Here is a 576716-nt window from a genome sequence, read left to right as displayed (position 1 = left end):
GAGTCTCGACTCGACTCGACCAGTCGAGTTCGAGCTTAGCTCGACTCGCCTGCAGCCCTAGCGAGCTGAGCTAAGCTCGACTGGATTGATCGAGCCGGTCGAGTACTCGCATCGTGCGAGCCGGTCGAGTACTCGCATCGTGCGGGCCGGTCGAGTACTCGCATCGTGCGAGCCGCTCGCTTCGTGCGAGTACTCGACTCGACTCGACCAATCGAGTCTCGACTCGACTCGACCAGTCGAGTTCGAGCTTAGCTCGACTCGCCTGCAGCCCTAGCGAGCTGAGCTAAGCTCGACTGGATTGATCGAGCCGGTCGAGTACTCGCATCGTGCGAGCCGGTCGAGTACTCGCATCGTGCGGGCCGGTCGAGTACTCGCATCGTGCGAGCCGCTCGCTTCGTGCGAGTACTCGACTCGGCTCGACCAATCGAGTCTCGACTCGACTCGACCAGTCGAGTTCGAGCTTAGCTCGACTCGCCTGCAGCCCTAGCGAGCTGAGCTAAGCTCGACTGGATTGATCGAGCCGGTCGAGTACTCGCATCGTGCGAGCCGGTCGAGTACTCGCATCGTGCGGGCCGGTCGAGTACTCGCATCGTGCGAGCCGCTCGCTTCGTGCGAGTACTCGACTCGACTCGACCAATCGAGTCTCGACTCGACTCGACCAGTCGAGTTCGAGCTTAGCTCGACTCGCCTGCAGCCCTAGCGAGCTGAGCTAAGCTCGACTGGATTGATCGAGCCGGTCGAGTACTCGCATCGTGCGAGCCGGTCGAGTACTCGCATCGTGCGGGCCGGTCGAGTACTCGCATCGTGCGAGCCGCTCGCTTCGTGCGAGTACTCGACTCGGCTCGACCAATCGAGTCTCGACTCGACTCGACCAGTCGAGTTCGAGCTTAGCTCGACTCGCCTGCAGCCCTAGCGAGCTGAGCTAAGCTCGACTGGATTGATCGAGCCGGTCGAGTACTCGCATCGTGCGAGCCGGTCGAGTACTCGCATCGTGCGGGCCGGTCGAGTACTCGCATCGTGCGAGCCGCTCGCTTCGTGCGAGTACTCGACTCGACTCGACCAATCGAGTCGAGCTTAGCTCGGCTCGCATTTTGCGAGTACTCGAACAGCCCTAGAACTTAGTGGACTGTATAATATAGGTGAGACTTAGCGCGATTTGAATATCACAAGAGTATTCTTGTCTAGAAAATCCGTATGATCTGAACTGTAAATTCAGTGCCGTCAGAGAAGTGTATGACTTCGGTATCTTTAGCTAATCGCTACTCTGGCTAATCTTGCTAGTCTGGCGCGCGCTTGCCGAACACCGGTAATTAAGCTCAGTCGTCCAAATGGGTGTGACTGTAATTGACCAATGAGCAACAGATATTTTCTGGAAGGCAGTGACAATTTTGAAAGGCAATCGCCGCCCACGCTGCACAGTGGTCTGGAGACCCTGTTTTCGTGGCCAATATTATTTTAGCATTATTTCAAGAGTTAATATCATAGTATTGTAGGTCGTTGAATTTGTCTTGACGTCAGCTATATGATTATGAAATAAAAAATATATAGTCATGTCTAAAAAATAGGGGTGGCCTTGATATTTGAAGAAAAAAAAATTTTTTCCAAATTTTTCATATTGACGTTTATAGAAAACTGATTAACTTTTGTTGAAACCGTTTTTTTGTCAGATCATCACATATAACTGAAAAATTGTGAACAATGCTTCTCGAAAGTAGTTTTTTCTTGGCTTACATTAAAAAGACGTACATACTAACATTTTTCAACATGTCGAAGCATCAAGTAATGCTACCAATATGAGTAATATATATACATATATATATTATGATTTTTGAATTACATACTAATTCTGATTCTAATTCTATATCCTCCAAATATTCAAGCATGGGCAAATCATATTCGTCCTCTTCTTCTAAATCTTCGTTGTCAATTGGTTCCGTTTCCAAACATAAACGAGACAATAAGGACAATACCTCAGATGGTAGACTTGATTTTTTTGCATATTTTTGTCTTCGTTTCTTTAAGCTTATGCTTGATATTAGAGGATCCGATGTTACCATGGCTCTGTTCAAAATTTTCAAATAAATAAAGAATTAAATATAACTGAAAAATAACTAAAAAGAAGAAAACCAAACAACTTATAATGATTTAAAATTAGCAACAGTTATGCCTACCTATGGAATATATCGTGCAAATTATTTCTCTGTTCACTTCGAATACTGTACTAAAGACTAATGTGAACAATAGAAGCATCCTCAGACCAAACCGATTTCTATTGTTTATAAAACAAAACACTAAAGCGAACAAGACTGGCGTAGAAAAAACATATACATACATTGTACTTCCCGGCTGCTATGCAAGATTCAAGTGGAACTGCGTATCCAGGCGTGGAATAACCGCGGGCCCGTATTTGTTAAAATCCGTTTATAGTTCAAGATTGCGGGAGATTGCAGTTAAAATTTACATGACCTTCTTAGTAAATGTTCAAGCTTTCATATAAAACAAGTCCGATGCTTAGCGGTCTTAAACGTTTTTGTATAATTCTTTTCAAAGTTTGAATTGCTATTAATTTACGCTATTCGTGTATGGACTAAACAATGCTTAAAAATGGATTAAATATTTGAAATGCGCTTACTCACATATATAAAATCATCATTAAAATCTATTTTCTGATATTCGATGATTGAAATCTAAAACGTTTTATTTTACTTTGAATTTTCTGACTTTGTCTTTAGAACGCTGTATCTCATCACAGAATCATCTAAAATGAATAATATTTTGGATTTGGGAGGTTTGAAGGGTTGTTACTATATAGGAAAAAAATGTTTTCAATATATAAAAGTTGAAAAATTGAATTTTGGCCACGAAAACAGGGTCTCCAGACCACTGTGCGTTGGTCCAAGAAAACGGTGAAAATTGATGGTGGAAGGGAGAGAACTAACCTTCGGCAAGCCGCGTTGACGGAAAACAAAAGGACAGGCCGCGCAGCGCAGGTAAGGCCCGTCCGGTAACGCGTGACAAAGAGTTTATTGAAACGGACGAGGAGACGGCAATTTCGGAGGTAGAAACCCTGGAAGTGCACGTGTAAAAACAGCCGTTAGTAATAAAACACTTCCCGAGTCCTAATCCCCGAGGCGAAGATTTTTACGTCCCCGGTTGTAATTTACAAAGTCCCGTTCTCGGAACATTTGTTCGCCAAATGTGCGAGACGGACACTTCTGCTACAAACTAATAAGTGACCTTCGATGGTCGCGCAGACAATCATGTTTTCGTTGAAATGATTTCTTGTCACAAAAATCGATTTCTTGAAAAAACCAGAGGTCGTAGACAAATTTTGAGATCAGATTTGAAATCAGCATGAAAAAATCTACGGGAAATGATATATAGCATGTTTTAAAAAAATGTCTCCGCCCGTGGTAACGGAGAAACCACATTATCTTGAAATTGTGCAAGTTTAACGAATTTTCTCAAGTATAAAAACCGTTCGTACCGTAATCTCCCTATTTTGTCCATATTCTGCAAAGTTTCAGCTTTAATTAAAAAAAAATTCATCGCTCTACCTCATTTGTATCGAAAGTTCTTTGATTTTGAATCGAGTTAGGTCAAAACCCACTGTGCGGCTGTCCTCTCGGTCGCCGTCGGACGAAGCTAGAAGAGTCTCTCACATTAGACGGGCTTACCCACACATTTGAAAAGTCGGGCCAAAGCCTCTGCCGTCACAGTTTCACCCGATGTCGAATCCACTGTAAGCGTACCCTTGCCTTAGATTAGAGATTAGATGGTCAAAACCGTCCTTAGAGGTTTTTCAATGGCTATGAACCATTCAAAAGCTGAGCATGATAACTCTGAGTAAAATTTCAGCCCTCTAGCTTGCCCGTGTGGGTTGCTACAGAGTAAATTATATGTTGCGCTTTTCTGTGCATTTTCCGGTCTCAAATGCGTTCTAAAATTCTGAAAAAAATGTAACATATTTCGGATCCTAATGCGCATTTTAGACAATTTTTCAGATTTTTTTTGTTGCAAACTGTGGTCGTAAAAATTGAAAAACCCCCAAAAAATCGGAAAAATGCAGATTTATCGAAAATATGAAAACATGCTATTCTACTGTTTGGCTCCCTGATAAAGTACTATAACAGGCCGTGCCGTCAATTTATTTCAGATTTTTTGTTGTGGGTCATCATTGTCAAAAATAATAAAAACCGAATTTTTTCGACGATTCTGCTGTGAGGAGGAAAGTTCTACACTTGTGGATTTTACTGCGGGTGTATATCAAGGAGTTTTAAAAGTAATTACATTGAAAAAAGCAATTGTTTCACCTAACAAATGCGATTTAAGAGAAAGAAGACTTGTGTATTCTGTGTAATATATACCAGAATGTTCAGATTCAATTTCAATATTTCATGGTATTCATTATATGCTATTATTATTGTATTATAAAACCGTTATTGTAATCACATTTTTTTCCATCAATTCTATATTATTCATTTCGAATCTCATACCAATAGTTATAGAAAAAAAATGTCACTAAATTATTATATATTATACACAATATTATAAATATTATAAATTATTATAAACAATATCTTTTGACGCGCTTGCGACAGCGCGTCCACCATACCAATCACGCTTCTACTGGACTTTTTTTAATTAAACAAAAATTTTTTTTTAAATTTTGAAAAAATGAAAAAAAAAATTTTTTGTGTAATTACGTTTGTTTCTTCGGTGGAAACTTTCCGTTCTCTCGTATAAATTGCATTGTTGAATGAACTTCTTTCGAAAAAAACTAAAAAAGCTAAAAAACTACTTGACCAAAATGGACCAAAATCTAATCAGCTCTAAGTTACAGCGGGGCACATCGATTGCATCATTCATCATCCTGATCGCGTTGTTACTTTTTCTGAAAATGTTAACGAAAAATTTGATAACATACAAACGGACATACGCACACACACACACACACACACACACACACACACGAACATTTTGCTGAAAATAGTCTAAAATGACTGCAATGACCATGAAACGTGAAGATCTGCTAAAAAATCGATTTTCGATTTTCAGGGTCATTACAATAACTTCCCTATAAAATCGGGAAGTTAAAAATATGTGTAGATACAAGGTGACTCATAATTCATGGTACAAATTAAGTCAGGTCAATTCTATGGCTGGAAATAAGACGAAAATCAAGAATAACGAAATTGCGTGGGAGGTTTCGTTTTCAAGAAAATTAAATTTAGATATCAGTCGAGTACACGTGTCCTTAATAAATAACTGGTCACTATCAACTTGAGCATATACATATACGTTCCAATTCAGAGTTGTGCTAATTCAATTACGCAATTGAATTACATTGTATTTCAATTATGCATATAATAATTCAACTACGTCGTAACTGAATTACATAATTCAAAGCTTTCAATTAATTCAATTACTAAGTATTTTAATCAGATATGTGCAATTAAAATACAATATAATTAAAATACAGCTCTCCAAATTATAGCCCAGAACTTTGAAGAAGTGCGATATATTTTTATGTTTTTCTTTCATATACTTGTTTGGTGTCTGTGCGGCGTAGTTTCTATTACTATTCCTCGTCCTCGTTCATAATACGCGTAACGCTATTTCACGTTTATGTTTGAAATTCAAAAAATGTGTAACGCAGAAGTTATTTCTGTTCAGATATTATAAATTTATAAATAATAAATTCCTTCTGTTCGAAACCTTCACATGGATTTCGCAACCTCTTCTTACCTGTTACTTTATTATTCTTTAATGTTTAATTTTAATTTAATTACATCGTAATTTGTAGTCAACGTAATTTAATTACAAAGTATTTTATAATTGTACTCCAAACCAATTACGGATTACATTGTACATAATTTAATTACAATGTATTTTATAGTTGTACTCCAATTGCATTTACGAATTACATTGTAATTTATTTGAATGAAGATCTGAATTATAAATTACAATATGACTGAATTACAATGTAATTCAATTAGTTTGTAATTATAATTCCTGGAGAAATTCAATTGTCATTCTGCACAACTCTGTTCCAATTCGATACGAATCGGAAATATTCGTATTCTGCTGGTAAACTAGTCCTGACATTCTACCATGTATTTACAAACGCGGTCGCAACAGCATCTTGTAACGAAATCCGCGACATCGGCAAAACCTGTCTTTATATTTTTTTTGTGTTGTTATTGTTACTCATATTATTTCTGCGCAGTTGAAATTTCTGAATTTTAAATTAAAGTTTGGTACTTTGCCATAGGACAAGAGCACATGGAGAAAAGAATCGTCACACTCCTATTGTCAGCTCGAACAACAAGGTCTAAAAGAAAAAGTTGGAAATCGTGTCGAAGAATTGTTTCATTTTCGCAGCATTCGCTCGATGTCACAAAAAAAATAGTGCCCCCTTACTACATACCTACATATGTACGTTACAGCCAGTAACAAGTTATTTCAATTAAAATCTACATCTTTTCAATTAAAATTTAAATGACACATCATTTAAATTAGAATTTAAACAACAAATTATTTGTTAATTGGATATCAAATAAAAAAGAAAGCAAAAATTTATTTATTATTCGAGCAAGTCTAAATAGACTATTTAGAATAATAAAGTTAATTGTTATTTACAAATACATACAATTTAAGTTGTTATTTGTATTGACAAATTATTCGATTAAATGTTCAGTATTAATAATACTTCATTATTATTTATTATACATAGACATTAAACAAATTTTCATTCCAACTGTCCTCTCAGTAACGATAGTAATACTTATTCATGTATCATCTGTTGTGCATTATTTGAGAAGCTTTAGAGCTTGTGTCAAATAGCACGTGTCGAATCGACATGCAAATAGCACATGTTGATCGGTTAAATTAACAGCCCGGATAAATTAAGGCCCGATGGATAATCGAGACCCGAGGAAATAATTAAAATGTACATTATATTCGAAAATCAATTTTTTATTTTTGAGAATTTATGTCCCTTCATAATGTAATCATATTTAAACGCATATTTGTTTATAATCGAGATCCGGTTAATCGAGGTCCTACTGTATTAGGTTGCATATGAAATGTCCGATTTTTAGCAGTGACATTAAACATACGCAATTTTCTATAGCCAATGTATCCTATCTATAAATTTTAAGTTTCTTAATTGTATTACGGTAAAAATAAGATATAATGGCCATTCACTTTTCTTTTTCATTTACAAGATTATTTTGATTTTCTGGTTATTTTTACCATCAACGACTAGTACGTTAATTAATCACCACATTTTGACGAAAAATCACAGAACGCTTGTCGTCAATAAGTCATTTTTCCAGACATAAAAGGAACACACGACAGTCGCGTTGGTTGACGTTGAGATAAACTTGATTTAAAAGTAAGATCATACAATAAATATAAAACTATAAAAGTAACAGGCTTACAAATATGATAAGGATTAATTTATTTAGACTTAATACGTGCTCTAATAAAGATATTTATTAAATGATTTATTATGAAAGCATACTTATAATTTCAATAATTGTGAAATAAAAATCTAGGACTGGTCATTTGGACTGCTTTGCACCACAAAGTTTTATAATAAACCTATAGACTATACATAGACTATAGACCACAGGGATGAGCAATCCGCGGCCCGCCACACTTTCTTGTGCGGGGCCCTTCAAAGATTTTACATTTAGAATATGTTTCTTCTATCGGTCGTAGGTGCTGTTAATACATTTTTTAATGCTTTCGGGGCGCAACGGTTCGATCGATATTAAACATATTTATTTACTTTGCAAATCTAAATTTCCAATGGGAGTTTTCCTCCTTTCGTCGTCAGGATATTCCCAATACGATAACGTCGATCCTTTAAGTAAGCACCATTTACGATTCCAGGCTCCAATTCCAGAAATATCTTCGAACATTGTTAGAAATCCTCTATGCTCCACCGATACCGAAAGCTCGCAAGAAACATGCATCTGTAGTCGTCCCTCTAATGGCGATTGCGATGGTACCTAATAATTGTTGAAAAATATATGATTTTTACATTGTTCAATTTGTACGCACTTTTTGTTTATACATGTCCTATTTTATTTTTTAAGAAAATATTCTTTCACGTCATGTGAAAAGGAGTTAGTTGCATGTAATAAGCTCTAAGGAGATACATTGCATTGTATCATTAATGCTAACCTTATTTAATGTAAATTGCTGTCGATGCACTTCCTTCAGACTGAAAATAACGTAGCCAGACAATTGAAATGCTGGGAATCGAACAGCAGATGGGCCAGCCGGACTTTGAACGCTTGGCATTACTAATCGGCTTTCTTGTTTTAAAAACTTTTTAGAAGTTTTATTTGCAAGCTGCGAAACATATCACTATTTATTGAAACTGTATACGATTGTGCACCAAAATGTGCTTACCTTTTTATTGCAATTGTTACTGCATCCGTTACCATTATGAATATGATACTTAATATCATGTGGTATAACTTCAGGTAGTGTTTCAAGCCAGTAAATCTCGAACGTAATTGTAATACTTTTGTACAAATCATGTAATTTCATTGTCGGAAAACGCAGGCATGAATCGCAAGCATTTTTAAACGGTCTACCATCTAATATTCGTGTCAGAGTACAATTGGAAGGAAATAGAAATCTAGAAGAAGCATACGCCAATGCATTTAAAGTCTCGAAACAAATGCAACAGGAAGAGGAGAGAATGAGAGCATTCCAACCTAATCTCAGAGATCGAAGAAATTCGTCTCAGATGCAATATCGATATCAACAGCCTCCAAGGCAAGATTACACGCGGCATCACGCTGGCGTTCCGACCCTACCAATAACAATGATAGGAGCGACAACGGCAATCCGAGACCCAACAGACAAGCAGGGATCAGTAACCAAGCTGAAACGAATATTCCACCTGTTACTTGTAATTATTGTAAAAAACTAGATCATATATGATTAAGGAATGTTATAAATTCAAAGCTAAGGTGGAATCTGGTGAGATTGTACCCTACTCTCAGCAAAGGTCGGGAAACGAGAAGTTCTCCCCAGGGAACAGAGACGCGCCCAAGGGAGCAAATCTTATAGAGCGCCAATCCATAATGAAGATCGATGCATCTACACCGAAGATGACACCGACAGAAGTAACAACAGTCAAGAAGAACGACACTCCAGGAACGAGTCATTCCAAGGATCAAGGATCATTCAAGAGATTCTTCAATTCTTCGATTCGTCGTACTCCTGGTCGTCCTCGTCGTCGTCGATCAAAGAAGAAAACGATCGAAACGTCGCAGATCGCCGAACGATATTCATCGCAAGAACAACGATGACACCACGCACGCACGCACGCACGCGCGCGCAAAAAAAAAAACTTCGTTATGTACATTCGCTACATATCCGCGGAACGCCATTTCGTACACCGGCGAAAAGGTAAGACCGCGATCGAAATTGAATTCCGAATCCACTCGCCGAACGACGCTGTTCGACGATGTCCGCGTACAACGTCGTTTCCCTCGGCGGAAAAAACGCTCGAACCGCCACCGAAATGTATTTCCGAATCTGCCAGCCGGACAGCGTGCTCCGTTCAACGAACCGTCTGTAAAAGATGCGTGAAACGGATAGTCGCGTGAACGAAATAACACGTTTCTCCGCTGTTCCTCGCAACATTTATCTCGAACGAACTGAATTGTCGCGACACGAACACAGATTCGTCGCCGGGAATATTCGAACAATAACGAAACGAGCGTTGACGAATTATTTCGATACGCGATCAACGTTCGCGCGCAACGAAAAATCCACATTATCCTCGTATACGCGCGTACAGCAAAATCTTCGTTATCCGCGCTCGTCGGCGGCCGCGTTGCTCTCCTTCGAATATTCGCAACGTTTTTTTTTCTCGTTTCTCTTTTCTCGAACATCAAAATTCTAGGAATCATATTTTCTTCTTTTTTTCCCCTTATTCCGGCTCGACGAAACCGGGTACGAACGACGATTTCGTTTCGTTCGACGAAACGAGAACACGATAACGTTCCGGGATTTCAGTGTATCCCTTCGATCATCATATTGTTTTATGGCGCTAGCGATGTTTAATGACATCATAACATTAATCCGCATCGTCGATCGAACAAGAAAACGATCGAACCGAAACAGATTCGTCAACGATATTCGACAAAAACAAACTAGTACACGGGGTGGTCCGATCAAAGCTCGACGCGATTCGACCGCGTATATTTTCGCAACGTAACACGCGTCTCTTCGCGCGACGATACGAATATTTTTCCGTACAAACCAATTTCCTTCCGTGACGTGTGTATAACGCGTTTATTGACTACTGCCAACGGTTATGTGTCGAACGCGGTGTCCGTTAACAGAGTGAATAGAGCTCTCGATCAGCCGGTGCGTGCCGAAAATCGCGCGTTCCGCGGACACAGGGTGGGGGGTGCCGCGACGACGTGACGTCATCCGATCGTGGCCACGCGAGGTCGGTAAAGCCGATCGGATGCGCACCGGTTTGCCGGAACAGCGGTATACGCCAAAAACCTTACATCGCTCGATCAATCGAGACAAAATATCACACACGGATTACACTGTCTCGGCGGTTTCGCCGAGGGCATCGATTACGATCACTTTGGACTCGCCTTTGTCGATCGGATCGTCACAGGAGACACGGTACACACACACACACACACACACACACACACACACACACATTCGGACAAAGAACAGCGACGAGACGGTGTGCGGTGTCGACGCGAGCGCAGCACATCCCCATCCCCTGCCAACGACGTTTCCACCGTCGCAGCCAACGCCGCCGTCGTCGCGTACCGCTAGACGAGAAAGAATCGACGAAACAAATTTTCTGGAAAAATAACGATAACGCGATCAACGAAACGATTAATCGCGCGTGGAAACGTTTCGACGCGTCAATGATCGATCGAGATTGATATCTCGAAAAATTTAAAGAAAATATCGTTACCTTCTCGTAGATTGTTTCGCGTATCCACATTTTATGTTCTACTTAAAATCGCGGAACGCTATGCTGTCCCTGCTGCTGTCACCGCGAAAACTCGCAAGCAAGTGCGCGCGTACGATGCGATCCGTTTTAACGCCGCGAGCGCAGCAGACCCCCATCTTCGAAACACCGCGGCCCGCGCCTCCGTCGCCTCCGTCGCCACCTCCGCGTTCTCGCACAGACGATAGAGAAGATGGCCGGAACGTTCCCGAGAACATTCGGATAATGATTAATCGAAAACGATCAATCCCGCGGAAACGTTTTCGGGCGCGTCAACGATCTAACGAAGTTAACTCCGGAACAACGAATCAAACAAAAATTCGCATATCTGTCGTTTCGAAAACGCGATACGTTCCGCCGTCGCTGCTACCGTCGCCGCGAAAACTCCCACCCGTAGACGCGGGTTTCCCTCCTACCCCTCATCCCTCGAGACCCATCTCGGCAAATTCGAAGGTATACAGCCCCTCGAGTACTTTGTAACCCCCGCGATGTCGCTCGACGCGCACCCGGTGACATTCGCCCGAACACCGAGCTCGAAACCGGCGGCGCGAATCCGCCGACTCGACACCCGTAGCTCGTTACCGAATCTCCCCTCGAATCCCTTCGAAACGGTTTACACTCGGAGAACCGTTCCGTCCGCTCCCCGCCCGATCTCGACCAGATCACGGGTCGCGAACGCGCCGATCTCCGCGAGAAATGTACCGTCTCGGAAAAGAGATAATTCCCCGGAGAGGAGGAACTCCTTCCCACCCCCTTACTCGCCGCTGTCTCGAGAAGAGCCCCGCCCCTCTTCCCTCTATACATTTTTCAAACCTCAATTTGTGTTTATTTAACAATACACGAATAAATTTATTTCATTATAGCAGTATAGCCTACCTTTCCGAAGCAAATCAGCTTGTATAAGCGTACGGTGTTTTCTGTGCCACTCGGTAGCATGCTCCACGCGGCACGCGGCAGCGGCAGTGGTAAGAGTGGGGGAAGCGAAGGCAGGCTTAACGCAGCTTGGTGGCGAGGGACGGAAACGTAAGGGGCAGCATCGGGCAACCCTGGTCCCGAGCCCGGCGACCCAAAGGACCGGGACGTCTCCGCCCAGTCCACCGAGCCACCCCCTGACCCTTCCTTCCTCCAATAGCGACGAGCTCGCACACGCCTCCGTTCCCACCCCGCAGCTGTCGTCTCGGTGACCCGAGCAGCCAACCGCGGAGGCATCCCCACCGGCGAAGGTCCCTTCTCCCGCGGGAACGCCTATCGCTCCCCGCGGTCCCTTCGGCACCACCTTCCCCTCCTCACGCCCCTTCGCGCCTTTACCCCCCTCGTTACCAAACATCTGTTTACACTTAAAGAGTTCATCGTTGTCGTAGCGTCCTCGGTTACGCACGCGAAGCTGTTCACTCGTCGCATAAGTTAGCAAACCGGTGCGGAAAAAACGCTAACCACCGGGAGAACCATTCCCCCCCCCCAACCGGCAGGCCCTCGTACCACCCGGTTCGGACATATCCGTGAAGGTGGCATATCGATGATTCGGTGCACCCACCGGACTCACTCCCAGCGCTCTGCGTTCCCGGCAGTACTCCCTCGCCGCATACCGATACTCGGAGTTAAGAACTTCGAGAGTGGGATATCTCTCTATCGCGACGTTATCGATCGATCGAATCGCGAAAATCTTCAACGACGGCTATGCGCGCGCGTGCGATTACCTCGAATATAATTCTCTTCGTACGGGACAACGCGAAAAGCTGTACGCGATTCGACCGTATCTCTGCTCGACGAAACACGCATGTTTCCACGACAATTCGACGTTTTTCGTACAAATACTTTTCCTCTTCCAAAAATATTACGTATCGTCTCTATGCGTGCGTCTGTGTACGCGTGCGTACGTGTCTGCGTGCGCGTACGATACGACTCGTTATCATCCGTTTCCCTAAAGGAATATTCACGGATACTTCTTTTCTTTGTATTTTTCCGCTGTATCATTTTCTTCGCGCAATACCACAAGCGCGGTACACGCGAAAAGCATTATCTCGCTCGCGATAAATCGAGATGAAATGTCTCACCCTTTTGCGCCAAAAAAAGAAAAACGAAAACACATATCCATCGATCATACTTTGAAATATTTAATTCGTTCCTTTCCATAAAATTCTCGAAACGTGTTCTCTCGGTAACTAATTTTGTTGACACTTTCGCGTCCAACACACGCACGCACGCACGCACATACGCACACATATTCGAAACCTTTGACTTTAGTGTTTCACAATAGGTATTCCACGCGAACGGAATAGCGTGGGATCGCGGTACGTGAACTCGTAAAATCCGATACGACGCAACTTTAATATAAAAATATTAATTATTACACGAATACCTACTTCGTAAATTCTGCGTTCTAATTCGATTTACGAAAACACGCACGCACACACGTACGCACACGCAAAAACTTCCTTATCTACATCCGCCACGTGTTCGCGCAACGCCGTTTCCGGCAACGGCGAAATTTTCATAAACCTTTCACTCGATCGTTTCGCGATACGTATTTCACGCGAATCGAATTACGTGGAATCGCGTCCCGCGAACTCGTACACCCCGATCTGACGCTACTTTTCGTAGAAATATTTCAATTATTATACGAATACTTCGTAAATTTTACGTCGTAATCCGATTTAGTTATCTATATCCGCAACGTCTTCGCGGTACGCCGCGCCGCGCCGTTTCGGCGAAACGCTAAAACTGCAAACCAAATGTACCTCCGAACCCATTTACCACGCGACAATGCTCGATACCGTCCATACAACGCCAATTTCCGCAACGACGAAACACGCTCGAATCGCTACCCAAATTTATTTCCGAATCCATCGTCTGTCGAACGATGCTGTTCCGAACAGTGTTCGCGAAATAGTTAAAAAAACAAAAATATTCGTCTAAACGAAACATCGCGTTTCTCCGATCTTCCTTCAAAAATATTTATTTCGAACAAATTCAAATTTCTCACACGAAACCAGATTTATCGTAGAAAAAATCTAACAACGAAATAAACGTTAACGAAAACAAATCGATACGATCAACGTTCTCACGCGACAAAATTGCTACGTTATCCTCTCGTATCTTGGTCTTCGTTGACACAAGATACATACATTACACCCACTGTACAATTTATTGACAAACAATGGAACATACAGTCATACACCTCATGAAATGGAAAATATCGCTAATGAATTAAAAAAGACATCGGACGATTGGGAAATAACAAATAAAGTTGTTTCGATAGTGACAGACAACGATTCCAACATAAAAAATGCAATTTCATTGATGAGTGAGGAAATTGAAAACGTAGCGTGTGCAGCTCACACTCTGCAGCTTGCAATCAAGAAGGCACTTACGGAAGACATTGTAGAACAAACTATTCGCCGTTGCAGTAAAATAGTTGGGCATTTCAAACATTCCAACGTCGCAAAAAAGGCCCTGGAAATCAGAAAAATGCAACTTGGAATATGGAAAACGACATTGTTACAATGTTGTTCTATGAGATGGAATTCGACCTTTTTTATGTTAGAACGTATTCGTGAAAATAGATGCAGTATAACTAATGTAATTGCAGACAGAGCAATTACTAATTTAAGCACGGCAAGAAATTTGGAGGTAACAGAATGTCAATGGGAAACCATAGATAGTTTATTAAACGTTTTAAAACCATTACAAATAATAACCACGTTGTTTTGTGGTGAAAAAAATGCGTCAGTGTCAATGGTAAGACCATTACTCAAAAAATTAATAGAAAACCATTTAAATATTTTAGAAACAGATAACGAGGTTATTAGAGTATTTAAAGAAACAGTACTTTTGGAAATAAAGATCCGATTTCAGTTAAATTTTAATGAAGAGAGTACTACAACAATAACCCAAATTTCTTGCTTCCTCGACCCTCGTTACAAAGATTTAGAGCACGAATCTCCTCGCACAAGAATTAAAATTCGTAGCAAAATAAAAAACACATTAGAAAGTTTTCCAAATAAAACAGCAAATAGGAATGTAGATAACAAATTGCAACAAACAGCTTTACAATTTTTATATAATGACGAGATTGTTGACATGTCCGACATACACAGCGAATATGAAAAATACATTGCGGAACCACAGATACGGTTTGATCTATGTCCGCATGAGTGGTGGAAGTCGCGGATAAGCAAATATCCGACAATTGCAAAACTTGCAATGAAGTATTTGGCGATACCGGCAACGTCGGATAGTTCCGAACGTTGTTTTTCAACGGCGGGTAATATTGTCACGCGAAAAAGAACACGTTTTCTACCTGAGAACGTAAACATTTTAGTTTTTTTTTGTACCAAAATAGAAAATTAATTGAATAAATTGTATTTCGTAAAATTGTGTTAATTATTTTTTGTTACCTGTAGCCCAAAAATTTGTTTTTCAGCTCTGTAACACAGGCGTTACATAAATACGTTCTCTGTTTATATTTAGTAAATATTATGTAAATTTAGTAAATACTATGTAATCTTTTCTTTTTCTTTGTATTGTTCTCTTTCACGTCAGTAACGCTCTCTATTTCGCAATAAACGCATCGCTCCGTTGATTGTTGAACCGGCATACCATATTTCCCCCGCCCCCCACCACCCAATTATGGTGGAACCGGCGCTTAATGTTATGCCGGTTCTAACATAAAATTGTAGAACCGGCACCCCATTTTTCCCCCGCCCCTCACCTCCCTTGCCAATGATTGTAGAATTGGCACGAAATATCATGCCGGTTCTACGATCAAAGATCGTAGAACCGGCCTATATGTATACTCTACTTACAATATTCGAATGGCGATAAGTGTGCAAATAGTAAGTAACGAATACAATAAATTAGCTCCTTTACTGTTAGTAGCAAGAACTGAAATGATTACCTTTACGTTCACATACACATTAGCTTCCTATACATCTGGAGTGAGATTTAAATGTGTCGAATCTATGGGAATTGGAGAACCAACGCCGTTATGGGTAAGTCTTTAAAATTGAAATAAGTTACCTGATATTTTATTTTCATTGTATTTGGATGGACGTCACATTTTGCTAGCAAAATGACATCTTTCTCGCATATGGTAAGACATTACCTTATATGGCTCGTTATACACGTGTACAAGTGTATTTTAATACACGTTCAAAACCGCGATTTCTAATATTAAGTAAGTACATGTGTCTCTAATGATTTTCACAATATTCCGCAGGATATCCACCTGGTTAACGTTAACTTTATAATAAACTAATCTTGAGAGTAAAATACAATACAGTTAACACGTTCCATGCCACGTGTACCACCGGTGGTATTTACACGCTGACATATTTATTTAATGCTCTAAAAACATGTATTCTATAACAAGTTTAACACTGTAGAATATATTTCCACCAAAAGAATGAGGCATTATAAAAACTGCAGTGTAGAACAAAACACATAAGTTTGTTTAGTTGTCGAGCAAAACGGCTCTGCACGGAACGTGTTAAAAGTATTGAATGCAAAATTAACAATTCACAATGAGATTCTTTATTCAGCTTTCTAGTCAACGTTACCGGATAATGATCGATATAATTACAATGTGCTGTTAATGCACGCATGCCTGAGTTACATTGTTGAATAAAAATGTGCTCATAGAATTGAGCAATGAACTTACATACTCGGACGTATGGAAGGGGAACCCACTAAGCGTGACTTGTAAACAGAGCACGAGAGAAGACGAGTGGGAGGGGCGTGGGGAAATGGAGAGCGCGCCCGAGTGGTCAGACTACAGCAACGTAGACGTCGCCCCCACTCTCATACGCTCTTCTTCTCGTCTTCTCTCGTGCTCCGTTTACAATTGGTGGGTTCCCCTTCCATACGTCCGAGCAGGGTCACTGCTCCGACCCTGCTCAGGAGCAGGGTCGATTGCTCCTGCTCCCAAATCATCCACCTGTGCATGCCTGCTCTACACAGTGGTACATTGTACCTTATTAGTTGAATTATTCAGTATCAATTGTTCAGACGGAAGGATTCCATTGCTATTTGATATATTTAGCTTTTCAACGGTATCTTTTTCAAGTTTGTTGATGTTGTCGCATTTGAAGACTTTAATGGTATCGACTGGAGGAGTGCTGACCGCAGGTGGTGTTGCCGGTTCGTTGTTTGGGTAAATCAGTTCCTTTTTCTCACCGTTAATTTGTATAGTGGGTTGATGTTTCTCGAAAATTTTGTTCCTGATCGCCCTTCTGGTCAACTCTGGCGGGTGTGGTAGAGCGTATCGCAGTTTATCCCAGAACCAAGGATCACCCCACTTTACGTAGGTGTTCATGCTCAAATAGGCTTTCAGTTCCGAGTCTAACTTATCAATGGCACCGATCTCACCGTACAGGACTAGAATGACTCTTGCTCGACCTTCGCTGAGAGCCTGTCTGTGGGCGGCCCTAAATTCCATTCGTCCTCACACGCTTTCCAAGAAGATTGGCAACAATACGACTATCGTTCTCCTCGAATCATCAACAGACCGAGCTATTTGATTCGGTATCCACTCTCCTGTTAACCAGTCTCTGAAATGTATGCACAGTTTGAACGGTCTGGGACCGCTTTCCAACTTGGACACTAACTCGTTTATAACAAACTCTTCGTCTTTATGGGAATAACTTATAAAAGCGTCGTATAACTTGTCCCTGTCCAATTCGTCTTCGGTTACGAACCATAGGCAGAGTTGATGCACGTACAGCCATACTTTAATCTCTTCTTGGTACCGGTAGTACAAGGCTGCCAACATACCGATCAACAATCCAATCACTGCTACGGATAAACTGATTCCTACGATCATAGCCGTTTCAGCGGGACAGAAATCGGTCGCCGTCATTTTTACCATTGGAATCTTTTTATTCTTACACGTGATCAGCGAAGACTCCGAAATTCTAGGGACTTCCGTTTGCATGAAGTTCAAAACATCTCTGGTATCGCAGTCGCATGTCCACGGATTCTCGTGAAGCGTAATTTTCCTCAACTTGGTAGAATTATTCATGAATTCTAGAACGTCCAAATCCAGCTTGCTAATGTTGTTGTTGTGCAGTTCAAGAGAACCTGAAATGTTTGTGTATATTATAAGATACCGTTTTTTTTGTTTTTTTTTTGTAAGAGCATCCGAATATTAACGGGAGTCACTGTACTTTGATATTTGACCGTCAATATTGCCGGTAATATCAGTATCGCTGACGCGGCAGTTTTGGCAGCATAAAGAACGTCCAATTAATTTGAATACAACGTTCAAGCTTCAAATACAAATCTACATATATTCGATGTGATACGATAAACAATCAATAATACTGTAATACTGCTGATACGCATCTAGATTTAAATGATTAATTCAGTTTTGGCAGTATAATTGATCATCTGGATGTATTAGCAGTATTATAGTATTACATATTGATTGTTTATCATATCACCGAATAGATTTGTATTTTTAGATTGAATGTTGTATTCAAATTAATTCGACAATCTTTATGTGAAAATCGAGATTGTAATGTAATTAAAGATGTGTAAAAGATGTGTAACTTAACAAGTTAGATTTGCTCCTATGTATAATAATTCGGGGGGGGGGGTACCCAAAACTTATATGGCGCGGGTCAGGTAGTTCCTCGATCTCATTTTATAAGTATTCTTTCAGAAATTTAAAACATCTACATATATCAAGAAAAGTAATGAAAAGAAAGAATGAAAAGTGTAATGAAGTAATTACTATTCAATCCAATAATGATTCCAAATTTCCGGGTACCCGCCCACCCCTAATAATAATATAAAAAGGGGAAACACTTGTATCACTCACCTCAACGTCAGATGGCAATACATCCAAGGGTACGTTTGAGATATTCGTACCTGACAAAAGCAGCTTTGATATCGATACATTGCTTAAGCCAAGATCAGTTAGGGGTACTAGTTGAGTTAACTTGTTACCCTCTAAATTTAATTCAAGTTGATACTCGTGTACACATTGAATATTGCGTGGAATACTCGTCAAGTTCCTGTAGGAACAATCGATCAAGCAAGCTTTGTCGAATGGTTTCGCCCAACATGTGCAACCTGTTGGACACGGGCTCGTCACTACGCATTTCAAGGATGTGGATTTCAGATGGCTCACGGATATGTTCATTGACCATTCTGGACTTTGGCACATTAAGTTTCCTGGTATGATATGAGTAGTATATATAGGCGGGTTCTAATTCACTTTTCACTTCACGGGAGAGCGGTACCGCCACTTCACGGGAGAGCGGTACCGCCGAGCGGTATTGCACGAGCATATATTACGTCATATTTTTAATGGAATTATTGCATCATGTTTTTGGGGGAGGGGGGGGGGGATACAGCCCATATCTTGAAAGATGGGGGAGGGGGGGGGCAGTTTCCAGGTATTGCATTCAAGACCAGTTTCCAGGTATTACGAACGTGTCCGAACGTGTTTATGTTTTCACGTCTCTACATGCAAGACTGTTTATGTCAGTCATCGCCGCTATCGTAAAACATTCATTTGAACGGAGTTCAATGAACTTCTTGTTTAATTTCATAAATATATACAACGGTCCCCTCTGAAAGATTTATGTAAGAGGGCCAGTCAATAATTTTTCTCAACATCGATTTGTCGAGGACCAACGGTTTTTCTCACGTGTGGAGATTTCGATGAACGTCTAATCTCGCGAGTTCGTCTTGTTTACTTTCGTACAACGGCCCCCTCTTATCGATGTAGTGCAAGAGGACCGTGTCGCTGTTTCCGTCTGTCATCGCCATACAGCCAGCCGTCGTATACAGCCAGCCGTCGTAAACATTCATTAAGAGTAACATTTACAATAATTTTCATCCATCTTTTTTATCGTAGTTGGGGTGGGGATGGCAAGAATAAAAGAACAGGGTGCGATGGAACGTGAAGTCTTCGTAAACGGTCCATCGCTGCAAGCGTTTATCGTGTTGAGATTCAAAGATCAGCCATTTTTCCATACGTGGCGGTTTTCACGTACTATCCGTTTGGAATTGTGTGAAATGAACGTATCGGAGGAAAAAGGTGACACGACTGCTCCAACGTTGAAAAATTTAGCTTGGGCTCACGTCATAAATTCATACTTGAGTGATCATTTCTCTATCGAGCTGAAAACATTGGTGGAACGTTTAATGCGGAATGATGCAACGAGTCGCGTATGTTTCGTTTACACGAAAAGATTTAGTCAAGTTGTTGTGCGATGGCCGGTGATTGAATCCCCATCCACAATATTAGACATCATCGAAACGGGCGAACGTCGCATCGTTGGATGCAAAGTGTAATTATATTTTGAGAACTGGAAATTTAACGAACGATATCAAATCGAAGTTGAAAGAAATATTTTGTTGACAACAGTGCGGCAGCAAAATGACTGAAACGTTGAAAAAAATGTTGAAGTGTTTGACGCGCATGTCAATGCTGGTGAGCACTATGGACGAGTATCGCGAATGGCATCGCTCATACATCGAGTCTCTACAGTGTTGTGTGAATTATCTAGCCTGTGCGAAGGATGAATTGTCGTTAGGCAAGAAACATAGTTTAACATCGATTATGTGCCGTATGAAAACTTTGAACGTTTCGTTGCATGAACGTATTTCCTCGCCGCACACCGGTAGAGGTTTATACGATCACAGAGGTGCGAGAGCCTCGACGCTTCGTTGGGAAAATGTTGAGTCGGCGTTTAAAAATCGCATATCGACCGGCATCGTTATCAACGTCGAACATATCGATCCGAAACAATTTTTACAGCACGCGAAACGAATAATTACGGGACGCGTTACGGAATTTTTAAATACGCATTCATCGTTGAAAGCTAACGTATCGTTGGAGACGGAATTCATGCAGCGCGCCAACGAGGTTTCCGTGAAAAGTTTCGGTACGCGAAACGCTGCATTGTTTCGGACAAGCGATCTACGACAGTGGTATCAGAGAGACGTTGTACCGACGATTTTGACATCGCTGGAAGAGTTTCAAGAGCGTGACAGCGGGTGGGCACTGTCGAAGATACTACATTTGATCGTGAACTTCAGCAAATACCAGCCGTTGCAAGCCGGCTGCGCCGCTGCAACCTACTTGCCTCGAACAATACAGCTGAAAAGAGCGGTCGTGAACGTGATCAGCAAGGATGAAGCATGCTTTTTTTGGGCGGTCGTGGCGGGTCTCTATCCGGCCGAGGCAAATCCATCACGTTTGTCATCGTATCCGCACTACAAAACGGTGCTTCGAACCGAAGGTTTTCAATCACCCATGCTGTTCAAGGACATTGGGAAATTTGAACGAGAAAACGGCGTTTCCGTGAACGTGTTCGAATGGGTGCGGAAGAAATGTGTAACGCTTCATTTGACCGGGGAGAAACGACGGAGACATGTAAACTTGCTGTTTCTACAGAATGCTGCAAAGACACACAGCCATTTCGCATGTATACGAAATTTGTCACGATTGGTTTCGTCGCAGCTTAGCAAGAAGAAAAATCTCAAGTATATTTGTGATCGGTAAGTTGCACGTTTTTGTGTTTTTTAAAAATTCTTTGAAGCAAAAAAGACATAATTTTTTCCTTCCCACAGGTGTTTGCAATATTTTCCCACGCCGGAGAGATTAAACATGCATACGATTGACTGTGAACGGATGAACGATTGTGCTCTGGAGCTTCCAATATCGGAAGAAGATAAGTGGTTACAGTTTAAGAACTACACGAACAAAGAACAGGCACCGTTCGTTATTTATGCTGACTTGGAGTGCCTGCTGCTGCCTGGGGAACAGCAAGGGCAAGACCGTGCAGCACGCGTACAATATCAACAACACCACGCGTTTAGTATAGGATACTACATGCATTGTCGCTATGATGAATCGTTGTCCGAGTATCATGATTATCGCGATAAAGAGGGATGTGCAGTGTGGTTCGTGAACAGGTTATACGAGCTGAGTTGCAAATTACAACCGATATTTGATAAAACGGTGCCAATGAATCCGCTAACTGAAGCGGAAAAGTTAAATTTTCATACGGCCACACATTGTCATGTCTGCGAGAAACCGTTTGACACTTCCGACGCGGCGAAAGTACATGATCATTGCCATTTCACGGGCACGTATCGTGGTCCGGCTCATAATGGATGCAATTTGAACTATCAATCTTCATACACGATACCGGTGGTTTTTCATAATTTATCAGGTTACGACGCGCATTTCATAATCAAAGAATTAGCAAACGCGTTCGAGGGGCGGGTGGACGTGTTGCCATTGACGAAAGAAAAGTATATCTCTTTCACGAAAAACGTTTCCATCGAGAGACAGCCGGGTAAAGAGCGAAAGTATGCAAAGTTGTTGAAATTTCGATTCATCGACTCATTCAAGTTCTTGAACTCGAGTCTGGACAAGCTGTCGTCATACTTGGACAAAAGCAAATTACGCATCGTACGAGGTGAATTTGCATATCTTTCCGACGACGATTTCAGCCTGTTGACCAGAAAAGGCGTGTTCCCATACGACTATCTGACATCGTATGATAAATTAAACGATACATGTTTGCCGTCGCGCGAAGAATTTTACAATCAGTTGAATGGCAGCGAGATATCCGACGCCGATTATCTTCACGCGAATACGGTTTGGTCGCGTTTCGCTATACGAACGCTTGGACAGTACAGCGATTTATATTTAAAATTAGACGTGCTGTTGTTGGCGGATGTTTTTGAAAATTTTCGCGATGACTGTCTCGAGAATTACAAGCTCGATCCGGCACATTATTACACGCTCCCCGGTTTCGCATGGGACGTGATGATGAAAATGACGAAGATTGAATTGGAGTTGTTCACCGACGTCGACATGCTTTTGTTTGTGGAGCGAGGAATACGTGGCGGATTGAGTCAGTGTTCACATAGATATGCATGCGCAAACAACAAATATTCATCTAGCCACGACTCGAGCAAACCATCCACCTACTTAATGTATTTCGACGTGAATAATTTGTACGGTTGGGCTATGTCGCAACCTCTACCGTACAGAGACTTTCGATGGGTGGAGGAGGAGGACATAGATAATTTCGATGTCGAATCCATTCCAATCGATAGCCCCGTAGGATACATTTTGGAGGTGGATTTAGAGTATCCACGCGAAATTCACGATGCTCACGCGGATCTTCCATTTTGTCCAAGTCACGGCACGGCGACCGACTCGAGTCAAAGAAAGTTGATGGCAACACTTCACGATAAGGAACGATATGTTGTACATTATCGATACCTCCAACAAAGTCTAAAGCACAATCTGAAATTGAAGAAAATTCATCGAATTCTAGAGTTTCGACAGTCGCGATGGTTGCATGGCTACATCGATTTGAACACAAAATTACGCGCCAACGCGACCAACGATTTTTCCAAGAATTTGTTCAAATTAATGAACAATGCTGTGTTTGGGAAAACGATGGAGAACGTTCGAAATCATGCAATCGTGAAATTACTTTCTCGATGGAATGGTAGACACGGCGTCGAACGATTAATAGCTAGACCAAATTTTCACAGCTATACAGTGTTTTCCGAAGACTTCGTCGCGATTCAGATGAAAAAGCTGCTCGTTAAATTTTACAAACCAATCTACGTAGGCATGGCTGTATTGGATATATCGAAATTTCATTTGTACAGCTTCCATTATGAGTACATGTACCCAAACTTCCAGAAAAATTGTAAGATTTTGTACACGGACACGGACAGCCTGATATACGAGATCGCTTGCGATGACGCGTACGATGCGCTGCTGAAACGTGATATCCATCGATACGATACAAGCAATTATGACTCGAACAACGTTTACGGTGTTCCGATTGCGAATAATAAACAACTAGGATTGATGAAGGATGAGAATGGCGGTAAAATTATGACCGAGTTTGTAGGACTTCGTTCAAAAATGTATGCGATTCGCGTGCATGGTGATGACGAAACTAAAAAAATCAAAGGCATCAGAACAAACGTTACCGCTCGAGACATCAGTTTCAAAGACTATATCGATTGTCTTCACAATAATACAGAAAAGAGGGTTAATAGTAATCGTATAGTGTCCATACAACATCAGGTGTATTCGATGTCGGAAGTAAAATTAGCATTGAGTTCGAACGACGATAAGCGATATATTTGTAATAATTTGATCGATACGCTTCCTTGGGGGCATTATAGCATCAATTAAGAAAAACCGAGTCACCATTTTTTATCCTCGTAAAAGAAAAGGAAGTGGTAGGGAGAACGAAGTGGTAGGGAGATTATTGTAAATCTTTGTAGACTAGTCGGGGAGGGGATGCGGCCATTTTGTTGATCTTATCTGTAAAAGGAGTGGTGGGGAGACAGCATATAAAAATATCGTATCCCGAGCGTCATGCTTCAGATCACGACAACCGTCGCTAAAACGTAGACAGCACGATGCAGCACAACCGTCGCCCACTCGTTGAATGTGATCGTTCAAACATCGAGGAGTCGCACAAAAAGAAGAGACTAAATAATATGTAAGTAGAAAAGATGAAAAATTGTGAAAAAGAAATTTAGAAAAATGTCTAATTTTGAAATCTGTTGCAGGGGTTTTCACAATAGCAGTCCCATTTCATCGATGATACAGCCATCATCATCATCGTCACCGTCGAGTTGTTTGCACGGCGCGCGAGTCTTGAGTCGAAGATATTCGATAGCTGGAAATTATTTTAAATATCTTGAAATTGGTGTGCACGTTGGTGATGATATTTGCGTGGAACTGGCTATAGGAGATAATCGCAGTAACGAGATCACGTTTTCCCTGGATGCATGGACAGAGTTGTTGCGCACGAAGGAGTATATTTCCAATTTACAATCTATGCAGAAACAGTGTCGAAAAATGAGCGATGATTTAACATTACAAATAGTTAATCACAATGGTATGAATCTGGTGAAATTATCGAATCAGTTCGTGGCTCTGTACATCACGGAAAAAACTATGTATAACTTGTACAATCTCGAATTCTGCGTGTACAACATGTATTCATGGTTGATCGACAATGTTCCTACGGTGACTGCTAAATTTATGAATTTTGCCGCTGCGGTGAAGGATAGCAACGCGAAGAATATCATGAAAGCGATCGTCGAGAGCGAATCTTTCGATCAAAGTTCACTGATCGATTGTGAACTGGCGGCTTCGTGCGCTGACATCATCGCGGCGCAAAACAGATAGGTTAAAAAATTACTGTTGTTTGTGTGTGTGTGTGTGTGTGTGTGTGTGTGTGTGTGTGTGTGTGTGTGTGTATGTTTTTGTAACGATACACATTATTTTAAAATAAAATTATTCGAGAATATCTCTTTTGTACTTTATTTTATTACAAATTACATTTTTTCACTATCATAAATCTTACATATAAAATACGAGTAGAAAATACAAAATTAAAGTATATTTGTTTTAGATATCCATGAATTATGCGACGCATCCATCCCCAACCATTTTACATATACGTTATTTCCTTTCCTACGTAATATTTTTTCAACTAAGTATATGTCAGGATATTTTGTCGCACGTATCTCGTGTTCGTAAAATCCTCCGGCAATCGGTTTGCCCCTTACGTCGGCCAAGAGGTATGTGACAGGATTCGTTCGTTTCACCGCGATAATCTTGAATATTTCGGTTGACCAGTTCGGCGTGTATCCTTTGTCAAATAGGGTTTTGAACTTGCTAATGCGTACGCGATCATTGAGCTTAAATTTGGCAGGACCAGCAATCTCCATCTTGTCGTACACGGTGGACAGAAGGCGGCTGGCATTTTTACGGTTCACGTCGACGGGTCGCATACGGATGGTACGATGTTTTCGATTATTGTAGTCCTCGGTCAACGTGGGAAGCGCATCGATCCAATGATATTTTCCGCTCAACGAGAAAAATTTCCACATGCTGTTCTTCAACGTGCGATTGAAACGTTCCACGACGGATGCTTTCATAGTGCTAAACGTAGAATAATGGTTGATGTTGCGACTCCTTAGATAGTCTTGAAACGTTGTATTGTAGAATTCTTTCCCCATGTCGGTCTGCAAGTTATTCGGGACTCTACCGTCCTTCTTCAACGCTGATGCGAAAGCTTTGCACACGTCGCTCGCATTTTTACTCTTCAAAGGAACCGTCCATGCATATTTGCTAAATACATCGATTATCGTGAGAATATATCGATGCCCTCGATTCTCTCGCGCGTATTTTTGAACTTCAACGATATCGGCTTGCCAAAGATCATCGAATCCCCGCACAACCACACGTCTACGCGGGTAAAAACGTCTCGCCGGGGCATGCAGCTCTTCCACCACGTTTTTTTTACTCATCGTCGCCGTCGTCGTTCTTCTCGCTCTCCCTATAACCGATTATTCACTTTTCAATCGTGTCTTTCCAGTCATTAAAGCGATGACTAACAGGTACAGGAACAGGTACAGGTACAGGTATAGACAGGTATAGGCGGTTACAGGAACAGGTACAGGAACAGCTACAGACAGGTATAGGGACAGGTACAGACAGGTATAAGAACAGGTATAGACAGTTACAGACAGGTACAGGAACAGCTACAGACAGGTACAGACAGGTATAGGAACAGCTACAGACAGCCACAGACAGGTATAGGAACAGGTATAGACAGTTACAGACAGGTACAGGAACAGCTACAGACAGGTATAGGAACAGCTACAGACAGCCACAGACAGGTATAGGAACAGCTACAGACAGGTACAGACAGGTATAGGAACAGCTACAGACAGCCACATACAGGTATAGGAACAGGTACAGACAGGTATAGACGGGTACAGGAACAGGTACAGGTACAGTATGACGATTGCACATCATATCCATGGATTTCCCTCAAGGACCGTCGACACGTTTCTTTAGCGGTCTTCAGGACTTCAATCAGCTTTTCATCCCCTGTTTAGCTAATATTTCAGACTTATTTCATGTCGTCCTCTTTTCACCTTCTCCTTCAAGGTCTCGTTGATATCGGTTGATTTCATATTTTCGTTTGCATCGTATGGAACACCTTGCATCGTAGCCAATATTTCAGACTTTATCGTTTCTTGAGAGGTTTTCAGTTTTTTGACCAGTTTTTTCATGATCTCTGATTCGAGCTTCGCGTTAAGCGTGTCCACGTATACTTTGGTTGCAGCGTGATCGTTTGCCTCGGGATTCGCCACGCGCCCGATCCTCATACCTTTCGCATCATACAATTTAGCATCATCGTTCAAACATATAGCGTTATCGCGCACGTAACTTTTAACAACGCCGGGATAGAAAATCGGAGAAACATTCGACTCGCGTTTGTTCGCTTCGCGAAACACCATGCCAAATTTGTTGATAGACATTGTTTCGAGTTAGTCTTCTTCTTCTTCTCCTTCTTCGTCTTCTTCAGGTATCACCAACTCGTACCGCTCGCACAACCGTTTTACCTGCCCTGCGATCCACAGTATTCGTTGAAATATCTCATCCAGTTTTATCCTTAGACTTTGAAATCTCAAGTTCCAGCTTTCACCGTTGTCGTCGTCGTCTCCTCCCGAGGATATCGTTTGATTCGTTTCGCAACAATTAAGATGAATACGCATTTTTATGAACCGTAACAATTTTATCGATTGACATTTCATTCGTCACTGACTCGACGAGCGCATGCACGCGTTAATTTATAACTATACCGGCTTCGCGAAGTTCTTCGATTATCGCCATTATTTCATTGTCATGGTTGGAATGACCGGCATTCTTCGAAGCGATTAACAATTTCAGACGATCGACGAGTTCGTTCGGATCGTCCCAATGCACGTAATCGATTGGATGGTCGGTCACACGCATAGAAGTTGGAAGTTCAATCCCTCTCCCACTTCGCGACGAAAACAATGGTCCTATAATTTTCTTATACTTGTAACCTTTGTTTCCCTTTAGCTGATTCCCGCGTCGATGTGCTCGCGTAAGATTGAGAATTCTTTTGTACACGTTCTTATCATCCTCGGTGTACAACCGCTCGTCGGGTATTTTATTGAATATCAATTCGTAAAGACCGTGAGTCCCCTCGTACCTTACTCCGTTAACGATGATATCGTCGTTGCTGTTCACATCGAATGTGGAATTTCCCAGCATCAGTTTATCATCGTGCAAATATACCCCGTACACGTTGTCGGAATTTGTCGTTGGACCGGTAAAAAATTTTTTTAAATACTCGCGCGCCAACGGTCCTAAATTCTCGGATAGATGTTGATTTTCCTCTTGATGAGTTTCAGGATTTTCAAAAATATCACGCATCGAAGATTCCAAAGATGCCTTGTTCGTCGGCTCCATCTCCTCGTCGTCGTCGTCGTCGTCATTGTCATTGTCATCGTCATTGTCATTGTCATCGCCATTGTCATTGTCATCGTCATTAACCCTCATTTTTTTTATAGAGGACGAGGTCGGCGGTCCTCCAACATCTGAGAATCTTCTTTTTTTTCGTGAGGGTGGAGGGGACGGTGGTGGCGTTTCCTTGATATCTGAGAACACGTTGTCGTTCGGCTCGACAGTAGCCGTATTTTGAACTAGCTGTTTCAACGGTTCAACGATCGGTCGTAAATTCGTTTGCAAATTCTCCTCGGTCGCCATTTTCCCAACTTTCAACGCCAAATACTTTTTACGTATGGTATCGCTGGTCTTCGCTATTTCGTTTGCAATCGAAACTCGCAGCTTCTCCTTCTTTTCCTTTTGAGCCGGCATATTGCTTGGAAGCGTAAGAGAGAGATTTACAGCCACGATACAACACCGACAACCCTTACCGAGCAACTGTGCTCATTACAGTACGACAAACTCGTTAAATCCACGTCTGTAACGACCGCGATTCGCGGGACTATCTTTATCGATTACGAGAAATCCATACTTCCTTCGCCAACAATTCGCACATAACGCGCTAAACGTCTCGAACGACATATCGGTATTTACGTGATCCTGATGAATGTGACGCAAGTTCATGGTATCCTGTTTGAACAGAATCAACAGATTGGCATTGTCGCGAATTAAATGTTTAGGTATTCTCGCGTACGACTGACCCAGGTAGAAGCAATCGACGTGCGAATGTCTACCCATCGCGAAATACTCTCTCATGATATCCTGCTCGTCACACGCCACGTCGTCGAAGATGAATATCGAATCGGGTCGTGCTTCTGCGGGAGGGATTACGTCGGCATTGTCCGCGAACGCAAAGTAGCCTACATCCTCCCCCACGGATGAGAACAGTTTGCTCAAGTATTGATATTTTTGACTGGTTCAGCGATTTTGAGTACACATAAACGTTTGCGAATCGTAGTCCGTTCTCGCTTTCCAGCAGGCTAATCATAACGTTCGTTTTACCGCACCCCGATGGGCCGCTTATGACGCATCGTACATTGCATGGTAACAACGATCCATGTTTACGCATCGTCTCGTCACAATCGTCGAACGCGCGACACGTTGGAACACGAATATTCAAAGATTGTCTTACAAAACGCATGATCTGATTGACTAGATGAGAGAGGGGGGATAGTATTTATACGAGAGCTCAAACATCGCCGGTATCAGTCACTCCCCACCCCCTCCAAACGTGAGGAAGTTCTTTTCTTTTAAAAAAAGAGAGAGCAGAAAAAATAGCTTATGCGCACGAATCGTTGTTTGCAACGACGTCTCGGTCCACATACGGGTAAGGGGTTTTTAAACAGAGCTATAAACGCATTACCGTTCGAATTGCATATACCTGGTTATCAATTCTGCGGTCCTGGCACGAAACTGACCGCGCGATTAGCTCGTGGGGATCGAGGAATCAATCCGTTGGATGCAGCCTGTCGCGAGCACGATATAGCGTATTCGCAGTATAAGGATCTTGAAAATCGTCACGCGGCCGATCACGTTTTGGCGAATCGAGCGCTGCATCGAGTAACGTCTGGAGACGCAACGTTGGGAGAAAAGGTGTCTGCAGCTACAGTATTGGCAGCCATGAAAGTTAAAACGAAATTGGGCATGGGTTTGACAAAGAAAAAAGGTGAAAAGAAAAGAAAAACGACAAAACGAATTCTCCCGATCGCCAAACGCGGTGGTTTTCTGCCGTTGTTGTTGCCTGCTTTGTCAGCTATAGGAGCATTGACGGGTGGCGCCGCGGGAGTATTCAAAGCTATAAACAATGCAAAAGCTGCGAAGAAACAATTGCAAGAAGCGGAGCGTCACAATCGAACCATGGAGGGTCGTGGGTTACGTCTCGCACCGTATAAGCATGGAAAAGGCTTGAAGGTGAGGAAGAAGAAGAAAAAAAAAAACAACGAAGAAAGACAACACGACGACAGACGTTGAATTAATGGCCATCTGTAAAGGATTACCATACTTTCGTGGAGTTTTTATGCGTAACGATTTGCCGCTGCGTGCGTGGGTAAATGAGCGAGGTATAGTCAATCTAGATAATAGTTGTGGGCCGGGAACGCACTGGGTCGCCTATATAAAACACGGCTCGCGTGTCAAATATTTTGATAGTTTTGGAAATCTTCGACCACCGATCGAGTTGATTCGCTATTTCGGTGCGAACGCGACGATCTTATATAACCACGAACGTTTTCAAAATTATAACGAAAGCGTGTGTGGGCAATTGTGTGTGAAGTTTCTCCGAGAATAAATTCTCTGGAAAGAGTCTCTCTCTCTCTCTCTCTCTCTCTCTCTCTGCACGATGCATGCGAAAAAGTCATTTACGTTCACGTTGTCGGGAAGAAGCAGCGTGCTGTCGTCCAAGCACTTTCCGCCCATAGATCTGAGCAATGGCGAATACGAGCTGGGATTGCTCGATTTGCAAACTTATTACACGATACCGAACATCAGCGCCAACATTGGAAACAATCGATTCTACTTCGGCGAAAAAGATGAAGAGATCGTCATACCCGACGGTTCATACGAATTGGAAGCGATAAACGCATACTTGAAACGTGAAATATGCGCACGATATCCCCCAAAAAATGTCGATGAGTTGTCCACCACCTCTGATATCGAATATCCGCTGGTCTTACGAGCCAACACCAACACCATGAAAAGTGAAATTATAAGCAAGTATCAAATAAACTTTGCAAAGCCTTGCAACGTGGGCTCTATCCTAGGATTTTCCATGGATCGTGTTTTACCACCGAACGCGTGGCATACATCGAATGTGCCTGTGAATATCATCAGCGTGAATATCGTACGAGTAGAATGCAACATAACCACCGGATCGTACGACAACGGTAAACTCGTTCACACGATACATGAATTCACGCCTCAGGTACCGCCAGGGTATAAATTGTCGGAAACGCCGGCGCGAGTCATTTACCTTCCGATCGTCGCACGAGTAATTGACGATTTAACGATTCGCATAGTTGATCAATCCGGACGTTTGATTGATTTTCGAGGTGAAGAAATCACGGTGCGACTACATGCGCGACGAAGCAATGCTAATTCATAACAATACAACATTCCATACGTTGAACAACAGCGTCTGCAGCAACAACAGCAAGAAACTAACCGCTGAGAAAAACGTAAAGTCATCGATTCGCAAGAAATTAACCGTGGAAAACGCCAAGTATCTACGATCTTTGGGATTTATTGTAAAAAAGTGAGAGGGAAAAAATCATGTTTGACAACATTTTGAACATCTCCGAAGCACCGGTCTTCGACAATCGCATAACGAAGATTGAGCTGCACACGTACAATCCGTATGCTAACACAACGTTCGAGAACAGCGACGAGATAAGGATACCCATTCAGCAACAAGACCTGTACACGCTCCCGTGTAAAAGTTTCCTATACGTTGAGGGAAAACTTAGTTTACCGAGAAAACTCGAATTACCGACTGGATCAGGAGGAGAATCCAGCATCGATACGGCAACTCTTGAGAACAATGCCGTTGCGTTTATGTTTGAGGAAATACGCTACGAATTGAACGGTGTAGAAATCGATCGATCCAGAAATCCCGGTGCGACGACAACTCTGAAGAATTACGTGAGTCTGTCCAGAACGAGAAGCGGCGCATTGTCCAACGCTGGCTGGCTGTATGGTGATGGTGGACAGAAACAGGCTGCAACGGCCACGGCTGCGATACATTTCAACTTTTGTGTACCTATGAACATTTTATTAGGCTTCTGTGAAGATTACAAACGTGTTGTGATAAATGCTCGACACGAATTGATTTTGATTCGCTCGCGTACCGACGCGAACGCATTGTACAGTCCTTCCAACAACGCGAAACCTATTCTGGATCTGTACAAAATTCAATGGCGAATGCCACATGTTGCATTGGATGAAATACATAAGCTATCCATGTTACGTATTTTAGACAGCGACAGATCGATCGGCATGAGCTTTCGATCGTGGGATCTGTACGAATATCCTCTACTACAGACGACTACGAAGCATACATGGGCGATAAAAACAGCTCTGCAAATGGAAAAACCGCGATACGTGATATTCGCCTTGCAAACCGATCGAAAGAATAACTTAAAGAAAACAGCTACGCGATTCGATCATTGCGCATTGACAAATATTCGTCTTTACTTGAACTCGGAAACATATCCGTACGATGATTTAAATATCGATTTTGAGAAAGGTAAATACGCGTTGCTCTACGACATGTATGCAAAATTCCAAGAATCATACTATGGAAACGGTGAAGCGCTACTCAACACCATGGATTTCCTGCGATACGGTCCACTCGTCGTTCTCGATTGTTCTCGACAAAATGAAGCGCTAAAAAATGCTACGGTCGACGTGCGAATCGAATTCGAATGTCGAACCGATGTCCCCCCATCGACAACAGCCTACTGCTTAATGATACACGACCGCATCGTGGAGTACAATCCATTGACGAACATTGTTCGAAAAATTACTTAAACCGCTCTAAAAATATTTATCATTTCTCTACTTTAATTGTATTTTTATTCTATAGGAATTGTAAAAGAAGGAACTTGTAATAAAATAAAATACAAAAGAGATATTCTCGAATAACTTTATTTTTAAAATACCTTCTCGAAAAATTTTCACATACACATCCACACATACATACATACATACATACACACACAATTAAACTAATAATATTACCCCCTCTCCATTGACATGTTTACATTAGCGGCATTATAAATTGCTCGCTGCAGTCGCCGTATGAAGTAATAGCATAAAAAACGTCGACGATCACGGTCGCTATACGAAGTTACATCGCTGGTGTGTTTTTATCATCCGACCAGTCAACTTTGCGCATTCCCTCTCTTTCTCAACGGTAAGTACAATAAAAATTAATAAACGATGTAAAATCTAGTGAAAAAACTTTCTTTATTTAGATGGATCGAATCACTCAAATCATTGACATGGACGGTTTCATTGTGGAAAAAAAATTTATATGCAAAGAATTAGCTATGATCGATGTTTGTCACGACGGCTCGTTCGAACTCTCCGAATTTCGCTTGGGGAAGAACTTTCGTTGTTTATCCGACGCTGACAAAAAGTCTGCATGGTATGTCAGCAATTTCATACACGGGATTCCATTTAAAGATTTCGGTTATGAAAAATATCAACAGCACGATATATTCGATGTAATTCAAAATTTTGTGTGCGATTACGCGAATCCTGTCGTAGCGTACAAAGGTGGATGTTTCGAGAGAGACATCCTTCGAAAAATGAAAATAAACTCGATAAATTTGGAAGATTTCAACTGTCCGAAATACGATGTACTAGTTCGCGATCCCGTGTATGAAATTGCTGATGACGAACCGTGTCGACTTCACTGTTGGCAACCGACAAAAAACGTCACATACCATTGCAGTCTGCGCGAAGTGCGAACATTTCGAGCATGGGTTAACAATTATAAAAACACGTAAAGTATCAGTTATAAAGACGCGACTTTGAATTTTTTCCACGTCAAAACCACAAACACCTCTTTTTACGTTTTTGATTTTTTTCACACAGTGTTTCACAATGATTGCAAAATCGGAGATGGATCCCGCAGCCGTCGCAACAACCGATCACACAACACCACCCGATTATCGTCTCGAACGTGACAGACTCCAAAGTTTCCGCAACTGGCGTTACTCACACATCGTCCAACCGGAGAAACTCGCAGCCGCTGGATTTTTCAGTCTGGACTATGAAGATAGCGTCGAATGTTTCGAATGTCGCATACGGTTGGCTCTATGGGACGAGGACGATGATCCCATGAAGGAGCATCGCGCCTGGTCGAGATTCTGCAGATACGCCAGCGGATTGAACTGCGACAACGTGCCGATCGGAGTCGATCCCGGCACAATCCCGCCAACCCCTCGTGGTGTAGATGTCTGTGGAATCGCGAAAGAATCGGCGCTCGAACGAAAATAAATTAAGAAATAAAAAACCTATATAATGAAAGTATAAAAAATTTTTATTTTTTTAAATAAATATATTATTTTAAGAAATATATGTTTTATTCTTCCTCTTCCTGCTGTAAAAAGAAAAAAATGTTATTAAGTATTAATTTTTTAATTAATAAATATATAAAATTATTTTAACTTTACTCACCGGATTCTCGAACACTACCCTGACTGTCGTGATCACATTCGAATTCTCCATAGGAATATTATATGCACGCATCGCATGCAACCATCCACGCATAAACGCGGCCCTCTCTTCGTCGGAAGCAAACATCTGTTGATAATATAAAAATTGTAATATAAAATAACACTATATCAATAATATAACATATTACTTATAATATTTCTTTGTACTTACCACCAACTCCATTGCATCAGCCAGGGATACATTCTCCTCCTCTACAACGATATGAGTTACTCTTTCCATCGTGACGAAAATGTTAGAATAAGAGCATCGACTGCACCCATTCTTTTATACATGTATCCCCACCCGGAAAAAGAAGTAGGGAAATCTCCACCCCCACGAAATTAAATAAGATGTTCATCGAAATCTCCGCTCGTGAGAAACCGACGGGTCCAACCGCACGTGAGAAAAACCATTGGTCCTCGACAAATCGATGTTGAGAAAAATTTTTGGCTGGCCCTCTTACATAAATCTTTCAGAGGGGACCGTTGTATATATGTATGAAATTAAACAAGACGCTCATCGAACTCCGTTCAAATGAGTGTTTACGATAGCTGGGTGGCGATGGCAGACGGAAACAGCGATACAGTCCTCTAAGATCTTTAAGAGGGGACCGTGTCGTAGAAGATCTTTAAGAGGGGACCGTGTCGCAGAAGATCTTTAAGTGGGGACCGTGTCAGTTTAGCGCTCCACGCTTTTATTTATTGTCGCTAATGTGAAAAAATTATTTATCGAGCACAGTTCAAATGAGTGTTTATGATAGCTGGGTGGCGATGGCAGACGGAAACAGCGACACGGTCCTCTAAGAAGATCTTTAAGAGGGGACCGTGCCGTAGAACAGATGATGAAGCGGCATTAGGGCGCCGGATTGTTGGCTCTCGGTGGGAGCAGATATTGCCGGAGTTCCTCAAGGTGTGGGCTGTCCCTGAATATTGTTTTGGCCATGACTATGCTTAGCCTTGTCCCACATTCGCTGCAGTCCAGCGGGGGTTGCGTGTGGAACAGTGGCCCTTTACAGTTTGCACAGGTGTTTTTCATCCATCTTATCCATTGGATGGAGTGGATGTGGAATGCCTCTCCGGTTCCTCGTACGAGCGGGCTACAACGCTGGCAGACTTCTTGGCCGTCGATGTCGGAGTAGACGGTTCCTTGGTAGCACAGGTGCCAGTCAAATGGAGAGACGAATCTGACTGCCTTCTCCCTGGCAGTGGCGCGTGGTTTGATTTGGAAACACATAATAACTGGATGATAGATCCTCGTCGAATGTCAGCAGTTTGTCGGCGATCCAAATCTCAACACGATAAACGCTTGCAACGATGGACCGTTTACGAAGACTTCGCGTTCCATCGCACCCTGTTCTTTTATTCTTGCCATCCCCACCCCAACTACGATAAAAAAGATGGATGAAAATTATTGTAAATGTTACTCTTAATGAATGTTTACGACGGCTGGCTGTATACGACGGCTGGCTGTATGGCGATGACAGACGGAAACAGCGACACGGTCCTCTTGCACTACATCGATAAGAGGGGGCCGTTGTACGAAAGTAAACAAGACGAACTCGCGAGATTAGACGTTCGTCGAAATTTCCGCACGTGAGAAAAACCGTTGGTCCTCGACAAATCGATGTTGAGAAAAATTATTGACTGGCCCTCTTACATAAATCTTTCAGAGGGGACCGTTGTATATATTTATGAAATTAAACAAGAAGTTCATTGAACTCCGTTCAAATGAATGTTTTACGATAGCGGCGATGACTGACATAAACAGTCTTGCATGTAGAGACGTGAAAACATAAACACGTTCGGACACGTTCGTAATACCTGGAAACTGGTCTTGAATGCAATACCTGGAAACTGCCCCCCCCCTCCCCCATCTTTCAAGATATGGGCTGTATCCCCCCCCCCTCCCCCAAAAACATGATGCAATAATTCCATTAAAAATATGACGTAATATATGCTCGTGCAATACCGCTCGGCGGTACCGCTCTCCCGTGAAGTGGCGGTACCGCTCTCCCGTGAAGTGAAAAGTGAATTAGAACCCGCCTATATATACTACTGATATGAAAATAGTTTTGAACATAGGGGTGCATGTTCCCCTCTAAATAACGAAGAAAATCAAACAAATCACGGTCGCGAGCTATTGGATTGTCTTCCACTAGTATCACTACGGGACGCTCGACTTTTTGGAACGTCATTAAACGTTCCGCGGTGTTGAGGTAGATGTGAGTTATATTGTTGTACCTTAGGTCCACTTGAATTTCATTCGATGTGAATTGCAGATCTTCGGCCTGAAATGTTTCATATAAAATTTCGACGCTTTAGTATGTTACAGATCCGATTATGTACTATCAGTACTATGTATCACAGGGTAGGGCACGTTTTATTTGAAATACGATAAAAAGTGATCATTTGAAATAATGTTCTGTTCTAACGAAATGATACGTGATTATTTCAAGTAACGCGTAGCCAAATAAGATGGTAACATTATACAGGGTGTCCCAAAACAAGTGAAAATCCCGAAAGGGGGTGGTTCCTGAGACTATTCTAAGAGACATTTTCCTATGCACCAAAGTCAACTGCGGCTTTGTTTAGGAGTTATTAACGAAAAACACGGACCAATCAGAGCGCGCCTGGGCCGCCGCGCCGTCACGATGCGATGTCACGGCGTACCGCGACACTCGCTTGCCGGCGCGGCTTGGCGCGTCGGGCCAGGGCGTTAATAACTCCTAAACAAAGCCGCAGTTGAAAATGTCTCTTAGAATGGTCTCAGGAACCACCCCCTTTCGGGATTTTCACTTGTTTTGGGACACCCTGTATATTTTAACTATTATTTCTGAAATAATTTATGTATTTGGATAATGCCCAGGATTGATATGTATACTTACCGAAATGTGAGGTATCCGATTGTATCTCAAATCCAATTTTTTTAATTTTACGCTGTTGACAGTCCAATCAGTAAATATCTCGGAAATATTATTCTTGGCAAGGTACAATTCTTCTAAGGAAGCGCAATGATGGAACGGTGATATGTTCCAAATTTCGTCACGGTACAGAGACAATGAACTATTCAACGTGAGCAGATTGTTAGAAAATCTTGCAATTTTTAGTTTCTCCAATGATTTGAAGCTTGCATGATGTATTGTTTGTAACTGATTATCGACATATCCAATATGCTCAGCGATAGTAAGTCTTGAAATAAGTTCCTGTAACGATTTAAACAATTGTTTAATTTAAATAATTGCAACTAACAAACGTCGATTCAAAGTTGCTGATTACACTGACACTTAGCATATGTGTAAAGTATGAAAAAAACATGCGTATTCTTTATGGATGTCTCCTTTTATGTTCGGGAATGTAAATAGTGCCTAAAGGAAGGGATGAAGCATTTCATTTCATGAATATTTACCTGGATATTGAAGTAAAATGATTCTCTGATAGATCGATTTCAGTCAAGGCCTGCGTGTCCGAGAAAATTCCATCGGGCAGCGATGTTAATTCATTCAGATAGAGTTTCAGTACCGACAAACTGTGCAGTCCTTTGATATATCCTTCGGAAGAGACGCGAGATAATTTCTTTCCAACTCGATAGTGTTTATCGAGCTGGAACCCCGAAACAAATCTTCTGGGAGGGTGACTAAACCGTCGCTTCTGAGCTGTACCACCGTCAATTTAGTTAGATTCGCGAACAATCCCCCCGGGAGGGTCTCTCGTCATGTTCCGTTTGTTTCCATACATGGTCACAATGTCTAATTTCCTGTTGCGTTGGAAGATCTTGGCCGGCAACGACGTAAAATTGTTCCCGGACAAGTTCAAAACCTGCAGGTTGGTAAGATTGAAAAAGACCTCCTCGGGCAAAGCGGTCAATTCGTTCGAATTGATATCCAAGGACATCAGAGAAGTCTTCGTCAGTCTATTCTGCCATAGATTGAGCAAAGTCAATTTCGTCAATTTGTCGAACACATCCGGTTCGATGCTCGTTACATATATGATTCTGGCCCAACTCGAGCACCGTCAGATTACTAGAGTTCTGAAAGGTGTCCAACCGTAGGCGAACATTGTTTGCTCGCAGGTCGAGCCACGTCAGCTCCGGTTTGTCCGCGAATAAATCGTTGCCGAGGTTGTTGACATTGTTGGACGACAGAATCAATCGTTCCAATTTTGGGAATCCCTCGAGGTGTTTTTTCGTCAGATTCACACCCTCGTTGCCGTACGATTGAAATATTAATCTGCTGACCGACTCCGCGCCGAGTTACCGCGCGATATCCGCGAGGCTTCTGTCCTTCGGTAATTTGCACATTTTGAAGAAGATGGACTCTACTCTCCGCGCAGGGAACAAATTGGAGGCGCGGAAGTCTGACCAATCCGCAGAGCTTTTACATTGTATCTGAAATAACAATTTGTGTATCTTCTTTTCATCGTAGTACCGACTGCGGTCACGCTTTCTGTTACTTGCAATTAGCACGTTATGTAAAGGAAAGTGAAAGTTCTGGTAACACGAGGCAGTCTATGAGACATACATATCATTTTTATTATTTCAATAATTGTAAAATGAAAAATCTGGAACCGGTCATTTTAACCGGTGGTCAACGAAATAAATAGGTATTTTCATTTGTTTTTGTTTTTTGTAAATATATATGTAAATTGATATAATACCTCATACAATAGTTAAACGTTTAGTAATTAATTGATACCAATATATCTAATAATGTAAACAATATTTTAAATAATGGTATGTACAGCAATTTCTAGTGGCGCCTCAGAATCGCTACTTTTTACGGTGCTAAAGGTTAATAAAATGCTAGAGTGACCGACGTCGTTACGCTACATCCCCTACGAATACAGGGACTTTATCATCTTTCGATGATTCTATCGATGGGCTTGTAATTTTTCTTCTCGTTTTCCGTGACTCCGCAGATACTCTTCAGGGAGTATCGATGAGTCACGCGTACTCACCTGAATATACCTGGTGGGTAAAACGTTTATGACGAAGTTCGAGTCGCTTTCTGTTGGGCAACGTATCTCGGTACCACTGTTGTGACTTGGATAGCAGCTGCAATACTGTTCAGGACATCGAACATCGAAAACTATGCTTCCTAGCGGTAAAAGACCATACTATACAAAATTAAAGCTGACAAAATTTGTCATAAGAGAGTTTCTATTCAGTTTTTCAGTATCCCGCATAGTTTCCGAGATATCCGCGCTCAAAAATTCTCTAATTGTGCTGTGGAGTTCTTTTTCACAAATTGTGAACTTTGAAGGCGGATATCTGCAAAACTATGCGCCCCAGCGGTAAGACCATTCTATACAAAATTAAAGCTCACAATATGTGGCATAAGATTGATACTATTCAGTTTTTCGCTATCTCGCATAGTTTCCGAGATATTCGGGCTCAAAGTTCCCTAATTGTGCTGTGGAGTTCTTTTTCACATATTGTGAACATTGAGCGCGGGTATCTTGAAAACTGTGCGTCCTAACGGTAAGACCATTCTATACAAAATTAAAGCTGACAATATGTGCCATAAGATTGATCCTATTCAGTTTTTCGCTATCTGGCATAGTTTCCGAGATATCCTCCCTCAAAGTTCTCTAATTGTGCTGTGGAGTTCTTTTTCACAAATTGTGAACTTTGAGCGCGGATATCTGCAAAACTATGCGCCCTAGCGGTAAGACTATTCCATACAAAATTAAAACTGACAAAATTTGTCATAAGAGTGATTCTATTCAGTTTTTCGCTATCTCGCATAGTTTCCGAGATATCCTCCCTCAAAGTTCTCTAATTGTGCTGTGGAGTTCTTTTTCACAAATTGTGAACTTTGAGCGCGGATATCTGCAAAACTATGCGCCCTAGCGGTAAGACCATTCTATACAAAATTAAAGCTGACAAAATTTGTCATAAGAGTGATTCTATTCAGTTTTTCGCTACCTCGCATAGTTTCCGAGATATTCGCGCTCAAATTTCTCTAATTGTGCTGTGGAGATCTTTTTCACAAATTGTGAACTTTGAGCGCTGATATCTGCAAAACTATGCGCCCTAGCGGTAAGACCATTCTATACAAAATTAAAGTTGCCAATATGTGCCATAAAATTGATTGTGTTCAGTTTTTCGCTATCTCGCATGGTTTCCGAGATATCAGCGCTCAAAAATTCTCTAATTGTGCTGTGGAGATCTTTTTCACAAATTGTGAACTTTGAGCGCTGATATCTGCAAAACTATGCGCCCTAGCGGTAAGACCATTCTATACAAAATTAAAGCTGACAAAATTTGTCATAGGAGAGTTTCTATTCAGTTTTTCAGTATCTCGCATAGTTTCCGAGATATCCGCGCTTAAAAATTCTCTAATTGTGCTGTGGAGTTCTTTTTCACAAATTGTGAAATTTGAGCGCGGATATCTGCAAAACTATGCGCCCCAGTGGTAAGACCATTCTATACAAAATTAAAGCTCACAATATGTGGCATAAGATTGATTCTATTCAGTTTTTCGCTATCTCGCATAGTTTCCGAGATATTCGGGCTCAAAGTTCCCTAATTGTGCTGTGGAGATCTTTTTCACATATTGTGAACATTGAGCGCGGATATCTTGAAAACTGTGCGTCCTAACGGTAAGACCATTCTATACAAAATTAAAGCTGACAATATGTGCCATAAGATTGATCCTATTCAGTTTTTCGCTATCTGGCATAGTTTCCGACATATCCTCGCTCAAAGTTCTCTAATTGTGCGAAAACTATGCGTCCTAGCGGTAAGACCATTCTACACAAAATTAAAGCTGACAAAATTTGTCATAAGAGAGTTTCTATTCAGTTTTTCAGTATCTCGCATAGTTTCCGAGATATCCGCGCTCAAAAATTCTCTAATTGTGCTGTGGAGTTCTTTTTCACAAATTGTGAACTTTGAGCGCGGATATCTGCAAAACTATGTGCCCTAGCTGTAAGACCATTCTATACAAAATTAAAGCTCAGAATATGTGGCATAAGATTGATTGTGTTCCGTTTTTCGCGATCTCGCATAGTTTCCGAGATATCCGCGCTCAAAGTTCACAAATTGTGCTGTGAAGTTCTTTTTCACATATTGTGAACATTGAGCGCGGATATCTTGAAAACTGTGCGTCCTAACGGTAAGACCATTCTATACAAAATTAAAGCTGACAAAATTTGTCATAAGAGTGATTCTATTCAGTTTTTCGCTACCTCGCATAGTTTCCGAGATATTCGCGGTCAAATTTCTCTAATTGTGCTGTGGAGATCTTTTTCACAAATTGTGAACTTTGGGCGCGGATATCTGCAAAACTATGCGCCCTAGCGGTAAGACCATTCTATACAAAATTAAAGTTGCCAATATGTGCCATAAGATTGATTGTGTTCAGTCTTTCAGTATCTCGCATAGTTTCCGAGATATCAGCGCTCAAAAATTCTCTAATTGTGCTGTGGAGTTCTTTTTCACAAATTGTGAACATTGAGCGTGGATATCTGCAAAACTATGCGCCCTAGCGGGAAGACTATTCTATACCAAATTAAAGCTCACAACATGTGGCATAAGATTGATTCTGTTCAGTTTTTCGATATCTCGCATAGTTTCCGAGATATTCGCGCTCAAAGTTCTCTAATTGTGCTATGGAGTTCTTTTTCACAATTCGTGAACGTTGTGCGCAGATATCTCGAAAACTATGCGTCCTAGCGGTAAGACCATTCTATACAAAATTAAAACTGACAAAATTTGTCATAAGAGTGTGATTCTATTCAGTTTTTCGCTATCTGGCATAGTTTCCGAGATATCCTCGCTCAAAGTTCTCTAATTGTGCTGTGGAGTTCTTTTTCACATATTGTGAACATTGAGCGCGGATATCTTGAAAACTGTGCGTCCTAACGGTAAGACCATTCTATACAAAATTAAAGCTGACAAAATTTGTCATAAGAGTGATTCTATTCAGTTTTTCGCTACCTCGCATAGTTTCCGAGATATTCGCGCTCAAATTTCTCTAATTGTGCTGTGGAGATCTTTTTCACAAATTGTGAACTTTGGGCGCGGATATCTGCAAAACTATGCGCCCTAGCGGTAAGACCATTCTATACAAAATTAAAGTTGCCAATATGTGCCATAAGATTGATTGTGTTCAGTCTTTCAGTATCTCGCATAGTTTCCGAGATATCAGCGCTCAAAAATTCTCTAATTGTGCTGTGGAGTTCTTTTTCACAAATTGTGAACATTGAGCGTGGATATCTGCAAAACTATGCGCCCTAGCGGGAAGACTATTCTATACCAAATTAAAGCTCACAACATGTGGCATAAGATTGATTCTATTCAGTTTTTCGCTATCTGGCATAGTTTCCGAGATATCCTCGCTCAAAGTTCTCTAATTGTGCTGTGGAGTTCTTTTTCACAATTCGTGAACGTTGTGCGCGGATATCTCGAAAACTATGCGTCCTAGCGGTAAGACCATTCTACACAAAATTAAAGCTGACAAAATTTGTCATAAGAGTGATTCTATTCAGTTTTTGGCTACCTCGCATAGTTTCCGAGATATTCGCGCTCAAATTTCTCTAATTGTGCTGTGGAGATCTTTTTCACAAATTGTGAACTTTGGGCGCGGATATCTGCAAAACTATGCGCCCTAGCGGTAAGACCATTCTATACCAAATTAAAGCTCACAACATGTGGCATAAGATTGATTCTGTTCAGTTTTTCGATATCTCGCATAGTTTCCGAGATATTCGCGCTCAAAGTTCTCTAATTGTGCTATGGAGTTCTTTTTCACAATTCGTGAACGTTGTGCGCAGATATCTCGAAAACTATGCGTCCTAGCGGTAAGACCATTCTATACAAAATTAAAACTGACAAAATTTGTCATAAGAGTGTGATTCTATTCAGTTTTTCGCTATCTGGCATAGTTTCCGAGATATCCTCGCTCAAAGTTCTCTAATTGTGCTGTGGAGTTCTTTTTCACAATTCGTGAACGTTGTGCGCGGATATCTCGAAAACTATGCGTCCTAGCGGTAAGACCATTCTACACAAAATTAAAGCTGACAAAATTTGTCATAAGAGTGATTCTATTCAGTTTTTGGCTACCTCGCATAGTTTCCGAGATATTCGCGCTGAAATTTCTCTAATTGTGCTGTGGAGATCTTTTTCACAATTCGTGAACGTTGTGCGCGGATATCTCGAAAACTATGCGTCCTAGCGGTAAGACCATTCTATACAAAATTAAAGCTGACAAAATTTGTCATAAGAGTGATTCTATTCAGTTTTTCGCTACCTCGCATAGTTTCCGAGATATTCGCGCTCAAATTTCTCTAATTGTGCTGTGGAGATCTTTTTCACAAATTGTGAACTTTGAGCGCGGATATCTGCAAAACTATGCGCCCTAGCGGTAAGACCATTCTATACAAAATTAAAGCTGCCAATATGTGCCATAAGATTGATTGTGTTCAGTCTTTCAGTATCTCGCATAGTTTCCGAGATATCCGCGCTCAAAAATTCTCTAATTGTGCTGTGGAGTTCTTTTTCACAAATTGTGAACATTGAGCGTGGATATCTGCAAAATTATGCGCCCTAGCGGGAAGACTATTCTATACCAAATTAAAGCTCACAACATGTGGCATAAGATTGATTCTGTTCAGTTTTTCGATATCTCGCATAGTTTCCGAGATATCCTCGCTCAAAGTTCTCTAATTGTGCTGTGGAGTTCTTTTTCACAATTCGTGAACGTTGTGCGCGGATATCTCGAAAACTATGCGTCCTAGCGGTAAGACCATTCTACACAAAATTAAAGCTGACAAAATTTGTCATAAGAGTGATTCTATTCAGTTTTTGGCTACCTCGCATAGTTTCCGAGATATTCGCGCTCAAATTTCTCTAATTGTGCTGTGGAGATCTTTTTCACAAATTGTGAACTTTGGGCGCGGATATCTGCAAAACTATGCGCCCTAGCGGTAAGACCATTCTATACAAAATTAAAGTTGCCAATATGTGCCATAAGATTGATTGTGTTCAGTTTTTCAGTATCTCTCATAGTTTCCGAGATATCCGCGCTCAAAAATTCTCTAATTGTGCTGTGGAGATCTTTTTCAAAAATTGTGAACTTTGGGCGCGGATATCTGCAAAACTATGCGCCCTAGCGGTAAGACCATTCTATACAAAATTAAAGCTGACAATATGTGCCATAAGATTGATTGTGTTCAGTTTTTCGCGATCTCGCATAGTTTCCGAGATATCCGCGCTAAAAGTTCACAAATTGTGCTGTGGAGTTCTTTTTCACATATTGTGAACTTAGAGCGCGGATATCTTGAAAACTGTGCGTCCTAACGGTAAGACCATTCCATACAAAATTAAAACTGACAAAATTTGTCATAAGAGTGATTCTATTCTGTTTTTCGCTATCTCGCATAGTTTCCGAGATATCCTCGCTCAAAGTTCTCTAATTGTGCTGTGGAGTTCTTTTTCACAATTCGTGAACGTTGTGCGCGGATATCTCGAAAACTATGTGTCCTAGCGGTAAGACCATTCTATACAAAGTTAAAGCTGACAAAATTTGTCATAAGAGTGATTCTATTCAGTTTTTCGCTACCTCGCATAGTTTCCGAGATATTCGCGCTGAAATTTCTCTAATTGTGCTGTGGAGATCTTTTTCACAAATTGTGAACTTTGAGCGCGGATATCTGCAAAACCATGCGCCCTAGCGGTAAGACCATTCTATACAAAATTAAAGTTGCCAATATGTGCCATAAGATTGATTGTGCTCAGTTTTTCGCTATCTCGCATAGTATCCGAGATATCAGCGCTCAAGTTTCTCTAATTGTGCTGTGGTGTTCTTTTTCACAAATTGTGAACTTTGAGCGCGGATATCTGCAAAACTATGCGCCCTAGCGATAAGACCATTCTATACAAAATTAAAGTTGCCAATATGTGCCATAAGATTGATTGTGTTCAGTTTTTCAGTATCTCGCATAGTTTCCGAGATATCCGCGCTCAAAAATTCTCTAATTGTGCTGTGGAGTTCTTTTTCACAATTCGTCAACGTTGTGCGCGGATATCTCGAAAACTATGCGTCCTAGCGGTAAGACCATTCTATACAAAATTAAAGCTGACAAAATTTGTCATAAGAGTGATTCTATTCAGTTTTTCGCTACCTCGCATAGTTTCCGAGATATTCGCGCTGAAATTTCTCTAATTGTGCTGTGGAGATCTTTTTCACAAATTGTGAACTTTGAGCGCGGATATCTGCAAAACTATGCGCCCTAGCGGTAGGACCATTCTATACAAAATTAAAGTTGCCAATATGTGCCATAAGATTGATTGTGTTCAGTTTTTCAGTATCTCTCATAGTTTCCGAGATATCCGCGCTCAAAAATTCTCTAATTGTGCTGTGGAGATCTTTTTCACAAATTGTGAACTTTGGGCGCGGATATCTGCAAAACTATGCGCCCTAGCGGTAAGACTATTCTATACAAAATTAAAGCTCACAATATGTGGCATAAGATTGATTCTGTTCAGTTTTTCGATATCTCGCATAGTTTCCGAGATATTCGCGCTCAAAGTTCTCTAATTGTGCTATGGAGTTCTTTTTCACAATTCGTGAACGTTGTGCGCAGATATCTCGAAAACTATGCGTCCTAGCGGTAAGACCATTCTATACAAAATTAAAGCTGACAATATGTGCCATAAGATTGATCCTATTCAGTTTTTCGCTATCTGGCATAGTTTCCGAGATATCCTCGCTCAAAGTTCTCTAATTGTGCTGTGGAGTTCTTTTTCACAATTCGTGAACGTTGTGCGCGGATATCTCGAAAACTATGCGTCCCAGCGGTAAGACCATTCTACACAAAATTAAAGCTGACAAAATTTGTCATAAGAGTGATTCTATTCAGTTTTTGGCTACCTCGCATAGTTTCCGAGATATTCGCGCTCAAATTTCTCTAATTGTGCTGTGGAGATCTTTTTCACAAATTGTGAACTTTGGGCGCGGATATCTGCAAAACTATGCGCCCTAGCGGTAAGACCATTCTATACAAAATTAAAGTTGCCAATATGTGCCATAAGATTGATTGTGTTCAGTTTTTCAGTATCTCTCATAGTTTCCGAGATATCCGCGCTCAAAAATTCTCTAATTGTGCTGTGGAGATCTTTTTCAAATATTGTGAACTTTGGGCGCGGATATCTGCGAAACTATGCGCCCTAGCGGTAAGACCATTCTATACAAAATTAAAGCTGACAATATGTGCCATAAGATTGATTGTGTTCAGTTTTTCGCGATCTCGCATAGTTTCCGAGATATCCGCGCTAAAAGTTCGCAAATTGTGCTGTGGAGTTCTTTTTCACATATTGTGAACTTTGAGCGCGGATATCTTGAAAACTGTGCGTCCTAACGGTAAGACCATTCCATACAAAATTAAAACTGACAAAATTTGTCATAAGAGTGATTCTATTCAGTTTTTCGCTACCTCGCATAGTTTCCGAGATATTCGCGCTGAAATTTCTCTAATTGTGCTGTGGAGATCTTTTTCACAAATTGTGAACTTTGAGCGCGGATATCTGCAAAACTATGCGCCCTAGCGGTAGGACCATTCTATACAAAATTAAAGCTGACAAAATTTGTCATAAGAGAGTTTCTATTCAGTTTTTCAGTATCTCGCATAGTTTCCGAGATATCCGCGCTCAAAAATTCTCTAATTGTGCTGTGGAGTTCTTTTTCACAAATTGTGAACATTGAGCGTGGATATCTGCAAAACTATGCGCCCTAGCGGTAAGACTATTCTATACAAAATTAAAGCTCACAATATGTGGCATAAGATTGATTCTGTTCAGTTTTTCGATATCTCGCATAGTTTCCGAGATATTCGCGCTCAAAGTTCTCTAATTGTGCTATGGAGTTCTTTTTCACAATTCGTGAACGTTGTGCGCAGATATCTCGAAAACTATGCGTCCTAGCGGTAAGACCATTCTATACAAAATTAAAGCTGACAATATGTGCCATAAGATTGATCCTATTCAGTTTTTCGCTATCTGGCATAGTTTCCGAGATATCCTCGCTCAAAGTTCTCTAATTGTGCTGTGGAGTTCTTTTTCACAATTCGTGAACGTTGTGCGCGGATATCTCGAAAACTATGCGTCCTAGCGGTAAGACCATTCTACACAAAATTAAAGCTGACAAAATTTGTCATAAGAGTGATTCTATTCAGTTTTTGGCTACCTCGCATAGTTTCCGAGATATTCGCGCTCAAATTTCTCTAATTGTGCTGTGGAGATCTTTTTCACAAATTGTGAACTTTGGGCGCGGATATCTGCAAAACTATGCGCCCTAGCGGTAAGACCATTCTATACAAAATTAAAGTTGCCAATATGTGCCATAAGATTGATTGTGTTCAGTTTTTCAGTATCTCTCATAGTTTCCGAGATATCCGCGCTCAAAAATTCTCTAATTGTGCTGTGGAGATCTTTTTCAAATATTGTGAACTTTGGGCGCGGATATCTGCGAAACTATGCGCCGTAGCGGTAAGACCATTCTATACAAAATTAAAGCTGACAATATGTGCCATAAGATTGATTGTGTTCAGTTTTTCGCGATCTCGCATAGTTTCCGAGATATCCGCGCTAAAAGTTCACAAATTGTGCTGTGGAGTTCTTTTTCACATATTGTGAACTTTGAGCGCGGATATCTTGAAAACTGTGCGTCCTAACGGTAAGACCATTCCATACAAAATTAAAACTGACAAAATTTGTCATAAGAGTGATTCTATTCTGTTTTTCGCTATCTCGCATAGTTTCCGAGATATCCTCGCTCAAAGTTCTCTAATTGTGCTGTGGAGTTCTTTTTCACAATTCGTGAACGTTGTGCGCGGATATCTCGAAAACTATGTGTCCTAGCGGTAAGACCATTCTATACAAAGTTAAAGCTGACAAAATTTGTCATAAGAGTGATTCTATTCAGTTTTTCGCTACCTCGCATAGTTTCCGAGATATTCGCGCTGAAATTTCTCTAATTCTGCTGTGGAGATCTTTTTCACAAATTGTGAACTTTGAGCGCGGATATCTGCAAAACCATGCGCCCTAGCGGTAAGACCATTCTATACAAAATTAAGTTGCCAATATGTGCCATAAGATTGATTGTGCTCAGTTTTTCGCTATCTCGCATAGTATCCGAGATATCAGCGCTCAAGTTTCTCTAATTGTGCTGTGGTGTTCTTTTTCACAAATTGTGAACTTTGAGCGCGGATATCTGCAAAACTATGCGCCCTAGCGATAAGACCATTCTATACAAAATTAAAGTTGCCAATATGTGCCATAAGATTGATTGTGTTCAGTTTTTCGCGATCTCGAATAGTTTCCGAGATATCCGCGCTAAAAGTTCAAAAATTGTGCTGTGGAGTTCTTTTTCACATATTGTGAACTTTGAGCGCGGATATCTTGAAAACTGTGCGTCCTAACGGTAAGACCATTCCATACAAAATTAAAACTGACAAAATTTGTCATAAGAGTGATTCTATTCAGTTTTTCGCTACCTCGCATAGTTTCCGAGATATTCGCGCTGAAATTTCTCTAATTGTGCTGTGGAGATCTTTTTCACAAATTGTGAACTTTGAGCGCGGATATCTGCAAAACTATGCGCCCTAGCGGTAGGACCATTCTATACAAAATTAAAGCTGACAAAATTTGTCATAAGAGAGTTTCTATTCAGTTTTTCAGTATCTCTCATAGTTTCCGAGATATCCGCGCTCAAAAATTCTCTAATTGTGCTGTGGAGATCTTTTTCACAAATTGTGAACTTTGGGCGCGGATATCTGCAAAACTATGCGCCCTAGCGGTAAGACTATTCTATACAAAATTAAAGCTCACAATATGTGGCATAAGATTGATTCTGTTCAGTTTTTCGATATCTCGCATAGTTTCCGAGATATTCGCGCTCAAAGTTCTCTAATTGTGCTATGGAGTTCTTTTTCACAATTCGTGAACGTTGTGCGCAGATATCTCGAAAACTATGCGTCCCAGCGGTAAGACCATTCTATACAAAATTAAAGCTGACAATATGTGCCATAAGATTGATCCTATTCAGTTTTTCGCTATCTGGCATAGTTTCCGAGATATCCTCGCTCAAAGTTCTCTAATTGTGCTGTGGAGTTCTTTTTCACAATTCGTGAACGTTGTGCGCGGATATCTCGAAAACTATGCGTCCCAGCGGTAAGACCATTCTACACAAAATTAAAGCTGACAAAATTTGTCATAAGAGTGATTCTATTCAGTTTTTGGCTACCTCGCATAGTTTCCGAGATATTCGCGCTCAAATTTCTCTAATTGTGCTGTGGAGATCTTTTTCACAAATTGTGAACTTTGGGCGCGGATATCTGCAAAACTATGCGCCCTAGCGGTAAGACCATTCTATACAAAATTAAAGTTGCCAATATGTGCCATAAGATTGATTGTGTTCAGTTTTTCAGTATCTCTCATAGTTTCCGAGATATCCGCGCTCAAAAATTCTCTAATTGTGCTGTGGAGATCTTTTTCAAATATTGTGAACTTTGGGCGCGGATATCTGCGAAACTATGCGCCCTAGCGGTAAGACCATTCTATACAAAATTAAAGCTGACAATATGTGCCATAAGATTGATTGTGTTCAGTTTTTCGCGATCTCGCATAGTTTCCGAGATATCCGCGCTAAAAGTTCGCAAATTGTGCTGTGGAGTTCTTTTTCACATATTGTGAACTTTGAGCGCGGATATCTTGAAAACTGTGCGTCCTAACGGTAAGACCATTCCATACAAAATTAAAACTGACAAAATTTGTCATAAGAGTGATTCTATTCAGTTTTTCGCTACCTCGCATAGTTTCCGAGATATTCGCGCTGAAATTTCTCTAATTGTGCTGTGGAGATCTTTTTCACAAATTGTGAACTTTGAGCGCGGATATCTGCAAAACTATGCGCCCTAGCGGTAGGACCATTCTATACAAAATTAAAGCTGACAAAATTTGTCATAAGAGAGTTTCTATTCAGTTTTTCAGTATCTCGCATAGTTTCCGAGATATCCGCGCTCAAAAATTCTCTAATTGTGCTGTGGAGTTCTTTTTCACAAATTGTGAACATTGAGCGTGGATATCTGCAAAACTATGCGCCCTAGCGGTAAGACTATTCTATACAAAATTAAAGCTCACAATATGTGGCATAAGATTGATTCTGTTCAGTTTTTCGATATCTCGCATAGTTTCCGAGATATTCGCGCTCAAAGTTCTCTAATTGTGCTGTGGAGATCTTTTTCACAAATTGTGAACTTTGGGCGCGGATATCTGCAAAACTATGCGCCCTAGCGGTAAGACCATTCTATACAAAATTAAAGTTGCCAATATGTGCCATAAGATTGATTGTGTTCAGTTTTTCAGTATCTCTCATAGTTTCCGAGATATCCGCGCTCAAAAATTCTCTAATTGTGCTGTGGAGATCTTTTTCACAAATTGTGAACTTTGAGCGCGGATATCTCGAAAACTATGCGTCCTAGCGGTAAGACCATTCTGTACAAAATTAAAACTGACAAAATTTGTCATAAGGGTGATTCTATTCAGTTTTTCGCTACCTCGCATAGTTTCCGAGATATTCGCGCTCAAATTTCTCTAATTGTGCTGTGGAGATCTTTTTCACAAATTGTGAACTTTGGGCGCGGATATCTGCAAAACTATGCGCCCTAGCGGTAAGACCATTCTATACAAAATTAAAGTTGCCAATATGTGCCATAAGATTGATTGTGTTCAGTTTTTCAGTATCTCTCATAGTTTCCGAGATATCCGCGCTCAAAAATTCTCTAATTGTGCTGTGGAGATCTTTTTCAAATATTGTGAACTTTGGGCGCGGATATCTGCGAAACTATGCGCCCTAGCGGTAAGACCATTCTATACAAAATTAAAGCTGACAATATGTGCCATAAGATTGATTGTGTTCAGTTTTTCGCGATCTCGCATAGTTTCCGAGATATCCGCGCTAAAAGTTCACAAATTGTGCTGTGGAGTTCTTTTTCACATATTGTGAACTTTGAGCGCGGATATCTTGAAAACTGTGCGTCCTAACGGTAAGACCATTCCATACAAAATTAAAACTGACAAAATTTGTCATAAGAGTGATTCTATTCTGTTTTTCGCTATCTCGCATAGTTTCCGAGATATCCTCGCTCAAAGTTCTCTAATTGTGCTGTGGAGTTCTTTTTCACAATTCGTGAACGTTGTGCGCGGATATCTCGAAAACTATGTGTCCTAGCGGTAAGACCATTCTATACAAAGTTAAAGCTGACAAAATTTGTCATAAGAGTGATTCTATTCAGTTTTTCGCTACCTCGCATAGTTTCCGAGATATTCGCGCTGAAATTTCTCTAATTCTGCTGTGGAGATCTTTTTCACAAATTGTGAACTTTGAGCGCGGATATCTGCAAAACCATGCGCCCTAGCGGTAAGACCATTCTATACAAAATTAAAGTTGCCAATATGTGCCATAAGATTGATTGTGCTCAGTTTTTCGCTATCTCGCATAGTATCCGAGATATCAGCGCTCAAGTTTCTCTAATTGTGCTGTGGTGTTCTTTTTCACAAATTGTGAACTTTGAGCGCGGATATCTGCAAAACTATGCGCCCTAGCGATAAGACCATTCTATACAAAATTAAAGTTGCCAATATGTGCCATAAGATTGATTGTGTTCAGTTTTTCGCGATCTCGAATAGTTTCCGAGATATCCGCGCTAAAAGTTCAAAAATTGTGCTGTGGAGTTCTTTTTCACATATTGTGAACTTTGAGCGCGGATATCTTGAAAACTGTGCGTCCTAACGGTAAGACCATTCCATACAAAATTAAAACTGACAAAATTTGTCATAAGAGTGATTCTATTCAGTTTTTCGCTACCTCGCATAGTTTCCGAGATATTCGCGCTGAAATTTCTCTAATTGTGCTGTGGAGATCTTTTTCACAAATTGTGAACTTTGAGCGCGGATATCTGCAAAACTATGCGCCCTAGCGGTAGGACCATTCTATACAAAATTAAAGCTGACAAAATTTGTCATAAGAGAGTTTCTATTCAGTTTTTCAGTATCTCGCATAGTTTCCGAGATATCCGCGCTCAAAAATTCTCTAATTGTGCTGTGGAGTTCTTTTTCACAAATTGTGAACATTGAGCGTGGATATCTGCAAAACTATGCGCCCTAGCGGTAAGACTATTCTATACAAAATTAAAGCTCACAATATGTGGCATAAGATTGATTCTGTTCAGTTTTTCGATATCTCGCATAGTTTCCGAGATATTCGCGCTCAAAGTTCTCTAATTGTGCTATGGAGTTCTTTTTCACAATTCGTGAACGTTGTGCGCAGATATCTCGAAAACTATGCGTCCTAGCGGTAAGACCATTCTATACAAAATTAAAGCTGACAATATGTGCCATAAGATTGATCCTATTCAGTTTTTCGCTATCTGGCATAGTTTCCGAGATATCCTCGCTCAAAGTTCTCTAATTGTGCTGTGGAGTTCTTTTTCACAATTCGTGAACGTTGTGCGCGGATATCTCGAAAACTATGCGTCCTAGCGGTAAGACCATTCTGTACAAAATTAAAACTGACAAAATTTGTCATAAGGGTGATTCTATTCAGTTTTTCGCTATCTGGCATAGTTTCCGAGATATCCTCGCTCAAAGTTCTCTAATTGTGCTGTGGAGTTCTTTTTCACAATTCGTGAACGTTGTGCGCGGATATCTCGAAAACTATGCGTCCTAGCGGTAAGACCATTCTACACAAAATTAAAGCTGACAAAATTTGTCATAAGAGTGATTCTATTCAGTTTTTGGCTACCTCGCATAGTTTCCGAGATATTCGCGCTGAAATTTCTCTAATTGTGCTGTGGAGATCTTTTTCACAAATTGTGAACTCTGGGCGCGGATATCTGCAAAACTATGCGCCCTAGCGGTAAGACCATTCTATACAAAATTAAAGTTGCCAATATGTGCCATAAGATTGATTGTGTTCAGTTTTTCAGTATCTCGCATAGTTTCCGAGATATCCGCGCTCAAAAATTCTCTAATTGTGCTGTGGAGTTCTTTTTCACAATTCGTGAACGTTGTGCGCGGATATCTCGAAAACTATGCGTCCTAGCGGTAAGACCATTCTGTACAAAATTAAAACTGACAAAATTTGTCATAAGGGTGATTCTATTCAGTTTTTCGCTATCTCGCATAGTTTCTGAGATATCCGCGCTCAAAAATTCTCTAATTGTGCTGTGGAGTTCTTTTTCACAATTCGTGAACGTTGTGCTCGGATATCTCGAAAACTATGCGTCCTAGCGGTAAGACCATTCTATACAAAATTAAAGCTGACAAAATTTGTCATAAGAGTGATTCTATTCAGTTTTTCGCTACCTCGCATAGTTTCCGAGATATTCGCGCTCAAATTTCTCTAATTGTGCTGTGGAGATCTTTTTCACAAATTGTGAACTTTGAGCGCGGATATCTGCAAAACTATGCGCCCTAGCGGTAGGACCATTCTATACAAAATTAAAGTTGCCAATATGTGCCATAAGATTGATTGTGTTCAGTTTTTCAGTATCTCTCATAGTTTCCGAGATATCCGCGCTCAAAAATTCTCTAATTGTGCTGTGGAGATCTTTTTCACAAATTGTGAACTTTGGGCGCGGATATCTGCAAAACTATGCGCCCTAGCGGTAAGACTATTCTATACAAAATTAAAGCTCACAATATGTGGCATAAGATTGATTCTGTTCAGTTTTTCGATATCTCGCATAGTTTCCGAGATATTCGCGCTCAAAGTTCTCTAATTGTGCTATGGAGTTCTTTTTCACAATTCGTGAACGTTGTGCGCAGATATCTCGAAAACTATGCGTCCTAGCGGTAAGACCATTCTATACAAAATTAAAGCTGACAATATGTGCCATAAGATTGATCCTATTCAGTTTTTCGCTATCTGGCATAGTTTCCGAGATATCCTCGCTCAAAGTTCTCTAATTGTGCTGTGGAGTTCTTTTTCACAATTCGTGAACGTTGTGCGCGGATATCTCGAAAACTATGCGTCCTAGCGGTAAGACCATTCTGTACAAAATTAAAACTGACAAAATTTGTCATAAGGGTGATTCTATTCAGTTTTTCGCTATCTGGCATAGTTTCCGAGATATCCTCGCTCAAAGTTCTCTAATTGTGCTGTGGAGTTCTTTTTCACAATTCGTGAACGTTGTGCGCGGATATCTCGAAAACTATGCGTCCTAGCGGTAAGACCATTCTACACAAAATTAAAGCTGACAAAATTTGTCATAAGAGTGATTCTATTCAGTTTTTGGCTACCTCGCATAGTTTCCGAGATATCCGCGCTCAAAAATTCTCTAATTGTGCTGTGGAGTTCTTTTTCACAATTCGTGAACGTTGTGCGCGGATATCTCGAAAACTATGCGTCCTAGCGGTAAGACCATTCTGTACAAAATTAAAACTGACAAAATTTGTCATAAGGGTGATTCTATTCAGTTTTTCGCTATCTCGCATAGTTTCTGAGATATCCGCGCTCAAAAATTCTCTAATTGTGCTGTGGAGTTCTTTTTCACAATTCGTGAACGTTGTGCGCGGATATCTGCAAAACTATGCGCCCTAGCGGTAAGACCATTCTATACAAAATTAAAGCTGCCAATATGTGCCATAAGATTGATTGTGTTCAGTCTTTCAGTATCTCGCATAGTTTCCGAGATATCAGCGCTCAAAAATTCTCTAATTGTGCTGTGGAGTTCTTTTTCACAAATTGTGAACATTGAGCGTGGATATCTGCAAAACTATGCGCCCTAGCGGTAAGACCATTCTATACAAAATTAAAGTTGCCAATATGTGCCATAAGATTGATTGTGTTCAGTCTTTCAGTATCTCGCATAGTTTCCGAGATATCAGCGCTCAAAAATTCTCTAATTGTGCTGTGGAGTTCTTTTTCACAAATTGTGAACATTGAGCGTGGATATCTGCAAAACTATGCGCCCTAGCGGGAAGACTATTCTATACCAAATTAAAGCTCACAACATGTGGCATAAGATTGATTCTGTTCAGTTTTTCGATATCTCGCATAGTTTCCGAGATATTCGCGCTCAAAGTTCTCTAATTGTGCTATGGAGTTCTTTTTCACAATTCGTGAACGTTGTGCGCAGATATCTCGAAAACTATGCGTCCTAGCGGTAAGACCATTCTATACAAAATTAAAACTGACAAAATTTGTCATAAGAGTGTGATTCTATTCAGTTTTTCGCTATCTGGCATAGTTTCCGAGATATCCTCGCTCAAAGTTCTCTAATTGTGCTGTGGAGTTCTTTTTCACATATTGTGAACATTGAGCGCGGATATCTTGAAAACTGTGCGTCCTAACGGTAAGACCATTCTATACAAAATTAAAGCTGACAAAATTTGTCATAAGAGTGATTCTATTCAGTTTTTCGCTACCTCGCATAGTTTCCGAGATATTCGCGGTCAAATTTCTCTAATTGTGCTGTGGAGATCTTTTTCACAAATTGTGAACTTTGGGCGCGGATATCTGCAAAACTATGCGCCCTAGCGGTAAGACCATTCTATACAAAATTAAAGTTGCCAATATGTGCCATAAGATTGATTGTGTTCAGTCTTTCAGTATCTCGCATAGTTTCCGAGATATCAGCGCTCAAAAATTCTCTAATTGTGCTGTGGAGTTCTTTTTCACAAATTGTGAACATTGAGCGTGGATATCTGCAAAACTATGCGCCCTAGCGGGAAGACTATTCTATACCAAATTAAAGCTCACAACATGTGGCATAAGATTGATTCTGTTCAGTTTTTCGATATCTCGCATAGTTTCCGAGATATTCGCGCTCAAAGTTCTCTAATTGTGCTATGGAGTTCTTTTTCACAATTCGTGAACGTTGTGCGCAGATATCTCGAAAACTATGCGTCCTAGCGGTAAGACCATTCTATACAAAATTAAAACTGACAAAATTTGTCATAAGAGTGTGATTCTATTCAGTTTTTCGCTATCTGGCATAGTTTCCGAGATATCCTCGCTCAAAGTTCTCTAATTGTGCTGTGGAGTTCTTTTTCACATATTGTGAACATTGAGCGCGGATATCTTGAAAACTGTGCGTCCTAACGGTAAGACCATTCTATACAAAATTAAAGCTGACAAAATTTGTCATAAGAGTGATTCTATTCAGTTTTTCGCTACCTCGCATAGTTTCCGAGATATTCGCGCTCAAATTTCTCTAATTGTGCTGTGGAGATCTTTTTCACAAATTGTGAACTTTGGGCGCGGATATCTGCAAAACTATGCGCCCTAGCGGTAAGACCATTCTATACAAAATTAAAGTTGCCAATATGTGCCATAAGATTGATTGTGTTCAGTCTTTCAGTATCTCGCATAGTTTCCGAGATATCAGCGCTCAAAAATTCTCTAATTGTGCTGTGGAGTTCTTTTTCACAAATTGTGAACATTGAGCGTGGATATCTGCAAAACTATGCGCCCTAGCGGGAAGACTATTCTATACCAAATTAAAGCTCACAACATGTGGCATAAGATTGATTCTGTTCAGTTTTTCGATATCTCGCATAGTTTCCGAGATATTCGCGCTCAAAGTTCTCTAATTGTGCTATGGAGTTCTTTTTCACAATTCGTGAACGTTGTGCGCAGATATCTCGAAAACTATGCGTCCTAGCGGTAAGACCATTCTATACAAAATTAAAACTGACAAAATTCGTCATAAGAGTGTGATTCTATTCAGTTTTTCGCTATCTGGCATAGTTTCCGAGATATCCTCGCTCAAAGTTCTCTAATTGTGCTGTGGAGTTCTTTTTCACAATTCGTGAACGTTGTGCGCGGATATCTCGAAAACTATGCGTCCTAGCGGTAAGACCATTCTACACAAAATTAAAGCTGACAAAATTTGTCATAAGAGTGATTCTATTCAGTTTTTGGCTACCTCGCATAGTTTCCGAGATATTCGCGCTCAAATTTCTCTAATTGTGCTGTGGAGATCTTTTTCACAAATTGTGAACTTTGGGCGCGGATATCTGCAAAACTATGCGCCCTAGCGGTAAGACCATTCTATACAAAATTAAAGTTGCCAATATGTGCCATAAGATTGATTGTGTTCAGTCTTTCAGTATCTCGCATAGTTTCCGAGATATCCGCGCTCAAAAATTCTCTAATTGTGCTGTGGAGTTCTTTTTCACAAATTGTGAACATTGAGCGTGGATATCTGCAAAACTATGCGCCCTAGCGGGAAGGCTATTCTATACCAAATTAAAGCTCACAACATGTGGCATAAGATTGATTCTGTTCAGTTTTTCGATATCTCGCATAGTTTCCGAGATATTCGCGCTCAAAGTTCTCTAATTGTGCTATGGAGTTCTTTTTCACAATTCGTGAACGTTGTGCGCAGATATCTCGAAAACTATGCGTCCTAGCGGTAAGACCATTCTATACAAAATTAAAACTGACAAAATTTGTCATAAGAGTGTGATTCTATTCAGTTTTTCGCTATCTGGCATAGTTTCCGAGATATCCTCGCTCAAAGTTCTCTAATTGTGCTGTGGAGTTCTTTTTCACAATTCGTGAACGTTGTGCGCGGATATCTCGAAAACTATGCGTCCTAGCGGTAAGACCATTCTACACAAAATTAAAGCTGACAAAATTTGTCATAAGAGTGATTCTATTCAGTTTTGGCTACCTCGCATAGTTTCCGAGATATTCGCGCTGAAATTTCTCTAATTGTGCTGTGGAGATCTTTTTCACAAATTGTGAACTTTGGGCGCGGATATCTGCAAAACTATGCGCCCTAGCGGTAAGACCATTCTATACAAAATTAAAGTTGCCAATATGTGCCATAAGATTGATTGTGTTCAGTTTTTCAGTATCTCGCATAGTTTCCGAGATATCCGCGCTCAAAAATTCTCTAATTGTGCTGTGGAGTTCTTTTTCACAATTCGTGAACGTTGTGCGCGGATATCTCGAAAACTATGCGTCCTAGCGGTAAGACCATTCTGTACAAAATTAAAACTGACAAAATTTGTCATAAGGGTGATTCTATTCAGTTTTTCGCTATCTCGCATAGTTTCTGAGATATCCGCGCTCAAAAATTCTCTAATTGTGCTGTGGAGTTCTTTTTCACAATTCGTGAACGTTGTGCGCGGATATCTCGAAAACTATGCGTCCTAGCGGTAAGACCATTCTATACAAAATTAAAGCTGACAAAATTTGTCATAAGAGTGATTCTATTCAGTTTTTCGCTACCTCGCATAGTTTCCGAGATATTCGCGCTCAAATTTCTCTAATTGTGCTGTGGAGATCTTTTTCACAAATTGTGAACTTTGAGCGCGGATATCTGCAAAACTATGCGCCCTAGCGGTAAGACCATTCTATACAAAATTAAAGCTGCCAATATGTGCCATAAGATTGATTGTGTTCAGTCTTTCAGTATCTCGCATAGTTTCCGAGATATCCGCGCTCAAAAATTCTCTAATTGTGCTGTGGAGTTCTTTTTCACAAATTGTGAACATTGAGCGTGGATATCTGCAAAATTATGCGCCCTAGCGGGAAGACTATTCTATACCAAATTAAAGCTCACAACATGTGGCATAAGATTGATTCTGTTCAGTTTTTCGATATCTCGCATAGTTTCCGAGATATCCTCGCTCAAAGTTCTCTAATTGTGCTGTGGAGTTCTTTTTCACAATTCGTGAACGTTGTGCGCGGATATCTCGAAAACTATGCGTCCTAGCGGTAAGACCATTCTACACAAAATTAAAGCTGACAAAATTTGTCATAAGAGTGATTCTATTCAGTTTTTGGCTACCTCGCATAGTTTCCGAGATATTCGCACTCAAATTTCTCTAATTGTGCTGTGGAGATCTTTTTCACAAATTGTGAACTTTGGGCGCGGATATCTGCAAAACTATGCGCCCTAGCGGTAAGACCATTCTATACAAAATTAAAGTTGCCAATATGTGCCATAAGATTGATTGTGTTCAGTTTTTCAGTATCTCTCATAGTTTCCGAGATATCCGCGCTCAAAAATTCTCTAATTGTGCTGTGGAGATCTTTTTCAAAAATTGTGAACTTTGGGCGCGGATATCTGCAAAACTATGCGCCCTAGCGGTAAGACCATTCTATACAAAATTAAAGCTGACAATATGTGCCATAAGATTGATTGTGTTCAGTTTTTCGCGATCTCGCATAGTTTCCGAGATATCCGCGCTAAAAGTTCACAAATTGTGCTGTGGAGTTCTTTTTCACATATTGTGAACTTAGAGCGCGGATATCTTGAAAACTGTGCGTCCTAACGGTAAGACCATTCCATACAAAATTAAAACTGACAAAATTTGTCATAAGAGTGATTCTATTCTGTTTTTCGCTATCTCGCATAGTTTCCGAGATATCCTCGCTCAAAGTTCTCTAATTGTGCTGTGGAGTTCTTTTTCACAATTCGTGAACGTTGTGCGCGGATATCTCGAAAACTATGTGTCCTAGCGGTAAGACCATTCTATACAAAGTTAAAGCTGACAAAATTTGTCATAAGAGTGATTCTATTCAGTTTTTCGCTACCTCGCATAGTTTCCGAGATATTCGCGCTGAAATTTCTCTAATTGTGCTGTGGAGATCTTTTTCACAAATTGTGAACTTTGAGCGCGGATATCTGCAAAACCATGCGCCCTAGCGGTAAGACCATTCTATACAAAATTAAAGTTGCCAATATGTGCCATAAGATTGATTGTGCTCAGTTTTTCGCTATCTCGCATAGTATCCGAGATATCAGCGCTCAAGTTTCTCTAATTGTGCTGTGGTGTTCTTTTTCACAAATTGTGAACTTTGAGCGCGGATATCTGCAAAACTATGCGCCCTAGCGATAAGACCATTCTATACAAAATTAAAGTTGCCAATATGTGCCATAAGATTGATTGTGTTCAGTTTTTCAGTATCTCGCATAGTTTCCGAGATATCCGCGCTCAAAAATTCTCTAATTGTGCTGTGGAGTTCTTTTTCACAATTCGTCAACGTTGTGCGCGGATATCTCGAAAACTATGCGTCCTAGCGGTAAGACCATTCTGTACAAAATTAAAACTGACAAAATTTGTCATAAGGGTGATTCTATTCAGTTTTTCGCTATCTCGCATAGTTTCTGAGATATCCGCGCTCAAAAATTCTCTAAATGTGCTGTGGAGTTCTTTTTCACAATTCGTGAACGTTGTGCGCGGATATCTGCAAAACTATGCGCCCTAGCGGTAAGACCATTCTATACAAAATTAAAGCTGCCAATATGTGCCATAAGATTGATTGTGTTCAGTCTTTCAGTATCTCGCATAGTTTCCGAGATATCAGCGCTCAAAAATTCTCTAATTGTGCTGTGGAGTTCTTTTTCACAAATTGTGAACATTGAGCGTGGATATCTGCAAAACTATGCGCCCTAGCGGTAAGACCATTCTATACAAAATTAAAGTTGCCAATATGTGCCATAAGATTGATTGTGTTCAGTCTTTCAGTATCTCGCATAGTTTCCGAGATATCAGCGCTCAAAAATTCTCTAATTGTGCTGTGGAGTTCTTTTTCACAAATTGTGAACATTGAGCGTGGATATCTGCAAAACTATGCGCCCTAGCGGGAAGACTATTCTATACCAAATTAAAGCTCACAACATGTGGCATAAGATTGATTCTGTTCAGTTTTTCGATATCTCGCATAGTTTCCGAGATATTCGCGCTCAAAGTTCTCTAATTGTGCTATGGAGTTCTTTTTCACAATTCGTGAACGTTGTGCGCAGATATCTCGAAAACTATGCGTCCTAGCGGTAAGACCATTCTATACAAAATTAAAACTGACAAAATTTGTCATAAGAGTGTGATTCTATTCAGTTTTTCGCTATCTGGCATAGTTTCCGAGATATCCTCGCTCAAAGTTCTCTAATTGTGCTGTGGAGTTCTTTTTCACATATTGTGAACATTGAGCGCGGATATCTTGAAAACTGTGCGTCCTAACGGTAAGACCATTCTATACAAAATTAAAGCTGACAAAATTTGTCATAAGAGTGATTCTATTCAGTTTTTCGCTACCTCGCATAGTTTCCGAGATATTCGCGGTCAAATTTCTCTAATTGTGCTGTGGAGATCTTTTTCACAAATTGTGAACTTTGGGCGCGGATATCTGCAAAACTATGCGCCCTAGCGGTAAGACCATTCTATACAAAATTAAAGTTGCCAATATGTGCCATAAGATTGATTGTGTTCAGTCTTTCAGTATCTCGCATAGTTTCCGAGATATCAGCGCTCAAAAATTCTCTAATTGTGCTGTGGAGTTCTTTTTCACAAATTGTGAACATTGAGCGTGGATATCTGCAAAACTATGCGCCCTAGCGGGAAGACTATTCTATACCAAATTAAAGCTCACAACATGTGGCATAAGATTGATTCTGTTCAGTTTTTCGATATCTCGCATAGTTTCCGAGATATTCGCGCTCAAAGTTCTCTAATTGTGCTATGGAGTTCTTTTTCACAATTCGTGAACGTTGTGCGCAGATATCTCGAAAACTATGCGTCCTAGCGGTAAGACCATTCTATACAAAATTAAAACTGACAAAATTTGTCATAAGAGTGTGATTCTATTCAGTTTTTCGCTATCTGGCATAGTTTCCGAGATATCCTCGCTCAAAGTTCTCTAATTGTGCTGTGGAGTTCTTTTTCACATATTGTGAACATTGAGCGCGGATATCTTGAAAACTGTGCGTCCTAACGGTAAGACCATTCTATACAAAATTAAAGCTGACAAAATTTGTCATAAGAGTGATTCTATTCAGTTTTTCGCTACCTCGCATAGTTTCCGAGATATTCGCGCTCAAATTTCTCTAATTGTGCTGTGGAGATCTTTTTCACAAATTGTGAACTTTGGGCGCGGATATCTGCAAAACTATGCGCCCTAGCGGTAAGACCATTCTATACAAAATTAAAGTTGCCAATATGTGCCATAAGATTGATTGTGTTCAGTCTTTCAGTATCTCGCATAGTTTCCGAGATATCAGCGCTCAAAAATTCTCTAATTGTGCTGTGGAGTTCTTTTTCACAAATTGTGAACATTGAGCGTGGATATCTGCAAAACTATGCGCCCTAGCGGGAAGACTATTCTATACCAAATTAAAGCTCACAACATGTGGCATAAGATTGATTCTGTTCAGTTTTTCGATATCTCGCATAGTTTCCGAGATATTCGCGCTCAAAGTTCTCTAATTGTGCTATGGAGTTCTTTTTCACAATTCGTGAACGTTGTGCGCAGATATCTCGAAAACTATGCGTCCTAGCGGTAAGACCATTCTATACAAAATTAAAACTGACAAAATTTGTCATAAGAGTGTGATTCTATTCAGTTTTTCGCTATCTGGCATAGTTTCCGAGATATCCTCGCTCAAAGTTCTCTAATTGTGCTGTGGAGTTCTTTTTCACAATTCGTGAACGTTGTGCGCGGATATCTCGAAAACTATGCGTCCTAGCGGTAAGACCATTCTACACAAAATTAAAGCTGACAAAATTTGTCATAAGAGTGATTCTATTCAGTTTTTGGCTACCTCGCATAGTTTCCGAGATATTCGCGCTCAAATTTCTCTAATTGTGCTGTGGAGATCTTTTTCACAAATTGTGAACTTTGGGCGCGGATATCTGCAAAACTATGCGCCCTAGCGGTAAGACCATTCTATACAAAATTAAAGTTGCCAATATGTGCCATAAGATTGATTGTGTTCAGTCTTTCAGTATCTCGCATAGTTTCCGAGATATCCGCGCTCAAAAATTCTCTAATTGTGCTGTGGAGTTCTTTTTCACAAATTGTGAACATTGAGCGTGGATATCTGCAAAACTATGCGCCCTAGCGGGAAGGCTATTCTATACCAAATTAAAGCTCACAACATGTGGCATAAGATTGATTCTGTTCAGTTTTTCGATATCTCGCATAGTTTCCGAGATATTCGCGCTCAAAGTTCTCTAATTGTGCTATGGAGTTCTTTTTCACAATTCGTGAACGTTGTGCGCAGATATCTCGAAAACTATGCGTCCTAGCGGTAAGACCATTCTATACAAAATTAAAACTGACAAAATTTGTCATAAGAGTGTGATTCTATTCAGTTTTTCGCTATCTGGCATAGTTTCCGAGATATCCTCGCTCAAAGTTCTCTAATTGTGCTGTGGAGTTCTTTTTCACAATTCGTGAACGTTGTGCGCGGATATCTCGAAAACTATGCGTCCTAGCGGTAAGACCATTCTACACAAAATTAAAGCTGACAAAATTTGTCATAAGAGTGATTCTATTCAGTTTTTGGCTACCTCGCATAGTTTCCGAGATATTCGCGCTGAAATTTCTCTAATTGTGCTGTGGAGATCTTTTTCACAAATTGTGAACTTTGGGCGCGGATATCTGCAAAACTATGCGCCCTAGCGGTAAGACCATTCTATACAAAATTAAAGTTGCCAATATGTGCCATAAGATTGATTGTGTTCAGTTTTTCAGTATCTCGCATAGTTTCCGAGATATCCGCGCTCAAAAATTCTCTAATTGTGCTGTGGAGTTCTTTTTCACAATTCGTGAACGTTGTGCGCGGATATCTCGAAAACTATGCGTCCTAGCGGTAAGACCATTCTGTACAAAATTAAAACTGACAAAATTTGTCATAAGGGTGATTCTATTCAGTTTTTCGCTATCTCGCATAGTTTCTGAGATATCCGCGCTCAAAAATTCTCTAATTGTGCTGTGGAGTTCTTTTTCACAATTCGTGAACGTTGTGCGCGGATATCTCGAAAACTATGCGTCCTAGCGGTAAGACCATTCTATACAAAATTAAAGCTGACAAAATTTGTCATAAGAGTGATTCTATTCAGTTTTTCGCTACCTCGCATAGTTTCCGAGATATTCGCGCTCAAATTTCTCTAATTGTGCTGTGGAGATCTTTTTCACAAATTGTGAACTTTGAGCGCGGATATCTGCAAAACTATGCGCCCTAGCGGTAAGACCATTCTATACAAAATTAAAGCTGCCAATATGTGCCATAAGATTGATTGTGTTCAGTCTTTCAGTATCTCGCATAGTATCCGAGATATCCGCGCTCAAAAATTCTCTAATTGTGCTGTGGAGTTCTTTTTCACAAATTGTGAACATTGAGCGTGGATATCTGCAAAACTATGCGCCCTAGCGGGAAGACTATTCTATACCAAATTAAAGCTCACAACATGTGGCATAAGATTGATTCTGTTCAGTTTTTCGATATCTCGCATAGTTTCCGAGATATTCGCGCTCAAAGTTCTCTAATTGTGCTATGGAGTTCTTTTTCACAATTCGTGAACGTTGTGCGCAGATATCTCGAAAACTATGCGTCCTAGCGGTAAGACCATTCTATACAAAATTAAAACTGACAAAATTTGTCATAAGAGTGTGATTCTATTCAGTTTTTCGCTATCTGGCATAGTTTCCGAGATATCCTCGCTCAAAGTTCTCTAATTGTGCTGTGGAGTTCTTTTTCACATATTGTGAACATTGAGCGCGGATATCTTGAAAACTGTGCGTCCTAACGGTAAGACCATTCTATACAAAATTAAAGCTGACAAAATTTGTCATAAGAGTGATTCTATTCAGTTTTTCGCTACCTCGCATAGTTTCCGAGATATTCGCGGTCAAATTTCTCTAATTGTGCTGTGGAGATCTTTTTCACAAATTGTGAACTTTGGGCGCGGATATCTGCAAAACTATGCGCCCTAGCGGTAAGACCATTCTATACAAAATTAAAGTTGCCAATATGTGCCATAAGATTGATTGTGTTCAGTCTTTCAGTATCTCGCATAGTTTCCGAGATATCAGCGCTCAAAAATTCTCTAATTGTGCTGTGGAGTTCTTTTTCACAAATTGTGAACATTGAGCGTGGATATCTGCAAAACTATGCGCCCTAGCGGGAAGACTATTCTATACCAAATTAAAGCTCACAACATGTGGCATAAGATTGATTCTGTTCAGTTTTTCGATATCTCGCATAGTTTCCGAGATATTCGCGCTCAAAGTTCTCTAATTGTGCTATGGAGTTCTTTTTCACAATTCGTGAACGTTGTGCGCAGATATCTCGAAAACTATGCGTCCTAGCGGTAAGACCATTCTATACAAAATTAAAACTGACAAAATTTGTCATAAGAGTGTGATTCTATTCAGTTTTTCGCTATCTGGCATAGTTTCCGAGATATCCTCGCTCAAAGTTCTCTAATTGTGCTGTGGAGTTCTTTTTCACATATTGTGAACATTGAGCGCGGATATCTTGAAAACTGTGCGTCCTAACGGTAAGACCATTCTATACAAAATTAAAGCTGACAAAATTTGTCATAAGAGTGATTCTATTCAGTTTTTCGCTACCTCGCATAGTTTCCGAGATATTCGCGCTCAAATTTCTCTAATTGTGCTGTGGAGATCTTTTTCACAAATTGTGAACTTTGAGCGCGGATATCTGCAAAACTATGCGCCCTAGCGGTAAGACCATTCTATACAAAATTAAAGCTGCCAATATGTGCCATAAGATTGATTGTGTTCAGTCTTTCAGTATCTCGCATAGTATCCGAGATATCCGCGCTCAAAAATTCTCTAATTGTGCTGTGGAGTTCTTTTTCACAAATTGTGAACATTGAGCGTGGATATCTGCAAAACTATGCGCCCTAGCGGGAAGACTATTCTATACCAAATTAAAGCTCACAACATGTGGCATAAGATTGATTCTGTTCAGTTTTTCGATATCTCGCATAGTTTCCGAGATATTCGCGCTCAAAGTTCTCTAATTGTGCTATGGAGTTCTTTTTCACAATTCGTGAACGTTGTGCGCAGATATCTCGAAAACTATGCGTCCTAGCGGTAAGACCATTCTATACAAAATTAAAACTGACAAAATTTGTCATAAGAGTGTGATTCTATTCAGTTTTTCGCTATCTGGCATAGTTTCCGAGATATCCTCGCTCAAAGTTCTCTAATTGTGCTGTGGAGTTCTTTTTCACATATTGTGAACATTGAGCGCGGATATCTTGAAAACTGTGCGTCCTAACGGTAAGACCATTCTATACAAAATTAAAGCTGACAAAATTTGTCATAAGAGTGATTCTATTCAGTTTTTCGCTACCTCGCATAGTTTCCGAGATATTCGCGGTCAAATTTCTCTAATTGTGCTGTGGAGATCTTTTTCACAAATTGTGAACTTTGGGCGCGGATATCTGCAAAACTATGCGCCCTAGCGGTAAGACCATTCTATACAAAATTAAAGTTGCCAATATGTGCCATAAGATTGATTGTGTTCAGTCTTTCAGTATCTCGCATAGTTTCCGAGATATCAGCGCTCAAAAATTCTCTAATTGTGCTGTGGAGTTCTTTTTCACAAATTGTGAACATTGAGCGTGGATATCTGCAAAACTATGCGCCCTAGCGGGAAGACTATTCTATACCAAATTAAAGCTCACAACATGTGGCATAAGATTGATTCTGTTCAGTTTTTCGATATCTCGCATAGTTTCCGAGATATTCGCGCTCAAAGTTCTCTAATTGTGCTATGGAGTTCTTTTTCACAATTCGTGAACGTTGTGCGCAGATATCTCGAAAACTATGCGTCCTAGCGGTAAGACCATTCTATACAAAATTAAAACTGACAAAATTTGTCATAAGAGTGTGATTCTATTCAGTTTTTCGCTATCTGGCATAGTTTCCGAGATATCCTCGCTCAAAGTTCTCTAATTGTGCTGTGGAGTTCTTTTTCACATATTGTGAACATTGAGCGCGGATATCTTGAAAACTGTGCGTCCTAACGGTAAGACCATTCTATACAAAATTAAAGCTGACAAAATTTGTCATAAGAGTGATTCTATTCAGTTTTTCGCTACCTCGCATAGTTTCCGAGATATTCGCGCTCAAATTTCTCTAATTGTGCTGTGGAGATCTTTTTCACAAATTGTGAACTTTGGGCGCGGATATCTGCAAAACTATGCGCCCTAGCGGTAAGACCATTCTATACAAAATTAAAGTTGCCAATATGTGCCATAAGATTGATTGTGTTCAGTCTTTCAGTATCTCGCATAGTTTCCGAGATATCAGCGCTCAAAAATTCTCTAATTGTGCTGTGGAGTTCTTTTTCACAAATTGTGAACATTGAGCGTGGATATCTGCAAAACTATGCGCCCTAGCGGGAAGACTATTCTATACCAAATTAAAGCTCACAACATGTGGCATAAGATTGATTCTGTTCAGTTTTTCGATATCTCGCATAGTTTCCGAGATATTCGCGCTCAAAGTTCTCTAATTGTGCTATGGAGTTCTTTTTCACAATTCGTGAACGTTGTGCGCAGATATCTCGAAAACTATGCGTCCTAGCGGTAAGACCATTCTATACAAAATTAAAACTGACAAAATTTGTCATAAGAGTGTGATTCTATTCAGTTTTTCGCTATCTGGCATAGTTTCCGAGATATCCTCGCTCAAAGTTCTCTAATTGTGCTGTGGAGTTCTTTTTCACAATTCGTGAACGTTGTGCGCGGATATCTCGAAAACTATGCGTCCTAGCGGTAAGACCATTCTACACAAAATTAAAGCTGACAAAATTTGTCATAAGAGTGATTCTATTCAGTTTTTGGCTACCTCGCATAGTTTCCGAGATATTCGCGCTCAAATTTCTCTAATTGTGCTGTGGAGATCTTTTTCACAAATTGTGAACTTTGGGCGCGGATATCTGCAAAACTATGCGCCCTAGCGGTAAGACCATTCTATACAAAATTAAAGTTGCCAATATGTGCCATAAGATTGATTGTGTTCAGTCTTTCAGTATCTCGCATAGTTTCCGAGATATCCGCGCTCAAAAATTCTCTAATTGTGCTGTGGAGTTCTTTTTCACAAATTGTGAACATTGAGCGTGGATATCTGCAAAACTATGCGCCCTAGCGGGAAGGCTATTCTATACCAAATTAAAGCTCACAACATGTGGCATAAGATTGATTCTGTTCAGTTTTTCGATATCTCGCATAGTTTCCGAGATATTCGCGCTCAAAGTTCTCTAATTGTGCTATGGAGTTCTTTTTCACAATTCGTGAACGTTGTGCGCAGATATCTCGAAAACTATGCGTCCTAGCGGTAAGACCATTCTATACAAAATTAAAACTGACAAAATTTGTCATAAGAGTGTGATTCTATTCAGTTTTTCGCTATCTGGCATAGTTTCCGAGATATCCTCGCTCAAAGTTCTCTAATTGTGCTGTGGAGTTCTTTTTCACAATTCGTGAACGTTGTGCGCGGATATCTCGAAAACTATGCGTCCTAGCGGTAAGACCATTCTACACAAAATTAAAGCTGACAAAATTTGTCATAAGAGTGATTCTATTCAGTTTTTGGCTACCTCGCATAGTTTCCGAGATATTCGCGCTGAAATTTCTCTAATTGTGCTGTGGAGATCTTTTTCACAAATTGTGAACTTTGGGCGCGGATATCTGCAAAACTATGCGCCCTAGCGGTAAGACCATTCTATACAAAATTAAAGTTGCCAATATGTGCCATAAGATTGATTGTGTTCAGTTTTTCAGTATCTCGCATAGTTTCCGAGATATCCGCGCTCAAAAATTCTCTAATTGTGCTGTGGAGTTCTTTTTCACAATTCGTGAACGTTGTGCGCGGATATCTCGAAAACTATGCGTCCTAGCGGTAAGACCATTCTGTACAAAATTAAAACTGACAAAATTTGTCATAAGGGTGATTCTATTCAGTTTTTCGCTATCTCGCATAGTTTCTGAGATATCCGCGCTCAAAAATTCTCTAATTGTGCTGTGGAGTTCTTTTTCACAATTCGTGAACGTTGTGCGCGGATATCTCGAAAACTATGCGTCCTAGCGGTAAGACCATTCTATACAAAATTAAAGCTGACAAAATTTGTCATAAGAGTGATTCTATTCAGTTTTTCGCTACCTCGCATAGTTTCCGAGATATTCGCGCTCAAATTTCTCTAATTGTGCTGTGGAGATCTTTTTCACAAATTGTGAACTTTGAGCGCGGATATCTGCAAAACTATGCGCCCTAGCGGTAAGACCATTCTATACAAAATTAAAGCTGCCAATATGTGCCATAAGATTGATTGTGTTCAGTCTTTCAGTATCTCGCATAGTATCCGAGATATCCGCGCTCAAAAATTCTCTAATTGTGCTGTGGAGTTCTTTTGCACAAATTGTGAACATTGAGCGTGGATATCTGCAAAATTATGCGCCCTAGCGGGAAGACTATTCTATACCAAATTAAAGCTCACAACATGTGGCATAAGATTGATTCTGTTCAGTTTTTCGATATCTCGCATAGTTTCCGAGATATCCTCGCTCAAAGTTCTCTAATTGTGCTGTGGAGTTCTTTTTCACAATTCGTGAACGTTGTGCGCGGATATCTCGAAAACTATGCGTCCTAGCGGTAAGACCATTCTACACAAAATTAAAGCTGACAAAATTTGTCATAAGAGTGATTCTATTCAGTTTTTGGCTACCTCGCATAGTTTCCGAGATATTCGCACTCAAATTTCTCTAATTGTGCTGTGGAGATCTTTTTCACAAATTGTGAACTTTGAGCGCGGATATCTGCAAAACTATGCGCCCTAGCGGTAAGACCATTCTATACAAAATTAAAGCTGCCAATATGTGCCATAAGATTGATTGTGTTCAGTCTTTCAGTATCTCGCATAGTATCCGAGATATCCGCGCTCAAAAATTCTCTAATTGTGCTGTGGAGTTCTTTTGCACAAATTGTGAACATTGAGCGTGGATATCTGCAAAATTATGCGCCCTAGCGGGAAGACTATTCTATACCAAATTAAAGCTCACAACATGTGGCATAAGATTGATTCTGTTCAGTTTTTCGATATCTCGCATAGTTTCCGAGATATCCTCGCTCAAAGTTCTCTAATTGTGCTGTGGAGTTCTTTTTCACAATTCGTGAACGTTGTGCGCGGATATCTCGAAAACTATGCGTCCTAGCGGTAAGACCATTCTACACAAAATTAAAGCTGACAAAATTTGTCATAAGAGTGATTCTATTCAGTTTTTGGCTACCTCGCATAGTTTCCGAGATATTCGCACTCAAATTTCTCTAATTGTGCTGTGGAGATCTTTTTCACAAATTGTGAACTTTGGGCGCGGATATCTGCAAAACTATGCGCCCTAGCGGTAAGACCATTCTATACAAAATTAAAGTTGCCAATATGTGCCATTAGATTGATTGTGTTCAGTTTTTCAGTATCTCTCATAGTTTCCGAGATATCCGCGCTCAAAAATTCTCTAATTGTGCTGTGGAGATCTTTTTCAAAAATTGTGAACTTTGGGCGCGGATATCTGCAAAACTATGCGCCCTAGCGGTAAGACCATTCTATACAAAATTAAAGCTGACAATATGTGCCATAAGATTGATTGTGTTCAGTTTTTCGCGATCTCGCATAGTTTCCGAGATATCCGCGCTAAAAGTTCACAAATTGTGCTGTGGAGTTCTTTTTCACATATTGTGAACTTAGAGCGCCGATATCTTGAAAACTGTGCGTCCTAACGGTAAGACCATTCCATACAAAATTAAAACTGACAAAATTTGTCATAAGAGTGATTCTATTCTGTTTTTCGCTATCTCGCATAGTTTCCGAGATATCCTCGCTCAAAGTTCTCTAATTGTGCTGTGGAGTTCTTTTTCACAATTCGTGAACGTTGTGCGCGGATATCTCGAAAACTATGTGTCCTAGCGGTAAGACCATTCTATACAAAGTTAAAGCTGACAAAATTTGTCATAAGAGTGATTCTATTCAGTTTTTCGCTACCTCGCATAGTTTCCGAGATATTCGCGCTGAAATTTCTCTAATTGTGCTGTGGAGATCTTTTTCACAAATTGTGAACTTTGAGCGCGGATATCTGCAAAACCATGCGCCCTAGCGGTAAGACCATTCTATACAAAATTAAAGTTGCCAATATGTGCCATAAGATTGATTGTGCTCAGTTTTTCGCTATCTCGCATAGTATCCGAGATATCAGCGCTCAAGTTTCTCTAATTGTGCTGTGGTGTTCTTTTTCACAAATTGTGAACTTTGAGCGCGGATATCTGCAAAACTATGCGCCCTAGCGATAAGACCATTCTATACAAAATTAAAGTTGCCAATATGTGCCATAAGATTGATTGTGTTCAGTTTTTCAGTATCTCGCATAGTTTCCGAGATATCCGCGCTCAAAAATTCTCTAATTGTGCTGTGGAGTTCTTTTTCACAATTCGTCAACGTTGTGCGCGGATATCTCGAAAACTATGCGTCCTAGCGGTAAGACCATTCTATACAAAATTAAAGCTGACAAAATTTGTCATAAGAGTGATTCTATTCAGTTTTTCGCTACCTCGCATAGTTTCCGAGATATTCGCGCTGAAATTTCTCTAATTGTGCTGTGGAGATCTTTTTCACAAATTGTGAACTTTGAGCGCGGATATCTGCAAAACTATGCGCCCTAGCGGTAGGACCATTCTATACAAAATTAAAGTTGCCAATATGTGCCATAAGATTGATTGTGTTCAGTTTTTCAGTATCTCTCATAGTTTCCGAGATATCCGCGCTCAAAAATTCTCTAATTGTGCTGTGGAGATCTTTTTCACAAATTGTGAACTTTGGGCGCGGATATCTGCAAAACTATGCGCCCTAGCGGTAAGACTATTCTATACAAAATTAAAGCTCACAATATGTGGCATAAGATTGATTCTGTTCAGTTTTTCGATATCTCGCATAGTTTCCGAGATATTCGCGCTCAAAGTTCTCTAATTGTGCTATGGAGTTCTTTTTCACAATTCGTGAACGTTGTGCGCAGATATCTCGAAAACTATGCGTCCTAGCGGTAAGACCATTCTATACAAAATTAAAGCTGACAATATGTGCCATAAGATTGATCCTATTCAGTTTTTCGCTATCTGGCATAGTTTCCGAGATATCCTCGCTCAAAGTTCTCTAATTGTGCTGTGGAGTTCTTTTTCACAATTCGTGAACGTTGTGCGCGGATATCTCGAAAACTATGCGTCCCAGCGGTAAGACCATTCTACACAAAATTAAAGCTGACAAAATTTGTCATAAGAGTGATTCTATTCAGTTTTTGGCTACCTCGCATAGTTTCCGAGATATTCGCGCTCAAATTTCTCTAATTGTGCTGTGGAGATCTTTTTCACAAATTGTGAACTTTGGGCGCGGATATCTGCAAAACTATGCGCCCTAGCGGTAAGACCATTCTATACAAAATTAAAGTTGCCAATATGTGCCATAAGATTGATTGTGTTCAGTTTTTCAGTATCTCTCATAGTTTCCGAGATATCCGCGCTCAAAAATTCTCTAATTGTGCTGTGGAGATCTTTTTCAAATATTGTGAACTTTGGGCGCGGATATCTGCGAAACTATGCGCCCTAGCGGTAAGACCATTCTATACAAAATTAAAGCTGACAATATGTGCCATAAGATTGATTGTGTTCAGTTTTTCGCGATCTCGCATAGTTTCCGAGATATCCGCGCTAAAAGTTCGCAAATTGTGCTGTGGAGTTCTTTTTCACATATTGTGAACTTTGAGCGCGGATATCTTGAAAACTGTGCGTCCTAACGGTAAGACCATTCCATACAAAATTAAAACTGACAAAATTTGTCATAAGAGTGATTCTATTCAGTTTTTCGCTACCTCGCATAGTTTCCGAGATATTCGCGCTGAAATTTCTCTAATTGTGCTGTGGAGATCTTTTTCACAAATTGTGAACTTTGAGCGCGGATATCTGCAAAACTATGCGCCCTAGCGGTAGGACCATTCTATACAAAATTAAAGCTGACAAAATTTGTCATAAGAGAGTTTCTATTCAGTTTTTCAGTATCTCGCATAGTTTCCGAGATATCCGCGCTCAAAAATTCTCTAATTGTGCTGTGGAGTTCTTTTTCACAAATTGTGAACATTGAGCGTGGATATCTGCAAAACTATGCGCCCTAGCGGTAAGACTATTCTATACAAAATTAAAGCTCACAATATGTGGCATAAGATTGATTCTGTTCAGTTTTTCGATATCTCGCATAGTTTCCGAGATATTCGCGCTCAAAGTTCTCTAATTGTGCTATGGAGTTCTTTTTCACAATTCGTGAACGTTGTGCGCAGATATCTCGAAAACTATGCGTCCTAGCGGTAAGACCATTCTATACAAAATTAAAGCTGACAATATGTGCCATAAGATTGATCCTATTCAGTTTTTCGCTATCTGGCATAGTTTCCGAGATATCCTCGCTCAAAGTTCTCTAATTGTGCTGTGGAGTTCTTTTTCACAATTCGTGAACGTTGTGCGCGGATATCTCGAAAACTATGCGTCCTAGCGGTAAGACCATTCTACACAAAATTAAAGCTGACAAAATTTGTCATAAGAGTGATTCTATTCAGTTTTTGGCTACCTCGCATAGTTTCCGAGATATTCGCGCTCAAATTTCTCTAATTGTGCTGTGGAGATCTTTTTCACAAATTGTGAACTTTGGGCGCGGATATCTGCAAAACTATGCGCCCTAGCGGTAAGACCATTCTATACAAAATTAAAGTTGCCAATATGTGCCATAAGATTGATTGTGTTCAGTTTTTCAGTATCTCTCATAGTTTCCGAGATATCCGCGCTCAAAAATTCTCTAATTGTGCTGTGGAGATCTTTTTCAAATATTGTGAACTTTGGGCGCGGATATCTGCGAAACTATGCGCCCTAGCGGTAAGACCATTCTATACAAAATTAAAGCTGACAATATGTGCCATAAGATTGATTGTGTTCAGTTTTTCGCGATCTCGCATAGTTTCCGAGATATCCGCGCTAAAAGTTCACAAATTGTGCTGTGGAGTTCTTTTTCACATATTGTGAACTTTGAGCGCGGATATCTTGAAAACTGTGCGTCCTAACGGTAAGACCATTCCATACAAAATTAAAACTGACAAAATTTGTCATAAGAGTGATTCTATTCTGTTTTTCGCTATCTCGCATAGTTTCCGAGATATCCTCGCTCAAAGTTCTCTAATTGTGCTGTGGAGTTCTTTTTCACAATTCGTGAACGTTGTGCGCGGATATCTCGAAAACTATGTGTCCTAGCGGTAAGACCATTCTATACAAAGTTAAAGCTGACAAAATTTGTCATAAGAGTGATTCTATTCAGTTTTTCGCTACCTCGCATAGTTTCCGAGATATTCGCGCTGAAATTTCTCTAATTCTGCTGTGGAGATCTTTTTCACAAATTGTGAACTTTGAGCGCGGATATCTGCAAAACCATGCGCCCTAGCGGTAAGACCATTCTATACAAAATTAAAGTTGCCAATATGTGCCATAAGATTGATTGTGCTCAGTTTTTCGCTATCTCGCATAGTATCCGAGATATCAGCGCTCAAGTTTCTCTAATTGTGCTGTGGTGTTCTTTTTCACAAATTGTGAACTTTGAGCGCGGATATCTGCAAAACTATGCGCCCTAGCGATAAGACCATTCTATACAAAATTAAAGTTGCCAATATGTGCCATAAGATTGATTGTGTTCAGTTTTTCGCGATCTCGAATAGTTTCCGAGATATCCGCGCTAAAAGTTCAAAAATTGTGCTGTGGAGTTCTTTTTCACATATTGTGAACTTTGAGCGCGGATATCTTGAAAACTGTGCGTCCTAACGGTAAGACCATTCCATACAAAATTAAAACTGACAAAATTTGTCATAAGAGTGATTCTATTCAGTTTTTCGCTACCTCGCATAGTTTCCGAGATATTCGCGCTGAAATTTCTCTAATTGTGCTGTGGAGATCTTTTTCACAAATTGTGAACTTTGAGCGCGGATATCTGCAAAACTATGCGCCCTAGCGGTAGGACCATTCTATACAAAATTAAAGCTGACAAAATTTGTCATAAGAGAGTTTCTATTCAGTTTTTCAGTATCTCGCATAGTTTCCGAGATATCCGCGCTCAAAAATTCTCTAATTGTGCTGTGGAGTTCTTTTTCACAAATTGTGAACATTGAGCGTGGATATCTGCAAAACTATGCGCCCTAGCGGTAAGACTATTCTATACAAAATTAAAGCTCACAATATGTGGCATAAGATTGATTCTGTTCAGTTTTTCGATATCTCGCATAGTTTCCGAGATATTCGCGCTCAAAGTTCTCTAATTGTGCTATGGAGTTCTTTTTCACAATTCGTGAACGTTGTGCGCAGATATCTCGAAAACTATGCGTCCTAGCGGTAAGACCATTCTATACAAAATTAAAGCTGACAATATGTGCCATAAGATTGATCCTATTCAGTTTTTCGCTATCTGGCATAGTTTCCGAGATATCCTCGCTCAAAGTTCTCTAATTGTGCTGTGGAGTTCTTTTTCACAATTCGTGAACGTTGTGCGCGGATATCTCGAAAACTATGCGTCCTAGCGGTAAGACCATTCTGTACAAAATTAAAACTGACAAAATTTGTCATAAGGGTGATTCTATTCAGTTTTTCGCTATCTGGCATAGTTTCCGAGATATCCTCGCTCAAAGTTCTCTAATTGTGCTGTGGAGTTCTTTTTCACAATTCGTGAACGTTGTGCGCGGATATCTCGAAAACTATGCGTCCTAGCGGTAAGACCATTCTACACAAAATTAAAGCTGACAAAATTTGTCATAAGAGTGATTCTATTCAGTTTTTGGCTACCTCGCATAGTTTCCGAGATATTCGCGCTGAAATTTCTCTAATTGTGCTGTGGAGATCTTTTTCACAAATTGTGAACTCTGGGCGCGGATATCTGCAAAACTATGCGCCCTAGCGGTAAGACCATTCTATACAAAATTAAAGTTGCCAATATGTGCCATAAGATTGATTGTGTTCAGTTTTTCAGTATCTCTCATAGTTTCCGAGATATCCGCGCTCAAAAATTCTCTAATTGTGCTGTGGAGTTCTTTTTCACAATTCGTGAACGTTGTGCGCGGATATCTCGAAAACTATGCGTCCTAGTGGTAAGACCATTCTGTACAAAATTAAAACTGACAAAATTTGTCATAAGGGTGATTCTATTCAGTTTTTCGCTATCTCGCATAGTTTCTGAGATATCCGCGCTCAAAAATTCTCTAATTGTGCTGTGGAGTTCTTTTTCACAATTCGTGAACGTTGTGCTCGGATATCTCGAAAACTATGCGTCCTAGCGGTAAGACCATTCTATACAAAATTAAAGCTGACAAAATTTGTCATAAGAGTGATTCTATTCAGTTTTTCGCTACCTCGCATAGTTTCCGAGATATTCGCGCTCAAATTTCTCTAATTGTGCTGTGGAGATCTTTTTCACAAATTGTGAACTTTGAGCGCGGATATCTGCAAAACTATGCGCCCTAGCGGTAAGACCATTCTATACAAAATTAAAGCTGCCAATATGTGCCATAAGATTGATTGTGTTCAGTCTTTCAGTATCTCGCATAGTTTCCGAGATATCCGCGCTCAAAAATTCTCTAATTGTGCTGTGGAGTTCTTTTTCACAAATTGTGAACATTGAGCGTGGATATCTGCAAAATTATGCGCCCTAGCGGGAAGACTATTCTATACCAAATTAAAGCTCACAACATGTGGCATAAGATTGATTCTGTTCAGTTTTTCGATATCTCGCATAGTTTCCGAGATATCCTCGCTCAAAGTTCTCTAATTGTGCTGTGGAGTTCTTTTTCACAATTCGTGAACGTTGTGCGCGGATATCTCGAAAACTATGCGTCCTAGCGGTAAGACCATTCTACACAAAATTAAAGCTGACAAAATTTGTCATAAGAGTGATTCTATTCAGTTTTTGGCTACCTCGCATAGTTTCCGAGATATTCGCGCTCAAATTTCTCTAATTGTGCTGTGGAGATCTCTTTCACAAATTGTGAACTTTGGGCGCGGATATCTGCAAAACTATGCGCCCTAGCGGTAAGACCATTCTATACAAAATTAAAGTTGCCAATATGTGCCATAAGATTGATTGTGTTCAGTTTTTCAGTATCTCTCATAGTTTCCGAGATATCCGCGCTCAAAAATTCTCTAATTGTGCTGTGGAGATCTTTTTCAAAAATTGTGAACTTTGGGCGCGGATATCTGCAAAACTATGCGCCCTAGCGGTAAGACCATTCTATGCAAAATTAAAGCTGACAATATGTGCCATAAGATTGATTGTGTTCAGTTTTTCGCGATCTCGCATAGTTTCCGAGATATCCGCGCTAAAAGTTCACAAATTGTGCTGTGGAGTTCTTTTTCACATATTGTGAACTTAGAGCGCGGATATCTTGAAAACTGTGCGTCCTAACGGTAAGACCATTCCATACAAAATTAAAACTGACAAAATTTGTCATAAGAGTGATTCTATTCTGTTTTTCGCTATCTCGCATAGTTTCCGAGATATCCTCGCTCAAAGTTCTCTAATTGTGCTGTGGAGTTCTTTTTCACAATTCGTGAACGTTGTGCGCGGATATCTCGAAAACTATGTGTCCTAGCGGTAAGACCATTCTATACAAAGTTAAAGCTGACAAAATTTGTCATAAGAGTGATTCTATTCAGTTTTTCGCTACCTCGCATAGTTTCCGAGATATTCGCGCTGAAATTTCTCTAATTGTGCTGTGGAGATCTTTTTCACAAATTGTGAACTTTGAGCGCGGATATCTGCAAAACCATGCGCCCTAGCGGTAAGACCATTCTATACAAAATTAAAGTTGCCAATATGTGCCATAAGATTGATTGTGCTCAGTTTTTCGCTATCTCGCATAGTATCCGAGATATCAGCGCTCAAGTTTCTCTAATTGTGCTGTGGTGTTCTTTTTCACAAATTGTGAACTTTGAGCGCGGATATCTGCAAAACTATGCGCCCTAGCGATAAGACCATTCTATACAAAATTAAAGTTGCCAATATGTGCCATAAGATTGATTGTGTTCAGTTTTTCAGTATCTCGCATAGTTTCCGAGATATCCGCGCTCAAAAATTCTCTAATTGTGCTGTGGAGTTCTTTTTCACAATTCGTCAACGTTGTGCGCGGATATCTCGAAAACTATGCGTCCTAGCGGTAAGACCATTCTATACAAAATTAAAGCTGACAAAATTTGTCATAAGAGTGATTCTATTCAGTTTTTCGCTACCTCGCATAGTTTCCGAGATATTCGCGCTGAAATTTCTCTAATTGTGCTGTGGAGATCTTTTTCACAAATTGTGAACTTTGAGCGCGGATATCTGCAAAACTATGCGCCCTAGCGGTAAGACTATTCTATACAAAATTAAAGCTCACAACATGTGGCATAAGATTGATTCTGTTCAGTTTTTCGATATCTCGCATAGTTTCCGAGATATTCGCGCTCAAAGTTCTCTAATTGTGCTATGGAGTTCTTTTTCACAATTCGTGAACGTTGTGCGCAGATATCTCGAAAACTATGCGTCCTAGCGGTAAGACCATTCTATACAAAATTAAAGCTGACAATATGTGCCATAAGATTGATCCTATTCAGTTTTTCGCTATCTGGCATAGTTTCCGAGATATCCTCGCTCAAAGTTCTCTAATTGTGCTGTGGAGTTCTTTTTCACAATTCGTGAACGTTGTGCGCGGATATCTCGAAAACTATGCGTCCTAGCGGTAAGACCATTCTGTACAAAATTAAAACTGACAAAATTTGTCATAAGGGTGATTCTATTCAGTTTTTCGCTATCTGGCATAGTTTCCGAGATATCCTCGCTCAAAGTTCTCTAATTGTGCTGTGGAGTTCTTTTTCACAATTCGTGAACGTTGTGCGCGGATATCTCGAAAACTATGCGTCCTAGCGGTAAGACCATTCTACACAAAATTAAAGCTGACAAAATTTGTCATAAGAGTGATTCTATTCAGTTTTTGGCTACCTCGCATAGTTTCCGAGATATTCGCGCTGAAATTTCTCTAATTGTGCTGTGGAGATCTTTTTCACAAATTGTGAACTTTGGGCGCGGATATCTGCAAAACTATGCGCCCTAGCGGTAAGACCATTCTATACAAAATTAAAGTTGCCAATATGTGCCATAAGATTGATTGTGTTCAGTTTTTCAGTATCTCGCATAGTTTCCGAGATATCCGCGCTCAAAAATTCTCTAATTGTGCTGTGGAGTTCTTTTTCACAATTCGTGAACGTTGTGCGCGGATATCTCGAAAACTATGCGTCCTAGCGGTAAGACCATTCTGTACAAAATTAAAACTGACAAAATTTGTCATAAGGGTGATTCTATTCAGTTTTTCGCTATCTCGCATAGTTTCTGAGATATCCGCGCTCAAAAATTCTCTAATTGTGCTGTGGAGTTCTTTTTCACAATTCGTGAACGTTGTGCGCGGATATCTCGAAAACTATGCGTCCTAGCGGTAAGACCATTCTATACAAAATTAAAGCTGACAAAATTTGTCATAAGAGTGATTCTATTCAGTTTTTCGCTACCTCGCATAGTTTCCGAGATATTCGCGCTCAAATTTCTCTAATTGTGCTGTGGAGATCTTTTTCACAAATTGTGAACTTTGAGCGCGGATATCTGCAAAACTATGCGCCCTAGCGGTAAGACCATTCTATACAAAATTAAAGCTGCCAATATGTGCCATAAGATTGATTGTGTTCAGTCTTTCAGTATCTCGCATAGTTTCCGAGATATCCGCGCTCAAAAATTCTCTAATTGTGCTGTGGAGTTCTTTTTCACAAATTGTGAACATTGAGCGTGGATATCTGCAAAATTATGCGCCCTAGCGGGAAGACTATTCTATACCAAATTAAAGCTCACAACATGTGGCATAAGATTGATTCTGTTCAGTTTTTCGATATCTCGCATAGTTTCCGAGATATCCTCGCTCAAAGTTCTCTAATTGTGCTGTGGAGTTCTTTTTCACAATTCGTGAACGTTGTGCGCGGATATCTCGAAAACTATGCGTCCTAGCGGTAAGACCATTCTACACAAAATTAAAGCTGACAAAATTTGTCATAAGAGTGATTCTATTCAGTTTTTGGCTACCTCGCATAGTTTCCGAGATATTCGCGCTCAAATTTCTCTAATTGTGCTGTGGAGATCTTTTTCACAAATTGTGAACTTTGGGCGCGGATATCTGCAAAACTATGCGCCCTAGCGGTAAGACCATTCTATACAAAATTAAAGTTGCCAATATGTGCCATAAGATTGATTGTGTTCAGTTTTTCAGTATCTCTCATAGTTTCCGAGATATCCGCGCTCAAAAATTCTCTAATTGTGCTGTGGAGATCTTTTTCAAAAATTGTGAACTTTGGGCGCGGATATCTGCAAAACTATGCGCCCTAGCGGTAAGACCATTCTATACAAAATTAAAGCTGACAATATGTGCCATAAGATTGATTGTGTTCAGTTTTTCGCGATCTCGCATAGTTTCCGAGATATCCGCGCTAAAAGTTCACAAATTGTGCTGTGGAGTTCTTTTTCACATATTGTGAACTTAGAGCGCGGATATCTTGAAAACTGTGCGTCCTAACGGTAAGACCATTCCATACAAAATTAAAACTGACAAAATTTGTCATAAGAGTGATTCTATTCTGTTTTTCGCTATCTCGCATAGTTTCCGAGATATCCTCGCTCAAAGTTCTCTAATTGTGCTGTGGAGTTCTTTTTCACAATTCGTGAACGTTGTGCGCGGATATCTCGAAAACTATGTGTCGTAGCGGTAAGACCATTCTATACAAAGTTAAAGCTGACAAAATTTGTCATAAGAGTGATTCTATTCAGTTTTTCGCTACCTCGCATAGTTTCCGAGATATTCGCGCTGAAATTTCTCTAATTGTGCTGTGGAGATCTTTTTCACAAATTGTGAACTTTGAGCGCGGATATCTGCAAAACCATGCGCCCTAGCGGTAAGACCATTCTATACAAAATTAAAGTTGCCAATATGTGCCATAAGATTGATTGTGCTCAGTTTTTCGCTATCTCGCATAGTATCCGAGATATCAGCGCTCAAGTTTCTCTAATTGTGCTGTGGTGTTCTTTTTCACAAATTGTGAACTTTGAGCGCGGATATCTGCAAAACTATGCGCCCTAGCGATAAGACCATTCTATACAAAATTAAAGTTGCCAATATGTGCCATAAGATTGATTGTGTTCAGTTTTTCAGTATCTCGCATAGTTTCCGAGATATCCGCGCTCAAAAATTCTCTAATTGTGCTGTGGAGTTCTTTTTCACAATTCGTCAACGTTGTGCGCGGATATCTCGAAAACTATGCGTCCTAGCGGTAAGACCATTCTATACAAAATTAAAGCTGACAAAATTTGTCATAAGAGTGATTCTATTCAGTTTTTCGCTACCTCGCATAGTTTCCGAGATATTCGCGCTGAAATTTCTCTAATTGTGCTGTGGAGATCTTTTTCACAAATTGTGAACTTTGAGCGCGGATATCTGCAAAACTATGCGCCCTAGCGGTAGGACCATTCTATACAAAATTAAAGTTGCCAATATGTGCCATAAGATTGATTGTGTTCAGTTTTTCAGTATCTCTCATAGTTTCCGAGATATCCGCGCTCAAAAATTCTCTAATTGTGCTGTGGAGATCTTTTTCACAAATTGTGAACTTTGGGCGCGGATATCTGCAAAACTATGCGCCCTAGCGGGAAGACTATTCTATACCAAATTAAAGCTCACAACATGTGGCATAAGATTGATTCTGTTCAGTTTTTCGATATCTCGCATAGTTTCCGAGATATTCGCGCTCAAAGTTCTCTAATTGTGCTATGGAGTTCTTTTTCACAATTCGTGAACGTTGTGCGCAGATATCTCGAAAACTATGCGTCCTAGCGGTAAGACCATTCTATACAAAATTAAAACTGACAAAATTTGTCATAAGAGTGTGATTCTATTCAGTTTTTCGCTATCTGGCATAGTTTCCGAGATATCCTCGCTCAAAGTTCTCTAATTGTGCTGTGGAGTTCTTTTTCACATATTGTGAACATTGAGCGCGGATATCTTGAAAACTGTGCGTCCTAACGGTAAGACCATTCTATACAAAATTAAAGCTGACAAAATTTGTCATAAGAGTGATTCTATTCAGTTTTTCGCTACCTCGCATAGTTTCCGAGATATTCGCGGTCAAATTTCTCTAATTGTGCTGTGGAGATCTTTTTCACAAATTGTGAACTTTGGGCGCGGATATCTGCAAAACTATGCGCCCTAGCGGTAAGACCATTCTATACAAAATTAAAGTTGCCAATATGTGCCATAAGATTGATTGTGTTCAGTCTTTCAGTATCTCGCATAGTTTCCGAGATATCAGCGCTCAAAAATTCTCTAATTGTGCTGTGGAGTTCTTTTTCACAAATTGTGAACATTGAGCGTGGATATCTGCAAAACTATGCGCCCTAGCGGGAAGACTATTCTATACCAAATTAAAGCTCACAACATGTGGCATAAGATTGATTCTGTTCAGTTTTTCGATATCTCGCATAGTTTCCGAGATATTCGCGCTCAAAGTTCTCTAATTGTGCTATGGAGTTCTTTTTCACAATTCGTGAACGTTGTGCGCAGATATCTCGAAAACTATGCGTCCTAGCGGTAAGACCATTCTATACAAAATTAAAACTGACAAAATTTGTCATAAGAGTGTGATTCTATTCAGTTTTTCGCTATCTGGCATAGTTTCCGAGATATCCTCGCTCAAAGTTCTCTAATTGTGCTGTGGAGTTCTTTTTCACATATTGTGAACATTGAGCGCGGATATCTTGAAAACTGTGCGTCCTAACGGTAAGACCATTCTATACAAAATTAAAGCTGACAAAATTTGTCATAAGAGTGATTCTATTCAGTTTTTCGCTACCTCGCATAGTTTCCGAGATATTCGCGCTCAAATTTCTCTAATTGTGCTGTGGAGATCTTTTTCACAAATTGTGAACTTTGGGCGCGGATATCTGCAAAACTATGCGCCCTAGCGGTAAGACCATTCTATACAAAATTAAAGTTGCCAATATGTGCCATAAGATTGATTGTGTTCAGTCTTTCAGTATCTCGCATAGTTTCCGAGATATCAGCGCTCAAAAATTCTCTAATTGTGCTGTGGAGTTCTTTTTCACAAATTGTGAACATTGAGCGTGGATATCTGCAAAACTATGCGCCCTAGCGGGAAGACTATTCTATACCAAATTAAAGCTCACAACATGTGGCATAAGATTGATTCTGTTCAGTTTTTCGATATCTCGCATAGTTTCCGAGATATTCGCGCTCAAAGTTCTCTAATTGTGCTATGGAGTTCTTTTTCACAATTCGTGAACGTTGTGCGCAGATATCTCGAAAACTATGCGTCCTAGCGGTAAGACCATTCTATACAAAATTAAAACTGACAAAATTTGTCATAAGAGTGTGATTCTATTCAGTTTTTCGCTATCTGGCATAGTTTCCGAGATATCCTCGCTCAAAGTTCTCTAATTGTGCTGTGGAGTTCTTTTTCACAATTCGTGAACGTTGTGCGCGGATATCTCGAAAACTATGCGTCCTAGCGGTAAGACCATTCTACACAAAATTAAAGCTGACAAAATTTGTCATAAGAGTGATTCTATTCAGTTTTTGGCTACCTCGCATAGTTTCCGAGATATTCGCGCTCAAATTTCTCTAATTGTGCTGTGGAGATCTTTTTCACAAATTGTGAACTTTGGGCGCGGATATCTGCAAAACTATGCGCCCTAGCGGTAAGACCATTCTATACAAAATTAAAGTTGCCAATATGTGCCATAAGATTGATTGTGTTCAGTCTTTCAGTATCTCGCATAGTTTCCGAGATATCCGCGCTCAAAAATTCTCTAATTGTGCTGTGGAGTTCTTTTTCACAAATTGTGAACATTGAGCGTGGATATCTGCAAAACTATGCGCCCTAGCGGGAAGGCTATTCTATACCAAATTAAAGCTCACAACATGTGGCATAAGATTGATTCTGTTCAGTTTTTCGATATCTCGCATAGTTTCCGAGATATTCGCGCTCAAAGTTCTCTAATTGTGCTATGGAGTTCTTTTTCACAATTCGTGAACGTTGTGCGCAGATATCTCGAAAACTATGCGTCCTAGCGGTAAGACCATTCTATACAAAATTAAAACTGACAAAATTTGTCATAAGAGTGTGATTCTATTCAGTTTTTCGCTATCTGGCATAGTTTCCGAGATATCCTCGCTCAAAGTTCTCTAATTGTGCTGTGGAGTTCTTTTTCACAATTCGTGAACGTTGTGCGCGGATATCTCGAAAACTATGCGTCCTAGCGGTAAGACCATTCTACACAAAATTAAAGCTGACAAAATTTGTCATAAGAGTGATTCTATTCAGTTTTTGGCTACCTCGCATAGTTTCCGAGATATTCGCGCTGAAATTTCTCTAATTGTGCTGTGGAGATCTTTTTCACAAATTGTGAACTTTGGGCGCGGATATCTGCAAAACTATGCGCCCTAGCGGTAAGACCATTCTATACAAAATTAAAGTTGCCAATATGTGCCATAAGATTGATTGTGTTCAGTTTTTCAGTATCTCGCATAGTTTCCGAGATATCCGCGCTCAAAAATTCTCTAATTGTGCTGTGGAGTTCTTTTTCACAATTCGTGAACGTTGTGCGCGGATATCTCGAAAACTATGCGTCCTAGCGGTAAGACCATTCTGTACAAAATTAAAACTGACAAAATTTGTCATAAGGGTGATTCTATTCAGTTTTTCGCTATCTCGCATAGTTTCTGAGATATCCGCGCTCAAAAATTCTCTAATTGTGCTGTGGAGTTCTTTTTCACAATTCGTGAACGTTGTGCGCGGATATCTCGAAAACTATGCGTCCTAGCGGTAAGACCATTCTATACAAAATTAAAGCTGACAAAATTTGTCATAAGAGTGATTCTATTCAGTTTTTCGCTACCTCGCATAGTTTCCGAGATATTCGCGCTCAAATTTCTCTAATTGTGCTGTGGAGATCTTTTTCACAAATTGTGAACTTTGAGCGCGGATATCTGCAAAACTATGCGCCCTAGCGGTAAGACCATTCTATACAAAATTAAAGCTGCCAATATGTGCCATAAGATTGATTGTGTTCAGTCTTTCAGTATCTCGCATAGTATCCGAGATATCCGCGCTCAAAAATTCTCTAATTGTGCTGTGGAGTTCTTTTTCACAAATTGTGAACATTGAGCGTGGATATCTGCAAAACTATGCGCCCTAGCGGGAAGACTATTCTATACCAAATTAAAGCTCACAACATGTGGCATAAGATTGATTCTGTTCAGTTTTTCGATATCTCGCATAGTTTCCGAGATATTCGCGCTCAAAGTTCTCTAATTGTGCTATGGAGTTCTTTTTCACAATTCGTGAACGTTGTGCGCAGATATCTCGAAAACTATGCGTCCTAGCGGTAAGACCATTCTATACAAAATTAAAACTGACAAAATTTGTCATAAGAGTGTGATTCTATTCAGTTTTTCGCTATCTGGCATAGTTTCCGAGATATCCTCGCTCAAAGTTCTCTAATTGTGCTGTGGAGTTCTTTTTCACATATTGTGAACATTGAGCGCGGATATCTTGAAAACTGTGCGTCCTAACGGTAAGACCATTCTATACAAAATTAAAGCTGACAAAATTTGTCATAAGAGTGATTCTATTCAGTTTTTCGCTACCTCGCATAGTTTCCGAGATATTCGCGGTCAAATTTCTCTAATTGTGCTGTGGAGATCTTTTTCACAAATTGTGAACTTTGGGCGCGGATATCTGCAAAACTATGCGCCCTAGCGGTAAGACCATTCTATACAAAATTAAAGTTGCCAATATGTGCCATAAGATTGATTGTGTTCAGTCTTTCAGTATCTCGCATAGTTTCCGAGATATCAGCGCTCAAAAATTCTCTAATTGTGCTGTGGAGTTCTTTTTCACAAATTGTGAACATTGAGCGTGGATATCTGCAAAACTATGCGCCCTAGCGGGAAGACTATTCTATACCAAATTAAAGCTCACAACATGTGGCATAAGATTGATTCTGTTCAGTTTTTCGATATCTCGCATAGTTTCCGAGATATTCGCGCTCAAAGTTCTCTAATTGTGCTATGGAGTTCTTTTTCACAATTCGTGAACGTTGTGCGCAGATATCTCGAAAACTATGCGTCCTAGCGGTAAGACCATTCTATACAAAATTAAAACTGACAAAATTTGTCATAAGAGTGTGATTCTATTCAGTTTTTCGCTATCTGGCATAGTTTCCGAGATATCCTCGCTCAAAGTTCTCTAATTGTGCTGTGGAGTTCTTTTTCACATATTGTGAACATTGAGCGCGGATATCTTGAAAACTGTGCGTCCTAACGGTAAGACCATTCTATACAAAATTAAAGCTGACAAAATTTGTCATAAGAGTGATTCTATTCAGTTTTTCGCTACCTCGCATAGTTTCCGAGATATTCGCGCTCAAATTTCTCTAATTGTGCTGTGGAGATCTTTTTCACAAATTGTGAACTTTGAGCGCGGATATCTGCAAAACTATGCGCCCTAGCGGTAAGACCATTCTATACAAAATTAAAGCTGCCAATATGTGCCATAAGATTGATTGTGTTCAGTCTTTCAGTATCTCGCATAGTATCCGAGATATCCGCGCTCAAAAATTCTCTAATTGTGCTGTGGAGTTCTTTTTCACAAATTGTGAACATTGAGCGTGGATATCTGCAAAACTATGCGCCCTAGCGGGAAGACTATTCTATACCAAATTAAAGCTCACAACATGTGGCATAAGATTGATTCTGTTCAGTTTTTCGATATCTCGCATAGTTTCCGAGATATTCGCGCTCAAAGTTCTCTAATTGTGCTATGGAGTTCTTTTTCACAATTCGTGAACGTTGTGCGCAGATATCTCGAAAACTATGCGTCCTAGCGGTAAGACCATTCTATACAAAATTAAAACTGACAAAATTTGTCATAAGAGTGTGATTCTATTCAGTTTTTCGCTATCTGGCATAGTTTCCGAGATATCCTCGCTCAAAGTTCTCTAATTGTGCTGTGGAGTTCTTTTTCACATATTGTGAACATTGAGCGCGGATATCTTGAAAACTGTGCGTCCTAACGGTAAGACCATTCTATACAAAATTAAAGCTGACAAAATTTGTCATAAGAGTGATTCTATTCAGTTTTTCGCTACCTCGCATAGTTTCCGAGATATTCGCGGTCAAATTTCTCTAATTGTGCTGTGGAGATCTTTTTCACAAATTGTGAACTTTGGGCGCGGATATCTGCAAAACTATGCGCCCTAGCGGTAAGACCATTCTATACAAAATTAAAGTTGCCAATATGTGCCATAAGATTGATTGTGTTCAGTCTTTCAGTATCTCGCATAGTTTCCGAGATATCAGCGCTCAAAAATTCTCTAATTGTGCTGTGGAGTTCTTTTTCACAAATTGTGAACATTGAGCGTGGATATCTGCAAAACTATGCGCCCTAGCGGGAAGACTATTCTATACCAAATTAAAGCTCACAACATGTGGCATAAGATTGATTCTGTTCAGTTTTTCGATATCTCGCATAGTTTCCGAGATATTCGCGCTCAAAGTTCTCTAATTGTGCTATGGAGTTCTTTTTCACAATTCGTGAACGTTGTGCGCAGATATCTCGAAAACTATGCGTCCTAGCGGTAAGACCATTCTATACAAAATTAAAACTGACAAAATTTGTCATAAGAGTGTGATTCTATTCAGTTTTTCGCTATCTGGCATAGTTTCCGAGATATCCTCGCTCAAAGTTCTCTAATTGTGCTGTGGAGTTCTTTTTCACATATTGTGAACATTGAGCGCGGATATCTTGAAAACTGTGCGTCCTAACGGTAAGACCATTCTATACAAAATTAAAGCTGACAAAATTTGTCATAAGAGTGATTCTATTCAGTTTTTCGCTACCTCGCATAGTTTCCGAGATATTCGCGCTCAAATTTCTCTAATTGTGCTGTGGAGATCTTTTTCACAAATTGTGAACTTTGGGCGCGGATATCTGCAAAACTATGCGCCCTAGCGGTAAGACCATTCTATACAAAATTAAAGTTGCCAATATGTGCCATAAGATTGATTGTGTTCAGTCTTTCAGTATCTCGCATAGTTTCCGAGATATCAGCGCTCAAAAATTCTCTAATTGTGCTGTGGAGTTCTTTTTCACAAATTGTGAACATTGAGCGTGGATATCTGCAAAACTATGCGCCCTAGCGGGAAGACTATTCTATACCAAATTAAAGCTCACAACATGTGGCATAAGATTGATTCTGTTCAGTTTTTCGATATCTCGCATAGTTTCCGAGATATTCGCGCTCAAAGTTCTCTAATTGTGCTATGGAGTTCTTTTTCACAATTCGTGAACGTTGTGCGCAGATATCTCGAAAACTATGCGTCCTAGCGGTAAGACCATTCTATACAAAATTAAAACTGACAAAATTTGTCATAAGAGTGTGATTCTATTCAGTTTTTCGCTATCTGGCATAGTTTCCGAGATATCCTCGCTCAAAGTTCTCTAATTGTGCTGTGGAGTTCTTTTTCACAATTCGTGAACGTTGTGCGCGGATATCTCGAAAACTATGCGTCCTAGCGGTAAGACCATTCTACACAAAATTAAAGCTGACAAAATTTGTCATAAGAGTGATTCTATTCAGTTTTTGGCTACCTCGCATAGTTTCCGAGATATTCGCGCTCAAATTTCTCTAATTGTGCTGTGGAGATCTTTTTCACAAATTGTGAACTTTGGGCGCGGATATCTGCAAAACTATGCGCCCTAGCGGTAAGACCATTCTATACAAAATTAAAGTTGCCAATATGTGCCATAAGATTGATTGTGTTCAGTCTTTCAGTATCTCGCATAGTTTCCGAGATATCCGCGCTCAAAAATTCTCTAATTGTGCTGTGGAGTTCTTTTTCACAAATTGTGAACATTGAGCGTGGATATCTGCAAAACTATGCGCCCTAGCGGGAAGGCTATTCTATACCAAATTAAAGCTCACAACATGTGGCATAAGATTGATTCTGTTCAGTTTTTCGATATCTCGCATAGTTTCCGAGATATTCGCGCTCAAAGTTCTCTAATTGTGCTATGGAGTTCTTTTTCACAATTCGTGAACGTTGTGCGCAGATATCTCGAAAACTATGCGTCCTAGCGGTAAGACCATTCTATACAAAATTAAAACTGACAAAATTTGTCATAAGAGTGTGATTCTATTCAGTTTTTCGCTATCTGGCATAGTTTCCGAGATATCCTCGCTCAAAGTTCTCTAATTGTGCTGTGGAGTTCTTTTTCACAATTCGTGAACGTTGTGCGCGGATATCTCGAAAACTATGCGTCCTAGCGGTAAGACCATTCTACACAAAATTAAAGCTGACAAAATTTGTCATAAGAGTGATTCTATTCAGTTTTTGGCTACCTCGCATAGTTTCCGAGATATTCGCGCTGAAATTTCTCTAATTGTGCTGTGGAGATCTTTTTCACAAATTGTGAACTTTGGGCGCGGATATCTGCAAAACTATGCGCCCTAGCGGTAAGACCATTCTATACAAAATTAAAGTTGCCAATATGTGCCATAAGATTGATTGTGTTCAGTTTTTCAGTATCTCGCATAGTTTCCGAGATATCCGCGCTCAAAAATTCTCTAATTGTGCTGTGGAGTTCTTTTTCACAATTCGTGAACGTTGTGCGCGGATATCTCGAAAACTATGCGTCCTAGCGGTAAGACCATTCTGTACAAAATTAAAACTGACAAAATTTGTCATAAGGGTGATTCTATTCAGTTTTTCGCTATCTCGCATAGTTTCTGAGATATCCGCGCTCAAAAATTCTCTAATTGTGCTGTGGAGTTCTTTTTCACAATTCGTGAACGTTGTGCGCGGATATCTCGAAAACTATGCGTCCTAGCGGTAAGACCATTCTATACAAAATTAAAGCTGACAAAATTTGTCATAAGAGTGATTCTATTCAGTTTTTCGCTACCTCGCATAGTTTCCGAGATATTCGCGCTCAAATTTCTCTAATTGTGCTGTGGAGATCTTTTTCACAAATTGTGAACTTTGAGCGCGGATATCTGCAAAACTATGCGCCCTAGCGGTAAGACCATTCTATACAAAATTAAAGCTGCCAATATGTGCCATAAGATTGATTGTGTTCAGTCTTTCAGTATCTCGCATAGTATCCGAGATATCCGCGCTCAAAAATTCTCTAATTGTGCTGTGGAGTTCTTTTGCACAAATTGTGAACATTGAGCGTGGATATCTGCAAAATTATGCGCCCTAGCGGGAAGACTATTCTATACCAAATTAAAGCTCACAACATGTGGCATAAGATTGATTCTGTTCAGTTTTTCGATATCTCGCATAGTTTCCGAGATATCCTCGCTCAAAGTTCTCTAATTGTGCTGTGGAGTTCTTTTTCACAATTCGTGAACGTTGTGCGCGGATATCTCGAAAACTATGCGTCCTAGCGGTAAGACCATTCTACACAAAATTAAAGCTGACAAAATTTGTCATAAGAGTGATTCTATTCAGTTTTTGGCTACCTCGCATAGTTTCCGAGATATTCGCACTCAAATTTCTCTAATTGTGCTGTGGAGATCTTTTTCACAAATTGTGAACTTTGAGCGCGGATATCTGCAAAACTATGCGCCCTAGCGGTAAGACCATTCTATACAAAATTAAAGCTGCCAATATGTGCCATAAGATTGATTGTGTTCAGTCTTTCAGTATCTCGCATAGTATCCGAGATATCCGCGCTCAAAAATTCTCTAATTGTGCTGTGGAGTTCTTTTGCACAAATTGTGAACATTGAGCGTGGATATCTGCAAAATTATGCGCCCTAGCGGGAAGACTATTCTATACCAAATTAAAGCTCACAACATGTGGCATAAGATTGATTCTGTTCAGTTTTTCGATATCTCGCATAGTTTCCGAGATATCCTCGCTCAAAGTTCTCTAATTGTGCTGTGGAGTTCTTTTTCACAATTCGTGAACGTTGTGCGCGGATATCTCGAAAACTATGCGTCCTAGCGGTAAGACCATTCTACACAAAATTAAAGCTGACAAAATTTGTCATAAGAGTGATTCTATTCAGTTTTTGGCTACCTCGCATAGTTTCCGAGATATTCGCACTCAAATTTCTCTAATTGTGCTGTGGAGATCTTTTTCACAAATTGTGAACTTTGGGCGCGGATATCTGCAAAACTATGCGCCCTAGCGGTAAGACCATTCTATACAAAATTAAAGTTGCCAATATGTGCCATTAGATTGATTGTGTTCAGTTTTTCAGTATCTCTCATAGTTTCCGAGATATCCGCGCTCAAAAATTCTCTAATTGTGCTGTGGAGATCTTTTTCAAAAATTGTGAACTTTGGGCGCGGATATCTGCAAAACTATGCGCCCTAGCGGTAAGACCATTCTATACAAAATTAAAGCTGACAATATGTGCCATAAGATTGATTGTGTTCAGTTTTTCGCGATCTCGCATAGTTTCCGAGATATCCGCGCTAAAAGTTCACAAATTGTGCTGTGGAGTTCTTTTTCACATATTGTGAACTTAGAGCGCGGATATCTTGAAAACTGTGCGTCCTAACGGTAAGACCATTCCATACAAAATTAAAACTGACAAAATTTGTCATAAGAGTGATTCTATTCTGTTTTTCGCTATCTCGCATAGTTTCCGAGATATCCTCGCTCAAAGTTCTCTAATTGTGCTGTGGAGTTCTTTTTCACAATTCGTGAACGTTGTGCACGGATATCTCGAAAACTATGTGTCCTAGCGGTAAGACCATTCTATACAAAGTTAAAGCTGACAAAATTTGTCATAAGAGTGATTCTATTCAGTTTTTCGCTACCTCGCATAGTTTCCGAGATATTCGCGCTGAAATTTCTCTAATTGTGCTGTGGAGATCTTTTTCACAAATTGTGAACTTTGAGCGCGGATATCTGCAAAACCATGCGCCCTAGCGGTAAGACCATTCTATACAAAATTAAAGTTGCCAATATGTGCCATAAGATTGATTGTGCTCAGTTTTTCGCTATCTCGCATAGTATCCGAGATATCAGCGCTCAAGTTTCTCTAATTGTGCTGTGGTGTTCTTTTTCACAAATTGTGAACTTTGAGCGCGGATATCTGCAAAACTATGCGCCCTAGCGATAAGACCATTCTATACAAAATTAAAGTTGCCAATATGTGCCATAAGATTGATTGTGTTCAGTTTTTCAGTATCTCGCATAGTTTCCGAGATATCCGCGCTCAAAAATTCTCTAATTGTGCTGTGGAGTTCTTTTTCACAATTCGTCAACGTTGTGCGCGGATATCTCGAAAACTATGCGTCCTAGCGGTAAGACCATTCTATACAAAATTAAAGCTGACAAAATTTGTCATAAGAGTGATTCTATTCAGTTTTTCGCTACCTCGCATAGTTTCCGAGATATTCGCGCTGAAATTTCTCTAATTGTGCTGTGGAGATCTTTTTCACAAATTGTGAACTTTGAGCGCGGATATCTGCAAAACTATGCGCCCTAGCGGTAGGACCATTCTATACAAAATTAAAGTTGCCAATATGTGCCATAAGATTGATTGTGTTCAGTTTTTCAGTATCTCTCATAGTTTCCGAGATATCCGCGCTCAAAAATTCTCTAATTGTGCTGTGGAGATCTTTTTCACAAATTGTGAACTTTGGGCGCGGATATCTGCAAAACTATGCGCCCTAGCGGTAAGACTATTCTATACAAAATTAAAGCTCACAATATGTGGCATAAGATTGATTCTGTTCAGTTTTTCGATATCTCGCATAGTTTCCGAGATATTCGCGCTCAAAGTTCTCTAATTGTGCTATGGAGTTCTTTTTCACAATTCGTGAACGTTGTGCGCAGATATCTCGAAAACTATGCGTCCTAGCGGTAAGACCATTCTATACAAAATTAAAGCTGACAATATGTGCCATAAGATTGATCCTATTCAGTTTTTCGCTATCTGGCATAGTTTCCGAGATATCCTCGCTCAAAGTTCTCTAATTGTGCTGTGGAGTTCTTTTTCACAATTCGTGAACGTTGTGCGCGGATATCTCGAAAACTATGCGTCCTAGCGGTAAGACCATTCTACACAAAATTAAAGCTGACAAAATTTGTCATAAGAGTGATTCTATTCAGTTTTTGGCTACCTCGCATAGTTTCCGAGATATTCGCGCTCAAATTTCTCTAATTGTGCTGTGGAGATCTTTTTCACAAATTGTGAACTTTGGGCGCGGATATCTGCAAAACTATGCGCCCTAGCGGTAAGACCATTCTATACAAAATTAAAGTTGCCAATATGTGCCATAAGATTGATTGTGTTCAGTTTTTCAGTATCTCTCATAGTTTCCGAGATATCCGCGCTCAAAAATTCTCTAATTGTGCTGTGGAGATCTTTTTCAAATATTGTGAACTTTGGGCGCGGATATCTGCGAAACTATGCGCCCTAGCGGTAAGACCATTCTATACAAAATTAAAGCTGACAATATGTGCCATAAGATTGATTGTGTTCAGTTTTTCGCGATCTCGCATAGTTTCCGAGATATCCGCGCTAAAAGTTCACAAATTGTGCTGTGGAGTTCTTTTTCACATATTGTGAACTTTGAGCGCGGATATCTTGAAAACTGTGCGTCCTAACGGTAAGACCATTCCATACAAAATTAAAACTGACAAAATTTGTCATAAGAGTGATTCTATTCTGTTTTTCGCTATCTCGCATAGTTTCCGAGATATCCTCGCTCAAAGTTCTCTAATTGTGCTGTGGAGTTCTTTTTCACAATTCGTGAACGTTGTGCGCGGATATCTCGAAAACTATGTGTCCTAGCGGTAAGACCATTCTATACAAAGTTAAAGCTGACAAAATTTGTCATAAGAGTGATTCTATTCAGTTTTTCGCTACCTCGCATAGTTTCCGAGATATTCGCGCTGAAATTTCTCTAATTCTGCTGTGGAGATCTTTTTCACAAATTGTGAACTTTGAGCGCGGATATCTGCAAAACCATGCGCCCTAGCGGTAAGACCATTCTATACAAAATTAAAGTTGCCAATATGTGCCATAAGATTGATTGTGCTCAGTTTTTCGCTATCTCGCATAGTATCCGAGATATCAGCGCTCAAGTTTCTCTAATTGTGCTGTGGTGTTCTTTTTCACAAATTGTGAACTTTGAGCGCGGATATCTGCAAAACTATGCGCCCTAGCGATAAGACCATTCTATACAAAATTAAAGTTGCCAATATGTGCCATAAGATTGATTGTGTTCAGTTTTTCGCGATCTCGAATAGTTTCCGAGATATCCGCGCTAAAAGTTCAAAAATTGTGCTGTGGAGTTCTTTTTCACATATTGTGAACTTTGAGCGCGGATATCTTGAAAACTGTGCGTCCTAACGGTAAGACCATTCCATACAAAATTAAAACTGACAAAATTTGTCATAAGAGTGATTCTATTCAGTTTTTCGCTACCTCGCATAGTTTCCGAGATATTCGCGCTGAAATTTCTCTAATTGTGCTGTGGAGATCTTTTTCACAAATTGTGAACTTTGAGCGCGGATATCTGCAAAACTATGCGCCCTAGCGGTAGGACCATTCTATACAAAATTAAAGCTGACAAAATTTGTCATAAGAGAGTTTCTATTCAGTTTTTCAGTATCTCGCATAGTTTCCGAGATATCCGCGCTCAAAAATTCTCTAATTGTGCTGTGGAGTTCTTTTTCACAAATTGTGAACATTGAGCGTGGATATCTGCAAAACTATGCGCCCTAGCGGTAAGACTATTCTATACAAAATTAAAGCTCACAATATGTGGCATAAGATTGATTCTGTTCAGTTTTTCGATATCTCGCATAGTTTCCGAGATATTCGCGCTCAAAGTTCTCTAATTGTGCTATGGAGTTCTTTTTCACAATTCGTGAACGTTGTGCGCAGATATCTCGAAAACTATGCGTCCTAGCGGTAAGACCATTCTATACAAAATTAAAGCTGACAATATGTGCCATAAGATTGATCCTATTCAGTTTTTCGCTATCTGGCATAGTTTCCGAGATATCCTCGCTCAAAGTTCTCTAATTGTGCTGTGGAGTTCTTTTTCACAATTCGTGAACGTTGTGCGCGGATATCTCGAAAACTATGCGTCCTAGCGGTAAGACCATTCTGTACAAAATTAAAACTGACAAAATTTGTCATAAGGGTGATTCTATTCAGTTTTTCGCTATCTGGCATAGTTTCCGAGATATCCTCGCTCAAAGTTCTCTAATTGTGCTGTGGAGTTCTTTTTCACAATTCGTGAACGTTGTGCGCGGATATCTCGAAAACTATGCGTCCTAGCGGTAAGACCATTCTACACAAAATTAAAGCTGACAAAATTTGTCATAAGAGTGATTCTATTCAGTTTTTGGCTACCTCGCATAGTTTCCGAGATATTCGCGCTGAAATTTCTCTAATTGTGCTGTGGAGATCTTTTTCACAAATTGTGAACTCTGGGCGCGGATATCTGCAAAACTATGCGCCCTAGCGGTAAGACCATTCTATACAAAATTAAAGTTGCCAATATGTGCCATAAGATTGATTGTGTTCAGTTTTTCAGTATCTCTCATAGTTTCCGAGATATCCGCGCTCAAAAATTCTCTAATTGTGCTGTGGAGTTCTTTTTCACAATTCGTGAACGTTGTGCGCGGATATCTCGAAAACTATGCGTCCTAGTGGTAAGACCATTCTGTACAAAATTAAAACTGACAAAATTTGTCATAAGGGTGATTCTATTCAGTTTTTCGCTATCTCGCATAGTTTCTGAGATATCCGCGCTCAAAAATTCTCTAATTGTGCTGTGGAGTTCTTTTTCACAATTCGTGAACGTTGTGCTCGGATATCTCGAAAACTATGCGTCCTAGCGGTAAGACCATTCTATACAAAATTAAAGCTGACAAAATTTGTCATAAGAGTGATTCTATTCAGTTTTTCGCTACCTCGCATAGTTTCCGAGATATTCGCGCTCAAATTTCTCTAATTGTGCTGTGGAGATCTTTTTCACAAATTGTGAACTTTGAGCGCGGATATCTGCAAAACTATGCGCCCTAGCGGTAAGACCATTCTATACAAAATTAAAGCTGCCAATATGTGCCATAAGATTGATTGTGTTCAGTCTTTCAGTATCTCGCATAGTTTCCGAGATATCCGCGCTCAAAAATTCTCTAATTGTGCTGTGGAGTTCTTTTTCACAAATTGTGAACATTGAGCGTGGATATCTGCAAAATTATGCGCCCTAGCGGGAAGACTATTCTATACCAAATTAAAGCTCACAACATGTGGCATAAGATTGATTCTGTTCAGTTTTTCGATATCTCGCATAGTTTCCGAGATATCCTCGCTCAAAGTTCTCTAATTGTGCTGTGGAGTTCTTTTTCACAATTCGTGAACGTTGTGCGCGGATATCTCGAAAACTATGCGTCCTAGCGGTAAGACCATTCTACACAAAATTAAAGCTGACAAAATTTGTCATAAGAGTGATTCTATTCAGTTTTTGGCTACCTCGCATAGTTTCCGAGATATTCGCGCTCAAATTTCTCTAATTGTGCTGTGGAGATCTCTTTCACAAATTGTGAACTTTGGGCGCGGATATCTGCAAAACTATGCGCCCTAGCGGTAAGACCATTCTATACAAAATTAAAGTTGCCAATATGTGCCATAAGATTGATTGTGTTCAGTTTTTCAGTATCTCTCATAGTTTCCGAGATATCCGCGCTCAAAAATTCTCTAATTGTGCTGTGGAGATCTTTTTCAAAAATTGTGAACTTTGGGCGCGGATATCTGCAAAACTATGCGCCCTAGCGGTAAGACCATTCTATGCAAAATTAAAGCTGACAATATGTGCCATAAGATTGATTGTGTTCAGTTTTTCGCGATCTCGCATAGTTTCCGAGATATCCGCGCTAAAAGTTCACAAATTGTGCTGTGGAGTTCTTTTTCACATATTGTGAACTTAGAGCGCGGATATCTTGAAAACTGTGCGTCCTAACGGTAAGACCATTCCATACAAAATTAAAACTGACAAAATTTGTCATAAGAGTGATTCTATTCTGTTTTTCGCTATCTCGCATAGTTTCCGAGATATCCTCGCTCAAAGTTCTCTAATTGTGCTGTGGAGTTCTTTTTCACAATTCGTGAACGTTGTGCGCGGATATCTCGAAAACTATGTGTCCTAGCGGTAAGACCATTCTATACAAAGTTAAAGCTGACAAAATTTGTCATAAGAGTGATTCTATTCAGTTTTTCGCTACCTCGCATAGTTTCCGAGATATTCGCGCTGAAATTTCTCTAATTGTGCTGTGGAGATCTTTTTCACAAATTGTGAACTTTGAGCGCGGATATCTGCAAAACCATGCGCCCTAGCGGTAAGACCATTCTATACAAAATTAAAGTTGCCAATATGTGCCATAAGATTGATTGTGCTCAGTTTTTCGCTATCTCGCATAGTATCCGAGATATCAGCGCTCAAGTTTCTCTAATTGTGCTGTGGTGTTCTTTTTCACAAATTGTGAACTTTGAGCGCGGATATCTGCAAAACTATGCGCCCTAGCGATAAGACCATTCTATACAAAATTAAAGTTGCCAATATGTGCCATAAGATTGATTGTGTTCAGTTTTTCAGTATCTCGCATAGTTTCCGAGATATCCGCGCTCAAAAATTCTCTAATTGTGCTGTGGAGTTCTTTTTCACAATTCGTCAACGTTGTGCGCGGATATCTCGAAAACTATGCGTCCTAGCGGTAAGACCATTCTATACAAAATTAAAGCTGACAAAATTTGTCATAAGAGTGATTCTATTCAGTTTTTCGCTACCTCGCATAGTTTCCGAGATATTCGCGCTGAAATTTCTCTAATTGTGCTGTGGAGATCTTTTTCACAAATTGTGAACTTTGAGCGCGGATATCTGCAAAACTATGCGCCCTAGCGGTAAGACTATTCTATACAAAATTAAAGCTCACAACATGTGGCATAAGATTGATTCTGTTCAGTTTTTCGATATCTCGCATAGTTTCCGAGATATTCGCGCTCAAAGTTCTCTAATTGTGCTATGGAGTTCTTTTTCACAATTCGTGAACGTTGTGCGCAGATATCTCGAAAACTATGCGTCCTAGCGGTAAGACCATTCTATACAAAATTAAAGCTGACAATATGTGCCATAAGATTGATCCTATTCAGTTTTTCGCTATCTGGCATAGTTTCCGAGATATCCTCGCTCAAAGTTCTCTAATTGTGCTGTGGAGTTCTTTTTCACAATTCGTGAACGTTGTGCGCGGATATCTCGAAAACTATGCGTCCTAGCGGTAAGACCATTCTGTACAAAATTAAAACTGACAAAATTTGTCATAAGGGTGATTCTATTCAGTTTTTCGCTATCTGGCATAGTTTCCGAGATATCCTCGCTCAAAGTTCTCTAATTGTGCTGTGGAGTTCTTTTTCACAATTCGTGAACGTTGTGCGCGGATATCTCGAAAACTATGCGTCCTAGCGGTAAGACCATTCTACACAAAATTAAAGCTGACAAAATTTGTCATAAGAGTGATTCTATTCAGTTTTTGGCTACCTCGCATAGTTTCCGAGATATTCGCGCTGAAATTTCTCTAATTGTGCTGTGGAGATCTTTTTCACAAATTGTGAACTTTGGGCGCGGATATCTGCAAAACTATGCGCCCTAGCGGTAAGACCATTCTATACAAAATTAAAGTTGCCAATATGTGCCATAAGATTGATTGTGTTCAGTTTTTCAGTATCTCGCATAGTTTCCGAGATATCCGCGCTCAAAAATTCTCTAATTGTGCTGTGGAGTTCTTTTTCACAATTCGTGAACGTTGTGCGCGGATATCTCGAAAACTATGCGTCCTAGCGGTAAGACCATTCTGTACAAAATTAAAACTGACAAAATTTGTCATAAGGGTGATTCTATTCAGTTTTTCGCTATCTCGCATAGTTTCTGAGATATCCGCGCTCAAAAATTCTCTAATTGTGCTGTGGAGTTCTTTTTCACAATTCGTGAACGTTGTGCGCGGATATCTCGAAAACTATGCGTCCTAGCGGTAAGACCATTCTATACAAAATTAAAGCTGACAAAATTTGTCATAAGAGTGATTCTATTCAGTTTTTCGCTACCTCGCATAGTTTCCGAGATATTCGCGCTCAAATTTCTCTAATTGTGCTGTGGAGATCTTTTTCACAAATTGTGAACTTTGAGCGCGGATATCTGCAAAACTATGCGCCCTAGCGGTAAGACCATTCTATACAAAATTAAAGCTGCCAATATGTGCCATAAGATTGATTGTGTTCAGTCTTTCAGTATCTCGCATAGTTTCCGAGATATCCGCGCTCAAAAATTCTCTAATTGTGCTGTGGAGTTCTTTTTCACAAATTGTGAACATTGAGCGTGGATATCTGCAAAATTATGCGCCCTAGCGGGAAGACTATTCTATACCAAATTAAAGCTCACAACATGTGGCATAAGATTGATTCTGTTCAGTTTTTCGATATCTCGCATAGTTTCCGAGATATCCTCGCTCAAAGTTCTCTAATTGTGCTGTGGAGTTCTTTTTCACAATTCGTGAACGTTGTGCGCGGATATCTCGAAAACTATGCGTCCTAGCGGTAAGACCATTCTACACAAAATTAAAGCTGACAAAATTTGTCATAAGAGTGATTCTATTCAGTTTTTGGCTACCTCGCATAGTTTCCGAGATATTCGCGCTCAAATTTCTCTAATTGTGCTGTGGAGATCTTTTTCACAAATTGTGAACTTTGGGCGCGGATATCTGCAAAACTATGCGCCCTAGCGGTAAGACCATTCTATACAAAATTAAAGTTGCCAATATGTGCCATAAGATTGATTGTGTTCAGTTTTTCAGTATCTCTCATAGTTTCCGAGATATCCGCGCTCAAAAATTCTCTAATTGTGCTGTGGAGATCTTTTTCAAAAATTGTGAACTTTGGGCGCGGATATCTGCAAAACTATGCGCCCTAGCGGTAAGACCATTCTATACAAAATTAAAGCTGACAATATGTGCCATAAGATTGATTGTGTTCAGTTTTTCGCGATCTCGCATAGTTTCCGAGATATCCGCGCTAAAAGTTCACAAATTGTGCTGTGGAGTTCTTTTTCACATATTGTGAACTTAGAGCGCGGATATCTTGAAAACTGTGCGTCCTAACGGTAAGACCATTCCATACAAAATTAAAACTGACAAAATTTGTCATAAGAGTGATTCTATTCTGTTTTTCGCTATCTCGCATAGTTTCCGAGATATCCTCGCTCAAAGTTCTCTAATTGTGCTGTGGAGTTCTTTTTCACAATTCGTGAACGTTGTGCGCGGATATCTCGAAAACTATGTGTCGTAGCGGTAAGACCATTCTATACAAAGTTAAAGCTGACAAAATTTGTCATAAGAGTGATTCTATTCAGTTTTTCGCTACCTCGCATAGTTTCCGAGATATTCGCGCTGAAATTTCTCTAATTGTGCTGTGGAGATCTTTTTCACAAATTGTGAACTTTGAGCGCGGATATCTGCAAAACCATGCGCCCTAGCGGTAAGACCATTCTATACAAAATTAAAGTTGCCAATATGTGCCATAAGATTGATTGTGCTCAGTTTTTCGCTATCTCGCATAGTATCCGAGATATCAGCGCTCAAGTTTCTCTAATTGTGCTGTGGTGTTCTTTTTCACAAATTGTGAACTTTGAGCGCGGATATCTGCAAAACTATGCGCCCTAGCGATAAGACCATTCTATACAAAATTAAAGTTGCCAATATGTGCCATAAGATTGATTGTGTTCAGTTTTTCAGTATCTCGCATAGTTTCCGAGATATCCGCGCTCAAAAATTCTCTAATTGTGCTGTGGAGTTCTTTTTCACAATTCGTCAACGTTGTGCGCGGATATCTCGAAAACTATGCGTCCTAGCGGTAAGACCATTCTATACAAAATTAAAGCTGACAAAATTTGTCATAAGAGTGATTCTATTCAGTTTTTCGCTACCTCGCATAGTTTCCGAGATATTCGCGCTGAAATTTCTCTAATTGTGCTGTGGAGATCTTTTTCACAAATTGTGAACTTTGAGCGCGGATATCTGCAAAACTATGCGCCCTAGCGGTAGGACCATTCTATACAAAATTAAAGTTGCCAATATGTGCCATAAGATTGATTGTGTTCAGTTTTTCAGTATCTCTCATAGTTTCCGAGATATCCGCGCTCAAAAATTCTCTAATTGTGCTGTGGAGATCTTTTTCACAAATTGTGAACTTTGGGCGCGGATATCTGCAAAACTATGCGCCCTAGCGGTAAGACCATTCTATACAAAATTAAAGCTGCCAATATGTGGCATAAGATTGATTCTGTTCAGTTTTTCGATATCTCGCATAGTTTCCGAGATATTCGCGCTCAAAGTTCTCTAATTGTGCTATGGAGTTCTTTTTCACAATTCGTGAACGTTGTGCGCAGATATCTCGAAAACTATGCGTCCTAGCGGTAAGACCATTCTATACAAAATTAAAGCTGACAATATGTGCCATAAGATTGATCCTATTCAGTTTTTCGCTATCTGGCATAGTTTCCGAGATATCCTCGCTCAAAGTTCTCTAATTGTGCTGTGGAGTTCTTTTTCACAATTCGTGAACGTTGTGCGCGGATATCTCGAAAACTATGCGTCCCAGCGGTAAGACCATTCTACACAAAATTAAAGCTGACAAAATTTGTCATAAGAGTGATTCTATTCAGTTTTTGGCTACCTCGCATAGTTTCCGAGATATTCGCGCTCAAATTTCTCTAATTGTGCTGTGGAGATCTTTTTCACAAATTGTGAACTTTGGGCGCGGATATCTGCAAAACTATGCGCCCTAGCGGTAAGACCATTCTATACAAAATTAAAGTTGCCAATATGTGCCATAAGATTGATTGTGTTCAGTTTTTCAGTATCTCTCATAGTTTCCGAGATATCCGCGCTCAAAAATTCTCTAATTGTGCTGTGGAGATCTTTTTCACAAATTGTGAACTTTGAGCGCGGATATCTCGAAAACTATGCGTCCTAGCGGTAAGACCATTCTGTACAAAATTAAAACTGACAAAATTTGTCATAAGGGTGATTCTATTCAGTTTTTCGCTACCTCGCATAGTTTCCGAGATATTCGCGCTGAAATTTCTCTAATTGTGCTGTGGAGATCTTTTTCACAAATTGTGAACTTTGAGCGCGGATATCTGCAAAACTATGCGCCCTAGCGGTAAGACCATTCTATACAAAATTAAAGCTGCCAATATGTGCCATAAGATTGATTGTGTTCAGTCTTTCAGTATCTCGCATAGTTTCCGAGATATCCGCGCTCAAAAATTCTCTAATTGTGCTGTGGAGTTCTTTTTCACAAATTGTGAACATTCAGCGTGGATATCTGCAAAATTATGCGCCCTAGCGGGAAGACTATTCTATACCAAATTAAAGCTCACAACATGTGGCATAAGATTGATTCTGTTCAGTTTTTCGATATTTCGCATAGTTTCCGAGATATTCGCGCTCAAAGTTCTCTAATTGTGCTATGGAGTTCTTTTTCACAATTCGTGAACGTTGTGCGCAGATATCTCGAAAACTATGCGTCCTAGCGGTAAGACCATTCTATACAAAATTAAAACTGACAAAATTTGTCATAAGAGTGTGATTCTATTCAGTTTTTCGCTATCTGGCATAGTTTCCGAGATATCCTCGCTCAAAGTTCTCTAATTGTGCTGTGGAGTTCTTTTTCACAATTCGTGAACGTTGTGCGCGGATATCTCGAAAACTATGCGTCCTAGCGGTAAGACCATTCTACTCAAAATAAAAGCTGACAAAATTTGTCATAAGAGTGATTCTATTCAGTTTTTGGCTACCTCGCATAGTTTCCGAGATATTCGCGCTCAAATTTCTCTAATTGTGCTGTGGAGATCTTTTTCACAAATTGTGAACTTTGGGCGCGGATATCTGCAAAACTATGCGCCCTAGCGGTAAGACCATTCTATACAAAATTAAAGTTGCCAATATGTGCCATAAGATTGATTGTGTTCAGTTTTTCAGTATCTCTCATAGTTTCCGAGATATCCGCGCTCAAAAATTCTCTAATTGTGCTGTGGAGATCTTTTTCACAAATTGTGAACTTTGGGCGCGGATATCTGCAAAACTATGCGCCCTAGCGGTAAGACCATTCTATACAAAATTAAAGCTGACAATATGTGCCATAAGATTGATTGTGTTCAGTTTTTCGCGATCTCGCATAGTTTCCGAGATATCCGCGCTAAAAGTTCACAAATTGTGCTGTGGAGTTCTTTTTCACATATTGTGAACTTTGAGCGCGGATATCTTGAAAACTGTGCGTCCTAACGGTAAGACCATTCCATACAAAATTAAAACTGACAAAATTTGTCATAAGAGTGATTCTATTCTGTTTTTCGCTATCTCGCATAGTTTCCGAGATATCCTCGCTCAAAGTTCTCTAATTGTGCTGTGGAGTTCTTTTTCACAATTCGTGAACGTTGTGCGCGGATATCTCGAAAACTATGTGTCCTAGCGGTAAGACCATTCTATACAAAATTAAAGCTGACAAAATTTGTCATAAGAGTGATTCTATTCAGTTTTTCGCTACCTCGCATAGTTTCCGAGATATTCGCGCTGAAATTTCTCTAATTGTGCTGTGGTGTTCTTTTTCACAAATTGTGAACTTTGAGCGCGGATATCTGCAAAACCATGCGCCCTAGCGGTAAGACCATTCTATACAAAATTAAAGTTGCCAATATGTGCCATAAGATTGATTGTGCTCAGTTTTTCGCTATCTCGCATAGTATCCGAGATATCAGCGCTCAAGTTTCTCTAATTGTGCTGTGGTGTTCTTTTTCACAAATTGTGAACTTTCAGCGCGGATATCTGCAAAACAATGCGCCCTAGCGGTAAGACCATTCTATACAAAATTAAAGTTGCCAATATGTGCCATAAGATTGATTGTGTTCAGTTTTTCAGTATCTCGCATAGTTTCCGAGATATCCGCGCTCAAAAATTCTCTAATTGTGCTGTGGAGTTCTTTTTCACAATTCGTCAACGTTGTGCGCGGATATCTCGAAAACTATGCGTCCTAGCGGTAAGACCATTCTATACAAAATTAAAGCTGACAAAATTTGTCATAAGAGTGATTCTATTCAGTTTTTCGCTACCTCGCATAGTTTCCGAGATATTCGCGCTGAAATTTCTCTAATTGTGCTGTGGAGATCTTTTTCACAAATTGTGAACTTTGAGCGCGGATATCTGCAAAACTATGCGCCCTAGCGGTAGGACCATTCTATACAAAATTAAAGCTGACAAAATTTGTCATAAGAGAGTTTCTATTCAGTTTTTCAGTATCTCGCATAGTTTCCGAGATATCCGCGCTCAAAAATTCTCTAATTGTGCTGTGGAGTTCTTTTTCACAAATTGTGAACATTGAGCGTGGATATCTGCAAAACTATGCGCCCTAGCGGTAAGACTATTCTATACAAAATTAAAGCTCACAATATGTGGCATAAGATTGATTCTGTTCAGTTTTTCGATATCTCGCATAGTTTCCGAGATATTCGCGCTCAAAGTTCTCTAATTGTGCTATGGAGTTCTTTTTCACAATTCGTGAACGTTGTGCGCAGATATCTCGAAAACTATGCGTCCTAGCGGTAAGACCATTCTATACAAAATTAAAGCTGACAATATGTGCCATAAGATTGATCCTATTCAGTTTTTCGCTATCTGGCATAGTTTCCGAGATATCCTCGCTCAAAGTTCTCTAATTGTGCTGTGGAGTTCTTTTTCACAATTCGTGAACGTTGTGCGCGGATATCTCGAAAACTATGCGTCCCAGCGGTAAGACCATTCTACACAAAATTAAAGCTGACAAAATTTGTCATAAGAGTGATTCTATTCAGTTTTTGGCTACCTCGCATAGTTTCCGAGATATTCGCGCTCAAATTTCTCTAATTGTGCTGTGGAGATCTTTTTCACATATTGTGAACTTTGAGCGCGGATATCTTGAAAACTGTGCGTCCTAACGGTAAGACCATTCCATACAAAATTAAAACTGACAAAATTTGTCATAAGAGTGATTCTATTCTGTTTTTCGCTATCTCGCATAGTTTCCGAGATATCCTCGCTCAAAGTTCTCTAATTGTGCTGTGGAGTTCTTTTTCACAATTCGTGAACGTTGTGCGCGGATATCTCGAAAACTATGTGTCCTAGCGGTAAGACCATTCTATACAAAGTTAAAGCTGACAAAATTTGTCATAAGAGTGATTCTATTCAGTTTTTCGCTACCTCGCATAGTTTCCGAGATATTCGCGCTGAAATTTCTCTAATTGTGCTGTGGAGATCTTTTTCACAAATTGTGAACTTTGAGCGCGGATATCTGCAAAACCATGCGCCCTAGCGGTAAGACCATTCTATACAAAATTAAAGTTGCCAATATGTGCCATAAGATTGATTGTGCTCAGTTTTTCGCTATCTCGCATAGTATCCGAGATATCAGCGCTCAAGTTTCTCTAATTGTGCTGTGGTGTTCTTTTTCACAAATTGTGAACTTTGAGCGCGGATATCTGCAAAACTATGCGCCCTAGCGATAAGACCATTCTATACAAAATTAAAGTTGCCAATATGTGCCATAAGATTGATTGTGTTCAGTTTTTCGCGATCTCGCATAGTTTCCGAGATATCCGCGCTAAAAGTTCACAAATTGTGCTGTGGAGTTCTTTTTCACATATTGTGAACTTTGAGCGCGGATATCTGCAAAACTATGCGCCCTAGCGGTAGGACCATTCTATACAAAATTAAAGCTGACAAAATTTGTCATAAGAGAGTTTCTATTCAGTTTTTCAGTATCTCGCATAGTTTCCGAGATATCCGCGCTCAAAAATTCTCTAATTGTGCTGTGGAGTTCTTTTTCACAAATTGTGAACATTGAGCGTGGATATCTGCAAAACTATGCGCCCTAGCGGTAAGACTATTCTATACAAAATTAAAGCTCACAATATGTGGCATAAGATTGATTCTGTTCAGTTTTTCGATATCTCGCATAGTTTCCGAGATATTCGCGCTCAAAGTTCTCTAATTGTGCTATGGAGTTCTTTTTCACAATTCGTGAACGTTGTGCGCAGATATCTCGAAAACTATGCGTCCTAGCGGTAAGACCATTCTGTACAAAATTAAAACTGACAAAATTTGTCATAAGGGTGATTCTATTCAATTTTTCGCTATCTCGCATAGTTTCGGAGATATCCGCGCTCAAAAATTCTCTAATTGTGCTGTGGAGTTCTTTTTCACAATTCGTGAACGTTGTGCGCGGATATCTCGAAAACTATGCGTCCTAGCGGTAAGACCATTCTATACAAAATTAAAGCTGACAAAATTTGTCATAAGAGTGATTCTATTCAGTTTTTCGCTACCTCGCATAGTTTCCGAGATATTCGCGCTCAAATTTCTCTAATTGTGCTGTGGAGATCTTTTTCACAAATTGTGAACTTTGGGCGCGGATATCTGCAAAACTATGCGCCCTAGCGGTAAGACCATTCTATACAAAATTAAAGTTGCCAATATGTGCCATAAGATTGATTGTGTTCAGTTTTTCAGTATCTCTCATAGTTTCCGAGATATCCGCGCTCAAAAATTCTCTAATTGTGCTGTGGAGATCTTTTTCACAAATTGTGAACTTTGAGCGCGGATATCTCAAAACTATGCGTCCTAGCGGTAAGACCATTCTGTACAAAATTAAAACTGACAAAATTTGTCATAAGGGTGATTCTATTCAGTTTTTCGCTACCTCGCATAGTTTCCGAGATATTCGCGCTCAAATTTCTCTAATTGTGCTGTGGAGATCTTTTTCACAAATTGTGAACTTTGAGCGCGGATATCTGCAAAACTATGCGCCCTAGCGGTAAGACCATTCTATACAAAATTAAAGCTGCCAATATGTGCCATAAGATTGATTGTGTTCAGTCTTTCAGTATCTCGCATAGTTTCCGAGATATCCGCGCTCAAAAATTCTCTAATTGTGCTGTGGAGTTCTTTTTCACAAATTGTGAACATTCAGCGTGGATATCTGCAAAATTATGCGCCCTAGCGGGAAGACTATTCTATACCAAATTAAAGCTCACAACATGTGGCATAAGATTGATTCTGTTCAGTTTTTCGATATCTCGCATAGTTTCCGAGATATTCGCGCTCAAAGTTCTCTAATTGTGCTATGGAGTTCTTTTTCACAATTCGTGAACGTTGTGCGCAGATATCTCGAAAACTATGCGTCCTAGCGGTAAGACCATTCTATACAAAATTAAAACTGACAAAATTTGTCATAAGGGTGATTCTATTCAGTTTTTCGCTACCTCGCATAGTTTCCGAGATATTCGCGCTCAAATTTCTCTAATTGTGCTGTGGAGATCTTTTTCACAAATTGTGAACTTTGAGCGCGGATATCTGCAAAACTATGCGCCCTAGCGGTAAGACCATTCTATACAAAATTAAAGCTGCCAATATGTGCCATAAGATTGATTGTGTTCAGTCTTTCAGTATCTCGCATAGTTTCCGAGATATCCGCGCTCAAAAATTCTCTAATTGTGCTGTGGAGTTCTTTTTCACAAATTGTGAACATTCAGCGTGGATATCTGCAAAATTATGCGCCCTAGCGGGAAGACTATTCTATACCAAATTAAAGCTCACAACATGTGGCATAAGATTGATTCTGTTCAGTTTTTCGATATCTCGCATAGTTTCCGAGATATTCGCGCTCAAAGTTCTCTAATTGTGCTATGGAGTTCTTTTTCACAATTCGTGAACGTTGTGCGCAGATATCTCGAAAACTATGCGTCCTAGCGGTAAGACCATTCTATACAAAATTAAAACTGACAAAATTTGTCATAAGAGTGTGATTCTATTCAGTTTTTCGCTATCTGGCATAGTTTCCGAGATATCCTCGCTCAAAGTTCTCTAATTGTGCTGTGGAGTTCTTTTTCACAATTCGTGAACGTTGTGCGCGGATATCTCGAAAACTATGCGTCCTAGCGGTAAGACCATTCTACACAAAATTAAAGCTGACAAAATTTGTCATAAGAGTGGTTCTATTCAGTTTTTGGCTACCTCGCATAGTTTCCGAGATATTCGCGCTCAAATTTCTCTAATTGTGCTGTGGAGATCTTTTTCACAAATTGTGAACTTTGGGCGCGGATATCTGCAAAACTATGCGCCCTAGCGGTAAGACCATTCTATACAAAATTAAAGTTGCCAATATGTGCCATAAGATTGATTGTGTTCAGTTTTTCAGTATCTCTCATAGTTTCCGAGATATCCGCGCTCAAAAATTCTCTAATTGTGCTGTGGTGATCTTTTTCACAAATTGTGAACTTTGGGCGCGGATATCTGCAAAACTATGCGCCCTAGCGGTAAGACCATTCTACACAAAATTAAAGCTGACAATATGTGCCATAAGATTGATTGTGTTCAGTTTTTCGCGATCTCGCATAGTTTCCGAGATATCCGCGCTCAAAAATTCTCTAATTGTGCTGTGGAGTTCTTTTTCACAAATTGTGAACATTGAGCGTGGATATCTGCAAAATTATGCGCCCTAGCGGGAAGACTATTCTATACCAAATTAAAGCTGACAATATGTGCCATAAGATTGATTCTGTTCAGTTTTTCGATATCTCGCATAGTTTCCGAGATATTCGCGCTCAAAGTTCTCTAATTGTGCTATGGAGTTCTTTTTCACAATTCGTGAACGTTGTGCGCAGATATCTCGAAAACTATGCGTCCTAGCGGTAAGACCATTCCATACAAAATTAAAACTGACAAAATTTGTCATAAGAGTGTGATTCTATTCAGTTTTTCGCTATCTGGCATAGTTTCCGAGATATCCTCGCTCAAAGTTCTCTAATTGTGCTGTGGAGTTCTTTTTCACAATTCGTGAACGTTGTGCGCGGATATCTCGAAAACTATGCGTCCTAGCGGTAAGACCATTCTACACAAAATAAAAGCTGACAAAATTTGTCATAAGAGTGATTCTATTCAGTTTTTGGCTACCTCGCATAGTTTCCGAGATATTCGCGCTCAAATTTCTCTAATTGTGCTGTGGAGATCTTTTTCACAAATTGTGAACTTTGGGCGCGGATATCTGCAAAACTATGCGCCCTAGCGGTAAGACCATTCTATACAAAATTAAAGTTGCCAATATGTGCCACAAGATTGATTGTGTTCAGTTTTTCAGTATCTCTCATAGTTTCCGAGATATCCGCGCTCAAGTTTCTCTAATTGTGCTGTGGAGATCTTTTTCACAAATTGTGAACTTTGGGCGCGGATATCTGCAAAACTATGCGCCCTAGCGGTAAGACCATTCTATACAAAATTAAAGTTGCCAATATGTGCCATAAGATTGATTGTGTTCAGTTTTTCAGTATCTCGCATAGTTTCCGAGATATCCGCGCTCAAAAATTCTCTAATTGTGCTGTGGAGTTCTTTTTCACAATTCGTGAACGTTGTGCGCGGATATCTCGAAAACTATGCGTCCTAGCGGTAAGACCATTCTATACAAAATTAAAGCTGACAAAATTTGTCATAAGAGTGATTCTATTCAGTTTTTCGCTACCTCGCATAGTTTCCGAGATATTCGCGCTGAAATTTCTCTAATTGTGCTGTGGAGTTCTTTTTCACAAATTGTGAACATTGAGCGTGGATATCTGCAAAACTATGCGCCCTAGCGGTAAGACTATTCTATACAAAATTAAAGCTCACAATATGTGGCATAAGATTGATTCTGTTCAGTTTTTCAATATCTCGCATAGTTTCCGAGATATTCGCGCTCAAAGTTCTCTAATTGTGCTATGGAGTTCTTTTTCACAATTCGTGAACGTTGTGCGCAGATATCTCGAAAACTATGCGTCCTAGCGGTAAGACCATTCTATACAAAATTAAAGCTGACAATATGTGCCATAAGATTGATCCTATTCAGTTTTTCGCTATCTGGCATAGTTTCCGAGATATCCTCGCTCAAAGTTCTCTAATTGTGCTGTGGAGTTCTTTTTCACAATTCGTGAACGTTGTGCGCGGATATCTCGAAAACTATGCGTCCTAGCGGTAAGACCATTCTACACAAAATTAAAGCTGACAAAATTTGTCATAAGAGTGATTCTATTCAGTTTTTGGCTACCTCGCATAGTTTCCGAGATATTCGCGCTCAAATTTCTCTAATTGTGCTGTGGAGATCTTTTTCACACATTGTGAACTTTGGGCGCGGATATCTGCAAAACTATGCGCCCTAGCGGTAAGACCATTCTATACAAAATTAAAGTTGCCAATATGTGCCATAAGATTGATTGTGTTCAGTTTTTCAGTATCTCTCATAGTTTCCGAGATATCCGCGCTCAAAAATTCTCTAATTGTGCTGTGGAGATCTTTTTCACAAATTGTGAACTTTGGGCGCGGATATCTGCACAACTATGCGCCCTAGCGGTAAGACCATTCTATACAAAATTAAAGCTGACAATATGTGCCATAAGATTGATTGTGTTCAGTTTTTCGCGATCTCGCATAGTTTCCGAGATATCCGCGCTAAAAGTTCACAAATTGTGCTGTGGTGTTCTTTTTCACATATTGTGAACTTTGAGCGCGGATATCTTGAAAACTGTGCGTCCTAACGGTAAGACCATTCCATACAAAATTAAAACTGACAAAATTTGTCATAAGAGTGATTCTATTCTGTTTTTCGCTATCTCGCATAGTTTCCGAGATATCCTGGCTCAAAGTTCTCTAATTGTGCTGTGGAGTTCTTTTTCACAATTCGTGAACGTTGTGCGCGGATATCTCGAAAACTATGTGTCCTAGCGGTAAGACCATTCTATACAAAATTAAAGCTGACAAAATTTGTCATAAGAGTGATTCTATTCAGTTTTTCGCTACCTCGCATAGTTTCCGAGATATTCGCGCTGAAATTTCTCTAATTGTGCTGTGGAGATCTTTTTCACAAATTGTGAATTTTGAGCGCGGATATCTGCAAAACTATGCGCCCTAGCGGTAAGACCATTCTATACAAAATTAAAGTTGCCAATATGTGCCATAAGATTGATTGTGCTCAGTTTTTCGCTATCTCGCATAGTATCCGAGATATCAGCGCTCAAGTTTCTCTAATTGTGCTGTGGTGTCCTTTTTCACAAATTGTGAACTTTGACCGCGGATATCTGCAAAACTATGCGCCCTAGCGATAAGACCATTCTATACAAAATTAAAGTTGCCAATATGTGCCATAAGATTGATTGTGTTCAGTTTTTCAGTATCTCGCATAGTTTCCGAGATATCCGCGCTCAAAAATTCTCTAATTGTGCTGTGGAGTTCTTTTTCACAATTCGTGAACGTTGTGCGCGGATATCTCGAAAACTATGCGTCCTAGCGGTAAGACCATTCTATACAAAATTAAAGCTGACAAAATTTGTCATAAGAGTGATTCTATTCAGTTTTTCGCTACCTCGCATAGTTTCCGAGATATTCGCGCTGAAATTTCTCTAATTGTGCTGTGGAGATCTTTTTCACAAATTGTGAACTTTGAGCGCGGATATCTGCAAAACTATGCGCCCTAGCGGTAGGACCATTCCATACAAAATTAAAACTGACAAAATTTGTCATAAGATTGATTCTGTTCAGTTTTTCGATATCTCGCACAGTTTCCGAGATATTCGCGCTCAAAGTTCTCTAATTGTGCTATGGAGTTCTTTTTCACAATTCGTGAACGTTGTGCGCAGATATCTCGAAAACTATGCGTCCTAGCGGTAAGACTATTCTATACAGAATTAAAACTGACAAAATTTGTCATAAGAGTGTGATTCTATTCAGTTTTTCGCTATCTGGCATAGTTTCCGAGATATTCTCGCTCAAAGTTCTCTAATTTTGCTGTGGAGTTCTTTTTCACAATTCGTGAACGTTGTGCGCGGATATCTCGAAAACTATACGTCCTAGCGGTAAGACCATTCTATACAAAATTAAAGCTTACAAAATTTGTCATAAGAGTGATTCTATTCAGTTTTTCGCTACCTCGCATAGTTTCCGAGATATTCGCGCTCAAATTTCTCTTCCTAAAAATCACTTCCTAATAACAACTATTTTCCTATTACATACTATATAAATTACATCTTTTTCATATATTTAATAAAAGTTTTTCATCATATGGTCACGAACATGTGGCAAGTTTGGGTTTTTGACGTTTTTCACGGTTTGAAATAACCGCCAAACATCGATCGACGATTGACTTTGTTTTGATCGATCGACCAGTTACGTTCTGTGTCTAATGACTTTGATGGTCTATGATCCAGTATCCTGTCTAACGACATGAAAGCAGCATGTGCTAAGACAATTTCAATTCCGTATTTATAATCTTTATAAAGCAATGTAAGTAAATTATTGCAGTATCTTGTTACATTGTTACATTCTGGTTACGCAGATATTTTAAAGTTTCTGGTTTTACATTGTGAAAATATATTTTTCAGACGCAGTTTTTTCTACTTTCTTGAAAATGATCTGAATGAAGATCGAAACGTTGAAAGTTCCTAACTAACGTGCAAATTTTGCTTTTTTCCTATTAACCGATCGAACCGTTGCGCCGAGAACATTTGAATATTATACATTTCATTATCTTGCGATCGATATTTCAAACAACATTCAAATTTCTCTAATTGTGCTGTGGAGATCTTTTTCACAAATTGTGAACTTTCAGCGCGGATATCTGCAAAACAATGCGCCCTAGCGGTAAGACCATTCTATACAAAATTAAAGTTGCCAATATGTGCCATAAGATTGATTGTGTTCAGTTTTTCAGTATCTCGCATAGTTTCCGAGATATCCGCGCTCAAAAATTCCCTAATTGTGCTGTGGAGTTCTTTTTCACAATTCGTGAACGTTGTGCGCGGATATCTCGAAAACTATGCGTCCTAGCGTTAAGACCATTCTATACAAAATTAAAGCTGACAAAATTTGTCATAAGAGTGATTCTATTCAGTTTTTCGCTACCTCGCCTAGTTTCCGAGATATTCGCGCTGAAATTTCTCTAATTGTGCTGTGGAGATCTTTTTCACAAATTGTGAACTTTGAGCGCGGATATCTGCAAAACTATGCGCCCTAGCGGTAGGACCATTCTATACAAAATTAAAGCTGACAAAATTTGTCATAAGAGAGTTTCTATTCAGTTTTTCAGTATCTCGCATAGTTTCCGAGATATCCGCGCTCAAAAATTCTCTAATTGTGCTGTGGAGTTCTTTTTCACAAATTGTGAACATTGAGCGTGGATATCTGCAAAACTATGCGCCCTAGAGGTAAGACTATTCTATACAAAATTAAAGCTCACAATATGTGGCATAAGATTGATTCTGTTCAGTTTTTCGATATCTCGCATAGTTTCCGAGATATTCGCGCTCAAAGTTCTCTAATTGTGCTATGGAGTTCTTTTTCACAATTCGTGAACGTTGTGCGCAGATATCTCGAAAACTATGCGTCCTAGCGGTAAGACCATTCTACACAAAATTAAAGTTGCCAATATGTGCCATAAGATTGATTGTGTTCAGTTTTTCAGTATCTCTCATAGTTTCCGAGATATCCGCGCTCAAAAATTCTCTAATTGTGCTGTGGAGTTCTTTTTCACAAATTGTGAACATTGAGCGTGGATATCTGCAAAACCATGCGCCCTAGCGGGAAGACTATTCTATACCAAATTAAAGCTCACAACATGTGGCATAAGATTGATTCTGTTCAGTTTTTCGATATCTCGCATAGTTTCCGAGATATTCGCGCTCAAAGTTCTCTAATTGTGCTATGGAGTTCTTTTTCACAATTCGTGAACGTTGTGCGCAGATATCTCGAAAACTATGCGTCCTAGCGGTAAGACCATTCTATACAAAATTAAAACTGACAAAATTTGTCATAAGAGTGTGATTCTATTCAGTTTTTCGCTATCTGGCATAGTTTCCGAAATATCCTCGCTCAAAGTTCTCTAATTGTGCTGTGGAGTTCTTTTTCACAATTCGTGAACGTTGTGCGCGGATATCTCGAAAACTATGCGTCCTAGCGGTAAGACCATTCTACACAAAATTAAAGCTGACAAAATTTGTCATAAGAGTGATTCTATTCAGTTTTTAGCTACCTCGCATAGTTTCCGAGATATTCGCGCTCAAATTTCTCTAATTGTGCTGTGGAGATCTTTTTCACAAATTGTGAACTTTGGGCGCGGATATCTGCAAAACTATGCGCCCTAGCGGTAAGACCATTCTATACAAAATTAAAGCTGACAATATGTGCCATAAGATTGATTGTGTTCAGTTTTTCGCGATCTCGCATAGTTTCCGAGATATCCGCGCTAAAAGTTCACAAATTGTGCTGTGGAGTTCTTTTTCACATATTGTGAACTTTGAGCGCGGATATCTTGAAAACTGTGCGTCCTAACGGTAAGACCATTCCATACAAAATTAAAACTGACAAAATTTGTCATAAGAGTGATTCTATTCTGTTTTTCGCTATCTCGCATAGTTTCTGAGATATCCTCGCTCAAAGTTCTCTAATTGTGCTGTGGAGTTCTTTTTCACAATTCGTGAACGTTGTGCGCGGATATCTCGAAAACTATGTGTCCTAGCGGTAAGACCATTCTATACAATATTAAAGCTGGCAAAATTTGTCATAAGAGTGTGATTCTATTCAGTTTTTCGCTATCTGGCATAGTTTCCGAGATATCCTCGCTCAAAGTTCTCTAATTGTGCTGTGGAGTTCTTTTTCACAATTCGTGAACGTTGTGCGCGGATATCTCGAAAACTATGCGTCCTAGCGGTAAGACCATTCTACACAAAATTAAAGCTGACAAAATTTGTCATAAGAGTGATTCTATTCAGTTTTTCGCTACCTCGCATAGTTTCCGAGATATTCGCGCTCAAAGTTCTCTAATTGTGCTATGGAGTTCTTTTTCACAATTCGTGAACGTTGTGCGCAGATATCTCGAAAACTATGCGTCCTAGCGGTAAGACCATTCTATACAAAATTAAAACTGACAAAATTTGTCATAAAAGTGTGATTCTATTCAGTTTTTCGCTATCTGGCATAGTTTCCGAGATATCCTCGCTCAAAGTTCTCTAATTGTGCTGTGGAGTTCTTTTTCACAATTCGTGAACGTTGTGCGCGGATATCTCGAAAACTATGCGTCCTAGCGGTAAGACCATTCTACACAAAATTAAAGCTGACAAAATTTGTCATAAGAGTGATTCTATTCAGTTTTTGGCTACCTCGCATAGTTTCCTAGATATTCGCGCTCAAATTTCTCTTCCTAAAAATCACTTCCTAATAACAACTATTTTCCTATTACATACTATATAAATTACATCTTTTTCATATATTTAATAAAAGTTTTTCATCATATGGTCACGAACATGTGGCAAGTTTGGGTTTTTGACGTTTTTCACGGTTTGAAATAACCGCCAAACATCGATCGACGATTGACTTTGTTTTGATCGATCGACCAGTTCCGTTCTGTGTCTAATGACTTTGATGGTCTATGATCCAGTATCCTGTCTAACGACATGAAAGCAGCATGTGCTAAGACAATTTCAATTCCGTATTTATAATCTTTATAAAGCAATGTAAGTAAATTATTGCAGTATCTTGTTACATTGTTACATTCTGGTTACGCAGATATTTTAAAGTTTCTGGTTTTACATTGTGAAAATATATTTTTCAGACCATTCTATACAAAATTAAAGTTGCCAATATGTGCCATAAGATTGATTGTGTTCAGTTTTTCAGTATCTCGCATAGTTTCCGAGATATCCGCGCTCAAAAATTCCCTAATTGTGCTGTGGAGTTCTTTTTCACAATTCGTGAACGTTGTGCGCGGATATCTCGAAAACTATGCGTCCTAGCTTTAAGACCATTCTATACAAAATTAAAGCTGACAAAATTTGTCATAAGAGTGATTCTATTCAGTTTTTCGCTACCTCGCATAGTTTCCGAGATATTCGCGCTGAAATTTCTCTAATTGTGCTGTGGAGATCTTTTTCACAAATTGTGAACTTTGAGCGCGGATATCTGCAAAACTCTGCGCCCTAGCGGTAGGACCATTCTATACAAAATTAAAGCTGACGAAATTTGTCATAAGAGAGGTTCTATTCAGTTTTTCAGTATCTCGCATAGTTTCCGAGATATCCGCGCTCAAAAATTCTCTAATTGTGCTGTGGAGTTCTTTTTCACAAATTGTGAACATTGAGCGTGGATATCTGCAAAACTATGCGCCCTAGAGGTAAGACTATTCTATACAAAATTAAAGCTCACAATATGTGGCATAAGATTGATTCTGTTCAGTTTTTCGATATCTCGCATAGTTTCCGAGATATTCGCGCTCAAAGTTCTCTAATTGTGCTATGGAGTTCTTTTTCACAATTCGTGAACGTTGTGCGCAGATATCTCGAAAACTATGCGTCCTAGCGGTAAGACCATTCTACACAAAATTAAAGTTGCCAATATGTGCCATAAGATTGATTGTGTTCAGTTTTTCAGTATCTCTCATAGTTTCCGAGATATCCGCGCTCAAAAATTCTCTAATTGTGCTGTGGAGTTCTTTTTCACAAATTGTGAACATTGAGCGTGGATATCTGCAAAACCATGCGCCCTAGCGGGAAGACTATTCTATACCAAATTAAAGCTCACAACATGTGGCATAAAATTGATTCTGTTCAGTTTTTCGATATCTCGCATAGTTTCCGAGATATTCGCGCTCAAAGTTCTCTAATTGTGCTATGGAGTTCTTTTTCACAATTCGTGAACGTTGTGCGCAGATATCTCGAAAACTATGCGTCCTAGCGGTAAGACCATTCTATACAAAATTAAAACTGACAAAATTTGTCATAAGAGTGTGATTCTATTCAGTTTTTCGCTATCTGGCATAGTTTCCGAAATATCCTCGCTCAAAGTTCTCTAATTGTGCTGTGGAGTTCTTTTTCACAATTCGTGAACGTTGTGCGCGGATATCTCGAAAACTATGCGTCCTAGCGGTAAGACCATTCTACACAAAATTAAAGCTGACAAAATTTGTCATAAGAGTGATTCTATTCAGTTTTTGGCTACCTCGCATAGTTTCCGAGATATTCGCGCTCAAATTTCTCTAATTGTGCTGTGGAGATCTTTTTCACAAATTGTGAACTTTGGGCGCGGATATCTGCAAAACAATGCGCCCTAGCGGTAAGACCATTCTATACAAAATTAAAGTTGCCAATATGTGCCATAAGATTGATTGTGTTCAGTTTTTCAGTATCTCTCATAGTTTCCGAGATATCCGCGCTCAAAAATTCTCTAATTGTGCTGTGGAGTTCTTTTTCACAAATTGTGAACTTTGGGCGCGGATATCTGCAAAACTATGAGCCCTAGCGGTAAGACCATTCTATACAAAATTAAAGCTGACAATATGTGCCATAAGATTGATTGTGTTCAGTTTTTCGCGATCTCGCATAGTTTCCGAGATATCCGCGCTAAAAGTTCTCTAATTGTGCTGTGGAGTTCTTTTTCACAATTCGTGAACGTTGTGCGCGGATATCTCGAAAACTATGCGTCCTAGCAGTAAGACCATTCTACACAAAATTAAAGCTGACAAAATTTGTCATAAGAGTGATTCTATTCAGTTTTTCGCTACCTCGCATAGTTTCCGAGATATTCGCGCTCAAAGTTCTCTAATTGTGCTATGGAGTTCTTTTTCACAATTCGTGAACGTTGTGCGCAGATATCTCGAAAACTATGCGTCCTAGCGGTAAGACCATTCTATACAAAATTAAAACTGACAAAATTTGTCATAAGGGTGTGATTCTATTCAGTTTTTCGCTATCTGGCATAGTTTCCGAGATATCCTCGCTCAAAGTTCTCTAATTGTGCTGTGGAGTTCTTTTTCACAATTCGTGAACGTTGTGCGCGGATATCTCGAAAACTATGCGTCCTAGCGGTAAGACCATTCTACACAAAATTAAAGCTGACAAAATTTGTCATAAGAGTGATTCTATTCAGTTTTTGGCTACCTCGCATAGTTTCCGAGATATTCGCGCTCAAATTTCTCTTCCTAAAAATCACTTCCTAATAACAACTATTTTCCTATTACATACTATATAAATTACATCTTTTTCATATATTTAATAAAAGTTTTTCATCATATGGTCACGAACATGTGGCAAGTTTGGGTTTTTGACGTTTTTCACGGTTTGAAATAACCGCCAAACATCGATCGACGATTGACTTTGTTTTGATCGATCGACCAGTTACGTTCTGTGTCTAATGACTTTGATGGTCTATGATCCAGTATCCTGTCTAACGACATGAAAGCAGCATGTGCTAAGACAATTTCAATTCCGTATTTATAATCTTTATAAAGCAATGTAAGTAAATTATTGCAGTATCTTGTTACATTGTTACATTCTGGTTACGCAGATATTTTAAAGTTTCTGGTTTTACATTGTGAAAATATATTTTTCAGACGCAGTTTTTTCTACTTTCTTGAAAATGATCTGAATGAAGATCGAAACGTTGAAAGTTCCTAACTAACGTGCAAATTTTGCTTTTTTCCTATTAACCGATCGAACCGTTGCGCCGAGAACATTTGAATATTATACATTTCATTATCTTGCGATCGATATTTCAAACAACATTCAAATTTCTCTAATTGTGCTGTGGAGATCTTTTTCACAAATTGTGAACTTTCAGCGCGGATATCTGCAAAACAATGCGCCCTAGCGGTAAGACCATTCTATACAAAATTAAAGTTGCCAATATGTGCCATAAGATTGATTGTGTTCAGTTTTTCAGTATCTCGCATAGTTTCCGAGATATCCGCGCTCAAAAATTCCCTAATTGTGCTGTGGAGTTCTTTTTCACAATTCGTGAACGTTGTGCGCGGATATCTCGAAAACTATGCGTCCTAGCGTTAAGACCATTCTATACAAAATTAAAGCTGACAAAATTTGTCATAAGAGTGATTCTATTCAGTTTTTCGCTACCTCGCATAGTTTCCGAGATATTCGCGCTGAAATTTCTCTAATTGTGCTGTGGAGATCTTTTTCACAAATTGTGAACTTTGAGCGCGGATATCAGCAAAACTATGCGCCCTAGCGGTAGGACCATTCTATACAAAATTAAAGCTGACAAAATTTGTCATAAGAGAGTTTCTATTCAGTTTTTCAGTATCTCGCATAGTTTCCGAGATATCCGCGCTCAAAAATTCTCTAATTGTGCTGTGGAGTTCTTTTTCACAAATTGTGAACATTGAGCGTGGATATCTGCAAAACTATGCGCCCTAGAGGTAAGACTATTCTATACAAAATTAAAGCTCACAATATGTGGCATAAGATTGATTCTGTTCAGTTTTTCGATATCTCGCATAGTTTCCGAGATATTCGCGCTCAAAGTTCTCTAATTGTGCTATGGAGTTCTTTTTCACAATTCGTGAACGTTGTGCGCAGATATCTCGAAAACTATGCGTCCTAGCGGTAAGACCATTCTACACAAAATTAAAGTTGCCAATATGTGCCATAAGATTGATTGTGTTCAGTTTTTCAGTATCTCTCATAGTTTCCGAGATATCCGCGCTCAAAAATTCTCTAATTGTGCTGTGGAGTTCTTTTTCACAAATTGTGAACATTGAGCGTGGATATCTGCAAAACCATGCGCCCTAGCGGGAAGACTATTCTATACCAAATTAAAGCTCACAACATGTGGCATAAGATTGATTCTGTTCAGTTTTTCGATATCTCGCATAGTTTCCGAGATATTCGCGCTCAAAGTTCTCTAATTGTGCTATGGAGTTCTTTTTCACAATTCGTGAACGTTGTGCGCAGATATCTCGAAAACTATGCGTCCTAGCGGTAAGACCATTCTATACAAAATTAAAACTGACAAAATTTGTCATAAGAGTGTGATTCTATTCAGTTTTTCGCTATCTGGCATAGTTTCCGAAATATCCTCGCTCAAAGTTCTCTAATTGTGCTGTGGAGTTCTTTTTCACAATTCGTGAACGTTGTGCGCGGATATCTCGAAAACTATGCGTCCTAGCGGTAAGACCATTCTACACAAAATTAAAGCTGACAAAATTTGTCATAAGAGTGATTCTATTCAGTTTTTAGCTACCTCGCATAGTTTCCGAGATATTCGCGCTCAAATTTCTCTAATTGTGCTGTGGAGATCTTTTTCACAAATTGTGAACTTTGGGCGCGGATATCTGCAAAACTATGCGCCCTAGCGGTAAGACCATTCTATACAAAATTAAAGCTGACAATATGTGCCATAAGATTGATTGTGTTCAGTTTTTCGCGATCTCGCATAGTTTCCGAGATATCCGCGCTAAAAGTTCACAAATTGTGCTGTGGAGTTCTTTTTCACATATTGTGAACTTTGAGCGCGGATATCTTGAAAACTGTGCGTCCTAACGGTAAGACCATTCCATACAAAATTAAAACTGACAAAATTTGTCATAAGAGTGATTCTATTCTGTTTTTCGCTATCTCGCATAGTTTCTGAGATATCCTCGCTCAAAGTTCTCTAATTGTGCTGTGGAGTTCTTTTTCACAATTCGTGAACGTTGTGCGCGGATATCTCGAAAACTATGTGTCCTAGCGGTAAGACCATTCTATACAAAATTAAAGCTGACAAAATTTGTCATAAGAGTGTGATTCTATTCAGTTTTTCGCTATCTGGCATAGTTTCCGAGATATCCTCGCTCAAAGTTCTCTAATTGTGCTGTGGAGTTCTTTTTCACAATTCGTGAACGTTGTGCGCGGATATCTCGAAAACTATGCGTCCTAGCGGTAAGACCATTCTACACAAAATTAAAGCTGACAAAATTTGTCATAAGAGTGATTCTATTCAGTTTTTCGCTACCTCGCATAGTTTCCGAGATATTCGCGCTCAAAGTTCTCTAATTGTGCTATGGAGTTCTTTTTCACAATTCGTGAACGTTGTGCGCAGATATCTCGAAAACTATGCGTCCTAGCGGTAAGACCATTCTATACAAAATTAAAACTGACAAAATTTGTCATAAGAGTGTGATCCTATTCAGTTTTTCGCTATCTGGCATAGTTTCCGAGATATCCTCGCTCAAAGTTCTCTAATTGTGCTGTGGAGTTCTTTTTCACAATTCGTGAACGTTGTGTGCGGATATCTCGAAAACTATGCGTCCTAGCGGTAAGACCATTCTACACAAAATTAAAGCTGACAAAATTTGTCATAAGAGTGATTCTATTCAGTTTTTGGCTACCTCGCATAGTTTCCGAGATATTCGCGCTCAAATTTCTCTAATTGTGCTGTGGAGATCTTTTTCACAAATTGTGAACTTTGGGCGCGGATATCTGCAAAACAATGCGCCCTAGCGGTAAGACCATTCTATACAAAATTAAAGTTGCCAATATGTGCCATAAGATTGATTGTGTTCAGTTTTTCAGTATCTCTCATAGTTTCCGAGATATCCGCGATCAAAAATTCTCTAATTGTGCTGTGGAGATCTTTTTCACAAATTGTGAACTTTGGGCGCGGATATCTGCAAAACTATGCGCCCTAGCGGTAAGACCATTCTATACAAAATTAAAGCTGACAATATGTGCCATAAGATTGATTGTGTTCAGTTTTTCGCGATCTCGCATAGTTTCCGAGATATCCGCGCTAAAAGTTCACAAATTGTGCTGTGGAGTTCTTTTTCACATATTGTGAACTTTGAGCGCGGATATCTTGAAAACTGTGCGTCCTAACGGTAAGACCATTCCATACAAAATTAAAACTGACAAAATTTGTCATAAGAGTGATTCTATTCTGTTTTTCGCTATCTCGCATAGTTTCCGAGATATCCTCGCTCAAAGTTCTCTAATTGTGCTGTGGAGTTCTTTTTCACAATTCGTGAACGTTGTGCGCGGATATCTCGAAAACTATGTGTCCTAGCGGTAAGACCATTCTATACAAAGTTAAAGCTGACAAAATTTGTCATAAGAGTGATTGTATTCAGTTTTTCGCTACCTCGCATAGTTTCCGAGATATTCGCGCTGAAATTTCTCTAATTGTGCTGTGGAGATCTTTTTCACAAATTGTGAACTTTGAGCGCGGATATCTGCAAAACTATGCGCCCTAGCGGTAAGACCATTCTATACAAAATTAAAGTTGCCAATATGTGCCATAAGATTGATTGTGCTCAGTTTTTCGCTATCTCGCATAGTATCCGAGATATCAGCGCTCAAGTTTCTCTAATTGTGCTGTGGTGTTCTTTTTCACAAATTGTGAACTTTGAGCGCGGATATCTGCAAAACTATGCGCCCTAGCGATAAGACCATTCTATACAAAATTAAAGTTGCCAATATGTGCCATAAGATTGATTGTGTTCAGTTTTTCAGTATCTCGCATAGTTTCCGAGATATCCGCGCTCAAAAATTCTCTAATTGTGCTGTGGAGTTCTTTTTCACAATTCGTGAACGTTGTGCGCGGATATCTCGAAAACTATGCGTCCTAGCGGTAAGACCATTCTATACAAAATTAAAGCTGACAAAATTTGTCATAAGAGTGATTCTATTCAGTTTTTCGCTACCTCGCATAGTTTCCGAGATATTCGCGCTGAAATTTCTCTAATTGTGCTGTGGAGATCTTTTTCACAAATTGTGAACTTTGAGCGCGGATATCTGCAAAACTATGCGCCCTAGCGGTAGGACCATTCTATACAAAATTAAAGCTGACAAAATTTGTCATAAGAGAGTTTCTATTCAGTTTTTCAGTATCTCGCATAGTTTCCGAGATATCCGCGCTCAAAAATTCTCTAATTGTGCTGTAGAGTTCTTTTTCACAAATTGTGAACATTGAGCGTGGATATCTGCAAAATTATGCGCCCTAGCGGGAAGACTATTCTATACCAAATTAAAGCTCACAATATGTGGCATAAGATTGATTCTGTTCAGTTTTTCGATATCTCGCATAGTTTCCGAGATATCCGCGCTAAAAGTTCACAAATTGTGCTGTGGAGTTCTTTTTCACATATTGTGAACTTTGAGCGCGGATATCTTGAAAACTATGCGTCCTAGCGGTAAGACCATTCTATACAAAATTAAAACTGACAAAATTTGTCATAAGAGTGATTCTATTCTGTTTTTCGCTATCTCGCATAGTTTCCGAGATATCCTCGCTCAAAGTTCTCTAATTGTGCTGTGGAGTTCTTTTTCACAATTCGTGAACGTTGTGCGCGGATATCTCGAAAACTATGTGTCCTAGCGGTAAGACCATTCTATACAAAGTTAAAGCTGACAAAATTTGTCATAAGAGTGATTCTATTCAGTTTTTCGCTACCTCGCATAGTTTCCGAGATATTCGCGCTGAAATTTCTCTAATTGTGCTGTGGAGATCTTTTTCACAAATTGTGAACTTTGAGCGCGGATATCTGCAAAACTATGCGCCCTAGCGGTAAGACCATTCTATACAAAATTAAAGTTGCCAATATGTGCCATAAGATTGATTGTGTTCAGTTTTTCAGTATCTCTCATAGTTTCCGAGATATCCGCGCTCAAAAATTCTCTAATTGTGCTGTGGAGATCTTTTTCACAAATTGTGAACTTTGGGCGCGGATATCTGCAAAACTATGCGTCCTAGCGGTAAGACCATTCTACACAAAATTAAAGCTGACAAAATTTGTCATAAGAGTGTGATTCTATTCAGTTTTTCGCTATCTGGCATAGTTTCCGAGATATCCTCGCTCAAAGTTCTCTAATTGTGCTGTGGAGTTCTTTTTCACAATTCGTGAATGTTGTGCGCGGATATCTCGAAAACTATGCGTCCTAGCGGTAAGACCATTCTATACAAAATTAAAGCTGACAATATGTGCCATAAGATTGATCCTATTCAGTTTTTCGCTATCTGGCATAGTTTCCGAGATATCCTCGCTCAAAGTTCTCTAATTGTGCTGTGGAGTTCTTTTTCACAATTCGTGAACGTTGTGCGCGGATATCTCGAAAACTATGCGTCCTAGCGGTAAGACCATTCTACACAAAATTAAAGCTGACAAAATTTGTCATAAGAGTGATTCTATTCAGTTTTTGGCTACCTCGCATAGTTTCCGAGATATTCGCGCTCAAATTTCTCTTCCTAAAAATCACTTCCTAATAACAACTATTTTCCTATTACATACTATATAAATTACATCTTTTTCATATATTTAATAAAAGTTTTTCATCATATGGTCACGAACATGTGGCAAGTTTGGGTTTTTGACGTTTTTCACGGTTTGAAATAACCGCCAAACATCGATCGACGATTGACTTTGTTTTGATCGATCGACCAGTTACGTTCTGTGTCTAATGACTTTGATGGTCTATGATCCAGTATCCTGTCTAACGACATGAAAGCAGCATGTGCTAAGACAATTTCAATTCCGTATTTATAATCTTTATAAAGCAATGTAAGTAAATTATTGCAGTATCTTGTTACATTGTTACATTCTGGTTACGCAGATATTTTAAAGTTTCTGGTTTTACATTGTGAAAATATATTTTTCAGACGCAGTTTTTTCTACTTTCTTGAAAATGATCTGAATGAAGATCGAAACGTTGAAAGTTCCTAACTAACGTGCAAATTTTGCTTTTTTCCTATTAACCGATCGAACCGTTGCGCCGAGAACATTTGAATATTATACATTTCATTATCTTGCGATCGATATTTCAAACAACATTCAAATTTCTCTAATTGTGCTGTGGAGATCTTTTTCACAAATTGTGAACTTTCAGCGCGGATATCTGCAAAACAATGCGCCCTAGCGGTAAGACCATTCTATACAAAATTAAAGTTGCCAATATGTGCCATAAGATTGATTGTGTTCAGTTTTTCAGTATCTCGCATAGTTTCCGAGATATCCGCGCTCAAAAATTCCCTAATTGTGCTGTGGAGTTCTTTTTCACAATTCGTGAACGTTGTGCGCGGATATCTCGAAAACTATGCGTCCTAGCGTTAAGACCATTCTATACAAAATTAAAGCTGACAAAATTTGTCATAAGAGTGATTCTATTCAGTTTTTCGCTACCTCGCATAGTTTCCGAGATATTCGCGCTGAAATTTCTCTAATTGTGCTGTGGAGATCTTTTTCACAAATTGTGAACTTTGAGCGCGGATATCTGCAAAACTATGCGCCCTAGCGGTAGGACCATTCTATACAAAATTAAAGCTGACAAAATTTGTCATAAGAGAGTTTCTATTCAGTTTTTCAGTATCTCGCATAGTTTCCGAGATATCCGCGCTCAAAAATTCTCTAATTGTGCTGTGGAGTTCTTTTTCACAAATTGTGAACATTGAGCGTGGATATCTGCAAAACTATGCGCCCTAGAGGTAAGACCATTCTATACAAAATTAAAGTTGCCAATATGTGCCATAAGATTGATTGTGCTCAGTTTTTCGCTATCTCGCATAGTATCCGAGATATCAGCGCTCAAGTTTCTCTAATTGTGCTGTGGTGTTCTTTTTCACAAATTGTGAACTTTGAGCGCGGATATCTGCAAAACTATGCGCCCTAGCGATAAGACCATTCTATACAAAATTAAAGTTGCCAATATGTGCCATAAGATTGATTGTGTTCAGTTTTTCAGTATCTCGCATAGTTTCCGAGATATCCGCGCTCAAAAATTCTCTAATTGTGCTGTGGAGTTCTTTTTCACAATTCGTGAACGTTGTGCGCGGATATCTCGAAAACTATGCGTCCTAGCGGTAAGACCATTCTATACAAAATTAAAGCTGACAAAATTTGTCATAAGAGTGATTCTATTCAGTTTTTCGCTACCTCGCATAGTTTCCGAGATATTCGCGCTGAAATTTCTCTAATTGTGCTGTGGAGATCTTTTTCACAAATTGTGAACTTTGAGCGCGGATATCTGCAAAACTATGCGCCCTAGCGGTAGGACCATTCTATACAAAATTAAAGCTGACAAAATTTGTCATAAGAGAGTTTCTATTCAGTTTTTCAGTATCTCGCATAGTTTCCGAGATATCCGCGCTCAAAAATTCTCTAATTGTGCTGTAGAGTTCTTTTTCACAAATTGTGAACATTGAGCGTGGATATCTGCAAAATTATGCGCCCTAGCGGGAAGACTATTCTATACCAAATTAAAGCTCACAATATGTGGCATAAGATTGATTCTGTTCAGTTTTTCGATATCTCGCATAGTTTCCGAGATATCCGCGCTAAAAGTTCACAAATTGTGCTGTGGAGTTCTTTTTCACATATTGTGAACTTTGAGCGCGGATATCTTGAAAACTATGCGTCCTAGCGGTAAGACCATTCTATACAAAATTAAAACTGACAAAATTTGTCATAAGAGTGATTCTATTCTGTTTTTCGCTATCTCGCATAGTTTCCGAGATATCCTCGCTCAAAGTTCTCTAATTGTGCTGTGGAGTTCTTTTTCACAATTCGTGAACGTTGTGCGCGGATATCTCGAAAACTATGTGTCCTAGCGGTAAGACCATTCTATACAAAGTTAAAGCTGACAAAATTTGTCATAAGAGTGATTCTATTCAGTTTTTCGCTACCTCGCATAGTTTCCGAGATATTCGCGCTGAAATTTCTCTAATTGTGCTGTGGAGATCTTTTTCACAAATTGTGAACTTTGAGCGCGGATATCTGCAAAACTATGCGCCCTAGCGGTAAGACCATTCTATACAAAATTAAAGTTGCCAATATGTGCCATAAGATTGATTGTGTTCAGTTTTTCAGTATCTCTCATAGTTTCCGAGATATCCGCGCTCAAAAATTCTCTAATTGTGCTGTGGAGATCTTTTTCACAAATTGTGAACTTTGGGCGCGGATATCTGCAAAACTATGCGTCCTAGCGGTAAGACCATTCTACACAAAATTAAAGCTGACAAAATTTGTCATAAGAGTGTGATTCTATTCAGTTTTTCGCTATCTGGCATAGTTTCCGAGATATCCTCGCTCAAAGTTCTCTAATTGTGCTGTGGAGTTCTTTTTCACAATTCGTGAATGTTGTGCGCGGATATCTCGAAAACTATGCGTCCTAGCGGTAAGACCATTCTATACAAAATTAAAGCTGACAATATGTGCCATAAGATTGATCCTATTCAGTTTTTCGCTATCTGGCATAGTTTCCGAGATATCCTCGCTCAAAGTTCTCTAATTGTGCTGTGGAGTTCTTTTTCACAATTCGTGAACGTTGTGCGCGGATATCTCGAAAACTATGCGTCCTAGCGGTAAGACCATTCTACACAAAATTAAAGCTGACAAAATTTGTCATAAGAGTGATTCTATTCAGTTTTTGGCTACCTCGCATAGTTTCCGAGATATTCGCGCTCAAATTTCTCTTCCTAAAAATCACTTCCTAATAACAACTATTTTCCTATTACATACTATATAAATTACATCTTTTTCATATATTTAATAAAAGTTTTTCATCATATGGTCACGAACATGTGGCAAGTTTGGGTTTTTGACGTTTTTCACGGTTTGAAATAACCGCCAAACATCGATCGACGATTGACTTTGTTTTGATCGATCGACCAGTTACGTTCTGTGTCTAATGACTTTGATGGTCTATGATCCAGTATCCTGTCTAACGACATGAAAGCAGCATGTGCTAAGACAATTTCAATTCCGTATTTATAATCTTTATAAAGCAATGTAAGTAAATTATTGCAGTATCTTGTTACATTGTTACATTCTGGTTACGCAGATATTTTAAAGTTTCTGGTTTTACATTGTGAAAATATATTTTTCAGACGCAGTTTTTTCTACTTTCTTGAAAATGATCTGAATGAAGATCGAAACGTTGAAAGTTCCTAACTAACGTGCAAATTTTGCTTTTTTCCTATTAACCGATCGAACCGTTGCGCCGAGAACATTTGAATATTATACATTTCATTATCTTGCGATCGATATTTCAAACAACATTCAAATTTCTCTAATTGTGCTGTGGAGATCTTTTTCACAAATTGTGAACTTTCAGCGCGGATATCTGCAAAACAATGCGCCCTAGCGGTAAGACCATTCTATACAAAATTAAAGTTGCCAATATGTGCCATAAGATTGATTGTGTTCAGTTTTTCAGTATCTCGCATAGTTTCCGAGATATCCGCGCTCAAAAATTCCCTAATTGTGCTGTGGAGTTCTTTTTCACAATTCGTGAACGTTGTGCGCGGATATCTCGAAAACTATGCGTCCTAGCGTTAAGACCATTCTATACAAAATTAAAGCTGACAAAATTTGTCATAAGAGTGATTCTATTCAGTTTTTCGCTACCTCGCATAGTTTCCGAGATATTCGCGCTGAAATTTCTCTAATTGTGCTGTGGAGATCTTTTTCACAAATTGTGAACTTTGAGCGCGGATATCTGCAAAACTATGCGCCCTAGCGGTAGGACCATTCTATACAAAATTAAAGCTGACAAAATTTGTCATAAGAGAGTTTCTATTCAGTTTTTCAGTATCTCGCATAGTTTCCGAGATATCCGCGCTCAAAAATTCTCTAATTGTGCTGTGGAGTTCTTTTTCACAAATTGTGAACATTGAGCGTGGATATCTGCAAAACTATGCGCCCTAGAGGTAAGACTATTCTATACAAAATTAAAGCTCACAATATGTGGCATAAGATTGATTCTGTTCAGTTTTTCGATATCTCGCATAGTTTCCGAGATATTCGCGCTCAAAGTTCTCTAATTGTGCTATGGAGTTCTTTTTCACAATTCGTGAACGTTGTGCGCAGATATCTCGAAAACTATGCGTCCTAGCGGTAAGACCATTCTACACAAAATTAAAGTTGCCAATATGTGCCATAAGATTGATTGTGTTCAGTTTTTCAGTATCTCTCATAGTTTCCGAGATATCCGCGCTCAAAAATTCTCTAATTGTGCTGTGGAGTTCTTTTTCACAAATTGTGAACATTGAGCGTGGATATCTGCAAAACCATGCGCCCTAGCGGGAAGACTATTCTATACCAAATTAAAGCTCACAACATGTGGCATAAGATTGATTCTGTTCAGTTTTTCGATATCTCGCATAGTTTCCGAGATATTCGCGCTCAAAGTTCTCTAATTGTGCTATGGAGTTCTTTTTCACAATTCGTGAACGTTGTGCGCAGATATCTCGAAAACTATGCGTCCTAGCGGTAAGACCATTCTATACAAAATTAAAACTGACAAAATTTGTCATAAGAGTGTGATTCTATTCAGTTTTTCGCTATCTGGCATAGTTTCCGAAATATCCTCGCTCAAAGTTCTCTAATTGTGCTGTGGAGTTCTTTTTCACAATTCGTGAACGTTGTGCGCGGATATCTCGAAAACTATGCGTCCTAGCGGTAAGACCATTCTACACAAAATTAAAGCTGACAAAATTTGTCATAAGAGTGATTCTATTCAGTTTTTAGCTACCTCGCATAGTTTCCGAGATATTCGCGCTCAAATTTCTCTAATTGTGCTGTGGAGATCTTTTTCACAAATTGTGAACTTTGGGCGCGGATATCTGCAAAACTATGCGCCCTAGCGGTAAGACCATTCTATACAAAATTAAAGCTGACAATATGTGCCATAAGATTGATTGTGTTCAGTTTTTCGCGATCTCGCATAGTTTCCGAGATATCCGCGCTAAAAGTTCACAAATTGTGCTGTGGAGTTCTTTTTCACATATTGTGAACTTTGAGCGCGGATATCTTGAAAACTGTGCGTCCTAACGGTAAGACCATTCCATACAAAATTAAAACTGACAAAATTTGTCATAAGAGTGATTCTATTCTGTTTTTCGCTATCTCGCATAGTTTCTGAGATATCCTCGCTCAAAGTTCTCTAATTGTGCTGTGGAGTTCTTTTTCACAATTCGTGAACGTTGTGCGCGGATATCTCGAAAACTATGTGTCCTAGCGGTAAGACCATTCTATACAAAATTAAAGCTGACAAAATTTGTCATAAGAGTGTGATTCTATTCAGTTTTTCGCTATCTGGCATAGTTTCCGAGATATCCTCGCTCAAAGTTCTCTAATTGTGCTGTGGAGTTCTTTTTCACAATTCGTGAACGTTGTGCGCGGATATCTCGAAAACTATGCGTCCTAGCGGTAAGACCATTCTACACAAAATTAAAGCTGACAAAATTTGTCATAAGAGTGATTCTATTCAGTTTTTCGCTACCTCGCATAGTTTCCGAGATATTCGCGCTCAAAGTTCTCTAATTGTGCTATGGAGTTCTTTTTCACAATTCGTGAACGTTGTGCGCAGATATCTCGAAAACTATGCGTCCTAGCGGTAAGACCATTCTATACAAAATTAAAACTGACAAAATTTGTCATAAGAGTGTGATTCTATTCAGTTTTTCGCTATCTGGCATAGTTTCCGAGATATCCTCGCTCAAAGTTCTCTAATTGTGCTGTGGAGTTCTTTTTCACAATTCGTGAACGTTGTGTGCGGATATCTCGAAAACTATGCGTCCTAGCGGTAAGACCATTCTACACAAAATTAAAGCTGACAAAATTTGTCATAAGAGTGATTCTATTCAGTTTTTGGCTACCTCGCATAGTTTCCGAGATATTCGCGCTCAAATTTCTCTAATTGTGCTGTGGAGATCTTTTTCACAAATTGTGAACTTTGGGCGCGGATATCTGCAAAACAATGCGCCCTAGCGGTAAGACCATTCTATACAAAATTAAAGTTGCCAATATGTGCCATAAGATTGATTGTGTTCAGTTTTTCAGTATCTCTCATAGTTTCCGAGATATCCGCGCTCAAAAATTCTCTAATTGTGCTGTGGAGATCTTTTTCACAAATTGTGAACTTTGGGCGCGGATATCTGCAAAACTATGCGCCCTAGCGGTAAGACCATTCTATACAAAATTAAAGCTGACAATATGTGCCATAAGATTGATTGTGTTCAGTTTTTCGCGATCTCGCATAGTTTCCGAGATATCCGCGCTAAAAGTTCACAAATTGTGCTGTGGAGTTCTTTTTCACATATTGTGAACTTTGAGCGCGGATATCTTGAAAACTGTGCGTCCTAACGGTAAGACCATTCCATACAAAATTAAAACTGACAAAATTTGTCATAAGAGTGATTCTATTCTGTTTTTCGCTATCTCGCATAGTTTCCGAGATATCCTCGCTCAAAGTTCTCTAATTGTGCTGTGGAGTTCTTTTTCACAATTCGTGAACGTTGTGCGCGGATATCTCGAAAACTATGTGTCCTAGCGGTAAGACCATTCTATACAAAGTTAAAGCTTACAAAATTTGTCATAAGAGTGATTGTATTCAGTTTTTCGCTACCTCGCATAGTTTCCGAGATATTCGCGCTGAAATTTCTCTAATTGTGCTGTGGAGATCTTTTTCACAAATTGTGAACTTTGAGCGCGGATATCTGCAAAACTATGCGCCCTAGCGGTAAGACCATTCTATACAAAATTAAAGTTGCCAATATGTGCCATAAGATTGATTGTGCTCAGTTTTTCGCTATCTCGCATAGTATCCGAGATATCAGCGCTCAAGTTTCTCTAATTGTGCTGTGGTGTTCTTTTTCACAAATTGTGAACTTTGAGCGCGGATATCTGCAAAACTATGCGCCCTAGCGATAAGACCATTCTATACAAAATTAAAGTTGCCAATATGTGCCATAAGATTGATTGTGTTCAGTTTTTCAGTATCTCGCATAGTTTCCGAGATATCCGCGCTCAAAAATTCTCTAATTGTGCTGTGGAGTTCTTTTTCACAATTCGTGAACGTTGTGCGCGGATATCTCGAAAACTATGCGTCCTAGCGGTAAGACCATTCTATACAAAATTAAAGCTGACAAAATTTGTCATAAGAGTGATTCTATTCAGTTTTTCGCTACCTCGCATAGTTTCCGAGATATTCGCGCTGAAATTTCTCTAATTGTGCTGTGGAGATCTTTTTCACAAATTGTGAACTTTGAGCGCGGATATCTGCAAAACTATGCGCCCTAGCGGTAGGACCATTCTATACAAAATTAAAGCTGACAAAATTTGTCATAAGAGAGTTTCTATTCAGTTTTTCAGTATCTCGCATAGTTTCCGAGATATCCGCGCTCAAAAATTCTCTAATTGTGCTGTAGAGTTCTTTTTCACAAATTGTGAACATTGAGCGTGGATATCTGCAAAATTATGCGCCCTAGCGGGAAGACTATTCTATACCAAATTAAAGCTCACAATATGTGGCATAAGATTGATTCTGTTCAGTTTTTCGATATCTCGCATAGTTTCCGAGATATTCGCGCTCAAAGTTCTCTAATTGTGCTATGGAGTTCTTTTTCACAATTCGTGAACGTTGTGCGCAGATATCTCGAAAACTATGCGTCCTAGCGGTAAGACCATTCTATACAAAATTAAAACTGACAAAATTTGTCATAAGAGTGTGATTCTATTCAGTTTTTCGCTATCTGGCATAGTTTCCGAGATATCCTCGCTCAAAGTTCTCTAATTGTGCTGTGGAGTTCTTTTTCACAATTCGTGAACGTTGTGCGCGGATATCTCGAAAACTATGCGTCCTAGCGGTAAGACCATTCTACACAAAATTAAAGCTGACAAAATTTGTCATAAGAGTGATTCTATTCAGTTTTTGGCTACCTCGCATAGTTTCCGAGATATTCGCGCTCAAATTTCTCTAATTGTGCTGTGGAGATCTTTTTCACAAATTGTGAACTTTGGGCGCGGATATCTGCAAAACTATGCGCCCTAGCGGTAAGACCATTCTATACAAAATTAAAGTTGCCAATATGTGCCATAAGATTGATTGTGTTCAGTTTTTCAGTATCTCTCATAGTTTCCGAGATATCCGCGCTCAAAAATTCTCTAATTGTGCTGTGGAGATCTTTTTCACAATTCGTGAACGTTGTGCGCGGATATCTCGAAAACTATGCGTCCTAGCGGTAAGACCATTCTACACAAAATTAAAGCTGACAAAATTTGTCATAAGAGTGATTCTATTCAGTTTTTAGCTACCTCGCATAGTTTCCGAGATATTCGCGCTGAAATTTCTCTAATTGTGCTGTGGAGATCTTTTTCACAAATTGTGAACTTTGAGCGCGGATATCTGCAAAACTATGCGCCCTAGCGGTAGGACCATTCTATACAAAATTAAAGCTGACAAAATTTGTCATAAGAGAGTTTCTATTCAGTTTTTCAGTATCTCGCATAGTTTCCGAGATATCCGCGCTCAAAAATTCTCTAATTGTGCTGTGGAGTTCTTTTTCACAAATTGTGAACATTGAGCGTGGATATCTGCAAAACTATGCGCCCTAGAGGTAAGACTATTCTATACAAAATTAAAGCTCACAATATGTGGCATAAGATTGATTCTGTTCAGTTTTTCGATATCTCGCATAGTTTCCGAGATATTCGCGCTCAAAGTTCTCTAATTGTGCTATGGAGTTCTTTTTCACAATTCGTGAACGTTGTGCGCAGATATCTCGAAAACTATGCGTCCTAGCGGTAAGACCATTCTACACAAAATTAAAGTTGCCAATATGTGCCATAAGATTGATTGTGTTCAGTTTTTCAGTATCTCTCATAGTTTCCGAGATATCCGCGCTCAAAAATTCTCTAATTGTGCTGTGGAGTTCTTTTTCACAAATTGTGAACATTGAGCGTGGATATCTGCAAAACCATGCGCCCTAGCGGGAAGACTATTCTATACCAAATTAAAGCTCACAACATGTGGCATAAGATTGATTCTGTTCAGTTTTTCGATATCTCGCATAGTTTCCGAGATATTCGCGCTCAAAGTTCTCTAATTGTGCTATGGAGTTCTTTTTCACAATTCGTGAACGTTGTGCGCAGATATCTCGAAAACTATGCGTCCTAGCGGTAAGACCATTCTATACAAAATTAAAACTGACAAAATTTGTCATAAGAGTGTGATTCTATTCAGTTTTTCGCTATCTGGCATAGTTTCCGAAATATCCTCGCTCAAAGTTCTCTAATTGTGCTATGGAGTTCTTTTTCACAATTCGTGAACGTTGTGCGCAGATATCTCGAAAACTATGCGTCCTAGCGGTAAGACCATTCTATACAAAATTAAAACTGACAAAATTTGTCATAAGAGTGTGATTCTATTCAGTTTTTAGCTACCTCGCATAGTTTCCGAGATATTCGCGCTCAAAGTTCTCTAATTGTGCTGTGGAGTTCTTTTTCACAATTCGTGAACGTTGTGTGCGGATATCTCGAAAACTATGCGTCCTAGCGGTAAGACCATTCTACACAAAATTAAAGCTGACAAAATTTGTCATAAGAGTGATTCTATTCAGTTTTTGGCTACCTCGCATAGTTTCCGAGATATTCGCGCTCAAATTTCTCTAATTGTGCTGTGGAGATCTTTTTCACAAATTGTGAACTTTGGGCGCGGATATCTGCAAAACAATGCGCCCTAGCGGTAAGACCATTCTATACAAAATTAATGTTGCCAATATGTGCCATAAGATTGATTGTGTTCAGTTTTTCAGTATCTCTCATAGTTTCCGAGATATCCGCGCTCAAAAATTCTCTAATTGTGCTGTGGAGATCTTTTTCACAAATTGTGAACTTTGGGCGCGGATATCTGCAAAACTATGCGCCCTAGCGGTAAGACCATTCTATACAAAATTAAAGCTGACAATATGTGCCATAAGATTGATTGTGTTCAGTTTTTCGCGATCTCGCATAGTTTCCGAGATATCCGCGCTAAAAGTTCACAAATTGTGCTGTGGAGTTCTTTTTCACATATTGTGAACTTTGAGCGCGGATATCTTGAAAACTGTGCGTCCTAACGGTAAGACCATTCCATACAAAATTAAAACTGACAAAATTTGTCATAAGAGTGATTCTATTCTGTTTTTCGCTATCTCGCATAGTTTCCGAGATATCCTCGCTCAAAGTTCTCTAATTGTGCTGTGGAGTTCTTTTTCACAATTCGTGAACGTTGTGCGCGGATATCTCGAAAACTATGTGTCCTAGCGGTAAGACCATTCTATACAAAGTTAAAGCTGACAAAATTTGTCATAAGAGTGATTGTATTCAGTTTTTCGCTACCTCGCATAGTTTCCGAGATATTCGCGCTGAAATTTCTCTAATTGTGCTGTGGAGATCTTTTTCACAAATTGTGAACTTTGAGCGCGGATATCTGCAAAACTATGCGCCCTAGCGGTAAGACCATTCTATACAAAATTAAAGTTGCCAATATGTGCCATAAGATTGATTGTGCTCAGTTTTTCGCTATCTCGCATAGTATCCGAGATATCAGCGCTCAAGTTTCTCTAATTGTGCTGTGGTGTTCTTTTTCACAAATTGTGAACTTTGAGCGCGGATATCTGCAAAACTATGCGCCCTAGCGATAAGACCATTCTATACAAAATTAAAGTTGCCAATATGTGCCATAAGATTGATTGTGTTCAGTTTTTCAGTATCTCGCATAGTTTCCGAGATATCCGCGCTCAAAAATTCTCTAATTGTGCTGTGGAGTTCTTTTTCACAATTCGTGAACGTTGTGCGCGGATATCTCGAAAACTATGCGTCCTAGCGGTAAGACCATTCTATACAAAATTAAAGCTGACAAAATTTGTCATAAGAGTGATTCTATTCAGTTTTTCGCTACCTCGCATAGTTTCCGAGATATTCGCGCTGAAATTTCTCTAATTGTGCTGTGGAGATCTTTTTCACAAATTGTGAACTTTGAGCGCGGATATCTGCAAAACTATGCGCCCTAGCGGTAGGACCATTCTATACAAAATTAAAGCTGACAAAATTTGTCATAAGAGAGTTTCTATTCAGTTTTTCAGTATCTCGCATAGTTTCCGAGATATCCGCGCTCAAAAATTCTCTAATTGTGCTGTAGAGTTCTTTTTCACAAATTGTGAACATTGAGCGTGGATATCTGCAAAATTATGCGCCCTAGCGGGAAGACTATTCTATACCAAATTAAAGCTCACAATATGTGGCATAAGATTGATTCTGTTCAGTTTTTCGATATCTCGCATAGTTTCCGAGATATTCGCGCTCAAAGTTCTCTAATTGTGCTATGGAGTTCTTTTTCACAATTCGTGAACGTTGTGCGCAGATATCTCGAAAACTATGCGTCCTAGCGGTAAGACCATTCTATACAAAATTAAAACTGACAAAATTTGTCATAAGAGTGTGATTCTATTCAGTTTTTCGCTATCTGGCATAGTTTCCGAGATATCCTCGCTCAAAGTTCTCTAATTGTGCTGTGGAGTTCTTTTTCACAATTCGTGAACGTTGTGCGCGGATATCTCGAAAACTATGCGTCCTAGCGGTAAGACCATTCTACACAAAATTAAAGCTGACAAAATTTGTCATAAGAGTGATTCTATTCAGTTTTTGGCTACCTCGCATAGTTTCCGAGATATTCGCGCTCAAATTTCTCTAATTGTGCTGTGGAGATCTTTTTCACAAATTGTGAACTTTGGGCGCGGATATCTGCAAAACTATGCGCCCTAGCGGTAAGACCATTCTATACAAAATTAAAGTTGCCAATATGTGCCATAAGATTGATTGTGTTCAGTTTTTCAGTATCTCTCATAGTTTCCGAGATATCCGCGCTCAAAAATTCTCTAATTGTGCTGTGGAGATCTTTTTCACAAATTGTGAACTTTGGGCGCGGATATCTGCAAAACTATGCGCCCTAGCGGTAAGACCATTCTACACAAAATTAAAGCTGACAATATGTGCCATAAGATTGATTGTGTTCAGTTTTTCGCGATCTCGCATAGTTTCCGAGATATCCGCGCTAAAAGTTCACAAATTGTGCTGTGGAGTTCTTTTTCACATATTGTGAACTTTGAGCGCGGATATCTTGAAAACTGTGCGTCCTAACGGTAAGACCATTCCATACAAAATTAAAACTGACAAAATTTGTCATAAGAGTGATTCTATTCTGTTTTTCGCTATCACGCATAGTTTCTGAGATATCCTCGCTCAAAGTTCTCTAATTGTGCTGTGGAGTTCTTTTTCACAATTCGTGAACGTTGTGCGCGGATATCTCGAAAACTATGTGTCCTAGCGGTAAGACCATTCTATACAAAATTAAAGCGGACAAAATTTGTCATAAGAGTGATTCTATTCAGTTTTTCGCTACCTCGCATAGTTTCCGAGATATTCGCGCTGAAATTTCTCTAATTGTGCTGTGGAGATCTTTTTCACAAATTGTGAACTTTGTGCGCGGATAGCTGCAAAACTATGCGCCCTAGCGGTAAGACCATTCTATACAAAATTAAAGTTGCCAATATGTGCCATAAGATTGATTGTGCTCAGTTTTTCGCTATCTCTCATAGTTTCCGAGATATCAGCGCTCAAGTTTTTCTAATTGTGCTGTGGTGTTCTTTTTCACAAATTGTGAACTTTGAGCGCGGATATCTGTAAAACTATGCGCCCTAGCGATAAGACCATTCTATACAAAATTAAAGTTGCCAATATGTGCCATAAGATTGATTGTGTTCAGTTTTTCAGTATCTCGCATAGTTTCCGAGATATCCGCGCTCAAAAATTCTCTAATTGTGCTGTGGAGTTCTTTTTCACAATTCGTGAACGTTGTGCGCGGATATCTCGAAAACTATGCGTCCTAGCGGTAAGACCATTGTATACAAAATTAAAGCTGACAAAATTTGTCATAAGAGTGATTCTATTCAGTTTTTCGCTACCTCGCATAGTTTCCGAGATATTCGCGCTGAAATTTCTCTAATTGTGCTGTGGAGATCTGTTTCACAAATTGTGAACTTTGAGCGCGGATATCTGCAAAACTATGCGCCCTAGCGGTAAGACCATTCCATACAAAATTAAAACTGACAAAATTTGTCATAAGAGTGATTCTATTCTGTTTTTCGCTATCTCGCATAGTTTCTGAGATATCCTCGCTCAAAAATTCTCTAATTGTGCTGTGGAGTTCTTTTTCACAAAATTTTGAACATTGAGCGTGGATATCTGCAAAACTATGCGCCCTAGCGGTAAGACTATTCTATACAAAATTAAAGCTCACAATATGTGGCATAAGATTGATTCTGTTCAGTTTTTCGATATCTCGCATAGTTTCCGAGATATTCGCGCTCAAAGTTCTCTAATTGTGCTATGGAGTTCTTTTTCACAATTCATGAACGTTGTGCGCAGATATCTCGAAAACTATGCGTCCTAGCGGTAAGACCATTCTACACAAAATTAAAGTTGCCAATATGTGCCATAAGATTGATTGTGTTCAGTTTTTCAGTATCTCTCATAGTTTCCGAGATATCCGCGCTCAAAAATTCTCTAATTATGCTGTGGAGATCTTCTTCACAAATTGTGAACTTTGGGCACGGATATCTGCAAAACTATACGCCCTAGCGGTAAGACCGTTCTATACAAAATTAAAGCTGACAATATGTGCCATAAGATTGATTGTGTTCAGTTTTTCGCTATCTCGCATAGTTTCCGAGATATTCGCGCTCAAAGTTCTCTAATTGTGCTGCGGAGTTCTTTTTCACAATTCGTTAACGTTGGGCGCGGTTATCTCGAAAACTATGCGTCCTAGCGGTAAGACCATACTATACAAAATTAAAGCTGACAAAATTTGTCATAAGAGAGTTTCTATTTAGTTTTTCAGTATCTCGCATAGTTTCCGAGATATCCGCGCTCAAAAATTCTCTAATTGTGCTGTGGAGTTCTTTTTCACAAATTGTGAACATTGGCGCGGATATCTTGAAAACTGTGCGTCCTAACGGTAAGACCATTCTATACAAAATTAAAGCTGACAATATGTGCCATAAGATTGATTGTGTTCAGTTTTTCGCGATCTCGCATAGTTTCCGAGATATCCGCGGTCAAAGTTCAGAAATTGTGCTGTGGAGTTCTTTTTCACATATTGTGAACTTTGAGCGCGGATATCTTGAAAACTGTGCGTCCTAACGGTAAGACCATTCCATACAAAATTAAAACTGACAAAATTTGTCATAAGATTGATTCTGTTCAGTTTTTCGATATCTCGCACAGTTTCCGAGATATTCGCGCTCAAAGTTCTCTAATTGTGCTATGGAGTTCTTTTTCACAATTCGTGAACGTTGTGCGCAGATATCTCGAAAACTATGCGTCCTAGCGGTAAGACTATTCTATACAGAATTAAAACTGACAAAATTTGTCATAAGAGTGTGATTCTATTCAGTTTTTCGCTATCTGGCATAGTTTCCGAGATATTCTCGCTCAAAGTTCTCTAATTGTGCTGTGGAGTTCTTTTTCACAATTCGTGAACGTTGTGCGCGGATATCTCGAAAACTATACGTCCTAGCGGTAAGACCATTCTATACAAAATTAAAGCTTACAAAATTTGTCATAAGAGTGATTCTATTCAGTTTTTCGCTACCTCGCATAGTTTCCGAGATATTCGCGCTGAAATTTCTCTAATTGTGCTGTGGAGATCTTTTTCACAAATTGTGAACTTTGTGCGCGGATAGCTGCAAAACTATGCGCCCTAGCGGTAAGACCATTCTATACAAAATTAAAGTTGCCAATATGTGCCATAAGATTGATTGTGCTCAGTTTTTCGCTATCTCTCATAGTTTCCGAGATATCAGCGCTCAAGTTTTTCTAATTGTGCTGTGGTGTTCTTTTTCACAAATTGTGAACTTTGAGCGCGGATATCTGTAAAACTATGCGCCCTAGCGATAAGACCATTCTATACAAAATTAAAGTTGCCAATATGTGCCATAAGATTGATTGTGTTCAGTTTTTCAGTATCTCGCATAGTTTCCGAGATATCCGCGCTCAAAAATTCTCTAATTGTGCTGTGGAGTTCTTTTTCACAATTCGTGAACGTTGTGCGCGGATATCTCGAAAACTATGCGTCCTAGCGGTAAGACCATTGTATACAAAATTAAAGCTGACAAAATTTGTCATAAGAGTGATTCTATTCAGTTTTTCGCTACCTCGCATAGTTTCCGAGATATTCGCGCTGAAATTTCTCTAATTGTGCTGTGGAGATCTGTTTCACAAATTGTGAACTTTGAGCGCGGATATCTGCAAAACTATGCGCCCTAGCGGTAAGACCATTCCATACAAAATTAAAACTGACAAAATTTGTCATAAGAGTGATTCTATTCTGTTTTTCGCTATCTCGCATAGTTTCTGAGATATCCTCGCTCAAAAATTCTCTAATTGTGCTGTGGAGTTCTTTTTCACAAAATTTTGAACATTGAGCGTGGATATCTGCAAAACTATGCGCCCTAGCGGTAAGACTATTCTATACAAAATTAAAGCTCACAATATGTGGCATAAGATTGATTCTGTTCAGTTTTTCGATATCTCGCATAGTTTCCGAGATATTCGCGCTCAAAGTTCTCTAATTGTGCTATGGAGTTCTTTTTCACAATTCATGAACGTTGTGCGCAGATATCTCGAAAACTATGCGTCCTAGCGGTAAGACCATTCTACACAAAATTAAAGTTGCCAATATGTGCCATAAGATTGATTGTGTTCAGTTTTTCAGTATCTCTCATAGTTTCCGAGATATCCGCGCTCAAAAATTCTCTAATTATGCTGTGGAGATCTTCTTCACAAATTGTGAACTTTGGGCACGGATATCTGCAAAACTATACGCCCTAGCGGTAAGACCGTTCTATACAAAATTAAAGCTGACAATATGTGCCATAAGATTGATTGTGTTCAGTTTTTCGCTATCTCGCATAGTTTCCGAGATATTCGCGCTCAAAGTTCTCTAATTGTGCTGCGGAGTTCTTTTTCACAATTCGTTAACGTTGGGCGCGGTTATCTCGAAAACTATGCGTCCTAGCGGTAAGACCATACTATACAAAATTAAAGCTGACAAAATTTGTCATAAGAGAGTTTCTATTTAGTTTTTCAGTATCTCGCATAGTTTCCGAGATATCCGCGCTCAAAAATTCTCTAATTGTGCTGTGGAGTTCTTTTTCACAAATTGTGAACATTGGCGCGGATATCTTGAAAACTGTGCGTCCTAACGGTAAGACCATTCTATACAAAATTAAAGCTGACAATATGTGCCATAAGATTGATTGTGTTCAGTTTTTCGCGATCTCGCATAGTTTCCGAGATATCCGCGGTCAAAGTTCAGAAATTGTGCTGTGGAGTTCTTTTTCACATATTGTGAACTTTGAGCGCGGATATCTTGAAAACTGTGCGTCCTAACGGTAAGACCATTCCATACAAAATTAAAACTGACAAAATTTGTCATAAGATTGATTCTGTTCAGTTTTTCGATATCTCGCACAGTTTCCGAGATATTCGCGCTCAAAGTTCTCTAATTGTGCTATGGAGTTCTTTTTCACAATTCGTGAACGTTGTGCGCAGATATCTCGAAAACTATGCGTCCTAGCGGTAAGACTATTCTATACAGAATTAAAACTGACAAAATTTGTCATAAGAGTGTGATTCTATTCAGTTTTTCGCTATCTGGCATAGTTTCCGAGATATTCTCGCTCAAAGTTCTCTAATTGTGCTGTGGAGTTCTTTTTCACAATTCGTGAACGTTGTGCGCGGATATCTCGAAAACTATACGTCCTAGCGGTAAGACCATTCTATACAAAATTAAAGCTTACAAAATTTGTCATAAGAGTGATTCTATTCAGTTTTTCGCTACCTCGCATAGTTTCCGAGATATTCGCGCTCAAATTTCTCTTCCTAAAAATCACTTCCTAATAACAACTATTTTCCTATTACATACTATATAAATTACATCTTTTTCATATATTTAATAAAAGTTTTTCATCATATGGTCACGAACATGTGGCAAGTTTGGGTTTTTGACGTTTTTCACGGTTTGAAATAACCGCCAAACATCGATCGACGATTGACTTTGTTTTGATCGATCGACCAGTTACGTTCTGTGTCTAATGACTTTGATGGTCTATGATCCAGTATCCTGTCTAACGACATGAAAGCAGCATGTGCTAAGACAATTTCAATTCCGTATTTATAATCTTTATAAAGCAATGTAAGTAAATTATTGCAGTATCTTGTTACATTGTTACATTCTGGTTACGCAAATATTTTAAAGTTTCTGGTTTTACATTGTGAAAATATATTTTTCAGACGCAGTTTTTTCTACTTTCTTGAAAATGATCTGAATGAAGATCGAAACGTTGAAAGTTCCTAACTAACGTGCAAATTTTGCTTTTTTCCTATTAACCGATCGAACCGTTGCGCCGAGAACATTTGAATATTATACATTTCATTATCTTGCGATCGATATTTCAAACAACATTCAAATTTCTCTAATTGTGCTGTGGAGATCTTTTTCACAAATTGTGAACTTTCAGCGCGGATATCTGCAAAACAATGCGCCCTAGCGGTAAGACCATTCTATACAAAATTAAAGCTGACAAAATTTGTCATAAGAGTGATTCTATTCAGTTTTTCGCTACCTCGCATAGTTTCCGAGATATTCGCGCTGAAATTTCTCTAATTGTGCTGTGGAGATCTTTTTCACAAATTGTGAACTTTGAGCGCGGATATCTGCAAAACTATGCGCCCTAGCGGTAGGACCATTCTATACAAAATTAAAGCTGACAAAATTTGTCATAAGAGAGTTTCTATTCAGTTTTCCAGTATCTCGCATAGTTTCCGAGATATCCGCGCTCAAAAATTCTCTAATTGTGCTGTGGAGTTCTTTTTCACAAATTGTGAACATTGAGCGTGGATATCTGCAAAACTATGCGCCCTAGAGGTAAGACTATTCTATACAAAATTAAAGCTCACAATATGTGGCATAAGATTGATTCTGTTCAGTTTTTCGATATCTCGCATAGTTTCCGAGATATTCGCGCTCAAAGTTCTCTAATTGTGCTATGGAGTTCTTTTTCACAATTCGTGAACGTTGTGCGCAGATATCTCGAAAACTATGCGTCCTAGCGGTAAGACCATTCTACACAAAATTAAAGTTGCCAATATGTGCCATAAGATTGATTGTGTTCAGTTTTTCAGTATCTCTCATAGTTTCCGAGATATCCGCGCTCAAAAATTCTCTAATTGTGCTGTGGAGTTCTTTTTCACAAATTGTGAACATTGAGCGTGGATATCTGCAAAACCATGCGCCCTAGCGGGAAGACTATTCTATACCAAATTAAAGCTCACAACATGTGGCATAAGATTGATTCTGTTCAGTTTTTCGATATCTCGCATAGTTTCCGAGATATTCGCGCTCAAAGTTCTCTAATTGTGCTATGGAGTTCTTTTTCACAATTCGTGAACGTTGTGCGCAGATATCTCGAAAACTATGCGTCCTAGCGGTAAGACCATTCTACACAAAATTAAAGTTGCCAATATGTGCCATAAGATTGATTGTGTTCAGTTTTTCAGTATCTCTCATAGTTTCCGAGATATCCGCGCTCAAAAATTCTCTAATTGTGCTGTGGAGTTCTTTTTCACAAATTGTGAACATTGAGCGTGGATATCTGCAAAACCATGCGCCCTAGCGGGAAGACTATTCTATACCAAATTAAAGCTCACAACATGTGGCATAAAATTGATTCTGTTCAGTTTTTCGATATCTCGCATAGTTTCCGAGATATTCGCGCTCAAAGTTCTCTAATTGTGCTATGGAGTTCTTTTTCACAATTCGTGAACGTTGTGCGCAGATATCTCGAAAACTATGCGCCCTAGCGGTAAGACCATTCTATACAAAATTAAAACTGACAAAATTTGTCATAAGAGTGTGATTCTATTCAGTTTTTCGCTATCTGGCATAGTTTCCGAAATATCCTCGCTCAAAGTTCTCTAATTATGCTGTGGAGTTCTTTTTCACAATTCGTGAACGTTGTGCGCGGATATCTCGAAAACTATGCGTCCTAGCGGTAAGACCATTCTACACAAAATTAAAGCTGACAAAATTTGTCATAAGAGTGATTCTATTCAGTTTTTAGCTACCTCGCATAGTTTCCGAGATATTCGCGCTCAAATTTCTCTAATTGTGCTGTGGAGATCTTTTTCACAAATTGTGAACTTTGGGCGCGGATATCTGCAAAACTATGCGCCCTAGCGGTAAGACCATTCTATACAAAATTAAAGCTGACAATATGTGCCATAAGATTGATTGTGTTCAGTTTTTCGCGATCTCGCATAGTTTCCGAGATATCCGCGCTAAAAGTTCACAAATTGTGCTGTGGAGTTCTTTTTCACATATTGTGAACTTTGAGCGCGGATATCTTGAAAACTGTGCGTCCTAACGGTAAGACCATTCCATACAAAATTAAAACTGACAAAATTTGTCATAAGAGTGATTCTATTCTGTTTTTCGCTATCTCGCATAGTTTCTGAGATATCCTCGCTCAAAGTTCTCTAATTGTGCTGTGGAGTTCTTTTTCACAATTCGTGAACGTTGTGCGCGGATATCTCGAAAACTATGTGTCCTAGCGGTAAGACCATTCTATACAAAATTAAAGCTGACAAAATTTGTCATAAGAGTGTGATTCTATTCAGTTTTTCGCTATCTGGCATAGTTTCCGAGATATCCTCGCTCAAAGTTCTCTAATTGTGCTGTGGAGTTCTTTTTCACAATTCGTGAACGTTGTGCGCGGATATCTCGAAAACTATGCGTCCTAGCGGTAAGACCATTCTACACAAAATTAAAGCTGACAAAATTTGTCATAAGAGTGATTCTATTCAGTTTTTCGCTACCTCGCATAGTTTCCGACATATTCGCGCTCAAAGTTCTCTAATTGTGCTATGGAGTTCTTTTTCACAATTCGTGAACGTTGTGCGCAGATATCTCGAAAACTATGCGTCCTAGCGGTAAGACCATTCTATACAAAATTAAAACTGACAAAATTTGTCATAAGAGTGTGATTCTATTCAGTTTTTCGCTATCTGGCATAGTTTCCGAGATATCCTCGCTCAAAGTTCTCTAATTGTGCTGTGGAGTTCTTTTTCACAATTCGTGAACGTTGTGCGCGGATATCTCGAAAACTATGCGTCCTAGCGGTAAGACCATTCTACACAAAATTAAAGCTGACAAAATTTGTCATAAGAGTGATTCTATTCAGTTTTTGGCTACCTCGCATAGTTTCCGAGATATTCGCGCTCAAATTTCTCTAATTGTGCTGTGGAGATCTTTTTCACAAATTGTGATCTTTGGGCGCGGATATCTGCAAAACTATGCGCCCTAGCGGTAAGACCATTCTATACAAAATTAAAGCTGACAATATGTGCCATAAGATTGATTGTGTTCAGTTTTTCGCGATCTCGCATAGTTTCCGAGATATCCGCGCTAAAAGTTCACAAATTGTGCTGTGGAGTTCTTTTTCACATATTGTGAACTTTGAGCGCGGATATCTTGAAAACTGTGCGTCCTAACGGTAAGACCATTCCATACAAAATTAAAACTGACAAAATTTGTCATAAGAGTGATTCTATTCTGTTTTTCGCTATCTCGCATAGTTTCCGAGATATCCTCGCTCAAAGTTCTCTAATTGTGCTGTGGAGTTCTTTTTCACAATTCGTGAACGTTGTGCGCGGATATCTCGAAAACTATGTGTCCTAGCGGTAAGACCATTCTATACAAAATTAAAGCTGACAAAATTTGTCATAAGAGTGATTCTATTCAGTTTTTCGCTACCTCGCATAGTTTCCGAGATATTCGCGCTGAAATTTCTCTAATTGTGCTGTGGAGATCTTTTTCACAAATTGTGAATTTTGAGCGCGGATATCTGCAAAACTATGCGCCCTAGCGGTAAGACCATTCTATACAAAATTAAAGTTGCCAATATGTGCCATAAGATTGATTGTGCTCAGTTTTTCGCTATCTCGCATAGTATCCGAGATATCAGCGCTCAAGTTTCTCTAATTATGCTGTGGTGTTCTTTTTCACAAATTGTGAACTCTGAGCGCGGATATCTGCAAAACTATGCGCCCTAGCGATAAGACCATTCTATACAAAATTAAAGTTGCCAATATGTGCCATAAGATTGATTGTGTTCAGTTTTTCGCGATCTCGCATAGTTTCCGAGATATCCGCGCTAAAAGTTCACAAATTGTGCTGTGGAGTTCTTTTTCACATATTGTGAACTTTGAGCGCGGATATCTTGAAAACTGTGCGTCCTAACGGTAAGACCATTCTATACAAAGTTAAAGCTGACAAAATTTGTCATAAGAGTGATTCTATTCAGTTTTTCGCTACCTCGCATAGTTTCCGAGATATTCGCGCTGAAATTTCTCTAATTGTGCTGTGGAGATCTTTTTCACAAATTGTGAACTTTGAGCGCGGATATCTGCAAAACTATGCGCCCTAGCGGTAAGACCATTCTATACAAAATTAAAGTTGCCAATATGTGCCATAAGATTGATTGTGCTCAGTTTTTCGCTATCTCGCATAGTATCCGAGATATCAGCGCTCAAGTTTCTCTAATTGTGCTGTGGTGTTCTTTTTCACAAATTGTGAACTTTGAGCGCGGATATCTGCAAAACTATGCGCCCTAGCGATAAGACCATTCTATACAAAATTAAAGTTGCCAATATGTGCCATAAGATTGATTGTGTTCAGTTTTTCAGTATCTCGCATAGTTTCCGAGATATCCGCGCTCAAAAATTCTCTAATTGTGCTGTGGAGTTCTTTTTCACAATTCGTGAACGTTGTGCGCGGATATCTCGAAAACTATGCGTCCTAGCGGTAAGACCATTCTATACAAAATTAAAGCTGACAAAATTTGTCATAAGAGTGATTCTATTCAGTTTTTCGCTACCTCGCATAGTTTCCGAGATATTCGCGCTGAAATTTCTCTAATTGTGCTGTGGAGATCTTTTTCACAAATTGTGAACTTTGAGCGCGGATATCTGCAAAACTATGCGCCCTAGCGGTAGGACCATTCTATACAAAATTAAAGCTGACAAAATTTGTCATAAGAGTGATTCTATTCAGTTTTTCGCTACCTCGCATAGTTTCCGAGATATTCGCGCTGAAATTTCTCTAATTGTGCTGTGGAGATCTTTTTCACAAATTGTGAACATTGAGCGTGGATATCTGCAAAACTATGCGCCCTAGAGGTAAGAGTATTCTATACAAAATTAAAGCTCACAATATGTGGCATAAGATTGATTCTGTTCAGTTTTTCGATATCTCGCATAGTTTCCGAGATATTCGCGCTCAAAGTTCTCTAATTGTGCTATGGAGTTCTTTTTCACAATTCGTGAACGTTGTGCGCAGATATCTCGAAAACTATGTGTCCTAGCGGTAAGACCATTCTATACAAAGTTAAAGCTGACAAAATTTGTCATAAGAGTGTGATTCTATTCAGTTTTTCGCTATCTGGCATAGTTTCCGAAATATCCTCGCTCAAAGTTCTCTAATTGTGCTGTGGAGTTCTTTTTCACAATTCGTGAACTTTGTGCGCGGATATCTCGAAAACTATGCGTCCTAGCGGTAAGACCATTCTACACAAAATTAAAGCTGACAAAATTTGTCATAAGAGTGATTCTATTCAGTTTTTCGCTACCTCGCATAGTTTCCGAGATATTCGCGCTGAAATTTCTCTAATTGTGCTGTGGAGATCTTTTTCACAAATTGTGAACTTTGAGCGCGGATATCTGCAAAACTATGCGCCCTAGCGGTAAGACCATTCTATACAAAATTAAAGTTGCCAATATGTGCCATAAGATTGATTGTGCTCAGTTTTTCGCTATCTCGCATAGTATCCGAGATATCAGCGCTCAAGTTTCTCTAATTGTGCTGTGGTGTTCTTTTTCACAAATTGTGAACTTTGAGCGCGGATATCTGCAAAACTATGCGCCCTAGCGATAAGACCATTCTATACAAAATTAAAGTTGCCAATATGTGCCATAAGATTGATTGTGTTCAGTTTTTCAGTATCTCGCATAGTTTCCGAGATATCCGCGCTCAAAAATTCTCTAATTGTGCTGTGGAGTTCTTTTTCACAATTCGTGAACGTTGTGCGCGGATATCTCGAAAACTATGCGTCCTAGCGGTAAGACCATTCTATACAAAATTAAAGCTGACAAAATTTGTCATAAGAGTGATTCTATTCAGTTTTTGGCTACCTCGCATAGTTTCCGAGATATTCGCGCTCAAATTTCTCTAATTGTGCTGTGGAGATCTTTTTCACAAATTGTGAACTTTGGGCGCGGATATCTGCAAAACTATGCGCCCTAGCGGTAAGACCATTCTATACAAAATTAAAGTTGCCAATATGTGCCATAAGATTGATTGTGTTCAGTTTTTCAGTATCTCTCATAGTTTCCGAGATATCCGCGCTCAAAAATTCTCTAATTGTGCTGTGGAGATCTTTTTCACAAATTGTGAACTTTGGGCGCGGATATCTGCAAAACTATGCGCCCTAGCGGTAAGACCATTCTATACAAAATTAAAGCTGACAATATGTGCCATAAGATTGATTGTGTTCAGTTTTTCGCGATCTCGCATAGTTTCCGAGATATCCGCGCTAAAAGTTCACAAATTGTGCTGTGGAGTTCTTTTTCACATATTGTGAACTTTGAGCGCGGATATCTTGAAAACTGTGCGTCCTAACGGTAAGACCATTCCATACAAAATTAAAACTGACAAAATTTGTCATAAGAGTGATTCTATTCTGTTTTTCGCTATCTCGCATAGTTTCCGAGATATCCTCGCTCAAAGTTCTCTAATTGTGCTGTGGAGTTCTTTTTCACAATTCGTGAACGTTGTGCGCGGATATCTCGAAAACTATGTGTCCTAGCGGTAAGACCATTCTATACAAAGTTAAAGCTGACAAAATTTGTCATAAGAGTGATTCTATTCAGTTTTTCGCTACCTCGCATAGTTTCCGAGATATTCGCGCTGAAATTTCTCTAATTGTGCTGTGGAGATCTTTTTCACAAATTGTGAACTTTGAGCGCGGATATCTGCAAAACTATGCGCCCTAGCGGTAAGACCATTCTATACAAAATTAAAGTTGCCAATATGTGCCATAAGATTGATTGTGCTCAGTTTTTCGCTATCTCGCATAGTATCCGAGATATCAGCGCTCAAGTTTCTCTAATTGTGCTGTGGTGTTCTTTTTCACAAATTGTGAACTTTGAGCGCGGATATCTGCAAAACTATACGCCCTAGCGATAAGACCATTCTATACAAAATTAAAGTTGCCAATATGTGCCATAAGATTGATTGTGTTCAGTTTTTCAGTATCTCGCATAGTTTCCGAGATATCCGCGCTCAAAAATTCTCTAATTGTGCTTTGGAGTTCTTTTTCACAATTCGTGAACGTTGTGCGCGGATATCTCGAAAACTATGCGTCCTAGCGGTAAGACCATTCTATACAAAATTAAAGCTGACAAAATTTGTCATAAGAGTGATTCTATTCAGTTTTTCGCTACCTCGCATAGTTTCCGAGATATTCGCGCTGAAATTTCTCTAATTGTGCTGTAGAGTTCTTTTTCACAAATTGTGAACATTGAGCGTGGATATCTGCAAAATTATGCGCCCTAGCGGGAAGACTATTCTATACCAAATTAAAGCTCACAACATGTGGCATAAGATTGATTCTGTTCAGTTTTTCGATATCTCGCATAGTTTCCGAGATATTCGCGCTCAAAGTTCTCTAATTGTGCTATGGAGTTCTTTTTCACAATTCGTGAACGTTGTGCGCAGATATCTCGAAAACTATGCGTCCTAGCGGTAAGACCATTCTATACAAAATTAAAACTGACAAAATTTGTCATAAGAGTGTGATTCTATTCAGTTTTTCGCTATCTGGCATAGTTTCCGAGATATCCTCGCTCAAAGTTCTCTAATTGTGCTGTGGAGTTCTTTTTCACAATTCGTGAACTTTGAGCGCGGATATCTGCAAAACTATGCGCCCTAGCGGTAGGACCATTCTATACAAAATTAAAGCTGACAAAATTTGTCATAAGAGAGTTTCTATTCAGTTTTTCAGTATCTCGCATAGTTTCCGAGATATCCGCGCTCAAAAATTCTCTAATTGTGCTGTGGAGTTCTTTTTCACAAATTGTGAACATTGAGCGTGGATATCTGCAAAACTATGCGCCCTAGAGGTAAGACTATTCTATACAAAATTAAAGCTCACAATATGTGGCATAAGATTGATTCTGTTCAGTTTTTCGATATCTCGCATAGTTTCCGAGATATTCGCGCTCAAAGTTCTCTAATTGTGCTGTGGAGTTCTTTTTCACAATTCGTGAACGTTGTGCGCGGATATCTCGAAAACTATGTGTCCTAGCGGTAAGACCATTCTATACAAAGTTAAAGCTGACAAAATTTGTCATAAGAGTGATTCTATTCAGTTTTTCGCTACCTCGCATAGTTTCCGAGATATTCGCGCTGAAATTTCTCTAATTGTGCTGTGGAGATCTTTTTCACAAATTGTGAACTTTGAGCGCGGATATCTGCAAAACTATGCGCCCTAGCGGTAAGACCATTCTATACAAAATTAAAGTTGCCAATATGTGCCATAAGATTGATTGTGCTCAGTTTTTCGCTATCTCGCATAGTATCCGAGATATCAGCGCTCAAGTTTCTCTAATTGTGCTGTGGTGTTCTTTTTCACAAATTGTGAACTTTGAGCGCGGATATCTGCAAAACTATACGCCCTAGCGATAAGACCATTCTATACAAAATTAAAGTTGCCAATATGTGCCATAAGATTGATTGTGTTCAGTTTTTCAGTATCTCGCATAGTTTCCGAGATATCCGCGCTCAAAAATTCTCTAATTGTGCTGTGGAGTTCTTTTTCACAATTCGTGAACGTTGTGCGCGGATATCTCGAAAACTATGCGTCCTAGCGGTAAGACCATTCTATACAAAATTAAAGCTGACAAAATTTGTCATAAGAGTGATTCTATTCAGTTTTTCGCTACCTCGCATAGTTTCCGAGATATTCGCGCTGAAATTTCTCTAATTGTGCTGTAGAGTTCTTTTTCACAAATTGTGAACATTGAGCGTGGATATCTGCAAAATTATGCGCCCTAGCGGGAAGACTATTCTATACCAAATTAAAGCTCACAACATGTGGCATAAGATTGATTCTGTTCAGTTTTTCGATATCTCGCATAGTTTCCGAGATATTCGCGCTCAAAGTTCTCTAATTGTGCTATGGAGTTCTTTTTCACAATTCGTGAACGTTGTGCGCAGATATCTCGAAAACTATGCGTCCTAGCGGTAAGACCATTCTACACAAAATTAAAGTTGCCAATATGTGCCATAAGATTGATTGTGTTCAGTTTTTCAGTATCTCTCATAGTTTCCGAGATATCCGCGCTCAAAAATTCTCTAATTGTGCTGTGGAGTTCTTTTTCACAAATTGTGAACATTGAGCGTGGATATCTGCAAAACCATGCGCCCTAGCGGGAAGACTATTCTATACCAAATTAAAGCTCACAACATGTGGCATAAGATTGATTCTGTTCAGTTTTTCGATATCTCGCATAGTTTCCGAGATATTCGCGCTCAAAGTTCTCTAATTGTGCTATGGAGTTCTTTTTCACAATTCGTGAACGTTGTGCGCAGATATCTCGAAAACTATGCGCCCTAGCGGTAAGACCATTCTATACAAAATTAAAACTGACAAAATTTGTCATAAGAGTGTGATTCTATTCAGTTTTTCGCTATCTGGCATAGTTTCCGAAATATCCTCGCTCAAAGTTCTCTAATTATGCTGTGGAGTTCTTTTTCACAATTCGTGAACGTTGTGCGCGGATATCTCGAAAACTATGCGTCCTAGCGGTAAGACCATTCTACACAAAATTAAAGCTGACAAAATTTGTCATAAGAGTGATTCTATTCAGTTTTTAGCTACCTCGCATAGTTTCCGAGATATTCGCGCTCAAATTTCTCTAATTGTGCTGTGGAGATCTTTTTCACAAATTGTGAACTTTGGGCGCGGATATCTGCAAAACTATGCGCCCTAGCGGTAAGACCATTCTATACAAAATTAAAGCTGACAATATGTGCCAAAAGATTGATTGTGTTCAGTTTTTCGCGATCTCGCATAGTTTCCGAGATATCCGCGCTAAAAGTTCACAAATTGTGCTGTGGAGTTCTTTTTCACATATTGTGAACTTTGAGCGCGGATATCTTGAAAACTGTGCGTCCTAACGGTAAGACCATTCCATACAAAATTAAAACTGACAAAATTTGTCATAAGAGTGATTCTATTCTGTTTTTCGCTATCTCGCATAGTTTCTGAGATATCCTCGCTCAAAGTTCACAAATTGTGCTGTGGAGTTCTTTTTCACATATTGTGAACTTTGAGCGCGCATATCTTGAAAACTGTGCGTCCTAACGGTAAGACCATTCCATACAAAATTAAAACTGACAAAATTTGTCATAAGAGTGATTCTATTCAGTTTTTCGCTACCTCGCATAGTTTCCGAGATATTCGCGCTCAAAGTTCTCTAATTGTGCTGTGGAGTTCTTTTTCACAATTCGTGAACGTTGTGCGCGGATATCTCGAAAACTATGTGTCCTAGCGGTAAGACCATTCTATACAAAATTAAAGCTGACAAAATTTGTCATAAGAGTGTGATTCTATTCAGTTTTTCGCTATCTGGCATAGTTTCCGAGATATCCTCGCTCAAAGTTCTCTAATTGTGCTGTGGAGTTCTTTTTCACAATTCGTGAACGTTGTGCGCGGATATCTCGAAAACTATGCGTCCTAGCGGTAAGACCATTCTACACAAAATTAAAGCTGACAAAATTTGTCATAAGAGTGATTCTATTCAGTTTTTCGCTACCTCGCATAGTTTCCGAGATATTCGCGCTCAAAGTTCTCTAATTGTGCTATGGAGTTCTTTTTCACAATTCGTGAACGTTGTGCGCAGATATCTCGAAAACTATGCGTCCTAGCGGTAAGACCATTCTATACAAAATTAAAACTGACAAAATTTGTCATAAGAGTGTGATTCTATTCAGTTTTTCGCTATCTGGCATAGTTTCCGAGATATCCTCGCTCAAAGTTCTCTAATTGTGCTGTGGAGTTCTTTTTCACAATTCGTGAACGTTGTGCGCGGATATCTCGAAAACTATGCGTCCTAGCGGTAAGACCATTCTACACAAAATTAAAGCTGACAAAATTTGTCATAAGAGTGATTCTATTCAGTTTTTGGCTACCTCGCATAGTTTCCGAGATATTCGCGCTCAAATTTCTCTAATTGTGCTGTGGAGATCTTTTTCACAAATTGTGAACTTTGGGCGCGGATATCTGCAAAACTATGCGCCCTAGCGGTAAGACCATTCTATACAAAATTAAAGTTGCCAATATGTGCCATAAGATTGATTGTGTTCAGTTTTTCAGTATCTCTCATAGTTTCCGAGATATCCGCGCTCAAAAATTCTCTAATTGTGCTGTGGAGATCTTTTTCACAAATTGTGAACTTTGGGCGCGGATATCTGCAAAACTATGCGCCCTAGCGGTAAGACCATTCTATACAAAATTAAAGCTGACAATATGTGCCATAAGATTGATTGTGTTCAGTTTTTCGCGATCTCGCATAGTTTCCGAGATATCCGCGCTAAAAGTTCACAAATTGTGCTGTGGAGTTCTTTTTCACATATTGTGAACTTTGAGCGCGCATATCTTGAAAACTGTGCGTCCTAACGGTAAGACCATTCCATACAAAATTAAAACTGACAAAATTTGTCATAAGAGTGATTCTATTCTGTTTTTCGCTATCTCGCATAGTTTCCGAGATATCCTCGCTCAAAGTTCTCTAATTGTGCTGTGGAGTTCTTTTTCACAATTCGTGAACGTTGTGCGCGGATATCTCGAAAACTATGTGTCCTAGCGGTAAGACCATTCTATACAAAATTAAAGCTGACAAAATTTGTCATAAGAGTGATTCTATTCAGTTTTTCGCTACCTCGCATAGTTTCCGAGATATTCGCGCTGAAATTTCTCTAATTGTGCTGTGGAGATCTTTTTCACAAATTGTGAATTTTGAGCGCGGATATCTGCAAAACTATGCGCCCTAGCGGTAAGACCATTCTATACAAAATTAAAGTTGCCAATATGTGCCATAAGATTGATTGTGCTCAGTTTTTCGCTATCTCGCATAGTATCCGAGATATCAGCGCTCAAGTTTCTCTAATTGTGCTGTGGTGTTCTTTTTCACAAATTGTGAACTTTGAGCGCGGATATCTGCAAAACTATGCGCCCTAGCGATAAGACCATTCTATACAAAATTAAAGTTGCCAATATGTGCCATAAGATTGATTGTGTTCAGTTTTTCAGTATCTCGCATAGTTTCCGAGATATCCGCGCTCAAAAATTCTCTAATTGTGCTGTGGAGTTCTTTTTCACAATTCGTGAACGTTGTGCGCGGATATCTCGAAAACTATGCGTCCTAGCGGTAAGACCATTCTATACAAAATTAAAGCTGACAAAATTTGTCATAAGAGTGATTCTATTCAGTTTTTGGCTACCTCGCATAGTTTCCGAGATATTCGCGCTCAAATTTCTCTAATTGTGCTGTGGAGATCTTTTTCACAAATTGTGAACTTTGGGCGCGGATATCTGCAAAACTATGCGCCCTAGCGGTAAGACCATTCTATACAAAATTAAAGTTGCCAATATGTGCCATAAGATTGATTGTGTTCAGTTTTTCAGTATCTCTCATAGTTTCCGAGATATCCGCGCTCAAAAATTCTCTAATTGTGCTGTGGAGATCTTTTTCACAAATTGTGAACTTTGGGCGCGGATATCTGCAAAACTATGCGCCCTAGCGGTAAGACCATTCTATACAAAATTAAAGCTGACAATATGTGCCATAAGATTGATTGTGTTCAGTTTTTCGCGATCTCGCATAGTTTCCGAGATATCCGCGCTAAAAGTTCACAAATTGTGCTGTGGAGTTCTTTTTCACATATTGTGAACTTTGAGCGCGGATATCTTGAAAACTGTGCGTCCTAACGGTAAGACCATTCCATACAAAATTAAAACTGACAAAATTTGTCATAAGAGTGATTCTATTCTGTTTTTCGCTATCTCGCATAGTTTCCGAGATATCCTCGCTCAAAGTTCTCTAATTGTGCTGTGGAGTTCTTTTCCACAATTCGTGAACGTTGTGCGCGGATATCTCGAAAACTATGTGTCCTAGCGGTAAGACCATTCTATACAAAATTAAAGCTGACAAAATTTGTCATAAGAGTGATTCTATTCAGTTTTTCGCTACCTCGCATAGTTTCCGAGATATTCGCGCTGAAATTTCTCTAATTGTGCTGTGGAGATCTTTTTCACAAATTGTGAATTTTGAGCGCGGATATCTGCAAAACTATGCGCCCTAGCGGTAAGACCATTCTATACAAAATTAAAGTTGCCAATATGTGCCATAAGATTGATTGTGCTCAGTTTTTCGCTATCTCGCATAGTATCCGAGATATCAGCGCTCAAGTTTTTCTAATTGTGCTGTGGAGATCTTTTTCACAAATTGTGAACTTTGAGCGCGGATATCTGCAAAACTATGCGCCCTAGCGATAAGACCATTCTATACAAAATTAAAGTTGCCAATATGTGCCATAAGATTGATTGTGTTCAGTTTTTCGCGATCTCGCATAGTTTCCGAGATATCCGCGCTAAAAGTTCACAAATTGTGCTGTGGAGTTCTTTTTCACATATTGTGAACTTTGAGCGCGGATATCTTGAAAACTGTGCGTCCTAACGGTAAGACCATTCCATACAAAATTAAAACTGACAAAATTTGTCATAAGAGTGATTCTATTCTGTTTTTCGCTATCTCGCATAGTTTCCGAGATATCCTCGCTCAAAGTTCTCTAATTGTGCTGTGGAGTTCTTTTTCACAATTCGTGAACGTTGTGCGCGGATATCTCGAAAACTATGTGTCCTAGCGGTAAGACCATTCTATACAAAGTTAAAGCTGACAAAATTTGTCATAAGAGTGATTCTATTCAGTTTTTCGCTACCTCGCATAGTTTCCGAGATATTCGCGCTGAAATTTCTCTAATTGTGCTGTGGAGATCTTTTTCACAAATTGTGAACTTTGAGCGCGGATATCTGCAAAACTATGCGCCCTAGCGGTAAGACCATTCTATACAAAATTAAAGTTGCCAATATGTGCCATAAGATTGATTGTGCTCAGTTTTTCGCTATCTCGCATAGTATCCGAGATATCAGCGCTCAAGTTTCTCTAATTGTGCTGTGGTGTTCTTTTTCACAAATTGTGAACTTTGAGCGCGGATATCTGCAAAACTATACGCCCTAGCGATAAGACCATTCTATACAAAATTAAAGTTGCCAATATGTGCCATAAGATTGATTGTGTTCAGTTTTTCAGTATCTCGCATAGTTTCCGAGATATCCGCGCTCAAAAATTCTCTAATTGTGCTGTGGAGTTCTTTTTCACAATTCGTGAACGTTGTGCGCGGATATCTCGAAAACTATGCGTCCTAGCGGTAAGACCATTCTATACAAAATTAAAGCTGACAAAATTTGTCATAAGAGTGATTCTATTCAGTTTTTCGCTACCTCGCATAGTTTCCGAGATATTCGCGCTGAAATTTCTCTAATTGTGCTGTAGAGTTCTTTTTCACAAATTGTGAACATTGAGCGTGGATATCTGCAAAATTATGCGCCCTAGCGGGAAGACTATTCTATACCAAATTAAAGCTCACAACATGTGGCATAAGATTGATTCTGTTCAGTTTTTCGATATCTCGCATAGTTTCCGAGATATTCGCGCTCAAAGTTCTCTAATTGTGCTATGGAGTTCTTTTTCACAATTCGTGAACGTTGTGCGCAGATATCTCGAAAACTATGCGTCCTAGCGGTAAGACCATTCTATACAAAATTAAAACTGACAAAATTTGTCATAAGAGTGTGATTCTATTCAGTTTTTCGCTATCTGGCATAGTTTCCGAGATATCCTCGCTCAAAGTTCTCTAATTGTGCTGTGGAGTTCTTTTTCACAATTCGTGAACTTTGAGCGCGGATATCTGCAAAACTATGCGCCCTAGCGGTAGGACCATTCTATACAAAATTAAAGCTGACAAAATTTGTCATAAGAGAGTTTCTATTCAGTTTTTCAGTATCTCGCATAGTTTCCGAGATATCCGCGCTCAAAAATTCTCTAATTGTGCTGTGGAGTTCTTTTTCACAAATTGTGAACATTGAGCGTGGATATCTGCAAAACTATGCGCCCTAGAGGTAAGACTATTCTATACAAAATTAAAGCTCACAATATGTGGCATAAGATTGATTCTGTTCAGTTTTTCGATATCTCGCATAGTTTCCGAGATATTCGCGCTCAAAGTTCTCTAATTGTGCTATGGAGTTCTTTTTCACAATTCGTGAACGTTGTGCGCAGATATCTCGAAAACTATGCGTCCTAGCGGTAAGACCATTCTACACAAAATTAAAGTTGCCAATATGTGCCATAAGATTGATTGTGTTCAGTTTTTCAGTATCTCTCATAGTTTCCGAGATATCCGCGCTCAAAAATTCTCTAATTGTGCTGTGGAGTTCTTTTTCACAAATTGTGAACATTGAGCGTGGATATCTGCAAAACCATGCGCCCTAGCGGGAAGACTATTCTATACCAAATTAAAGCTCACAACATGTGGCATAAGATTGATTCTGTTCAGTTTTTCGATATCTCGCATAGTTTCCGAGATATTCGCGCTCAAAGTTCTCTAATTGTGCTATGGAGTTCTTTTTCACAATTCGTGAACGTTGTGCGCAGATATCTCGAAAACTATGCGCCCTAGCGGTAAGACCATTCTATACAAAATTAAAACTGACAAAATTTGTCATAAGAGTGTGATTCTATTCAGTTTTTCGCTATCTGGCATAGTTTCCGAAATATCCTCGCTCAAAGTTCTCTAATTATGCTGTGGAGTTCTTTTTCACAATTCGTGAACGTTGTGCGCGGATATCTCGAAAACTATGCGTCCTAGCGGTAAGACCATTCTACACAAAATTAAAGCTGACAAAATTTGTCATAAGAGTGATTCTATTCAGTTTTTAGCTACCTCGCATAGTTTCCGAGATATTCGCGCTCAAATTTCTCTAATTGTGCTGTGGAGATCTTTTTCACAAATTGTGAACTTTGGGCGCGGATATCTGCAAAACTATGCGCCCTAGCGGTAAGACCATTCTATACAAAATTAAAGCTGACAATATGTGCCAAAAGATTGATTGTGTTCAGTTTTTCGCGATCTCGCATAGTTTCCGAGATATCCGCGCTAAAAGTTCACAAATTGTGCTGTGGAGTTCTTTTTCACATATTGTGAACTTTGAGCGCGGATATCTTGAAAACTGTGCGTCCTAACGGTAAGACCATTCCATACAAAATTAAAACTGACAAAATTTGTCATAAGAGTGATTCTATTCTGTTTTTCGCTATCTCGCATAGTTTCTGAGATATCCTCGCTCAAAGTTCTCTAATTGTGCTGTGGAGTTCTTTTTCACAATTCGTGAACGTTGTGCGCGGATATCTCGAAAACTATGTGTCCTAGCGGTAAGACCATTCTATACAAAATTAAAGCTGACAAAATTTGTCATAAGAGTGTGATTCTATTCAGTTTTTCGCTATCTGGCATAGTTTCCGAGATATCCTCGCTCAAAGTTCTCTAATTGTGCTGTGGAGTTCTTTTTCACAATTCGTGAACGTTGTGCGCGGATATCTCGAAAACTATGCGTCCTAGCGGTAAGACCATTCTACACAAAATTAAAGCTGACAAAATTTGTCATAAGAGTGATTCTATTCAGTTTTTCGCTACCTCGCATAGTTTCCGAGATATTCGCGCTCAAAGTTCTCTAATTGTGCTATGGAGTTCTTTTTCACAATTCGTGAACGTTGTGCGCAGATATCTCGAAAACTATGCGTCCTAGCGGTAAGACCATTCTATACAAAATTAAAACTGACAAAATTTGTCATAAGAGTGTGATTCTATTCAGTTTTTCGCTATCTGGCATAGTTTCCGAGATATCCTCGCTCAAAGTTCTCTAATTGTGCTGTGGAGTTCTTTTTCACAATTCGTGAACGTTGTGCGCGGATATCTCGAAAACTATGCGTCCTAGCGGTAAGACCATTCTACACAAAATTAAAGCTGACAAAATTTGTCATAAGAGTGATTCTATTCAGTTTTTGGCTACCTCGCATAGTTTCCGAGATATTCGCGCTCAAATTTCTCTAATTGTGCTGTGGAGATCTTTTTCACAAATTGTGAACTTTGGGCGCGGATATCTGCAAAACTATGCGCCCTAGCGGTAAGACCATTCTATACAAAATTAAAGTTGCCAATATGTGCCATAAGATTGATTGTGTTCAGTTTTTCAGTATCTCTCATAGTTTCCGAGATATCCGCGCTCAAAAATTCTCTAATTGTGCTGTGGAGATCTTTTTCACAAATTGTGAACTTTGGGCGCGGATATCTGCAAAACTATGCGCCCTAGCGGTAAGACCATTCTATACAAAATTAAAGCTGACAATATGTGCCATAAGATTGATTGTGTTCAGTTTTTCGCGATCTCGCATAGTTTCCGAGATATCCGCGCTAAAAGTTCACAAATTGTGCTGTGGAGTTCTTTTTCACATATTGTGAACTTTGAGCGCGCATATCTTGAAAACTGTGCGTCCTAACGGTAAGACCATTCCATACAAAATTAAAACTGACAAAATTTGTCATAAGAGTGATTCTATTCTGTTTTTCGCTATCTCGCATAGTTTCCGAGATATCCTCGCTCAAAGTTCTCTAATTGTGCTGTGGAGTTCTTTTTCACAATTCGTGAACGTTGTGCGCGGATATCTCGAAAACTATGTGTCCTAGCGGTAAGACCATTCTATACAAAATTAAAGCTGACAAAATTTGTCATAAGAGTGATTCTATTCAGTTTTTCGCTACCTCGCATAGTTTCCGAGATATTCGCGCTGAAATTTCTCTAATTGTGCTGTGGAGATCTTTTTCACAAATTGTGAATTTTGAGCGCGGATATCTGCAAAACTATGCGCCCTAGCGGTAAGACCATTCTATACAAAATTAAAGTTGCCAATATGTGCCATAAGATTGATTGTGCTCAGTTTTTCGCTATCTCGCATAGTATCCGAGATATCAGCGCTCAAGTTTCTCTAATTGTGCTGTGGTGTTCTTTTTCACAAATTGTGAACTCTGAGCGCGGATATCTGCAAAACTATGCGCCCTAGCGATAAGACCATTCTATACAAAATTAAAGTTGCCAATATGTGCCATAAGATTGATTGTGTTCAGTTTTTCGCGATCTCGCATAGTTTCCGAGATATCCGCGCTAAAAGTTCACAAATTGTGCTGTGGAGTTCTTTTTCACATATTGTGAACTTTGAGCGCGGATATCTTGAAAACTGTGCGTCCTAACGGTAAGACCATTCCATACAAAATTAAAACTGACAAAATTTGTCATAAGAGTGATTCTATTCTGTTTTTCGCTATCTCGCATAGTTTCCGAGATATCCTCGCTCAAAGTTCTCTAATTGTGCTGTGGAGTTCTTTTTCACAATTCGTGAACGTTGTGCGCGGATATCTCGAAAACTATGTGTCCTAGCGGTAAGACCATTCTATACAAAGTTAAAGCTGACAAAATTTGTCATAAGAGTGATTCTATTCAGTTTTTCGCTACCTCGCATAGTTTCCGAGATATTCGCGCTGAAATTTCTCTAATTGTGCTGTGGAGATCTTTTTCACAAATTGTGAACTTTGAGCGCGGATATCTGCAAAACTATGCGCCCTAGCGGAAAGACCATTCTATACAAAATTAAAGTTGCCAATATGTGCCATAAGATTGATTGTGCTCAGTTTTTCGCTATCTCGCATAGTATCCGAGATATCAGCGCTCAAGTTTCTCTAATTGTGCTGTGGTGTTCTTTTTCACAAATTGTGAACTTTGAGCGCGGATATCTGCAAAACTATGCGCCCTAGCGATAAGACCATTCTATACAAAATTAAAGTTGCCAATATGTGCCATAAGATTGATTGTGTTCAGTTTTTCAGTATCTCGCATAGTTTCCGAGATATCCGCGCTCAAAAATTCTCTAATTGTGCTGTGGAGTTCTTTTTCACAATTCGTGAACGTTGTGCGCGGATATCTCGAAAACTATGCGTCCTAGCGGTAAGACCATTCTATACAAAATTAAAGCTGACAAAATTTGTCATAAGAGTGATTCTATTCAGTTTTTCGCTACCTCGCATAGTTTCCGAGATATTCGCGCTGAAATTTCTCTAATTGTGCTGTGGAGATCTTTTTCACAAATTGTGAACTTTGAGCGCGGATATCTGCAAAACTATGCGCCCTAGCGGTAGGACCATTCTATACAAAATTAAAGCTGACAAAATTTGTCATAAGAGAGTTTCTATTCAGTTTTTCAGTATCTCGCATAGTTTCCGAGATATCCGCGCTCAAAAATTCTCTAATTGTGCTGTGGAGTTCTTTTTCACAAATTGTGAACATTGAGCGTGGATATCTGCAAAACTATGCGCCCTAGAGGTAAGACTATTCTATACAAAATTAAAGCTCACAATATGTGGCATAAGATTGATTCTGTTCAGTTTTTCGATATCTCGCATAGTTTCCGAGATATTCGCGCTCAAAGTTCTCTAATTGTGCTATGGAGTTCTTTTTCACAATTCGTGAACGTTGTGCGCAGATATCTCGAAAACTATGCGTCCTAGCGGTAAGACCATTCTACACAAAATTAAAGTTGCCAATATGTGCCATAAGATTGATTGTGTTCAGTTTTTCAGTATCTCTCATAGTTTCCGAGATATCCGCGCTCAAAAATTCTCTAATTGTGCTGTGGAGTTCTTTTTCACAAATTGTGAACATTGAGCGTGGATATCTGCAAAACCATGCGCCCTAGCGGGAAGACTATTCTATACCAAATTAAAGCTCACAACATGTGGCATAAAATTGATTCTGTTCAGTTTTTCGATATCTCGCATAGTTTCCGAGATATTCGCGCTCAAAGTTCTCTAATTGTGCTATGGAGTTCTTTTTCACAATTCGTGAACGTTGTGCGCAGATATCTCGAAAACTATGCGCCCTAGCGGTAAGACCATTCTATACAAAATTAAAACTGACAAAATTTGTCATAAGAGTGTGATTCTATTCAGTTTTTCGCTATCTGGCATAGTTTCCGAAATATCCTCGCTCAAAGTTCTCTAATTATGCTGTGGAGTTCTTTTTCACAATTCGTGAACGTTGTGCGCGGATATCTCGAAAACTATGCGTCCTAGCGGTAAGACCATTCTACACAAAATTAAAGCTGACAAAATTTGTCATAAGAGTGATTCTATTCAGTTTTTAGCTACCTCGCATAGTTTCCGAGATATTCGCGCTCAAATTTCTCTAATTGTGCTGTGGAGATCTTTTTCACAAATTGTGAACTTTGGGCGCGGATATCTGCAAAACTATGCGCCCTAGCGGTAAGACCATTCTATACAAAATTAAAGCTGACAATATGTGCCATAAGATTGATTGTGTTCAGTTTTTCGCGATCTCGCATAGTTTCCGAGATATCCGCGCTAAAAGTTCACAAATTGTGCTGTGGAGTTCTTTTTCACATATTGTGAACTTTGAGCGCGCATATCTTGAAAACTGTGCGTCCTAACGGTAAGACCATTCCATACAAAATTAAAACTGACAAAATTTGTCATAAGAGTGATTCTATTCTGTTTTTCGCTATCTCGCATAGTTTCCGAGATATCCTCGCTCAAAGTTCTCTAATTGTGCTGTGGAGTTCTTTTTCACAATTCGTGAACGTTGTGCGCGGATATCTCGAAAACTATGTGTCCTAGCGGTAAGACCATTCTATACAAAATTAAAGCTGACAAAATTTGTCATAAGAGTGATTCTATTCAGTTTTTCGCTACCTCGCATAGTTTCCGAGATATTCGCGCTGAAATTTCTCTAATTGTGCTGTGGAGATCTTTTTCACAAATTGTGAATTTTGAGCGCGGATATCTGCAAAACTATGCGCCCTAGCGGTAAGACCATTCTATACAAAATTAAAGTTGCCAATATGTGCCATAAGATTGATTGTGCTCAGTTTTTCGCTACCTCGCATAGTTTCCGACATATTCGCGCTCAAAGTTCTCTAATTGTGCTATGGAGTTCTTTTTCACAATTCGTGAACGTTGTGCGCAGATATCTCGAAAACTATGCGTCCTAGCGGTAAGACCATTCTATACAAAATTAAAACTGACAAAATTTGTCATAAGAGTGTGATTCTATTCAGTTTTTCGCTATCTGGCATAGTTTCCGAGATATCCTCGCTCAAAGTTCTCTAATTGTGCTGTGGAGTTCTTTTTCACAATTCGTGAACGTTGTGCGCGGATATCTCGAAAACTATGCGTCCTAGCGGTAAGACCATTCTACACAAAATTAAAGCTGACAAAATTTGTCATAAGAGTGATTCTATTCAGTTTTTGGCTACCTCGCATAGTTTCCGAGATATTCGCGCTCAAATTTCTCTAATTGTGCTGTGGAGATCTTTTTCACAAATTGTGAACTTTGGGCGCGGATATCTGCAAAACTATGCGCCCTAGCGGTAAGACCATTCTATACAAAATTAAAGTTGCCAATATGTGCCATAAGATTGATTGTGTTCAGTTTTTCAGTATCTCTCATAGTTTCCGAGATATCCGCGCTCAAAAATTCTCTAATTGTGCTGTGGAGATCTTTTTCACAAATTGTGATCTTTGGGCGCGGATATCTGCAAAACTATGCGCCCTAGCGGTAAGACCATTCTATACAAAATTAAAGCTGACAATATGTGCCATAAGATTGATTGTGTTCAGTTTTTCGCGATCTCGCATAGTTTCCGAGATATCCGCGCTAAAAGTTCACAAATTGTGCTGTGGAGTTCTTTTTCACATATTGTGAACTTTGAGCGCGGATATCTTGAAAACTGTGCGTCCTAACGGTAAGACCATTCCATACAAAATTAAAACTGACAAAATTTGTCATAAGAGTGATTCTATTCTGTTTTTCGCTATCTCGCATAGTTTCCGAGATATCCTCGCTCAAAGTTCTCTAATTGTGCTGTGGAGTTCTTTTTCACAATTCGTGAACGTTGTGCGCGGATATCTCGAAAACTATGTGTCCTAGCGGTAAGACCATTCTATACAAAATTAAAGCTGACAAAATTTGTCATAAGAGTGATTCTATTCAGTTTTTCGCTACCTCGCATAGTTTCCGAGATATTCGCGCTGAAATTTCTCTAATTGTGCTGTGGAGATCTTTTTCACAAATTGTGAATTTTGAGCGCGGATATCTGCAAAACTATGCGCCCTAGCGGTAAGACCATTCTATACAAAATTAAAGTTGCCAATATGTGCCATAAGATTGATTGTGCTCAGTTTTTCGCTATCTCGCATAGTATCCGAGATATCAGCGCTCAAGTTTCTCTAATTATGCTGTGGTGTTCTTTTTCACAAATTGTGAACTCTGAGCGCGGATATCTGCAAAACTATGCGCCCTAGCGATAAGACCATTCTATACAAAATTAAAGTTGCCAATATGTGCCATAAGATTGATTGTGTTCAGTTTTTCGCGATCTCGCATAGTTTCCGAGATATCCGCGCTAAAAGTTCACAAATTGTGCTGTGGAGTTCTTTTTCACATATTGTGAACTTTGAGCGCGGATATCTTGAAAACTGTGCGTCCTAACGGTAAGACCATTCTATACAAAGTTAAAGCTGACAAAATTTGTCATAAGAGTGATTCTATTCAGTTTTTCGCTACCTCGCATAGTTTCCGAGATATTCGCGCTGAAATTTCTTTAATTGTGCTGTGGAGATCTTTTTCACAAATTGTGAACTTTGAGCGCGGATATCTGCAAAACTATGCGCCCTAGCGGTAAGACCATTCTATACAAAATTAAAGTTGCCAATATGTGCCATAAGATTGATTGTGCTCAGTTTTTCGCTATCTCGCATAGTATCCGAGATATCAGCGCTCAAGTTTCTCTAATTGTGCTGTGGTGTTCTTTTTCACAAATTGTGAACTTTGAGCGCGGATATCTGCAAAACTATGCGCCCTAGCGATAAGACCATTCTATACAAAATTAAAGTTGCCAATATGTGCCATAAGATTGATTGTGTTCAGTTTTTCAGTATCTCGCATAGTTTCCGAGATATCCGCGCTCAAAAATTCTCTAATTGTGCTGTGGAGTTCTTTTTCACAATTCGTGAACGTTGTGCGCGGATATCTCGAAAACTATGCGTCCTAGCGGTAAGACCATTCTATACAAAATTAAAGCTGACAAAATTTGTCATAAGAGTGATTCTATTCAGTTTTTCGCTACCTCGCATAGTTTCCGAGATATTCGCGCTGAAATTTCTCTAATTGTGCTGTGGAGATCTTTTTCACAAATTGTGAACTTTGAGCGCGGATATCTGCAAAACTATGCGCCCTAGCGGTAGGACCATTCTATACAAAATTAAAGCTGACAAAATTTGTCATAAGAGTGATTCTATTCAGTTTTTCGCTACCTCGCATAGTTTCCGAGATATTCGCGCTGAAATTTCTCTAATTGTGCTGTGGAGATCTTTTTCACAAATTGTGAACATTGAGCGTGGATATCTGCAAAACTATGCGCCCTAGAGGTAAGAGTATTCTATACAAAATTAAAGCTCACAATATGTGGCATAAGATTGATTCTGTTCAGTTTTTCGATATCTCGCATAGTTTCCGAGATATTCGCGCTCAAAGTTCTCTAATTGTGCTATGGAGTTCTTTTTCACAATTCGTGAACGTTGTGCGCAGATATCTCGAAAACTATGTGTCCTAGCGGTAAGACCATTCTATACAAAGTTAAAGCTGACAAAATTTGTCATAAGAGTGTGATTCTATTCAGTTTTTCGCTATCTGGCATAGTTTCCGAAATATCCTCGCTCAAAGTTCTCTAATTGTGCTGTGGAGTTCTTTTTCACAATTCGTGAACTTTGTGCGCGGATATCTCGAAAACTATGCGTCCTAGCGGTAAGACCATTCTACACAAAATTAAAGCTGACAAAATTTGTCATAAGAGTGATTCTATTCAGTTTTTCGCTACCTCGCATAGTTTCCGAGATATTCGCGCTGAAATTTCTCTAATTGTGCTGTGGAGATCTTTTTCACAAATTGTGAACTTTGAGCGCGGATATCTGCAAAACTATGCGCCCTAGCGGTAAGACCATTCTATACAAAATTAAAGTTGCCAATATGTGCCATAAGATTGATTGTGCTCAGTTTTTCGCTATCTCGCATAGTATCCGAGATATCAGCGCTCAAGTTTCTCTAATTGTGCTGTGGTGTTCTTTTTCACAAATTGTGAACTTTGAGCGCGGATATCTGCAAAACTATGCGCCCTAGCGATAAGACCATTCTATACAAAATTAAAGTTGCCAATATGTGCCATAAGATTGATTGTGTTCAGTTTTTCAGTATCTCGCATAGTTTCCGAGATATCCGCGCTCAAAAATTCTCTAATTGTGCTGTGGAGTTCTTTTTCACAATTCGTGAACGTTGTGCGCGGATATCTCGAAAACTATGCGTCCTAGCGGTAAGACCATTCTATACAAAATTAAAGCTGACAAAATTTGTCATAAGAGTGATTCTATTCAGTTTTTGGCTACCTCGCATAGTTTCCGAGATATTCGCGCTCAAATTTCTCTAATTGTGCTGTGGAGATCTTTTTCACAAATTGTGAACTTTGGGCGCGGATATCTGCAAAACTATGCGCCCTAGCGGTAAGACCATTCTATACAAAATTAAAGTTGCCAATATGTGCCATAAGATTGATTGTGTTCAGTTTTTCAGTATCTCTCATAGTTTCCGAGATATCCGCGCTCAAAAATTCTCTAATTGTGCTGTGGAGATCTTTTTCACAAATTGTGAACTTTGGGCGCGGATATCTGCAAAACTATGCGCCCTAGCGGTAAGACCATTCTATACAAAATTAAAGCTGACAATATGTGCCATAAGATTGATTGTGTTCAGTTTTTCGCGATCTCGCATAGTTTCCGAGATATCCGCGCTAAAAGTTCACAAATTGTGCTGTGGAGTTCTTTTTCACATATTGTGAACTTTGAGCGCGGATATCTTGAAAACTGTGCGTCCTAACGGTAAGACCATTCCATACAAAATTAAAACTGACAAAATTTGTCATAAGAGTGATTCTATTCTGTTTTTCGCTATCTCGCATAGTTTCCGAGATATCCTCGCTCAAAGTTCTCTAATTGTGCTGTGGAGTTCTTTTTCACAATTCGTGAACGTTGTGCGCGGATATCTCGAAAACTATGTGTCCTAGCGGTAAGACCATTCTATACAAAGTTAAAGCTGACAAAATTTGTCATAAGAGTGATTCTATTCAGTTTTTCGCTACCTCGCATAGTTTCCGAGATATTCGCGCTGAAATTTCTCTAATTGTGCTGTGGAGATCTTTTTCACAAATTGTGAACTTTGAGCGCGGATATCTGCAAAACTATGCGCCCTAGCGGTAAGACCATTCTATACAAAATTAAAGTTGCCAATATGTGCCATAAGATTGATTGTGCTCAGTTTTTCGCTATCTCGCATAGTATCCGAGATATCAGCGCTCAAGTTTCTCTAATTGTGCTGTGGTGTTCTTTTTCACAAATTGTGAACTTTGAGCGCGGATATCTGCAAAACTATACGCCCTAGCGATAAGACCATTCTATACAAAATTAAAGTTGCCAATATGTGCCATAAGATTGATTGTGTTCAGTTTTTCAGTATCTCGCATAGTTTCCGAGATATCCGCGCTCAAAAATTCTCTAATTGTGCTGTGGAGTTCTTTTTCACAATTCGTGAACGTTGTGCGCGGATATCTCGAAAACTATGCGTCCTAGCGGTAAGACCATTCTATACAAAATTAAAGCTGACAAAATTTGTCATAAGAGTGATTCTATTCAGTTTTTCGCTACCTCGCATAGTTTCCGAGATATTCGCGCTGAAATTTCTCTAATTGTGCTGTAGAGTTCTTTTTCACAAATTGTGAACATTGAGCGTGGATATCTGCAAAATTATGCGCCCTAGCGGGAAGACTATTCTATACCAAATTAAAGCTCACAACATGTGGCATAAGATTGATTCTGTTCAGTTTTTCGATATCTCGCATAGTTTCCGAGATATTCGCGCTCAAAGTTCTCTAATTGTGCTATGGAGTTCTTTTTCACAATTCGTGAACGTTGTGCGCAGATATCTCGAAAACTATGCGTCCTAGCGGTAAGACCATTCTATACAAAATTAAAACTGACAAAATTTGTCATAAGAGTGTGATTCTATTCAGTTTTTCGCTATCTGGCATAGTTTCCGAGATATCCTCGCTCAAAGTTCTCTAATTGTGCTGTGGAGTTCTTTTTCACAATTCGTGAACTTTGAGCGCGGATATCTGCAAAACTATGCGCCCTAGCGGTAGGACCATTCTATACAAAATTAAAGCTGACAAAATTTGTCATAAGAGAGTTTCTATTCAGTTTTTCAGTATCTCGCATAGTTTCCGAGATATCCGCGCTCAAAAATTCTCTAATTGTGCTGTGGAGTTCTTTTTCACAAATTGTGAACATTGAGCGTGGATATCTGCAAAACTATGCGCCCTAGAGGTAAGACTATTCTATACAAAATTAAAGCTCACAATATGTGGCATAAGATTGATTCTGTTCAGTTTTTCGATATCTCGCATAGTTTCCGAGATATTCGCGCTCAAAGTTCTCTAATTGTGCTATGGAGTTCTTTTTCACAATTCGTGAACGTTGTGCGCAGATATCTCGAAAACTATGCGTCCTAGCGGTAAGACCATTCTACACAAAATTAAAGTTGCCAATATGTGCCATAAGATTGATTGTGTTCAGTTTTTCAGTATCTCTCATAGTTTCCGAGATATCCGCGCTCAAAAATTCTCTAATTGTGCTGTGGAGTTCTTTTTCACAAATTGTGAACATTGAGCGTGGATATCTGCAAAACCATGCGCCCTAGCGGGAAGACTATTCTATACCAAATTAAAGCTCACAACATGTGGCATAAGATTGATTCTGTTCAGTTTTTCGATATCTCGCATAGTTTCCGAGATATTCGCGCTCAAAGTTCTCTAATTGTGCTATGGAGTTCTTTTTCACAATTCGTGAACGTTGTGCGCAGATATCTCGAAAACTATGCGCCCTAGCGGTAAGACCATTCTATACAAAATTAAAACTGACAAAATTTGTCATAAGAGTGTGATTCTATTCAGTTTTTCGCTATCTGGCATAGTTTCCGAAATATCCTCGCTCAAAGTTCTCTAATTATGCTGTGGAGTTCTTTTTCACAATTCGTGAACGTTGTGCGCGGATATCTCGAAAACTATGCGTCCTAGCGGTAAGACCATTCTACACAAAATTAAAGCTGACAAAATTTGTCATAAGAGTGATTCTATTCAGTTTTTAGCTACCTCGCATAGTTTCCGAGATATTCGCGCTCAAATTTCTCTAATTGTGCTGTGGAGATCTTTTTCACAAATTGTGAACTTTGGGCGCGGATATCTGCAAAACTATGCGCCCTAGCGGTAAGACCATTCTATACAAAATTAAAGCTGACAATATGTGCCAAAAGATTGATTGTGTTCAGTTTTTCGCGATCTCGCATAGTTTCCGAGATATCCGCGCTAAAAGTTCACAAATTGTGCTGTGGAGTTCTTTTTCACATATTGTGAACTTTGAGCGCGGATATCTTGAAAACTGTGCGTCCTAACGGTAAGACCATTCCATACAAAATTAAAACTGACAAAATTTGTCATAAGAGTGATTCTATTCTGTTTTTCGCTATCTCGCATAGTTTCTGAGATATCCTCGCTCAAAGTTCTCTAATTGTGCTGTGGAGTTCTTTTTCACAATTCGTGAACGTTGTGCGCGGATATCTCGAAAACTATGTGTCCTAGCGGTAAGACCATTCTATACAAAATTAAAGCTGACAAAATTTGTCATAAGAGTGTGATTCTATTCAGTTTTTCGCTATCTGGCATAGTTTCCGAGATATCCTCGCTCAAAGTTCTCTAATTGTGCTGTGGAGTTCTTTTTCACAATTCGTGAACGTTGTGCGCGGATATCTCGAAAACTATGCGTCCTAGCGGTAAGACCATTCTACACAAAATTAAAGCTGACAAAATTTGTCATAAGAGTGATTCTATTCAGTTTTTCGCTACCTCGCATAGTTTCCGAGATATTCGCGCTCAAAGTTCTCTAATTGTGCTATGGAGTTCTTTTTCACAATTCGTGAACGTTGTGCGCAGATATCTCGAAAACTATGCGTCCTAGCGGTAAGACCATTCTATACAAAATTAAAACTGACAAAATTTGTCATAAGAGTGTGATTCTATTCAGTTTTTCGCTATCTGGCATAGTTTCCGAGATATCCTCGCTCAAAGTTCTCTAATTGTGCTGTGGAGTTCTTTTTCACAATTCGTGAACGTTGTGCGCGGATATCTCGAAAACTATGCGTCCTAGCGGTAAGACCATTCTACACAAAATTAAAGCTGACAAAATTTGTCATAAGAGTGATTCTATTCAGTTTTTGGCTACCTCGCATAGTTTCCGAGATATTCGCGCTCAAATTTCTCTAATTGTGCTGTGGAGATCTTTTTCACAAATTGTGAACTTTGGGCGCGGATATCTGCAAAACTATGCGCCCTAGCGGTAAGACCATTCTATACAAAATTAAAGTTGCCAATATGTGCCATAAGATTGATTGTGTTCAGTTTTTCAGTATCTCTCATAGTTTCCGAGATATCCGCGCTCAAAAATTCTCTAATTGTGCTGTGGAGATCTTTTTCACAAATTGTGAACTTTGGGCGCGGATATCTGCAAAACTATGCGCCCTAGCGGTAAGACCATTCTATACAAAATTAAAGCTGACAATATGTGCCATAAGATTGATTGTGTTCAGTTTTTCGCGATCTCGCATAGTTTCCGAGATATCCGCGCTAAAAGTTCACAAATTGTGCTGTGGAGTTCTTTTTCACATATTGTGAACTTTGAGCGCGCATATCTTGAAAACTGTGCGTCCTAACGGTAAGACCATTCCATACAAAATTAAAACTGACAAAATTTGTCATAAGAGTGATTCTATTCTGTTTTTCGCTATCTCGCATAGTTTCCGAGATATCCTCGCTCAAAGTTCTCTAATTGTGCTGTGGAGTTCTTTTTCACAATTCGTGAACGTTGTGCGCGGATATCTCGAAAACTATGTGTCCTAGCGGTAAGACCATTCTATACAAAATTAAAGCTGACAAAATTTGTCATAAGAGTGATTCTATTCAGTTTTTCGCTACCTCGCATAGTTTCCGAGATATTCGCGCTGAAATTTCTCTAATTGTGCTGTGGAGATCTTTTTCACAAATTGTGAATTTTGAGCGCGGATATCTGCAAAACTATGCGCCCTAGCGGTAAGACCATTCTATACAAAATTAAAGTTGCCAATATGTGCCATAAGATTGATTGTGCTCAGTTTTTCGCTATCTCGCATAGTATCCGAGATATCAGCGCTCAAGTTTCTCTAATTGTGCTGTGGTGTTCTTTTTCACAAATTGTGAACTCTGAGCGCGGATATCTGCAAAACTATGCGCCCTAGCGATAAGACCATTCTATACAAAATTAAAGTTGCCAATATGTGCCATAAGATTGATTGTGTTCAGTTTTTCGCGATCTCGCATAGTTTCCGAGATATCCGCGCTAAAAGTTCACAAATTGTGCTGTGGAGTTCTTTTTCACATATTGTGAACTTTGAGCGCGGATATCTTGAAAACTGTGCGTCCTAACGGTAAGACCATTCCATACAAAATTAAAACTGACAAAATTTGTCATAAGAGTGATTCTATTCTGTTTTTCGCTATCTCGCATAGTTTCCGAGATATCCTCGCTCAAAGTTCTCTAATTGTGCTGTGGAGTTCTTTTTCACAATTCGTGAACGTTGTGCGCGGATATCTCGAAAACTATGTGTCCTAGCGGTAAGACCATTCTATACAAAGTTAAAGCTGACAAAATTTGTCATAAGAGTGATTCTATTCAGTTTTTCGCTACCTCGCATAGTTTCCGAGATATTCGCGCTGAAATTTCTCTAATTGTGCTGTGGAGATCTTTTTCACAAATTGTGAACTTTGAGCGCGGATATCTGCAAAACTATGCGCCCTAGCGGTAAGACCATTCTATACAAAATTAAAGTTGCCAATATGTGCCATAAGATTGATTGTGCTCAGTTTTTCGCTATCTCGCATAGTATCCGAGATATCAGCGCTCAAGTTTCTCTAATTGTGCTGTGGTGTTCTTTTTCACAAATTGTGAACTTTGAGCGCGGATATCTGCAAAACTATGCGCCCTAGCGATAAGACCATTCTATACAAAATTAAAGTTGCCAATATGTGCCATAAGATTGATTGTGTTCAGTTTTTCAGTATCTCGCATAGTTTCCGAGATATCCGCGCTCAAAAATTCTCTAATTGTGCTGTGGAGTTCTTTTTCACAATTCGTGAACGTTGTGCGCGGATATCTCGAAAACTATGCGTCCTAGCGGTAAGACCATTCTATACAAAATTAAAGCTGACAAAATTTGTCATAAGAGTGATTCTATTCAGTTTTTCGCTACCTCGCATAGTTTCCGAGATATTCGCGCTGAAATTTCTCTAATTGTGCTGTGGAGATCTTTTTCACAAATTGTGAACTTTGAGCGCGGATATCTGCAAAACTATGCGCCCTAGCGGTAGGACCATTCTATACAAAATTAAAGCTGACAAAATTTGTCATAAGAGAGTTTCTATTCAGTTTTTCAGTATCTCGCATAGTTTCCGAGATATCCGCGCTCAAAAATTCTCTAATTGTGCTGTGGAGTTCTTTTTCACAAATTGTGAACATTGAGCGTGGATATCTGCAAAACTATGCGCCCTAGAGGTAAGACTATTCTATACAAAATTAAAGCTCACAATATGTGGCATAAGATTGATTCTGTTCAGTTTTTCGATATCTCGCATAGTTTCCGAGATATTCGCGCTCAAAGTTCTCTAATTGTGCTATGGAGTTCTTTTTCACAATTCGTGAACGTTGTGCGCAGATATCTCGAAAACTATGCGTCCTAGCGGTAAGACCATTCTACACAAAATTAAAGTTGCCAATATGTGCCATAAGATTGATTGTGTTCAGTTTTTCAGTATCTCTCATAGTTTCCGAGATATCCGCGCTCAAAAATTCTCTAATTGTGCTGTGGAGTTCTTTTTCACAAATTGTGAACATTGAGCGTGGATATCTGCAAAACCATGCGCCCTAGCGGGAAGACTATTCTATACCAAATTAAAGCTCACAACATGTGGCATAAAATTGATTCTGTTCAGTTTTTCGATATCTCGCATAGTTTCCGAGATATTCGCGCTCAAAGTTCTCTAATTGTGCTATGGAGTTCTTTTTCACAATTCGTGAACGTTGTGCGCAGATATCTCGAAAACTATGCGCCCTAGCGGTAAGACCATTCTATACAAAATTAAAACTGACAAAATTTGTCATAAGAGTGTGATTCTATTCAGTTTTTCGCTATCTGGCATAGTTTCCGAAATATCCTCGCTCAAAGTTCTCTAATTATGCTGTGGAGTTCTTTTTCACAATTCGTGAACGTTGTGCGCGGATATCTCGAAAACTATGCGTCCTAGCGGTAAGACCATTCTACACAAAATTAAAGCTGACAAAATTTGTCATAAGAGTGATTCTATTCAGTTTTTAGCTACCTCGCATAGTTTCCGAGATATTCGCGCTCAAATTTCTCTAATTGTGCTGTGGAGATCTTTTTCACAAATTGTGAACTTTGGGCGCGGATATCTGCAAAACTATGCGCCCTAGCGGTAAGACCATTCTATACAAAATTAAAGCTGACAATATGTGCCATAAGATTGATTGTGTTCAGTTTTTCGCGATCTCGCATAGTTTCCGAGATATCCGCGCTAAAAGTTCACAAATTGTGCTGTGGAGTTCTTTTTCACATATTGTGAACTTTGAGCGCGCATATCTTGAAAACTGTGCGTCCTAACGGTAAGACCATTCCATACAAAATTAAAACTGACAAAATTTGTCATAAGAGTGATTCTATTCTGTTTTTCGCTATCTCGCATAGTTTCCGAGATATCCTCGCTCAAAGTTCTCTAATTGTGCTGTGGAGTTCTTTTTCACAATTCGTGAACGTTGTGCGCGGATATCTCGAAAACTATGTGTCCTAGCGGTAAGACCATTCTATACAAAATTAAAGCTGACAAAATTTGTCATAAGAGTGATTCTATTCAGTTTTTCGCTACCTCGCATAGTTTCCGAGATATTCGCGCTGAAATTTCTCTAATTGTGCTGTGGAGATCTTTTTCACAAATTGTGAATTTTGAGCGCGGATATCTGCAAAACTATGCGCCCTAGCGGTAAGACCATTCTATACAAAATTAAAGTTGCCAATATGTGCCATAAGATTGATTGTGCTCAGTTTTTCGCTACCTCGCATAGTTTCCGACATATTCGCGCTCAAAGTTCTCTAATTGTGCTATGGAGTTCTTTTTCACAATTCGTGAACGTTGTGCGCAGATATCTCGAAAACTATGCGTCCTAGCGGTAAGACCATTCTATACAAAATTAAAACTGACAAAATTTGTCATAAGAGTGTGATTCTATTCAGTTTTTCGCTATCTGGCATAGTTTCCGAGATATCCTCGCTCAAAGTTCTCTAATTGTGCTGTGGAGTTCTTTTTCACAATTCGTGAACGTTGTGCGCGGATATCTCGAAAACTATGCGTCCTAGCGGTAAGACCATTCTACACAAAATTAAAGCTGACAAAATTTGTCATAAGAGTGATTCTATTCAGTTTTTGGCTACCTCGCATAGTTTCCGAGATATTCGCGCTCAAATTTCTCTAATTGTGCTGTGGAGATCTTTTTCACAAATTGTGAACTTTGGGCGCGGATATCTGCAAAACTATGCGCCCTAGCGGTAAGACCATTCTATACAAAATTAAAGTTGCCAATATGTGCCATAAGATTGATTGTGTTCAGTTTTTCAGTATCTCTCATAGTTTCCGAGATATCCGCGCTCAAAAATTCTCTAATTGTGCTGTGGAGATCTTTTTCACAAATTGTGATCTTTGGGCGCGGATATCTGCAAAACTATGCGCCCTAGCGGTAAGACCATTCTATACAAAATTAAAGCTGACAATATGTGCCATAAGATTGATTGTGTTCAGTTTTTCGCGATCTCGCATAGTTTCCGAGATATCCGCGCTAAAAGTTCACAAATTGTGCTGTGGAGTTCTTTTTCACATATTGTGAACTTTGAGCGCGGATATCTTGAAAACTGTGCGTCCTAACGGTAAGACCATTCCATACAAAATTAAAACTGACAAAATTTGTCATAAGAGTGATTCTATTCTGTTTTTCGCTATCTCGCATAGTTTCCGAGATATCCTCGCTCAAAGTTCTCTAATTGTGCTGTGGAGTTCTTTTTCACAATTCGTGAACGTTGTGCGCGGATATCTCGAAAACTATGTGTCCTAGCGGTAAGACCATTCTATACAAAATTAAAGCTGACAAAATTTGTCATAAGAGTGATTCTATTCAGTTTTTCGCTACCTCGCATAGTTTCCGAGATATTCGCGCTGAAATTTCTCTAATTGTGCTGTGGAGATCTTTTTCACAAATTGTGAATTTTGAGCGCGGATATCTGCAAAACTATGCGCCCTAGCGGTAAGACCATTCTATACAAAATTAAAGTTGCCAATATGTGCCATAAGATTGATTGTGCTCAGTTTTTCGCTATCTCGCATAGTATCCGAGATATCAGCGCTCAAGTTTCTCTAATTATGCTGTGGTGTTCTTTTTCACAAATTGTGAACTCTGAGCGCGGATATCTGCAAAACTATGCGCCCTAGCGATAAGACCATTCTATACAAAATTAAAGTTGCCAATATGTGCCATAAGATTGATTGTGTTCAGTTTTTCGCGATCTCGCATAGTTTCCGAGATATCCGCGCTAAAAGTTCACAAATTGTGCTGTGGAGTTCTTTTTCACATATTGTGAACTTTGAGCGCGGATATCTTGAAAACTGTGCGTCCTAACGGTAAGACCATTCTATACAAAGTTAAAGCTGACAAAATTTGTCATAAGAGTGATTCTATTCAGTTTTTCGCTACCTCGCATAGTTTCCGAGATATTCGCGCTGAAATTTCTCTAATTGTGCTGTGGAGATCTTTTTCACAAATTGTGAACTTTGAGCGCGGATATCTGCAAAACTATGCGCCCTAGCGGTAAGACCATTCTATACAAAATTAAAGTTGCCAATATGTGCCATAAGATTGATTGTGCTCAGTTTTTCGCTATCTCGCATAGTATCCGAGATATCAGCGCTCAAGTTTCTCTAATTGTGCTGTGGTGTTCTTTTTCACAAATTGTGAACTTTGAGCGCGGATATCTGCAAAACTATGCGCCCTAGCGATAAGACCATTCTATACAAAATTAAAGTTGCCAATATGTGCCATAAGATTGATTGTGTTCAGTTTTTCAGTATCTCGCATAGTTTCCGAGATATCCGCGCTCAAAAATTCTCTAATTGTGCTGTGGAGTTCTTTTTCACAATTCGTGAACGTTGTGCGCGGATATCTCGAAAACTATGCGTCCTAGCGGTAAGACCATTCTATACAAAATTAAAGCTGACAAAATTTGTCATAAGAGTGATTCTATTCAGTTTTTCGCTACCTCGCATAGTTTCCGAGATATTCGCGCTGAAATTTCTCTAATTGTGCTGTGGAGATCTTTTTCACAAATTGTGAACTTTGAGCGCGGATATCTGCAAAACTATGCGCCCTAGCGGTAGGACCATTCTATACAAAATTAAAGCTGACAAAATTTGTCATAAGAGTGATTCTATTCAGTTTTTCGCTACCTCGCATAGTTTCCGAGATATTCGCGCTGAAATTTCTCTAATTGTGCTGTGGAGATCTTTTTCACAAATTGTGAACATTGAGCGTGGATATCTGCAAAACTATGCGCCCTAGAGGTAAGAGTATTCTATACAAAATTAAAGCTCACAATATGTGGCATAAGATTGATTCTGTTCAGTTTTTCGATATCTCGCATAGTTTCCGAGATATTCGCGCTCAAAGTTCTCTAATTGTGCTATGGAGTTCTTTTTCACAATTCGTGAACGTTGTGCGCAGATATCTCGAAAACTATGTGTCCTAGCGGTAAGACCATTCTATACAAAGTTAAAGCTGACAAAATTTGTCATAAGAGTGTGATTCTATTCAGTTTTTCGCTATCTGGCATAGTTTCCGAAATATCCTCGCTCAAAGTTCTCTAATTGTGCTGTGGAGTTCTTTTTCACAATTCGTGAACTTTGTGCGCGGATATCTCGAAAACTATGCGTCCTAGCGGTAAGACCATTCTACACAAAATTAAAGCTGACAAAATTTGTCATAAGAGTGATTCTATTCAGTTTTTCGCTACCTCGCATAGTTTCCGAGATATTCGCGCTGAAATTTCTCTAATTGTGCTGTGGAGATCTTTTTCACAAATTGTGAACTTTGAGCGCGGATATCTGCAAAACTATGCGCCCTAGCGGTAAGACCATTCTATACAAAATTAAAGTTGCCAATATGTGCCATAAGATTGATTGTGCTCAGTTTTTCGCTATCTCGCATAGTATCCGAGATATCAGCGCTCAAGTTTCTCTAATTGTGCTGTGGTGTTCTTTTTCACAAATTGTGAACTTTGAGCGCGGATATCTGCAAAACTATGCGCCCTAGCGATAAGACCATTCTATACAAAATTAAAGTTGCCAATATGTGCCATAAGATTGATTGTGTTCAGTTTTTCAGTATCTCGCATAGTTTCCGAGATATCCGCGCTCAAAAATTCTCTAATTGTGCTGTGGAGTTCTTTTTCACAATTCGTGAACGTTGTGCGCGGATATCTCGAAAACTATGCGTCCTAGCGGTAAGACCATTCTATACAAAATTAAAGCTGACAAAATTTGTCATAAGAGTGATTCTATTCAGTTTTTGGCTACCTCGCATAGTTTCCGAGATATTCGCGCTCAAATTTCTCTAATTGTGCTGTGGAGATCTTTTTCACAAATTGTGAACTTTGGGCGCGGATATCTGCAAAACTATGCGCCCTAGCGGTAAGACCATTCTATACAAAATTAAAGTTGCCAATATGTGCCATAAGATTGATTGTGTTCAGTTTTTCAGTATCTCTCATAGTTTCCGAGATATCCGCGCTCAAAAATTCTCTAATTGTGCTGTGGAGATCTTTTTCACAAATTGTGAACTTTGGGCGCGGATATCTGCAAAACTATGCGCCCTAGCGGTAAGACCATTCTATACAAAATTAAAGCTGACAATATGTGCCATAAGATTGATTGTGTTCAGTTTTTCGCGATCTCGCATAGTTTCCGAGATATCCGCGCTAAAAGTTCACAAATTGTGCTGTGGAGTTCTTTTTCACATATTGTGAACTTTGAGCGCGGATATCTTGAAAACTGTGCGTCCTAACGGTAAGACCATTCCATACAAAATTAAAACTGACAAAATTTGTCATAAGAGTGATTCTATTCTGTTTTTCGCTATCTCGCATAGTTTCCGAGATATCCTCGCTCAAAGTTCTCTAATTGTGCTGTGGAGTTCTTTTTCACAATTCGTGAACGTTGTGCGCGGATATCTCGAAAACTATGTGTCCTAGCGGTAAGACCATTCTATACAAAGTTAAAGCTGACAAAATTTGTCATAAGAGTGATTCTATTCAGTTTTTCGCTACCTCGCATAGTTTCCGAGATATTCGCGCTGAAATTTCTCTAATTGTGCTGTGGAGATCTTTTTCACAAATTGTGAACTTTGAGCGCGGATATCTGCAAAACTATGCGCCCTAGCGGTAAGACCATTCTATACAAAATTAAAGTTGCCAATATGTGCCATAAGATTGATTGTGCTCAGTTTTTCGCTATCTCGCATAGTATCCGAGATATCAGCGCTCAAGTTTCTCTAATTGTGCTGTGGTGTTCTTTTTCACAAATTGTGAACTTTGAGCGCGGATATCTGCAAAACTATACGCCCTAGCGATAAGACCATTCTATACAAAATTAAAGTTGCCAATATGTGCCATAAGATTGATTGTGTTCAGTTTTTCAGTATCTCGCATAGTTTCCGAGATATCCGCGCTCAAAAATTCTCTAATTGTGCTGTGGAGTTCTTTTTCACAATTCGTGAACGTTGTGCGCGGATATCTCGAAAACTATGCGTCCTAGCGGTAAGACCATTCTATACAAAATTAAAGCTGACAAAATTTGTCATAAGAGTGATTCTATTCAGTTTTTCGCTACCTCGCATAGTTTCCGAGATATTCGCGCTGAAATTTCTCTAATTGTGCTGTAGAGTTCTTTTTCACAAATTGTGAACATTGAGCGTGGATATCTGCAAAATTATGCGCCCTAGCGGGAAGACTATTCTATACCAAATTAAAGCTCACAACATGTGGCATAAGATTGATTCTGTTCAGTTTTTCGATATCTCGCATAGTTTCCGAGATATTCGCGCTCAAAGTTCTCTAATTGTGCTATGGAGTTCTTTTTCACAATTCGTGAACGTTGTGCGCAGATATCTCGAAAACTATGCGTCCTAGCGGTAAGACCATTCTATACAAAATTAAAACTGACAAAATTTGTCATAAGAGTGTGATTCTATTCAGTTTTTCGCTATCTGGCATAGTTTCCGAGATATCCTCGCTCAAAGTTCTCTAATTGTGCTGTGGAGTTCTTTTTCACAATTCGTGAACTTTGAGCGCGGATATCTGCAAAACTATGCGCCCTAGCGGTAGGACCATTCTATACAAAATTAAAGCTGACAAAATTTGTCATAAGAGAGTTTCTATTCAGTTTTTCAGTATCTCGCATAGTTTCCGAGATATCCGCGCTCAAAAATTCTCTAATTGTGCTGTGGAGTTCTTTTTCACAAATTGTGAACATTGAGCGTGGATATCTGCAAAACTATGCGCCCTAGAGGTAAGACTATTCTATACAAAATTAAAGCTCACAATATGTGGCATAAGATTGATTCTGTTCAGTTTTTCGATATCTCGCATAGTTTCCGAGATATTCGCGCTCAAAGTTCTCTAATTGTGCTATGGAGTTCTTTTTCACAATTCGTGAACGTTGTGCGCAGATATCTCGAAAACTATGCGTCCTAGCGGTAAGACCATTCTACACAAAATTAAAGTTGCCAATATGTGCCATAAGATTGATTGTGTTCAGTTTTTCAGTATCTCTCATAGTTTCCGAGATATCCGCGCTCAAAAATTCTCTAATTGTGCTGTGGAGTTCTTTTTCACAAATTGTGAACATTGAGCGTGGATATCTGCAAAACCATGCGCCCTAGCGGGAAGACTATTCTATACCAAATTAAAGCTCACAACATGTGGCATAAGATTGATTCTGTTCAGTTTTTCGATATCTCGCATAGTTTCCGAGATATTCGCGCTCAAAGTTCTCTAATTGTGCTATGGAGTTCTTTTTCACAATTCGTGAACGTTGTGCGCAGATATCTCGAAAACTATGCGCCCTAGCGGTAAGACCATTCTATACAAAATTAAAACTGACAAAATTTGTCATAAGAGTGTGATTCTATTCAGTTTTTCGCTATCTGGCATAGTTTCCGAAATATCCTCGCTCAAAGTTCTCTAATTATGCTGTGGAGTTCTTTTTCACAATTCGTGAACGTTGTGCGCGGATATCTCGAAAACTATGCGTCCTAGCGGTAAGACCATTCTACACAAAATTAAAGCTGACAAAATTTGTCATAAGAGTGATTCTATTCAGTTTTTAGCTACCTCGCATAGTTTCCGAGATATTCGCGCTCAAATTTCTCTAATTGTGCTGTGGAGATCTTTTTCACAAATTGTGAACTTTGGGCGCGGATATCTGCAAAACTATGCGCCCTAGCGGTAAGACCATTCTATACAAAATTAAAGCTGACAATATGTGCCAAAAGATTGATTGTGTTCAGTTTTTCGCGATCTCGCATAGTTTCTGAGATATCCTCGCTCAAAGTTCTCTAATTGTGCTGTGGAGTTCTTTTTCACAATTCGTGAACGTTGTGCGCGGATATCTCGAAAACTATGTGTCCTAGCGGTAAGACCATTCTATACAAAATTAAAGCTGACAAAATTTGTCATAAGAGTGTGATTCTATTCAGTTTTTCGCTATCTGGCATAGTTTCCGAGATATCCTCGCTCAAAGTTCTCTAATTGTGCTGTGGAGTTCTTTTTCACAATTCGTGAACGTTGTGCGCGGATATCTCGAAAACTATGCGTCCTAGCGGTAAGACCATTCTACACAAAATTAAAGCTGACAAAATTTGTCATAAGAGTGATTCTATTCAGTTTTTCGCTACCTCGCATAGTTTCCGAGATATTCGCGCTCAAAGTTCTCTAATTGTGCTATGGAGTTCTTTTTCACAATTCGTGAACGTTGTGCGCAGATATCTCGAAAACTATGCGTCCTAGCGGTAAGACCATTCTATACAAAATTAAAACTGACAAAATTTGTCATAAGAGTGTGATTCTATTCAGTTTTTCGCTATCTGGCATAGTTTCCGAGATATCCTCGCTCAAAGTTCTCTAATTGTGCTGTGGAGTTCTTTTTCACAATTCGTGAACGTTGTGCGCGGATATCTCGAAAACTATGCGTCCTAGCGGTAAGACCATTCTACACAAAATTAAAGCTGACAAAATTTGTCATAAGAGTGATTCTATTCAGTTTTTGGCTACCTCGCATAGTTTCCGAGATATTCGCGCTCAAATTTCTCTAATTGTGCTGTGGAGATCTTTTTCACAAATTGTGAACTTTGGGCGCGGATATCTGCAAAACTATGCGCCCTAGCGGTAAGACCATTCTATACAAAATTAAAGTTGCCAATATGTGCCATAAGATTGATTGTGTTCAGTTTTTCAGTATCTCTCATAGTTTCCGAGATATCCGCGCTCAAAAATTCTCTAATTGTGCTGTGGAGATCTTTTTCACAAATTGTGAACTTTGGGCGCGGATATCTGCAAAACTATGCGCCCTAGCGGTAAGACCATTCTATACAAAATTAAAGCTGACAATATGTGCCATAAGATTGATTGTGTTCAGTTTTTCGCGATCTCGCATAGTTTCCGAGATATCCGCGCTAAAAGTTCACAAATTGTGCTGTGGAGTTCTTTTTCACATATTGTGAACTTTGAGCGCGCATATCTTGAAAACTGTGCGTCCTAACGGTAAGACCATTCCATACAAAATTAAAACTGACAAAATTTGTCATAAGAGTGATTCTATTCTGTTTTTCGCTATCTCGCATAGTTTCCGAGATATCCTCGCTCAAAGTTCTCTAATTGTGCTGTGGAGTTCTTTTTCACAATTCGTGAACGTTGTGCGCGGATATCTCGAAAACTATGTGTCCTAGCGGTAAGACCATTCTATACAAAATTAAAGCTGACAAAATTTGTCATAAGAGTGATTCTATTCAGGTTTTCGCTACCCCGCATAGTTTCCGAGATATTCGCGCTGAAATTTCTCTAATTGTGCTGTGGAGATCTTTTTCACAAATTGTGAATTTTGAGCGCGGATATCTGCAAAACTATGCGCCCTAGCGGTAAGACCATTCTATACAAAATTAAAGTTGCCAATATGTGCCATAAGATTGATTGTGCTCAGTTTTTCGCTATCTCGCATAGTATCCGAGATATCAGCGCTCAAGTTTCTCTAATTGTGCTGTGGTGTTCTTTTTCACAAATTGTGAACTTTGAGCGCGGATATCTGCAAAACTATGCGCCCTAGCGATAAGACCATTCTATACAAAATTAAAGTTGCCAATATGTGCCATAAGATTGATTGTGTTCAGTTTTTCAGTATCTCGCATAGTTTCCGAGATATCCGCGCTCAAAAATTCTCTAATTGTGCTGTGGAGTTCTTTTTCACAATTCGTGAACGTTGTGCGCGGATATCTCGAAAACTATGCGTCCTAGCGGTAAGACCATTCTATACAAAATTAAAGCTGACAAAATTTGTCATAAGAGTGATTCTATTCAGTTTTTGGCTACCTCGCATAGTTTCCGAGATATTCGCGCTCAAATTTCTCTAATTGTGCTGTGGAGATCTTTTTCACAAATTGTGAACTTTGGGCGCGGATATCTGCAAAACTATGCGCCCTAGCGGTAAGACCATTCTATACAAAATTAAAGTTGCCAATATGTGCCATAAGATTGATTGTGTTCAGTTTTTCAGTATCTCTCATAGTTTCCGAGATATCCGCGCTCAAAAATTCTCTAATTGTGCTGTGGAGATCTTTTTCACAAATTGTGAACTTTGGGCGCGGATATCTGCAAAACTATGCGCCCTAGCGGTAAGACCATTCTATACAAAATTAAAGCTGACAATATGTGCCATAAGATTGATTGTGTTCAGTTTTTCGCGATCTCGCATAGTTTCCGAGATATCCGCGCTAAAAGTTCACAAATTGTGCTGTGGAGTTCTTTTTCACATATTGTGAACTTTGAGCGCGGATATCTTGAAAACTGTGCGTCCTAACGGTAAGACCATTCCATACAAAATTAAAACTGACAAAATTTGTCATAAGAGTGATTCTATTCTGTTTTTCGCTATCTCGCATAGTTTCCGAGATATCCTCGCTCAAAGTTCTCTAATTGTGCTGTGGAGTTCTTTTCCACAATTCGTGAACGTTGTGCGCGGATATCTCGAAAACTATGTGTCCTAGCGGTAAGACCATTCTATACAAAATTAAAGCTGACAAAATTTGTCATAAGAGTGATTCTATTCAGTTTTTCGCTACCTCGCATAGTTTCCGAGATATTCGCGCTGAAATTTCTCTAATTGTGCTGTGGAGATCTTTTTCACAAATTGTGAATTTTGAGCGCGGATATCTGCAAAACTATGCGCCCTAGCGGTAAGACCATTCTATACAAAATTAAAGTTGCCAATATGTGCCATAAGATTGATTGTGCTCAGTTTTTCGCTATCTCGCATAGTATCCGAGATATCAGCGCTCAAGTTTCTCTAATTGTGCTGTGGTGTTCTTTTTCACAAATTGTGAACTTTGAGCGCGGATATCTGCAAAACTATGCGCCCTAGCGATAAGACCATTCTATACAAAATTAAAGTTGCCAATATGTGCCATAAGATTGATTGTGTTCAGTTTTTCGCGATCTCGCATAGTTTCCGAGATATCCGCGCTAAAAGTTCACAAATTGTGCTGTGGAGTTCTTTTTCACATATTGTGAACTTTGAGCGCGGATATCTTGAAAACTGTGCGTCCTAACGGTAAGACCATTCCATACAAAATTAAAACTGACAAAATTTGTCATAAGAGTGATTCTATTCTGTTTTTCGCTATCTCGCATAGTTTCCGAGATATCCTCGCTCAAAGTTCTCTAATTGTGCTGTGGAGTTCTTTTTCACAATTCGTGAACGTTGTGCGCGGATATCTCGAAAACTATGTGTCCTAGCGGTAAGACCATTCTATACAAAGTTAAAGCTGACAAAATTTGTCATAAGAGTGATTCTATTCAGTTTTTCGCTACCTCGCATAGTTTCCGAGATATTCGCGCTGAAATTTCTCTAATTGTGCTGTGGAGATCTTTTTCACAAATTGTGAACTTTGAGCGCGGATATCTGCAAAACTATGCGCCCTAGCGGTAAGACCATTCTATACAAAATTAAAGTTGCCAATATGTGCCATAAGATTGATTGTGCTCAGTTTTTCGCTATCTCGCATAGTATCCGAGATATCAGCGCTCAAGTTTCTCTAATTGTGCTGTGGTGTTCTTTTTCACAAATTGTGAACTTTGAGCGCGGATATCTGCAAAACTATACGCCCTAGCGATAAGACCATTCTATACAAAATTAAAGTTGCCAATATGTGCCATAAGATTGATTGTGTTCAGTTTTTCAGTATCTCGCATAGTTTCCGAGATATCCGCGCTCAAAAATTCTCTAATTGTGCTGTGGAGTTCTTTTTCACAATTCGTGAACGTTGTGCGCGGATATCTCGAAAACTATGCGTCCTAGCGGTAAGACCATTCTATACAAAATTAAAGCTGACAAAATTTGTCATAAGAGTGATTCTATTCAGTTTTTCGCTACCTCGCATAGTTTCCGAGATATTCGCGCTGAAATTTCTCTAATTGTGCTGTAGAGTTCTTTTTCACAAATTGTGAACATTGAGCGTGGATATCTGCAAAATTATGCGCCCTAGCGGGAAGACTATTCTATACCAAATTAAAGCTCACAACATGTGGCATAAGATTGATTCTGTTCAGTTTTTCGATATCTCGCATAGTTTCCGAGATATTCGCGCTCAAAGTTCTCTAATTGTGCTATGGAGTTCTTTTTCACAATTCGTGAACGTTGTGCGCAGATATCTCGAAAACTATGCGTCCTAGCGGTAAGACCATTCTATACAAAATTAAAACTGACAAAATTTGTCATAAGAGTGTGATTCTATTCAGTTTTTCGCTATCTGGCATAGTTTCCGAGATATCCTCGCTCAAAGTTCTCTAATTGTGCTGTGGAGTTCTTTTTCACAATTCGTGAACTTTGAGCGCGGATATCTGCAAAACTATGCGCCCTAGCGGTAGGACCATTCTATACAAAATTAAAGCTGACAAAATTTGTCATAAGAGAGTTTCTATTCAGTTTTTCAGTATCTCGCATAGTTTCCGAGATATCCGCGCTCAAAAATTCTCTAATTGTGCTGTGGAGTTCTTTTTCACAAATTGTGAACATTGAGCGTGGATATCTGCAAAACTATGCGCCCTAGAGGTAAGACTATTCTATACAAAATTAAAGCTCACAATATGTGGCATAAGATTGATTCTGTTCAGTTTTTCGATATCTCGCATAGTTTCCGAGATATTCGCGCTCAAAGTTCTCTAATTGTGCTATGGAGTTCTTTTTCACAATTCGTGAACGTTGTGCGCAGATATCTCGAAAACTATGCGTCCTAGCGGTAAGACCATTCTACACAAAATTAAAGTTGCCAATATGTGCCATAAGATTGATTGTGTTCAGTTTTTCAGTATCTCTCATAGTTTCCGAGATATCCGCGCTCAAAAATTCTCTAATTGTGCTGTGGAGTTCTTTTTCACAAATTGTGAACATTGAGCGTGGATATCTGCAAAACCATGCGCCCTAGCGGGAAGACTATTCTATACCAAATTAAAGCTCACAACATGTGGCATAAGATTGATTCTGTTCAGTTTTTCGATATCTCGCATAGTTTCCGAGATATTCGCGCTCAAAGTTCTCTAATTGTGCTATGGAGTTCTTTTTCACAATTCGTGAACGTTGTGCGCAGATATCTCGAAAACTATGCGCCCTAGCGGTAAGACCATTCTATACAAAATTAAAACTGACAAAATTTGTCATAAGAGTGTGATTCTATTCAGTTTTTCGCTATCTGGCATAGTTTCCGAAATATCCTCGCTCAAAGTTCTCTAATTATGCTGTGGAGTTCTTTTTCACAATTCGTGAACGTTGTGCGCGGATATCTCGAAAACTATGCGTCCTAGCGGTAAGACCATTCTACACAAAATTAAAGCTGACAAAATTTGTCATAAGAGTGATTCTATTCAGTTTTTAGCTACCTCGCATAGTTTCCGAGATATTCGCGCTCAAATTTCTCTAATTGTGCTGTGGAGATCTTTTTCACAAATTGTGAACTTTGGGCGCGGATATCTGCAAAACTATGCGCCCTAGCGGTAAGACCATTCTATACAAAATTAAAGCTGACAATATGTGCCAAAAGATTGATTGTGTTCAGTTTTTCGCGATCTCGCATAGTTTCCGAGATATCCGCGCTAAAAGTTCACAAATTGTGCTGTGGAGTTCTTTTTCACATATTGTGAACTTTGAGCGCGGATATCTTGAAAACTGTGCGTCCTAACGGTAAGACCATTCCATACAAAATTAAAACTGACAAAATTTGTCATAAGAGTGATTCTATTCTGTTTTTCGCTATCTCGCATAGTTTCTGAGATATCCTCGCTCAAAGTTCTCTAATTGTGCTGTGGAGTTCTTTTTCACAATTCGTGAACGTTGTGCGCGGATATCTCGAAAACTATGTGTCCTAGCGGTAAGACCATTCTATACAAAATTAAAGCTGACAAAATTTGTCATAAGAGTGTGATTCTATTCAGTTTTTCGCTATCTGGCATAGTTTCCGAGATATCCTCGCTCAAAGTTCTCTAATTGTGCTGTGGAGTTCTTTTTCACAATTCGTGAACGTTGTGCGCGGATATCTCGAAAACTATGCGTCCTAGCGGTAAGACCATTCTACACAAAATTAAAGCTGACAAAATTTGTCATAAGAGTGATTCTATTCAGTTTTTCGCTACCTCGCATAGTTTCCGAGATATTCGCGCTCAAAGTTCTCTAATTGTGCTATGGAGTTCTTTTTCACAATTCGTGAACGTTGTGCGCAGATATCTCGAAAACTATGCGTCCTAGCGGTAAGACCATTCTATACAAAATTAAAACTGACAAAATTTGTCATAAGAGTGTGATTCTATTCAGTTTTTCGCTATCTGGCATAGTTTCCGAGATATCCTCGCTCAAAGTTCTCTAATTGTGCTGTGGAGTTCTTTTTCACAATTCGTGAACGTTGTGCGCGGATATCTCGAAAACTATGCGTCCTAGCGGTAAGACCATTCTACACAAAATTAAAGCTGACAAAATTTGTCATAAGAGTGATTCTATTCAGTTTTTGGCTACCTCGCATAGTTTCCGAGATATTCGCGCTCAAATTTCTCTAATTGTGCTGTGGAGATCTTTTTCACAAATTGTGAACTTTGGGCGCGGATATCTGCAAAACTATGCGCCCTAGCGGTAAGACCATTCTATACAAAATTAAAGTTGCCAATATGTGCCATAAGATTGATTGTGTTCAGTTTTTCAGTATCTCTCATAGTTTCCGAGATATCCGCGCTCAAAAATTCTCTAATTGTGCTGTGGAGATCTTTTTCACAAATTGTGAACTTTGGGCGCGGATATCTGCAAAACTATGCGCCCTAGCGGTAAGACCATTCTATACAAAATTAAAGCTGACAATATGTGCCATAAGATTGATTGTGTTCAGTTTTTCGCGATCTCGCATAGTTTCCGAGATATCCGCGCTAAAAGTTCACAAATTGTGCTGTGGAGTTCTTTTTCACATATTGTGAACTTTGAGCGCGCATATCTTGAAAACTGTGCGTCCTAACGGTAAGACCATTCCACACAAAATTAAAACTGACAAAATTTGTCATAAGAGTGATTCTATTCTGTTTTTCGCTATCTCGCATAGTTTCCGAGATATCCTCGCTCAAAGTTCTCTAATTGTGCTGTGGAGTTCTTTTTCACAATTCGTGAACGTTGTGCGCGGATATCTCGAAAACTATGTGTCCTAGCGGTAAGACCATTCTATACAAAATTAAAGCTGACAAAATTTGTCATAAGAGTGATTCTATTCAGTTTTTCGCTACCTCGCATAGTTTCCGAGATATTCGCGCTGAAATTTCTCTAATTGTGCTGTGGAGATCTTTTTCACAAATTGTGAATTTTGAGCGCGGATATCTGCAAAACTATGCGCCCTAGCGGTAAGACCATTCTATACAAAATTAAAGTTGCCAATATGTGCCATAAGATTGATTGTGCTCAGTTTTTCGCTATCTCGCATAGTATCCGAGATATCAGCGCTCAAGTTTCTCTAATTGTGCTGTGGTGTTCTTTTTCACAAATTGTGAACTCTGAGCGCGGATATCTGCAAAACTATGCGCCCTAGCGATAAGACCATTCTATACAAAATTAAAGTTGCCAATATGTGCCATAAGATTGATTGTGTTCAGTTTTTCGCGATCTCGCATAGTTTCCGAGATATCCGCGCTAAAAGTTCACAAATTGTGCTGTGGAGTTCTTTTTCACATATTGTGAACTTTGAGCGCGGATATCTTGAAAACTGTGCGTCCTAACGGTAAGACCATTCCATACAAAATTAAAACTGACAAAATTTGTCATAAGAGTGATTCTATTCTGTTTTTCGCTATCTCGCATAGTTTCCGAGATATCCTCGCTCAAAGTTCTCTAATTGTGCTGTGGAGTTCTTTTTCACAATTCGTGAACGTTGTGCGCGGATATCTCGAAAACTATGTGTCCTAGCGGTAAGACCATTCTATACAAAGTTAAAGCTGACAAAATTTGTCATAAGAGTGATTCTATTCAGTTTTTCGCTACCTCGCATAGTTTCCGAGATATTCGCGCTGAAATTTCTCTAATTGTGCTGTGGAGATCTTTTTCACAAATTGTGAACTTTGAGCGCGGATATCTGCAAAACTATGCGCCCTAGCGGTAAGACCATTCTATACAAAATTAAAGTTGCCAATATGTGCCATAAGATTGATTGTGCTCAGTTTTTCGCTATCTCGCATAGTATCCGAGATATCAGCGCTCAAGTTTCTCTAATTGTGCTGTGGTGTTCTTTTTCACAAATTGTGAACTTTGAGCGCGGATATCTGCAAAACTATGCGCCCTAGCGATAAGACCATTCTATACAAAATTAAAGTTGCCAATATGTGCCATAAGATTGATTGTGTTCAGTTTTTCAGTATCTCGCATAGTTTCCGAGATATCCGCGCTCAAAAATTCTCTAATTGTGCTGTGGAGTTCTTTTTCACAATTCGTGAACGTTGTGCGCGGATATCTCGAAAACTATGCGTCCTAGCGGTAAGACCATTCTATACAAAATTAAAGCTGACAAAATTTGTCATAAGAGTGATTCTATTCAGTTTTTCGCTACCTCGCATAGTTTCCGAGATATTCGCGCTGAAATTTCTCTAATTGTGCTGTGGAGATCTTTTTCACAAATTGTGAACTTTGAGCGCGGATATCTGCAAAACTATGCGCCCTAGCGGTAGGACCATTCTATACAAAATTAAAGCTGACAAAATTTGTCATAAGAGTGATTCTATTCAGTTTTTCGCTACCTCGCATAGTTTCCGAGATATTCGCGCTGAAATTTCTCTAATTGTGCTGTGGAGATCTTTTTCACAAATTGTGAACATTGAGCGTGGATATCTGCAAAACTATGCGCCCTAGAGGTAAGAGTATTCTATACAAAATTAAAGCTCACAATATGTGGCATAAGATTGATTCTGTTCAGTTTTTCGATATCTCGCATAGTTTCCGAGATATTCGCGCTCAAAGTTCTCTAATTGTGCTATGGAGTTCTTTTTCACAATTCGTGAACGTTGTGCGCAGATATCTCGAAAACTATGTGTCCTAGCGGTAAGACCATTCTATACAAAGTTAAAGCTGACAAAATTTGTCATAAGAGTGTGATTCTATTCAGTTTTTCGCTATCTGGCATAGTTTCCGAAATATCCTCGCTCAAAGTTCTCTAATTGTGCTGTGGAGTTCTTTTTCACAATTCGTGAACGTTGTGCGCGGATATCTCGAACACTATGCGTCCTAGCGGTAAGACCATTCTACACAAAATTAAAGCTGACAAAATTTGTCATAAGAGTGATTCTATTCAGTTTTTCGCTACCTCGCATAGTTTCCGAGATATTCGCGCTGAAATTTCTCTAATTGTGCTGTGGAGATCTTTTTCACAAATTGTGAACTTTGAGCGCGGATATCTGCAAAACTATGCGCCCTAGCGGTAAGACCATTCTATACAAAATTAAAGTTGCCAATATGTGCCATAAGATTGATTGTGCTCAGTTTTTCGCTATCTCGCATAGTATCCGAGATATCAGCGCTCAAGTTTCTCTAATTGTGCTGTGGTGTTCTTTTTCACAAATTGTGAACTTTGAGCGCGGATATCTGCAAAACTATGCGCCCTAGCGATAAGACCATTCTATACAAAATTAAAGTTGCCAATATGTGCCATAAGATTGATTGTGTTCAGTTTTTCAGTATCTCGCATAGTTTCCGAGATATCCGCGCTCAAAAATTCTCTAATTGTGCTGTGGAGTTCTTTTTCACAATTCGTGAACGTTGTGCGCGGATATCTCGAAAACTATGCGTCCTAGCGGTAAGACCATTCTATACAAAATTAAAGCTGACAAAATTTGTCATAAGAGTGATTCTATTCAGTTTTTGGCTACCTCGCATAGTTTCCGAGATATTCGCGCTCAAATTTCTCTAATTGTGCTGTGGAGATCTTTTTCACAAATTGTGAACTTTGGGCGCGGATATCTGCAAAACTATGCGCCCTAGCGGTAAGACCATTCTATACAAAATTAAAGTTGCCAATATGTGCCATAAGATTGATTGTGTTCAGTTTTTCAGTATCTCTCATAGTTTCCGAGATACCCGCGCTCAAAAATTCTCTAATTGTGCTGTGGAGATCTTTTTCACAAATTGTGAACTTTGGGCGCGGATATCTGCAAAACTATGCGCCCTAGCGGTAAGACCATTCTATACAAAATTAAAGCTGACAATATGTGCCATAAGATTGATTGTGTTCAGTTTTTCGCGATCTCGCATAGTTTCCGAGATATCCGCGCTAAAAGTTCACAAATTGTGCTGTGGAGTTCTTTTTCACATATTGTGAACTTTGAGGGCGGATATCTTGAAAACTGTGCGTCCTAACGGTAAGACCATTCCATACAAAATTAAAACTGACAAAATTTGTCATAAGAGTGATTCTATTCTGTTTTTCGCTATCTCGCATAGTTTCCGAGATATCCTCGCTCAAAGTTCTCTAATTGTGCTGTGGAGTTCTTTTCCACAATTCGTGAACGTTGTGCGCGGATATCTCGAAAACTATGTGTCCTAGCGGTAAGACCATTCTATACAAAATTAAAGCTGACAAAATTTGTCATAAGAGTGATTCTATTCAGTTTTTCGCTACCTCGCATAGTTTCCGAGATATTCGCGCTGAAATTTCTCTAATTGTGCTGTGGAGATCTTTTTCACAAATTGTGAATTTTGAGCGCGGATATCTGCAAAACTATGCGCCCTAGCGGTAAGACCATTCTATACAAAATTAAAGTTGCCAATATGTGCCATAAGATTGATTGTGCTCAGTTTTTCGCTATCTCGCATAGTATCCGAGATATCAGCGCTCAAGTTTCTCTAATTGTGCTGTGGTGTTCTTTTTCACAAATTGTGAACTTTGAGCGCGGATATCTGCAAAACTATGCGCCCTAGCGATAAGACCATTCTATACAAAATTAAAGTTGCCAATATGTGCCATAAGATTGATTGTGTTCAGTTTTTCGCGATCTCGCATAGTTTCCGAGATATCCGCGCTAAAAGTTCACAAATTGTGCTGTGGAGTTCTTTTTCACATATTGTGAACTTTGAGCGCGGATATCTTGAAAACTGTGCGTCCTAACGGTAAGACCATTCCATACAAAATTAAAACTGACAAAATTTGTCATAAGAGTGATTCTATTCTGTTTTTCGCTATCTCGCATAGTTTCCGAGATATCCTCGCTCAAAGTTCTCTAATTGTGCTGTGGAGTTCTTTTTCACAATTCGTGAACGTTGTGCGCGGATATCTCGAAAACTATGTGTCCTAGCGGTAAGACCATTCTATACAAAGTTAAAGCTGACAAAATTTGTCATAAGAGTGATTCTATTCAGTTTTTCGCTACCTCGCATAGTTTCCGAGATATTCGCGCTGAAATTTCTCTAATTGTGCTGTGGAGATCTTTTTCACAAATTGTGAACTTTGAGCGCGGATATCTGCAAAACTATGCGCCCTAGCGGTAAGACCATTCTATACAAAATTAAAGTTGCCAATATGTGCCATAAGATTGATTGTGCTCAGTTTTTCGCTATCTCGCATAGTATCCGAGATATCAGCGCTCAAGTTTCTCTAATTGTGCTGTGGTGTTCTTTTTCACAAATTGTGAACTTTGAGCGCGGATATCTGCAAAACTATACGCCCTAGCGATAAGACCATTCTATACAAAATTAAAGTTGCCAATATGTGCCATAAGATTGATTGTGTTCAGTTTTTCAGTATCTCGCATAGTTTCCGAGATATCCGCGCTCAAAAATTCTCTAATTGTGCTGTGGAGTTCTTTTTCACAATTCGTGAACGTTGTGCGCGGATATCTCGAAAACTATGCGTCCTAGCGGTAAGACCATTCTATACAAAATTAAAGCTGACAAAATTTGTCATAAGAGTGATTCTATTCAGTTTTTCGCTACCTCGCATAGTTTCCGAGATATTCGCGCTGAAATTTCTCTAATTGTGCTGTAGAGTTCTTTTTCACAAATTGTGAACATTGAGCGTGGATATCTGCAAAATTATGCGCCCTAGCGGGAAGACTATTCTATACCAAATTAAAGCTCACAACATGTGGCATAAGATTGATTCTGTTCAGTTTTTCGCTATCTGGCATAGTTTCCGAGATATCCTCGCTCAAAGTTCTCTAATTGTGCTGTGGAGTTCTTTTTCACAATTCGTGAACGTTGTGCGCGGATATCTCGAAAACTATGCGTCCTAGCGGTAAGACCATTCTACACAAAATTAAAGCTGACAAAATTTGTCATAAGAGTGATTCTATTCAGTTTTTGGCTACCTCGCATAGTTTCCGAGATATTCGCGCTCAAATTTCTCTAATTGTGCTGTGGAGATCTTTTTCACAAATTGTGAACTTTGGGCGCGGATATCTGCAAAACTATGCGCCCTAGCGGTAAGACCATTCTATACAAAATTAAAGTTGCCAATATGTGCCATAAGATTCATTGTGTTCAGTTTTTCAGTATCTCTCATAGTTTCCGAGATATCCGCGCTCAAAAATTCTCTAATTGTGCTGTGGAGATCTTTTTCACAAATTGTGAACTTTGGGCGCGGATATCTGCAAAACTATGCGCCCTAGCGGTAAGACCATTCTATACAAAATTAAAGTTGCCAATATGTGCCATAAGATTGATTGTGCTCAGTTCTTCGCTATCTCGCATAGTATCCGAGATATCAGCGCTCAAGTTTCTCTAATTGTGCTGTGGTGTTCTTTTTCACAAATTGTGAACTTTGAGCGCGGATATCTGCGAAACTATGCGCCCTAGCGATAAGACCATTCTATACAAAATTAAAGTTGCCAATATGTGCCATAAGATTGATTGTGTTCAGTTTTTCGCGATCTCGCATAGTTTCCGAGATATCCGCGCTAAAAGTTCACAAATTGTGCTGTGGAGTTCTTTTTCACATATTGTGAACTTTGAGCGCGGATATCTTGAAAACTGTGCGTCCTAACGGTAAGACCATTCCATACAAAATTAAAACTGACAAAATTTGTCATAAGAGTGATTCTATTCTGTTTTTCGCTATCTCGCATAGTTTCCGAGATATCCTCGCTCAAAGTTCTCTAATTGTGCTGTGGAGTTCTTTTTCACAATTCGTGAACGTTGTGCGCGGATATCTCGAAAACTATGTGTCCTAGCGGTAAGACCATTCTATACAAAGTTAAAGCTGACAAAATTTGTCATAAGAGTGATTCTATTCAGTTTTTCGCTACCTCGCATAGTTTCCGAGATATTCGCGCTGAAATTTCTCTAATTGTGCTGTGGAGATCTTTTTCACAAATTGTGAATTTTGAGCGCGGATATCTGCAAAACTATGCGCCCTAGCGGTAAGACCATTCTATACAAAATTAAAGTTGCCAATATGTGCCATAAGATTGATTGTGCTCAGTTTTTCGCTATCTCGCATAGTATCCGAGATATCAGCGCTCAAGTTTCTCTAATTGTGCTGTGGTGTTCTTTTTCACAAATTGTGAACTTTGAGCGCGGATATCTGCAAAACTATGCGCCCTAGCGATAAGACCATTCTATACAAAATTAAAGTTGCCAATATGTGCCATAAGATTGATTGTGCTCAGTTTTTCGCTATCTCGCATAGTATCCGAGATATCAGCGCTCAAGTTTCTCTAATTGTGCTGTGGCGTTCTTTTTCACAAATTGTGAACTTTGAGCGCGGATATCTGCAAAACTATACGCCCTAGCGATAAGACCATTCTATACAAAATTAAAGTTGCCAATATGTGCCATAAGATTGATTGTGTTCAGTTTTTCAGTATCTCGCATAGTTCCCGAGATATCCGCGCTCAAAAATTCTCTAATTGTGCTGTGGAGTTCTTTTTCACAAATTGTGAACATTGAGCGTGGATATCTGCAAAACTATGCGCCCTAGCGGTAAGACTATTCTATACAAAATTAAAGCTCACAATATGTGGCATAAGATTGATTCTGTTCAGTTTTTCAATATCTGGCATAGTTTCCGAGATATTCTCGCTCAAAGTTCTCTAATTGTGCTGTGGAGTTCTTTTTCACAATTCGTGAACGTTGTGCGCGGATATCTCGAAAACTATGCGTCCTAGCGGTAAGACCATTCTACACAAAATTAAAGCTGACAAAATTTGTCATAAGAGTGATTCTATTCAGTTTTTGGCTACCTCGCATAGTTTCCGAGATATTCGCGCTCAAATTTCTCTAATTGTGCTGTGGAGATCTTTTTCACAAATTGTGAACTTTGGGCGCGGATATCTGCAAAACTATGCGCCCTAGCGGTAGGACCATTCTATACAAAATTAAAGCTGCCAAATTTGTCATAAGAGAGTTTCTATTCAGTTTTTCAGTATCTCGCATAGTTTCCGAGATATCCGCGCTCAAAAATTCTCTAATTGTGCTGTGGAGTTCTTTTTCACAAATTGTGAACATTGAGCGTGGATATCTGCAAAACTATGCGCCCTAGAGGTAAGACTATTCTATACAAAATTAAAGCTCACAATATGTGGCATAAGATTGATTCTGTTCAGTTTTTCGATATCTCGCATAGTTTCCGAGATATTCGCGCTCAAAGTTCTCTAATTGTGCTATGGAGTTCTTTTTCACAATTCGTGAACGTTGTGCGCAGATATCTCGAAAACTATGCGTCCTAGCGGTAAGACCATTCTACACAAAATTAAAGTTGCCAATATGTGCCATAAGATTGATTGTGCTCAGTTTTTCGCTATCTCGCATAGTTTCCGAGATATCCGCGCTAAAAGTTCACAAATTGTGCTGTGGAGTTCTTTTTCACATATTGTGAACTTTGAGCGCGGATATCTTGAAAACTGTGCGTCCTAACGGTAAGACCATTCCATACAAAATTAAAACTGACAAAATTTGTCATAAGAGTGATTCTATTCTGTTTTTCGCTATCTCGCATAGTTTCCGAGATATCCTCGCTCAAAGTTCTCTAATTGTGCTGTGGAGTTCTTTTTCACAATTCGTGAACGTTGTGCGCGGATATCTCGAAAACTATGTGTCCTAGCGGTAAGACCATTCTATACAAAGTTAAAGCTGACAAAATTTGTCATAAGAGTGATTCTATTCAGTTTTACGCTACCTCGCATAGTTTCCGAGATATTCGCGCTGAAATTTCTCTAATTGTGCTGTGGAGATCTTTTTCACAAATTGTGAACTTTGAGCGCGGATATCTGCAAAACTATGCGCCCTAGCGGTAAGACCATTCTATACAAAATTAAAGTTGCCAATATGTGCCATAAGATTGATTGTGCTCAGTTTTTCGCTATCTCGCATAGTATCCGAGATATCAGCGCTCAAGTTTCTCTAATTGTGCTGTGGCGTTCTTTTTCACAAATTGTGAACTTTGAGCGCGGATATCTGCAAAACTATACGCCCTAGCGATAAGACCATTCTATACAAAATTAAAGTTGCCAATATGTGCCATAAGATTGATTGTGTTCAGTTTTTCAGTATCTCGCATAGTTTCCGAGATATCCGCGCTCAAAAATTCTCTAATTGTGCTGTGGAGTTCTTTTTCACAATTCGTGAACGTTGTGCGCGGATATCTCGAAAACTATGCGTCCTAGCGGTAAGACCATTCTATACAAAATTAAAGCTGACAAAATTTGTCATAAGAGTGATTCTATTCAGTTTTTGGCTACCTCGCATAGTTTCCGAGATATTCGCGCTCAAATTTCTCTAATTGTGCTGTGGAGATCTTTTTCACAAATTGTGAACTTTGGGCGCGGATATCTGCAAAACTATGCGCCCTAGCGGTAAGACCATTCTATACAAAATTAAAGTTGCCAATATGTGCCATAAGATTGATTGTGTTCAGTTTTTCAGTATCTCTCATAGTTTCCGAGATATCCGCGCTCAAAAATTCTCTAATTGTGCTGTGGAGATCATTTTCACAAATTGTGAACTTTGGGCGCGGATATCTGCAAAACTATGCGCCCTAGCGGTAAGACCATTCTATACAAAATTAAAGCTGACAATATGTGCCATAAGATTGATTGTGTTCAGTTTTTCGCGATCTCGCATAGTTTCCGAGATATCCGCGCTAAAAGTTCACAAATTGTGCTGTGGAGTTCTTTTTCACATATTGTGAACTTTGAGCGCGGATATCTTGAAAACTGTGCGTCCTAACGGTAAGACCATTCCATACAAAATTAAAACTGACAAAATTTGTCATAAGAGTGATTCTATTCTGTTTTTCGCTATCTCGCATAGTTTCCGAGATATCCTCGCTCAAAGTTCTCTAATTGTGCTGTGGAGTTCTTTTTCACAATTCGTGAACGTTGTGCGCGGATATCTCGAAAACTATGTGTCCTAGCGGTAAGACCATTCTATACAAAATTAAAGCTGACAAAATTTGTCATAAGAGTGATTCTATTCAGTTTTTCGCTACCTCGCATAGTTTCCGAGATATTCGCGCTGAAATTTCTCTAATTGTGCTGTGGAGATCTTTTTCACAAATTGTGAATTTTGAGCGCGGATATCTGCAAAACTATGCGCCCTAGCGGTAAGACCATTCTATACAAAATTAAAGTTGCCAATATGTGCCATAAGATTGATTGTGCTCAGTTTTTCGCTATCTCGCATAGTATCCGAGATATCAGCGCTCAAGTTTCTCTAATTGTGCTGTGGTGTTCTTTTTCACAAATTGTGAACTTTGAGCGCGGATATCTGCAAAACTATACGCCCTAGCTATAAGACCATTCTATACAAAATTAAAGTTGCCAATATGTGCCATAAGATTGATTGTCTTCAGTTTTTCAGTATCTCGCATAGTTTCCGAGATATCCGCGCTCAAAAATTCTCTAATTGAGCTGTGGAGTTCTTTTTCACAATTCGTGAACGTTGTGCGCGGATATCTCGAAAACTATGCGTCCTAGCGGTAAGACCATTCTATACAAAATTAAAGCTGACAAAATTTGTCATAAGAGTGATTCTATTCAGTTTTTCGCTACCTCGCATAGTTTCCGAGATATTCGCGCTGAAATTTCTCTAATTGTGCTGTAGAGTTCTTTTTCACAAATTGTGAACATTGAGCGTGGATATCTGCAAAATTATGCGCCCTAGCGGGAAGACTATTCTATACCAAATTAAAGCTCACAACATGTGGCATAAGATTGATTCTGTTCAGTTTTTCGCTATCTGGCATAGTTTCCGAGATATCCTCGCTCAAAGTTCTCTAATTGTGCTGTGGAGTTCTTTTTCACAATTCGTGAACGTTGTGCGCGGATATCTCGAAAACTATGCGTCCTAGCGGTAAGACCATTCTACACAAAATTAAAGCTGACAAAATTTGTCATAAGAGTGATTCTATTCAGTTTTTGGCTACCTCGCATAGTTTCCGAGATATTCGCGCTCAAATTTCTCTAATTGTGCTGTGGAGATCTTTTTCACAAATTGTGAACTTTGGGCGCGGATATCTGCAAAACTATGCGCCCTAGCGGTAAGACCATTCTATACAAAATTAAAGTTGCCAATATGTGCCATAAGATTCATTGTGTTCAGTTTTTCAGTATCTCTCATAGTTTCCGAGATATCCGCGCTCAAAAATTCTCTAATTGTGCTGTGGAGATCTTTTTCACAAATTGTGAACTTTGGGCGCGGATATCTGCAAAACTATGCGCCCTAGCGGTAAGACCATTCTATACAAAATTAAAGTTGCCAATATGTGCCATAAGATTGATTGTGCTCAGTTTTTCGCTATCTCGCATAGTATCCGAGATATCAGCGCTCAAGTTTCTCTAATTGTGCTGTGGTGTTCTTTTTCACAAATTGTGAACTTTGAGCGCGGATATCTGCAAAACTATGCGCCCTAGCGATAAGACCATTCTATACAAAATTAAAGTTGCCAATATGTGCCATAAGATTGATTGTGTTCAGTTTTTCGCGATCTCGCATAGTTTCCGAGATATCCGCGCTAAAAGTTCACAAATTGTGCTGTGGAGTTCTTTTTCACATATTGTGAACTTTGAGCGCGGATATCTTGAAAACTGTGCGTCCTAACGGTAAGACCATTCCATACAAAATTAAAACTGACAAAATTTGTCATAAGAGTGATTCTATTCTGTTTTTCGCTATCTCGCATAGTTTCCGAGATATCCTCGCTCAAAGTTCTCTAATTGTGCTGTGGAGTTCTTTTTCACAATTCGTGAACGTTGTGCGCGGATATCTCGAAAACTATGTGTCCTAGCGGTAAGACCATTCTATACAAAGTTAAAGCTGACAAAATTTGTCATAAGAGTGATTCTATTCAGTTTTTCGCTACCTCGCATAGTTTCCGAGATATTCGCGCTGAAATTTCTCTAATTGTGCTGTGGAGATCTTTTTCACAAATTGTGAATTTTGAGCGCGGATATCTGCAAAACTATGCGCCCTAGCGGTAAGACCATTCTATACAAAATTAAAGTTGCCAATATGTGCCATAAGATTGATTGTGCTCAGTTTTTCGCTATCTCGCATAGTATCCGAGATATCAGCGCTCAAGTTTCTCTAATTGTGCTGTGGTGTTCTTTTTCACAAATTGTGAACTTTGAGCGCGGATATCTGCAAAACTATGCGCCCTAGCGATAAGACCATTCTATACAAAATTAAAGTTGCCAATATGTGCCATAAGATTGATTGTGCTCAGTTTTTCGCTATCTCGCATAGTATCCGAGATATCAGCGCTCAAGTTTCTCTAATTGTGCTGTGGCGTTCTTTTTCACAAATTGTGAACTTTGAGCGCGGATATCTGCAAAACTATACGCCCTAGCGATAAGACCATTCTATACAAAATTAAAGTTGCCAATATGTGCCATAAGATTGATTGTGTTCAGTTTTTCAGTATCTCGCATAGTTTCCGAGATATCCGCGCTCAAAAATTCTCTAATTGTGCTGTGGAGTTCTTTTTCACAATTCGTGAACGTTGTGCGCGGATATCTCGAAAACTATGCGTCCTAGCGGTAAGACCATTCTATACAAAATTAAAGCTGACAAAATTTGTCATAAGAGAGTTTCTATTCTGTTTTTCAGTATCTCGCATAGTTTCCGAGATATCCGCGCTCAAAAATTCTCTAATTGTGCTGTGGAGTTCTTTTTCACAAATTGTGAACATTGAGCGTGGATATCTGCAAAACTATGCGCCCTAGCGGTAAGACTATTCTATACAAAATTAAAGCTCACAATATGTGGCATAAGATTGATTCTGTTCAGTTTTTCAATATCTCGCATAGTTTCCGAGATATTCGCGCTCAAAGTTCTCTAATTGTGCTATGGAGTTCTTTTTCACAATTCGTGAACGTTGTGCGCAGATATCTCGAAAACTATGCGTCCTAGCGGTAAGACCATTCTATACAAAATTAAAGCTGACAATATGTGCCATAAGATTGATCCTATTCAGTTTTTCGCTATCTGGCATAGTTTCCGAGATATTCTCGCTCAAAGTTCTCTAATTGTGCTGTGGAGTTCTTTTTCACAATTCGTGAACGTTGTGCGCGGATATCTCGAAAACTATGCGTCCTAGCGGTAAGACCATTCTACACAAAATTAAAGCTGACAAAATTTGTCATAAGAGTGATTCTATTCAGTTTTTGGCTACCTCGCATAGTTTCCGAGATATTCGCGCTCAAATTTCTCTAATTGTGCTGTGGAGATCTTTTTCACAAATTGTGAACTTTGGGCGCGGATATCTGCAAAACTATGCGCCCTAGCGGTAGGACCATTCTATACAAAATTAAAGCTGCCAAATTTGTCATAAGAGAGTTTCTATTCAGTTTTTCAGTATCTCGCATAGTTTCCGAGATATCCGCGCTCAAAAATTCTCTAATTGTGCTGTGGAGTTCTTTTTCACAAATTGTGAACATTGAGCGTGGATATCTGCAAAACTATGCGCCCTAGAGGTAAGACTATTCTATACAAAATTAAAGCTCACAATATGTGGCATAAGATTGATTCTGTTCAGTTTTTCGATATCTCGCATAGTTTCCGAGATATTCGCGCTCAAAGTTCTCTAATTGTGCTATGGAGTTCTTTTTCACAATTCGTGAACGTTGTGCGCAGATATCTCGAAAACTATGCGTCCTAGCGGTAAGACCATTCTACACAAAATTAAAGTTGCCAATATGTGCCATAAGATTGATTGTGTTCAGTTTTTCAGTATCTCTCATAGTTTCCGAGATATCCGCGCTCAAAAATTCTCTAATTGTGCTGTGGAGTTCTTTTTCACAAATTGTGAACATTGAGCGTGGATATCTGCAAAACCATGCGCCCTAGCGGGAAGACTATTCTATACCAAATTAAAGCTCACAACATGTGGCATAAGATTGATGCTGTTCAGTTTTTCGATATCTCGCATAGTTTCCGAGATATTCTCGCTCAAAGTTCTCTAATTGTGCTGTGGAGTTCTTTTTCACAATTCGTGAACGTTGTGCGCGGATATCTCGAAAACTATGCGTCCTAGCGGTAAGACCATTCTACACAAAGTTAAAGCTGACAAAATTTGTCATAAGAGTGATTCTATTCAGTTTTTCGCTACCTCGCATAGTTTCCGAGATATTCGAGCTGAAATTTCTCTAATTGTGCTGTGGAGATCTTTTTCACAAATTGTGAATTTTGAGCGCGGATATCTGCAAAACTATGCGCCCTAGCGGTAAGACCATTCTATACAAAATTAAAGTTGCCAATATGTGCCATAAGATTGATTGTGCTCAGTTTTTCGCTATCTCGCATAGTATCCGAGATATCAGCGCTCAAGTTTCTCTAATTGTGCTGTGGTGTTCTTTTTCACAAATTGTGAACTTTGAGCGCGGATATCTGCAAAACTATGCGCCCTAGCGATAAGACCATTCTATACAAAATTAAAGTTGCCAATATGTGCCATAAGATTGATTGTGTTCAGTTTTTCGCGATCTCGCATAGTTTCCGAGATATCCGCGCTAAAAGTTCACAAATTGTGCTGTGGAGTTCTTTTTCACATATTGTGAACTTTGAGCGCGGATATCTTGAAAACTGTGCGTCCTAACGGTAAGACCATTCCATACAAAATTAAAACTGACAAAATTTGTCATAAGAGTGATTCTATTCTGTTTTTCGCTATCTCGCATAGTTTCCGAGATATCCTCGCTCAAAGTTCTCTAATTGTGCTGTGGAGTTCTTTTTCACAATTCGTGAACGTTGTGCGCGGATATCTCGAAAACTATGTGTCCTAGCGGTAAGACCATTCTATACAAAGTTAAAGCTGACAAAATTTGTCATAAGAGTGATTCTATTCAGTTTTACGCTACCTCGCATAGTTTCCGAGATATTCGCGCTGAAATTTCTCTAATTGTGCTGTGGAGATCTTTTTCACAAATTGTGAACTTTGAGCGCGGATATCTGCAAAACTATGCGCCCTAGCGGTAAGACCATTCTATACAAAATTAAAGTTGCCAATATGTGCCATAAGATTGATTGTGCTCAGTTTTTCGCTATCTCGCATAGTATCCGAGATATCAGCGCTCAAGTTTCTCTAATTGTGCTGTGGCGTTCTTTTTCACAAATTGTGAACTTTGAGCGCGGATATCTGCAAAACTATACGCCCTAGCGATAAGACCATTCTATACAAAATTAAAGTTGCCAATATGTGCCATAAGATTGATTGTGTTCAGTTTTTCAGTATCTCGCATAGTTTCCGAGATATCCGCGCTCAAAAATTCTCTAATTGTGCTGTGGAGTTCTTTTTCACAATTCGTGAACGTTGTGCGCGGATATCTCGAAAACTATGCGTCCTAGCGGTAAGACCATTCTATACAAAATTAAAGCTGACAAAATTTGTCATAAGAGTGATTCTATTCAGTTTTTGGCTACCTCGCATAGTTTCCGAGATATTCGCGCTCAAATTTCTCTAATTGTGCTGTGGAGATCTTTTTCACAAATTGTGAACTTTGGGCGCGGATATCTGCAAAACTATGCGCCCTAGCGGTAAGACCATTCTATACAAAATTAAAGTTGCCAATATGTGCCATAAGATTGATTGTGTTCAGTTTTTCAGTATCTCTCATAGTTTCCGAGATATCCGCGCTCAAAAATTCTCTAATTGTGCTGTGGAGATCATTTTCACAAATTGTGAACTTTGGGCGCGGATATCTGCAAAACTATGCGCCCTAGCGGTAAGACCATTCTATACAAAATTAAAGCTGACAATATGTGCCAGAAGATTGATTGTGTTCAGTTTTTCGCGATCTCGCATAGTTTCCGAGATATCCGCGCTAAAAGTTCACAAATTGTGCTGTGGAGTTCTTTTTCACATATTGTGAACTTTGAGCGCGGATATCTTGAAAACTGTGCGTCCTAACGGTAAGACCATTCCATACAAAATTAAAACTGACAAAATTTGTCATAAGAGTGATTCTATTCTGTTTTTCGCTATCTCGCATAGTTTCCGAGATATCCTCGCTCAAAGTTCTCTAATTGTGCTGTGGAGTTCTTTTTCACAATTCGTGAACGTTGTGCGCGGATATCTCGAAAACTATGTGTCCTAGCGGTAAGACCATTCTATACAAAATTAAAGCTGACAAAATTTGTCATAAGAGTGATTCTATTCAGTTTTTCGCTACCTCGCATAGTTTCCGAGATATTCGCGCTGAAATTTCTCTAATTGTGCTGTGGAGATCTTTTTCACAAATTGTGAATTTTGAGCGCGGATATCTGCAAAACTATGCGCCCTAGCGGTAAGACCATTCTATACAAAATTAAAGTTGCCAATATGTGCCATAAGATTGATTGTGCTCAGTTTTTCAGTATCTCTCATAGTTTCCGAGATATCCGCGCTCAAAAATTCTCTAATTGTGCTGTGGAGTTCTTTTTCACAAATTGTGAACATTGAGCGTGGATATCTGCAAAACCATGCGCCCTAGCGGGAAGACTATTCTATACCAAATTAAAGCTCACAACATGTGGCATAAGATTGATGCTGTTCAGTTTTTCGATATCTCGCATAGTTTCCGAGATATTCTCGCTCAAAGTTCTCTAATTGTGCTGTGGAGTTCTTTTTCACAATTCGTGAACGTTGTGCGCGGATATCTCGAAAACTATGCGTCCTAGCGGTAAGACCATTCTACACAAAGTTAAAGCTGACAAAATTTGTCATAAGAGTGATTCTATTCAGTTTTTCGCTACCTCGCATAGTTTCCGAGATATTCGAGCTGAAATTTCTCTAATTGTGCTGTGGAGATCTTTTTCACAAATTGTGAATTTTGAGCGCGGATATCTGCAAAACTATGCGCCCTAGCGGTAAGACCATTCTATACAAAATTAAAGTTGCCAATATGTGCCATAAGATTGATTGTGCTCAGTTTTTCGCTATCTCGCATAGTATCCGAGATATCAGCGCTCAAGTTTCTCTAATTGTGCTGTGGTGTTCTTTTTCACAAATTGTGAACTTTGAGCGCGGATATCTGCAAAACTATGCGCCCTAGCGATAAGACCATTCTATACAAAATTAAAGTTGCCAATATGTGCCATAAGATTGATTGTGTTCAGTTTTTCGCGATCTCGCATAGTTTCCGAGATATCCGCGCTAAAAGTTCACAAATTGTGCTGTGGAGTTCTTTTTCACATATTGTGAACTTTGAGCGCGGATATCTTGAAAACTGTGCGTCCTAACGGTAAGACCATTCCATACAAAATTAAAACTGACAAAATTTGTCATAAGAGTGATTCTATTCTGTTTTTCGCTATCTCGCATAGTTTCCGAGATATCCTCGCTCAAAGTTCTCTAATTGTGCTGTGGAGTTCTTTTTCACAATTCGTGAACGTTGTGCGCGGATATCTCGAAAACTATGTGTCCTAGCGGTAAGACCATTCTATACAAAGTTAAAGCTGACAAAATTTGTCATAAGAGTGATTCTATTCAGTTTTACGCTACCTCGCATAGTTTCCGAGATATTCGCGCTGAAATTTCTCTAATTGTGCTGTGGAGATCTTTTTCACAAATTGTGAACTTTGAGCGCGGATATCTGCAAAACTATGCGCCCTAGCGGTAAGACCATTCTATACAAAATTAAAGTTGCCAATATGTGCCATAAGATTGATTGTGCTCAGTTTTTCGCTATCTCGCATAGTATCCGAGATATCAGCGCTCAAGTTTCTCTAATTGTGCTGTGGCGTTCTTTTTCACAAATTGTGAACTTTGAGCGCGGATATCTGCAAAACTATACGCCCTAGCGATAAGACCATTCTATACAAAATTAAAGTTGCCAATATGTGCCATAAGATTGATTGTGTTCAGTTTTTCAGTATCTCGCATAGTTTCCGAGATATCCGCGCTCAAAAATTCTCTAATTGTGCTGTGGAGATCTTTTTCACAATTCGTGAACGTTGTGCGCGGATATCTCGAAAACTATGCGTCCTAGCGGTAAGACCATTCTATACAAAATTAAAGCTGACAAAATTTGTCATAAGAGTGATTCTATTCAGTTTTTGGCTACCTCGCATAGTTTCCGAGATATTCGCGCTCAAATTTCTCTAATTGTGCTGTGGAGATCTTTTTCACAAATTGTGAACTTTGGGCGCGGATATCTGCAAAACTATGCGCCCTAGCGGTAAGACCATTCTATACAAAATTAAAGTTGCCAATATGTGCCATAAGATTGATTGTGTTCAGTTTTTCAGTATCTCTCATAGTTTCCGAGATATCCGCGCTCAAAAATTCTCTAATTGTGCTGTGGAGATCATTTTCACAAATTGTGAACTTTGGGCGCGGATATCTGCAAAACTATGCGCCCTAGCGGTAAGACCATTCTATACAAAATTAAAGCTGACAATATGTGCCAGAAGATTGATTGTGTTCAGTTTTTCGCGATCTCGCATAGTTTCCGAGATATCCGCGCTAAAAGTTCACAAATTGTGCTGTGGAGTTCTTTTTCACATATTGTGAACTTTGAGCGCGGATATCTTGAAAACTGTGCGTCCTAACGGTAAGACCATTCCATACAAAATTAAAACTGACAAAATTTGTCATAAGAGTGATTCTATTCTGTTTTTCGCTATCTCGCATAGTTTCCGAGATATCCTCGCTCAAAGTTCTCTAATTGTGCTGTGGAGTTCTTTTTCACAATTCGTGAACGTTGTGCGCGGATATCTCGAAAACTATGTGTCCTAGCGGTAAGACCATTCTATACAAAATTAAAGCTGACAAAATTTGTCATAAGAGTGATTCTATTCAGTTTTTCGCTACCTCGCATAGTTTCCGAGATATTCGCGCTGAAATTTCTCTAATTGTGCTGTGGAGATCTTTTTCACAAATTGTGAATTTTGAGCGCGGATATCTGCAAAACTATGCGCCCTAGCGGTAAGACCATTCTATACAAAATTAAAGTTGCCAATATGTGCCATAAGATTGATTGTGCTCAGTTTTTCAGTATCTCTCATAATTTCCGAGATATCCGCGCTCAAAAATTCTCTAATTGTGCTGTGGTGTTCTTTTTCACAAATTGTGAACTTTGAGCGCGGATATCTGCAAAACTATGCGCCCTAGCGATAAGACCATTCTATACAAAATTAAAGTTGCCAATATGTGCCATAAGATTGATTGTGTTCAGTTTTTCAGTATCTCGCATAGTTTCCGAGATATCCGCGCTCAAAAATTCTCTAATTGTGCTGTGGAGTTCTTTTTCACAATTCGTGAACGTTGTGCGCGGATATCTCGAAAACTATGCGTCCTAGCGGTAAGACCATTCTATACAAAATTAAAGCTGACAAAATTTGTCATAAGAGTGATTCTATTCAGTTTTTCGCTACCTCGCATAGTTTCCGAGATATTCGCGCTGAAATTTCTCTAATTGTGCTGTGGAGATCTTTTTCACAAATTGTGAACTTTGAGCGCGGATATCTGCAAAACTATGCGCCCTAGCGGTAGGACCATTCTATACAAAATTAAAGCTGACAAAATTTGTCATAAGAGAGTTTCTATTCAGTTTTTCAGTATCTCGCATAGTTTCCGAGATATCCGCGCTCAAAAATTCTCTAATTGTGCTGTGGAGTTCTTTTTCACAAATTGTGAACATTGAGCGTGGATATCTGCAAAACTATGCGCCCTAGCGGTAAGACTATTCTATACAAAATTAAAGCTCACAATATGTGGCATAAGATTGATTCTGTTCAGTTTTTCAATATCTCGCATAGTTTCCGAGATATTCGCGCTGAAAGTTCTCTAATTGTGCTATGGAGTTCTTTTTCACAATTCGTGAACGTTGTGCGCAGATATCTCGAAAACTATGCGTCCTAGCGGTAAGACCATTCTATACAAAATTAAAGCTGACAATATGTGCCATAAGATTAATCCTATTCAGTTTTTCGCTATCTGGCATAGTTTCCGAGATATTCTCGCTCAAAGTTCTCTAATTGTGCTGTGGAGTTCTTTTTCACAATTCGTGAACGTTGTGCGCGGATATCTCGAAAACTATGCGTCCTAGCGGTAAGACCATTCTACACAAAATTAAAGCTGACAAAATTTGTCATAAGAGTGATTCTATTCAGTTTTTGGCTACCTCGCATAGTTTCCGAGATATTCGCGCTCAAATTTCTCTAATTGTGCTGTGGAGATCTTTTTCACAAATTGTGAACTTTGGGCGCGGATATCTGCAAAACTATGCGCCCTAGCGGTAGGACCATTCTATACAAAATTAAAGCTGCCAAATTTGTCATAAGAGAGTTTCTATTCAGTTTTTCAGTATCTCGCATAGTTTCCGAGATATCCGCGCTCAAAAATTCTCTAATTGTGCTGTGGAGTTCTTTTTCACAAATTGTGAACATTGAGCGTGGATATCTGCAAAACTATGCGCCCTAGAGGTAAGACTATTCTATACAAAATTAAAGCTCACAATATGTGGCATAAGATTGATTCTGTTCAGTTTTTCGATATCTCGCATAGTTTCCGAGATATTCGCGCTCAAAGTTCTCTAATTGTGCTATGGAGTTCTTTTTCACAATTCGTGAACGTTGTGCGCAGATATCTCGAAAACTATGCGTCCTAGCGGTAAGACCATTCTACACAAAATTAAAGTTGCCAATATGTGCCATAAGATTGATTGTGTTCAGTTTTTCAGTATCTCTCATAGTTTCCGAGATATCCGCGCTCAAAAATTCTCTAATTGTGCTGTGGAGTTCTTTTTCACAAATTGTGAACATTGAGCGTGGATATCTGCAAAACCATGCGCCCTAGCGGGAAGACTATTCTATACCAAATTAAAGCTCACAACATGTGGCATAAGATTGATGCTGTTCAGTTTTTCGATATCTCGCATAGTTTCCGAGATATTCGCGCTCAAAGTTCTCTAATTGTGCTATGGAGTTCTTTTTCACAATTCGTGAACGTTGTGCGCAGATATCTCGAAAACTATGCGTCCTAGCGGTAAGACCATTCTATACAAAATTAAAACTGACAAAATTTGTCATAAGAGTGTGATTCTATTCAGTTTTTCGCTATCTGGCATAGTTTCCGAAATATCCTCGCTCAAAGTTCTCTAATTGTGCTGTGGAGTTCTTTTTCACAATTCGTGAACGTTGTGCGCGGATATCTCGAAAACTATGCGTCCTAGCGGTAAGACCATTCTACACAAAATTAAAGCTGACAAAATTTGTCATAAGAGTGATTCTATTCAGTTTTTAGCTACCTCGCATAGTTTCCGAGATATTCGCGCTCAAATTTCTCTAATTGTGCTGTGGAGATCTTTTTCACAAATTGTGAACTTTGGGCGCGGATATCTGCAAAACTATGCGCCCTAGCGGTAAGACCATTCTATACAAAATTAAAGCTGACAATATGTGCCATAAGATTGATTGTGTTCAGTTTTTCGCGATCTCGCATAGTTTCCGAGATATCCGCGCTAAAAGTTCACAAATTGTGCTGTGGAGTTCTTTTTCACATATTGTGAACTTTGAGCGCGGATATCTTGAAAACTGTGCGTCCTAACGGTAAGACCATTCCATACAAAATTAAAACTGACAAAATTTGTCATAAGAGTGATTCTATTCTGTTTTTCGCTATCTCGCATAGTTTCTGAGATATCCTCGCTCAAAGTTCTCTAATTGTGCTGTGGAGTTCTTTTTCACAATTCGTGAACGTTGTGCGCGGATATCTCGAAAACTATGTGTCCTAGCGGTAAGACCATTCTATACAAAATTAAAGCTGACAAAATTTGTCATAAGAGTGTGATTCTATTCAGTTTTTCGCTATCTGGCATAGTTTCCGAGATATCCTCGCTCAAAGTTCTCTAATTGTGCTGTGGAGTTCTTTTTCACAATTCGTGAACGTTGTGCGCGGATATCTCGAAAACTATGCGTCCTAGCGGTAAGACCATTCTACACAAAATTAAAGCTGACAAAATTTGTCATAAGAGTGATTCTATTCAGTTTTTCGCTACCTCGCATAGTTTCCGAGATATTCGCGCTCAAAGTTCTCTAATTGTGCTATGGAGTTCTTTTTCACAATTCGTGAACGTTGTGCGCAGATATCTCGAAAACTATGCGTCCTAGCGGTAAGACCATTCTATACAAAATTAAAACTGACAAAATTTGTCATAAGAGTGTGATTCTATTCAGTTTTTCGCTATCTGGCATAGTTTCCGAGATATCCTCGCTCAAAGTTCTCTAATTGTGCTGTGGAGTTCTTTTTCACAATTCGAGAACGTTGTGCGCGGATATCTCGAAAACTATGCGTCCTAGCGGTAAGACCATTCTACACAAAATTAAAGCTGACAAAATTTGTCATAAGAGTGATTCTATTCAGTTTTTGGCTACCTCGCATAGTTTCCGAGATATTCGCGCTCAAATTTCTCTAATTGTGCTGTGGAGATCTTTTTCACAAATTGTGAACTTTGGGCGCGGATATCTGCAAAACTATGCGCCCTAGCGGTAAGACCATTCTATACAAAATTAAAGTTGCCAATATGTGCCATAAGATTGATTGTGTTCAGTTTTTCAGTATCTCTCATAGTTTCCGAGATATCCGCGCTCAAAAATTCTCTAATTGTGCTGTGGAGGTCTTTTTCACAAATTGTGAACTTTGGGCGCGGATATCTGCAAAACTATGCGCCCTAGCGGTAAGACCATTCTATACAAAATTAAAGCTGACAATATGTGCCATAAGATTGATTGTGTTCAGTTTTTCGCGATCTCGCATAGTTTCCGAGATATCCGCGCTAAAAGTTCACAAATTGTGCTGTGGAGTTCTTTTTCACATATTGTGAACTTTGAGCGCGGATATCTTGAAAACTGTGCGTCCTAACGGTAAGACCATTCCATACAAAATTAAAACTGACAAAATTTGTCATAAGAGTGATTCTATTCTGTTTTTCGCTATCTCGCATAGTTTCCGAGATATCCTCGCTCAAAGTTCTCTAATTGTGCTGTGGAGTTCTTTTTCACAATTCGTGAACGTTGTGCGCGGATATCTCGAAAACTATGTGTCCTAGCGGTAAGACCATTCTATACAAAGTTAAAGCTGACAAAATTTGTCATAAGAGTGATTCTATTCAGTTTTTCGCTACCTCGCATAGTTTCCGAGATATTCGCGCTGAAATTTCTCTAATTGTGCTGTGGAGATCTTTTTCACAAATTGTGAACTTTGAGCGCGGATATCTGCAAAACTATGCGCCCTAGCGGTAAGACCATTCTATACAAAATTAAAGTTGCCAATATGTGCCATAAGATTGATTGTGCTCAGTTTTTCGCTATCTCGCATAGTGTCCGAGATATCAGCGCTCAAGTTTCTCTAATTGTGCTGTGGTGTTCTTTTTCACAAATTGTGAACTTTGAGCGCGGATATCTGCAAAACTATGCGCCCTAGCGATAAGACCATTCTATACAAAATTAAAGTTGCCAATATGTGCCATAAGATTGATTGTGTTCAGTTTTTCAGTATCTCGCATAGTTTCCGAGATATCCGCGCTCAAAAATTCTCTAATTGTGCTGTGGAGTTCTTTTTCACAATTCGTGAACGTTGTGCGCGGATATCTCGAAAACTATGCGTCCTAGCGGTAAGACCATTCTATACAAAATTAAAGCTGACAAAATTTGTCATAAGAGTGATTCTATTCAGTTTTTCGCTACCTCGCATAGTTTCCGAGATATTCGCGCTGAAATTTCTCTAATTGTGCTGTGGAGATCTTTTTCACAAATTGTGAACTTTGAGCGCGGATATCTGCAAAACTATGCGCCCTAGCGGTAGGACCATTCTATACAAAATTAAAGCTGACAAAATTTGTCATAAGAGAGTTTCTATTCAGTTTTTCAGTATCTCGCATAGTTTCCGAGATATCCTCGCTCAAAGTTCTCTAATTGTGCTGTGGAGTTCTTTTTCACAATTCGTGAACGTTGTGCGCGGATATCTCGAAAACTATGCGTCCTAGCGGTAAGACCATTCTACACAAAATTAAAGCTGACAAAATTTGTCATAAGAGTGATTCTATTCAGTTTTTCGCTACCTCGCATAGTTTCCGAGATATTCGCGCTCAAAGTTCTCTAATTGTGCTATGGAGTTCTTTTTCACAATTCGTGAACGTTGTGCGCAGATATCTCGAAAACTATGCGTCCTAGCGGTAAGACCATTCTATACAAAATTAAAACTGACAAAATTTGTCATAAGAGTGTGATTCTATTCAGTTTTTCGCTATCTGGCATAGTTTCCGAGATATCCTCGCTCAAAGTTCTCTAATTGTGCTGTGGAGTTCTTTTTCACAATTCGAGAACGTTGTGCGCGGATATCTCGAAAACTATGCGTCCTAGCGGTAAGACCATTCTACACAAAATTAAAGCTGACAAAATTTGTCATAAGAGTGATTCTATTCAGTTTTTGGCTACCTCGCATAGTTTCCGAGATATTCGCGCTCAAATTTCTCTAATTGTGCTGTGGAGATCTTTTTCACAAATTGTGAACTTTGGGCGCGGATATCTGCAAAACTATGCGCCCTAGCGGTAAGACCATTCTATACAAAATTAAAGTTGCCAATATGTGCCATAAGATTGATTGTGTTCAGTTTTTCAGTATCTCTCATAGTTTCCGAGATATCCGCGCTCAAAAATTCTCTAATTGTGCTGTGGAGGTCTTTTTCACAAATTGTGAACTTTGGGCGCGGATATCTGCAAAACTATGCGCCCTAGCGGTAAGACCATTCTATACAAAATTAAAGCTGACAATATGTGCCATAAGATTGATTGTGTTCAGTTTTTCGCGATCTCGCATAGTTTCCGAGATATCCGCGCTAAAAGTTCACAAATTGTGCTGTGGAGTTCTTTTTCACATATTGTGAACTTTGAGCGCGGATATCTTGAAAACTGTGCGTCCTAACGGTAAGACCATTCCATACAAAATTAAAACTGACAAAATTTGTCATAAGAGTGATTCTATTCTGTTTTTCGCTATCTCGCATAGTTTCCGAGATATCCTCGCTCAAAGTTCTCTAATTGTGCTGTGGAGTTCTTTTTCACAATTCGTGAACGTTGTGCGCGGATATCTCGAAAACTATGTGTCCTAGCGGTAAGACCATTCTATACAAAGTTAAAGCTGACAAAATTTGTCATAAGAGTGATTCTATTCAGTTTTTCGCTACCTCGCATAGTTTCCGAGATATTCGCGCTGAAATTTCTCTAATTGTGCTGTGGAGATCTTTTTCACAAATTGTGAACTTTGAGCGCGGATATCTGCAAAACTATGCGCCCTAGCGGTAAGACCATTCTATACAAAATTAAAGTTGCCAATATGTGCCATAAGATTGATTGTGCTCAGTTTTTCGCTATCTCGCATAGTGTCCGAGATATCAGCGCTCAAGTTTCTCTAATTGTGCTGTGGTGTTCTTTTTCACAAATTGTGAACTTTGAGCGCGGATATCTGCAAAACTATGCGCCCTAGCGATAAGACCATTCTATACAAAATTAAAGTTGCCAATATGTGCCATAAGATTGATTGTGTTCAGTTTTTCAGTATCTCGCATAGTTTCCGAGATATCCGCGCTCAAAAATTCTCTAATTGTGCTGTGGAGTTCTTTTTCACAATTCGTGAACGTTGTGCGCGGATATCTCGAAAACTATGCGTCCTAGCGGTAAGACCATTCTATACAAAATTAAAGCTGACAAAATTTGTCATAAGAGTGATTCTATTCAGTTTTTCGCTACCTCGCATAGTTTCCGAGATATTCGCGCTGAAATTTCTCTAATTGTGCTGTGGAGATCTTTTTCACAAATTGTGAACTTTGAGCGCGGATATCTGCAAAACTATGCGCCCTAGCGGTAGGACCATTCTATACAAAATTAAAGCTGACAAAATTTGTCATAAGAGAGTTTCTATTCAGTTTTTCAGTATCTCGCATAGTTTCCGAGATATCCGCGCTCAAAAATTCTCTAATTGTGCTGTAGAGTTCTTTTTCACAAATTGTGAACATTGAGCGTGGATATCTGCAAAATTATGCGCCCTAGCGGGAAGACTATTCTATACCAAATTAAAGCTCACAACATGTGGCATAAGATTGATTCTGTTCAGTTTTTCGATATCTCGCATAGTTTCCGAGATATTCGCGCTCAAAGTTCTCTAATTGTGCTATGGAGTTCTTTTTCACAATTCGTGAACGTTGTGCGCAGATATCTCGAAAACTATGCGTCCTAGCGGTAAGACCATTCTATACAAAATTAAAACTGACAAAATTTGTCATAAGAGTGTGATTCTATTCAGTTTTTCGCTATCTGGCATAGTTTCCGAGATATCCTCGCTCAAAGTTCTCTAATTGTGCTGTGGAGTTCTTTTTCACAATTCGTGAACGTTGTGCGCGGATATCTCGAAAACTATGCGTCCTAGCGGTAAGACCATTCTACACAAAATTAAAGCTGACAAAATTTGTCATAAGAGTGATTCTATTCAGTTTTTGGCTACCTCGCATAGTTTCCGAGATATTCGCGCTCAAATTTCTCTAATTGTGCTGTGGAGATCTTTTTACAAATTGTGAACTTTGGGCGCGGATATCTGCAAAACTATGCGCCCTAGCGGTAAGACCATTCTATACAAAATTAAAGTTGCAAATATGTGCCATAAGATTGATTGTGTTCAGTTTTTCAGTATCTCTCATAGTTTCCGAGATATCCGCGCTCAAAAATTTTCTAATTGTGCTGTGGAGATCTTTTTCACAAATTGTGAACTTTGGGCGCGGATATCTGCAAAACTATGCGCCCTAGCGGTAAGACCATTCTATACAAAATTAAAGCTGACAATATGTGCCATAAGATTGATTGTGTTCAGTTTTTCGCGATCTCGCATAGTTTCCGAGATATCCGCGCTAAAAGTTCACAAATTGTGCTGTGGAGTTCTTTTTCACATATTGTGAACTTTGAGCGCGGATATCTTGAAAACTGTGCGTCCTAACGGTAAGACCATTCCATACAAAATTAAAACTGACAAAATTTGTCATAAGAGTGATTCTATTCTGTTTTTCGCTATCTCGCATAGTTTCCGAGATATCCTCGCTCAAAGTTCTCTAATTGTGCTGTGGAGTTCTTTTTCACAATTCGTGAACGTTGTGCGCGGATATCTCGAAAACTATGTGTCCTAGCGGTAAGACCATTCTATACAAAATTAAAGCTGACAAAATTTGTCATAAGAGTGATTCTATTCAGTTTTTCGCTACCTCGCATAGTTTCCGAGATATTCGCGCTGAAATTTCTCTAATTGTGCTGTGGAGATCTTTATCACAAATTGTGAATTTTGAGCGCGGATATCTGCAAAACTATGCGCCCTAGCGGTAAGACCATTCTATACAAAATTAAAGTTGCCAATATGTGCCATAAGATTGATTGTGCTCAGTTTTTCGCTATCTCGCATAGTATCCGAGATATCAGCGCTCAAGTTTCTCTAATTGTGCTGTGGTGTTCTTTTTCACAAATTGTGAACTTTGAGCGCGCATATCTGCAAAACTATGCGCCCTAGCGATAAGACCATTCTATACAAAATTAAAGTTGCCAATATGTGCCATAAGATTGATTGTGTTCAGTTTTTCAGTATCTCGCATAGTTTCCGAGATATCCGCGCTCAAAAATTCTCTAATTGTGCTGTGGAGTTCTTTTTCACAATTCGTGAACGTTGTGCGCGGATATCTCGAAAACTATGCGTCCTAGCGGTAAGACCATTCTATACAAAATTAAAGCTGACAAAATTTGTCATGAGAGTGATTCTATTCGGTTTTTCGCTACCTCGCATAGTTTCCGAGATATTCGCGCTGAAATTTCTCTAATTGTGCTGTGGAGATCTTTTTCACAAATTGTGAACTTTGAGCGCGGATATCTGCAAAACTATGCGCCCTAGCGGTAGGACCATTCTATACAAAATTAAAGCTGACAAAATTTGTCATAAGAGAGTTTCTATTCAGTTTTTCAGTATCTCGCATAGTTTCCGAGATATCCGCGCTCAAAAATTCTCTAATTGTGCTGTAGAGTTCTTTTTCACAAATTGTGAACATTGAGCGTGGATATCTGCAAAATTATGCGCCCTAGCGGGAAGACTATTCTATACCAAATTAAAGCTCACAACATGTGGCATAAGATTGATTCTGTTCAGTTTTTCGATATCTCGCATAGTTTCCGAGATATTCGCGCTCAAAGTTCTCTAATTGTGCTATGGAGTTCTTTTTCACAATTCGTGAACGTTGTGCGCAGATATCTCGAAAACTATGCGTCCTAGCGGTAAGACCATTCTATACAAAATTAAAGCTGACAAAATTTGTCATAAGAGAGTTTCTATTCAGTTTTTCAGTATCTCGCATAGTTTCCGAGATATCCGCGCTCAAAAATTCTCTAATTGTGCTGTGGAGTTCTTTTTCACAAATTGTGAACATTGAGCGTGGATATCTGCAAAACTATGCGCCCTAGCGGTAAGACTATTCTATACAAAATTAAAGCTCACAATATGTGGCATAAGATTGGTTCTGTTCAGTTTTTCAATATCTCGCATAGTTTCCGAGATATTCGCGCTCAAAGTTCTCTAATTGTGCTATGGAGTTCTTTTTCACAATTCGTGAACGTTGTGCGCAGATATCTCGAAAACTATGCGTCCTAGCGGTAAGACCATTCTATACAAAATTAAAGCTGACAATATGTGCCATAAGATTGATCCTATTCAGTTTTTCGCTATCTGGCATAGTTTCCGAGATATCCTCGCTCAAAGTTCTCTAATTGTGCTGTGGAGTTCTTTTTCACAATTCGTGAACGTTGTGCGCGGATATCTCGAAAACTATGCGTCCTAGCGGTAAGACCATTCTACACAAAATTAAAGCTGACAAAATTTGTCATAAGAGTGATTCTATTCAGTTTTTGGCTACCTCGCATAGTTTCCGAGATATTCGCGCTCAAATTTCTCTAATTGTGCTGTGGAGATCTTTTTCACAAATTGTGAACTTTGGGCGCGGATATCTGCAAAACTATGCGCCCTAGCGGTAAGACCATTCTATACAAAATTAAAGTTGCCAATATGTGCCATAAGATTGATTGTGTTCAGTTTTTCGCGATCTCGCATAGTTTCCGAGATATCCGCGCAAAAAGTTCACAAATTGTGCTGTGGAGTTCTTTTTCACATATTGTGAACTTTGAGCGCGGATATCTTGAAAACTGTGCGTCCTAACGGTAAGACCATTCCATACAAAATTAAAACTGACAAAATCTGTCATAAGAGTGATCCTATTCAGTTTTTCGCTATCTGGCATAGTTTCCAAGATATCCTCGCTCAAAGTTCTCTAATTGTGCTGTGGAGTTCTTTTTCACAATTCGTGAACGTTGTGCGCGGATATCTCGAAAACTATGCGTCCTAGCGGTAAGACCATTCTACACAAAATTAAAGCTGACAAAATTTGTCATAAGAGTGATTCTATTCAGTTTTTGGCTACCTCGCATAGTTTCCGAGATATTCGCGCTCAAATTTCTCTAATTGTGCTGTGGAGATCTTTTTCACAAATTGTGAACTTTGGGCGCGGATATCTGCAAAACTATGCGCCCTAGCGGTAAGACCATTCTATACAAAATTAAAGTTGCCAATATGTGCCATAAGATTGATTGTGTTCAGTTTTTCAGTATCTCTCATAGTTTCCGAGATATCCGCGCTCAAAAATTCTCTAATTGTGCTTTGGAGATCTTTTTCACAAATTGTGAACTTTGGGCGCGGATATCTGGACAACTATGCGCCCTAGCGGTAAGACCATTCTATACAAAATTAAAGCTGACAATATGTGCCATAAGATTGATTGTGTTCAGTTTTTCGCGATCTCGCATAGTTTCCGAGATATCCTTGCTAAAAGTTCACAAATTGTGCTGTGGAGTTCTTTTTCACATATTGTGAACTTTGAGCGCGGATATCTTGAAAACTGTGCGTCCTAACGGTAAGACCATTCCATACAAAATTAAAACTGACAAAATTTGTCATAAGAGTGATTCTATTCTGTATTTCGCTATCACGCATAGTTTCTGAGATATCCACGCTCAAAGTTCTCTAATTGTGCTGTGGAGTTCTTTTTCACAATTCGTGAACGTTGTGCGCGGATATCTCGAAAACTATGTGTCCTAGCGGTAAGACCATTCTATACAAAATTAAAGCGGACAAAATTTGTCATAAGAGTGATTCTATTCAGTTTTTCGCTACCTCGCATAGTTTCCGAGATATTCGCGCTGAAATTTCTCTAATTGTGCTGTGGAGATCTTTTTCACAAATTGTGAACTTTGTGCGCGGATAGCTGCAAAACTATGCGCCCTAGCGGTAGGACCATTCTATACAAAATTAAAGCTGACAAAATTTGTCATAAGAGGGTTTCTATTCAGTTTTTCAGTATCTCGCATAGTTTCCGAGATATCCGCGCTCAAAAATTCTCTAATTGTGCTGTGGAGTTCTTTTTCACAAAATTTTGAACATTGAGCGTGGATATCTGCAAAACTATGCGCCCTAGCGGTAAGACTATTCTATACAAAATTAAAGCTCACAATATGTGGCATAAGATTGATTCTGTTCAGTTTTTCGATATCTCGCATAGTTTCCGAGATATTCGCGCTCAAAGTTCTCTAATTGTGCTATGGAGTTCTTTTTCACAATTCATGAACGTTGTGCGCAGATATCTCGAAAACTATGCGTCCTAGCGGTAAGACCATTCTACACAAAATTAAAGTTGCCAATATGTGCCATAAGATTGATTGTGTTCAGTTTTTCAGTATCTCTCATAGTTTCCGAGATATCCGCGCTCAAAAATTCTCTAATTATGCTGTGGAGATCTTCTTCACAAATTGTGAACTTTGGGCACGGATATCTGCAAAACTATACGCCCTAGCGGTAAGACCGTTCTATACAAAATTAAAGCTGACAATATGTGCCATAAGATTGATTGCGTTCAGTTTTTCGCTATCTCGCATAGTTTCCGAGATATTCGCGCTCAAAGTTCTCTAATTGTGCTGCGGAGTTCTTTTTCACAATTTGTTAACGTTGGGCGCGGATATCTCGAAAACTATGCGTCCTAGCGGTAAGACCATACTATACAAAATTAAAGCTGACAAAATTTGCCATAAGAGAGTTTCTATTCAGTTTTTCAGTATCTCGCATAGTTTCCGAGATATCCGCGCTCAAAAATTCTCTAATTGTGCTGTGGAGTTCTTTTTCACAAATTGTGAACATTGGCGCGAATATCTTGAAAACTGTGCGTCCTAACGGTAAGACCATTCTATACAAAATTAAAGCTGACAATATGTGCCATAAGATTGATTCTATTCAGTTTTTCGCTATCTCGCATAGTTTCCGAGATATCCGCGCTAAAAAATTCTCTAATTGTGCTGTGGAGTTCTTTTTCACAAATTGTGAGCTTTGAGCGCGGATATCTGGAAAACTATGCGTCCTAGCGGTTAGACCATTCTATACAAAATTAAAGCTGACAATATGTGCCATAAGATTGATTGTGTTCAGTTTTTCGCGATCTCGCATAGTTTCCGAGATATCCGCGGTCAAAGTTCAGAAATTGTGCTGTGGAGTTCTTTTTCACATATTGTGAACTTTGAGCGCGGATATCTTGAAAACTGTGCGTCCTAACGGTAAGACCATTCCATACAAAATTAAAACTGACAAAATTTGTCATAAGATTGATTCTGTTCAGTTTTTCGATATCTCGCACAGTTTCCGAGATATTCGCGCTCAAAGTTCTCTAATTGTGCTATGGAGTTCTTTTTCACAATTCGTGAACGTTGTGCGCAGATATCTCGAAAACTATGCGTCCTAGCGGTAAGACTATTCTATACAGAATTAAAACTGACAAAATTTGTCATAAGAGTGTGATTCTATTCAGTTTTTCGCTATCTGGCATAGTTTCCGAGATATTCTCGCTCAAAGTTCTCTAATTGTGCTGTGGAGTTCTTTTTCACAATTCGTGAACGTTGTGCGCGGATATCTCGAAAACTATACGTCCTAGCGGTAAGACCATTCTATACAAAATTAAAGCTTACAAAATTTGTCATAAGAGTGATTCTATTCAGTTTTTCGCTACCTCGCATAGTTTCCGAGATATTCGCGCTCAAATTTCTCTTCCTAAAAATCACTTCCTAATAACAACTATTTTCCTATTACATACTATATAAATTACATCTTTTTCATATATTTAATAAAAGTTTTTCATCATATGGTCACGAACATGTGGCAAGTTTGGGTTTTTGACGTTTTTCACGGTTTGAAATAACCGCCAAACATCGATCGACGATTGACTTTGTTTTGATCGATCGACCAGTTACGTTCTGTGTCTAATGACTTTGATGGTCTATGATCCAGTATCCTGTCTAACGACATGAAAGCAGCATGTGCTAAGACAATTTCAATTCCGTATTTATAATCTTTATAAAGCAATGTAAGTAAATTATTGCAGTATCTTGTTACATTGTTACATTCTGGTTACGCAGATATTTTAAAGTTTCTGGTTTTACATTGTGAAAATATATTTTTCAGACGCAGTTTTTTCTACTTTCTTGAAAATGATCTGAATGAAGATCGAAACGTTGAAAGTTCCTAACTAACGTGCAAATTTTGCTTTTTTCCTATTAACTGATCGAACCGTTGCGCCGAGAACATTTGAATATTATACATTTCATTATCTTGCGATCGATATTTCAAACAACATTCAAATTTCTCTAATTGTGCTGTGGAGATCTTTTTCACAAATTGTGAACTTTCAGCGCGGATATCTGCAAAACAATGCGCCCTAGCGGTAAGACCATTCTATACAAAATTAAAGTTGCCAATATGTGCCATAAGATTGATTGTGTTCAGTTTTTCAGTATCTCGCATAGTTTCCGAGATATCCGCGCTCAAAAATTCCCTAATTGTGCTGTGGAGTTCTTTTTCACAATTCGTGAACGTTGTGCGCGGATATCTCGAAAACTATGCGTCCTAGCGTTAAGACCATTCTATACAAAATTAAAGCTGACAAAATTTGTCATAAGAGTGATTCTATTCAGTTTTTCGCTACCTCGCATAGTTTCCGAAATATTCGCGCTGAAATTTCTCTAATTGTGCTGTGGAGATCTTTTTCACAAATTGTGAACTTTGAGCGCGGATATCTGCAAAACTATGCGCCCTAGCGGTAGGACCATTCTATACAAAATTAAAGCTGACAAAATTTGTCATAAGAGAGTTTCTATTCAGTTTTTCAGTATCTCGCATAGTTTCCGAGATATCCGCGCTCAAAAATTCTCTAATTGTGCTGTGGAGTTCTTTTTCACAAATTGTGAACATTGAGCGTGGATATCTGCAAAACTATGCGCCCTAGAGGTAAGACTATTCTATACAAAATTAAAGCTCACAATATGTGGCATAAGATTGATTCTGTTCAGTTTTTCGATATCTCGCATAGTTTCCGAGATATTCGCGCTCAAAGTTCTCTAATTGTGCTATGGAGTTCTTTTTCACAATTCGTGAACGTTGTGCGCAGATATCTCGAAAACTATGCGTCCTAGCGGTAAGACCATTCTACACAAAATTAAAGTTGCCAATATGTGCCATAAGATTGATTGTGTTCAGTTTTTCAGTATCTCTCATAGTTTCCGAGATATCCGCGCTCAAAAATTCTCTAATTGTGCTGTGGAGTTCTTTTTCACAAATTGTGAACATTGAGCGTGGATATCTGCAAAACCATGCGCCCTAGCGGGAAGACTATTCTATACCAAATTAAAGCTCACAACATGTGGCATAAGATTGATTCTGTTCAGTTTTTCGATATCTCGCATAGTTTCCGAGATATTCGCGCTCAAAGTTCTCTAATTGTGCTATGGAGTTCTTTTTCACAATTCGTGAACGTTGTGCGCAGATATCTCGAAAACTATGCGTCCTAGCGGTAAGACCATTCTATACAAAATTAAAACTGACAAAATTTGTCATAAGAGTGTGATTCTATTCAGTTTTTCGCTATCTGGCATAGTTTCCGAAATATCCTCGCTCAAAGTTCTCTAATTGTGCTGTGGAGTTCTTTTTCACAATTCGTGAACGTTGTGCGCGGATATCTCGAAAACTATGCGTCCTAGCGGTAAGACCATTCTACACAAAATTAAAGCTGACAAAATTTGTCATAAGAGTGATTCTATTCAGTTTTTCGCTACCTCGCATAGTTTCCGAGATATTCGCGCTCAAAGTTCTCTAATTGTGCTATGGAGTTCTTTTTCACAAATTGTGAACTTTGGGCGCGGATATCTGCAAAACTATGCGCCCTAGCGGTAAGACCATTCTATACAAAATTAAAGCTGACAATATGTGCCATAAGATTGATTGTGTTCAGTTTTTCGCGATCTCGCATAGTTTCCGAGATATCCGCGCTAAAATGTAACGGTTGTCGATTCCTGCGGTAATCGGAATCGTCGCGGTGCTGACCCCTCAGTGTGGACAGCTCGTCGGACCAAGGTTCGTTAGCTGACGAGGGGAGTCGGCCGGAGCGGGAAGACGAGGTGCGAAGGTTCGGAAAGAATTCGGAAACAACAGTTACGTTAAATGACGAACTATATTTAAAGACTGTAAACGAGTGTACACGTATAAACAACGCTGCTAATTAGGTGCGACGGGGTTGCATGGTAGCAGCGTGCATGCGTGAATCGGGGCGGTGCACGACGGGCATCGCGGTAGAATAATTCGGGCGGTGAACGATCATTAGCGGCGCGAATTCCGGTGGTTCGGCGGAGCGGAACGGTTTATCGGAACTCGGTGGCTTCGGCGGTAGCGGCGGGGCGTTCGGTGATTCGGCGGGACCGGCGGTGGTTGTCGGATATTTCGGTGTCTCGGCGGAATCGGCGGATGACTCAGTGGAGTGGTGGACCGGAAGGGTGCGACGGTGTAGTTTTCGACGGCTCGGCGGCGTGAAGGTCAGCGCGGGGAGTTCGACGGCTCGGCGAACGGATGCCGGAAGGACAGTCTCGGCGGCTCGGCGAAATGGACTTCGGTGTGGGAGCCTCGGCGGCTCGGCGGGACGGACTTTGGTGCGGAGGTTGCGACGGCTCGGCGAAACGGGCTTTTGGTGACGGCTCGGCGGGACGGACTTTGGTGTGGAGGTTTCGACGGCTCGGCGAAACAGGCTTTTTGGTGCGGGAATCCCGGCGGCTCGGCGAGACGGACTTTGGTGTGGAGGTTTCGACGGCTCGGCGAAACGGGTTTTGTGGTGTGGGAGTCTCGACGGCTCGGCGAAACGGATTTCGGTGAGGATGTTTCGACGGCTCGGCGAAACGGATTTCGGTGAGGGTATTTCGGCGGCTCGGCGAAATGGATTTCGGTGAGGATACTCACCCTGGACAGGAGAAGTGTCGGCTTCCTGGTGATCGCTGTGACGGCTCGTCTCAGGCAGGACTACAGGAGTGGAGTCTAGAATACTTCTAGACGGAATGCGGTAATTTGTCTTATTTGTCGCGGCTTATATATTATTAACATCGTGGTGAGGGTTGGTGGTGCGGTAGAGGGTTCGTACTGTTTTCGGTACGTTTCGGTCGCGTCCGCCCTTGTTTTGGGGCTGTATTCGAAAAGAACCGTTGGTGACAGGCCTGCTCGGTGCAGGTCTGTTACATCCCCCTCTTTCTTCGGGTTGGCGAAAAAGTATCGGTCCTGGCGAGTATACGTGGCCACAATGCCTTTATTTCGCTTGGTAACCACAAATTACAACCAAAAGAACCCTTCTGCGACTCGGCGCTCGGTGTCGGTAATAGAAAGCGTAATAAAAATTATATCCTGTATTTACAAAAAAAATTTTATCCCGTGCTCCTGGGCGCAATGAATGAGACGGCTTATATCTAACTATGTACATCTTTTCGCGGCTTGGCGCTCGGTAATCGACCGGGAGAAGAGAAAAGAAAAAGCAGAGAAAAAAAAAAATGTGCAATGAAGAGGAGGAGGCAAAAAAAAAAGAAAAAAAAAAAATTCTATCTATATATATATATACGTGTTCCTCTACTCTTCCGTGCGCGGGTTAGCGTTCCTTAACTTACACCGGCGTAGGGTCTGGTCTTTATTAAAAAATAGAATCCAGCGCTCCTTCCCGCTGGACGGCCGGAACTCCCTCGCCTTCGAGGTTATGTATCGTAACGGCACTTCGACTAGTCGTCCGGTCGGCAGTGTGTACCATGCGGTGGGGCATGGTGTGTCCTCTCCCACATATGGCACAGGGGGTAGCGCTGTTGCTGCGGCTAGTTGCGTGGGGTTGGCCGGTAGGCCGTTATTACCGGGTTTCTCGTTTCCCGCGTCTGCCGTGTTTGCCGTCGTGGTCCTCGTGGCTGCGTCGTTCCCGGTGACGGTGTCGATTTGGGGGTCGACGATCGTGATGATCTCGATCTCTTTTTTCTCCCTTTTCGTGGGTGTTGTCGGCTCTGCTGTGCTCGTGGTTGGTGTGGCCCCTCGCTTTCGGCTTGGCGGCTTTATGATGTTGTCCCACCATTTGGCCGGTGCTGGTGGGTGTCCGCGCCCCGGGAATGGTCCGGCCCCCAGTTTGGCTCGGTGTTGTTCTATGGTCAAGGGTGGCCATATAACCTCGACCTCTGTTTCGGGGGGGTCCCGTTTATACCACGTGACGGGTCGTATGGTCGTGGCAGTGGTGCCCATTCGTCTAGTGGTCTCACCGCCCTTCGGTTCCTGCGGTGTCCTTGTGGTGCGGGAGGTTGTGACCGGCCGTGGTCTCGTCGGTTTCCTCGTGGCGATTTGAATGTTTAGGTCGACCACTTTGTTGGACCTTATGGTGGGCCTGGCCCTCTTGGCGGTTGGTGCTGGCGCTGGAGGGGCTTTCTCTATTGCCATGTACCGGGTTGTCCGGGGTGGGGCTTGTCGTTCTTCGGTGTCTGCGGTGGTCGTTGCCAGGTGCTCCGGCGTGGCTGGAGTCGGTGGCCTCTCCAACGGCTCGTCGAAGAGGTCTTCTAGCCCGGCGTAAAAATCTACCATGTTGACCTGTGAACATATAAGCGGTTTCGGATTTTTCCTAGGACGTCCGCGGCGGCGTGGTTCGGGGTTTGCGGATGCCGTTGTGTTTTGATCGGACGGGATGGGCGGGAGGGTTGGTTTCCGTATTTCGGTCGCAGGTTCTTTCGGTTCCGTGCCCGTTCCTTGATCTGGTTCTGGATCGTGGACGTGAATGTGTCGCGCCCATTTCCCGTTGTCGCTGTGGAGATCTACGATGACCGGCGATATTATGCGGCCGACCGTGTAAGGCCCGCTGTATTTTGGAGCTAGTTTCGCGGCAATGCCCGCCCCTTTATCGGACAGCGTGTGCTCTCTTTTCCATACTCGGTCGCCGATTGCAGGTCTCCAGTCTCGGTGTCGCAGGTTGTAGTATTTGGCCTGTCGGCCGAATGCTTGGGCCAAATGTAGCTTGGCCAGTTCTTGTGCTGCTCGGAGGTTTTTCCATCGGTGTTGCGGTACGTCGGGGCCGGTCTCGGTCGGTGGTTGTCCAGGGGCTCGCAGTTCCCGGCCCTGGTTGAGGTACGCCGGGCTGTAGCCGGTAGATTCGTGCCATGCGGTGTTAATAGCGAATCGGACCTCGTCCAATTTCTCGTCCCATCGGTCGTGGTGCTCCCCGGTGTATTGGGCCAGCATGGTTTTTACCACTTTGTTTGCACGTTCGACCGGATTGCATTGGGGCGAATACGGTGGCGTCCGTCGATGCTCGGTACCGGCTGCTCGGAGTAGGCTGGTAAATGGTTCTCCGATGAATTGTTTTCCGTTGTCGGAGATGACGGTGTTCGGTGCTCCGTGACGTAGAATGATTTCCTTTTGTACGGCGGCGGCGACGGCGGCGCTGGTGGCCTTTCGTAGGGGCGTAAGTTCGACCCATTTGGTGAACTTGTCTAGTGCTACGAGTAGCCAGATATGACCTCGTCGTGACCGTGGTAGTGGTCCGACTAGGTCAACGGAGACGGTGTGCCAGGGTTGTGTTCCTGGGTTGGCGTGGAGTTTTCCTGGTGGCAGTTGCGGTGGTGTTTTGTAACGTTGGCAGCTGGCGCAGCTGCGAACGTAACTGGCGGTTTCGCGGAACATTCCCGGCCAATAAAATCGCTGGGCGAGTCGGACGATTGTTTTGGCGACTCCTAAGTGTCCGGCGGTCGGGTCGTCATGATGTTGTCGGAGGAGCGCTTCTCGCTCGTTGCTGGGCACGCAGATTTTCCAAGCGTCGCCCGGTTCGGGCTCGTTGTAATCTAGCTGGTGCAATATATGGCGGTATAGCTTCCCTTCGTGTATTTGGTACTCCGGGACGGACGCGGGGTTTGTCTGGACTGCATCGACTTTCTTCTGGTACCATGAATCCGCTGGTTGTTTTGGTTGGATCACGTTCACGCCGGGAGTGATTTCGACTCTGGACAGCGCGTCTGCTACCTGGTTTAACTTTCCCGGTCGGTATTTTATGTCGAAATCGTATTGTTGTAGCTCGAGTGCCCATCTTGCGAGCCTGCCGGTGGGGCTGTCCATCTGTCGGAGCCATCGCAGTGCTTGATGGTCGGTGATGACGGAAAAACGATAGCCTTCCAGGTAGGGCTTCATTTTTCGAATGCCCCAGATTACTGCGAGGCATTCTTTTTCGGTAGCGCTGTAGTTGCGCTCGGTTGCGCTCAGCGTGTGGCTGGCGTAGGCTATGACCCTTTCCTGTTCTTCGGGGCCCTGGGTCAGTACGACACCAAGGCCGTGGTCGCTGGCGTCTGTCTGGAGCGTGAACGGCTCGTTGAAGTCCGGACAGGCGAGTATCGGGGCGGCGATTAGTTTGTCCTTCATGGTTTGGAAGGCGTGTTCTTCGGCTTCGGTCCATCTCCACTTGGCGTTCTTCCTGGTAAGTTGGGTTAATGGTTCCACGATCTCGGCGAAGTTCGGCACGAACCGCCGGTACCAGGATGCCATTCCGTGGAATCGGCGTACTTCTCGTATCGTTTTTGGCGCCGTGAGCCGTGCGATTGCGCTGGTCTTCTCGGGGTCAGTCCTAATACCTTGTTGGTCTACGACGTGGCCGAGATATCGGAGGCTATCTACGCAGAATCGGCATTTTTCCGGGTTGAGACGTAGCCCGGCGGTGCGGAGCCGGCGGAAAACTTCTCGGAGATGCCTCTGGTGTTCCTCGAACGTTTTGCTTACAACGATAATATCATCGAGGTAGGCGAATGCAAACGGCTCGAGTTCGGGCCCGATGATCTGGTCGAGTAGGCGCTGGAAAGTGGCTGGCGCTGAATGTAATCCAAATGGCATAACCGTAAATTGGAATAGTCCTTTACCGGGTACCGTAAAGGCGGTGAGCGGCCGGCTGGAGTTCTCTAATGGGATTTGCCAGTATCCGTTTTTGAGGTCTAAGGTGGTCAAGTACTTTGCGCCTCGCAACTTGTCGAGGGTAGCCTGTATTTGAGGTAATGGATAGGCGTCTTTCTCGGATCGATCGTTCAGTCTGCGGAAGTCGACGAAGAAGCGTGGCTTGCCGTCTTTCTTTCTGACTACGACGACTGGTGAACTCCACGGGCTGTCCGATGGTTCAATAATCCCCTCCTGTAGCATCTTTTCCACTTCTTCGTTGATTACTGCCTGCATCGCTGGGTTTCTCGGGCGGTACCGTTGTTTGATAGGCGTGCCGTCGGTCAGTTTGATGCGGTGTTGAGTGAGCGTGGTGCGCCCTGGAACGGTCTCGAATAGTTTCATCTCCTGTTCTAAAAACGATTCCAGTCGTTTTTGTTCGTCCTCTGGCGGTTTTCGGAGGCCTACCTGTAGGCACGGTTCGGCTACGTAGTCGGCGGGCCAGGAAGCGACGTCAGGTGGTGGGGTTAAGGTGATCTGCAATCGTGCGATTGCTCGGATCCCCAACAAGACCGGCGGTCCCATCTTCGGCAGGATGGTGAATTCTTGTGTCTGCGTCTGCCCTCCTATACTGAACGGTAATGTGATCTTGCCGATCGGTACTATATCGGAACCGTCGGCTAATCCGATGCGTCTGGCTGGTGTGAGTTCCGTGAACCCTCGCTGGTGTGCCCACTCCTGGACCTCCTCGTTGATGCAGGACAATTGCGAGCCTGTGTCCAGTAGTGCCTCTACTTCTCGTCCCAGGAGTTGGATGCGTGTGAACGGGCGCGGGGTGTAGGTGATTATTGGGGCCGGCGGCTGCCCATCTGCGGCGTGCCCCTCGGTCCGTTTCCCGGTGGGTGACACTCTCGGGTCAGTACCCCATCTCTACCACATCTTGAGCAAAATTTTCTATACTGGTTTCGACATTCGAAGCGCTGATGTCCGCGTTGTTTACACCGCCAGCAGTGGGTGTCCACGTGATATGCGTTGGTCGGGATTGAGTTCACTTCGGCTCGAGGTGAACTGTCCTCGTTCCATTCGGTGCGATACGGGAGGTCGGGGTTCCGGAGGCCATCGGTTGTGACAGCTGCTGTCCGCGCGTAAGTGCGGCTGAGGCGATTTTTCCTATCGTTAGCTCTTTCGATACGCTGTACCTGTCTGAGTAGGTCGTCGGTACTCGAGATGGTGTCCGGGTTAATGATCGCCGCGTACTCCGGTAGCATGTTTTCGAAAATTAATTCGAGGCTTTCCTCGGGGGGAATCATTGCGCGTCGGGTCAGTGTATTTAGGGCGTTCATAAACGAGTTGAACGGTTCCCCGGGTCGTTGCATACGGTCGCGTGCTTCGCGTTCTCGCTGTACCCGGGTACTGTTTGGGGAAAAGAATGCGATGAATTTGTCGGCGAACTCGGCCCAGTGCGAAATCTGTAGGCGTGCGTTTCGGTACCATAACTGGGCGTCCCCCCGTAGTAATTCGGGTAACCCCCTTAATAATTCGTTATCGGTAAATTGATACGAGGCTTGTAACTCGGCGATTCGTTCTATGAACGCGTATGGGTCTTTTCCGTCGCTAGTGCATCCCCATTTCCTCATGCGGTCCAAATTTTTGCAAGGATCCCCGTGCATAGGGACGTTGGGGACGTGTAAGAGGGTGGTTTGACTGGTGGACGCGCCGAGTTGTATGTCGGCGGTGCTCTGGAGTGTCGGCGTTTTCGGCTCGGCCATGTCGGATGGATTAGTGGGTTGCGGGTTCGTAAAATCCTCCCACCTCTGTCGTAACTCTGGTGTCGTCCCGGTGACGGGTAACTTTCGTAGGCGTAGGTCGGCGATTAATCGTGCTCTCGTCTGGCGGAGGGTGTCTCTTGCCGGCATTCCCTAAGATTTGAATCCGCGCGTGTATCGCCGTGTATACACGAGATGACGTGAACGGCCTTGGTTGTGATCGGTTCGCCGTGGGCTCGTACTTTCGGTAGTCGGTTCCGGGGATGTTATGTATTTACTACGCGGCGGCCTAGTCTATTGTCGATTGCGTGCGACGACGTGTTTGCCCGTTCAGTCTCTAATTCTCGGTCGACCGGGTAACTGTTGTTATTATCGCGGTTTCTTCGCACCAGGTCCCTGTTCGGGCGCCATGTAACGGTTGTCGATTCCTGCGGTAATCGGAATCGTCGCGGTGCTGACCCCTCAGTGTGGACAGCTCGTCGGACCAAGGTTCGTTAGCTGACGAGGGGAGTCGGCCGGAGCGGGAAGACGAGGTGCGAAGGTTCGGAAAGAATTCGGAAACAACAGTTACGTTAAATGACGAACTATATTTAAAGACTGTAAACGAGTGTACACGTATAAACAACGCTGCTAATTAGGTGCGACGGGGTTGCATGGTAGCAGCGTGCATGCGTGAATCGGGGCGGTGCACGACGGGCATCGCGGTAGAATAATTCGGGCGGTGAACGATCATTAGCGGCGCGAATTCCGGTGGTTCGGCGGAGCGGAACGGTTTATCGGAACTCGGTGGCTTCGGCGGTAGCGGCGGGGCGTTCGGTGATTCGGCGGGACCGGCGGTGGTTGTCGGATATTTCGGTGTCTCGGCGGAATCGGCGGATGACTCAGTGGAGTGGTGGACCGGAAGGGTGCGACGGTGTAGTTTTCGACGGCTCGGCGGCGTGACGGTCAGGTCGGGAACGGGAGAACCGGCACAAACCGCACGCAAAATGGCGGACGACGTCACGCTGTTGTCTGAAGAGGCCTCCTTCTGCGACGCTCCCCATCCTTCACTTCCAGCGAAAATCGCGTACTCAGGAACGGGAGAATAAAGCGCCGGTGACGGTAGCTATACTCCCATATAGCAGCAAAATTGGACGCCTCGTCCGCACCGCGTGGCGGGAACAATGGCGGCCCTGGACTCGTCCCGCGGCGTGGCGAATATTGCCCGGCCGTGGGCACAAAGCCGGGATGAAATCCGCATGTCCAGCCTCCCTTTGATCCGCCGCATCTTCTTCCGTCATTTAAGACTATTTATAACAGCCTGCAGCAGCATGCTGCCTCCCAGAATTCGATCGAACGACCGATGGCCGTGCTCTTCGCTCCACGTGGCCTTTCCGCATCTTCTCCGGCCATCTTCACCGCACGTATTCCTCGTGAAATAGCACGAGGCAATCTCGCCAAGATGGCGGTCTCGTTACCACGAGGCAACCGTCCTTTTTCCAATAACCCGAGTCGGGGTCACCAATGTAGGATTTTGGTATACCTTGGTTTATATCGGAAGAGAGTATTCCTCAGGCCTACTACCTGGGGGAACTCAGGTCAGGTTGCTGGACGGTTATAAGGGTAAACCGGGTGAAATAATAGCACACTGGTTTACTGTACACGTGCGTGCCACTCGACAGTCACCGCAAGAGAGAGAGCTCGTGCGAGGCTCGGCGTGCCAACGGGCTACCGCCGAAACCCCACTCCCGACTGTCCTGGGGTGGGGGAACCCAGTCCCCACACACTAACTCTTCCTTTTTACTTATTTTGTACGCATTCGAGGCGGGAAAATTAAATGATAGATTTTATTTATTGTAGTATTTGTAGTAGTTTTCCTAGACTGCGGATCTTTATGCAAAATAAAAATTGTCTGCATCGATTGCAAGAGATAGAAACTAAATTGAATGTTACTTTTTTATGCAAAAAAAAATTCTCGTCATATAAAAGCTACATTTATTTTATAATGCTCACATAAATATTCATTAGAAACGAATCAAATTTTATTTCATTTAAAAAGGAAGGCGTGACAATCTTATTTGTTAGCACAGCACAGTCGCACTAATGTGCCGAATGCCGTGAGTTATACAGGGCACTCTCTTCCTTTTTGTTATCTCTTCCTTATGTTACTTCTTCCCCCCTCGCCGTTCCATTATCTTTACAGTTACATTAAGAGTAAACCTACACATAAATCAATAAACTAGTAATACATTAATTATCCCCTAATACGTACAGTTACACGAATTAATATTCGGACGATCTAAAAAAGATGATAACTTTTTTAATATTGTACTATACAATTCGAACTTTTTTGGGGAGCTAGAGCAATTAGTTTACTACATCATGTGGAAAGAAATTTTTTCAAAAATTGCATTTGGTCGGAATTGCAGAGAAAATACTAAATCTTACATTTTACAACTTTTTCGTGCGGGCCTATATTGAAATGTTGTTTGAAATATCGATCGCAAGATAATGAAATGTATAATATTCAAATGTTATACATTCCTATATTGAAAATTTAAAAAGTACGTTTTCTAGGCCTGCGTAAATAATATGCACTGTGAAAGTTTCATCGAAATCGATTGATGCGGGAAAAACACGACAGGCCTTGAAAGATGTAAGAATTCTTCGATATAGGCTGAAAATCTGCGATTTTTACCATTTTTAAACGTTTTAAACGTAGCTCATTGCAACGTTAACCGATTTTGACGAAATTTTCAAAATATGTTTAGTCGACACAGATCTACGAAGCGTATTTTTCAATTTTTCAATATGGGCCCACATAAAAAAGTTGTAAAATGCAACTCTTAGTATTTTTCCATACAATTCCGATCAATTGCAATTTTTGAAAAAATTTCTTTTCACATCCTGTAGTAAACTAATTGCTCTAGCTCCCCAAAAAGTTCAAATCGTTTAGTACAATATTAAAAAAGTTCTCGTCTGTTTTAGAACGTCCGAATATTAATTCGAGTAACTGCAGTTCCAGTATCTCCTTTTTCCAGGATTGCAAGGGTAAGATAACGTAAAATTAAATATACTTTATTTAAGATCTAACGATACTAAGCTAACCTAAACTAACTATATCGAAAAGAAAAGTCCACTCGGTACTAAGCTGTTCTACGCTGTGCAGTTCGATCTGCTCGCATTGACTTCCAGAGCCACTATGCCTATTTAGCCTTCGTCAAGGGCTCTCGTCGCCAGTCGTTCTTTTACTTCTCCCCCACGATCTATACCTGAGTAATAAACGTAACGGTTTTTTCCGCGAAGGTTTGGGACTGTTTGGGACTTGGGACCAGTGATGGTATATATTCGTGGGCCGTGGGTCGTTCCCCTGAGTCACATTCAATTTAGTTTCTATCTCTTGCAATCGATGCAGACAATTTTTATTTTGCATAAAGATCCGCAGTCTAGGAAAACTACTACAAATACTACAATAAACAAAATCTATCATTTAATTTTCCCGCCTCGAATGCGTACAAAATAAGTAAAAAGGAAGAGTTAGTGCGGCTATGTGCTGCCATCTTACAACGGCCCGATCGTTAATCTGGGCACGATATCCCGGATTGTGGCAACGACATCATGTGCCAAGATTGTGTCCAGGGGAACACTACGAGCCCACACGCGCATTTGTGGCTTCGACCCGCTTGGTTGTCTGGGTTATTTATATCACATATATAGTTTATATAGCATAAATAGCAATAAGATTTTAACATCCAATATGAATTAAAGTATTGAAATATCTATTACATATTTCATTACTTGCATATTTGCACGTCCTGTCATAATTATGTATTTCTAACCTTTTCGTTTCATCGTCTGACACTGACATTTGAAATTTCAAGATGGCGACGTGTAAACAGCATGGATATAGCATAGACATATAGAAATAGACTGCGCCGTCTTATGGGCGAGTTGAAGCCCACAATGGCGGCGCGCGGTACAAAGAGTGAGAGAGAGAGCATTAGCCGGGGTCCATAGCGCTCTCTTTCTAATTGATGTATTTATTGATGTTTTATTTTTGTTTTTTGCCGCCATTGTGGGCTTCAGCGCTTCGTACAGGCCGCGCAGTCTATCTCTATATGTCTACCCTAGTAGCATTTACGGTTGGCCAACGGTGGCCAACGGTTGGGAGTTTGTTGGGGAATGGTGGGGCATGGTTAGTGGTTTTGCCGACAAATCCCCAACCTAGGGCCAACGAAGAAAAATTACGTCAGTTTGCCGACGAATACCCAACGTTGGGCCAACGACGAATAACCAACATAGGGCCAACGACGAATACCCAACATAAGGCCAACGAAGAAAAATTACCGTCAGTTTGCCGACGAATACCCAACGTTGGGCCAACGACGAATAACCAACATAGGGCCAACGACGAATACCCAACATAAGGCCAACGAAGAAAAATTACCGTCAGTTTGCCGACGAATACCCAACGTTGGGCCAACGACGAATACCCAACATAGGGCCAACGACGAATACCCAACATAGGACCAACGAAGAAAAATTACGTCAGTTTGCCGACGAATACCCAACGTTGGTCCAACGACGAATACCCAACATAGGGCCAACGACGAATACCCAACATAAGGCCAACGAAGAAAAATTACGTCAGTTTGCCGACGAATACCCAACGTTGGGTCAACGACGAATACCCAACATAGGACCAACGACGAATACCCGTCGTTCAAGATATATGTAGCGTCGATCGTCATTTGGTATTTGTCGATTTTCACTATTTCATTCTTCTGTGCTGTGTCGAACTGTCGAAGTGGTCGTTCTTTGTGTCGCGTGTTTTACTTCATTTCATTAACAAAAAATTTTGATAATGTACAAAGTGGTGGAATTTAATTCAACACCATTAATTTAATTCAATTCAGCATCATCGTTCGGTAGAACAGCAGCCATATGGATGCAGCTACGCCAAATATTTGTAAGTATATTGTTAAATTAGTAATGAGTGGTTTAGTTTAACAATTATTTATACCTATACTTAATTATACGTGTTACCACGTATTGTAGATACTTTCTAAAGAATGTGTGTAATTTATGCATGCATTCAATTGCAATTAACAATTTTGTTTCCTTTTGCTTTTCTTGTTGTAAGATTAATTTCTATGTCATTTTTCAGATTTTACTGAGGCACAAGTGTTCGATGGATCATCAGCCATGCAGCTACGCCAAATATTTGTAAGTATATTGTTAAATTAGTAATGAGTGGTTTAGTTTAACAATTATTTATACCTATACTTAATTATACGTGTTACCACGTATTGTAGATACTTTCTAAAGAATGTGTGTAATTTATGCATGCATTCAATTGCAATTAACAATTTTGTTTCCTTTTGCTTTTCTTGTTGTAAGATTAATTTCTATGTCATTTTTCAGATTTTACTGAGGCACAAGTGTTCGATTGATCATCAGCCATGCAGCTACGCCAATATCTATAACTGCGAAAAACAGTTGTATTTTAAGTACGTCGTTATCCGATTCTTGTTTCACCATCTTAAGCGGAACTGTTGTAATTATCAGAACTATTGAAGAGGTGTAATATGAATGTAATATCATATTAATAATGTGCAACGTGTTATGTATGTAATATGAATGTAATGTCATATTACTAATGTGCAATGTGTGTTATGTACGTAATATAATATGTAATGTAAGGAATCTTACTTTTATAATATGTAATATATGTATACATTTCGTACATATATATGTAAGAAATCCGTTATATGCAAGCGTGCATAATAAGTTAGTACTTATATATTAATATAATATGTGAGGCAAAAATTGTTACCTCACAAAATGACTGATTGTGAGATATAAAAATAAAATATTTTTATAATACACATATATATATATGTATATAATTAATTGACCCTACAGAAAGAATCCTTTTGTTGGCTTTTCGTATTACAGTAATGTAGGCCCTACGTTGGGTATTACCGTTGGCCCTACGTTGGGTATTACCGTTGGCCCGACATTGGACGTGATCGTTGGCCCTACGTTGGGTATTACCGTTGGCCCTACGTTGGGTATTACCGTTGGCCCGACGCTGGCGCAACGTTGGCTGAACGTTGGCCCAACGTTGGCCCTGACTGTTGGCCCAACTGCAAAAAAGAGCGACATTTCTAACGGTTGCCCAACGCAAACCCCCAACGTAGGCCCAACGAAACGCCAACCGTAAATGCTACTAGGGTATGGGATATAGGAATATAGGGATGGAGCATGAGCTAGCATTTTGGGCAAGGGGGGTGATTTCTTTTCCGGAGGGGACGGGGTAGAAGCATGGAATCATGGGTAGGAATTGCATCTTTTTCATTGGCTGTGTCCGGCGCAAGCGCAGTACGTCATTATGCATGCGTTACATAATGGTTACATACAGTTACATAACCTTTTAGTGCAGCCCAGCAGTCAGAACTGAGAAATCGAGGAAATCGAGGAGAAATAATGTAACCCTCTCTGATGACCAGAGTAACGTGAGTATTGTGAGAATATGTGACGTTTTCAAAAATATTTATGACGTACTGCGCTTGCGCCGGACACAGCCAATGAAAAAGATGCAATTCCAACCCATAATTCCATGCTTCTACCTCGTCCCCCCCTGAAAATGACTTCCACCCCGCAACGACATGCTCCATCCCTATATTCCTATATCCATGGTAAACAGCCCTGATAGCACAACGGACTCCACGGGGAGTGACGAAAACGATTACAGGTAGACTCCACCTGGAACCAGTCCACGCGGAATGCAGCTTTCTGCAGTCCAGCTGGAACGCCACTCTATCCTGGATTCCGCTTCCCCGCAAGATGGCAGCACGGTCGCACTGATTAATGCGGCGAATGCCGTTATACAGGGCAGCGCCGTCGGTAAGGGCAGATCGCACTAATGTGGCAGATGTCGATAAAGTAAATTTCTATTGTACAAATATGTAGCAGTTTTCCTTTTTGCCGACAATACTGATTTTTGAATGAATATTCAGCCACATGCAAGGAGAGAAAACGAAAAAAAAAATAATCTGTGCAAAATAAAAATTCTCTGCATCGATTGCAAGAGATGGAAGCTAAGATTAAAATGTCCCCATGCAAAAAAAGACAAAGTGTCATATAAGGGAAAAGAAAATTTACTTTTTCTTATTTTTTAATACGCCGCAGGGAGTTGGTAAAGACACATGGACAATGACACAAGGAATATATATATATATATATAATAAATATTATAATTTTTTATTATAACTATGCTTTATTATTGGACGAACACCTAAATATCTCTTCAGGTTATTGTGATGCAAAAAATATTTGTTACGTAATGTGCACGGTGTGCCAGATATTTGGTCCATTGACACCATGCACATTACGTAACAAATATTTTTTGCATCACAATAACCTGAAGAGATATTTAGGTGTTCGTATTTAAACGGAACACCCTGTATATTGTGATTATTACACGTTGTTGCCTCTGCTTCCCAAAACTTGTGGCCCGTAGCACGTTCTGGCATAGGTGGGATACCTAAAAAATACAAAGAAAATCAGTAATGTACAATATATGCATGTGTGTTGAATGGCATAATTAGATATACGTACCACGTGAAAAATTAGAGGTCTTCCTCTTCCCCGGTTGCCGCAGCTTCCTTCTCCTCCTTCCCTGGATAGCACATTATATTTATCCTCCGTTCTGTAATTAGATTTTCAATTACACAGTGAGTAAAGGTGAGTATTTAATCTTCTTCGCTTATTGCTCATCTCAACGAATTTTCTAATTTCTGGTGCTACAATTACAAAAGGTCTTCTGACGTTTTTCATCAACTAATATACCTAACTGATTCAAACATTGCAATGATATTTATAAAAAATCGATTAAAGTTGAACTACAAACAAAAGAATGTACTACCAGAAATAAAAAAATTCGATGATGAGAAGCAAGTGAAGAAGATTAAATACTTGCCTTACTGAATTGGTTTAAGCCATCATTTTGCCGATTTAGAATATTGCTAAGCTAATTCTAATCTGAATGGGCCAAAGCTGAATTGTGTTGGATTTGTTTAAAGTGATAAATGATAATAATGATAATGAAAAGAGAGTGATAAAGTGATAAAGAAACAAACAATTTACTATTTTGGACTCTACATTGAAGTGAACATACTCGCCCCGTAGCACCTCATACGTGATGGCAAATGGCACTATCGCGTGGTGTGCCGACAAGCGTTCTCACGCTTTTTCACGCGAAGATTTTGGGAGACATTTGAGCAAAATGAAACCGATTAACCAATATAAATATGTACAAATACCTTCCGTTCTTCCTGCCTTCCACGTAGTGCACGTAATCCAAGTAATCCACGTAATCACATAATCCAAGCAAGTCAATCTAATAAATAGTCAAATAGTCAAATGCCGCAACGCAGACCGCACTCGCGAGTGTAACGTGTAACCACAGAGCGAAGTTATGTAAATATATCTGTGATTGTGTCAAGAAAAACGCTGCATGTCACAATTTCAAAAAATTTCAGTTTATGCATTTATTGAACTTTATAGTGTAGAATTAGGTATTTACCAGAAAAAACGTCACGAAAATCAATTCAAAAGGCTCGAAAAAATAATACAATTTATAACCAATGTCCTTGTCAAAGCATTAGTGATCAAAACTTTAAACGACAATATCTCGAAAGTGAAAGTACAATGTGACATGCGGCGGCGTCCTCCTGACAACCACAGATATTACGACCGAGCTAAGCGAACGAGAACTTGCGAACTGTTGAGCAGTGATGCCGAAATCGTGGTACTGTGGTACTAAGCCGTGGTACGAGACCCCCCCACTATGACCTACCGTTGCCCCTACTGGCCTTCTCCAACTCGCTCGCGCGCTACACTCACCAACGTACCTCTCATATCCTAGGAGAGGTACGTTGGTGAGTGTAGCGCGCGAGCGAGTTGGAGAAGGCCAGTAGGGGCAATGGTAGGTCACAGTGGGGGGTCTCGTACCACGGCTTAGTACCACAGTACCACGATTTCGGCATCACTGCTGTTGAGAGTTGAGAGAATAACTGAAAACTGCTGAAAACTGAACGGCAGTTTCCCCTTCCCTGACGTATCGTCGTATCCGTGAGCGGTGTCGACCGCGCTTGCCCGTGTTGGTGCATGTTCGATTGCACGCGCGCTACACACAAACGTACCTCTACCATGTCCGTGTGACTACCTGCTCGACTGATCGACGCCGACGCGTTCCTTCGATCACCGACGAGATACTATTAAAGACTGCCAGCCCCTGTGTTATTCCGCGGAACCAGTAAGTGGGCGCGAGTGGGCGCGGGGATAACGTGAAAGGTACAGTGATCTGATATACCACATCGCTAAAAGTTCTAAATAGTGTTAAAATAGTGCCAAAACATCGTCTGAAATATGGCGGAGAATGTAACATTTAATAATAATCGATATGGTTTCGTAATAATTCGCATTCACACCGATGCATCGCGACGAGAATCTCCTCAGTGGTCTTCTTTACCGACAAAATGCCGTCGTTGGCCTTCTGTTTCTCTGGATGGAGCTAAAATATATCCTAGAGGGCGTAAGAAATACCGAAAAATTCGAGTCCCGCCAACTCCCATAAGGCTGGCAGTCTTTAACAGTATCTCGTCGGTGCCGAAGTTTCGGAAGCATGAGGCGAAAAGTCGGAATCTAGAGACGGCGCGCATTTGAATCTCGGGCACAGCACGCGGCGCGACGCACATTTTGCTATAACTTTTGATCTAAATGAGATATCGAAGAGAAATTATGTAGGCCTAATTTTTTTTGAAAAATCGGTTTTAACGATGTAAAAAGAAATATATTTTGTATTTTTTAAATAATGTTTTCGTTGATTCTTAAGGTATAGCCGGAAAAGATGGTCAGAAGTATCCAACCAAATTTGTTTTTAGTCACGTCATGTTCAACAGAAAATTATGAAAAAATTCATGAATATTCTACCGAATAGCATACACTACTGAGATTTTTTTCAAAATTTTTGGTTGCAAAATCGATTTTTAAACAAATCGGAAAACATAAAATTGCCGATTTTATGTATATACATACATCAAAGTCTTCAGTTGACCACATTTATATTATTACGTTAGTTGTGTCTCATCCTGATTATTAATGTGTATTTTTTCAGATTTTTCGGATTACGGAAACATGTTTTAAAAAATTGAAAACCTCCAAAAATTCCAAGAAAATGCATGTTTTGTATTGAAGTGTTAGAGACTCCAGTTTTATAAGAATTCAGTACTTGGATATTATTGAAGCAACCGTTCTTAATTTTTTTATAATTTTTTAGAGGTTGGGTAGTCGTTAACAAAACAAGTACATATATACGGCTGGGAATCTTCTGGCCCCGAATCGAATCCCGCATCTATAATCGTTTTGTTCGGTAAATACTTATTGCTTCGAGTTTTAATGAAAAGTTTAACCAAAAACATTTTTTAATTGTCTACATTTATTTTCAACTTAAAGAATTGATGCAGTTCGCGCTGTCGACTTTCGCTGTCCACTTTCTGTAATTGAAAAAAAAGAAACACAATTTAAGTTATGATTGCGAAGTGCAGAATGGTTTCGAGGTATTCGAAAATACCGCTACAGGTGGTCCCCTGTATATCTATATCTTCGAGTAACTAATTACAAATTTTGTATCTATTATTCGTGATCCGAAATTTGTATCTAGGAGAAAAATTAAGGGCAAATTCGGAATCAGCGCAAAAAACTCTATAAGAATCATCCAACAGTAATTGTTGAAGAAATTTGGTGTTGCGGAGACTGTAAATCAAATGGGAAACTTTCTTCCAGCAGATCTATTAATGGGTCTATTAACTTTTTTCCGTGTAACATTTTGTTTATTTTCTCGTTTCTTTGTTATAATAAATGGAAGCTTATGTTAATTTGTTGTTCTTCATTCTTTAATAAGCCCCTTTTAATTTCCCATCAGTTTCAACTCCATAAAGTAATAGTTTTCTGTAAAATCCGTATCAATGCCTCCGGATCGGAACCTTTCTGCCAGGGGTTGTATTAATTCGAGTAACTGTAACTTTTTTAATGTTGGACTATATGGATTTGGACTTTTCGTGAGAAGTTGGAGAAATTAGTTTACTGCACGATGTGAAAAGATATGTAGTGGACATGGCGCGTTGGAAAGAGGGACTTTCCGGACGCGGAAATTTCATCCTTCTCAAGTGCGCGCTGTGGACGGTTGCATTGAGGGTTCGGTCGTAAAAGTGACGATTACCAGAACCCTGACTCAACCGTTGCAATGTCCTTGGCAGCGACGACTTTGAATTGTTTTGGGGAAGGAAACTTTCTCCTTACTCTTGAGGAACGGAGAATTCCTCCCCTTATTTTAACGGTCTTTCTCACGTTGCTAATCCTCCCACCAAAAAGGATTTTTACCAGTGGAAAAAAGCTTGTGGCACTCGTTGAGAACGCATCGCTCTAGAGTTGCCCGCGCTACGTTAATTTATATCTCTGTACTTTGTTAGTACTCGATAGTCATTGACGTTTATAATCTAGTTTTCTCGTTATTGTTATTATTATTACATCTTGTTTTGTTTTGTTATTGTTTTAATAAATATCTATATCGTTGTCTGTTAACCACGCGAAACATCATAGACACTGAATTACCCGTCATCCTAAAGATATTTTTCCAGAAATTGCAGTTGGCCGGAATTGTAGAGAAAATAGGTACTAAATGTTGCATTTCACAACTTTTTTATGTGGGGCCTATATTGAAAATTTAAAAGATAGTTATAATAATTAACCATTTGCAGCTGTTTTAATTTCGGAGCTGTTTTAACTCGAAAATGAAACATCTCGTTCTAGGTAGAATAATTTCGTTCTATACGATTCTTTTCATTTGATGGATATGAAATTGATTGTAATACCTCATACAATAATTAAAGGTTTAGTAATTGATTAGCTACCAACATGTTTAACAATGTAAACAATATTTTGCATAATGGGACAGCAATTTTTAGTGGTGATTTCGAGTCACCACTTGAGTGCTAAGGGTTAAAGATGGTAGAAATTGCAGGATATTACAACAATGACAAATATTATAAAGCAGATACGCTAACGTTACCGTTATCGCGTCAGAAGGAATAGCTGCAAGCTGCAAGTACAATTGTATAGAGTATAGAATTTCGGGGAAAACTGGGAAGAGAGGGAGGGTTGCCGGAGGATTAATTATGGCGTGGAAGAACCGACGCGACGGTGCCCGTAAGGATAATCACGGTCGCTTAGAGTGGCCGGACTATGGCAGGGTAAGACGTGGTTTCCCTCGGGTCTCAATTATCCATCGGGCCTTAATTTGTCCGGGCTGTTTGTCTCTCGATCAAGCCGGTTCGTCGAGGTCCTGGTACTGTACTTTGGAAATGAAATGGATGATTATGTGAAAATTTGCTTGTCAAATGAACATTCTGGGAAAAGGTTCAGGTAATTTCGTGCAGAAAATCCAGAGTTGTTTTGGTAACTACCCAGGACTTATTGGCCTGAGTTTTTCGCGCTGATTCCGAATCTGTTTTCAATTTTTTTCCTATACGCACAGTTTTTCAGGAACAAGGCTTTGAAAAAAAAACATATTTTTCAACTTCAAACAAATATTGTGATGTTATTATAAAAGATATTGAATTGTTCTTTCTGGCAAAAGATTCTGTAGACTTTCCCGAATACAGTGATATCCAATATTAATACATTATGATTGATTAAACATGTTTAATCAATGATTAAATACGGAGAGATTTCGTCGCGTCGGCGCACAGTGGAAAATTTGGACCAGACTCGATTCAAAATCAAAGAACTTTCGATAGAAATGAGGTAGAGCGATGAAATTTTTTTTAAATGAAAGCTGAAACTTTGCAGAATATGGGAAAAATAGGGAAGTTATGGTACGAACGTTTTTTAACCGAGAAAATTCGTTAAACATGTAGAATTTAAAGAAATCGATTTTGCAATATCCTGAGGTCGTAGACAAATTTTGAGACCAGATTTGAAATCGGCGTGAAAAAATCTACGGGAAATAATATATAGCAAAAATTTAAAAAAAATTTTCCGCGCGTGGTATTGGAAAAACCACAATTTTTTCGAAATTGTGCAAGTTTAACGAATTTTCTCAACGTTAAAAAACGTTCTTACCATAATCTCCCTATTTTTCCCTTATTCTGTAATGTTTCAGCTTTAATTTTTAAAAAATTTCATCGCTCTACCTTATTTCTATCAAAAGTTCTTCGATTTTGTCTCCGATTTGGACGAAAGGTCACACTGTGCGCCGTCTCCAGACTCTGACTTTTCGCCTCATGCTTTCGAAACTTCGGTAACGTGAAAACTCAGCCCGTCTGAGTGCCTGTTCAATTGCTTGCGCGCTACACACAAGCGTACCCCTACTCTGTCTGTGTGAACTACCTGCTCGACTGATCGACGCCGACGCGTTCCGTCGATTTTTACGTTGCCGAAGTTTCGGAAGGATGAGTCAGAAAGTCGGAATCTGGAGACGGCGCGCATATGAATCCCGGCACAGCGAGCGACGCGGCGATAACAGAACATACGGACAATAGGACGTCCTTATATTAGGGTATGTATTCGGATAATGGGGGTACGGATACGGGAGTCTTTACTGTATTCAAAGAACAAGTAGACATAATTGAAATCGTAATTCTAATTGCAATATTTTGTAGGACTCAATATAAATAGTACCGTATACTCATCTTTTTTTATCGATGAATATGATCACTAACTAAAATAAATTCCTAATAAGAAAAAAAAATGTTAACAACCCATTAAAAAGGCGTTAAAAACGCGACTGAACATGTTGGTGAAAGTCCTATTTGGGGGTGAACGGAACTTTTAAGCTAGTGCTTGAAGCGGACCCTGGGATTCGGCAAGACCGCAGATGTGGCAACCAAACTTGGGGTTTTCCAGCCATCTGGAAATTATCGAAACGGTGTAGCTTCGAATAATTTTCTGCCAGGGCGGCGAAGACTTCGGTCGCCGTGGCCAAGTGGTGCAATAAACACGGCCAGGTAACCCGACGCGCGTCGGCCAGCCAGACATATCGGCATGAAACCACTAACAAGTTAATTGCAGACCTTGTTTATTTTTCGTAATTGTTTCATGTAAATGACGCTAGCTGCTTCGTGTGGCGTTCTTCCGATTAAAAAAAGACTAATCTCAAGATAGAATTTGGACTGTGGATAGTGGATTTATTCAAAGTCTTCGAATAACGGCACAATCAATTTTCTACCGAAACCGAAATAATACCGGTATTCTTTCGGTTTTTCCAATGCTTAGGTTGTTCCAAATGAAAAAGGAAAACCCTCCGCGCGAAGGAACAAGCGCGAGTCCGAATTCACAGGCGAGGCCGTCATAAAACATTCAGCTAAAGACCTTCCAGATGTACCTCCCAACAAAGTGATTTTTAGCCAGCCGAAAGAAGCACAGCCGATGTAGCCAGATGTATTTGGACCTTTTATACCGTTAAGGTACTAAACTTTATACCGTAGCTACCTGCAACCGAACATACTCCTTGGTTTCAAATCCTTGCTTTAGTTTATTAAAAGGAAGTAGACTCGTTTTCAGGATTGCAAGGGTGCGGGATTCGCCTCTTATTCTCATCTCTCGATAATAATACAAACACGGGGTTTTTCACTAGTCAAAAACGCTAGATAAAAGATCGATCTAGGACACTATCTGCCTCAAAAGTTCTATTTTTTCGTTTACGAGGCGTAATTGGCATTATTCGGCAGCATGTAGCTATGAAAATAGCTTGTATGCTTCCGAATAATGCAAATTACGGTGACGACTAATGTAAATTTCGCCTCGTAAACGGAAAATAGGACCTTTGAGGGAGATGGGGCCCTAGATCGATCTTTTATCTAGCGTTTCTAACTAGTGAGAAACCCCGTGTTTGTATTATTATCGAGAGATGAGAAGAGGCGAATCCCGCACCCTTGCAATCCTGGAAAAAGGCTATACTGGAACTGCAATTACTCGAATTAATATTCGGACGTTCTAAAAAAGACGAGAACTTTTTTAATATTGTACTAAACGATTTGAACTTTTTTGGGGAGCTAGAGCAATTAGTTTACTACAGGATGTGAAAAGAAATTTTTTCAAAAATTGCAATTGATCGGAATTGTATGAAAAAGTACTAAGAGTTGCATTTTACAACTTTTTTATGTGGGCCCATATTGAAAAATTGAAAAATACGCTTTGTAGATCTGTGTCGACTAAACATATTTTGAAAATTTCGTCAAAATCGGTTGACGTTGCAATGAGCTACAAACGTTTAAAGATGGTAAAAATCGCAGATTTTCAGCCTACATCGAAGAATTCTTACATCTTTCAAGGCCTGTCGTTTTTCCCCGCATCAACCGATTTCGATGAAACTTTCACAGTGCACATTATTTACGCAGGCCTACAAAACGTACTTTTTAAATTTTCAATATAGGCCCGCGCGAAAAAGTTGTATAATGTAACTTTTAGTATATTCTCTGCAATTCCGACCAAATGCAATTTTTGAAAAAATTTCTTTTTACATCCTGCAGTAAACTAATTGTTCCAGCTCCCCCAAAAAATTCAAATCGTATAGTACAATATTTAAAAAGTTATCATCTTCTTTAGATCGTCCGAATATTAATTCGTGTAACTGTACGTATTAGGGGATAATTAATGTATTATTAGTTTATTGATTTATGTGTAGGTTTACTCTTAATGTAACTGTAAAGAAAATTACGGCAAGGGGGGAAGAACGTAACATTCAATTTGTACATATAGTTTCCATCTCTCTTGCGATCGATGCAGACAATTTTTATTTTGCACAAAGATCCGCAGTCTAGGAAAAATAATATAGATGTAATAGAAATAAATAAAATTTAATATTTTTTTATATCGGGTTTATTATTTCGTTTTCATTCAGAATCGGTATTTGGAATTGTCGGTAAAAAGGAAGACTGCTACATATTTGTACAATGTGTAGAAATTCATTTCACCGACATTACCAACATTACTGACATAACCTCACCGACGGTGCTGCCCTGTATAACGGCATCCGCCGCTCCACACAGACTCCACGAGCTGCCTTCTAGGGCTGCAGGCGAGCCGAGCTAAGCTCGAGCACCGACGAGATACTGTTAAAGACTGCCAGCCTTACGGGAGTTGGCGGGACTCGAATTTTTCGGTGTTCTCTTACGCCCTCTGGGATATATTCTGACTGGAGTGAGAAACAGGAGGCCAACGACGGCATTTCGTCGGTGCAGAAGACACTGTATTGGTATCGTGTTAGCAACGCGCCCGCGCGCTACACTCGCCAGCGTACCTTTACTATATCCGTGTGCGCTGCTTGTGCGAGCCACAATCTATTTTTAGAACTTGCCATGTTGCCATGCTTTACGGCTTACGGAAACGAAACTGAAATTCGACTGTCGAGCCGTCGAGCGTATGAATCGCAATCTGGAGCTAGCCTTCGGGGGGCCTTTTTAATTACATTTTTTAACCTTCCAAAAAATTAAAAATGTTAAAACTATGTTCAAAATATGTATTCATTTTAAATAGAAACGTTTTGTTACTGTCATAATTGCATTAATAAAAATTGGTATATGATCGAGAACAGGTTGATGGTATTTATTTGGACTGATTGGAGAATACGAAAATGCAGGAAGTATTTTTTAGTTTATGAAACAATTTGTAGATTTATTAGTTGTCAAACAAATAATAAAATAAATTGTATAATATACCCAGACAACCAACTGCTCCGTTCTGCAGCTGTACTGCGCCGCAGCTATGTCGCGTTTTGGATCCCTGCTGCCGCGCCACTGCACGGAGAACGGGGCTCGATTTTGCCTCGCCGTAAGAGGGCAACACGGTCGCGCCAGGTCGCATTAATGTAGGATGTGCTATGTGGTAGATGTCGCTAAAGTAAATGTCTATTATACAAATGTGTAGCAGCAGCAGTCTTTCTTTTTACTGACAAAATTAATATTTTTATTTAAATTACATACTACATACTATCAGGTCGTTCGGAAAGTAATTTCGTTTATCGTGTAGGGATGGCAATGCTTCCGTTTGTCATTACTAGACTGCGAATCTTTCTGCAAAATAAAAAATGTCAGCGTCGATTACAGGAAATAGAAATCAAATTGAATTGAATTGTTTCTTCAGCAAAGGAGAAAACGAAATGACTTTCCGAACGAGCTAATACATTAACATATTACAAGGAGAGCTGCATAAAGTCTAAATAAAATCAATCTCATCACTTTCATACAAAGAAACATTTACCAGTTACTTTTAAGGTTCGGTAGGTGTAGAGTGTTGAAATTTATAATTTTCGGCTCGAGCGCGTTTCAAGCTACCTGAGTGCATCGGGCTGCCAAGGGGTTTCGAGCTGCCCGGGAGTGTCTCGATCTCGTCGGGCGGGTTCGGAAAGAATCGGACAAGTTCGGGCGAGCGAGTTTTCGCGCTACTCGAGATTCAATTCTGCGTTCGCACGAACTTGTCCGCTTCTGTCTGACGTCTGAACGCGCTCGACGAAGTCGAGCCACTCTCGGGCCACCGGGCCACCTGATAGTGTGTCACGGATAGACTGCGGATCTTTATGCAAAATAAAAAATGTCAGCGTCGATTACAGGAAATAGAAACTAAATTGAATGTCATCTCTTCCCTTAATGATTTTAATAGAGGAGAAATCATATATTGACATCTTCAATTTAAAAAATTTTCCAACAACTATCAATTTCATCTACTCAAGTTTGCTATAAATGCATAAAGATCCGCAGTCTATTCGTGACATATCAAGCGGCCCGAGAGTGGCTCGACTTCGTCGAGTGATTTGAAAATTACAGTCAAAACGTGTTGGTCGAGGAAGTGTCGACTTCCAGCTCAATAGTAATGACCTGTCATAAATCTCCCTGTAGAGAACAGCCCCGGGAACGGCACTGAAAGAAATCGAGTCTACCGGGTTGGGTCTGCCTGGGTCTGCATAGCCCGACCCCAGCCGCGCGCCCGTGGTCTGCCTAGCCCGACCCCAGCCGCGCGCCCGTAGTCTCAATGTGTTGACTTCGATGGCGCACGCTGCGTAGTATGTGTGACCGCTGTAATAAGTATTTCAATACAGCCGAAAATGCGTGTGAAACGAGTCCTGCCTCCTCCACTCTGATCCAATCGTCCGCGCATTCGCACCTAGACACGTCACCGTAATCCTGCCTGGGAACCTTCTTCTCAGGCTTACACCAAGTACAATGTCACCAGTTCGAATCCATGCGTGTTGGCGTCTTGCCGCCATCCCCTACAATTGCGTAGTATGTAGTGGGCGGTAACGGTATCGTATCCTAACCCACTGCTGTTCCGCTATCGCTCGTACTTACGAGGCAGTGTATTGGATCACTTGTTGGACATAGACAAATCTAAAATGTTTTTTCACTACGTGAATGAAATATGTAATTTCAGGACCGACGCTGTCGATCCTTACGTCAGAAAATGTCTGTTCCAGGGTTGTTACCTTTCACTTAAAAAGGCATCGTTGGTCAAGACTGGTTGCTAATATTATTCTCGAGGTGTAAATGGGGTTATTTAGTCGTATACAGCGTCCGTTGCCAGCTCCTTGTGACGCCAATTTTTATATCTCCATTTCTTTTGAAGGGCTCATTTTACAGTGGAAACTCCAAGGAATATAAACATATTTTGTTCAAAATTTAAATCACTGACGCACGTGGTCTGGATTGGAAAATCGTGTGCCATTTTGTTATAACTTTTGAACCAGTAGAGATACTGCAATGAAATTTTCACTAAAAATATTTAAAAAATAGTCATTTTTAACTATAGGTAATTAAATATTTTTTGCATTTTTTAAACAATAATTTTTTATAAATTTTCATTGATATTTTTGATTTAAAAAAAAAATTTTGGAATATAATCGTACATACTATTTTTTACTTTCTAAATATGTATTTTTTATATTTATGTTTCACACATGTGTAACGTTTTATGGAATACGTAAAATATAAATTTGAGAAGTCTTGTTGCAATCAACATACACAAAAAAAATTACCGTAAAGGTAAAAACGCATTACAAGCGTGTCAAAGATATTTTTTATAATAATTTATAATGATTAAAAAACGAAACGAGCCTACTACCTTATATCTTTATTTTACTAGAGGTGAGCGAAATATCAGAACGAAACAGAATTGAAAAACTTCTATTATATTTTAATACTAAAGAATTACCTCGGATGCAATATTTAACACTAAAATCTTACATTTTTCGCTATGTGAAGTCATCTGATAATAATTTGTACCAACAATATACCTCGCAAACATTCTATTACCAACTTTAATGGCTTTAAACAATAATAATTTGAGCGGGCGGAGAGGGGCGGAATTAATTTTTTCATGATTATTTAGAAGGAAGGTGTACTAAAAATATTCCAATTAATTAGAAAGCTAAACTCGGCTAAACTTTAAAGATATACCATCTTAAATGGAAAGGACTTCACAAATTTTTCTTACGGCATTGAGCATTATTATATAAATAGAGTATTTACGTTAATAAATAATAGAAAGATATGATTTTTATCACAAAAGTCTGCTCTTCAATATAAAAAAAAAAGCGAGAGATAATATTAAATAGGAACGTCAGGGCACCGCATCACAGAGAAGCAATTTTTCTCGTGAAAAATCCTCCTCTTAAAATGTCCTATTTTCAATGTTTATTGCAACTATTATATTTATTAAATTGTACTATTTTCTTCATTTCCGAGGTCTGTGAACATTTGGGAAGCAATGTTTATAGATATCGATACGAGAAAGTTCGTTTTTGGGCAGAAAGGCACACGATTTTCCAATCCAGACCACTGTGTGACGGCTCATCGAAAAAGACGTAAAAAACGAATTAGTTTAAATTTTTCGACTCCATACAGTTGATGGTCGAGGTTAAAAAAATAATTTTGCAATAGCCCAATCCTTTCCTAATAAAACCACCAAAAAAAAAGTGTAGCTCAATCGGATTTCAACGAAAATATGATTTCATGATGTTTCGTTGACAAAAAATTCGATTTTTTGGAAAATCCTGAGGTGGTAGACAAATTCTGAGACCAGATTTGAAATAAGCGTGGAAGAATGTACGGGAAATGATGTACAGCATGTTGCAAAAAAGTTTTATTGAAATTGTGCAGGTTTAACGAATTTTGTCAAGGTTAAAAAACGTTCGTACCATCATTTCCCTACTTTCCGCATATTCTGCAAAGTTAGAGCTTTAATTTAAAAAAAAATTCATCGTTCTATCTCTTTTCTATCGAAAGTTATTCGACTTTAACACAGAAACTTGCGGCGACCCGTGCAGCGACCCTTGCAGCGACCCTTGCAGCGACCCAATAGCTGCACGGGTCGCTGCAAGGGTCGCCGCCTGGATCGCGACGGAATGGCCAAAAAAGGTGTGTCACAGCTCTGACCGACCAGTCCTGAACCGCTAGAGGACTCATCAGTAAGGCGGGCCCTGCCCGAGACGCTGCGATATCGGAAGGTGGTTTAAGACTGTATATATAGAGATCGGTGACGGATCAGGTAGCAGCGAGAAAGGTCTTTCTTTGACTATCTGTCCATCTTGTGGCAAATGTAGGAAATTAGCTGCCACAAAAGAGAGAGAGAGTTATTATTGTCCGCTTCTGTCCGAACGCGCCCGACGAGGTCGACCACGTTCGGGCCACCCGCCCGATGTGTTACGGATAGACAGCGGGTCTTTATGCAAAATAAAAAACGTCAGCGTTGATTACAAGAAATAGAAACTCAAAAGAATGTCATCCCTTTCCTTAATGATTTTAATAACGGAGAAATCATATATTGACATTTTCAATTTTAAAAATTTTCCAACAACTATCAATTTCATCTGCTCAATTTTGCTATAAATGCATACAGATCCCAAGTCTATCCGTTACACATCGGGCGGCTCGAGAGCGGCTCGACATCGGCGAGTGATTTGAGGAGTTGGTGACAGATGAGTTGGGCATTTAATCGGTCATCCGATTGACGATTGATAATCGTTAGTCGCGATTAACGACTAAAGTAGAAATTTAATCGTTATCCTCAATTAACGATTAATAAGTATTTAATCTTATCCGCAAATATAACGATCAATCGGTATTTATTCGTTAACCACAATTAACGACTAAACGAGGATATTAATTGTTAATCGCGATTAACGATTGAAGTAGAAATTTAGTCGTCAATCGTCGATTGAATTTTTGCACAACACTGGTTAGTGATTTTATTTTTATTCTATTTTCTCGAAAATGAATAAATCCATGAATACTTTCGGCCAACTCGAGGCTACAATGAACACGACCGACGCCCGAGGGTCGAGCACTGAGGCCTGAGCCCAGAACACAATAGTAGTGCAATAAACACGGCCCGACAATCCCCCGGCCAGCCAGGTAGCTCGGCATGAAACCGCTAAGGAGCGAATGCTGAACTTAATTATTTTCCGTGCTGCCCTCACGAAAGTCACACGAGCCAATTCGTGGCGTTCTGCCGATTAAGAAAAGCCTAAACTCGACGGAATTAGGACCGTTTCTAGTGGTTTTATTCATAACGGAGTGTACACTTTCCACCTTTAAATATAAGAAATTTAAAAATATGTGCTAGGTGTCTCTTTTTATTATGTCGAGCACCCTGTATATGAGCACCAAAAACTAATTTTCATCGTTTTGTTAGTGTTTGACACGCGATTGTAAATACGTTCAAAGCATTGTGCTACCGTCTCGTCCCGTGTTATTGTCTTTACCGTTCGCGTTCAATTTGAACGATTTCTAACGAGCTCCCCAGTATGAGAGTATGGTGGGGATGCCCGCGTATTACGCGAGGACCCCGATCCGCAACAGTCGAGATTGATGACTGAGAGAGATCTCTGTTCCTCCGAAACGAGAACCGTGAGTCGTTCCTCCGAAACGACATCTCAATTGTCAGTTATTTGTACCGCGTGTTTAAAATTATTATTAAAAGTGATCTTGAAGTCGCAGAAACCCGGCTTCCCTGTTTAAACCAGTGGTTTTAATTCACCCACTTACACTTTCTCCACTACCGGACTGATCCAACCCTTCATACCTGATTTTAAACGAAGTGCTCCTGTCGTGGTAAACAGTTAGTTTGGCCGTTATAATTTAAGGAAAAACTTGTGACACCTCATATTACACGTCCGTAAAACCAACAATTTTCAAGACTTCAAGGAATTGTTTGAGATACGTTTTCTCATATTTCACTAAAGACTGCAACATATCCAAATTTGAACAAAATCCGAAACAGTAGTTCTATTTCGCATGGAAATATGGATACTCGAAAACAATTAAAAATTAAAAATTATAAGAAACTGCGATTTAGATCAATCGTGAGCAGAAAAATTCAAAGATTCTTTTCTTTACATCTTTCAATGCCTACTATGTATATCTGGTTTATGTGTTGACCGTTTTCGATGACATTTCGGGTAGTCGGATAGTGTTTTTTCATTTTCTTAGTTTTAAAAATCTTAAGCTTAATAAATATGGATTCGAAAAAATCGTTTGTCCCGCTGTTTCCAAAACCGTTGTTTAAACATGTTTAAACAATCATACTGTATTAATATTAGATATCACTGTATTTGAAAAAGTCTACAGAATCTTTTATATGGCGGGGGTAGCGAGCGCACGGTAACCCCAAGGAATCTGGTTAGACCGATTTGGTCTTTAATGTCTTTATGGTTATTACGGCTATTAACTCCTAAGGGTACGGCTGGTGGCACATTGCAGTTCGGCCATGGCACAACAAAAGCCCAAACTTCGTTTTTCAAGAGCTTTTGCTCGAAAAAGTATATTAACGGTTTCGGTGTTATTTCAGCCACTTGGCATAGTACCGTTACCGGTATTGTTCGGTATGTATATATATTTTACCGAGATTAAGTCCCTGATTTCACACAGTGAATTAAAGTTTCAAAGCGAAATGTTCAGCTCTGTACGAAGCATTAACGACATTAGATTCGAGACTAAAAGACTTGAATTTTTGGAGATGTTATGACATTTCGACGAACATTGCGCCGGACGGCGCACACGGTTTTCGCCGACATTTCACCGACTCCAGATTTGACCGGCAACAAATTTGATCGAATTGATTCAATCGATTGATGAAGTTAATGGCCATACGGTCTATCCATCTGTCACCAACTCCTCAAATCACTCGCCGATGTCGAGCCGCTCTCGAGCCGCCCGATGTGTAACGGATAGACTTGGGATCTGTATGCATTTATAGCAAAATTGAGCAGATGAAATTGATAGTTGTTGGAAAATTTTTAAAATTGAAAATGTCAATATATGATTTCTCCGTTATTAAAATCATTAAGGAAAGGGATGACATTCTTTTGAGTTTCTATTTCTTGTAATCAACGCTGACGTTTTTTATTTTGCATAAAGACCCGCTGTCTATCCGTAACACATCGGGCGGGTGGCCCGAACATGGTCGGCCTCGTCGGGCGCGTTCGGACAGAAGCGGACAATAATAACTCTCTCTCTCTTTTGTGGCAGCTAATTTCCTACATTTGCCACAAGATGGACAGATAGTCAAAGAAAGACCTTTCTCGCTGCTACCTGATCCGTCACCGATCTCTATATATACAGTCTTAAACCACCTTCCGATATCGCAGCGTCTCGGGCAGGGCCCGCCTTACTGATGAGTCCTCTAGCGGTTCAGGACTGGTCGGTCAGAGCTGTGACACACCTTTTTTGGCCATTCCGTCGCGATCCAGGCGGCGACCCTTGCAGCGACCCGTGCAGCTATTGGGTCGCTGCAAGGGTCGCTGCAAGGGTCGCTGCACGGGTCGCCGCAAGTTTCTGTGTTAAAGTCGAATAACTTTCGATAGAAAAGAGATAGAACGATGAATTTTTTTTTAAATTAAAGCTCTAACTTTGCAGAATATGCGGAAAGTAGGGAAATGATGGTACGAACGTTTTTTAACCTTGACAAAATTCGTTAAACCTGCACAATTTCAATAAAACTTTTTTGCAACATGCTGTACATCATTTCCCGTACATTCTTCCACGCTTATTTCAAATCTGGTCTCAGAATTTGTCTACCACCTCAGGATTTTCCAAAAAATCGAATTTTTTGTCAACGAAACATCATGAAATCATATTTTCGTTGAAATCCGATTGAGCTACACTTTTTTTTTGGTGGTTTTATTAGGAAAGGATTGGGCTATTGCAAAATTATTTTTTTAACCTCGACCATCAACTGTATGGAGTCGAAAAATTTAAACTAATTCGTTTTTTACGTCTTTTTCGATGAGCCGTCACACAGTGGTCTGGATTGGAAAATCGTGTGCCTTTCTGCCCAAAAACGAACTTTCTCGTATCGATATCTATAAACATTGCTTCCCAAATGTTCACAGACCTCGGAAATGAAGAAAATAGTACAATTTAATAAATATAATAGTTGCAATAAACATTGAAAATAGGACATTTTAAGAGGAGGATTTTTCACGAGAAAAATTGCTTCTCTGTGATGCGGTGCCCTGACGTTCCTATTTAATATTATCTCTCGCTTTTTTTTTTATATTGAAGAGCAGACTTTTGTGATAAAAATCATATCTTTCTATTATTTATTAACGTAAATACTCTATTTATATAATAATGCTCAATGCCGTAAGAAAAATTTGTGAAGTCCATTCCATTTAAGATGGTATATCTTTAAAGTTTAGCCGAGTTTAGCTTTCTAATTAATTGGAATATTTTTAGTACACCTTCCTTCTAAATAATCATGAAAAAATTAATTCCGCCCCTCTCCGCCCGCTCAAATTATTATTGTTTAAAGCCATTAAAGTTGGTAATAGAATGTTTGCGAGGTATATTGTTGGTACAAATTATTATCAGATGACTTCACATAGCGAAAAATGTAAGATTTTAGTGTTAAATATTGCATCCGAGGTAATTCTTTAGTATTAAAATATAATAGAAGTTTTTCAATTCTGTTTCGTTCTGATATTTCGCTCACCTCTAGTAAAATAAAGATATAAGGTAGTAGGCTCGTTTCGTTTTTTAATCATTATAAATTATTATAAAAAATATCTTTGACACGCTTGTAATGCGTTTTTACCTTTACGGTAATTTTTTTTGTGTATGTTGATTGCAACAAGACTTCTCAAATTTATATTTTACGTATTCCATAAAACGTTACACATGTGTGAAACATAAATATAAAAAATACATATTTAGAAAGTAAAAAATAGTATGTACGATTATATTCCAAAATTTTTTTTTTAAATCAAAAATATCAATGAAAATTTATAAAAAATTATTGTTTAAAAAATGCAAAAAATATTTAATTACCTATAGTTAAAAATGACTATTTTTTAAATATTTTTAGTGAAAATTTCATTGCAGTATCTCTACTGGTTCAAAAGTTATAACAAAATGGCACACGATTTTCCAATCCAGACCACGTGCGTCAGTGATTTAAATTTTGAACAAAATATGTTTATATTCCTTGGAGTTTCCACTGTAAAATGAGCCCTTCAAAAGAAATGGAGATATAAAAATTGGCGTCACAAGGAGCTGGCAACGGACGCTGTATACGACTAAATAACCCCATTTACACCTCGAGAATAATATTAGCAACCAGTCTTGACCAACGATGCCTTTTTAAGTGAAAGGTAACAACCCTGGAACAGACATTTTCTGACGTAAGGATCGACAGCGTCGGTCCTGAAATTACATATTTCATTCACGTAGTGAAAAAACATTTTAGATTTGTCTATGTCCAACAAGTGATCCAATACACTGCCTCGTAAGTACGAGCGATAGCGGAACAGCAGTGGGTTAGGATACGATACCGTTACCGCCCACTACATACTACGCAATTGTAGGGGATGGCGGCAAGACGCCAACACGCATGGATTCGAACTGGTGACATTGTACTTGGTGTAAGCCTGAGAAGAAGGTTCCCAGGCAGGATTACGGTGACGTGTCTAGGTGCGAATGCGCGGACGATTGGATCAGAGTGGAGGAGGCAGGACTCGTTTCACACGCATTTTCGGCTGTATTGAAATACTTATTACAGCGGTCACACATACTACGCAGCGTGCGCCATCGAAGTCAACACATTGAGACTACGGGCGCGCGGCTGGGGTCGGGCTAGGCAGACCCAGGCAGACCCAACCCGGTAGACTCGATTTCTTTCAGTGCCGTTCCCGGGGCTGTTCTCTACAGGGAGATTTATGACAGGTCATTACTATTGAGCTGGAAGTCGACACTTCCTCGACCAACACGTTTTGACTGTAATTTTCAAATCACTCGACGAAGTCGAGCCACTCTCGGGCCGCTTGATATGTCACGAATAGACTGCGGATCTTTATGCATTTATAGCAAACTTGAGTAGATGAAATTGATAGTTGTTGGAAAATTTTTTAAATTGAAGATGTCAATATATGATTTCTCCTCTATTAAAATCATTAAGGGAAGAGATGACATTCAATTTAGTTTCTATTTCCTGTAATCGACGCTGACATTTTTTATTTTGCATAAAGATCCGCAGTCTATCCGTGACACACTATCAGGTGGCCCGGTGGCCCGAGAGTGGCTCGACTTCGTCGAGCGCGTTCAGACGTCAGACAGAAGCGGACAAGTTCGTGCGAACGCAGAATTGAATCTCGAGTAGCGCGAAAACTCGCTCGCCCGAACTTGTCCGATTCTTTCCGAACCCGCCCGACGAGATCGAGACACTCCCGGGCAGCTCGAAACCCCTTGGCAGCAGGGCTTGAAACGGGCCCGGAAATAACTGTTTGAAACTGTTTCATTTCGGGCTTGATCGAAACAGTTATGAAGGACCGATATTCTGAATAACTGTTATGAAGGCCCGAAATTTTGGTTGATATCGGTTTCGATTACGGTCCTTCGTACATGGATATCGGTCCTAGCATAACGGTCTAAGACCGATATTTTTTCGGTCCTATATCGGTCTTCATATCGGTTCTAATACTTTGTTGCTCGGCCGATGCTTTAGGTACAGCGACTTCTAAGGGTCGGCCGATGCTTTGTAATCGGTGGCAAAGAGACCGGCACCTTATTGTCGATTGCCGACGCGACTGTTGACTCGACGTCATCGGTGACGCTTTTGCGGGGATACCAATCAGAATGATCTCTGGTAAAACAAAACACATCCTCTTGGACACAAGACTCACCACTCTGCAAGCGAAAACCTAGAGCCTAGAGAGAAGCTCAGCAACTTTCGGAGTTCCTGATCTTATTGTCGCTTCATTAGGATTATTTACCATTTCCAATCTTAATTTACTTCTAAACATTACTAGACTGCAAGAAGTTTCACTTTTGCCGCACGTGGTTTTTTTTTTAAATTCAAAAGACTACGTACGTCATGTGGTTGGGCGTACCCTATATGCTTCGGGGTTGAGCCTTTCGAAAATTTCGTTATTTTTGCGGTAGGACACACCGTTCTCGAGATACAGCCATTTTTTATTTAAGACTAGCTCGGCTAACCATCCCCACCACTTCCGTTACGCATTTTCGTATCGCGAATTCCGTGACGCGAATTAGGCCTACACCCTGCCAAATGAAGTTTCACTTCAAAAATAGTCAATAATGTATACATTTATTGTTATAATAAAACAACTTTGAATTATGACCAAAATATAATCGTTTTTAATGTTGGTAGTTATTTTCGGACCCGTTTCAAGCCCTGATTGCTATAACTTGAAACTTAGAACTTAGAACCGATATGAGGACCGATATAGGACCGAAAAAATAACGGTCCTAGACCGTTATGCTAGGACCGATATCCATGTACGAAGGACCGTAATCGAAAGCGATATCAACCAAAATTTCGGGCCTTCATAACAGTTATTCAGAATATCGGTCCTTCATAACTGTTTCAAGGACCGAAACCGATATCATAACTGTTTTCAAGCCCTGCTTGGCAGCCCGATGCACTCAGGTAGCTTGAAACGCGCTCGAGCCGAAAATTATAAATTTCAACACTCTACACCTACCGAACCTTAAAAGTAACTGGTAAATGTTTCTTTGTATGAAAGTGATGAGATTGATTTTATTTAGACTTTATGCAGCTCTCCTTGTAATATGTTAATGTATTAGCTCGTTCGGAAAGTCATTTCGTTTTCTCCTTTGCTGAAGAAACAATTCAATTCAATTTGATTTCTATTTCTTGCAATCGATATAGTAAATTTTTATTTTGCAGAAAGATCCGCAGTCTATCCGTAACACACCATCGGGTGGCCCGGTGGCCCGAGAGTGGCTCGACTTCGTCGAGCGCGTTCAGACGTCAGACAGAAGCGGACAAGTTCGTGCGAACGCAGAATTGAATCTCGAGTAGCGCGAAAACTCGCTCGCCCGAACTTGTCCGATTCTTTCCGAACCCGCCCGACGAGATCGAGACACTCCCGGGCAGCTCGAAACCCCTTGGCAGCCCGATGCACTCGGGTAGCTTGAAACGCGCTCGAGCCGAAAATTATAAATTTCAACACTCTACACCTACCGAACCTTAAAAGTAACTGGTAAATGTTTCTTTGTATGAAAGTGATGAGATTGATTTTATTTAGACTTTATGCAGCTCTCCTTGTAATATGTTAATGTATTAGCTCGTTCGGAAAGTCATTTCGTTTTCTCCTTTGCTGAAGAAACAATTCAATTCAATTTGATTTCTATTTCTTGCAATCGATATAGTAAATTTTTATTTTGCAGAAAGATCCGCAGTCTATCCGTAACACACCATCGGGTGGCCCGGTGGCCCGAGAGTGGCTCGACTTCGTCGAGCGCGTTCAGACGTCAGACAGAAGCGGACAAGTTCGTGCGAACGCAGAATTGAATCTCGAGTAGCGCGAAAACTCGCTCGCCCGAACTTGTCCGATTCTTTCCGAACCCGCCCGACGAGATCGAGACACTCCCGGGCAGCTCGAAACCCCTTGGCAGCCCGATGCACTCGGGTAGCTTGAAACGCGCTCGAGCCGAAAATTATAAATTTCAACACTCTACACCTACCGAACCTTAAAAGTAACTGGTAAATGTTTCTTTGTATGAAAGTGATGAGATTGATTTTATTTAGACTTTATGCAGCTCTCCTTGTAATATGTTATAATGTATTGGCTCGTTCGGAAAGTCATTTCGTTTTCTCCTTTGCTGAAGAAACAATTCAATTCAATTTGATTTCTATTTCTTGCAATCGATATAGTAAATTTTTATTTTGCAGAAAGATCCGCAGTCTATCCGTGACACACCATCGGGTGGCCCGGTGGCCCGAGAGTGGCTCGACTTCGTCGAGCGCGTTCAGACGTCAGACAGAAGCGGACAAGTTCGTGCGAACGCAGAATTGAATCTCGAGTAGCGCGAAAACTCGCTCGCCCGAACTTGTCCGATTCTTTCCGAACCCGCCCGACGAGATCGAGACACCCCGGGCAGCCCGATGCACTCGGGTAGCTGGAAACGCGCTCGAGCCGAAAATTATAAATTAAGTTTCTTTTCCCTTCTACGACACATTTTTTTTTTTCACGAAGACGTTTCAACCCTCTACACCTACCGAACCTTAAAAGTAACTGGTAAATGTTTCTTTGTATGAAAATGATGAGATTGATTTTATTTAGACTTTATGCAGCTCTCCTATTGTAATATGTTAATGTATTAGCTCGTTCGGAAAGTCATTTCGTTTTCTCCTTTGCTGAAGAAATAATTCAATTCAATTTAGTTTCTATTTCCTGTAATCGACGCTGACATTTTTTATTTTGCAGAAAGATCCGCAGTCTAGTAATGACAAACGGAAGCATTGCCATCCCTACACGATAAACAAAATTACTTTCCGAACGACCTGATAGTATGTAGTATGTAATTTAAATAAAAATATTAATTTTTGTCAGTAAAAAGAAAGACTGCTGCTGCTGCTGCTACACATTTGTACAATAGTCATTTACTTTACCGACATCTTAATGTGGAAGATCCACAACAGCGCGACCAGCTCTGTATCACCTTACCGGGACGAGAGACCCCCTGCTCCCTAGTACAAGGCCTGTACGTGCCTGTATGGCGCTGCGTACGGCATTCGAAACATTGGCGCGACTGTGTTGCCCTCTTACGGTGAGGCAAAATCCCCCACCGTTTTCCGTGCAGCCTCGCGGCAGCAGGGATCCAAAACGCGACATTGCTGCCCGGTGCAGCCCTGGTTGTCTGGGCAGCTTTTCTTCGTAACTCCTCCCGTGAATCGCTCGAGTACAGTGCTGCTCTCACCGCATTTCTTCTTGGTTGAAAATGGTTGAAAAGAGGATTGTCTTATTATACAGACCTGCACAGACCTGGGCGACGCTGGCTCGAAAAATACATGTTGCTGTTGCTGCTTCTCACCAAAGAGGACTGAAGAGGACTAATTCTGACCAGTGCTGCCAGATGGTTGTGAGATCGCAACCAGGCAGTGCTGCCAGATGGTTGTGAGATCGCAACCAGGTACTCTCCTACTTTTCCCCTTCCACTATCCTATTCCATCGCTTTAGGATTGAGTGGGGCAAATGGGAGACACGTTGCGCGTGCGCGACGGGGATTGAGTAGGGGCAAATGGGGGACACGTTGCGCGTGCGCGATGGGGACGGGGACGCACACACACGCAACGATGACAGATGAGATGATATGACATTTCGCAGGTTTTAGGTTATTGCCGCGTATCGTATCGAACTCATGTACATATACGTACTTAATGAAATTAATAATATGAATCGATCTAAATAGACATTGTAAACATTCTTTATTATAAATAAAATGAATTGTGTGAGTTTCAGTCGTGAAGCGAAGTATGAAGTATGAATTTTCACACTGTGGATTTTGAAACTACCTTTTTCAATGCATATATTCGAAAGTTTGGTATTGGGATTATTGGGAAGGCGAAACGAATTGTAGAATTGAATACTGAATATAATAAATATATTATACATAATAATATACACCAGCTCGGTTGGTTGAGCGCGTTAGGTATTCAAGTGTAGACGTACTTGTACATAATAGTATACAATAAAATACAATATGATATAAATATACACATACACACACACACACACGTAATAATCAAACTAATATTCAACATGTATCACTCTCACTGCTGCTATTTTCGGTTTCGTCAGGGAGCAAGATCCCATCTAATTCGGAAGGTACTTCTTTGCTGTGGTACATGTCAGAATTAAAATATTCCAACACATTGTCCGGTACATTGTAGCTGCATGCATCAACGTTCTTTGACTTTAAATATAATTTAATTCTAGTTATAGCGGAAAGCATCTGCGTACCTAAGCAATTTCTTTTTAAATTTTTCATGTCCGTGATTATTGAAAAATACCTTTCCACATCTGCATTGGAATGCGGTAGTGATAGGCATATAAATGCTAGTTTTGCAAGTTCGCCATACATTAATTCACCTGAACAATCTTTTAAATTTCTTACGGTGCTCCAAAATGCTATAACATCTAATTTTTTAAACTGTTCTTTTTGTTCATATGTTGAACCCGCAGACAATGTGAACCATTGGTCAATTGCTATTTCAGCTGTCACTTTGGATGGAAAATGTTCTGCAATGATATCGATTTGACCTACGTGTTTACTGTGATCTAATGCTACGTTTGGATCTAAAAAATTCAATGCATTTACAAACTTGTCGTTAACCGGAAGTCTTTTGATGGACTCTTTGTACGCAGTTTTATAAAATTGTTGAATATTTGTATAGAATTGTGTGACTTCCTCGGGCTGACTTTCTCTTAAATCATCTATCAAATTGGTTGCTGCTGCCCCAATATAAATTTCATTTAACGGCAATAATATCGTTGTATCTTCTACATTTAATTTGTCCAGATTATTATCCACCGAAAACTCCGGTTTAACGATATCATTGCAGAACATTTTCCATCCAAAGTGACAGCTAAAATAGCAATTGACCAATGGTTCACATTGTCTGCGGGTTCAACATATGAACAAAAAGAACAGTTTAAAAAATTAGATGTTATAGCATTTTGGAGCACCGTAAGAAATTTAAAAGATTGTTCAGGTGAATTAATGTATGGCGAACTTGCAAAACTAGCATTTATATGCCTATCACTACCGCATTCCAATGCAGATGTGGAAAGGTATTTTTCAATAATCACGGACATGAAAAATTTAAAAAGAAATTGCTTAGGTACGCAGATGCTTTCCGCTATAACTAGAATTAAATTATATTTAAAGTCAAAGAACGTTGATGCATGCAGCTACAATGTACCGGACAATGTGTTGGAATATTTTAATTCTGACATGTACCACAGCAAAGAAGTACCTTCCGAATTAGATGGGATCTTGCTCCCTGACGAAACCGAAAATAGCAGCAGTGAGAGTGATACATGTTGAATATTAGTTTGATTATTACGTGTGTGTGTGTGTGTATGTGTATATTTATATCATATTGTATTTTATTGTATACTATTATGTACAAGTACGTCTACACTTGAATACCTAACGCGCTCAACCAACCGAGCTGGTGTATATTATTATGTATAATATATTTATTATATTCAGTATTCAATTCTACAATTCGTTTCGCCTTCCCAATAATCCCAATACCAAATTTTCGAATATATGCATTGAAAAAGGTAGTTTCAAAATCCACAGTGTGAAAATTCATACTTCATACTTCGCTTCACGACTGAAACTCCCACAATTCATTTTATTTATAATAAAGAATGTTTACAATGTCTATTTAGATCGATTCATATTATTAATTTCATTAAGTACGTATATGTACATGAGTTCGATACGATACGCGGCAATAACCTAAAACCTGCGAAATGTCATATCATCTCATCTGTCATCGTTGCGTGTGTGTGCGTCCCCGTCCCCATCGCGCACGCGCAACGTGTCCCCCATTTGCCCCTACTCAATCCCCGTCGCGCACGCGCAACGTGTCACTTACTCTGGTGGTCGTCGGAGAGGGGGTACCTAAAATCGGCGTGATTCCCCTCATCTGGCAGCACTGGACTAATTCTGACTAATCCTCTTTGCTTCTCACCTTCTCTTGCTCAGTAACACTCAATTACACTCAGCAAGACAGTTCCAGTCCCCACGTCATCCACTCCGACAAAGGATGAGTTGCAGGCTGCAAATGGCTGCAACTTGCAGCAACATGTGTTTTTCGAGCCAGCGTCGCCCAGATCTGTTATTATATATATTCGCCAATCACATCATCACATCAGTACGACTCGACGGTACTGCCCTCTTAAACAAATTCAGCTTCGGCCGGCCGGCTGCCTTCAATTTGCTTTCAATTTGCCTTCTGCTATTGCCCTCCGCTATTAGACGGCAAAAATAGCTACTAATACGCGCGGAGAATCCCAGGCAAAAATCGAGTTAATCCCACCTTGAGCAACTCGAACAATAGCGCAGCTCGGAACGGGCCAATTCTTAGCTCTAGGTAGGATTATCCCTCGGCAGGCCTGGTTATCAGGGGAGCGGCTCGCACGATGCGAGTAGCTCGCATCGATGCAAGCTACCCGCATCGAAGCGAGCTACTCGCGCCGACGTCATCGGCTCGCATCGGTGCGAGTTACTTGCATCGATGCGAGTACTCGACCAGCTCGATCAATCCAGTCGAGCTTAGCTCAGCTCGCACCGATCCACAGTGCGCCGGAATGCCTGTTTCTTGGACAAAATTCAATAACTTTTGTTCTGTTTATGATAGAGACATGAAACAAAGTGGTTTTTTATTTATATTGAGAGCAATCATAATATGATATTATTATAAATATAGTATTTATTTAAACATTAAAAAACGATATTTATAAACAAAATTTTGTTTTATTAGTGGTTTTCAGTAGATATATGAATTCGCAGTTCAGTTCTTCCGAAACTGAAACTTCGTTTTAAATTAAATTTTTTTCATAAATAGCAACTGATCGGAATTGTGGAAGAAATACTAAAAGTTGCATTATACAACTTCTTCATGTGGACCTATATTGAAAATTTAACAAATACGCTTTGTAGATCTGTGTTAATTGAACAACAAACGTCTACTATTTGATCTTCCTAAAATTCGCGTACAGATTCGATTTGTAACTAGAAAATACCTAGAATCTTACTAGATTTTGGGTCGAAAATATGGGTTTGCGTCCAGACGTTGATTGACCTTATTAGAACAAATTGTGGGCTGTGTGAGGGCTCATTCGAAAGAGGAAGGTTCAACGCAGCGCGCTTTTCTCATCTCATAAGTCAAAAAAGTCTATTAGAGACAGAAAATGCATTGAAATCTGCGGGATTTTTTCCTAGATTTTTTCTCGACTTTGGGCCATCATATTATTAGTTATTAACATAATCTCGTTAACCTCGTGAGAAAAGCGCGCTGCGTCTATTCTTCCTCTTTCGAATGAGCCCTCACACAGCCCACAATTTGTTCTAATAAGGTCAAACAACGTTTAGTACGAAACCCATATTTTCGACCCAAAATCTAGTAAGATTCTAGTAATTTTCTAGTTACAAATCGAGGGTATACTTAATGTGATATAAATAATATTTATGTATGGATAATACATATAATACTTAATATATACAATACAAAATAAAATAGTTCTTGTTAGCATAAATCTTATCCTATTATGGCCTGCAATTAAAACATTACAACAAACAAACAAAAGACTGCTTGTTCTTGTTTGCTAAAATTCTTTTAACGATACATCCACGCTTCTCTTATGTAATTCATCCAATAATTTATTTAAATCTTCAATCTTTTTAAGCAGTCTTCTGTTTGTTCGTTGTAATGCCTTGATTTGCTTGTTCTTCTTTGCCAAAGTTGTCGCAATGATATGTACATGCTTCTCGTGGTCAGTTATCGTATCGGAATTAAGAAAATCACCGATGTAAGCTGTTCTCTTCTTCTTCAAAGGTATCTCTTGAAATGATACATTGTCTCTGCCAGTACGAGCAGCAGATTCTACACTGTCATCTTCATCGGCAATTTCATTATTTAAGCTGAAAACAAATTATATGGAAATTATACAAATTGAACCTATTGCAGACTTAGTTCAAGCGTTGATAATGTGACCGTAAAGAGATTAATACCTTGCACTTTCATTTTCTATTTTAATACATGGGATGTTCGCTACTTCCGTTGGTTGTATACGTGATACTTCAGGTACTTCTGATACACGAGGTATTGTATCGTATCTTAAATTACGCTTTGAACTCCATGAATTTCCAACAAAGCAATCACTTTCAAAATGTTTAGAACAAACTCTGGAATGAGCAGAGGGCTCAAAATTTTCACAATTAATCGCTTTTATCCATTTTTCTCTTAATTCTGGATCTTTCGGAAATCTACAAATAAATTTGTTTTATATATATTACGAAGTATTTCGTCCGTGGTAAATATATATTGCATTGCATTTACTTGTTATAGGTTATGCGTATAAAATACTTGCTTGTGAAAAGATATATTTGTATCACGGTTTTGTCGTTCCTTACAATTTTTTATGCAACAAGTTTGCACCATTTTTCCTAATTTTTACGAAATAATGCAATATAAATATGCTTGTAAATTGTAAATATACCTCGCATATACCTCGCTTTTATTTTGCTTGTTGCTTTGCTCGTCGGATGTCTCAGTCGGTATAGCAGATTGTTGTATTATACTAAACAACTGGAAATTTTTATCTTTTTACGTAAGGATCACTGTCATTTATGCTAGCCTACTAAAAGATTAGTAATAGTATTATACTGACTAATAGCTGCTAATAGCATAATATAGTGCCTTGTATACAGTCTGACAAATTGATAACATTCGATTTTAACTGCACATATGTATTCAGTATTCATGTCGATGATTGACATGACAGTTTACCTAAAGATAGAGTGATAACTCAACTGACGTCAAAGAACAACTTAAAGTATTATTTTTTTAAGAAAGTGACCGTTGCATTACTCAAGGCATTAATTAGATTATTCTTGTCACAACGGGGGCCGAACAATCAGTCATGTCCGTCTCTCAGATGGAAAGTATCCTTTTTCTTAATATTTATCATAATTTGCATATGAAGGTCTAAACTTGACATGAATAATTTGGAATGACATTTATTCATTTATGTCGACATTTTTACAATAATTTTTTTCGGGTGAAATCTTATTTGAGGTTTTAATCTATCGATCATAAGTGATTGTTCCAAATAGTCTGAATGTTTTGTAATTTACAATCTATATTTCTAAAAATGATTCGAACATTCATCTTTGTTTCAATAACAGACGGTTTTTCGTAATGTTAACTAATTGTTTTTTAGAAATATATTGTAATCTCTTCCAAGTTATCGCATGAAAGTTTTATAATTTTATAAATAAGGTTATGTTACACTTCAGCGAACTTGTCATTATTTAGAAATACTCGGTTAGATATGCCTCCGTTGCATACATTTTTATAATACAGTATAGGCAGTAATAAGAATGCCAATAAAGAATGGCATATTCAGCAATAAGATATTTTCCGAAATTATTCTATAGAAAATTTATTTAATCTTAAGTTCGCCGTGAAAGAGCTAGAAAGAAATTCAAAGAAATGCGAGAAAGAAGAAAAAGTCGAAAAAGCTAAAATAAAGAAGGCCATTCAAAAGAACAATATGGAAGGTGCCCGCATTCATGCAGAAAATGCAATTCGTCAGCACAATCAATCATTAAATTATCTACGTATGAGTGCAAGAGTTGATGCGGTGGCTAGTAGAGTACAAACTGCTCTGACTACACGTAAAGTTACTCAGTCAATGGCGGGAGTAGTTAAAGCAATGGATGCTGCAATGAAATCAATGAATTTGGAAAAGATTTCAGGTAACGATAGAACTTTATATAAACAATCTGTTGCTAATTATACGCAGGTCGCTTCCCCGGTTCGCCGTACTTCGCTTTGTCTTTCATGAGCTCAGCTAACGGTCAACTACCGTGAGTCGCCTGGTGCACATATGGGAAACCATACTCCTTTCATGACCTATGGTGATCACTGAGTGACGTTCCAACCCAAGATTTCTTGGAACTCTTTCGTACCTTTATATGAAATTGGAGACTACTCACAGAAAGCGACCGTTCCATTTGCTAGTATAAACTAGCACGACTCCTCTTTTTCCTCGTGGTCCTTTCTATTTAATCTACCCCTACTTTGCATACTCTTAAAAACCGAACACTATAACATATATTTATTATTAGATTATATATTTATTAGACTCAGATAGCACATGCCATCTTTCAAACGACGTTTTCACGTCGTTTTTACGTCTATACGTCTTACCCCAGATAGCATACGACGTCTTAAATACGTCCGTTTTACGTCTATTCAAGTCTGAAGACTTGCGTCCTAAGAAGACCCTTTAACGTTTACGTCTTTAAGACCATAAACAGTGTGGTTTTTTTATATACCCATAATCTAGCAGTATTAGCATTGGTATTATTCGTTCGAGTTAGTGTTTTTGCTTCAATTTCAACTCTTCAATTTTTCAAATTTCGATTTCAACATCAATTTCAACTCTTCGATTTTAACTTCAATTTTTCAATTTCAACTCTTCAATTTTTCAAATTTCGATTTCAACATCAATTTCAAGTTCAATTTCTACTCTTCTATTTCAACTTCGACTTCAATTTCCATTTCAACTTCAATGTCAACTCTTCGAATTCAACTTCAATTTTTCAATTTCAACTTCGTCTTCAATTTCCATTTCAACTCTCCGATTCCAACTTCAATTCCTACTCTTCAATTTTTCAAATTTCAATTTCATCTCTTCAATTTTTCAAATGTCAATTTCCATTTCAACTTCAATTTCAACTCTTCATTCAACACTCTTCGATTTCAACTTCAATCTTGCAATTTCGACTTCAATTTCAATTCTTGAATTTTTTAAATTCCAACTTCAATTTCCATTTTAACTTCAATTCGAACTTCAATTTCCACATTTCAACTTTTTGGATTTCAACCTCAATTTTTATTGTTTTTATAGTGATTTAATTGCAATTGTTATTTTTATTACACTTTTTGTGTCAATTCCACAAGCGTTCTTCTGATAAAGCTTGGTTTAACTTTAAACTCGTTTTTGTCGAAATCTATTTTTACTCTTCCCTTCTTTTAATTTAATTAACATTTATGGACCTTTAAGACGTCTTCGGGGCATCTTTAAGACATCTCTTTAGAGATGTCGTTTAGACGTCTATGAAGTGTCTTTTTGGGACATAAGACGTACAGGATGTAAAAACGACGTCTAAAAGACGTCGTGTGCTATCTGGGTAAAATATACGTGTATCCGTGTATCGAAATTACACGTGTACACGTGTATTAAACATTATACGAACTCACACACGTATACATATATTCGTTATACGTAAATTTTCAATACACGTTCAATCTCGTGATTTCTAATATTTATCAACGAGTAACATACATACAAACTTAAGTGGTACAGAGAATTTTAACTTAACATAAATCAGTCCTTAACACAACTGAGATTACAGTTGTTACATTATCTACTTGCTTTTAGGTTTAATGGACAAGTTTGAAAGTCAATTTGAAGATCTGGATGTCCAAAGTTCATACATGGAAAATGCAATGTCTCAAACTACAACTACCAATGTACCACAAAACGATGTCGAGTCATTATTACAACAAGTTGCAGATGAAGCTGGGTAAATATAGAAATGCTTTATTGTTAGCCTTCCGGCCATAAAAAGGGATTCGGTTTACAATTCCTACTAACCCTCGCATCCTTTCGCACATCCTCGTACTCACTCGTACACTTTCCTTTGAGAAGCTGGGTAAATATATTTTCTGATTTAATCCATTAGCCAGTTAATTAATAAATAACATTCTATACTTTTTTACAGTTTGGAACTGAATATGGAACTGCCATCTGGACAGTTAGGCAGTATAGGTAGCACTACAGTCAGTCAAGAACAGGATGAACTTACACAGCGATTAGCAAGGCTTCGGGAATAGTAGTACACGAACAAAAAACTATTAATTGCAAAGATATATAAATAAAATAAATAATTAATGCTTGTCCATTGTAACTAGCAACATAATCAGTAAAGAAGGCAACAAAATGTTTAACATATAATTTCACTTTTAAAACCAAATATATATTGCTTTCATTTTAAATCGACTATTTTTAAACAAAAGCCTCTCAGAATAATTAAACAGACTAGTTCGCAATTAATGCTTGTACTTACATAATTCAACAAGAAATCAATATTTTTAAATCGTAACTAAACATGCCTAACTATAATAAATAATCTGTGTGCACAATATGATAAATATATATATATATATACAATTAATGTATATACATATTTGTTTACCTGTCAGCATAAAAATTAATATGAAACTAAATGTTTCTTTTTATATATCGATGCAAATCTATAATTCCACTACTATGTGTGCAATAAACAAATTAAATTCAACTATATCTTTGATGCACATTACACTTTACAAAACTTTGGAATAAAAAATATTATTAACACTGTACCATTAGGGTGGACCTTAGTTACTCTTGGTGAAAAAATTTTTTCGGAATTTTAATGGTGCGACCCCGTCAATTTGTGCCATTTAGTGAAAAAATAAACCCTGTAAAAAATCAACTCGATCGGGCAATGAGAAGACGTGCCACAACGACTTTGTTTATGTAAAAAAATTAAATTTCACTAAAAATAGGAAAAACAGTTTTTAGCACATTATTTCATTATTAGATGTCATTTTAGACCAATATCTTTAATTGTAATAAAAAAAAGTTATTTATTAACAATTAAATTAATTTGTTTAAACGAAGATTGCAATATTTTTTTGCAATATATTTTGTTATTAATAAATACATACGTTTATAAATATTGGTGGTATTTATTATAAATGTTGACTTAATGTTTTTTTATCGACTGTAGGGTAACGCTGTTTATACTCTGATACAATTTGTAAAATGTCCTGTCTCTCGTTTTCATCTTTGGTAATACAATCGGAATACTCTTTCATTAATTTTACTGCTCGTTCAGCTACATCATTAACGATTTGTAAATTCCCTACAATTCTTGTCGCCGCTTTATAATTATTATCCGCTTCCCACAATGCTGGGTCCTTAGACATAAAATCTATATTTATATCAAATCTAGAAAAGAATTTCAATGTTTGTGTAGAAACAAAATTGTCCATAGTAATATCTATATATAGTTTAATATCTTTTCTAGGAATGACCAATTTTTTACAATTTTGTTCTTCTTCTTTGTTGAGTGCTTCAACCATCTTTTTTTTAATTTCTACAGAAATGTGTGGATCAAAAAATGACAATCCCACATTTTCTGGTGACAAGTACCATAAGTGATTGCTCAGTTTTTGCAACGTAGCATTACTTATGGTTTCGTCAATCTCTTTATATTTCCATAGATCACTTAATAGTTCTAAATCTAACCGGGGTGCTATCGCAGGTACAGTGGTACGTACCCAAGCGAGTATGTATATATTAATTAAAAAAATACAAATACTTTGTATCCATAACTTTTTCTCACTACTTAAATGAAATTCATTCCTAAAAATATAAATTTTTATGCAATATATAGCCTTAGCCATCCACCTCGCATGGTGGAATGCGCCAGGCATCCTAAATCTAACACCTTTAGGTGGAGTTCCGCCTAGAAAAATTATCATAAGTTCTATCAGTTCCTTGTAATCATCCCTCGGTTGAATTTGTTGCAAATTGTGTATTGCCGCTTCAATCTTTTTATCAATCTCTATTACATTTTGACGTACAAATTCATCTTCTACGCCGGGCTTAAAATTGTCTTTATTTATTGAACTCCAAGAATTTTTAAATTTCTTAAAAAGAGGAACATCTGGACCCGTCGACTTTTTCATTTTTGTATCAAATGCAGCACGTAAAATTAATTCATAAATATGGTGACGGCATGGCAAATACAATAATTCTTTTTCTAATTTTTGTTCCAATAGAACGCAGGCTCCTTGTATTCTGCCGGTGTTGGTTGCGGTCGTATCAAAACAAAGGGCTTCTACTTGCTGTGATAAATTCCATTCTTCTGTCTTAGAGAAGATTGCCGACGCTTGATTGGCCCCACTACCCGATGGTATAACTGGAATTCCCAATAATTTTTTAATTTCCCCGCAACTTATAACTATCGGTAATCGTTCTACATTTTTGTGGCTTATATCTGGTATAAGTGTAGCATCCCAATGAATAGTTATGCCCCTAAGATTAATTTGTCCGAACATTTCTTGCAACTATGCTGCATGCTCAGACCGATAATTATGTCGATATCTTCGAATAGATGTTCTATTTATTATTAATTCATTTAGGTCATGACCTAAACATTCTGCTGTTGCCATAACAATTCGAATTGCATCACGGTCGCTTATTCTACACGAATCTAAAACAGCTACTAATTTTGGAGTAATAACCTTCTGCTTTCCTCGTCTTTTCTTGGGGTTACTCGGCCCAGGTATATTGTAGTCCTCTGCCTCGGTGTCATCACCGTCAGGTACCTGAGGCTCGTCCGAAAGAATTTCTATGGTTCTTGCTAACGGGACTTCTGTCTCTTCATCACTGGATGTGGACGTTGATTCTAATTGTACTGAATCTATAACGTAAAAATAAATTTGCTATAATTGGAAAATATAAATGTGAAAGCATTAGAAAGAACTTCAAAACATTACCATTGATCGATGATTCCTGAGCCCGTTGCCACCGCATCTCTTGTTGTTCCTTCCGCTCTGCTTGTCTTTCTTCTTTCTCTACTAATTTACGATCAATAGATGCCATCGAACCGATTCGTCTCTTTTCCCTCTGCTGCAGGAGGAATATCTTATCTTCCTCTACAGAAATCATTTCTAAGGCATTCGCATGTGCGATATCGAATAAATCCTCTAATGAATCTATAAATTCTTGTTCTCGCTTTCTCTGTAGATCATTTTGGCGATTCGCGGTTTTATTAAGTGTTCGCCATTTGTTGTATAGTTTTTCCACTTTATTAATACTATCCGATGTTTTTTTTATTGGAATTCTCGCCTTTTCCCAGAAAATTTCTACTTCTTTCATCACTAAAGCCGCACTTTCACGTAGATTTAAGTTCACTTTTCGCATATTATAGAACAATACACGTAAAAGTTGTCCGTTGCTTGGTAATTTAGCCCCAACAATTTGTGACTCAAAGTGATTTAATAGGAATAACTGATCACTGCTCCTTGTTTCCATCTTACTCAACTCTCTGTAGTATTTCCAATGCGAGTGCTACGAAGATTCGGCCTAGACTGCAGTGAGAAGCAGTGCTGCCAGATGAGGGGAATCACGCCGATATGAGGTACCCCCTCTCTGATGACCAGAGTAATATGTGACACGTTGCGCGTGTGCGACGGGGATTGAGTGAGGCAAATGGGAGACACGTTGCGCGTGCGCGATGGGGACGCAACAATGGCATGACATTTCGCAGGTTTTAGGTTATTGCCGCGTAAAATTCACCCATTTACTTATTTCACATACTATGTAATTATTGTATTTCTTTAAAATATAACGTTACAAATAAAACAGAATTTGTCAATTTATCGTGTAGAAGAAAAATGAGTGAATTTATCATCCCAGTCTCTTTTATGCAACTATTTTTGAGAAGCGTACGAGGGTTAACAGTGTTAAAATATATTATGATTTATTGATTTTACTGGAATGTAACTCAGTACTACATACATACAGATTTCAAAATTTTTTCAATTGTACATATAAAAGAAAGCATTCATACTTCGCTTCACGACTGAAAATCTCACATGTTGCAATTAATTTTATTTATAATAAAGAATGCTTACAATGTCTATTTAGAACGAACCATATGATTTATTTCATTAAGTACGTATATGTACACGAGTACGATACGATACGCGGCAATAACCTAAAACCTGCGAAATGTCATGTCATCTCATCTGTCATCGTTGCGTCCCCATCGCGCACGCGCAACGTGTCTCCCATTTGCCCCACTCAATCCTAAAGCGATGGAATAGGATAGTGGAAGGGGAAAAGTAGGAGAGTACCTGGTTGCGATCTCACAACCATCTGGCAGCACTGGTGAGAAGTGAGAAATGAGTTTAGGTATAACCATAAAAGAGGGGAGGCTTCTAAAGGGCCTAACGGAAAGTTTCCGAGGGTCAGTGGAATAGGTAAAAGGTTCTCAGGTAGCTGCAGCAAGCAAAACCTTGCTGACAGGTAACAGTGGTTTTCATTTCATATTGTAGTACTCTTGTACTCTTATACGCTAAAGGTTCAAACTTTCGAATAAATTATTCAAACTTATAAGTAAATATTGTTATTAAATAACCGAGAAATGATACTTTTGGTAAATAATAATAATTTTTTCAGCGGAAATGTTACAATGGAGTTATAGATAGAATTGGAGTAAAACTAGTGAAATTTCCAAACTTCAAGTCAATTGTGGCACCCTTTCCCTTTGTCCTATCGACTTCCGCTTTTGCAGAAATTATTTTATTATCAAATGGAACAAATCTAGAGGGTCGCACATAAAAATTTCGATGGTGGAAAATAAGGTCCACCCTACTGTACCATTCATTATTTTTATAATATACATATATAATATATAATTTTTCAATACAAAAATATTGGATTAAACGAATTGATTAAAATATATACAAGAACTTGTTATAAAATGTGTGCATTTTGTCTTCGTTTAATAAAAGTTTCAGCATGTGAAAAATAAGGAGAGTGAAAAGAACATTTTACATATTTATGTTATGTAAAATCACGTTTCTGTACATTTATTAATAAATTCGTTATAGAGTAATGTCCCATTTTAAGTCAATTCTCGGTTCTGTGCAGTGAAGCCAGAATGAGCGCCGAACGGCGCTCACACACACACATGTACTCTCCTCCTACCCCTTCCACCAGTGATGTGATCAGACCCACCGTAACTCGCGCATGCGCGGCAATTTCAGCCTCAGTAGCGTAACTATTTCGATGAAATCGTGTAGCTTGAGCACCCCGCAGACTTTTATAATTGAAACTTATTCTTTATTTTGAGGATGGGATAGGGAAAGAGCACTGCAATAACTACGCAAAAGAATACATAATCGTCTCTTGTCCATCAGTCGTCCCGCCAATAACACTGGTACATTCCCGCCAGAATAACTGCCTCAAGGCGTCAGGGCCCTGGCCGCTCGGCTGCGTCATTGTAGATACGGTACTGTCTTGGCCGCGCATGCGCGAGTTACGGTGGGTCTGTCTAGTCTACCCTCGATTTGTAACTAGAAAATACCTAGAATCTTACTAGATTTTGGGTCGAAAATATGGGTTTGCGGCCAGACGTTGATTGACCTTATTAGAACAAATTGTGGGCTGTGTGAGGGCTCATTCGAAAGAGGAAGGTTAGACGCAGCGCGCTTTTCTCACGAGGTTAACGAGATTATGTTTATATCTAATAATATGATGGCCCAAAGTCGAGAAAAAATCTAGGAAAAAATCCCCATTCTAGTAAATAGCAAATATCTAGCAAATAACTAGAATCTTACTAGAAAAATGGGTCGAAACATGGATCTGCGCCCAGACGTTGATTGACCCTATTAGAACAAATTGTGGGCTGTGTGAGGGCTCATTCGAAAGAGGAAGGTTCAACGCAGCGCGCTTTTCTCATCTCATAAGCCAAAAAAGTCTATTAGAGACAGAAAATGCATTGAAATCTGCGGGATTTTTTCCTAGATTTTTTCTCGACTTTGGGCCATCATATTATTAGATATAAACATAATCTCGTTAACCTCGTGAGAAAAGCGCGCTGCGTCTAACCTTCCTCTTTCGAATGAGCCCTCACACAGCCCACAATTTGTTCTAATAAGGTCAATCAACGTCTGGCCGCAAACCCATATTTTCGACCCAAAATCTAGTAAGATTCTAGGTATTTTCTAGTTACAAATCGAGGGTAGACTAGCCCCTTAAAACTGTGGCCTAGTATTTTAGCGCTCCCAGTGTCCCGAGGCCGAACTAATGACAGTATACTGTCAAAAGAAACACAATTTAAGTTATGATTGCGAAGTGCAGAATGGTTTCGAGGTATTCGAAAATACCGCTACAGGTGGTCCCCTGTGTATCTATATCTTCGAGTAACTAATTACAAATTTTGTATCTATTATTCGTGATCCGAAATTTGTATCTAGGAGAAAAATTAAGGGCAAATTCGGAATCAGCGCAAAAAACTCTATAAGAATCATCCAACAGTAATTGTTGAAGAAATTTGGTGTTGCGGAGACTGTAAATCAAATGGGAAACTGTCTTCCAGCAGATCTATTAATGGGTCTATTAACTTTTTTCCGTGTAACATTTTGTTTATTTTCTCGTTTCTTTGTTATAATAAATGGAAGCTTATGTTAATTTGTTGTTCTTCATTCTTTAATAAGCCCCTTTTAATTTCCCATCAGTTTCAACTCCATAAAGTAATAGTTTTCTGTAAAATCCGTATCAATGCCTCCGGATCGGAACCTTTCTGCCAGGGGTTGTATTAATTCGAGTAACTGTAACTTTTTTAATGTTGGACTATATGGATTTGGACTTTTCGTGAGAAGTTAGAGAAATTAGTTTACTGCACGATGTGAAAAGATATGTAGTGGACATGGCGCGTTGGAAAGAGGGACTTTCCGGACGCGGAAATTTCATCCTTCTCAAGTGCGCGCTGTGGACGGTTGCATTGAGGGTTCGGTCGTAAAAGTGACGATTACCAGAACCCTGACTCAACCGTTGCAATGTCCTTGGCAGCGACGACTTTGAATTGTTTTGGGGAAGGAAACTTTCTCCTTACTCTTGAGGAACGGAGAATTCCTCCCCTTATTTTAACGGTCTTTCTCACGTTGCTAATCCTCCCACCAAAAAGGATTTTTACCAGTGGAAAAAAGCTTGTGGCACTCGTTGAGAACGCATCGCTCTACATAGAGTTGCCCGCGCTACGTTAATTTATATCTCTGTACTTTGTTAGTACTCGATAGTCATTGACGTTTATAATCTAGTTTTCTCGTTATTGTTATTATTATTACATCTTGTTTTGTTTTGTTATTGTTTTAATAAATATCTATATCGTTGTCTGTTAACCACGCGAAACATCATAGACACTGAATTACCCGTCATCCTAAAGATATTTTTCCAGAAATTGCAGTTGGCCGGAATTGTAGAGAAAATAGGTACTAAATGTTGCATTTCACAACTTTTTTATGTGGGGCCTATATTGAAAATTTAAAAGATAGTTATAATAATTAACCATTTGCAGCTGTTTTAATTTCGGAGCTGTTTTAACTCGAAAATGAAACATCTCGTTCTAGGTAGAATAATTTCGTTCTATACGATTCTTTTCATTTGATGGATATGAAATTGATTGTAATACCTCATACAATAATTAAAGGTTTAGTAATTGATTAGCTACCAACATGTTTAACAATGTAAACAATATTTTGCATAATGGGACAGCAATTTTTAGTGGTGATTTCGAGTCACCACTTGCGTGCTAAGGGTTAAAGATGGTAGAAATTGCAGGATATTACAACAATGACAAATATTATAAAGCAGATACGCTAACGTTACCGTTATCGCGTCAGAAGGAATAGCTGCAAGCTGCAAGTACAATTGTATAGAGTATAGAATTTCGGGGAAAACTGGGAAGAGAGGGAGGGTTGCCGGAGGATTAATTATGGCGTGGAAGAACCGACGCGACGGTGCCCGTAAGGATAATCACGGTCGCTTAGAGTGGCCGGACTATGGCAGGGTAAGACGTGGTTTCCCTCGGGTCTCAATTATCCATCGGGCCTTAATTTGTCCAGGCTGTTTGTCTCTCGATCAAGCCGGTTGGTCGAGGTCCTGGTACTGTACTTTGGAAATGAAATGGATGATTATGTGAAAATTTGCTTGTCAAACGAACATTCCGGGAAAAGGTTCAGGTAATTTCGTGCAGAAAATCCAGAGTTGTTTTGGTAACTACCCAGGACTTATTGGCCTGAGTTTTTCGCGCTGATTCCGAATCTGTTTTCAATTTTTTTCCTATACGCACAGTTTTTCAGGAACAAGGCTTTGAAAAAAAAACATATTTTTCAACTTCAAACAAATATTGTGATGTTATTATAAAAGATATTGAATTGTTCTTTCTGGCAAAAGATTCTGTAGACTTTCCCGAATACAGTGATATCCAATATTAATACATTATGATTGATTAAACATGTTTAATTAATGATTAAATACGGAGAGATTTCGTCGCGTCGGCGCACAGTGGAAAATTTGGACCAGACTCGATTCAAAATCAAAGAACTTTCGATAGAAATGAGGTAGAGCGATGAAATTTTTTTTAAATGAAAGCTGAAACTTTGCAGAATATGGGAAAAATAGGGAAGTTATGGTACGAACGTTTTTTAACCGAGAAAATTCGTTAAACATGTAGAATTTAAAGAAATCGATTTTGCAATATCCTGAGGTCGTAGACAAATTTTGAGACCAGATTTGAAATCGGCGTGAAAAAATCTACGGGAAATGATATATAGCAAAAATTTAAAAAAAATTTTCCGCGCGTGGTATTGGAAAAACCACAATTTTCTCGAAATTGTGCAAGTTTAACGAATTTTCTCAACGTTAAAAAACGTTCTTACCATAATCTCCCTATTTTTCCCATATTCTGTAATGTTTCAGCTTTAATTTTTAAAAAATTTCATCGCTCTACCTTATTTCTATCAAAAGTTCTTCGATTTTGTCTCCGATTTGGACGAAAGGTCACACTGTGCGCCGTCTCCAGACTCTGACTTTTCGCCTCATGCTTTCGAAACTTCGGTAACGTGAAAACTCAGCCCGTCTGAGTGCCTGTTCAATTGCTTGCGCGCTACACACAAGCGTACCTCTACTCTGTCTGTGTGAACTACCTGCTCGACTGATCGACGCCGACGCGTTCCTTCGATTTTTACGTTGCCGAAGTTTCGGAAGCATGAGTCAGAAAGTCGGAATCTGGAGACGGCGCCTATGAATCCCGGCACAGCGAGCGACGCGGCGATAACAGAACATACGGACAATAGGACGTCCTTATATTCAATCTAATCCTCTTTGCTTATATTAGGGTATGTATTCGGATAATGGGGGTACGGATACGGGAGTCTCTACTGTATTCAAAGAACAAGTAGACATAATTGAAATCGTAATTCTAATTGCAATATTTTGTAGGACTCAATATAAATAGTACCGTATACTCATCTTTTTTTATCGATGAATATGATCACTAACTAAAATAAATTCCTAATAAGAAAAAAAAATGTTAACAACCCATTAAAAAGGCGTTAAAAACGCGACTGAACATGTTGGTGAAAGTCCTATTTGGGGGTGAACGGAACTTTTAAGCTAGTGCTTGAAGCGGACCCTGGGATTCGGCAAGACCGCAGATGTGGCAACCAAACTTGGGGTTTTCCAGCCATCTGGAAACTATCGAAACGGTGTAGCTTCGAATAATTTTCTGCCAGGGCGGCGAAGACTTCGGTCGCCGTGGCCAAGTGGTGCAATAAACACGGCCAGGTAACCGGACGCGCGTCGGCCAGCCAGACATATCGGCATGAAACCACTAACAAGTTAATTGCAGACCTTGTTTATTTTTCGTAATTGTTTCATGTAAATGACGCTAGCTGCTTCGTGTGGCGTTCTTCCGATTAAAAAAAGACTAATCTCAAGATAGAATTTGGACTGTGGATAGTGGATTTATTCAAAGTCTTCGAATAACGGCACAATCAATTTTCTACCGAAACCGAAATAATACCGGTATTCTTTCGGTTTTTCCAATGCTTAGGTTGTTCCAAATGAAAAAGGAAAACCCTCCGCGCGAAGGAACAAGCGCGAGTCCGAATTCACAGGCGAGGCCGTCATAAAACATTCAGCTAAAGACCTTCCAGATGTACCTCCCAACAAAGTGATTTTTAGCCAGCCGAAAGAAGCACAGCCGATGTAGCCAGATGTATTTGGACCTTTTATACCGTTAAGGTACTAAACTTTATACCGTAGCTACCTGCAACCGAACATACTCCTTGGTTTCAAATCCTTGCTTTAGTTTATTAAAAGGAAGTAGACTCGTTTTCAGGATTGCAAGGGTGCGGGATTCGCCTCTTATTCTCATCTCTCGATAATAATACAAACACGGGGTTTTTCACTAGTCAAAAACGCTAGATAAAAGATCGATCTAGGACACTATCTGCCTCAAAAGTTCTATTTTTTCGTTTACGAGGCGTAATTGGCATTATTCGGCAGCATGTAGCTATGAAAATAGCTTGTATGCTTCCGAATAATGTAAATTACGGTGACGCCTAATGCAAATTTCGCCTCGTAAACGGAAAATAGGACCTTTGAGGGAGATGGGGCCCTAGATCGATCTTTTATCTAGCGTTTCTAACTAGTGAGAAACCCCGTGTTTGTATTATTATCGAGAGATGAGAAGAGGCGAATCCCGCACCCTTGCAATCCTGGAAAAAGGCTATACTGGAACTGCAATTACTCGAATTAATATTCGGACGTTCTAAAAAAGACGAGAACTTTTTTAATATTGTACTAAACGATTTGAACTTTTTTGGGGAGCTAGAGCAATTAGTTTACTACAGCATGTGAAAAGAAATTTTTTCAAAAATTGCAATTGATCGGAATTGTATGAAAAAGTACTAAGAGTTGCATTTTACAACTTTTTTATGTGGGCCCATATTGAAAAATTGAAAAATACGCTTTGTAGATCTGTGTCGACTAAACATATTTTGAAAATTTCGTCAAAATCGGTTGACGTTGCAATGAGCTACAAACGTTTAAAGATGGTAAAAATCGCAGATTTTCAGCCTACATCGAAGAATTCTTACATCTTTCAAGGCCTGTCGTTTTTTCCCGCATCAACCGATTTAGATGAAACTTTCACAGTGCACATTATTTACGTAGGCCTAGAAAACGTACTTTTTAAATTTTCAATATAGGCCCGCGCGAAAAAGTTGTAAAATGTAACTTTTAGTATTTTCTCTGCAATTCCGACCAAATGCAATTTTTGAAAAAATTTCTTTTCACATCCTGCAGTAAACTAATTGTTCCAGCTCCCCCCAAAAATTCAAATCGTATAGTACAATATTTAAAAAGTTATCATCTTCTTTAGATCGTCCGAATATTAATTCGTGTAACTGTACGTATTAGGGGATAATTAGTGTATTATTAGTTTATTGATTTATTTGTAGGTTTACTATTAATGTAACTGTAAAGAAAATTACGGCAAGGGGGGAAGAACGTAACATTCAATTTGTACATATAGTTTCCATCTCTCTTGCGATCGATGCAGACAATTTTTTTTTTGCACAAAGATCCGCAGTCTAGGAAAAATAATATAGATGTAATAGAAATAAATAAAATTTAATATTTTTTTATATCGGGTTTATTATTTCGTTTTCATTCAGAATCGGTATTTGGAATTGTCGGTAAAAAGGAAGACTGCTACATATTTGTACAATGTGTAGAAATTCATTTCACCGACATTACCAACATTACTGACATAACCTCACCGACGGTGCTGCCCTGTATAACGGCATCCGCCGCTCCACACAGACTCCACGAGCTGCCTTCCATCTGGACGGAAGAAGCTGCCCTCTAGATGCTGTGACGGCGGACTTTGTACACCTGTAATCGTTTTTGGAAGCCCACTGGCATGCAACTCCACACTCTTTCCAGATGTACTCCACCCATGGCTCCGAGCAGCCAATAAGCGGCGTCTGGAACGATACTGCCCTCCACATTCACTCCACGCTCTGGACTATTCCTGGCAGTTCCAAACTGTGCTATCAGGGTAGATAAAAAGCGGTAGACGGTTGGAAAAAAATTGTTTACCCCAACAGGATTCGAACCTCGGTCTACCGCTTGGTAGTCCAACTCTTTAGCCGATTGGCCCACCGACGATCTTATAAAACCATCGAAAATTTTGGTATATGTATCGCAAAGAATGACTGCAGCTACACCAGCGCCGCTGGTGTCCCGAGGCCGAAAAATTAAGCCCCCTGGTCTGATCACATCACTGGATCACGATCACATCACTGCCTTCCACTTGCTTCCACTATTCCATTCCAGATTCCAGCACTGTGTGCAGGCGTACTCTGGCATCACTGCACAGAAGATTGGCGCGTCAACTTTACAACACTTTACAACTTACAACGCGTGCATTTCTGTTGAAGCGTTTCAGGCCTACTGAATTCTCTTTGTTTGATTTTAAGAAAGTAGTTATTGTCAGCAGAAGTCTAATTCCGGGGTTATGTGTTTAACTGTGAAATAGGTAATAGAGTGAGATAGGAACCGAATTTTGTTCGAACAAGCTCGAAAATGGATTTCTTGGAATATACAGATGTAATTGCGGAAGTGAAGGGAGCTATGGTAATTTATATACGATTTCTAATTATTGATAATCATACATCTGCTTCAACAACAAATCATGCATTTCCTCAATTTCATTATATTATTCTTATTGTTTGTATAATTCGGTTGTGTAAATGTTAGAGTATCATAGAGGTTAGAGTATCATAGAAAAATTATATATCTAAATATATTTACGTTGTTCGCCTGCAATTGATATTACTAAATATAATCGTTTATGTTGTATATTAATTAGTCATTGTTATTAAATGAAAGTATTTTTCTATAGACTCCCGGACGGCTGAAGTTAACGGATCAACACTTAATTTTCAAAAATCAAAAAACAGGAAAGGTAGAACAAATTTCAGCATCGGACATGGAAATGGTGAATTTTCAAAAATTCATTGGTACCTGGGGCTTACGTATATTTCTAAAGAATGGAACATTGCATAGGTTTCGTGGTTTTAAAGATGCGGTAAGTACACGAAATTGTAAAACATATAGCAACCGGTTTAAGGAGGTAGACTCGTTTTAGGATTGCAAGGTTGCAGGATGTACTCATTTCTCGATAATGTAAAGATAGGGTTTTTCAGTAGCCAAAAGCGCTAGATCAAAGATCAATCTAGGCCGCATTCGTCCTCGAAGGTCCTGTTTTTACGTTTATGAGGCATAATTTGCATTATTCAGCAGCATGTACCTGTCGCAGCTTTATGAAAATAGTTACATGCGCAGCTTTCTGCTTCCGAATAATGTAAATTATAATGCCGAATACTGTAAACATAAACTTAAAAGCAGGACCTCCAAGGGCGAATGCGACCTAGATTGATATTTGATCTAGCGCTTTGGACTACAAAATGCCCACCGTTGCATTATCGAGAAATGAGAAGGCGCATTCCGTTGCCAGAGTTTTTTTTGGTACAGTGGAACCCCATTTATCCAACTTAAACGGGGCTAGGCCCGATCCGAATAACCAAAAATCAGAGACATTTGTTAACAACAAACATAACACAAATACATTTTATGTACTTTATTTATTGCACATTTTATATGTATACTTTTACAACGATATCACTAGTACAAGGCAAAAGACATATACAGTAAGTCCCAATCTAAGTCAATTCTTGGTTCAATGCTGTGACGTAGATCGGGACCGTATATTATTTTTTGTGGCTTTGTTGACCGCGCCGAATGTAGAAAAGGACAGCATGTAAACACGGGGTTACCCTCGGTTCACCGACAAGCCACTTCACCGACACATGTATTCATCGACATGATTTAACCGACAGTAACTTTTGTGGACACTATATCTTCATCGACAGTCCGTGTTTAGCGACAGGTTTGAGTTCATGATGCTGCTATGTGTCAGTACGGTTCCTGCTTTGGTATGTGATTGTTGTATTAAATTGTTTGTAAAACAAATGCAATGGATTCGACACACCAGAGTAATTTTTAACCTTTAACTACCCACGCCCTGAATTTTCATGTAACTACCCGCATGGTGTATTCTGTACACCAAATGTATCACTGCGTAACTGAGTACTGTCCAGAGCATGAGAGAAACTAGCAGGAGGAGAACGAGGCAAGAGGAACGCAAAGGCAATTTGAATGGTCAGGCTTCTTTCCCCGTTCCCTTCCCGTTAGTTTTCTCTCGTGCTCCGCACAGTACATATATTATTGTTGTTGCTAATGATAGCCAGGTCACTTTCCCGTTTCGCCGTACTTCGCTTTGTTTCCGCGAGCTCAGGTAAACAGTCGCCCATATGGTTTCCCATATAGTAACTGTACTCCTTTTATGATCCAAGGTGATCACTGAGTGACGGTCCGACTCACCCTTTTGTTGACGGTTTATTGTTCTACCTGTCTTGTCTTTCTCGAGCTCAGATAATAGTTCCTCGTCTTGGATCGTTTACCCACATTTGGTTTCCCAAATGTCGACCATACTCCTTTCATGATCCAAGGTGATCATTGAGTGACAGCCCGATCCAAGACTTCTTGGAACTCTTTACACCTTTATATAAATTTGGCGATTACCCACGGAAAGCGACCGTTCTGCTTGCTATCTCTAGCCAGACTACGACATTTTCCTCGTGGTCTTGCTATCCAATCCACCCCCACTCTCCATATTCTTTACTCGATCACCACATATAACATATTTATTAAATGCATAACATACAAACTCAATAATTCCAAATTTAAAGTCATTATTAGAAACTACAATACAGTGATAAACAATCAGTCCTTAACAATTGTATTGGGACAAGAAAATTGGTGTACCTTTTACACCAGCACGGGTAGTTAAAGGTTAAGAACAGGCAGAAGTTATTTCTTCTATTCATGAAAAATCAAATCTAGCTGTGCGGTTGACCAAAACTTAGGAATGCACAGACAAAAACAAAGACGCCACATGCATCGTTTGACAGGTGACAATCAGTTCACCATCGTTGCAAGGTTCCACCTATTTACCATTGCGCATTGGGGACATTCCCCCTTGCGGGGGACATTCAGCCACACAGCTAGACTTGACAAGTTGTACTTTTCTACTTTATTTATATATTAGAAGAAGAAGAAAAAGAAGATTAGCAGATTAATGGAGTTACACTATACTTTGATAAATACTCTACTAACTCTGATAAATATAAAATAACTTTTGTACAGGATCAGGAAAAAATTGCCAAGTTTTTTGCACAAAACTACAAGAAGGATATGTTGGAAAAAGAACTTAGTTTGAAAGGTTGGAATTGGGGTACAGCCAGGTTCAATGGTTCAGTGTTGAGTTTCGATGTTGGTCATCATACCGCTTTTGAAATTCCATTGTACGACGTATCTCAATGCAATACTGGAAAGAACGAAGTTACGCTGGAGTTCCATCAGGTAAATTATATTTTATAGCATCAGGAATTTAATATTTCTTGCTCCGTACACTTTATGAGCTTGCGATAATATTTGATTATATGTTAATAAAACTTTCTAGAATGATGACGCTCCTGTAAGTCTAATGGAAATGAGGTTTCATATTCCAGTCAGTGATAGCGTAGATCAAGACCCTGTGGAAGCATTTCATCAACAAGTTATGGAGAAAGCTTCTGTTATTAGTGTCAGCGGAGATGCTATTGCTATATTTAGAGAAATTCAATGCCTTACACCTCGGTAAATATGTATTTACATTCAGTCTGTACATTTATTTCGAATTGACAGGAACAGTTCATCGTATATATTCAATTGATCTTTTTTATTTTAGTGGTCGCTATGACATAAAAATATTTCAGTCATTTTTCCAATTGCACGGTAAAACGTTTGATTACAAAATTCCAATGTCAACAGTTCTAAGGCTGTTCCTTTTACCACATAAAGATAGCAGGCAAATGTACTTCGTGGTAAGAGTTTTGTAAACGTACAAGATTTTCTCAATTTTCTATTTTTTCTTTCCTTATTGCCGAATTTATTTTTCAGGTCAGTTTAGATCCACCAATTAAGCAAGGTCAAACTCGTTATCATTATTTGGTATTATTGTTCAATCAAGAAGAAGAAACTTCTATCGAACTACCCTTCTCAGAGTATGTAAAGTAGAAAATATTACTACTAATAGGCAGATAAGTTCGAAATAGGATAGGAAGTTTTAATATTTTGTTCTACTTGCAGGAAAGAATTGAAGGATAAATATGAAGATAAATTAACGAAAGAGTTGTCAGGACCAACGTACGAAGTATTAGCGAAAGTAATGAAAGTTATAATAAACAGAAAAATTACTGTTACTGGTAATTTTACAAGGTAAATACCTGTACCAAAATGATAATACAGACGAACCTCGATAACTCGAATCTCGAAGAAAGAGCTAAAATCTTCGAGTTATAGAGGTTTAGAGTTATCGAAGTTTTTCAGTAAAAGAGGTTCACCCTACAAAAATTCGACTTATAGCTGTTTTGAAGAAGAGTTAATAATTTGCTGATTGTAATAGTTTTAAAGAAAGAAAAGTTATTATTTATTATATATACATATAGCAAATATACTAGGCTCTTACATATTACTACAATATTACATATTAAAAAGAGTTCTGTGATTTTACTCTGCATTAATGAATTAACAGATTGTTGATCAATGGTATTTTCAATGGTATTTTCAATGGTGACCAAATTTGAGAATACTACTGCGAAACTTCGTAAAACATTTACTGCTGTTTTGGCTTGTTCACTTTCCACACGTGTGGAAAATAATTCGAGTTAAAGAAAATTTTATTTTGATTTATAGAGGTTTTTGAAGTGCAGCGGAAGGGAATTAACAAAAAATTTTCGTCTTGTAAAGGCTTTACCTGTGCTTTTCGTCTTAATTTTCAGTCATTCTGGAGCTCCCTCGATTAGCTGCTCCTTTAAAGCAGCTGCAGGTTACCTCTACCCCTTGGAAAGAGGTTTCATTTATGTTCACAAACCTCCAATTCATATTCGATTCGAAGAAATCGCGTCGGTAAACTTCGCTCGTGGTGGTGGTTCTACCAGATCTTTCGATTTCGAAATTGAATTAACCAGTGGCGTTGTTCACACATTCAGCAGTATTGAAAAAGAGGAATATGGGAAGTTATTTGATTTTATTACTTCGAAGAAATTGCGTGTTAAAAATAGAGGCAAGAGCGTAAGTACGATACTTGATTCGATAACACTACAATATTCGATTCGATAGTCGAAATGAATAACTAGACACATTTTGTCTTTGTAACAGGATAAACTGAGCTACGACAATGACTTCGGCGATAGCGATCAAGAAGATGAACCGGATGCATATTTGGCAAGAGTTAAAGCCGAGGCGCAAGAAAGGGATGCAGAAGATAATCAGGACTCTGAAGAAGAGTCTACAGATGAAGATTTCAATCCCAATCAAGTACGCATTCTACTTAATACGATTTCTTTAAAATCAAGTTATCTGTTGGAGATCGCGGTTTTGAACTGCTACAACGTTCACGTGAAATCATTTTAATTTCATCAATGTTTAAATGTCCATCTTTTTAAAAAGAGGTCCGTAAAGGGGACACTTGGTGCTATATCCTCGTTTTTTTCCAATTTTTTAAAACGCGACCCGCTATGAGAACACGGCATTTGTTTGAAACAATTGCAAAATAAATGGTGGTGTTACGAGCCAGGGCCGCGAGCAGCACGAGTGGCCGGCGAAGGGTTGTTACCCTAGGAATATGATATATCAATTTGTTAGTTACGGTACGCGGACGAACTCAATGCGAAATTGGGGAGCCGCTGGGAGGTTGGATACCCAGATAGCATACGACGTCTTAAAGACGTCCATTTCAAGTCTGAAAATCTTGCGTCCTAAGAAGACTCTTTAACGTTTACGTCTTCAAGACCATAAACAGTGTGGTTTTTATATACCCATAATCTAGCAGTATTAGCATTGGTATTATTTGTTCGAGTTAGTGTTTTTCCTTCAATTTCCACTCTTCAATTTTTCAAATTCCAATTTCAACATCAATTTCAACTTCAGTTTTTCAATTTCAAGTTCAATTTCTCTACTCTTCTATTTCAACTTCAATTTTCATTTCAACTTTAATTTTCATTTCAACTTCAATTTCAACTCTTTGATTTCAACTTCAATTTTTCAAACTTCAATTTCCATTTCAACTTCAATTTTTCAAATTTCAATTTCCATTTCAACTTCAATTTTTCAATTTCGACCTCAATTTCAACTTCAATTTCGACTCTTCGTTTTTAAACTTCAATTTTTCAAATTTCGATTTCAACATTGTTACGGATGACGAACAGGTGTTCAATATCATCTTTGGCAGGAACCGTCCTAGATAAACGAACAGAGCTACCCTAGATAAATCTACATAACTGTTTAGGTTAGTTTAGGGCCCAAACGTACGCACGACCAACTGGTCGTTGACAAAATACGAATGTTCACTTGAAGGGTACTGACAAGTACCACCCGTCATTGCAGGGCTATATAAGCCCTTACATTTCTACTCTCGTGGGCTAGTACTGTCGTAATCACGAATAGTGTCGCGTCGTGCTGCATCTCGGAAGTCAACTACCAGTGAGATCGGACGTTCGTTCCTTTTGAATCAAAGTTTAACCGTACAGATTCCGTGAGTTCGGTGTAAAATCTGTTAGGCAGTGACAAGGTTGCTCCGAGTCCCCCGCATTGCCAGTGCGTCAACACCGTGCATCTTAGCTTAGGTAATATCACCTTTCAATTTCTTTATATTCTAAATTCAGTCCATTCGCGACACAAACACACTTGTAATACGAAATTCTATAGTAAGAATATATTTGTCTTCTTTGATAACACTGTCCAACAAATTTCAACTTTTTAAAAGTATTTCGATTCCCACTATGCGATTCTTATAGAGTTTTCCGCGCTGATTCCGAATCTGGTTTTAATTTTTTTCCTATACGTCCAGTTTTTGAGAAAATGGAGTTTAAAAAAAAGACATATTTTTCAACTTTAAACAAATATTGCGATGTTATTATAAAAGATATTGAATTGTTCTTTACAGCAAAAGATTCTGTAGACTTTCCCGAATACAGTGATATCCAATATTAATACATTATGATTGTTTAAACATGTTTAAACAATGATTAAAGACGGAGATGCACCACTTTTGCACCAATTTTTGCGGATATTTTCGAATTTATCTCAAAAAATAAGGGTCCAGCGAAAAATTGAACTATACCACGCGAAAGAGCAGACTTTTATCTTGAGAAACCCCCCTGTGAAGTTTGCATGGTCGACGTTTTCTTCGAACCAGAAAGCAAAATATCTTCGCCCGACATACAACCTCCCAGCAGCTCCCCGGTTTTGCATCGGGTTTGTCTGCGTTTGACTCCATTCTTAGAGGCTCCCTGACTTCGCGTCAGGTTCGTCCTTGCTGTCTATAATCCTAGCGGCTCCCCAATTTCGCATTGGGTTCTCCCGCGTTCCTTAACTAACAAATTGATATCATATTCCTGGGGTAGCAACCCTTCGCCGGCCACTCGTGCTGCTCGCGGCCCTGGCTCGTAACAACATCAATTTCAAGTTCAATTTCTACTCTTCTATTTCAACTTCAACTCTTCAATTTCCACTTCAACTCTTTGATTTCAACTTCAATTTTTCAAATTTCCATTTCAACTTCTATTTTTCAATTTCGACCTCAATTTCAACTACAATTCCGACTCTTCGTTTTCAACTTCAATTTTTCAAATTTCAATTCTTCGATTTTTCAAATTTCGATTTCAACATCAATTTCAACTCTTCAATTTTTCAAATTTCGATTTCAACATCAATTTGAAGTTCAATTTCTACTCTTCTATTTCAACTTGAACTCTTCAATTTCAACTTCAATTTTTCAAATTTCCATTTCAACTTCAATTTTTCAATTTGATCTCTGACTTCAATTTCCACTTCAACTCTTCGATTTAAACTTCAACTCGTCAATTTCAACTTCAATTTTTATTATTTTTATAGTGATTTAACTGCAATTGTTATTTTTTTACACTTTTTATGCCAATTCCACATGCGTTCTTCTGATAAAGCTAGGTTTAACTTTAAACTCGTTTTTGTCGAAATCTATTTTTACTCTCCCCTTCTTTTAATTTAATTAACATTTATGGACCTTTTAGACTTCTTAGGGACGTCTGAAGACCTCCCGAATGTCGTACGACCGTCTAATAAACGTCCTCTAGACGTCAAACGGTCGTCTTAGAGACGCACCGTTTTCTAACACAACACGTTCAGGAGACGTTCGTAGGACATTCGGGAGGCCTTTAAGATGTTCCTCAGAAGTCTTAAAGGTCCATAAATATTATATGTATAAATTAAAAGAAAGGAAGAGTAAAAATAGATATCGACAACTCGAGTTTAAAGTTAAACCTAGATTTATCAGAAGATCCCATGTGGAATTCACATGAAAAGTGTAATAAAATTAACACTGTCAATTAAAATCACAATAAAATAATAGAAATTACAATTACAATTAAAATCACAATAAAAATTTTATGTTTCTATTGAAACTTCTGTTTCTTGTTGTATACAAAAATCTATATTGTTGGAATATCTGCAAAACTAAGTCGAGTGTTGAAGGATACTAAGAGTGTCCCGGAATATTTTAACGGTCCTCGGGTCTTTGTCATTGACTTCGGTCAGAAGTGGAAGGCCTGCAACCTTCAACTACAAAGAGGCCCTGAGTAATAAATTAAGGGATTTTCCACATCTGTTTTTCACGAGTGGACCCAACAGGGGTTTTTCTTTCCCCTAAAACTTTCTCTGTAGCTTCACTTCAGTTTCGGCTCGCTAACGATACAGACGTCTTCTGACTAGTTCTTCTTCAGTTAAATAAAGAACAGACAGTTTGAATTCTTGTGCGTTATTTCTGTTTAAAAATACCCATTTCCAATATATATAATAAAAATGAAATGCTGTTCGTTGGTCACGACATCACGGGAAAACGGCTGGACCAATTTGGCTAATTTTTTTTTTAAATGTTCGTTGTAGTCCGAATCAGGTTTTTAGATTAAAAAAAATTGGAAAAGTTGCCCGGAAACATGAAATTCGGGAAAAACTAAAAGTGCTTTTAGAATCATATTTCAATACAACAAAAAAACGAACGTCGTAGCTTTTAATCAATATTTCAATAGAACGTCGCAGCTTTTAAAATAAAATGTCTGTTAAAATAAAATGCGTACCACTGATCCTCTCGCGAGCTCACAAAGCGAGCGAGCTACAACAGCCCTACTCGCGAAGCGAGCGAGCAACAACTCCCCTCTAGTATTAAATAAATTAAAATTTGCATGTGTCATTACATTTTTGAAAGCATGTTTACTAAAGTGCTGGCCGCTGTAACATTACACGTCATCAAAGTGGCCCGTGAAATCATTTGGGTTCGCCAGGCCTGATCTAGATACACGTGAAACAGGGATCTTTGTTATTTACGCATACATATAAATAACACGTGTGTTTTCTTTTAGGATGAGAGCGACGTAGCAGAAGAGTACGATAGTAATCCCAATACTTCTGAAAGCGAAAATGATTCTGATGCTTCTGGAATGAGTCAGAAGAAAGAGAAAAAAGAAAAGAAAGAGAAGAAGGAAAAGAAATCGAAATCTGCTAAAACAGTGGTATGTATCGTTTAACGTTTAAGTAAGACTCAATAATATTTGTTATTAATATCTAACAACTAACAACAGATATTGTCGAGTCTTATTCAGATTGGTGTATGAAATTGTTATCAATTAAATATTTAAAAATGCAATCCTATAAAACGCGTAACATTTTCTAGTCAGAAAAACCAAGAAAGCCTAGAAAGCAAAAGGCAGAAAGAGACCCGGACAAACCTAAGAGACCGCCGACAGCATTCATGATATGGTTGAACAGTGCTCGAGAAAAGATTAAAGCAGACAATCCAGGAATTGCGGTTACAGAAATTGCCAAAAAGGGAGGAGAAATGTGGAGAGAGCTTAAAGATAAATCTGTAAGCATATATAAATCAATGTATTTGATTCTTTACTTACCGTGAGAGAGACACGGAAATTAAATACTGAATTTTTTATTATCATTTAGGAATGGGAAGAGAAAGCTGCGAAAGCGAAAAAAGAGTACGCAGCATCGATGAAAGAATACGAAGCTAGTGGAGGTGGTCAGGCGAAGGAGAAGAAGGAAAAAGTAGAGAAGAAAGAAAAGGGGGAAAAGAAAAAGAAGGAAGTGAAAAAAGAATCTCCTACTAAACAGACGTCAGGAGGTACTTTCAAGAGCAAGGAATATATTAGCGAGGATGACAGCAGCAGCGATGACGATACCAAGGTACAATCGTAGTGTACATATTGTGTTTTTATATGTACACGTCATTGTACATTTTTTTCATTGTGACGAGATGACAAGAAGGTCCCTGGGACAAGACTTGTGTCCCCACTTTACTTTCCCCTTCTACAACGCTATTCCCCCACGCGGTAAATATTACGTTTAGGGAAGGCACCTCGGATGATCTTGACCTTGACATACATATATGTAGTCAAGTCAACTAATTGTGCTGAAGAGTTAGTGAACTTTGAGCGCGGATATCTCGGAAACTATGCGAGATAGCGAAAAACTAAATCGAATCAATCTTGTGGCACATTTTGTCAGCTTTAATTTTGTATAGAATGGTCTCATCGCTAGAACGCATAGTTTCCGAGATATCCGCGCTAAAAGTTCACTAATTGTGAAAAAGAACTCTTCAGCACAATTAGTGAAATTTGAGCGTGGATATCTCGGAAACTATGCGAGATAGCGAAAAACTGAATCGAATCAATCTTGTGGCACGTTTTGTCAGCTTTAATTTTGTATAGTAGTGGTCTCATCGCTAGGATGCATAGTTTCCGAGATATAAGCGGAAATCCGAGAAAGGGGACTTTTAGTATGTTTACCTCGTTACTAGTCCAAACACAGACCCAAAGTTAAAATCTATTACGCCCTACCAACTTTTGTTGTAAACTTTTTTTGTCGGATGGCTGCAAGTGGATGAAAAATTATGCGTCGCGTTAGACAGAACACCCTGTATATTACATTGGTTTTACGAACCAATTGATAAAACAAGTTGCGTTAAGGAAATTCGAACTACAATGCATTAATACTGCATATTGAACTTGTGTTTACTTGTTTTACAGAAAACAGAAAAGAAACGTTCAGATGAAGATAGCAATGAAAACAAAGGGAAGAAAAAAGGAGATAAACGCACTGCGGTAATTTTTTTCCACTATTTGGTTAATGCTATAATCTAATTTAATTATTATATAAAATTCAAACCTATTCACTCGTAGGAGGATGATGGTAAAAAGGCAAAGAAAGAAAAAAAAGAGGAGTCTGACGAAGGTAGCGAAGAAGAACCCATCGAAAGTACTCCACCATCCAGTGATGCAGAGTCTAAAGAAAGTGATTAATTAATAAGAATCACTGTACATATACGCATATACTATTAGTATTTTTAAAAAATATTAAAAGTATACTTTCAATTCTATATAAGCTGTTTAGACTGTAAGGTTGCATTATATTAAATCTTTGTATTTGTCGTAAGGCAATTTATTTAATTTTTTCTAAATATTTCTATTCCAAAGTAACAATTCTTTGTGAATTTACAATTCGATTAAATGTTTATCTAAATATTGGAACTTCATAATTAATGATCCACACTCTTCGTTGACAAGTCGGAAAGCAATGATAATAATAATTAAATGCTTTCTAGAACACCGTTAGTATACAGGGTGTCCCAAAACTCGTGAAAATCCCGAAAGGGGGTGGTTCCTGAGACCATTCTAAGAGACATTTTCCTTTGCACCAATGTCAACTGCGGCTTTGTTTAGGAGTTATTAACGAAAAACACGGACCAATCAGAGCGCGCCCTGCCCCGGCACGCCACGCCGCGCCGGCAAGCGAGTGTCGGTGGTACGCCGCGACATCGCAACGAACAAGAGTTTCTCGATAATGTGAACCCTCTCCGATTTCGATGAGCTTTGGATATGTTGTCAAGACCATGATTCTGAACAACATTTCTCTTTAGACTTTTTGGCGATCGGCTTTAGTTTACGAGACAAGTAACTTGTAATTGTAAATCGATCGATGTACTATCTGAACTATCTCCTCTACGATTTCGATGAGCTTTGGATACGTTGTCAAGACCATGATTCTGAACAACATTTCTCTTTAGACTTTTTGGCGATCGGCTTTAGTTTACGAGATAATCGTAAAAAAAGAGAAGAAGCAGAAACTGATTGAATTAAAAACTCACGTATTCAGCCGTAAATCCATTTGCTGCTTCGAAATGTGTGTCACTGGGTCACTCGGTGACGAACTGCACAGATGTCTTCAGGTATACGGCAGTACCGAAAGTCAAGGGACGTACGGCCAGGTCGACGAACTGCACAGCCGGTGGTAGAAGGCCTAAGGGATGCGCGGTCAAGTCGACGATCCAGAATTTCACTTTCACTTTCGAATCGATAAATAATTCGTATGTTTATTTCAAACAGATGCCTTGAAATTTTTCCACACTCACAATCACTGTTCACATTTGTCAACACATAGTTATGCACTAATAATAATTGCCATATCCCTTGTACTGCTGCACAAATCACAACAATCAGGTAATGCAATCACTAGACTGCGGATTTCATGCGTTTGTAGCAAACATGAGTAGGTGCATTTTAAGACAGTAGAGAGATTAAAATAATTTCAAAACACCATAGTATTATTTTCAACATCTTAAAATGATCACAGTGAGAATCAAATATCTGTCTGGCTCCCCTGTCCCTTGTAATAGCGGCAGCCAACATTCATTTTGCATAAAGATTCGCAGTCTAGTGATTAGTTTAAATATCACTATCAAAAACACAGCTAATAGCAACCGTTAGCTTTGAATTGACAAGTCTTTGGAGATGTTCTCTCTACCGCGGCTCGAACGACACTGATTTTCCGCAAGATTTTTCTAAAGAATTTAGGAAGGGCATTTAGAGTGTCGAAATTCGAAATGCACGCTGTAGTACCAGAACGACGGGACGGTTGGACGAAAAACAGAATGCGAGACGTCCCGTCGTTCTCGTGCTACAGCGTGCATTTCGAATTTCGACACTCTAAATGCCCTTCCTAAATTCTTTAGAAAAATCTTGCGGAAAATCAGTGTCGTTCGAGCCGCGGTAGAGAGAACATCTCCAAAGACTTGTCAATTCAAAGCTAACGGTTGCTATTAGCTGTGTTTTTGATAGTGATATTTAAACTAATCACTAGACTGCGAATCTTTATGCAAAATGAATGTTGGCTGCCGCTATTACAAGGGACAGGGGAGCCAGACAGATATTTGATTCGTACTGTGATCATTTTAAGAATTTGAAAATAATACATTGGTGCTTTGAAATTATTTTAATCTCTCTACTGTCTTAAAATGCGCCTACTCATGTTTGCTACAAACGCATGAAATCCGCAGTCTAGTGATTGCATTACCTGATTGTTGTGATTTGTGCAGCAGTACAAGGGATATGGCAATTATTATTAGTGCATAACTATGTGTTGACAAATGTGAACAGTGATTGTGAGTGTGGAAAAATTTCAAGGCATCTGTTTGAAATAAACATACGAATTATTTATCGATTCGAAAGTGAAAGTGAAATTCTGGATCGTCGACTTGACCGCGCATCTCTTAGGCCTTCTACCACCGGCTGTGCAGTTCGTCGACCTGGCCGTACGTCCCTTGACTTTCGGTACTGCCGTATACCTGAAGACATCTGTGCAGTTCGTCACCGAGTGACCCAGTGACACACATTTCGAAGCAGCAAATGGATTTACGGCTGAATACGTGAGTTTTTAATTCAATCAGTTTCTGCTTCTTCTCTTTTTTTACGATTATCTCGTAAACTAAAGCCGATCGCCAAAAAGTCTAAAGAGAAATGTTGTTCAGAATCATGGTCTTGACAACGTATCCAAAGCTCATCGAAATCGTAGAGGAGATAGTTCAGATAGTACATCGATCGATTTACAATTACAAGTTACTTGTCTCGTAAACTAAAGCCGATCGCCAAAAAGTCTAAAGAGAAATGTTGTTCAGAATCATGGTCTTGACAACATATCCAAAGCTCATCGAAATCGGAGAGGGTTCACATTATCGAGAAACTCTTGTTCGTTGCGATGTCGCGGCGTACCACCGACACTCGCTTGCCGGCGCGGCGTGGCGCGCCGGGGCAGGGCGCGCTCTGATTGGTCCGTGTTTTTCGTTAATAACTCCTAAACAAAGCCGCAGTTGACATTGGTGCAAAGGAAAATGTCTCTTAGAATGGTCTCAGGAACCACCCCCTTTCGGGATTTTCACGAGTTTTGGTCATATATATGTATATATATACAGGGTGTCCCAAAACCCCTTCGACTCCGGGAAATGGGAGGTTCCTTAGGTCATTTGAAGCAACATTTTCCTTTGCACCTGTGGGGCAACGGGTGAAATGAATTATGATATTTCGCTTGTTGGTCTTTATTGATCGGTCCTCTCCTGCCGACTGCTCGTGATCGAATCACTCTCGAACATGCCGGCTCGCGTGCGTTCGCTTGTTTCGACAAACGACGACCGTCCTCGGAACCGATATTCGGTTGTTTCTTCGCGGCCTCCCGAGGACGATCGTCGCCACGCATTCAACGCAAATATGGCGCCGTGGTCGTTGCGCGGGCCGCCACATCACCCCCCTTGGTGAAATTAGGGGTACGCTCGCTCTTAACCTATCGCTTAAAATTTATTATTTACAATAATGTACAAGTTTGCTTACAACTACTTACAACTAACGACTAATATTAATGTGTCGCCGCGTAACGGTCGGGAAATTGGACGCGTCTTCCCGATCTTGTCGAGCGTTCGACTTGCTCCCCCGTAGTGGGGACCGGAGCATCGCTGTTGACCCCCCGCGGTGGGGGCCTATTCGGTGTACCCTGCTCGTTGTCGTGCAGCAGGTACGCGGGTTTGAGGCGATCTAACGACACCGGAACCACTCGACCTTTAACACTAATGTTAAAATGTTTCGGGTGCCGCTCGACCACCTCGTACGGACCGTCGTACGCAGGTTGCAAAGCACCTTTAAGTGCGCCGTGCCTCACAAACACCTGTGTCGTCGCGTTCAAGTCCTTAAACACGAATGTTTTCCTGTTTCCGTGGCGCGTTACAGGCGTCGGACGCAAACCACGGAAGTGCTCGCGTAATCTCGCGATGAACGTCTCGTCGTTAACGTTCGCGGTTCGCCGGTCTAAAAGTAACTCGCCTGGTAGGCGAATCGGTTCGCCATATACCATTTCGGCGGCGGTCGCTTGAATATCCTCCTTCCAGGCCGCTCGGATGCCCAGAAGGACGATCGGTAACGCGTCGGCCCAGCTGTCCGCGTGGCAAACAATTGCCGCTTTCAGCTGGCGGTGGAATCGTTCCACCATTCCGTTCGCTGCTGGGTGGTACGCGGTCGTACGCAGGTGCTTTGTACCGATAAGGTGCGACAATTGCTTGACAACGCAGATTCAAATTGTCGCCCTTGATCGGTAGTGATTCGGTGGGGTGCACCGTATCGAGCAATCCACCCTGAAAGTAACGCGTAGGCCACCGTCTCGGCGGTGATATTTTCAACGGGGAACGCCTCCGGCCAACGCGTGTAACGATCGACGCATGTTACGCAATATCGGTATCCCTTCGACATCGGCAACGGGCCGACGATGTCCACGTGGACGTGTTCGAAACGCTGTGAAGGGATCCGAAAAGTACCGACCGGGGCAGACACGTGTCTGCCTGTTTTCGCCCGTTGACATTGTACGCACGCTCGTGCCCAGGCTTTGCAATCTTTTTGCATACCTGGCCACACGAATCTTTGTGCAACCAATTTCGCGGTCGCCTTGGCACCGGGGTGCGCAAGATTGTGTAGCGACGTGAACACGTGTTCTCGGAACTCCCCCGTTACGAATGGTCGTAGCGCGGAAGTTGAAACGTCGCAGTACAACTCGATGTTTTCGCTCGGTAAAACTACTTTCTTAATATCGAGAGAGGAGTCGGGTGATCGCAGGAGCGTTCGTAGCTCCTCGTCCTCTCGCTGCGCTTCCGCGAGTTTCGCGTAATCTATCGCGGTCGAGATCTCCGCCACGCGGGACAGGGCGTCGGCGACCACGTTATCTCGGCCGGCCACGTGCCGGATGTCTGTCGTGAATTGGCCGATCAGGTCCAGGTAGCGGAACTGTCGCGGCGTATGTTTTTCGGGGCGCTGCGCGAACGCGAAAGTTATCGGCTTATGGTCGGTGAAAACCGTGAACGTGCGACCCTCAACCATATGCCGAAAATACCGTACGGCTTTATAAATCGCGAGGAGTTCCCGATCGTACGGACTGTATTTTCGCTCGGCCGCCGTTAGCTTCTTTGTAAAGAACGCCAACGGCTGCCATCCGTCGCGTGACCGCTGTTGCAGCGCAAAATCGTAAAATCTGATGCGTCGCTGAAGATCGCAAGGGGCAGCGTGGTGTCGGGATGGGCCAGGAGAGCTGCATGCGCCAGACTTTCCTTGCATCTGTCGAAAGCCTCGATTCGCTCCGGAGTCCATTCGACTGGTGCTCGTCCCTTCACATTTCCCTGCAGAGCTGCATTGAGTGGCGACTGCATCTCGGCGGCGCCTCGCACGAATCGTCGGTAAAAGTTTATTACACCCAGAAACTGTCGCAGTTCTTTCACTGTTTCTGGGCGCGGGAAAGTTCGAATCGCTTCGACTTTTTCCGGAAGTGGTCGGGTACCGTGCGCGGACACTGAGTAACCCAGGAACGTCACTTCCGGCGCACCAAACACACACTTCGCGCAATTAACTAGCACTCCGTACTCGTTCAGGCGGGAAAAGAGTTCGCGTAGGTGCGCTTTGTGTTCCTCGACTGTGCTCGATGCGACCAGGATATCGTCTATGTAAACGTAGCACCAGTCGAGGCCGCGTAACACTTCGTCCATAAACCGCTGGAATGTCTGCGCCGCGTTTCGGAGTCCGAAAGACATCCAGGGGAATTCAAAAAGACCAAACGGGGTCGTAATCGCGGTTTTCGCAATGTCTTCCGGGTTCACCGGTATTTGATTATACGCGCGCACCAGGTCTATCGTTGAGAACACGTTTTTCCCGCCTAAGCGCTGCGCGGAATCCTCGATGTGCGGCACCGGATATTTATCCGCAATTGTCCTCGCGTTTAACGCGCGGTAATCGCCGCACGGTCGCCATTCGTCACCTTTCTTCGGAGCCAGGTGTAGAGCCGAAGACCAACAGCTTTCGGATCGTCGCGCTGTTCCGTCCCTCACCATTGCTTCGAATTCGGCCTTCGCGATGCGGAGCTTATCCGACCCCAGCCGACGGGGCTTGCACGATACCGGCGGGCCAGGTGTCGTCCGGATGTGGTGCTTCGTCGCGTGTTTGGCCGTGCGGTGTCCTCCCGACGGCCGCGTGAGGTCCGGGAATTCTGCGAGAATCCTGTGGAAGGTGGATTCTCCGGCAATCGCCTTCACACTCTCGGCACAACACATCACCACGCGGCCGGCCGCCGTCAGAGTCGTAACACCGTCTGTTAGTTTTTTCGCGCGCATATCGACGAGGAGTCCGTAATGGCTCAAAAAATCGGCGCCGATTATCGGAGTGGTAACGTCCGCTATCACAAACCGCCACGAAAAAACCCGACGCAGGCCGAAGTTCAACTTGAACCTCACGGAGCCGTACGTCGCAATCGTCGAGCCGTTCGCGGCGTAAAGTTCGTATGTCGTCCTTTCGCGTGCACCACTCACACGCGAACGCGGAAAAACGCACAGGTCGGATCCTGTGTCCACCATGAATGTGATTTTCGTGCTATGATCCGTCACGAAAAGGCGGCTTGTAGACGGCGCAGAGTCGTTCGCCGCCATTAACGACCGTCCCGCCGGTTTCCCGTCGCGTGGGAACAGGGGTCGCGGCACTTCTTTGCGGCGGGACCATGCTTCCAATGATACCAGCACCTGCCGTCACCAGGTGGTACCTCATCGTTTCGGTTTCGCGATTTCGACGCCCTTCTTCCGCGAGGGCCGCGGGATTTGGACCGCGCGCGGCGGGTGTCCATTCCGACGCGGAGAGCGGCGATTTCGCGACGGAGTTCCGCTATCGCGGCTTGGGTATCGTCCGTTCGGCTTGTCGACGTTGCAGCTACCTGCGGGCGAGACGACACCTCGATGACGGTATCGGCGAGAGCTGCGAGGTCGGAAAGCGGGTCCTTCTGCCGCGTTACGAGCACTGTTTGCGCGCCCGTCGGCAAGCGCGACATCCACAGCGTTTTAAGGAACTCGTCCGTCACGGTACCGCCGGCGAGGCTTTACAGACGCCGCAGGAACACGGAAGGCTTCCGGTCGCCAATCTCCTCGTGCTCGAGGAGGTTCCGGATGTCCTGCTCTGCTGAGTCGGCTATCCGCCGGATGAGCTCGGTCTTCAGAGTCTCGTACATGTTCGCCGCCGGTGGGTTTCCGATGATGTCGACCACTACGTCAGCGTACTTATTTTCCAGGTTCGCTGTGACGTAGTGATATTTCGTGGCGTCCTGCGTTATCCCGGACAGAATGAACTGGGATTCCAACTGCTGGAACCAAATCCGCGGGTTCTTCTCCCAGAACGGTGGGATCTTTATGGCCACGCGCGCGACGCCCGCCAACGGTACGGCGGTCTCTAGCGGTGCAGCGTTTTCTGGCGGTGCGGCCATCGTCGCGTCTCGTAATTTTTATTTTTTCACTCCGGCTACACACGACCGCGGTTCTATCTGTCTTTGCGCGACAGATCACGTCGGGGTCACCAATTATGTGGGGCAACGGGTGAAATGAATTATGATATTTCGCTTGTTGGTCTTTATTAATCGGTCCTCTCCTGCCGACTGCTCGTGATCGAATCACTCTCGAACATGCCGGCTCGCGTGCGTTCGCTTGTTTCGACAAATGACGACCGTCCTCGGAACCGATATTCGGTTGTTTCTTCGCGGCCTCCCGAGGACGATCGTCGCCACGAATTCAACGCAAATATGGCGCCGTGCTCGTTGCGCGGGCCGCCACACACCAATGTCAGCCGGGGCTTTGTTTAGGAGTTATTAACGAAAAACACGGACCAATCAGAGCGCGACCTAGACGCGCGATGGCACGTTCAGCCCGGCGCGCGGGGAGACGAGCGTGGTGTAACGCCGCGATGCCGTCTAGGTCGCGCTCTGATTGGTTCGTGTTTTTCGTTAATAACTCCTAAACAAAGCCCCGGCTGACATTGGTGCAAAGGAAAATGTTGCTTCAAATGACCTAAGGAACCTCCCATTTCCCGGAGTCGAAGGGGTTTTGGGACACCCTGTATAAGAGTATCTTCGTTACTTTTCGTTGTACAAAAAAAATTCTTAGGACAAAGTTGCACTGTTTGAAGGGCCACATGTAACAGTGTAAGGGAAAAAATTTTCGAGGTCATTTTTTTACGAGATTTCAAGGTCATCGATATTTTTTTTTAATGGAATGAGGTATTTTTTAATACATCAATCGATGCAACTGGACATTCGTTATAAAAAAGTACTAAACTATGTATGTCGAAAAGTTAGTAGTTCACGAGATATTTCAATTTCAATACCAACTCTTCAACTTCAATTTCTATTTGTTCCGTCGGTTTCGGGACGGGAATTGCCGGTGTGGACGACGGGACGATTACGAATGAACTCTTAGACAACGGTTGACGAACTCGACTTTTATTTACACTGTAGCGTGACCCGTTGATCACGCGAACATAGTTACGATAGCGTACCGCAATATAGGTTCGATTAATGGCGCTGAGAGGGAAATTTGAATATAAAGCATAACGTTTAGGTCAAAGCCGCGTATTTCATATACATATATTCTTTATTCGGGTACGATAGCTTAGGCTTAGAACAAGTAGGGAAACAAGAGTTTTCCACAGAGATCCTTGACGAAACTAGATGGGCGAGACTAATCGAGGAATTTGGGTAAAGTCATGTAACTCTTGGAGGAGCTTCTCCAATTTCGCATAAATAGGCAGTCGAAGGCTAGAATCGGTCAAGGACGGGAAGTCGTAAATTCTCAGTCCAGGACCTCTTGGAACTCCCTCGGACCTCTCTCTCGCTCGGTCCCACGACCCTTGTTTCGACGGGCCTTCACCCTCGCGTGTACCCCACTCTCGTGCGCGCGCTATTGAGGCACCTCCACCACCAATCACCATCGAGCAGCAACCGAAGACGAGCCACCCGACGAATCAACGTCCAGCTGGAAGATCCGAATTTTCCTATTGGCTAAGGAAATGGATGCTGGAAGAAGATAAAACTTCAGGACGAGGCAACTACGAGGCAGATAGAATTCTCAGAGCTTAGAGTCAACAACGAGTACACTATTAAATAAAGTCTATATTTATTTTTCTTTACATTACATTGTTCAAAGTTATTTTCTGCAAACCTTCCACGAGCAGAGTGCTTCAGCGCTCCACGGGCACCCGAACCCAGCAAATTCCCTAATCCCACCACACTGCGACGTAACAACACCAACTATATACACGACAGTATTTACATACACGATCGCGTGGGCGCGGTATGCACATTCACGCAGGGCGTGAATTGGGTTTGGCGGTAATCGCGTTGAGGGATCGCGATTCTCGAACAAACGATAGTCGGTTCTAAATGCGCTCGTTTCGTCTAAGTATGCTTCGCCTTTCAACTTCAACTTGTCGCGCATCGGTGCGCGGGGTGTATACATATATCACCGCCTTCCTGACGCGGGGAACACGTTGCCGAGCGGTTCAGCAACGATCGACGTTCGAATCGAAAACGGCCGGTGCGGGCGACCGTTTTGTCGGGCGCACGTGTTTGTTTTGGGACCGCGGCGGTCCTTTCGGTCGCTCGGTCGATGCTCCCGCTTGTTGTCGGGCGCCGCCGACGGTTGAGCTTCAATTTCTACTCTTCCATTTCAACGTCAATTTTTCAATCTCAACTCCAATTTTTCAATTTCAATTTCAACATCTTTTCCATTTCAACTTTAATTTCAACTTCAATTTTAACTCTCCCATTTCAACTTCAATTTTTACTTCGTTTCAACGTCAATTTTTCAATTTCAACTTCACTTTCAATTTCAATTTTATAATTTCAATGTCAATTTTTCAATTTCAACTTCACTGTTTCAATTTCAATTCGTTAATTTCAACTTTTCAATTTCAACATCAATTTTTTCATTTCAACTTCGATTTTAACTCTTCCATTTCAACTTCAATTTCAATTCTTTCATTTGAACTTCAATTTCTACTCTTCCATTTTCAACTTCAATTTTTCAATTTCATTTCGTTAATTTCAACTCTTCAATTTCAACTTCAAATTTTCAATTTCTACTTCAATTTTAAGTTTCAACATCAATTTCTCAATTTTAACATCAATTTTTCAACTTCAACTTCAATTTTTCAGTTTCAACATCAACCCAGACAACCAAGCGAATCGGAGCCACATCTCGAGCCCAGCGTGTCGACGCCACCAAACGGTCACGTACAATGGTCGACCCTATTCGCAGCTGTCCAAGCCACACGATGACTAGATTGTGGCCACGCCTCAAATGCGCGAGAGGGCTCGTAGTGTTCCTTGGACACGATCTTGGCACATGATGTCGTTGCCACAATCCGGGATATCGTGCCCAGTTTAACGATCGGGCCGTTGTAAGAGGGCAGCACATAGCCGCACTAACTCTTCCTTTTTACTTATTTTGTACGCATTCAAGGCGGGAAAATTAAATGATAGATTTTATTTATTGTAGTATTTGTAGTAGTTTTCCTAGGCTGCGGATCTTTATGCAAAATAAAAATTGTCTGCATCGATTGCAAGAGATAGAAACTAAATTGAATGTTACTTTTTTATGGAAAAAAAAGTTCTCGTCATAAAAGCTACATTTATTTTATAATGCTCATATAAATATTCATTAGAAACGAATCAAATTTTATTTCATTTAAAAAGGAAGGCGTGACAATCTTATTTGTTAGCACAGCACAGTCGCACTAATGTGCCGAATGCCGTGAGTTATACAGGGCACTCTCTTCCTTTTTGTTATCTCTTCCTTATGTTACTTCTTCCCCCCTTGCCGTTCCATTATCTTTACAGTTACATTAAGAGTAAACCTACACATAAATCAATAAACTAGTAATACATTAATTATCCCCTAATACGTACAGTTACACGAATTAATATTCGGACGATCTAAAAAAGATGATAACTTTTTTAATATTGTACTATACGATTCGAACTTTTTTGGGGAGCTAGAGCAATTAGTTTACTACATCATGTGAAAAGAAATTTTTTCAAAAATTGCATTTGGTCGGAATTGCAGAGAAAATACTAAATCTTACATTTTACAACTTTTTCGTGCGGGCCTATATTGAAAATTTAAAAAGTACGTTTTCTAGGCCTGCGTAAATAATATGCACTGTGAAAGTTTCATCGAAATCGGTTAATGCGGGAAAAACACGACAGGCCTTGAAAGATGTAAGAATTCTTCGATATAGGCTGAAAATCTGCGATTTTTACCATTTTTAAACGTAGCTCATTGCAACGTTAACCGATTTTGACGAAATTTTCAAAATACGTTTAGTCGACACAGATCTACGAAGAGTATTTTTCAATTTTTCAATATGGGCCCACATAAAAAAGTTGTAAAATGCAACTCTTAGTATTTCTCCATACAATTCCGATCAATTGCAATTTTTGAAAAAATTTCTTTTCACATCCTGTAGTAAACTAATTGCTCTAGCTCCCCAAAAAGTTCAAATCGTTTAGTACAATATTAAAAAAGTTCTCGTCTGTTTTAGAACGTCCGAATATTAATTCGAGTAACTGCAGTTCCAGTATCTCCTTTTTCCAGGATTGCAAGGGTAAGATAACGTAAAAGAAAATATACTTTATTTAAGATCTAACGATACTAAGCTAACCTAAACTAACTATATCGAAAAGAAAAGTCCACTCGGTACTAAGCTGTTCTACGCTGTGCAGTTCGATCTGCTCGCATTGACTTCCAGAGCCACTATGCCTATTTAGCCTTCGTCAAGGGCTCTCGTCGCCAGTCGTTCTTTTACTTCTCCCCCACGATCTATACCTGAGTAATAAACGTAACGGTTTTTTCCGCGAAGGTTTGGGACTGTTTGGGACTGTTTGGGACTTGGGACCAGTGATGGTATATTCGTGGGCCGTGGGTCGTTCCCCTGAGTCACATTCAATTTAGTTTCTATCTCTTGCAATCGATGCAGACAATTTTTATTTTGCATAAAGATCCGCAGTCTAGGAAAACTACTACAAATACTACAATAAACAAAATCTATCATTTAATTTTCCCGCCTCGAATGGGTACAAAATAAGTAAAAAGGAAGAGTTAGTGCGGCTATGTGCTGCCATCTTACAACGGCCCGATCGTTAATCTGGGCACGATATCCCGGATTGTGGCAACGACATCATGTGCCAAGATTGTGTCCAGGGGAACACTACGAGCCCACACGCGCATTTGTGGCCTGGACACAATCAAGGATTTTGGCTGTCTGGGTAATTTTTCGACATACATAGGTTAGTACTTTTTTATAATGAATGTCCAGCTGCATCGATTAATGTAATAAAAAATACCTCGTTCCATTAAAAAAAAAGAAGTTGACCTTCATATGTCCTTTACGCGTCCATCTACAAAAAAGCTACTAACATCTGATTAATGCTTATTCAGGGGGCCTGTTTCTGGCGCCTCACCCTGTACACTAAAATTAAAAAATATAAAAATTAAAATAAAATATAAAAGTGAAAATAAAATATTACTGATAATGTCTGTGGTTGTAAGGAAAAACGCCGCATGTCACAATTTCAAAAATTCGAGTTTATGCATTCATTGAGTATAGGATTAGTGAGTATAGACTTTAGAGTATAGGATTTACAGTAGCGGACAAAAGTTTAAGACCGCTCTAAAGAAGACGACAACTTTTTTTAATATTGTACTATACGATTTGAACTTTTTTGGGAAGCTAGAGCAATTAGTTTACTAAAGGATGTGAAAAGAAATTTTTTCAAAAATTGCAATTGATCGGAATTGTTGAAAAAATACTAAAAGTTGATTTTTTAACTATTTTATGTGGGCCTATATTGAAAATTTAAAGAACACGTTTTGTGTATGAAGAAGCTTGGATGGTCGTGTTCGAAATGAGAATAGAAACAAGTTCGCGGGAAGGTCTCTTTATTCAATCGTAGTCGTTGCTTCTACAAGTCTCTCTGTAGCTTCTCTCCGACTCTGTCTTCGGTACGCCTTTTTATCCTTTTTCCGAAAGGCGGATTCTAAACACTAAACTGCACTGATTGGGCAGTTGATAACAATTGCCTCCAATCAGGCAGTTTTCTCGTTTAGGACACTCCCACCATCCTTGCGCCCGAGGCGCGCTTTTTCGGGGATGCAGAAAGTGACCGTTAGGGTTTTTATGATATAGCGGTATTTCCTCCAGGTCGGCGAGGTACTTACCGTGGCCTTGCATGGGCCCCTCGGACCTCGGTCGGCGCGACCCTTCGGAAACTCGGGGTTTACGATATCAGCATTTGCTATTGAGGCCGTCAACGAAAGATTCTACCGAACGGGACATACATTGTCTACGACATCTAAATTGTACGCGTTAAAAACGGCTTTCTCAAAAATAGCTTTATTGCTGCTTGCCTCGCAAACCGTCCTGACCATTTGCACGCCAGATGTTTTATGGTACGTGCCCATGGCCGCTACATGTAGATCTGTGTCAATCAAACATATCCTGAAAATTTTGTCAAATTGGTCGACGTTGCAATGAGCAGATTTTCACGATTTATTGCCGAAAATCTGCAATTTTTACCATCTTTCAACGTTTGTAGCTCATTGCAACGTCGACCGATTTTGACGAAATTTTCAGGATATGTTTAAATAAAAAATCAACTTTTAGTATTTTTTCAACAATTCCGATCAATTGCAATTTTTGAAAAAATTTCTTTTCGCGTCCTTTAGTAAACTAATTGCTCTAGCTTCCCAAAAAAGTTCAAATCGTATAGTAAAATATTAAAAAAGTTATCGTCTTCTTTAGAGCGGTCTTACACTTTTGTCCGCTACTGTACATATTTACCAGAAAAAAGTCATGGAAACACGTTTGGAAGGCTCAGACAACAATGCAATTTAACCAACCTCCTATGTCAAAGTATTAGCGATCGAAAGTGAAAGTATATGTGACATGCGGCGTTCTTCCTGATAACCACAGATATATTGAAATTAAAATCACTTGGTCACACTCGCTTTGTTCATGTTTCTTGCGGCTGCCGTCCACTTTGGCTTTCTCCGCTGCACCTTGAATAAGAATATCTTTGTTTATTAATTTGCACATGAATAATCATTATAATAATAATATTAAAATAAGGGTGATAATTACATATAACAAGGCTGGCCGTTCGATAATTTGCAAACGGTTTTTTGCCCTTTCGGCCCAATCAGCTATAGCAGACCACCATGCCAGCACGTCAGTCATAATGATACCTAGACTTTCCCGGCGAAGTTGTAGCTGTTGTGCCCCCCGTATTGTGCACTTCTGCTGCCTAAAATAAAAAATTGTTATGTAGCATATCACATTCTGTTAATTTAATGAAAATGAAAGATAAATGTCAGTATAATTTTAAGTGTATTTATTAAACAAGTCGCTGGTCTCTTCGGCCTCCTTTGCTTTTCTTCTAGCCTTCGTGTAGTCGTCTAGAAGCATTATATAATTATTATTTTAATTGTACATGTATGGTGTGTAACTACTTTAACTTACCAAAGGTACTGTTTTTGAAGATCTTTACAGAAAAGTGCTCCCACGAAGGTTGAGGCAGTTCACATTGTTGGATTGCGTTGCTCAATTTTGATTTGTGTACCGGTGGCCAATAACATTTGTCGCCTTCCAGCCAACTATTTGGCACCGCTTCTACCGTTCCGTCCGCCAAAAATTGGACAACGGTCCATGTATTTGTAGGCATCTCCATTTGTGTGTATATATTCTAAGAATTGAAAAGTATGGTAAAATTTAGAGACTAATTTAAACATATGTCGCGGCAGAAACATTTTGGCGCGACCCGTGCGCCCCGGCGTTAATACGTTTCATCGTCGCGTGTCGGCTGTCGAGTATTCTGACCGTTTGACTCTGCGGAGACACTGATCTCGATCGTTCGAGCGCTAAACAAAATCTGCCGGCCGGTCTCGGTCCATCGAGGGCCTTGCCTCGCATTCTCCCCACTCCGCAGAGTCACTCCGTCCACGTGCACGCATTCTAAAAGGGAGCCGATTTTGTTTGTCGCAGCCGCTCAAACGTTTCGGCTGCGCGTAAGAGAAACCGATCCCGACTCTTGCGGCCGATCAAACGTCTCGGCCGCGCTACAATGTAAATGCACACGCGAACACTCAGCAGCCGACTCCTGCAACTTCCAACGGCCAATCCTTAACCTATGCTTATTCTAAAAACGCGCTTAAATCTACGACACATATATGTAATTACGACGTAAATATAATTAATTAGAGAATATATTTAGAGAAAAATAGCAAATAGAATGAAGGAATGGAAATGTGACCAATTTTTGTTCATTTTTTGACTTCACACTTATTTACACATTAGGGCGGTAGACTCGTTAACTTCCCGATTTTATAGGGAAGTTATTGTAATGACCCCGAAAATCGAAAATCGATTTTTTAGCAGATCTTCACGTTTCATGGTCATTGCAGTCATTCTAGACTATTTTAAGCAAAATGTTCGTATGTGTGTGTGTGTGTGTGTGTGTGTGTGCGTATGTCTGTTTCTATGGTATCAAATTTTTCGTTAACGTTTTCTGAAAAAGTAACAACGCGATCAGAATGATGAATGATGCAATCGATGTGCCCCGTCGTAACTTAGAGCTGATTAGATTTTGGTCCATATTGGTCAAGTAGTTTTTTAGATTTTTAGTTTTTTTCGAACGGAGTTGATTCTACAATGCAATTTATACGAGAGAATGGAAAGTTTCCACCGAAGAAACAAACGTAATTACACAAAAAAATTTTTTTTTCATTTTTCTTAAATTAAAAAAAATTTTTTTAATTTAAAAAAAAATTTTTTTTTGTACCTTACGCTAATGTTTCCGCTTACAATAATCGAAAATTATCCCAATGCAAGAGTGAGTTAATCATCTCTACTCCCGAGAATACATTTTCAAAGAATATCGATGAAAGTACAAAAAAAATTTATATTACAATCTTTAAAAAAACAATCAGTTCAAAACGAATTATTAACTGAGATTAAATTGAAAATTAATATAAACAATATGATAATTATTAATAACATTAATGTTGAAAACGGATTGGTTAATGGAGCACACATGCGGAATATTAAAATTTATTACTTTTCAAGAAAATACTAAAATTCCGTCTATATTGTGGTTAGATTTTCAATTGGCCAGAGTAGGAGTGAAAGTAAGAACTCGTTATCGTGATTATATGAAAAATGCAAATATTCATCAAAATTTGCCACCAATAATAAAAATATCGAATCAAGTAAATATGTCGAGTGAGGAAAAATATCAAATCACACGTAGTCAATTTCCAGTGGTTCCTGCTGAAGCGATTACGATTCATAAAAGTCAGGGACAAACATACGAGAAAAGTATGTTTGAATTTTAAAACATCAGAAAAACGAACTTTACACATGTTGTATGTAGCACTGAGCAGAGTTTCAAAATTGAGCGGTTTATATATTTTGGGACAATTTAAATTAACAGTATCGAAGAAAACCAAGGTCAATACTGCTAACCCGGATAATGAGGAGTCGTATCGTTTGCGAAAAACTATAATAATTAAGACAATTTATTTTGCAACATCAGTACGCTATAACAAGGAACCAAGCGAGCAACGAGTCTACGATGTTCGTTTAAGGCGACGCCATATAGCAAACATCTTGATAAGTAGAAAACTATTGAATTTCCCTGAAAACGTATAATCTTCTTAAAACGTACTAAAAATAATGATAATAATATACTGCAACTAACGAATCGGGAAGTTCTTTGTGTGGCTCGTGGAGAGTCACACACCAAATCAAAAAAACATTAATAGCTATAGGTACTACTAGCCATGCGTACCACTAACCCTTTCGCAAGAGCAGTCCTATCCGCGAGCTCGCGAAGCGAGCGAGCAAAAACAACCCTACTCACGAGCGAGCGAAGCGAGCGAGCAACAATAACCCTCTAGTTTCCAGGATTGCAATCAATTGCAATCCCGCACCCTTGCAATCCTGGAAAAAGCAGTCTACCCCCTTAAAGTCTGTCCCAGTTAAGAATAGACTTCGCGAATGACCAGTTTACGTCGTTCGCTGCGCAGGTTCGCCCTGATTGGTAGTACTCCCAATGCACAACGCATGCGCGCAGTGGCACTGAAGCGACGCCACGCGATGCAGCGCTGCAAACTGCCTCACTCGCGTTATACCAGGTGTCCTGTGTTACACGCATCACCACCCTCGCTATTTTACCTCGTTCGTTTCGCTAGTTTTTCCGCGCTTTTCTTTAAAGTGTTTATTGGCGAAAGAAAATGGAACAAGGAGAGCCATCAGGTGCATCTCCACAGAAGCGGAGTCAATAAGTCATAATCGTCCAGACCAAAATGTCCACTAACCCGTTTCATTCCGGTACACCGCGTATATGAAGACTCGCGTCGAGACAGTGGGGAGTGGGTAGTGGAGTGGGAGCTCGGAGGCTCGCAGCAAGGCGCTGCGATCAGTCGAGCTGCGCGAAGGAAGTCTATTCTTAACTGGGACAGACTTTACAATACCGAAAGTACTTTCTTTAACTTTCTTGCCAAGCGAATAGTAAACTTCGAATATAGCGGAAGGGCATCAGCAAAAAACACTAACGGTAACAAATAACAGCAATGGAAGTACTTACTTTTGTAAATATACACTCGTCGGATAAATTATCACTATTACAATACACTAATACAATTAGACATTTCTCTAAACCGACCAGGGGGTGTCGACTGGTGTCGACCGTGTCGACCATGTGCGCCGGACCAAAAATAGTAACTTCAACAGCGCCACTCGGGGTGAACTACGAAGACAGAGAAGTAGATATGTTTCTTGCAGGGAAGACACTGACAGAGAATATATGAAACAGCTTGATTTTTTCGATCACGCGGGTAAGCCGCATTTCACGAAGAAGCAATATTTTTTGATGCTCTTTGTGTTGAAATATTCTCTGCATTATTGCGGGGTCCCGTACAGAGTCCTTTTTTGCAATTTGGCTCTTGGAACTTTGTAAACAACAAAAGTGTACGTTTTTATGGAAGAACTTCTTTTCTGTACACTTTTTCCAAATGACCTTTGCGTTGAAATACTCTCTGTATTATTGCGGATTAGCATGCAGAGCTCTTTTTTCGAAAAAGTGTACAGAAAAAAGTTCTTCCTTAGAAGCTGTATCCCCCTACTCCACCCCACTCTTTACCGGCGGGGTAGGAAAAACAACGTATTGAGATTATCAAGGGAAAGAGGAACAATAGGATTTCGTGAGAAAGATAGCCTTTTCTTTTGATTCACTTTTAATATTGCTTTTAATTTAAATGATTTAAAATTGCTCGACACCGGTGCCCAATGTCTTGTATTAACGCCGAAGCGTACGAATGGGCACTCGAACAAGGCATGCGAGCGTCCGAACCGAGCACGCTAATCAGCCTGGCAGACGGCACGAGCATGCAACCCGCCGGCCGCATACGACTATCATTCACCGCACTAGGCACCGAAAACCAGCAAGACTTTACCATACTGCCGAATATGGGTCCGCCAGTATTACTGGGCATTCAAGCCATCGCGGCACTCCGAATGAACCTGAAACCGCCATACGACATAGCAACCTGGCCCACCGCCTGCTTGTCCGAACCATGCCAGCAAATGGGCCTCCGCGTACCAGATGAAGGTGCCCGCCGACAGTTCGACGACTTCCTACAAGCAGAAATGAAACTATTTGAAACGGTACCGGGACGAACAAATCTCATCGAGCACCGTATCAAATTGCTCGATGAAACGCCGCTCAAACAGCGCTACCAACCCAGAAACCCGGCAATGCAGGCGATAATAAACGAGGAAGTCGAAAAAATGCTCGATGACCGAGTAATAGAGCCGTCCAGCAGCCCGTGGAGCTCACCGGTGGTAGTTGTGAAGAAAAAGGACGGAAAGCCCAGGTTCTGCGTCGACTTTCGTCGACTGAACGACCGATCCGAAAAGGACGCGTACCCACTGCCGCATATCCAGGCTACTCTCGACAAATTACGAGGGGCAAGATACCTGACCACCCTCGATTTAAAAAATGGGTACTGGCAAGTCCCACTCGAAGATGCCAGCCGACCGCTCACCGCCTTCACGGTACCAGGAAAGGTTTATTTCAGTTTCGAGTCATGCCGTTCGGTTTACATTCGGCACCCGCCACATTTCAACGGCTGCTCGACAGAATAATCGGTCCTGAACTCGAACCATACGCGTTCGCGTACCTGGATGACATAATCATCACCAGTAAGACCCTCGAGGAACACCAGCGACATTTACGAGAAGTCTTTCGACGCCTCCGCGCAGCCGGACTCCGCCTGAATCCCGACAAATGTAGATTCTGCGTTAGCAGCCTCCGCTTCCTCGGACACATTGTCGACCAGCAGGGGATACGAACCTACCCAGAAAAAACGAGTGCCATCGCAAAGATAACCGCACCCAAAAACATCCGGGAAGTTCGACGTTTCCACGGCATGGCCTCATGGTACCGGCGGTTCGTACCAAACTTTGCGGAAGTAGTAGAGCCGCTCACACAGCTTACACGGAAAAACGCAAAGTGGGAATGGACCGAGACCGAGGAGAATGCATTCCAGACACTGAAGGAGAAACTGGTCAGCGTGTGGCTGGCAAGAATGCCAGCCACACGCTGAGCACCACAGAGCGAAACTACAGCGCAACGGAGAAGGAGTGTCTGGCCGTCGTCTGGGGAATTCGGAAAATGAAACCTTACCTAGAAGGTTACCATTTCACGGTTCTCACAGACCACCAGACACTTCGTTGGTTGCAACAAATCGACAGTCCAACCGGACGACTGGCGAGATGGGCCCTCGAACTGCAACAGTACGACTTCGACATCCAGTATCGGCCAGGAAAGCTGAACCATGTAGCAGACGCACTATCCCGCATCGAACCTATACCAGGCGTCAGTCTCCTCCGCACCAAACCGCGTAACGACTCCTGGTACGAGAAGAAGATGGAAGCCGTGCAACACGATCCCGCCTCAGTTCCCGATTTCCGGATTTACGAGGGAAAACTGCAACGACGAATACCGCACCAGCTCGATTACAATGAGCCAGATTCCGGAACCGCATGGAAAATATGCATACCGGCGACCGACCGAGAGGCAGTTCTACGGCAATTTCACGATGACCCCACCGCGGGACACCTAGGAATCGCCAAAACGAGCGTCCGCATTGCCCAGAGGTACCACTGGCCAGGGATGTTCCGAGACATCGCACGACACGTTCGCAGCTGCGTCAGCTGCCAACAATACAAGTCACCGCCTGTACCGCCACCAGGACGCCTCCACGCTAATCCAGGGACACAACCGTGGCACACCGTGTCCGTAGATCTGGTTGGGCCGCTGCCGCGATCACGCCGCGGACACATCTGGCTACTCGTCGCACTCGATCGCTTTTCGAAGTGGGTCGAACTCACGCCCCTTCGAAAAGCCACCAGCACTGCTGTCGCCGCGGGAATCCAGAAGGATATTATCCTACGTCACGGAGCGCCACAGATCATTATATCCGACAACGGACGCCAATTCATTGGAGAGGCGTTTACCAGTCTACTACAGGCAGCCGGCATCACGCACCGCCGTACACCACCGTATGCACCACAGTGCAACCCGGTCGAGAGAGCAAACAAAGTCGTGAAAACAATGCTAGCTCAGTACGTCGGGAAGAACCACGACCGCTGGGACGAAAAATTAGACGAGGCAAGGTTTGCCATCAACACCGCATGGCATGAGGCGACCGGATACACGCCGGCATACCTGAATCAAGGCCGAGAGTTAAGAGTACCAGGACAGCAAGCAGCAGACGGGCCAACTGCCACCCCGCACCAACGCTGGAAAAATCTACGAGAAGCCCAGGAACTGGCCAAACTTCACTTAGCGCAAGCCTTCGGCAGACAAGAGAAATATTACAACCTGCGACGCCGCGAGTGGAGACCAGCCATAGGGGATCGCGTTTGGAAAAGGGAACACACCCTGTCCGACAAGGGAGCGGGCATAGCTGCTAAGCTAGCCCCAAAATACAGCGGTCCCTATACGGTACAACGCATAATATCGCCAGTTATCGTTGACCTCCAGGACGGAAGGAGAAAATGGATCCGACACATCCATATCCAGGATCTCAAACCGGAACACAGCCCCGAAAACGACGCTCGACCGGAGAGCACCGAACCGGACGCGCAACCAGATACCCCCGCGGAACAAACCAGGGTACCCGCACCCGCCCCTGCCCCGACGGCTACTCCGGCCCCACGCGGCCGAGGCCGACCCCGGAAAATAATCCAGAGCATTTGTCCAGTTCACAGAACCAGTTCAGTTCACCAGCAGCCAGGCACACACAGCCCAAAGGACCCGCGAAGCAAGGAACCAGGGAACGAAGGTTTCCCCACACCCGCAGTCCACCGCGACACACTGACGCCAATACGGTACCAAGGGAAAAACGCGACGTGCCCAACAACATGGTACCTACTACCAAATGGCCGACGCATTGAGGTACCACTACGGCTGACCACCTCCAAACGCTTCCTGGCGTCTATAGGGGACGAGAGGTGGGTCCTAAAATTCGACCGAGCCGGACGACTGAGGTGATGCCGACAACGAGAGGGGAACAACAACGACGCAGCACCACACTGATATTACATACACTGTGACGTTGCAAATCGTGCGACGTCACTTTTCCGTTAATTACGGTTACAAAGGTAACCTATAAACGGGACTGAGCCGCCCTCTCACGAGCCACGACACGGAATCACAGGATTCGAGAGCGTTCCTCGAGGAAATCCCGTATTTATCGATCGCCGATGATTGACATCTGCCATACGTGCCGAGAACGGCCAAGTTTTCAGGGCCGTATTACGGGCACGAGAAAGGTACCCCGACCGACCGAAGTCTTCCGAGGAACCGACACAGCACCAGACGAACCTACAGAAAAAGAACTGGCCGATATTGCGGAAGCCCCGTGCACGGGAAACAACGATTTGGACCGAGAGCACACGGGAAATTAACCCGGAGGCGTCGAAGGGACAGGAGCTTGCATCGAACAGCTGGTCATCAGGGCCTTTCGTGATCCTGACGTCGCCTCATCGCGCTAAAGCTCCGGCGTGGGTGGTGCGATCGCAGCCAAACGGAGAAAAACCTTAGACACGATTATTCGCGCTAAGGTCTGGGGCCCAAGGACCTTAGTAGGGACGATCCTGGTCGCTACAATGTTGCGTACGCGCCACGCGCCAATCGGGAAAATTCGGCAACGAGTCGGGAGGGGGAACAAGGATCGACTCGCCGCGCGATCGAGAATCGATGCGACACTGTCGCGCTGGCTCCCGGTAGATTGACACGCAGATTACGCCGGTACAGAATCACGCGCTATATCACACCGCTAGTCCGCCTTGGCGATTCCGGTTGCGTTTAGTAACGAGTGCTCGTGAGAGTTTCCCGCTGGGATTACCCGAAGGCAACGGTACCGACCTGCCCCGCAGTCGGCTAGGGCCGCTTCACGGAAGCCACAGCGAAACCGTAGAGAAAAGGCGAAACGGTAAGTCAGCCAGTGTTCCATCCGGTGTTTCTTGCGAGGTGGCTCGACCTTAATCGCGCGAGGGCGGACGCTTCTCGTCTCGTCCTCGAATATTCGCGTGTGCCGTGGCGCTGAACGCCTCGTGCCAACGTCTCACGCCCGTTCCGGGGGCGTTTTGAGGTTAAGTTTCGGAGAGTTTTCCCCGGGTAATGCGAGTACGGAAGTTTCCTCGGAGGAGTCGCGTTTCGTGGGAATAATCTCCAAGTGTCTCGAATCCTGTGTCGCGCCGATGATCGAAACGTAACCAAGCGTACCGTGCGTGTAAAATCGAACCGCGAGCGACGGCCGCCGCGACGGTCCATTACCGCGCCGTTCACCTGCGCTACACGCGATCTCGTCGACCGCGATTTTCTCAACTCGCGATCTTGCACGACGATTCCGACGCGTGTCCAACTTCGACGACAACCGCGCAGCGAACCTACATCTGTCGCAATCTTGTATAAAGAGCGCGGGCTCTCGGGTCGCGGCCACGTGGCCGTAATTTTGTAATCGTTAACGACCGATTAAACATCTCGAGCCCATATCGTCGTGAGTTATTTCTCGAGTCCTGTGAGATCCGTCCTGCCGTGAGGATTGCCCGAACGCTCCTGTGTCCGAATCCTGTGGCCCGTTTCGTGGCGCAATTCCCGTCCGCGTATTTCGAGGGTTCGACTCCCGGACTCGGCTTCTCTGAGTCCTGGAACAGAATCGCGTTTCGCGTGGCACTCCGGAAGTGCCTGGCGCCCGAACCGTTCGCAAGATTTGATCCGTCGGATCCTCGAATTCCGTTGTCCCGGGCGGACCGCGCGTACTCGGCTAAACGCGGCCCGGCCTCCGTGCCTGTAAAGCCCGAGCTTGATCCTTTCCACGGGCCTTCCAGCTCCGCGGAAAAGATCAACGTGACAACACATATACACCTTTTGTTTTTCTGACACCAGCCAGTATTACGAGTTTCTTTTGTAACAATGTATACCAAACCTGTTTCTTCTGAATAAATCAGTCTCGCCGCCTTTCGCTCGTCACCCCGAAGAAGGAGGGGGGTGTAACAGACCTACATAACTTAGGCCTGTTACGAACAAACCCCTGTCACACCTCCACCGGTTATACACGACGACGCGAATCTAGTAACGTACCACCGGTCTCCTGTCATAACAACAACACCGCCTGTACCGCACGTACCCCGCACCCAGGCCCGTATTCCAACGGGAATCCAAATCATACTCCCGCCGTTTGAGTGCGTCGAGGATCCTATGCCTAAACCATAACATAGATGCTGAAACTGTCTCTTTGGAAGTGCTTTGGTAAATATATCAGCCAGTTGCTGATCCGTAGGAACATATTGTACCGAGATTTCTCCACTCTCTACAGTTTCGTGAACATAGTTGTTTGGGATGCTGGTAAGCGGATGTTGGATAGGTTGAGGAGGATTGAATGGTCTTGTGTTGCATGATCTTGGTCGCGCTGTGGCGGATTCCCGAACATTCCGCCCGCCTCGAAGGGTGTCTTCGAAATTTTGACCGGCTGGATCACTACGGTATACATATATATATATACAAGAAGACTGACGCTATATACAGTTATAACTTAAATCTAACGCACGCGATCTTACAGCTAACTTAGACTTAATGGAAGCCGACAAGCTCCAGTCGCGATTTATTGAGTAGCGCCGCCCGCCTTGCCGCACTGGCGCTCCTCGTCTTGATTGAGGTCGACCGGAAGAAAACATATTTTGTTGAGCGGTCGTGTATATGACGCTCGGCCGGTTTGGACGGTCACGACGCGGATGAGGCCGTCGTCGCCCGGATGGCAGGCAATGATACGACCCAACTCCCATTGGCAGGGGGGTGCTTGGTCTCGGCGGAGTAGTACTATTTGCCCGATTTTCGCGAGGCGTTGCACGCTGCGCCATTTGGGGCGTTGTTGAAGGGTGTGGAGGTAATTCGTTCTCCAGGATCTCCAGAATAACTCTGTTATTCTTTGGACGAGTTGCCAGCGAGATAGTCGATGCTCGTTGAGCTCCAGCACGCTCGGCTCCGGTGCGGCGGTTAGGGGGGCTCCGATTAAAAAATGTCCGGGTGTCAACGCCTCGTAATCGTCGAGGTTCTCTGACACGGCGGCAATGGGACGGGAGTTTAGACACGCCTCGATCCGGCAAAGCGTGGTGGTTAACTCTTCGGCGGTCAGCGTGTGTCGTCCGATGCACCTCTTCAGGTGATATTTGACGCTTCGCACTCCAGCTTCCCATAAACCTCCGAAATGGGGGGCAGCGGGGGGGGGGGATGAAATGCCACGCTACGGCGTCGGTCGCTAAAACGCTTAAGAATTCCGGGTCGCGCACGGCTCGTCGGTGGGTGGTGGTTAGTTCCCGGTCGGCCCCTTGGAACGTCGTTCCGTTGTCGGAGTACATATGCGCGGGAAGGCCCCGTCTTGACGCGAATCGCTGGAACGCCGCGATGAAGGCAGCGGACCCATAATCGTGCACCAGCTCTATATGCACCGCCTTGGTCGTCATGCAGACAAATAACGCGATATAGGCCTTGTGCGATTGATGACCGCGGCCTGCTGCGTTGCGCACGAGTATGGGTCCGGCGTAGTCTACTCCGGTATGTACAAAGGCGCGAGCGGTACGGGTAGTGCGAATGACCGGCAGTTCTCCCATGAGTTCCGTCGGCACGAGCGCGTTTTCGCGTGCGCACGCTACGCAACGGTGCAATACTGCACGAACTGTTGTTCGCGCCCGCAATATCCAATATTCGTCTCGCAATGATGCTAATGTTAAGGACGATCCACCGTGCACTGTTCGCAAATGGTGGTGCGAGATGATTAGCGTCAGGATAGGGTGCGAATGCAGGAGCACCGGGTGCTTGGTTTTCTCCGGTAGGTTGGATTTGCCGAGGCGGCCACCGACGCGGAGCACTCCCTCGCTATCGAGAAAAGGGTTCAGTGACACTATCGAACTGGATTTCGCGACGTGATGCTCTTTCGTGAGCGAATCAATCTCCGCGGGGAAGGAATCGCGCTGCATTTTGCGTATCCAAATATTCTTGGCTGCGCGGATTTCCGTTGGTTGTAGCGCGTCGCTCGCTGATGTTTCGGAATGGAATATACCACGCAGCGGGGTTTTGTTAATTCGCCCTTGTATTTTTGTGACGAAGCGGAGCATGTACGCGGTGACGCGTAGCAGCTTGGGCCACGAGGAGAACCGAGAAGCAATCGGGCACGGCCGATTTACCGTGGTAAGACCGGTACACATAATATTGTGTTTGCGTTTTTCTAGCGAGAATGCCGCGGCTGCTATGGGGGGTTGGACGGGCCATTGCGTATGCGGAAGGCGGAGCCACGCGGGTCCTCCCCACCATAATTGATGCGATAATATTTCGGTACCGTCTAGGCCGCGTGACGCGCAATCAGCGGGATTTTCCTGTGTGGAAACGTGTTGCCACGCGGCATCGGGTAATAGTTCTTGTATCGCGGCGACGCGATTGGCGACGAAAGTTTGCCATTGAGATGGGAACTTGCTGATCCATGCGAGTGCAATGGTGGAATCGGTCCAGCAATAGCATTCGGCATGAGGTCGCGCGAGCGCGGTACGGACTGACGTCATTAGGCGGGCCAGCAAGAGAGCAGCTGATAATTCTAGTCGCGGTATGGTCATTGCTTTGACGGGTGCGACTTTGGTCTTAGCCATGAGCAGGGAGAGGGAGACAATACCGTCTACTGACATTACTCGGCTATACACAACGGCGGCATATGCGTGCATTGATGCATCGGCAAACCCATGCAATGAATATTGCAGTGTGTCCGCGCTTTGATGGGTCCATCGTGGAATCGAAACTTCATTTAATGATGGCAAAGATGCGTAATATTTTTCCCACTCAAGCTGCAAGTCGATAGGCAAGGGTTCGTCCCATTCGCATTTGGCCAGCCACAGTTTTTGCAGGAGAATTTTCGCCTTAACTACGACTGGTGAGACCAATCCCAACGGATCGAAAAGTCGGGCGATTATGGACATTACGCCGCGCTTCGTTGCTCGACCTTCAGGGAGTTCGTTTACTCGGAATTTTAGCGTGTCCGAAGAAGGGTTCCAGGAAACTCCTAATACCTTCAACTGCTCGTCTCCTCTAAACGGTTTATCGGAAGCTAAACCGTGATCGGCGGCATTGATTCCGGATAAAAGTGACGGACAGTTGCTGGCCCATTTCCGAAGTCGAAATCCTCCCTTACGGAGGAGCGCGGTTAATTGCTCTCGAGCGCGAGTCGCGAGTGGACGGTCGTCTGCGCCAAATATAAAGTCGTCGACGTAGACTTGATCGCGCAGTATGGGAGTGGCTAGAGGGAACTCGGCTCCTTCATCTTCGACGAGCTGATGCAGCACGCGCTGCGCTTGGAACGCGGCGGGAGCGGTTCCGTATGTCACGGTGCAGAGACGGTATTCGGTTATCGGCTCGTTTGGTTGAAAACGCCACAGTATGCGCTGGTAGTCCCTGTCACGTGGATCTACCAAGATTTGCCGATACATCTTCTCACTATCCGCTGTATAAACGTATCGGTGTTGCCGCCAACGAATTAAAATAGCAGAAAGCTCAGTTTGGAGTTTCGGGCCAACGCATAATAGATCATTCAACGATTGGCCGGTGGAAGTGCGACACGACGCGTTAAATACGACGCGGAGTGGGGTAGTCGCGCTGTCGCCCTTAAAAACTGCATGATGCGGAATGTAATATATTGTTTTCGCGACGGATGTATCAGTTGGATTGGCCGGTTCCATGTGGTTTAGTTCTAGGTACTCTGCTAGAAAGCCGCGATACGCGTTATATTGTTCGGAATCGCGGTTTAGTCGCCGTTCGACTTGGAGGAGTCGCGAGTGTGCGGTGTACTTTGACTCGCCGAGTGTCGTGACTCCGTCGGTTTTAAAGGGTAATCGCACTATATATCGTCCGTCGCCCGCTCGCCTGTAGGTGTTCACGAAATGTTGTTCCGTGAGCTGTTCCTCCTGGCTCAAGGGTTTTTCGTCCGTCAGGTCTTCCACTTCCCAAAATCGACGGAGATTGGAGTCAAGCGCTTCAAATGTGCTAATGTGGTGCGCTTGAAGGGATGACGACGCTAGAGGGAGTTTCGTGGGTCCTGACAGTATCCAACCAAGAGCGGTGTTTTGAGCGATAGGCTCATCATGGGCGCCTTTCCTAATGCCATCTAGGAGTAGGGAACCATATAAATCCGCTCCGATTAAAATATCGATTGGATCGGAGCTCATGGGATCGGTATCGGCGAGTGTCAAATGCTTTACATGCGGCCAGTTATGGCTGGAGTCGGCGCGATGAGGGATGTACCTCGTTAGTGTTTTTAACACCAGCGCGGTGGTAGCGAACGTGGGCGTTTGCGCAAATACTGGGGAGATTACAAGATCGACGGCGTGATGCACCGTCGACTCAGTATTGCCTACTCCTGATATTCGTACAGAACTTCTTATTTTTGGTAGACGCAGCTTTTGAACTATGTTTTCCGTTATCACGGTGGTGGCCGAGCCTTGGTCAAGGAGTGCGCGTGCTATCATATAGTGCCCCGAGGTGGAATACAGCCTCACGCGCGCTGTGGCTAGTAACACCTGCGAGGTTGACGCGACCGATTTTGAAACGAGGTGCGTGGATATCGGGGCATTAACCCGAGCAGCTGACGACGAGTCGTTTCGATCGTTAGGAGGGGGGGCCGTGTCATTGCTCGCGAAGTGTAGCATTGTATGATGCCTTTTTCGACACTGTTTACATGCGTGATCGCTCGCACAGTCCTTGACCGCGTGTTTAGCACTGAAGCAATTAATACATCGTTTCAAATTCCGTATGGTATTATATCGTTGCGACGGCGGTTGATTTTTAAATACATCGCATTGGATGATTAGGTGATTTGATCGGCACACCGGACACGACGATTTGATGGTGGCGGAATGCGACGATATGGACCGAAACTTTTCTGGTTTCGCGGAACAATGTATTTGCGTCTTGACGCTCGTGTTGCTCGATTCTGGCATGGATTCCAGGGCGCGAATTCGCGAATCTATGAATTTACTTAATGTATCGAATGACGGGTATTCGCAGCTATCGCCTAACTCGAGTTCCCACGCCTTTCGCGTGTCCGTGTCCAATTTTTCCGTTACGAGGTACACGAGCATGTCGTCCCATTCGCCTACCGGACGGTCGAGATTCTTTAATGCTTTGATAGCGGAATGGGTTTTGTTGCGTAACTCACGAAGTTCGGCGGCGGTTTCGCGCGTAACGGTTGGCAGGTTATTCAAAGAGCGAATATGAGCTGTTATTAACCGACGTTTGTTTTCGTACTGCGAGGTCAATACTTCCCAAGCGACGGTGAAATTACTGTCCGTTATGGCGAGGTGATCTAACGCGTCGCTCGCATCACCTGTTACGCACGACGACAAATAATGCAAACGATCTACATTCGACAAGGTTTCATCGTTAATGACCATGGAACGAAACTTATCTCGAAACGCCTCCCACTGCTGGAAGTTCCCATTGAACGTTGGTAGGCGCATCTTTGGAAGATGAGATGACGATCGGGTGGATCCCTCAGCTGCGGGGGGTGCGCTGGCGGAGGTGTGGACCGATGCGGTGGCTGCGATGATCTCGGCCATGAAGTCCGACGCTTCAAAGAAGGCTTCCTCGCACGTCAGGAACTGGTAGTCTTTGAAATACGGCAGGCTCGCTTGGGTCTTCTGGTCGGCCAGAGCGCATATTTGCGCGTCCACATCCTGGCACTTAGCGAAGTTTTCCTTCAGGTTCTCAAGACGTTGTTGAGTGACGGCTTGGGTCATCTTGGCTTGTCCCAGCTTTTTAAAGTTGCTGAGAGCTCGTTGGACACAGCCCATGAGCTGTGTTTGTTTGGCGAGAAGGTCGGTCAATGTGGCCATCTTGACACCACGGTTTTCCGTTACACTTTTGCACACGGATATTCGAAATTCACTCCTCTTTTATCCGGCTCGAAGGACCAATGTTTGGGATGCTGGTAAGCGGATGTTGGATAGGTTGAGGAGGATTGAATGGTCTTGTGTGCAGGTCGGATGGAGATCGCTTTATAGACGGATAAATGAAGGGTTCAAGCCAAATGTGATTCACTAACACTATTTATTGGTGAGTTTCGAACCCTGCCTCTGTCGGATGGAGTAGCGCGTGAGCTATTGTAGACTGATCGCGAACTCGTTACTTTTGGCGCGAGTGAAGGATTCGACAGTAAAGGCTGCTTGTTGGTAGCAGCGATCTCGGAGGTTCAAATTGAACTGGTTCGATCGGCACCGTTTGTCACCTTCGTGCTCGCATACACGAGGTTCAAAAGAACGGAGAGGGGGGACGCTCGCTGGTTTGATCGTTATTTATGATTTGACTTGAAGCGGTCGCGCTGTGGCGGATTCCCGAACAATAGTGATGCTTAATGTCTATAATAGTCTATATGCTTCGTTCGTTTGTGGAACTCCGCATTTTTGATTAATCGGATTGCACTTTGATTGTCTACTCGCAGAACTGTCGCATTTACTGGTAGACACCCGAGATCGTTTAACAATTTTCTCAGCCAAATGGCCTCTTTCGCAGCTGCTGCTGCCGCGACGTACTCAGCCTCCGTTGTGCTGAGTGTAACTAGCTTTTGTCGTTGGGACGACCACGTCACGATCCCGTTCGTTAGACAGAACGCATACCCCGTGGTAGATCTACGCGTCTCCACGTCACTTGCAAAATCCGAGTCTGAAAACCCCTGTAACTCCGAGTTACTCCCGCCGCTTTTGTACTTTATCCCGACTTTTGTTGTTCCAACCAAGTACCGGAAGATTCGTTTTACCGCTTGCCAGTGGCTCTCGTTGTGATTGCTAAGGAATTTACTAACTGAATTCACCGAATATGCGATATCCGGCCGCGTCACGACAGCAAGAAACATTAACGAGCCCACTGCTTTTCGAAACGGTACTGTACTTGAGTTTTCATCATTGTGATCGTTTGGAACTAGTCGCTCATGCGGATCGGCTGGAACACTTGCCGCTTTTGCATCGATTATCTTAAATTTATTAAGTATTTTCTTTACATACGCTTCTTGATGCAAGAATATGGTTTTCTCTAATCGATTTCTTTCTATTTGTACCCCGACAAATAACTTTCCATCCCCGATCGTGATTTCGAACGCGTTTCCAAGCGATTTTATTACCGACTCGAGGGCTTTACTTGTTTTTGCTGCGATGAGTCTGTCATCTACAAAAAGCGCTAAAAATACATCTACACCGCCTACCCGTCCTCGAAAAATACACTTATCTGCTTCCGCTTCCCGAAACTGATATTTTTCTAGGAACTCACGAAACTTTTCATTCCAGCACCTGGGTGCTTGTTTCAAGCCATACAACGACTTGTTCAGTTTACACACGAAGCCACGTTCATCTTCTTTCTTGACGTTGAGTCCTTCCGGTATCTCCATGTAGATCTCTTCCTTCAGCTCGCCGTGAAGGAAGGCTGTTCTCACATCGAACTGTGTGAGCTCCAAGTCCTCTTCGGCCACCATGGCCAGTAGAACTCTTAGCGAGTCGTATCTCACGACTGGCGAGAAGGTCTCCGTGTAGTCGAGTCCCTCCTTATGTTGAAATCCTCGTGCACAAAGTCTCGCTTTGTACCGGTATACGTTGCCTGACGTGTCTCGTATGACCTTGAACACCCATTTCGAATCTATGGGTTTCCGATCCGATTTCCTTGGTACGATTGACCACGTCTCGTTCCGGTCGTGTGCGGCGAACTCTTCCTGAATCGCCTCGGCCCAATTTTTCGCCTCAGCACTGTTCATCGCCTCCTGAAATGTGTTTGGCGGATTATATTCAGCGAAATCGACCTCATACCTTTTTGGTGGTCGGATGTTTGTTCGGTCCCGCAGTTGTCTGTTGTTTTCCGGTTGATTTCGATTTTCTTCTCGAGGAACTGCCCGTTCCATGTTTCTTTCAGGTTCTCCCTGATCTTCCTGGCGTTCTTCCTCCTCTCGCTGATCTTCCTGGCGTTCTTCCTCCTCTCGCTGTTCGCAGGATTCTGCTACGTCTTCATTTTCGTCCGTTGGGAAGATGTATTCGAGTTCTTCTCCCTTTGTTGCCCCAAGCTGCGACTTCTCGTTGAACGTGACGTCTCTTGACACAGATATTTTCTTGTTCTGAGGGTTATACAACCGGTAATTCATTGAGTCGTTCTGATATCCAACTAAAATGAGTTTTGTGGCCTTCGGATCTAATTTCTTGCGAAATTGTTTGTCTATATGCATGTACGCATCCGATCCGAACACTCGAAAATGGGATACATCTGGTGTCTTTCCAAACCAGATCTCGTATGGCGTTTTCTCTTTACCGGTCGCCAATACTCGGTTGAGCACGGTCACTGCTGTACCGACTGCTTCTGCCCAAAGCGACAGAGGAAGTTTCTTTGCCGTTATCATTGTGCGCGCACTTTCGATAATCGTTCTGTTATCGCGCTCGGCTTTCCCGTTCTGCTGGGGAGTGTAAGGTGCCGTGTTTACCAGCTCGATACCACGAGCCTCGAGGTATTGTTTCATTTGACGGTTGCAATACTCTCGTCCATTGTCCGTACGTAACACTTTCATCGGCTTGCCGAATTTGTTGTCAATCATCCTTTCGTATTTCTTGAAAATGTCAAAAACATCAGATTTGTGTTTCATGAAGTAAGCATGCCGAAATCCTGATGCGTCGTCCTTGAAAGTTATGCAGAATCTTGCACCACCGATCGACTTTGTTGAGAATGGTCCACAGACGTCCGAATATATGTATTCTCCTGGTCTTGTGTTTCGTTTTATCTCGTTCTTCTTGAACGGTAGCCTGTGTGCTTTTCCGAAAACACACGATTCACAGAAGAAATTGTCAATGTCCGCTAATTTCACACCGCGAATTAGCCCCTTTTGCGTCATTTCGCGCAAAACTTTATTGTTCACGTGTCCCATTCGTTCGTGCTAGACACGCAAGTTGACTGTTGACACATTTGCTTCGCTCGCAACACTTGACTTTCTCGCTTTAAAAAGCATTCGGTAAATCTGATCGTCTTGTTGTACTCCGACACCGAAAACTTCACCGTCACGGTTAACTGTCACTTGTTTTCCTTTGAACAGGACATCAAAACCTTTTTCAGTGCATACGCCGACTGAAAACAGGTTCTTTCAAATCTTCGGAACGTAGAGCACGTTTTCGATTCGAGCTTCGCACCATTTACCGTTCACTAGTCTGTCGATGAGCACAGTGCCACTACCGGTAATGTCGCATACGCCATTGTCCTCGAGTGATATCATCTCGCCACTGCTTGGTTCAAACTCACTGTACCAGTCCCGTCGGTAAGTGATGTGTCTGGACGCACCGTTGTCGGTAATCCAGACATCGCTTGTGTCGACTGTCATGAGTCGTTCTACGACCTCACTGCTCGGCACTGTCTCCGATTTCACTTGTCGCTGTTTTTGTTCACATGTCGAAGCGACGAACGCACACTCGCGAGGTTTTTCACCGGTATTGTTCTTGTCCCTTTTCTTTTTCCGGCAATCGCGAGCAAGGTGTCCTTTCCTTTTGCAACAGAAACACTCGACACTCGTAATTCTGCTTTCGCGGTTCTTTTCACTGTTATTGTTTTGATTCGCGGCGAACTTTTTTCTCTTGTTCTCGCCAAGACTAACAGCGGCTAGTGCTTGAGTGACGTCATTGTCGTCTTCGAGTCTTCGTTCTTCCTTTAATAATCGTTCCAAAAGATTATCAAGGGTTTGTCTTGCTTCGGGTACGCTGTCCCATGCTGTCTGGAGAGCGTTGTACTTTGATGGTAGGCTTCCAAGAACCTTCGCCATTATAGCCGTGTCCGACACCGCTTCTCCCAGATCTTTCAGTTGAGACGCCATGTTTTGTACCCGGGAAACATGTTGTACAACCGACTCGTTTGACTCCATGCGATGTCCGTGGAACTTTTGTAGCAGTAGCATCTTGTTCGACACTGTCTTCTGCTCGTGGATTCTCACCAATTTGTCCCAAATTTGCTTCGCTGTAGTGCAGTTGAGCATACAGTCGAGCTGAGAATCCTCTACCGACGAGGAGACTATGCACATGGCCGTCGCGTTGTCTTTCACCCACTTTTTGCCATCGGCCGAGTCTGCGTCTGCCGGCATCACTCGCGCGCCCGTTACAACGTCTTGAATCGCGTTCGCGATAAGTATCGTATTCATTCGAAATTTCCAAGCTTGAAAATTCGAGCCATCAAACTTCTTGATGTTCTTAATCAGAGTTGATTCCGCTATTTTTCTTTCTTCGACTGATTTTCCGTACACTACAATGGCGACCACGTGTCGACCGAGATAACCGTTTTCTCTCTATCGCTCTCTAACCTTGACAATCAGGTTTTACGCAGTGGAAGCGTGCTGGGCCCATAACCTGTTGAGATTATCAAGGGAAAGAGGAACAATAGGATTTAGTGAGAAAGATAGCCTTTTCTTTTGATTCACTTTTAATAGTAGAAAGAACAAAATGGCACATGTTACATGAGCAGCGATCACGAATCAACTGCACGAAAGCTACCGGTAACGCAAGTAGTGCGCTCTGGCGCCTTAATACTGGGTTTTTGCTCACGCAACGACAGTGAGCTTACCGACGAACGATAACTTTACTTCTCAACACAACGTCTCCGGAAAATGTCTCTCAGTCGCCAAAAAGATATCCTTTATGGAGACGTTGCTTTTACGACTGAAATGAGACAGCTGAAAGACGTTCACCTTCTGCTGTGAAAACAACGTCTCCATAAAGATATCTTTTTGGCGACTAAAAGACGTATCTTTGGGACATAGACGTTCAGACGGGACGACGACATGAAACAGACATCTATGAGACGATGTGTGCTGGTTGGGTAATATTATATACTATATTATAATATTATATCTGTAGTTGTCAGGCAGAACGCCACATGTCACATATACTTTTTTCTGGTAAATACGTAAATCCTATACTCCAAAACTCAATTAATGCATAAACTGAGATTTTTGAAATTGTGACATGCGGGCGCTTTTCCTTACAACCACAGATAGACAAATCATAAAAATTAAATTATTAAAAGTAAAATAAAATACTACATTCAGAATAAAATATCACGCACTTAAAACATTAAAATTAATATACTTAAATTAAAATATAAAAATTGAAATAAAATATACAGTTGAAACATCAGAATCAGTATACAGGGTGGTTCACGCAACTTGCACACCTATAATAACTTTCAAAGTATGCTTTGCACGAAAAAGTTTTGTATACAGAAGTTGTATACACATGTGCGCCGGACCAAAAATAGTAACTTCAACAGCGCCACTCGGGGTGAACTACGAAGACAGAGAAGCAGATATGTTTCTCGCAGGATAGACACTGACAGAGAATATATGAAACAGCTTGATTTTTTCGATCACGCGGGTAAGCCGCATTTTGCGAAGAAGCAATATTTTTGATGCTCTTTGTGTTGAAATATTCTCTGCATTATTGCGGGGTCCCGTACAGAGCCCTTTTTTGCAATTTGGCTCTTGGAACTTTGTAAACAACAAAAGTATACGTTTTTATGGAAGAACTTTTTTTCTGTACACTTTCTCCAAATGCTCTTTGCGTTGAAATACTCTCTGTATTATTGTGGATTAGCATGCAGAGCTCTTTTTTCGAAAAAGTGTACAGAAAAAAGTACTTCCTAGAAGTTGTATCCCCCTACTCCACCCCACTCTTTACCGGCGGCGTAGGAAAAACAACGTCTCCGGAAAATGTCTCTCAGTCGCCAAAAAGATATCCTTTATGGAGACGTTGCTTTTACGACTGAAATGAGACAGCTGAAAGACGTTCACCCTCTGCTGTGAAAACAACGTCTCTATAAAGATATCTTTTTGGCGACTAAAAGACGTATCTTTGGGACTGTTAGGTCGTAGTGTGGTGGGATTAGGGAATTTATAGGGTTCGGGTGCCCGTGGAGCGCTAAAGCACTCTGCTCGTGGAAGGTTTTCAGAACAAACTCTTAGCAAGAAGATGTAACGAAAAATAGACTTTATTTAATAGTGAACTCGTTGTTGACTCTAAGATCTCAGACAAGAATCTGCTCGTATCTTCGTGTATCTGCCTCATATTTTCCTCGTCCTGAAGTTTTCTCCTTCCAAGTTCCTTTTCCTTAGCCAATAGGAAAATTCGGATCTTCCAGCTGGACGTTGATTCGTCGGGTGGCTCGTCCTCGGTTGCAGCTCGATGGTGATTGGTGGTGGAGGTGCCTCAATAGCGCGCGCACGAGAATGGGGTACACGCGAGGGTGAAAGCCCGCCAAAACAAGGGTCGTGGGACCGAGCGAGAGAGAGGTCCGAGGGAGTCCCAAGAGGTCCTTGACTGAGAATTTACGACTTCCTGTCCTCGACCGATTCTAGGCTTCGACTGTCTCTTTATGCGAAATTGGAGAACTCCTCCAAGAGGTTATGTGACTTTACCCAAATTCCTCGATTAGTCTCGCCCATCTGGTTTCGTCAAGGATCTCTGTGGAAGCCCCTTGTTTCCCTTACTTATTCTAAGCCTAAGCTATCGTGCCTGAATAAAATATATGTATATGAAATATACGGTTTTGAAACATTACGTTTTATATTCAAATTTCCCTCTCAGCGCCATTAATCGAACATACAGGGCAGTAGCGCTATTCGCGGCTATGTCGCGTGATCAACGGGTCACGCTACAGGACATAGACGTTCAGGCGGGACGACGACATGAAACAGACATCTATGAGACGATGTGTGCTGGTTGGGACCATTCTATACAAAATTAAAGGTGACAAAATGTGCCATAAGATTGATTGGATTCAGTTTTACATTATCTCGCATAGTTTCCGAAATATCCGCTGTTCACGATACCTTCGATTTTATCGGAACACTCTAAATATTTATTTGTTTGCCGGTTCAAGAGAGGAAGGAAATATTGTTTGGACTGAGAAACGGGAGAACACCGTACTAATTAAACTCTCCACTAGTTTAACTTGGTTTATTAATTACTGAATTGGAGCACGGGCTCCTGCGTACTCTTCGATAATTCGTAGACTTTCGTTCGCTCGGCGCGGCACTCTTCTTTCGCTTATCGTGTGATCAACGCGATGTTCCAAACGCTTCTGTACGGCGCGACAGCAACGGTGACTTCCAAAACGCTCGCATTGTTTGTCACCTTCGCAAGGCGTCTTCGTTAGCGCTGGCGGTAGTCGTTAGGATATTTAAAATAAGCCCATACCGTATACATTTGAATACGGCGACGGGATCGAGCGCACCGGCTCAGCCGAAACATCCGCGTTCAAAGTTCACTAATTGTGCTGAAGAGTTAGCTAGTCAAATAATAAGGCAACGTGAGGCAAAAATTTCTTTTTCACAATTAGTGAACTTTGACCGCGGATATCTCGGAAACTATGCGAGAAAGCGAAAAACAAAGGGTCCATTCCGTTGCACGCATAATGCGCATACCAGAGAGTATATCTCTGCGCATACACTGTATAGATCTTAGACCATATATACTTATAGACACGGTGCAGATACTTTTGACTGTGGCAAAGATCATTCAGATCATGGTAGCACGTGACGTCACAGTTTCGAAAGATGTACAAGCCTTGCTCATCGACACCGCCTACCAGCTTAGCTTATGAGGGTGAGGGGGGTATACCCGGAAAGAATGGACAGGATAATTTCAAAGAATTTGGCATTTTATCATGAAATAATCATTATATAACGTATATTTGAGATACAAATGTTTATTCTATATGTTTTATTAAGGCATTACAATTATGAAGTATGAATTAATAATAGTATCATATATTAACTATTTTAGGAATCGATATTTGATTCTGAAGATTAACAACTTTCGCATATTATGCAGGTTACAGAATGTTTTTTACATATAAATCGATCACATTTACATTTTAAGGTAGTACTGCTATTTTTACATAATTTACATTTACCTCGCTTGTGATTAGTTATTATTAAACTGCGGATCTTTGTGCGTTTATAGAAAAATTGAGTAGATGAAATTCAAAATTGTTGAAAAATTTTAAAAATTGAAAATGTCAATATATGATTTCTGATCTATTACAATCATTAAGGGAAGAAATAGCATTCAATTTAGTTTCTATTTCTTGCAATCGATGTAGATAATTTTTATTTTGAATTTGATAAACGTTATATAAAAGTTACACACACTTATTGATTACAAAATAACATTGTTTTAGTTAATTTACTGCGTATTTTTGTTCTATTAATTAGCTACTGTACATTTTCCAATATGGTGCAATCTTAAATTGCAGCATTTAAACGCTATCATTTTAATTAATAATACAATGAGATTAGTTTGCATGTTTGTGTCAAACATGTGTTCCCTATAATTATTGAATACCGTAGTGCGAACGTTGGTTAAAATTGTTGCAATTACCAGAGGCAATTACTTATGGCATGAGATTTTTTTCCTATAAGCGATCTGTTTTCTCCATGAGAAAATAGAAATAATGCCTGCCTATATGCCCAGACAACCAACTGCTCCGTTCCGCAGCAATGTCGCGTTTTGGATCCCTGCTGCCGTGACACTGCACGGAGAACGGGGCTCGATTTTGCCTCGCCGTAAGAGGGCAACACGGTCGCACCAGGTCGCACTAATGTAGGACGTGCTATGTGGTAGATGTCGGTAAAGTAAATGTCTATTGTACAAATGTGTAGCAGCAGCAGCAGCAGCAGTCTTTCTTTTTACTGACAAAATTAATATTTCTATTTAAATTACATACTACATACTATCAGGTCGTTCGGAAAGTAATTTCGTTTATCGTGTAGGGATGGCAATGCTTCCGTTTGTCATTACTAGACTGCGAATCTTTCTGCAAAGTAAAAATTGACTATATCGATTGCAAGAGATAGAAACTAAATTGAATATTATTTCTTCAGCAAAGGAGAAAACGAAATGACTTTCCGAACGAGCTGATACATTAACATATTACAATAGGAGAGCTGCATAAAGTCTAAATAAAATCAATCTTATCATTATCATACAAAGAAACATTTACCAGTTACTTTTAAGGTTCGGTAGGTGTAGAGTGTTGAAACGTCTTCGTGCAAAAAAATGTGTCCTAGAAGGGAAAAGAAACTTAATTTATAATTTTCGGCTCGAGCGCGTTTCAAGCTACCCGAGTGCATCGGGCTGCCCGGGAGTGTCTCGATCTCGTCGGACGGGTTCGGAAAGAATCGGACAAGTTCGGGCGAGCGAGTTATCGCGATACTCGAGATTCAATTCTGCGTTCGCACGAACTTGTCCGCTTCTGTCTGAGGTTTGAACGCGCTCGACGAAGTCGAGCCACTCTCGGGCCACCGGGCCACCCGATGGTGTGTCACGGATAGACTGCGGATCTTTATGCAAAATAAAAAATGTCAGCGTCGATTACAGGAAATAGAAACTAAATTGAATGTCATCTCTTCCCTTAATGATTTTAATAGAGGAGAAATCATATATTGACATCTTCAATTTTAAAAATTTTCCAACAACTATCAATTTCATCTACTCAAGTTTGCTATAAATGCATAAAGATCCGCAGTCTATCCGTGACATATCAAGCGGCCCGAGAGTGGCTCGACTTCGTCGAGTGATTTGAAAATTACAGTCAAAACGTGTTGGTCGAGGAAGTGTCGACTTCCAGCTCAATAGTAATGACCTGTCATAAATCTCTCTATACAGGGTGTCCCAAAATTCGTGAAAATCCCGAAAGGAGGTGGTTCCTGAGACCATTCTAAGAGACATTTTCCTTTGCACCAAAGTCAACTGCGGCTTTGTTTAGGAGTTATTAACGAAAAACACGGACCAATCAGAGCGCGCCCTGGGCCGCCGCGCCGTCACGATGCGATGTCACGGCGTACCGCGACACTCGCTTGCCGGGCCATGGCGCGCCGGGCCAGGGCGCGCTCTGATTGGTCCGTGTTTTTCGTTAATAACTCCTAAACAAAGCCGCGGATAACATTTTTGCAAAGGAAAATGTTGCTTGAAATGGTCTCAGGAACCAACCCCTTTCGGGATTTTCACGAATTTTGGGACACCCTGTAGAGAACAGCCCCGGGAACGGCACTGAAAGAAATCGAGCCTACCGGGTTGGGTCTGCCTGGGTCTGCCTAGCCCGACCACAGCCGCGCGCCCGTAGTCTCAATGTGTTGACTTCGATGGCGCACGCTGCGTAGTATGTATGACCGCTGTAATAAGTATTTCAATACAGCCGAAAATGCGTGTGAAACGAGTCCTGCCTCCTCCACTCTGATCCAATCGTCCGCGCATTCGCACCTAGACACGTCACCGTAATCCTGCCTGGGAACCTTCTTCTCAGGCTTACACCAAGTACAATGTCACCAGTTCGAATCCATGCGTGTTGGCGTCTTGCCCCCATCCCCTACAATTGCGTAGTAGTGGGCGGTAACGGTATCGTATCCTAACCCACTGCTGTTCCGCTATCGCTCGTACTTACGAGGCAATGTATTGTGGATTACTTGTTGGACATAGACAAATCTAAAATGTTTTTTCACTACGTGAATGAAATATGTAATTTCAGGACAGACGCTGTCGATCCTTACGTCAGAAAATGTCTGTTCCAGGGTTGTTACCTTTCACTTAAAAAGGTATCGTTCGCCAAGACTGGTTGCTAATATCATTCTCGAGGTGTAAATGGGGTTATTTAGTCGTATACAGCGTCCTTTGCCAGCTCTTTGTGACGCCAATTTTTATATCTCCATTTCTTTTCAAGGGCTCATTTTACAGTGGAAACTCCAAGGAATATAAACATATTTTTTCAAAATTTAAATCACTCTGACGGCTCATCGAAAAAGACGTAAAAAAAGAATTAGCTTAAATTTTTCGACTCCATACAGTTGATGGTCGAGGTAAAAAAAATAATTTTGCAATAGCCCCATCCTTTCTTAATAAAACCACCAAAAAAAAGTGTAGTTCAATCGGATTTCAACGAAAATATGATTTCATTTGTTTCGTTGACAAAAAATTCGATTTTTTGCAAAATCCTGAGGTGGTAGACAAATTCTGAGACCAGATTTGAAATAAGCGTGGAAGAATCGACGGGAAATGATGTACAGCATGTTGCAAAAAAGTTTTATTGAAATTGTGCAGGTTTAACGAATTTTGTCAAGGTTAAAAAACGTTCGTACCATCATTTCCCTACTTTTACCATATTCTGCAAAGTTTGAGCTTTAATTTAAAAAAAATTCATCGTTCTATCTCTTTTCTATCGAAATTTATTCGATTTTAACACAGAATTCATCGGGTTGTCGCGCTGTGGCGACCCGGCGGTGACGATCCTTGCAGCGACCCGTGCAGCGACCCTTGCAGCGACCCAATAGCTGCACGGGTCGCTGCAAGGACCACACCCTGGATAGCGACGGAATGGCCAAAAAAGGTCTGTCACAACTCTGACCGACCAGTCCTGAACCGCTAGAGGACTCATCAGTAAGGCGGGCCCTGCCCGAGACGCTGCGATATGGGAAGGCGGTTTAAGACTGTATACAGGGTGTCCCAAAATTCGTGAAAATCCCGAAAGGGGGTGGTTCCTGAGACCATTTCAAGCGACACTTTCCTATGCAAAAATGTTATCCGCGGCTTTGTTTAGGAGTTATTAATGAAAAACGCGGACCAATCAGAGCGCGACCTAGACACGAGTTGCCACAGTCGGTCCAATAGACATTTGGCGCGCCGGGCCGACTGTGGCAATTCGCGTCTAAGTCGCGCTCTAATTGGTCCGTGTTTTTCGTTAATAACTCCTAAATAAAGCCGCGGATAACATTTTCGCATAGGAAAATGTCGCTTGAAATGGTCTCAGGAACCACCCCCTTTCGGGAAGTTCACGAATTTTAGGACACCCTGTATATAGAGATCGGTGACGGATCAGGTAGCAGCGAGAAAGGTCTTTCTTTGACTATCTGTCCATCTTGTGGCAAATGTAGGAAATTAGCTGCCACAAAAGAGAGCGAGTTATTATTGTCCGCTTCTGTCCGAATGCGCCCGACGAGGTCGACCACGTTCGGGCCACCTGCCCGATGTGTTACGGATAGACAGCGGGTCTTTATGCAAAATAAAAAACGTCAGCGTTGATTACAAGAAATAGAAACTCAAAAGAATGTCATCCCTTTCCTTAATGATTTTAATAAAGGAGAAATCATATATTGACATTTTCAATTTTAAAAATTTTCCAACAACTATCAATTTCATCTACTCAATTTTGCTATAAATGCATACAGATCCCAAGTCTATCCGTTACACATCGGGCGGCTCGAGAGCGGCTCGACATCGGCGAGTGATTTGAGGAGTTGGTGACAGATGAGTTGGGCATTTAATCGGTCATCCGATTGACGATTGATAATCGTTAGTCGCGATTAACGACTAAAGTAGAAATTTAATCGTTATCCGCAATTAACGATTAATAAGTATTTAATCTTATCCGCAAATATATATAAATATAACGATCAATCGGTATTTATTCGTTAACCACAATTAACGACTAAACGAGGATATTAATTGTTAATTGCGATTAACGATTGAAGTAGAAATTTAGTCGTCAATCGTCGATTGAATTTTTGCCCGACACTGGTTGGTGATTTTATTTTTATTCTATTTTCGCGAAAATGAATAAATCCATGAATACTTTCGGCCATTTCGAGGCTACAATGAACACGACCGACGCCCGAGGGTCGAGCCCTGAGGACTGAGCCCAGATCACAATAGTAGTGCAATAAACACGGCCGGGCAATCCCCCGGCCAGGCAGGTAGCTCGGCATGAAACCGCTAAGGAACGAATGCTGAACTTATTTATTTTCCGTGCTGCCCTCACTAAAGTCACACGAGCCAATTCGTGGCGTTCTGCCGATTAAGAAAAGCCTAAACTCGACGGAATTAGGACCGTTTCTAGTGGTTTTATTCATTAAAGTATGCTCGAAATTTTTATTCAAATAATTTTCTGCCCATCACCGCGCTGAGCGACGAGGGCCTGAGACGCGTTGGCCAAGTGGTGCAATAAACACGGCCCGACAATCCCCCGGCCAGCCAGGTAGCTCGGCATGAAACCGCTAAGGAGGGAATGGTGAACTTATTTATTTTCCGTGCTGCCCTCACGAAAGTGAAACGAGCCAATTCGTGGCGGTCTGCCAATTAAGAAAAGCCTAAACTCGACGGAATTAGGACGGAATTAGTTTCTAGTGGTTTTATTCATCAAAGTACGCTGGAAATTTTTATTCAAATAATTTTCTGCCCATCACCGCGCTCCTTAGCGGTTTCATGCCGAGCTACCTGGCTGGCCGGGGGATTGCCCGGCCGTGTTTATTGCACTACTATTGTGTTCTGGGCTCAGGCCTCAGGGCTCGACCCTCGGGCGTCGGTCGTGTTCATTGTAGCGTCGAGCTGGCCGAAAGTATTCAAGGATTTATTCATTTTCGAGAAAATAGAATAAAAATAAAATCACCAACCAGTGTTGGGCAAAAATTCAATCGACGATTGACGACTAAATTTATACTGCAATCGTTAATCGCAATTAACAATTAATATCCTCGTTTAGTCGTTAATTGTGGTTAACGAATAAATACCGATTGATCGTTATATTTATATATATTTGCGGATAAGATTAAATACTTATTAATCGTTAATTGCGGATAACGATTAAATTTCTACTTTAGTCGTTAATCGCGACTAACGATTATCAATCGTCAATCGGATGACCGATTAAATGCCCAACTCATCTGTCACCAATTCCTCAAATCACTCGCCGATGTCGAGCCGCTCTCGAGCCGCCCGATGTGTAACGGATAGACTTGGGATCTGTATGCATTTATAGCAAAATTGAGTAGATGAAATTGATAGTTGTTGGAAAATTTTTAAAATTGAAAATGTCAATATATGATTTCTCCTTTATTAAAATCATTAAGGAAAGGGATGACATTCTTTTGAGTTTCTATTTCTTGTAATCAACGCTGACGTTTTTTATTTTGCATAAAGACCCGCTGTCTATCCGTAACACATCGGGCAGGTGGCCCGAACGTGGTCGACCTCGTCGGGCGCGTTCGGACAGAAGCGGACAATAATAACTCGCTCTCTTTTGTGGTAGCTAATTTCCTACATTTGCCACAAGATGGACAGATAGTCAAAGAAAGACCTTTCTCGCTGCTACCTGATCCGTCACCGATCTCTATATATACAGTCTTAAACCGCCTTCCGATATCGCAGCGTCTCGGGCAGGGCCCGCCTTACTGATGAGTCCTCTAGCGGTTCAGGACTGGTCGGTCAGAGCTGTGACAGACCTTTTTTGGCCATTCCGTCGCGATCCAGGGGGTGGTCCTTGCAGCGACCCGTGCAGCTATTGGGTCGCTGCAAGAGTCGCTGCACGGGTCGCTGCAAGGATCGTCACCGCCGGGTCGCCACAGCGCGACAACCCGATGAATTCTGTGTTAAAATCGAATAACTTTCGATAGAAAAGAGATAGTACGATGAATTTTTTTTAAATTAAAGCTCAAACTTTGCAGAATATGGTAAAAGTAGGGAAATGATGGTGCGAACGTTTTTTAACCTTGACAAAATTCGTTAAACCTGCACAATTTCAATAAAACTTTTTTGCAACATACTGTACATCATTTCCCGTAGATCTTTCCACGCTTATTTCAAATCTGGTCTCAGAATTTGTCTACCACCTTAGGATTTTGCAAAAAATCGAATTTTTTTTCAACGAAACGAATGAAATCATATTTTCGTTGAAATCCGATTGAGCTACACTTTTTTTTGGTGGTTTTATTAGGAAAGGATTGGGCTATTGCAAAATTATTTTTTTAACCTCGAGCATCAACTGTATGGAGTCGAAAAATTTAAGCTAATTCTTTTTGAACGTCTTTTTCGATGAGTCGTCACACAGTGGTCTGGATTGGAAAATCGTGTGCCTTTCTGCCCAAAAACGAACTTTCTCGTATCGATATCTAATATATAAACATTGCTTCCCAAATGTTCACAGACCTCGGAAATGAAGAAAATAGTACAATTTAATAAATATAATAGTTGCAATAAACATTGAAAATAGGACATTTTAAGAGGAGGATTTTTCACGAGAAAAATTGCTTCTCTGTGATGCGGTGCCCTGACGTTCCTATTTAATATTATCTCTCGCTTTTTTTTTATATTGAAGAGCAGACTTTTGTGATAAAAATCATATCTTTCTATTATTTATTAATGTAAATACTCTATTTAAATAATAATGCTCAATGCCGTAAGAAAAATTTCTGAAGTCCTTTCCATTTAAGATGGTATATCTTTAAAGTTTAGCCGAGTTTAGCTTTCTAATTAATTGGAATATTTTTAGTACACCTTCCTCTAAATAATCATGAAAAAATTAATTCCCCCCCTCTCCGCCCGCTCAAATTATTATTGTTTAAAGCCATTAAAGTTGGATGCGGTATCGCATCAATTGTTGAAACTCAAGGGTCGTTGAATATGAATCTGATGTCAAAATTGAAAAAACAAAATGGCGGTCGGGTATGTGAAAAAATTACAAAATGTTTGCGAGGTATATTGTTGGTACAAATTATTATCAGATGACTTCACATAGCGAAAAATGTAAGATTTTAGTGTTAAATATTGCATCCGAGGTAATTCTTTAGTATTAAAATATAATAGAAGTTTTTCAATTCTGTTTCGTTCCGATATTTCTCGCTTACCTCTAGTAAAATAAAGATATAAGGTAGTAGGCTCGTTTCGTGTTTTTTAATCATTATAAAGTATTATAAAAAATATCTTTGACACGCTTGTAATGCGTTTTTACCTTTACGGTAATTTTTGTGTATGTTGATTGCAACAAGATTTCTCAAATTTATATTTTACGTATTCCATAAAACGTTACATGTGTGAAACATAAATGTAAAAAATACACACATATTTAGAAAGTAAAAAATAGTATGTACGATTATATTCCAAAAAATTTTTTTTAAATAAAAAATATCAATGAAAATTTATAAACAATTATTGTTTAACAAATGCAAAAAATATTTAATTACCTATAGTTAAAAATGACTATTTTTTAAATATTTTTAGTGAAAATTTCATTGCAGTATCTCTACTGGTTCAAAAGTTATAAAAAAATGGCACACGATTTTCCAATCCAGACCACTGTGCGTCAGTGATTTAAATTTTGAAAAAAATATGTTTATATTCCTTGGAGTTTCCACTGTAAAATGAGCCCTTGAAAAGAAATGGAGATATAAAAATTGGCGTCACAAGGAGCTGGCAACGGATGCTGTATACGACTAAATAACCCCATTTACACCTCGAGAATAATATTAGCAACCAGTCTTGACCAACGATACCTTTTTAAGTGAAAGGTAACAACCCTGGAACAGACATTTTCTGACGTAAGGATCGACAGCGTCTGTCCTGAAATTACATATTTCATTCACGTAGTGAAAAAACATTTTAGATTTGTCTATGTCCAACAAGTAATCCACAATACATTGCCTCGTAAGTACGAGCGATAGCGGAACAGCAGTGGGTTAGGATACGATACCGTTACCGCCCACTACTACGCAATTGTAGGGGATGGGGGCAAGACGCCAACACGCATGGATTCGAACTGGTGACATTGTACTTGGTGTAAGCCTGAGAAGAAGGTTCCCAGGCAGGATTACGGTGACGTGTCTAGGTGCGAATGCGCGGACGATTGGATCAGAGTGGAGGAGGCAGGACTCGTTTCACACGCATTTTCGGCTGTATTGAAATACTTATTACAGCGGTCATACATACTACGCAGCGTGCGCCATCGAAGTCAACACATTGAGACTACGGGCGCGCGGCTGTGGTCGGGCTAGGCAGACCCAGGCAGACCCAACCCGGTAGGCTCGATTTCTTTCAATGCCGTTCCCGGGGCTGTTCTCTATAGAGAGATTTATGACAGGTCATTACTATTGAGCTGGAAGTCGACATTTCCTCGACCAACACGTTTTGACTGTAATTTTCAAATCACTCGACGAAGTCGAGCCACTCTCGGGCCGCTTGATATGTCACGGATAGACTGCGGATCTTTATGCATTTATAGCAAACTTGAGTAGATGAAATTGATAGTTGTTGGAAAATTTTTAAAATTGAAGATGTCAATATATGATTTCTCCTCTATTAAAATCATTAAGGGAAGAGATGACATTCAATTTAGTTTCTATTTCCTGTAATCGACGCTGACATTTTTTATTTTGCATGCTACCCGGTGCACTCGGGTAGCTTGAAACGCGCTCGAGCCGAAAATTATAAATTAAGTTTCCTTTCCCTTCTACGACACATTTTTTTTGCACGAAGACGTTTCAACACTCTACACCTCGGTAGGTGTAGGTAAGGTTCGGTAACCTTAAAAGTAACTGGTAAATGTTTATTGTATGATAATGATAAGATTGATTTTATTTAGACTTTATGCAGCTCTCCTATTGTAATATGTTAATGTATCAGCTCGTTCGGAGAGTCATTTCGTTTTCTCCTTTGCTGAAGAAATAATATTCAATTTAGTTTCTATCTCTTGCAATCGATATAGTCAATTTTTACTTTGCAGAAAGATTCGCAGTCTAGTAATGACAAACGGAAGCATTGCCATCCCTACACGATAAACGAAATTACTTTCCGAACGACCTGAAAGTATGTAGTATGTAATTTAAATAAATATTAATTTTGTCAGTAAAAAGAAAGACTGCTGCTGCTGCTGCTGCTACACATTTGTACAATAGACATTTACTTTACCGACATCTTAATGTGGAAGATCCACATCAGCGCGACAGCTCTGTATCACCTTACCGGGGCGAGAGACCCCCTGCCCCCTAGTACAAGGCCTGTACGTGCCTGTACGGCGCTGCGTACGGCATTTGAAACATTGTGTGGACTCTTGAGCGCCGATGGAAGGGAGGTGCGATGATAGATGATCGAGTCCACTACGATCGTTCCACGTGGTCGGAGGTTAAGTGAATTGAGATCACGGAATGCACACCAAACCATTTATTTGAATAGGCCGCGGGTACAAACAAACTCACGGTTTATTATTTGTATGGAATTGCGGGACGTAAAGTATATGTGCGACAATACCGCAACATATATTTGAACGTGTCTCGATACGTATTCACAGGTCGCCAGCTGAAGAAGATGTCCTAGACGAGATGGCAGTCGTCCGGTGCGGAGGAGCAGGAAACTCTCCGCTCCTCAGCCATACCAACTTTTGCACGCGTCGCCTAGCGCGGCGTTCGCCCTAGGGATAATCCCTACATACTCCCCCCCTAATGAGGGTACCGAATTATAGGATTTGGCGACGGTTTGGTACAGAATGTGCCTCTGTCGTTGGCGGCTCTTTGTTTGCTGTGATTGAGCTTGCGGTATAATGCGTTGTAAGTGAAGATTACAGTATGACATGGTGCGTATGGCTTACGTGGCTACGGTTACATGGTTGCGGCTTAAATGACTAAAGGCTTAATCTAGGCTGTCGCTGAAGTGGCGGTATTGAAAAAACGGAGTCGTTTGCGCGTGTACGTGCGTAGCGCCGGTTGAGCGTCGGACTCACCTACGTTCGATTCGTTGTCGCTCGCTATGTCTTTTGGGACGAAGTACGCGGGTTTTAGTTGTTCGATCGACACGCTCTTGGGAACGCCGTTTACATCTATGACGAAGACGCGGTCGCTCACGCGTTTTATGACCTTGTGCGGTCCGGTGTAGGGGCGCTCTAGAGGTCTTTTGACGGCTTTTACTAGCATGAAGACGTGGGAGCATGTTGCTAGGTCTTTGAAAACGAAGGCTTTGCTTTTGGATTTGTGTGTTGTTGGCACGGGGCGTACCTCCCTCATGAAATCCCGGAATTCTTCGAGAAAGTAATGAGGGTGCGGCGTGTGATCGCCGAACAAAAAGAATTCGCCCGGCACTCTGAGTGCTGTGCCGAAAACGAAGTCTGCTGGACTTGCGTCGGTGTCTAGCCGTACTCTGGTGCGAAGCCCCAGGAGTACGGTGGAGAGGACTTGTGACCATTTGCCTGAATGGCACATGATGGCGACCTTGAGGTCTCGGTGCCACCTTTCTACGAGCCCGTTCGAAGAGGGGTGGTAAGCTGTGGTGCGGACGCGCTGACAACCGCAGAGAGAGAGAAGAGCCGTGAACAATTGCGACTCAAACTGCGAGCCTTGGTCGGTGGTTATTGTTTTAGGTGTGCCGTAACGCGCTATCCAGTTGTCATAGAATGCTCGGGCTACGGTTGTGGCGGAAGTCTCCTTGATTGGGACTGCTTCCGGCCAGCGAGAGAACCTGTCCACCATGGTGAGGCAGTATCTAAATTCCTCACTGATGGGGAGAGGGCCAACGAGGTCGAGGTGCACGTGTAAGAAACGTCCGTCTGGTGCGACGAATTGGTCTGGAAGTGTCTTGACGTGGCGTGAAATTTTGGATTGTTGACACTCGATGCAGTTTTTGCATGCGCGAGCGATGTCGCGATGCATGTTGGGCCATACGTATTTTTGTCGGATGATGCGATCTGTGACTTTGGCGCTTGCATGAGAGGGAGAGTGGAATAATTTGAATACTTTGTCGCGGAGTGACGCCGGAATGTACGGTCGAATGGATTCGCCTGATAGCTCGCAATATATTTCAGTATGTTCGGGGCCCCACGTGAACTTTTTCAGTTCTAACGGTGGGTTCTCGGAATTGCGAATTTGTGACAACTCCTGGTCTTGGGCCTGTTCCTCGCTCAGCTCTTTTAATTCGAATTGCATTGGGAATCGGATGGATTGTATGCGCGAGAGCGGGTCTGCGACGAGGTTGTCATCGCCGGAGACGAAGTGAATTTGTGTCGAGAATTGAGCGATGAAGGATAGCTGACGCGACTGTCGAGGGGATGCCCGATCGGAGTTCTGCAGGAAGGCGTATATTAGCGGTTTGTGATCGGTGCAGATCTTGAATTCGCGTCCTTCCAGGAAATGGCGGAAGTGTTTGACGGCTTCGAAGACGGCTGTCAATTCGCGATCGTAAGTGCTGTATTTGATTTGCGTTGCGGAGAATTTTCGCGAAAAGAATGCAAGTGGTTGCCATTGTTCGTCGACAAGTTGCTCGAGCACGGCGCCCATGGCGAAATCTGATGCGTCCGAAACGAGCCTGACGCTTGCCGAAGGACATGGATGTGCCATTAGGGTGGCGTTGGCCAGGTCTTCCTTGCATTTGTCGAATGCGGTTTCCGCCTCCGGGGTCCAATCGACGGGTCTTTTGTCCCGCTTGCGCGAGTCGAGCAGATATGCATTCAGGGGGGCCTGGGTTGCAGCCGCGTGAGGTATGCATCGCCGGTAGAAGTTAACCATGCCTAGAAATCTCCTCAATTCCTCGATGGTTTGGGGTCTAGGGAAATTCCTAACTGCCTCTACCTTGTCAGGAGTGGGTTTGAATCCATCCTTATTCACGAAATGACCTAGAAATGTGATCTGGGACACGCCCCACTGGCATTTGTCCAGATTAAGACGCAGGTGGAAGTGCTGCAGCCTTTGGAGTACTATTGCGATGTGCTTCTCGTGTTCCTCGGGGGATGAAGATGCTATGAGGATGTCATCGACATATGCAAAAACGAAATCCAAGTCGCCCAAGGCGCGATTGATGTATCTTTGGAAGGTTTGTCCGGCGTTGCGGAGCCCGAAGGTCATGGCACAGTATTCAAACAGGCCGAAAGGGGTGATGACCGCTGTCTTGGGAATGTCTTCCGGCGCTACCGGTATTTGATGGTAGGCCCTGTATAGATCGAGGGCGGAGAATATGCATTTATTGTGCAGCATTGTGGGGAAATCGTGCAGATGCGGCACTGGATAGCGGTCGGGGACAGTGACGTAATTTAGTCTGCGGTAATCACCGCAGACTCGCCACCCGCCGTCTTTTTTCATGACCATGTGGATCGGACTGGCCCACGGGCTGTCCGATGGTCTGCAGATGCCGGCTTCTACGAGCTTCTTAAATTCGGCCTTGGCGGCCTTTAGCTTATCGGGCGCTAGCCGCCTGGGACGCTCTGCGATGGGCGGCCCTGAGGTGACGATGTGGTGGCACACGCCGCGGTCTTGGAGAGGGATCGGCTGTTGCAATCCTATGACGGTGGGGAACTTCGCGAGGATGTGCGCGTATTTTCCTTTAGGGTTGACGAGATGCGCTGCGAAATTGGTTGCTGGGCGCGAAAATACTCCCGCTTTAATTCCCGTGGGGGAGTCGGTTAACGACTGCTGCTTTAGATCGACGACTAAACCGAATTTAGAGAGTATGTCTGCCCCGATGATGGGGTTAGGAACGTCTGCTATGCAGAAATTCCACTCTATGGGTCGGCGGAATCCTAAATCTAGCGTGAGACGCGCCTCACCGTAAGTGTTAATTTGCGTGTCGTTTGCTGCATTCAGCTTTAACTCAGCCGGTCTGCAGTGAAATTTGTTGGGGCGCGGTAGGAGTGAGATGTCTGCTCCGGTGTCTATTAGAAACTCTAACCCTGAGTTGCGGTCGTGGACATGGAGACGATTGGATTTGATGGGGTCCCAGCCGAGCGTCTCCGACACGGTGGGTCGGGTTAGTTTTCCGAAATCGCGATAGGCTCTGTCCACGCGCATGGTCGCGAGCATTTGCGTGCTTTCGCGCCGAATTCATTGTGGTACCAACATAGATTGGGGCGCGTTTGGCTGTTTGATCGCCGACGGGTAAATGGGCCTCGCGACGCGGAACGCCCGCGTGCGCGCGGCTCCCGGGTTGAGAATCGCTGGCTGACCATGGCAGTTAGCGTGGCTATGTCGTTTTCGATGCGGTCGAGTCGCGATCTGGAGGGGGATCGCGTCCGCGTGACGTCATTGACGGACGTCTCCGATTTCTCGGTGCCGATCTGTTCCATAATGGTGTCGGCGAGCTCAGCGAGCGCCTGAAGGTCTGTGAGCTTCGATGCGGCCAGAATGCCGCGACATTGTGAGGGCAGATACTCGAGGAATACTGTTCTTAGTACCGCGTCATTGATCAATGCGCCGGCTTGATTTCTCATTTTCGCGAGAAGTTTGGACGGCTTCCCGTCCATCGTAACGCTACCGCCTAGCAGTTGCCGGAGTTTCGACTCCTCCGACTGTGAGAAAGTCGCGATGACGCGGTCTCGAATGGCCTGATAGGGACGCGCGGGGTCCGGATTTCGCATCAAGTCGCTAATCACGGACGCGACTTCTGGGTCAAGACCGGCGATGACGGTGTCCGCCATGGTTTGTTCGTCGGTGATGCGCGAGAATCTGAACGTCGCTTCGACCTGTCGGAACCACGTGTCGGGGTCCGATTTAAAAAACGGGGGGATTTTTGGAACGCGGTAATGTTCGATGCGCTCTTGATCCCGCTGCCTCGTGTAAGTCACGAGCCTCTCTCGGGCTTCGTTGCGCTCTGCCCGTAGGCGTGCTACCAATTCGTCCGCGGTCGCCATGGCGTCGATCGCACGCTGCGATGTGGCGGTTACGTGAAGTTAATGCGGCGCGCGGTGTGTACGCGCGTTAATTTGACGGTGCTTCTGCGCGAACGAACTAGACAATATGGCGGCGCTCGAGAATGTTCGCGCGGGGGGTTACACAAAATGGCGGAACAGAGAATGTCTTATGCGCAATTCGTTCACTGGCGAAATCACCGAACTTTATCACGCACTGCGCTCACCTGTGACGCGTGGACGTGCTGCGTAGGTCGGCGGCTTCCTGGTGCGGAATGGAACGGCTCGCTGTATGATTTCCGTGCTGCCACGTGGCTGCTCGGCGGCACTGTGCGTCCAGCACGCTGAGGGTTGCTGCGATGCGGCGTGCGACGAGCACGCTGAGGCCGCTTGGCTGCTGAGTGTGCTTCTAGCACGCTGATACTGTTTGGCTGCTGCTCGGTTGCTGCGTGTTTCCAGACGAGCACGCTGATGTTGCGAGCCTCCGACCCTTGCGTCGAAAATCACGTCGGGGTCACCAATGTGGACTCTTGAGCGCCGATGGAAGGGAGGTGCGATGATAGATGATCGAGTCCACTACGATCGTTCCACGTGGTCGGAGGTTAAGTGAATTGAGATCACGGAATGCACACCAAACCATTTATTTGAATAGGCCGCGGGTACAAACAAACTCACGGTTTATTATTTGTATGGAATTGCGGGACGTAAAGTATATGTGCGACAATACCGCAACATATATTTGAACGTGTCTCGATACGTATTCACAGGTCGCCAGCTGAAGAAGATGTCCTAGACGAGATGGCAGTCGTCCGGTGCGGAGGAGCAGGAAACTCTCCGCTCCTCAGCCATACCAACTTTTGCACGCGTCGCCTAGCGCGGCGTTCGCCCTAGGGATAATCCCTACAATTGGCGCGACTGTGTTGCCCTCTTACGGTGAGGCAAAATCCCCCACCGTTTTCCGTGCAGCCTCGCGGCAGCAGGGATCCAAAACGCGACATTGCTGCCCGGTGCAGCCGGGGGTGGCTCTATGGCGCACAAGACGATGACGCACAGCTCTTTCGCGCACGCTCAATTGGACACAGCTCTTTGGCGCACACGGCTGTTTGGCGCACAGCGGGATTGCACACCACAGAATACGAATTGCGCACATGTAGAATTGGACACAAAATGGATTGCGCACAGAACGAGAATTCAGCTGTTGTTCACCATCATGAGTTGTGCTGGGTGATTAGTTTATGGTTATATTTCCTAGTTATATTTCCTATACATATACAGAGAGGATAAGAGAGTGCTCACGCCCGGGTCTGAGTTGCCACCACTTTCTGGCACGCTCACGCTTAGCACGGAACAGCTCCTAGACCGACAGTAGAGCCCGTTTTTTCCACGAGACAGCGACCATACCATGCAGCAGCATGTTTTAGCATGAAACAGAACCTTTACTAGCCTGTGGCATAAATCAGAACTAGCTTCAACCGATGCTTCGTGCGATATAACCATGTATTAGAAATTGCTAAAATTCGTTGCGGTAATACATAATTCTAATAAATTTAATATTAATAAATAACTTTATTAGAAGAACGCGTGTGGAATTGACATAAAAAGTGTAATAAAAATAACAATTGCAATTAAAATCACAATAAACATAATAAAAATTAAAATTGCAATTACAATTAAAATCACAGTGAAAATTAAAATTGATATTGATATTGAAATTGAAATTGAAATTGAAGCAAAAATACTAACTCGAACAAATAATACCAATTCTAATACTTTCTGCTAGATTATGGCTATTTATAAAAATCACACTGTTTTTTAGGACGTAAGACGTTCAGACCTAAAATAGACGTAAAATAGACGTCTTTAGGACGTCGTGTGCTATCTGAGCAGCTCGAATAAAAGGCGATGAGGTTCGGCGAGTGCCGAACGTCAGAGACCCAGCGACTAACAAACGTAACAAACAAACAAATGTAAGCAGATGGGGAATTATGCACGAATGAAAGTTTAAACTTTTAGATTTTTCAATATACTCCCCTACATAAAATTATTACGAGTTAATTGCGGTGCTTTTCCTGATGAAAATGGGGACCAAACTCGAGTGTAATGGAACAATTTTTATTGATACGTAGTGTTATGATAAAAATTATGATTTTATTTAAGTAGTCCAAATGATGTCGTATTTGGTCTCATTTTCATCGAGATAAGCTCTACAACTTATTCGTATTAAAATTATAAAAGTTTAAGTTGTCAATAATGCTCGATTCTCTATCTGCTTCATTGTACGCTGTTGGTCGGACACTAGTATTTAAAGTTCGGAGTTCGAAGAGTCGTGAGAGATATCGATGTGCAAAAACTGCCAATTCAATTGCGGAACTTCTTTATTTTTCTTTATTCTTTTATGGAACTTGCACCAACTAACTCGTGACATTTTCTGATTAAAACGATAGTAAACACGGTACAAATAGGACTGTATCTAGCAGTGTTATCCGTGGATTTATTCGAAGGCTTCAGCCCTGAAGCTACGAGCTCGGACTGCCTCGGTGGCCGAGTACTACAATAAAAATTAACATGGCCTATACATTCTATATATTAATTAATTCTTTATTCCATAATTTATTTTCCCGATCAAACATTTATTTCAAGGCTTTGGATAAAAATTTGAATTATGAAAATATGGAAGGGAATATAAAAGGGAAATGTTAATAAGTAAGGTAGAATCGGCGTATATGTATATAATTTATTTATTGTGACTCAGGTAAATACAAGAAACCGCTTTGACATTTTTGATTCGACAAAGCGACGACGCAATCTCTTTTCTTAATTAAATAGATAATTTTATTTAACTAAAAACAAAAACAAAAACAAATAACATTTTAACTCTTATTTCAACAAAAAGAAGAATATAAAAAATACAATTTAAATTATATAATTTCATAGTACTCTTTAAAATTATACATATACACGGTGTCCCACATAACAGTTCTCACGATTTTTCAAGTACTTGCGATAATCTTACAAAAAAATGTTTTAAACAAAAGTTGATCAGTCTTCGATTGGCTATACATTGCAATTAAAAAAGTTCGAATTTTTTCTTTTTTTTAGTATTGTCAGGGCCTCCTTCATTTTTTTAAATGGAATGAGGCATTTTTTAATACATCAATCGATGCAGCTGGACATTCGTTATAAAAAAGTACTAACCTATGTATGTCGAAAAGTTAGTAGTCCAGGAGATATTTCAATTTAAATAATTCTAAAACACCATTACTGTCGTACTAATTGTAAGACGTTACACAAGTAAGTAAACGCTAACGTCTTATTGTTAGTACGACAGTAATGGTGTTTTAGAGTTATTGAAATTGAAATATCTCCTGGACTACTAACTTTTCGACATACATAGGTTAGTACTTTTTTATAACGAATGTCCAGCAGCATCGATTGATGTATTAAAAAATACCTCATTCCATTTAAAAAAATGAAGGAGGCCTTGACAATACTAAAAAAAATAAAAAATTCGAACTTTTTTTAATGCAATGTACAGCCAATCGAAGACTGATTAACTTTTGTTTAAAACATTATCGCAAGTTAACAAAGTGTCGATCGAGATAAAGTTATTATCGCAAGTACTTGAAAAATCGTGAGAACTGTTATGTAGGACACCCTGTATACAGTAAGGAGCATAACTGTTTTCAAACACTTCAAATTAAAATCGATCGTTGAGACGCGGATTCGAACGGGCTGAGAGCTTGGCGGCGACGTTGGACGTATTCCTCTTCAAAATTTGGCAGCGGCAGATTTCGATCATCTTCTTCGGCATCTCGATGAAATGTTGCATCTTCTCCTCCCTCGCGTCTCAGCTACTCGGTCCACCTCGACGCGAGTTCGGATGAGCTGGGAGCTTGGCGGCGACGTTGGCCGTGTTCCTCTTCAAAATTTGGCAGCGGCAGATTTCGATCATCTTCTTCGGCATCTCGATGAAATGTTGCATCTTCTCCTCCCTCGCGTCTCAGCTACTCGGTCCACCTCGACGCGAGTTCGGATGAGCTGGGAGCTTGGCGGCGACGTTGGACGTGTTCCTCTTCAAAATGTCGGTGGAGCCGACATCGGGCAAAATGGTCAAGGTCAGCGAAGGGTAACAATGGACAAACCCCATGGGGTCCCGACGCCGGAGGAGAATCAAATCATTTCGTTTTTTCGCCCTACGTCGGACGGTGCAGCGTTCACTTTAAATAATTTTCATGTCGCCAATTTTCAAGTATCCGTATTTTTAAGAACGGGTCCACAAAGGCTACTTGGGGCTATATTATCATTATTTTTATTTTTCCAATTTCCTGGCGGTATGATAGCAATGCGCCTGTTTAAAAAACAGTTGCAAAATAAACTATGAAAATAAATATTTTTTCAACTGAAATAATTTTTATTAAATACTCTTATGGTTTCACTATGTGCACCCAAAACTAAAATTGTCATTGTTTTGTTAGTTTGGCCGTTATAATTTAATGAAAAAGTTGTGACACCTCATATTCTACGTCCGCGTAGAACCATCAATTTTTAAGATTTCAAAGAATTCTCTTTGAGATACGTCCATATTTTACTAAAGACTGCAACATATCCAAATTTGAACAAAATCCGAAACAGTAGTCCTATTTCGCATGGAAATGTGGGGATACTCAATTACAATCGTAAGCAGAAAAATTCAAAGATTCGTATCTTTACATCTTTCAATGGCTACTATTGTTTTAGTAGAGGACAGGATTCGACACAAAGAAAAGTGAGACTTAATATCGCAGAAACAAAACTCTTTATTCGCGTGCGCTTCTACCAGCAAGCATCCATCTTGAGACTCTCACTACCGACCACTTCCCGCGCGCTCCCCACTCTACCGTCGGTACACAGCCCAATTCACGTCGGTCTCCCAATCGTCCGGTAACCGACCAATTCACATGGCGGCGCGCAATCCAACAACTATATCTGTTTTATGCTTCAACCGTTTTCGATGAAATTTTGGGTATTCGGATAGTGTCCCCCCCCATTTTCTGTTTTAAAAATCTTAAGCTAATAAATATGAATTCGAAAAAATCGTTTGTCTCGCTCTTTCCGAAACCATTGTTTAAACATATTTAAACAATCATAATGTGTTAATATTGGATATAACTGTATTCGGAAAAGTGTACAGAACCTTCTGCTGCAAAGAACAATTCAATATCTTTTATAATAACATCACAATATTTGTCTACAGTTGAAAAATGTGCCTTTCTTACGGACGTGACGTCCTTGCCATTTTTGAGAGAAAACCTCGTTATTACTTTATTGTCGGAGCCACGAAGAAAGACTGAAATCTCCCTGAGCCCCAATAGCAATTATGTGTTATAAACCTTGCAGACCTTCACGGTCAGTTGTAGGCTGCAGCTATTTATTTTTGGGGTTTCCCCTCAACCCGCACACCGTGTACAGTGACTCTTTTATCTGTCTTCCACCTGGAAGACACTTTTGGCCAAGTTGAGATGGGACACCTTTCATGTAGTGAAAAAACATTTTCAATTTGTTTATGTCCAACAAGTAGTCCAATACAATGCCCGTACGAAGCGATAGCGAAACAGCAGTGGGTTCAGAGTTGTGCAGAATTACAATTGAATTACTCGAGGAAGCAAAATTATTAGGCCGACAAGAAAATTCTTGCGGTTTTAATTAAAATCAAAATAACAAAAACCGTAAGGACTTTCTCTCCGACCTGATACAAACTAATTGATTACATTGTAATTCAGTCATATTGTAATTTATAATTCATATCTTTATTCAATTAAAGTACAATGTAATTCGTAATTGTAATTGGAGTACAATTATAAAATAGCGGTATGTATTATGAAGGATGACGAGGAATAGAAACTACACCGCATGGACAGCAAACAAGAGCATATGAAAGAAAAACATAAAAATATATCCGCACTTCTTCAAAGTTCTGGACTATAATTTGGAGAGCTGTATTTTAATGTAATATGTAATTCAGTGATGACGTAGATGAATTACTATATAATTGAAATACAATGTAATTCAATTGTGTAATTGAATTAGCAAAACTCTGAGTTGGTTAAGATATTACACCGTTACCGCCCACTACATACTACGCGATTGTCGGGGGTGGCAAGGCGCCATTTCGTATGGGTCCGAACTGGTGACATTGTATTGATGCGAGCCTGAGAAGAAGGTTACCAGGCAGGACTACGGTGACGTGTCTCTAGGAACGAATGAGCGGCCGATTGGATCAGAGCGGAGGAGGCAGACCTCGTTTCACACGCATTTTCGGCTGTCGACGAAATATTGGCTACAGCGGCCACACATATGTACCATTCTGGTACCATGTAGCGTGCAGCGTCGAAGTCAAAACATTGGGACTACGGGCGCGGCTGTGGTGGGGATAGGCAGACCTAGCGATGATAGGCTCGATTTGTTTATGTGCCGTTCCCGGGGCTGTTCTCTATGGAGAGGTTTATGACAGGTCATTACTATTGAGCTGGAAGTCGACACTTTCTCGGACAACACGTGTTGACTTGTGTTAACTTAAAAATTATTTTACAGTAAAAAATTATGAATAGGACGCGCTAAAAACAGCTTTCTGAAAAATAGCTTCGCTGTCGATCGCCCAATAATGACCCAACCATTCGCATGCCCATGTTTTATAGCCGCTACGCTATCGTACTTCGCACAGTGGTGCAAAATCCCCAAGACATGGCAATAATTCGTTTATTATGTCATTTTTTAAAATCTATGTGTATTGAAATACATTACAGTATTAATGCATCGATCATAGATTGTAATAGAACCTAACCCAAACACTGACATTGGAAAGAACTGTGACATACATTTGAAGGAAAAAATTTTTTCTCATTTCTTTGTTGTTTTTGTGTATATGCACTCCTTGATTTTCGAAAGTTTCATAGTGTAGATATTATTCAGTGCGGTGAGTACATTACTTTAAATTATAAAAAATACAAAGCTAATTATTAATTTTTTTGTATGTTATTGAGACTCCGAGTCCCACCGATTTTTATTTGGTTATAATCCAAAAGTTCGCGACTTTTTGTGACTTTCCGACAACTAAGGTCACGATGGTTTTGGAAAGAACGAGGTAAAAGATAATTTCGAATCCACATTTATTAAGATTAAGATTTTTAAAACTAAGAAAATATGAAAACACTATCCGAATACCCAATCACAAGTTTTTCATTAAATTATATCATAGTGTAACCATAAGAGTATTTAATAAAAAACCTTTTATAAAAAAAATTAAACCGACTTCGAAAAAACGCACTAAAAAGTATAAAATAATTTCCATTTATTATTTATTTGGATACATTATAAGGAAACCGCTAAGGAGTGAATGCTGAACTTGTTTATTTTCTGTGCTGCCCTCACGAAAGTGACATGAGCCAATTCGTGGCATTCTGCCGATTAAGAAAAGCCTAAACTCGATAGAATTAGGATTGTTTCTAGTGGTTTTATCCGTGAAAGTATTCTCGAAATTTTTATTCAAATACATTTTCTGCCCATCATCTGTGCTAGGGCGACGAAGAAGCGACGAGGGCCTCGGGCGCCTTGGCCAAGTGGTGCAATAAACACGGCCGGGCAATCCTTCGGCCAGCCAGGTATCTCGGCATGAAGCCGCTAACAAGTAAATGCTGAACTTGTTTATTTTTCGTAATGTCGTCACGAAAGTGACACGAGCTAGTTCGTGGCGTTCTGCCGATTAAGAAAAGCCTAAACTCGATAGAATTAGGATTGTTTCTAGTGGTTTTATCCGTGAAAGTATTCTCGAAATTTTTATTCAAATACATTTTCTGCCCATCATCTGTGCTAGGGCGACGAAGCGACGAGGGCCTCGGGCGCCTTGGCCAAGTGGTGCAATAAACACGGCCGGGCAATCCTTCGGCCAGCCAGGTATCTCGGCATGAAGCCGCTAACAAGTAAATGCTGAACTTGTTTATTTTTCGTAATGTCGTCACGAAAGTGACACGAGCTAGTTCGTGGCGTTCTTCCGATTAAGAAAAAACTAAACTCGATAATAGAATTCGGACTGTGTCTAATGGTTTTACTCGTGAAAATATCTTGGAAATTTGTATCCAAATACAATTTTTACCCATTTCTGCTGGCTAGGGCGACGAAGCGACGAGGGCTTGGAGCGCCTTGGCCAAGTGGTGCAATAAACACGACCGGGTAATCCTCCGGCCAGCCAGGTAGCTCGAATCCGACTAAATGACCCTATTCTTTTATATTTTTCACTTCCAAAAATACGTGTTGCAGAAAAAGAAATGGAGCTAACAGTAAACTTAATCCCTCGTCCTATCCAAAATAAAAACTTAATCCCTCATCCTATCATAAATAACAGGCTGACAATAGGCGTTCATTTTGGTTGTCTTACAAATTTTTAAGTTTACTGTTATTTAGGATAGGATGAGGGGTTATGAATAGAACTAGCCTAGTTCTATTATTATTTGGTCTTTAATGTCTTTATGGTTATAACGGCTATTAACTCTTAAGGGTACGGCTGGTGGCCCATTGCTGTTCGGCCATGGCACAACAAAAGCCCACACTTACTTTTTCAGAAGCTTTTGCTCCAAAAAGTATATTAACGGTTTCGGTGTTATTTCAGCCGCTTGGCATAATACCGTTACCGGTATTGTCCGGTATATATATTTTACCGGGATTAAGTCCCTGATTTCACACAAGCAATACTTTGTCTTGGGCGAAACAAAGAAATCCTCTCTCGTTTGTCTCCAGTCTCCTTAACTGTACTATACACTAAAAAGTAGTAGTCACCCTTTGTACAGGGTGAACCACGAATCGTGATCAGTGAGTGATTAATCTGTTATCAACAATCCGATCGAAGATGTTTTCATCAAATATAGCGAATCCAATTTTGGTCGATCAACCGCCTCTCTGGCTATAATGTAGACGTCGAGCTTACAAACCAGAAAATTTGAGGATGATTTTTGGAAATACGTCAACCGCGAAAAATATCCCAGTACCACCAAATGTAGCAAATACTATTCTTGCTTCGGATCTAAATACCCGTGTGAATCGGCATTTTCATACTTACAGTTAACGAAGACTAAACAACGTTCTGTCCTGACTGATTCCCATACTATAGACTCATTATTATTATCTTTGTCAGGATATACACCTAATTATGATTGCTTGGTTAGAGACATGCAAACTTAGTCTTCCCATTAATGTTAAGGCAATAAAAAAAGGATTTAATTCTAAATCTGTCTTTATCTGTAGCTAATTTGAACTAATATTGTTAATAATTACTCATGTTGTTTTAATTCCCCTGGACGATTTTTTTTTGGCCCGTTAAATAATCTATGTACTGAAACACAGTGTATAAACATAGTATGTATTTCACACCTCCCTCTCACCCCACGTAGACTACGCCTATGACAACAAGTTGATCGCGATTTTATTTTAAGATAAAAAGTAGATCTTATGTACACAAAAGTTGGCCACCCCTGAAATACAGCATGGTTTCAACCTTTGGTAAGAATATCTTGTATGATATACGAAGAATTAGGATGACAATAAGCAAATTCACTCTAGATTACGAAATCACGACCGTAATCATGATTCTGAGATTACTATGACACAATACTGTGGCCATCACTACTGTTTATAATACTGTTTATATTATTCAAAATACAAAGTAATGAAAAGAATAAGGAATAGATAATGGGAACAACTCGTCCGGGACATCGTCAATCTTTGACACAGCAGCTTCTATTGCTTGGAATCTGCACCCTAAAAAAATTTATTTTTTTTCTACAGTTTATAATTTGCTCACAGTTGCGTAAACAAATATATAAAATGCACGATGTAAGTTCGAGTATTTTCGTTTCTTTCAACCTAAAAGCATTGATTTTTGCACGTGATATCCATAAAAATTGCCGTGAGAGCTGCTGGACCATACTTATCCTGAAAAACCCTTTCGGTTCTTCGTAAAACAGTTCGTCGAAATAAAAGTTCTTCATAACTGGTTTAGTTACCGAAATCGATATTAAATAGTTTTCGAAGTCTGATTCTGAATCATTCAGTTACATTCCATTTCAATTACATTGTGCTCAAAATACATTAAATTTCAATTACAATGTAATTCAACTACCCAAATGGCGCTGAGACGTCTAAAGGATATATTTTAGACGCCTGCCGCAAGACATTCAGACGTCTCGAAAGTCGCTGGAACACCGCTGGAAGGTCGCTGGAATACGTCTAATACACGTCTTTTAAGTTTTTACGGTTGAAATGAGACGTCTAAAAGGGGCATTATCGTTCAGCAGTAAAAACGACGTTTCCAAAATGGCTCTTTTAGACGTCTAAAAGACGTCCTTTTGGGACGTAAGACGTTGAGACCTAAAGAAGACGTAATAACGACCCCGACAGCACAGTCTGCCCGAGCCCACCGCCGGACCCAACTAGCCGAGCCCCAGCCCGACACGTTACGGGCTAACGCAATGCTTGGCTCAGCGTTGAGACCAAATCAGGACGATTTAGCCTGGCCCCTGTGCACAAAAGGGCGCGATTTTCACCTGCCGGGGGCTCGAGCCCAGAGCCTGACGGCCGGGCTGGGATTCAGCCTGTTTTTGAGAGGGCAGCACGGTGTCACACTAATGTGGCCAATCAGTGCTTCGATTGGGCCCAACTTTTCTCGCGCATGCGCGACACAGGGCGGGTCGCATCAATATGGCAGTACTTTGCAAATGCGTAGCAGTCTCCCTTGTTACCGACAAAAGTATAATAAGTTAATAAATAAGACCTTTGAGGGCGATTGCTGCCTAGATTGACCTTTATCTGGCGTTTTTGATTACTGAAAAAACCAGTGTTTGTATTATCACGCAATGAGAACGCGAATCCCGCACCCTTGCAATCTTGCAAATCGGCTGAATCCTAGCCCGGCCGGCAGGCCCTGGGCTCGGAGCCCTCGGCAGGTGAAAATCGCGCCCTTTTGTGCACAGGTGCCAGGCTGAAACCGAGCCGGTGTGCCGTCGGGGGACGTGCATAAAACGTCGTGTGCTATGTGGATACGATTATTCGCGATTAGCGTAATTACTAGCAATTAAATTGATATTAAATGGTTTGAATTATCTCATACAACTAGAGGATAATCTATCCTATGCTGAATATTAAATTAATTTATATTTTTATGCCAAGTTCTGCAGAAAACTACGCAAAATATATATTAATTTGAGAGTAAAATGTGTTCTAACTCTCGGGAACTTTTCTCCAAGTTGTATATTAAATCTAGAAATAGAGATAGAGAGAGAGATTGTATTTAAAACTATTAATTTCTCTTTCTCAAAAATGATGTGAGATCTCATCTTCTCTGGCGCGGGAGGGGGAAATCCGCTCTACCGTCGGTCTAGGTGCTGATCCAGACTAAGCGTCCGCTCTACCTTCGGTCTAGGTGCTGATCCAGGCTAAGCGTCCGCTCTACCTTCGGTCTAGGTGCTAATCCAGGCTAAGCGTCCGCTCTACCGTCGGTCTAGGAGCTGATCCAGGCTAAAAGTGGGAGGGGGAAATCCGCTCTACTGTCGGTCTAGGAGCTGATCCAGGCTAAGGTTTTTAGAGGGGGCAGCACTAAACCGGTGGCAACGAAAACCCGGGCGTGAGCACTCTCATATCCTCTCTGACATATATGGATAATATGTCTATAGTCTATAGTATCAGAATTTTTCAGTGATGTTAGTTTTACAGGTTATTGTGTAAGATGTTATAAATTATAATATTATAAATTAAAAGAGATATATACGAATAACTCCCTAAAAAAAGTATGAGCGAAACAAATATTAAATTTTCAAATTTGGATATATTTTATGTGTTGCTGAAATGATTTTTGACGCTACCTGTCATTATTGAAAAACTTGTAAGTACACAAGGTGTATTATCTAATTTATTTTAGAAATCCTTAAGTGATTTAATGTTATTTACAACATTAAAAGTAAATAATGCTTTCTTGTTTCACGTATTACTTACCATTTTACTAATTTTTGGTTTTGGAACGAGTCCTGTGTATTTGTAATATATTTTAAAATAATTATATTGTTATATCCAACTATATTTATATACATAATATAATAATTACGTACATTAATTCTCTTGGAAAATTGTTTTAGGTCATCGTGTCGTCAGTAAGATATGCTGTGACTTTTCTTCCGCCAAAAATGCTGGTCCGGTCTCGTCCAGGACGTATTAGTACATATATATCGGCAACATGTTCAAGAGAATATGAGACGAAAATCAAGAAAAAAAATGGTGATATTTGTTCGCTAGTTACAAGCGAATCTGTACGCGAATTTTAGGAAGATCAAATAGTAGACGTTTGTTGTTCAATTAACACAGATCTACAAAGCGTATTTGTTAAATTTTCAATATAGGTCCACATAAAGAAGTTGTATAATGCAACTTTTAGTATTTCTTCCACAATTCCGATCATTTGCTATTTATGAAAAAAATTTAATTTAAAACGACGTTTCAGTTTCGGAAGAACTGAACTGCGAATTCATATATCTACTGAAAACCACCAATAAAACAAAATTTTGTTTATAAATATCGTTTTTAATGTTTACATAAATACTATATTTATAATAATATCATATTGTGATTGCTCTCAATATAAATAAAAAAACCCACTTTGTTTCATGTCTCTATCATAAACAGAACAAAAGTTATTGAATTTTGTCCAAGAAACAGGCATTCCGGCGCACTGTGGATCGGTGCGAGCTGAGCTAAGCTCGACTGGATTGATCGAGCCGGTCGAGTACTCGCATCGATGCAAGTAACTCGCACCGATGCGAGCCGATGACGTCGGCGCGAGTAGCTCGCTTCGTGCGAGTACTCGACTCGACTCGACCAATCGAGTCGAGCTTAGCTCGGCTCGCATTTTGCGAGTACTCGAACAGTCCTAGTATGTACCTCTACTCTGTCCGTGTGAACTACCTACTCGACTGATCTACGTCGACGCGTTCCTCCGGTTTTCACGTTACCGAAGTTTCGAAAGTGAGGCGGAAAGCCGGAATTTGGAGACGGCGCATTTGAATCCTGGCACAGCGCGACGCGGCGCACGTTTTTCTATAACTTTTGATCTCAAAGAGATATCGAAGAGAAATTTGGACTACATTTTTGTAGAAAAAACGGGTTTAATGACGTAAACAGAAATATATTTTGCATTTTTTAAATAATGGTTTCGTTAGCCGGATAAGATGGTCAAAAGTGTCCATCCAAATTGATTTTTAGTCACGTCACATGTTCAACAGAAAATTATGAAAAAATTCATGAATATTCTACCTAATAGCATACACTACCGAGATTTTTTTCAAAATTTTTGGTTGCAAAGTCGATTTTTAAACAAATCGGAAAACATAAAATTGCCGATTTTATATCAAAGTCTTCAGTTGACCACATTTATATTATTAGTTGTTTCTCATCCTGATTATTAATGTGTATTTTTTTCAGGTTTTTCGATTTATGGAAACATGTTTTAAAAAATTCAAAACCTAACAAACTTAGTTTCAGTACTTACAATTAGATACAATTCAGTACTTAGATATTATTGAAGCAATTGTTCTTAATTTTTTCATAATTTTTTAGAGATTGGGTGGTTGTTAACAAAATAACTACATATACGGCGGGGAATCTTCGGGCCCGAATCGAATCCCGCTGCTAATCGTTTCTTTCAGTAAATACTTGTTGCTTCGGGCTTTAATGAAAAGTTTAATCAAAAACATTTTTTAATTGTCTGCGGTCTACATTTATTTTCAACTTAAAGGACAATGCAGTTCGCGCTGTCGACTTTCGCTGTCCACTTTCTGTAATTAAAAAAAATGAAGCACAATTGAAGTTATGATTGCGAAGTGCGGAATAAAATATTAATAGTAACCACAAACTTATTTGTTTTTTCTAAATTATCCTTTATGTTTTTGGTCGTGGTTCCGAGGTATTCGAAAATTCCGCTACAGCTGGTCCCCTGCGTTCCTATATTCGAAAAGAAACAAACATAATTAAAATCATAATTCTAATTGCAATATTATAGGACACAATATTAACATTAGCGTATACTTATCTTTATTCATCGATAGCTGTCATTAGAGAATAGCTATACATTTGTGGTTGTTTAACGAAATAGCGTACCCGCAAAAATAAGTAATAAAGACTAAACGGCCTACATACAAGTTCGTAAACGCGTGCAAAGTTGATTGCTTGAAATTTTGCTTACGCGACGAACTTGCATACAAATTGCTTGTTGTTATTATAGAGATAAATGTCTTGTTGTTGTTTTAATGAAAACTCGTGAAATCCACAATACAAAAATATGATATATTATGATACGTATAAATGAATACATAAACTATTTGAAAACAGTTTGAACATTAGTTTGGTTATTAGTCACACAGACTTCTCTCTTTGTCACACAGACCTTTCTCATCGGATATCAGTTCGCGACTCTGCTTGTCTCGATGATTCGCAATCGCGTGCGACGCGCACGCGACATTAATGCCATCTACATGTTTCACGCGTGAATCATGTCGCGAAGTGCGACATCGGATCACATTCTCCCCCTCACGCGTGATACAACTAAATGCATTTGTTATTGCTCTTAATCCTGACTTGATTAATGACCATTCTAATTTTTCTCTCGTAACAGCTTTTGTTAAGAAATCCGCGAGCATATAATGTGTATCGATATATTTGATTTCTAACAATCTCTTTTCGACCTCATCTTTTACGAAATGAAATCTAAGATTTACGTGCCTGGTCTTGGTCGTGGACCTAGCATTTCGAGACCAGTCGATCGCCGCTTTGTTGTCGCAATACAATATATTCGGATAACGTACGAAAACATTCAATTTCATTTCTAACAACATGTTCGTAATCCAATTAAGATCTTTTATAATTTCTGAACATGCGAACATTTCGACCCCCAGAGAAATACATTTTGTCTTGAGGCCACGAGCTCTGGCGATGTAATCCGCTACGGATTCTTTATCTTCCATGCGTAGGAATTTCAGTTCGTTGCTCGTGTCGATTTTTTGATCTTCTGCTGCTCCAGCATAAGCTCTCTTCATCATGCGCCACAGTTTTGGTGCGCTTGTTTCGGTCGCGAACTGTAATGCCTGTTCGTCAGACATGTGTATACGTATGTACGCCACTGCGCTCTTGTTCCTGGTCTCCCATACGCTTCTCACTTTTTCCTCTGCCGTTTCTCCTGGATTCGGCTCGTATAAAGCACGTTCTAAGCCCTTCAGACTTAGTAGAGCTTCCATTTTCATCGCCCATACGATGTAATTTGTCCCAGTCAACATGGGAACTGTTGGTAATGATCCTTTCTCCATTTTGTATTTGGGATGTTTCACACGTGGCACTCACTTGTAATAAAGAGCAACCACGCTCTGCTACCAATTGTTGTTGTTTTAATGAAAACTCGTGAAATCCACAATACAAAAATATGATATATTATGATACGTATAAATGAATACATAAACTATTTGAAAACAGTTTGAACATTAGTTTGGTTATTAGTCACACAGACTTCTCTCTTTGTCACACAGACCTTTCTCATCGGATATCAGTTCGCGACTCTGCTTGTCTCGATGATTCGCAATCGCGTGCGACGCGCACGCGACATTAATGCCATCTACATGTTTCACGCGTGAATCATGTCGCGAAGTGCGACATCGGATCACATGTCTATCACCATCATGGCACGTCACACCGGTAATTTAATTTGTTTCAAGGGCACTTGTAACTCTTTATTTTGCTACACGGATAAGACGAACGATGACACGAGAGGAGAAAGCGCGCATAATTGCGGAAATCGCGTTTGAGTTTTACAGAAACAGGCAGCGGTCCCGTCGCGTCGTTTGGATGCAGTCATTAAGACTTCTCGCCGAACTATCAATTAAACGTCAAGCCGGGACGTTTTCGGTGCCCTCTGAGCTGGCTCCGAGGGGCAAGTTAATTCCAGTCCTTAATTGCGGCCGACGTACATCATAATTACCATACAAATTCGATGGATTTAATCGCGGAGAAAAATGTTCGGCCACGTCTCCAGGGATTTCTAGCGGCCGAGAAGAGCAGAGAGAAAGAGGGAAGATGAAACTTGCACTCTCACGCGTGTACTGAAATTGCCGATCATTAACGGCATCCGGTCGCTGAAACGTCGCGACGGATGGCTCGAGTTCACGAGACTACTTTCTGCACCCGAATCAATTTACAGAAGATGCGATCTGACGACCCTTCTGCATTGCCAGCGATCCGGATCAATTTAATCATTGCTTTCGTAGCGAAATTCGCAGCAACAATACAGCTAAATGTTCATTTGCACTTCGTTTATACTGTTAAATGTTTGCGTGCCATCAGGAGCACTAGTTGCCCAGGCCAGAATTAAACAATTAAATACAGCTCAAATTATATCGTGTTTGGTGTATTAATTTAATGAGATAAATGTCTGCGACTTTGCAAACTTTTTGACTCACGACATCGATTTGGACATGTTACAGCTTCTGCAAAAGAAGGACACCTATTTTCTTCATAATCTTGTAAGTTTCTTGCTTCCTTACAAATGTAAAATAAAAATGTTACACCAATACGATCGAAAATGTTCACTTTCACAATTGTGTATGCATAAAAATATGTTAGATTTCTTACAATAACTAATATGATCTTAATATACGTCCATATAATTTGTTTAGGAATCATTACGCTGCAGATGTTTTCGTAAATGTCCACACTGAAAAATGTTAAAACTTTCGGCTAATACATGCACGTTTTCTTGGATTTTAGTACTTCCAATGTATAAAAATAATCCAACAATCTCAGTCACGATTTTCATTGAATTTTTTCTGTCGGTGTAAAGAACACTTTCGCACACTCGCAATACGTGCAGGGAAGTAAAAGTCAGAAACACAGGCATTCCAACAAAGAGACGGTAACATTGCTACGTGATCGTTTTCTCTGTTTGGTCACGGTCCTTTCGGAGCAGTTTTTCGAAATTGTTTCCAGATGTGACCATCCCCGGTCCAATTGCACTCGACCGACGAAAAAGGGAAATGCGCATATAATGGGTCCCGCAGGAAAATTCCGGCGAACGTCACGTGTTGCCGACGAATTTCCGAGAGGTATACATGCAACACGAACACAAAGAATGAATGTGCCCGTGGCGTTGCATTTAATGTGCGCGACGCGTAATATGCGTGGCCAACGAGAATGGACAAAGTTCTCCGGAGAGTTTTTGCGAGCGGTGCCACGTGCAACGCAAATGTTCCGATTGCCTGCATTACCTTCTGCCCGTTGTCATTCCTGGTTCTGGGTTTGAGGCAATATTAGGCTCAATATTAATGTGCCGTAGAAATTTACCTGACGAATTAAATCAAAATGCTCTGTAAAAGCATCGGGTTTAAAAATCTTTTTAAAAACATCCGAATTCCAAAAACACTAATGGTCGAATTTATCATTCGCCAATATGTGGTGTGACGTGGCAATATTGCCAGCGTCACTCTAACCTCTCTAGCGGAAGACCTGGCCATCCTCTGGTCGAGCTTTGCGATAAGGGCAGCAGCGACCGATCTCCCTGGGCACATGCGAGACCCAAAGGCCGACTAGTAATATTTGAAATGTCGCGCCAATTTGCGTGACGAACGTTTACAGGACCGTATCCGGGTCCCAGGCGGGATCCGAAATTCCACTCTCAACACAAGATGCAACGCGCCATCGAGAATCAGCACCTCGAGGCAGGAAGAAGGCACAACTCGAGGTAAAACAGCGAGAGATCGTCAAGGCCCAGGACTATCAACCTGGAGGCGCCGACGAGGGCATGCGGTACAGAGGAGATCATCCACTCTACCCTGTCGTCGCCTCGTCCGGGAAGAAGCCAGTACCGCAACCGGATTGGCTGACGTCGATCGTCTCATCGGGAAGCGGCCAATCGGACGACATCGCTGCCGGATTAGCCGAACGCTGCCGGAAGCCGAGCGCCGTCGCGACGGATTCGCTGAGGCGAAATCCCGCGTTCGCGATAGGCCGAAATGTTGCGTGAGGAAAGCGGAATACGGAAGTGGGGGACGCTCTGCTTCCGCGTACCCGGGCCACCGCGTGAAGATTCATTGCGTCGGTAGAACTCTTATGAATAAGTTGTCGCTCTTAACGATTGTTAACGATTAAAGTTTTTTGCGTCGGCTGATCGGAGGACGCATAAATCGCTGCCGAACATCAGCTGCCGAACATCAGCTGCCGTGCGATAAAAGGTAAGCGCCGATCAGGCTTTCGTAAATAATTAACGAAACTTCGTGTTGGCTCGGGTAGTGGGTCGTAACGGTTCGTGAACCCCTTAGCGGGAAATAACGGTACGAGGGACGAACAGAAGTCGTCCATATTATTTGCGAGGGGTACGAATCCTTCGGATTGTGAAGGATTTCGTCCTCCTAATTAGAATCCGGTCGGATAGCGGGGGCCGCGTGGCCGCATTGTGACGGTTGTACGACGCCAGTTTAAACGCGAAGTCGCGGATTCAATCTTTAGCGTTATTGCCGTTATTTCTAGAGATCCAGGTCTCGTTCCAAGGTGGGACGCCGTCGCGTGCTCGATTCGTGCGCGTGAATTTAGTTCGAACAGTGTCAGCTATCTCAGTTTCATATAGAACATCGGGATTCGGACGGAACGCGACCTGTAAGGTCTTCCGCGTGTTGTACGTCTTATCGCTGCCGAATCCTCTGCGAAGAGAGTCTCAGGGAACCGCAATCCGCGCGTGCGAATAACATCTCTCGCCATATTTACTGAAACGCGCCGGCTATTGTACTACCCGCTGCCGATCTACTCGGCAGTTTAAGATCGTCGTGTAATAAACGAATTAATAGCCGAAACGTTGTATTATTCTTTGTGTGAAAACCTTCCCGTCGCGGGGAACGTCCCGTGTCCTCTCGACGTAGAATCCTGGGCCTTCGCGATAGCTATTCAGATTCCGTTTGCTACGCCACAGTCTCGCGAGTCATACCGCGTTCCTCTTTCGAGTTCCGATTACGATGCTTTCGTGTGACACCTACGGGTGTCTGGCGCCCGAAATCTAGTTCAGCTTGATTACACTGTCCAACAAATTTCAACTTTTTTTGTGATTTCAATATACTGTTGGGTCCTTCTTATAGAGTTTTTTGCGCTGATTCCGAATCTGGTTTTAATTTTTTTCCTATACGTCCAGTTTTTGAAAAAATGGAGTTTTAAAAAGAGACATATTTTTCAACTTTAAACAAATATTGCGATGTTATTATAAAAGATATTGAATTGTTGTTTACAGCAAAAGATTCTGTAGACTTTCCCGAATACAGTGATATCCAATATTAATACATTATGATTGTTTAAACATGTTTAAACAATGATTAAAGACGGAGATGCACCACTTTTGCACCAATTTTTGCGGATATTTTCGAATTTATCTCAAAAAATAAGGGTCCAGCGAAAAATTGAACTATACCACGCGAAAGAGCAGACTTTTATCTTGAGAAACCCCCCTGTGAAGTTTGCATGGTCGACGTTTTTACCGAACCAGAAAGCAAAATATCTTCGCCCGACATGCGTTGACGCCAGTGGTGCTCTTCCACTAGCGCGGTCGTTCGTCGGGATACGGCGCGGCGCGCTGCGGTGAAACGGCGCGTGGCTATAAGCGCGCAATTATGTCAGCTTACTTAAATGTAATATTTTATTAAATGTTATATTATTGTTATTTATTATATATTAGTATATTTATTCTGTATAAATTATTTTATGTATTTTTTAATGTTAGTCTCTCGTTTATAGTATATTTAATACAAAAAATACCTTTTGTAACAAAATAATAATTTATTCACACACTACACTATTACACTATTTACAATGCTAATATATATGTGTACACTATTCAGATATAATACACTACTAAAATACATATATTATATACACAACAACTAAAATACTATAAATAACTATAAATGTTTTTTATGAAGTTTTATACGTAGCAATGCAGATTTGAAATGCTTGACACGACTGATTTCAACAAACACAAAGCCGAAACTGAACTCTGGCATCAGTTTTCTTAAGAACCAACACGATATTTTGAAATAAATGACGGTCTACGGACAACGGAATACATACAATGTAAGGAAAGTCTGCAATGCGGTGACTGAAAAATTTTATTTTCAGTAATTGTCGTCTTATCTATGTATTGTAATTATAGTGCCAATGAACACTCGAGATTCTTCCGAGTAAAATAAGTTCAAACACAATATAAACGGGACTATTTTTATTGACTTAAATACATAATTAAAATAGTTTGCTCCATATTAAATCGATATAGTGTATTATATCTGAATAGTGTACACATATATATTAGCATTGTAAATAGTGTAATAGTGTAGTGTGTGAATAAATTATTTTTTTGTTACAAAAGGTATTTTTTGTATTAAATATACTATAAACGAGAGACTAACATTAAAAAATACATACAATAATTTATACAGAATAAATATACTAATATATAATAAATAACAATAATATAACATTTAATAAAATATTACATTTAAGTAAGCTGACATAATTGCGCGCTTATAGCCACGCGCCGTTTCACCGCAGCGCGCCGCGCCGTATCCCGACGAACGACCGCGCTAGTGGAAGAGCACCACTGGCGTCAACGCATGTCGGGCGAAGATATTTTGCTTTCTGGTTCGGTAAAAACGTCGACCATGCAAACTTCACAGGGGGGTTTCTCAAGATAAAAGTCTGCTCTTTCGCGTGGTATAGTTCAATTTTTCGCTGGACCCTTATTTTTTGAGATAAATTCGAAAATATCCGCAAAAATTGGTGCAAAAGTGGTGCATCTCCGTCTTTAATCATTGTTTAAACATGTTTAAACAATCATAATGTATTAATATTGGATATCACTGTATTCGGGAAAGTCTACAGAATCTTTTGCTGTAAACAACAATTCAATATCTTTTATAATAACATCGCAATATTTGTTTAAAGTTGAAAAATATGTCTTTTTTTAAAACTCCATTTTCTCAAAAACTGGACGTATAGGAAAAAAATTAAAACCAGATTCGGAATCAGCGCAAAAAACTCTATAAGAAGGACCCAACAGTATATTGAAATCAAATTTGGTGTTGGACAGTGTTATCGAATAAAGAGACTGTGGGCGTATTTTGTCCCGAGAGGACCACGCATCGCGCGGCCGAGCGTGGCCCGGCTTCTCGCCTGTAAATTCTCGGTGTCGCCATTCATCGTTCTACCATCTTTACGACAAGCTAAGAAAGCGACGTGACAGTGGATAGACATCTGCAAACAAGAAAACGCGGAACAAGTTCTTCGTTTCACGAACTTGCGTCGACTGTGTAAAATTGTCTGATGTTTACCACATTCAAATGCCGAGGCCGAAAGGATATTGTCATTGATTCCCGATATCAAGACGAAAAGAAGGAATAAAATAGGCATCAACCTATTAAATTCTAGTCTAGTCGCATCATGTCTATCGGTGATAGACATTTATCTCTATAATAACAACAAGCAATTTGTATGCAAGTTCGTCGCGTACGCAAAATTTCAAGCAATCAACATTGCACGCGTTTACGAACTTGTATGTAGGCCGTTTAGTCTTTGTTTCTTATTTTGGCGGGTACGCTATTTCGTTAAACAACCACAAATGTACCTATAGCTATTCTCTATAACTTTTCTCCGTAGCGTTTTTATCATTTTTTATATGATATAAGGCATTTATATTTTGCTCAAGAATTAATCTCATCGATGAATAGAGATAAGTATACGTTAATGTTAATATTGTGTCCTATAATATTGTAATTAGAATTATGATTTTAATTATGTTTGTTTCTTTTCGAATATGGGAACGCAGGGGGGGTCAGCTGTAGCGGAATTTTCGAGTACCTCGAAACTATTCTGCACTTCGCAATCATAACTTAAATTGTGCTTCCTTTTTTTTAATTATGGAAAGTGGACAGCGAAAGTCGACAGCGCGAACTGCATCAGTCCTTTAAGTTGAAAATAAATGTAGACTGCAGACAATTAAAAAATGTTTTTGATTAAACTTTTCATTAAAACCCGAAGCAACAAGTATTTACTGAAAGAAACAGAAGCAGCGGGATTCGATTCGGGTCCAGAAGATTCGCAGCCGCATAGTTGTTTTGTTAACGACTACGCAATCTCTAAAAAATTGAGAACAGTTCCTTCAATAATATCCATGTTCTGAATTTTTATAAAACTGGAGTCTCTAACACTTCAATACAAAATATGCATTTTCTTCGAATGTTTGGAGGTTTTCAATTTTTATAAAACTTGTTTCCATAATCAAAAAACCTGTAAAAATACACATTAATAATCAGGATTAAACATAACTAACGTAATAATATAAAATAAATGTGGTCAACTGAAGACCGATATAAAATCGGAAGTTTTATGTTTTCCGATTCGTTTAAAAATCGATTTTGCAACCAAAAATTTTGAAAAAATCTCAGTCGTGTATGCTATTCGGTAGAATATTCATGAATTTTTTCATAATTTTCTGTTGAACATGACGTGACCAAAAACAAATTTGGTTGGATACGTCTGACCATCTTTTCCGGCTATACCTTAAGATTCAACGAAAACATTATTTAAAAAATGCAAAATATATTTCCGTTTACATCATTAGGCCTAAAAAAAATTTAGGCCTAATTTCTCTTCGATATCTCTTTTAGACCAAAAGTTATAGCAAAATGTGCGCCGCGCGCTGTGCCGGGATTCACATGAGCTCCGCACATTGGGACCTTTCGGCCAAATCGGAGACAAAATCGAAGAACTTTCGATAGAAATAAGGTAGAGCGATGGAATTTTTTAAAAATTAAAGCTGAAACATTACAGAATATGGGAAAAATAGGGAGATTATGGTAAGAACGTTTTTTAACGTTGAGAAAATTCGTTAAACTTGCAAAATTTCGAGAAAATTGTGGTTTTTCCAATACCACGCGCGGAAATTTTTTTTTAATTTTTGCTATATATCATTTCCCGCAGATTTTTTCACGCTGATTTCAAATCTGGTCTCAAAATTTGTCTACGACCTCAGGATATTGCAAAATCCATTTCTTGAAATTCTACATGTTTAACGAATTTTCTCAAGTTTAAGAACGTTCGTACCATAATCTCCCTATTTTCCCATATTCTGCAAAGTTCCAGCTTTAATTTTAAAAAAATTTCATCGCTCTATCTCATTTCTATCGAAAGTTCTTTGATTTTGAATCGAGTCTGGTCCAAATTTTCCACTGTGCGCCGACGCGACGAACAGTGGGCCAAACCGACGAAATCTGTGTCAAAATCAATGAACTTTCGATAAAAATGAGGTAGAGCGATGAAATTTTTTTTAAATGAAAGCTGAAACTTTGCAGAATATGGGAAAAATAGGGAGATTATGGTACGAACGTTTTTTAAACGAGAAAATTCGTTAAACATGTAGAATTTAAAGAAATCGATTTTGCAATAGCCTGAGGTCGTAGACAAATTTTGAGACCAGATTTGAAATCGGCGTGAAAAAATCTACGGGGAATGATATATAGCAAAAAATTAAAAAAAATTTTCCGCGCGTGGTATTGGAAAAACCACAATTTTCTCGAAATTGGGCAAGTTTAACGAATTTTCTCAACGTTAAAAAACGTTTTTACCATAATCTCCCTATTTTTCCCATATTCTGTAATGTTTCAGCTTTAATTTTTAAAAAATTTCATCGCTCTACCTTATTTCTATCAAAAGTTCTTCGATTTTGTCTCCGATTTGGACGAAAGGTCACACTGTGCGCCGTCTCCAGATTCTGACTTTTCGCCTCATGCTTTCGAAACTGCGGTAACGTGAAAACTCAGCCCGTCTGAGTGCCTGTTCAATTGCTTGCGCGCTACACACAAGCGTACCTCTACTCTGCTGTGTGAACTACCTGCTCGACTGATCGACGCCGACGCGTTCCTTCGATTTTTACGTTGCCGAAGTTTCGGAAGCATGAGTCAGAAAGTCGGAATCTCGAGACGGCGCGCATTTGAATCCCGGCACGGCGAGCGACGCGGCGATAACAGAACATACGGACAATAGGACTTCCTTATATTAGGGTATGTATTCGGATAATGGGGGTACGGATACGGGAGTCTCTACTGTATTCAAAGAACAAGTATACATAATTGAAATCGTAATTCTAATTGCAATATTTTGTAGGACTCAATATAAATAGTACCGTATACTCATCTTTTTTTATCGATGAATATGATCACTAACTAAAATAAATTCCTAATAAGATAAAAAAATGTTAACAACCCATTTAAAAGTGTTAAAAACACGACTGAACATGTTGGTGAAAGTCCCATTTGGGGGTGAACGGAACTAAATTTAAGCTAGTGCTTGAAGCGGGCCCTAGGATTCGGCAAGATCGCACATGTGGCGACCAGGCCTTGGGGTTTCCCAGCCATCTGGAAACTATCGAAACGGTGTAGCTTCGAATAATTTTCTGCCAGGGCGGCGAAGACTTCGGTCGCCGTGGCCAAGTGGTGCAATAAACACGGCCAGGTAACCTGACGCGCGACGGCCAGCCAGGCATATCGGCATGAAACCACTAACAAGTTAATTGCAGACCTTGTTTATTTTTCGTAATTGTTTCATGTAAATGACGCTAGCTGCTTCGTGTGGCGTTCTTCCGATTAAAAAAAGACTAATCTCAAGATAGAATTTGGACTGTGGATAGTGGATTTATTCAAAGTCTTCGAATAACGGCACAATCAATTTTCTACTGAAACCGAAATAATACCGGTATTCTTTCGGTTTTTCCAATGCTTAGGTTGTTCCAAATGAAAAAGGAACTACAGGCCACTTAATGTTCCGTCGTAAAACCCTCCGCGCGAAGGAACAAGCGCGAGTCCGAATTCACAGGCGAGGCCGTCATAAAACATTCAGCTAAAGACCTTCCAGATGTACCTCCCAACAAAGTGATTTTTAGCCAGCCGAAAGAAGCACAGCCGATGTAGCCAGATGTATTTGGACCTTTTATACCGTTAAGGTACTAAACTTTATAACCGTAGCTACCTGCAACCGAACATACTCCTTGGTTTCTGTTTCGGTTTCAAACTACCCGGGCGCGTATGCTGCTTGGTACGAGTCGGCCAATAACGACGCGCTGCCAAGTCACGCATGCGTCGCTCAGCTGTTACGTAATCGTGACGGCGAGCGATCGATCCTCAAATCGATACCCTGCGACAATAAAAACAAAGTCGACAGGGACACCTTAGCCAGTCAAAAACATTATTCGAAATCAACTCGATCGCCGTCACGTTGTCACGCTTTTTTCGACCAACAGTCCGTCTCAATTTCAAACGAGATTACCTCGTGTTCAGTTTTGAACGGAATCGCTCGCGCGTGCATTTTCACGCCGGCTTTTGTACACATTAACGGATCGCGACGCGAGCGTTAAAATAAAGTGGAGTTCTGCCCTTCAAACGAAGGATTCGACCACATTTCTGGCACCCATTCACTCCGGTCCTTTTTCAAGGATAGAACGGCTATCTTTCGGCTGATCAAGTCGAGCTAAACTTGAGTCAGCCCAGCGACAATTCGCCTACGAAACAGTTTCAAATCCTTGCTTTAGTTTATTAAAAGGAAGTAGACTTGTTTTCAGGATTGCAAGGGTGCGAGATTCGCCTCTTATTCTCATCTCTCGATAATAATACTGTTAATTGTCCGCGGTTGATCAAGGATTGATCGTTCGGACTTTTGTTGTATTTGCACTGCGAGGTGCCCGCTAATTACTCGAAGGACCACCTTCACGTTTGAAGGACTAACAAGTTGAAGTGTGTTGAAACTAACTATATTTCGCACTATATTTTAATGTTACAATGTTACAAGGTTGAGAAAATAACTGGTCGCCTGCCTACTATACAATGCAAGCGAAAGCGAAGTTGATCGTCTTGCTGTCCAGCTACTTCTAATTCGAAATTCTGAGCGAGCTACGCCGATGGTTCGGTTCTCCCTTCCCTTACGCGCTAAGATCCCCTTCCTTGGAAATTAAGAGTGGGAGGAGCCGAAACTAAGGGCTCGGAATGGGCCCAGGGGTATCTGCAAAATAAGGAGACACGGCAAGATGGGGGTGCGGAGAAAGACGCCCGAGTGACGGTTCACGTGTCCCAAAGATGATGACCAGTGCAGGAAAACCCCACAGCTGGTAACTATAAAACGCCAGGGGCATACCTGCAATCGAAGCGATGCCAGAGAAAACTAAAATGTCCCCCTTTTATCGACCCGGGTACGGGCGGCAATAACCATTAACGAAATTACGGTGACAGGCCCAAACCGTAGCCAGATGCCCAGGCCTAGTCCCAATCCTAAGGCACAATCGCCGTATTGATTTTACTTGAGCGCTGGCCGCTACATACCGCCCACCTTGAACTAACGGAGTTCAATCGCGCTAAATAAGAATCGTAAACTTCACGGACGAAATAGGAGCGCTATTCTAATACAACAATGGGATTGTACAATACAAGGTAGTAGCCGAAAAATGAATTAAACCTGGAGTGCGATAACGATAAGAATGAAGATACGCAACCAAACGTACACTAAATTAAAACTTGAAGGCAACTAAATATAACAGAAATCAATAAAGATAACGCGACGTAAAACCTAGGTACAATTATTTACAAAATTACTTAACAAACTACCAAAACAAAGATGAAATACGATCTACGCGGATTCGGTATCTAAATGTTCTTCCGCGATAGGCAGTAAACATATCTTCGCAACTGGTCTCTTGATGACCGCGGTTGCGGTGCGAATGGAGACCACCCTCGTCACACTATCTTGGCCTGGATGCAGCTCCAGAATTTGACCCAATGCCCACTTCATTGGTGAAAGATTGTCCTCTTTGATCAGGACCATTGCTCCGAGAGTTGGAGCATCGGGAGAGTCGGACTTCCATCTTTGACGCTGCTGCAACCCGTGAAGATAATCTCGCTGCCATCTCTTCCAAAAATGCTGGATCATCTGTTGCAGTAGCTGAAATCTACTAAGTCGATTTTGAGTGATCTGGGCCAAATCGGCCTGTGGAAGCGCCGTCAACGCTTCTCCCACCAGGAAATGACCAGGCGTCAGTGGATTCAGATCAGAGGGATCTGGGGACAAAGGATGGAGTGGACGGGAATTGAGACATGCTTCTATTTGTGTCAACATCGTGTACATTTCTTCGAAGGTGAGCTTCTGCTCTCCGATGACACGCTTCATATGCGTTTTAATTGAACGAACGCCTCGTTCCCATAGCCCGCCAAAATGCGGAGCACGCGGAGGGATAAAATGCCACTCTATGCCTTCTTGGGCCAATACTTCTAAGATTCTATCGTGGTGTTGCCGAGAGGATAACAAGATTCCTAGCTCCTTTAATTCGTTTCGCGCACCGACAAAATTCGTGCCGTTATCCGAATATATAGCCTGACACCTACCACGGCGTGAAATGAATCGATTCAGGCAATTTAGAAACGCGTCGATAGTCAGGTCGACGGCAAGTTCAATATGTACCGCCTTTGTGACCATGCATACAAATAAACAAATGTAGGCCTTTCTAGCAGTACGGGCTCGTCCACGCTCAACGATAAGAAAAGGCCCGGCATAGTCCACGCCACAAGTAGTGAAAGCGCGAGCAGGGGTGACGCGATCCGCTGGTAAGTTGCCCATCCGAGGTTGCGTACCATGAGGGCTTGACCGAAAACATTTTATGCAGTTTCGCAACACCTTCCGAGTGACGCGTCTACCGGATACTAACCAGTACGTCGAATGTAGGGACGCGAATGTTTGCTGAAAACCAACATGCAACAATCTCAAATGCTCGCGTCGTACTAACAAGGTTGCTAACGGACCCGACTTCGGTACAATGATCGGATGCTTCTGATCAAAGGCTATCGGAGCGTTCTGGAGACGCCCGCCCACCCTGATGATCCCATGATCGTCAAGGAATGGGTGCAGGGAAAGCAGCGAACTATCTCTACCTACAGGCCGTCCTGCCTTCAATTGCCGCATCTCCTTGCTAAAAAAGCGCTCTTGAGCAGGTCGTTCTTCCGGCACCTCGCTCAAGATTGGGTCAGAATGAGGCCATTCCTTGTTGTCAGAAGACAACCAACCTGGACCATGCCACCACAATTTACTGTCTGCCAGGGATGACAACGTTGTACCGCGGGATAGAAGATCCGCGGGATTGTCGGCTGACACTACATGAGCCCAATTACTACCCCTCGTCAACGTTTCTATTTCGGCAGTTCGGTTGGCTACAAATGTTCTCCATCTGCATGGCCTATCCCTTATCCAAGCCAGGACTATTTGGCTGTCGGTCCAACAATACTCGCGGGATGGACGAATGCGCAGGGAATCCCGTACCTTTGCCAATAGCTGAGCTAATAAAACGGCCCCGCATAATTCTAGACGCGGCAAGCTAACGGTTTTTAAGGGTGCTACCCGCGATTTAGCACATAACAACCGCACGACCCACGGTCCATTGTCCGCCCTCGAGCGCAGGTAGACGGCTGCCCCGTATGCCCGCTCCGACGCATCCGAGAAACCATGCACCTCCACATGCAGGTAGGACAGCACTACACGACGAGGAACACGCAAGGAGGATATTTCCTGCACTTCGTTTCTGAACGCAACCCATTGGGAATGTAGATCCTGCGTGAGCCCTTCATCCCAACCTAATTTAAGTTGCCAGAGTCCTTGCATGAAGATCTTGGCCCTAATTATGTTCGGACCGATAAGCCCGAGAGGGTCGAAAATCTGAGCTATTTCCGAGAGGATATAGCGCTTGGTGATTCTAGGAAACGTGCGATAATTGCTGCTATATCCCAACTCGTCGGTGGACACGGACCACAAAAGGCCTAGTGTCTTCGATTCCCTATCAACCGTCTCGAATTCTAGATTGCGTGTCCCACCGCCGACGGGATCAAATGTTCTAAGGTCATTGCTTGCCCACTTTCTTAACGGAAAGCCAGCTTGTGCTAAGACCCGGTTCAAGGATTCATGCAATTCCAATGCCTGCTCCAGTGTCTCACAACCGGTCAATAAGTCATCGACATAAAAATCCCTTAAAATTGCTTTACTGACGGAAGGGGCTGACCGCGCGCAATCCTTGCCTACCTGCTGCAAAACCCGTGTTGCCAGGTATGAAGCCGAGGCCGTGCCATAAGTTACGGTATTTAGTGAATAGGTGTCTATATCCTCGTCCTCACTAAAACGCCAAAGGATCCTCTGATACCTGCGATCCTGTTCGCGTACTACGACCTGCCTATACATTTTGGCGATGTCAGCCGACAGAACAATTTTATGACTTCTAAATCTAATCAATATACTAAAAAGATCATCCTGTACCGGTGAACCTACGATCTGCGTATCGTTTAGGGAAACGCCCGTGGATGTCTTCGCTGACCCATCAAAAACTACGCGAAGCTTGGTGGTCGTGCTATCTTCCTTTAGTACCGCATGATGAGGTAGATAAAAACTATTTTCGACCCGAGATGCATCCTTCGTTTCTAATTTGGTCATGTGACCCAACTCTATATATTCCCGAAGGAAGTCTTTGTATTGTTTCTCTAGATCGGGGTTCCGCCTAAACTTCCGCTCTAAATTTAATAAACGCCGTTCTGCTTGAGTGCGAGACTCGCCCAATTCATGAACTCGCTCGTTGAACGGTATACTAACCACGAAATGCCCCTTTTTGTCGCGCGTAGTATGTTTCTTAAAATGCTGTTCGCACGGATCATTGTGTTCTATGGCGCCGATGTTTCCTATCTCCTCTACCTCCCAGAACCGCGATACACTTTTCTCGAGCTGAGCGTTCGTTACCACGTGACAAGCGCGAAGCTTCTTGCCGTCTAAATGTCGATTTGCACACGGCATGCTGCCACCTAACACCCAACCGAGTCGCGTTTTTTGCCACATCAAATTTCCTAATCCGACCTTTATCTGACCAACGCATAGAAGATCCCAAAATAAGCAAGCGCCAATCAACAAATCGACCCGACCCGATGTGTAAAAGTCAGGGTCCGCGGGAACTACTCCGGCAGGTATCGGAACGCTAACTTTGTTCAAAGGAACATTCGGCATTTCTTCGGTAATTTTCTCGATTACAAGACACGACAAATTAGCCTTAAAATCGGCACGACTAGACGCGATGCGAAGCTGCGCTGTGGATCGAATCGGGTTTCTAACTCGTCCCAAACCACCGACCATTGTTTCGACGGCCCGACGAGGTAGTGCAATTCGATCGCAAAATTCCCGGCTAACAAAATTTGCCTGAGACCCTACATCTAATAACGCGCGACATTTGTGGTTGTTTCCCTTGCTATCTATTACGTAGACCAACGCGGTCGAAAGTACGGTACATTCGGAGCCGACCTCGGCTGAATTTGCGATGCCCGAGTGCACCACGTGAGAAGTACTCGACACGGGGCTTTCTTCATTTTCTTCCATATCATTGATGCCCGCGTCCTCTCTATGCAACAAGGTATGATGCTTTCTACTACATTTACGACATTTCCCGCGGGTGCATGCCTTGATACTATGTCCCGGGGACAGACAATTGAAACACAAGTATGAGCGTTTCACTGTGTCATGCCTTTCCGAAAAGGGCATGGCTAGCCATTTCGCACAGTATTGCAGCGTATGGTCTCCGTTGCATAGCACGCATTTACTAAGTTTGCTAGCGACATGAGCTGCTGCTACGTAATCTCTATTTGGTCCATCGCGCGGTTTGCTAGTTTTCGGACGATCGACCGAGATGCCGGTACCGGACAGCCTATTTGCGTTCTTTCGTATAAGATACTGCGCCCTTTGTTCTAAAAATGCCGTGAATGCTTTAAGACTTGGCATTGCACGCGTCTCCATCGCGCGCTTGTCCCATTCATCGAGGGAGTCGCTATTCAAACCCTTCGCTAAACAGGCGCTGATGATCGCATCTAATATTTCCTGCGGTTTTAGCAGAGATTCGAGAGCGCGTAAATTGTTCACAACTGTATCTATGAGCTCGCCAAGTGCTGTGCCGTTTGATCCCTTAATTGGCTTAATTTCTAACAATGATTTTATATGGTGAGCGATTAATGCCTTTGGAGCGTTATAGCGTTCCTTTAATCGCGCCCAAGCTAATTTATAATTTGCTGCTGATACGCTGTAAGACTCTATTGCTCGCGCAGCCGGACCCGATAGTGACGCCACTAAATAATTGAACCGATCAATGTCCGTTAGCTTTTCCGAGTTATTTACTAAAGAGTTAAACGTGTCCCTAAAACGAATCCATTTGCCTACATCCCCATCAAAACTTGGCAGTTTTATGATCGGTAGGCGCGTCGAGGGAGGCGAATCGGACGATTCCGGTGTGGCGCTATTAGCCGACGATGGGCCAGGGGCCGAATTACCGCGAGCCGTCATCAGCCGAGCCTTGGCCCCAGAAACCGTGCGGAAATAGCTCGCCTCAAACTGCTCGCGCTCCGCGAACTGCGCTTCCTGATGCGGCGTGTCTATGACAGCGGCTTCTATCTGTGATTGTACTGCATCGAACTTCCCGTAGATACCTTCGTTTGCGCGAACGCGTTTCTCAAATGCAACTATGTCCGCACTAACGTCCGCTGACTCTACAAATTTCCTAAATATAGTGAGACGGGCTTTCACAGTTCCGCGCTCAGCAACTAATGATTTTAACGCATCCATGTTGTACACGATAGAAACACAAACTAAAAACAAGGATATGACTCACGGAACCTGGAAGGAGTGGATCAGCGTTGCCAAGTAGCTTCAGCAGATCTTCTCCGACGTGGTCGTTGTATCCTGGCAGCCACGATGCTTCCAGACTAGAGAACCACCAAATGCCTTCCTCAATGCCAGAGATCCAAACGATGGCAGAAGGCTTCCGTGGTCAGCACGCTTTGTCGCTCTCCTGATGCAAGATGATTGCTATGGTGCCCTTGAAGCTGTACGCCCCTTGCTGCTATCACGTCCAGGGGCTTGGTGAACGTTGTCGTCTCACACAGAACGCCGCACTGGATGTACAAGCTGGTGTCCAAACTTCCAAAAAACCCAAGTTCCTCGACGAGATGGAGTTTTCCAACGATCAAATCTGGCTCGTAGGACCAATGTTAATTGTCCGCGGTTGATCAAGGATTGATCGTTCGGACTTTTGTTGTATATGCACTGCGAGGTGCCCGCTAATTACTCGAAGGACCACCTTCACGTTTGAAGGACTAACAAGTTGAAGTGTGTTGAAACTAACTATATTTCGCACTATGTTTCAATGTTACAATGTTACAAGGTTGAGAAAATAACTGGTCGCCTGCCTACTATACAATGCAAGCGAAAGCGAAGTTGATCGTCTTGCTGTCCAGCTACTTCTAATTCGAAATTCTGAGCGAGCTTCGCCGATGGTTCGGTTCTCCCTTCCCTTACGCGCTAAGATTCCCCTTCCTTGGAAATTAAGAGTGGGAGGAGCCGAAACTAAGGACTCGGAATGGGCCCAGGGGTATCTGCAAAATAAGGAGACACGGCAAGATGGGGGTGCGGAAAAAGACGCCCGAGTGACGGTTCACGTGTCCCAAAGATGATGACTAGTGCAGGAAAACCCCACAGCTGGTAACTATAAAACGCCAGGGGCATACCTGCAATCGAAGCGATGACAGAGAAAACTAAAATGTCCCCCTTTTATCGACCCGGGTACGGGCGGCAATAACCACTAACGAAATTACGGTGACAGGCCCAAACCGTAGCCAGATGCCCAGGCCTAGTCCCAATCCTAAGGCACAATCGCCGTATTGATTTTACCTGAGCGCTGGCCACTACAAATACAAACACGGGGTTTTTCACTAGTCAAAAACGCTAGATAAAAGATCGATCTAGGACACTATCTGCCTCAAAAGTTCTATTTTTTCGTTTACGAGGCGTAATTGGCATTATTCGGTAGCATGTAGCTATGAAAATAGCTTGTATGCTTCCGAATAATGTAAATTACGGTGACGACTAATGCAAATTTCGCCTCGTAAACGGAAAATAGGACCTTTGAGGGAGATGGGGCCCTAGATCGATCTTTTATCTAGCGTTTATAACTAGTGAGAAACCCCGTGTTTGTATTATTATCGAGAGATGAGAAGAGGCGAATCCCGCACCCTTGCAATCCTGGAAAATGGCTATACTGGAACTGCAATTACTCGAATTAATATTCGGACGTTCTAAAAAAGACGAGAACTTTTTTAATATTGTACTAAACGATTTGAACTTTTTTGGGGAGCTAGAGCAATTAGTTTACTACAGAATGTGAAAAGAAATTTTTTCAAAAATTGCAATTGATCGGAATTGTATGAAAAAATACTAAGAGTTGCATTTTACAACTTTTTTATGTGGGCCCATATTGAAAAATAGAAAAATACGCTTTGTAGATCTGTGTCGACTAAACATATTTTGAAAATTTCGTCAAAATCGGTTGACGTTGCAATGAGCTACAAACGTTTAAAGATGGTAAAAATCGCAGATTTTCAGCCTACATCGAAGAATTCTTACATCTTTCAAGGCCTGTCGTTTTTTCCCGCATCAACCGATTTCGATGAAACTTTCACAGTGCACATTATTTACGCAGGCCTACAAAACGTACTTTTTAAATTTTCAATATAGGCCCGCGCGAAAAAGTTGTAAAATGTAACTTTTAGTATTTTCTCTGCAATTCCGACCAAATGCAATTTTTGAAAAAATTTCTTTTCACATCCTGCAGTAAACTAATTGTCCCAGCTCCCCCAAAAAATTCAAATCGTATAGTACAATATTAAAAAAGTTATCATCTTCTTTAGGTCGTCCGAATATTAATTCGTGTAACTGTACGTATTAGGGGATAATTAATGTATTACTAGTTTATTGATTTATGTGTAGGTTTACTCTTAATGTAACTGTAAAGAAAATTACGGCAAGGGGGGTGTTGAGTTCGAACGAAAAGGTTTTCGTTGTCGCTCTAGCTCGTTTTCGAATTAACGAAAACCGAACTTGATTGAGACGATAGGAGACGAACGTGGGTTGATAGGTTCCGGGAAGAACGATCGTACAATGTTGGATTCACCCGTTTATTTTGAATATCGCACTTGCTCTGGTATACACACTGTTAGCGTTTCAAGTTTCCGTGCTTAAGCGTTCGCTCCGCGATTTGAATCGATTCGTGGTTCGGTGTTGACTGACTGTCCGTGTCTAGTTTCCCGTAGGATTTCGGCGATTTGGGCGGAGTTTTTGAAAAGAAGAGGCAGTGGTGCGATTGGTGGGTACAAGGGTGATGCCCTTGTCAATGTTCACCTTCAGGTAAGTAGAAGTCGAAGGCTGTGGGGGTGACATCGAGTATGTCCGTTTCAAACGGTTCTCTGGACGATGGCCATAGCGGGCAATAAACTGGGGAAGCGCTTGGGACCTGGTAAAACATACCTGGCAAAAGATACGGAACATAACGATTAGGAGGGTGAAGGCTGGCAAGCACCTAGGCTAATCCCGAAGTGAGCAAAATATGGAAAAGTGAATGACTGTGTCCCATGGCTTCGAGAATCTATTGTCGCTATGTCATAAATAATGGTAAATGCGTTGATGAGATTCGGGGTTCCTAACGGACTTTAGTACAAAAATAGCAGGTAAAGAACCTGGCCTGCGGATCACGTGGTGGCCAGAAGACGGTTGCTTCGAGTGTTCGGTATACACAAGAAAATACGGTACGGGTCCCGAGGAAAAATGTTATGGGGGTGCAGCGTCGCAACAGGGGGAAGAACGTAACATTCAATTTGTACATATAGTTTCCATCTCTCTTGCGATCGATGCAGACAATTTTTATTTTGCACAAATATCCGCAGTCTAGGAAAAATAATATAGATATAATGGAAACAAATAAAATTTAATATTTTTTTATATCGGGTTTATTATTTCGTTTTCATTCGGAATCGGTATTTGGAATTGTCGGTAAAAAGGAAGACTGCTACATATTTGTACGATATGTAGAAATTCATTTCACCGACATTACCAACATTACCGACATAACCTCACCGACGGTGCTGCCCTGTATAACGGCATCCGCCGCTCCACACAGACTCCATGAGCTGCCTTCCATCTGGACGGAAGAAGCTGCCGTCTAGATGCTGTGACGGCGGACTTTGTTACACCTATGCGCATTTTTGGAAGACCACTGGCATGCACGCCACACTCTTTCCAGATGTACTCCACCCGTGGCTCCGAGCAGCCAATAAGCGGCGTCTGGAACGATACTGCCCTCCACATTCACTCCACGCTCTGGACTATTCCTGACCGTTCCAGACTGTGCTATCAGGGATATTTGCTCTCTGTCTTCGTAGTTCACCTCGAGTGGCGCTGTTGAAGTTACTATTTCCGCTCCGGCGCACTGCGGGGTGTTCGAGGTACCCCATCTGACGCCATCTCATCGACTACTGAAGCTGAAATCGCCGCCATTGCGCGATCAAAAAATGAAGGTACTATTTACACGTAAATACACGGCGCGCAGAATATCGACAAAGTAGACGATGAATCCTGCAAATCCAAGATGAGGATTGTTCTCGTCTGTAACGAGTTGTGACCATACGCAAGCGGCGAAGAAGTCAAAACGAAGGAAAACCGTATTGTGTGGGACAGAAAAGACAATTTTACCCACTCCCCTAAGATTGGAGAAGAAAACCAATATTGGTATGTAGATACAAAAAAGAATCGCTCTACATATTGAACATTAATTTATTACATTCATAGCTGTACATCTCATCCTATTACTGTAATTAGTATATCTTTTATCATAAAAACATATTTTATTTGAAGTCACTGCCAACAACGAGGAATTTCCGCCCTCCCCGAAGAGATGCAGAGTATATGAAACAACGCAGCAGGAAGAGGAGCGAAGAAGTTGCAGCAAGATTGGTATGTACATGCAAAAAAGAATCGCTCTACATATTGAACATTGTTCGGCGTCGACCGACGGTCGGAGGCGCCTGACGCTGGAACCGCTCAGTAATGAGCGCGCGAGGACGGCAATGAAAAGGATCGTGAGAATGAGGGAGAAAGATTCGTTTCAGAGTGAGGTTCACACTGCACTTTATTGAAAAATGGAGAGATCAACAATCGCCGACGAATCGCAATTCGGAAATCTTGCTCGTGCGATATTTCTGCCTTTGAATCGCGACGGAAATCTTGTACGACTCCTTGATGAGGGTCGCCGCGAACGGAGATCTTCACCGCGTTCGGAGGAAAATCTTGACGCGGGCAGACGCACTGATCGCGACGCGACAGAATAAGGCTCGAAGGCGACTCAAAAGTAACTTCGAAGTAGAGTTGCGAGATAGAAAGCGCAGTGATTGTCGCAAACACACAGAACGTATAGAAAAGAGATCGAGAAGCTTGATTCGGAGAACTGAGAGTCGAACAGACGAGGCGCCGTCGAAGGAGGGCCTTTAAATATTCTCCGAAACGGCAGGCGGGGTCGCACGCGATTGGTTCCGGATCGATCGCATGATCCGGGAAGACGCAACGTTCGAGATTCAAACTATGGGATTTACCGGTGATGGGCGCTTACAAACAACTCGCGGTCGTGCGCAACAGTAACGAGCGATCGCTACGCGACTCTAAACATTATGAAAAACAGCCAGAGCAAGTGTAGCTCGACGGTTGGCGTAACGGCCGGCAAATCCCATAATTCGAATCCCGAACATACCGCCCGCCTCGAAACACTAGTTTCGAAACGCATCGAAACCGCATGAATGAAATGAGATGACGGGGGCATCGCGACGACGAGACTTAACGATAAAGGGAATGCGTGTTACAATACCCGCGCACGCTAGACCCAAATTACGCAAACCGTTGACCGCCTGCCGTGGACAAGTAAACAGAACTGAGAGATGGAGGTAACGAAAATGACTACTGAAGTAAGTATGCCGGAACGGGCCGCCCGCCTTGACGGAGCGAGGGCATGACGTTTAATAACTCGATTGCGCAAGAGCGACGATCCGCTAAACGAGTACGCAAAACGAATGCCGATTGAACTGCGTTTACAAACATTACATTTATTTATACAGATATCGCAAGAGGTAGGGAACGCGCGTACATTTATGGAGATAGAGCGCACAAGTTGCAGGGAACGCTCGAACGAAGCGTGAGATATCTACCGATTTGTAGTTAAATCGGAAGATGTGACAAGGGACGCGTTTAGCTTAGTCCTCGGAATTGCAACTGACGGGCAGAGGGCACAATTTAACGATTGGCCTTTTAAAGCATGAGGTCGCAGTTCTTACGGTGACTACTCGAATATGATTGTCGTCGCCCGGATGCGTTTGTACGATTCGTCCGAGCTCCCACTTGCACGGAGGTAGTGTCGAGTTCTTTATGATAACGAGCTGTCCGATCGAGATGGAAGGGCGAGGGCGACGCCACTTTCCGCGTTGTTGGAGCGTATTAAGATAATCCGTGCGCCACATTTTCCAAAATCGCTCTGTCATGTGTCGGACTAATTGCCATCGCGAGAGACGATTTTCGGCGAGTTCAAGCAGAGACAGTTCCGGAGGGGTTGTAAGGGCAGACCCGATGAGGAAATGACCCGGTGTAAGCGGAGCGAACTCGTCGAGAGTATCGGAAAGAGGAGCTATGGGTCGTGAATTTAAACATGCCTCGATTGCACAAAGTAGCGTCGTGAATTCCTCGAATGTGAGTGTCCGATCGCCGAGAACTCGTCGAAGATGGTGCTTGACACTTTTAACTCCTGCTTCCCACAGTCCGCCAAAATGCGGAGCAGATGGGGGAATGAAGTGCCAAACGATTCCGTCACCGGCAGTTCGATTCTGAAATTCGGGATCTCGAAGCGCGGCGCGATACGACATTGTCAACTCCTTATTTGCGCCGACGAATGTGGTTCCGTTATCGGAGTACATGCTTTCGGGTAATCCGCAACGGGAACAGAAACGGACATACGCATTGAGAAAGGCTGAGGTGGAATAGTCCGCGACCAATTCCAGATGCACGGCCTTGGTGGCCATACAGATAAATAGCGCGATATAAGCTTTTCGGGATGCTATCCCACGACCAGCGGAGGCACGGATGTGGACGGGCCCCGCGTAATCCAGCCCGCAATGCGAAAAGGGTTTTTTCGGCGGGGAAACTCTCGGGGCAGGAAGGTCTCCCATGATCTGAGTCGGGAGGGTGGCCCTTTCTCGGACGCACCTGACACAAGCGTGAATGACGGCCTTTACCTGACTCCGACCTCGGAGAAGCCAGTATTCTTGACGAAGAATATGGAGGGTGAGCTGCAACCCGGCATGCAGAGCTCGTGTGTGAGCTTGCTCAATGATAAGGCGAACCAGCGGATGGGGAGGTAACAGAACTGGATGCTTAGATTGCACTGGAAGAGGGGCGTTGCGAAGTCGACCTTCAACGCGAAGCAGTCCGTCTTCGTCGAGAAACGGGTTGAGAGATTCAAGAGAGTCTCCTCGAGGTAGTGGTTGACCACTGGAGAGAGAGGCGATGGTATCACCAAACTGGGCGGTTTGAATGCGTCGCAACCAAAAGATTTTGGCAGCGGTGCATTCGGAGGCGGTTAAGGCGCGTCCTTGAGCAGAATTTGAATTGGGACGGCGACAGCGACGGGAATTACCGACGAAACGGTTAATATAAGCCGTTACTCGTATGAATTTGGGCCAATTTGAGAAGCGGGATTCTAAATCCCAATCGGGAGAGGGAACCCCGCTGTGAAGCACGACCTTTAACTCGGACGAATCTTCAACGGGAGGTTGTCGAAGTTGCTGAGGCCATTCTGTGGAATTGCGACGAAGCCAAGAGGGGCCATGCCACCAAAGACGAGAATTTATTAATTCATCGCTTAGAAGTCCGCGCGACGCGCAGTCAGCGGGATTGTCCGCTGTCGGAATATGATGCCATATAGCTTGAGGGAGACGAGATTGTGCATCGGCAACCCGGTTGGCGACGAACGTCTTCCATTTGGAAGGGTGAGACTGCAACCACGCTAGTGCCACGGTCGAATCAGTCCAACAGTAGCAGGGAACATCCAGCAGGTCAAGGGAGGATGCGACAAAATTCATCAGACGAGTCAGAAGGACGGCTGCTTGCAATTCAAGCCGAGGGACGGTCAGAGGAGTCAATGGGGCAACCTTGGACTTGCCAGCAAGCAGAGAGACAGTTAAGTGTCCGTCGACGGTGGTACAGCGGACGAAAACGACGGCGGCGTAGGCAACCGTCGAAGCGTCTGCGAAACCGTGGAGTTCGATCTGTGAGACATCTGGAACCGACCCGATCCACCATGCTATTTGGAGTCCGTTTAAAACAGGAAATTTTGCATAGATGGATTTCCATTGTTCATAGGACTGAGTCGGGATGGGGTCGTCCCATCCGAGACGAAGGCGCCACAATCCTTGAATGAGAATTTTCACTCTAATGATAGCGGGGGTAATCCAACCGAGAGGGTCGTACAGTCTCGCGATGGTCGAGAGAATAGCGCGTTTCGTGGACGGTATCGGCTCGGATAGATTCACGTTAAATTGAAATGAATCACGAGAAGGGTTCCAGCTTATCCCGAGGATTTTGACTCGATCGTCGGGAGCAAGAGTTTTGGAGCAGGCTAGTCCATGATCTTCCTGATCGATGTCGGAAAGAAATTCGACCGAATTACTGGCCCATTTTCGCAATTTCATTTGACCGCATTGGAGAAGATGGACTAATTGATCACGGGACTGACGAATAGCCGATAGATCGTTGCCGCCGTAAAGGACATCGTCGACATAAATATGAGACTGAAGCACGGGAACTGCGAGCGGGAACCGTTTTCCTTCATCCTTAAGGAGTTGTTGCAGAACGCGGAGAGCTAAAAATGGAGCACACGTCATGCCATACGTCACGGTCAGTAATTGGAATGCCTGTGCATCCTCGGAGAGGGATGATTTCCAGAGAATACGCTGATAGTCAACGTCGCGTTCGTCAACAAGAATCTGGCGGTACATTTTGGCAATGTCCGCTGTATAAACGAATCGGAATGTTCGCCATCGAAGTATGATGGCAGAGAGATCAAGCTGTAATTTGCGACCGGAAAAAAGGTGGTCATTTAGAGTGGAATCGTTTGAAGTGACGCTGGATGCGTTAAAAACAACACGGAGATGTGTGGTTACGCTGTCAGCGCGCAGCACTGGATGGTGCGGAATGTAAACACACTGAACAGGCGAGGACGAAACGGGCGCAGGACGCATGTGTCCGAGAGACTCATATTCTCTTAGAAACTCTTTATATTCCACTGCCAGGGATGGTTGGAGCAGAAGTTTCCGATGGATGGACTGCAGGACTTTGTCTGCAGCACCACGAGAATGGCCAATATCAATTGGAGGGCCCGTACGGAACGGGAGACGGACTATGTACCGCCCATCGGAAGCTCGCGATGTGTGCTTTTGAAAATGCTGCTCACACTGTTCGTCCTCCTTGGTAAGGAGGGACTGCGAGGGGACTTCCTCAGTCTCCCAGAAACGGCGCAGCTCGCTCGATAGTGTGTCGTCTTGGACACAGTGATGCATCGCAATGCTTGAGCCGGCACAAAGTCGTTGGCCGTCAGGCGACAGAGAAGAGAAAGGGCCAGAGATGACCCAACCAAAAATTGTGTTTTGGGCAATAGGTTGCCCGCTTGAGCCTTTCCGTAGACCGTCTAAAATCATTTCAGAATAGACGTCTGCGCCGAGGAGGACATGAATCGCGGCCGAATTTGACGGATCAGCATCGGCCCAATTGAGATCGGATAAATGATCGAGAGTTCGACTGTCATGAATGCGCTTCGGCATGTATGTCGAGAGAGATTTTAGAACGAGCGCGATGGTCGAAACCGAAGGGCTCGTGGAATTGCGAGGAGCGATCTGGAGGCGCACGGCGTGGCGCAACGTACCAACATGGACCCCGCCGACGGCAGATATGGTAGTCGAAACGCGAGTGCGTTTCGCACGTAAGAGGTGCACCATGGCCTCGGTTATGAAACTAGCTTCAGAGCCTTGATCAATCAAGTCTCGGACTGTGATGCAGCGACCTGACGGAACTCGGAGTTGCACCCATGCGGTGGCCAAGAGAATACCTGAGGTCGAGGCCGCGAGGGTGGAAGCGAAATGAGAGTTGACCTCGGTCGGCATCGAGGTGGCTGTAGATGATTCCGGAGGTGACGATGATGCGGAAGACGTTTCTAAATGCAGCAACGAGTGATGACGTTTTTGACAGATTCGACAAGAGTATTTGCTGGGACAGTTTCGGATAGAATGACTTGACTTAAACAATTAAAGCAACGCGAAAACTTTTGAACAAGTTCGCGCCGACCGTTGGGGCTTTGAGCCGTGAATGTCGGGCAAGCGCTGAAACTTTGAGAAGCTTGACAGACGGGGCACGACGGGCGCGAAGGGTTAGAGGGCCGTGAAGCGGTCGCAGCATGCACTCGCGATGAACTGGCGGCGGGATGACTTGAAGCTTTAGGACTCTGAGAGGTCGTGATGTCGGAATCGAGCGCAAATTCCTCCAAACCGCGAGCACGTGAATCAAGAAATTTCGAAAACGTCTTGAACGACGGCGGCGTTACGTCGTCGCCAAGTTTGAGTTTCCACGCCTTCCGCGTCGAAGAGTCCAACTTTTGTGACACAATATGGACCAGGAAGTCATCCCAAAGATCCTCTGGTTTGCGCCCGAGCTTCTTTAGGGATTCGACGGTGACGCAGACACGATCGCGGAGATGCTGGAGGTCCGTGGCCGATTCGCGAGAAAGCGCGGGAAGCGTGATTAACTGCGAAAGATGCGCGGTTATTATGCGCCTCGGATTATTAAACCGCGCCGTAAGCGTATCCCAAGCGATTTTAAAATTATCTTCCGTGATTGACAAAGTCGAAATACACTCAAGCGCGGGACCCTGCAGAACGGACACTAAGTGATGGAAACGCGTTACATCGTGAAGCGTAGAATTTTTAATGATTAACGCGGTGAATTTATCGCGGAACGCTTCCCAAATCTCGTACCGGCCGTCGAACTGCGGTACTTTGATCCGGGGAAGCTGCGTATCTGGGACTGACGGACACGCTTGTCCGTCGCCCGCGGACTTAGGCTGATTTACGGTGGCGGTGGTCAGCGCGTCGAGTTGATTGTTCATGAAGGCTAGCGCGTCCAAGTACACCTCCTCCGTAGCTGCAAATTGGTCGTCCTTGAAGTAAGGAAGCTTGGCTCGTTCCTCCGATTTGATAATGGCGAATAGTCGCGAATGACCGTTCTCGAACCTCCGCCACTGATCCTGAAGGTGGACAATCCTCGTCCGCAAGGTGGATTTGGTCCAGTTGTTCTTCCCTAGCTCTTTCAAGTTGGGGAGAGCACGTTCTATGATTTGCTGAATTTGAATGTGGGCTTCGAAGTTGTCTCCCATGATGTGAAACTCTTGTCCACTCCCTCACTTGCCTGTTCGTCACGATCCGGCTCGAAGGACCAAAATGTTCGGCGTCGACCGACGGTCGGAGGCGCCTGACGCTGGAACCGCTCAGTAATGAGCGCGCGAGGACGGCAATGAAAAGGATCGTGAGAATGAGGGAGAGAGATTCGTTTCAGAGTGAGGTTCACACTGCACTTTATTGAAAAATGGAGAGATCAACAATCGCCGACGAATCGCAATTCGGAAATCTTGCTCGTGCGATATTTCTGCCTTTGAATCGCGACGGAAATCTTGTACGACTCCTTGATGAGGGTCGCCGCGAACGGAGATCTTCACCGCGTTCGGAGGAAAATCTTGACGCGGGCAGACGCACTGATCGCGACGCGACAGAATAAGGCTCGAAGGCGACTCAAAAGTAACTTCGAAGTAGAGTTGCGAGATAGAAAGCGCAGTGATTGTCGCAAACACACAGGACGTATAGAAAAGAGATCGAGAAGCTTGATTCGGAGAACTGAGAGTCGAACAGACAAGGCGCCGTCGAAGGAGGGCCTTTAAATATTCTCCGAAACGGCAGGCGGGGTCGCACGCGATTGGTTCCGGATCGATCGCATGATCCGGGAAGACGCAACGTTCGAGATTCAAACTATGGGATTTACCGGTGATGGGCGCTTCCATCAACTCGCGGCCGTGCGCAACGGTAACGAGCGATCGCTACGCGACTCTAAACATTATGAAAAACAGCCAGAGCAAGTGTAGCTCGACGGTTGGCGTAACGGCCGGCAAATCCCATAATTCGAATCCCGAACAAACATTAAATTATTACATTCATAGCTGTACATCTCATCCTATTACTGTAATTAGTATATCTTTTATCATAAAAACATATTTTATTTGCAGTCACTGCCAACAGAGAGGAATTGTTGCCGCCCTCCCCGAAGAGACGCAGAGTATATGAAACAACGCAGCAGGAAGAGGAGCGAAGAAGTTGCAGTAAGATTGGTATGTAGATGCAAAAAAGAATCGCTCTACATATTGAACATTAAATTATTACATTCATAGCTGTACATCTCATCCCATTACTGTAATTAGTATATGTTCGATGCCGTCGCAACCAAAACCGCGATGGTCCAGCGACCAGCTCGGCGAAGATGAGCACCGCCGTTTACGCCGTTTCGGTGTCGCAAATACAAACAGAATATTCGAGAACATACAACCGTTCAGATCACTTTTTTTTATCGTCCCCACCACGAGAATCGACCCTCGATATTCCGCGCGACGTCGATCGCGTTCTCTTGCCTTCCGGACGTGTTAATGAAAGCAACCATTTTTGTACCAGTGCGAACAAACCGTGATCGTGTCGGCTTTCCATCCGTTTCGCGTGACTTTATTAACATAAATCGTACCCGCGATTTATATAGTCATTCCGCGAGTGTCTTGTACTCATATCAGGCCTCGCGAGAAACCAAATAAACCAATCGTTGTGAAACATTCAAAGTGAACCTTTCTTCACAACACGTGGCACCCATCTCGCAGTCTCCTCATCCAAATCCAACCAGCTTCCAACCGAAACATTGTGGTCCTTCGAGCCGGATAGTTGAGGAGAATCCGTCCACGTCGTGAAGATTCAGTTCGAGCCCTTGGAAAGACCAGATCACGCCACGTCGCACGTGGAATCTCCGCCGGAAAAGAGCACGCCATTTTCTGTTACGTAATCAGAACACGCAGTGGTTCGGTACGCAATGAATACCATCGAAGCATTAATTTCTCAGCAGATGCAACTCATCAGCTCAATCCAACGAGCTCTTCGAAATTTTAAGAAGCTCGGTCAAGCCAAAATGACCGCATCGGTAACACGCCGGCGGCTCGCAAACCTGAAGGAGAACTTCGCCAAGCCCCAGGAATTGGACTGAGCCATTGTCGCTTATGCAAGCGAGTCCACCAAAGCAGCTCATCCGTATTTCACGCAGGACCAGTTCTGCGTTGGTGAAGACGCCTTCAACGAAGCTGCAGATTTCATGGCAGAGGTACTCGGATCCACCACCAGTGAGTCATCTGCCTCCAGTAAACCGGTTGCCGATCTTCCTTACCGACCGGTGTCGCGCCTTCCGAAATTGCAGTTGCCTACGTTCGACGGACGTTTATCCCAATGGGAACAATTTCGCGATAATTCCAAATCAATGGTGTTTAACGACAGTACTCTTAGCAATGTAGATCGAATGCAGTATTTAATAATCTGTCTCAAAGGCGATGCAAGTAAAGCGATCAGCCGTCTCGCAATAACTGAGAAGAACTTCCGCGTCGCGTGGGAGATACTCGTGAAACGATGCGAACACAAAAGTCGCCTCGTTTCAGTGCACCTTCAAACCCTGTTTGATCTACCAAAAGTCACAGTAGACAATTGAATATACCTTGGCCGCCTTCGAGACACCGCGAACATAGCAATCGAGTCTCTTCGAAACCTCGGTCGTCCAGTCGAACATTGGGACGACATCTTTGTATTTTGCGTCACCACTAAATTGTCGGAATCGTTGCGAAAAGAATGGAGACTCACGCTCGGCGAGAGTCGTGAGTGCCCGTCGTATGCTAAGCTAGATACGTTACTCGGTCAACAAATTAACGCGCTCGACGATTCGAAGCCCGGTACTGTCGATGTAAACAAACAGGTGTCGCGACCATCCGTTAGCCGTTTAAATTCGAAGTCGACTACCTCGCACACCGCCACGCCAAGTAACGCGACATGTCCGGCATGTCGGTCCAATCATTTGTTGTACCAATCCGATCAATTTCGTAATCAAACCCCATCGGAGCGATACAAGCTCGTTCGAGCAACCAACCGGTGCATTAATTGTTTTAGCGCGAGTCACGCAGTGAAAGACTGTAAAAGCACGCGCGCTTGCAAGCAATGCCACAAAAGGCATCATACGATGCTGCACTTCCAGACCAGCGACGCACCCGCGCCGCCCTCGGTCTCTCTACTGACAGCGACCGACAATCCTTTCGAACAGCCAATCGAACCACGACCGTCATTCTTGCCACCGCGTATGTACGAGTCTACTCGAAATCGGGCAATTTTGTGCAGGCTCGAGCGCTCCTGGATCAAGGCTCGGCTATATCAGTTATTTCAGAGAATCTTGTCCAGCTGTTGCGCTTATCGAAATTACGAAGATCGATTCGCATACAGGGCATCGGAAATGCCCATACCTATTGTCGTCACGCTGTCTCGCTAACAATCACTCCCCACTCCAGCAGCGCTCCTGCCTTCCCCACTACTGCACTCGTGCTCCCATCGTTGACGCAGTATAAACCGAATCGAGTCAATTCGCCGTGTCACTATACACACCTTTCGGGACTCGATTTAGCCGACAAGGACCCCATGAGTTCAGATCCAATCGAACTATTGATCGGTGCCGATCTATACGGATCAATCATTCGCGACGGTATTCGAAAAGGTGCCGATAACGAACCTGTTGCCCAAAACACAGCATTGGGTTGGATAATATCGGGTCCGGTTGCAAATCCTGCGTCCTCCACACCTTCACATCCATCCATATCTCCCACGGAACTGTGCACGAAACGTTCGAGTCCGAACTAAGCAGATTCTGGGAAATCGAGGAGATCCCTCGCACCTCGTTTCCAAGTCCCGAAGACATCCAGTGCGAAAACCATTTCGCATCCACGCATTTTCGCACGCCGGAGGGCAGATACGTTGTCCGTCTTCCCTTCAAGGACAAGTCGTCCACATCGCTCGGAACCTCCCGACCCTCCGCGCTTTCGCACCTGTTGTTCTCTGAACGCCGTCTCAAACGGAACCCAACCCAGGCGGCGGAATATACACGCTTTCTCCAAGAATACGAATCCCTTGGTCATATGGAGAAGGTGACACAAACCGACGAGCAATCGTCTCCGCCATACTACATTCCGCATCACGGAGTGTCCCGAACGGACAGCGCCACAACCCGTCTCCGGGTGGTGTTCAATGCGTCATGTCGCACTTCGACGGGTATATCGCTGAATGATTTGTTGTTAATAGGACCGAAACTGCAAACTGACTTAACGTCAGTCATTTCATTATGGCGGCAAAGTCGATTCGTCTTCACAGCCGACATCGAAAAGATGTATCGGCAAATATTAATTGACCCGCGAGATCGCGACTATCAACGCATTCTGTGGCGTGCCAATCCGTCTGAGCAAGTACAAGAATACCGCCTTAGTACAGTCACCTACGGCACCGCGTCAGCCCCATTCCAAGCCCAACGAGTCCTCCAACAGCTGGTAGAGGACGAAGGCTCTTCGTTCCCTCTAGCCGTCCCCGTGCTACGACACCAAATTTACGTCGATGACTGCATTTTTGGTGCCGACAATATTCAACTGGCCCGGCAAACGCGTGATCAGCTCATCGCTCTCGTACAAAAAGGAGGGTTTCGTCTACGCAAGTGGGCAAGCAATCGGTCGACTCTCCTTGCAGACTTGATTCCGTCCGACCATGGACTCGCGTGCGCCAAAGAACTCCGGAGCGACGAATATTTAAAAATATTGGGTATTACGTGGTGCCCGGAGAGCGACCAATTCAAGTTTCGACTTTCCATTCCAAGCCACTCCAAATCCACAAAACGCGGGCTCTTGTCGCTCATAGCGAAACTGTTCGACCCGCTAGGGTGGGCAGCACCAGTAGTCATTACCGCCAAAATCCTTATTCAACAGCTTTGGAAGTTGAAATGCGACTGGGACGATCCCCTCCCAGTCAAACTCAGTGGGAACGATATCGCTCCCTCCTCCACCACTTAGAGTCAGCTCACATTCCGCGATGGACTGGACAAACAGCCGATAGCGGTGACGTCCAGCTTCATGGTTTCTCCGACGCGTCCTCGGTCGCTTATGCTGCGGTAATATACCTCCGCGTCGTTTCCTCCGACGGCAGTATCACCGTCTCCCTGTTGATGGCGAAGTCAAAGGTAGCTCTTGTCAAAACAGTTAGCATTCCTCGTCTCGAGTTAACAGCCGCCCACCTGCTTGCACGATTACTGGACTGCATTCAGCAAGCCCTCCACAAGCGTAGCCTTCCATGCGTTTGCTGGACAGACTCGACCATCACGCGAGCGTGGCTCAGCAAACCGCCGGCGACGTGGAAAACATTCGTTGCAAATCGCGTGTCAGAAATCCACTCGCTGGTTCCAACTGGCCAATGGCTCCATGTCCCGTCAGAGGACAACCCTGCAGACTGCGCCTCGGGTGGCGTTTCAGCGCCGGAATTGGTTTCCCATCCTTTATGGTGGAACGGTCCGCAGTGGCTGCGACTTGTTCCTGAATTTTGGCCATCTCAACCTGCAATAGCAGAGGCACACATTCTCGAAGAAAAGAGGAATCCTGTTCCAATTCTTGCATCAACCAAGTTCGAGCCATGGGACCTCCAGACTCGATACTCATCGTGGACCAAACTCCTTCGGGTGACCGCATATGTCATCCGGTTCGTTGAGGCAATTCGCCATAAACCTCTCACCTTGTCGCTCACGGGAAATTGCCCGAAGAGTCCAAGAGCAGACCACTCGTTGCATCCGGACGAGATTCAAATCGCCAAGTACTATTGGTACAAGACCATTCAAAGGGCATGCTTTCCCTACGAGTTGTCCAAACTCGTCGCGAAAACGCCAGTACCGAGTACCAGCCCGCTGTCCAAATTAAACCCTTACCTCGACTCGAGCGAGTTGATCCGAATAAAGGGCAGGCTGCGACACTCCAACCTTCCAGAACCGAGGAAACACCCTATAGTCCTCCGCTCTCACCAACTCCTCAACCTCATCATCTCGCACCATCACCTGAAAACCTTGCATGGGGGACCTTCACTCACACTCGCCTCCCTGAGGGAAGAGTTGTGGATCCTGAGAGCTCGAACGACAGTAAGGTCGATTCTGCATCGGTGCGTCCCATGTACCCGCGAAGTAGCTAAGGTTCCGACAGAACTCATGGGGGACTTGCCGAGCATGCGAGTCAACCCTCAATCATGAGCGTTCACCCACACCGGCGTCGATTATGCCGGACCCATACTTGTGAGACTATCGTCTGGCCGAGGTCACAAAACGCATAAAGCGTACATCGCCGTATTTATCTGCATGACCACGAAAGCGGTCCAGCTAGAACTAGTCTCAGACTGCAGCTCACAAGCGTTTATAAGCGCCTTCCACCGTTTCATCGCGCGTCGAGGTTTACCTCATAGCATGTATTCCGATAATGGAACCACATTCCAAGGCGCGGATCGCGAATTAACCCCCCGCAGCGCCACATTTCGGTGGCTTGTGGGAGGCCGCGGTGCGCAGCACCAAACACCACCTAAAGAGGTGTGTCGGCGCGCACACTCTCACGTCCGAGGAAATGGCCACGCTGCTCTGTCGGATCGAGGCATGCTTAAACTCGCGACCATTAGGTGCTGTCTCCGATGTCCTTGACGATTACGGAGTGTTAACACCTGGACACTTCTTAATCGGAGCTCCTATCATCAGCCATCCTGAACCGAGCGTACTCGATTTACGAGAGAACAGACTGTCTCGTTGGCAACTTGTACAGCGCCTGTCCGAAGGTTTTTGGAAATCCTGGTCGCACGATTACTTGCATCCCCTGCAACAACGCCCGAAATGGCGTGTCGTGCAACAGTTGGCCAAGCGAGGTCAAATTGTACTACTGCGTAATCCTAACGCGCCTCCGGCCCACTGGGCCCTCGGTCGGATCAGCGAATGTCAACCGGGCAAGGACGGACTCACCCGAGTCGTAACTGTCAAGACTCAGCTGTCCGAATTCAAAAGACCACTTGAGAAACTGTGTTTTCTCCCAATAGAAATTAACACGGTGTCGCAAGCTGTCATGGCGGGCGGAACGCCCACTTGCCCGGACGACTCCCCTTCCGGTGCGTCTTAAGGGTAGAATTGTATATTCGTTTTTTTTCGTTTTGTTTGTACTGTAGCCCATTTCAACGCGTATTCGATCAGCGTCCAGTCCGACACGGTGCGTTCAACGACAGCGCCTGCACCCTGTCGAATGTACTCATTCGAGGCGGGCGGTATGTTCGATGCCGTCGCAACCAAAACCGCGATGGTCCAGCGACCAGCTCGGCGAAGATGAGCACCGCCGTTTACGCCGTTTCGGTGTCGCAAATACAAACAGCATATTCGAGAACATACAACCTTTCAGGTCACTTTTTTTGATCGTCCCCACTACGAGAATCGACTCTCGATATTCCGCGCGACGTCGATCGCGCTCTCTTGCCTTCCGGACGTGTTAATGAAAGCAACCATTTTTGTACCAGTGCGAACAAACCGTGATCGTGTCGGCTTTCCATCCGTTTCGTGTGACTTTATTAACATAAATCGTACCCGCGATTTATGTAGTCATTCCGCGAGTGTATTGTACTCATATCAGGCCTCGTGAGAAACCAAATAAACCAATCGTTGTGAAACATTCAAAGTGACCCTTTCTTCACAACACGTGGCACCCATCTCGCAGTCTCCTCATCCAAATCCAACCAGCTTCCAACCGAAACAGTATATCTTTTTTCATAAAAACATATTTTATTTGCAGTCACTGCCAACAGCGAGGAATTGCCGCCCTCTCCGAAGAGATGCAGAATATATGAAACAACGCAGCAGGAAGCGGAGCCAAGAAGTTGCAGCAGTCGGAAATAAGAAGCAAATGTACTTAAAATCTTGTTACGTTCGTACATGTCCGTATAATCTTGTAAAATCTTGTTTGTTACATATACCAAATGCGAAAAAAATCATAAAATAAATGAAATTTTAAATAAATGTTGTTACTTCTTTAAACGTTCACAAAATGTCCGAATTTCCGGAGAACGGTACTTTCGAACAGTCTAAAAACCTTCTAGGTATGTCGCCACCGTACGTTCTCAGGATATTCTACTTGGTAACATGACCATTCAGAGGCTGTTAACTAGGATGTTACTAGCCCGTTACTAGGATATTCTGGACGCCCTGATAGCACAGTTTGGACCTGCCAGGAATAGTCCAGAGCGTGGAGTGAATGTGGAGGGCAGTATCGTTCCAGACGCCGCTTATTGGCTGCTCGGAGCCATGGGTGGAGTACATCTGGAAAGTGTGTGGCGTGCATGCCAGTGGGCTTCCAAAAATGATTACAGGTGTACAAACTCCGCCGTCACAGCATCTAGACGGCAGCTTCTTCCGTCCAGATGGAAGGCAGCTCGTGGAGTCTGTGTGGAGCGGCGGATGCCGTTATACAGGGCAGCACCGTCGGTGAGGTTATGTCAGTAATGTTGGTAATGTCGGTGAAATGAATTTCTACATATTGTACAAATATGTAGCAGTCTTCCTTTTTACCGATAATTCCAAATACCGATTCTAAATGAAAACGAAATAATAAACCCGATATAAAAAAATATTAAATTTTATTTATTTCTATTATATCTATATTATTTTTCCTAGACTGCGGATCTTTGTGCAAAATAAAAATTGTCTGCATCGATCGCAAGAGAGATGGAAACTATATGTACAAATTGAATGTTACGTTCTTCCCCCCTTGCCGTAATTTTCTTTACAGTTACATTAAGAGTAAACCTACACATAAATCAATAAACTAGTAATACATTAATTATCCCCTAATACGTACAGTTACACGAATTAATATTCGGACGATCTAAAGAAGATGATAACTTTTTTAATATTGTACTATACGATTTGAATTCTTTGGGGGAGCTGGAACAATTAGTTTACTGCAGGATGTGAAAAGAAATTTTTTCAAAAAATGCATTTGGTCGGAATTGCAGAGAAAATACTAAAAGTTACATTTTACAACTTTTTCGCGCGGGCCTATATTGAAAATTTAAAAAGTACGTTTTGTAGGCCTGCGTAAATAATGTGCACTGTGAAAGTTTCATCGAAATCGGTTGATGCGGGAAAAAACGACAGGCCTTGAAAGATGTAAGAATTCTTCGATGTAGGCTGAAAATCTGCGATTTTTACCATCTTTAAACGTTTGTAGCTCATTGCAACGTCAACCGATTTTGACGAAATTTTCAAAATATGTTTAGTCGACACAGATCTACAAAGCGTATTTTTCAATTTTTCAATATGGGCCCACATAAAAAAGTTGTAAAATGCAACTCTTAGTACTTTTTCATACAATTCCGATCAATTGCAATTTTTGAAAAAATTTCTTTTCACATCCTGTAGTAAACTAATTGCTCTAGCTCCCCAAAAAAGTTCAAATCGTTTAGTACAATATTAAAAAAGTTCTCGTCTTTTTTAGAACGTCCGAATATTAATTCGAGTAATTGCAGTTCAAGTATAGCCTTTTTCCAAGATTGCAAGGGTGCGGGATTCGCCTCTTCTCATCTCTCGATAATAATACAAACACGGGGTTTCTCACTAGTTAGAAACGCTAGATAAAAGATCGATCTAGGGCCCCATCTCCCTCAAAGGTCCTATTTTCCGTTTACGAGGCGAAATTTGCATTAGTCGTCACCGTAATTTGCATTATTCGGAAGCAAACAAGCTATTTTCATAGCTACATGCTGCCGAATAATGCCAATTACGCCTCGTAAACGAAAAAATAGAACTTTTGAGGCAGATAGTGTCCTAGATCGATCTTTTATCTAGCGTTTTTGACTAGTGAAATACCCCGTGTTTGTATTATTATCGAGAGATGAGAATAAGAGGCGAATCCCGCACCCTTGCAATCCTGAAAACGAGTCTACTTCCTTTTAATAAACTAATGCAAGGATTTGTAACCAAGGAGTATGTTCGGTTGCAGGTAGCTACGGTATAAGGTTTAGTACCTTAACGGTATAAAAGGTCCAAATACATCTGGCTACATCGGCTGTGCCTCTTTCGGCTGGCTAAAAATCACTTTGTTGGGAGGTACATCGGGAAGGTCTTTAGCTGAATGTTTTATGACGGCCTCGCCTGTGAATTCGGACTCGCGCTTGTTCCTTCGCGCGGAGGGTTTTACGACGGAACATTAAGTGGCCTGTAGTTCCTTTTTCATTTGGAACAACCTAAGCATTGGAAAAACCGAAAGAATACCGGTATTATTTCGGTTTCGGTAGAAAATTGATTGTGCCGTTATTCGAAGACTTTGAATAAATCCACTATCCACAGTCCAAATTCTATCTTGAGATTAGTCTTTTTTTAATCGGAAGAACGCCACACGAAGCAGCTAGCGTCATTTACATGAAACAATTACGAAAAATAAACAAGGTCTGCAATTAACCTGTTAGTGGTTTCATGCCGATATGTCTGGCTGGCCGACGCGTGTCGGGTTACCTGGCCGTGTTTATTGCACCACTTGGCCACGGCGACCGAAGTCTTCGCCGCCCTGGCAGAAAATTATTCGAAGCTACACCGTTTCGATAGTTTCCAGATGGCTGGAAAACCCCAAGGTTTGGTTGCCACATCTGCGGTCTTGCCGAATCCCAGGGTCCGCTTCAAGCACTAGCTTAAAAGTTCCGTTCACCCCCAAATGGGACTTTCACCAACATGTTCAGTCGCGTTTTTAACACTTTTAAATGGGTTGTTAACATTTTTTTATCTTATTAGGAATTTATTTTGAGTCCTACAAAATATTGCAATTAGAATTACGATTTCAATTATGTCTACTTGTTCTTTGAATACAGTAGAGACTCCCGTATCCGTATCCCCATTATCCGAATACATACCCTAATATAAGGACGTCCTATTGTCCGTATGTTCTGTTATCGCCGCGTCGCTCGCTGTGCCGGGATTCAAATGCGCGCCGCCTCCAGATTTCGACTTTTCGCATCATGCTTCCGAAACTTCGGCAACGTGAAAATCGAAGGAACGCGTCGGCGTCGATCAGTCGAGCAGGTAGTTCACACAGACAGAGTAGAGGTACGCTTGTGTGTAGCGCGCAAGCAATTGAACAGGCACTCAGACGGGCTGAGTTTTCACGCTACCGAAGTTTCGAAAGCATGAGGCGAAAAGTGAGAATCTGGAGACGGCGCACAGTGTGACCTTTCGTCCAAATCGGAGACAAAATCGAAGAACTTTTGATAGAAATAAGGTAGAGCGATGAAATTTTTAAAAATTAAGGAGGTAGTATACCCTCGATTTGTAACTAGAAAGGAACTAGAATCTTACTAGATTTTGGGTCGAAAACATGGGTTTCCTGGTTTTCAGTTAGTGTCCTTATTTGAGCAAATTTTGGGCTGGGTGAGGGCTCATTCGAAAGAGGAAGGTTCACCGCAGGGGGCTCTGGTCATGAGGTTAACGAGAATATGTTTATATCTAATAATATTAGTGTCCAAAGTAGAGTAAAAATCTAGGAAAAAAACCAGCAGATTTCAATGCATTTTTCTGTCTCCAAAAGACTTTTTGACTGATGGGATGACCAGAGCCCCATGCAGTGAACCTTCCTCTTTCGAATGAGCCCTCACCCAGCCCAAAATTTGCTCAAATAAGGACACTAAGTGAAAACCAGGAAACCCATGTTTTCGACCCAAAATCTAGTAAGATCCTAGTAAATAGCAAATATCTAGCAAATAACTAGAATCTTACTAGAAAAAGGGGTCGAAACATGGGTTTCCTGGTTTTCAGTTAGTGTCCTCATTTGAGCAAATTTTGGGCTGGGTGAGGGCTCATTCGAAAGAGGAAGGTTCACCGCAGGGGGCTCTGGTCATCCCATCAGCCAAAAAGACTTTTGGAGACAGAAAAATGCATTGAAATCTGCTGGTTTTTTTTCCTAGATGTTTACTCTACTTTGGACACTAATATTATTAGATATAAACATATTCTCGTTAACCTCATGACCAGAGCCCCCTGCGGTGAACCTTCCTCTTTCGAATGAGCCCTCACACAGCCCAAAATTTGCTCAAATAAGGACACTAACTGAAAACCAGCAAACCCATGTTTTCGACCCAAAATCTAGTAAGATCCTAGTAAATAGCAAATATCTAGCAAATAACTAGAATCTTACTAGAAAAATGGCTCGAAACATGGGTTTGCTGGTTTTCAGTTAGTGTCCTTATTTGAGCAAATTTTGGGCTGGGTGAGGGCTCATTCGAAAGAGGAAGGTTCACCGCATGGGGCTCTGGTCATCCCATCAGTCAAAAAGTCTTTTGGAGACAGAAAAATGCATTGAAATCTGCTGGTTTTTTTTCCTAGATTTTTACTCTACTTTGGACACTAATATTATTAGATATAAACATATTCTCGTTAACCTCATGACCAGAGCCCCCTGCGGTGAACCTTCCTCTTTCGAATGAGCCCTCACACAGCCCAAAATTTGCTCAAATAAGGACACTAACTGAAAACCAGCAAACCCATGTTTTCGACCCAAAATCTAGTAAGATCCTAGTAAATAGCAAATATCTAGCAAATAACTAGAATCTTACTAGAAAAATGGCTCGAAACATGGGTTTGCTGGTTTTCAGTTAGTGTCCTTGAAACAGGTGTGGTTCGTCGTCGTTCGGCTTCCTCGCGTTCGGGCTCCTTGGTGTTGAACAGCTCGCCGACCCAGGGTTCTAAACGACAAGTGGAGTGACGACGCGAGGAACGGAGTCGGTACGGGTGAAATAACTGAGACGAGTCGGTTGCGGGTAAATAAATTATACTCGCTGCCTTTCGGACGCGTAAGCTACGGTGCCTCAGGATACGGTTCCTCAGGATATAGTGCACGTTGATAATGCTACGGTGCCCGTGAGTTTAAAACGTGTGACCGTGAGAGTACTACCTGTAAGAGGCGTAGGGTGCAGGCAGGATGGACAGGAGTAGGGTTAGATCGCGACTGTCGTCGTGATCTCCCTACCTAGGCCGGGTTGTAGTGGTCCTTCGATGTCCGTGACGCACGGGTCATCGAAGTTCCTCCGGACAGTCGTTCAGGGAGTTCGGTCAAGGTGACGCACCTTGTCTGGCTCGACTGGCCTCGTGGGCGACTCGCCTCACGAGGGTGACTTTCTAGGCGGTTCTTAGGCGACGTCGAAGGGTGACGCACCACTTCTAGTTCGGCCGATTTCGGGGACGACGCGTCTCACGAAATATACCGGTGACGCACCGGGTATGTTCGAGGTGGAGTACAACTCGCACCAGCGGAGCGACGGGATAACTGGACAGGAGGTTCTCCGACGAAGTCAAAGGGTGACGCACCGCTTCTTGTTCGTCGGCTCTCGGAGGCGACGCGCCTAGCGAAAGTGACCGGTGACGCACCAGGTGTTCGGGGTGGAGCACGGCTCGCACCGGCGGACTGGCAGGACGACAGGGTTTCGACGAGGTCGAAGGGTGACACACCACTTCTTAATCGTCGACTCTCGGAGGCGACGCGCCTAGCGAAAGAGACCGGTGACACACCGAGTGTTCGAGGTAGAGCACGGCTCGTACCAGCGGAACCAGGATGCCGATAACGGCGGAGACGTGGACAACGGTTACAGGTAGAATACTCACAGCACTGGAATATCGCACGTGGTTGTTCCTGGATAACTGCTGGCAGACTCAGGTGATTCTAGTCTGTTCGTGCCGGCTTTTATAGGGATGGTTTGGAGGTAAGGGATGGTGGTGCGGTGCGGTATTTTGCTGGTGACGTATACCGTCTTTCGAACAGTATTTTGGAAATTTGATTTGGATTCCCGTTGGAATACGGGCCTGGGCGCGGGGTACGTGCGGTACAGGCGGTGTTGTTGTTGTGACAGGAGGCCGGTGGTACGTTACTAGATCGCGTCGTCGTGTCTAACCGGTGGAGGTTTGCTAGGGGTTTGTTCGTAACAGGCCTACGATATGTAGGTCTGTTACACCCCCCTCCTTCTTCGGGGTGACGAGCGAAAGGCGGCGGGACTGCTTTTTATTCAGGCAACAATATGTGTTATACAAAATTTTCCTGCGGTTAGCAGTCGTTACACTGGCTGGATCGTACAAGGTAGCTTAATAGACTTCTATGAGTCGCTGTGCCCCGGGAGGCCTGGCCTCTTTATTTCTATGTGTACATAGTCTTAATTCCTAATCGTGATTCCCAAACCAAATACCCTTTTACCCGTATACTTTATATTTTCGCGTTTTACTGCGTCGCCCTGGTGTCCCGGTCTTCCCGTCGCCTGCAGCGTTGTAAGAGCCCGGACCGGTCGAAGTGAAGGATCCACCGTTCGTTCCCCAGCGACGCCAGGAACCTTTTCGACGTTACTAGTCTTAGTGGTACTTCCACTCGTCTGCCATTTGGGAGCAGGTACCATGCTGAGGGGCATGCTCCCTCCTTGCCTGCGTACCTGATAGGCGTTTTTGTGTCGCGGTGTCCGGTGGTTGTGGGGAAACCCTTATTTCCTGGTTGCTCGTTTTTGGGGATCTTTGTCCCTGTAGCCTGGTCTGGTTGGTCCCGGCTGTCCCTTTTTCGTGACGTAACTGGTGTTGTTTCTGGACGTTTTGCTGGACCTTGGCTGCCTGTCCGTGTTGGGACTAACGGTGTCCTGGCTTTCACTATACTTGGAGCGGGGACCTCTCGTTTTCGTGGTTGCTCCGTGTCCATGAACCGGGTGGTTCTTTTCGTCCCTGGCTGCGGCGTTTCTGGTGGTGGTGCCTCTCGTGGCAGCTGGCTCTTCTGGGCCGGTGTCTGCGGTGTTGCTGGGTCTGATTTTTGCCCCGCTCTCTGTGGGAGGGCACGCGGTTTTGTTGGTCGTGCCTCCCTACGGGGATGTGGTCCTCGTAGTGTTGGTTGCTCTCCCTGTGGCCGGGTGCCTCGAGTTTTGACCGGTGGCCGTAGTGTCGCCTCGTCTCCGTTCTTCCACCAATTAGGCGGCTCGGGGAGGCCTGCCGGGAGTCCAATGGACGGCCCGTGTCCCGCTAGCCTCCTGTGTTCTTCGATGCTGGTCGGTGGTATCGTTGAAGCGTCGGAGCTGATGCTGAGGGTTGACCCTGCGCGTTGTAGCTTCGTCTCTAATGGTTTCTTGAACCATGTGACTGCTCGGATCACGGTTGGTCCCTTCTTCGGTATGGCGGGGTCAGTTGGTCCCCCCATCAGTCCTATCGGTCTCCGGGAGGTGGTTACTGGTCGTGGACGGGTGGCCTTCCGGGCTGTAACGGTCTCTGTGGTCGGGTCCTCCCTCGTACGGGTAATGGTGTTGGCTGCTGGCTTGGTCCGGTGTGGCTGCTCTGGCTTATGCTCTGGGCCAGGTGTCGTCTGTGCTCGGACCGGTTCTTTAAGCGCCTCCGTTGTCAGCACGGGCAGCGACCTTCCTTCCAAGTGTTTTGGAGTTTCTGGCGTGTGTGGGCGCTCCTCGCTGTTGTCCGTGTCATCGAACAGTCCCCGGAGTTCAGCGTAGAAGTCATCGTCCCTTACTATGAGGTCGGTGTCCATTGTACGTGATCTGTGGATTGAAAACAGGCTACTAATTATTTTCCGGGGTCGGCCTCGGCCGCGTGGGGCCAGGTTAGCCGTCTGGTCGGGGGCGGGTGCGGGCATCCTGGTTCGCTCCGCGGGGATATCTGGTTGCCCGTTCGGTTCGGTGCCCTCCGGGCGATCATCGTTTACGGAGTTGTGTTCCGGTTGGGGCTCCGGCAGTCGGGTGTGTCCGTGGCGTGATCGCGGCAGTGGCCCAACCAGACCTACGGCCACGGTGTGCCACGGTCGTGTCCCTGGATTAGCGTGGAGGCGCCCTGGTGGCGGTACAAGTGGCGACTTATATTGTGGGCAGCTGACGCAGCTGCGAACGTGCCGTGCGATGTCTCGGAACATCCCTGGCCAGTGGTACCTGTGGGCAATGCGGGTGCTCGTTTCGGCGATTCCTAGGTGTCCCGCGGTGGGGTCATCGTGAAATTGCCGTAGTACTGCCGCTCGGTCGGTTGCCGGTATGCATATTTTCCACGCGTTTCTGGAAGCTGGCTTGTTGTAATCGCGTTGTGGCGGTATTCGTCGTTGCAGCCGTCCCTCGTAAATTCGGAAATCGGGAACTGAGGCGGGATCGTGTTGTACGGCTTCCATCTTCTTCTCGTACCAGGAGTCGTTACGCGGTTTGGTGCGGAAGAGACTGACGCCTGGTACCGGTTTGATGCGGGATAATGCGTCTGCTACATGGTTCGGCTTTCCTGGCCGATACTGGGTGTCGAAGTCATACCGCCGCACTCCGGGGGCCCATTTGTACGCTCCGGCGTTGATACATGACAATTGGGCACCGGTATCATGCAAGGCGGTGCTTTCCTTTCCCAATATCCGGGTTGGTAGGGAGGGGCGGGGTGGGTACTTTATCCCTGGGGCCGGCGCGCGCCCGTCTACGGCGGGCCCCGGTTGTCGTTTCCCGACGGATGACACTCCTCCGTGCGTATGCCGTCTCGACCACATCGCGAGCAGAATTTCCGATAGGCGTTTCTACACTCGAAACGGGTGTGGCCCCGTTGTTTACACCGCCAGCAGTGTGTCATTCGACTGTAGCTGTTGGTGTTGTCACCTTGAATCACACTGGCGTCCCCTTCCCCACGGGGTGTGTTGCTCAGTTGGGCGAGTCGTGCCTCGATTGGTTCGGCGCGTGTCTGGTTTGGCGTGTGGTCCTGATTCTCGTTGATGGCGGCGGCGAGAGGCCGGCTGGCAGTCCGTTGCATTTGGTTTTTCCGCTCCATGGCTCTCTCGATGCGTTGCACGTGACGGAGCAGGTCTCGGATGCTGGAAATCGCTTCTGGATCGATGATGGCCGTGTAATCTGGCAACATGTTCTCATAAATGGTTTCCAGGTATTCGTCCGTCGGGATGAGCGCTCTTCTCATGAGGGTGGTGAGCGCGTTCATGTACTCATGGAACGGTTCTCCGGGTTTCTGTACGCGTGCTCGTGCTTCGCGTGCTCGTTGCACCTGGGTCTTGTGTCCGGCGTAGACCATCAGGAAGTCTGTGGTGAATTCCTCCCATGTGCTGATCTGGTATCGGTTGCTCCGGTACCAGTCTTGGGCGTCTCCTCGCAAAAGTTCCGGCATCCCCTCTAACAATTCTGCGTCGGAGATGCGATATGAATGGGCTAGTTCTCCTATCCGTTCGAGGAACCGAAAAGGGTCCTTGCCGTCCGTCGTGCATCCCCATTTGCGCATCCGGTCCATTCTTTTTCCGGTGTCTTCTTGCTCTGCTGCAGCCATTCTACCGACGCCGGCCATTGGGTCGGCTTGTCGGGACGTGCCTGGTTGCATGGTGTTTAAGAATTGCGGGGTCTTCGGTTCGGTCATGTCGACGAGGTCGGTGATCTGCAGGTGAATCTACTTGGTCCACTATTGGCGGTGTTCGTCCGTTGACCAGGTTACTGGTAAATTTCGTCGACGCGGCGTGTTCGAAATTTCGACTCTCGGGGCAGGTAATACCGGTGCGCATCCAGAGATGGCGTCAGGGGTACGAAACGCGTGTGTGTGCCGGCGCGGTCACGGTTCAACGCGGCTCAGGAATGTTACGCGGCGTACTGGTCCTCTGGTTACGCGCGCGTTACCGTGTTGAACCGGTGATTGTTTATTTTGAAAAGCTAATCGCGACGCGGATGCCTTTCCGTCAGTCCCTGTTCGGGCGCCATGAAACAGGTGTGGTTCGTCGTCGTTCGGCTTCCTCGCGTTCGGGCTCCTTGGTGTTGAACAGCTCGCCGACCCAGGGTTCTAAACGACAAGTGGAGTGACGACGCGAGGAACGGAGTCGGTACGGGTGAAATAACTGAGACGAGTCGGTTGCGGGTAAATAAATTATACTCGCTGCCTTTCGGACGCGTAAGCTACGGTGCCTCAGGATACGGTTCCTCAGGATATAGTGCACGTTGATAATGCTACGGTGCCCGTGAGTTTAAAACGTGTGACCGTGAGAGTACTACCTGTAAGAGGCGTAGGGTGCAGGCAGGATGGACAGGAGTAGGGTTAGATCGCGACTGTCGTCGTGATCTCCCTACCTAGGCCGGGTTGTAGTGGTCCTTCGATGTCCGTGACGCACGGGTCATCGAAGTTCCTCCGGACAGTCGTTCAGGGAGTTCGGTCAAGGTGACGCACCTTGTCTGGCTCGACTGGCCTCGTGGGCGACTCGCCTCACGAGGGTGACTTTCTAGGCGGTTCTTAGGCGACGTCGAAGGGTGACGCACCACTTCTAGTTCGGCCGATTTCGGGGACGACGCGTCTCACGAAATATACCGGTGACGCACCGGGTATGTTCGAGGTGGAGTACAACTCGCACCAGCGGAGCGACGGGATAACTGGACAGGAGGTTCTCCGACGAAGTCAAAGGGTGACGCACCGCTTCTTGTTCGTCGGCTCTCGGAGGCGACGCGCCTAGCGAAAGTGACCGGTGACGCACCAGGTGTTCGGGGTGGAGCACGGCTCGCACCGGCGGACTGGCAGGACGACAGGGTTTCGACGAGGTCGAAGGGTGACACACCACTTCTTAATCGTCGACTCTCGGAGGCGACGCGCCTAGCGAAAGAGACCGGTGACACACCGAGTGTTCGAGGTAGAGCACGGCTCGTACCAGCGGAACCAGGATGCCGATAACGGCGGAGACGTGGACAACGGTTACAGGTAGAATACTCACAGCACTGGAATATCGCACGTGGTTGTTCCTGGATAACTGCTGGCAGACTCAGGTGATTCTAGTCTGTTCGTGCCGGCTTTTATAGGGATGGTTTGGAGGTAAGGGATGGTGGTGCGGTGCGGTATTTTGCTGGTGACGTATACCGTCTTTCGAACAGTATTTTGGAAATTTGATTTGGATTCCCGTTGGAATACGGGCCTGGGCGCGGGGTACGTGCGGTACAGGCGGTGTTGTTGTTGTGACAGGAGGCCGGTGGTACGTTACTAGATCGCGTCGTCGTGTCTAACCGGTGGAGGTTTGCTAGGGGTTTGTTCGTAACAGGCCTACGATATGTAGGTCTGTTACATCCTTATTTGAGCAAATTTTGGGCTGGGTGAGGGCTCATTCGAAAGAGGAAGGTTCACCGCATGGGGCTCTGGTCATCCCATCAGTCAAAAAGTCTTTTGGAGACAGAAAAATGCATTGAAATCTGCTGGTTTTTTTTCCTAGATTTTTACTCTACTTTGGACACTAATATTATTAGATATAAACATATTCTCGTTAACCTCATGACCAGAGCCCCCTGCGGTGAACCTTCCTCTTTCGAATGAGCCCTCACCCAGCCCAAAATTTGCTCAAATAAGGACACTAACTGAAAACCAGCAAACCCATATTTTCGACCCAAAATCTAGTAAGATTCTAGTTATTTTCTAGTTACAAATCGAGGGTAGACTACCCCCTTAAAGCTGAAACATTACAGAATATGGGAAAAATAGGGAGATTATGGTAAGAACGTTTTTTAACGTTGAGAAAATTCGTTAAACTTGCACAATTTCGAGAAAATTGTGGTTTTTCCAATACCACGCGCGGAAAATTTTTTTTAAATTTTTGCTATATATCATTTCCCGTAGATTTTTTCACGCCGATTTCAAATCTGGTCTCAAAATTTGTCTACGACCTCAGGATATTGCAAAATCGATTTCTTTAAATTCTACATGTTTAACGAATTTTCTCGGTTAAAAAACGTTCGTCCCATAACTTCCCTATTTTTCCCATATTCTGCAAAGTTTCAGCTTTCATTGTAAAAAAATTTCATCGCTCTACCTCATTTCTATCGAAAGTTCTTTGATTTTGAATCGAGTCTGGTCCAAATTTTCCACTGTGCGCCGACGCGACGAAATCTCTCCGTATTTAATCATTGTTTAAACATGTTTAATCAATCATAATGTATTAATATTGGATATCACTGTATTCGGGAAAGTCTACAGAATCTTTTGCCAGAAAGAACAATTCAATATCTTTTATAATAACATCACAATATTTGTTTGAAGTTGAAAAATATGTTTTTTTTTTCAAAGCCTTGTTCCTGAAAAACTGTGCGTATAGGAAAAAAATTGAAAACATTCGGAATCAGCGCGAAAAACTCTGTAAGAAGGACCCTACAGTAATTGGGGAACATAAAAAAAGTTGAAATTTGTTGGACAGTGTAATTCTACTCCATTCAATAAAAATAGATCAGTTAATGAAGCCTCGTTTCATTTAATTCATACATGTTAAGAAAGACACGCTAAAAATATGTGTATAAAGAAATGGAATTTCTAATGTTTCATAAACAGAAATTTTGTACGCAGTTCGCACGGTCTGGGATAGATACGGGCCTGAGCTGCCTCGAGGATAAAGGCCGTTACGGCGAACGAGACGTGCGGCCGGTGAAAGGAGGCAGCCTGAAAAGTCTCATCCGTGCCGACCACTGAGTTGACAATTTCAGAATTTCCAAGAACAGCAAGAAAAGAAATTCGAACCGTTTCACGATATCTAAATTGCTTTCGCTGCTTTATACCAGGGTACGCGACGAAGTAATAAAACGTCGATAAAACTGGGCAATTACTTTGACCGTCGCGAGGGCCAATAAGTCCTGGGTAGTTACCAAAACAACTCTGGATTTTCTGCACGAAATTACCTGAACCTTTTCCCAGAATGTTCATTTGACAAGCAAATTTTCACATAATCATCCATTTCATTTCCAAAGTACAGTACCAGGACCTCGATGAACCGGCTTGATCGAGAGACAAACAACCCGGACAAATTAAGGCCCGATGGATAATTGAGACCCGAGGGAAACCACGTCTTACCCTGCCATAGTCCGGCCACTCTAAGCGACCGTGATTATCCTTACGGGCACCGTCGCGTCGGTTCTTCCACGCCATAATTAATCCTCCGGCAACCCTCTCTCTCTTCCCAGTTTTCCCCGAAATTCTATACTCTATACAATTGTACTTGCAGCTTGCAGCTATTCCTTCTGACGCGATAACGGTAACGTTAGCGTATCTGCTTTATAATATTTGTCATTGTTGTAATATCCTGCAATTTCTACCATCTTTAACCCTTAGCACTCCAGTGGTGACTCGAAATCACCACTAAAAATTGCTGTCCCATTATGCAAAATATTGTTTACATTGTTAAACATGTTGGTAGCTAATCAATTACTAAACCTTTAATTATTGTATGAGGTATTACAATCAATTTCATATCCATCAAATGAAAAGAATCGTATAGAACGAAATTATTCTACCTAGAACGAGATGTTTCATTTTCGAGTTAAAACAGCTCCGAAATTAAAACAGCTGCAAATGGTTAATTATTATAACTATCTTTTAAATTTTCAATATAGGCCCCACATAAAAAAGTTGTGAAATGCAACATTTAGTACCTATTTTCTCTACAATTCCGGCCAACTGCAATTTCTGGAAAAATATCTTTAGGATGACGGGTAATTCAGTGTCTATGATGTTTCGCGTGGTTAACTGACAACGATATAGATATTTATTAAAACAATATCACGTAACAATAACAAAACAAAACAAGATGTAATAATAATAACAATAACGAGAAAACTAGATTATAAACGTTAATGACTATCGAGTACTAACAAAGTACAGAGATATAAATTAACGTAGCGCGGGCAACTCTAGAGCGATGCGTTCTCAACGAGTGCCACAAGCTTTTTTTCCACTGGTAAAAATCCTTTTTGGTGGGAGGATTAGCAACGTGAGAAAGACCGTTAAAATAAGGGGAGGAATTCTCCGTTCCTCAAGAGTAAGGAGAGGAGTCGCGGTTTGACCGCCGAAGTGACAGGACGTGTTTACGTTTACGGTGAGGCTCTTGAGTGTACGTCTACGTGTTCGCGAGTTTATATTTCACAGTGTTGATGATCCTGTATACTTTAGTTAAATAGTGATATATTGTGTCTTTCTTTTGTCTTCCGTCTTATCAAAGGGTGCTGTATGCACCCCTCTCCATATCCAATGACTTCTGACTACAGGAGTCAGATGGAATCTTCAAAACCAAAGTATTCAACTCTACAGAAACACTCCTCGTCTCAAGCTCCCAATTATGCAGCTGCTGTACAAACCACACTCTTTCCTACAAGAGAACAAGCCATTGTCATTGATGCCTTAGAAGGTGTACCCATCAAGGATTATATTAAAGCGGTTAGTTCACTGATTAATTCATCTGATATCAGATTTGTGTCTAAAATATCATTGAACAGAATCTGTATGTTTCTGGCCAATACGGCTACAGCCAACAAACTCACGGAATCAAACGAAGTAATTATTATCAACAATAAGACATTACAAATCCGACCTCTAATATCCAAATTCAAGAGGATTATATTATCTAATGTGTGCCCCATTATTCCACACAACGTTCTGGAGGATCAGCTTTCAAAGATGAACATTAGATTGGGTTCAAAAATGACTTTCCTACGTGCAGGTATTTCTGATGCTGGCTTTGCTCATATCATGAGCTTTCGGCGTCAAATCTTCATTCATCCTGACGATGTAAATAAACTACCTGAGTCACTACAGATAGTTTTCGACAACACAACCTTCTGGATATATTTATCTTCAGATGCTGTCATGTGTTTCAACTGTAAACAGTCGGGCCACTTGGCAAAAACTTGCACTGTAAGCACAACAAACATCGAATGTACTGAAAATTCAAGCATACAAGATTTTCCTCCTTTTCTTGCACCTGAAGGTGTGACTCCTCCGAAACATAACATCGTCCCACCTTCAACGTCTAATTACAATATCTTAGACACGACACCCATTCCTACTGCTGGTAACTCAAAAAGACCACATTCCACCTCTGATTCAAGTTTACATAGCACACAGAAGATTCCCCACAAAACATGGGAAAGGAATTACTCTTCTGACAATCTGTCTGACTCCAGTGAGAAGCAGAATAATAGTGACAGGGCTCTCACCCCTAAGAAGAAGAAAACAAAACCTGAACCATTAGACATCGATCATCATCTATCTCAAATTAAAAAATTCTTGGACGAAAACAAAGACCCGAAATATCTTCAATACATTCAGCTCAAAAGTTTCATTGACAAATCTATAGGATGTGCCAACATTGAACCAATTTGCCTAGAATTTGGAGAGGATATGGTTAAAATAGAACACACTCTTAGGTCCACCTACCCTCTCCTTAAGGAGAGAGTCATGAAGAACAGATTCACCCGACTGATAAGAAAAATTTCATCTATTGAAGCCAGGCTGACAGATGTCAACATGGTAGCTGGAATCTCCGACGAAAATGTAGAAGACCGCCTAAACTTATTTTCAACTTTAGTGCCTGACGAAAATGTCTGAATCTATTTTGCAATGGAATATTAATGGTTTTTATCCTCAAAGGGAACAATTAGATTTACTAAAAAATAAACTAAACTCTAGTGTCATCTGTATTCAAGAAACTAATTTTAAAGGTTTGTACTGTCCGACGATTAAAGGGTATCGATCATTTAACAAAAATCGCTCAATAGCTTTACACGCTAGTGGGGGTGTAGCTACATTCATAAAGAATGATATTGCTAGTCAGATAATCCCTCTTAATACAAATTTTGAAGCAATAGCTAATTCTGTATTATTTTCTTTTGGGTATGTATCTATATGTAACATCTACTTATCACCTAGTTATGATTTTTCGCTTACAGAGATTCTTCATCTCTTAAATCAATTTCCTAAACCTTTCATCCTAGTAGGTGATTTTAATAGTCACCACTATATGTGGGGCTCTAACAAAATTGAGAATAGAGGTCGTATAATAGAGAGACTCCTGGATGATCCCAACCTGACCATTTTGAATACAAATCAATTCACTCACTTTAATAATAGCTCCAAAACTTTCAGCTCCATTGACTTATCTATCTGTAGTTCCTCCATAGCACATTATTTTTCCTGGAACACAAATCGGAACCCCTGCGGTAGCGACCATTTCCCTATATCTTTACTTAATTTAAACTCTGTGAATCCGGAAGGTACTTCGACCTCTCATTGGCTCTTCAAAAAAGCTGATTGGCTCAAATATAGAAACCTAATATCAAAAAAATTTGATGAACTAAAAACTTGTTCCTCTTTAGCATATCATCCCAACCTCGATGACAAATTATCTTTCTTTACTGAAACTTTACTAGAATCTGCTGATAATGCTATACCGAAAACATCAAATAGATATCATAAAAAACAAGTTCCCTGGTGGAATGATTTATGTCAAGAATCTCTGAAAGCATACAAACGAGCCTTCTCCCACTTCAAGCGACATCCTACATTCGATAATTTTATTCTATATAAACAACTTAGATCCTCAGCTCGTCGCACTTTTAAAGAATGTAAAAGGCAATCATGGAAAGATTTTATTAATTCTATTCAACCTTTTGTTCCTTCTCATGTATACTGGAACAAAATGAGGAAAATTAACGGTTTTAAAAAAAATCATTCTATTTCCTCTATTATTACATCTGAAAATAAAATTCTTTCCTCTCCGGAAGACATAGCGAATTACTTTGCCATTATCTTTGCCAAAAACTCTAGTGATAGTAATTACACCAATGATTTTCGTATATTCAAATCTGCCTCCCAAATAAACTTTGTAGATTTTACTTCTTCTAATTCGAATGAGAACCATCCTCTTTACGCACCCATCCTAATCCACGAAATCGAAAGTAATATAACAAACCTAAAGAACACCAGTCCAGGACCTGATAAAATTTTTAATGCATTTCTTAAAAACCTTCCTACCTGTGCTCTTGAATTTCTAACTGATATTTTTAATGAAATCTGGTCTAGCAATTCCTTTTCTAGTTCTTGGCAAGAAGCTATTATTATACCCATCCTCAAACCTGATAAAGACCCTTGCAGAGCGGAAAATTACAGACCTATTTCTCTCACATCCAATATATGCAAGCTTTTTGAAAAAATAATTAACCAAAGACTTTTGTGGTTTCTTGATCAGATCAATTTTTTCTCGCCTCATCAGTACGGTTTTAGGAAATTTAGAAGCACTACTGATTACCTTGTTAACCTTGAATCTGTAATATGCAATTCATTTGTGACTAAACAACATGTTATAGCAGTAGCCCTTGACATAGAAAAGGCCTATGATATGGTTTGGCGTGAGAGAATTGTCCATATCCTTTATAATCTTGGTATCAATGGTAATATCCTAAATTTTATTGTTAATTTCCTTAAAAATAGACTCATATCAGTTAAAGTACTCAATAGTATATCCCAGAAGATGACTACCCAGAATGGTGTTCCTCAGGGAGCAGTTTTGAGCGTCACTCTTTTCCTCATAGCCATAAACGAAATATCTTCCATCATTCCACAACCGGTCAAATTTTGTATCTATGCTGACGACCTTACAATCCTTGCCTGTGGGAAAAATGTACACACCACCCAACTTATTCTTCAGGACTCATTAAATAAAATTCAAAAATGGTCATCTGTTACGGGTTTTAAATTTTCTAGTAGTAAATCCAAATATATTCTCTTCTCGAGACAGAATATAATCTCTTCTAGCATCAAACTATTTCTTGATGATCTTGAAATCAAGGAGACACCCCAAATAAGAATTCTAGGTCTTATTTTTGATCGCAAACTCACTTGGTCTGTTCACATAAAACACCTAAAGAATGAATCCTTAAAAAGACTAAATCTCATAAAAATGATCTCTTCCCAAAAATGGGGTGCCAATAAAGATATCATAATTCTCACATATAAATCATTTATTCGTAGTAAATTGGACTACGGGTCCGTAATCTTTAACTCCGCTAAGGAGTCTCTTCTTAACTCTCTTAACTCTGTCCAAAATACGTGCTTGAGACTCGCGTTAGGAGCCTTCAAAACTGGTCCCATTTCTAGTATTCTAGCGGAGAGTAGTGTTGTACCTTTGGAGTTTAGGAGAAAACAGCTCTGTCTAACTTACGCTGCTAAATTGTTTTCTTCACCCAATAATCCTACACATTCTAATGTTTTCTCCAACCTGTTGGATCACCATTTCTCCTCCTCTCCCTCTAGCTTTCCGAAACCTTTTTCTCAACGTATCAAAACTTATATTAGGGACACTATTAAATCTTTCCCTCCTTTATTCCCTATTGTTTCCTTAGTTGAACCTCCTTGGTCTCTCACCCCTCCAAACATCGATTCATCCTTATGTGAATTTCAGAAGGATATCACTAATCCCATTATATTCCAAAATATCTTCTACGAGGTTACCCAAAAATATCCTGATCATATTCATGTTGTTACTGATGGATCCAAATCTAACGATGGATGTGGATGTTCTGTTATATTCCCTAATTTTCGTAAATTATTTAAACTTCATGACTCCTGTTCTGCTTTTTCTGTGAAGCCTATGCCATATTACGAGCTGTTCAATCTATTATCTCTTCGCAAGACTCCAACTTTATAATATTTACCGATTCCGCCAGTGTACTTGAGAGTCTATCCTATCCAGAAAAACAAGACCCCATTATCATTCACATCTTCAATGCCTTAATTAAAGCTCAAATCAATAACAAAGTAATCATCTTTTCCTGGATCCCCTCTCACGTAGAGATATCGGGAAATGAAATAGCTGATGCCGCTGCTAAAGAGGCTTCTAAAGAAACGTCAACAGAATGTTTTTCTTCGCACAGAGATATGATAAAACAAATTAAAAGAGAAATTAGAGTTGAATGGAATGCGAGATGGACTAGGTCCCCTCCCTCTAATCTATTCTTGGTAAGGCAAGACCTCCTAAATAATGAATGTCCCCAGGTTATTAACAGAAGAGATCAGGTAGTTCTCACACGACTTCGTATAGGTCATACTAACCTAACTCACTTATATAGAATTTTGAAAGATCCCCCTCCCATGTGTACTCGATGTAATACTATACTTTCGATTGAACATCTTATATTGCACTGTTCCCTTTTCACCTTCCAAAGACGTCGTTTTGCTATCCCTAACAATTTAAGTGAATGCTTTAATGTTCATAAAAATATTAACCAAGTATTAACATTCCTAAAATACATCAAACTGTATCATACTATGTGAACATTATATATGTATAATTGATACTAATTTTTTTTCCACAATGTGTGTACTTATATTTAATTCTAAGTTTATGATTCTAAATTTGTATTTTATGTTATAATTCTTGTGGTCGCTAATGACCTAGATGTTGATGCGAACTTAAATAAATAATTGAAAAAAAAAAAAAGAGTAAGGAGAAAGTTTCCTTCCCCAAAACAATTCAAAGTCGTCGCTGCCAAGGACATTGCAACGGTTGAGTCAGGGTTCTGGTAATCGTCACTTTTACGACCGAACCCTCAACGCAACCGTCCACAGCGCGCACTTGAGGAGGATAAAATTTCCGCGTCCGGAATGTCCCTCTTTCCAACGCGCCATGTCCACTATATATCTTTTCACATCGTGCAGTAAACTAATTTCTCCAACTTCTCACGAAAAGTCCAAATCCATATAGTCCAACATTAAAAAAGTTACAGTTACTCTAATTAATACAACCCCTGGCAGAAAGTTTCCGATCCGGAGGCATTGATACGGATTTTACAGAAAACTATTACTTTATGGAGTTGAAACAGATGGGAAATTAAAAGGGGCTTATTAAAGAATGAAGAACAACAAATTAACATAAGCTTCCATTTATTATAACAAAGAAACGAGAAAATAAACAAAATGTTACACGGAAAAAAGTTAATAGACCCATTAATAGATCTGCTGGAAGAAAGTTTCCCATTTGATTTACAGTCTCCGCAACACCAAATTTCTTGAACCATTACTGTTGGATGATTCTTATAGAGTTTTTTGCGCTGATTCCGAATCTGCCCTTAATTTTTCTCCTGGATACAAATTTCGGATCACGAATAATAGATACAAAATTTGTAATTAGTTACTCGAAGATATAGATACACAGGGGACCACCTGTAGCGGTATTTTCGAATACCTCGAAACCATTCTGCACTTCGCAATCATAACTTAAATTGTGTTTCTTTTTTTTCAATTACAGAAAGTGGACAGCGAAAGTCGACAGCGCGAACTGCATCAATTCTTTAAGTTGAAAATAAATGTAGACAATTAAAAAATGTTTTTGGTTAAACTTTTCATTAAAACTCGAAGCAATAAGTATTTACCGAACAAAACGATTATAGATGCGGCATTCGATTCGGGGCCAGAAGATTCCCAGCCGTATATATGTACTTGTTTTGTTAACGACTACCCAACCTCTAAAAAATTATAAAAAAATTAAGAACGGTTGCTTCAATAATATCCAAGTACTGAATTCTTATAAAACTGGAGTCTCTAACACTTCAATACAAAACATGCATTTTCTTGGAATTTTTGGAGGTTTTCAATTTTTTAAAACCTGTTTCCGTAATCCGAAAAATCTGAAAAAATACACATTAATAATCAGGATGAGACACAACTAACGTAATAATATAAATGTGGTCAACTGAAGACTTTGATGTATGTATATACATAAAATCGGCAATTTTATGTTTTCCGATTTGTTTAAAAATCGATTTTGCAACCAAAAATTTTGAAAAAAATCTCAGTAGTGTATGCTATTCGGTAGAATATTCATGAATTTTTTCATAATTTTCTGTTGAACATGACGTGACTAAAAACAAATTTGGTTGGATACTTCTGACCATCTTTTCCGGCTATACCTTAAGAATCAACGAAAACATTATTTAAAAAATACAAAATATATTTCTTTTTACCGATTAAAACCGATTTTTCAAAAAAAATTAGGCCTAATTTCTCTTCGATATCTCTTTTAGATCAAAAGTTATAGCAAAATGTGCGTCACGCCGCGTGCTGTGCCCGAGATTCAAATGCGCGCCGTCTCCAGATTCCGACTTTTCGCCTCATGCTTCCGAAACTTCAGCAACGTGAAAATCGAAGGAACGCGTCGGCGTCGATCAGTCGAGCAGGTAGTCACACGGACATGGTAGAGGTACGTTTGTTGTGTAGCGCGCGTGCAATCGAACATGCACCAACACGGGCATCTGTGGTTGTCAGGAGGACGCCGCCGCATGTCACATTGTACTTTCACTTTCGAGATATTGTCGTTTAAAGTTTTGATCACTAATGCTTTGACAAGGACATTGCTTATAAATTGTATTATTTTTTCGAGCCTTTTGAATTGATTTTCGTGACGTTTTTTCTGGTAAATACCTAATCCTACACTATAAAGTTCAATAAATGCATAAACTGAAATTTTTTGAAATTGTGACATGCAGCGTTTTTCTTGACACAATCACAGATATATTTACATATCTTCGCTCTGTGGTTACACGTTACACTCGCGAGTGCGGTCTGCGTTGCGGCATTTGACTATTTGACTATTTATTAGATTGACTTTCTTGGATTATGTGATTACGTGGATTACTTGGATTACGTGCACTACGCGGAAGGAAGGAAGAACGGAAGGTATTTGTACATATTTATATTGGTTAATCGGTTTCATTTTGCTCAAATGTCTCCCAAAATCTTCGCGTGAAAAAGCGTGAGAACGCATGTCGGCACACCACGCGACAGTGCCATTTGCCATCACGTATGAGGTGCTACGGGGCGAGTATGTTCACTTCAATGTAGAGTTCAAAATAGTAAATTGTTTGTTTCTTTATCACTTTATCACTCTCTTTTCATTATCATTATTATCATTTATCACTTAATCAAATCCAACACAATTCAGCTTTGGCCCATTCAGATTAGAATTAGTTTAGCAATATTCTAAATCGGCAAAATGATGGCTTAAACCAATTCAGTAAGGCAAGTATTTAATCTTCTTCACTTGCTTCTCATCATCGAATTTTTTTATTTCTGGTAGTACATTCTTTTGTTTGTAGTTCAACTTTAATCGATTTTTATAAATATCATTGCAATATTTGAATCAGTTAGGTATATTAGTTGATGAAAAACGTCAGAAGACCTTTTGTAATTGTAGCACCAGAAATTAGAAAATTCGTTGAGATGAGCAATGAAGATTAAATACTCACCTTTACTCACTGTGTAATTGAAAATCTAATTTACAGAACGGAGGATAAATATAATGTGCTATCCAGGGAAGGAGGAGAAGGAAGCTGCGGCAACCGGGGAAGAGGAAGACCTCTAATTTTTCACGTGGTACGTATATCTAATTATGCCATTCAACGCACATGCATATATTGTACATTACTGATTTTCTTTGTATTTTTTAGGTATCTCACCTATGCCAGAACGTGCTACGGGCCACAAGTTTTGGGAAGCAGAGGCAACAACGTGTAATAATCACAATATACAGGGTGTTCCGTTTAAATACGAACACCTAAATATCTCTTCAGGTTATTGTGATGCAAAAAATATTTGTTACGTAATGTGCACGGTGTGCCAGATATTTGGTCCATTGACACCATGCACATTACGTAACAAATATTTTTTACAGATATATATATATATATATATATATATATATATATATATATTCCTTGTGTCATTGTCCATGTGTCTTTACCAACTCCCTGCAGCGTATTAAAAAATAAGAAAAAGTAAATTTTCTTTTCCCTTATACGACACTTTGTCTTTTTTTGCATGGGGAGATTTTAATCTTAGCTTCCATCTCTTGCAATCGATGCAGAGAATTTTTATTTTGCACAGATTATTTTTTTTTCTCTCCTTGCATGTGACTCATTCATTCAAAAATCAGTATTGTCGGTAAAAAGGAAAACTGCTATATATTTGTACAATAGAAATTTACTTTATCGACATCTGCCACATTAGTGCGATTTGCCTTTACCGACGGCGCTGCCCTGTATAACGGCATTCGCCGCATTAATCAGTGCGACCGTGCTGCCATCTTGCGGGGAAGCGGAATCCAGGATAGAGTGGCGTTCCAGCTGGACTGCAGAAAGTTGCATTCCGCGTGGGCTGCATCCAGACGGTTCTAGGTGGAGTCTACCTGTAATCGTTTTCGTCACTTCACGTGCAGTCCGTTGTGCTATCAGGGCGTTTTCCGATCGTCCCGACCGTCCGAAGCAGACCTTCCTCGGACGAACATAGGATATTCCTGTGCTCGTTGAGTTGATTCGATAAACTTCTTTATCCAAACACATATTGTAATAAAAATTGTACGAAATGTAAATAAATAGAGTTTTTAGTGCTCGGTAGGTTTGGTGTTAAAAAAAACAAAAATCAATTTTTTGATATTTCGTTACCTTTTGGAGGTGTATTATGTAATAGTGAACATTCTTGTATTCAGAAAAATATTGTACAAACTTTAAAAAACGCAATACTCTTAAAAAAATAATTTTAAAAATATTTTATTTGCCTATATTTCAATATATGAACAATACTTCCAGCAGATACGATTAGTGCAGACGGCATGGTCTCCCGCTGCGAATCGAATCTCCGGCCTTGGATCGAATCCCACACCGAATGATTTTCTTTTTCGTTAAACACTTTTTTTTCTTCTTTCTTAACCATATAATTGTTGTAGTGATATTTCAAATATATTGTCAAAGCAATATTTATATTGCATTTTTACGTTTGTTAAAAATGTTCAATATTACATAATACACATACAAAAGGTAAAGAAATATCCAAAAAGTTGATTTTTATTTTTTTTAAGTACATTGCACAATATGTATATATATATTGTATATACAGGGTGTTTACCTACAGGTGGGAGAAAATTTAAGGGGTGGTTCTCGACGATAATATAAGACGAAAATGAAGAATAAAAAAATTGCGATTTCGGCTTCGTTGTTTAGTTATTAACAATTAAAAATCCGCCTAAAATGCTGCAACACTTCTAACAAAAGTATACGTTGCGTACGTCAGACAGGCGCGCGACAGTCTCGTATCAAGTGACAAACGCATGCATACCTTGGTTCTCATTTGGGGCCCCAGCGAGGTGAAAATGTTTAAAAAATCGGTGGACGACATTGAACCTACCTACTCGTTAAAATCCACAAGGGCATTTCTAATATCCGCCCTATGGAATTATCGAGTAGAAGGGGCCAATGCCTTTCACTTTTAAATTCTTCTCACAAATTTCCACAAATCCTTATCCTGCACTATAATTGTTCATAACACCGTACTTAGTATACTGGAATAAACGCTCTAGCACTATTTACAATATCATACACACGCACTACGAGTTTACAGACTCATGCGATTTCTGCGAACGGAAATCTTCGACGCGTGCGAGAAGAATCGTCCGTACAAGCTAGCATCTGTATGCACACTGATTCAAGACAGCTGATGAGGTCGATGCCAGATCGATAAAACAAATGAAGGTCTACAGCAAACTACCGTCCAAACATCGCGCGTTGCTATACCAATACATTGTCTATCTTGTTTTCACGAATTTCGTGATTCTTTCTCATTCTGTCTGTGACCGCGAAATATCTCATGTGTGTGCATGATCAACAAGTTTAGGATTCACTTGTCAGGGGTTTCATGCCGAGCTACCTGGCTGGCCGGGGGATCGCCCGGTCGTGTTTATTGCACCACTCGGCCTAGGCGACCGAGGCACCGATGATGGGCAAAAATATTGAATTAGATACTTTTTCCAAGATATCTTCACGACTCGTGAAGCCAGGTAGCTCGGCATGAAACCCCTGACAAGTGAATCCTGAACTTGTTTACTTTTCCGTGATGCCCTCACGAAAGTGCCACGAGACAGTTCGTGGCGTTCTTCCGATTAAGAAAAGTCTAAACTCGATAGAATTCGGTCACTGCTTACTGCTTTTACTCGTGAAGATATCTTGGAAAAAGTATCTAATTCAATATTTTTGCCCATCATCGGTGCCTCGGGCGCCTAGGCCAAGTGGTGCAATAAACACGGCCGAGCAATCCCCCGGCCCTCGGGCCTCGGAACGTGTTCATTCAAGCCTCGACCTGGTCAAAAGGATTTTGAAGGATCCGAAAGGATCTTTGAATTAGATACAGAAACTAGTTACAAATGTATCCGTAGCTTCGGATCCTTCTGCTTCGGATACAAGAGTATCTAATTAAACGTCGGATACAAGTTACTTTTGTATCTATATCTTCGAGAGGAACTAATTACAAATTTTGTATCTATTATTCGTGATCCGAAATTTGTATCTAATTACATATTTTGCCCAATTCTGTTTAGAAGGCATATCTTAGATTTTCATTATAGGCACAGATAAAAAAGTTAAAAATCGTAACCTGTTAAATCGTAACCATTTATCTTCAAAATTCCAAGCAATAGTAATTTTTAAAAAAAATTCTTATACATTATCTATTAAAGTGACTTTTCTAACATCTTAAAAAAATCCATTTTTCGTAAATCCATTCCAATATGTCCACCATGGAGATAGAAGAAAGGTCAAAGAGTCACTGCACACGGTGTGCGAGTTGATGGGAAAACTCCAAGATGAATTGCTGCAGCTCTCAACTGACCGTGGAGGTCTGCAAAGTATATGTATAACACATCATTGCTATTGAGGCATAGAAAGATGTCCGAGTCATTCTTGGTGGCACCGACAGTAAAGTAATAAAGAACCATTCTTGACACTAGTGCGCTGGTAAAGAACGACTTCATTCCATTCAAACCGATGCACAGTGGGCCCAAACGCCAATCTAGCTGATAAAGTCGTATTTTCAATCATATACTATTACTTACTTTTTTATTTGTTTCCATTCTTAAATCCCTGTAAATGTTTAAATTATATTCTGTTTTGCTCTGAAGACTTTTTATATAGGGTAATATTTACGCAAAAGTCTATAGTCGCTGCGGCCTTTAAGAGTCCCCCAGAACGGTCAGTGCTTTTGCTACTGGTAAACGTTAATATTAAATGCGAATATTTTGCCTTTCATGGGTTTTGTAGAAGAAAGTACGTACTTTCATTCTGTAATTACAGAATTTGCAAAAGTTAATGAATTTTCCAAATACCCGTGTTCAAAGGTAGACAATTTTTTACTTCATGCATTTCAGTTTTTCGAATGTAAGTAACCAAATTTACGCGTATTCGTCGAATTTCCTGTTTGATTTCGTAATGTAGACTCTGTTTTTTAATTCTTGTAAAAATCAGCTGCCAGAATTTGCCAGAAATTGTTTAATGTAACTTTGAAATTTGGAACAGTTTGCGATCACTCATAAAGAGGGTTTAAGATTTTTGTGGTTCATAGTACTGACTGAGAGGAGTAAAAAATGTTTAATCAATGTAGGTCATAAAATTAATACTTCTAGTGTAAAACGGAATTTTATGTTTTCTTGTGACAGCACATAAACGAATAGGATGGCTGTATATGATTTAAAAGACTGATACCTTATAGTACTTACTTAATTGTATTTGATATAAAGAATGTTTTGTGAAAGATTTTTTTTAATATTCTGAAAATTGACAGGATTAGAGTAAAAATGGCACGAGTAAATATGACAAGCATTGATAACTGTGTGTCCACGCGGCGATAGATGAACACTCAGTAATCGATGAAAACTCTGAACAGGATTCTGGTTATTATAAATGTTTTTAGAATCCAAGACATTCGGTTTTCTGTGCAAGTCAAATAACTGGTAATTACCTGTCTATCATAAAATAAGGACCGCGACCGGGCGCGACCGCGGGGCTTCGGCTGCGGCCGGGAAGTCTCAATCATGGTTGGGAGGAATAGTCCTCGGTCGTAAGGTTTTTCCCGTAACAAACACGAATTGTTGGAAAAAATGGCTATATTTCCCTGTCCAGAGATCGTCAGTATCTCTCCTATAGTGTAGGTGTGTATTCAGTGCATGGATGTGTGTACAAAACTAATCAAGTGTGTATGTTTGTAAATATATATGAGGTTTTTATTTTAGTGTCCGTTTCAGTTCATTTTGTGACTAAAAACGCTAGTAACTTTAATTTCCGCAGAAATGCTCCTTCTCTCTAAAATTACATTAATGTAAATGACTATACAAAGTTTAAAAAATTTTTTTGTGTTCCAAATTACCATTTTAAAGATTGAAGTCTCCCGGTTACAACGACTCCATACAAGTTGCAATAAGAAGCTGCGTTTGATCACTATGATTTTTTATCAGCTAGATTGGCATTTGGGCCCACTGTGCGATGAGGGTTTCGGGGTTTTTACCTCTTCATTAAAAAGGTATCGATGGCCAAGAGTGGTTACTAATATTGTTCTCGAGGTATAAATAGGGTCATTTAGTCGTATACAGTCTGCTGGTAAAAATACCAACTCGAGACCAGCGGTATAGACAACGGCTCATAATAGCGGTCCGCTCGACTCGTCTCTACCTGAAACGGGGGGTACGTATTTTATTTATCGATATAAGTCCCCAACACGGGTCTGCCGAGGGTCATTTATACGTCAGAGATACTATTCTTTGAGTTTTTCCGAACGCCGAGAAGTGTAAACATATTTTTATGGAACTTTCACCAACATATCGTGGCATTTTTCTTGAGATTTTCTTGGCTTGTTTCATGTTTAGCGAGCTAAAAAAAATAAGACATTTTTTCCTATAACTCTGATTCAGCGACGATATCGGCACATCCAGTGAAGGTGTACGTCTGTGAAGTCAATCGGTCGACTAGACTCTAGTCCAGTGGTCGGCACGGAGGAGACTCTGCAGGCCGCTCTCGGCTCGCGCCGCCTCCTTTTCCCACCGCACGTCTCGCTCTCCGTAACGGCCCTAGTCCTCAGGCCCGTACATATCCCAGACTGTATGAACTGCGCGTGGCGCATTAGGGCGACACCCGTATCAATAGGTTTCCACATTACCGTTGAGGTACTATTGTCAATGCGTTTTTTTTATGTGGTTTCCCCTGTAGGTCTATTCCACTCTGCTGCATGACAATTTCTGAAACTAACTTTGAACAATAAATGCGGAAGAGAGAGAGAGAGAGAGAGAGAACTACTTCTTAATTCCATTGCCAAAATTTTAAACAGTCATTCAGACAAACTTCTTCGTGGACGTTTAGATGTACTCGGAATATCAGATATATCAAATGAAAGATTAGATGTCGCGGCTCGCATCGCAGACAATAAAGAAGCGTCATTCAACCGGGTGCGCTTTTCCGATTTAATATTCCGCATTTTATAAAACGAACATACGCACAGATATGTCGATCCGAACATTGAAAAAATTCTCAGTGCGAAATTTCTGAGGAGAGGATATCTTGATTCATTTAATATTTTAAAAAATTCGACACTGTTTTCTTCCCTAGTCTTCAGAGGAACTTTTTGATGAAAATCGCGAAGTTCCTCTTGATACTCGGAAGCTTGTTTTTCGATTATGGCCGCGAGGGGGTTCTGAAATAGTCTGAAATCATTTTTAAGGGAATCGAAATCAGTGAAACGGTTATCGAAGTATTTGTCAAAGTTATATATATATATATATATATATATACATATATATATATATATATATCTCTCTCTCTTTTCCGTGTTTATTCGTTCAAAGTTAGTTTCAGAAATTGTCATGCAACAGAGTGGAATAGACCTACAGGGGAAACCACATAAAAAAACGCATTTACAATAGTACCTCAATGGTAATGTGGAAACCTATTGATACGGGTGTCGCCCTAATGCGCCACGCGCAGTTCATACGGTCTGGGATAGGTACGGGCCTGAGCTGCCTCGAGGACTAGGGCCGTTACGGAGAACGGGACGTGCGGTCGGTGAAAAGAGGCGGCGCGAGCCGAAAACGGCCTGCAGAGTCTCCTCCGTGCCGACCACTGCTCTAGTCACTAGAGCACCGACGAGATACTATTAAAGACTGCCAGCCTTATGGGAGTTGGCGGGACTCGAATTTTTCGGTATTTCTTACGCCCTCTAGGATATATTTTAGCTCCATCCAGAGAAACAGAAGGCCAACGACGGCATTTTGTCGGTAAAGAAGACCACTGAGGAGATTCTCGTCGCGATGCATCGGTGTGAATGGGAATTATTACGAAACCATATCGATTATTATTAAATGTTACATTCTCCGCCATATTTCAGACGATGTTTTGGCACTATTTTAGCACTATTTAGAACTTTTAGCGATGTGGTATATCAGATCACTGTAACTTTCACGTTATCCCCGCGCCCACTCGCGCCCACTTACTGGTCCCGCGGAATAACACAGGGGCTGGCAGTCTTTAATAGTATCTCGTCGGTGACTAGAGTTTGAGATATCATGTCAGCCATGTAAAGAAACTTTGTTTCGAGAAAAACGCGTGTTTAAAGTTTCTCATACCCGTTATATGAGAATGGCGTACTTACGACTAGTCTCCTAACCCAGGTCCATACAATGGTCCTTCCTCGTGTTCAAAAAGTCCTGTTTACTTTCAGAAAATGTAAAAAATAAAAAATCAATTTTTTTAGTGGTGTAGACTAGAATACCCACTTAATAATAACTGTAGCTAAAAATATGAAAAAATCGGAGATAGTGTTGATGACAATACCGCATTATTAAATTAATAATATTCAAGATGGTCGCATTTACGCCTCGATATGAAATCTGTATTTCTTCGAATTCTTCCGGGTTTTTTATTTTTTACAACTAGAGTTTGCAACTACAAGAATGGGAAAAATTAAAATACACCTCTATCATTATAATTAATGTTATATTTAATTTATATTAATTAGAGATTTGTATATTAGATCTATATCTTAGTTACATATTTTATATAAAACGATATAAACTGTTCGTTCTGATCAAGGCCAAAGATGATGTAGGTTATTGTCCGGACTAAGTGTCGAGACGGACTCTTGTCCGGACTAAGTGTCGAGACGGATTCTTGTCCGGACTAAGTGTCGAGACGGATTCTTGTCCGGACTAAGTGTCGAGACGGAGTCTTGTCCGGACTAAGTGTCGAGACGGGAGCTGATCCAGGCTAAGCACTAGTGTAGGGGGCAGCACTATAATGGGCACGGCCAAAACCCGGGCGTGAGCACTCTCATATACTCTCTGGCACCGACGAGATACTATTAAAGACTGCCAGCCTTACGGGAGTTGGCGAGCCTAAAATTTTTCGGTGTTCTCTTACGCCCTCTAGGATATATTCTGACTGGAGTGAGAAACAGGAGGCCACCGACGGCATTTCGTCGGTGCAGAAGACACTGTATGTATCGTGTTAGCAACGCGCCCGCGCGCTACACTCACCAGCGTACCTTTACTATATCCGTGTGCGCTGCTTGTGCGCTTATGCCAGCCACAATCTATTTTTAGCACTTGCCATGTTGCCATGTTGCATTGCTTTACGGCGGAAACGAAACTGAAATTCGGCTGTCGAGCCGTCGAGCGTATGAATGGCAATCTGGAGCTAGCATTCGAGTCCCCGTGCAGCGGGGATTTTTTTTTATTTTTAATTTTCATTACTTTTTTAATTACATTTTTTAACCTTCCAAAAAATTAAAAATATAAAAACTATGTTCAAAATATGTATTCATTTAAAATAGAAACGTTTTGTTACTGTCATAATTGCATTAATAAAAATATATTAATACCTCATTATACCTATAGGTATATGATCGAGAACAGGTTGATGGTATTTATTTGGACTGATTGGAGAATACGAAAATGCAGGAAGTATTTTTTAGTTTATGAAACAATTTGTAGATTTATTAGTTGTCAAACAAATTGTAACGGTTGTCGTTTCCGACGGTAATCGGAATCGTCGCGATGCTGACCCCCCAGTGTTTGGACAGCTCGTCGGACCAAGGTTCGTTAGCTGACGAGGGGAGTCGGCCGGTGCGGGAAGACGAGGTGCGAAGGTTCGGAAAGAATTTCGGAAACAACGGTTACGTTAAATGACGTACTATATTTAGAGGCTGTAAACGAGGGTACATGTATAAACAATGCTGCTGTTTTAGACGCGACGGAGTTGCCGGGTTGCAGCGTGTATGCGTGAATCGGGGCGGTGCACGGCGGGCATCGCGGTAGAATAATTCGGGCGGTGAACGATTACACTGTCCAACACCAAATTTGATTTCAATATACTGTTGGGTCCTTCTTATAGAGTTTTTTGCGCTGATTCCGAATCTGGTTTTAATTTTTTTCCTATACGTCCAGTTTTTGAGAAAATGGAGTTTTAAAAAAAGACATATTTTTCAACTTTAAACAAATATTGCGATGTTATTATAAAAGATATTGAATTGTTGTTTACAGCAAAAGATTCTGTAGACTTTCCCGAATACAGTGATATCCAATATTAATACATTATGATTATTTAAACATGTTTAAACAATGATTAAAGACGGAGATGCACCACTTTTGCACCAATTTTTGCGGATATTTTCGAATTTATCTCAAAAAATAAGGGTCCAGCGAAAAATTGAACTATACCACGCGAAAGAGCAGACTTTTATCTTGAGAAACCCCCCTGTGAAGTTTGCATGGTCGACGTTTTTACCGAACCAGAAAGCAAAATATCTTCGCCCGACATGCGTTGACGCCAGTGGTGCTCTTCCACTAGCGCGGTCGTTCGTCGGGATACGGCGCGGCGCGCTGCGGTGAAACGGCGCGTGGCTATAAGCGCGCAATTATGTCAGCTTACTTAAATGTAATATTTTATTAAATGTTATATTATTGTTATTTATTATATATTAGTATATTTATTCTGTATAAATTATTTTATGTATTTTTTAATGTTAGTCTCTCGTTTATAGTATATTTAATACAAAAAATACCTTTTGTAACAAAAAAATAATTTATTCACACACTACACTATTACACTATTTACAATGCTAATATATATGTGTACACTATTCAGATATAATACACTATATCGATTTAATATGGAGCAAACTATTTTAATTATGTATTTAAGTCAATAAAAATACTCCCGTTTATATTGTGTTTGGACTTATTTTACTCGGAAGAATCTCGAGTGTTCATTGGCACTATAATTACAATACATAGATAAGACGACAATTACTGAAAATAAAATTTTTCAGTCACCGCATTGCAGACTTTCCTTACATTGTATGTATTCCGTTGTCCGTAGACCGTCATTTATTTCAAAATATCGTGTTGGTTCTTAAGAAAACTGATGCCAGAGTTCAGTTTCGGCTTTGTGTTTGTTGAAATCAGTCGTGTCAAGCATTTCAAATCTGCATTGCTACGTATAAAACTTCATAAAAAACATTTATAGTTATTTATAGTATTTTAGTTGTTGTGTATATAATATATGTATTTTAGTAGTGTATTATATCTGAATAGTGTACACATATATATTAGCATTGTAAATAGTGTAATAGTGTAGTGTGTGAATAAATTATTATTTTGTTACAAAAGGTATTTTTTGTATTAAATATACTATAAACGAGAGACTAACATTAAAAAATACATAAAATAATTTATACAGAATAAATATACTAATATATAATAAATAACAATAATATAACATTTAATAAAATATTACATTTAAGTAAGCTGACATAATTGCGCGCTTATAGCCACGCGCCGTTTCACCGCAGCGCGCCGCGCCGTATCCCGACGAACGACCGCGCTAGTGGAAGAGCACCACTGGCGTCAACGCATGTCGGGCGAAGATATTTTGCTTTCTGGTTCGGTAAAAACGTCGACCATGCAAACTTCACAGGGGGGTTTCTCAAGATAAAAGTCTGCTCTTTCGCGTGGTATAGTTCAATTTTTCGCTGGACCCTTATTTTTTGAGATAAATTCGAAAATATCCGCAAAAATTGGTGCAAAAGTGGTGCATCTCCGTCTTTAATCATTGTTTAAACATGTTTAAATAATCATAATGTATTAATATTGGATATCACTGTATTCGGGAAAGTCTACAGAATCTTTTGCTGTAAACAACAATTCAATATCTTTTATAATAACATCGCAATATTTGTTTAAAGTTGAAAAATATGTCTTTTTTTAAAACTCCATTTTTTCAAAAACTGGACGTATAGGAAAAAAATTAAAACCAGATTCGGAATCAGCGCAAAAAACTCTATAAGAAGGACCCAACAGTATATTGAAATCACAAAAAAAGTTGAAATTTGTTGGACAGTGTTATTAGCGGCGCGAATTCCGGTGATTCGGCGGAGCGGGACGGTTTATCGGAACTCGGTGGCTTCGGCGGTAGCGGCGGGGCGTTCGGTGAGTCGGCGGGACCGGCGGTGGTCGTCGGAGATTTCGGTGTCTCGGTGGAATCGGCGGGTGACTCAGTGGAGTGGTGGACCGGAAGGGTGCAACGGTGTAATTTTCGACGGCTCGGCGAAGTGAAGGTCAGCGCGGGGAGTTCGACGGCTCGGCGGACGGATGTCGGAAGGGCAGTCTCGGCGGCTCGGCGAAACAGAGGTCGGAGTGCAGGTTTCGACGGTTTGGTGGAAGTTTCGGCGGCTCGGCGAAACGGACTTCGGTGTGGGGGTCTTGGCGGCTCGGCGAGACGGACTTTGGTGTGGAGGTTTCGACGGCTCGGCGAAACAGGCTTTTGGTGCGGGAGTCTCGACGGCTCGGCGAGACGGACTGTGGTGTGGAGGTTTCGGCGGCTCGGCGAAACGGGTTTTGTGGTGTGGGAGTCTCGACGGCTCGGCGAAACGGATTTCGGTGAGGATGTTTCGACGGCTCGGCGAAACGGATTTCGGTGAGGATATTTCGACGGCTCGGCGAAATGGATTTCGGTGAGGATATTTCGACGGCTCGGCGAAATGGATTTCGGTGAGGATACTCACCCTGGACAGGAGATGTGTCGGCTTCCTAGTGATCGCTGTGACGGCTCGTCTCAGGCAGGACTACAGGAGTGGAGTCTAGAATACTTCTAGACGGAATGCGGTAATTTGTCTTATTTGCCGCGGCTTATATATTATTAACATCGTGGTGAGGGTTGGTGGTGCGGTAGCGGGTTCGTACTGTTTTCGGTACGTTTCGGTCGCGTCCGCCCTTGTTTTGGGGCTGTATTCGAAAAGAACCGTTGGTGACAGGACTGCTCGGTGCAGGTCTGTTACATCCCCCTCCTTCTTCGGGGTGGCGACAAATATCGGTCGCAGGGAAAAAGACATTTATTTCGCCACGTGTAATGAAACAAAACAAAAATATACATTGTTTGGCGCTCGGTGGGAAGACATCTGCGTCCGCGGGGAAGAAAAAAAAGAAAAAAAAATTTTGGCGCTCGCTGGTGGTAATATCTCGGAGAAGACAAAAGGATACCCTCTGTATTTACAAAAACAATCTCGCGCTAACGATGAAAAACTGGTGAATAACTTATATCTACCTATGTACAATGGTTTGCCGTTTGGCACTTGCTGTTGGCAATGGAGGCTACCCGGAAAAGAGAAAAAATATATAAAACCCTGTCCCTTTTATTCCTCGGCGTGGGGTTTAGCGCTCCTCAGTTTGCACCGTCGTAGGGTCTGGTTCCTGTTGAAGAATAAAATCCAGCGTTCTTCTCCGCTGGACGGTCGGAATTCCCTTGCTTTCGATGTGACATATCGCAGTGGCACTTCGACCAGTCGTCCGGTCGGCAGTGTGTACCATGCGGTGGGGCATGGTGTGTCCTCTCCCACATACGGCACAGGGGGTAGCGATGTTGTTGCGGCTAGTTGCGTGGGGTTGGCCGGTAGGCCGTTATTACCGGGTTTCTCGTTTCCTGCGTCTGCCGCGTTTGCCGTCGTGGTCCTGGTGGCTGCGTCGTTCCCGGTGACGGTGTCGATTTGGGGGTTGACGATCGTGACGATCTCGACCTCTTTTTTCTCCTTTTTTGTTGGTGTTGTCGGCTCTGCTGTGATCGTGGTTGGTGTGGCCCCTCGCTTTCGGCTTGGCGGCTTTATGATTTTGTCCCACCATTTGGCCGGTGCTGGTGGGTGTCCGCGCCCCGGGAGTGGTCCGGCCCCCAGTTTGGCTCGGTGTTGCTCTATGGTCAAGGGTGGCCATATAACCTCGACCTCTGTTTCGGGGGGGTCCCGTTTATACCATGTGACGGGTCGTATGGTCGTGGCAGTGGTGCCCATTCGTCTCATGGTCTCCCCGCCCTTCGGTTCCTGCGGTGTCCTTGTAGTGCGGGAGGTTGTGACCGGCCGTGGTCTCGTCGGTTTCCTCGTGGCGATTTGAATATTTAGGTCGACCACTTTGTTGGACCTTATGGTGGGCTTGGCCCTCTTGGCGGTTGGTGCTGGCGCTGGAGGGGCTTTCTCTGTTGCCATGTACCGAGTTGTCCGGGGTGGGGCTTGTCGTTCTTCGGTGCCTGCGGTGGTCGTTGCCAGGTGCTCCGGCGTGGCTGGAGTCGGTGGCCTCTCCAACGGCTCGTCGAAGAGGTCCTCTAGCCCGGCGTAAAAATCTACCATGTTGACCTGTGAACATATAAGCGGTTTCGGATTTTTCCTAGGACGTCCGCGGCGGCGCGGTTCGGGGTTTGAGGATGCCGTTGTGTTTTGATCGGACGGGATGGGTGGGAGGGTTGGTTTCCCTATTTCGGTCGCAGGTTCTTTCGGTTCCGTGTCCGTTCCTTGATCTGGTTTTAGATCGTGGACGTGAATGTGTCGCGCCCATTTCCCGTTGTCGCTGTGGAGATCTACGATGACCGGCGATATTATGCGGCCGACCGTGTAAGGCCCGCTGTATTTTGGAGCTAGTTTCGCGGCAATGCCCGCCCCTTTATCGGACAGCGTGTGCTCTCTTTTCCATACTCGGTCGCTGATTGCAGGTCTCCAGTCTCGGTGTCGCAGGTTGTAGTATTTGGCCTGTCGGCCGAATGCTTGGGCCAAATGTAGCTTGGCCAGTTCTTGTGCTGCTCGGAGGTTTTTCCACCGGTGTTGCGGTACGTCGGGGCCGGTCTCGGTCGGTGGTTGTCCAGGGGCTCGCAGTTCCCGGCCCTGGTTGAGGTACGCCGGGCTGTAGCCGGTAGATTCGTGCCATGCGGTGTTAATAGCGAATCGGACCTCGTCCAATTTCTCGTCCCATCGGTCGTGGTGCTCCCCGGTGTATTGGGCCAGCATGGTTTTTACCACTTTGTTTGCACGTTCGACCGGATTGCATTGGGGCGAATACGGTGGCGTTCGTCGATGCTCGGTACCGGCTGCTCGGAGTAGGCTGGTAAATGGTTCTCCGATGAATTGTTTTCCGTTGTCGGAGATGACGGTGTTCGGTGCTCCGTGACGTAGGATGATTTCCGTTTGTACGGCGGCGGCGACGGCGGCGCTGGTGGCCTTTCGTAGGGGCGTAAGTTCGACCCATTTGGTGAACTTGTCTAGTGCTACGAGTAGCCAAATATGACCTCGTCGTGACCGTGGCAGTGGTCCGACTAGGTCAACGGAGACGGTGTGCCAGGGTTGTGTTCCTGGATTGGCGTGGAGTTTTCCTGGTGGCAGTTGCGGTGGTGTCTTGTAACGTTGGCAGCTGGCGCAGCTGCGAACGTAACTGGCGGTTTCGCGGAACATTCCCGGCCAATAAAATCGCTGGGCGAGTCGGACGATTGTTTTGGCGACTCCTAAGTGTCCGGCGGTCGGGTCGTCATGATGTTGTCGGAGGAGCGCTTCTCGCTCGTTGCTGGGCACGCAGATTTTCCAAGCGTCGCCCGGCTCGGGCTCGTTGTAATCTAGCTGGTGCAATATATGGCGGTATAGCTTCCCTTCGCGTATTTGGTACTCCGGGACGGACGCGGGGTTTGTCTGGACTGCATCGACTTTCTTCTGGTACCATGAATCCGCTGGTTGTTTTGGTTGGATCACGTTCACGCCGGGAGTGCTTTCGACTCTGGACAGCGCGTCTGCTACCTGGTTTAACTTTCCCGGTCGGTATTTTATGTCGAAATCGTATTGTTGTAGCTCGAGTGCCCATCTTGCGAGCCTGCCGGTGGGGCTGTCCATCTGTCGGAGCCATCGCAGCGCTTGATGGTCGGTGATGACGGAAAAACGATAGCCTTCCAGGTAGGGCTTCATTTTTCGAATGCCCCAGATCACTGCGAGGCATTCTTTTTCGGTAGCGCTGTAGTTGCGCTCGGTTGCGCTCAGCGTGTGGCTGGCGTAGGCTATGACCCTTTCCTGTTCTTTGGGGCCCTGGGTCAGTACGACGCCAAGGCCGTGGTCGCTGGCGTCTGTCTGGAGCGTGAACGGCTCGTTAAAGTCCGGACAGGCGAGTATCGGGGCGGCGACTAGTTTGTCCTTCATGGTTTGGAAGGCGTGTTCTTCGGTTTCGGTCCATCTCCACTTGGCGTTCTTCCTGGTAAGTTGGGTTAATGGTTCCACGATCTCGGCGAAATTCGGCACGACCCGCCGGTACCAGGATGCCATTCCGTGGAATCGGCGTACTTCTCGTATCGTTTTTGGCGCCGTGAGCCGTGCGATTGCGCTGGTCTTCTCGGGGTCGGTCCTAATACCTTGTTGGTCTACGACGTGGCCGAGATATCGGAGGCTATCTACGCAGAATCGGCATTTTTCCGGGTTGAGTCGTAGCCCGGCGGCGCGGAGCCGGCGGAAAACTTCTCGGAGATGCCTCTGGTGTTCCTCGAACGTTTTGCTTACAACAATAATATCATCGAGGTAGGCAAATGCAAACGGCTCGAGTTCGGGCCCGATGATCTGGTCGAGTAGGCGCTGGAAAGTGGCTGGCGCTGAATGCAATCCAAACGGCATAACCGTAAATTGGAATAGTCCTTTGCCGGGTACAGTAAAGGCGGTGAGCGGCCGGCTGGAGTTTTCTAATGGGATTTGCCAGTATCCGTTTTTGAGGTCTAAGGTGGTCAAGTACTTTGCGCCTCGCAACTTGTCGAGGGTAGCCTGTATTTGAGGCAATGGATAGGCGTCTTTCTCGGATCGATCGTTTAGTCTGCGGAAGTCGACGCAGAAGCGTGGCTTGCCGTCTTTCTTTCTGACTACGACGACTGGTGAACTCCACGGGCTGTCAGACGGTTCAATAACTCCCTCCTGTAGCATCTTTTCCACTTCTTCGTTGATTACTGCCTGCATCGCTGGGTTTCTCGGGCGGTACCGTTGTTTGATAGGCGTGCCGTCGGTCAGTTTGATGCGATGTTGAGTGAGCGTGGTGCGCCCTGGAACGGTCTCGAATAGTTTCATCTCCTGTTCTAAAAAAAATTCCAGTCGTTTTTGTTCGTCCTCTGGCGGTTTTCGGAGGCCTAACTGTAGGCACGGTTCGGCTAAGTAGTCGGCGGGCCAGGAAGCGACGTCAGGTGGTGGGGTTAAGGTGATCTGCAATCGTGCGATTGCTCGGACCCCCAACAAGACCGGCGGTCCCATCTTCGGCAGGATGGTGAATTCTTGTGTCTGCGTCTGTCCTCCTATACTGAACGGTAATGTGATCTTGCCGATCGGTACTATATCGGAACCGTCGGCTAATCCGATGCGTCTGGCTGGTGTGAGTTCCGTGAACCCTCTCTGGTGTGCCCATTCCTGGACCTCCTCGTTGATGCAGGACAATTGCGAGCCTGTGTCCAGTAGTGCCTCTACTTCTCGTCCCAGGAGTTGGATGCGTGTGAACGGGCGCGGGGTGTAGGTGATTACTGGGGCCGGCGGCTGCCCATCTGCGGCGTGCCCCTCGGTCCGTTTCCCGGTGGGTGGCACTCTCGGGTCAGTACCCCATCTCTACCACATCTTGAGCAAAATTTTCTATACTGGTTTCGACATTCGAAGCGCTGATGTCCGCGTTGTTTGCACCGCCAGCAGTGGGTGTCCACGTGATATGCGTTGGTCGGAATCGAGTTCACTTCGGCTCGAGGTGAACTGCTCTCGTTCCATTCGGTGCGGTACGGGAGGTCGGGGGTCCGGAGACCATCGGTCGTGACAGCTGCTGTCCGCGCGTAAGTGCGGCTGAGACGAGTTTTCCTATCGTTAGCTCTCTCGATACGCTGTACCTGTCGGAGTAGGTCGTCGGTACTCGAGATGGTGTCCGGGTTAATGATCGCCGCGTACTCCGGTAGCATGTTTTCGAAAATTAATTCGAGGCTCTCCTCGGGGGGAATCATTGCGCGTCGGGTCAGCGTATTTAGGGCGTTCATAAACGAGTTGAACGGTTCCCCGGGCCGTTGCATACGGTCGCGCGCTTCGCGTTCTCGCTGTACCCGGGTACTGTTTGGGAAAAAGAATGCGATGAACTTGTCGGCGAACTCGGCCCAGTGCGTAATCTGTAGGCGTGTGTTTCGGTACCATAACTGGGCGTCCCCCCGTAGTAATTCTGGTAACCCCCTTAATAATTCGTTATCGGTAAATCGATACGAGGCTTGTAACTCGGCGACTCGTTCTATGAACGCGTATGGGTCTTTTCCATCGCTAGTGCATCCCCATTTCCTCATGCGGTCCAAATTTTTGCACGGATCACCGTTCATAGGGACGTTGGGGACGTGTAAGAGAGTGGTTTGACTGGTGGACGCGCCGAGTTGTATGTCGGCGGTGCTCTGGAGTGTCGGCGTTTTCGGTTCGGCCATGTCGGATGGATTAGTGGGTTGCTGGTTCGTAAAATCCTCCCACCTCTGTCGTAACTCTGGTGTCGTCCCGGTGATGGGTAAATTTCGTAGGCGTAGGTCGGCGATTAATCGTGCTCTCGTCTGGCGGAGGGTGTCTCTTGCCGGCATTCCATAAGATTTGAATCCACGCGTGTATCGCCGCGTATACAGGAGATGACGTGAACGGCCTTGGTTCGCCGTGGGCTCGTACTTCCGGTAGTCGGTTCCGGGGATGTTATGTATTTACTACGCGGCGGCCTAGTCTATTGTCGATCGCGCGCGACGACGTGTTTGCCCGTTCAGTCTCTAACTCTCGGTCGACCGGGTAACTGTTGTTATTATCGCGGTCTCTTCGCACCAGGTCCCTGTTCGGGCGCCATGTAACGGTTGTCGTTTCCGACGGTAATCGGAATCGTCGCGATGCTGACCCCCCAGTGTTTGGACAGCTCGTCGGACCAAGGTTCGTTAGCTGACGAGGGGAGTCGGCCGGTGCGGGAAGACGAGGTGCGAAGGTTCGGAAAGAATTTCGGAAACAACGGTTACGTTAAATGACGTACTATATTTAGAGGCTGTAAACGAGGGTACATGTATAAACAATGCTGCTGTTTTAGACGCGACGGAGTTGCCGGGTTGCAGCGTGTATGCGTGAATCGGGGCGGTGCACGGCGGGCATCGCGGTAGAATAATTCGGGCGGTGAACGATTATTAGCGGCGCGAATTCCGGTGATTCGGCGGAGCGGGACGGTTTATCGGAACTCGGTGGCTTCGGCGGTAGCGGCGGGGCGTTCGGTGAGTCGGCGGGACCGGCGGTGGTCGTCGGAGATTTCGGTGTCTCGGTGGAATCGGCGGGTGACTCAGTGGAGTGGTGGACCGGAAGGGTGCAACGGTGTAATTTTCGACGGCTCGGCGAAGTGAAGGTCAGCGCGGGGAGTTCGACGGCTCGGCGGACGGATGTCGGAAGGGCAGTCTCGGCGGCTCGGCGAAACAGAGGTCGGAGTGCAGGTTTCGACGGTTTGGTGGAAGTTTCGGCGGCTCGGCGAAACGGACTTCGGTGTGGGGGTCTTGGCGGCTCGGCGAGACGGACTTTGGTGTGGAGGTTTCGACGGCTCGGCGAAACAGGCTTTTGGTGCGGGAGTCTCGACGGCTCGGCGAGACGGACTTTGGTGTGGAGGTTTCGGCGGCTCGGCGAAACGGGTTTTGTGGTGTGGGAGTCTCGACGGCTCGGCGAAACGGATTTCGGTGAGGATGTTTCGACGGCTCGGCGAAACGGATTTCGGTGAGGATATTTCGACGGCTCGGCGAAATGGATTTCGGTGAGGATATTTCGACGGCTCGGCGAAATGGATTTCGGTGAGGATACTCACCCTGGACAGGAGATGTGTCGGCTTCCTAGTGATCGCTGTGACGGCTCGTCTCAGGCAGGACTACAGGAGTGGAGTCTAGAATACTTCTAGACGGAATGCGGTAATTTGTCTTATTTGCCGCGGCTTATATATTATTAACATCGTGGTGAGGGTTGGTGGTGCGGTAGCGGGTTCGTACTGTTTTCGGTACGTTTCGGTCGCGTCCGCCCTTGTTTTGGGGCTGTATTCGAAAAGAACCGTTGGTGACAGGACTGCTCGGTGCAGGTCTGTTACAAAATAATAAAATAAACTGTATAATATATATAAATTGATTTTATACTAGCATACACAAGTTTATTTGATCTTCTGTCTTCCTATAATAAAAAAATACAGTCATAACTATAATTATAATAGAATTTCATAAAATATTGAGGTTATTGTAAACTCATCTTTTTTCGCAATGATGCTCTAATTTCATTACTTATAAAATGTATCATAATTAAACTACAATTATCCTAATAACGTAGAATGTAGTACATAATAAGTTTTAATTACCAGGATTTTCTTCTTCGACGTTAAGCACCCTTTACTGCTTCTCGTAATTTACGTATATGTACATTAGGCTGGACTTTATTTTTCGACCATGAAATTTTTTGGTCCCGTAAACCAGAATTGTAACAAATGTTGAGAAAATGATCTGGAAAAATGTTGGGGCCGATTGGATCATGGGAAAATGAGGCGCAGCAAATTTGAAAATTTTGAATTTTTTAAATCTTGACATAAATAGACGTTATGATATATCGTTGAATTTGTCTTTTTTCTCTTTAAGAATCCATATATAGCATAAACAGTTGTTGATAGAAAAACATCCGTGACCTTGAAAACTTGAAATAATGACTTTGAAAAAATTTTTTTTCTCTGATACTATATCCACCTCCTTATATACTACAACTTTTGTTTGAAGAGATTTTTCATACATACATAACTGACAGAGATATTAAGGGGCGTAATTTGCATTATTCGGAAGCATACAACTGCGCATATGTATAGCTATTTTCATAGCTACATGCTGCCGAATAATGCAAATTACGCCTCGTAAACGAAAAAATAGGACTTTTGAGGCAGATAGCGCCCTAGATCGATGTTTTATCTAGCGTTTTTGACTAGTGAAAAACCCCGTGTTTGTATTATCTAGAAATGAGTAAATGAATATTTTGCAATCCTGGAAGTCTCTCTACTCCCTTATAAATAAATTCATTAATATGCTCCAATCTACAAAAGAAAAACAGTTATAATATCGGATAAAAAAGTTATTATGAATAATAAGTAGTCTGACTGAAACATAGACTGAAGGTGGTCAATGATACCGCTGAACGGGGCGTTAAACTAATGGAGGATCATAATAAAATTTTATATAGAACCAAAGAGGAGAAATAATATATACTATACAAACTGTGATGGAATATCGACAGCAGTATCCTGACGCCACAAAACAGATTTGTCAAAGGATTTTTAAATATTTTTTAATATAGAGAGAAACACCTGATCAATCCCTACATGCGATTAATTGCATTTTTAAGAGGTATTGAAGACAGCTTATTAACTGAGAGTTATTACATTTTTCATTTTCCTCAGAGTCAGTAAGTTCTTTATTTTTCTCGGAGTCATTAAGTTTTCCATTTTTCTTGCAGTTATTCAATTTTTCATTTTCCTCAGTGTCATTAAGTTCTTTATTTTTCTCGGAGTCATTAAGTTTTCCATTTTTCTTGGAGTCATTGAATTATTGCCATACTTTACCATATTGTAATCTTCTAGGTGTATTGTATAACTTCCGTAAGGATATTTTAATGATATTATCGATACATATCTAAGTTCATTCGGAGAAAATTCGTTAAAAAGCTAGAAATATTGTCTTTTAAGTTTTTCACATTAAACGTGCATTATTCAAGCTTTAATACATATAAAGAGCAGGCACGTGTTTGGCGAATATACCTAATGTAGTTCTAAAAAAACCAAGTATATTAAAAATCACGTTATAAATTAAGAAAGAAAACCATTATTACCATTATCTATGTCATAAGAACGCAGAGTATTTGAATCTCGGATAACGCAATAACTCGTCCGCCCGAACTTGTTGGATTCTTTTCGTACCCACCCGACGAATTCGAAGTCGAATCGACGGGCCGCCGGACTTTCTGCGACCCGACCCGACCCGAACCCGAACATCGAGCGGCCCGCACATCCCTAAATTATTTATAATTATAAATATATTATATTAAATGACCTATTATAATAACCTATATTAGGTAATTATGATCACACTTTAAATAAGTAAATATGGCTCAAATTGTGCCGTATTTAGGCTCATTTTAATTAGAAGAATCTCACAAATACGTTGGTAATTCCGTAAAAAAAGATTGAAAAATAAAAAACTTTCCTATGTGCATTGATGTAATCGGTACGCAGCCTTTTGAACTGTGTCGGCTGCCTCGTACCTCAGTCCCTCTTTGTCGTTTACGCGCTGTCGTAAAAAAAGTTCTGGTACATATGTTGATAGTCTAAAAATATGATCAATGCTATTTTTCAATTTCTCTAAAAAACCTGCATTTGTCGAATTTTTGCGTGTTTTTCACTTTGTGTGTAATTAACATTTTGAACCAAAAAATCGGGAAAAAATCTCAAATATCAATTTCAATTAAATGCAATTATATGATTAAATTAATGCAAGTAAATGGGGAAAATTTACAGAAAATTGAATGGCACAACGGCTGTTTAAATAATTCGAAGGACTACCACGTCCGGCTAGGCCCTTCATTCCAAATTGTAATATTCCAATATTCCAATATCATTTACAATATTTCAAGTACTATTTAAAACTATTAATGAGTTTTAACAACAAAATATTTTAAATAGAAAACTAAATTTTGACAAATAAGATAAGATTATAGCAAGCTTGCTATAAATGTCGAAAACTCGAGTCTGGCCAGAGACATTCAATTTTCAGGAAACACTATTCTATGATGACGAACGGAGAAAAGGGAAGTGAAGCTCGAGGGCTTCGGTCGCCGTGGAATGGAGTGAAACATTGTAACATGATACGGGTCGGGTCGGGTATATCGGTGTGAGACTACTAATCAAACAACAAAGCTTAATTATTTATCATTACTTTTTTATAGGATTTTCCTTAACATATTTGGTGAATTTTGTTTCTTTTTATGAAAATGATACCAAAATTATATAATTCCGATGATATTTGCTTATGCAATGAGCGACGCAAGTTTCGGACACAATGAAGGACAGCGTCGGGAAAAAAAGAGACGCGGGAAGTCCTTATTCTTTTAAGATTTCGACTTCGACTTCGTCTGCTAGCTCTTCGTCTCGTCGCACAATGTACTCATAAATGAATCATGTTTCAGGAAGTGCTTCAGTTCAGAATGAAATAAAATAATATTACACGCACTTTTTAAATAGCGTCATATATGGTGCAAGAAATATTCGTATAGAGTTAAATAGAATTATTTTTTTAGATATCTTCGTACGAAATACTGCCTCTAAATAACATTGTATGGATAGGAGCCGTCGAAAATTAGTTTAATTAGTTAATACTTTTATCTTGTTACTACCTCTACTTTAATAATTGCAGTCAATAATGCTGTCGAGCATTACAAGTATGGGATAAATAAGTAAAAAAATTAATTTTCTGTTTCCTACTAAGGATCTTAATAAGAACGATTGAATTTTGTCATTACACAACATAACAAAATATTTTTTAAGAATCATTATTTTATATATAACGCAATAATGTTCAAATTACTTTTAAATTCCAATACATTTGTAGAATATTACGTAGTAATTACTTCCATTTTTCCTACATCTATAAACTATCGATTATATTGTAAACAATTATTACAATGGTGATAATAAGGAAAATAAGAATGCAATAAGAGAATTATATATAGTATTATAAGGCAATTACAGAATAGGTAATGTCAGCATTCTACTATATCATTCTTCTTCAACTTGACGAATATCTCGTCGATTGTGGAACTTTTAGCGCTGTGGTATATCAGATCACTGTAACTTTCACGTTATCCCCGCGCCCGTTGCGCCCGGTTACCGGGCTCGCTGAATAGCACAGGGGCGGGCAGTCTTTAATAGTATCTCGTCGGTGTCTCTGGCACCAGTGAGCACTCTCATATACTCTCTGGTTATATTTAGGCCAGAGAGTATATGAGAGTGCTCACGCCCGGGTTTTGGCCGTGCCCATATAGTGCTGCCCCCTAGTCTAGTACTTAGCCTGGATCAGATCCTACATCATCTTTAGCCTGGATCAGATCCTACATCATCTTTAGCCTAGATCAGATCCTACATCATCTTTAGCCTAGATCAGATCCTACATCATCTGTAGACTGGATCAGATCCTACATAATCATTGGCCAGGATTATGACATACAATTTATATTGTTTTATATAAAATATGTAACTAATATACAAATCTCTAATAATATAAATTATATTCATAGAAGTATTTTAATTTTTCCCGAGCTTTTGTTGCAAACTCTAGTTGTAAAAAATAAAAAAGCCGGAAGATTTCGAAGAAACACAGATTTTATATCGAAGCTTAAAAGCGACCATCTTGGAAATTAATTTAATGTGATGAAGTACTTACTGTCATCAATACTGTCTCCAATTTTTTTCATATCTTTAGGCACAGTTATTATTAATTAAACCAAAGTAAAAACCAATTTTTTCTACGAAAATTTAGAAGAATAACTTTAGGGTTACCCTGAAATTTTCAGAATATGTTTTAATTGACACAAATCTATAAAACGTATTTTTTAAATTTTAAGTATAGATAGACCCACATTAAAAAGTTGTAAAACGCAACTTTTAGTATTTTTTCTATAATTCTGATCAATTGCAATTTTTTAATAAACTTCTTTTCACATCCTGCAGTAAACTAATTGCTCTAGTTTCCAAAAAAAGTTCAAATCGTATAGTATATTAAAATAGTGGTAAATCTACGCTACAGACAGGGATTGGAACGGTTATGAAAATAACTGTTTAAACTGTTATTTTTCGGTTCTGATTGAAATAGTTATTAAGAACCGAAATGATGTTATGTTATAACACTTATAACTGTTACGAGAATATCGGTACTGGCTGGCAGTTCTGGCTTATATCGGTTACGGTTACGATTTTAGAGAACCGATATTATGTATTTCGGTTCAGGATTTCGGTTCCGGATTTCGGTTCTCTGTCATTCTGTATTCTATATTGTGTTCGACCTAATATTTATTATTTAAACAATTTATAAATAAATAAATATTTATAATTTGTTTCTATATTTATTGTTTGAAATACCATTTCAATAATTTAAAACAATTGTTTAAATAAATAAATTTTTATAATTTGTTTCTATAGTAATTATTTGAATTGTTATTTCAATAATAATTTATTGTTAAAATAATTGTTTAAATAAATAAATTTTTATAATTTGTTTCTATATTAATTATTTGAATTGTTATTTCTCAATAATAATTTATTGTTAAAATAATTTAAATAAATAAATTTTTATAATTTGTTTCCATATTCATTATTTGAATTGTTATTTCAATAATTTATTGTTAAAATAAATAGATTTTTATAATCTATACAAATTTGTTATTTGTTTTTATTTATTTAAACAATTATTTTCACAATAAATTATTAGAATAATATAATTCACAAATAGAAAAATATATAAATTTATTTATTTAAACCAGTGAGATGAGCAACCCCCGCGGACTGCAGTGGGCCAAAAGTGAAAACATAAGAATACGCGCGGGCCGCAACCGGCAACGGACGCAATTGTTGAAAGTAACAATTGAAAATCGACGACGAAGGCCGCCTCGCCGCGCCACTGGTGGCTCATGTCGGGCGAAGTTATTTTGTTTTCTGGTTTGAAAAAAACGTCGACGTTACAAACTTGAAAGGTTGGTTTCTCAAGATAAAAGTCTGCTCTATCGCGTGGTATAGTTCGATTTTCCGCTGGACCCTAATTTTTTGAGATAAATTGAAAAATATCCTCAAAAATTGGTGCAAAAGTAGTGTCTCTTCGTCTTCAATCATTGTTTAAACATGTTTAAACAATCATAATGTATTAATATTGGATATCACTGTATTCGGGAAAGTCTACAGAATCTTTTGCTGTAAAGAACAATTCAATATCTTTTATAATAACCACAATATTTGTTTAAAGTTGAAAAATATGTTTTTTTTCAAAGCCATGTTTTTCAAAAACTGTGCGTATAGGAGAAAAATTAAGGACAGATTCGGAATCAGCGCAAAAAACTCTATAAGAAGGACCCAACAGTATATTGAAAACAAATTTGGTGTTGGACAGTGTAATCGGTTCTCCAGAACCGTTAGGCCTGTTGCACAGTCGAGCGCAATTTTCCGGTCTCAAATACGTTCTAAAATTCTAAAAAAAATGTTACATATTTTGGATCCTAAGACGCATTTTATAGAATTTTTTCAGATTTTTTGGTTGCAAACTGTGGTCGTAACTAATGAAAAACCCCCCAAAAATCGGAAAAATATAGATTTCTAGAAAGTATGAAAACATGCTTTTTACTGTTTGGTTCCTCGATAAAGTACTACAGCAGGCAGTGTCGTCAATTTTTTTCAGATTCTTTTATTGTGGGACATCATTGTAAAAATTTTTTCGACGTTTCTGCTGTGAGGAGGAAAGTTATACTTATTGATTTTACCGCGGGTGTATATTAAGTAATTTTTAACGTTATTACATGTTATTATACATTACAAAACGCAATTGTTTGACCTAAGAAATGCGATTTAATAGAAAGAAGAATTGTGTTCTGTGCGCGATATATGTACATACTGTGACTCGCAAAAATTTTCGGACGCTCTAAAAATGATAACTTTTTTAATATTATACTATACGATTTGAACTTTTTGGGAAGCTAGAACAATTAGTTTAGTACAGGATGTGAAAATAATTTTTTCAAAAATAGTAACTGATCGGAATTGTAGAAAAAATGAGAGACACTTGGGGAAACTAAAACACCTGGCAGAAGACTGTGAAGGGGTAGAAAGAATTAACATAGGTATAGAAAAGATAGTACAGGAGAAAAGAGTGGGAGAAATTGTAGAATGGGTTAGGAGTATAGAGAAAAAAAGGAAAGAATTAATCACAAGGGATAATCAAGAGAGAGGCAGGATTAGCGGGGAGACATTGGGATAGATCACATAGACAATAAGGTATTTGATGTGGCATGGGATATGGATGGATGGGTGGAGGAACGAATGAATGGATAAATAGAGGGATGAATGGCTTCGAGAATTATAATCCATGTCCAATTTCTGGGCCACGAGGCTGAAATAAATAAATAAATACGTATTTACTTACTTACTAAAAATTGCATTTTACAACATCTTTATATGGGCCGACATTGAAAATTTAAAAAATACGTTTTGTAAATCTGTGTCAATTAAACATATTCTGAAAATTTCGTCAAAATCGGTCGACGTTGCAATGAGCTACAAACGTTTTAATATAAAATAATAATTCTTAAAAAATATTCTGTTATTTTACACCGATATACCCGACCCGACCCGTATCATGTTACAATGTTTCACTCCACTCCACGGCGACCGAAACCCTCGAGCTTCACTTCCCTTTTCTCCGTTCGTCATCATAGAATAGTGTTTCCTGAAAATTGAATGTCTCTAGCCAGACTCGAGTTTTCGACATTTATAGCAAGCTTGCTATAATCGTATCTTATTTGTCAAAATTTAGTTTTCCATTTAAAATATTTTGTTGTTAAAACTCATCAATAGTTTTAAATAGTACTTGAACAATATTAAAAATGATACTGAAATATTGGAATATTACAATTTGGAATGAAGGGTCTAGCCGGACGAGGTAGTCCTCCGAATTATTTAAACAGCCGTTGCGCCATTCAATTTTCGGTCAATTTTTCCCATTTACTTGCATTAATTTAATCATATAATTGCATTTAATTGAAATTGATAATTGAGATTTTTTCCCGATTTTTTGGTTCAAAATGTTAATTACACAAACTGAAAAACACGCAAAAATTCGACAAATGCAGATTTATTTGAGAAACTGAAAAGTAGCATTGATCATATTTTTAGACTAGCAACATACCAGAACTTTTTTTACGACAGCGCGTAAACGACAAAGAGGGACTTTTCAATGACTCCAAGAAAAATGATAAACTTAATGACTCCGAGAAAAATAAAGAACTTAATGACGCTGAGGAAAATGAAAAATTTAATAACTCCAAGAAAAATGGAAACTTCAATGACTCTATGAAAAAACTTGACGGCACTGAGGAAAATGAAAAATTTAATAACTCCAAGAAAAATGGAAAACTTAATGACTTTGAAAAAAATAAAGAACTTACTGACTCTGAGGAAAATGAAAAATTTAATAATATCCCAGTTAACAAGCAGTCTTCAATGCCTCTTAAAAATGCAATTAATCATGTAGGGATTGATCAGGTGTTACCCGCTATATTAAAAAATATTTACAAATCCTTTGACAAATTCTGCTTTGTGGCGTCAGGATACTGCTTTCGACATACCATCACAGTTTGTATCGTATACATATATTATTTCTCCTCTTTGTTTCTAGATAAAATTTTATTATGATCCTCCATTAGTTTAACGCCCCGTTCAGCGGTATCATTGACCACCTTCAGTCCATGTTTCAGTCAGACTACTTATTACTCATAACAACTTCTTTTTCCGATATTAGAACTATTTTTACCACGTTTTTATTAGCTCGCTTTCTTGTTCTTCTGTAGATTGGAGCGTATTAATGAATTTATTTATATATAATATCTCTGTCAGTTACGTATACATATATGAAAAAACTCTTCAAACAAAAGTTGTAGTATATAAGGAGGTGGATATAGTGTCAAAGAAAAAAAATTTTTTCAAAGTCATTATTTAAAGTTTTCAAGGTCACGGATGTTTTTTCTATCAACAACTGTTTATGCTATATATGGATTCTTAAAGAGAAAAATGACAAATTCAACGATATATCATAACGTCTATTTATGTCATGATTTAAAAAATTCTCATTTTCCATTAAAAACTCATTTTCCCATGATCCAAACGGCCCCAAAATTTTTCCAGACCATTTTCTCAACATTTGTCACAATTCTGGTTTACGGGACCAAAAAAATTTCATGGTCGAAAAATAAGGTCCACCCTAATGTTGCATATACGTGTTACGTCCTAAGATGGACGCCTTTTAATTGGAGGTACGAGTTAAAAGAATTTACTACAATAATGATTACGAGATATGAAGCAGTTTCGAACCTACCTGCATTCACCGGCTCTGGTTCGGGAAATTGAAGATTTTATGATACTTATGCGATTCTATTAAAATCTATTCGTAACGAGGAAATCGAAGTCAGGGGTTCGAAATGAATTTGGAGAAGCTGATGTTTAATAGAAGTTAAACGGAGTGTATTTAAACAATGAATTCAGAATACATTTGAGTTTTGAGTTAGTAATTGTTATAAATATTAGTATTTACCGTTACGCTGATTCGGCTTATGATAATTAATCCTCTAGGGTTCGGTTAGAGTTTGTTTTGGTTTGTTTTGGCACACACTTGTACAATCACGAACGTTATCGAATCGCGGCTATTTCACAAATATTGTTTGAGATTATAATAGTACGACTCGTTACTCGACTGCTGGTTTTATTACTACTGCTACGCTGGCGAGGTGTCGTCGTTTTTATATTTTCTTCTATCTTTTGTTCTACCCCAAATCCTTGTGGAGTTGGTTCGGTTTTCACTTGTCATCATAATCGTATTCTGCAGTTTTTATTCGTTGAATTATTCCTGTGTCTTTCTCTCTCTCAGCTGGATCCTCCGTTTCTCGCGTTCTTCCGGAGTGCTTTCGGTCTATGTGTCAGCTCTATTGCGTTCTTGGTCTTCTTGGTATTTAATTTTTGCTTGGGTGGTTTTCTTGTAATTTTTGCGCTGTAGGTGGCCTGCAGCTGCTTAATGAATGTGCTTTCTTTCGTTGTTTCTAAGATGAACAATTTCGGGTGTTCTGTTCGGAAGAGGGTGTATCCGCATATTGGCATCTCACCCAATTGAGTCAATGCAAACGTTATGTCTCCTGTGGTTAAAGCGAATACTGACGGGGATCTTTCTTGGTCCACGCTGTCTGTGATTTTTTATGCCAGTCCTTCATACAAGATGTCGTATTGCTCAAATTTGCAGGTGGATTGTGGGAATGACCTCCAGAAGGTGGATCCATCGTCGTTGTCTAGGCATGTTTCGTCTTGGAATATGCACACGGTTCCTGATGTTAACATTATTTTGTTCGTCTCCAATTTCACTGGTACTGATGCTGTTTTTAGTGTTATTTTTGCGACAGCTTGTACGACTACATTGTCCCAAGATCCGTATGGATCTGAGAATTGTACTCCCTGACATTTACCGTTGACGTTCAATTCTCCCGCCAAAGTAAAGGTTCTTGTTTCCGTAGAGTTTATTCTTAAGCCGCTTAGTTGTATATTTCTTCCTATATACATTATACCGAACAGGTGCATTTTGTTGCACTGATCCTCGGTCACGGGTTCATGTATTCGATTATTCCGTTTTGTACCGCTGATGTGTGAGAATACATACCACAGTAGTTAATTACTCTGTACATTTCGACCTTGCATTGTCTTATATCGACATAATTGAAATCGGACAGCTGGAGTAGTTGAATGTGGACTTCTTCTGTCTTCGTGGTGACGTGGTTGATGTCGCAGTCGTTGATGTTTTTTAGGGAAAGAGTGGTCACGTTTAGGTGGTGTCCATTACAATCGTATCCGATAATGGTGCGCGAGGGTTGTATGAACGTGAATATTAGGTAAAACCCTAACATTTTCTGTAACAGATTTTCTCGCTGCTTATTTGATTCAATACTTATATTGGTTTTTGCTAAGGTTAGTATCTTATATATATTACTATACGTTAATGGTTCGTATATTCGTTGTTTGCGGGGCTAACGGAAGAATGTTATCATTAGTGTTTGAATACTAATAATAGCATTCTTTAATTAATTGGAGATAACGCAGTAAAATAGTCGGTTGGGTCGGTTGGGACAAGAATAAGATTGTTGTTTGGGGAATATGTATATATAGAATTTACTTGATTATGTGTATGTATATGAAAGATATAGATGTATAGATATAGATATATGGTTAAGGTATAATATGTGAATTAGAATGTACTTTGATGTTGTGGTGGTGGTTGCGGTGGTGTTCACCATCTTTGATCTACTTCATGGAGAACTCCCCTGTATATCCACCACCAATCTGTGTGGGTCAGTATAAAGTGTTCTTCTATACAGTCCGGGCACTTCCATGCTGGTTGCATTTCGGCAATTCTTATTTCACAGATTTTGCATTTTGTAGCTTTTCTCGCCTCTGCGGGGGCACATAGCACGTGGAGTCCTCTTTCCTCGTGTGCCCATACGTCCTCCTCCGACATGTCGTAATAGCAGTCTCAGCATGCCCTGGTTTCTCCTAGAGTATACACTGCTCCGTCCTAGGGCGCTCTTACGCACCGTAGGGACAATAGTTTTCGATATGTTTCGGGATGGTTTATGGGTAGTACCCCATCCATAGGTCCATAGTATTCTTCTACTATTTCCTCGTGGTTGTATTTGGCCTTTGGTATTGGCATTTTATTTATTGGAGCTGTATTTATTTATATAAATATTGTTAGTTGTGTTAGAATATTATATCTGTCTTCGTTAGTCATGTCTGTCTTGTTGTATGTCTACAGTCTCGTCTGCAATTTCCGTTGTGGTTCAGGTCGAATGTGGGCCATTTTTAATTTATTTATGTGTACAGTACGATGGTTACCATTAACTAAAATTTTTATGTTTTGGTTTGGTAAAATTTCTATAACTTTATGAGGTCCAGTATATTGATCGCTGAACTTTCCTTTGAATGGTTCTTTCAACAAATATACCAGATCTGCCACCTTAAAGTTTTGTGGGTTTATTTTTCGATCATAATAATATTTTGATTTGACTTTGGCGGCGTTTAGGTTCTTACGCGCAGATAATTGTAGTTCGTTGATTGTTGAATGTAAATCTCTGAGATATTCTGCGTAAGTAGGTTCCAGGTTTTCTTTTACCGGATTGCTACTTGTTGGCTCACGAGCAATTTTTCCAAATACTAGTTCATGTGGAGAGAATCTTGTTCCTTCATGTACCGATGTATTATATGAGAACATAGCCAAATCTAACCAATTGTCCCAATTTGTCGCATTATTCACATACTGTTTCAGATATTCCATTAATACATGGTGCGATCTTTCTATTGAACCATTACTTTGTGGATGGTAGGCCGTGGTTTTATAATGTTTGATTTTGAATTTCTTTGCTACTTGTTTCATAAGATTCGAGGTAAAGTTGGTTCCCAAATCTGTTAATATTGCTTTTGGGGCTCCAAATCGGCAAATGAAATTTTTAATAAAGCCATCTGCAATATCTGCGGCTGTTATTCGATTTAGAGGTACTGCTACTGAGTATTTAGTTAACAGATCTTGCATGGTTAATATGTACTTATTTCCATTTTTTGTTTCTGGCAATGGTCCTACAGCGTCTATACTGACTTTATCAAAGGCCATTCCCGGTGTATCTGTTAATATCATTGGTTGCTTTGTTTTAATTCTCGTTAGTTTCTTTAATTGACATTCGTTGCAAGTGCGTATAAAATTTCGAATATCCTTTTTCATTCCTTCCCAGTAATATAATTGTCGAATCCGATGGTAGGTTTTTGTTATCCCTTTATGTCCACCGATGGCCGACATATGTTTTTCTTCGATTATGTTGGTTCTATCTTCCTCTGGTGGTATTGTTACTTGGCCAGTGCATATTGTTATTTTTGTAGGTCGATCTTGAAATGCCCTTTTTATTTGATTTATAATGTATTTCCAAGGTATATCTTCGATGTTGTTTGATTTCCTTATACTGAATGAGTCTAGATTCATTTCTTCGGTTACATCTAATAAAGATGCTATGGCGTTGACAATGTTTTCTGGTTCGATAGGTGTATATTTATCTTGTTTGATCGGTAATACGATAACGTAAAAATTTTCTGTATAATGGGGTTGTAGTCGAGCTCGTTCAAATGTCAGATCAATTGTGGTGCGTAATAAATTGGCTTCTGCTAATTCTTCTGCTCCCTTATCGATTGGTTTGCCATTTATGTCCACGAATACTACTTTGTGCGTTTTGCCCATGTATAATGGTTCGCGAACTTCTCTGATTTCTGGGTATCTGTGTGGTGTTTGCGTTAAACTAGGCACTCCTGTACGAGTCTCTATTGATTTAGGAGTTGCGGGAGGAATAATATTTTCTTGGTTAGGTGTTTCTATATTGAGTTGTAACGAGTTGTCGAGATTTGAAGAATTGCGGGGTACGCTAGTTCTGGGATCAGAACTTGATTGCGACGTTTGCGTATTGTCAGATGGAATCGTCTTCTTTTTCCGTACCGTATCTGGTAGAGGTGAATCTTCCGCTGAAGTAGATGGAAGTTTCCTCTTCTTGATCAATACGTATCGTGATTCTTCTGTTTCTAATTCATTTGGTTCGTTAAGCTTCCTTTTCTTCTGAGCTGATTCAGATAATAATTCTTCTATTTCTTCTGATAATGTTGAAAAAATTCGTTTCCTAGTAAAATTCTTGTGTTTGTGTAAAGGTAGACAGATTTCTGGAGGGTTCCGAGATAAGGCATCAGCGTTAGCATTGGTTTTGCCTTGTTTGTAATGAATTTTGTATTCATATTCCGATAATTTCAATTTCCATTTCCATAATCTAGAAGTTGGATCCTTGATGGAGTGTAGCCAAACTAAGGGTTTATGATCAGTAATTATATTGAATGTTCGGCCGTATAGGTATGGCCGAAAGTGTGATATGCAGTAAACAATTGCTAAACATTCTTTTTCTATTGTGGAATATTTTTGTTCGGCTGCATTTAATAATCGAGGAGCGTACGCTATGGGGAGATCCTTTCCAATTGAGCCTTGGCTTAGAATTCCTCCGATAGCATATGCAGATGCATCAGTGGTGAGATTAAATGTTTTTGAAAAATCTGGAAACTGTAATATGGGCTTTGTTATGAGGGCTTCACGTAGGGTTTTAAAAGATTCTTCCTGCATCTCTTTCCAATCAAAAGTGATATCTTTCTTTAATAAATCTGTCAATGGTTTAGCTGTTGCGGAGAAGTCCGGTATGAATCTTCGATAGTATCCAGCTAATCCCAAGAATTGCTTAATATGTTTCGCGGTTTTTGGTTTTGGAAAATTCTGTACTGCTTCTATTTTCTTTGGATCAGGTTTTAAACCATCTTCGCTAATTATATGTCCCAAGTAGGTTACTTCGTGTCGTAAAAACTCGCATTTGTCGGGTTGTAGTTTTAATCGTGCAGTGCGTAATCGATCCATTAGTTTATTAAATTTAATTTCGTGCTCTCGTAAGGAACTAGAATATATTACTATGTCGTCTAGATACACGAATAGTTCGGATCCCTGAAGCCCTGCCAGAACACTGTTCATCAAACGTTGAAATGTGGCTGGAGCATTTTTCAAACCAAAAGGCATTCTTTTAAATTGAAAGTGGCCATACGGTGTTGAGAATGCTGTCTTATGAGCGTCCTCAGATGCCATTTTAATTTGGTGGAATCCGGAAGCTAAATCAAATATGGAAAAATATTTGGCACTTCCAAGTTGATCTAAAATTTCTGTAATATTAGGTAAAGGGTATGCATCACCAATTGTTTTCTCATTCAAATTACGATAATCGATTACGAGACGCCATCGTTTGTTTCCGCGAGAATCTTGCTTCTTTGGCACGATCCATACTGGCGAATTGTATGGTGATGTTGATGATTCGATCACGTCTGTTTCTAATAATTCCTGTACTTGTCTATTGATTTCTTCTTTATGAATTTGTGGAAAGCGATATTGTCGAGTATTTACTGGAATGTCGTCTGTGGTATAAATTCTGTGTTGTAGCACCCCAGTGCCTTCGAGGATGTCTCCAGGGATATTGAATCTATCCTGGTTTCGTTCTATCAGTTTTAAAATATTTTCTTTTTCCTCTTCATTGAGGTGATCAAGTCTTAGTAGTTCCAAGATATCTTCGAGTCGATTGCGACACCTTGCTGTCGCTACTTGGCGGGTGCTGACTCTGCTGACTGACCGTTTTGTAGTTTCTTCGAACGGCTCCAGTTTCACCATAGGTACGTCGAGGACGTAGTCTTTCAATGTCGCGTTGGTTATTCTTATGTAGGCTCTCCCTTTATTGTTACTGACCACGGTTTCTCCAATAAATATTCCTTTCTCTTTAGGAATTTGAGGAATGTAACCCTGCTGTATTTCAGGATTGATTATATTTACTATTAGTGGAATTGATGTTCTCTTAGGAACGATTATTTGTTGTTCTTCGAAAAATGGTACATAAGTAGTTCCCCATTTTACATGTTTTTCGGAATAATCAACATTCGCTTGATGATCTCGTAAAAATTCGGATCCTAGGATTCCGTTTTGATCTATCGATATTCGGTTGCTAACAACATGGAATAATACTGGATGACCTGCTATCCTGATTGATGCCGTCCCTAGGGTGGCCAGGACCTCGGTCGAGATTCCTCGAATATGAATAGCATTATTTGTAACGATGTCCGCAGTTTTTGGGACCATGATTTCTTTGATGAGGTTGACTTCCGAACCTGAGTCCACTAAAAGTGTCGTTATTCCTTGGAGGTCTGGTGAAGTGATCTTTATGGTGGGGGTATTTCTAGTTGAATCTAGTTGAATATTGATAACCCTTCTAAGTCGAATTCCTCTTCTTCCATCCTCGATTCCTTGATCCTTTTTACTTCCTTGGGGTGACTCGTTCCTGGAGAGTCGTTCTGTTGGATTGTCGTGGTTTCCATTGGTGTATGTGAAATCTTCGGTGAGGATGTATCGATTTTCATTATCGATTGGCGCTCCGTGGATTTTCCTCCCTGTGGCGCGCCACTGTTCCCTGGGGGAAATCTCCCGTTTCCCGACTTCTGTTGGGAATAAGGCACTATCTCTCCTGAGTCCACCTTGGCCTTGAATTTATAGCATTCTTTGATTACGTGTCCTGGTTTTTTACAATAATTACAAGTAACAGGTGGGTTACTTGTTCCGGCTTGATTACTGATTCCTGTTTCTCTATTAGGTCTTTGGTTACCGGTGTCATTCCTATCGTTATCGGTAGCATTGTTACGCCAGCGTGATCCCGTGTTGTTATCGTGTCTTGGAGCCTGTTGATACCTGTTCGGAGTAAGTTGATACCGGTGTTGCGGCTGAAACTGATTTTTTCGGTCTCTGAGATTAGGTTGGAATGTTCTCATCCGTTCTTCTTCCTGTTGTATTTGTTTGGAGATTTTGATTACATTGGTGTATGCTTCTTCTAAATTCAGAACCCCTTCTAATCGTACTCTGACGCCGATATTGGAGGGTAATCCTCTCAAAAAGGCTTCTAATACGTCGGAGTCTATGAGGTTCGTTTCTGTTAATTCTCCGTATTGGCTACGTTCCTCGTCCATGATTGCTAATCTTAGATCCTTTGTACGACTAATATAATCTAACATACTTTCGTTAGGTTTTTGGAATATGTTCCCCAATTCTCCCTTATACTGATTTATGGTTTTCTGTTCCCCAAACATCATTTTAATTTTTGTCCCAAATTCCTCTACAGTTTCAATATTCGAGTCTTCGATAGCCATAAACGCGTGTCCTCTAAGTTTATTTGTAAGTAATTTTACCAAATGCGGTTCTTGATTTTCTGGGAGCATGGATTTAGCTCTTTCGCATGCTCGTAAAAATTGATATATTGAAGGTTTATGACCATCGAATACTGGTACGGTCTGTAACGCGTCTTTAATTCTAATCGGGTTTTCAGTCTGTGTCTGGTCGGACGGTATCTGTCTATTTCTCGGTGTCCGTTGTTCGGTCTTTGTCGGTTTACTTATTATCCCTAATGTATCCTGAATTTGTGTTATTTGTCCAGATAGTTCTCTGAATTTAGGACCCAGTTCTGTCACGAATTTATTATTTTCCTGAGCTAGTTTAATTTGTTCGATAGCTTCTCTTAATACTTGTGTCTGAATATCGACTTCGATTTGTTCGCCACCGCTAGCCATTGTTAAATTTAGTGGAAATATGATTCTGATAAGATGGAACAAAATCCTCAATTCCTGCCTCGTATCCCACCGCTGTCACCAAAAATTTATGTTACGTCCTAAGATGGACGCCTTTTAATTGGAGGTACGAGTTAAAAGAATTTACTACAATAATGATTACGAGATATGAAGCAGTTTCGAACCTACCTGCATTCACCGGCTCTGGTTCGGGAAATTGAAGATTTTATGATACTTATGCGATTCTATTAAAATCTATTCGTAACGAGGAAATCGAAGTCAGGGGTTCGAAATGAATTTGGAGAAGCTGATGTTTAATAGAAGTTAAACGGAGTGTATTTAAACAATGAATTCAGAATACATTTGAGTTTTGAGTTAGTAATTGTTATAAATATTAGTATTTACCGTTACGCTGATTCGGCTTATGATAATTAATCCTCTAGGGTTCGGTTAGAGTTTGTTTTGGTTTGTTTTGGCACACACTTGTACAATCACGAACGTTATCGAATCGCGGCTATTTCACAAATATTGTTTGAGATTATAATAGTACGACTCGTTACTCGACTGCTGGTTTTATTACTACTGCTACGCTGGCGAGGTGTCGTCGTTTTTATATTTTCTTCTATCTTTTGTTCTACCCCAAATCCTTGTGGAGTTGGTTCGGTTTTCACTTGTCATCATAATCGTATTCTGCAGTTTTTATTCGTTGAATTATTCCTGTGTCTTTCTCTCTCTCAGCTGGATCCTCCGTTTCTCGCGTTCTTCCGGAGTGCTTTCGGTCTATGTGTCAGCTCTATTGCGTTCTTGGTCTTCTTGGTATTTAATTTTTGCTTGGGTGGTTTTCTTGTAATTTTTGCGCTGTAGGTGGCCTGCAGCTGCTTTTGTTATTTAACCTCGCTCGCGTATTATATTTCGGTTTATTCGCTTAGTATATGATTACAATATTTTATTTCTATTTCTTGCGCAACATTAGTTAAAGAAATTATTAAATAGAGTTAGGGAATATTTGTATTGTGGTTATTTATTATTTATTAATGACGGTTGGACCACCGGACGTGACATACGTAAATTACGAGAAGCAGTAAAGAGTGCTTAACGTCGAAGAAGAAAATCCGGGTAACTAAAACTTAATATGTACTACATTCCACGTTATTAGAATAATTGTAGTTTAATTATGATATATTTTAAAATTGATATAATTATATCAACATTTTTTATTTACACCTAAAAACGCCACTGTCTCGGAAGGAAATGGTCATTCGAGAGAAGCAATGAAATTAGAGCATCGTTGCGAAAAAAGATGAGTTTGCAATAACCTCAATATACATTTTATGAAATTCTATTATATTATAATTATAGTTATGACTGTATTTTTTAATAAATAAACTTGTGTATGCTAGTATAAAATCAATTTATATATATTATACAATTTATTTTATTATTTGTTTGACAACTAATAAATCTACAAATTGATTCATAAACTAAAAAATACTTCCTGCATTTTCGTATTCTCCAATCAGTCCAAATAAATACCATCAACCTGTTCTCGATCATATACCAATTTTTATTAATGCAATCATGACAGTAACAAAACGTTTCTATTTAAAATGAATACAGATTTTGAACATAGTTTTTACATTTTTAATTTTTTGGAAGGTTAAAAAATGTAATTAAAAAAGTAATTAAAAAAGTAATGAACAATTAAATTTAAAAAAAATCCCCGCTGCACGGGGACTCGAATGCTAGCTCCAGATTGCGATTCATACGCTCGACGGCTCGACAGCCGAATTTCAGTTTCGCTTCCGCCGTAAAGCAATACAACATGGCAACATGGCAAGTGCTAAAAATAGATTGTGGCTGGCATAAGCGCACAAGCAGCGCACACGGATATAGTAATGGTACGCTGGTGAGTGTAGCGCGCGGGCGCGTTGCTAACACGATACAGTGTCTTCTGTGGTGGCCTCTGGTGGCCTCCTGTTTCTCACTCCAGTCAGAATATATCATAGAGGGCGTAAGAGAAATATTCGAGCGACACAGATGTCGTCAGATGTGCTAACAGTAAAGTGGGTTCTGTTTCTTGCTAAAGATGATGTAGGTTCTGTTCCATGCTAAAGATGATGTAGGAGCTGTTCCAGGCTAAACATGATGTGGAGACAAAAGCGGCACGGCCAAAACCCGGGCGTGAGCACTCTCATATACTCTCTGTTTAGGCATAGGCTCATGCAGGGGGTGTCGACTCCTTTGTTAAAAAGTGGCAACGAATTTAGTAACTGTTTCAGTCCTTACGCTTGGTGGCAGCACAGTAGTGGCCTGGCGGTACCTGGCGGTGGGAATAGAAATTGTATCCCCACTCCACCCCACTCTTTGCTGGCGGCGTCGGTTTTTCAGCCATTTCCAGCCATTTCTGACATTTCTGACTGTTTCTGACGCGCTCGTTGACATCGCTAGACCACGTCAGACCACATATAATTACTTTTACAATATAATAACTTGCGACGAGTTGTACCTCGTCGCGAACGACGCGTAAATAGGGAGCGAGCGACGTCGACTTATATTTATAAACTCCAGCGACACACACGCGCGCCAATCAGAGAGCGCCGCGGCCGCCGACCGAGAGCGGCACTCTCCATGGTCCGCGCTTTCGGGCGCTATATAAGTCGCGTCGGAATACCGAACGAGGGGAGTCGGCCCGGAGAAGCTCACGTGAACACCGGATCGTCCAGCACTTTTCAGAGCTGAGGAACCATCCGTCCAGAACGCAGGCTGGAATCACGAGCTCACACAGGCGACTCCCTTCCACATCCCCGGCGACCGGAGACCGCCGTGCCACCGCCTTGGACCGGATCGGAGCCGTCGTGTCGACGTGGTGGGCACGAATACCCTTAGGTGCTTCTAAGGCGCGTGCGACGGTAACTCGTCACTCAGGTGCTTCTGTGTGAGAGTTGCTGCACCACTCGGCTCTCCGACCGACCGGCCTGAGACGATTGGCCTCCGACCTTCTTCGTTAGTCGAACCTCTGCGGTTTGACCTCGCGGCCTGGAGTGGTAACGGCGAGTACGAACCCCTCAGGTGCCTCTGAGGTACGTACGATCCGTGGCTCGTCCTTCAGGTGCCTCTGGAGGAGTGCCGCGGCGCCCGCGCTGCGTCAGTCAGTGACCTCTGACCGCCTCCCGTCACCATCCTACCCTCCAGCGACTTCGCGAAGCGCCGCACCGCGAACGCGTCGCGCCGACGTCGCGACACCGGTCAACCGATATTGTCCGCCGCATCGACGTTACTCATACCCGGATACTCGCGTATCACCGTCCGCCTGATCGTTCATTAATCATTCCGCGATCACCGTATTCTTTCTGTCACTATCCAGACCGAGACCGCGACCTCCGCTGATGCGATTGAGGATTCACCATAAACATCGACCTGCTAACCGGACATCGTAATTCTCCACTATTGTTACGCGGTCAGGTCCGCCGGCCTGCAGGAAACTTATTTTGTTTACTTCTCACATCACCGCACGTTGCGGAATAAAGTTTATTTTTGTTTACCCGATTTCGTCTATAATTCATTCATTCACCTACGAACCTTGGTCAACTCATGAGCTACAAGGCACATACGAAATCGGAACGTTACAAACTTTTATATTAATATAATTATTAATTACTTCATACTACTTAATATAGCAAGATATAAGTTAAAAAGGAGTTCTCTTGTGTGTTCTATTTTGTATTTTTAGTATTTGTATTTTTACTTGAAAGTGTAGTATTTATAAAGTATAAAGCTGCAAGATGCCTGGATACATGTGTGTAGTGCCTAGTTGCAAATCTGGTTCGATGGTTCCTGCACATGTTTTTCATAAAGACACAGTTCGAGCACTGCAATGGAAGCAAGCCGTAAATTCTCCAAGACTAGATGGGCTATTTGAACACGAGTTGAAGAAGTTTCATGTGTGCGCATTGCATTTCACAGAAGACGATGTTATTCCATCATTAGTCAGGCGCAAATTCAAGCAGGACGCAATTCCAAGTTTGCTTTTACCAAGGCGCAACTACACGAAGAAGAAGAATGAAAAATAACGCAACTGCAAATTGAATCAGGTAAATGTCTACTATTCATAACTATTTCCATCAGTATACATTTCTATTTTTAATAAATTATATAATTGAATTATCTTATTCTTATATGATTGCAGTTACTTTTTGGAACGAATGGAAAATCCACGAAACAGTAGGAATAACAAGCAAAAAAGGATGCCAAGGCGCAACTACAAGAAGAAGAAGAATGCAAAAATAACGCATCTACAAATTGAATCGGGTAAATGTCTACTATTCATAACCATTTCCATCAGTATACATTTCTATTTTTAATAAATTATATAATTGAATTATCTTATTCTTATATGATTGCAGTTATTTTTTGGAACGAATGGAAAATCCACGAAACAGGAGGAATAACAAGCAAAAAAGTGTGTATTATGTATGAAGTTGTTATGAAGGTGTTATATTATGAATAAGTATGTTATATTGCAATAATAATAAATATGTACACATACATAACCATTGTAAATTAATTTTTCTAAAAAACCCAATTCATAACTATAAATAGCTAGCGATGAATACGATTACACGTACATGCGAGGTTAACTATGCGTGAGTACACGTTTGTGTGATCACCACACACATATACGTTTTAGTTCAGTCTAGTGATGGGCACCATCGACTAAATCGATAGTATTCAACTACTATTTTCAGTCGACTGATTTTTTAAACTATCGACTGAATTTAGTAGTGGTGGGGTTACTATTTTCAGTCGACTGTTTACACGTCGCCATCTTGAAATTTCAAATGTCAGTGTCGGACGATGAAACGACAAGGTTAGAAATACATAATTATGACAGGACGTGCAAATATGCAAGTAATGAAATATGTAATAGATATTTCAATACTTTAATTCATATTGGATGTTAAAATCTTATTGCTATTTATGCAATATAAACTATATATGTGATATTGTAACGTCGTACCGACGTGTTGCGTCGGTTTTGTTCATATGAGCAAATTCTCGCCGTATATACATATATATATATATATATATATATATATATATATATATATGGTATACTTATACATGCTTATACCTCCTTCGTAAAATCCAAACCGAAATCGCGTTTAAATCCGTACACAGCGATATGTATATATATCTTACGCGTATTTATATATATATACATATCCCCGTGAGCGTGAACATAGGGAATCGGAAAAGACGCGATAGTCACCGGTACAAGCGGACGCCAGCATGGCAACCGCGAGTACAAGTGTACGTACATCTAAACCGTCGTCTCGTTCAAACAGCGAAAAGTATACATTGACGACAACATATTCGTCCGTACCTCGAACGATTTAGACAAAGGACTTCACGGTTCACCGAATCCCTATGGTCCGCGCTCTCATTATAAATAAGACGAAATCGCGCGAATCGCCCTCTTCTAGTTCAGACGCTCTTCTAGTTCCGAATTTCATACAGTTCAGACTCTCTTCCAGTTTCGGAATTTATACAGTTCAGTTCTCTAGCGTCGTCAGTCGAGTTCAAATCGCGTTTTCGGACTTTAATCTAGTTTAGTCCATTTTCTCGCGTTTTCGGACTCTGTTCCAAATCGCTCACGATACTCAGGTCGTATTGCATCTTACCATTTCTACCATTTTCATTACAGTTATATCTCAATTGTTCTAAATTATTCGTCGAGTTTGCTCGTAGACCTTTATACCAAATTTACAGATATTTCTCTGTGCTATTTTGTTTATACGAGCTTGCTCGCATTATCTTTCACATTATAATTGCTTTTCTGCGCTATTTTTGTTCACACGAGCTCGCTCGCATTACTTTTCGTATTATAATTGCTTTCTCTGTGCTATTTTGTTTATACGAGCTTGCTCGCATTATCTTTCACATTATAATTGCTTTTCTGCGCTATTTTTGTTCACACGAGCTCGCTCGCATTATAATTCTTATCACAATTGCTATTTCTGCGCTATTTTGTTCACACGAGCTCGCTCGCTTTATAATTCTTATTACAATTGCTATTTCTGCGCTATTTTGTTCACACGAGCTCGCTCGCTTTATAATTCATATTACAATTGCTATTTCTGTGTTATTTTGTTTGTACGAGCTCGCTCGCACCATCTTTCATATTACCATTGCTATTCCTGAGCTATTTCGTTCATATGAGCTCGCTCGCATCATTATTCCAACTATAATTGTTATTTTTGCGCTATTTTGTTGCACGAGCTTGCTCGCATTATAATTCAAAGCTACAATTATTATTTTGTGCTATTCTGTTGTACGAGCTTGCTCGCATTAGAATTCAAGTTCGTAATTCTTATTTTTGTGCTCTTTTGCTTTGTACGAGCTCGCTCGCAAGCCGTCATTATATTTTGTTTCACGAGTTCTGCTCGCAAATCATCACTTTGTATCCATTTTGGTTCATTATACTTTGTTTGTTTAAACCTATTACTTCGCAGCTTTAATTCAGCAACACCTTGCTCCTCACTATCTCCCATGCCCCGTCGCGCCGGTAGAAGCTACCAAATCGGTAAATTGGTGCGACAGCTACGCGCCGAAGGAAGAGGCACCGCTTATAACCCGTACCTGGGAATCGCGAAACGGCCCAGGATCATTCGCGACGTCCCCTTTCTCCGTCGGGTGAAAATAGTGGACCGTCGAGAGATCGCGATACCCCCGCGACGCGAAGAAGGAACCGCTGACCGCGCTGAAACGCCTCCGCGCCGCGAAGAAACGACCGTCGGACGGCCAGATTCCGCGCCTCCTCCCCCGTGGAGGTTGATACCGATCCGATTCCTTCCGAGTCTCCCTCCACTAGAGGAAATCAGCATCGAGGACCCGCGTTACGAACGCTACGTCGTCCGCAGAATACTCACCCTAAGGTGGTATTATTAAAGTTTCGTCGATCAGTGACCGAGTGGAGTGATCGCGAGTGTGTGCGTGTGTGCGTGTGCGTATCCGGGTAGTTCAATCCCGATCGGTCCGCCGATCGATTCCTCACATCCCTCACATTCCTCACATTCGTTCCTATAACCCCGAATCGGTGTTTCAATCGTGTGCGTCTGAGCCCAGAGGGTGCTCGGTACCGAGAGAACACTAATTTCCCTTCGGTCGAGAATCCTGTCACGAATCGAACAACCCACGCGTTCGGACGAGTAACACACACGCCCACATAGTGACACTCTGATCGCAGGGAGCTGTCACCGTCATCGCGCAGTTCGTCGCTCCGCCGCGACATCCCCGCCGGACGACGTCCGTCCCGTTTACATTCATTTCCCTCTTCGCCCCTTTCGCAACGCGCACCGGTATCGGGTCCCTGATCAGACGTGGACGTTACGCGCCACGTGGATCTAAGATCGTCTTAAATAAATTGGTCGGTTACGTCCCCGCCCCGTCTGGGCTCGTTTCGTCGGATCATATCCGACGCGGGACGTAACAATATAAATAAATTGTGTACATTAATATTTATAACATAGTGTATGAATTTATTATTAAATAAAGACAAAATCATTCAATCACGAAATTTAATATCTCTGTACTGTCCTGTAGGGAGCAGTATGTAACTCCCTAGCACTCCCGCAGATGGCGTAGTCAGCACCACTGCCAACTGGCAGAGTCAGACGACGAGATGCCTAGGGACTTTTCCTCGAGGCACTCTCGGCGCCCTAAGCAAACAGTCTCCTCTAGTCGTCCACGCGTGAAGTATTGTAAGACGCAGAGCAAATAAACTAGAGGTTAGCATACGCACGTGTTCCTCATTATTATTCAGTCTGTCCCCGTTGGTAGGAGCATACCTACAGTCCCATACTGTCCTACTATTCATTTAACTAGCGAACATCGAGAATAAGAGTAAATACGAGAATAACCTGTAAACGACTGAAAACTATCGACTAAATTCAGTTACTAAATCAGTCGCTTAAACTATCGAGCTATTGGTTGAATTTTAACGGCGGGTGTTTTGAATAAATTTTATAAGATTTACTATCAAATACATTCACTCATTAGCGATATCGAATTATTAAAAATTATAAAAAAATTATTTTTATTATTATTAATTATTTAATTATTGTCTGGTATATTTACCCCAATTTACTCTTACTGTGCCTATAATACTGAGTGAGCACTGCAGTACAATGCTGTAAGAGTGAGTGAGAAATGAGATCTATACGTAGGCATAGACTATAGCCCGCAATCTAGACGTATAACCACTAAAACGAAATTTCAGTCGACTAAAAACTATCGACTAAATATTCGATAGTATGTAGTAACTAAATAGTAATTAGTCGATAGTTGAATTTAGTCGATACCCTGATAACCAAATTCTCGATTTCTGGCTGGGATTCTCCGCGCGTATTAGTAGCTATTTTTGCCGTCTAATAGCGGAGGGCAATAGCCGAAGGCAAATTGAAGGCAGCCGGCCGGCCGAAGCTGAATTTGTTTAAGAGGGCAGTACCGTCGCGTCTACTGATGTGATTGGCTAATGTCGTTTTACAGGGCCGCATCGTCGGTGAGGGTAGTTCGCACTAATGTGGCAGATGTCAGCACCGAAGAGAGTGGGGGAACAGAGCCCCTACAAATTTCTATTGTACCAAATACATATATATACACCACACAACTCGTCCTTTTTACTGACAATTTAAAATTAATAATTTTAAATTCAGACTACTCAATATCAGAAGGGATAATAAATGAATGAAGTCGGAAATAATAAATATTATATGTTTTCATTTAGTTTGATTATTTTTCTTTATTAGTCAACTACCCAGACAACCAACTGCTCCGTTCTGCAGCTGTACTGCGCCGCAGCTATGTCGCGTTTTGGATCCCTGCTGCCGCGCCACTGCACGGAGAACGGGGCTCGATTTTGCCTCGCCGTAAGAGGGCAACACGGTCGCGCCAGGTCGCATTAATGTAGGACGTGCTATGTGGTAGATGTCGCTAAAGTAAATGTCTATTATACAAGTGTGTAGCAGCAGCAGTCTTTCTTTTTACTGACAAAATTAATATTTTTATTTAAATTACATACTACATACTATCAGGTCGTTCGGAAAGTAATTTCGTTTATCGTGTAGGGATGGCAATGCTTCCGTTTGTCATTACTAGACTGCGAATCATTCTGCAAAGTAGAAATTGACTACATCGATTGCAAGAAATAGAAATCAAATTGAATGTTATTTCTTCAGCAAAGGAGAAAACGAAATGACTTTCCGAACGAGCTAATACATTAACATATTACAATAGGAGAGCTGCATAAAGTCTAAATAAAATCAATCTCATCATTTTCATACAAAGAAACATTTACCAGTTACTTTTAAGGTTCGGTAGGTGTAGAGGGTTGAAACGTCCTCGTGCATAAAAAATGTGTCCTAGAAGGGAAAAGAAACTTAATTTATAATTTTCGGCTCGAGCGCGTTTCAAGCTACCCGAGTGCATCGGGCTGCCCGGGAGTGTCTCGATCTCGTCGGACGGGTTAGGAAAGAATCGGACAAGTTCGGGCGAGCGAGTTTTCGCGCTACTCGAGATTCAATTCTGCGTTCGCACGAACTTGTCCGCTTCTGTCTGACGTCTGAACGCGCTCGACGAAGTCGAGCCACTCTCGGGCCACCGGGCCACCCGATGGTGTGTCACGGATAGACTGCGGATCTTTCTGCAAAATAAAAATTTACTATATCGATTGCAAGAAATAGAAATCAAATTGAATTGAATTGTTTCTTCAGCAAAGGAGAAAACGAAATGACTTTCCGAACGAGCTAATACATTAACATATTACAAGGAGAGCTGCATAAAGTCTAAATAAAATCAATCTCATCACTTTCATACAAAGAAACATTTACCAGTTACTTTTAAGGTTCGGTAGGTGTAGAGTGTTGAAATTTATAATTTTCGGCTCGAGCGCGTTTCAAGCTACCCGAGTGCATCGGGCTGCCAAGGGGTTTCGAGCTGCCCGGGAGTGTCTCGATCTCGTCGGGCGGGTTCGGAAAGAATCGGACAAGTTCGGGCGAGCGAGTTTTCGCGATACTCGAGATTCAATTCTGCGTTCGCACGAACTTGTCCGCTTCTGTCTGACGTCTGAACGCGCTCGACGAAGTCGAGCCACTCTCGGGCCACCGGGCCACCCGATGGTGTGTCACGGATAGACTGCGGATCTTTATGCAAAATAAAAAATGTCAGCGTCGATTACAGGAAATAGAAACTAAATTGAATGTCATCTCTTCCCTTAATGATTTTAATAGACGAGAAATCATATATTGACATCTTCAATTTAAAAAATTTTCCAACAACTATCAATTTCATCTACTCAAGTTTGCTATAAATGCATAAAGATCCGCAGTCTATTCGTGACATATCAAGCGGCCCGAGAGTGGCTCGACTTCGTCGAGTGATTTGAAAATTACAGTCAAAACGTGTTGGTCGAGGAAGTGTCGACTTCCAGCTCAATAGTAATGACCTGTCATAAATCTCTCTATAGAGAACAGCCCCGGGAACGGCACTGAAAGAAATCGAGCCTACCGGGTTGGGTCTGCCTGGGTCTGCCTAGCCCGACCACAGCCGCGCGCCCGTAGTCTCAATGTGTTGACTTCGATGGCGCACGCTGCGTAGTATGTATGACCGCTGTAATAAGTATTTCAATACAGCCGAAAATGCGTGTGAAACGAGTCCTGCTTCCTCCACTCTGATCCAATCGTCCGCGCATTCGCACCTAGACACTTCACCGTAATCCTGCCTGGGAACCTTCTTCTCAGGCTTACACCAAGTACAATGTCACCAGTTCGAATCCATGCGTGTTGACGTCTTGCCGCCATCCCCTACAATTGCGTAGTATCTAGTGGGCGGTAATGGTATCGTATCCTAACCCACTGCTGTTCCGCTATCGCTCGTACTTACGAGGCAATGTATTGTGGATTACTTGTTGGACATAGACAAATCTAAAATGTTTTTTCACTACGTGAATGAAATATGTAATTTCAGGACAGACACTGTCGATCCTTACGTCAGAAAATGTCTGTTCCAGGGTTGTTACCTTTCACTTAAAAAGGTATCGTTGGCCAAGACTGGTTGCTAATATTATTCTAGAGGTGTAAATGGGGTTATTTAGTCGTATACAGCGTCCGTTGCCAGCTCCTTGTGACGCCAATTTTTATATCTCCATTTCTTTTGAAGGGCTCATTTTACAGTGGAAACTCCAAGGAATATAAACATATTTTTTCAAAATTTAAATCACTGACGCACAGTGGTCTGGATTGGAAAATCGTGTGCCATTTTGTTATAACTTTTGAACCAGTAGAGATACTGCAATGAAATTTTCACTAAAAATATTTAAAAAATAGTCATTTTACCACGTTTTTATTAGCTTGCTTTCTTGTTTGTTTGTCTGTTTGTCTGTCTGTCTGTTTGTCATATAGTAGTTGTGTCTAACAGAGTCGTAAGGCGAGTAAAGAAAAGAAAAGGTAAACGTATAAAGGTGAACAAAGGTAAAAGTTAATGAAACATCAAAAGTTTGTCATTCTAAATATGCTTTTACAGATCCGTTAGTTTATTGACAAGTATCGGAACATCTGCTTTCACTGTGAAATATTTCATTAGCAACCCTGAGTGGTACATACACAACAATTGCTGTTCCGCATAAGAGACGAGGTACCAAATTGAATGCCTCAAAAGAAGTAAATAACAATAGAGCCATTTCTACAACTTGAATTTCTTTCTTTTTACCACGTTTTTATTAGCTCGCTTTCTTGTCTGTTTGTCTGTCTGTCTGTTTGTCATATAGTAGTTGTGTCTAACAGAGTCGTAAGGCGAGTAAAGAAAAGAAAAGGTAAACGTATAAAGGTGAACAAAGGTAAAAGTTAATGAAACATCAAAAGTTTGTCATTCTAAATATGCTTTTATAGATCCGTTAGTTTATTGACAAGTATCGGAACATCTGCTTTCACTGTGAAATATTTCATTAGCAACCCTGAGTGGTACATACACAACAATTGCTGTTCCGCATAAGAGACGAGGTACCAAATTGAATGCCTCAAAAGAAGTAAATAACAATAGAGCCATTTCTACAACTTGAATTTCTTTCTTTTTACCACGTTTTTATTAGCTCGCTTTCTTGTTTGTTTGTCTGTTTGTCTGTCTGTCTGTTTGTCTGTTTGTCTGTTTGTTCGGTGGCAAATTTTGCAATTGATTTTAAACTAACTTCCTGATGAGCTAGAGGCTTGAAATCGGTTACATGGCTCAGAACTGGATGACAATGCATTATTCAAAAAAAAAATTTTTTAAAAGTCTATCCGTTTCGGAGATATAACAATTAAATATTTACCTGTTCACCCCCCCGCGAAACCTACGTCATCGCGTTCAGCGACCGCCACGCCACGCGACAGCGCTCCCTACTCCACTACCCGTTCCCTCTCTAACTCATCCCCACTCCACTGACCCGATTCGCACCGAAGGAGCTCAGTGTGCGTCCGTGTGTGTCAGTGTGCGTTTGAGCTCCGTGCGGTCTTTACAAAGTTACTACGTATTATTATACTATAATGTTTGTTTACCAATCGAAGGGACAGTTACACCGAGATTTTCGGTCGAACCTTTATCTTTGACATTTTACCACGGCGTTCGTTTTCGATATGACGCGTCGCAATACCGTCTGAAATTTACTACATGTCTCTGTTATAATCTCATAAAAATGTTCAAAATCGATTGTAAAATTTCACACATACAAGACTAAAAAGCAGAAAATAATTATTTAAATAAAAATAAATTTTTTAAAAATACCACGTTTTTAAAATGGACTAAAAAGTATAAAATAATTTTTCCTAGCCCCGTACAGATTCCTAACCACGTACAGATAATCCTGAAAATTTGTGATTGTGAATTTTTAACATCTACGCAAATACTTGTAAGATTTAAAACGAAAAACGTGGGGCGCATGCAATAGATAATTGATGCATGAATAGTTCACCTAAATTACTAAAAATTTTATTGCTTCGCAAATGATATGAACTGTTGTGTGAGATTTCTCAACGGCTTCTACTCTCTACACTCCTTACTATTATCTTGCGCCCCACGTTTTTCGTTTTAAATCTTACAAGTATTTGCGTAGATGTTAAAAATTCACAATCACAAATTTTCAGGATTATCTGTACGTAGTTAGGAATCTGTACGGGGCTAGGAAAAATTATTTTATACTTTTTAGTCCATTTTAAAAACGTGGTATTTTTAAAAAATTTATTTTTATTTAAATAATTATTTTAACTATAGGTAATTAAATATTTTTTGCATTTGTTAAACAATAATTTTTATAAATTTTCATTGATATTTTTGATTTAAAAAAAATTTTTTGGAATATAATCGTACATACTATCTTTTACTTTCTAAATATGTATTTTTTATATTTATGTTTCACACATGTGTAACGTTTTATGGAATACGTAAAATATAAATTTGAGAAATCTTGTTGCAATCAACATACACAAAAAAAATTACTGTAAAGGTAAAAACGCATTACAAGCGTGTCAAAGATATTTTTTATAATAATTTATAATGATTAAAAAACGAAACGAGCCTACTACCTTATATCTTTATTTTACTAGAGGTGAGCGAAATATCAGAACGAAACAGAATTGAAAAACTTCTATTATATTTTAATACTAAAGAATTACCTCGGATGCAATATTTAACACTAAAATCTTACATTTTTCGCTATGTGAAGTCATCTGATAATAATTTGTACCAACAATATACCTCGCAAACATTCTATTACCAAATATTTGCGAAAATACATAATTTTTTCACATACCCGACCGCTATTTTGTTTTTTTAATTTTGACATCAGATTCATATTCAACGACCCTTGAGTTTCAGCAATTGATGCGATACCGCATCCAACTTTAATGGCTTTAAACAATAATAATTTGAGCGGGCGGAGGGGGGGCGGAATTAATGTTTTCATGATTATTTAGAAGGAAGGTGTACTAAAAATATTCCAATTAATTAGAAAGCTAAACTCGGCTAAACTTTAAAGATATACCATCTTAAATGGAAAGGACTTCACAAATTTTTCTTACGGCATTGAGCATTATTATATAAATAGAGTATTTACATTAATAAATAATAGAAAGATATGATTTTTATCACAAAAGTCTGCTCATCAATATAAAAAAAAAAGCGAGAGATAATATTAAATAGGAACGTCAGGGCACCGCATCACAGAGAAGCAATTTTTCTCGTGAAAAATCCTCCTCTTAAAATGTCCTATTTTCAATGTTTATTGCAACTATTATATTTATTAAATTGTACTATTTTCTTCATTTCCGAGGTCTGTGAACATTTGGGAAGCAATGTTTATAGATATCGATACGAGAAAGTTCGTTTTTGGGCAGAAAGGCACACGATTTTCCAATCCAGACCACTGTGTGACGGCTCATCGAAAAAGACGTAAGAAACGAATTAGCTTAAATTTTTCGACTCCATACAGTTGATGGTCGAGGTTAAAAAAATAATTTTGCAATAGCCCAATCCTTTCCTAATAAAACCACCAAAAAAAAAGTGTAGCTCAATCGGATTTCAACGAAAATATGATTTCATTTGTTTCGTTGACAAAAAATTCGATTTTTTGCAAAATCCTGAGGTGGTAGACAAATTCTGAGACCAGATTTGAAATAAGCGTGGAAGAATCTACGGGAAATGTTGTACAGCATGTTGCAAAAAAGTTTTATTGAAATTGTGCAGGTTTAACGAATTTTGTCAAGGTTAAAAAACGTTCGTACCATCATTTCCCTACTTTTCCCATATTCTGCAAAGTTTGAGCTTTAATTTAAAAAAAATTCATCGTTCTAGCTCTTTTCTATCGAAAGTTATTCGATTTTAACGCAGAATTCATCGGGTTGTCGCGCTGTGGCGACCCGGCGGTGACGATCCTGGCAGCGACCCGTGCAGCGACCCTTGCAGCGACCCAATAGCTGCACGGGTCGCTGCAAGGACCACCCGACCACCCCCTGGATCGCGACGGAATGGCCAAAAAAGGTCTGTCACAGCTCTGACCGACCAGTCCTGAACCGCTAGAGGACTCATCAGTAAGGCGGGCCCTGCCCGAGACGCTGCGATATCGGAAGGCGGTTTAAGACTGTATATATAGAGATCGGTGATGGATCAGGTAGCAGCGAGAAAGGTCTTTCTTTGACTATCTGTCCATCTTGTGGCAAATGTAGGAAATTAGCTGCCACAAAAGAGAGCGAGTTATTATTGTCCGCTTCTGTCCGAACGCGCCCGACGAGGTCGACCACGTTCGGGCCACCCGCCCGATGTGTTACGGATAGACAGCGGGTCTTTATGCAAAATAAAAAACGTCAGCGTTGATTACAAGAAATAGAAACTTTCTCGTGTAACGTCGTACCGACGTGTTGCGTCGGTTTTGTTCATATGAGCAAATTCTCGCCGTATATATATATATATGGTATACTTATACATGCTTATACCTCCTTCGTAAAATCCAAACCGAAATCGCGTTTAAATCCGTACACAGCGATATGTATATATATCTTACGCGTATTTATATATATATACATATCCCCGTGAGCGTGAACATAGGGAATCGGAAAAGACGCGATAGTCACCGGTACAAGCGGACGCCAGCATGGCAACCGCGAGTACAAGTGTACGTACATCTAAACCGTCGTCTCGTTCAAACTGCGAAAAGTATACATCGACGACAACATATTCGCCCGTACCTCGAACGATTTAGACAAAGGACTTCACGGTTCACCGAATCCCTATGGTCCGCGCTCTCATTATAAATAAGACGAAATCGCGCGAATCGCTCTCTTCTAGTTCAGACGCTCTTCTAGTTCCGAATTTCATACAGTTCAGACTCTCCTCTTCCAGTTTCGGAATTTATACAGTTCAGTTCTCTAGCGTCTTCAGTCGAGTTCAGTTTAATCGCGTTTTCGGACTTTGTTCCAAATCGCTCACGATATTCAGGTCGTATTGCACCTTACCATTTCTACCATTTCCATTTCAATTATATTTCAATTGTTTCTAAATTATCTGTCGAGTTTGCTCGTGAATTCTTATACCATACTTACAGATATTATTTCTGCGCTATTTTGTTCAAACGAGCTCGCTCGCTTTATAATTCATATTACAATTGCTATTTCTGTGCTATTTTGTTCATACGAGCTCGCTCGCTTTATAATTCTTATTACAATTGCTATTTCTGCGCTATTTTGTTCACACGAGCTTGCTCGCTTTATAATTCTTATCACAATTGCTATTTCTGCGCTATTTTGTTCACACGAGCTCGCTCGCTTTATAATTCTTATTACAATTGCTATTTCTGCGCTATTTTGTTCACACGAGCTCGCTCGCTTTATAATTCTTATTACAATTGCTATTTCTGTGTTATTTTGTTTGTACGAGCTCGCTCGCACCATCTTTCATATTACCATTGCTATTCCTGAGCTATTTCGTTCATATGAGCTCGCTCGGATCATTATTCCAACTATAATTGTTATTTTTGCGCTATTTTGTTGCACGAGCTTGCTCGCATTATAATTCAAAGCTACAATTATTATTTTGTGCTATTCTGTTGTACGAGCTTGCTCGCACTAGAATTCAAGTTCGTAATTCTTATTTTTGTGCTCTTTTGCTTTGTACGAGCTCGCTCGGAAACTACTGAATTTTATCCTGTGCTATATATTTCGTTCGAGCTTACTCGCAAGCCGTCATTATATTTTGTTTCACGAGTTCTGCTCGCAAATCATCACTTTGTATCCATTTTGGTTCATTATACTTTGTTTGTTTAAACCTATTACTTCGCAGCTTTATTCAGCAACATCCTGCTCCTCGATATCTTCCACTTCTAAAGTGTCGTTCCCAGTGACCGGTTAAAGTGATCGCGAAAGTGAGTGTGCGCGTGGTGTTTCATCGGGTTGTTCGACTCCGACCTGTTCCGCAAATTCCTTAGACTTCCTACGTCCGTTCTTCTAACCCTAAAATTGGTGTATCAATCGTGTACGTCTGAGCCCAGAGGGTGCTCGGTACCGAGAGAACGCTAATTCCCTTCGATCGAAATCTCCTGTCACAAATCGAGCAAACCCACGCGTTCGGACGAGTTGCACACACCCGCATAGTGACACTTCGACCACTGGGAACCATCTCTACTACCGCGACGCGTGTTAGTTCTACGCGGTGTTCACGACGGACGACGTCCGTCTCGGTTCGCATTTATTCCCCTCTTCGCCTTTTCAACAACGACGAACACCGGTATCGGGTCCCTGATCAGACGTGGACGTTACGCGCCACGTGGATCTAAGATCGTCTTAAATAAATTGGTCGGTTACGTCCCCGCCCCGTCTGGGCATCGTTTCGTCGGATCATATCGGACCCGGGACGTAACACTCGAAAATGAATAAATCCATGAATAATTTCGGCCAACTCGAGGCTACAATGAACCAGGGATGCGTACCGCGGACTAACCCTTTTTTTTTTTTATCGTGTGGAAATGCGTTACGCATACCCCGACACCCCTGGGGGGAGCCGGGGTTATGTGGGGCTCCCTCGAGGAGGGGGTCGCCGAGCCAACAAGGCTCGCCGATCCCCTCCCCCAGAGTACCCACTAAAACCACACGCTCGCCCTAAGCTACATGGGAAGTGCCTGGATCACGCGAGTATTCAACAGGACACTTCCCAGCTCACATGCATCCCGAGGGGAGGGGTTAGCTCCCCCCATGCCTACTCTAACCGGACCCCGGGCGGAGGGACCCGCCCGGTGTCCCCATCCCTGGAGCCTTCGGATTGGGCTTCCCGAGCCCCAGTTCGGTCCACCCACAGCTCCCGGAGCCTTTCTGCCCTGCTCGAGCGGTGGACCCGAGGGTCCTCGCCCGGCCAAGGCAGGAAGGCGCCGACACCGGTAAGAGAGGGTCGTCGGAGGCGCCTCCGGACGCCCCGGCCCTCCCCACCCCACCCCCCACGCGCCCTCCCCCGGAACTAGCGTCCGGGGGGTGGCCGGCACCCCTCCACTAACGTTTCGGGGTGCCGGGCCAACTCGGGGGGAGATTAACTCCCCCCCGGGGACCGGGGTCAGCTCACTCCCCCGGCCCCTCCATCCACCGCCCCCCTACGCGGGGGCACACGACGGCGCTGGGTGCGAACTCCGCGCACCGCCAATGGGACCCCAGCCCCCCCGGGAGGGGGAGGCATTAATTGACGCGGAGAAGGGTAAACTGCCCGCGCCCTCCCACCAGTCACCGTCCCCCCACTCGGGGGACCCGCTGCGTCGCGGGGAGACGTCCCCCGCGCCGCATCACCCGACCCCGTCGCCCTCCCTCTTCTCCCTGAAGGGGGGGGGCTGCACACGACGGCGCGGGGGACGTCCCCGCGCCATCCTCCTCCTCGCGGAACCCGGGTCTCTTTCCCGGGCCCGCTCGGCCTCCTCCTTCTGGGACATTACTGTCTCGCAGAAGGAGGCGACCCCTTTCCACGACCTCTGGCTCCCGGTCAAGTGATCGAACAAGACCGGGAGCGAGAGGTCCCACCCTTCCACCGCGGCTCTAAGGACACGGCGCGGTCCGGCCCATGCCGGGCACTCCTCGAGTGTGTGTTGCGCCGTGTCCACCTCCTCACCGCAGTGGTGGCACTGCGCCGCTGGCTCCCGCCCCATCCTTTCCAGATACTCACCGAAACAGCCGTGTCCGGTGAGCACCTGCGTGAGGCGGTAGGTCAACCCCACTCGCCTCCCGCACCATGTATCGAACATGGGCAGGAGGGACCGCGGACTAACCCTAACCCAAACCCGGTTAACCGAGCGAGGTTTCTCTAACCCACACTAACCCGGAGAGAACGGATCTTAGGGCCCAGAGAGTGCCGGTTAACCCGGTTCCGAGCGGGGTTAACCCGCACAGAGCGGGTTTCACAGCTAGAGACCCGGGTTAACCGGGTTACTAGTGAGATAAGATAGATACTTCTAGACAGTTTACTTCAGAGTTTAGAGATATACGAATATATGTACATGTATTATGGAAAAAAGAGATCCCTCAACAAAATTAATAATTCAATTTGTCTTAATGAACTTAATTATTACTAAATATATTTACTTACTTTCCCATCGTGGTACGATCGCTTCTGGTGGTAAAGGAACATTTGGCAGCTCTTTACTTTATAAATTTCTATCCTATGTACGCGGAGCTTCTAAGAATATTTATTTTACAGAAGCTATGTATTACTTTATTGACCAATGGAAAGTGCATTTGTATTTCCTCCGCTATTCTATGCAATTCATGTGCTACACATGTTGTATGTACCATATTAGGTTAAGATTGGGTTAGGATTATTACATAAACTAAAAAAATCTAAAAACATATGTACATATATTTTGGTATCGTACACGTATATATTTTTTAAGCAAAGATACTTGGGGTGATGGGCAGAAAATTATTTGAATAAAAATTTCGAGGATACTTTAATGAATAAAACCACTAGAAACAGTCCTAATTCTATCGAGTTTAGGTTTTTCGTAATCGGCAGAACGCCACGAATTGGCTCGTGTGACTTTCGTGAGGGCAGCACGGAAAATAAATAAGTTCAGCATTCACTCCTTAGCGGTTTCATGCCGAGCTACCTGGCTGGCCGGGGGATTGCTCGGCCGTGTTTATTGCACTACTATTGTGTTCTGGGCTCAGGCCTCAGGGCTCGACCCTCGGGCGTCGGTCGTGTTCATTGTAGCCTCGAGCTGGCCGAAAGTATTCATGGATGTATTCATTTTCGAAAATAGAATAAAAATAAAGAATAAAAATTTTATTCAATGTTTCGAATAAATTCTCGACGAATACAAAATTATTCAAATAATTTTTGAATAAAAGATACTTTTGTATTCGAGCCTTCGAATAAAGAATAAAAATTTTGTATCTTTTATTCATTACCCAGAATTTTTATTCAAATAAAAATTTTGCCCATCTCTGATTGGGGGGTACTCTGGAAGGTCTTAGGTTTAACGTTTTATTGCGGACAACGGTACATACATTGTCAGTGCCAGTGGAGGGTGGAGGCGCGGTGGGCTTTACCGGTTTTACGAAGCGACGTTTTACCTTTTACTATTTATTACGTTATTGTTACTAGACTTTACCCTTGCGAGTGTTAACTATTTCGGTTTTTTCCATTTTGGCATTATTTCGGTTTCAATACAGCATACTGTCGAGCGGACAGTCGTTAAATTTCGAATGGTGGCCGTAGCAGGCAATATTAAGTTATTGTTATTAGACCTTACCCTTGCGAGTTTTAATTATTTCGGTTTCAATACAGCATACTGTCGAGCGGACAGTCGTTAAATTTCGGATGGTGGCCGTAGCAGGCAATATTAAGTTATTGTTATTAGACCTTACCCTAGGGAGTTTTAACTATTTCGGTTTTTTCCATTTCGATAAAACTGATGTGAGATATAGTTCTTCGCTTTTTTCCGAACTCGGTTCGGTTCTCCTAGCCCGAGTAACCCGCCTAACCGGGTTACAAACCCGGTTAACCCGCCTAACCTCGTTACAGGAGACTTCTGTAACCGGGTTAGGCGGGTTACTCGGGTTACAGAATTCTTCTGTAACCGGGTTAGGCGGGTTACTCGGGTTACAAAACCCGAACCGGGTTCGGGTTAGGATTCGCATCCCTGCAATGAACACGACCGACGCCCGAGGGTCGAGCCCTGAGGCCTGAGCCCTGAACACAATAGTAGTGCAATAAACACGGCCCGACAATCCCCCGGCCAGCCAGGTAGCTCGGCATGAAACCGCTAAGGAGCAAATGCTGAACTTATTTATTTTCCGTGCTGCCCTCACGAAAGTCACACGAGCCAATTCGTGGCGTTCTGCCGATTAAGAAAAGCCTAAACTCGACGGAATTAGGACCGTTTCTAGTGGTTTTATTCATAACGGAGTGTACACTTTCCACCTTTAAATATAAGAAATTTAAAAATATGTGCTAGGTGTCTCTTTTTATAATGTCGAGCACCCTGTATATGAGCACCAAAAACTAATTTTCATCGTTTTGAACGATTTCTAACGAGCTCCCCAGTATGAGAGTATGGTGGGGATGCCCGCGTGTTACGCGAGGACCCCGATCCGCAACAGTCGAGATTGATGACTGAGAGAGATCTCTGTTCCTCCGAAACGAGAACCGTGAGTCGTTCCTCCGAAACGACATCTCAATTGTCAGTTATTTGTACCGCGTGTTTAAAATTATTATTAAAAGTGATCTTGAAGTCGCAGAAACCCGGCTTCCCTGTTTAAACCAGTGGTTTTAATTCACCGACTTACACTTTCTCCACTACCGGACTGATCCAACCCTTCATACCTGATTTTAAACGAAGTGCTCGTGTCGGGGTAAACAGTTAGTTTGGCCGTTATAATTTAAGGAAAAACTTGTGACACCTCATATTACACGTCCGTAAAACCAACAATTCTCAAGACTTCAAGGAATTGTTTGAGATACGTTTTCTCATATTTCACTAAAGACTGCAACATATCCAAATTTGACCAAAATCCGAAACAGTAGTTCTATTTCGCATGGAAATATGGATACTCGAAAACAATTAAAAATTAAAACAATTATAAGAAACTGCGATTTAGATCAATCGTGAGCAGAAAAAATCAAAGATTCTTTTCTTTACATCCTTCAATGCCTACTATGTATATCTGTTTTATGTGTTGACCGTTTTCGAAGACATTTCGGGTAATCGGATAGTGTTTTTTCATTTTCTTAGTTTTAAAAATCTTAAGCTTAATAAATATGGATTCGAAAAAATCGTTTGTCCCGCTGTTTCCAAAACCATTGTTTAAACATGTTTAAACAATCATACTGTATTAATATTGGATATCACTGTATTTGAAAAAGTCTACAGAATCTTTTACATGGCGGGGGTAGCGAGCGCACGGTAACCCCAAGGAATCTGGTTAGACCGATTTGGTCTTTAATGTCTTTATGGTTATTACGGCTATTAACTCCTAAGGGTACGGCTGGTGGCACATTGCAGTTCGGCCATGGCACAACAAAAGCCCAAACTTAGTTTATCAGGAGCTTTTGCTCGAAAAAGTATATTAACGGTTTCGGTGTTATTTCAGCCGCTTGGCATAGTACCATTACCGGTATTGTCCGGTATGTATAAATATTTTACCGGGATTAAGTCCCTGATTTCACACAGTGAATTAAAGTTTCAAAACGAAATGTTCAGCTCTGTACGAAGCATTAACAACATTAGATTCGAGACTAAAAGACTTGAATATTTGGAGATGGTATGACAGTCCGACGAACATTGCGCCGGACGGCGCACACGGTTTTCACCGGCATTTCACCGACTCCAGATTTGACCGGCAACAGTTACAGTAAATAACTCTGACGTTTTTTATTTTGCATAAAGACCCGCTGTCTATCCGTAACACATCGGGCGGGTGGCCCGAACGTGGTCGACCTCGTCGGGCGCGTTCGGACAGAAGCGGACAATAATAACTCGCTCTCTTTTGTGGCAGCTAATTTCCTACATTTGCCACAAGATGGACAGATAGTCAAAGAAAGACCTTTCTCGCTGCTACCTGATCCATCACCGATCTCTATATATACAGTCTTAAACCGCCTTCCGATATCGCAGCGTCTCGGGCAGGGCCCGCCTTACTGATGAGTCCTCTAGCGGTTCAGGACTGGTCGGTCAGAGCTGTGACAGACCTTTTTTGGCCATTCCGTCGCGATCCAGGGGGTGGTCGGGTGGTCCTTGCAGCGACCCGTGCAGCTATTGGGTCGCTGCAAGGGTCGCTGCACGGGTCGCTGCCAGGATCGTCACCGCCGGGTCGCCACAGCGCGACAACCCGATGAATTCTGCGTTAAAATCGAATAACTTTCGATAGAAAAGAGCTAGAACGATGAATTTTTTTTAAATTAAAGCTCAAACTTTGCAGAATATGGGAAAAGTAGGGAAATGATGGTACGAACGTTTTTTAACCTTGACAAAATTCGTTAAACCTGCACAATTTCAATAAAACTTTTTTGCAACATGCTGTACAACATTTCCCGTAGATTCTTCCACGCTTATTTCAAATCTGGTCTCAGAATTTGTCTACCACCTCAGGATTTTGCAAAAAATCGAATTTTTTGTCAACGAAACAAATGAAATCATATTTACGTTGAAATCCGATTGAGCTACACTTTTTTTTTGGTGGTTTTATTAGGAAAGGATTGGGATATTGCAAAATTATTTTTTTAACCTCGACCATCAACTGTATGGAGTCGAAAAATTTAAGCTAATTCTTTTTTTACGTCTTTTTCGAAAATTTTGAAAAAAATATGTTTATATTCCTTGGAGTTTCCACTGTAAAATGAGCCCTTCAAAAGAAATGGAGATATAAAAATTGGCGTCACAAGGAGCTGGCAAAGGACGCTGTATACGACTAAATAACCCCAATTACACCTCGAGAATAATATTAGCAACCAGTCTTGGCCAACGATACCTTTTTAAGTGAAAGGTAACAACCCTGGAACAGACATTTTCTGACGTAAGGATCAACAGCGTCTGTCCTGAAATTACATATTTCATTCACGTAGTGAAAAAACATTTTAGATTTGTCTATGTCCAACAAGTAATCCACAATACATTGCCCCGTAAGTACGAGCGATAGCGGAACAGCAGTGGGTTAGGATACGATACCGTTACCGCCCACTACATACTACGCAATTGTAGGGGATGGCGGCAAGACACCAACACGCATGGATTCGAACTGGTGACATTGTACTTGGTGTAAGCCTGAGAAGAAGGTTCCCAGGCAGGATTACGGTGTTGTGTCTAGGTGCGAATGCGCGGACGATTGGATCAGAGTGGAGGAGGCAGGACTCGTTTCACACGCATTTTCGGCTGTATTGAAATACTTATTACAGCGGTCATACATACTACGCAGCGTGCGCCATCGAAGTCAACACATTGAGACTACGGGCGCGCGGCTGTGGTCGGGCTAGGCAGACCCAGGCAGACCCAACCCGGTAGGCTCGATTTCTTTCAGTGCCGTTCCCGGGGCTGTTCTCTATAGAGAGATTTATGACAGGTCATTACTATTGAGCTGGAAGTCGACACTTCCTCGACCAACACGTTTTGACTGTAATTTTCAAATCACTCGACGAAGTCGAGCCACTCTCGGGCCGCTTGATATGTCACGGATAGACTGCGGATCTTTATGCATTTATAGCAAACTTGAGTAGATGAAATTGACAGTTGTTGGAAAATTTTTTAAATTGAAGATGTCAATATATGATTTCTCCTCTATTAAAATCATTAAGGGAAGAGATGACTTCGTCGAGCGCGTTCAGACCTCAGACAGAAGCGGACAAGTTTGTGCGAACGCAGAATTGAATCTCGAGTATCGCGAAAACTCGCTCGCCCGAACTTGTCCGATTCTTTCCGAACCCGTCCGACGAGATCGAGACACTCCCGGGCAGCCCGATGCACTCGGGTAGCTGGAAACGCGCTCGAGCCGATAATTATAAATTAAGTTTCCCTTCCCTTCTACGACACATTTTTTTTGCACGAAGACGTTTCAACACTCTACACTTACCGAACCTTAAAAGTAACTGGTAGATGCTTCTTTGTATGATAATGATAAGATTGATTTTATTTAGACTTGATGCAGCTCTCCTATTGTAATATGTTAATGTATTAGCGTGTTCGGAAAGTCATTTCGTTTTCTCCTTTGCTGAAGAAATAACATTCAATTCAATTTAGTTTCTATTTCCTGTAATCGACGCTGACATTTTTTATTTTGCATAAAGATCCGCAGTCTAGTAATGACAAACGGAAGCATTGCCATCCCTACACGATAAACGAAATTACTTTCCGAACGACCTGATAGTATGTAGTATGTAATTTAAATAAAAATATTAATTTTGTCAGTAAAATGAAAGACTGCTGCTGCTGCTGCTGCTGCTACACATTTGTACAATAGACATTTACTTTACCGACATCTTAATGTGGAAGATCCACATCAGCGCGACCAGCTCTGTATCACCTTACCGGGGCGAGAGACCCCCTGCCCCCTAGTACAAGGCCTGTACGTGCCTGTACGGCGCTGCGTACGGCATTCGAAACATTGGCGCGACTGTGTTGCCCTCTTACGGTGAGGCAAAATCCCCCACCGTTTTCCGTGCAGCCTCGCGGCAGCAGGGATTCAAAACGCGACATTGCTGCCCGGTGCAGTGCTGGTTGTCTGGGTATTAGTCAAATTTTTACAAACCAGGACAAATCTGATAAACAGGTTCTGGAAGATCAGCTTTTTTTCGTAACTCCTCCCGTGAATCGCTCGAGTACAGTGCTGCTCTCACCGCATTTCTTCTTGGTTGAAAATGGTTGAAATGAGGATTGTCTTATTATACAGACCTGCACAGACCTGGGCGACGCTGGCTCGAAAAATACATGTTGCTGTTGCTGCTTCTCACCAAAGAGGACTGAAGAGGACTAATCCTGACTAATCCTCTTTGCTTCTCACCTTCTCTTGCTCAGTAACACTCAATTACACTCAGTAAGACAGTTCCAGTCCCCACGTCATCCACTCCGACAAAGGAGTTACAGGCTGCAACAGGCTGCAAATGGCTGCAACTTGCAGCAACATGTGTTTTTCGAGCCAGCGTCGCCCAGATCTGTTATTACCCTGATAGCACAACGGACTCCACGTGAAGTGACGAAAACGATTACAGGTAGACTCCACCTAGAACCGTCTGGATGCAGCCCACGCGGAATGCAGCTTTCTGCAGTCCAGCTGGAACGCCACTCTATCCTGGATTCCGCTTCCCCGCAAGATGGCAGCACGGTCGCACTGATTAATGCGGCGAATGCCGTTATACAGCCACCGACGAGATACTATTAAAGACTGCCAGCCCCTGTGCTATTCAGCGAGCCCGGTAACCGGGCGCAACGGGCGCGGGGATAACGTGAAAGTTACAGTGATCTGATATACCACAGCGCTAAAAGTTCCACAATCGACGAGATATTCGTCAAGTTGAAGAAGAATGATATAGTAGAATGCTGACATTACCTATTCTGTAATTGCCTTATAATACTATATATAATTCTCTTATTGCATTCTTATTTTTCTTATTATCAACATTGTAATAATTGTTTACAATATAATCGATAGTTTATAGATGAAGGAAAAATGAAAGTAATTACTATACGTAATATTCTACAAATGTATATTGGAATTTAAATAGTAATTTGAACATTATTGCGTTATATATAAAATAATTATTCTTAAAAAATATTTTGTTATGTTGTGTAATGACAAAATTCAATCGTTCTTATTAAGATCCTTAGTAGGAAACAGAAAATTAATTTTTTTACTTATTTATCCCATACTTGTAATGCTCGACAGCATTATTGACTGCAATTATTAAAGTAGAGGTAGTAACAAGATAAAAGTATTAACTAATTAAACTAATTTTCGACGGCTCCTATCCATACAATGTTATTTAGAGGCAGTATTTCGTACGAAGATATCTAAAAAAATAATTCTATTTAACTCTATACGAATATTTCTTGCACCATATATGACGCTATTTAAAAAGTGCGTGTAACATTATTTTATTTCATTCTGAACTGAAGCACTTCCTGAAACATGATTCATTTATGAGTACATTGTGCGACGAGACGAAGAGCTAGCAGACGAAGTCGAAGTCGAAATCTTAAAAGAATAAGGACTTCCCGCGTCTCTTTTTTTCCCGACGCTGTCCTTCATTGTGTCCGAAACTTGCGTCGCTCATTGCATAAGCAAATATCATCGGAATTATATAATTTTGGTATCATTTTCATAAAAAGAAACAAAATTCACCAAATATGTTAAGGAAAATCCTATAAAAAAGTAATGATAAATAATTAAGCTTTGTTGTTTGATTAGTAGTCTCACATCGATATACCCGACCCGACCCGTATCATGTTACAATGTTTCACTCCATTCCACGGCGACCGAAGCCCTCGAGCTTCACTTCCCTTTTCTCCGTTCGTCATCATAGAATAGTGTTTCCTGAAAATTGAATGTCTCTGGCCAGACTCGAGTTTTCGACATTTATAGCAAGCTTGCTATAATCTTATCTTATTTGTCAAAATTTAGTTTTCTATTTAAAATATTTTGTTGTTAAAACTCATTAATAGTTTTAAATAGTACTTGAAATATTGAAAATGATATTGGAATATTGGAATATTACAATTTGGAATGAAGGGCCTAGCCGGACGTGGTAGTCCTTCGAATTATTTAAACAGCCGTTGTGCCATTCAATTTTCAGTAAATTTTCCCCATTTACTTGCATTAATTTAATCATATAATTGCATTTAATTGAAATTGATATTTGAGATTTTTTCCCGATTTTTTGGTTCAAAATGTTAATTACACACAAAGTGAAAAACACGCAAAAATTCGACAAATGCAGGTTTTTTAGAGAAATTGAAAAATAGCATTGATCATATTTTTAGACTATCAACATATGTACCAGAACTTTTTTTACGACAGCGCGTAAACGACAAAGAGGGACTGAGGTACGAGGCAGCCGACACAGTTCAAAAGGCTGCGTACCGATTACATCAATGCACATAGGAAAGTTTTTTATTTTTCAATCTTTTTTTATGGAATTACCAACGTATTTGTGAGATTCTTCTAATTAAAATGAGCCTAACTACGGCACAATTTGAGCCATATTTACTTATTTAAAGTGTGATCATAATTACCTAATATAGGTTATTATAATAGGTCATTTAATATAATATATTTATAATTATAAATAATTTAGGGATGTGCGGGCCGCTCGATGTTCGGGTTCGGGTCGGGTCGGGTCGCAGAAAGTCCGGCGGCCCGTCGATTCGACTTCGAATTCGTCGGGTGGGTACGAAAAGAATCCAACAAGTTCGGGCGGACGAGTTATTGCGTTATCCGAGATTCAAATACTCTGCGTTCTTATGACATAGATAATGGTAATAATGGTTTTCTTTCTTAACTTATAACGTGATTTTTAATATACTTGGTTTTTTTAGAACTACATTAGGTATATTCGCCAAACACGTGCCTGCTCTTTATATGTATTAAAGCTTGAATAATGCACGTTTAATGTGAAAAACTTAAAAGACAATATTTCTAGCTTTTTAACGAATTTTCTCCGAATGAACTTAGATATGTATCGATAATATCATTAAAATATCCTTATGGAAGTTATACAATACACCTAGAAGATTACAATATGGTAAAGTATGGCAATAATTCAATGACTCCAAGAAAAATGGAAAACTTAATGACTCCGAGAAAAATAAAGAACTTAATGACACTGAGGAAAATGAAAAATTGAATAACTGCAAGAAAAATGGAAAACTTAATGACTCCGAGAAAAATAAAGAACTTACTGACTCTGAGGAAAATGAAAAATGTAATAACTCTCAGTTAATAAGCTGTCTTCAATACCTCTTAAAAATGCAATTAATCGCATGTAGGGATTGATCAGGTGTTTCTCTCTATATTAAAAAATATTTAAAAATCCTTTGACAAATCTGTTTTGTGGCGTCAGGATACTGCTGTCGATATTCCATCACAGTTTGTATAGTATATATTATTTCTCCTCTTTGTTTCTATATAAAATTTTATTATGATCCTCCATTAGTTTAACGCCCCGTTCAGCGGTATCATTGACCACCTTCAGTCTATGTTTCAGTCAGACTACTTATTATTCATAATAACTTCTTTATCCGATATTATAACTGTTTTTCTTTTGTAGATTGGAGCATATTAATGAATTTATTTATAAGGGAGTAGAGAGACTTCCAGGATTGCAAAATATTCATTTACTCATTTCTCGATAATACAAACACGGGGTTTTTCACTAGTCAAAAACGCTAGATAAAACATCGATCTAGGGCGCTATCTGCCTCAAAAGTCCTATTTTTTCGTTTACGAGGCGTAATTTGCATTATTCGGCAGCATGTAGCTATGAAAATAGCTATACATATGCGCAGTTGTATGCTTCCGAATAATGCAAATTACGCCCCTTAATATCTCTGTCAGTTATGTATGTATGAAAAATCTCTTCAAACAAAAGTTGTAGTATATAAGGAGGTGGATATAGTATCAGAGAAAAAAAATTTTTTCAAAGTCATTATTTCAAGTTTTCAAGGTCACGGATGTTTTTCTATCAACAACTGTTTATGCTATATATGGATTCTTAAAGAGAAAAAAGACAAATTCAACGATATATCATAACGTCTATTTATGTCAAGATTTAAAAAATTCAAAATTTTCAAATTTGCTGCGCCACATTTTCCCATGATCCAATCGGCCCCAACATTTTTCCAGATCATTTTCTCAACATTTGTTACAATTCTGGTTTACGGGACCAAAAAATTTCATGGTCGAAAAATAAAGTCCAGCCTAATGTACATATACGTAAATTACGAGAAGCAGTAAAGGATGCTTAACGTCGAAGAAGAAAATCCTGGTAATTAAAACTTAATATGTACTACATTCTACGTTATTAGGATAATTGTAGTTTAATTATGATACATTTTATAAGCAATGAAATTAGAGCATCATTGCGAAAAAAGATGAGTTTACAATAACCTCAATATTTTATGAAATTCTATTATAATTATAGTTATGACTGTATTTTTTTATTATAGGAAGACAGAAGATCAAATAAACTTGTGTATGCTAGTATAAAATCAATTTATATATATTATACAATTTATTTTATTATTTGTTTGACAACTAATAAATCTACAAATTGTTTCATAAACTAAAAAATACTTCCTGCATTTTCGTATTCTCCAATCAGTCCAAATAAATACCATCAACCTGTTCTCGATCATATACCTATAGGTATAATGAGGTATTAATATATTTTTATTAATGCAATTATGACAGTAACAAAACGTTTCTATTTTAAATGAATACATATTTTGAACATAGTTTTTATATTTTTAATTTTTTGGAAGGTTAAAAAATGTAATTAAAAAAGTAATGAAAATTAAAAATAAAAAAAAATCCCCGCTGCACGGGGACTCGAATGCTAGCTCCAGATTGCCATTCATACGCTCGACGGCTCGACAGCCGAATTTCAGTTTCGTTTCCGCCGTAAAGCAATGCAACATGGCAACATGGCAAGTGCTAAAAATAGATTGTGGCTGGCATAAGCGCACAAGCAGCGCACACGGATATAGTAAAGGTACGCTGGTGAGTGTAGCGCGCGGGCGCGTTGCTAACACGATACATACAGTGTCTTCTGCACCGACGAAATGCCGTCGGTGGCCTCCTGTTTCTCACTCCAGTCAGAATATATCCTAGAGGGCGTAAGAGAACACCGAAAAATTTTAGGCTCGCCAACTCCCGTAAGGCTGGCAGCACCGACGAGATACTATTAAAGACTGCCAGCCCCTGTGTTATTCCGCGGGACCAGTAAGTGGGCGCGAGTGGGCGCGGGGATAACGTGAAAGGTACAGTGATCTGATATACCACATCGCTAAAAGTTCTAAATAGTGTTAAAATAGTGCCAAAACATCGTCTGAAATATGGCGGAGAATGTAACATTTAATAATAATCGATATGGTTTCGTAATAATTCGCATTCACACCGATGCATCGCGACGAGAATCTCCTCAGTGGTCTTCTTTACCGACAAAATGCCGTCGTTGGCCTTCTGTTTCTCTGGATGGAGCTAAAATATATCCTAGAGGGCGTAAGAAATACCGAAAAATTCGAGTCCCGCCAACTCCCATAAGGCTGGCAGTCTTTAACAGTATCTCGTCGGTGCTGGCAGTCTTTAATAGTATCTCGTCGGTGGCACAGGGGCTGGCAGCACCGACGAGATACTGTTAAAGACTGCCAGCCTTATAGGAGTTGGCGGGACTCGAATTTTTCGGTATTTCTTACGCCCTCTAGGATATATTTTAGCTCCATCCAGAGAAACAGAAGGCCAACGACGGCATTTTGTCGGTAAAGAAGACCACTGAGGAGATTCTCGTCGCGATGCATCGGTGTGAATGCGAATTATTACGAAACCATATCGATTATTATTAAATGTTACATTCTCCGCCATATTTCAGACGATGTTTTGGCACTATTTTAACACTATTTAGAACTTGTAGCGATGTGGTATATCAGATCACTGTACCTTTCACGTTATCCCCGCGCCCACTCGCGCCCACTTACTGGTCCCGCGGAATAACACAGGGGCTGGCAGTCTTTAATAGTATCTCGTCGGTGCTGGCAGTCTTTAATAGTATCTCGTCGGTGATACAGGGCAGCGCCGTCGGTAAGGGCAGATCGCACTAATGTGGCAGATGTCGATAAAGTAAATTTCTATTGTACAAATATGAAGCAGTTTTCCTTTTTACCGACAATACTGATTTTTGAATGAATATTCAGTCACGTGCAAGGAGAGAAAAAAAAAATAATCTGTGCAAAATAAAAATTCTCTGCATCGATTGCAAGAGATGGAAGCTAAGATTAAAATGTCCCCATGCAAAAAAAGACAAAGTGTCGTATAAGGGAAAAGAAAAATTACTTTTTCTTATTTTTTAATACGCTGCAGGGAGTTGGTAATGACACATGGTCAATGACACAAGGAATATATATATATATGTATATATATATGTATATATATATATATAATAAATATTATAATTTTTCATTATTACTGTGCTTTATTATTGGACGAACACCTAAATATCTCTTCAGGTTATTGTGATGCAAAAAATATTTGTTACGTAATGTGCACGGTGTGCCAGATATTTGGTCCATTGACACCATGCACATTACGTAACAAATATTTTTTGCATCACAATAACCTGAAGAGATATTTAGGTGTTCGTATTTAAACGGAACACCCTGTATATTGTGATTATTACACGTTGTTGCCTCTGCTTCCCAAAACTTGTAGCCCGTAGCACGTTCTGGCATAGGTAGGATACCTAAAAAATACAAAGAAAATCAGTAATGTACAATATATGCATGTGCGTTGAATGGCATAATTAGATATACGTACCACGTGAAAAATTAGAGGTCTTCCTCTTCCCCGGTTGCCGCAGCTTCCTTCTCCTCCTTCCCTGGATAGCACATTATATTTATCCTCCGTTCTGTAAATTAGATTTTCAATTACACAGTGAGTAAAGGTGAGTATTTAATCTTCATTGCTCATCTCAACGAATTTTCTAATTTCTGGTGCTACAATTACAAAAGGTCTTCTGACGTTTTTCATCAACTAATATACCTAACTGATTCAAATATTGCAATGATATTTATAAAAATCGATTAAAGTTGAACTACAAACAAAAGAATGTACTACCAGAAATAAAAAAATTCGATGATGAGAAGCAAGTGAAGAAGATTAAATACTTGCCTTACTGAATTGGTTTAAGCCATCATTTTGCCGATTTAGAATATTGCTAAACTAATTCTAATCTGAATGGGCCAAAGCTGAATTGTGTTGGATTTGATTAAGTGATAAATGATAATAATGATAATGAAAAGAGAGTGATAAAGTGATAAAGAAACAAACAATTTACTATTTTGGACTCTACATTGAAGTGAACATACTCGCCCCGTAGCACCTCATACGTGATGGCAAATGGCCAAAAAATTTCAAAATTTAAAAAATTTCAGTTTATGCATTTATTGAACTTTATAGTGTAGAATTAAGTATTTACCAGAAAAAACGTCACGAAAATCAATTCAAAAGGCTCGAAAAAATAATACAATTTATAAGCAATGTCCTTGTCAAAGCATTAGTGATCAAAACTTTAAACGACAATATCTCGAAAGTGAAAGTACAATGTGACATGCGGCGGCGTCCTCCTGACAACCACAGATATTACGACCGAGCTAAGCGAACGAGAACTTGCGAACTGTTGAGAGTTGAGAGAATAACTGAAAACTGCTGAAAACTGAACGGCAGTTTCCCCTTCCCTGACGTATCGTCGTATCCGTGAGCGGTGTCGACCGCGCTTGCCCGTGTTGGTGCATGTTCGATTGCACGCGCGCTACACAACAAACGTACCTCTACCATGTCCGTGTGACTACCTGCTCGACTGATCGACGCCGACGCGTTCCTTCGATTTTCACGTTGCCGAAGTTTCGGAAGCATGAGGCGAAAAGTCGGAATCTGGAGACGGCGCGCATTTGAATCTCGGGCACAGCACGCGGCGCGACGCACATTTTGCTATAACTTTTGATCTAAAAGAGATATCGAAGAGAAATTAGGCCTAATTTTTTTTGAAAAATCGGTTTTAACGATGTAAAAAGAAATATATTTTGTATTTTTTAAATAATGTTTTCGTTGATTCTTAAGGTATAGCCGGAAAAGATGGTCAGAAGTATCCAACCAAATTTGTTTTTAGTCACGTCATGTTCAACAGAAAATTATGAAAAAATTCATGAATATTCTGCCGAATAGCATACACTACTGAGATTTTTTTCAAAATTTTTGGTTGCAAAATCGATTTTTAAACAAATCGGAAAACATAAAATTGCCGATTTTATGTATATACATACATCAAAGTCTTCAGTTGACCACATTTATATTATTACGTTAGTTGTGTCTCATCCTGATTATTAATGTGTATTTTTTCAGATTTTTCGGATTACGGAAACATGTTTTAAAAAATTGAAAACATCCAAAAATTCCAAGAAAATGCATGTTTTGTATTGAAGTGTTAGAGACTCCAGTTTTATAAGAATTCAGTACTTGTATATTATTGAAGCAACCGTTCTTAATTCTTTTATAATTTTTTAGAGGTTGGGTAGTCGTTAACAAAACAAGTACATATATACGGCTGGGAATCTTCTGGCCCCGAATCGAATCCCGCATCTATAATCGTTTTGTTCGGTAAATACTTATTGCTTCGAGTTTTAATGAAAAGTTTAACCAAAAACATTTTTTAATTGTCTACATTTATTTTCAACTTAAAGAATTGATGCAGTTCGCGCTGTCGACTTTCGCTGTCCACTTTCTGTAATTGAAAAAAAAGAAACACAATTTAAGTTATGATTGCGAAGTGCAGAATGGTTTCGAGGTATTCGAAAATACCGCTACAGGTGGTCCCCTGTGTATCTATATCTTCGAGTAACTAATTACAAATTTTGTATCTATTATTCGTGATCCGAAATTTGTATCTAGGAGAAAAATTAAGGGCAGATTCGGAATCAGCGCAAAAAACTCTATAAGAATCATCCAACAGTAATTGTTGAAGAAATTTGGTGTTGCGGAGACTGTAAATCAAATGGGAAACTTTCTTCCAGCAGATCTATTAATGGGTCTATTAACTTTTTTCCGTGTAACATTTTGTTTATTTTCTCGTTTCTTTGTTATAATAAATGGAAGCTTATGTTAATTTGTTGTTCTTCATTCTTTAATAAGCCCCTTTTAATTTCCCATCAGTTTCAACTCCATAAAGTAATAGTTTTCTGTAAAATCCGTATCAATGCCTCCGGATCGGAAACTTTCTGCCAGGGGTTGTATTAATTCGAGTAACTGTAACTTTTTTAATGTTGGACTATATGGATTTGGACTTTTCGTGAGAAGTTGGAGAAATTAGTTTACTGCACGATGTGAAAAGATATGTAGTGGACATGGCGCGTTGGAAAGAGGGACTTTCCGGACGCGGAAATTTCATCCTTCTCAAGTGCGCGCTGTGGACGGTTGCATTGAGGGTTCGGTCGTAAAAGTGACGATTACCAGAACCCTGACTCAACCGTTGCAATGTCCTTGGCAGCGACGACTTTGAATTGTTTTGGGGAAGGAAACTTTCTCCTTACTCTTGAGGAACGGAGAATTCCTCCCCTTATTTTAACGGTCTTTCTCACGTTGCTAATCCTCCCACCAAAAAGGATTTTTACCAGTGGAAAAAAAGCTTGTGGCACTCGTCGAGAACGCATCGCTCTAGAGTTGCCCGCGCTACGTTAATTTATATCTCTGTACTTTGTTAGTACTCGATAGTCATTAACGTTTATAATCTAGTTTTCTCGTTATTGTTATTATTATTACATCTTGTTTTGTTTTGTTATTGTTACGTGTTATTGTTTTAATAAATATCTATATCGTTGTCTGTTAACCACGCGAAACATCATAGACACTGAATTACCCGTCACCCTAAAGATATTTTTCCAGAAATTGCAGTTGGCCGGAATTGTAGAGAAAATAGGTACTAAATGTTGCATTTCACAACTTTTTTATGTGGGGCCTATATTGAAAATTTAAAAGATAGTTATAATAATTAACCATTTGCAGCTGTTTTAATTTCGGAGCTGTTTTAACTCGAAAATGAAACATCTCGTTCTAGGTAGAATAATTTCGTTCTATACGATTCTTTTCATTTGATGGATATGAAATTGATTGTAATACCTCATACAATAATTAAAGGTTTAGTAATTGATTAGCTACCAACATGTTTAACAATGTAAACAATATTTTGCATAATGGGACAGCAATTTTTAGTGGTGATTTCGAGTCACCACTTGCGTGCTAAGGGTTAAAGATGGTAGAAATTGCAGGATATTACAACAATGACAAATATTATAAAGCAGATACGCTAACGTTACCGTTATCGCGTCAGAAGGAATAGCTGCAAGCTGCAAGTACAATTGTATAGAGTATAGAATTTCGGGGAAAACTGGGAAGAGAGGGAGGGTTGCCGGAGGATTAATTATGGCGTGGAAGAACCGACGCGACGGTGCCCGTAAGGATAATCACGGTCGCTTAGAGTGGCCGGACTATGGCAGGGTAAGACATGGTTTCCCTCGGGTCTCAATTATCCATCGGGCCTTAATTTGTCCGGGCTGTTTGTCTCTCGATCAAGCCGGTTCGTCGAGGTCCTGGTACTGTACTTTGGAAATGAAATGGATGATTATGTGAAAATTTGCTTGTCAAATGAACATTGTGGGAAAAGGTTCAGGTAATTTCGTGCAGAAAATCCAGAGTTGTTTTGGTAACTACCCAGGACTTATTGGCCCTCGCGACGGTCAAAGTAATTGCCCAGTTTTATCGACGTTTTATTACTTCGTCGCGTACCCTGGTATAAAGCAGCGAAAGCAATTTAGATATCGTGAAACGGTTCGAATTTCTTTTCTTGCTGTTCTTGGAAATTCTGAAATTGTCAACTCAGTGGTCGGCACGGATGAGACTTTTCAGGCCGCCTCCTTTCACCGGCCGCACGTCTCGTTCTCCGTAACGGCCTTTATCCTCGAGGCAGCTCAGGCCCGTATCTATCCCAGACCGTGCGAACTGCGTACAAAATTTCTGTTTATGAAACATTAGAAATTCCATTTCTTTATACACATATTTTTAGCGTGTCTTTCTTAACATGTATGAATTAAATGAAACGAGGCTTCATTAACTGATCTATTTTTATTGAATGGAGTAGAATTACACTGTCCAACAAATTTCAACTCTTTTTATGTTCCCCAATTACTGTAGGGTCCTTCTTATAGAGTTTTTCGCGCTGATTCCGAATCTGTTTTCAATTTTTTTCCTATACGCACAGTTTTTCAGGAACAAGGCTTTGAAAAAAAAACATATTTTTCAACTTCAAACAAATATTGTGATGTTATTATAAAAGATATTGAATTGTTCTTTCTGGCAAAAGATTCTGTAGACTTTCCCGAATACAGTGATATCCAATATTAATACATTATGATTGATTAAACATGTTTAAACAATGATTAAATACGGAGAGATTTCGTCGCGTCGGCGCACAGTGGAAAATTTGGACCAGACTCGATTCAAAATCAAAGAACTTTCGATAGAAATGAGGTAGAGCGATGAAATTTCTTTTAAATGAAAGCTGAAACTTTGCAGAATATGGTATGAACTGTGTGAAGTTATGGTACGAACGTTTTTTAACCGAGAAAATTCGTTAAACATGTAGAATTTAAAGAAATCGATTTTGCAATATCTTGAGGTCGTAGACAAATTTTGAGACCAGATTTGAAATCGGCGTGAAAAAATCTACGGGAAATGACATATAGCAAAAATTTTAAAAAAATTTTCCGCGCGTGGTATTGGAAAAACCACAATTTTCTCGAAATTGTGCAAGTTTAACGAATTTTCTCAACGTTAAAAAACGTTCTTACCATAATCTCCCTATTTTTCCCATATTCTGTAATGTTTCAGCTTTAATTTTTAAAAAATTTCATCGCTCTACCTTATTTCTATCAAAAGTTCTTCGATTTTGTCTCCGATTTGGACGAAAGGTCACACTGTGCGCCGTCTCCAGACTCTGACTTTTCGCCTCATGCTTTCGAAACTTCGGTAACGTGAAAACTCAGCCCGTCTGAGTGCCTGTTCAATTGCTTGCGCGCTACACACAAGCGTACCTCTACTCTGTCTGTGTGAACTACCTGCTCGACTGATCGACGCCGACGCGTTCCTTCGATTTTCACGTTGCCGAAGTTTCGGAAGCATGAGGCGAAAAGTCGGAATCTGGAGGCGGCGCGCATTTGAATCCCGGCACAGCGAGCGACGGGGCGATAACAGAACATACGGACAATAGGACGTCCTTATATTAGGGTATGTATTCGGATAATGGGGGTACGGATACGGGAGTCTCTACTGTATTCAAAGAACAAGTAGACATAATTGAAATCGTAATTCTAATTGCAATATTTTGTAGGACTCAATATAAATAGTACCGTATACTCATCTTTTTTTATCGATGAATATGATCACTAACTAAAATAAATTCCTAATAAGAAAAAAAAATGTTAACAACCCATTAAAAAGTGTTAAAAACGCGACTGAACATGTTGGTGAAAGTCCCATTTGGGGCTGAACGGAACTTTTAAGCTAGTGCTTGAAGCGGACTCTGGGATTCGGCAAGACCGCAGATGTGGCAACCAAACCTTGGGGTTTTCCAGCCATCTGGAAACTATCGAAACGGTGTAGCTTCGAATAATTTTCTGCCAGGGCGGCGAAGACTTCGGTCGCCGTGGCCAAGTGGTGCAATAAACACGGTCAGATAACCCGACGCGCGACGGCCAGCCAGGCATATCGGCATGAAACCACTAACAAGTTAATTGCAGACCTTGTTTATTTTTCGTGATTGTTTCATGTAAATGACGCTAGCTGCTTCGTGTGGCGTTCTTTCGATTAAAAAAAGACTAATCTCAAGATAGAATTTGGACTGTGGATAGTGGATTTATTCATAGTCTTCGAATAACGGCACAATCAATTTTCTACCGAAACCGAAATAATACCGGTATTCTTTCGGTTTTTCCAATGCTTAGGTTGTTCCAAATGAAAAAGGAAAACCCTCCGCGCGAAGGAACAAGCGCGAGTCCGAATTCACAGGCGAGGCCGTCATAAAACATTCAGCTAAAGACCTTCCAGATGTACCTCCCAACAAAGTGATTTTTAGCCAGCCGAAAGAAGCACAGCCGATGTAGCCAGATGTATTTGGACCTTTTATACCGTTAAGGTACTAAACTTTATACCGTAGCTACCTGCAACCGAACATACTCCTTGGTTTCAAATCCTTGCTTTAGTTTATTAAAAGGAAGTAGACTCGTTTTCAGGATTGCAAGGGTGCGGGATTCGCCTCTTATTCTCATCTCTCGATAATAATACAAACACGGGGTTTTTCACTAATCAAAAACGCTAGATAAAAGATCGATCTAGGACACTATCTGCCTCAAAAGTTCTATTTTTTCGTTTACGAGGCGTAATTGGCATTATTCGGCAGCATGTAGCTATGAAAATAGCTTGTATGCTTCCGAATAATGCAAATTACGGTGACGACTAATGCAAATTTCGCCTCGTAAACGGAAAATAGGACCTTTGAGGGAGATGGGGCCCTAGATTGATCTTTTATCTAGCGTTTCTAACTAGTGAGAAACCCCGTGTTTGTATTATTATCGAGAGATGGGAAGAGACGAATCCCGCACCCTTGCAATCCTGGAAAAAGGCTATACTGGAACTGCAATTACTCGAATTAATATTCGGACGTTCTAAAAAAGACGAGAACTTTTTTAATATCGTACTAAACGATTTGAACTTTTTTGGGGAGCTAGAGCAATTAGTTTACTACAGGATGTGAAAAGAAATTTTTTCAAAAATTGCAATTGATCGGAATTGTATGAAAAAGTACTAAGAGTTGCATTTTACAACTTTTTTATGTGGGCCCATATTGAAAAATTGAAAAATACGCTTTGTAGATCTGTGTCGACTAAACATATTTTGAAAATTTCGTCAAAATCGGTTGACGTTGCAATGAGCTACAAACGTTTAAAGATGGTAAAAATCGCAGATTTTCAGCCTACATCGAAGAATTCTTACATATTTCAAGGCCTGTCGTTTTTTCCCGCATCAACCGATTTCGATGAAACTTTCACAGTGCACATTATTTACGCAGGCCTACAAAACGTACTTTTTAAATTTTCAATACAGGCCCGCGCGAAAAAGTTGTAAAATGTAACTTTTAGTATTTTCTCTGCAATTCCGACCAAATGCATTTTTTGAAAAAATTTCTTTTCACATCCTGCAGTAAACTAATTGTTCCAGCTCCCCCAAAAAATTCAAATCGTATAGTACAATATTAAAAAAGTTATCATCTTCTTTAGATCGTCCGAATATTAATTCGTGTAACTGTACGTATTAGGGGATAATTAATGTATTACTAGTTTATTGATTTATGTGTAGGTTTACTCTTAATGTAACTGTAAAGAAAATTACGGCAAGGGGGGAAGAACGTAACATTCAATTTGTACATATAGTTTCCATCTCTCTTGCGATCGATGCAGACAATTTTTATTTTGCACAAAGATCCGCAGTCTAGGAAAAATAATATAGATATAATAGAAATAAATAAAATTTAATATTTTTTTATATCGGGTTTATTATTTCGTTTTCATTCAGAATCGGTATTTGGAATTGTCGGTAAAAAGGAAGACTGCTACATATTTGTACAATATGTAGAAATTCATTTCACCGACATTACCAACATTACTGACATAACCTCACCGACGGTGCTGCCCTGTATAACGGCATCCGCCGCTCCACACAGACTCCACGAGCTGCCTTCCATCTGGACAGAAGAAGCTGCCCTCTAGATGCTGTGACGGCGGTGGACGGCGGACTTTGTTACATCTATGCGTATTTCTGGAAGCCCGCTGGCATGAACTCCACACTCTTTCTAGATGTACTCCAACCGTTGCTCCGAGCAGCCAATAAGCGGCGTCTGGAACGATACTGCCCTCCAAATTCACTCCACGCTCTGGACTATTCCTGGCAGTTCCAAACTGTGCTATCAGGGTGGCAGTTCCAAACTGTGCTATCAGGGGTGCTATCAGGGTAGTCAGTGTGCCCAGATTCCACGTTTTTTTTCGCGCATGCGCGTCAAACCAGTAACGTATAGCTATGTTGCGGCCGATGCGATGATGTAGCAGAGCCCTGAGGCAGCTACAGTCAGCGGCGATAATAAGTGGACACGCTTAAAAATCGCATAACTTTTTAGAAATTGGTCCAAAGGACTTGAATTTTTTTAAGATGTTAGACCGACTAGTTCGCTAGAGAATAAGTAATTAAAATTTATTACGATTGCAATTGGTAGGAATTATACAAAATTTTAAAATATAATGTTTTGCCAACTTTTTTATCTGGGCCTGTAACGATAATTTAAAAAATGTGTTTTATAGATTTCGGTAACTTATATGCATACTGAAAATTTCATCGAAATCGGTCAACATTGCAGATCACGTAAGGGCGAAATGCCCTGGCAAGGCTGAAAATCTGCGACTTTCACCCTTAAGCTCTCACCTTTAAACGTATGTAGCTCATTGCAATGTTGACCGATTTCGATGAAATTTTCAGTATGCATATAAGTTACCGAAATCTATAAAACGCATTTTTTAAATTATCGTTACAGGCCCAGATAAAAAAGTTGTCAAAACATCATTTTTTAATATTTTGTATAATTACTACCAATTGCAATCGTAATAAATTTTTGTTTACTTATTCTCTAGCGAACTAACCGGTCTAACATCTTAAAAGAATTCAAGTCCTTTGGACCAATTTCTAAAAAGTTATGCGATTTTTAAGCGTGTCCACTTAATATTGCCGCTGAAGAAGTCGTGTATTGAATTTGCCAAATAAAATATTTTGTTGTTTATTATTTATCTTGCTTAATTATTTTAGCACTCCTTTCCTCTTCCCCATCCTCTAAATACAATAGAATAAGTCGGAATTATATTATTATCTGAATATATATATATTATATTTCAATATCTCATATGTATATACGAATATATATACAAATACACTTGTCATTCATTCGTTTTTCATAATCAGTTCCATTCGGCATGGTGCTCAAGGTGCCACATTTCCTCGCGAAGCGTACTTTACTGAGGCTGAAAAGTCGCGCATGCGCGAAAAAAAACGTGGAATCTGGGCACACTGTCACTAGTTCGGTCGCTCATCTTTAGCTGAGAGGGCGCCCTGAACAGTGGTTCAAAAAAGTACCAGAGTCGACACCCCCTGGGCTCATGTCAAATAAAAAATTTCTGTATGATTCCTACAAATTGTAATCTAAACAAACGTTTATTTATACTCATTCTCCAGCAGACTGGTCGGTTTAACATCGTAGAGAAAATTCAAGTCCTTTGGACCAATTTTGATATTGTTCCCGACAATCCCGACTGTTTTAATAACGAACATAACCCAAAGAAAGATTCACACTTGGACATGTACATAAAAATTTTAATTTCAATCGTTCAAATAAACCCACGTCAAAACGAATGCACGATCGTTTAAACTGTTCTTTTATTTAGATTCAATATACTTCGCAGCATGGATATTAGACAAACTGTAGGATTCTACGATCTATGCGTAAACGATCCGAGTGACAGACAGAATTTATATATTGTTTTGTCAAGATTGTACGAGTTAGGATTTAAAACAGTAGCATTAAATGTTAATTTAGATGAAAGTGCCGTTGTGCCAGATAAGAAGAAGAAAAAGAAAAATGACGAAGGGGAATCCCTTCAGAGTATTCTACTAAATACATTTGATATAGAAACCGTCAAAAGGGATTTTGACGGAAAATTGAAAATCTTTAATCGAATTACGTTTCTTTGTTCCGATCCAGCAAAGACGCATATATTAAATCATTGTGCAGGCTTAAAGAAATACGATCTGTACGCTTTTGTTCCGAGAACACAGAATGCATTACAGTTTGCATGCACTCAATTAAACTGTGATATAATTACATTGAGAGCATCTTCTACAACTTTCAAACTGAATCGAAAGCTGTACAAACAAGCTATCGAGAGAGGGGTACATTTTGAAATTCAGTATGCAGATCTGTTGAACACGGAATTTCGAAAACATACTATACATTATGCACACTTGTTCCATACATATGGAAAAAGTAAGGTATGTTAGCACTAGTACCAAGTAATTGATTCTGTAATATAACTAAAAATATTTTTATTAACATGAGTATTATTAAATATATTTCACAGTTTCATAAATTATATACTTACACAAAATTTCATATTACCTTCTTGTAGAATGTTATACTATCTAGCGGTGTTAATGATGCCAAAACAATTAGAAACCCATACGATTTAATTAATTTATCACACATACTTGGCTTGAATGAAATTCAAGCTAAAGCGTCGGTATTGCATCAATGTAAAAAGCTTCTTCTGAGAGCAGGTACGTATGTGTGTACATATATATATACAGTCACTGACAATTTAAAGTGGACACCCTTAAAAATCGCATAACTTTTTAGAAATTGGACCAAAGGACTTGAATTTTTTAAAGATGTTAGACCGGCTAGTTCGCTAGAGAATAAGTAAACAAAAATTTAATACGATTGCAATTGGTAGGAATTATACAAAATTTTTAAAAATGATGTTTTGTCAACTTTTTTATCTGGGCCTGTAACGATAATTTAAAAAATGCGTTTTATAGATTTCGGTAACTTATATGCATACTGAAAATTTCATCGAAATCGGTCTTCATTTCAATGAGCTACATACGTTTAAAGATGAGAGCTTAAGGGTGAAAGTCGCAGATTTTCAGCCTTGCCAGGGCATTTCGCCCTTACGTGATCTGCAATGTTGACCGATTTCGATGAAATTTTCAGTATGCATATAAGTTACCGAAATCTATAAAACGCATTTTTTAAATTATCGTTACAGGCCCAGATAAAAAAGTTGACAAAACATCATTTTTGAAAATTTTCTTTAATTCCTACCAATTGCAATTGTATTAAATTTTTGTTTACTTATTCTCTAGCGAACTAACCGGTCTAACATCTTTAAAAAATTCAAGTCCTTTGGTCCAATTTCTAAAAAGTTATGCGATTTTTAAGGGTGTCCACTTTAAATTGTCAGTGACTGTATATATACATTCCTCTTGTATTTATACATTATTCCTCTTGTATTTATAGTTTTGTTTTAGATATAAATTTCTTATATATATATATATATATATATATATATATATATATATATGCATATCTAAAACATTTTATTTCAACATAGATATTTATTATCGACTATTAATTGTTATTGTTACTATTTTGAACATTCTTTTTAGAAAGAAGACGAAGAGGGAAAGCAGCATTCATAATTGAAGAAGAAAAAGAAGCAGCGGATGATAACGAAGACGATGGGGGACTTCCATAAAAATTGAAGCCGTAAAAGTGTTCTGCGATTCTGTTAAAATTTGTGTAAGAAAATAATAAAGGAGGCCACCAGAGAACACTGTATTTTTTTCTGAAGATATTAAAGACAAAGCTTCATAATTATAAAATAACATCATAAAATAAAATCATAAAATAACATGCACAATATCGTCCTTTAGAAGATAGTTTCAAATAGACGAATATATAAACGAAATAATTAGAAACCCATACGATTTAATTAATTTATCACACATACTTGGGTCGAATGAAATTAAAGCCAAAGCGTTGGTATAGCATCAATGTAAAAAGCTTCTTCTGAGTTCTGAGAGCAGGTACGTATATATATGTACATATATACAGGGTGAGGCGCCAGAAACAGGCCACCTGAATAACTCGGCTGCTATTGGTGTTAGGTAAATAGAAATGCATCAGATTGAACTTGCTTGGTTTCGATGTTAGTAGCTTTTTTTGTAGGTGGACGCGTAAAGGACATATGAAAGTCAACTTCATTTTGTTAAATGGAATGAGGTATTTTTTAATACATCAATCGATGCAGCTGGACATTCTTTACAAAAAAGTACTAACCTATATATGTACATAAGACGTTACACAAGTAAGTAAACGCTAACGTCAATTTCAATGTCAATTTTTCAATTTCAACTTCAATTTCAACTCTTTCATTTCAACTTCAATTTTTCTCTCTCTCTCTCTCTCTCTCAATTTCATTTCGTTAATATCAACTTCAATTTCAATATCAACCCTTCAACTTCAAATTCAACATCAACCTTTCAACTTCAATTTCAACATCAATTTCAATCCTTCAACTTCAGTTTCAACTCGCCAATTTCAATTTTTCAATTACAACGTCAATTTTTCAATTTCATTTCGTTAATTTCAACTCTTCAATTTTAATTTCAACATCAATTTTTCCATTTCAACTTCAATTTGTTAATTTCAACTCTTCAATTTCAATTTCAACATCAAGTCTTCAACTTTATTTTCAATTTCAATTTTCTCATTTCAACTTTAATTTCAACTTCAATTTTAACTCTCCCATTTCAACTTCAATTCGTTAATTTCAAATCATCAATTTCATTTTCAACAACAATTTTTCAATTTCAATTTCAACTCTTCAATTTACACTAGCAAGTAAACGCTAACGTTTCAGTACGACAGTAATGGTGTTTTAGAGTTATTTAAATTGAAATATCTCCTGAACTATACTAATTTTTCGACATACATAGGTTAGCACTTTTTTATAAAGAATATTCAGCTGTATCTATTGATGTATAATATTAAAAGATACCTCATTCCATTTAAAAAAATGAAGTTGACCTTCATATGTCCTTTACGCGTCCACCTACAAAAAAGCTAAAAAAACATTTTTTTTAGAAAGAAGACCAAGAGGGAAAGCAGCATTCATAATTGAAGAAGAAAAAGAAGTAGCGGATGATAGCGAAGACGATGGGGGATTTCCATAAAAAGTGAAGTCGTAAAAGTGTTCGTAGAGTAAGAAGAAGAAGTGTAAGAAAATAATAAAGAAGGCCACTAGAGAATACTGTATTCATTTTCTGAAGATATTAAAGACAAAGCTTGATAATTATAAAATAACATCACGAAATAACATGTACAATATCGCCCTTTAGAAGATAGTTTCAAATAGACGAATACAAACAGGATATTTTTGAAAAATGTACTTCTTTTAATCTAACCATTCTCCAAAATAGTGACTCGAAGCTATATAAATTGAATTTTCCTTTCATATGTATTAAAGATCAGGTTTGAACGTGTATTGAAAATTCACGTGTACACGTGTACTTTTAATATACGTGAAATCGAGATCTCTAATATATGTATGTATGTTTGAAAGAACAGTCATCTTTAAGGAAACATTTCTCACATCGATCATTTACAAGTTACTATTATTATATATCTTATATACAATTATATTCTACAAATCGTTGTTAATTAAAAATCTTACATATTATAAAGTATTGCATTACACCGTACTTTTTAGACTGTTATTAACTTTCCAGAACACCAAGGACACGGATGGAAATTCGGCTCGAATAAACACGAATCCTTACAATCTTTTATGTCTGTCAAAATATCCAGTAGCTCGGAAACGCTCTTGTTTTCTGTTACGGATTCCTTTGTTTTCTTTGTGGGAACAAAGTCGTCGACTCCTACTTCTAAAAAAATGTCATTATATTATGAAAAATCCATTTACGTCACACCTGGCCAACCCAAATGGACGGACCACTTTGATGACGCGTAACGTTACAGCGGGCCGCACTTTAGGTAAACATGCTTTTAACAAATGTGATACTAATACAAAATGACTAAAACGTTATTTATAACAATAACACATGCAAATTTTAATTTACATACTTAATATTTTTGTATACATACGAGAAACAAGAGTTTTAATAGAAATATTACTTTGCAACATTTACAATATTACTTTGCAATATTTACAATATTACTTTGCAATATTTTCGATATTACTTTGCAATATTTTCGATATTATTTTACAATATTTACGATATTACTTTGCAATATTTTAGATAATACTTTGCAATATTTACGATACTACTTTGCAATATTTTCGATATTACTTTGCAACATTTACAATATTACTTTGCAATATTTTCGATATTACCTTGCAATATTTACGATACTACTTTGCAATATTTTCGATATTACTTTGCAATATTTACGATATTACTTTGCAATATTTTAGATAATACTTTGCAATATTTACGATACTACTTTGCAATATTTTCGATATTACTTTGCAATATTTTCAATATTACCTTGCAATATTTACGATCTACTTTGCAATATTTTCGATATTACTTTACAATATTACTTTGCAATATTTACGATATCACTTTGCAATATTTACGATATTACTTTGCTATATTGGGCCACTTTGATGATGCGTAACGTTACAGCGGGCCGCACTTTAGGTAGACATGCTTTTAAAAAATGTGATACAAATACAAAATCAATAGAACGTTATTTATAACAATGACACATGCAAATTTTCATTTACTTAGTATTTTTGTATACATATGAGAAACAAAAGTTTTAATAGAAATATAAAATCGCCCGACGGGCCGCACAGTTTAACTTTGCGGGCCGCGTGTTGGCCAGGCCTGATTTACGTCAATAATATAGAAAACAGAAGCACTCGCAAATGCTTGGAAAGTATACCTGTTTGTGTTATGTGTTCTGTCCCATTAGAATGAATGTATTCTTTTCTAAGAAAATCGCTAACCAAAATCTTCAATTTATGAAGTTGTTCTTGTTGTTGATTTCTTTGTTCAAGCAATTGTCGAAATAGTTGTTCTTTCTCTGTTGCCCTATTTTTAAGCACTGCTCTCTGCTTCTGATACAACGTTATATATTCCCCTAGAAAAATAGTTTTAGAAATATAATATATTCATTTCCATATGAAACGCGCGCGTGAATATTTTTCTCTAGAAACGTATACCTATTGTTTCGGTTTCGCTTTGTAATTGTAACACAAGATGTTCAAGCTTTTGCTTCTCTTCTGTTAGTTCGGCCACTCGTTCCATTGTTTGCTTGAATCTTTGTTCCAATTGTTTCATAGGCTCAGACACTACTGCATCGCTTCCTTCTAATTTCTCTGAATTTATGTTTTCTATCAAATTCGAGTGATCATTGACGGTTACAGTACTCGAATCTTTTTCAGAAGAAGTACTGGTTTGATCTTTCTCTTCTATCATTTTCGTAAGATCTTTCTTCTCTTTCTCCAATTTTTCAATGATGACCTAAGAAAGGAACATATGTTTCAAATAAATCGTATTTTACACAATAATATATGCTGGATATACATATTACATATACAGGGTGTCCCACGCAACTGGAACAGGCTGTACCTCCTAAACGGTCGGTAATAGAGGAAAATGTTATAAGAAAAAGTTGAATGGCATCTCGGACGGTGCATACTACGCAACTAATTTTATGCACTTTTGTGCATTGGTGCATCAGAAAAATGCAACTGCACTTTTTTCAAATGGAAACCTACATTTTTGACTGCACCAATCGATGCAGTCTGTTGTGCTTTATATAAAAGTGCTAACATACTTATGCCCTAATCTAATTCGTTAGGAAGTTATCGAAGCTAAAAGTTCTCTGATTTATAATAGAACATAACGTAGTACTCCGGAACACTTGTCGAGACCGAAATAATTCAATGAACTTTTAGCTTCGATAACTTCTTAAGGGGCCGTCTCCTAGCAGATGACGGTCGCGCGTGAACACTCGCACACCGCTAGAGTACACTCACACACCGCTAGACCACGTATACGTACGCGAGAATTGCTAGGATCAGGGAAATGCGTTCTGATTTCTCGATAATGCAAAGACGGTGGTTTTTATTAGTCAAAATCGCTAGATAAAAGATCAATCTAGCGCGCTGTTTGCTTCAAAAGTCGTTCTTTTACGTTTCCGAGCAATGATTTTGCAATATTCGGCTGCATGTTGCCCGTCGGAGAGGCTAGTACGCCGGCGTGACTGCAGCGCCATCTGACGGGCAACATGCAGCCGAATATTGCAAAATCATTGCTCGGAAACGTAAAAGAACGACTTTTGAAGCAAACAGCGCGCTAGATTGATCTTTTATCTAGCGATTTTGACTACTAAAAACCCCCGTCTTTGCATTATCGAGAAATCAGAACGCATTTCCCTGATCCTAGCAATTCTCGCGTACGTATACGTGGTCTAGCGGTGTGTGAGTGTACTCTAGCGGTGTGTGAGTGTTCACGCGCGACCGTCATCTGCTAGGAGACGGCCCCCTTAACGAATAAGTTTAGGGCATAAGTATGTTAGTACTTTTATGTAGAGCACAACAAACTGCATCGATTGGTGCAGTCAAAAATGTAGGTTTCCATTTGAAAAAAAGTGCAGTTGCATTTTTCTGATGCACCGATGCACAAAAGTGCATAAAATTAGTTGCGTAGTATGCACCGTCCGATGCCATTCAACTTTTTCTTATAACATTTTCCTCTATTCCCGACCGTTTAGGAGATACAGCCTGTTCCAGTTGCGTGGGACACCCTGTATACAGAGTGTTCAATTGAAAACTTTATCAGGGGATATAAATGGGGAAGGTGCAGGTAGGTGAAACAAGAGTGGGGAAGGAGAAATTTTGGACACTAGGGTATGCGGATGATGTGGTAATGATTGCGGAGAAAGGTGAAGATATGAAGCTGATGTTAAGAAGGCTGAAGATATATGTACCTAGGAAGGAAAAAACTAGAACTAAATGCAGAAAAATCAATGATGACAGTATTCGGTAATGATAGGGAGAGGAAGAGGAAGAGGAAGAGAGGAAGAGGGAGCGGAAATGGGGGGAAGAAAAAATTGAGGAAGTGCAAGAATTTAAGCATTTAGGGTAAAACTACAGAGGAATGGAGACATAACGGGTCATGTTAAAGAAAGAGCGAAAGTAGGAAATATGGTACTAGGGAAAGTATGGGGTGTAGGAGAAAGATTATCGAGAGAGGGATGAATTTAAGAAAAGAATGATTTCGTTTGACTGTCTAATAGGAGGGATAACGATGTATGGGACAGAAATATTTGGGTGGAAGGAAAGGGAGGAACTGGAAAGAGTGCAAACGAAATATACAGCAAATGGTATCTGAAACTGGATAGAACAACGCCTGATTACATGGTACTGGGGGAAACCATGAGAGAAAAGGTAAGAATTAGAACAGGAGAGAAAGCGTTAAGATTTGAGGAAAGAGCGGAGAGATCGGAGGGAAGAGTTTTGGTAAAGGAATGCCTGAGGGAAATGGAAAAGGTGGGGGAGATAAGAAGAAATAGCAAAGAGAGGACGGAGTACCTGAACAACAAGGGATACAGTCAAGCGGAAATAGAAAAAGGAAGAAGGGAAGGAAAAGAAACTGGGTCATTCCATGCCGAATCGATCACTTTTTGCAGACACCATCGCCGATTTTGTTCTAACTGAAATATGTTGTAGTCCATGCGAAATTAGGGGGGGGTTTAAGTCATCATTTTGCCGGTTTCGAATTTTTTTAGGAATGGCAGACCTTCAAAGTTTTCAATTTTTGCCCATTTCGACGAAAACGGGCCTCACTTACGAATTTTTATCTCAAGAACGGTTTGTCCGATTGAGCTAAATTTTTTTTTGTTTTATTCGGAAAGGATTGGGCTATTACAAAATAATTTTTTCAACCTCGACAATCAACTTTATAATGTCGAAAAATTTAAACAAATTCTTCTTTTGCGTTTTTTTCGATGATGGGGCGGAATGATTTAAATTTTGAAAAAATATGGTTATATTCCTTGAAGTTTCCCCTTTAAAATGAGCCCTTGAACAAGATGGTATCTTTAAAATTGGCGTCACAATGAGCTGGTAAAGGAGGCCGTGTACCTCCGTTTCAGGTAGAGGCGAGTCGAGCGCACGGCTATTATGGTCCGTTGTCTATATCGCTGGTCTCAAGAAAATGCCAGCAGACTGTATACGACTAAATAACCCTATTTATACCTGGAGAACAATATTAGTAACCATTCTTGGCCAACAACACCTTTTTAATCATGACTTCATTTATAGATATTAGTTTTTATACGAATTTCATATGTTCTACAAAAAAGGTGTCGTTGCTCAATGGAAGCCACGTGAAGGTGGTGGTTTTCTTCCCTCGGGGAGGGATAGGGAGAGTTTATGATATGAAATATGGATAGGATCATTGTGTGGGATAGACTTAAGGATTAAGGATATGGAAAAAATGTAAGAAAAACTATTTCGTCACACTAAAAACAGAGCCATCGTCATCGCACGAGCAAGTTTTGCATAGCAGTTCTTTATTCGATAATGGGGTTAGCTATGGAAACTTCTATTTAGTGGTAATGTTGTTGCAAAGCGAGCTTGTAAAAAATCAGCATGTTTGTTATTGTAACCAAGATTGTTTACTAATATTGTTCCCCAGGTATAAATGGGGTTATTTAGTCGTATACAGTCTGCTGGCATTTTCTTGAGACCAGCGATATAGACAACGGACCATAATAGCCGTGCGCTCGACTCGCCTCTACCTGAAACGGAGGTACACGGCCTCCTTTACCAGCTCATTGTGACGCCAATTTTAAAGATACCATCTTGTTCAAGGGCTCATTTTAAAGGGGAAACTTCAAGGAATATAACCATATTTTTTCAAAATTTAAATCATTCCGCCCCATCATCGAAAAAAACGCAAAAGAAGAATTTGTTTAAATTTTTCGACATTATAAAGTTGATTGTCGAGGTTGAAAAAATTATTTTGTAATAGCCCAATCCTTTCCGAATAAAACAAAAAAAAATTTAGCTCAATCGGACAAACCGTTCTCGAGATAAAAATTCGTAAGTGAGGCCCGTTTTCGTCGAAATGGGCAAAAATTGAAAACTTTGAAGGTCTGCCATTTCTAAAAAAAATTCGAAACCGGCAAAATGATGACTTAAACCCCCCCCCCTAATTTCGCATGGACTACAACATATTTCAGTTAGAACAAAATCGGCGATGGTGCCTGCAAAAAGTGATCGATTCGGCATGGAATGACCCACTATGAAAATGTGATCGAGACTCTGGAGAGGAGGGATAGGCAAACTCAGGAACAGTGGCAATATAGTAAAAAAACATACGCATGGAAAAGCACGCGCGGTGGTAGTGAAACTTGTTGCAGTCTAGTAATGTTTAGAAGTAAATTAAGATTGGAAATGGTAAATAATCCTAATGAAGCGACAACAAGATCAGGAACAACTCTCGATGCAGTATTTGCAAGACATTTAGAGAAAATTGGATCAAGAATATTTATATCATATTTTAGCTATCACAAGCCAATATTGTTTCAATGATAGAATCATAGAAAATCATAGAAATAATAATAAACGATCAAAATTTGCGACGCAAAGAAGGAGAGCATATAGGAAAGAAAGAGACATAGTTCATAGCATTTTCCATACACTCTCCTTCTTTTCTATTCGATCGATTTTCTATGATTATATCATTGAAACAATTGGTGCTTGTGATATATAGCTGAAATATGATATAAATATTCTTGATTCAATTTTGTCTAAATGTCTTGCAAATACTGCATCGAGAGTTGTTCTTGATATTGTTGTCGCTTCATTAGGTTTATTTACCATTTCCAATCTTAATTTACTTCTAAACATTACCAGACTGTAAGAAGTTTCACTTTTGCCGAGCGTGCTTTTCCACGCATATGTTTTTTTACTTACCTGACACCTGTCAAAATCTTTCAGGTTAGTTTAGAACAAAGGTTTGGATAATTGTTTATAAATCTTTCAGTCGGAACAAAATCCGATGAGAAACTGCATGTGAAAGTAGCTGGAGGTTGATTCTATGTCATCCAATTGCAAATGTTCACAAATTAACTCTGGTTAATTAGCTATTAACAATTGTTGCGCGGGCTGATTGTTTCGGAAGTTCCCATAATGCGTGAGAAAAGGAGGGTCGAACTGTGCGACAAGGACAGACATAACATAACACTTCTCCAAAATTTGTTAATAACTAACAATTTAAGCATCAAACCTGCATAAAACTGAAATGGGAATGTAGCCAAGGCTTCATTTTACATTCTACAATCTTGAAAGTTCACCATTCAAGTCCTTAAAGTTAGTAAATTAATTATGAAAATGTTATTTGTCAAACTATTCGAGGTTATTCGCGAAATTTCATCACTTCTGTAACGCTAGAAAATTGTAGCCCCCTCAGCAAAGAAGTTTCACTTGAATAATGGCATATAGGTTCTGTGATAGGTATAAATACATATATGAAGTAAGGGTACCTATAAGTATCTAGAGGAGGAAGGAGATGTGTAAATACGGAAGAAGGGAACAAATATTGGAGAAAGGGGGAAGAGAGAATGTGCATGCTATGAGAGAGAGACTCGGAGAGACACCTGGGGGAAAGCTAATACATCTGGCAGTGGACTGTGATGAAGGTGTAGAAAGAATAAATGAGTATCGAAAAGATAGTAGAAGATAAAAGAGTGCAAGAAAAATAGTAGACTGGCTTGGGAGTATCGAGAGAAAAAGGAAAGAAATAACCAAATAGTCCAGTCAATGAATGGTCATAAGGGGGGTGTAGAGGGAAATGGAAGGAACACAATTTTTAACTTTGGGACTTTGTTTGGACTAGTTAGGAGGTAAACATACTAAAAGTCCTCCTAGGAGGTGAGCGGGGTGCAGGGGGACAAGTAGAAGGTCCCCTTTTTCGGTTTACCGCTTATATCTCGGAAACTATGTGTCCTAGCGATAAGACCATTCTATACAAAATTAAAGCTGACGGTATGTGCCATAAGATTGATTCGATTCAGTTTTTCGCTACCTCCATAGTTTCCGAGATATCCGCGCTCAAATTTCACTAATTGTGCTGAAGAGTTCTTTTTCACAATTAGTGAACGTTGTGCGCAGATATCTCGGAAACTATGCGTACTAGCGATAAGACCATTCTATACAAAATTGAAGCTGACAATATGTGCCATAAGATTGATTCCATTCAGTTCTTCGCTATCTCGCATAGTTTCCGAGATATCCGCGCTCAAACTTCTCTAGTTGTGAAAAAGAAATTTTTGCCTCACGTTTTTTGTCTTATTTGACTAGCTAACTCTTCAGCACAATTAACTGAAAAACAAAAAACTGAATCAAATCAATCTTGTGGCACATTTTGTCAACTTTAATTTTGTATAGAATGGTCTTATCGCTAGGACGCGTACTTTCCGAGATATAAGCGGAAAACCGAAAAAGGGGACTTTCTTTGTGCCCCCTTGCACTCCGCTCACCTCCTAATAGGAGTGGGGACTTGTAGTATGTTTACCTCCTAACTAGTCCAAACAAAGACCCAAAGTTAAAAATTGTGTTCCTTCCATTTCCCTCTACAACTTTTCGTTGACTGGACTAAAAAGGAGAGAGGGCGAGGGGCAATATTTGATGTAAGGGTGTAGGGTATGGCATGGGATACGTAAACCAAACATTGTAAACCAAGTCGAATTTCTTGGCCGCGAGGCTGAAATAAATGAATACTACTACTACTACTACTACAGCTTGACAAATGTAGCTGTGCGGGTGACTAAATTCAGGGGGATGCGCATAAGAAAACAAAGACCGCACTCGACGAGAGAAGGATGCAACATTTGAACGGTAAAGTACTTACACACCTCGTCAAAAGTGCGTACTGTCCATTATTTCTTACAGCAGTAAACATACAAAACAACTGTTTATATGTTTGTGTGAATACACTTGTGTCACTATACTTTTAAACTGAACTGTCGCAACGTGAATCGTGTGACAGGTGACGTATCGTTGTGAAGTTCGCCTATTTGCCACTGCGCAGCGGGGAACATTTCCCCTTGCGGGGGACATTCAGCCGCACAGCTACATTTGTCAAGCTGTACTACTACTACTACTACTACTACTACAACATATATTATTATAGATAATATTACGATTATTTACCAAAGCATTTTGAAGTTCTCGTTGGAAAACATCAACATGATGAGACTGTGCTTGATAGTGCTGCATTTGATCAGCTATCTGAGCACTCTGAAGTCTTTCCTTCTCAAGTTCTTCAAGCACAGATTCTTTTTCCTTTAATTTCTCTTTCATTTGGTCTAATTCAGTTTCAACATTATTCAACTGGGCATTCAACTTTCGTCCAATGGAACGCTCTGCTTGAAGTTGTTCCGTCAAGTCCAACTTTGCATTACTCTTAAAAATTCAAGTTAGAATTTTCTATAATTTGTATTCGTTTTTTTTTCTTTGTTTTTTAATAAATTTGCAAACTCAATTTGACTTGGTTCAATTACGAAAATAGACTTACCAGGGAAACAAAAGCATTCTCCATGTCAATCAGTTGTTCTTTCAACTGTCGATTCTGATGAAGTGCCCTGGATGCTCCTAACTGTTCACTCTCGAGAGCACTAGCTAATTTTGTTACTTCAGCCTCGTTGGTACCTGTTTCGCGTAAGTCGTTTATATCTTTTGTTAAAATCTCGATTTGCGAGTCCTGAATAGAAAATAGTCTTAATTAAACCTCTATAACAAGCTTAACTTTATTGCAATATCTATAAGCATGCCTGTATACCTTCTCGGCAAGTGTAATGTGTAGTCTTTCTTGCTCCAGAGTAAGCTCGTCTATACTTTTTAATAAATTATTCATTTCATTTTGACGATCTTGTAAAGGCAATAGATTTTCTAATTTTTCTCTTTCTTTTTGCAATTGCTGCTCAAGTTCTGACAACCTTTCTACATAGCTCTGTTCTCTCGATTGTAAATTTTCTATAGTCTTATTTTGTTTCTGAATCTGTAAATAATTTATTAATACGCGATACACACTTATATACAATAGATACGTCATTAATTAAATTTATTATATATTAAAATAGAACACACCTCTTCCAATAGCTTCGATTGTTGCATATCCAACTGTTTAACATAATTCTGGTACTGTTTATTGGCTTCGTCTTTTTCAGTACTAACAACGTTTAAAGATTCTTTGACATGCGCAAGTTCTTGTTCTAAAACGTTTGCCGCGTACTTTTCTTCTTCCGTGGGTGTAGCACTTTTCATCTTCAAAAAAAAAGTAGAAACATAATTTTTAATTCGGTTCTATTAACGATGGTACAATACAGCAATAACAATAGATCAGTGGTCCCCAACCCCCAGTCCGTGGATCAAATGGTACCGGTCCGCCCAAGGAACATTAAATACAATTAAATTAAAATTATTAAATCAGAACAATTTGAAATATAAACAATCAACGTCCCTCCCCCCTCCCCTTCAGCGGGCCGCGGTAAAATTATCAAACGTTGACCGGTCCGCGACGATAAAAAGGTTGGGGAGCACTGCAATAGATGTATATTTGATTACCTGTTGTATTCTAAGCTCACTCAATGAGAGCAATGCCGTTTTTTCATTAAGTTCTTGTTGAATAGCTATTAATTCTGTTTTCTTTAGATTGAATTTCTGTTTCAATTCAGATGCCTCTAAATTTAAATCTTCTTTTTCTTTCTTCAATTCCAAAAATTTATTTTCCAAAGATTCTCGTTCATTTTGCAAATGATGATAATTTTTCTTTAACTCTTCGTTAGCAGTTTTTAAACCAATTGTTTCTTTCTCCAATTCAATTGTATGCACTTGGGAAGTTTTTAACTTTCCTGTCAATTCTTCTATCTCTTCTGAAAAATATTATCTTTTTATAAATTTTCAAATACATTTGTTACAAAAAAAAAAACAAACCTGTGCTTTGTCTAACGCTCTGCTGAGCTTGGCTAAGAGCAGCAGTGAGCTCTGCCTTTTCTGCTATTAAGATCCCAGTTGTTTGAGTATGAATTTGTAACTGTTCTTTCAAAGGATTCAGTTCGCGTGCTAATTGCACTTGGAATTCCATTTCTTTTTTTGCTAATTTCGCTTCCAATTCTTTAATTTTGCTGTGCTAATTGATCAACAAATTTTGTAAATATCATAAGATCTAATGTTTAGATTAGTTAGACTGTAATACAACAATTTTCACACATGTACACACAGTGGCTCCCACTAATATTCGGACACTCTTAAGAAGACCATAACTTTTTTAATATTGGATCGAACGATTTGAACTTTTTTCAGAAGTAAGAACAATTGGTTTGCTACACGATGTGAAAAAATTTTTGAAAAAAATTGCTAGTTGTCGGAATTGCAGAGAAAATACTAAAAGTTATATTTTGCAATTTATTTATGTGGGCTTATCAAATTAAACATATTTTGAAAATATCGCAAAAATCGGTCGACATTGCAATGAGCTGCAAACGTTTAAAGATGGTAAAAATTGCAGATTTTCACCATTTTCGGCCACTAAATGCAGAAAATCTAAGGATTCTTACATCTTCCAATGCCTGTCGTTTTATCCCGCATCAACCGATTTCGATAAAACTTTCACAGTGCATATAATTGATACAGATCTACAAAACGTGTTTTTAAAATTTTCAATATATGCTCACATAAAAAGGTTGTAAAATGCAACTTCCAGTATTTTTTAAAATTTCTAGTAAATTAATTGTTCTAGCTTCCCAAAAGAGTTCAAATCGTATAGTCGAATGTTAAAAAAGTTATCGATTTTTTAGATCGTTCGAATATTAATGAGAGTCACTGTATTAGAGATCACGAGTTTGAACGTGTATTGAAAATTCACGTGTACACGTGTAACGAATATATGCATACGTGTTTGAGTTCGTGTAATGTTTAATACACGTGTACACGTGCATTTCGATACATGGATACACGTATATTTCACCCAGGTAGTACACAGAAACAGATGCCTTACAGACGTCTACAAGACGCCTCTTTGAAGACGTCATTTTTATGGCAGAGATGAGATGTCTAAAAGGAGTTTTCCTTCAGTCGTAAAAACAATGTCTCCGAAGAGGCGTTTTTTGTTACGTAGGACGTACAGACGTAAAAACAACGTTGGGTAAAATATACGTGTACCCGTGTAGTAAACAATACACGAACTTCAATACGAACATCCGAACTACACGTGTACACGTGTATTTCAAGTACTTCCCACACTTCCTCCTTGAATTCCATCTTGGGGAGGAGTCAGTGTGTAAATGCATTTTTTCTCTATCGCCTTATAAATTAAAAAGAAAAGAAAAGGTACACGTGAAATCGAATTCTCTACACTGTATACTTACAGAATTACTAAGCTCTATGTATAATTCATTATCAATTTTTTTCTGCTCTTCTAAACACGAACTTAAAAACTGATTACGGCACATCAAATCACAATCCAAAGTTGTTTCGGAGTGTTCAGAATCATTTGTTAGAACTTCTGCTACTGCGGATGCCATTTCCAACAGATGCTCTTTTTGCACTTTAGGAAAATCACTTAATTCCACTTGGTTCTCGACCCCTGAATTTAAGTTAACTTGTGGTGTTCCTTGCATAGGTTTAGCAGTCTCCTTTCCCTTGCTATGCGAACCTTCATGGTTCATGGTATTTTCTGTATGTACTATTGTATCTATAGATGGTGTTTCATTTCTTTGAAAATTTTCATCGGAAACAGATTTACCATTCGCGCAAGTTTCCAATGTAGATATCGTACCAAGCTTGGAATCTGATATATTAGTTTCCACATTCTGACTCTGCGAATTAATTAAAAGTATGGTTCAACTTCTTTTTGCAATTACTAATTACATCTATAGCTTATATTTACCTGCAAGAGATCCATAGAATGATGTTTCCGTTTTACAGAACCATCCTGCTTCATTTTGTTCTCTTGAAATTCTCTGAGCTATAAATAACAAAAAGATTTATAAAAAGTTCATAACAAACAAGCACATATGTAGTTCTAACCGACAAGTGAACGGAACAAATATTTGACAGTTCAAAAAAAAATTAACCTAAAAGTATTTAATATTTGGAAATGTTAAAACATTTTAAGCCACACGTAAAAATTTGTTCTCTCTCTACAACGAATGTACGAACGCTTTTAAAAAATGCTTTTGAAATAATATCTGATTAGAAGTAGTAATTTTCGGCTGTCAGTATATCGAAAAAGCATTACCTTTTTCTTGGCAGCCACTAATTTTTCAGTTTTACTTAAATTCATTTTGAAATATAACACAAAAACTCTGACAGTTGAGTCACTCGATTATATTTTAGAACAAGTATTTACATCATCGTTATTAAAAATATTGTATTATTTAAAATCGAGGTTATCTCATGCCTAATCAGTTCTTCCTCTCCATTAGTAAAACCTGGTAAAACCAGGGGGTGCAACGTGCAAGCTGCCGTGTTAAAGAAGTGGCCAGTATTTCAGCGCCACCTCAGTAGTAGGGCCGAACTAATGGCAGTATATATATAGTTACTCGAAGATATAGATACACTTGATACACAGGGGACCACCTGTAGCGGTATTTTCGAATACCTCGAAACCATTCTGCACTTCGCAATCATAACTTAAATTGTGTTTCTTTTTTTTCAATTACAGAAAGTGGACAGCGAAAGTCGACAGCGCGAACTGCATCAATTCTTTAAGTTGAAAATAAATGTAGACAATTAAAAAATGTTTTTGGTTAAACTTTTCATTAAAACTCGAAGCAATAAGTATTTACCGAACAAAACGATTATAGATGCGGGATTCGATTCGGGGCCAGAAGATTCCCAGCCGTATATATGTACTTGTTTTGTTAACGGCTACCCAACCTCTAAAAAATTATAAAAAAATTAAGAACGGTTGCTTCAATAATATCCAAGTACTGAATTCTTATAAAACTGGAGTCTCTAACACTTCAATACAAAACATGCATTTTCTTGGAATTTTTGGAGATTTTCAATTTTTTAAAACATGTTTCCGTAATCCGAAAAATCTGAAAAAATACACATTAATAATCAGGATGAGACACAACTAACGTAATAATATAAATGTGGTCAACTGAAGACTTTGATGTATGTATATACATAAAATCGGCAATTTTATGTTTTCCGATTTGTTTAAAAATCGATTTTGCAACCAAAAATTTTGAAAAAAATCTCAGTAGTGTATGCTATTCGGTAGAATATTCATGAATTTTTTCATAATTTTCTGTTGAACATGACGTGACTAAAAACAAATTTGGTTGGATACTTCTGACCATCTTTTCCGGCTATACCTTAAGAATCAACGAAAACATTATTTAAAAAATACAAAATATATTTCTTTTTACATCGTTAAAACCGATTTTTAAAAAAAAATTAGGCCTAATTTCTCTTCGATATCTCTTTTAGATCAAAAGTTATAGCAAAATGTGCGTCGCGCCACGTGCTGTGCCCGAGATTCAAATGCGCGCCGTCTCCAGATTCCGACGTTCGTTTCCTCTCCTTGCATGTGACTGAATATTCATTCAAAAATCAGTATTGTCGGTAAAAAGGAAAACTGCTACATATTTGTACAATAGAAATTTACTTTATCGACATCTGCCACATTAGTGCGATCTGCCCTTACCGACGGCGCTGCCCTGTATAACGGCATCACCGACGAGATACTATTAAAGACTGCCAGCCCCTGTGTTATTCCGCGGGACCGGTAAGTGGGCGCGGGGATAACGGGAAAGTTACAGTGATCTGATATACCACAGCGGTAAAAGTTCCACAATCGACGAGATATTCGTCAAGTTGAAGAAGAATGATATAGTAGAATGCTGACATTACCTATTCTGTAATTGCCTTATAATACTATATATAATTCTCTTATTGCATTCTTATTTTCCTTATTATCACCATTGTAATAATTGTTTACAATATAATCGATAGTTTATAGATGTAGGAAAAATGGAAGTAATTACTACGTAATATTCTACAAATGTATTGGAATTTAAAAGTAATTTGAACATTATTGCGTTATATATAAAATAATGATTCTTAAAAAATATTTTGTTATGTTGTGTAATGACAAAATTCAATCGTTCTTATTAAGATCCTTAGTAGGAAACAGAAAATTAATTTTTTTACTTATTTATCCCATACTTGTAATGCTCGACAGCATTATTGACTGCAATTATTAAAGTAGAGGTAGTAACAAGATAAAAGTATTAACTAATTAAACTAATTTTCGACGGCTCCTATCCATACAATGTTATTTAGAGGCAGTATTTCGTACGAAGATATCTAAAAAAATAATTCTATTTGACTCTATACGAATATTTCTTGCACCATATATGACGCTATTTAAAAAGTGCGTGTAACATTATTTTATTTCATTCTGAACTGAACCACTTCCTGAAACATGATTCATTTATGAGTACATTGTGCGACGAGGCGAAGAGCTAGCAGACGAAGTCGAAGTCGAAATCTTAAAAGAATAAGGACTCTCCGAGTCTCTTTTTTTCCCGACGCTGTCCTTCATTGTGTCCGAAACTTGCGTCGCTCATTGCATAAGCAAATATCATCGGAATTATATAATTTTGGTATCATTTTCATAAAAAGAAACAAAATTCACCAAATATGTTAAGGAAAATCCTATAAAAAAGTAATGATAAATAATTAAGCTTTGTTGTTTGATTAGTAGTCTCACACCGATATACCCGATCCGACCCGTATCATGTTACAATGTTTCACTCCACTCCACGGCGACCGAAGCCCCCGAGCTTCACTTCCCTTTTCTCCGTTCGTCATCATAGAATAGTGTTTCCTGAAAATTGAATGTCTCTGGCCAGACTCGAGTTTTCGACATTTATAGCAAGCTTGCTATAATCTTATCTTATATGTCAAAATTCAGTTTTCTATTTAAAATATTTTGTTGTTAAAACTCATTAATAGTTTTAAATAGTACTTGAATATATTTAAAATGATATTGGAATATTGGAATATTACAATTTGGAATGAAGGGCCTAGCCGGACGAGATAGTCTTTCGAATTATTTAAACAGCCGTTGTGCCATTCAATTTTCGGTCCATTTTCCCCATTTACTTGCATTAATTTAATCATATAATTGCATTTAATTGAAATTGATATTTGAGATTTTTTCCCGATTTTTTGGTTCAAAATGTTAATTACACAAAGTGAAAAACACGCAAAAATTCGACAAATGCAGGTTTTTTAGAGAAATTTTTAGACTATCAACATATGTACCAGAACTTTTTTTACGACAGCTCGTAAACGACAAAGAGGGACTGAGGTACGAGGCAGCCGACACAGTTCAAAAGGCTGCGTACCGATTACACCAATGCACATAGGAAAGTTTTTTATTTTTCAATCTTTTTTACGGAATTACCAACGTATTTGTGAGATCCTTCTAATTAAAATGAGCCTAAATACGGCATAATTTGAGCCATATTTACTTATTTAAAGTGTGATAATAATGACCTAATATAGGTTATTATAATATAGGTCATTTAATATAATATATTTATAATTATAAATAATTTAGGGATGTGCGGGCCGCTCGATGTTCGGGTTCGAGTCGAGTCGGCTCGGGTCGCAGAAAGTCCGGCGGCGGCCCTTCGATTCGACTTCGAATTCGTCGGGCGGGTACGAAAAGAATCGAACAAGTTCGGGCGGACGAGTTATTGCGTTATCCGAGATTCAAATACTCTGCGTTCTTATGACATAGATAATGGTAATAATGGTTTTCTTTCTTTACTTATAACGTGATTTTTAATATACTTGGTTTTTTTATAACTACATTAGGTATATTCGCCAAACGCGTGCCTGTTCTTTATTTGTATTAAAGCTTGAATAATGCACGTTTCATGTGAAAAACTTAAAAGACAATATTTCTAGCTTTTTAACGAATTTTCTCCGAATGAACTTAGATATGTATCGATAATATCATTAAAATGTCTTTACGGAAGTTATACAATACACCTAGAAGATTACAATATGGTAAAGTATGGCAATAATTAAAAACGAAATATAAATATAAACATTATACGTATTATATTTCGTGTTTATATTTTATTCTGTATTATCTATAGGCTCTATATAATTAACTTCCCGATTTTATAGGGAAGTTATTGTAATGACCCCGAAAATCGAAAATCGATTTTTTAGCAGATCTTCACGTTTCATGGTCATTGCAGTCATTTTAGACTATTTTTAGCAAAATGTTCGTATATGTGTTTGTGTGTGTGTGTGTGTGTGTGTGTGTGCGCGCGTATGGCCGTTTCTATGTAATCAAATTTTTCGTTAACGTTTTCAGAAAAAGTAACAACGCGATCAGGATGATGAATGATGCAATCGATATGCCTCGCTGTAACTTAGAGCTGATTAGATTTTGGTCCATTTTGGTCAAGTAGTTTTTTAGTTTTTTTAGTTTTTTCGAAAGAAGTTCATTCAACAATGCAATTTATACGAGAGAACGGAAAGTTTCCACCGAAGAAACAAACGTAATTACACAAAAAAATTTTTTTCGATTTCTTTAAAATTTAAAAAAAAAAAATTTTTTTAAATTTTTTTTTGTACCTTACGATGATGTTTCCGCTTACAATAATCGAAAATTATCCCAATGCAAGAGTGAGTTAATCATCTCTACTCGCGAGAATACATTTTCAAAGAATATCGATGAAAGTACAAAAAAAATTTATATTACAATCTTTAAAAAAACAATCAGTTCAAAACGAATTATTAACTGAGATTAAATTGAAAATTAATATAAACTATATGATAATTATTAATAACATTGATGTTGAAAACGGATTGATTAATGGAGCACACATGCGGAATATTAAAATTTATTACTTTTCAAGAAAATACTAAAATTCCGTCTATATTGTGGTTAGATTTTCAATTGGCCAGAGTAGGAGTGAAAGTAAGAACTCGTTATCGTGATTATATGAAAAATGCACAAATATTGATCAAAATTTTACACCAATAATAAAAATATCGAATCAAGTAAATATGTCGAGTGAGGAAAAATATCAAATCACACGTAGTCAATTTCCAGTGGTTCCTGCTGAAGCGATTACGATTCATAAAAGTCAGGGACAAACATACGAGAAAGTATGTTTGGATTTTAAAAAATCAGAAAGGCGAACTTTACAAATATTGTATGTAGCACTGAGCAGAGTTTCAAAATTGAGCGCAGTTTATATATTTTGGGACAATTTAAATTAACAGTATCGAAGAAAACCAAGATCACTACTGCAAACCCCGATAATGAGGAGTTGTATCGTTTGCGAAAAACTAATTAAGACAATTTATTTTGCAACATTAGTATGCTATAACAAGGAACCAAGCGAGCAACGAGCATACGATGCTGGTTTAATGTGACGCCATATAGCAAACATTTTGATAAGTAGAAAACTATTGAATTTCCCTGAAAACGTATAATTTTCTTAAAACGTACACTTAATAATGATAATAATATACTGCAAGTAACGAATCGGGAAGTTCTTTGTGTGGCTCGTGGAGAGTCACACACCAAATAAAAAAAAACATTAATAGCTATAGGTACTACTAGCCATGCGTACCACTAACCCTTTCGCAGGAGCAGTCCTATCCGCGAGCGAGCAAAGCGAGCGAGCAAAAACAACCCTACTCGCGAGCGAGCGAAGCGAGCGAGCAACAATAACCCTCTAGTTTTTTATTTTATATGATTTTATTTTAAGTTAATTTCTATTTTATTTTATATTGTATACTATATATTATCTTTTAAGAATTTGTGTAAGATTAATGATAGTTAAGTAGGTTACTTAACAGTTAATAAAAACATCACCCACTGAAAAGTTATCATAACTTATTACATACCACGTTGTAAATATTTTCTTATAATTTTTTCACGTGAAACGTGCATTATTTCAAATTTTAATACAAATAACGATCATGCACATGTCTGCCGAATATACCTAATGTACTTATATAAAAATCACATTATGGACAAGTTATGAAAGAAATACGTACCATTATTATTATTATCTATTTCATAAGAACGCACAGTTGATTCTCGGGTATCGCGATAACTCGTTCGCGCGATCTTGTTCTATTGTTTTAGAAGCCGCCCGACAAAAGTGAGTCATGAGTACACTGCGGATCTTTATGCAAAATAAAAAATGTTTGCATTGATTGCACGGCACATGAGCCAAATATAAATTGTATTCTTCTTTTAATTATCCTATTAAGCTGAAACTAATACGTTGATGTCCTTGAATATTTTTAACATGTCCACTGCTTTAAATTGAACGTGTACATTTTTGTCATACATGCATAAAATCCGCAGTCTAGTCATAAGCTTCCCGATGTGTCTGATGTATCGCGTACCCGACTCGAGCCCGATAGGCGAAAAACCAAAACAAGGTAATAAAAGTAGTGGTTTTTTCCCCCTCCCCAAGTTAGCACAGAGTCCTCGAGGTCGAAAACTGAGATTCGACACCCCAGAGTACCCCTAAATGACGTGTCAAAATTTCATTAAGTTCGGAATACTTTCCAGGTAGACGCCTTTTTTCGACCTGCCGACTGAAAATGAAAAATTGAATAACTCCAAGAAAAATGGAAAACTTAATGACTCCGAGAAAAATAAAGAACTTACTGACTCTGAGGAAAATGAAAACTTTAATAACTCTCAGTTAATAAGCTGTCTTCAATGCCTCTTAAAAATGCAATTAATCGCATGTAGGGATTGATCAGGTGTTTCTCTCTCTATATTAAAAAATATTTAAAAATCCTTTGACAAATCTGTTTTGTGGCGTCAGGATACTGCTGTCGATATTCCATCACAGTTTGTATAGTATATATTATTTCTCCACTTTGTTTCTATATAAAATTTTAATATGATCCTCCATTAGTTTAACGCCCCGTTCAGCGGTATCATTGACCACCTTCAGTCTATGTTTCAGTCAGTCTACTTATTATTCATAATAACTTCTTTTTCCGATATTTTAACTGTTTTTCTTTTGTAGATTGGAGCGTATTAATGAATTTAGTTAAGGTAGTAGAGAGACTTCCAGGATTGCAAGATATTCATTTACTCATTTCTCGATAATACAAACACGGGGTTTTTCACTAGTCAAAAACGCTAGATAAAACATCGATCTAGGGCGCTATCTGCCTCAAAAGTCCTATTTTTTCGATTACGAGGCGTAATTTTCATTATTCGGCAGCATGTAGCTATGAAAATAGCTATATGCGCAGTTGTATGCTTCCGAATAATGCAAATTACGCCCCTTAATATCTCTGTCAGTTATGTATATATAAAGAAACTCTTCAAACAAAAGTTGTAGTATATAAGGAGGTGGATATAGTATCAGAGAAAAAATTTTTTTTCAAAGTAATTATTTCAAGTTTTCAAAGTCACGGATGGTTTTTCTATCAACAACTGTTTATGCTACATACGGATTCTTAAAGAGAAAAAAGACAAATTCAACGATATATCATAACGTCTATTTATGTAAAGATTTAAAAAATTCAAAATTTTCAAATTTGCTGCGCCTCATTTTCCCATGATCCAATCGGCCCCAAAATTTTTCCAGATCATTTTCTCAACATTTGTTACAATTCTGGTTTACGGGACAAAAAAATTTCATGGTCGAAAAATAAGGTCCACCCTAATGTCCATATACGTAAATTACGAGAAGCAGTAAAGGGTGCTTAACGTCGAAGAAGAAAATCCTGGTAATTAAAACTTAATATGTACTACATTCTACGTTATTAGAATAATTGTAGTTTAATTATGATACATTTTATATCAACATTTTTTATTTACACTTAGAAACGCACTGTCTCGGAAGGAAATGGACATTCGAGAGAAGCAATAAAATTAGAGCATCATCGCGAAAAAAGATGAGTTTGCAATAACCTCAATATTTTATGAAATTCTATTATAATTATAGTTATGACTGTGTTTTTTTATTATAGGAAGACAGAAGATCAAATAAACTTGTGTATGCTAGTATAAAATCAATTTATATATATTATACAATTTATTTTATTATTTGTTTGACAACTAATAAATCTACAAATTGTTTCATAAACTAAAAAATACTTCCTGCATTTTCGTATTCTCCAATCAGTCCAAATAAATACCATCAACCTGTTCTCGATCATATACCAATTTTTATTAATGCAATTATGACAGTAACAAAACGTTTCTATTTAAAATGAATACATATTTTGAACATAGTTTTAACATTTTTAATTTTTTGGAAGGTTAAAAAATGTAAAGGAGGTATTTTTCGTGATCGCATTATTTAAAAAATGTAATTAAAAAAGTAATGAAAAATAAAAATTAAAAAAAAATCCTCGCTGCACGGGGACCCGAAGGCTAGCTCCAGATTGCGATTCATACGCTCGACGGCTCGACAGTCGAATTTCAGTTTCGTTTCCGTAAGCCGTAAAGCATGGCAACATGGCAACATGGCAAGTTCTAAAAATAGATTGTGGCTCGCACAAGCAGCGCACACGGATATAGTAAAGGTACGCTGGTCAGTGTAGCGCGCGGGCGCGTTGCTAACACGATACCAATACAGTGTCTTCTGCACCGACGAAATTCCGTCGTTGGCCTCCTGTTTCTCACTCCAGTCAGAATATATCCTAGAGGGCGTAAGAGAACACCGAAAAATTCGAGTCCCGCCAACTCCCGTAAGGCTGGCAGTCTTTAACAGTATCTCGTCGGTGACGGCATTCGCCGCATTAATCAGTGCGACCGTGCTGCCATCTTGCGGGGAAGCGGAATCCAGGATAGAGTGGCGTTCCAGCTGGACTGCAGAAAGCTGCATTCCGCGTGGACTGGTTCCAGGTGGAGTCTACCTGTAATCGTTTTCGTCACTCCCCGTGGAGTCTGTTGTGCTATCAGGGTGTATAGTCAGAAAAAATTTAGTCTTCGAGTATAATGTAGAGCGAACCGTAAAATGAGGTATTATATGAGCGGACTGTTTTCGGTGCGCGGAGTAAGGGGATAGACGAATAGTTGGGTTCTGAGACGTTGGGAGCGCTGCGAAACGGGGGACACATTTTAACATAGGGCTCTTATGGGAGTGTCACCTCTATCAGAGAGTATATGAGAGTGCTCACGCCCGGGTTTTGGCCGTGCCGCTTTTGTCTCCACATCATGTTTAGCCTGGAACAGCTCCTACATCATCTTTAGCATGGAACAGAACCTACATCATCTTTAGCAAGAAACAGAACCCACTTTACTGTTAGCACATCTGACGACATCTGTGACAATCTGTGTCGCTCGAATATTTCTCTTACGCCCTCTAGGATATATTCTGACTGGAGTGAGAAACAGGAGGCCACCAGAGGCCACCGACGGCATTTCGTCGGTGCAGAAAACACTGTATCGTGTTAGCAACGCGCCCGCGCGCTACACTCACCCAACGTACCTTTACTAAATCCGTGTGCGCTGCTTGTGCGCTTATGCCAGCCACAATCTATTTTTAGCACTTGCCATGTTGCCATTAGGGCTGTTCGAGTACTCGCAAAATGCGAGCCGAGCTAAGCTCGACTCGATTGGTCGAGTCGAGTCGAGTACTCGCACGAAGCGAGCGGCTCGCACGATGCGAGTAGCTCGCATCGATGCAAGCTACCCGCATCGAAGCGAGCTACTCGCGCCGACGTCATCGGCTCGCATCGGTGCGAGTTACTTGCATCGATGCGAGTACTCGACCGGCTCGATCAATCCAGTCGAGCTTAGCTCAGCTCGCACCGATCCACAGTGCGCCGGAATGCCTGTTTCTTGGACAAAATTCAATAACTTTTGTTCTGTTTATGATAGAGACATGAAACAAAGTGGTTTTTTATTTATATTGAGAGCAATCACAATATGATATTATTATAAATATAGTATTTATTTAAACATTAAAAAACGATATTTATAAACAAAATTTTGTTTTATTGGTGGTTTTCAGTAGATATATGAATTCGCAGTTCAGTTCTTCCGAAACTGAAACTTCGTTTTAAATTAAATTTTTTTCATAAATAGCAACTGATCGGAATTGTGGAAGAAATACTAAAAGTTGCATTATACAACTTCTTCATGTGGACCTATATTGAAAATTTAACAAATACGCTTTGTAGATCTGTGTTAATTGAACAACAAACGTCTACTATTTGATCTTCCTAAAATTCGCGTACAGATTCGCTTGTAACTAATTTCCTACTGAATTTTTTAAATCTTTTTCTCAAAAACTGATTTATTTTGACATAGTATGAACATTGTTTTAAATCGATATGAAGCAGTGACTTTTTCGATTTTTGTCAATGGTTCGGCGCACTGTGGCGAGCGTGCGATTCGTACGAAACGAACGGCATGCATGAAGGAATTGATTCGAAATAAATTCAAGCGTAATACGACATTGAAGTTCTCGCCGTGCCACGTTTAAATTATTATATTGTACAAACTTTAAAAAACGCAATACTCTTAAAAAAATAATTTTAAAAATATTTTATTTGTCTATATTTCAATATATGAACAATACTTCCAGCAGATACGATTAGAATCCCACACCGAATGATTTTCTTTTTCGTTAAACACTTTTTTTTCTTCTTTCTTAACCATATAATTGTTGTAGTGATATTTCTCAAATATATTGTCAAAGCAATATTTATATTGCATTTTTACGTTTGTTAAAAATGTTCAATATTACATAATACACATACAAAAGGTAAAGAAATATCGAAAAAGTTGATTTTTATTTTTTTTAAGTACATTGCACTATATATATATGGTATATATAAAATTCTGAAAAACATTAAGAAAAATGATTTCGACAATATCCCATTACTGAATTTTTATAAAACTGTTATCTCCCATACTTCAATAGGAAATATGCATTTTTTTCGAATGTTTTAAAATATGCAATTTTTTAAAGACGTTCGCATAATTCGAAAATCTGAAAAGCATATGCATTAATAATCACGATGGGACACAACTAACATATTAATATAAATAAACGAGTTATGTACTCTGGAAACTTTAAAATAAAACTCATTTCACGGCTACACATCAGATACATTGTATACATTGTTCGTTTCGTGTAAGCCGTTCGCTTCGGTGCGAGTAAGCTATCTTCTCGCATCGGTGAGATCGGTGCTTTGAAAAATATATTTAATATATCTCTACAACAATTATATGGTTAACAAAAAAGAAAAAAAGCGGGATTCGATTCGCAGCGGGAGACCTTGCCGTCTGCACTAATTGTATCTGCTGGAAGTATTGTTCATATTAATTGAAATATAGGCAAATAAAATATTTTTAAAATTATATTTTTAAGAGCATTGCATTTTTTAAAGTTTGTACTTTATTTTTCTGAATACAAGAATGTTCACTATTACATAATACACCTACAAAAGGTAAAGAAATATCGGAAAAGATTATTTTTATTTTTTTTAAGTACGATGCACTACATAAAAAATTCTGGAAAAAATTAAAAACGGTTGTTTTAACAATATCTCATTATTGAATTTTTATATACCTGATATTTCCCAAACTTCAATAGGAAATATGCATTTTTCCGAATTTTTGGTAATTTCCAATTTTTTAAAACCTGTTCGCAAAGTCTGTAAAATCTGAAAAAATATACATTAATAATCATGATAAGACACATCCAACATAATAATTTAAACGTGGCACTGCGAGAACTTCAATGTCGTATTACGTTTGAATTTATTTCGAGTCGATTCCTTCATGCAAGCCGTTCATTTCGTACGAATCACACGCTCGCTGCGAGCCGCGGTAAGCTCGACTGGACTCGCATCGATGCAAGTAACTCGCACCGATGCAAGTAGCTAGCACCGATGCGAGCCGATGACGTCGACGCGAGTAGCTCGCTTCGATGCGGGTAGCTTGCATCGATGCGAGCTACTCGCATCGTGTGAGCCGCTCGCTTCGTGCGAGTACTCGACTCGGCTCGACCAATCGAGTCTCGACTCGACTCGACCAGTCGAGCTCGAGCTTAGCTCGGCTCGCCTGCAGCCCTAGTTGCCATGTTCTATTGCTTTACGGCGAAAGCGAAACTGAAATTCGGCTGTCGAGCCGTCGAGCGTATGAATCGCAATCTGGAGCTAGCATTCGAGTCCCCGTGCAGCGGGGATTTTTTTTTAATTTTTATTTTTCGTTACTTTTTTAATTACATTTTTTAACCTTCCAAAAAATTAAAAATGTAAAAACTATGTTCAAAATATGTATTCATTTTAAATAGAAACGTTTTGTTACTGTCATAATTGCATTAATAAAAATTGGTATATGATCGAGAACAGGTTGATGGTATTTATTTGGACTGATTGGAGAATACGAAAATGCAGGAAGTATTTTTTAGTTTATGAAACAATTTGTAGATTTATTAGTTGTCAAACAAATAATAAAATAAATTGTATAATATATATAAATTGATTTTATACTAGCATACACAAGTTTATTTATTAAAAAATACAGTCATAACTATAATTATAATAGAATTTCATAAAATGTATATTGAGGTTATTGCAAACTCATCTTTTTTCGCAATGATGCTCTAATTTCATTGCTTCTCTCGAATGTCCATTTCCTTCCGAGACAGTGGCGTTTCTAGCAGGTGTAAATAAAAAATGTTGATATAAAATGTATCATAATTAAACTACAATTATTCTAATAACGTGGAATGTAGTACATATTAAGTTTTAGTTACCCGGATTTTCGACGTTAAGCACTCTTTACTGCTTCTCGTAATTTACGTATATGCAACATTAGGGTGGACCTTATTTTTCGACCATGAAATTTTTTTGGTCCCGTAAACCAGAATTGTGACAAATGTTGAGAAAATGGTCTGGAAAAATTTTGGGGCCGTTTGAATAATGGGAAAATGAGTTTTTAATGGAAAATGGGAATTTTTTAAATCTTGACATAAATAGACGTTATGATATATCGTTGAATTTGTCTTTTTTCTCTTTAAGAATCCATATATAGCATAAACAGTTGTTGATAGAAAAAACATCCGTGACCTTGAAAACTTTAAATAATGACTTTGAAAAAATTTTTTTCCTTTGATACTATATCCACCTCCTTATATACTACAACTTTTGTTTGAAGAGTTTTTTCATATATACATAACTGGCAGAGATATTACATATAAATAAATTCATTAATACGCTCCAATCTACAAAAGAACAAGAAAGCGAGCTAATAAAAACGTGGTAAGAATAGTTCTAATATCGGAAAAAGAAGTTATTATGAATAATAAGTAGTCTGACTGAAACATGGACTGAAGGTGGTCAATGATACCGCTGAACGGGGCGTTAAACTAATGGAGGATCATAATAAAATTTTATCTAGAAACAAAGAGGAGAAATAATATATGTATACTATACAAACTGTGATGGAAAGCAGTATCCTGACGCCACAAAGCAGAATTTGTCAAAGGATTTGTAAATATTTTTTAATATAGCGAGAAACACCTGATCAATCCCTACATGATTAATTGCATTTTTGGGAGGCATTGAAGACAGCTTATTAACTGAGAGTTATTAAATTTTTCATTTTCCTCAGAGTCAGTAAGTTCTTTATTTTTCTCGGAGTCATTAAGTTTTCCATTTTTCTTGGAGTTATTAAATTTTTCATTTTCTTCAGTGTCGTCAAGTTTTTTCATAGAGTCATTGAAGTTTCCATTTTTCTTGGAGTCATTCAATTTTTCATTTTCTTCAGAGTCATTAAGTTCTTTATTTTTCTCGGAGTCATTAAGTTTTTCATTTTTCTTGGAGTCATTGAAAAGTCCCTCTTTGTCGTTTACGCGCTGTCGTTAAAAAAGTTCTGGTATGTTGCTAGTCTAAAAATATGATCAATGCTATTTTTCAGTTTCTCTAAAAAATCTGCATTTGTCTAATTTTTGCGTGTTTTTCAGTTTGTGTAATTAACATTTTGAACCAAAAAATCGGGAAAAAATCTCAAATATCAATTTCAATTAAATGCAGTTATATGATTAAATTAATGCAAGTAAATAGGAAAAATTGACCGAAAATTGAATGGCGCAACGGCTGTTTTAATAATTCGAAGGACTACCTCGTCCGGCTAGAACCTTCATTCCAAATTGTAATATTCCAATATTTCAGTATCATTTTAAATATTTCAAGTACTATTTAAAACTATTAATGAGTTTTAACAACAAAATATTTTAAATGAAAAACTAAATTTTGACAAATAAAATACGATTATAGCAAGCTTGCTATAAATGTCGAAAACTCGAGTCTGGCCAGAGACATTATTTTCAGGAAACACTATTCTATGATGACGAACGGAAAAAAGGGAAGTGAAGCTCGAGGGCTTCGGTTGCCGCGGAGTGGAGTGAAACATTGTAACATGATACGGGTCGGGTCGGGTATATCGATGTAAAATAACACAATATTTTTTAAGAATTATTATTTTATATTAAAACGTTTGTAGCTTATTGCAACGTTGACCGATTTTGACGAAATTTTCAGAATATGTTTAATTGACACATATCTATAAAACGTATTTTTTAAATTTTCAATGTAGGCCCATATAAAGATGTTGTAAAATGCAACTTTTAGTAAGTAAGTAAATACGTATTTATTTATTTATTTCAGCCTCGTGGCCCAGAAATTGGACTTGGATTATAATTCTCGAAGCCATTCATCCCTCTATTTATCCATTCATCCGTTCCTCCACCCATCCATCCATATCGCATGCCACATCAAATACCTTATTGTCTATGTTGATCTATCCCAATCCCAATGTCTCCCCGCTAATCCCGCCTCTCTCTTGATTATCTCTTGTGATTAATTCTTTCCTTTTTTCTCTATACTCCTAACCCATTCTACAATTTCTCCCACTCTTTTCTCCTGTACTATCTTTTCTATACTTATGTTAATTTTTTCTACCCCTTCACAGTCTTCTGCCAGGTGTTTTAGTTTCCCCAAGTGTCTCTCATTTTTTCTACAATTCCGATCAGTTGCTATTTTTGAAAAAATTATTTTCACATCCTGTACTAAACTAATTGTTCTAGCTTCCTAAAAAGTTCAAATCGTATAGTACAATATTAAAGAAGTTATCATTTTTAGAGCGTCCGAAAATTTTTGCGAGTCACAGTATGTACATATATCGCACAGAACACAATTCTTCTTTCTATTAAATCGCATTTCTTAGGTCAAACAATTGCATTTTGTAATGTATAATAACATGTAATAATAATGTAAAATGTAATAACGTTAAAAATTACTTAATATACACCCGCGGTAAAATCAGTAAGTATAACTTTCGTCCTCACAGCAGAAACGTCGAAAAAATTTTGACAATGATGTCCCACAATAAAAAAAATCTGAAAAAACTTGACGACACTGCCTGCTGTAGTACTTTATCAAGGAACCAAACAGTAGAATAGCATGTTTTCATATTTTCTAGAAATCTGCATTTTTCCGATTTTTGGGGGTTTTTCATTGTTTACGACTACAGTTTGCAACCAAAAAATCTGAAAAAATTCTATAAAATGCGTCTTAGGATCCAAAATATGTAACATTTTTTTTAGAATTTTAGAACGTATTTGAGACCGGAAAATTGCGCTCGACTGTGCAACAGGCCTAACGGTTCTGGAGAACCGATTACACTGTCCAACACCAAATTTGTTTTCAATATACTGTTGGGTCCTTCTTATAGAGTTTTTTGCGCTGATTCCGAATCTGTCCTTAATTTTTCTCCTATACGCACAGTTTTTGAAAAACATGGCTTTGAAAAAAAACATATTTTTCAACTTTAAACAAATATTGTGGTTATTATAAAAGATATTGAATTGTTCTTTACAGCAAAAGATTCTGTAGACTTTCCCGAATACAGTGATATCCATATTAATACATTATGATTGTTTAAACATGTTTAAACAATGATTAAAGACGGAGAGACACTACTTTTGCACCAATTTTTGAGGATATTTTTCAATTTATCTCAAAAAATTAGGGTCCAGCGGAAAATCGAACTATACCACGCGATAGAGCAGACTTTTATCTTGAGAAACCACCCTTTCAAGTTTGTAACGTCGACGTTTTTTTCGAACCAGAAAACAAAATAACTAATATAGAATATTAGAATGTAATGGAGAAGCGTTTGAGCATCTTCTTCAATAAAGACATTTTTTGAAAATATCTCGAGATCTAATAATTTTTTGCCATGTGTACCCCAATCATTTTTTACGTAGAATGAACAGAAGAATCGATCTGTGTAAAAAACAATATGCATTTCTATATAAAGAAATGATGCAATTGTTAATTGCACATGCACTGCTGCATCCAAAAAAAGTTAAAGACCTACAGATGTAGTTTTCTTCGAACCATTTATCTTTCTCCTTTTGCATTTTTTTGTAAATGCAATAATAACCGAGTTATGACTTGTAACAATTGCGTGAATCACCCTGTATACTTAAAATTTAAAAAATACGTTTTATAGATTTGTGTCAATTAAACATATTCTGAAAATTTCAGGGTAACCCTAAAGTTATTCTTCTAAATTTTCGTAGAAAAAATTGGTTTTCAATTTGGTTTAATTAATAATAACTGTGCCTAAAAATATGAAAAAAATTGGAGACAGTATTGATGACAGTAAGTATTTCATCATTAAATTAATTTCCAAGATGGTGGCTTTTAAACTTCGATATAAAATCTGTGTTTCTTCGAAATCTTCCGGCTTTTCTATTTTTTAAAACTAGAGTTTGCAACAAAGGCTCGGGAAAAATTAAAATACTTCTATGAATATAATTTATATTATTAGAGATTTGTATATTAGTTACATATTTGATATAAAACAATATAAACTGTATGTCCTAATCCTGGCCAATGATGATGTACGATCTGATCCAGTCTAAAGATGATGTAGGATCTGTTCTAGGCTAAAGATGATGTAGGATCTGATCCAGGCTAAAGATGATGTAGGATCTGATCCAGGCTAAAGATGATGTAGGATCTGTTCTAGGCTAAAGATGATGTAGGATCTTGTCCATGCTAAAGATGATGTAGGATCTTGTCCATGCTAAAGATGATGTAGGAGCTGATCCAGGCTAAGTACTAGACTAGGGGGCAGCACTATATGGGCACGGCCAAAACCCGGGCGTGAGCACTCTCATATACTCTCTGCCTCTATCTAATCCTCTTTGGTGCAGTCTATCTCAGTCTATCTCTATCTCTATAAGTATATATAAGAGAAAGTGCAATTCATCTCTCAATATTTATTTTACTTTATAAAGGGTTGTTTAAATATAAAATTATGTTTTCTAAATACTTATTAACCGATATTCGTATTTAGGTTATCAAGTAAAATACAATAATAAGTATAAATAAGATAATAAAGAATCATACGCGCGCGCGAGATTGTAACTGATTTATCGTAAGTATTTACTTCACGATAATAGTAACTTATTAGTTTCACACATTTCGTGAAAGACGCGATTCACAATGTTTGTATCTTTTTATGATTTATATTAAATAATCGTTCGAATTGATAATATCTTATTTTACAGGTTCATATAATTTTGATGTATGAATAATGGCAGAATCAGGTTTCCCTACGTTGAAAAATGACTCAATTTTGAAAGCTGCACACGGAGAATCAGTAGCACGCGTTCCAATTTGGATAATGCGTCAAGCTGGTAGATATCTTCCAGAATTTCAAGAAGTTAGATCGAAGCATGACTTTTTCTCCGTGTGTCAAACACCAGCCTTAGCGTCCGAAGTTACTTTGCAACCTTTGAAAAGATTCGACTTGGATGCCAGCATTATTTTCTCTGATATTCTAGTAATCCCTCAAGCGATGGGTTTAACAGTGGAAATGGTCCCTGGAACGGTTTGTTTGCTTCTTGTTGCCTGTTTCTCCATATTTTATTCAATCGAAAGCGTTCGATAATAAAGTACTAATTACAGGGACCAGTTCTACCAAAGCCGTTAAACGATCCATCAGATTTAACTAGATTAACTCAACCAAATGTAGAAAAATATTTAAAATATGTCGGAGAAGCTATAACATTAACGAGACATAAATTGGAAGGAAAAGTTCCATTAATTGGCTTTACCGGCGCACCAGTGAGTAAACCATATCTCTCATATACCACCGCAACTACTTTTCGAACATTTTCTTCATATTTATTTGTACAACTACGAATCACATATAATTGTACATTATTAGTGGACGTTAATGAGTTACATGATCCAAGGTGGAGGTAGTTCGACAATGATTAAAGCGAGGTCTTGGCTGTACAAGTATCCAGAAGATTCCCACAAGCTTTTACAAATGATCACGAATGTAATTGTAGATTATCTGGTTATGCAAGTGAAAGCTGGAGCACAAGTATATATAAAACTACTTTCGCTGTATTACATTTATTTACTTATTTGTGTTTTATAATTAATTTTCTCAAGATTGTGTTTTTCTCTTTTGTAGTTGCTACAAGTGTTTGAAAGTCACGCTGATTTCCTTAATGACGAACTGTTCGCAAATTATTCGTTTAAATACTTGACAGAGATTAGCGAGAAGGTCAGGAAACGATTCGAGGAAGAACAAATTCCTGAAGTACCAATGGTAATATTGGGATCGTATGGTAATTAAAATTATTAGCCCTTTGCATTCCTTTATCGAGTGTGACTCGACATCAGGGAAAGGAAAATCTTTTTTGTAAATACAACGGGTTCTTGCTTTATTGACTTTTTGGTTAAAAACAAAGATAAGTTCCACAAATATAAATTAAATATAATTTTCTTCAAAGTAAATTTTAAATGTAAAACACTTCAGATAATAGAGAGTTCTGGGCAAAAAAATTGAAAACTAATTCGAAGTGCAAAGGGTTAATATACTTTCGACTTTCGAAGTATACATATAAACTGAAGCTGAATTATCTATAAACTGAGAACAGAAATACTCAATTTCAGATAGCATTTCCCAAAGGTGCTACAATGAATTCTCTAGAGATGCTGGCAAAATCGAAGGCTTACGAAGTGTTAGGTCTAGATTGGACTGTAGATCCAGTAGAAGCAAGAAAACGATTAGGTCCTGATGTTACTTTACAAGGAAATTTGGATCCGTGTGCATTATATGCTTCCGAGGTGTGTAATCATCATACTAGAAACATCTGTTTTATTGTCTGTTAATAAAATATTAAATAATTCTCCTTATATAGGAGGAAATAACAAATCGTGGACGAGAAATGGCAATGAAATTTGGTAAAACTCGATACATAGCAAATTTGGGACATGGTATATCACCAGACACCCCAATTAAATCTGTTGAAGCTTTAATAAAAGGAATCCATTCAGTGTAGCCCATCATTCCAATTTTCTCCGTATATTTTTTATTGTACACATTTATAATAAACAGATTTTATTGTTGAAGTACGCTCGAATTCAATTTACACTGATTATTTGTCGCATCGATTGTGTTCAAAGACAATATCTATAGGTAGAAAAGTTGCGTCAGTTATACAGTAAGACCCCGTTTAGACACGGCGGAATCCGCGCGTTTTCGACCGCGCGGACCTTATTTACATTAGTGTATATGGACTCGTTCACACGCAACCGCGCGGTCGAACAATCAAAAACAAAAATCGCGCGGTTTCTGCCGTGTCTGAACCACGGACCTACTGAACGGGGTAAAAGGAACTAGAATCTTACTAGAAAAATGACTCGAAACATGGGTTTGCGCGCTGTCGGTTTTCGTCCTTATTTGAGCTAATTGTGGGCTGGATGAGGGCTTATTCTAAAGAGGAAGGTTAAACACACTGCGCCCTGGTTACGAGGTTAACGAGATTATGTTTATAACTAATAATATGAGGGCCCAAAGTAGAGAAAAAATCTAGGAAAAAAATCCGCAGATTTCAATGCATTTTCTGTCTCTAAAAGACTTTTTTGACTTATGAGATGAGAAAAGCGCGCTGCGTTGAACCTTCCTCTTTAGAATGAGCCCTCACCCAGCTCAAAATATGCTCGTATAAGGTCAAACAACGTTTAGTTCCGAACCCATTTTTTCGACCCAAAATCTAGTAAGATTCTAGTAAATAGAAAATATCTAGCAAATAACTAGAATCTTACTAGAAAGAATGGGTTCGGAACTAAACGTTGTTTGACCTTATACGAGCATATTTTGAGCTGGGTGAGGGCTCATTCGAAAGAGGAAGGTTCAACGCAGCGCGCTTTTCTCATCTCATAAGTCAAAAAAGTCTATTAGAGACAGAAAATGCATTGAAATCTGCGGGATTTTTTCCTAGATTTTTTCTCGACTTTGGGCCATCATATTATTAGTTATTAACTTAATCTCGTTAACCTCGTGAGAAAAGCGCGCTGCGTCTATTCTTCCTCTTTCGAATGAGCCCTCACACAGCCCACAATTTGTTCTAATAAGGTCAAACAACGTTTAGTACAAAACCCATATTTTCGACCCAAAATCTAGTAAGATTCTAGTAATTTTCTAGTTACAAATCGAGGGTAGACTACCCCCTCAAGGGGGTAGTCTACCCTCGATTTGTAACTAGAAAGGAACTAGAATCTTACTAGAAAAATGGCTCGAAACATGGGTTTGCGCGCTGTCGGTTTTCGTCCTTATTTGAGCAAAGTTTGGGCTGAGTGAGGGCTTATTCTAAAGAGGAAGGTTAAACACACTGCGCTCTGGTTACGAGGTTAACGAGATTATGTTTATAACTAATAATATGAGGGCCGAAAGTAGAGAAAAAGTCTAGGAAAATAACCAGCAGATTTCAATGCATTTTTCTGTCTCCAAAAGACTTTATGACTTATGAGATAACCAGAGCGCAGCGCGTTGAACCTTCCTCTTTAGAATGAGCTCTCACCCAGCCCAAACTTTGCTCAAATAAGGACAAAAACCGACAGCGCGCAAACCCATGTTTCGAGCCATTTTTCTAGTAAGATTCTAGTTATTTGCTAGATATTTGCTATTTACTAGGATCTTACTAGATTTTGGGTCGAAAACATGGGTTTCCTGGTTTTCAGTTAGTGTCCTCATTTGAGCAAATTTTGGGCTGGGTGAGGGCTCATTCGAAAGAGGAAGGTTCACCGCAGGGGGCTCTGGTCATCCCATCAGCCAAAAAGACTTTTGGAGACAGAAAAATGCATTGAAATCTGCTGGTTTTTTTTCCTAGATGTTTACTCTACTTTGGACACTAATATTATTAGATATAAACATATTCTCGTTAACCTCATGACCAGAGCCCCCTGCGGTGAACCTTCCTCTTTCGAATGAGCCCTCACCCAGCCCAAAATTTGCTCAAATAAGGACACTAACTGAAAACCAGCAAACCCATGTTTCGAGCCATTTTTCTAGTAATATTCTAGGTATTTTCTAGTTACAAATCCAGGGGCAACCCCTTAAGGGGGTAGTCCACCCTCGATTTGTAACTAGAAAATACCTAGAATATTACTAGAAAAATGGCTCGAAACATGGGTTTGCGCGCTGTCGGTTTTCGTCCTTATTTGAGCAAAGTTTGGGCTGAGTGAGGGCTTATTCTAAAGAGGAAGGTTAAACACACTGCGCCCTGGTTACGAGGTTAACGAGATTATGTTTATAACTAATAATATGAGTGCCGAAAGTAGAGAAAAAGTCTAGGAAAATAACCAGCAGATTTCAATGCATTTTTCTGTCTCCAAAAGACTTTATGACTTATGAGATAACCAGAGCGCAGCGCGTTGAACCTTCCTCTTTAGAATGAGCCCTCACCCAGCCCAAACTTTGCTCAAATAAGGACAAAAACCGACAGCGCGCAGACCCACTTTTTCGATCGAAAATCTGGTAAGATTCTAGTTATTTGCTAGATATTTGCTATTTACTAGGATCTTACTAGATTTTGGGTCCGAAACCTGGGTCTGCGCGCTGTAGGTTTTTGTCCTTATTTGAGCAAAGTTTGGGCTGGGTGAGGGCTCATTCTAAAGAGGAAGGTTCAACGCGCTGCGCTCTGGTTATCTCATAAGTCATAAAGTCTTTTGGAGACAGAAAAATGCATTGAAATCTGCTGGTTATTTTCCTAGACTTTTTCTCTACTTTCGGCCCTCATATTATTAGTTATAAACATAATCTCGTTACCCTCGTAACCAGAGCGCAGTGTGTTTAACCTTCCTCTTTAGCATAAGCCCTCACTCAGCCCAAAATTTTCTGAAATAAGGACGAAAACCGACAGCGCGCAAACCCATGTTTCGAGCCATTTTTCTAGTAAGATTCTAGTTCCTTTCTAGTTACAAATCGAGGGTAGACTACCCCCTTAAGGGGCTAGTCTACCCTCGATTTGTAACTAGAAAATTACTAGAATCTTACTAGATTTTGGGTCGAAAATATGGGTTTCGTACTAAACGTTGTTTGACCTTATTAGAACAAATTGTGGGCTGTGTGAGGGCTCATTCGAAAGAGGAAGAATAGACGCAGCGCGCTTTTCTCACGAGGTTAACGAGATTATGTTAATAACTAATAATATGATGGCCCAAAGTCGAGAAAAAATCTAGGAAAAAATCCCGCAGATTTCAATGCATTTTCTGTCTCTAATAGACTTTTTTGACTTATGAGATGAGAAAAGCGCGCTGCGTTGAACCTTCCTCTTTCGAATGAGCCCTCACACAGCTCAAAATATGCTCGTATAAGGTCAAACAACGTTTAGTTCCGAACCCATTTTTTCGACCCAAAATCTAGTAAGATTCTAGTAAATAGCAAATATCTAGCAAATAACTAGAATCTTACTAGAAAGAATGGGTTCGGAACTAAACGTTGTTTGACCTTATACGAGCATATTTTGAGCTGTGTGAGGGCTCATTCGAAAGAGGAAGGTTCAACGCAGCGCGCTTTTCTCATCTCATAAGTCAAAAAAGTCTATTAGAGACAGAAAATGCATTGAAATCTGCGGGATTTTTTCCTAGATTTTTTCTCTACTTTGGGCCCTCATATTATTAATTATTAACATAATCTCGTTAACCTCGTGAGAAAAGCGCGCTGCGTCTAACCTTCCTCTTTCGAATGAGCCCTCACACAGCCCACAATTTGTTCTAATAAGGTCAAACAACGTTTAGTACGAAACCCATATTTTCGACCCAAAATCTAGTAAGATTCTAGTAATTTTCTAGTTACAAATCGAGGGTAGACTACCCCCTGGACCCATACTGCAGTAGCGCTATCGTAACTATGTGCGCGTGATCAACGGCTCACACTACACTGGTAATAAAAGTGGTCACGTTCAACTCTACCCCGTGCAGACTTTCAGTCGGAATCCGTGGATCTATTCGGGTGGCCCCCTGTCGCCGATTAGCGGTTCGCGCAAGCGCAACCAACTCTTCTGGTTAGAGTGTCCATTTTGATCACATGTGAGTATTTCCAGTCTGTTCTCCTTTTTTCACGGTGAGTCTAGTTGAATGACTTGTGATCGCCCGAGTAAGTTTATAAAACGTGTGTTGAAAGCTCCAGAAAATAAAGAGCTACATTATTAGAAACCAGTTGACATCCGTGATATCTGAAACCTTCTCCGAGAGTCGGCAACTTTGACGACGAACCGCACGCAATCCTTTTCGCGCCATCTTCTTGAGGAAAACGGTGAAAAAACCGCAGTAAACTCGTCCTCGAAGGTAATTCGACTTTCACGAGGCTCTCCGGTCGATTTTTCATAGAAAAGCTTCGATATCCAAAGAACTGTCAGTCGGGTTAAAACTTTGGTTATCTCGTACTTCCACAACGTGTTCGTGCACTTTGTCTTCATTATTCAAACAATTTTTCAAGCTATTCGCGTTTCAATTTATCTTTTAGAGAATTTTCGTTCGGTTAATTTGTTCCACGATGTTTTCGTTTTTACCATTTATCTTACCAGTTTTATAGTACTTCCGAAATACTTGAAGTTTATCGTGTTCTATAAGGTTTCTATTGCATACCTGGGAAAGACGAACATTTTTCTGTGATAAAGCCAAATAACTTGTATAATAATTAGTTTATTAAAATTTTCATATTCGACACGAGGGATGTGGTAACCGCATTAAATGTTAAAGAATAAATGCGATTTTTAAACTTTGATCGGAAATAATCAAAGAATTCATTGTTATGTTCCAAAACATAATAAGATATATGTTCTCCATTCATATTTTATTTTCATATATATCGTAAGAAAAATATTGTTACGACGACATCGCATTTTAAACAATCTTCATCTTATTCAAACTATGTTCACTTAAATATGTGAACACTTATGTTCACGGTTGTTATTTTATTGTAACCTTCATCGATTTATTAATGTCTTTTAGTGGTAGTATTTTTTGTTGTTGCTGTTAAAATTACGAAAATATTTTTAGATCGACAAGGTTTCGAAATGAATTAAATATCATTCCAGTGTTGTTATTCGCATTTATGTTAGTTGCATTAAAACGCTAATAATTCTGTATTTAACGAAACTTTCCATTTCGCTTCGCAACATTTAGAATTACTCTGATATTATAGTAACGCGTATATTCGAATATATAAAATTGTTTAGAAGAGTAATAAATCATTTACTTTGAACTACAATTACAGATTAACAAGAAAAATCCAGAATGGCAGATATAGAGGATACTCACTTTGAAACCGGAGACTCCGGTGCTTCTGTAACGTACCCGATGCAGTGTTCGGCACTGCGTAAAAATGGGTTTGTCATGCTCAAATCCCGGCCATGTAAAATTGTAGAAATGTCAACCTCCAAGACAGGAAAGCATGGCCACGCCAAAGTGCATCTTGTAGGCATTGACATTTTTACATCAAAGAAATATGAGGATATATGTCCCTCTACGCACAATATGGACGTGCCGTTTGTTAAACGGGAAGACTACCAGGTTCGTTTCCGTTACTACTTGGTAAAAAAAGTATTATATATATATTTTTATGCTGTACATTTACGCTTTCGAATTATGGACGTAACGGAACAGATGTTGCTACTACTCCTCTTTGGGAGGGAGGGAAGCAGCCACATCTGTTCCATGGGCCAGCATCGCCCAGCAAATACATTTTTAACCCTTCGCACTCCTTTGTCGAGCGCGACTCGACATCGGAGGAAGAAAAACTTAAACGAAACAGGTTTTCCATGTATTTGGTTCTACCTTGATTTATTTAAAAGTTTCAGAGCTATATTTAACATAATTAGTAGACTGTGGATTTTGTGCATCTACGACAAGACTGGCGCTTACAATTTAAAGCAGTGGACATGTTAGAAATGTCGAAGGACATAGATGTATTCGTGTTTCAGCTTAATAGGATAATTAAAAGAACTATAATTTTTAAAAGATCCGCAGACTAATAATTGGTACACAAAATTGTTCGAAATAAGTCAAGAAACTGACCTTTGAACTAAATATAATAAAATTTCAAATAAAACACTTCGAAAAGCAAGTTGCTGGCTAAACAAAATTGAAATATGATGAAATGAACAAAGATTCGAGTAAAATGTATCTGTATGTTTATGTTGCAGCTAGCAGATATATCCGACGATGGCTACTTATGCCTGATGGCTGATAACGGTGAACTCCGTGAGGATTTGAAAATTCCTGATGGTGACCTAGGTGCTCAGTTACGTGCTGACCATGACGCTGGGAAGGAACTTCTTGTAAGTACTGTTCGAGCTGTACAAGAGTTGATTTTATATGGACATCCTACGTATCGATTTCAGTGCATTGTTGTATTTCTGTTTAAAAAGCGTGTTTTTTTTTGTTATCGATTTATATAAAATCGTAGTAAATTGAAAATATTTCAACGTTTATTAACCGGAATTTATTTGATCGTACAAGTTCTAATGAAAATTACGAGGACGATTGGAAAGAAACAAAAGTGTATTTCTTTTTTCAGTGCACTGTGCTGAAAGCCTGTGGTGAAGAGGTCGTGATCGCCATCAAAACCAATACTGCCATCGATAAATAATTGTGTTCAGTCCAAACTCCACCATCACATTAAAGAGAAAACAAAACACACACAGCTAATATATTATTAAGCGAAACCTAAGATACAATACAAGATGATCAGTGGTTAAAATAAGAACTACCAACAACAAATAGGAAAGGAAAGAGAAGTGGGGGGCACTTGGAAATGAACAAAAAGAAGGATATAAAGAAACGAAGAAAAGGAATGAGACACACATAATTAAAAATGAAGAGAAGTGCAAAGTATAAACGTACGTGGAGCGTGTAAGTGTGAGGGAGGAGAGGATTACAAATAACGCAAAAGAATAACAAATAAAAAAGAGAATAAACCAGGAAACAGTATCAGCTTAGATCTTGAGAACAAAAACAAAAAGAAAGAATGTTTTTGGCGGTTTAAGATATTAAGATTAAAAGGCAATTTTGACGGTCGAAAATTTGAGAAAAGAAATTTTGCCTTTATTTGTAATTTTTAAAACTTCAATGTAATTAGAATTCTACTTACATTGGAATTCCCGATTGCTTTACAATTTACAATAATAATTGTACCGAGTTCTCACTATTATCAGAATGTTCTTGTAATTCCAATGCACCTAGAATTCTAATTACTTAAAAAGTTTTATTCCCTTACGATAACCCTTTCTCTCTTAATACTTCAATCGAGATTTAAAATTTTTCGTAAATTTGATTTTAACATTTTCTACCATGCTCAAATTACAATTCTAATAGACTTAGGTAGAACTCCGATCTTTGAATAATATTTGTCATATCTTAATTTTATGGAATTTTCGTTTTCTTTTTATTGAAGTTCATCAAATTCTTTTTTTCTATTAAAACTCATATTTTAGAACACGTCTGACCTGATTCTAAATTCCCATCACGTAATGATTTCTTTTGATTTCCTTTTTGATACGTATAATATCAAACCAATTCTACCTAACATTACGTAAAATCCATCCTACACTTTTAAAATTTCATTAAAGATATCTACATTTTTTGTTAAAGATCATTAATATTCTCTACGAATCGAAAACTCTTTTTATTCATTATCGACTTGTTAAAATTTGTTCTTGTATAGGTTGTTTAAATTCTTCGAATCTTTCGCATTCTTACTTACAGTTACGATTCATTAAACATTACTAAAATTAGACGTATTTTCTAATTTTTCAAATCTACGAAAGATATGTCAAATTAATATCTCTCACAAAAGACAAAAGTACAATTCTTTCCTCGACATTTCAGATTTTAATATTTAATTTTTGAATTGTGGAAATTAATGTTAAATATAGATCTGAGAAATTATATCAACATTTTATACATTTCTGTAACTTCATTTTCTGTTCTATAACTGTGAATTATCGAACGAAAAATTTCGTTTATATGTTAGAATTAGAATTTTGTATTTCGAACTGTGGGAACTTCATTTGAAAGATGAAATGTTGAAAAAAAATGAAACTGCATTAGATCGAATCGATGATTTATGAATTTTTATTTGAAATTTCAGTTCCAACGTAAGAATTTTTCTCTTATATTTAAAACTCGAATACGAATCAGACTATACCATCAGCAAAAAAGTTTAAAATTATAAGAAAAATGAATAATAAGAAACAACTAAGCTATTATAATCTAAGCAGACTAATTTAAGATTAAGACGACCTAGATAAATGAATTTAATCTACAAGGGGAAAAACAAAAAAAACGAATCAATCGGCCTCTTGGTCGAATTTTCAACCACGAGAGACGGAAACTATTCTTTTCTGCTTCTCGATACTCTCTGTTTAAATTAAATGTATATATATATGTATATATATATATACCACTGCTGGTTTTCATCCACATGCTAACATTTTAAGTATTGGAAATATAATAAAAATATTCATCTTTATGTTATAGGCACAGATGTGAAATGGTATTTGAAGAATATGTACAGGGTGTCACAAAATTATATGTCGTGGACACCATAGCGCGATTCTACACCCCCGATTTAGTCGAAAATGACGTAAGAAACCCCCCGCAAAATTGACCTTGAACGTGAAAAACAAGGTAAAGAAATCAACAATTTTTTTAAGGATTAAGATTTTTTGAAGTTTTATACCAAAATTTTCTTTTAAAATCTACAATCTTAAATCCTAAAAGAAAATTTTGGTACAAAAATTTTAAAAATCTTAATCCTTAAAAAAAATGTTGGTTTTTTAACCTTGTTTTTCACGTTCAAGGTCAATTTTGCGGGGGGTTTCTTACGTCATTTTCGACTAAATCGGGGGTGTAGAATCGCGCTATGGTGTCCACGACATATAATTTTGTGACACCCTGTACAGCTAATTTAATGAAAAATTGCTAAACGATTTCTGATATTTGTATCTGCTACTGAGATACTATAGTAGTAAGATAAAGTATACATTTTATTTTTAAAGTGCAGATACTTGATTTGCTATTTGAAATCGCGATATTTATGCGTGCGGTTTTGTCTTGAAGATATTTCTTGAAATATTAAACTATCTTATTTCATACGCGTACAATAAATTATGAAATATTTATATTACGAGTTAAAAGCATAAAGTACAGTAAAATAGAGCTGTAATGAACGTTTTTTTTAAGTGTACCAGCATTGGTGTATATATAACTAAACAAAAGTGCATATACACATACACACGTATACAAAACACACGCAGCGGTAAAATATATGGAAATACACACATAATTATATGTGAAAGTACACGATTGTGGAATTTGAACCAGAAAACACAAACGTAAAATATATATATAAATAAACGAATACCAACGAGCGCATTTGTTTATACGGCCGAGGTCGATGAAGGACAAATAAAGGAAACAGAAAGCCGTCGGTGCTTTTAAGTCACTTTCGATATATAATATTTCGTTTCATTTTTAACGATATTTTGTAAGAAGTTTGAGTTTCGACGATTTCGTCACCAATTCTTTTCTTTTTTTTAAATTGCTTTTCTCATGTTATGTTTATCTGTTAATTAATCCTACTTAAATTGTACCGAAATATTTTTATTGGAAATTATAGATTAGAAATACATACATATATACATTCAATTCATAGCTTTGTAATTAGTAGTGCTTTTACATTTATCATTTCGTAATTTCACTAAAGTGCTATTAGAATAATCGATAGAAAACGTTGATAACAGTGATGAAAAGAAAAATTCAATTGCATTACATTAAAAAAGAAAAAAAGATTCGTACATTGAAAAATTGTTTTAAACGTTAATATTTCTTCTTTTTTCAAACCTAATTGAAAAGTACTTTTTTATGTTACAGCCCCTCTGTTCACGAATACTCTCATTTTATATAAAGTTTAATTATTCGACGTTTATTCGCGAAAATTGCTTTAACTAATTGGGTAGGAAGTAGAAATCTCGATTTCACGTGTACCTGAAATACACGTGTACCACGTGTAGTTCGGATGTTCGTGTATTGTTTACTACTAAGTTTAATAAATGTGTGTTTCGATACACGGATACACGTACATTTTACCCAGTAGCACACGACGTCTTTTAGACGTTGTTTTAACGTCTCACGTCACAAAAGACGGCTTTTTGACGTCTACAAGACGCCCCTTTGGAGATGTCGTTTTTATGTCAGAAATGAGACGTCCAAAAGGCGTCTTCCTTCAGCTTTAAAAATGACGTCTAAAAGACGCCTTTTGGAGATGTCGTTTTTACGGCTGAAGGAAGAGGCCTTTTAGACGTCTCAAGTCTGCCATAAAAATGACGTGTCGAAGATGCGTCTAAAAGGCATCTTTTTTGTGGTGTAAGACGTACAGACGTAAAAACGACGTTTAAAGACGCCTTTTTGGAGATGCCGTTTTTACGGCTGAAGGAAGATGCCTTTTGGAGGTCTCAATCTGCGATAAAAACGACGTGCCCATAGAGGCGTCTTTTTGTGACGTAAGACGTACAGACTTAAAAACGACGTCTAAAGGACGCTTTTTTGGAGATTTCGTTTTATGGCTGAAGGAGAACGCCTTTTAGACGTTTCATTTCTGCCATAAAGACGACGTCTTGAAGACGCCTAAAATGCGTCTTTTTTTGAAGTACAGACGTAAAAACGGCGTGAAAACGACGCCTAAAAGACGTCGTATGCTATCTTGGTAAAATATACGTCAGATCTGGGGACGCTGGCTCAAAAAACACATGTTGCTACTACTCTGGGACTGTCTTACCGAGCAAGAGAAGGAGAGAAACAGCAACGTGTGTTTTTCGGGCTAGCGTCGCCCAGGTCTGATATACGGGTATCCGTGCATCGAAATATACGTGTACACGTGAATTTTCAATACACGTTTAAACTCGTGATCTCTAGTAGGAAGTCATGGAAGAGACTGTTGAAGATTTATTCGCAAATATTCTCTTTAATATTCCTACATTTTCAAACATTAATACTCTTATATTTTGTATTATTAATAATCATTAATGATTAAAAAAACATTACGAGTGCCATTACATACATACATACATATATATATATATATATATATATAAATGCTCACGCTTATATGAGCCCTGCTCGCACACCACACACATACATACAGAGAACATTCACACAGAAACACACACATCCACACGTGTAGAACATGTCGAAAGATATGTAACACAGAAACAAGAATGTGGCTATATGTGCATTAATCTTAATTCCTTTATAATTTATTCGTTGTAAAAATTAGATGCATTTGTACAAGTACAAGGACATGTTTTTGTAACTTAAACCTACACAGACTGACTATAGCGTGTACGATCAACCAGATTATAGATATTGTATTATTACAATTTTTTAAAAGTTCATTAACCACTACCAATGATACTGTGATTTGACTGTAGGTCAAATTTTCAAAAAGGACAACAAGGTCCGTAGCGACTTATAAAGTAAAAAAAACTAAACGATGCATAAAACTATGAAAATGTATGGAACATCATAACAATGCTTTATAAATTAATATTTAATACGTGCATGATCGAATTAATAAAAATAATAAAAAAAGAGTGCACAATAAAATGAAGTATATGTATATATATATATATATATATATATATATATATATATATATATGTATATAATTTATAAAGTATAATATATATATATATATATATGTATATAATTTATAAAGTATAATATATATATATATAATTTATAAAGTATATATATATATACACACACACACACATATATAATATATACTTTTGAAGTTGCTATTTATGTATTTCAATGAGAAAGTCTTGAAACATAAATACTGCATTCTAGTTGATATTAATTTAAGGTGTTACATACCTTTAAACACATCCTATATACATATATAAAACTCAGACACTCGTAATGTCTCTTAATATTTTATTCAAAATCTCGACATAATTAATAATTGATATTCAATTACTTTTTTTTCTTCTTTTTTTTGTTAATTCTTTAATACTTCAGGGAAAAAATTCATCTTTACTGTTGCATCCTGCGCATCACAGGAAACTGTCGTAAAATTGTTTGTCACGGTGATCGCAACAATTCGAATCTTAATTTCTTCATTTACGATTATTTGTATCTTTCTTATTTTGTTTTGTTTTATTGACACTCTTCAGAATCCGAGGAGAGGTGGTGTTCCTCGTAGGATCAATTATTTGCATTTCTCCTTTGTAATGCGGCCGCGAGATCCTGTCTAAGGGCAGCTTGTTGTCTCTGGTCAGCCAAAGACTGTACAGATCTCAATCCATTGACAATATCTTTTGTTTTCCCGAAATAAATTTCATTCAAGGTATTTCGAATCTTATTTTCCATGTCTTCGACCATACGCCCGATGTTGGCGATATGGGGGGAACTTTCGCTTATTTGGGCATCTTGTTCCACCTGAAAGTTTTCGATAATCATGTGATATTAATTACTGGAGGTACTTATTTCGTTATACAGGGCGAGTCCGAAGAAACAGAACACCTAAATATCTCAGTTACTTTTCGTTGTACAAAAAAACTTCTTAGGACAAAGTTACACTGTTTGAAGGGCCACATTTAACGGTGTAAGGGACAAATTTTCGAGGTCATTTTTTTTATGAGATTTCAAGGTCATTGATATTTTTTTTAATGGAATGAGGTATTTTTGAATACAGCAATCGATGCAGCTGGACATTCGTTATAAAAAAGTACTAACCCATGTATGTCGAACAGTTAGCAGAGTTCAGGAGATATTTCAATTTAAATAACTCTAAAACATCATTACTGTTGCACTAAGACGTTACACAAGTAAGTAAACGCTAACTTTAATTTCAATATCAACTCTTCAACTTCAATTTTTCAATTTCAACTTTAATTTCAACTCCAATTCCTACTCTTCCATTTCAATTTCATTTAGTTAATATCAATTTCAATATCAACCATTCAACTTCAAGTTCAATATCAACTCTTCAACTTAATTTTTCAATTTCAACTTCAATCTATTCTATTCTTCCATTCCAACTTCAATTTCTACTCTTCCATTTCAATTCATTATTGAAATTGAAATGGAAATGGAAGAGTAGAAATTAAAGTTGAAATGGAAGAGTTGAAATTGAAGTTGAAATGGGAGAGTTAAAATTGAAGTTGAAATGGAAAAATTGATGTTGAAATTGAAGAGTTGAAATTAACGAATTGAAATTGAAAAATCGAAATTGAAGAGTTGAAGTTGAAGGGTTGGTATTGAAATTGACGTTGAAATTGAAAACGAAGTTGATGTTGGAATTAAAATTGAAGAGTTGAAATTAACGAGTTGAAATTGAAAAATTGACGTTGTTGGGTTGATATTGAAATTGAAGTTGAGTGGTGGATATTGAAATTGATATTAACGAAATGAAATTGAAATGGAAGAGTAGAAATTGGAGTTGAAATTGAAAAATTGAAGTTGAAGCGTTGATATTAACGAAATGAAATTAAAAAATTGAAGTTGAAATGGAAGAGTAGAAATTGAGGTTGAAATTGAAAAATTGAAGTTGAAAATGAAGTTGGAGAGTTGATATTGACATTGAAGTTGAAATTGAAATTGATGTTAGCGTTTACTTGTGTAACGTCTTAGGACGACGGTAATGGTGTTTTAGAGTTATTTAAATTGAAATATCTCCTGAACTCTACTAACTTTTCGACATACATGGGTTAGTACTTTTTTATAACGAATGTCCAGCTGCTTCGATTGATGTATTAAAAAATAGCTCATTCCATTTAGAAAAATATCAATGACCTTGAAATCTTGTAAAAAAAATTACCTTGAAAATTTTTTCCCTTACACCGTTACGTGTGGCCCTTCAAACAGTGTAACTTTGTCCTAAGAAGTTTTTTTGTACAACGAAATACTAACGGAGATATTTAGGTGTTTCATTTCTTCGGACTCATCCTGTATAAAAACATTTCATCAGAAATGAACTGTACCAAAATCAAAAATAATCAAAAACAAACCTGTCTGGTAAGACTACCACCAAGATTCATTGTTCCCGATCCGTGCTTATTGGTCTGTAACCAAAGCATCGCGGTGGAAGTCAATTTGTAATGTGCAATTCTCCCCTTTGATTTCTCTTGAACTTCCACAACGTGAATAGAATCCCAGCAACCTTTAATTTTCTTTGATCCATCCCCAGCTTTTTTAATAAGAATCACCGCTGCAAAACCATGATCCAAATCCCAAAGATACACAGAAGAAACTCCTCCTTCGAAATAGAGTTCTCTGTATTGATCGAATGCATGATTCGCGTCTATCTCTAACTTTCTGAGTCTTTCGGAAGGCATCGAACCATCTTCTAGCGGAGGATCGTACGTATTGCTCCAAGGAGATCTAAAAATTAAAAATGTTTCTCATATATTTCGACAGAAGAAAAATGAAAATTGATTTCAGAATTAGTTACCTGTAAGAATCTCCGTCTCTGTTGTAATCGCAAAGTAAATAATCTTTTCCAGATTCTTTATCTTTTGCAATTTTCAAAGGCTGATCGACCGAAGATAAAAGATCTTCGCAGAGAGTTGGCACGAGATCTATTAAATCACTTAAATTCTTTTCGATTTGCTGTGGTGGCAACCTTCTCATCAAATCCAATGCGCAATCCATTTGTTGCTCCGTCTTTGGAAATAATATGTGAACACAACGTTTAGTTTCGTTCTTTACGCCAAGCGAGTCACCAGATTGAATTTCAGAATAATTTTACTTCATAATTTTATGTTTCCAATAGCTAACTTTAAGTTTACTGTCAGTTTTCGAAATTCGATTGTATCATTTTACATAACAATCAACGAGTGAACAATTCACTGTCATTATTTACGATTGCCAGCAAAAAGGATAAAGAAGAGAAAGGTTCTTGTATTTTTAATATACAGTGAAAATAATGCAGAGAATCATCGTTATTAAAAAATATATAATGAAAGACATTGTTATGTCTTAATGCTTTTTCGAAATGTATCGAAGAACCGAGATTTTAATTTATGTCAGTGGAGAGCGCCATTTTGACATATATATCATTTAAGGTTAGGTCAAAAGAAATTCTCAGCGGTTTAAAATTGTGAGAAACAAATATTTTCTATATGAAATAACGATTATAAGTCTAATCGGAGGTAGAATATTTCAGGAAATCATGTTTCGTTATGATAAAGGCTGTTTACTATCAGTTTTAACAATGGTTTTGGATAACAGCATTAACAAAACGATATAACATTGTACATATTGTTGGAGAGCGTTGAACTCACCATTTTAAATGATTGAAAAATTTTACGAGCGTCGATCAGAGCATCAATCAATAAAAATTACAAAATGAATGAAAAATTTATCGAAACTGTTTACCCTCTAACCCGCATTCAGCCACCGAAAACGAATATCCGAGGGGCGTGTCAAGACTAGCGTTGATTGGTGAATACGTGATACAATGCTATCAACTTAATATAAGTAAAAAGCTAACTTTTACAAATAATGAGAAAACGACAACAAATTGTAAGCATGATTATTATTTTAAAGTAATAGATAAATATTAACAAAAATTCTCTATATAGATGAAAACATTAAGCTTTCTTGCAAGTTTTACATATTTTTCGCGCTACGATAAAAGAGTATCATTTTAAAATTACTGTGGTTTTAAAATTGTTCATTTTGCTTATTTAGCAGAAAGTACCCAGACAGCACAGTCTGACCGAGCCTACCGCCGGACCCAGCTAGCAGAGCCCCTGACCTACAGGTTACGGGCAAACACAACGCTTGGAGCTGCGTCGAGACCCAGACAGGCCGATTTAGCCGGGCCCCTGTGCACAAAATGGCGCGAATATCACCTGCCGGGGGCTCGAGCCCAGGGCCTGCCGGCCGGGCTGGGATTCAGCCTGTTTTTGAGAGGGCAGCATGGTATCACACTAATGTGGCCAATCAGTGCTTCGATTGAGCCCAACTTTTCTCGCGCATGCGCGACACAGGGCGGGTCGCATCAATGTGGCAGTACTTTGCAAATGCGTAGCAGTCTCCCTTATATGTACACCCTGATAGCACAGTTTGGAACTGCCAGGAATAGTCCAGAGCGTGGAGTGAATTTGGAGGGCAGTATCGTTCCAGACGCCGCTTATTGGCTGCTCGGAGCAACGGTTGGAGTACATCTAGAAAGAGTGTGGAGTTCATGCCAGCGGGCTTCCAGAAATACGCATAGATGTAACAAAGTCCGCCGTCCACCGCCGTCACAGCATCTAGAGGCAGTGATGCCGAAATCGTGGTACTGTGGTACTAAGCCGTGGTACGAGACCCCCCACTATGACCTACCATTGCCCCTACTGGCCTTCTCCAACTCGCTCGCGCGCTACACTCACCAACGTACCTCTCATATCCTAGGAGAGGTACGTTGGTGAGTGTAGCGCGCGAGAGAGTTGGAGAAGGCCATTAGGGGCAATGGTAGGTCATAGTGGGGGGTCTCGTACCACGGCTTAGTACCACAGTACCACGATTTCGGCATCACTGAGGCAGCTCGTGGAGTCTGTGTGGAGCGGCGGATGCCGTTATACAGGGCAGCACCGTCGGTGAGGTTATGTCAGTAATGTTGGTAATGTCGGTGAAATGAATTTCTACATATTGTACAAATATGTAGCAGCACCGACGAGATACTGTTAAAGACTGCCAGCCTTACGGGAGTTGGCGGGACTCGAATTTTTCGGTGTTCTCTTACGCCCTCTAGGATATATTCTGACTGGAGTGAGAAACAGGAGGCCAACGACGGCATTTCGTCGGTGCAGAAGACACTGTATTGGTATCGTGTTAGCAACGCGCCCGCGCGCTACACTGACCAGCGTACCTTTACTATATCCGTGTGCGCTGCTTGTGCGCTTGTGCCAGCCACAATCTATTTTTAGAACTTGCCATGTTGCCATGCTTTACGGCTTACGGAAACGAAACTGAAATTCGACTGTCGAGCCGTCGAGCGTATGAATCGCAATCTGGAGCTAGACTTCGGGTCCCCGTGCAGCGAGGATTTTTTTTATATTTTTTTTTTCATTACTTTTTTAATTACATTTTTTAACCTTCCAAAAAATTAAAAATGTTAAAACTATGTTCAAAATATGTATTCATTTTAAATAGAAACGTTTTGTTACTGTCATAATTGCATTAATAAAAATTGGTATATGATCGAGAACAGTTTGATGGTATTTATTTGGACTGATTGGAGAATACGAAAATGCAGGAAGTATTTTTTAGTTTATGAAACAATTTGTAGATTTATTAGTTGTCAAACAAATAATAAAATAAATTGTAGAATATATATAAATTGATTTTATACTAGCATACACAAGTTTATTTGATGTTCTGTCTTCCTAAAATAAAAAAACACAGTCATAACTATAATTATAATAGAATTTCATAAAATATTGAGGTTATTGCAAACTCATCTTTTTTCGCGATGATGCTCTAATTTTATTGCTTCTCTCGAATGTCCATTTCCTTCCGAGACAGTGCGTTTCTAAGTGTAAATAAAAAATGTTGATATAAAATGTATCATAATTAAACTACAATTATTCTAATAACGTAGAATGTAGTACATATTAAGTTTTAATTACCAGGATTTTCTTCTTCGACGTTAAGCACCCTTTACTGCTTCTCGTAATTTACGTATATGGACATTAGGGTGGACCTTATTTTTCGACCATGAAATTTTTTTGTCCCGTAAACCAGAATTGTAACAAATGTTGAGAAAATGATCTGGAAAAATTTTGGGGCCGATTGGATCATGGGAAAATGAGGCGCAGCAAATTTGAAAATTTTGAATTTTTTAAATCTTTACATAAATAGACGTTATGATATATCGTTGAATTTGTCTTTTTTCTCTTTAAGAATCCGTATGTAGCATAAACAGTTGTTGATAGAAAAAACATCCGTGACTTTGAAAACTTGAAATAATTACTTTGAAAAAAAATTTTTTCTCTGATACTATATCCACTATATCCACCTCCTTATATACTACAACTTTTGTTTGAAGAGTTTTTTTATATATACATAACTGACAGAGATATTAAGGGGCGTAATTTGCACTATTCGGTAGCTATTTTCATAGCTACATGCTGCCGAATAATGAAAATTACGCCTCGTAATCGAAAAAATAGGACTTTTGAGGCAGATAGCGCCCTAGATCGATGTTTTATCTAGCGTTTTTGACTAGTGAAAAACCCCGTGTTTGTATTATCGAGAAATGAGTAAATGAATATCTTGCAATCCTGGAAGTCTCTCTACTACCTTGACTAAATTCATTAATACGCTCCAATCTACAAAAGAAAAACAGTTAAAATATCGGAAAAAGAAGTTATTATGAATAATAAGTAGACTGACTGAAACATAGACTGAAGGTGGTCAATGATACCGCTGAACGGGGCGTTAAACTAATGGAGGATCATATTAAAATTTTATATAGAAACAAAGTGGAGAAATAATATATACTATACAAACTGTGATGGAATATCGACAGCAGTATCCTGACGCCACAAAACAGATTTGTCAAAGGATTTTTAAATATTTTTTAATATAGAGAGAGAAACACCTGATCAATCCCTACATGCGATTAATTGCATTTTTAAGAGGCATTGAAGACAGCTTATTAACTGAGAGTTATTAAAGTTTTCATTTTCCTCAGAGTCAGTAAGTTCTTTATTTTTCTCGGAGTCATTAAGTTTTCCATTTTTCTTGGAGTTATTCAATTTTTCATTTTCCTCAGTGTCGTCAAGTTTTTTCATATAGTCCAGTCGGCAGGTCGAAAAAAGGCGTCTACCTGGAAAGTATTCCGAACTTAATGAAATTTTGACACGTCATTTAGGGGTACTCTGGGGTGTCGAATCTCAGTTTTCGACCTCAAGGACCCTGTGCTAACTTGGGGAGGGGGAAAAAACCACTACTTTTATTACCTTGTTTTGGTTTTTCGCCTATCGGGCTCGAGTCGGGTACACGATACATCAGACACATCGGGAAGCTTATGACTAGACTGCGGATTTTATGCATGTATGACAAAAATGTACACGTTCAATTTAAAGCAGTGGACATGTTAAAAATATTTAAGGACATCAACGTATTAGTTTCAGCTTAATAGGATAATTAAAAGAAGAATACAATTTATATTTGGCTCATGTGCCGTGCAATCAATGCAAACATTTTTTATTTTGCATAAAGATCCGCAGTGTACTCATGACTCACCTTTGTCGGGCGGCTTCTAAAACAATAGAACAAGATCGCGCGAACGAGTTATCGCGATACCCGAGAATCAACTGTGCGTTCTTATGAAATAGATAATAATAATAATGGTACGTATTTCTTTCATAACTTGTCCATAATGTGATTTTTATATAAGTACATTAGGTATATTCGGCAGACATGTGCATGATCGTTATTTGTATTAAAATTTGAAATAATGCACGTTTCACGTGAAAAAATTATAAGAAAATATTTACAACGTGGTATGTAATAAGTTATGATAACTTTTCAGTGGGTGATGTTTTTATTAACTGTTAAGTAACCTACTTAACTATCATTAATCTTACACAAATTCTTAAAAGATAATATATAGTATACAATATAAAATAAAATAGAAATTAACTTAAAATAAAATCATATAAAATAAAAAACTAGAGGGTTATTGTTGCTCGCTCGCTTCGCTCGCTCGCGAGTAGGGTTGTTTTTGCTCGCTCGCTTTGCTCGCTCGCGGATAGGACTGCTCTTGCGAAAGGGTTAGTGGTACGCATGGCTAGTAGTACCTATAGCTATTAATGTTTTTTTTTATTTGGTGTGTGACTCTCCACGAGCCACACAAAGAACTTCCCGATTCGTTAGTTGCAGTATATTATTATCATTATTAAGTGTACGTTTTAAGAAGATTATACGTTTTGAGGGAAATTCAATAGTTTTCTACTTATCAAAATGTTTGCTATATGGCGTCACATTAAACCAACATTGTATGCTCGTTGCTCGCTTGGTTCCTTGTTATAGCATACTAATGTTGCAAAATAAATTGTCTTAATTAGTTTTTCGCAAACGATACAACTCCTCATTATCCGGGTTTGCAGTAGTGATCTTGGTTTTCTTCGATACTGTTAATTTAAATTGTCCCAAAATATATAAACTGCGCTCAATTTTGAAACTCTGCTCAGTGCTACATACAATATTTGTAAAGTTCGCCTTTCTGATTTTTTAAAATCCAAACATACTTTCTCGTATGTTTGTCCCTGACTTTTATGAATCGTAATCGCTTCAGCAGGAACCACTGGAAATTGACTACGTGTGATTTGATATTTTTCCTCACTCGACATATTTACTTGATTCGATATTTTAATTATTGGTGTAAAATTTTGATCAATATTTGTGCATTTTTCATATAATCACGATAACGAGTTCTTACTTTCACTCCTACTCTGGCCAATTGAAAATCTAACCACAATATAGACGGAATTTTAGTATTTTCTTGAAAAGTAATAAATTTTAATATTCCGCATGTGTGCTCCATTAATCAATCCGTTTTCAACATCAATGTTATTAATAATTATCATATAGTGTTCGAGATTGGCGCGCGCGAGCGCCATGATGCCCGACGATCTCGGCCGGTCGACAGCGAATCACGACGCGCCCCGCGTGATTTCGCTTGAATGCGATAAAACGGCGTCTGCCATCGAGGCTCGCGCGGGCGAAAGGCCAAGAACGTGATTGGCTAAATCCAGTCTCGATTCTTCTGGAATGTTCTCGAATGCCCAACCGGAATCATCGGAGCATGACGAACTTCCAGAAGGATCGAGACAATAAAAGTGAGAGAGCACCACCGCGCTCTCTCTCTCTGCGACAAACAGCTCAGCTGATCATTACGCAACAAGTGTCAAACCACAGTATATTTTCATTGTTACTTTTCAATCGTTTATTAGTTCTTTCAACATCTGACAATCTTTGTGAACAATAGTGCAAAATACAATTGATTTATTGTAGATCCGACTCCTTACCATTTAATTCAACATTCAGTCCACTCGTCTCACTTTCAAATCGTACCGTTACACTCATACATTCATCCGCAATAGTTCTCCTCAACTCTTTCTCTTAGAGATCACTTTCGGTCACACACGCAAAGCCTTTCATTCCTTCGCATTCTCTCAAATCTGATCGAACAAGATCAGACATTGCACATATAGTTTATATTAATTTTCAATTTAATCTCAGTTAATAATTCGTTTTGAACTGATTGTTTTTTTAAAGATTGTAATATAAATTTTTTTTTGTACTTTCATCGATATTCTTTGAAAATGTATTCTCGCGAGTAGAGATGATTAACTCACTCTTGCATTGGGATAATTTTCGATTATTGTAAGCGGAAACATCATCGTAAGGTACAAAAAAAAATTTAAAAAAAATTTTTTTTTTTTAATTTTAAAGAAATCGAAAAAAATTTTGTTGTGTAATTACGTTTGTTTCTTCGGTGGAAACTTTCCGTTCTCTCGTATAAATTGCATTGTTGAATGAACTTCTTTCGAAAAAACTAAAAAAACTAAAAAACTACTTGACCAAAATGGACCAAAATCTAATCAGCTCTAAGTTACAGCGGGGCATATCGATTGCATCATTCATCATCCTGATCGCGTTGTTACTTTTTCTGAAAACGTTAACGAAAAATTTGATTACATAGAAACGGCCATACGCGCGCGCGCACGCACACACACACACACACACACACGCACGCACGCACACACACACACACACACATAAATACGAACATTTTGCTGAAAATAGTCTAAAATGACTGCAATGACCATGAAACGTGAAGATCTGCTAAAAAATCGATTTTCGATTTTCGGGGTCATTACAATAACTTCCCTATAAAATCGGGAAGTTAATTATATAGAGCCTATAGATAATACAGAATAAAATATAAACACGAAATATAATACGTATAATGTTTATATTTATATTTCGTTTTTAATTATTGCCATACTTTACCATATTGTAATCTTCTAGGTGTATTGTATAACTTCCGTAAAGACATTTTAATGATATTATCGATACATATCTAAGTTCATTCGGAGAAAATTCGTTAAAAAGCTAGAAATATTGTCTTTTAAGTTTTTCACATGAAAAGTGCATTATTCAAGCTTTAATACAAATAAAGAGCAGGCACGCGTTTGGCGAATATACCTAATGTAGTTATAAAAAAACCAAGTATATTAAAAATCACGTTATAAGTAAAGAAAGAAAACCATTATTACCATTATGTATGTCATAAGAACGCAGAGTATTTGAATCTCGGATAACGCAATAACTCGTCCGCCCGAACTTGTTCGATTCTTTTCGTACCCGCCCGACGAATTCGAAGTCGAATCGAAGGGCCGCCGCCGGACTTTCTGCGACCCGACCCGACTCGAACCCGAACATCGAGCGGCCCGCACATCCCTAAATTATTTATAATTATAAATATATTATATTAAATGACCTATATTATAATAACCTATATTAGGTAATTATTATCACACTTTAAATAAGTAAATATGGCTCAAATTATGCCGTATTTAGGCTCATTTTAATTAGAAGGATCTCACAAATACGTTGGTAATTCCGTAAAAAAGATTGAAAAATAAAAAACTTTCCTATGTGCATTGATGTAATCGGTACGCAGCCTTTTGAACTGTGTCGGCTGCCTCGTTCCTCAGTCCCTCTTTGTCGTTTACGAGCTGTCGTAAAAAAAGTTCTGGTACATATGTTGATAGTCTAAAAATATGATCAATGCTATTTTTCAATTTCTCTAAAAAACCTGCATTTGTCGAATTTTTGCGTGTTTTTCACTTTGTGTAATTAACATTTTGAACCAAAAAATCGGGAAAAAATCTCAAATATCAATTTCAATTAAATGCAATTATATGATTAAATTAATGCAAGTAAATGGGGAAAATGGACCGAAAATTGAATGGCACAACGGCTGTTTAAATAATTCGAAGGACTATCTCGTCCGGCTAGGCCCTTCATTCCAAATTGTAATATTCCAATATTCCAATATCATTTTAAATATATTCAAGTACTATTTAAAACTATTAATGAGTTTTAACAACAAAATATTTTAAATAGAAAACTAAATTTTGACATATAAGATAAGATTATAGCAAGCTTGCTATAAATGTCGAAAACTCGAGTCTGGCCAGAGACATTCAATTTTCAGGAAACACTATTCTATGATGACGAACGGAGAAAAGGGAAGTGAAGCTCGGGGGCTTCGGTCGCCGTGGAGTGGAGTGAAACATTGTAACATGATACGGGTCGGGTCGGGTATATCGGTGTGAGACTACTAATCAAACAACAAAGCTTAATTATTTATCATTATTTTTTTATAGGATTTTACTTAACATATTTGGTGAATTTTGTTTCTTTTTATGATAATGATACCAAAATTATATAATTCCGATGATATTTGCTTATGCAATGAGCGACGCAAGTTTCGGACACAAAGAAGGACAGCGTCGGGAAAAAAAGAGACGCGGAGAGTCCTTATTCTTTTAAGATTTCGACTTCGACTTCGTCTGCTAGCTCTTCGTCTCGTCGCACAATGTACTCATAAATGAATCATGTTTCAGGAAGTGGTTCAGTTCAGAATGAAATAAAATAATGTTACACGCACTTTTTAAATAGCGTCATATATGGTGCAAGAAATATTCGTATAGAGTCAAATAGAATTATTTTTTTAGATATCATCGTACGAAATACTGCCTCTAAAGAACATTGTATGGATAGGAGCCGTCGAAAATTAGTTTAATTAGTTAATACTTTTATCTTGTTACTACCTCTACTTTAATAATTGCAGTCAATAATGCTGTCGAGCATTACAAGTATGGGATAAATAAGTAAAAAAATTAATTTTCTGTTTCCTACTAAGGATCTTAATAAGAACGATTGAATTTTGTCATTACACAACATAACAAAATATTTTTTAAGAATCATTATTTTATATATAACGCAATAATGTTCAAATTACTTTTAAATTCCAATACATTTGTAGAATATTACGTAGTAATTACTTCCATTTTTCCTACATCTATAAACTATCGATTATATTGTAAACAATTATTACAATGGTGATAATAAGGAAAATAAGAATGCAATAAGAGAATTATATATAGTATTATAAGGCAATTACAGAATAGGTAATGTCAGCATTCTACTATATCATTCTTCTTCAACTTGACGAATATCTCGTCGATTGTGGAACTTTTACCGCTGTGGTATATCAGATCACTGTAACTTTCCCGTTATCCCCGCGCCCACTCGCGCCCACTTACCGGTCCCGCGGAATAACACAGGGGCTGGCAGTCTTTAATAGTATCTCGTCGGTGCCCGCGCCCACTCGCGCCCACTTACCGGTCCCGCGGAATAACACAGGGGCTGGCAGTCTTTAATAGTATCTCGTCGGTGGTAGCAGTCTTCCTTTTTACCGACAATTCCAAATACCGATTCTGAATGAAAACGAAATAATAAACCCGATATAAAAAAATATTAAATTTTATTTATTTCTATTATATCTATATTATTTTTCCTAGACTGCGGATCTTTGTGCAAAATAAAAATTGTCTGCATTGATCGCAAGAGAGATGGAAACTATATGTACAAATTGAATGTTAAGTTCTTCCCCCCTCGCCGTAATTTTCTTTACAGTTACATTAAGAGTAAACCTACACATAAATCAATAAACTAGTAATACATTAATTATCCCCTAATACGTACAGTTACGCGAATTAATATTCGGACGATCTAAAGAAGATGATAACTTTTTTAATATTGTACTATACGATTTGAATTTTTTGGGGGAGCTGGAACAATTAGTTTCCTGCTGGATGTGAAAAGAAATTTTTTCAAAAAATGCATTTGGTCGGAATTGCAGAGAAAATACTAAAAGTTACATTTTACAACTTTTTCGCGCGGGCCTATATTGAAAATTTAAAAAGTACGTTTTGTAGGCCTGCGGAAATAATGTGCACTGTGAAAGTTTCATCGAAATCGGTTGATGCGGGAAAAAACGACAGGCCTTGAAAGATGTAAGAATTCTTCGATGTAGGCTGAAAATCTGCGATTTTTACCATCTTTAAACGTTTGTAGCTCATTGCAACGTCAACCGATTTTGACGAAATTTTCAAAATATGTTTAGTCGACACAGATCAACAAAGCGTATTTTTCAATTTTTCAATATGGGCCCACATAAAAAAGTTGTAAAATGCAACTCTTAGTATTTTTCCATACAATTCCGATCAATTGCAATTTTTGAAAAAATTTATTTTCACATCCTGTAGTAAACTAATTGCTCTAGCTCCCCAAAAAGTTCAAATCGTTTGGTACAATATTAAAAAAGTTCTCGTCTGTTTTAGAACGTCCGAATATTAATTCGAGTAACTGCAGTTCCAGTATCTCCTTTTTCCAGGATTGCAAGGGTAAGATAACGTAAAATTAAATATACTTTATTTAAGATCTAACGATACTAAGCTAACCTAAACTAACTATATCGTCAACTTGACGAAGGGAAAATAGGCATAGTGGCTCTGGAAGTCAATGCGAGCAGATCGAACTGCACAGCGTAGAACAGCTTAGTACCGAGTGGACTTTTCTTTTCGATATAGTTAGTTTAGGTTAGCTTAGTATCGTTAGATCTTAAATAAAGTATATTTAATTTTACGTTATCTTACCCTTGCAATCCTGGAAAAAGGAGATACTGGAACTGCAGTTACTCGAATTAATATTCGGACGTTCTAAAACAGACGAGAACTTTTTTAATATTGTACCAAACGATTTGAACTTTTTGGGGAGCTAGAGCAATTAGTTTACTACAGGATGTGAAAATAAATTTTTTCAAAAATTGCAATTGATCGGAATTGTATGGAAAAATACTAAGAGTTGCATTTTACAACTTTTTTATGTGGGCCCATATTGAAAAATTGAAAAATACGCTTTGTTGATCTGTGTCGACTAAACATATTTTGAAAATTTCGTCAAAATCGGTTGACGTTGCAATGAGCTACAAACGTTTAAAGATGGTAAAAATCGCAGATTTTCAGCCTACATCGAAGAATTCTTACATCTTTCAAGGCCTGTCGTTTTTTCCCGCATCAACCGATTTCGATGAAACTTTCACAGTGCACATTATTTCCGCAGGCCTACAAAACGTACTTTTTAAATTTTCAATATAGGCCCGCGCGAAAAAGTTGTAAAATGTAACTTTTAGTATTTTCTCTGCAATTCCGACCAAATGCATTTTTTGAAAAAATTTCTTTTCACATCCAGCAGGAAACTAATTGTTCCAGCTCCCCCAAAAAATTCAAATCGTATAGTACAATATTAAAAAAGTTATCATCTTCTTTAGATCGTCCGAATATTAATTCGCGTAACTGTACGTATTAGGGGATAATTAATGTATTACTAGTTTATTGATTTATGTGTAGGTTTACTCTTAATGTAACTGTAAAGAAAATGGAACGGCAAGGGGGGGAAGTAACATAAGGAAGAGATAACAAAAAGGAAGAGAGTGCCCTGTATAACTCACGGCATTCGACACATTAGTGCGACTGTGCTGTGCTAACAAATAAGATTGTCACGCCTTCCTTTTTAAATTAAATAAAATTTGATTCGTTTCTAATGAATATTTATATGAGCATTATAAAATAAATGTAGCTTTTATATGACGAGAATTTTTTTTTTCATAAAAAGTAACATTCAATTTAGTTTCTATCTCTTGCAATCGATGCAGACGATTTTTATTTTGCATAAAGATCCGCAGTCTAGGAAAACTACTACAAATATACTACAATAAATAAAATCTATCATTTAATTTTCCCGCCTTGAATGCGTACAAAATAAGTAAAAAGGAAGAGTTAGTGCGGCTATGTGCTGCCCTCTTACAACGGCCCGATCGTTAAACTGGGCACGATATCCCGGATTGTGGCAACGACATCATGTGCCAAGATCGTGTCCAGGGAACACTACGAGCCCTCACGCGCATTTGTGACGTGGCCACAATCTAGTCATCGTGTGGCCTGGACAGCTCGAGTGGGGTTCGACCACTGTACGTGACCGTTTGGTGGCGTGGACACGCTGTGCTCGAGATGTGGCTTCGGCCCGCTTGGTTGTCTGGGTATATATCCACAAACATGATTTTGACTTGGATCTATTCTAACTCTCGCATAATTAATAGCCCAATACTGTCCTCGACAATGGTTACTACTACTAATAGCCAAAAATTATTTCCATCATCGATAACGCGGTTCCTTATGACCAAAAAGAATTGTTGTCATTCATAATGGTTGTTTACCAGTCAAAGATAATGTCTATCATCGATAATGATTATTTGTAACTATTGGGTTGCGTAATAAATTGCCGCGTTTTTCGTATCTTATATTTTACCCGCAATTTTCCATCAACAGAAGGGACATTCTCGGGGAGAATGTTTTGCCGGTTGCTGGATATGCTGTTCGTACGGTATGCGAGAAACGATCTTAAAACTCGGCACTGGTCTAAACACGCTAGAATTTATTCTCTCAGAAATTTTTTTTGTATCACAATTGTTCCTCTCAGATAGAATTTTGTTTCGATTCTATATCTCGTCGGTGTCGGTGTCCTTAGCAAGCAATCTGTAAACATTTCTCATACTTGGCGGTACAGAGTATGCGTAGAAATGCCACCAATCAAATTCAGGTGTCATTTTTACTGCCTGCGTCCTCCGCAAAATGAAACACCCCACTTGCCCATAATGCAATGCTAGCTCCATCCCTATATTCCTATATCCATGGGTAGAATCAGGTGGAATGGGAGACGTGTCCACAGTATATAAAAGAGCGATGCTACTGCGAATCGGCTTCTGAACTGGGGCTGATTTATTCGTTGGATTATTCCTATTGTTTCTGTAATTAGACAATACGAATCATCCTCGCGATGGCCCTCAGTCAGATAAGCGTGGTGAGTAATATATATGAGCAAAACCGACGACCAATTAAATGAACAGTTAATTATGATCATTCTAATGACGGCAATGACGATTTTTATCGTTTAATTTTGTTCTATCACCTTTGTCACTATAATCCTCATCTTCGATCCCTTTGTTGCAACGAAAATTGCAGTTGCATACGAATTCATATGTTATTCGTATAAGAACTTAGTAATTATAATTCGTAAATTTTTCGATGTTAATATCAAACAATTGATACTTTTAACATTTGAGAAAATCATCTATATATTTTCCATGTTTTTTTTATATATAATTCTTTGAGACCGAAGCTTTTTTTTAATTATCTTAATAAGCGAGGTTAGGTTAAGATTGTCTAATGCTTTTAAATTTTCCGAATTTTTTAAGGATTTGTTTGTAACGTATTAGATAATGACAGCATGAAATGTAGACTGCTGTAAAGAAAATTTCAATATTCTTATTTGTCGTGTAACATGAAAAATAATCAGAGTCAGAGCTAAATAGCTATAACATCCTAATTTTTGTAATAATGTAAAATATATAACGAAGGTGAAAAGTATAAAAGTAGTATATTGAAGTAAATGTCTAAACAATCATTAAAGAACCTGAATGTAACGTTATTGTTATTTAGTTACAACCATATATTACTGTTACAGGTAAAACTATACAATCATGTGATAGAAGACGTTATATCGGGTGTAAGGGAATCATTTATAGACGAAGGTGTAGACGAACAAGTGCTGCTAGAGCTGAAACAAATATGGGAAACAAAATTAATGTCTAGCAAAGCTGTTGAAGTTAATCCAGATCCACCGGAACCTCAGGCCCCGCAAATAAATACACATAAAAATGTGCCTGTTAATAAAGGTATGTACCGAATGAAATTTGCGAGAACAACACGTTCATTTACAATGTTTAATCCAACGTTCATGCATATTCTACTTGGTTTTAGCAGTAAATGTAGGAAATCATTTTGTACAACAAACAGGAGGAAACACAATTGCGCAGCCATCGTCTCAACAGCAACAACAAGAACAGCAGCAGGCACAACAACCGCAACAGCAAACACAAACCCAAACACATTCGACGACAGCTGTCATGCAACAACATACTAGTACACCAGTCCAACAATTGGTAACGTCCACATCTGCAGTAATGGATCGGCAAGTTCCTATCCAAATCACTTTACCACCGCAAACTGGTGTGCCAGATGCCCCGCAAAGAGTGCTGACTATACATGTTCCTGCATCAGCAATTCAAGGTATAGTGAAATCAATTTCCAGTGACTCCCACCAATATTTGGATGCTCTTTAAAACACAATAACTTTCTTCACTACGATGGACGAGATATCTCGTTTCCACGATATTGGAGAGATGATGCTACGGACGAGAAATTTCGTCACCACGATTTCATTGTACAATGCTATCGTTGAGATATCTTGTGTATCTTTCTTATCGACATGAAGGGTTTTATTTGAAAACTAGCTTTTTCCCGTGGCTTCGCTCGCACAGAAAACCGTTTAATGTCCTTGGAAATTAATATTGTTTCTCTATAAAACCTTTTAACCCCCCATTCACCCCTATAGAGTTTTAATTTTATGACATGCCGCCATCTTAGATTTCAAAACCCCTTTTCACCCTCTTAGAGGATCAATTTTTAAAAATGCCGAAACAGGTGTTTGATTATTTGTATCAAAGAGCATTGAGACCAAGTATGAAGTAAATCCGACTACGTACAAAGTATTCCTCATACAAACGTTGCAACCCCTTTTCACCCTCTCCGGGGGTTGAATTTTTTGAAATGCCGGAACAGGTGTTTGATTAATTATATCAAAGAGCATTAAGACCACGTATGAAGTAAATCCGACTACGAACAAAATATTCCTCATACAAACGTTGCAACCCCTTTTCACCCCCTTGGAGGTTCAATTTTTTAAAATGCCGAAACAGGTGTTTGATTAATTGTATCAAAGAGCATTAAGACCAAGTATGAAGTAAATCCGACCACGAACAAAATATTCCTCATACAAACGTTGCAACCCCTTTTCACCCCCTTGGGGATTGAATTTCGAAATATCCTTTCTTATCCCTTGTATAGATCATAAGGGAAGCCTCTGTGCAAAATTTCAGCTTTCTAAGTCCAAGGGTTTAGCCTGGGCGTTGATAGGTGAGTCAGGACTTCGCTTTTATATATTGGGTCGTTCGGAAAGTTCCCGCCGATTTTTAGGGTAAATTGAAATCGAAAAAAATTGTACTTAGAATTTAGTTTATTCAATTATACATTCACCATTTTCTTCGATGACCTTTTGCCATCTTTTGGTGAGTTTCATTATTCACCTCTCGTAAAACGTTTTCGGTTTATCATCGAAAAACTTTTGCAAGTGCTTTTTGCAGTCCTCCAATGAATTGAAATTGTTTCCGTCAAGCGAATTTTGCAAGGAGCGGAAAAGATGGTAGTCCGAAGGTGCTAAATCGGGACTATATGGTGGGTGCGGTAAGACATCCCAGCCAAACTCCAACAACTTTTGCCGGGTAACCAAAGACACATGTGGTCTAGCGTTGTCTTGGTGAAAGACCACACCTTTAGGATTCACAAGTTCTGGGCGCTTCTGATCAATTTCTTTTTTCAAATTCTCCAGCTGACTACAATACTTGGCGGAATTGATGGTTTGGTTTTGCGGTAACAGCTCGTAGTACACAATTCCTTTCCAATCCCACCAGCAACAGAGCATCACTTTCTTGACATGGATGTTAGCCTTTGGACTGGTTGTTGGCGGCTCATTCGAATGACCCCATGACCGTTTTCGTTTAACATTGCTGTAAAAGATCCAGTTCTCATCGCCCGTTATCATCCGCTTCAAAATGGATCGTTTTCGTTGCGTTTAAACAACAAATCGCATGTTGAAATCCGGTCCATTAAATTTTTGTCCGTCAATTTGTGCGGTACCCAAACATCGAGGCGGCTAACGAAGCCAAGCCCCACCAAATGCGCATGAATGGTCGAATTGGATACTTTCAGACTCTCTGCCATTTCACGAGTGGTAATTCGTTGATTACTGGTGATTAGGGCCTTGATTTGGTCGTCATCAACCGTGGATGGCCTACCAGAGCGTGGCCGATCTTCGAGATTAAAATCGCCATCTCTAAATTTTGCAAACCAATCGCGCACTGTCCGGTCACTTACAGCATCCTCTCCGTAAACGGCGCATATCTTTTTTGCCACTTGAACGGCATTCTTGCCTTTTTTATAATAAAAAAACATTAAATGTCGATAATGGAATTTTCTGTCCGCCATGTTTATATCGATGCCAAACAAAAACAATTGAAGCTATGATCATGGGCAATGCATGAAAATATTGGCGAAAGCGCCATCTAATAGAAAATGCATAATAGTAAAGGTTTACAAACATAGTTTAATGTTCCTAGAGTTTTTTGTGCCATCTCTCAGAAATCGGCGGGAACTTTCCGAACGACCCAATATATAGATTCATTGTTGCTGGTACATGCTTAAAGGTTTCAATTAGAGCTTCTATGGTTTATTTTGTATGGAATGCAGAGAATAATTGTAATCGATGTAAAAGATCTAATATACAGAAATACAACCCACAGAAAAAAATCTCGTCAAACAATAGAATGTGTAGATTGCAAAAAACAAATGGCTGACAGAAGGAAACCAGATATTTCTTTAAAAATTGTTCCATGCATTTCACCATGCTTTCAAGCATTCCATACAAAATCTCTTCTGTATCTCCATCTCTGTCTCTATCTATATATATAAAAGCGAAGTCCTGACTCACCTATCAACGCCCAGGCTAAACCCTTGGACTTAGAAAGCTGAAATTTTGCACAGAGGTTTCCCTTATGATCTATACAAGGGATAAGAAAGGATATTTCGAAATTCAATCCCCAAGGGGGTGAAAAGGGGTTGCAACGTTTGTATGAGGAATATTTTGTTCGTGGTCGGATTTACTTCATACTTGGTCTTAATGCTCTTTGATATAATTAATCAAACACCTGTATCGGCATTTTAAAAAATTGGACCCCCAAGGGGGTGAAAAGGGGTTGCAACGTTTGTACGAGGAATATTTTGTTCGTGGTCGGATTTACTTCATACTTGGTCTTAATGCTCTTTGATATAATTAATCAAACACCTATTTCGGCATTTTAAAAAATTGATCCCCTAAGGGGGTGAAAAGGGATTTTGAAATCTAAGATTGCGGCATGACATAACATTAAAACTCTATAGGGGTGAATGGGGGTTAAAAGGTTTTATATGGAGAAACAATATCAATTTGCGAGGGCATTAAACGGTTTTCTGTGCGAGCGAAGCCGCGGGCAAAAGCTAGTATATAATAAAATCGTACTATCTGTCTGTTTGTGATGGCATCAACTGAGAACGGCTGAACGTAGAAAGCTGAGGTCCGAGCCATTAGACGCAGTGTTTCTTCGGGAAGGTTCAGGAGAAATCAGCATTCGAAAAAGTTCATTTGTTCAAAAATTGTAACGGCATCAACTGAGAATGGCTGAACGTAGAAAGCTGGGGTTTGAGCCATTAGACGCAGTGTTTCTTCGGAAAGGTTCAGGAGAAATCCGCATTCGAAAAAGTTCATTTGTTCAAAAATTGTAACGGCATCAACTGAGAATGGCTGAACATAGAAAGCTGGGGTTTGAACCATTAGATGCAGTGTTCCTTCGGAAAGGTTTAGGAGAAATCTGCATTCGAAAAAGTCCATTCGTTCAATTAAATTTGTACAATTAAAAAATTGTTAAAACCACCTAAGAGAATTTAGAATATTTTTCATTATCTTAGAAAATATAGTGTGATGATAAAAGCCAAAAAGATTTTGTATGGTATGTAACATTTTCAAAAAAAAGATAGAAACCGCCTGTTCTCTCAACATTTCAACAGAATGTGATTCCTTCAAAGCGAAATTTATAAGCGTACGTGTTTTCTAAATTTTCTAAACGTATTTTTTAAATTTGCAAAATATAAAATATAAAATAAATATAAAATGAAAAGTTGCAAAATATAACTTTTAGAATTGTCTCTGCAATTCCGACAACTTGTAATTTCTTTCAGAAATTCTTTTCACGTTATGTAGCAAACCAATCGTTCTTATTTCTCAGAAAACCAAGTCTAGTCTAGTCCAATGTTTAAAAAGATACCATTTTTTTTTTTAGAGCGTCCGAATTTATATTAATGGAAATCACATTAATATTCGTGTAATATTCAAACTAACTATTTCAGTTATGAATATGCAAGTAATGGAATTGTATCTATTTTTAGGTAACCAGCTGCATACAATTCTGACAGGTCCAGTTATCTCAGCTGCAATGGGATTACCAGCAAATTTGGCTTCCACGCTGCTCCAACAGCATGTCAATTCCACCCTTCAGGGTCAAGCAACGTTGCCTCCCCTCCAAGTAAATCAGCCACTCCAGGTTGTTACACAGAGTACAAATAATGTCTCTCAACGGCCTGTACAAAATCAGGTGATTAATAGAAAGACTGGTTGAAATAAAATAGAATATTGTATTTCTTTCGTCTATATAAAAATAAAAATGGATTTCATATTATTATTGTTGTGCATATATAGAACAATATAGCACAATTAGATGGTCCGTTAGGAGATTCGTCGGATGATGACGAAGAGGAGGAAGAAGAGGATAACGAAGATGAAGAAGAAGATCTTGAAGACAAAGAAGAAGAGGAAAATGACGAAGCTGCAGCAAGAGAAGAGGTATTTGAAAATTACTAATAGTATTATGTAATTAATCAACTTACGTACTGACAATTGTTGGAAAGAAAACCAGTGGGACGGCATAGAAGAAAGAGGAGACTAATTCGTTATTAGTAGACCTTATGCAAAATAAACATTTTCTACCCGATTTTCAACAAACTGGAGTGAAATAGAAATTTATTTTCTTCCTTAATACATATGTTTAATAGGTCGAAAACAATCTAACAGTATTTTAAAATTCTTCTAATGTTTTCACCGTTTTGAATTACACCTACTCATTTTTGTCATAAATGCATAAAATCCACTATCTAGTTATTAGGTGCACATAGTTTTGATATTAGAGATCTCGATTTCACGTGTACAGGCGTAGTTCGGATGTTTGCGTTGAAGTTCGTGTATTGATCTTTTAGATGTCGTTTTTACGTCTGTATGTCTTCCGTCACGAGAAGACGCCTCTTTGGAGACGTCGTTTTTGTGGCAGAAATGAGACTTCTAAAAGACGTCTTCCTTCAGCCGTAAAAAAGACATTTCTAAAAAGGCGTCTTTTAGACGTCATTTTTAAGTCTGTACGTCTTTCGTAATGAAAAAAACGCCTTTCAGACGTCTACAAGACGCCTCTTTGAAGACGTCGTCTTTATGGCAGAAATGATCCGTATAAAAGGCGTCTTCCTTCAGTCTTAACAACGACATCTCCAAAAAGGCGTCTTTTTGGGGCATAAAACGTACATACGTAAAAACGACGTATAAAAAACGTCGTGTGCTATCTGGGTAAAATATACGTGTATCCGTGTATCGAAATATACGTGTACACGTGTATGAAATATTACACGAACTCAAACACGTACATATATGTTCGTTACACGTGTACACGTGAATTTTCAATACACGTTCAAACTCGTGATCCCTACTTGATATTGATCGAAGTGACAATGTTAGCGAATCAAATTACGAAAAAGGTAGGATCTCCTCTCTACCTAGCAACTATCAGTGCGTATGCTAATGTTTCGGAAACTGAATGAGTTTTTTTACAGCACTGTACCTTATTGTTTTAGGAGCCTTTAAATTCGGAAGATGACGTCACAGACGATGATCCGGCAGATCTTTTTGATACTGATAATGTAGTCGTTTGTCAATATGACAAGGTATTTGTAACAAAAACTAAGAACTTCATTTATTTTAGGAATATAACATTATAAAAACAACTGTACATCTTATGAAACTAGCCAGATGATCGTTGAATAAACTTTCAGATAACTAGGAGTAGAAACAAATGGAAATTCTACCTCAAAGACGGCATAATGAACCTCAACGGTAAGGATTATGTTTTTCAGAAAATGAACGGGGATGCGGAATGGTAAAAACTACTACATGAAACTACGGAAATTGACCTTGATGATGTGTTCACGTGAAGTTGATATAAAAGTTTTTCATTAGATTTGTGCTTCTACAAAAATTTCGTTCAACTTAGAAGCAACTTTTGAAGAACAAGCCAGGAAGTTTACTTTCGTCTTAAAATGAATTCTGATAGGCTCGAATAGAGTTCTTTTGAGAGTGAAATGCATTGAAACCTTCATTATTCGTATATCGAGAAAACCTTTTTTTCGTTTCTATTTAGCAGACCAAGATTTTATATTTTTTCTGTTAAACTATGTCGTATAGTATAATTAAGGATCAGAAAAAGAAAATTATATGTTTTTTTAAATTTCTACAGCACAACTCTGTTTTCGCAAACTCCAAATGTGTTACCAGGGGAAAACCATTCCAACGTTATTATCGGGTAATTAGGGTTTCATTGCATGATTAAGAGCTCAATAATCAAGCAAATATCCTAAATTATATTTTGAGGGGCCCCATTATATATATAGTGGGGATTTTTTCACGTGAGTTTACTGTGTACATAGATTCTAAGGGATTGCAATCTACCACAAGTATGTGATGCTCTTGAAAATAAATGTGTCTTATACTGTTAAAGATTTCAATACAAAATATTTCCTATAAGATTATACATTTGTAATGTATAATTGTTTTTCCTTTTGTCTGATCCTCGTTCGAAAGCGTGATATTATGTATTTTTTCTTGTTTTAATTAGTTTAACGACTTAATATAAAACGATTGATCACGATTGTTGGTACTGAAACTTTTATTTTAAAATATAGAAATTAATTAAATTATCATCCCCTTCTGTAAATATTCTTATTTAGTCAAAGTATAATAAATAAGTTAATAATTGGATGTAAAAAGTTCTTTGAATGACATATTTGTATATTTATAACATGCAAAGAACTAATGCAAGAAATAAATAGAATTATTTTTAAATATTTACGACATATATATTGATAATATAACAATTTATATGTACTGATACTGTATGTTTTGTTTTTGTAAGTAACTTAAAGAAATCACTATTGTAACGTTCTATAAACTTGAATTGCTCTATTAAATATAAAGTTTCCGAACTTCATACTTTAATAGAAGAATGTAGCATTACAGTGTACAGTATTGTTCTTTCTGCCAGTCTCTGCCCTCAGAGGTTTTTCAATGGCTCTTGAACCATTTGAAAGCTAACCAATGAAAAACCATCCGAGTAAAATTTCAGCCCTCTAGCTTGCACGTGAGGGTAGTTATAGGGTAAATTAGATTTCGCGCTTTTCCGCTCATTTTCCGTTCTCGAATGTTTTCGAAAATTCTGAAAAAATGTGGCTTTTATAGAATTTTTTCCGATTGAAAAACACTCGAAACGTCGGAAAAATGAAGATTTCTCAAAAATATGAAAACATGCTTCTTTTTTTTCATTTTTCATGACTATAGCTTGCGACCAAAAAATCGGAAAAATTTCTATAAAATGCGTCTTAAGACCCGACACGTGCCACATTTTTTTCAGAATTTTCGGAAACAACCGAGAGCGGAAAATGAGCGGAAAAGCGCGAAATCTAATTTACCCTATAACTACCCTCACGGGCAAGCTAGAGGGCTGAAATTTTACTCGGATGGGTTTTCATTGGTTAGCTTTCGAATGGTTCGAATGGAGCCATTGAAAACCTCTATGGGCAGTTTTGACCATCTTAATCGGCATAAAACTTCGATACATGGAAATCTCGGTTGCGGATAACACACTATGCAAATTATAGATATCGATGTTTTATTTTTTGTATTTATTTACATCATTGTCTTCTATTTCACTAACAATTCGTGGAACTTCTTGGAGCAATTTTTCTATATTTATTTCAAAATTTGAATCCAGCCAAATGTCTTTCAGTTTTTTAATAACTACGCCTATTACTTTCCCCTTTTTTATCTCTTTTTTCAGCTCGTGTCCATTAATTGGAAACCTGAAATAAAATACAGATTTTCATGTGCAACATTTAAAATAGTACTAGCCACAATAGTCGTCATACTTTTTCCAATGGTTACATTACCTGGGAAGCGTAAATTTTTCAAATTCTGCAGCAAGATCAAAAAGTTGTTTACATTTCAGCAATTCACAAATGAAAGCCTTGCAATTATTTGTGTTTCCTTTCCAATGTACAAGAAGTCTTTTATAAAATTTCAGATCTTCCGAAGGCCTGGGTTCCACATAACGGATCAAAAATAATGCTAAATCTCTTTCGAATGCAGACAATTTTAGTCTTTTATGAAGATTCAACATTTCATCTTCCTCTTTTAACATCAGAGCAACATAGGAGATTGTATTTAGAGAAATATTTTCTTTCTTACACGCGTCATAAACAGTTTCGAACCGTTTTATGTTTAAATTTTCTGGTAATCCAATGTATCTGCGAAAACAATGTACCGTTTATTATTTCATTATTATGGCCATTGGTCTCATTGTAAATGAAAAAACATTACTTACTTCGCAATACCGCATTCCAGCATTTTTAGCGTCAATTCTTTTGCATAATTTCCGGAAAGAATTTTCGTCCATTCGCTCCAAATTCTTTCACCTGATATTATTTCTAGACCCTGCACATTTGCTTTGATTGCTGCTATCGCTGCTTCATTATAGGCATCTGGTTGTTCTGAAATTCTTCCGTAAAATCGAAAGTACCTGTAGAACAATCAAATATTCATATAATTTATCCTACGTACGTATGAGATTACCCAAGTAGCCACGTACGTCCCTAAAACGTACGGTTCACGACCAAACGTCCTACGTCCATTCTGCGTACGTTTTAGGGACGTACGTGGCTACTTGGGTAAGGGGATAGTCTCGTTTCCAGGATGACAAGGGTGCGGGTTATGCGCCTTCTCATTTCTCGATAATGCAAACGATGGGCTTTTTCAGTAGTCAAAAGCGCTAGATAAAAGATCAATCTAGGCCGCGATCGCCCTCGAAAGTCTTATTTTTACGTTTACGAGACGTAATTTTCATTATTCGGTAGCATGTAGCTGTTGTATATCTCCGTTACTTTTCGTTGTACAAAAAAAGCTTCTTAGGACCAAGTTACACTGTTTGAAGGGCCACATGTAACGGTGTAAGGGAAAAAATATTCGAGGTCATTTTTTTATGAGATTTCAAAGTCATCGATATATTTTTAAATGGAATGAGGTATTTTTTAATACATCAATCGATGCAACTGGACATTCGTTATAAAAAAGTACTAACCCATGTATGTCGAAAAGTTAGTATAGTTCCGGAGATATTTCAATTTAAATAACTCTAAAACACCATTACTGTCGTACTAAGACGTGTTACACAAGTAAGTAAACGCTAAAACGTCAATTTCAATTTAAATGTCAATTTTTCAATTTCAATACCAACTCTTCAACTTCAATTTTTCAATTTCAATTCGTTAATTTCAACTCTTCAACTTTGTTCTCAATATCAATTTTCCATTTCAACTTCAATTTTAACTCTCCCATTTCAACTTCAATATCAACCCTTCAACTTCAACTCATCAATTTCAATTTTTCAATTTCAACGTCAATTTTCCAATTTCAATTTCAACTCTTCAATTTACAGTACCAAGTAAACGCTAACGTCTTAGTACGACAGTAATGGTGTTTTAGAGTTATTTAAATTGAAATAGCTCCTGAATTACTAACTTTTCGACATACATGGGTTCGTACTTTTTTATAACGAATGTCCATGTCCACCTGCATCGATTGATGTATTAAAAAATACCATTTAAAATTCCATTTTAAAAAATATCGATGACTTTCAACGAAAAGTAACGGAGATATTTAGGTGTTCTGTTTCTTCGGACTCACCCTGTATACATAAAAGCGCAGCTTTTAACTAGAGATCCCGATTTCACGTGTACCTGAAATACACGTCTGTACGTGTAGTTCGGATGTTCGTGTAATGTTTACTACACAGGTCCACGTGTATTTAGATACACGGATATTTTATCCACATAGTACACGACGTCTCTCAGATGTCGTTTTTACGTCTGTATGTCACAAAAAGACGTATTTTAGACGTCTACAAGACGCCTCTTTGGAGACGTCGTCTTTAAAAGCCGCCTCTCTTCAGCCGTAAAAACGACGTCCCCTAAAAAGGAGTCTTCTTGAGACATAAGACGTAGAAACGACGTCTAAAAGACGTCGTGTGCTATCATGCGCACATGTATCTAGGTGCACGGCAGTGCACCAGCCAAGTTCTTGCACTACCACCTTTTACACGAAACAATTTAGCCGTTTTTTAGAGGCTTATAACTCGGCACTGGAGGCAGATGGAGAGATGTAATTTCGTACAATTGTTAAATGCTATCATGTCTCAATATTGACAAAACATTAATCTTCCAACATTAGTAGGTTCCGAGATATGGACCTCAAAAATCGTTAAATTTGTCACTGACTGACTGACTGACAGATCATCAAAACCTTTTGGGTAATAGCGTTCTTTTTAACTAATTTTTACAAACGCCTCTTTCAGTATTCCAAGAGGTATTTCTAAGCTAACGAACTTGGCCGTACTTTGTTTGATCTCACAACTTTTTACGGCCATAAGAACTTGGCTCCTGTTTACAGAATGTTTTTGTTGGGTTATATATTACACGAACTCAAACATATGTATATTCGTTTTGAATTCACGTTCAAACTCGTGATCTCTACTTTCAACATTAAACCACAGGAAAATAGTATGCTCTTATTTATTGAATATTTATTTTGATGATATACGATCGATTTCACAAACAAAGTCTAACAGATATGAACGTTACGCCTCTCTTTTTTAATAAAAGAAAATTCTGATTCGTTTGTAATCAATATTTCAGCATCAAAATAAATGTAGTTATGCGAAAAATATAAATTTTCTTTTCTCTTCTACGACATTTTGGGGGATAAAGATGTTTCAATGGCTGTAACTGTAAAGAAAATGTTACGGCAGGGGGTTAATAGTATACATATAGCCTGCGGATTTTTATGCAAAATCAAAATTACCCGTGGGGAAACATATTTTCTCTTTTAATTATCTTATAAATTCGAAAGAAACAAAATAATGTCCTTCGATTCTTCTAGAGTCTTTCCAATTTTGTCATAAATGTATAAAATCTGCAGCATTTAACTGTCGCAGCTTTATGAAAACAACCTTTTTCATATTGTACTATACGATTTGAACTTTTTTTCGAAGCTAGAGCAATTAGTTTACTAAAGGATGTGAAAAGAAATTTTTTCAAAAATTGCAATTGATCGGAATTGTTGAAAAAAATACTAAAAGTTGAATTTTTAGATTTTCGGCAATAAATCGTGAAAATCTGCAATTTCTACCATCTTTAAACGTTTGTAGCTCATTGCAACGTCGACCGATTTTGACGAAATTTTCAGAATATGTTTAATTCACACAGATCTACAAAACGTATTTTTTAAATTTTCAATATAGGCCCACATAAAAAAGTTAAAAATTCAACTTTTAGTATTTTCTCAACAATTCCGATCAATTGCAATTTTTGAAAAAGTTTCTTTTCACATCCTTTAGTAAACTAATTGCTCTAGCTTCCCAAAAAAGTTCAAATCGTATAGTACAATATTTAAAAAGTAATCGTCTTCCCTAGAGCGGTCTTAAACTTTTGTCCGCTACCTGTACATGCGCAGCTTTATGCTTCAAAATAATGCAAATTATGCCTGGTAAACGTAAAAATAGGACTTTCGAGGGCGATCACAGCCTAGATTGATCTTTTGTCTAGCGCTTTTGACTACTGAGAGACTCCATCTTTGGAGGGCACCCTTGCAATCCTGGAAACCAGAGTCTACTCCCTCAAAGAATTATATTTTCTATCATCTTAACATAAACATTCAGAAATACCTGAATATTCTAAGATAATCTTCGTTAATTCTAACTACTGGATCTCCCACAAATACAATCTGTCTTTTCTGTAAATCCTCAAAACCGAAAAAGTAATCGTACAGATTTCCCTCCAGATCAAGAAACATTGAATTCACCGTAAAATCTCTACGAAGAGAATCTAGTTTCCAGTCTTTTGTAAAGACAACGTGAGAATGTCTGCCATCTGGCATCATATCAATTCTGAGTGTAGTTACTTCAAAATTTTCCGTATCGTTAATTCTTGCGGTGACTGTACCTGTAAAATTGTCAACGGTTGTATTTCATTCGTTTAACAGTTATAAGCGATATTAATGTATTTCATTTACCATGTTTTTCTCCTTTGTTATTGATCATTTTGATCTGTTCTTTTTCAAACATATCTTTCATTTCATCCGGAGTTGCATCCGTCGCAAAATCCAGATCATTCGGGGCTCTACCCATGAGAATATCTCTAACAGCACCACCGACAACTCTTATCTCATAATTTTGTTTTTTAAATAGTTCTGTTAAAATTTTCAGTTCTGGAGTAAACAGAGAATGAAATATAGGATCATCCAATTTTGTAACCACTGGATTATCACGACAGGGTGGAATGTATGTGGTCTTCATTTTGAGATTTACCCAATCTTGGTATGTTCTCTTAAAATTTTAAAACATATTAATCGCAACATAAATTCTATTCATATACAATAATAATAATAATAATAATAAGTATAATCAAAATAAAAACATAACCTTAAGATAGCAGATAGTATTTACATTGCAAATAGTACCTATTTATATTTCGATATTTATTAAAATTACACTGTTCAACTACCAAAGTCTTACGTTTTATAAATATCTAATGCAAAAGAAATAATTTCAATTCTATCGCTACATAAATTTTCTATTCGTATACAATAATAATAATAAGTAAATATAATCAAAATAAAAACATAACCTTAAGATAGCAGATAGTATTCACATTGTAAATAATACCTATTTATATTTCGATATTTATTAAAATTACACTGTTCAACAACCGAAGTCTTATGTTTTATAAATATCTAATGCAAAAGAAATAATTTTAATTCTATCGCAACAAAATTCCAAATTTAACCTCACTAAGCAATATTATATGTGATAAGAGATGAAATACACTTATGTACCTTCAAAAGACAATGCGATATGAAATAATTGATACGAGACGGGATTATTAACATTATTTTGAAATTATTTAACAATAACTTTCAACTTTATGGAACACTGTTTGTCGCAAGTGGAGCAGTCATAGTTACGTATCTCTTTTCTATTTACATAATATTATTAACACTCGATCGTGACAATTGATCTCTGTGCAATTTATTCTTTTACTTTATTTACTTTTTAATCATTAATAGACACACGAACAGTGACTATTGCTAAAAGCAGAGAGTATATGAGAGTGCTCACGCCCGGGTTTTGGCCGTGCCGCTTTTGTCTCCACATCATGTTTAGCCTGGAACAGCTCCTACATCATCTTTAGCATGGAACAGAACCTACATCATCTTTAGCAAGAAACAGAACCCACTTTACTGTTAGCACATCTGACGACATCTGTGTCGCTCGAATATTTCTCTTACGCCCTCTATGATATATTCTGACTGGAGTGAGAAACAGGAGGCCACCAGAGGCCACCACAGAAGACACTGTATCGTGTTAGCAACGCGCCCGCGCGCTACACTCACCAGCGTACCATTACTATATCCGTGTGCGCTGCTTGTGCGCTTATGCCAGCCACAATCTATTTTTAGCACTTGCCATGTTGCCATGTTGTATTGCTTTACGGCGGAAGCGAAACTGAAATTCGGCTGTCGAGCCGTCGAGCGTATGAATCGCAATCTGGAGCTAGCATTCGAGTCCCCGTGCAGCGGGGATTTTTTTTAAATTTAATTGTTCATTACTTTTTTAATTACATTTTTTAACCTTCCAAAAAATTAAAAATGTAAAAACTATGTTCAAAATATGTATTCATTTTAAATAGAAACGTTTTGTTACTGTCATAATTGCATTAATAAAAATTGGTATATGATCGAGAACAGGTTGATGGTATTTATTTGGACTGATTGGAGAATACGAAAATGCAGGAAGTATTTTTTAGTTTATGAATCAATTTGTAGATTTATTAGTTGTCAAACAAATAATAAAATAAATTGTATAATATATATAAATTGATTTTATACTAGCATACACAAGTTTATTTATTAAAAAATACAATCATAACTATAATTATAATAGAATTTCATAAAATGTATATTGAGGTTATTGCAAACTCATCTTTTTTCGCAATGATGCTCTAATTTCATTGCTTCTCTCGAATGTCCATTTCCTTCCGAGACAGTGGCGTTTTTAGGTGTAAATAAAAAATGTTGATATAATTATATCAATTTTAAAATATATCATAATTAAACTACAATTATTCTAATAACGTGGAATGTAGTACATATTAAGTTTTAGTTACCCGGATTTTCTTCTTCGACGTTAAGCACTCTTTACTGCTTCTCGTAATTTACGTATATGCAACATTAAGGTGGACCTTATTTTTCGACCATGAAATTTTTTTGGTCCCGTAAACCAGAATTGTGATAAATGTTGAGAAAATGGTCTGGAAAAATTTTGGGGCCGTTTGGATCATGGGAAAATGAGTTTTTAATGGAAAATGAGAATTTTTTAAATCATGACATAAATAGACGTTATGATATATCGTTGAATTTGTCTTTTTTCTCTTTAAGAATCCATATATAGCATAAACAGTTGTTGATAGAAAAAACATCCGTGACCTTGAAAACTTTAAATAATGACTTTGAAAAAAATTTTTTTCTTTGATACTATATCCACCTCCTTATATACTACAACTTTTGTTTGAAGAGTTTTTTCATATATGTATACATAACTGACAGAGATATTATATATAAATAAATTCATTAATACACTCCAATCTACAGAAGAACAAGAAAGCGAGCTAATAAAAACGTGGTAAAAATAGTTCTAATATCGGAAAAAGAAGTTATTATGAATAATAAGTAGTCTGACTGAAGCATGGACTGAAGGTGGTCAATGATACCGCTGAACGGGGCGTTAAACTAATGGAGGATCATAATAAAATTTTATCTAGAAACAAAGAGGAGAAATAATATATGTATACTATACAAACTGTGATGGTATGTCGAAAGCAGTATCCTGACGCCACAAAGCAGAATTTGTCAAAGGATTTGTAAATATTTTTTAATATAGCGAGAAACACCTGATCAATCCCTACATGATTAATTGCATTTTTAAGAGGCATTGAAGACTGCTTGTTAACTGGGATATTATTAAATTTTTCATTTTCCTCAGAGTCAGTAAGTTCTTTATTTTTTTCAAAGTCATTAAGTTTTCCATTTTTCTTGGAGTTATTAAATTTTTCATTTTCCTCAGTACCGTCAAGTTTTTTTATAGAGTCATTGAAGTTTCCATTTTTCTTGGAGTTATTAAATTTTTCATTTTCCTCAGCGTCATTAAGTTCTTTATTTTTCTCGGAGTCATTAAGTTTATCATTTTTCTTGGAGTCATTGAGAAGTCCCTCTTTGTCGTTTACGCGCTGTCGTAAAAAAAGTTCTGATATGTTGCTAGTCTAAAAATATGATCAATGCTACTTTTCAGTTTCTCTAATAAATCTGCATTTGTCGAATTTTTGCGTGTTTTTCAGTTTGTGTAATTAACATTTTGAACCAAAAAATCGGGAAAAAATCTCAATTATCAATTTCAATTAAATGCAATTATATGATTAAATTAATGCAAGTAAATGGGAAAAATTGACCGAAAATTGAATGGCGCAACGGCTGTTTAAATAATTCGGAGGACTACCTCGTCCGGCTAGACCCTTCATTCCAAATTGTAATATTCCAATATTTCAGTATCATTTTTAATATTGTTCAAGTACTATTTAAAACTATTGATGAGTTTTAACAACAAAATATTTTAAATGGAAAACTAAATTTTGACAAATAAGATACGATTATAGCAAGCTTGCTATAAATGTCGAAAACTCGAGTCTGGCTAGAGACATTCAATTTTCAGGAAACACTATTCTATGATGACGAACGGAGAAAAGGGAAGTGAAGCTCGAGGGTTTCGGTCGCCGTGGAGTGGAGTGAAACATTGTAACATGATACGGGTCGGGTCGGGTATATCGGTGTAAAATAACAGAATATTTTTTAAGAATTATTATTTTATATTAAAACGTTTGTAGCTCATTGCAACGTCGACCGATTTTGACGAAATTTTCAGAATATGTTTAATTGACACAGATTTACAAAACGTATTTTTTAAATTTTCAATGTCGGCCCATATAAAGATGTTGTAAAATGCAATTTTTTGTAAGTAAGTAAATACGTATTTATTTATTTATTTCAGCCTCGTGGCCCAGAAATTGGACATGGATTATAATTCTCGAAGCCATTCATCCCTCTATTTATCCATTCATCCGTTCCTCCACCCATCCATCCATATCCCATGCCACATCAAATACCTTATTGTCTATGTGATCTATCCCAATGTCTCCCCGCTAATCCTGCCTCTCTCTTGATTATCCCTTGTGATTAATTCTTTCCTTTTTTTCTCTATACTCCTAACCCATTCTACAATTTCTCCCACTCTTTTCTCCTGTACTATCTTTTCTATACCTATGTTAATTCTTTCTACCCCTTCACAGTCTTCTGCCAGGTGTTTTAGTTTCCCCAAGTGTCTCTCATTTTTTCTACAATTCCGATCAGTTACTATTTTTGAAAAAATTATTTTCACATCCTGTACTAAACTAATTGTTCTAGCTTCCCAAAAAGTTCAAATCGTATAGTATAATATTAAAAAAGTTATCATTTTTAGAGCGTCCGAAAATTTTTGCGAGTCACAGTATGTACATATATCGCGCACAGAACACAATTCTTCTTTCTATTAAATCGCATTTCTTAGGTCAAACAATTGCGTTTTGTAATGTATAATAACATGTAATAACGTTAAAAATTACTTAATATACACCCGCGGTAAAATCAATAAGTATAACTTTCCTCCTCACAGCAGAAACGTCGAAAAAATTTTTACAATGATGTCCCACAATAAAAAAATCTGAAAAAAATTGACGACACTGCCTGCTGTAGTACTTTATCGAGGAACCAAACAGTAAAAAGCATGTTTTCATATTTTCTAGAAATCTATATTTTTCCGATTTTTGGGGGGTTTTTCATTATTTACGACCATAGTTTGCAACCAAAAAATCTGAAAAAATTCTATAAAATGCGTCTTAGGATCCAAAATATGTAACATTTTTTTTAGAATTTTAGAACGTATTTGAGACCGGAAAATTGCGCTCGACTGTGCAACAGGCCTAACGGTTCTGGAGAACCGATTACACTGTCCAACACCAAATTTGTTTTCAATATACTGTTGGGTCCTTCTTATAGAGTTTTTTGCGCTGATTCCAAATCTGTCCTTAATTTTTCTCCTATACGCACAGTTTTTGAAAAACATGGCTTTGAAAAAAGAACATATTTTTCAACTTTAAACAAATATTGTGGTTATTATAAAAGATATTGAATTGTTCTTTACAGCAAAAGATTCTGTAGACTTTCCCTTTTCTCACGCCCGGGTTTTGGCCGTGCCCATATAGTGCTGCCCCCTACTCTAGTACTTAGCCTGGATCAGCTCCTACATCATCTTTAGCATGGACAAGATCCTACATCATCTTTAGCATGGACAAGATCCTACATCATCTTTAGCATGGACAAGATCCTACATCATCTTTAGCATGGACAAGATCCTACATCATCTTTAGCCTGGATCAGATCCTACATCATCTTTAGCCTAGAACAGATCCTACATCATCTTTAGCCTGGATCAGATCCTACATCATCTTTAGACTGGATCAGATCGTACATCATCATTGGCCAGGATTAGGACATACAGTTTATATTGTTTTATATCAAATATGTAACTAATATACAAATCTCTAATAATATAAATTATATTCATAGAAGTATTTTAATTTTTCCCGAGCCTTTGTTGCAAACTCTAGTTTTAAAAAATAGAAAAGCCGGAAGATTTCGAAGAAACACAGATTTTATATCGATGTTTAAAAGCCACCATCTTGGAAATTAATTTAATGATGAAATACTTACTGTCATCAATATTGTCTCCAATTTTTTTCATATTTTTAGGCACAGTTATTATTAATTAAACCAAATTGAAAACCAATTCTTTCTACGAAAATTTAGAAGAATAACTTTAGGGTTACCCTGAAATTTTCAGAATATGTTTAATTGACACAAATCTATAAAACGTATTTTTTAAATTTTAATTATACAGGGTGATTCACGCAATTGTTACAAGTCATAACTCCGTTATTATTGCATTTACAAAAAAATGCCAAAGGAGAAAGATAAATGGTTCGAAGAGAACTACATCTGTAGGTCTTTAAATTTTTTTAGATGCAGCAGTGCATGTGCAATTA

The 576716-nt window shown here is 40.1% G+C and overlaps 17 protein-coding genes and 6 long non-coding RNA genes across 41 annotated transcripts; 10 read left to right on the top strand and 13 right to left on the bottom strand.

Moving 5' to 3' along the window:
- Window positions 1-7194: 7194 nt before the first annotated feature.
- Window positions 7195-8909, bottom strand: LOC143218482 (anillin-like). Its single transcript, XM_076443683.1, has 4 exons — window positions 8739-8909; window positions 8428-8659; window positions 8197-8367; window positions 7195-8021 (listed from the first exon to the last, which is right to left on the bottom strand). Exons 1-4 carry the CDS (start codon window positions 8816-8818, stop codon window positions 7791-7793), a joined length of 714 nt encoding a protein of 237 aa, XP_076299798.1. The 5' UTR covers window positions 8819-8909; the 3' UTR covers window positions 7195-7790.
- An 8033-nt stretch (window positions 8910-16942) lies between these two features.
- On the bottom strand, window positions 16943-19162 carry LOC143218432 (protein toll-like). Its single transcript, XM_076443584.1, is given in 2 exon segments — window positions 16943-18097; window positions 18840-19162. A coding segment is annotated over 1 exon segment (1068 nt). The 5' UTR covers window positions 18039-18097; window positions 18840-19162; the 3' UTR covers window positions 16943-16970.
- Window positions 19163-31628: 12466 nt separating this feature from the next.
- On the top strand, window positions 31629-32885 carry LOC143218565 (uncharacterized). The gene has a single exon (XM_076443797.1). The coding sequence runs from the start codon at window positions 31629-31631 to the stop codon at window positions 32883-32885; it is 1257 nt and encodes a 418-aa protein (XP_076299912.1).
- Window positions 32886-34505: 1620 nt separating this feature from the next.
- On the bottom strand, window positions 34506-35949 carry LOC143218564 (uncharacterized). The gene is made up of 2 exons (XR_013011110.1): window positions 34752-35949; window positions 34506-34667 (listed from the first exon to the last, which is right to left on the bottom strand). It is a non-coding gene; the product is annotated as an uncharacterized LOC143218564 (long non-coding RNA).
- Window positions 35950-37981: 2032 nt separating this feature from the next.
- Window positions 37982-38828, bottom strand: LOC143218563 (uncharacterized; the record flags this gene model as incomplete). The annotated part of the gene is made up of 2 exons (XM_076443796.1): window positions 37982-38248; window positions 38499-38828. Coding segments are annotated over 2 exons (597 nt in total), but the record flags the coding sequence as incomplete, so codon positions are not given.
- Window positions 38829-233458: 194630 nt separating this feature from the next.
- LOC143218420 (uncharacterized) lies at window positions 233459-235098 on the top strand. The gene is made up of 3 exons (XR_013011056.1): window positions 233459-234271; window positions 234470-234528; window positions 234727-235098. It is a non-coding gene; the product is annotated as an uncharacterized LOC143218420 (long non-coding RNA).
- Window positions 235099-236584: 1486 nt separating this feature from the next.
- LOC143218250 (uncharacterized) lies at window positions 236585-238124 on the bottom strand. Of its 2 annotated transcripts, XR_013011007.1 has the most exons (4): window positions 237893-238124; window positions 237630-237796; window positions 236926-237016; window positions 236585-236851 (listed from the first exon to the last, which is right to left on the bottom strand). It is a non-coding gene; the product is annotated as an uncharacterized LOC143218250 (long non-coding RNA). The 2 variants fall into 2 exon arrangements; XR_013011006.1 differs by having other exon boundaries at window positions 236589-236851; window positions 237630-238121.
- Window positions 238125-239006: 882 nt separating this feature from the next.
- LOC143218244 (uncharacterized) lies at window positions 239007-485160 on the bottom strand. 2 transcript variants are annotated; one of them, XR_013011002.1, is made up of 4 exons: window positions 484196-485160; window positions 483842-483932; window positions 483645-483767; window positions 239007-239084 (listed from the first exon to the last, which is right to left on the bottom strand). It is a non-coding gene; the product is annotated as an uncharacterized LOC143218244 (long non-coding RNA). The 2 variants fall into 2 exon arrangements; XR_013011001.1 differs by lacking the exon at window positions 239007-239084 and having other exon boundaries at window positions 483359-483767; window positions 484196-485136.
- LOC143218242 (uncharacterized) lies at window positions 263155-264974 on the bottom strand. Its single transcript, XM_076443328.1, has 3 exons — window positions 264791-264974; window positions 264432-264686; window positions 263155-264341 (listed from the first exon to the last, which is right to left on the bottom strand). Exons 1-3 carry the CDS (start codon window positions 264859-264861, stop codon window positions 264026-264028), a joined length of 642 nt encoding a protein of 213 aa, XP_076299443.1. The 5' UTR covers window positions 264862-264974; the 3' UTR covers window positions 263155-264025.
- LOC143218241 (uncharacterized) lies at window positions 264930-272450 on the bottom strand. 2 transcript variants are annotated; one of them, XM_076443327.1, is made up of 3 exons: window positions 271042-272438; window positions 270787-270965; window positions 264930-270461 (listed from the first exon to the last, which is right to left on the bottom strand). In XM_076443327.1, exons 1-3 carry the CDS (start codon window positions 271577-271579, stop codon window positions 270381-270383), a joined length of 798 nt encoding a protein of 265 aa, XP_076299442.1. In that variant the 5' UTR covers window positions 271580-272438; the 3' UTR covers window positions 264930-270380. The 2 variants fall into 2 exon arrangements, with proteins under 2 accessions (XP_076299442.1, XP_076299441.1); XM_076443326.1 differs by having other exon boundaries at window positions 264930-270965; window positions 271042-272450.
- Window positions 265194-268488, top strand: Chmp1 (charged multivesicular body protein 1). The gene is made up of 4 exons (XM_076443329.1): window positions 265194-265364; window positions 265860-266180; window positions 267872-268016; window positions 268215-268488. Exons 1-4 carry the CDS (start codon window positions 265343-265345, stop codon window positions 268324-268326), a joined length of 600 nt encoding a protein of 199 aa, XP_076299444.1. The 5' UTR covers window positions 265194-265342; the 3' UTR covers window positions 268327-268488.
- Ssrp (structure specific recognition protein) lies at window positions 280442-291850 on the top strand. Its single transcript, XM_076443376.1, has 14 exons — window positions 280442-280759; window positions 281028-281213; window positions 283394-283609; window positions 283710-283885; window positions 283977-284112; window positions 284189-284292; window positions 284378-284506; window positions 285070-285361; window positions 285449-285607; window positions 289684-289833; window positions 289995-290186; window positions 290276-290515; window positions 291358-291432; window positions 291511-291850. The coding sequence occupies exons 1-14, from the start codon at window positions 280709-280711 to the stop codon at window positions 291628-291630; spliced, it is 2226 nt and encodes a 741-aa protein (XP_076299491.1). The 5' UTR covers window positions 280442-280708; the 3' UTR covers window positions 291631-291850.
- On the bottom strand, window positions 305475-309268 carry LOC143218314 (uncharacterized). 3 transcript variants are annotated; one of them, XM_076443440.1, is made up of 4 exons: window positions 309140-309261; window positions 306016-306238; window positions 305638-305800; window positions 305475-305555 (listed from the first exon to the last, which is right to left on the bottom strand). In XM_076443440.1, exons 1-3 carry the CDS (start codon window positions 309251-309253, stop codon window positions 305742-305744), a joined length of 396 nt encoding a protein of 131 aa, XP_076299555.1. In that variant the 5' UTR covers window positions 309254-309261; the 3' UTR covers window positions 305475-305555; window positions 305638-305741. The 3 variants fall into 3 exon arrangements, with proteins under 3 accessions (XP_076299555.1, XP_076299556.1, XP_076299554.1); XM_076443441.1 differs by lacking the exons at window positions 305475-305555; window positions 305638-305800 and adding an exon at window positions 305807-305951 and having other exon boundaries at window positions 309218-309268; XM_076443439.1 differs by lacking the exons at window positions 305475-305555; window positions 305638-305800 and adding an exon at window positions 305807-305951.
- On the bottom strand, window positions 382803-386045 carry LOC143218534 (uncharacterized). Its single transcript, XM_076443764.1, is given in 3 exon segments — window positions 382803-382925; window positions 383296-384911; window positions 384914-386045. Coding segments are annotated over 3 exon segments (2871 nt in total).
- Window positions 414881-416232, top strand: LOC143218245 (uncharacterized). Of its 3 annotated transcripts, XR_013011005.1 has the most exons (4): window positions 414881-415037; window positions 415134-415300; window positions 415906-415996; window positions 416071-416232. It is a non-coding gene; the product is annotated as an uncharacterized LOC143218245 (long non-coding RNA). The 3 variants fall into 3 exon arrangements; XR_013011004.1 differs by having other exon boundaries at window positions 414881-415300; XR_013011003.1 differs by lacking the exons at window positions 414881-415037; window positions 415134-415300 and adding an exon at window positions 415321-415642.
- LOC143218422 (uncharacterized) lies at window positions 455513-456277 on the top strand. The gene is made up of 3 exons (XR_013011057.1): window positions 455513-455872; window positions 455968-456089; window positions 456185-456277. It is a non-coding gene; the product is annotated as an uncharacterized LOC143218422 (long non-coding RNA).
- Window positions 485161-493252: 8092 nt separating the features above from the next.
- On the top strand, window positions 493253-495638 carry Rpp30 (ribonuclease P protein subunit Rpp30). 2 transcript variants are annotated; one of them, XM_076443373.1, is made up of 4 exons: window positions 493253-493527; window positions 493612-494215; window positions 494353-494500; window positions 495392-495638. In XM_076443373.1, the coding sequence occupies exons 1-4, from the start codon at window positions 493349-493351 to the stop codon at window positions 495478-495480; spliced, it is 1020 nt and encodes a 339-aa protein (XP_076299488.1). In that variant the 5' UTR covers window positions 493253-493348; the 3' UTR covers window positions 495481-495638. The 2 variants fall into 2 exon arrangements, with proteins under 2 accessions (XP_076299488.1, XP_076299489.1); XM_076443374.1 differs by having other exon boundaries at window positions 493312-493346.
- A 1387-nt stretch (window positions 495639-497025) lies between these two features.
- On the bottom strand, window positions 497026-510289 carry LOC143218269 (golgin subfamily A member 2). Of its 2 annotated transcripts, none has more exons than XM_076443372.1 (12): window positions 510071-510289; window positions 509720-509797; window positions 509199-509648; window positions 507766-507961; window positions 507397-507701; window positions 506920-507096; window positions 506612-506830; window positions 506348-506533; window positions 505984-506235; window positions 498979-499279; window positions 498699-498896; window positions 497026-497671 (listed from the first exon to the last, which is right to left on the bottom strand). In XM_076443372.1, the coding sequence occupies exons 1-12, from the start codon at window positions 510113-510115 to the stop codon at window positions 497493-497495; spliced, it is 2586 nt and encodes an 861-aa protein (XP_076299487.1). In that variant the 5' UTR covers window positions 510116-510289; the 3' UTR covers window positions 497026-497492. The 2 variants fall into 2 exon arrangements, with proteins under 2 accessions (XP_076299487.1, XP_076299486.1); XM_076443371.1 differs by having other exon boundaries at window positions 507397-507704; window positions 510071-510288.
- Window positions 510290-527034: 16745 nt separating this feature from the next.
- On the top strand, window positions 527035-529269 carry Urod (uroporphyrinogen decarboxylase). Of its 2 annotated transcripts, none has more exons than XM_076443446.1 (7): window positions 527035-527275; window positions 527409-527731; window positions 527809-527967; window positions 528071-528232; window positions 528326-528463; window positions 528795-528984; window positions 529059-529269. In XM_076443446.1, exons 2-6 carry the CDS (start codon window positions 527435-527437, stop codon window positions 528933-528935), a joined length of 897 nt encoding a protein of 298 aa, XP_076299561.1. In that variant the 5' UTR covers window positions 527035-527275; window positions 527409-527434; the 3' UTR covers window positions 528936-528984; window positions 529059-529269. The 2 variants fall into 2 exon arrangements, with proteins under 2 accessions (XP_076299561.1, XP_076299560.1); XM_076443445.1 differs by having other exon boundaries at window positions 527037-527275; window positions 528811-528984.
- Window positions 529270-533073: 3804 nt separating this feature from the next.
- Window positions 533074-536257, top strand: Eef5 (eukaryotic translation elongation factor 5). 3 transcript variants are annotated; one of them, XM_076443308.1, is made up of 4 exons: window positions 533074-533229; window positions 534419-534714; window positions 535347-535481; window positions 535721-536257. In XM_076443308.1, exons 2-4 carry the CDS (start codon window positions 534439-534441, stop codon window positions 535790-535792), a joined length of 483 nt encoding a protein of 160 aa, XP_076299423.1. In that variant the 5' UTR covers window positions 533074-533229; window positions 534419-534438; the 3' UTR covers window positions 535793-536257. The 3 variants fall into 3 exon arrangements, with proteins under 3 accessions (XP_076299423.1, XP_076299424.1, XP_076299422.1); XM_076443309.1 differs by having other exon boundaries at window positions 533189-533263; XM_076443307.1 differs by lacking the exon at window positions 533074-533229 and adding an exon at window positions 533236-533487.
- Window positions 536258-541115: 4858 nt separating this feature from the next.
- Cpb (F-actin-capping protein subunit beta) lies at window positions 541116-544661 on the bottom strand. Of its 2 annotated transcripts, none has more exons than XM_076443305.1 (4): window positions 544585-544661; window positions 543659-543870; window positions 543216-543588; window positions 541116-541644 (listed from the first exon to the last, which is right to left on the bottom strand). In XM_076443305.1, exons 2-4 carry the CDS (start codon window positions 543856-543858, stop codon window positions 541411-541413), a joined length of 807 nt encoding a protein of 268 aa, XP_076299420.1. In that variant the 5' UTR covers window positions 543859-543870; window positions 544585-544661; the 3' UTR covers window positions 541116-541410. The 2 variants fall into 2 exon arrangements, with proteins under 2 accessions (XP_076299420.1, XP_076299419.1); XM_076443304.1 differs by having other exon boundaries at window positions 544491-544652.
- A 12361-nt stretch (window positions 544662-557022) lies between these two features.
- Window positions 557023-565268, top strand: Tfiia-l (transcription factor IIA L). 4 transcript variants are annotated; one of them, XM_076443361.1, is made up of 7 exons: window positions 557023-557202; window positions 557866-558076; window positions 558198-558470; window positions 562497-562702; window positions 562807-562950; window positions 564003-564092; window positions 564201-565268. In XM_076443361.1, the coding sequence occupies exons 1-7, from the start codon at window positions 557179-557181 to the stop codon at window positions 564306-564308; spliced, it is 1056 nt and encodes a 351-aa protein (XP_076299476.1). In that variant the 5' UTR covers window positions 557023-557178; the 3' UTR covers window positions 564309-565268. The 4 variants fall into 4 exon arrangements, with proteins under 4 accessions (XP_076299476.1, XP_076299474.1, XP_076299475.1 ...); XM_076443359.1 differs by having other exon boundaries at window positions 558162-558470; XM_076443360.1 differs by having other exon boundaries at window positions 557024-557202; window positions 558165-558470.
- Window positions 565269-566072: 804 nt separating this feature from the next.
- LOC143218265 (CCA tRNA nucleotidyltransferase 1, mitochondrial) lies at window positions 566073-571699 on the bottom strand. 3 transcript variants are annotated; one of them, XM_076443356.1, is made up of 6 exons: window positions 571646-571699; window positions 570541-570853; window positions 570194-570470; window positions 566801-566995; window positions 566367-566723; window positions 566073-566279 (listed from the first exon to the last, which is right to left on the bottom strand). In XM_076443356.1, the coding sequence occupies exons 1-6, from the start codon at window positions 571682-571684 to the stop codon at window positions 566090-566092; spliced, it is 1371 nt and encodes a 456-aa protein (XP_076299471.1). In that variant the 5' UTR covers window positions 571685-571699; the 3' UTR covers window positions 566073-566089. The 3 variants fall into 3 exon arrangements, with proteins under 3 accessions (XP_076299471.1, XP_076299470.1, XP_076299473.1); XM_076443355.1 differs by lacking the exon at window positions 571646-571699 and adding an exon at window positions 571363-571639; XM_076443358.1 differs by lacking the exon at window positions 571646-571699 and adding an exon at window positions 570988-571137.
- Window positions 571700-576716: the final 5017 nt, after the last annotated feature.

This window comes from Lasioglossum baleicum, chromosome 19 (genome assembly GCF_051020765.1).
Source record: "Lasioglossum baleicum chromosome 19, iyLasBale1, whole genome shotgun sequence".
NCBI lineage: Eukaryota > Metazoa > Arthropoda > Insecta > Hymenoptera > Halictidae > Lasioglossum > Lasioglossum baleicum.
The sequence above is the reverse complement of the archived record's forward strand: the minus strand, read 5'-3'. Positions and strand labels throughout refer to the sequence as shown.

What these genes read in the sequence shown, in the direction of transcription:
- LOC143218482 (XM_076443683.1), bottom strand. Translation starts at nt 8,818, where the DNA reads ATGCCGCGTGTAATCTTGCCTTGGAGGCTGTTGATATCGATATTGCAT. An exon ending in TCTTCGATCTCTGAGATTAG is followed by an intron (nt 8,660 to 8,738) that starts GTTGGAATGCTC and finishes TGCTTCTTCTAG; the next exon opens with ATTTCTATTTCCTTCCAATT. An exon ending in AGCAATTTACATTAAATAAG is followed by an intron (nt 8,022 to 8,196) that starts GTTAGCATTAAT and finishes AACAATTATTAG; the next exon opens with GTACCATCGCAATCGCCATT.
- Tfiia-l (XM_076443359.1), top strand. Translation starts at nt 557,179, where the DNA reads ATGGCCCTCAGTCAGATAAGCGTG. An exon ending in AACGGCCTGTACAAAATCAG is followed by an intron (nt 562,703 to 562,806) that starts GTGATTAATAGA and finishes GTGCATATATAG; the next exon opens with AACAATATAGCACAATTAGA. An exon ending in TCGTTTGTCAATATGACAAG is followed by an intron (nt 564,093 to 564,200) that starts GTATTTGTAACA and finishes ATAAACTTTCAG; the next exon opens with ATAACTAGGAGTAGAAACAA.
- LOC143218314 (XM_076443439.1), bottom strand. Translation starts at nt 309,253, where the DNA reads ATGGTCGACACGGTCGACACCAGTCGACACCCCCTGGTCGGTTTAGAG. An exon ending in ACGAGTGTATATTTACAAAA is followed by an intron (nt 306,239 to 309,139) that starts GTAAGTACTTCC and finishes TTCAATTCTTAG; the next exon opens with AATATATACACACAAATGGA. An exon ending in CTTCAAAAACAGTACCTTTG is followed by an intron (nt 305,952 to 306,015) that starts GTAAGTTAAAGT and finishes TAATGCTTCTAG; the next exon opens with ACGACTACACGAAGGCTAGA.
- Cpb (XM_076443304.1), bottom strand. An exon ending in AGAGACGGAGATTCTTACAG is followed by an intron (nt 543,589 to 543,658) that starts GTAACTAATTCT and finishes TTTAATTTTTAG; the next exon opens with ATCTCCTTGGAGCAATACGT. An exon ending in GTGGTAGTCTTACCAGACAG is followed by an intron (nt 541,645 to 543,215) that starts GTTTGTTTTTGA and finishes GAAAACTTTCAG; the next exon opens with GTGGAACAAGATGCCCAAAT.
- LOC143218265 (XM_076443355.1), bottom strand. Translation starts at nt 571,416, where the DNA reads ATGTTAATAATCCCGTCTCGTATCAATTATTTCATATCGCATTGTCTT. An exon ending in GATTATCTTAGAATATTCAG is followed by an intron (nt 566,996 to 570,193) that starts GTATTTCTGAAT and finishes ATTGTTCTACAG; the next exon opens with GTACTTTCGATTTTACGGAA. An exon ending in CTGGAATGCGGTATTGCGAA is followed by an intron (nt 566,724 to 566,800) that starts GTAAGTAATGTT and finishes TTGTTTTCGCAG; the next exon opens with ATACATTGGATTACCAGAAA.
- Eef5 (XM_076443308.1), top strand. Translation starts at nt 534,439, where the DNA reads ATGGCAGATATAGAGGATACTCACTTTGAAACCGGAGACTCCGGTGCT. An exon ending in TTAAACGGGAAGACTACCAG is followed by an intron (nt 534,715 to 535,346) that starts GTTCGTTTCCGT and finishes TTTATGTTGCAG; the next exon opens with CTAGCAGATATATCCGACGA. An exon ending in ACGCTGGGAAGGAACTTCTT is followed by an intron (nt 535,482 to 535,720) that starts GTAAGTACTGTT and finishes TTCTTTTTTCAG; the next exon opens with TGCACTGTGCTGAAAGCCTG.
- Ssrp (XM_076443376.1), top strand. Translation starts at nt 280,709, where the DNA reads ATGGATTTCTTGGAATATACAGATGTAATTGCGGAAGTGAAGGGAGCT. An exon ending in GCAGGCAAATGTACTTCGTG is followed by an intron (nt 284,113 to 284,188) that starts GTAAGAGTTTTG and finishes TTTATTTTTCAG; the next exon opens with GTCAGTTTAGATCCACCAAT. An exon ending in AAGGAGATAAACGCACTGCG is followed by an intron (nt 291,433 to 291,510) that starts GTAATTTTTTTC and finishes ATTCACTCGTAG; the next exon opens with GAGGATGATGGTAAAAAGGC.
- Chmp1 (XM_076443329.1), top strand. Translation starts at nt 265,343, where the DNA reads ATGTCCGTCTCTCAGATGGAAA. An exon ending in GTCCGTCTCTCAGATGGAAA is followed by an intron (nt 265,365 to 265,859) that starts GTATCCTTTTTC and finishes ATTATTCTATAG; the next exon opens with AAAATTTATTTAATCTTAAG. An exon ending in GAATTTGGAAAAGATTTCAG is followed by an intron (nt 266,181 to 267,871) that starts GTAACGATAGAA and finishes ACTTGCTTTTAG; the next exon opens with GTTTAATGGACAAGTTTGAA.
- LOC143218242 (XM_076443328.1), bottom strand. Translation starts at nt 264,861, where the DNA reads ATGGTGCAAACTTGTTGCATAAAAAATTGTAAGGAACGACAAAACCGT. An exon ending in ACAAATATATCTTTTCACAA is followed by an intron (nt 264,687 to 264,790) that starts GCAAGTATTTTA and finishes ATTTATTTGTAG; the next exon opens with ATTTCCGAAAGATCCAGAAT. An exon ending in ATAGAAAATGAAAGTGCAAG is followed by an intron (nt 264,342 to 264,431) that starts GTATTAATCTCT and finishes ATTTGTTTTCAG; the next exon opens with CTTAAATAATGAAATTGCCG.
- Urod (XM_076443445.1), top strand. Translation starts at nt 527,435, where the DNA reads ATGGCAGAATCAGGTTTCCCTACGTTGAAAAATGACTCAATTTTGAAA. An exon ending in AAGTGAAAGCTGGAGCACAA is followed by an intron (nt 528,233 to 528,325) that starts GTATATATAAAA and finishes TCTCTTTTGTAG; the next exon opens with TTGCTACAAGTGTTTGAAAG. An exon ending in AAATTCCTGAAGTACCAATG is followed by an intron (nt 528,464 to 528,810) that starts GTAATATTGGGA and finishes ACTCAATTTCAG; the next exon opens with ATAGCATTTCCCAAAGGTGC.
- LOC143218565 (XM_076443797.1), top strand. Translation starts at nt 31,629, where the DNA reads ATGTTTGACAACATTTTGAACATCTCCGAAGCACCGGTCTTCGACAAT.
- Rpp30 (XM_076443373.1), top strand. Translation starts at nt 493,349, where the DNA reads ATGATTCCTACAAATTGTAATCTAAACAAACGTTTATTTATACTCATT. An exon ending in AAAGATTCACACTTGGACAT is followed by an intron (nt 493,528 to 493,611) that starts GTACATAAAAAT and finishes TCTTTTATTTAG; the next exon opens with ATTCAATATACTTCGCAGCA. An exon ending in ATACATATGGAAAAAGTAAG is followed by an intron (nt 494,216 to 494,352) that starts GTATGTTAGCAC and finishes ACCTTCTTGTAG; the next exon opens with AATGTTATACTATCTAGCGG.
- LOC143218241 (XM_076443326.1), bottom strand. Translation starts at nt 271,579, where the DNA reads ATGGAAACAAGGAGCAGTGATCAGTTATTCCTATTAAATCACTTTGAG. An exon ending in TCAGGAATCATCGATCAATG is followed by an intron (nt 270,966 to 271,041) that starts GTAATGTTTTGA and finishes TTTACGTTATAG; the next exon opens with ATTCAGTACAATTAGAATCA.
- LOC143218269 (XM_076443371.1), bottom strand. Translation starts at nt 510,115, where the DNA reads ATGAATTTAAGTAAAACTGAAAAATTAGTGGCTGCCAAGAAAAAG. An exon ending in GTGAGCTTAGAATACAACAG is followed by an intron (nt 507,097 to 507,396) that starts GTAATCAAATAT and finishes TTTTTTTTGAAG; the next exon opens with ATGAAAAGTGCTACACCCAC. An exon ending in ACATTACACTTGCCGAGAAG is followed by an intron (nt 506,534 to 506,611) that starts GTATACAGGCAT and finishes TTTTCTATTCAG; the next exon opens with GACTCGCAAATCGAGATTTT.